Genomic DNA, 456,580 nt, shown 5'->3' with positions numbered 1-456,580 from the left:
CATTATATGAAAATCACAGTCATACATTCTTAATGTTGTGCCGGATGAAAGAGGCGTCGCTGCAGCACAGGCTCCTTGTTTTTCTGGCTTTTGTGTACACAAGTTGAATATCTGCTTTTTTGTGATTCTTTTTTTCCTTCCCCTCTCAGTGATGATGTTGTCCCTCGTCTCATGCTGTAGTATGTACAGTCAATAGACTCTTCTTTTTAGTGCAATGTGCTACTTCCGGAGCATCTTTTTTTTTTCCTTTCTCTTTTCTGACTTCTTTATCTGTATAATATACTGAAGTATAATGTGCACATGCGGGGTTGTCTGAAGAGAACAGACCTCCAATAAATAACTATAACATTACCATACATCATGGCTACTTTGTTTCATAATGAAAAGTGTAAAAAAAATAGTTTAAAAACACAAAAGCTTGACGAGTTTGTCCTCCAAATATTCTTCACATTTCAGGAAACTGTAATTACAGGACAAACAAAACGTTGTTCTACTTGAATTCAAGAACCTTTTGAAGGATTTAATTCTCATTTAAGTTCATAATAACATGTCTCTTTCGTGTCCTCAGTATGTTTCTGTTTGTACAAAACTCTTATCATTAAAATATTCATTCATTTTCTACCGCTTTATCCCTTACCGGGGTCGCGGGGAGACTGAAGCCTATCCCAGTATCATAGGGCAAGAGGCAGGGCAGGACAGGACGCCAGTCTGTCGCAGGGCACACACAAAGACAGACAACCATTCACACTCTCATTCCTATGGACAATTTCCCAAAGTTCTCAATCAACCTCTGTATGTTTTTGGACTGTGGGAGGAAACTAGAGTACCTGGATTAAACCCACACAACACAGGGAGAACATACAAACTCCACACAGAGGGGTCAAAGGTTGGCTCGGCCTGGAAGAGAACCAGCAACCTTCTTGCGCTAACCACGGCGCCACCTTGCACCCATTGAAATATTAACATTATTATTACAATATGAACACTTTTCCTGGAGATCAAATCTCGTTTATCATAACCACGTCCACTCTGCCGTGATTGGTCAAGCATTAAGTGTGTCATCACTCCCGGAAGTCTCCACCTCCAAGGGACCAAAGCGAGGCGTGATTACAACTGACTGGAGGAGGAGTGAAGATCATCAATACGTCACAATGGACTCTCGTAACCTCTCATTCGCTGAGATTTCAGACAGGGGAGAACTTTATAAAGTAATAAGTTCAAAACATGGTCATGATGAGAGACTTACTGCATCTTGAAGAGGAAGACGTTAACATTTGAAACATGCAAGTGAGTCACATGTGATCTTTACAGCTAATGTTAAAAAATATATATATTTCTTGATTTAATTGTGTAGACAAATGTTGCAATTTTGGGTTAAGTTTATAGCGGCACCATTATACCATTTTAAGACCGTATGAACCCCAATTTCTATGCATCTCTTAATAGAAGTGCATCTACTGCGGCTCTTTTGACTGCTTCATGGTGATGCGAAGGTAACAAACACCTCACTAGTAGAATTGATTATTCTAGATGTTAGAATACATTACATTTTTTCATGGACTGGATGTGGCCCTTGGGCTGCATACTAAGCAGCCCTTTGTGCATTCAATAAAAATACATTTGAATGATACATGCATTCTATGATTCACTAAAAATACAAGTTTAGACAACTAAACTAAATCACCTGGAAAGTACGATGTTTAAACAGTGTTAAACATGTGTGTGCATTGAAAAGCAGGAGCACAAGTTACTCAACCTTGTGACAAGTTTTTTAGGAAATGTTGAATTGACAAGTTCCAGATTACCATCTGGATCCATAAATCATTCTGGGTTTTGTCATCCTAACTGCAGTGTGTTCAGTTCTGTATTGAAACTGCCACCTGCTGTCTTAGTAGGTTCATTGCCATTATCAATATTTTGTATACTTAAAAAAATATAATATTTTGATACAGGAAAAATACGAGGGTAAAACTGACGGATACGTGCGCTTTTGAGTTCTTTCAATGTTGTTTATGTTGTCTCCGATGAAGCACGTTTTCACACACCAGACTAGCTCTTCTTTTGTCGTCAACATGTTTTTATTAGAATCAACACAACGATCATCAGTGAGATGAACTGGCGAAGATAAAGGCCAACAAGCTTAAAGGTGATTTTGAATTCTTGAACACAGAAATAAACAGCTCAGCAAAAGCACCTTTTCCTTGCAACTTTGGTGATGCGGTGGAACGACTAACAGCAGGAAACGTGGGCGGGTTTGACAAGAAGTTGGTTTCGTTTTTTAGCTCCAGAATCAGTTAACCTTTTTATTCTGCAATGAAGAGCATTTATTCCTGAGTGAAAAAGGTGAGAAACCTAAACTCAAGATGCTCTTTTTAAACACAGAAGACATTATTAATCACAAACTACAGCCTTCAACGTGACAATAATAATTCACCAAACCTGTTCTAAACACAGAAAAACATCCAACTTTGAACTGGTTAGTGTACAATCTTCCAATTTAAGTATATCTATGTGAAAATATTTACTTCAAGATCAAAGACATTCATATTCCGTCCTGTAGCTAAAGTGGCTCCGTAAGTAACTATGAGAGAAACTTCTGCTTCGTAGCAATGAGTATTTTAGAGAAAAATTACAACGTCAACAAATCTGCATTGCTTTTTTCTCATCCCTCTTCTTGATGCGTCAGATGGAACACTGCGCCGCAGCCTACTGCCGTCAATGAGTGATTTAATCTTTACCATGAAACAAAAACAAAAAAAAATCTCCATTTTTAAAAAATGTTTAACTTTAACAAGAAAACATGTATATTGCAAATATTATGACAACATGTTTAAGTAAAATAACATGTAATTAAATTACTTTTCAAAATGGCAGGATTACACTCGTGGAAGACTGCAAAAACCCGGGTAAAGTACAGGTAGAGGCCACATATGGCTCTTTGCCTCCATTTATTCGGCCCTTACAAAGTCTGAGTAAAACTCTATGACAAATAACCAAAAGACCAAATATTAATATTTTATTAGATTTTTGCTTTTTAAAGAAACTATTTAACCCTAATGTTTTCTTTTTTATCAAGTTCCTTTCCATCTTCATTAAATCCCAATATTTTACAATCATTACATATTTATGAATTATATTTATGAAGTAGTAATTAAAAAGTCCCTTTTATTGTCATCGTTTTGCCATCCTTATACAACTAAAATACAAACACAATTATCTATAGAAATAGATTTATTTCTATTAATTGTGTCACTATTTTGGTTTTGTTCGCATTAGTATCGCTCGTTTTCGCTCCTCTCAGAATTCCATGTCATCAGGTAGCTCCTCATATTTCATTGCCCAACCTTGCCATAGAGAACTATTTTTTTTATATTATTTGCCCACTCAAAACATGAGTTTCACGTTCATATTAAATAATATTAAGATATTCTTAGCTCTAATTTAGTGGCTGTAATATGTTCTCCAACACACTGAATGTGAAACTCCAGAGATCATTTAAGTTTAATATTTTGCCAAAGCTTGACGTGATGAGACGAGGCTGATACGGAATTTTCTTTTTTACAAAAATCAGCAGCTCGTTGGATAAGAAGTAGTTCTCATTTTGTCATTTAAGCACGTGATCAGGCAGAGAACCCTGAGAAAGTGTGTGCTCAGAGGTTGTGGGTAAAAACACTGGTGGTACACTTCAAGTCTTCACTCAAATGAGTCAGACCGAGAAACCCACACACAATTATTTGCCAATTTTCTGCTCAGTCTGGAGCCACAACAGAGCACAACAAAAACTGTGACAGACGACTTTCCGCACCTTCAGATGTATGTGAAGCTGTGCAGCCGCTCCCTCGCCCACATGTGGCACCTCACAGTCGCTAATATCGGCACGCTAAGTAGGAACAGTTACGGTAATCAGGTGCTGACCCAGATGGTTTGCATTATAGTGCGGTTTTTAAAAACACACTGACGTTACATGGGAAGTATTCCGCGCTGTCACTCACGTGGCATGCAGGTCGTTTGCAAATCTGTTTTTGGGTAAAGAATGCTGTGGATTCAACTCTGAAACATGTTGTCGTGGAAGCGGCAGGAACTCGGCACTGAAGCATTTGTTTGACGTGCAAATTCAAAAGTCGTGCTGCGTTTGCATTTTTTAAATATTTTTTTAAGAAAACATTCTGTTGGACTAGTAGATATGTCCTAGGGTTGTCACTTCGTGTATTAACAAAGATACTCCAGGAGACTTTTTTCGAGGCCAATTCTTTTCACCCATTTTGAATACAACAACACTTTGATCTTTAGATACCGACAGGAGGCGCAAGGAAGTGGAAGAGAAAATGCGTTGAGGAAGACAATAGTTTTCAGATCCAGAGGTGCCATAATGCATCAAAACAGTAGAACATCTCTAAAACTTTTTTATTTTGCACAGAAAATTTCTAAGAATGATTGAGTCTTTAAGTTAAAGGTGATCACTCTGTTGCATGAATTGTAAATTTGGCCTTGCTTAATACAGTGATGTTGGAGACGGCAGCGTAAAGAACTGACTCAACGCAAAGCTACAAAAATGACTATTTTTTGTTCTTGTTTTTTTTATCTTGTCGTGTTACTGCCGTGTTACACCACAGTTTCTGTGAACCATCCGTCTGTGTTAATATATCTTGTTACAGCATGAACTCCTGTCACTTAAATGTGCATCCATTGAAGTACTTTACCTTTGTAGATTTTTATTCTCCTTAAAATACAGTAATTTAATGCTAAATAAACCTTGACTACTTTCAGTTCAAATGCATCCATTTTTGTTTCTTATCACTTATTTTCGAAGAAGTATGTCCGTTATCACAAATGCATCCCAGAATGTTAAGATGAAATTGAAGGCATAAAGAATTTCTTTTTTTTTTGCTGCCTTTGGGTTTGTCTGTGCCAAACATTCCAGTGGTAATTGCTCAAGTTTAACCAATTTCTTAGATCTTCAAATGATAAACCAAAATTCAACTTAAATTAATTTTCTAATCACCCTCATGTGGAATAAGATTGGGTATGGTTTTCATAGTTTCTTTTGGAGTTACAGGAAAAAAAATATTTATAATGGACTTACATTTACATATTGTCATCGCTTCTGGTGAAGACCGTTGACACTAGAAGCTAACGTGATATTTACCCTGTCTGTGTAGCATGTTAGCCTTATAGCTTCTGCTACAAACAAGCTTAAAATATAGACTTATGTTTTTACGGAACAATTTCTGATGTTGAAGCTTTAAAACAAGATGGACGTTACAGACAGGCAAGTATGGAGGTATTTGGATGTTTTGCAGCAAGAATTATGACTCGCTTTAGTAGAAGAACTCACATTTCTCTGCACCATCCTTTTAACTTAAACGGCATTAAATCTTTGTCCAAAAGATTCTTAACAGAACTTGAAATTAGAGCCAAGTAAATCCTGGAATTGTCCTTCTGGAATAATCAAAGAAGGAAGAAAACTAAGATGGAATAACCTTGTAATGCAGTGGTCAGTAGTAAAGTGGTGACATTGCTGAACCATGCATTTCTTCCCAGTATACCACAGTAACCTTAACTGGATTATAGTGCATGTATTATATGATAGACATAACAGACATAAATCATTATCTTTCAGACTGCACGGATGTGTTACCAAAGAAAGAGGAACCTGCCAATCTCAAAGTCAGACTTAGTTTATTATCATTCCACTGGTAACCAGTCATGGTTGAGGTCACCGCCGCTAAACCGTTTACATGCCCTCAGTTTCACAACACTGTGGCATGAATTAAAACACACGTGTGTCAATGTTGAGAACAAAACAGACTTCATTGATGAGCTTAATTATAACAACATTAGTTTTATACATTTTTACCATTAGGTTGGAAGCATCAGACGTGATATATCTTGTCAAAATGTGACAACTTTCTTTACTACTTCAACCCAAAAAGCGACATCCATCTTCATTTAGCTACTGTGAATCACCATGTCCTTACAAATGGAAAATCAAGAGCTCAAATCTTCCATTGAAATCTTATTTCAGGATAACTAAAGATAACATTCATGGAGAAAAAATCCACGTTGAAAGGTTTCTCTAGTTATTCTTCAACAGTTTCTCCTTGAAGACATTCACAGAGATATAACAGCACACACCTCATTTGCTGAGAAAAAGCTTTTACAGAACGCTTGTCTGCACTAGAAATAATGATTTTTCTCTCTTACCAGCCAGATCTCAAAAGACGTATTAGTGCTCTGGTGGTCTTTTTTGAAAACTGATTTCTTAAACGAGCAATTAAAAAGAAAACAAATGTGACACTTTCCAGTAAGTAACGTCGTACACAAGCCAACGACACGTTTACTAGTTAAAGCCACATTATCACAAATCTTTCAGGATTAATCTCTATACTTGTTTTTTTTTTTGATGGCTCAAACTGTAGCCCTTTCTTTTTGTAGCAGAATATATCAAAGTCAAAAAGTCTTCTCTGGGTACAGAAGGACGTTATCAAGTTGTGGGCAGATAAAACCAGAAGAATGTCAAGGTCGTGGGTCGCAGGGAGATGTTGTGATTATTATAACAATCGATGTAAGGGAAACCAGCAGGACATTGTACAAGGCAAATAAATCACTATTTAATAAATAGGAAGGCAAATCAATACAAACAAACGAATACTAAAGCAAAAAACAAACAAACAACTGAGTCCAATATCTATAACAGTCCAATAACCAAAGTGTCCACGGAACCAAAAAGAACAGCTAAGCTGTGAAACAGAAAAGTGACACTCGAATAAAGCGAATATAACAAGAACAAACTTCACTCACAAGGACGAAAATAGTTTAAGGGAAGTGAACAAGAGAAACAAATACCTTAGTAGTGCAGGAGAACCTCTTATCACAGGTCTGGACTCAGATGGTCTTGATTTGCTGATGAGGTCCAGCCGTGTGCCATAAATCAACTTGGTCAAATAGGAACAGGAAGTGAGAGCAACAAATAAAACCAAAATAAAAGTGGAATATGAACGTTATGAGTCTTAAAGAAACAATACAGAACATTTTGACATTATTATTTAGTATTATTATTATTATTTTGTTCATTTTTCATCTCCTTATTGGAAGTAGAACTCTAAATACTATTTTTAATAGTTTTCTTTGCTATGTAACTTTGTCCGGACGATCCATGTGAGTGTCATGTTACCAATAAACTTTTTTTTAGTATAAATAAAGTAAACAATAAAGTTTGAAGTTAGCAGGAAAACAAAAAAGAACCTTTTACGTGTAAACAAATGCTGTTGTTGGAATTTGGCGAAATTGGAGATTACACTTTTCTTAAAATGGGGGGTTCGCCAGAAATATAATTTTCAATCTTAAATATTGTCCCTGTAGTGGGAGGTTCTCACCAAGAGCAAATTGTGATGCCTCGACCATAGACATGTCAACATAGACGCCGCATCGACTGTAGACGGACGTGGATAAAGCTCCGCCATCTTGGTACAGTGCCATAAGAGGCAGCGGCGCATTAACAACTACAGCTAAAGAGGTACTTCTAAGGTAAGGTAAGGTAAGGTAAAACTTTATTGATCCCTCAGGAGGTCTCCTTTGGGAAATTGTTTTTTTACAATAGCCAGCAATTTTTCATAAACAATAAAAAATAATACATAAAAAATAAAATAAGAAGAACATAAAGAGGAAGAACAAGATGACACAATCTAAGTCTAAAGACAAAGACAAAGAACATAGGTCAAGGAAAGAAAAACAACAAAGACAAAGATACAAAGACTAACATGGAACAGAACATCCAGATACTCTCACTCCACTCCTGCCCCCGAACTCAGAATTGTACAATTTAATAGCCCGAGGGATGAATGAGTCCCTGAGTCTATTTGTTTTGCACCTGGGTAGGAGCATTCGTGCACTCATTCTGCTTCTCTGCTCACTGATGACAGTGCTGAGAGGATGACTGTCATCGTCCATGATGGACAGTAGTTTGTTCAATGATCTCCTCTCAGCAACTTCTCAATCTTAAAATACAATTATTCGCTGATTTCTGAACCGATTTTCAAACGGTTTGGTCTGTATTTGTTCCATCTATCAAATTCATCATATTCAAAATGATTGTTTTTTTAAGATTTTATAATAAAAAATTCCTTCTAATAATGTCTGGTCTGAGGTTTGAAAAACCTACCCTGTGAAAAAAGCCTGACAAATGAGCGATTTATGATCACTTTTATAGTGTAAACGCATCATTCCTCTATAGACGTAATGCACTGTTGGAGCGAGTGGCACTGTACCAAGATGGCCGCCCTGTATACACACCGCTCTAGTGGGCCACAGCAGTCGATGCGATATCTTTGTATTTATTTCTATGGTTCTCAGTTCAACAGACTACAAGAGGAGTGGTGGCAAGATGCAGAGGTCCACTGAGGGAAACACACAAGAGAAAACAAACACTTGTCAAAGTAGCAAAACATAATATAATGTATCAGGAGATTGTGAGACATACCAGGAAAATTATTTATTTATTTAAAAAACAGACACTACTATATTGACTCTTCCCCGGGAAAGATCCTTTCTCTTACTGTGCAACAACGAATTTGATAATCCAGTTTTATTCATTTTATTTTATTTGTATTTTCTGTCCGCACATATGTCACTAAGTAGTCTGGTTTTTTAATAGCCATCATGCCGAAAATCGATGCTAAAGTTCAGTCAGGCCGCAGTCAGTTGTGGCTCGCTAGCCATTTATGGCCCGTGCCATGATATTCTGCGGCCCTCCATATCTAGTCTATGTTTTTATGACTGCAAGCGAAGACAGAGACTCCATTTTTGTTCAACGTCAGATGGCTTAAAAAACAAAGAACATCATATCAAATGTAAATATTTGACCCTTGTGTTATCTCTGGGTCAAGGTGACCCAGTAGCTTGAAAACTAATGTGTGGCATACTAAACTAAACTCAAAAAAAAAACAATACCATTTGACAAAAATGGCCCAAATTCACAGTGAAACTACACAAAATCCTTACAAAATAAAAGGACAAAATATACATTAAAGACATACAGACAGAAATTCTTAAAGACCCTACCCCCCACAGAAAACCATAAAGTTTCAGTCTTTGTCTTAAAAGAAAAAAAAGTACATTATCCAATTGATGGAATCGGCTCAGTAAGTGCTGCGGAGAGAGAGAAGCTTCGCCTGCTAATTGAATTAAGAGTTTTTCATCGCTGTGTTTGTTTTTGGCAGCTGCCATCTGTTTGCCGGCGAGCGGCTCTATTAATAATCTATTCAGATCCAGATTGAGGCTTTTTTCCAGCAACTGTTTCTCACCTCCTTTCTTTGGTTTCCCTCCCTCCATCTCTCTAAAGATTGTCATGGAAATCATCAAAGATGCCAAAGCACGGACATATGAGAGCTGCTTTGATACAGCCCAGCCAAAAGCAACAGAATTGTACTCTAATTACACGCAGGACCATTGTGTATATTTAGACTCCGCATATGGTGAGGAACGTAAAAAAAAAAGCACGTTCAACTCCGAGGTGTTTAATGAGGAAACTGGAGGATTCTAAGAATTGATTCAAATTGTGTAGCTAACCTTTCAATCCACCTTTCGGGGGCGACATATTTTGCAGGTCCACAGAATTTTAAAACCTGCAACTTAATTGCACTTCACAAACCTACACAAAGTTTTTCCTCAATGTTAGACTTGTTGGACTGTTTTCTTTTTCTTCATTAATTATCATTTCAGAAAATTGTGCAAGCAATCACGCGTACAGAGTAGTTTGACGAGGAAACGATGGATGGATGGATGGATGGATGGATGGATGGATGGATGGATGGATGGATGGATGGATGGATGGATGGATGGATGGATGGATGGATGGATGGATGGATGGATGGATGGATGGATGGATGGATGGATGGATGGATGGATGGATGGATGGATGGATGGATGGATGGATGGATGGATGGATGGATGGATGGATGGATGGATGGATGGATGGATGGATGGACCTTATTGGTCCCTCTGGAGATCTCTTTGGGGAAATTATTTTCCAGCATACAGCAACACAGACTATACATTCATGAACCAAGAACAAGAACAAAGTGCAATTAAAGAACAAAAAGACAAATGAAAAAAAAAGGTATAAAGGACATAGATCACAGAAAAATAACACAAAGAAAAGGATACAAAGATTAACATAGACTAGAATAATCTTTTCACTCTGCGCCCAAACTCAGAATTATACAATCTAATAAAACAAGGAATGAATGAGTCCCTGAGTCTATTAGTGTTGCATAGACTCAGGGACTCATTACTCAGGGTCGCAACCATACCTGCACCCTTTTTTTAATAAACTCTTTAGGCTCTGGTCTATGATTTTGGGCTCCAGAGTTGACATATTTGGTCTGGGACAGGCTTTGAGGACACACACCAAAGGGGTAGCTCTTGTGCCTGTTCAAAAAAGAAAATTAATCATTGGGAATATTTGAAATTTATAATAAATTAGAGGAATATCATTTATCATTTATAATAAAATATATTATTATAGTTGTTTAAGAAGTGTGTACTAAACGATTGATAGCACTTTGGAGTAGCTCCTAGCTGGTCTGTAGACAAAGGTTGGTGACCACTACTCTAGGACGTTCCAATCATTTGTCTTCTTGTTCTTCTTTTTACGATTCCACAGAAAACATCAAGTGGCATGTTCTATTTAGCATTGTTTAGAACACTTTCCTTCTGTTTGATGCTAGTTTGCGCCTCTTGACCGTCGCTGACCATGAGTTAAAAAGTAGCATCTTCTTAAGACATTTTTATTTGTGCAGTATATAGTTTTAACTGCATATGGTCTGGAAAGGTGCTTGAGAAATAACCATTACTTACTTACTTACTTACTTACAGTTGTCGGAACATCTTACTTTCATGCAGCAGTACAGCTGCCAACATTCAGATTCTCAGTTTGAGCCCTACCCCTTCGCCATCCCCAGACCCTTCGCATCACCCTCCAATAATAGTCCACAACAATAAAAGCTATGAAATGCAACAATGGCGCTGACATTATGGTTTAAATTCCTAAGATTTTTTGGTGATCAGGACTGGATATATTGATTTGTTCAGACAAAACCACGTCAATTAAGGTAATTATTGATTGGACGAAATTATATTGAATCTTTATTTGAAATAGTTAAGTATAAGTTATTAAAAAAACAGATGAAAACCCTGTTTATTTTGTTTTAAATTACCTGTAAAACATCAAGTGGCATGTTGTGTTTAGCCTCATTTAGCAAAACTACTTCCTGTTTTCGTGCTAGTTTGCACAAAACTGTGAAAGATGCCGGAACGTCTTGCTTTCATGCGGCACTACAGCGGTCAACGCTTGGATCTAATTGTTACTTTTACTAACTGCTTTTTAATATTACATCTACAGTTAAGTCCACAACAAAAACAGATGCGAAAATTAGTGTTGAAATTTAAGGTTTGAATTCCTTAAAATGTTTAAATTTTTGGTGCTCAGGAATGGATAGATAGATTTGTAATTGTTTTAGGGGGGGCTGCTTGCAAGAAGAAATAGGATATTATAAAAGTGGCAAAAATAAAAAATGTATTGAAGTTAATCATTATTTACAAATAAAAATAGCACTTTTAGCAAAATTGTCTTTTTTAAACATTTTTTTTACCGTTGTGTAGCATTTTTATGCTCTTCCTGCGCTTAAAGTAGGTTCTGGTCACTTTCTAGATTTTTATTGCAAAACAAGTTTTCACGGACTGCAAAAGCATCCAACAAAAAAAAAAGGAGAAAAGCGACCAATCAGGGGGAAGAGAATCCCGCCACGTCAGGTGAGCCTCAGCACTGAGCTCGAGTAAACAAAAAAAAAAGCAACAGTAAGAGCAGATTCCTGTCATCACCAGCAGCCAATATTAACCCCCATTCTTCTTCCCGGCCTCCGTGTTGACAGCTGCGCTCGCCTTTTCTTTCAATACTCTCGGAAGAAGGAATTCCAATCTGCAGTTTTTTCGCTCAGTATTCCGATCACATCCCCTCCGTCCTCAAGTAATACAAGTCTGCTTTAAAATTCATAACTACATTTGGAAAGAATAAAAAGCCGGTTGTGATGGAATATTTCCAGCTTACTGCAGCAGGACGACTGTTCTCCGCGGTTACACTTGGATCTGGCTTTTAATGCGGAGACAGGAAGTAATGAGAAGACGCGTCGTGGCGAGTGATAAGAATTATGGCAATTGTTTTTTGGATTATCCCGGACTTGATTCAACAGACCTGAGGCCACATTTATTCCTGTGACCCTGTGAGGCCAACATGATCTGGAAAATATTCTCTTTTTGGACTATTTTAGTCTATAAAGTTCTACACTTATTGACTCATCATGTCTTATTTTGATTATTGTTTAACATCTGTTGGACATTATGTTTATATTCTTTAATTGTATGAACTTTCCTGCTTCACTTTATTTTCTTATTTAAATGTGATAATTAATGTTTTCTCCACTAACATGTTTTTATATATTTTGTGTTTTTTAATAAAATAAAATAAAAAGATTGTATATTTTGTTGATTTTTATGTTATTTCCAATTTATGTTTTTATTTCGTAAACTTTATTTTTAACCAAAAATAATAATTTGAAAATAAACATCTTTTAATACTTTGGATTTATTAATTACGCATATATTTTATTCCACAAAAAAATTGCATTTTTATTTATTTATGTTGGGTTTCCGTTTTCTTTTATTTTCTTGTTTTTAATAGCTTTTACAATTTGGGGGGGTCACACAAAATATCAGCAGTCATTACGTCCTCCATGGATGTTGATAAAGGAAGAATAAAATCCCACAATGGAATTCGACGAATGACTGAGGACGAGAGGATGCAGTCGACTCCGGCAGCTTTTAAAGCTGATGTTTGGACATGTTTTGGTTTCAAAACAAATGACTTCGTCAAGAGTCAGGTGGTCTGTAAATTCTGCAACACCAGAGTCAGGTACTCGACAATACTACAAATATATCCTTGTTACTACAGTATCGCAATATATCTTATCGTTATATCTTATGGTATGGTCAGATAACTGTAAAATGTATTGGTTAATTGTTTTTGCCGGCTTTGAAAATAGTACTTTTATCTTGGCCATTTTTTGTTTAATATGGTAAGAAGATTCAACAAACACTATTGTTAGCATCATCGCTATTTTAGACTCGCCATCTGATTAACGACAAACATGGCCGACCGAGTCATGATGTCAACCCGGACGAACTTAGCTACAAGTGAGCGTCACGTGACCTTGTGAGCGTCACATGACCTCGTGGCTGGTTCTTGGCTCGGGTGTAAAATCATGATCTCACTCTTTCCTTTCTTGACTTAAAAAAGTGCTGAGTGGTGGCCTAAGGAGAAGTGAAGGAGACAAAGCTTGGTCAAAGTTTCTTCTCTCTTGCTCGGGAGCTTGGAATCGAATCATAACTCCCAGATTGATTAATCTGGTCTGAATGACTTTCCAATGACCGAGGATCGGGTTGGATCCCCGACCGCCCCTCTGCACATATTTGACACCGTCATTGAGAAGAAGAGTATTTGCACAGTTGTTTCCTGTGGATTCACAAACTCCAGTTCGCTCTGCGAAATGTTGCGTCCTTTGTTCCCTTCCTGGAACGTGGGATTCCAGAGGAATCCTGCTCTGATTAAAAAGGGGGTGTGAGGTGCTGGAGAGCATGTTGAGCCACCGAGCATTAGCGCGTCATAAAAATAAATGAAAAGCTAGAGGTGTGTGTGTGGAACGATTGCCAGATACACATGTTTGTCTCGCAAATGACTCCAGTCACTGTCGTCACTGATTGTCATGGCAACGACAACTTTAGTCAGCGAGACATCCATCCATCGTTCCATCCATGCATCCATACTTCCACCTTCCATACATCTGTCCTTGATCTGTCTATTCACCATTCAGCCATCTATCTTACCATCCATCCATCCATCCATCCATCCATCCATCCATCCATCCATCCATCCATCCATCCATCCATCCATCCATCCATCCATCCATCCATCCATCCATCCATCCATCCATCCATCCATCCATCCATCCATCCATCCATCCATCCATCCATCCATCCATCCAACCATCCATCCATCCATCCATCCATCCATCTATGTATCCATTATCCACCCATCCATCATCCATCCACTCATTCATTCATTCATTCATTCATTCATTCATTCATTCATTCATTCATTTGTCCGTCCGTCCGTCCGTCCGTCCGTCCATCCATCCATCCATCCATCCATCGTTCCATCCATCGTTCCATCCATGCATCCATCCTTCCACACATCTGTCCTTGATCTGTCCATTCACCATTCAGCCATCTATCCATCCATCCATCCATCCATCCATCCATCCATCCATCCATCCATCCATCCATCCATCCATCCATCCATCCATTGATCCATCTATGTATCCATTATCCACCCATCCATCATCCATCACATCATTCATTTGTCCGTCCGTCCGTCCGTCCGTCCGTCCATCCATCCATCCATCCAACCAACCAACCAACCAACCACCATTAATATCCATCCATCCATCTATCCATCCACCGAATAAACATTCATATCATTCCATCTGTCCATACATTGATCGACCCATATATATGTCCGTCTTTCAACCTATTCAATATTTAAATTAATCCATCCATTCGTCCAGTCCATAGTTTCATCCATTCATTCAGTCCTTTAGTTGTCCATCCACCAAAACTTATTTGAATCCATTTATCCTCCGTTCATCCATCAACCAACACTTGTACCATCCATCTACTCATCTGTGCATTGATCTATTTATTCCATTTTTCCATTTGTCCACCAAATCAATTTTTAACATCTGTCAATCTGTATATTCATCCATCCATCTGTCCATTCATACTCTTTTTAGTCCATTAATCCTTTCGTCTATTGACAATCAAGAAACCTCCCTTACCTACAATAATATTTCTAGTTCTTGTTCGTCCATCATTTACGTTTTGCTTCTTATCCTATATCTCCTTCAAACCATACTTATATGAATTTATTTTGAATTTATTCACTTTATTCACAATAGTTTAAGACATTAATTTCATCAGTTTTCACCCAGCCTTATATATTTTTAATTCATCCAAACAACCTACATATTTAATCCATCTTTCTGTACACAATATGTTAATGGTACTTAAAAAGTACAATTGAGTAATACTTGACATGTTTGTGTCTTTTCTCAAACATACAGTTTTCAGTTTTAAATTCCAACCTTTAAGAAACGTGTTTCTTGAAAATACAAGTGTGAAAACATGTGAAAATGGTCTCTTTTGAGTTCCACCATTGTTTCTATCGATGTAAAAAAAAAAAAGACAGACTAGGACGAAGAAAAGAAGGAATTAAGTATTGGACTTGGCAGGATGTTCTGTTCTGAATTAGGACATGACCAATCAAAGCTCAAATCCCCCCCCCCACCTTCACCTTCACCACCCAATGAAGAATGGTTGTGTGTGTGGGGAAACAGCGCCTCCCAACGTCTGACTTAATGTATTGCTCGCACTCGGATCACGTCGTTGATACAACACTGCCATCTGCTGGCGAATTTTAAAACTGCTGTTACAGATAGACCAGTGAAGGATGTACATCTTTAACGGTTCGCTCTGGAAGAAACAAAAATATGATTTTTATTTAAAGAATAATAAGATATTAGATCTACAGATCAATCTAACGTGGAAGTAGATATATATTCCAGCTGTTTGAATTATGCTGAGTTAGAAAATAAATAAAAATGTTAAATCAAGTTTAAAAAAATTGATGGGAAACATGATCAGATAAATAAATAAGGTGGATTATCAAAAAGTCTCTTATGTATTACAACTAAAGACTTTTTTTAAGATGACATTTGTTGTTTATTTGATATATAAAAAAAGCAAAACTATATTAAAAAGAACTTGCTTTTGTCTATTTTCTGGAACTCACACTGTTGCTCATTTTCGCTTTCCCTACACAAACAAAAAACAAACAAATTCACCGTCATTATTATGCATCGTCTCCCGAGCTGTATTTCAATAAGCTTTTTTTTCATCATGTTCCCCCTTCTTAGTTGTTCTATCCACTTCTTATTCTCATTTCCGTTTCCCAGCCCAAACAACCTTTTGTGTTGTCGCTCCAGACGTCCCTGCCCTGCACATCTCCTGCAGATCTGAGAGGCTGATTGGCAATTTCACTATTTCAGGAGGATGAGATGGACAAAGCCCATCTGAGAGCAGGCCTGCCGTTACCGTGGCAACGTTGCAACAGGAGCAGTAGAGTGAGTGGAGGAGAGTAGATCGAGAACACTATTCTGATGTGAGCGTCTGATACACAGCTCACACTGTTGTTATTACCGGTGCGTTGATACGGCCAACATATGCAAAGAGACAAGGAGAGAGAGAGCGAGATAAGAGCGGCTCATGTCGGTGAAAAGCATATAAAAGAGAGCCGCTCTGTTTACGAGGCTCGCCGCAGGCCTGACTGTCTCCATCACGCACCCCGCTGACTAAAACGTCTCATCATCAACTCTGCTCCGATTATTTTCCCCACATATGTCTGGACTTAATAAAAGTGTCGGGCGTCCAGCTGAGCCTGTTGAATAAGACAAGACGAGGCTCACAGCGCCGGCTTGTTAAAGACCATGATACGACGATAAAGCATCGAGTCGTTGAAGCACACGAGGTGTTAAAAGGAGTTAATGGGAGAAAAGATATATTCTTAGACCCGAGTGTTTCATTTAATGAGGTCGTTCAGTGTAAGAAACTCACATTTCTGTGTAATCTAGCATTTCTGGGATGATTTTAAAGCCATGATAGGCAGGTTTGAGTAGTTTTTGACTGCAAGGTCGTGGCTCCTCTGTTGCTCTGTTGCCACATATTCCAAATATTTGTATCTAAAAGACAAGATGAAAAAGTCTCAATACTTAACATATGAAAACACTGTCAGGTATCATGTTGTTAAGTTTGAATATGTGCTTTTATGAGGCGTTTTTTTTTTTAGTTTAAAAAACTTTACATCATGCTGCTTTAAAATAACTAACTAAAATGTGAACCACCTTTAAATAATGATTTTGTCTATTTTCAAATTCTGTAATAGTTATTAAATTAAAAATAAAATAATAATAATCAATAAATATGTGCTGCTTTTATATTTAAATACATGTCAAATTGAGTAAGTTATAAAACAATTTGATTGTTCAAATAAAATGTTTTTTTTAATGAAGTGTAACTATTTTTCTTGAATATTCAATTATTAATTTTTAAATAATCAAATTCAATTGTTTCGATCTTGAAAAGTTGAAAAATTGAAATCATTCATTTGTTTACAACAGGTTTAATTTTTATACATTAAAAAAACCCACTTCAAATAGAGTTTGATATTCTTATTCCAATATTTCAAAAATGCTTCAACATTAAATTTGTCTTAACTCATAGCCTTTTATATTGAATATAAAAATATTGGCACTTTCATAACACTGATTTTATATATAATTTAAAAGGCTACAAATTAGAAAAGAAACATTGAATTTAGAAAATGTATTTTTTTTTAATTATTGGCTTAAGAACCTCCTTTAAATTGCTATTTAACATAATTTCTTCTTAAATAGTTGTCCTTATAATAAAGAGAATTACATTCATTTGTTGCGCTTTTATTGTGAAAGTCTATAAACTCCTTCTCAAATCTTCACTATAATTGTTATAACACCATCATTTTGAATTCTGAGGTTCACGCTTCAGCTCGTTTGTCAGCGACACAACAACACTTCAAAAGTTAACAAAGTTTATTACATGTTTATATACAAACAAACCATGAAAGGCACACCTTAGTTTAAATAAGAATATACATCTTTTTTTTATTTTCCAAAGCAAACAGGTTCTAGTTTCCAAACAGAAAAGAGAGAAAAGGCCTCGAGTTGTCGGTTTGATTCTCGGTTCAAACTTTACACATCAACATCAGAGTCCACTTCCCGATCGCTCGAGTGGAGTTTGATTGACAGCCTAGAAACAGTGTTTTAAATAAGAAGTCGGGAGGCTAGTCTTTATTAAATATAGTAAAATATGTGCATCTAATTTGGTTAAAGCTAAGATAGATCAAATTAAAAAAAATAGTCTACATGATGTTGTGGAGATAGAATTTAATTCTTTAAAAATATATATTTGATAAAAGTAGTGTGGGAACTTAAACAGCCAGCAGTGAAACATATAATTTGAGTGACAGCAGGACATTTGTGGCGGAAGGTAAGACAAGGACCTGCTGCAGGACAACGTACCTAAAAATGAAACGGGATTCAAGCTTCAGACATAAGTGAGTCTGTGAGTGGAGGTCCAGAGAAGAATCCCTGCCACAGTCTCTTCTCTCCATCGCACTCCTGCTGAGGCGTGGCCGGTATCATGCTAGCAGTCATGCTAGCAGGCCCAGCCGCTTCACCTTCGCCGACAGGAAGGAGTGGATGATGAAGACGATGGTCTTCGGGCAGGATCGCAGGTCCAGTTGCTGAACGAGAGAACCACACGATAAGAACGGTTGCCACTCAGAATGAAGGTTTTTAGACTCACTATTTCTGCTTCAGGACCCCCGAAGTCCAGGAACATCATGCGGACCCCGTCGTCCGACGACATCCTGAGGCGCTCGAACGGATGCTGCAGTAGAACGCTCTTCCTCACGCCCATCTCCTCGGTGTAGAGGGTGAAGCCCTCGTCGATGTGCACTCCCAGGGTGCACTCCTTCCCGTTCCAAATGCAGGCTGGCGGGAGGAAGCAGGACGGATCAGCGCTCGAGCAAAAGAACATCAGTGGAACGTTTAAAATATTTGTTACAATACTCGTTTGGTTCTGCTGTTGTGTTGCACCTCTCCGTGCCACCGACAGATGGCAGTGTAGTGTTTGTGGACGAAAACGTCAAATTCGAATTATTAATTAATTAATTATTAAATGTTGAAAACTTGGATTTAAGGTAAGGTAAGGTAAAACTTTATTGATGAAATTGTTTATTGTTTATGTGCTTTTTAGCATTTAATCTTTTTCACTATCTGAACAGTTCTATTCTTTATTCAGCATGTATATAATTAAATTAAAATATCACACATTTTCACAATAAACTATTTTGACACATAGAGTTTGATATTCTTATTATAATATTTCAAATATAAATTTTCGATGTTTTTAATATTATAATTCTTAGCCTTTTATATTCCATATAAAAATGTTGGCAATGTTTTTATATTTAATTTTAAAGTATATGAAAAAGAATATGTATAGAAAATTAATCTTTTAATGAATGGAATTATAATGGAAACAAAACTTTAAACGTATTTTAAAAGGCTTCATATTAAAATTTAAACATTTTGAAATTATTGGAATTAGAAACATTAAACAATTTTTTTTAAAGCATTTAAAGCATTTGATTTTTATTAAAATATATATTGAAATATTGAAAGGTTGATTTTTTTTTTTTGATAATTTAATTATTACAACAACAAAAAAATAGTTAAATTCAACTATTCACTATTCTATGTTAAACCTCCATAGGAACGTTATTTAGGGAGAATTTTTTTCAACATTTGATTAAATGAAGCATAAATTCAGTGATTTAATCTAACCTTTAAAACATAATTGAATCTCCTTTGTGACAATATGTTTTTATATGTTTTTATTTATTTGAAAACATCTGTTCTGGTTTTAACAATAAACATCAATTTAAAATAAAAACTCTGTGTTCAATCTTTTCTTTTTACTCTTTAAATGCTTCTCCTCATCAACGCATCCGTTTAGACCGTGGGAGGAAACCAGAGTGCCAAAGGAAACTCAAACCTCGCTAGAACATCCTGTACATGTTGCATCTATTCGTGTCACCGCTAGATGGCGCGTAATTAAAGAGTACCTGCTGTGACTTCCTTGACGAGCTCGGCGGCGCAGTGACATCCCTCCACCAGCAGGTGAGTCCAAGTCGACAAGTCTTTGGCAGAATCCACCCGGAAAACTTGAGTCTCCACGCCTTGCTTGGTGCCCGAGCGAAGGCCGAAGGAGAGCTCAGAGTCCAGGAGAGGAGACGTCTTTCCGGGGCCCGAGTGAACCAGCCTGGACCGAGACAGGGAATCCTGAGTTTATTACACGTATATTGACTTAATTATACAACACACGTGTCTTTACTGTGATGTTTAATAGTTTAAAGTACATTGTTCAATACAATTTGACTTTTTTCTCTATTATTTAATTTTTTACTGTATCTCTCTAACACTTTTGGTTTAGTTTAGACTGTGAGATGAATAAAAACCAAGACGTCAGAGGAGAAGGTTGTGCAGGAAACACATGATGAGTCATAAGTTCTGGTTTCAACTAATGTTTTCCTAGTGACGTTGAACTGCACCCGGTCCATAAGGTCCAGTTCTGGAAAGAGTGAGCGTGTGTTTTGATGGAGAGCCAAATAAAATCAAAAAGTAGGGTGGAGGAGAGAACGTGTCGGAATATACTGACATTTTTCATCAGAATTCCACTGTTTTGTTATTTAAAATCATAAAAGTCTTTAAAAATAAATGTTGTTAAGATCTTTAAAAAGATCAGATCATCGTCGAGTTTCATATAAGAAGGTTCTTAACGAATCTGTTAAGAAATAAAACTGAACATGCACGACATGTTTAGAGTTCATATGTATAATAGTTACATGTGAAAATACGCCTGACTTGACCACCAGGTGGTGCAGTAGCTAACAATTAGCTTTCTGACAAAAGGTGAAATTATAAAGTGTGGTAGGCTTTTTAAGTCAACAGAATTACAAAATAGTTGGAAGTTGTTTTACTTATTTGACTGTACAGTGTATTTTTATTTGGTTAAAATGAGCTCCTTGGCTGAGGTATGCCGTGTAATGACCTTCAGTGGGACCTTCTTAGTTTGCCCAGATAAATTGAAAAATGTGATTTTTCATTTGGTCTCTGTTAATGTTAACTTATTTTTAAATAAGGATGTTTATCGTATCGGCGCTTCTTTTCAAAATATGTTAATGTGTAAAAGTTGTTTCAAGAAGGAATTCAAAATGAAAAAAAAACTTGAAATCAAACATTGTCTGATTGATGTTTGTCAGTAAAAATGTTGGCGCTTATTTGTGAGAAACTGTATTTGACCAAGTTAAGATTATTATTATTTTGGTGCAAAATTTTCTCACTCAATATGGGCGCGAGTTACACTTCTGTCAGTATTATTTGGGGTTTTAACTAAGTTAATGCAACGTGTTTAGTTACTATTCTGTCAGTATAATTTTAGGGTTTAACTGTAATAGACTTACATCGTGCGAGTAACATTTTGGTGCTGCATTTTGGCAATTGTATCAGACTCCAAGTTACTGGTCTGTAGGGGTGTGCAATAATCTGGCAAAGCGATACACATCGCAATACAGGGGCAATGATACGGTATTTAATTTTATATTGTGATAGATTGAGATACTGTACGAACAAATGTACATTTTTAGAATTGCGGGAATTCTTGTCTCTGGCGCCACAGAATTTAGAGACCGCGTGACTCTTGACAAAGTCGTGACTGCTTTAACATATTTTAACAACCAAAATATGTCCAAACATCAGCTTTAAAAGCTGCTGTATCCTCCCATACTCAGTCATTTCCAGTATCTTGTGCGATTTTATTGTTCCTTTAGTAGTTAGTTAGTTAATAACAACACCAAAATGAACAAATTAGTATTTGCTTTTCTAATGTTGATAAATATTTTTTTCATCAAATCATTTAATATTACAAATACTTATAATATAAACCATGAAATAACCATGACAAAAATTAAATGACAAAAGTAGAATTCCAATACTGGTAAATATCAGTACAAAAAAATATTTTTCTGTCAGTATAATTTTGGGGTTCATTTTGTAACTGTAAAAGACAGTTGCATTCTGTCAGTATTATTTTGGGGCTAAATTGTTCGCACTGTATCCATGCAGTCTTTGCCAGGCAAGTTCTGTTGCCAAGTTGGAACAAAAACCCTTCGTAATTTAAATACATTTTTCTGTATATTAGAAGAAAAACAATTGACACCAAAGCCGATATGAGGCACCAAAATTTCAAGTTACTATTGTTTGAATCAGAAACAGTAAAGTGATTTAAGTCGGGAGTGGAACTCTGTACCTGGTCGTGATGAGAGGGTGACTCTTGGTCGGGCTGCTCAGGGCGTCTCTACTCTCGGGCAGGGAGGGGAACAGCAGCAGGTCTCGGTCGGTCAGCATCGCCAGGACGGCCCTCTCTGGACCCTGCACCACCTGAGCACAGACATTTCTGCTTAACAATCCACACATTCCACTCAAGCTACGTCCAAATCCCTGGAGAGGGATGACGTGAACAAAAACGTGGTCGGGGAGAGGAGAAGAAAGAAAGTGAGTCGTCAAACTGGGAACACAAGAACAAACATCAGATTGGGTTTCAATCGCTGCCAAGAGCCTAAAAAGGCCAAAGAATGTGGTAGAGATTTAAGCGCAGCGTTCACTTGTCTTTGTTGTTTAAATTACACTTGGCTCTGCTAGTTGAAGTGTTCCTTGTCTCCCGAAAAGCCTTTATAGTGGAGCCAGGAAGGATGTTTGTTTGATAACACATGTCTTATCAGCATGTTGGGAAGTGATGACAAACATCTGTGTCGACTCGACGTCCCTGTCTTCTGATCTACGTTCAAATCTTTGACGTGCAACAATAACCAACGATCTTAACCGGGACCATAACTGAAGCACCTGCTCCGTGATCCAGCCCAGATGTTTGACGTCCAGCCCGTGCTGCACGCTCTTCATCTCCTCCTTCACTTTCGGTAAGAGGTTGGCGGCGCCCGCTTGGACGGCGTTGTACCACGACTGAGCCATCGCCGGATCTTTCGCCCGCAGGAACAAAGACTTCTTTCTGTTGAAGGAAATCACCTCGAAGTACCTGGCAGGGAGCAGGGATGTGGAGGGGAACGAGGGAGCGAGAAAAGTGGCAGTTAGGGTAATGAAAGACATGTGGCGGGAGTGGAACCTGACGATATGTTTCCTAATTATTTTTCGGATGGAAACAATATAAAATGCCTTCAGGGTGTTTCCTTTAAAAATGATTGTTACTCCGAGTCGAAGGATGTTGCAGTACCTGTTTTCCGTGTCTGGGGGGCACTGTTTGCGAGAGACCTGGCACATCTTCAGCGGGACACTCTGAGGCTCCTTCAGCTCCGGCGGGGAGAGCTCTGTCCCTCTTTGAGGTGTGGGGGGAGGCGACTCCCAGGGGTGGGCGGCCGCCGTGGACCCGGAGTTTTTGAAGAAGGCCGACATCTCCTTGATGTACTTCACTGCAGCACAAGACAGAAGAATGTTTAGGGTTTCCAACTCAAGACCCTCCAGGCACTCGCAGCAACATCTCCAGCGTTCAACCTCACAACAAATTAACACAAGTAAGAAATTCAGCGCTTACTCGCAACCGACAGTGACGGATTCTGCAAAATACTTTTGAATCCAGATGGATCTCTCAGAACACCTCCAAATTTTAAATATCTGATGCCTCAATAGACCTTTCCTAAAAAATAACATTGATAACGTTAATAACTTCTTCCTTTTAGATACACCATAACCTTGTGTTATCTAAGGGTCAAGGTGACCCAGAAGGGGGGCCTCCTTTTGGGTCACCTTGACCCTTAGATAACACAAGGGTTAAGCTTGGAACGATCTTCCTCTCTCTTTGCACTTGATGGAGTCTACTGACTCCTTTAAGAAACATCTTAAGACGTTTCTATTTGTTCAGGCTTTTCCTTATTTTTCTGGAACTCCTGTTGTGTTATCAGTTTTATCTTGACCTTTAAAGTATATACTTTATTGAATATTGTTTTGATTGTTTAAGCGCTTTGTGACCCTGGTCTGGAAAAGGGCTTTACGAATAAAAATTACTTACTTACTTATTTGATCATGGCTGGACACAACATTAGGGAAACAAAAAGCTGACGCGAATTTCACATTAGTTTTAAGGAAAGTAAAAGGTTTAAATCTGCCAAAAAAGTAAATGTAAAAATTCCTCATATCTGCTGCCAATGGCTTTTGTAATGTCAGGCAGAGTGGAAGTAGCAAAGATGCATTACTGACTCCTTGTTGTCAAATATGACTGCATTACAAGTTGAAAAGGTTCCTTATAAAGGCGTTTCTGGGAAGAACGGCCTCTGTTGGTTACACCTACATAATGGAAGAAGTTGTTTGAAAGCCAATCCTTTATTTGCACAAGGTCTAAGAATATCAGCAGAAAAAGGTTTCAGACTGAGGAACACTTTCAGGATATTGTTTGGTATTGTACTCTTCAAATAGTAGATAAACCCAGAAGTGTTAAGTATGAGGGGGGATCTGGAAATATTCATTACAACCAGGGATCAATACAATTACGATGCAATAGTAAGGAAATATGCTAAAAGTTCAATATTATAAAATGCACAAAGGATTTCTTAATGTTGAGTCTAAACCTCACCATATCAAGGCCCCCAAACATCATCAGCCTAGGGGCAGGGACATTTGCAAAAGACAGCTTCAACATATATAAAGAAACAAAAACTTTAAGAGAGTACTTTCCCTACTTTTATTCCCTTAACAATATGTATTATTTGTTAAGCCATTCAGGCAGCCATCGCTATTTTTCAAATGTTGAAGTCTTCCTCTCTAAGATGCAGTAAGTCCCTCACCATGATGATGTTTTGAACTTGTTACTTTATAAAGTTCTCCCCCATTTGTAATCTCAGTGCAGGTTAAGAGAATTGAGCGCATTATGTTGTAATTATGGGCTTCGCTCTTCCTGCAGCAGCGAAGAACGGCCTGCTTCTTTCTATATGTCCCTTGGAGTTGGAGACCTTTTGAATTGATGATGCGAGGTGACAAGCCTAGGTGCGGAACCAATAACAGCATAGTGGGTGTGGTTTGCTAAGATTTAAGGTTGAGAAATACATGTTCGGAGTGGGAGGGGCTTAAGCACATTTTCTTATATCAATATTTCAATGAAAAGAGTTTTGTACAAACTGATGATACAATAGACGTCCAAGATCTATTTAAGACACATTTAAATCAATACATTAGTTGCTCTATAGTCTGAAGAATCTTCCACGGTAGGGCTGTTGTTCTGCTCCTTTAGTTCTAGCTAAGAGGCACAAACAGCCAGCATGACACAGAATGTGACATCACTGGGTGGTGTGGTTAGGTACAATAGGAAACTTGGAAACCCAAAGATACAAAAGCCATGTGTATGATCCGGGGAGATGATGAAAAAAATGTTTCATTTTATATAGGATGACATACTTTTAAAATTCTTTCCGTTATTTTCCGAACAAATGAACAAATGACTGATACATTTCAGAGTTCTCCAAAAACATTCAAGCTATCTTTATCTATGAGTTTCTTCTCACAAACCCAAAACCAGCTGGTACGACTTCTATCCTCTTCGATTGGTACAAGAGAGGCGGGGAAACCTGCCTGGGATCACACAAAGTATTTCTGGGATCCTTGTTCAACAACTGGGTGTCCCTCATGGCACCAGACGTGGAAGCCGTTGAGTAATGGATGTATGAATATTAACAGCTTCCTCCATGTCTACATCTGAAGTGAAACAACATCCATACAACCATAATGACAGAGTTAGGCGACCAGAACCAGACCACGGTCGTCCACTTGAAAAACATGTGCTTATTTGTCGCCACATCTATAAATGCAACCTGCTAGTTACACAGATTTTCTCATGAAGTGTTTGTATTGCTTTCTCCTGGAAACCGGTGTTTAGCTCCTAAAATGACAATAATCAATATGTGATCAGTTCGGCCGCAACCACCCTGGTGTGATGAAGATCCCGGGAATCCAAGGTCGTCTCCTCCACAACACGTTTTTTTTCCAAGTGCTTTGTGGTTATGAGTAGTAAAGAAAATATGTCTGGCTCTGAGATCAACGCGAGTGAAGGTTAGGATTTGAACCAAATTCACACGAGTTCCTTTGGATTAGTTATAGTCAAAATCGTGATCGAGAGCCAACTATTGCTTCGTCTTGTTTGTTTAATTTTTAATTACGTCAATACAAAAAGTTTTCCACTTTTTCTCTTGTTACAACCCAAACTTGTTTCCATTTTTATTTGTTGCTTTTATAGTATTTTCAAATGTTACATGTGAAGGTAATGTTAATATTGTCTTATAATAAGTTATACAAGTGTTTTTTACGTCAATGAAGTGTAATAGTAAAATGAGGCTAATTTTATGAATAATAAATGAGAAAACAAAATTAATATTTGAAAAATATGAATGCATTATTTACACACTAGCTTTCTTCAAAAGATACAAAAAAGAAAAAACATCAAACAGAAAAATACAGAATTTAATGAGGAAATAGAAATACCAGCGAAGACAAAGATACGTTTCTGTACCCACTCTGTCACGTCTAGTGGAGTAGATGGAGAAGGAGTGGTATATGTATTAGAAGTAGTAGAAGTGTTAGAAGTGGAAGAAGTGGAAGAAGTGGTAGAAGTGGTAGAAGTGGTAGAAATAATATAAATAGCAGAAGTGGTAGAAGTGGAAGAAGTGGTGGTAGTGGTAGAAGTGGTAGAAGTGGTAGAAGTATTAGAAGTAGTAGAAGAGGTAGAAGTGGTAGAAATAGTAGAAGTGGTAGAAGTGGAAGAAGTGGTAGAAGTGGAAGAAGTAGTAAAAGTGGTAGAAGTAGTAGAAGTGGTAGAAGTATTAGAAGTAGTAGAAGAGGTAGAAGTGGTAGAAGTAGTAGAAGTGGTAGAAGTAGTAGAAATGGTAGAAATAGTAGAAGTGGTAAAAGTAGAAGTAGTAGAAGTGGTAGAAGTGGTAAAAGTAGTAGAAGATGTAAAATCAGAAGAAGTAGTAGAAGTGGTAAAGTAGTAGAAGTAGTAGAAGTAGTAAAAGTAGTAGAAGTAGTAGAAGTGGTAGAAGTAGTAGAAGTGGTAAAAGTAGTAGAAGTACTAGAAGTGTTAGAAGTGGTAAAAGTAGTAGAAGAGGTAGAAATGGTAAAAGTAGTAGAAGTAGTAGAAGTGGTAGAAGTGCTAAAAGTAGTAGAAGATGTAAAAGCAGAAGAAGTAGTAGAAGTGGTAAAGTAGTAGAAGCAGTAGAAGTGGTAAAAGTAGTAAAAGTAGTAGAAGTGGTAAAAGTAGTAGAAGTGTTAGAAGTGGTAAAAGTAGTAGAAGAGGTAGAATAGTAGAAGAGGTAGAAGTAGTAGAAGAGGTAGAAGTAGTAGAAGAAGGAAGATCCACACTAGTGTGTTTACTTGATCCGTTTGAAATCAGGCTCAATCAAAAGAGACGATGACGATCAAGTCAAAAACGACACGGTTTCATTCTCTATTCAAATGCACCATCCAGCGCGCACACGCCTACACACACACACCGACACACACACTTGATTGCAGGGGAAGTGGTGTAGGTCTGGAAGGACCGAGGTAAAAATAGCTGTGAGGACGCGAGCAAGCATGAGGCTGAAGGTAGAGCTCCTGTTTCACCGGGAAAGTGTGAAGTGCTGCTCTTGCTCCGGATTAGAGTCAGAGGGCAGGCAGATGAGTCCCCGCACAACAGGGGTCAGCGAGGCGACTTTCACCATTCCCCCCGAAAATAGAGCTCCTTCCAGCCAAGCAGGCGACCACACACACTCTCACACGCACACACACACACACGAGACACTCATTCCGAGGGAAACTTTCTTCACACTTTTGACACACACTTGTCTGTGGTGTGATGTCGGCCTGACAGCAGCTGCCAAAACCCCTGCACAGCAGCTGCGGAACGTGAGAACGCAGGAAGTTGAACAAAGTGAGTCGTCCTGAACCATCACACTTCCTGCTTGACCTAATCTTGAAGAAACTCTGTAGTCACTGTCACTAGAATCAGTCTTGTAAGTTACTGAGACAACTATGTGTCAATAAAAATGATATTAGTTATTAATTTAGGGTAAAAATGTGGCTTTAAATATGTTAAAAAAAGTTTCATTGAGTAAAGATATTGTTTGAGATAAGGTTGTGTTATGGTTGTGTATTTGTTGGACAATGTAGTCATTAGTATAATATTAATATTTTTTTAAATATCAATTCACTTAAAATTCCAATAATACAGTAAAAACTTAATGACCACCTAATGCCATATTATTGTCACATTTGTGCAGCACTCCGTTATTATCGTGTTTGAATTGTATAAATACAGTTTGCGTACTATTTTATACAATGTATGTTTCTAAATAGTAAACCATCATTTTGTTTTTATATTAAGGAATTAGATTAGCTTGACTTTATTAATCCTTCTGGAGATCTCCTTTGGGGGATTGGGTACCAGTAAATACGTTCAAAATATTGAATGGTTGAACTAAACATTTTAAACTTTACATTTTTTCATTGAAACGTAACGACTATTATAAAAACACTATTTAAATTTAATTTAATTTAAAAGGAAATAATACTGAATTTAGAAAAAATATTTTTGAATTATTGGAATAAGAATATCAAACTATGAGTAAGAAATGATAAGATTTCAATATGAAAATATTTGTAGCCTTTTAAACTCCAAACAAAATGTTTTAAAACTACATTTATTATCAACATCTTTATACTAAATTTTGAAAGGCTAAAAATAAAAATATATTGTAATTTATAAAATGTTAAAATAATAAAAAAAATATATATATAATTTAAATTAGAATAGCAAGTTATAATTAAATTATTCCCAAAAAATGTATAGAGATTATTGAATAATTATATGATTAAAAAAAAAAAGAATTCAGTTAAAAATAATAAAGTTTCAACATTTGACATCATTGAGTTAAGTTTTTTTAAATAATAAATTATAATAAAGTACTTAAAACAAAACTAAGGGATCGTTAAAAATGGTTATACATGTTAAAATAATGAAGTGCATAGAGTAGAACCTAAAAAAGGTTTTGGTAACACTGCATAACTGTCATGCAATTCAAAATAATGGGTGAATAAATCATATAAAATCATTACTTAAAAGTAATTTACAAAAGTTAAATAAGCGTAAAGGTAAAAGCGGAAGAAAAGATAAAAGAAAACACTGTTATTTGAAACTTTATTCCTAAAACAATTCTATTTAAATGCAGTAGGTCTGTAAGCTATTATACAACAGTCTAAAGATGAAAAGTAAATGTTTCTATTAAGTAGGTTTCGTCGTGAAATAAGATCCAGATTTATTTAGAGTCAGCAATAAGAGCAGCAGCGTGGTTTAAGGTGTTAATATTTTGTGCTATTTCGGGACACTAAGTTTATAGAGTGCTTTTCAACTATGGGATGCAGTATGCAAACGAGTATGGAATTAAATGTGCAACTAAATTCATCAAGCACTGATGTTTTACTTTTAAATGAATGAACACATTCAAAATTCATTATGAAAAAAAAATAAAATAATGAGTGTAAACAATTAAATGCAAAATAAAATTAAATGTAAATAAATGTAGTGTAATAAATGAGATGTAAACAAAATTCAGTGTTAACGTACTGGCAACCAAGGAGAAGCAATCGATCCCTGACATTACATGGCGACACAACATTTAAATTTTACGTATAATTTATATAATTTTTTTTAACACTGAATTTTTATCTAGAATTTTTTTTTAATTTAATTTTACATAGATTTTCTTTTTACATCGATTTTTACGTAGGATTTCTGTTATATTGATTTATTTTACACTCATATTTTTTTTACATCAAATCTTTTAATGCAAAACAATGCTTTGAACTGAAGACTTTAAAATTCAAAGTCAGATTTTAATCCTGTATAAATTAAGTGCCTCAAAATTATATGCAAAGTCTGGTGACACACATTTACTTCCATAAATGAGCAAGTTATTCTCAAGTAGAAACAGCGTCACATTTAATTGAAATCAGTTTCTACCCAAAGAAAACATGACTTTCTAGGCGGGGGGACGGGGGGGCAGTTGTGCCTCATGTTACACTAGAGTGTAATAGGAGTACAGTACGAGGTCTGGCGGAGAGGAAAAGCAAGAAGAACAGATGAAACATCAAGTTAGAAGACCCGGGCGTGTTGAAAAAAACTGCTACGCTCAGCCAGAAATGTCATGAATACTAGAGATGGCACACTTAATACAGAGTTAAAATTAGCTGAGATGGCACTGTTAATACTTCAGCTTATCTGGAAACCAGTCAAACTACTAAATCTCTGCAATCTTCTGCAGAATCCCAGGTGAGGATTGAACAAAATCCTGCTCGGTGAATTCTAAATCTCTCATTTCCTTGTTTCGAGGAAACGGGGGACACTAAAAAACGCAACACGCGAGCCATTCCGTTTTGGCTACCAGGCAACCGTGGGAGTCGATGGAATGTCATTGGTCAGTCGGTGACCTCACAAGCACGCAGTTGGGCTCTGTAGACCACAGCGACCAAACAATGACTCAATGTTAGCGCACCAACGAGGAAGACATGTACAGGGCCAAAACAACGTCATATATTACAGCGAAACAAAAGAAACACTCGCTGTTTTATTCACTCTCTTAAGGTCAGGAGAGGGGAGAAGAAGTGAGTGGCTTGTACACGCCAGAGAGAAAAGACTTGAAGTGTTGAAGAAGGAGCCTGGAATTACTAGTAAAAATAACTGCTGTTTATACATCGGTGCTATGTTGTGCACATTCAGCCCTTTTTTACCGACTCAGACCAGGACCAGGCGGACACACAAAAGTTCTTTCCTAGTCTTGGTATTTTGTTCTTAAAATTCAATTGACTTCTTTTTTTTTTTATGTTGACTTTACATTTTATTGGTTGTTTTTTTAATTTCAAGTACCTTTACTGTAACTATAGTTTAATGTCTTAATCAGTGTTGTGAAAACTCCTTTTTATCCACACCTATATTTTTGTCTTTTTATAAATTGGTCCTTTATTGGAAATATGTATTATAATTATACAGTATATATAGAATTAGCATCAGATTATTTAACCCGTAAAATGTGCACACATGACAGAAACAAACTATACATAAATTCTAATTTTACTAATACTTTCAATTATCTTGAAATATTCAATTAAATAGGGAACACAAATAAACACAATCTTGTTTTTAATTCTTCTTCTTAATTCCTGTTTCATTGGTAAACTTTTCTTTATTATTTTATGAAAAATTCTGTATTTATATTTATTGTTTCAAAGTCTGTTTATCCTATAGCGATATTTTTCTTAAAAAATAAAATGTGTCACATAATTCAGATTAATTTTTCATAGATAGGACACGTTTTTAAATGTTAAATCATATCAACAACTAAATAGATTGGAGGGATTTATTTAACCTAATAATAAATTCTCAAAATAAACTTTTTTTTAAAAGCTTCTACGAAGGCTAGCGTCTTAGGTAAGACATTTAATCCTAATATGTGTAACATTTGTAAAATATTAAACAAATAAATGTAGAACTTCATCCATGTTATCTAAAATACTGTGAAACATTGGTCCTCCTCTGAAAGATTAGCATAAGTCCAACGCCGCTCCATCCCACTTCATTAAAATTGCAGATAAACGTCGACCCTAAGGGGGATGGAGGTGTGGAGGAGAGAGAGCGAGAGTGCAGGGGGGCAGCGCTGATGTCTGCAGCGACTACTAAACCCATTCTTGTGCACACATTCGCATGGTACACACAGTGCGATAGCGATCTTGAATCGATACAGTACAAGTGAAGGACACTTGAACGGAGAGTGATAAGCTTGATATCATGTCTTGAGACGAGAATTTAACTTTGGACTAAACTTTTGAAGAAGGAGAAACGAGGACAACGATTCGAATACAGGAAGTGATTCATCTGAAGACTGTAACTGAAAATGAAACCACATCTCTACAATAACAGTGACAGGGTGACAGATTTTTATGTATTTTCTGCCTCTGTTCCCCTATTTTGTGTTCAAAGAATTACAGACCCGGTGGTGACCTGAGGGGGTCACCCAGGGCATGTCGCTAAAACACTATTTATGGATTCACTTAAATGACCTAAACACTTTAATAATGCTCAAATTAGGGCTTTACATGATAATTCACTGATAAACTATAAAAGCACAATAGAAACATTTATTTTACATTTAAACGACTAATAATGATTGACAGAAGAGACCAAAACCTTTCTTACAAGTCATACTTAATAAAAAGTATTACCGGATATTGAGCCTCTATCCTACCAGTAGCAGTGTTTGAAAATACCCGCCTGCAGATTTTCCAAAAATTGCAGAAGACAAAATTAAAAAACCTGCAATTTTTGCAGACTGACGATTTATTGCATTTGCAATATAATCGCGATCTATAAAAAATGCGAAAATAATTAAGATTTACAGTAATGTTATGGGTTACAGAGCTATATACAATGTTAATGTGAGCATATTTAGGTTGTAGTACGGAGGCTTGTGTATTTTCAGAAATATTTTAATATATATATAATAATATTTTGACATGTATTTCTAGCACTTAGGTCATTTTTTCACTTAATACCCTTTTAAGAAATATATTTTACTTGGTTCATTTTTTTTTTCAAGTGTAATCAAGTTCTCAGACTGGCCTTGGCCTTGACCAGTCTCGGGCCATAAAAAATAAAAGTTTTTGGTTTTGACTCGGTCTGTGGTCTTGTCTTGGTCTCTACATTGCCTGGTCTTAGAAGTTTCTTGGTCTAGACTACACGTCTGGTTTAAGACTTTTCCCCCATTGTTTCGCGAAAACCAGCCAGTATCCATTTATTCTCAGATGAGGAGTACTAGGGTCAGCTCCACAAACAAAGTAGCAAATGAAGGATTGTGCAAGTAAAAGAAGTGCATGATACCTCATCCAACCTAAGTGGCTCCTTCTGTATCTCTTAGTATAATGATAATAATATTATAAAACAATATTTAAATGTATTCATATTTCACATTCTTTGCTCAACCATCCATCAAGGTAAACTGCATTTCTGTGAATATATTGATCCACACACCGCTGACCTTCCCTCACCCAGCATGTGTCGACACCAACATGATATCTCAGCAAACACGGAAAAGACCGGCCAGTTCATTTATCAGGGTCCCCGGGAACAGGGGGTTGAAAAGGTTCCCCGCGAAAGCCGTGGTGGGAGAAGGTGTCTGGGGACCGGTAGTGATTTAATAATGCGATATTTTATGGAGTTAATCCATTCCCAGTGCCGAAAATAAGCAAGAATGTCTTCACGGGCCAGCAGGCTCGGACAGAAAGGGAGCACAGAGTGTTGCTTGAAGGGGTCAGAAGCTCCACAGCGGGACGTTGCCCACAACTGACAGCCGTGTGAGATTAATGGTGTGTGAACAGTGGAGCGAGGAACTAACAAAACAAATGTTTTCTAATGTAATCGAAGCTCGGATTAGAAGCTCGCTTTAATCAGCAGAACAGAGTTATACAAAATGTTTAAATAAATATAGATCACCTTAGATGAGAGCACAATACAAATTTAATAGTTCAAGAGCATACATTTGAATTGTAAACAGAATCTTGTTTTAAAAAAGTACTCAGAGAGCGAGGACATCCATCCACATTGTTATTTTTACAGGACATCATCACACAATTTAAAGCTCTTTTTTTGGCATTTGAAATAAGTTTAATTGCAAAAAGCCTCATAGGAAAGCATGACTTTACCTGCAAAAAACCACCATCAGTATTCCGCACTGTCTTTTCAGAGTCAGTAGAATTAATAAAAAAGTAAAAGATCGAATGTTACTAGTTGTGTCTGATGTACTGAGAATGCCTTCTCAACGACTGCCTAGATTGGTTTGATTACTTTACATCTTTAAACTTTAAAAGAACTGAAAGACGTAGCGAACATGAAAAAGTAATGACTCGTCAGTATATGCGCATAAAAAGAAGTCTTTGAAAGAAGTCTCAAATTCTTTCATTTAGTTCCTTATTCATCATATGAAAGGTAAAAGGATGAGTGATTTGATCTCCAATAAAACAGCTGCGGATCAGCGAAGGTTAAATGAAGTAATCGACTGAATCAAAGATTAAAAATTTCAATTTAAGACAGACCAAATGTTCCTAAGAATGAATGACCCACATCTGGAGATAAGAACATGTGTGAAATTAGGAGCAAGTTTTTTATCTTTCACATGCATGTGGCTCTTTGATCATGGAGGGGAAAAGGATAGTGATGAGGAGGAGTTTGAGACCAGTGATAGTTAGTAAAGGAATGTGGTATTATGGGGGGACGACACTGGCTGGAGAAGAAAGGTTTGTTTCAGAAGTAGCAATTACACTGTCACAGATGTGGAGGCAGCGAGTTTTAATGAGGTGATAAATTATATTTGTGTCATTGTGCAACTTGAACAGCAGTGTAGGAAGTTGTGGTGACATGTTCGCCCCAAAGTAACAGACTTCTTCCGATGAGGCATACAACAAGAGGACGAAAACAAGTGATCCTTTCCAGTATTTGCAGAAAGCCTCATCTCGCATTATTCTTAAAGAAGTGCTCCAACGAGTCATTTCACGAAACAAATTCACAAAAAATAATTGAAAATAGTTGTAGTGCACAAGCCTGGCTTGCATGCATGAAAATGCTTACTCGCCCATAGGAACAACAACACAAACAATCACAAGCTAATTGAACATCATAGTGGAATTTGATGTGGATTATTTATGCAAGCTGTAATCGGCCACATTTGTCACCTTAGACTCTACAAATAGTTAGGACGTATAAGCCTCTGGGCTTCGTAGTACAGCATTACTCCACAAGGCTCTGTAGTATTACTTCCTGAGGCTCTGTAGTATTACTATGTGAGGCTTCATAGTATAACTCTGCAAGGTTCTGTAATATTACTCCCCGAGACTCTATATTATTACTCAATGAGGCTCTCTAGTACTACCCTTGGAGGCTCTGCAGTATTACTCTGCAAGGTTCTGTATTACTACTACCAGAGACTCTGCATTATTACTCTTTGAGGCTCTGTAGCATTACTCTGCAATGCTCTGTATTATCCCTCTTTAAGGCGCTGTAGTATTACTCTGCCAGTCTCCGTAGTCATACTCTGCGAGGCTTCGTAGTATTACTCTGCAAAGTTCTGTATTATTAAGGCTCAAGGCTCTGTATTACTACTCCAAGAGGATCTGTAGTATTACTTCATAAGGGCTCTGTAGTATTACTCTGTAAGGTTCCATAGTATTACTCCGCAAGGTTCCGTATTATTACTCTGCGATGTTCTGTAGTATTAATCTGTGAGGTTCTGTCGTATTACTCCGCAAGATTCAGTATTATTAGTCTGCGAGGCTTTGTATTATTACTCTGGGAGGCTTCGTAGTATTACTCTGCGAGGCTCCGTAGAATTACTCTGCGAGGCTCCGTAGAATTACTCTGCGAGGCTCTGTAGAATTACTCTGTGAGGCCATAACTATGAAAATATACACGTCCATTGATGATGCATCTTATAATCCGTTGAACCTAATGACCCAAAAAATACATTACAAAGGCACATTTATACATTTACTTTATATGCGACATTTGCTTGTGTTACATTACCACTGGTTTGCAACATCTAGCCTAAATGCTCCCACAATCCTTCAGACATATTACCGCAAGCCTAGTAGGGTACGATGTCTTGCCCAAGGACAATTTGACTTGGATGGATTGGAACCGCCATCACGAACAAATAGCGGCCCATTGCTACCCTAACGACTGTGCGGAGGATATGACATCATTACTCCATCCACTCTGGGACCAATTTAAAATAAAAAATTGTCATTTCAGTGACCGAGAAAACTGTTTACAAGTCGACAGAGAATGGATACAATGATAACCTATAATTTATTTTTCAAAGATACTGCAATATTTGAAAAGAATACGCAGCCCAAAACCTGGTTGACGTTTCCATAGAGACGCCAGTCTTCAACGTTTTAGAAATGGTTCTCATAAAAAAAAAAAAAACAGCCATTGAAATGTGATTTAAAATGAATTATGAATGGGCAAAAAATATTTTCAGGACTATATTAGACATCAAGACAAAAGCTGATACAATCAATACCAAATGTTTCAATGGGGAAAAAACGTTGTGTATTTGGTTCTTGAAGGCTTCTTCTGTTCCGGCTGTCACGCATCACAAGACAGTTCTGAGGAAGAAGAATTAAACTCCTGAAGCTCGTCTGACCAGCCGTCTAAGCTGCAGAGATGTCAACGGTGTCCAAGTTATAGGTTTATAAAACCCTTTCATTTGAGTGTTTTCTACAGCCTTTACTTTACACACATTTGTCAGAAGGTGACAGTAAAAGTCAGCCGAGCAAAAATAGAAAAGATAAAAAAGCAAATACAAGCAGTCACAGGGGCATGAGGAATGCTCTAGCTGACAGTTACTGTACCAATCCAGCATGATGAGAAGTCCGTTCAATGTTTATGGAAAACGTGAAAATCCTTGGTGACCAATTGCGGAGTAAAAAAGTGTTAAGCTCGAAATTTTCCCAGAGATCCTTAAAAAAGCTTGGACGAAAAAGTGACAATAACACCTGAAGATGAGTCTCTTGCATATTTAACAGGCACAAATTGTCAGATGTTTCACATCTCACACCGATTCGTGTTTATAAACTGTGAATTGGAAAATTCTCACTTTGAATCCGAAAACATTTGCAAGGGCACTTTGAACCTGAATTGAACTCTTGGTAAAAAATTTGGTGCCCGCAGGAAAGAGCTTTAAATTCCACATCTCAAGCTGCATGATATTCCACAAACCAAGCTTGAATCTGTCGAGAGAGAGATAGAGATATATGCTGACCTCGCTTTTTACTGCGTATATGTATCTTTTGTTAATGGGCTCAAGTCACACATGTCCTTGAAGAACTGCCGTTTTAGATAGGATATGAGGGTTTAAGCGAAAACTATGAAATGAAATCCTGCGGTATATTTTTTTCTTGCCATTATAGCTTGAGACCAAGTAAACGTGATAAAGATGGTGACTGATGAAATGTCAACAATGACCTTGTGGGAAACCCGTAGGAAAGTAAAATATGGCAATACCTTATCTGACTGAACAAAGAAATATGAGTCAAAAGACTGTTTGCATGAGCATATGAGAAATTAAAAATGTAAAGTCTGGTAAAGTGGTTGAGATGTGTATTTAAGATGGATTAAACTTAATTTATTGCATTGATATGACATGAGTTGTTAAGAAAAATTGTCAAATTTAAACCTTTTTTTTTATTAGTTTTGGTTTAATTTTGGGTATAAAATAAATGAAGTATTAATTGTCTACCTTTATTCCACTAATAGGGTTGCATTGTCATGCCAGGTATGGACACCCTGGACAGCCAAACATACAGTATACGCCATAATATACATAGACTGTTGGAAGGGGCCACCCAGCCAAAGAACTAAGACATTGAGATATTTATCCTGAATGAAAACTATATAAATATACTGAATTAACCAGTACAAAATAGCGCAAAAATATTAACTGAATTACAAAGCGTTTATAAAATATTTCAATTAAAAAAATATATATAATCTGGGGTCAGTACATTTTATTTAAATATAAATCACAAAACAATGTGATTTAAAAGCAATTTCTTTTTGCTTCAAAGGGTACACAAATCAATTATCTAAAGCATAAAATTAAAGGAAAAATGAATAAACAAGTTCTAATTAAATAGTTTGAATCATGGAGAACAATAAAATAATGGTAAAATATGTGTAAAACATTTGTACATAATCAGTTTCAAAGTTATAGTATAGACAGACAACCACTTATGCAAACACTCATTAATTGAACTCTGGTTTCATCCCACAGTCCAATTAACAATCAGAGTACTTGGAGGAAACTCCTGATGTGATGTTAAAGCAAGAAACACCATCTTAGCAGTGCCTTGATTAAAAAAAGAAAATCTGACTTTAAAGTATCCTGTGCCAAGTGTCGATAGCAAACAAAGGCATAAATAATGAAACACTCTTAAAGTGCAGACCTCGGCCAAGCAGCTTCCTTCTTCAAATATGCCAACAACATCAATATGTTTAGGTATAGAAGTATACATTTGTTATAGGACAAAAGTTATTCCCTGGTCCTGCTAACAGTGTCAAGTGTCTCACCACAGCTAGTATTAACATATCAGTGTTAATAGCATGTACGTAAATATCAGACACAAAAGAGTAGGGAAAATTTCTTGAGGGGTCCCCGCATTTTTATGTAAATAAGGACAAATTTAACAGAGGCTTTTATTTCCCTGGTGGGCCTTAAGGTGAGACCTCAGTTAACCTTTCAGTTTTTGCGAATACGCTGTTTGTGTAATTAATTTCTTTAGATTATATTAGATTAGATTGACTTCATTAATCCCTCTGGAGATCTCCTTCGGGAAATTGGGTTTTCTAGTAGTTTTTACAGGATTATTTTTTGTGGAATTTAATAATTTGTCCGGGGCAAGCGTCACAATGTTTGCAGACTGTGAAATGTTAGACCAACCTTTTTAGACCCTAATAAATACAAGAAAATACAACTCAAATGTGTCATTCAGGGTTCGATGACAGTCAAGCTGACTTTGAGCTAAGTTAAGAATACAATATTTGGAAAAGTGATCCTACTGCTCACATCCAGACAATGCAATTACATTTTATATATACATTATATCCGTCATGTTATGAAAAAAAATTACCTCAAGACACTTTACAGTTTAAGTACGACAATGATTCTTCTCATGAGGATTGAATGCGGTCAACAGAAATATCTCGAAGGTGCATTTGATCTGCTGGACTCTAACTGATCTGGTTTGTATTACAAGAAGATGGTGCCACCAGACATGTTAAAATTTCCTCCACACATAGTTGTACTTGTGCTTCTGTGAGCTCACCATGACATAATGATTTACCCTTGCACCTCTACCTTTAACCTTAGCCATTACAAGTGAGTGCACACCCCCTCTGGGACCCCCTCCCCTTTTAGAGCATGACTTTAAACTGAGGTGACCTTAACCTTAAAAGACAAGTCAGAATACTCAAAGAGCACTTTCAAGTCAGACAAATGTTGTTGGACTTGCAGAACACACATCCTTTAGGCAAGGGCGATCTAGAAGACACTGAAGTAATGTGAACCCAAGATAAACTTTTACATAAGAATGAAAAAATACATAATGGTAGTTCCACTTGAATCATGAAGGTATGCTCTGTCTGATTATATTGATTGCAAGCATTTATTTACCGTATTTTCCGTACTATAAGGCGCACTTAAAAGCCTTTAATTTTTTCAAAAAGCTAGTGGGTGACTTGTTTAAAAACACTTTCTTGACTCTGCACCGACCGAGCCGACATAGCGTAGGCGGGATTACAACATTGCGTCATCACGTGATTGGACTTATGACGCACGTCACATCATGGCGGATGTCTAGGGAGTAAGATTACTGCCACCATTTTGAGCGAGTGTGTCTTGGTTGTTGTACACTCAAAATCACTCTGCTGCACGCCCCACCAGTCATACACGTTGTTCAACATGTCATACACGTGCGCTCTAGCCGTCATACACGCGCTCAACTTCTCTGCTGCGCACTCAACATTTATCTGCTCACAACACCAGTCTCACTCATTGCTGCTTGAAGCCTTTTAAACATGATTTGAACATCGTTACCATGGGAGTGAACGGTGTTGTCAGAACGCTAAATAAAAATAACACACTGTCTATTTGTCAAAAGTTCACCTTTTTTGTACGAAAGACAACTCTGCAAACACAGATCCTCCATCTCATGCGATAATCGATATAAATTAAGAAATAAATCCGGATGACCTTCTCACCTCTCATTCATTCGTTCTTTTCCGGCAGTCACACATGAAGACACAGTGGAAGTATCGCCGTAATAAAGGAGACACAACTGCACGTCCGAACATGAACACATGCTCACAAGTGCACACACAAACACACAGACCAAGGCTGTAAATGTCGCCGGGAGGAAATGAAGGCAGCTGTGTCTTTATGGTTTCATCTGGTCTGTTATATTTATCTGACCCTCTCAGGTGTTCACTGTCTCTTTCTCTTTCTCACACACACACACATACATACGCATTGATTATTCCATCACATTTTAATGCCGTGGGTGACAAGAGCAGCAAGTTACCAGGACAAAGGGTGTCCTTCTCTCGGGATCTTAGAGATGCTCTCCAGTTTATTCAAGCAGACATATTGACTTCACCTGGCTTCTTATTCACGGAGAGTAACGTCCGCGGTCACCAAGACTTCTAGTTTCCAATACTCTGAGGCTCTCTTTAGATAACTTGATGACTTGTGCAATATTTTTTTTAACTTACAATCATTACTGTGGGCCACGGTTTTTCACACAACAATGTGGCTTATCTGATTGTTACGGGTTTACGACCTACAGGAGGCGCTCTAGCAGGAAGCACAAGGTGAAAAAGATAATGAGCAGAAACTAGAGTTTAAAAATCTGGAGGGCATTCAAAAACGTTATTACACTCAGCAGATTCATTCCCGTGTTACTACATTCATGAAAGTATAAGTAAAAAAACAAAAAATATTTATGAACCATCTAAATAAATATATTTTTCAGTTTTTCATTTAATTTGCGCTGATTATATTCTGATTACAATAATTCCCAGATGATGGATCTCAAAATAGACTGTTCCTTTAGTGTATTACTTACTGCCAATGTTGCCTTATTCGTCTTCTTTAAACTTTCGGGGTTTTCAAAGCGTTTCTTTTTTTTCTTTTATAAACAGCTGTGTCATCCTCGGTTTAAACAGTTAATCAAACTTTGGCTGGAAAAAAACAAACTTGAAACATGAATCACCCCTCGAGGTATGACTCTAAAGTTTGTTTCAAGTATTGCAGTACAGAAATCAAAACACAACTTAATAACGCCACAAAAAAAATCGTTGACTCTCTGTTGGACACTCAGAATTTCATTCGGGTTTTGGCTGTTATGTTGTGCTGGGGATTCAAACTGTTAGATCTGGAAACAGGGGGTTCATCACGAAATTCCAAGTAATGTATATTAGGGGAATTAAATATGTTTATTTTTTTTATGGTTTATGACGAACTCTCGCTTGTTATCTCTATACCACAAGAACACTTATATAATGGTTTACGTGTTTGCGTAATGGCTGTATATCCAGGAACTTGAATGCTAAGAGGCTGTTTTCCTTCGACTAAGGCTGTCTGTTGTAGTCAAAAATGCCCTCAGCATAACAAACAAATGCAGAGCGATTGTTACCCTGACCTTTAACCAACTGTCAGTGTGAAGTTACATATTGGCTCCCTGAGAAGATGCCAATACATAAACAACAAATTCACAAGGAATTTTTTTTTTCCACGTCCTGAAATGTCCTTGTGCCTTCAATCAGCTTTGACGCTCGACCAAGTGCCCAGCAGTCTCCAACACAGACGAGCAGAGACGACCGCCTGCACCCACCCACTCAAACCCGTCCCCTCGGTGAGCCCCCGAGCCTCCCTCACTCCCCACATGAAATGATTCCCGACATGACGGATCACAGAGCAACACTGGTTGAGCTGTCTCTTATCAACACATTTCTGCATGACTGTGGACAAGTAAAGATGGGGAGGGGGGACGATGATTTCCCCTGGCTGTCTCTCTCGCTGAATCTGCTTCACTGACTGAAGCTGCTCACCATATAGTCTGCCAAAATATCCCCCAAAAACTCTCCCATTCATTTACTCAACAGAACTTTGTTAAGGAGGGTCTTTATACAAAATTGCTCTTTTTTTTTGTGTCCGATCTATTTAATGAGAAAGATGAAAAAGAAAAATTCAAATTCTACTAATAAATATACTAATAATAAAACTGTTTAATATGAAGGATTATAGACTCAATGAGTTTTATCAGTTGAATATAAATCTGAACCTTAATAATTATTATATTATTCAAATAGTTTAACCGACAGTACAGATCATTTATGGTTTATTTAGAACAACTACTTTTGTCGAGGCTTCAATACAAGATAGACATTACTACGAGCACATCCAAAGTTTTTGGGTGTTTTTAAATGTTACTTTTGCATGCATCTTTGGGCTTTTGTCTCCAACTCTAAAAATGAACAGATTACAATATCCCAACCTTGAGTCGACATGAGGGTGCCTAGAAAATAATTAAAATGTGAACGTTAACTTGGTTCAGTTAAGTTTAGTTACAAAGAGTAATTTGATACATAAGAATAATGTTTCATGTCCAACCTTTTACATATCAACCTGTAACCCCTTCACTAATACAGAGACAGAGTTGTTGTTTTATACACATTAAAGACAGGATATATCAACTGAAAAATATCGGGAGGGAAGGAAGGCAATTTGTGACATTTCTGTGTGAAGTTTGTATGTTTTTCCCGAGTTGCGTGGTTTACTCCGGGCACTCCGGTTTCCTCCAACAGTCCAAAACCATACTGACGTTGATTGAGAACTTGGGGATATTGTCCGTAGGTATGAGTGTGTTTCTGAAAGGTTGTGTGTCTTTGTTTGCCCTGCGACAGACCGACGTCCTGTCCAGGGTGTCCCCCGCCTCTCGCCCGAAGAAAATGGGAAAAGCTCCCTCCCTGTGCGACCCCCATAGGGAATAATCGGAAGAAAATGAATGAATGAATGATTGAAATTATTTAGTTGATAATACTGTACAATAGGCCAACTTGGATAAGGAAAGTCACAATTTGCTATGTCACAAAAATGATGATTTATGACCATCCTTCACTTTTATGTACCAACTTTATGCTGTTAAAAAGATGCTGGGTTTTACAAAAATTAAAGACAGGAGAAAGCAACTCATATACCCTGTCAAATGCACTATTAGGCGCACTGGATTATAACATGCAGCTTCAATGAATGGCCTATTTTAGAACCGTTTTCATAAATACGGCTCACCGAATAAAAGATACAGTCAAACGTTTGACTGGGGTTGTGTTATGCATCCACTGGATAAAGCTGTGCTAAAGGGAATGTCAACAAAACAGTCAGATAAAGTCAAACTTTATTAAGCGTTCTGAAAACTCTGTTCACTCCCATGATAATGATGTTCAAATGATGTCTAAAAAGCTTCAAGCTGCAGCGTGAGAGACAAATGTTGAGTGCGCAGCATAGAAGTTGAGCGCGTGTATGACAGCTAGAGCGCACGTGTATGACATGTTGAACGCACGTGTATGACTGGTTGAGTGCGCAGCAAAGTGATTTTGCGTAAAAAAAAGGTTTTGAGTGTACAACAACCAAGACACACTCGCTCAAAACGGTGGCAGTAATCTTACTCCATAGCCATCCACCATGATGTAACGTGCGTCGTTAATCCCACCCGTGACGACGCAATGGCGTAATTCCGCCCACGGCGTGTCGCCTCAGTCGGCGCAAAGTCATGAAAGTGTTTCTAAACAAGTCACCCATCAGGTAATGTTCATATATAAGGCACTCCTGATTATAAAACACACTTTTTTTGAGAAATTTAAAGGCTTTTAAGTGCGCCTTATAGTACGGAAAATACGGTACTTGTTGGTTAAGCAAGAGCTTCAGTTTAAATGTTCCACTTCTACGACACTTACTATCTTGTATGTCTTTGAAGATCTAATTTCTGTAAATCTGTGCTTAAATAACAAACTTATAATTTTCTAATATCCAATTGAGAATGTTAATAACAGAGCAACAATTAATTTGGTTTAATAAATTTAAGCGTTATGACTCAAATTGTACGCTAATCAAATTTCCCAAAGGATTTGTTTACCCAAGTGAAATGATATTTATCCATCCAACCATCCATCTATTCATCCATCCTACATCCATACATTTGAAATTTTAAAAACAGTAATACTAGCAGGGATATATCCGTGTGGAGGGAAAATGTTAATCGCAGTTTGTGTTTGACTTACTTTCCTATTGTGTTTTATGGTTAACATCAAAAGGTGCCTTGACATGGAAAAAAAAAGAAAGTTAAGTGTTGCTCTTTAAAAAAAAAAAAAGCAGTGAGGCAACATTTGAGTGATGCAATGACTTGGCAAGAGGAAGAGATGTTTTATAAAACACTTTTCTTTGTAATTTTCAACTGGAGATCTCATCTTAAATTCATCAAGTGGGATCAGACTTGCTGGCCTGGTGCTCACAGCCATGTGCCTCCTCCAATAATTTGATGAAAAACAGATAGAAGGAGTAAGACAGGGAAGGAGGAGTGAGAACAAAACAACAGCAAACTCCCGCTGCTCCTCCGCAAACCTGCCTCGACACAGCAGGTCCGCTCACCTCGCCGTTCTCCAGCCTGACATGAGCTCACAACACACTCTTTGTGTCAAAAGTGTTTGATGGTGTGCAGCGTTGCTCATTAGCATTGCCCAAATCTTATTTTCTCGTCTTTGTATCCCTCGCGCCATTTCAGACAAACTAATTACTTGAATGTTTCAAGGTCGTCTGATCAAAGTACAAATAAAGCTTTTTCTCTTCAATCTGGCTTCGTCACAGTGGCCAGGCAGGAGAAGAGGCTTGAACTCCGGCTTGTTTCTTTTCTATTTACAAAAAAAATGTAAAGTATATAATTGTCTCTGCTTTAAAACACACAAGGATAGACTGCTCACCTAACCAGGGTGTCCCTCGCCTATCACCCTTTGTAGCTGGGATATAGTCCACCCTCGGACTACCAAGAATAAGCAGAACAAAATTCAGGCGGAAGATGCTATTTTTTAGGATGAGAGTAACTATAATTGGTTAGGGATGTGTATTGGCAAGAATGTGGCGATGCGATAGAGGGGCAACGATATATTGTGTTACTGAAGGAATACTAATACTGTATCCTCTCGTCCTCAGTCATCCTCGGGATCTGGCGGGATTTTATTATCATAAATAAATAAAAAATAATTAAACTAAAAATAAATAAATAAAATAAATGTTTGTGTTTTTTTTTTATTGATACACTGCTGTTAAATATCGATACAGTATTTTAATTAATTTACAGAGCACATGACTCTTGAAGAAGTCGTAACTGCTTTCATTTGTTTTGAAACCAAACTAAGTCGAAAGCTTTAAAAGCTGCTGGAGTCCACTGTATCCTCAAGTCCTCAGTCATCCCAGGGATCTCGCCGGATTTTATTATTAAATAAATGAAAAAATGTAACTTAAAATGAATGAATAAATAAAATCAATGCTTTTTTTAAAATTGATACAGTGCTGTTAAATATTAAAACAGTATTGGGAAAATAAATATTGCGTTAAATCGCTGTATCAATATGTTATCCAACCCTTAATATAAATAATATTTGACTCTAGTGTTGCAGAATTTACAGACCATATGACTCTTGAAGAAGTCCTAACTGATTTCATTTGTTTTGATACCATAATATGCTCAAACATCAGCTTTAAAAGCTGCTAAAGTAAACTGTATCCTCTCGTCCTCAGTCATCCCCGGGATCTCGTCGGATTTTATCATTATAAATAAATGTAAAATAATTAAACTAAAAATGAATTAATAAATAAAATAATCATTTTTTTAAATTGATACAGTGCTGTTAAAAATCAGTACAGTATTGTGAAAATAAATATTGCTATATTTCGCTGTGTCAATATGTTATCACAGGTATACATCAGTCGTCCCCGGGATCTCGCAGGATTTTATTATTCCAATATCGACGGAAGACGTAAAGGCTGTTGCCATCTAGCGACCGGGGGTTTCATTTCAAGACAAATATGAGCTAACGCTGTAAATTTAATTGCTAGAAAAGCACTCTACAAATATTACTTTATTGAAATATGAACCAAAAAAATAAATATATATATATATTTTTAAATGATACAGTGCTGTTAAATATCAAAACAGTATTGTGAAAAATAAATATTGTGAAATATCGCTGTATAGATATGTTATCACACCGTTAATATTTATAAAATTGCGTACAACTAAGCAAGTAATTTCTCTTGAAACTAAGTAGACCTCAAGAGTGAATGGATAAATAATGATAATATCGGTATCAGTGTGAAACTTGTACCTCGTTCTTGCAACAAGTATCCTCTTCACTCCTGAGTCAATTAACACCTATTTAATAATGAACATTAACAGCGGACGTGAGATCAGAGAGACGCTTCAGGTTAGTCAAGAGAGAGACAGTTTTCAATCTTACCTTCAAGAATGACCTCCTTGCCCGTTTTCTTCAGCGCCTGCACGGCCTCGTCGTGCGTGGCCTCCCGGAGGTCAAAGCCATTGACTGACAATATGGCGTCTCCGACGTAAAGCGCCTCCGTCTGGTCAGCTGCCAGCCCCTTAAATATCTTGGAGATGAGGATGGGCATCTTGTTCTCCTTTCCTCCTGCAAGTTTGAAATAGCTCCATTTACAAACCACTTTAGAATTTGCATCACTATTTAAGTCTTAATTTACAACCATTCTGGATTTAAATGACAAATCTAATGACACTAACAAACTGAGCAAAACAAATTATCTCCAACTTCCTGCAGTTTTCATCTTTAATCAGTTGTGGGAGCATTTGAGGACAGAATCCTAGCTTTGCCTTTGGCAATTCCCCATCTTTTCCACTTATTTCATTAAAGGTCAGTCCCTAAGCTGACGGATCTGTTGTTCTCTCCTAAATAAAACCATTCATGACAGAAATAATTGTCGATACCTGCTGGTTGGTAGTAACATAAAGGCTTGATGGTGAATTTAAATAATCTTTGTTTAAACGAGTCATTAAAATATGAGAGTTCATAACAAATAAAAAGCTCGACTTAGATGAGGTGAATGTTATTTTTGATGCAAAGTTTCTTGAGAGTTAATTGCTGAGCTTAATAAGCTTCTTTTGAATCTGCATTTTGTATACTATATTAGATGATGCCATAGTTTGAGTCATGTAACATCATATTTATATTCTGATTTTGATATTATTCTGACTCTAGAAACCAACCTGAGCTTAGACATAGGAAAGTACGTTTTCCTTAAAGGGCGACTAATGTCACATGTTTCAAATGTTGATGCAGTAAGTCTCTAACTTGTTACTTTATAAAGTTATCCACCGTCTGATATCTGGGCGAATAAGAGGTTACGAGAGAGGAGTCCATTGTGACGTAATAAAGGCTTCACTCCTCCTCCTGTAGTCACGTCCCACTTTGTTTATACAACGAGTACCTTAGAGGTGTAGACTTTGATGACGCATGATGTCCAACCCTAATGTTTGACCAATCACAGCAGAGTGGGCGTGGTTATGGTAAACAATGTTTAATCTCCAGAAAATCCATTTGTTTTCAGTGTGCGGGGCTTAAGCACATGTGAATGTTTGTGTCTGCAAACACACATATACTGATGTGTCCATTAAATTGATCTTGGACCTCATTATCTGCCCTTTAAAACTTTACTACAGCTATTTCATGAAGCCTCATCAACCAGTCCCAAGTAGCAACATACTGTATTAAATGGTAATAAATAAAGCCACAGAAATAATAAACTGAAGCCATTAGGAACCAAAAATGTTGCCACCTAACTTTGTATTGGATTAACAACTATTGCAAGTAAAGCCCACATAAACTCACTGGGTTCAGACTATATTCTGAAAATGATGTACACATTATCTTGTATATTTAAAAAAAAAAAACAATGTTTTTGCATTAAGCATCTTATTTTTTTAATGAGATGGTGGGAGGAAAAGCATCTGAGATCCGCTGCCTAAACCAGAAGGTATACATCACATCAATGTACACTGATCTAAGTGAGCACCCATGCAGGAGGAGAGTTGCCTTGATTTAATTAGGTAAGGCAATTTATTTCAGAACTCATCAGCAAACTTGTAAATGGAAAACAAGTAAAGTGTGGAGATGATCATAAAGAATACATCACTTATTTCTGGGACACTCTTAATGCAAGGCTGGACGTTACACTGACAACACCACAGACCTTTAAAACAGGAATTATACACGTCAATTAAGGGAGATTCTTTCACTTTTAAGTCACCTCTAATACTTAGAGCTAGATTAGAATGTCTCGAAGACTCAAAATAACCTCCTGATAACCTTTACACCCAATCTGTACCACTGCAGTGAGTTAAGTTAATCTTTTGATTAAGATAAGAGAACCAAAAAAGAAATATGTATGTTCAGTAATGAAGAGCTCAAAGAGCTTATTAAAATACTGCCGTGCACCTTGTGTGACCTTAATGTCTATATTTCTTTGGGAAGCTTTGGTTAAATCGGAGAGACACAGGCAAAGGCAGGATCGTTTTGTTGACCTTTTTCTTTATAACGTTCACTAACCTTTGCTTTAGGAAGAAGTACTGCTTGTTAGTAAGTGGGAGGGAAAGAAATTGATGATATCTTCTAGCAACACATTCACAGGTGTCATTGCGGTGAATTCAAATCCTGTTAAAAAATGTCAATTCAATTGGAATTCAGAAAAATATCATCATTAAATGTGCATCATTATGAAGTTTTTTCCTTGATTTAAGTTTGAAATAATGTTATTAACTAGTAACCATTCCTTAATTAAATGATAAATGGAGATGGCGACAAAAAAAACCCCCACAAAGACAATCACTGCATGTTTAGTGCACTCGTAATAAATTTAATTAATAACTTTAATGAGTGATTAATAAAAGCCATAAACTTTAGCTTGTAATCATTTAAATGTGTTTGTGGCAGATCAAAACATGTCATTATACAATTATTTATTGTTGTTAAACAGACTTGAACAGATACAGTCCTATATGGGTGTGATAAAAAATACATAAATAAATTAAAAAAAAAATATATATATATATATACACACACAACGATATCTTTTCACCATACTTTATCAACATTCAATATTCAACAGCACTGTATCAATTGTTGCTATTCTTGTACTTATATTTAATTTTTATTCTATATCACTTTTGGTTTGTTTATATTCAATTAGGTGTGTGTAAAATAAAATAGTTTTATTCCCAGCGTTTGTTCATTTTGGTGTTGTGATTGAACAGCTGCTAAATGTTATTAAAGTCATTATTTTCTACCAAATTTAAAATAAAAACAATGAAATCCCACAAGATGACTGAGGGAGAAGAAGCTGATGTTTGGGCTTTTTTTGGTTTTTGAGTTCTATTAATTCAAGATGTCACTTCTATTCAGGAAAGTGTATCAAAATAAATCAAATGGAATCGTGAGATGAGTGCGTCACTACAGCCCCACAGTTCTATTCATTGACAATGTTTTCTCTTGTCCAAATCATTATATAATAAAATAATAAATAAAGTAGATCAGGGTTACATAAAGTGCTGCATAAAAAAACCATTTTATATTGTCATACCGTTCACCAGAACAATCAAAGTCTACTTCAGTCACGAGAAGACCAACACACAGGAAATATATTGTCTACAAAGTCAACTTGACAAAAACAAAACTGTAAAGTTCAGAATCAAAAATGATCACAATTAACTAAACAATTTGAAACCCCCATTTGTTTGAACTACGTCTAATTCTGAAACAAATCCATAAACCAATGATATCACTCTTAAATTTAGAGTGTGTGTTAAAAGGTTTGCTCCAAGCCTTCTGAAAGCTGGGTCGAGATCCCTCAAAATTAACACTTGTAAGAGTGGTCCGCTCGCATAACTTTCATCTTCGGCCAATGACAACTGCCTCCTGCAGGCCTTCTTTCTCGCAGCTGTTGGCGTCACAGTGGCAGTAAGTACAAGTTTTTCTTTCTTTTCGCTCACTTTTTTTTAGCACTTCTGTCCCTTCATATGTATTTGATGCCCTTCTTTGATGCATGTCTGTTTTCATCTTGTCCTTTAGTGTCTTTATCTGTCCGGTTATCTGCTTGCTTCACACTTCCTCCGCCCCCCCCCCCACCCCCCAACCACTGCCTTTGAACAACTGGCATCATAACAATGTCAAGCCAGCAGGATTCCAGCTATGATTTTGTTTTAATAACATGCTGTCTGATTTTTTTTTTGAAGCCGCCCCATTCCACGGAGATGGACATTGCATTCATGTCATTAAGGGGGCAGGACCCGATGTGGTAGAAGAGACGGGACTGTTATTATAAATACAGCCACCAACAGCTGCCATAATAAGCCACAATAATAAACATCATCAGCTGTCCGTCAACTCATCAGAATGATTGACCCGGGCCAGGCCCGAAAGAGTAAACACACTCAAGCGAATACAGATGGTTTTTCTTTGAATAGCTGTGATCTTTCATTAATTACAAACTGTGATCTGAAACCAAAAAAAGATTTCCGAAAAATTGAAGACACATGGTGTTTACTTTCAGCATCTAGTGTCGCCCAGACTTTTTTTTTTTTAAAGAGGCGTACGATAACTGATGAGTTACCAATATCCAACTGGTTGCTGCCAACACAAATTAAAAAACACACATTGTAAAAGCCTTCTCTGGTTTCTCTTATAACTTTTAAATGTTTCAATTCACTTTTGAAGAGAGGTTGTTACCCGTTTATTAAAAAACGCTATTCTTTCACTACATTTTCTTAATATTTATTACATCCAATAAGGTGATGTTCCACGTATTACCTACACTATTTATCTTGTCCATTTTAACCTTTAAAAAGAACATTAAGTACAAAAATGTTAATATATGAATAATCAGATCATCCCTAATGTGCCTTTTCAAAGTATTTCATTCATTTTTTACTATTCATGCGGAGGCATTTAAATGAATCATTCACTCCAAATTCAAACTGGACTAGTTTTTATACTCACCCTCATGTCAACTAAGGGTTGAGGTTACTTTAGAGTAATCCATGTCTTTTTAAAGTTATAGGCAAAAATGTAAGTACATATTAATGTAGTGACCGGCACTGTTGACTTGTCTTAATATTCATCTTCGACCAAAACATCCACATAACACCATAGTGGTCGTCAGTAATGCATCTCTGGTATAGAATCCTTGATATTAGAAAAGGTCCCGAAAAAAATTCGATAATTTAGGTTAGTTTGTAGCCACAGGTTCAATTATATCTCCATTGAAACACATCACAAGTGTCAGCGTGCAAGATATATTCAGATAGCCTGGGATCTTCGGCTAAAAACAAGTTTGGTATATAGACTTTTTAAAGGTATTTTGGAACAATTTCTAATACTTTAGACTTTCTTTTCTTAATACAGAGACTTCAATACAAACGGTATGTAACAGACAAACTGTATGGAGGTATTTGGAGGTTTTAAAGGGGTCTTTTTTGACAAGGACGAGGACAACTGAGCTCCAGTGGCTACTTTGAAATGGTCATATATTTTTAGAAAAGACCAGATTACTCTGAAAATAATCCCAACTCTTAGGCGACATGAGGGTGAGTAGTAAATAAATGAAATTAAAATTTGACTGATTTATCACTTTAAGACCAAATTTAAATAAATAAAAGTAAATCTGGCCAATCACAGATTTCCCCACACGATATTAACCAATCAGAAGCAACAAAAGGCGGGTCTATCTTTCATTCCAGCATAACATACAACAAAGTGGGATCGTGTCATCGAAACTTAACATTTTAATACAAGTAGAGCGCTGACGTCATTCTGCTGTCAAGCTAACTATCGCTCAGGATTCTTCTTCACTCGAGCCAAACTTAAATCTGGAGAGTTCTCGCTAAACTTTACGGTAAATTCCCCAAACGCCATTCAATAGGAGGAAATAAACGTTCGGCTTTCAAATTAAGAGCATTGAATCAGCTGCGCCTTCCTTGTAATCCTTTATTATCACGGTTGTACTCTATACTGATTAAAATCCACGTTTGCTAATCTTTTTTTTTAATTTTATTTATCAGTTCATTCATTTTTTCTATATGTATTAATTGTTTAAAACAAATTTTGATTTTTTGATTTTCAGCCAATTGAAAGATCTCAGATCATTAAATATGGGCGGTTAAAGATTTTGAATATAGAATTTTAAATAAATTGATTATTAAAACCTAATATTTCAGCTTTGACTCCTATGTCAATGTCAAAGATGACAGGTTTATGATGCTATAAATCAATATTTATCCACAATAGAATTCTGTCAAAGATCTGGAGGATGTAGACTAACATCCCACAAAACATCACAACAATTCAATAAAGACTTTTTGATAAATTATTAATTAAATCCTATATTTTTTTTAACTATCTTAGTCATGTGATATTGTCTAAGATGACAGATGTATTATATAACTGGCATGGAGGACATCAATTATGAAATAATTTAAATCATCTTTTAAAAATGTTAGCCAAGACCATGTGCGTGTGTCGGTGTGTGTTTGCATGTGTGTGTGAAGAATGCTGTTGAGATATGAAATAACCAGTAGCCAATTGAGTAAGCTACCATTTTGGGTTAATGTACTTGTAAAACTGACACTAAAGGAGTCAGTGCCTCACCAACCATGAACCTCACCGCACATCACTGTATAGAATTATGTTGATGCATTTTAGTTTGACTTGGATCTGGAAATGTCCCTCCTAGCTATACTTTGTTTGGACATAATGTACCTAAACAAAGCTTAAGAGTAGATAATAGAATGCAATGGAAAGTTGTATTGTTCCATTTAAAGAAGGTATTTATTTATTTATTATAATAATTTTAAATCTACAATATAATATATAATTGCAAAAATGGGTAAGATTTGGCAATTAGGAGAAACTACGAAACACATGTTCCACTAGATTTGTATAAACTAAAGAACACAATGGTAACCTTGAGGTTTTTGTGAAGATAGAAGTAATGTGGCACAGAACTTCAAAAATGTTCTTTACAAAATCGCTCTTAACCCTGGACTCACATAAAGATTAAATCAATCAATGTATTATATTAATTTCAACCACATATGAACCTACTATCCAATCCTTCTTAGTAATGATCAACAGGGGAGAAAATTACCGAAATGGATTAGCATATCACATCTATCTTTTTCGGTCTTCTTGGATCCATCCCATCTAATACATTGAAGAACACGAGTAGTTGCAACACGGCCAAGCAAATGATCTATTTGAGTTTTGACAAGGAATTCATTTCTAGTCAGAACGTTTGCCAGGACAAGCTGTCTCGCCACATGGCCAACAGAGACTCATTTTCTCCTCCGAATTAAGAAGAAATTCACATGTAGTGTGTTAACTTTCTCTTACCAGCAGCTGCTTAGATCAGCCAACAAAAGACAAACATTGATTTATTTTGTATGTCGTATGCTTATTTAATGTGCATGAAGACATACTTGGGAATGAGCTTGAACTCTAAATGACTACGACCATATCTCACCTTCAACCTCTCAAAGATAGCCAGTTACAATTTAAACTGACCAAGAGGTGAAGACCTGGTCAGACCTCAGTAATCTCTTTGACAACCCTCAATTCAATTCATCCAAGAAAAACCTGACGCAGGGCTGTCAAATAAAATCATACAAGGGGCCAAAATATTTTGTCAAATGAGCTCACAGGCCAAATGAAATGTGGTTTTACCAAACTGTAGTACGACGAGTGTGACATTGTCTTTTCAATATTTACACTTTGAGGGTCTCTTAAATGGATCTTGGACCTCTAATGTATCATCAGTATGTGTCCGTTTATACAAAACTCCCTTTTCATTCAAATATTTACAATAAAAAATGTGCTTAAGCCCCGCCCACTGAAAACACTGCTGTGATTGGTCAAGCTTGTCATTAACAGGAAGTCTCTACCTCCAAGGGACTCATTGTATAATCAAAGCAGGGTGGGATTACAGCTGGCTGGAGGAGGAGTGAGTCCCATTATTAGACCATAATGCACTCGTAACCTCTCGTTCGTCAAGATTTGAGACAGGGAAGAACTTTATGAAGTAATAAGTTCATGCTCATGATGAGGGACTTACTGCGTCTTGGGAAGGAAGACTTCAACATTTGAGGAACAGAGATTGATGGGAACGAAGAGTGGCTTTCAGGTTTAGATCTTTTTCATCCCACATTACTGCAAATTGAAGACATAAATGATCCAGCTGGTCTCCGCTCCCAATCAATCTCACACTTCATTGACCCCTCATCCATGAGCAGGACACGCCACTGCAGTACCATAAACTCTCTACTGGAGGTAAAAAAAATGACCGTCCTTGCAATGATACCTATGCAGCCCCTTCACTTATAAGACCATCTAAACCTGAAGACCATGAAGCAGCCATCTTTTGCGAAATTCTTCTCACCCAACACTGGATAATGGGCTAAAGATCTTCCTCTCTCTTTGCGCTTGATGGATCTACTGACTCGTTTAAGAAACATCTTAAGACATCTTCATTTGTTCAGGTTTTTCCTAGATTTCTGGAACTCCTGTGTTGTTCTTTGTGTTAGCTTGGCCTTTTAAGTATATATTTTATTGAGTATTATTTTGATTGTTTAAGCGCGTTGTGACCCTGATCTGGAAAAGCGCTCTATAAATATAAATTACTTACTTACCTACTAAAGAAAAGAACTGGAGAAGCCTGACAAACTATACAGCCATGTGGCCCAAATGCTTGTCACCAAGAGTCTGAATTCTCTTTATTCAAGCAATTTGACTCCATTTAATTCACCATTTCTGAAAATGACAAGATATGGACAATATGGTAGACGTATTATATCAGTTAATGTAGATTAACCCGTGTATCCATCTAATGGTTTCAAAATGAGTTTCTTTCCTACAACACAGTCATGTTAATGCTTGGAAATATATGTACTTTCACTTGATGCTGCAAGTCTTCCAAATCGTTCTTGAGTCACTGTGCGACATATTCTATTCGGGGAGCTTTAGGTCTGCCTCGGGGCATCCACCTAGTTGGAGATGTCTGGAACACCTCCAGCAAGATCCATGCCGCCACCTCAACTAGCTTCCCTTGATCTGGAAGAGCATGAGCACTACAGGGGGGACCTCGCAGGTGGAACTCTTCCTTGATGTCGGCACCATTTGTGGTCTCTTAAGATGCAGCTTGATCATTTGTAAAGTCTTGCTCTAGTGTTTGGAATGGTACGGGTTGTGCAGAATTCAGGCTTGAGGACCACCTTCTTAATTGTAGGTATTTCTTAAATTCTCTGGACACGTAGTAACCCTAAGACCTAAGAAGAGTGAGGTGAGAGTAGCGGTCTACGTTGAAAAATCTTAAATACTCCAGCACCTAGCCACAAAAAGAATTACAGAAGTGATAATACACTGTATGCTATTGTTTCACAACCCACGCCAAAAATCAACGGACAAATATAAAACCTGAAGTCTCTTCCTTTCTCTGGCAGCCCCACACCAACTAGTGTGTTAATAAAAACCACATCTGTGAGCAGGAATTAGATGAAAACATGAGGCAAAGTTTTATCAAATTTGCAGCTAAATAGGTAAAAGTGTGAGAGATACTCCTGTTATCTCTAAAGGCAAAAAAACATATTTGGGATTCTTGAATATTCCAACTTTACTTTTGAATGTATGCCTTCATACAAAGATAAATATTACACTTTCTTCAAAGCTTTAATGGCAACTAATGTGTTGACTCAAGTGTGTCTTCAATAGATCTTGGACCTCTATTGTATCATCAGTATGCGACTATTTGTACAAAACTCCCTTTAATTGAAATCTTTACATTATAATTGAGAATTGGGTTTTCACATTGGTTGCCCTTTCAATAAGGAGTAAGTTTGAAAGAAACTCTTATCCTTAAAGGGAAAAAAACATATTTGGGTTAATTTTTTAATGTGTGACAGAACAGCTTTGCCCTCTGGCTCAGCTCTTTCTCAGCACCATGACAGAAGACAACTTGTACAAACTAGTGAAAACATTATGAGAACATGACACATTTATTTTTTTCAGTAAAATTGAAAGGAGATGCTATAACTCAACGGTGTAGAAATAAGACATTTTAGGATGTATTCCTTCATACAAAAATAACTAGGTATGTGTGTATTTGCTGCTTCCTGCATATCAGCCGAGGTCAATCAGTGCATTTTATGTTTAATTGTGCAATGTGAATAGCTTCCATACCACTATATTTCCCGTTCAACTGCTTCCATGAATTTTTTCGTCACCACTGTACAACAATACTGATGACGTAGAACACATGCCTAAGTTTTCACTGGACAAAAACATCCAAGGAGTCCCATTTTCATTGGAATCCCTATAACAATGATAAACATTATACATTGCACATCGTTTTTGGAACCCACCGGTTCACCGAGTCAAGTTTACTTTTAAGTCACTTGCACTAATTTCAGAATCAGAAACAAAAGAAATACACCATAGCTGTGCTTTATATTTCAATAACTATATATTAAAACAACTTATAGTGCATTTGTTCAATCCTAGCTATTCATTTATTTGTTGTTTTCGCATATTTTGAGAGCCAAATTAGTATAGTGATCAAAAATGATGATACATAATGAACGTCTTTTTCCCCATTTCTTTGCCAGCAAACTTTCCAATGACACCAAACGTTTTAAAATGGGGTTCAATATGAAGCATGAGATTTTGAAAGTTTGGCTTTAACAAAAAAGTCACATCTATTGACTTTGTATTGAGAAGGTTGACCAAAAAACTGGAAAAATGATACTTGTAGTACTGGATTTGTCAATTGTACACACATACAAACAATAACTATTAAACTTTCCTAAAATAATTAAACTTTAGGTAAAAATGAAAGTTTTCAATTATTGTATAGTTTGTCTATGGTTGTATTCTTGTACATTTGTGTTGGCATGTTCCTGTGTCTTATATAAGAATCAATAAAGTTGTAAACATTAGCATAGGCTAACTATAAAGCTAGCTAACGTCCACTGTGATTGACGGACACTGACGTGGTCACTGGAAGCTAACAGGTAGCAGCTGTCACCTTTTAAAACAAACTATTCTCACAACAAGTATGTCGTTAAGTATGGCGAGAACAAACCAGAACGCGAAATACACATGTACGGATTTATATTTAGCTTTTATTTCGGCTAACAAGCGGCGGAAGTTTTTTCGACAGCTCCTACGTCACTAGGTGACAATGACTTGTTTGTAGGAAAGAAGAAGAAAAAAGTTGTTGATGTTTCCAGTTCTAGTCTCACCTTTGATACTGATCCCGAGTCCGCCCACATCCTGTTTGGTGACCCGCACGGTTCTCTTCACGTTGGTGATGGTCTCCGGCACCGGGGACGAGCTGAGGTTCGGGGGGTCTCCGTTGATCGCCTCGGCGGCGGGCGTCAGGGCGGGGGTCCTCGCCGGCTCCTCGGCGCCTTCCCCGGGGTTAAGAGTCAGCGAGTCCTCGGTGAGCGAGGCCAGCACGCGGATCCAGCGGTCCACGGTCACCCGAAGTTCCAGCAGTCCCGTTTTCTGCGCCTTCATCGCGGCAGCCATGTTCATCGCATTCCTGGAATAACTGTAGACGGGCTGGCAGTCCTGTAAAGAGATAGGGGGGTGGAGGGCTGGAGTAGGGGGCATGCACACAATTCGTCGCCCCCCCCCCTTCTCTTCTCGCCCTCCTTCCTTCCTCCACATGCCTCTCAGCTTTACCTCGAAATAAAAGTTAATTGATTAGAAAACAAGTGTTTACAAACACTTAAACCGTGTCTGACTTTAAAGAAAAAACAAAGTTTGTTCATCCAATCATTCTAAAAGTACCTCCCCCCCCCACATCATAAAAATAGACCACCCTGGACCACAAATACTATATAATACATTTGAGTAAAACACTTAAAATCAGTGTATGTCACAAATGCAACAGACTTTTTTGTCTGGTCCATTTTACCAGCTCTCGAAAATGTGACAAAATATATGAAATAGTAGGGAAGAATCTGGCGTCTTATAATTTACTGATCACATGACTCTTGATGAAGTCGGAACTTCTTTTATTTGTTTTGAAACCAAAATATAGTCCAAACGATCAGCTTTAAAAGCTACCGGAGTCGACTGTATCCTCTCGTCCTCAGTCATCTTGCTGGATTTCATTGTTACTGAAGCCGTGGAGGATTTTCTAATGGCACACACACTTTATTAAAATAAAAGTAGGTAAGTAAGTAAGTAATTTTTATTTATACAGCGCTTTTCCAGACCAGGGTCACAAAGCGCTTAAACAATCACAACAATATTCAATAAAGAATATACTTTAAAGGTCAAGATAAAACTGATAACACAACAGGAGTTCCAGAAAATCAAGGAAAAGCCTGAACAAATAAAAACATCTTAAGATGTTTCTTGAAGGAGTCAGTAGATCATCAAACACAGAGAGAGAGGAAGATCGTTCCAAGGCTTAGGAGCAACAGACTGGAAGGATTTCTCTCCTCTGGTCCTGAACCGTGTGCGAGGAACCATCAGTAGATTCTGATCCACAGACCTCAGAGCCCGAGCTGGGGTGTAAGACTGGATCAGATCAGTGATGTAAGGAGGAGCCTGACCATGAATAGATCTGAAAGTAAGAACCAGAATTTTAAAGTTGATCCTGAAAGAAACTGGAAGCCAGTGAAGAGTTTTAAGGATCGGAGAAATGTGAGTTCTTGTGCGGGTCAGAATTCTCGCTGCAGAGTTAAGTAAGATAAGATATAGGAAGAGTAAGGTAAGGATATGTTTGAAGTGTTGATTCTGGCGTCTTATAATTTACTGATCGCATGACTCATGACGGAGTCGTAACTGCTTTTATTTGTTTTGAAAATCAAAATATAGTCCAAACGATCAGCTTTAAAAGCTGCTGGAGTCGACTGTATCCTCTCGTCCTCAGTCATCTTGCTGGATTTCATTGTTACTGAAGCCGTGGAGGATTTTCTAATGTTACACACACTTTATTGAAATAAAAGTAGGTAAGTAAGTTATATTTGTATAGCTCTTTTCTAGACCAGGGTCATATAGCGCTTAAACAATTAAATCAAAACCCGATAAAATATGATCTCAAAACAACTCTGAGACTTTACAAAGTATGATTTGAAAGCAAAAATCAAATCAATCAATACAGTACCATTTAATATAGATACATTATTGTGAAGAAATAGGTGTGTGGATGCTTTCTCAAACTATTAAATAGGACAATAGGTCAAACGGCAGATATCAAACAGTTGCAGGAGCCAAGGTCTTGAACAAGCATGTTCCCATGTATTTTCTCTCTTAGTGACTAGATATGGTCCATTAGGCATGACCTTACTAAATTATTTATTTAACAAATGACACATTTTAAAAAGTATTGTCGCCAGCTGTATTGCCCTGTGACAGACTGGCGTCCTGTCCAGGGTGTCCCCTGCCTCTCGCCCTATGATACTGGGATAGGCTCCAGTCTCCCCGCAACCCCAACCCAGGGATAAGGCGGTAGACAATAAATGAATGAATGAATGTATTGTGTATTAAAGTTGTTTGATAGATACAGTTTTACAACTAGTAGTAATCGAATTGTTATTGGAAGTATCTGTTGACTTCGATAACCCTTGACTTTGACCTTGGTACAAGAAGCCACCTGAGGTCTATGTCAAGAACAAAGAAGGGATGATAGTTCAAGTTAAAGTTTCTCTGCCTTGATAGAAATGACAACAAATCGACTACTACACTCTCAGCTATAGACAATAAAGAGATACTTGTGTGTTTTTTAGTAGGACATTAACCAGAGGAAGAGCACATTAGAACAGAGAGAAGACAATTCCTATGGGAAAGAAAAGGTTCGCCCTTGAGGGATTTCGAGCTGGATTTACAAGGTGAAGAACTCAACACATCACTGTTGGTTTATATGATGAGATTATCATTAATCTCCTGCAGTTTTGTTCAGCTAGAGGTCTACAATATAATCTACAATAATTGTGTTAATAACAATGACGCTACTTCCTTCTTAGGTTTGAGTTTATTGTAAAGTTTATTTATTGTGATATCAGATCGAAACTATGAAATTGCTTACAAATGCATTTATTCATTTCATTGTCTATAAGTGATTAAACTTAAAATATAACTTATTAAATTCCTTGCTGTAGGGCTTAATTTTAGTGTTTTAATTCCATTCATTTGAAGTTATTTCTTGTACCTCATGATAAATTGATAGAAAATTCCACAATTTTTAAAAGATTTCTAAGGTTTAAATATCAACAAAATAACTATTTAAGCATTTTTTTTATAATGTCAAGAGATATTTACATATCGATGTGTTCAATCCATCCTTGATCTTCTTACCTTCCTTAAGTTTTCTCTTCAATCTAAAGCTGATATTCTTTGTCCCTTTTTTCATTTAGCTCGTGGCGGTATATTAAGTGTCTGCTGAGGGAATTAAATTGCTTTAAATGAATCAGGAAAAAAAACACTTGGTTTCGGGTCAAATATACAATCAATAGCATCAACTTTACAACTTGTAACACCTTCCAAAAGTTGTTAATGCGTAAGATGGAAATCCATCAGTAACAAAAAAAAAACTAAATATGATTACCAAGTTCCCGACTTGCTGACTCAGCAGACGTGCACTTTGACAGAGTAGACATTAAGATGGAGAAACAAGCTGATGAGGCGGTTCTTGTTTCCTACACACTTTTTTTTTTTTTTATTGCATCTGCATGTAGGCTTCTTGCTCGGCTAGGGCTGTGTGTGGCAGCTCCGGCTGCATCTGCTGCTCAGCAGGTGAACAAGCAAAAGCTCCAACACCCAATTTTAGAAAACATAGCTCTCATGGGTGGCCTGGTTCAAGAACAATTAGCACTCTTAATGACTTTATAAAAGCGTTTGAATCAAAACTGCTGAACCCAGGGGAAAAGACGGGTGTAAAATGAGACCAGGTGTGAAAACTTTTGTGGTCCAAAATCAGCAGAGGAAGTGAACGTTAACCTCAGCAGCAGCAGCAGCAGCAGCTCCCATCATTTATAATGTGTCAAGTTGTTTCATGGAACTGAACTCCAGGTGCCTGGAAAAGACGACTCTCGGTGCTCGGTCTCCCCCTGCTGGTCCAATGGTCGTATTGCACGGACATTTCTTTTTTTTTGTTGTTCAGTTTGAAACGCCGGATTAAATTCAACATACAGAAAAGTCATACGTTAAAATAGAGTAATCTTTGGAACCTGGGATTAACCACCGTGACCCACCGCCATGGGATTAAAAGAACTACAGTTATTAAATTGCGAAAATGACCATATGTCAAGATATTTTACAGAAATGCCAGACAAAAGTCACGCAAGTACAGTTTTTGACGATTAAACGAACCTGTTAAATGTTAAAACTCATGTTCCCGTTGATGTTTTTACGATGGTGAGAGAATATTATTACACGATATCACAGTATACATTCAGTACTCTATTGATAAATGTTATATTAGCCTTGAAGCCATATAAGTGAAGACAAAGCAATTAAAGAAAAAACAGACGAATTACAGAAACAATGAGAGAAGACATCAGCAATTAAATGCATTATTTTTATTATGTATTTGTTAGATTCATAAAACTTTGGTTATTCATTTGTACATAACCCCTGATCATGGCTTAGATCATGTCAATGTCAGACTCACGTGTGATTTTATGTGGCCCACCAGATGGTTGGTACAAAGATTAATGTTCATTTTGTGACCTAGAAAGATACCAGCCTTTAAGGTAAGATAAGCAAAAAAGATTATTAATGTCTACAATTATACAGACAATTAATAACAGGACAATTGATTTGGGAAAGGAGGACAAACTAAAATATAAGGTTTTCTCGCCATACTATCATTTTCAACTTGATATTAATACTCAGGAAAATATGCGATGCTCGTTATGATTTTGGATACACCAAGGATTTTAAAGAGAGCCCAAATTTGAAAAAGTTTTTAGCAAGGAAAATGCTAAAATAACTGATGTTACAACATGTAACAATTAACAGAACCACTCGTTAAATGTAAATGATAAAAAACACAGTTGTGCAAAAAGAATCTGCAACTATGATCACAAGTTTGAGCTCTGTCAGTGCAAAAAAATTAAGGATAACAATTAGAACAATATTTTGATCAATATGAGTATCATAACCAAATACAACACTTCAGTATTGATCATTCTTTGAGTTTATAGGAAAATAATTAAAATAAATCAAGCCTCGTAAAATGATATGACAACTTTGTCTGAGTCATATATTCAAACATTCACAGTCATACATTCTAAAATACTTTGCCCCCTTTGGCTTAGATTACCCGAATACACTTTTCACAATGGTCAAAATGGTGCATTCATTTTCTGCAGCTGATTCCCTTATCGAGGTCAAGGGGGTGGGGATGCTGCAGGCTAACCCAGCTACTTAGGGCGAGAGGTGGGGGACACCCTGAACTGTCAGAGGGCTCACAGACACAAACAAACACTTGCACACTCAGACCTATGAACATGAGCGCTTTGATTCTTTTTATGAACATTCTAATGTATAATTAACTAAAATTTCCTAAATTTAGATAAAAAAAAATCATCATGCATCATCTGGAACAACCAGGAGGGCCAATCCAAATCGCAAGAGAAAATGGAGGGACAAAGAAAATCAAAGTGTTAATACAGATATTACAAAATTATGATAGATTAAATATAAAAAAAACAACATTAAATATAAAAAAAAATGTACGTCTGATATCCAAAAACTTTATTTACATTAAATATTTGTTGCAGAACTAAGAAGAAATAACTCTGGTCTTTTATATCTAAAAATGAACAAGTGACATTTTCCCTCAAAGAAACTACTAGACAGTGGTTTATAAATCTTCATAAAGAAAGAAGGTGATTCTTTAAAGATGGCGAGAGATTGTGCACTTCCTCTTATCCTCCATCTCTATCAGTTTTATAGTATAACTCTCACCTTACAAGGGCTATATAATTAGAGTCGGAGGTCTGTACCATTGTAGCTGCAAAATGGACTTTAAAAAGGGGCTTCACAAGATTATAAATGTCTGAAACATTTTTAAAAAAAAAGCTGAATTCTGTACCACTTCTTCATGATGGTTGTTGTGATTATTGATCGCTTATAGACCAGATGATGTTAACAGAAGAAGGAGCTGACGGTAAAAAAAAAAGTGGCCACCAGCCTGTAAATTCACCTTCATTTCCTCTCTTTTGCATCTCTTTGTGCTGACAAAGCCCCTCGGATGTTCTAGTTTGCACATGTATTGAGCAACGTATCCAGCATCAATGGATCTAGGGGCCTGGGGGGGGGGGGGGCTTCAACGACAGCGCTTGACCCAAACACTGTGTCTGTTTAATGATGTTTTGTATTATGAACCATCTGACCTCCTGTCTATACATCTGTCATTCTCCGCCCTTTGTGATGTGAGTGGCAGGTGGCCAACCCGCCTCATACACTGACTAAATATTTAGGATGGAATCGCCTGCACCGTTGTTGGAAATGTTGCTTTCTTGTGGTTTTAAAGTAAAGATTTCAAAGTAACCTTACACACGAGTCATTGGCTTTTATTAAGGTCATGTAACAGGATGTAAATGTGTTATAATGATTGAGGAAATAAAAGAAAAAAGAAAGAAAAAATGAAACATATATACAGTTTTATGACGTTAATGCACCTATATAAATGTTATATGTATAATAAATATAGTATTATATCAATATTGAATTATTATTACAAATATTTTCATACGTTTACTAAAATAACTTTCTTTCTCAGTATCTTCATCTGCTTTTATAGATATTTTATTATAATTTTACAATAGATTATTAATCGTCAATACGTTATCTATAAATCTGATACAGGAGGGAAAAACTGAATAAAGAAAATATATTTTTTTTCTTTAAGTATATTATTTTATATTATATATTACTTATTACTATAACCTAAAATCTGCTTGCATAAAATATTCTATATAGTATAACAGATTATATGAGTAATAAATATAATAGTTATTAACCCAAATCAGTTTGCAGAAAATAGTTAATATACTATTTATTTTCTCTTAAATGACATAACTACCTATAAGTGTTGTTAAGCTTAAATCTGCTTGCAGAAAATAACAAAACCATCGCCCCTTCTTTTAAGAGATAAGCCACTAAAAGCAGCATTACCACTAATGTACTGGTCCTTTCCCTCCATCACACACACACACACACACACACACTTGAACACACACATTTTATGACCCGCACTTAACACCCCCCGACCCCCGTGTCAATCAGCCACATATATGCATGTCTCAACTCCCCAAAGACAGCGGACAGTTGGGGTGGCCTGCTGATTAATTTCACCCTCCATCCCCTCCTCCTTTCCCTCTTCCTGTCATCCCTGCATCCTCCCATCCAGTCCTGCCGTCGGTGATCAGCGAAGGGCGGCAGCTCCAGAGCTCCGGCCATATGGGCCGGTGTCTGAGCGTCCCAGAGTGTGTGCATGTCGACTGTTAGCTCGGCCCACCTGTTCCTCGGTAACAACAGACCAGACCTCCTCCTCTAGAGACTGTCCAGATAGATCGATGAAGTGATGACAAACAAAAGGAATGATAAATTCAGAGCGGGATGAGGATCATGTGGATTTGCGACACCGCTCCCTTTGACTATCGAAGCAGACGGAGAGATGAGTAATGAGCTCGGAATTTTAAACTATTTCCTCCCAGTTTCCTGTATGGTTGATTCAAGTCAAAAAATTATATATCGGCCAGAAATTCGAAACAGATTTTCTTTTTTTTTTTCCGTCTACTTTTGTCCTTTAAGTTTCATCCAGAAAATGTTGAAAAAAAAATAGAACTATGTAGAAATGAAATAGAAGGGACAGAGGAAGTGAAAACAGAAGGTTGTTCATAATGTTCCTAACATTTCTCTTGAAAATAAAAAAAACCTGGATGAGATTTAAAATAAACTTCCCCCAAAAGTCTGTATAGTATATTTAAAAAAAATTGGATTTCTGTTTGATTGACTTAAGAAATGAGTTTGATCTAAATTTAATAAAGTTTTTATTTATTTTACACTTGTATGGCCTCTCACTGCTGCTGCTGCAAACTATATAAGTGAGAAACTGAGAAACATGATTTGATAATAACCATAATACAAACAAATCACAAAAAGAACATCAACTTTCTTGTGACTCTGATGACAATATGTGATGAAATTGGTCATTGTTTTTTAAATAAATTTCGGTACCAGGTCAGTGGTTGAGCTCTCTCAGTTTGACTTCCCCCCTTAAGCCAACATAATTATTTTATCCATGGGACTTCATTCTATGTCTTGTTAAGTATTGAATAATGAGCTCCTTGGCAGAGGTATGTAGCTCTAATGAATGCTTTTCTTGTTGCAAAAGTTTTACAATTCTGCATGTTACACTGCAAGACATTGTTATTTACATTAGAAACCAAAACATTACATTTCCTTTCAACATTTAACTTCCTTTATCAACAAAAGTTGCAATTTAAGATGGATTGTCTTTTTCTACTTATTTATTTAACTCTAGACTCTTAGGTTAACTAACTAGATACAACTAGATTTATTTTGGGTGTCTGCAGCATAATGAATTAAATGTATTATTTTCTACAATTCTAAATTGAATTCTAAATATCTATGACGAAGATACCAACATAATTTCCCCTGCTTAGAGCAGAGATTCCCATCTTCGCTTGGATCTGATCCATGGTTTCTCCCTACATGTGAGGGACCATCAAAAAAAAAAATAAAGGAACAAAAAGCCAAAGTAAAACGGGAAAACAAAACAAAAAACTCAACAGAGATCTATAAGAAATCAAGGTAAATATGCTAATTGTTTATTTGTTTTTTTCATGGTATTTTATATAACTTTTCATGTTTTTTTCCTGTATGTGACGACTAGGAAATAGATGTCACATTTATTTAATTGATCAACTTTGCTTTCATTTCATAATAAATAGTTTTTAATGTAGCTCTGAATCATATCCAACGATTTAAAAACGATTCAAATCCATTCGATGTGGAATGAACAGACGATCAATGGACATACAGCCACAACTGACAGATGAGCAGACAATAATAGAATTTAAAATATGGAATACATTATTCTCCGAAGATGAATGATGGGCGTAGTAGCGAGCAGACTGCGGTAGCCAGACTCACCATGCTGCTCCCAGAACACCCAAGGACATCGGGTTATAATGAATCAGAACTTGGGGGTGATAATGAGAGGTCACACAGAAGAATAGCACTCTGGCTTGTACACCTGTGGCCCACCTTCTGCCATCTAAACCGCCCAAGACCTTTTTCTTTTTCTGCTTCCCCATGAAACGTCACTCTCATTATAACCTTGTGAATAATGTAAAGCTATATATGCATGAGGAGACGTGGACCAGGGATGATAGGATCTGCATAATACAGCTATCTCTTGCTCCATCTGGTTAGTGTTCGTAACCTTCCCCTCCTCCTCCCTGATGTAACTGTCTGTCTGACCCTCTTCAATAATTCTTTATTTCTTTTTCTCAGAGATCAGAGTCTGAAAAAATGATAAAGATATAGAATAATATTATATGAACGGTTTTCCACAACATGTTCCTCCAAAAAGCTTAAAGGTTTAAACTGTTTAAATGAAAAGTGCTGGTACTCTAAACTAAATAAAGTGTATCTTCTCTGTTGCGTAAATATATGGAAAAGCAAATACATGTCCACATAATTCCAAATCTTGGTATAAAAGGTTATTAAACCTCAGCTACAATCTACTAAATAATATGGTTATTTTACAAGAACTAATATGAGGGACAACATAATATTATTTTGAAAAAGAAGAGACAAACACAATGCATTTTTGTACAAATTTAATCTCGTAACAAATACATTTTAGCACGACTTTAATCTTGTAATAAATATATTTTGGTGTGGTACGACTTTAATCTCTTAATAAATGCATTTTGGTAGGACTTTATTCTTGTAATAAATGCATTTTAGTATGACTTAAATCTTGTAATATATATATATTTTGGTACGAGTTTATTCTCGTAACATATACATTTTAGTACGACTTTAATCTTGTAATATATATATTTTGGTACGAGTTTATTCTCGTAACATATACATTTTAGTACGACTTTAATCTTGTAATAAATATATTTTGGGACGAGTTTATTCTCGTAACATATACATTTTAGTACGACTTTAATCTTGTAATATATATATTTTGGTACGAGTTTATTCTCGTAACATATACATTTTAGTACGACTTTAATCTTGTAATAAATATATTTTGGGACGAGTTTATTCTCGTAACATATACATTTTAGTACGACTTTAATCTTGTAATATATATATTTTGGTACGAGTTTATTCTCGTAACATATACATTTTAGTACGACTTTAATCTTGTAATAAATATATTTTGGTACGACTTTATTTTCGCAACAAATGCATTTTAGTACAACTTAAACCTGGTAACAGATGCATTTTAGTATGACTGTAACCTGGTAACAAATGCATCTTTGTACGACTTTAATCTCGTAAAAAAATACATGTTTGTACGACTTTAATCTCCTAATAAATGCATTTTGGTACGACTTTATTCTTGTAATAAATGCATTTTAGTTTTACTTTAATCTTGTAATAAACACATTTGAGTACGAATTTAATCTCGTAACAAATACATTTTAGTACGACTTGAATCTCTTAATGAATGCATCTTTATACGACTGATCTTGTATTAAATGTTTTTATATGACTCATATCAACTTTATTAAAAAAAATGGCCCTGTTACTCTGTAGAAGTGGAAGTAAAGAACATAAAAAGGTCAAATGGTGCTAAAGAGAAATGACTCCACTTTTCCCAGCTATTGTGTATAAAGTATTAGAAAAATCTTTTCAATAGTATTATTTTTTTCAATGGTTGTGAAGCCAGTCATCTGCGCTCACCGTCTATCTGAGCAGCGACTCGGTGCAGAGAAGTGCTGACGCAAGCACTCTATATTCCTAAGAGAATTAAACCAAGCGTCTGCCACCTGACCCCGGTGACACTCACTGTCCAGGGCTCAGCTGATACACGTGCCGTCCAGCTCCGACACAAAGGAAGACAACACAAAAAAAAATCAGGCGTGGGGGGAAGACAGGGGACAGAAGGGCATAGGAACAAGACCATCTTGATCACCAGCAGAAGCCCTGGCCTTGGCCCTGGCTCTTGGTCCCTCAAGTGGGTGAAGTGTCACCACCAGATCTGGCGTGTCAGCTGTTGAGGGTGACAGAGGGAGAGTGGAGGGGATGGTGACGGGAAAGGGGGTGAAAATTTTGACAAATTTGAATAAGAAGAAAAGGCCTACTGGATTTAGTACCTTTTTAAAAAATATATATAGTTCAGCATCATCGAGAGGCTATGGTCACATCAAAGCTGGATAATGGTTGGAACTTAAATTTCATCATCATCAGAGATAAGACGGTTTGTCTTTGGATACGAACTTGAAAAAAAATTGATGAAAAAATGAATGAAGGGGAAGATTTAAAGAAGGATGGACGGATCATATTTTAGCTGGTTGTTCAGAAACTAGGCATATATGGCTGAGGAACACTATGAAACTGCATTTAACTACATGCAGCATATTATATATATAATTCAGTTTCAGTTTCAGTTTATTTAAAAGGACAATGTGCAGTTACATTAATAAGATGCTGCACCAGATTTATCACAATGCTAATTTCCATCTAAAGTTCTTGAATTGCACTTTTCTTAACGTTTTTACATTAAAATAAAGTACTTTACAGGGATGTATTTGATACCTGGTCACAATGTATGGATATCTGTTATGAAATAATGTAATTTGACACAATAACACACAAATATATGCAACAAATGAATGACTAATTCCACCAGTATTCACTGTTATATAGTAAGATGACTTCTGTTCCGTAACAGTCGCAGGGGAGAGTCTTACAACAATATGGTTGGTATTATAAAAAAAAAGTTATAAAGAGACTTAGAAGACCCCATTCTTTGCTAGACCAGATGCTTTGATTAGGTTTCAAGCTAATGTTGGGAGTTAGCGACTAGCAAGTTTGTCTTGGATGGATGGATGGATGGATAGGTAGGTTTTATATTATATATTCTATTCTATGACATTCTATGAGATTCTATTCTATGTTAATCTTTGTCTTTGTTATTTATATTTGATCTATGTTCTTTATCTTTAGACTTAGATTGTATCATCTTGTACTTTCCTTTTATAGAAACTTTGCTATTATTTTAATTTTTTTTATGAATTATCGTATGTATTGCTATCCATCCATCCATCCATCCATCCATCCATCCATCCATCCATCCATCCATCCATCCATCCATCCATCCATCCATCCATCCATCCATCCATCCATCCATCCATCCATCCATCCATCCATCCATCCATCCATCCATCCATCCATCCATCCATCCATCCATCCACCAATCCACCCATCCATCCATCCATCCATCTGCTGATTAAAGATCTAAAATGACACTTAAGTTACTTTTTACATAACTGTTGTTCTAGTGTATTTATTCGTGATACTATGTGGACACTCGGATATGGCCAAATCAGACAGTATTTATTTTAATTATTCAGATACTTTGATTGTACCCGGTTAAACTCCAATGATTCTTGAAAGCAATTTGTCACCGACATAGCTGGAACCGCAGCGCTAGCCTTCAGCGTGTCGCTGGATTGTTGGGGGGACTGAGCTGAGTCAGAGGCTATTGTATCGCCGCTAATTGGTTTATTCAAAAGGGTGACGTCTTGCGGGATGTTTGCTGCTGCTCAGCAGGTTTCACGTCCAGACTGTCAGTCCAACGACCAGCAGGTGGGGTCAGCTGATTCGCTGCGTAACAGTTCGGCTGTTGTGATTAAAGGGTCTTTGACAAAGACGCTGAAAGGCGACGGAGAGCGAGGGCGGGCGGGCGGGGGGGGGGAGGCAGTGGCCAGCTGTCACACGGAGGAACCATAATGACCACGGCAAATCCCAACCACCGTCTGAGCCGCTCTCTTCTTTGACTCCTGGTAACAGACAAGTCATCTCTTTGTCGACCTGTCACATCGCTAGTTGAGACGGAGAGTTCGCCGAGTGTCGCAATCGAAGATTGTTTCTGGAGTGAGCTGTTGTCAAAAACCGAGGATAGTGTGTGTCATCTAAACTAGCATCTTTTAAGTATTTTTCTGGGTTTTAAATATCTTAAATAAATGATGATTAAAAACATACTCAATGACAGGGATGGAGGTTCTGAAAATGTCAAGGTTTGTTTATTTATTTGCTATTATTTTCCTTTGTTTTGTCCAAAAGTAATTTTCTTGTTTTGTCAATGCACCGGTTAAGTTGTTGTTGTTGGCAACACATCAGATAAGATACTTTATTAATCCTCTTACAAGTCAAATCTATAGGCGGCACGCGCGTGGCAGCAGCAAATATAGTACAAATCTTTTCTAAAAACAAATATAGCGACTAATCTTTTTTAATCCTTTCCGCCGATACCCAAGCTCCAAGATGTACTATTTTGTTATAATAATTCAAGAAATTTAAGGCCTTAAATATTGCCATGTTGTTGACAGGAATATATCTTTGTTTACATGTTGAGATTTCCTGCACTTTTACACAGTTCTAAAGTATCTTCTAAAGGAGGCCAAAAACAAAGATAAAGGTAAGAAGATAAATGTTTGGTTATTATCAAGGGAGCATGTTTTTGACGCTGTTGTATCACATATGTACCGATACAAAATTATTTTTCAGGATAAAGCAGATTTCTAAATGTGGAATTAAGCTGGATTTTTAGAAAAATATAAAACTGGATATTTATTAACAGTAGATCTCAGAAGATAAAGACAATTTGGTTAAATAATATGAAACATGAAACTGGATTAAATCACCAGAAAAAAACCCCATCATAATCAGAATATTAAACATAAAAAAACATTAACAAAATATCAGAATAACTACATAAAAAATAGAAAATAATAATAAAAAAAAGGAAAATAAAATAATTATTAAACTAAATATGATAAACCTAACCATAAAATCAAACGTTATTATTTAAAGAAACTTTTCCAAATAGCAATAAAAAGATAGTTGAAGAACTAAATATGCAACGACGAGTAAAAAAGAAATAGGTGTTGAGGTTAAATCTAGAATAAAATATTTGTTCAATTCATTCATTCAGTCACTTTCACTGAGGTATATAACTGATTTTTAATCAATTAAATAATCAAAGGACTACTTCAGGGCATTGTGATAAGGAATTTAATTGACCAAACATAGGTGTTGGTAAGATAAGATAAGTGATGGCTTGCCTGACAAGTGAGATTTACCTGAGTTCAAAGTGGATTAAAGATAAGAAACTTCCCTATAATGCACCTTAAATGCAGCTTATTAAAGTTGCATGCTCCAGATCAGTTCATCTGCACACGGATCCTTCAAAGATATTATTCATGAACACGGTCCGGTGTGACATTACAGAAAAAGGCATGACCGACCAACATGAATGTTACAGGAGAATTGGAGCCATGGGCAGATATCTGACACCGCCATGATTCCCACGTCCTCATGCGGTGGAGAACCTGCACTTCCGACTCACGTGGAGCCGACGGTGATGCGTGCGTGTGCTGCGGTGCTAGCCCGGGTCGGTAGGTAATGACTCCTGCCTGCTGCCGTGGATCTTAATTTGTTATTGTAGCAGAGCAGCTGTGCAGCATGCTGCAGGGAGCAGGTGGCGGCCTGGCAGGGGGAGCGAGGGGTGGGGAGGGAGGGAAGGTAGGAGGGAAGGAGTGTGTGGCATATGTGGGTGGCTGTAGTAGTGGGTGTTGGGGGGGGGGGGTGGGATAGTAGTGCGGGTGTGTATATATATTGGGGGTGGTATCACTCACAGGTCTCTCAGCCACCGTCCAAATATTATGCTTGTGGAGAAGAATAACACCAGAGAGTCTGGACTGGATCCAGGTTTGCCTCACACCGATGATGTGTCCATAATTTAACAGCCCCCCCTGCCCCCCTGTATTTAAGAAAATACTTTAAGTTCTGACACCTGTAAAAATGTAAACAATGAAATCTGTAATTACAGATAATGACATCTGCACAACTGAAGACACCTTTTCCCAAGCTAAAAAAATCCAACATCTTGCTATATATATATATATATAGCAGCTTCTTAGGTCGACACTACTGAGCTAATGGCTCCATTGTAGAATAGCAGCTGGAATAAAAGGAGAAGCTATATAGTAAAGTAGTGAGACCGTTGTAGTAGTTTAGAGTAGGGGGTCTCAAAACTGTGTCTTGTGGGGCGATATATTCTGCAGCCCCGACATTTGATGTTCAAATTTAGTGAGTATATTTCTGTATGATTGCCAAATGGGGAAAACAATGAATAAAAATCCTTTATTACTACATAGTAATACTGTATCAAATGTTGATGTTTTTACTTAAGATGGAACCGATAAGAAAATACATAACATTTGATAAAATTATTGATCGTGATATATCATCAAGAGGTGCAATAACAACAAGTTTAAAACTTGATAATATTTTCTTGATGATTGATAATCATTAACTTTTTGTTAAAGTAAAATCATAAAAGGTGTTTTCCTTTAACACTTTTCATCAAGTATTGCTGTGACACAAAAATATAGCGTTGTTGATTTAAAAGCGTAGTATTTTCTTAAGTTATTCTTTATGCTAATAAATACTACAAATTTTATTGAGTTATTTGTTTTGTGTATTTGCGTTTTTCTCTGTTTGTATCATGAACTAAAAGGGTTTATTTAACACAAAAATACACACACACAAACAAGTGAATTTTGATATACAGCAAAAATAAAAGTGCTAAAAGACGATTTAATCAAATAAAAGTTAAGAATATTCATTTCCTTGTTCATAAATTAATAGAAACAATTGCGTGTACGGTAAAGAATGATGAAGAAAAAATAAGAACCAAACAATGAAGTTCTTGGATGAATGAAGTGTAAAGGATATGAAAGACTTTGAAGGATAGGTTTATGAAACGGTCATAACGCTGGATCTATTTCTGACATTATATGTTCATGTTCCCGGCTATAACGAAAAAAAATCAATAGTCAACACGTTGAGGTCGTAAACAATCGGGCAGAAGCAGTGGAAGTGTGTCTGCCGGGAGTATTATGTGAGTCCAGATCTGGTCTCCTATTGTTCCCGTTCAGAGTCAATCATTACTCAGGCCGTTTTCTCAGCGGAGATTTATTGGCTTCCACACTAAATTCTCACAATTAGTGACACCACAGTCGGCAGGCTTTCCACTGAAGGTGGTGGCCAGAGAGATCAATCCTCCTCCTGACTGTGTGTGATTGTTTTTACGGAGAGGAAACACATGTTACTTTAAAGTCAGAGATCAGAGTTAGAAACAGACACTTTTGCCTCAAACATCATAGATCACACCATCTATCATGAAACAAATACACTCTGTTCTATACATATATTTATTTTTGATGTTACCGCCAACAATTGTTGATATATTTCATCATGATGTGGCGTCATAAAACCTTAAACATAAATAAAGTATTATATAGAAAATACATTTTATCTTTAAAACTAGAGATTTGACTTAAGAAACAGGTTATTATTAATCAATCTCTGAATTTGAAGTGTGATTTATTTTTCTCATTAAATAAACAGAAACTCTATTGAAGTGAGTATTTTAACATTCTTAAGTCTGTATCCGAGTAATTGTAGATATCGTCTATATAATAGGAGGTAACACTAGAAGAGGATCGGAGTAGTCGGCCATTCAGGTTGGAGGTCAGGGAGGTCAGGGGGCTACGATCGAGGTCACAGACGGAACAATATGTATATTTAACAACCTGTGTGTGACAGGAAGTAAGAAACCGTGATGTTCTCTTTCGATTTCTTGAAGGCTCGTTTGTTTCTCTCTGTGTATCCATGAGCTCTGTTTCTTAACTTAACTTATCTTAAGATATCAACATGAGGATTAGGCTGCGTCCCAATTCTACCCCTTAGCCTTTCTCCTTCTACCCCTTAAAAAAGGAGATTTAAGGGCTAGGGGTAGATGTAAAAAATCGACTTTTATTTTGCGTCAACCATTCAGCGGGCCAGATACAATTTCTTTCCAGGCCAGATTTAGCCCCTGGGGCCATGAGTTTGTTGTATCCTACATGGGACGTTTTAGTCTGAAAATCCTTCATTCCCTTTTCAAATAGTTGGAATTTGATGAACAAAACCACCTGTTTTTAATGATGACATCAGATTTTTTAAACCAAATCCAACTCCTCTGATCGACGCACAGTATAAGAAATTGAAAATTGAAAAGTTTTCAAACACAGGAAAACTCTATGAACCATTTGATGACTGGGTGAACTGGCTTGGGAAAGTTAGGAATCTCGACATCGGTATATTACCTGGGCGAGAGAGTTATCATCCTCATGGGAAGACTAAACTTTTCCCTAAATGTTTTAGCAGATGTGTCTGATTCAAAATGTAAAAAAAAGTATGTGCTTGAACCTCATAACATAACATTTCACTTGAAGCCTATAATGTCTACTTCGGTTTTGCATGGTTAAAAAGGGGATGTACTCGAGAAAAGCTCATGAAAATATATTATTTTACTCAATTAAATCCATTAAATTGGAATATAATGGAACCTTTTTATACAAGATTCATAACTGGGGCGGGGAGATAAATCCTCTGAGAAGACGTTTCAAATGTGTTACAAACAAAACTCAACCAGCCTTTTGTGTGTCGCGATCTTACGCTCACTAAGGCTCATTAAAGGGCGAGGATAAACCATGCATAACACCCTATTGGACGCATTACAGCATATAAAGCCCACTCAAAATAGCTATTATGCTCCTATTTGAGTGAATAGCAGCTTTGGCTCGATGTGTCTTTTCAGAGGAGGATTTCAAGCCCTTAATCCACCAGCAAAGTTTTTCTCTAGTTCCACCATCTGGAGTTTACAGCTTTTCAAGACAAAAACACCAGGCGGTGTGAAACCAGACTGCTGCTCAGTGCCAGGAGTATTTTTTTTCTTCTTTCTAGCTGTGGTTTATGCCTGCTTTACATCAGAGGTCAGCAGTACAGTGGCGGGTCAGCGGGGCTCCAGGGCACAAATTCAGGGCCCTTTTCACATCTGAAGACATGAGTTTGACTCATTTCACCCAAAGGTCATAAATAACTGCACAAAGACATGCCTGTGTTAGTTTCGTGGAACCGAGTGGGATGTTACAGTGGCCACCAGGGTGCAGCACGGTGTCCACCGTATTGATTCGTCCTTTCAATGGGAAAGTAAAACACCAGTTTAGTTTTGTAAAACTTATTTTTATTTACATCAAGCCTAACTTGTCATTATTTATTTTGGAACGTTATCAGTCAAACTTTATCATGAGCAGCCTTCTCACAGTTTGAAACAAGTACAGCGGCTGGGAATGCAAAACTGTTTCAATACGATTTGAGTTTGTCTCAATACTTTGTCCACTTGTTTCAATGGTGTGTAAATTGGTTTCAGTTTGTAAATATGTTTCAGATTTTGTAAATCTGTTTCAATGGTTTGTAACTTTGTTTCATTGTTTGTAATTTGGTTTCAGATTTAAGAAATGTGTTTCAGAGTTTATACATTTGTCTCAATAGTTTGTAAACTCTTTTTGTTTTTAAGGTCGATTTTTAAGTTGTTAAAAAAAACCTCAGTGTGTACCTTTGTTTCAATGGTTCGTTCATAGGTTTTTTGTTCATTTCCATAGAAATGTATGATTTTTTTTAAATAATTCTGGTAGTTTAAGGATTTTTTTTCGTGACCACAATAGAGCAGGATCCATGGATTGTTTTCAATAAACTATTCTCTTCATGTGAAAAAAGTTGTCACCAAAACAATGATAAAGTAATCACAGGAATGTCGTATTATCGCCACAGCTTTATGTTGTTTTTGATACAAAAAAGATACTTTGATTGTGATTCAACGTTGGTTTTAAGAACCTGAATCGTGTCTTCTATAGTATTGTTCACCTCAAGCAAAGGTGTTTCTTTGTCGTATTTTTTTTATTTGCCTTTAATCCATTTCTCCTTTACATACAGAAATACATAGAATCTGAAAATTGGATTCTATAGAGAGGAATATTAAGGTTAAGTTGGAGGAGGTTGACCAAAGAACTATAAAATTGTAAGCTAACCACTAATAGGACCTGTAATGAGAGTTGTAATCGGCATTTTGACCCCAAATCAGAGCCAGATCCCATCTTTGTTTACACCAGCAAAAATTTAAAACAACTTCCAAACTAGGGTTTCTTTCCCACAATGATCATTTGGATGTCATGCAAAAAGCCTGTGGGACCGTCGGTGCCGCCTGCATGTTAAAAGAAAATGTGTTAAAGAGCATGTTGGCTCAACATGCCTCACACAAGTCAATCAACCTCATACCCTCTTGATTCAATTAGCCTTTCCCAAAAGCATGTGGATAATTTGGATTGGAATCCCCGATAATTTTCCCTTTGACTTTTCTTTGGGGTGGGTTACAGAGTCAGATTCCGATCCTCTGACATTAAATGGGGAAATAAACGACAAAGGGGCCCTGCAGGTTTCCATTAGAGAGCTAATTGGTTTTGGCCTTAGCGGACTGACGGTGTTGCCAGACATGGTCCCTTTGTGTTTTACCATGTGGGAGAATTTTTCCAAATGCGTGAGGTACTGGCCTTATTCTCCCCTATTGCATTTGTGAATGAATTTGTTTCGTAAAGATTTGATTCGACATGCTGTCTCGCGAAAGGCTTTGGCCGTTTCATGGTTTCTGCAAGAGTTGGTTAATGAGTGTTGTAAATGTGTCATGTGTGAGGTTGGGTGTGTTCTTGTTAAATGTTTGTGCTTTTTAGTAACGCTTTCCTTCTCTCTGGTCTCTGTGTGGGTCTCTTTCACTAGCGTTGCCACCTGTTAGTGTTTTACTCGGGCCGCAGGGGCTACGCTGCGTGCAGTACCGTCCAGATTTGCTCATCAGGACCATCATCGGCTCCCTTTGCCTAAAATGTGGCTCCCATTTCCTATCGCTGACTTGATCTGTAGCTGGAGTCCCTGGTGCTGTAAAGTCAAGATGTTGCGCAGTTGAGCTGATTTGAGCCAAGCTGAGTTTGATTAAAACCGTATGGCTGCTGATTCCATTCAGCTTGCTTCTCTTCTGGATTAGACCTAAGTGTTTGCAAAGCGGGTTTTACATTTAAAGGTTCGGTTTACGATGTAGCTTTGTCGCCCGCAGCCAAAATCCTAATATCAAACGTGTGTAAGTTGTTTGAAATGAGACCTAATGTTCACTTTGGTTGATAGAAGTGCTCAATTTGCAAAATTTAACAAGATAACACACAAACTCATTTGTGAAGGACTTGATGGATTTATTGTGACTTCTTGGCAGGTGAAGCTGTTGGGTCAGTCAATAGGTAAAAAGGCAACTTCTTTCTTTGGCCTTTCATTGTTTCAAGTTGACCATGCAGTTGTGTAAACAGGAAAACCTTTATTTACAGTACTGGCTCTTTTGTCTCCTTCAAGACAAGATCAATAGAGCTTGGTTCACACATGGAGTCAAGTTACATGTCTCGAATTTTGGTCTTTTCAACCTTTCATTTAGAACAGGAAAACAAAGTGATTTACTGCTCAACTAAAACAGCAGCACACACCTTTTCCTGATCTTCGCTACCTCCCGTTGCCTATTCTGAGCTCCTGCATTTCCATCCCATCTATTTTGATTTTATTTTTGCATGTCCATCCGTTGTGACACATCTACTCAATTATTTTTCTAACTAATGATTGGCCTTCATTAATTTTCACTACTTTATGTGAACCGTTAAGTTCTATTTATTTAGGTATGACTTGACCCCTAGACAACACAAAGGATAAATAAAACCCCTTATTTTTTTAGGCCACCGGTCAACTTGACCCTGACACCGCACAAGGAGTCATAAAATATTTAGGTGGCAATTGTCCCGTATACTCGATCACCTTACATAAGAACGACACCTTTTGTGAACCAAAAATGACCTGTTACAGCTCCACTTTAACGACCTTATCTTTTGACTCTGTAGTTGTTGGACTCATCTCAGAAGGAATGCAGGTACCTAGAACCTAATGTACCTGATAACGTTCAGTAGGTTGATGGTCTAATTATTGATTGTCCAATAGGTCAAACTGAAAAATAAATAAAACAACTGAACAACAACCTGGTACTGACCTTGGGTTAAGTAAGCTAAATCTTGTTGGCAAAATTGTAAGAAATAGTTACAAACCCATCACAACTTCTCCATAACTTCACCTGCATTGTTAAAAGAATTGTGTCTCCATTTCGCTGCTGTAGTGATGACATTTCTGCACTTAAAAAGTAACATTGAGGCAATGGCTGCCTGCATCATTTCAACAAATTGGCCTTTTAGTTTCACAAATGTAACGTTCAAATACTGGCATCAACGTTGTAATCGTTTCATTCTATCCCCTTGAAATGGAGAAGTGTTATGTAGTCGTGTGCTGGTCTGTTGTTGAGTCTCGCTCACGAAATGCCACAGTTTCATTGCAGACCTTAAATGGAACCAGCCAGTAGCACACAATATTTACTAGAATGCAATGTTTTGGACAGAACTGCAGGGCTTTACCAGAAAACAGATGGTTACTATCAGAGCTGTTTTCCTTCCTGGCTTTTGTTGCGTTTCATTGAAACATTACATATAATGGAGGTCAATGCTTTGTTTTTATACTGGTGTACAGGGTAAAGATACGTACACCTGGCACATGGATTCTGTAATGCTGTCAGTTTCGACCAAAAAGAAAAATGGTTACAATGTTTACAATCCTTCTGTCTCTTAGCAAAAATAACTCTGATAATAGGAACAGAGGATTACATTTGGGTTGTTTGGGTGTTCTTGGGATCCCATCTGGACTTCAGAAGGTTAAATGTTTCTTTATTCACTAATATTGCTTTAACTACTGCCACACATTTGCCCAGCTCTGGTTTGAACTAGTATGAAAAGGACTTTATCAAATACAGAGAAAGACCAAGGTTCTGGTTCATTTGAGGTTAAGAGTCTAAAGATCTAAAGATCTAAACCTTGTGACCTATCTCCCCAGTGGTCGAGGTGTTACTCTGTAATATGTAGTACCACGTACTGGTGGTGCAATAAGTGTATAGAATCAATATTATTAAACTTTACAAAAATTACAAAACAATTATTGACCCATTGAATGAACAACCTGGGTAACGTGTCATGGTCAGTGCTTTTGTAGTCAAGCCTTTCCCATTTCTATCAGTATTTACATGTATATAAAATGTTATAATATGTGGTCTGAAGCTTCCATCTCTGTAGCTCTGGGTACACATACAAAAACGTTTTTAACGCATTCGTTTTTTAGTAAACTGTTGCGCAAAGTAAGTTAGGGTGCCATTTATATTTCTCCGTATATATGCCAGGGACTCCAGGAACTTTGTGATAATCTTATCCATCCTTGATTAATTTTCTCGCACAAACATTTCATCTTCCTTTTTCTGATTTATTTGTTCCTGTTTCTGGTAGAATTGTGATTCAATTTTAGACAGACATCTGTACAACCCCTGATATGCCGACCCCATGATTATGTCTAGAGAACTTGTTCATACAACATGGTAGTGCTGTCTATAAACCTTGTCAGCCCACAGGTGAGTCGTCCTTATGCCCAAATCTGTTCAGATTATCCTATTTTTCAGCCAATTCCTTCTTTACTTTACTCCTTTTTACTTTACCTTTTTAGGTCCCATTTTATTTCAACATACAGCCTTCAACCCCTCCAATGCCCCTGCACCGCATTGACTCTTACAACAATCATTTCATCACAAGGATTTTTCCCAATTTACGGAGATTTTGCAGCTGGGCGAAAAGGTCAAGACAAAGCAGTTGAGTTCCATTATAAAATAAACACAACTGCCTAATGACTCATGGGCCTGCAGTTCATTACATTTGTCACATATCCAGCTTTGAGGATCACACACGGTGGAAATTTGGGTGGATGATTACGGTTTTCAAGCGTTTCATCGGCAGGAAATGAAAATAGTTCACCTCTGTGTCCTATTATCAAGCTACCTCCTGTTGAATCCCTGTGCATACCGCATCAGTCTTTTCAAAAATGGATTGGATTTGTCATGTTCTGTGTTTCGTGAGACCTCTGAGCTCCCAGTCCAAAGGTCTGGTTTCAATTCAGCACACTGTATTCCCTTGTCTGTTTCCATAGACAGTGTGGCAGCCTGAAAAAAAAAAGAGGAAGACAGGAGTGACCGAGCAGTTAAAGCAACAGCGGAGGGAAAAAAAACAGTGAGAGTAGAGAGTAGAAAGGGATTAACTGTCAGGGAGAATGTGAGGATAATTGAAGCCAGTTTTACACAGCTGTTTCTTGTTGCGCCGCGGAGCGGCTGCGAGGATAGGATCCAGATGTGATTCGTAGATCACCCGCCAATAACAAACCTCACAAATACAAGAAGACGAGGGCCATTAGAGTGTCCGTGTCCTGACAAAACATCACTTCTTTTCCTCCAAGAAATCCAACCCTGCCTCATGCGATTCCTTCTTGATTGCACTTTCAAGTGTCGTTAACGTCGTGTTAAGCTGCTGGACGCTGCCCTGGAGTTGAGGTGTCATAAAGGAGCGTAAACATCACCTTGACACACTTAACTATTCCAAAATGTGGCTCAAGTTTCACTCAAGAGAAGTCCCTATTCATCCCTTGCGCCAGTCGCCCGAGAGGCATTAAAAGCCTGTTTTGTTTATTCATTTGTGGAACGTCCTTTAAATGGTCATATGGTGGAAAAGAAAAAAAAGTGCTTTAATGTCTTTTCAATACGTACGTCTCTGATTGTGTGCTGGCATTTATTCGCTTTTCTATTTCAGATGCAGGGACATTAGGTCTGAACAATAGCAACCAGTCCCTTCAGAGTGAATTGGACTGGTCAAGTGAAAGAACCTTATCGCCACATTATGCTTTTTTAATTCCCAGAGTCCCCTTGTTGCCAGTCTGGTTCCCAGTCCTGCCTTTGACCCCCAGAACCCCCCGCCCCCCCTCCTATAAGCTCCCTTCGAGGATTTCCCACTTGGCTCAGACAAAGAAGAGTTAGCATTGGTTCCCCCTTTTCTCCACGCCTTCCAGAGTTACTCTTTCTCACCTTCTGCTTCGCTTCATATGAAGCCTCGGTCCATTTATCCTTTTTGTTCGCGCCTAATCCATTTTTCATTCCCCTCTGTTGAAATCTGCCTCAATTTGTTATCTGGTTGTGTTTATCTCTGTCCTTCTCTCCACCCGAACATGCCGTTGGTGGCCACCAGTTTCTATGGTCTGTCAATACCCACAGGAAATCTGGCATCCAGCTGCTTATGTCTTCATTTTCAGAACTCGGGGGCGGACATGTTTCCCTTTTGAGTTGTTACGTAAACAATTGAGGGCATTGTGGAGGAAACAACAACAACAATGAACTCCCAAAAACTTTCCTCATTCTCACAGGAATCTAATCTGATTCTATTGTTTAGAAATGTACTCCAAACTGATTATAGAAAAATAATAACGTAGAGTAAATAATGCGGGAGGCAACCAATGAGGTTCATGGATTTAAAAAAGACAACTGTAGGATATGTGTGACGACAGAGACTAATAGAAACTGATTTGCTGTGGCATCTGTAACATCTGCAAAAATAAGGTTTGAATATTGAAATGTAAATATTGATTCTCAGCTACATCCCTCCGGTTTCATTCAATTTAACCTTGAGATTTAGATTTAACTATACAGTAATACTTTGTGGACACAAAGTAGATAAATAAATAAATTATCTTCAACTCATTTAATTAAATTAAATTAAATAGTGATTTTTATATTGTTGTTTTAAAAAAAAACATGCCCTTCAGAATAAATGTGGTCATTATTCTGCCCAAATAATCTCATGTTTCTTTCTTAAATTTGTGTTGTGAAACTGTTGTTGAGATTTAATAAAAACACATTTTGTTCGTGAATTAAATTAACCTGTTCGAAAATTAACCTCAAAAGCGCTGAACATACATTTTGGTTCTGTAGTTCCATCTGAATTGGAGAAGATTTTGAATTCACTTCTGACTTCTAACTCCTGCTGCTCATCCATCCTGCTTAAAAAAAACGACTTAGGTTATACATAATACAACTAAATCCCTACAATAAATCATGACACAGCGTTGATGGGAAAAATTGTGAATCATTTGAACCCTGAGGGATATCTCAGAGTAGATTACTTGTACTTTGTTGTCTTTGTGCTCTTCCTGTTGTGTGTGTTTTATCTCTTTTATTTGGAGTGTGTGAAAACACCTGAAATGTTTCTCCCACTTTAATAAAGAGTATGATTCGTCTGATATGACTTCATAGTCATGTGGAAGCAATTTGTTTTAAGAGTTACTTATTATGAGAAGGGCAACTTTTGTCAAGTCCACCTTAAGTGCTTCACACCAGGACACTTGTTGCCCACGTGTAAACAAACCTGTCTGCTCCTGCACCGGCCTGGAATGTCACCCGACTGGCTCTTTTGTTTTTGTCTCCTACTCAAGACGTGACTGATAGTCAGTTTTTTTTCGAGGTGACCAACACACATGTGGCAGCCAAGGCAAAGCAGGTGCTGTAACTGTCCTCTGTTGTTCCGCTATATTTTGTCTCTGACAGACCGTGGGAAAGAAGAGATTGTTTTGTCTTCTCACACAAGCACAAACTGTAAATACACCCTTCTCTCTAACACACTTGTGATGCTTCGAGAACAAACAGTCAAACAGCCTTGGGAAATACCGATACATGTTTGTGCTTCTTTCCTCCAAATGAGCCCTTCAGAAAAACCCCCAAATCGATTACAGGCACAAAAACACACACACGAGCCCAAGGGCGGTATCTCAAGCCGTCCAGGTGTTTGGCTGCTCGGCTGCCAGATGAGCCACCTGCAGATCCCAGGTGAGGCCACTGGCGGCGAGAAGAACAACACAGCTGCTGCTGCCGCCTCGGGGAGAGAAACGCACGAGAGACAGAAGGTTCATATGAAAGCAGGAAGATTTAAACGGACATGTCAGGAGAAAACAGATTGAAATAACTTCATCACTTGCCTGACAGGAGAAACAACTTTCCCTCCTGAAGGTTCTCGTTTCAAGGACATTACTGAAGCTGGATTCTTTGAAACAAACTTTTGGAATGTTTGGAATTCAATAGATTTAAATGAATATTTACGTAGACCAACTTTACGTCTTGGCTTCACTACTGATCCACCTTTTTTTTTTTTTACAATTCTCTCACCATTGTTCCTGCACGGAAACTAAAGTGTCCTCAAACACGACCTGTTGGTGAAAGGAGGGTCTTTTATTAGTCATTGTCCTTCCAAGCTACTACTTTAACCATTGCTTTTGGGTTGGTTGGACCGCACACATTGCAAGCTGCACTTCAACATTGAGTAGATCATACATTTGGACAGTTAAAAATAGCTGTTTTTGACAAAATCATGTCAGAAAAGGTCGGTCCTAAAACCGTGACAATCAAGGGGCTTTTTGTGTTTTGTAAAAATGACAGGAATTAGTGTCACAACTTGGAGCCGGATGCGGTTTATAGCGCCCTTTCACTTCCGCTTAAGTCAGTGATTCAACTTTTTATTTCTTTATGTCAACCTAACAGTTTCCTCGGGTGAGAAAGGACGGCAGTCTGTTGCAGGGCACACAAAGACAAACAAACATTCACACACACTCATACCTACGGACCATTTCCTCAATTTCCCAATCAACCTCTGTATGTTTTTGGACTGTGGGAGGAAACCGGAGTGCTCGGAGTAAACCCACGCAACACTACGAAGAATAACTTTATTCACATGTTCTTTTTGTAATAGAAACAATTTAATGTCCATCAATTGAAATAATAATAACAATAAGGCACCTCATATGACACTTACTGTGCTCAGTGTGTACTAAAGTAAACTTTAACAGAAGGATTATTGTTGGCCATTTTTGCCATTTTTTTGCTAAAGAAATTCCAGCGACTTATCAGCAAGACCGAGGTGTAAAGTCCTTAAGTGACATATTGATTGATTTGGGTTCATACTGCCAACAGTTTTTAGACACACCAGTCTTTGCCAGTTTCCCACCGTTATAACAAGCAACTAAACTTCTACAAACACTTTGTCATATTTCATATAATCGTCTTGTCATATAATTTGAATCTCTTTCTCTCTATGCCTTTTCTTTTTCGTCAGTGTTAAATACAGAATTTATCCATAGTGTTTCGTGAGGTTTTGATCAGTGGATTTCATAGATCTTGCTCTGTACTGTATTTGCATATGCTTGGTGAAAAAACCAAGCCACCTACCGTAGTGATCGTACAATTACACTATGTTCTAGTCGGGGGGGCACGCCACACTGGCTGGTTCGATAAAGTAGCCCCAAGATTGTATTGTAACTGTATTTTCAGTCCCGGAAAGCAATTTCTTTATATTTGAACTCCAACCAAATAGAAGCTCTATGCTAAAATAATTCTTTCATAGTTGAAATGTATTCAGTTATTTTTGATTAAATGATTTAAAACGTTTGCCTCTTGAAGTCGTTTGCAAACTTATTTTAATGTGTAACTGTGGAGCTTTTGGCCTTGTGCTTTAAATGTTTAGTAAGTAAATGTGTGTCTTTGAAGCTGCTTCATTTTTGCTCTCTTTAAGAAATGTATCACCACCACTGAAAGTCATCAATTCAAAGTGTTTTTGTGTGTTTGTTGGACTGCGGAGGAAAACCAAAGTGCCCAGAGGAAATCCTTGAGTGTTTTTTCCCACACAAAAAGGACCCATGGTTTATTCCGAGGGCTGCCATCAGGTTGGAATAGCACCTGCAAGCACGGATCAGTATTCCACTCCACTGCCCAACATAAACACATGTTTCTCTAATATAACTTAAAGGTACCACCAAAAAAAACACTATGAATAATAGTGTGAAATTTAGGAGCCATTAAATCTATCAACTCAAAATAGAAAAAACATCAAACCAGATCTGCCAAGACTAGGCCATATACCAAAACTCATAGACCCAGGAAGTCATATTTCCTTCTTAATATGCTGTATTTGGACTCATTTTGAAATTAAATAACATGTTCCTTTCATATTTGTTGGTTATTTTCCAGGTTTCTTTTTGGTAATAGATGGCTTATACTGTATTTGTACAACCCTTTCAAGTGATAGTCCACCCAGAAATTCAAATTCCACTCATGTCGACTGAGTTATAGGTAAAAGTATAAGTGTATTTTAACGTAGTGACTGCACCTCAGTTGTCTTCATCTTCCTGAGAAGAAAATGAGTGAAATTGTTATTGATGTGTTTGAAGTAACATTTGCTGTCATGTACAAGGTGAAGTTCTTTCAAATAAAAGCTTTGTAACCTGCGTGTTATATTCTTTTATGTTTGAAACAATCACATCTTCAACAGTCTCAGACAAGAGCTCCGCGATGGCCTTCCATTATTGCAGAGAACAGGAACATTGCCGAGGGGGGTTGAATACTTGAGCGAGCTCTTTTTCTAATATTGTTTTCTTTTTTATGAACACACTTTTTTCTTTTGTTTCGACTTGATGCGACCTTGGGAAGAACAGAGAATGAAATAACGACCAAAACAGAAAGATTATCTAAGACTTGGATTTGCCGAAAGCAAATCAGCATTTTAACCTCAAACTGTTGTTGTACTGGTTATCAAATCCATGCACTTTATCTTGTCCGAGGTCTCTTTGTGTCAATAACATCTGTCTTCTTTGCATGTCCCACTGACACTCATCTGATCATGTTCCCAGCTAAAAAAAAACAAACTACTTCATGGTTTTTTTTACATATGTTGCTGAAAGCGATTATATTTCATGTCATCCAGCCAACAACAATTTGGCAGGTTCTCTTTGAAGAAAAGCTAAAAAAAACAATTAAAAAATAAGTCTAAGTTTGTGTGACCCCAAAAACATAGTATTTAGAAATTAAACTCTATTGCTGCTGTGTCGAGTCGGTCGACTACATGCTGCTCTTTTGTTGACGTCAGGCTCTGTCTGGCAACCCACTGAACGGAGATGAACCGAGAGTGACCGTCATAGACACAACGATGAACGCTTTCATGTTTGTCAGGCAGTAAATCCGAACGTTCAGCTCACGGCCGGCCAAAATATGAACTAAATATCAAGCAGTACTGTCAATGAACACTTCCAGGCACAACACTAGTTACTCTGGAACATCTGCGCCTCTGACTCTTAACTGTCTCAAACCCTTTCATCACAACAATTCTCACTGTCCTATAAAGTTTTCCTTTCAATTTAGCCGCTACTCTTCTTTCACAAATTACCACTCACCGATGTCTCCATCCTTCCACCCTGCCTGCACTCTTCTATTAACCTCCCTTATTTTCTGGTCATTAGTCTAGACCAGTGGCTTCCAACCAAATGTCCTTTAGACATTTGTTACTGGGCCGCACTTAAAAAAAAATCTGATATATTGATTATTGAAGCCAAAAGTGTGTTTTTGAAATATACCATATTTTCTCTAAAATAACATAACTCTTGACTAGTGAAAATGAGAAATCACAAACTCTTTAGAAACTTAACTTTTTTCTCATTCCATATAAAGAATGTTAAAGTACAATCTTACACATTGGCACAAAGTCTCTAAAAGTAAGGAGACAAACACATACAGAGCACCATTGTATGCATACAATCAAATATACATAGATGCAAATACACATCTTGTTGTAGCCTGTCCAGAGCTCTCGCAAATTCAGGGATACTGTAAAATGTTTTTTTTTCATGCTTCTAATTGTAGTTTTTGCAGGTCATGCCATTGTGTTTTCACTTTTCTTTCTGAATGTTGGACCGTAAATGTCTCAAAAAAACACTTATTTTATCACAAAACAACACAACAACAATAATAACACGATGAAACACAACTTAATAACTTGTTTCAATTGGCGAAAAGTGCTGTCAAGTATTGGCGAAAGTGTGTAGCGGCAGTGTTTGATTTGAGACAATGTATCTGTGAAAGATTTGCACACTGGCCAAGTACGTGCAGTATCTTAACGTGTACTATAAACCAGTGCACTAGGAGAAGTGCACAATTTGGGACACAGCACTGGTCTAGATGACTGATACTGAAATTCCTGTACCTATCATTGTAGTTATAGAAACAATCGAAAGTTAAAGTGGTCTGTAGCAAAACAGCTCAATAAAATTGTCTGCTGGACTTGATCCTATCCTTAGTCATTGTCCTACTTTCAACTAAATCCTTAATTCTTCGCTGCTCTTATTAAAACCTTACAAAATTGAATCCATTAACTTCTATAGTAACTGTTCAACCTACAGTAGGTCGTCAGTATTTATGAAAAGTTCATTGAGAAATGGCATGTTTATGCCAAATGTGAGGCAGTTTTAAATGTTTAAAGCTGTGCAGAAACTATGAATTAAGTCCATGTGTTTGCTTACATCACTCAATGTGTTCATTGTACCTAACCCTGAACAGCATTTCTCCTGGTTCAATCGACTGTTGAACACACACCTCTGGGATTCGACCTACTGTACATCCACGGATGCTCAAGGAAAGGTTGTCAAACACTGCGGAAAAAAGGCGCGTTGTGCGTTGAGTTACTTAGTGTTTAATGTCTGTGTGTGGGCTTCGTCCACGTGTTTCGCAGCCCACTTTCTCTCCTCCCAAACATGGAGTTGTTTATGAGAACCACTGGTGTTTACGTGCTGAGTCAGCAGACAAAAGGTAGCAACCTCTAATTTCTGTTTCCCCAAATTGCAAATGCGCGACGTGTCAAATAATGAGGTTAAACAAGTTATCACTGGTGGCGTGGAGTGCTTTGGCGTCGCTGCGACGCACTTGGCTTGTCCGCTTGGAAACTTTGAAAAGACGTTGCCAAGTGTGCGTGTGACCAGCTGCTCATAAATTTTGGGAACAGAAAACGGCCACGCTCTTATTCGATCTCCATTACAAAAAAAAAAAAAAAAACACTTCCACACTCACTTTCCCCTCTCTGGTACTTGTGATATTGACTCAACCTTATTTCTCCTTGTGTTCCACTTAAAGACTTGTTGCACCCGAAAAGCAGCCGCCGTGTGTCTCCCCTCAGAGTGTAATAGGAGATCTGAGGCTTTTCCGTGGGTGAGTGGGCGGGTCGTGCCTAACTTAAACTAATGGCTCCCAGCAGTGTTGAATAGCCAGACACTCTGGAGCCGAGGCCTGAGGTTTTGGAATGCCACTGCCGGCTCAATGCCTGCCTTTCATCGGCAGCGAGTGAGCGAGAAAAAGCAAAGCGAGGGAGAGAAGAAAAAAAAAAAAGGGGGGGAGAAAGTAAAGAGGGGGAGGAGTAAGGAAGAGAAAAAAATGAGACTCATTTGTTATGGGTGATATGAAGATGCCTGAAAAGCCCGGCACAATGGTTTGGGGAAGGGAAAGGGTGATGGTGGGACGGCGAGGAGGGGAGAGGCGTGTTGGGGCTAGTCGGATGTCAGGAGGGGGTAAAGTACCAGTCACTGGTTGTATTGTGTAAGAGCACCGTGGGACCCCTTGACCGGCCGCCCATTTGATTTTAATGTCTTTGGGATGGACTGAAGGAGCCACAAGGGACTCGAGTCTTCAAATGAATGCTGATGCAGTCTTTGAAAACTTTTCGGTGCTAGCCTTTTTTTTCGATGTGAACATCGGAACGACGGGATGGGCAACTTTTATATATATAAATAGACGTAAAGTTTTAGCTTTAATTTGGGGTTCACTTATGTGGGTGAGATTCGACAGAAATTATACATTTTCGTCCTAAATTCTATTGCCAGTGTTGTAAATTAAATGATATTTATCAAATATGATAAATGAATACAATACCATTTTAATGGTATATAAACATTGAATAATAAACTGTCCATGTGTGTCTTGAAAGTCACCTTGTAAATAAAATGTATTGTTATTATTCTCAAAAGGGTTTGTGGTATCCCTTGTGTTGTCTCTGGGTCAAGGTGAACGACCTCCCCGCCTTCCATAAATACATATGCAGTGGTTAAGGTCGTTCACCTTGACCCAGAAACAAAACAAACACATTTGTTTTCGGTCCTTGGGTCACCATGGAAATAGGGTTAAACAGCAATTGTTCAAGATGTCTTTTGGTACCGTTTCCACTGCTTTTGTTCCCTCGCGATGAGTGAATGTTTCTTCCATCAACGATGATATACTCTATATGTCTGTATATCTTCTGGCAAAAAAAAGGTTCTCCTGACAAGGAAATTCGCTGAAGAATTTGGACGATGGATAGATGGTTACGAACTACCATCTGGATCCACAAATCTAAAGGATTTATTTTCTATTCTACCATGTATGCTGTGTTCTTTTACATTAAAAAAAAAAAAAAAAGAAATGTTACCATAAAAACAGCATTAAGTCATATCAGTAGACTTTGATGTGTCTTTGATGCATGAATGTGTTGATCATTGTACATTTCAGGTATACAATGAATTCAAATTCTTTAAATATAGTATGTTAACATAAGAAAATATCATATTATGTGTGGAAATGAGTTACTATAAAGAGGCCTGCCGGGTATTTTTTTTAATTTTTTGACTAGTTCTTGATTTTTGCCTGGATTTCTTTAGGTTTGCACATGTTTTGGAAGGTTTTGTCACCATAATAATAAAGTATTTATGATAATAATTAAATACATTAATATGAAGATGAAGGTGTTTTTAAATGATACAAAAGATAAAACATAGACGACATTTAACAGATATGAAAATACACATTTGTTTCTAAATGTCTCTGTAATAGATTTGTAATTTAGTTCAGACTAAATTGTATTTAACAGTTTATCTTTCCTTTTCGTTTTTTGTTTTTAACATATTATAAATCTTTTTTATTTGTTGTGTAGTTTCCAGAGTTTTCCTGGGGAATCTTCTGGGATTCCTTTGCTGCGTTATAAAACAGTTCTCGGCGCACATTCGTTCTAATTGAAGCCCTGGGTTTGGAATTAACAGTTGGCACCGAATTAGAAACTTCGCCCTCAAAGCTCCGAAGAGTCGTCTGTGGCATCAGCATGTTTGTGAACTGGTTGATCCATCGGGCAGCCTCGCTCACCAGAACTATTTTGTGGATTCCTAAACTACCATTTAACTAAAGAGGAAGAATTGATTCAGAGGGTTTTCTTCTTCTCTTTCGGTTTCCTCTGTGTTTACAGCGGCGGGAATAGAAGCGGGAGGGCGATGTTCTGGGAATCTCATCTCTTCCGCGCCAAAAAGTCTGTACCAGAACCAAACACATGCAGTAATATCTGTTTTTTGTTTAGAAGACCCTATCATTTATCTGACCCCAGAGAATATAGCCTCCACTTTCGCTGGAATTATCCTAAAGAATTTTCTTTATTTGATCTCTAACTGCTCCTCCAGACGGACGTGACCTGGGAAATGATGCGCCCTCCGATCAAATAAATATACTCTAGGAGATGTAATGGAAAATATGGCTGTGGGAGATCACTGGCTGCATCAGATAAGTCGACACCAGGGATGTGAAAAGTGAAGATATGGAGGGAAGAGAGGGGGAAAATTGCAGCGGGCATACTGGTAAGACAGTCAGCGAGACGTTAATAAAGAGGTTGGATGGGAAAAGTAGGGACAAAATGATGAATTTACCAAAAGTGGACATCAGATACACAGAAGGAAGACACATGTGCTTATTCAATTTAAATGTCAGTCTTTCTGAATATCAAGGATTGATGGTGAATAATAATGCACTCAGATGTATGAAGCCAAATATTCGGAATTTGTTTGAACATAAAACTGATGTATGTGCACAGAGAGCTCATCGATTAAAGTCAGAGAAATAAAAGATCTCAGTTTATTCCTCGAATATCTTCAAAGTTTGAGGCACAGTCGTGCACTTTTTTACTGTTTATAACATCCATGGCAACGTGGTTGTGTTGAATTTGTAATACATATCAACTATTCTTCATTTAGCGCCGATCATTTGTTGGCTCATTGTATTTGTATCAGTTCAATATTATATATTTATTTATATTTATTATGGTATGTTTTGATTCACTAAGGTTCCCTTTTACAATAAAAAAACAAAACATTATTATCCACTTTAGCTTTAAGACATTTTTGGGGTTTCATTCCTGCAATTATAACCCTCAACATTAGATGTACATTGACTTGAGTAGAATCTTATTATACTTCCTCCACTTCTGTCTATATAATTCAGCTCCCGCCAGCTTCAACATGTCGAGGAGTCTCACTGTCTCCACCATAATAAGCATCTTCCCCATCTGCTCGCTGGAGTCTCAGAGTTGTCGCATCCCATCCGTGGATGAGAAAAAAACAAAACCTTTCTTTCACAAAATCCAACAATGTGGTGGAAGAAATCAATAAATATAAAGTGCCAGAAAATCGGTGATGAAGAAAAACTATATATTTGACTGGCTAATCAACTCAAAACGAGCTAAGACCTCACTTTAAAAACACAAATAAATCACAATTATGGTCAAATATATTGACTAGCAAAGCACTCAGAGAGAGCAAACTTCCAACAAGTTGCCTTTTTTACACCCATCTTGTGACTTTAACAAATTTCCATTGCCTTCATGTATGTTATCTATATATTATGATACCTTTTTACCCTTACAAATATAGCGTAATGGGTTAGCTAGGAATGCTAGGAACGTAGCTTGCACTGCATCCTTTTCTGCGCAACACAGAGTGACAAATCTTATAATTTCTTGACCACCAAACTTTAATCCACCATGGAATGTTAGTTTTGCCATTTCTTTTAAGGTCCTAAAATATTGTTTGGAGTCAAAATGATGTCAGCACAAGGTCACAGTTGCATCTCGATCCACCAGTGGATCAAAGAGAATTGTTCTTGAAGATCAGGAGACAAGATAAGATTTTATCTTTAGCTGGTACATTTAAGGTTAGTTGAACTCATTTTTAGAAATAACTCAGATAAGCCTTTGAATCAGCAATACGATTCGATACACCTGCATATTTTTTTAATGGTTTCAGGGGACACTGAATTTGAGTGGCATCTTGTGATTGTCCCTCTCTCGTTTGGTTGAACTATTAGAACTGAGAGACAAAACATAGTCCAAACAGCCGGCTGTATCCTCTCGTCCTCAGTCACCACCAGGATATTCATTATTCCCTTTGTCCTTGAGCGTCGTCTTTAAGTTTAATTGCGACACCAAAATGAATATCTGTGAACATATGTATGTTAATTGTTAAAAAACAATATTTTATTTTGAACACAATTAATTTAAATATAAAATATGATAATAAAAAAATTGGTAGCCCTGCACTTACAACCTCCTGAATCACACCATTGTCCATATCTCCTCCAACAAAACCAACACACGTGTTTTGTTTTTATCACCACGTGTTCTTTGACGCTGACTCAATTAGAATCGTCCTATATAAACCCCCAACTTCAGGCCACCTTCTAACCAAAGCTCCCAGGCTATTGTCAGGTGTTGTCCTTTGGTGTGAGGTCTAATTAGACCTGCAGCATGGCAAAGCTACTCATTTCGACCACTTTAGTGTGGCTTTGGTGGTGACTCGGCTCCCATTCAAGCTCATGACTTAACATCAACGTAACGAGAGAATCAACATTAATAAAAATAACATGTTTTTAATTCAAGTTTTGAATCGCAAACTAAGAGAATCAATTAAGAGAACTGTATTTACTCAATTGTATTTGGAGTTTTTTGATATGCTTGATTGGACGCATGGATTATTCATTCATTTTTTACCGCTGGGTGTTGGGAGTCTATCCCAGCTACTTAGGGCGAGTGGCAGGAGACACCTAACCTTTAAACGCATTCATACCTATGGACGAAATAGAGTTCTCTATGAACGTTTGTATCTTCCAGGAGGAAACAACTACGACACTGTTCGCCTGCTTTTTGGAAATTGTTTGCGTTAATGTACGACATAGCATTAGCACTAAACTCTAAGCTAATTTTAAGATGATTTTTTTTTAAAACACATATTTTCTGATAGAAATGTTGTTCCAGAGCCCCTGGATCAATCCCCCTCTGCTGCCAAACCTGAGTTAATAAGCCGCAGTGAGCCACATTTTTATTGACGCGTTCTCGCCGCCGCCTCCACTTGTGCGGCCTCAGACGGGCTAAATCAGCAGCTATTGTCATGATAATCGCACACTTTTTTTCTTTTTCTTACCAGGAGCAACATGCATGCGGCACGGCAGGGGTGTGAAGCCGGTGTTAAAGGTGAATGCCTGCAATTTGTTGACAATTTTAAAAAATGGTGTTCGCCGAGACATTTGAGCCCAGACCGTGACAATTACAATATGCCTTTATTTGTTGTTATTAAAAGTGCGGTCTCTCTCTCAATCTTTTTTTTTTTGCCTCGACTCGGAAAAAGAACAGTGATGTTTTCTTCACAGAGTTTTTTTGGGGGGGCTGGAGTGTGTGAACAGAAACAGATGTTGCCCGAGCTCTTGTTCTCTCTTCATCTCTCACACATGTACACAATAGCAAACAGCTGCTGCAGCACGTATACGTGCGGCCTGTTCGGATTTCCATTACACCGCCGATACTTCAGGGCTTGAGTTCATCCAGCGCCTTTTTTGGGAATATTTTTCAATGTTCAAGATGGACTGCGTGCTCGGTGGACACTTCAAAGTGTTTTTTTCCGAGGAGGAGGAAGTTTGGATGTTGTTGAAGCACAGAGAAGGAAATACAGCTACTGGTCTTGCTACCTGAACACTGTGTTGACTCTACTCTGACCTCTCAGACTTTCAGTTGACTTTGTATGAAGAAAACGGTATTTTGTGCTTTTTTTAAATGTAGTTTGTCCTCCACATTAATTCTTATCTGTATAGCTTCGTAAATTCCCGACACACATTTAACCCTTTAAATAATGTTCATACTAAACAAGGCTATTCTGAGATTGTATCCGTTAAAATAATCCCCAAAACTGAATAGAAAATAAATTATATAGCGTAAATAAAGGAGAAAAAATATCCTCATTGAATTAATTAAAGGCATTTTTTTTACTGTTTTTATATGTAAAGCCTTTATTTACTTTTACAATTTGTATTTTTAATTCCCAATATTCATATTTAACCAGATTATTGTGTTTTTTTTATACATTTTCTTATCAATTAAAACAATCCAAAAAACTGAATAGAAAATAATTATATGGCGTAAATAAAGGAGAAATAATATCTTCATTGAATTAATTAAAGGCTTTTTTTTTTTACTGTTTTTATATGTAAAGCCTTTATTTACTTTTACAATTCCTATTTTTAATTCCCAATATTCATATTTAACCAGATTATTCGTTTTTTTTATATATATATTTTTTATCAATTAGAACAATCCCAAAAACTGAATAGAATATAAATTGTATGGCGTAAAAAAAAAGGAATAAAAATGTCTTATTCAATTAATTAAAGGCATTTTTTACTGTTTTTGGTGTATTTTTCAAAACCTTATTTATTTATTTAACCCGATTATTGTATGTTTTTGATATTTTTTATATAATTTAAAATGATCAAAAAAACTGAATGAAAAATAAAATATATGATCCAAATAAAAGAATACAAATGTCTTTATTAAATTAATTTAAGGTGTTTCTTTACTAGGTGTTTTACAACTGTTTTTTATATGTAAACCCTTTATATATTTTTCACATTTTTTTTCAAATCCTTTTTTTATTTTATTTTTTCATAATACACATTCATATTTAGCTTAGTTTTTATGTGTTTTTCCAATGTTTTTTAAATCAATTAAAACAATCCAGAAAACTAAAATAATAAATGTTTTATTATTGAAGTTAAAAAAAAACATCTTAAATAAATGTAAGTTTTTCTTTACTTGGCACGTATAACCATTTTTATACGTAAAGCCTTCACCTTTACAATTTCTATTTTTCCAAATCTTCTTTTTTAATAACTATTTAAAGAATAATACATTTATAAAAAAATACGTTTTTCAAATAAATGTGAAGTTAGAAAAATTGAAGGGGAAAAAACCCCAAAGAAAACTTGGAATTCCAAGTGTTTGCAAAGGTCTAAAGCATCCATGGACCATGATGTTTGCAGATGATATAGTGAGTTATAGTGTCAAGAGGAGTTGCAAGGGTAAAACCTTTAAAAACCACTCAACTGTTACTAAGTGTGCACACTGCCACCTACATCACGTGACCTTCTCTTCAATGACCATTTCTCTAAACTTTGAGCACCAGACGTGTCAGTTACAAGTCCCACTGTAGCACAATCTGGATTACAGTAGCCTCAGATGGAAGGTCTTCCTCTTTTTTTGTTGCATCCATTATCCTCCTCCTCCTCCTCCTCCTCCTCCTCCCCCACCTCCTCCTCCTCCTCATCCTCTCACAGCCACCTGGCGCTGCCTCTGAGCCGGCTGGATGACCAGATGCCCTCTGAATAGAGCTGGTCTGTGTGGACGAGAGGTGGGGGGGGGGGCTGAGGTTGTTGTAGAGATTATTCATACACCCCCTCTCCCCCGCCCCCTCCTTTTTATTTTTTACAAATAATAACAAATAACAGAACCACAAACAACAATTTAAAATGTATCACCAACAAGTATTCTGAAGGAGCAATATATTTGTTTGTATTATAGATATATTTTCTCACAATTTATATAAATATATATTTTAACGATCATTCATGTTTTGTCGTTTGCATGATATTATTAGAAACAAAATTAAATTTGAATATATAATCAACAAATGTTTTAATTTATAAAACGAAAAGTTACTTTTAATTAATTCTGGAAATACGTGAGTCGTATTAGGTCAGACTTGTGTTGCAAGTTCTTTATATAACAACGTAAACATCATCATATTTAAGGGCAATACTATCTGGATTTAGACTTCATTTCCCTACATTTTTACTAACACCACAAAATACTAAAAATACAAAAAGATACGCAGTTATATACTTTTTAGTGGTCACAAAATACTCATTCGTGGTCACAAAATACTAATTCATAGTCACAAAATACTAAATCATGGTCACAAAATACTCATTTGTGGTCACAAAATACTCATTTGTGACCACAAAATAGTAATTTACGGTCACAAATACTCATTCTTGGTCACAAATACTCATTCGTGGTCACAAAATACTCGTTCGTGGTCACAAAATACTCATTCAGGGTCAACAAATTCTAATTTATGGTCACTAAATACTTATTTGTGGTCAGGAAATCCATCTATATGGAAAACATTAAAATGTTGTTTTTTTTACAAGGTACAGTAACTGATAAAATGTTGTAAACAAACTCACGAGCACTTAGTTCACACGCCTTTCCACTGTTTGCCAAAAAATAATTGAAGCAAATAAATATTTGATTAGCCAACATTTTATTTTACTTTTCAATGGAACCTTGTTTTTTTTTTGGCGGGGAAGTAAACTAGAGAATCCCCACCGTGCCTCTTTATTTGCCGCTCTCTTGAGCCGGAGCATAAATCATGACGGTGATTTAAGTTTAACTCAGTGGCGATGGAGAGCGCAGGATAAGAGGGTCGTAAGAAAAGAGCAGAATGGGTCTTTTTAGAGCTCCTCAAGTGTCACTCCAATGAGCTGGCAGACGAGCTGCATTAAGGAGCTGAGACAAAGGGCATCAATGGAAAAGGGGGTGAGGTGGAAGGAGGGGGGGGAGACGTTGATAGCCCTGTTGCTCTTTAGAAAAGGAGATTAAGATTCAAAACCACGGGTGTCAGTCCTTTTTAATGTGTTTAGCATCTGCAAGACCGGTAGCAAACGTGGCAGCGACAAACTTTTCCAATAATTCTCGACAACAAGTGTGTGTTTGTAACTCAATTAGACGCCTTTAAGTTGACAAGGTTACAGGTAATTAATTGATCCTTCTCGCTCCACGCTGGCGTCAGACAGCATGACGGGAGAAACAAATAGTCCAGACAGAGATTTTGAGGTAGTTTGCTGGTTAGCTCAACCCAAGTTAGTTAATCTTCTAAGAACAAAAATAAATGTATTGAAGCATCAGCAAAATAAGAATTTTTATTTTATCATAGCAAGAGTCAACACCCAGACATGCATGGAAAATAAATGACATTTTGGTAACAATATAGCCAACACTTGCACATGACAATAAGCTTTGGAGTTTTTTGCTCAAATACCACTTTGAAATACTTATTCGTAGTCACAAAATACTCATATGTGGCCACAAATTAATCATTGTTGGTTAGAAATACTCCTTTGTGGCCACAAAATACTAATTTGTGTCTATAAAATACTTAATTTTTGCCAAAAAATACCCATGATTGGCTACAAAATAATAATTTGTGACCACAAATGACTAACGGGTGGCCACAAAATACTCGATTGTGGTCACAAAATACTATTTGGGGCCACAAAATACATTTTATATTTTAATTTACATATTTTATTGACTTTGAAGGCATAGAGACAAACATTAAAGACAAAGTAAAATACAAAGACAGATCCAACCCTTCACCCATGTAAGAACTTTTTCCCATAACAATGGAAATCCAACCTCCCCCTCCCTCTTTACATTCAGGACTTTAAAAATGAAAATACAAACAGTTATATTTGTAAACATGTAAGTAAGTAAGTGATAAAATGTATACACACACACATTCAAAGTAAGTAAGTAAGTCATTTTTATTTGTATAGCGCTTTTCCAGACCAGGGTGACAAAGCACATAAACAATCAAAACAATACTCAATAAAGTATATACTTTAAAGGGCAAGATAAAACTGATAACACAACAACAAATTGACCATTAATATATATTATAAGACATAAACATAACATGGAATTATGTAGTGGTAATCAGGTATATAACGTAATGGACTAAATGGAAATTATAAAAGACAATTACATTTCTTTTTCTTTTTTTGGCACTTAATTTTTGTTTAAATCGATTTCTGTCATTTTATAAAAACACTAGAATAGAAATAGAAACTAATAGAAAACGATACACAAACAGCTGATGAAATACAGTTATTTTTTAGTCTTCATTGATTTATCCTACATGATAAAAACACTATAACATAACGTACTTCTTAAACAAACCTCCCCCTCACAAAAGAAAACCCCTAAAACAAATCTAAAAAAATCCAACTTGCTTTGGTATATATTTGTTCATATTTCTTATTTCAAATATTGAAACTGACCGATTCCTTTCGCCTCCCTCAAACTTGACGAAACACATTTGACATTGAAGGTAGAAAAGTAAATTCTGTTGATTCTGCAATTCAACACAACACACACACACACAAACACACACACTTTAGTCTCCTGGCACAGCTTCTTGTTTAGCCTTTGGGTGCCAAAGCAATTAGTTATGTTAATGGAGGGTCCATCGCCTGTGAATGGGGACAGTCAGCAGTGGAGGGGAGGCGTGACGTCACATGAAAACAGAGGCTCGGGTGTGTGTGTGTGTGTGTGTGTGTGTGTGTGTGTGTGTGTGTGTGTGAAAGGCTGGGCGGAGCTTGAGCGCAGAAGCGGAGACGGAGGAGGGTTGAAGGTTCAGACACTGCCAGAGCAGCAGACGAGAAAGACGCGCTTAGAAAAAGACGCACAGAAAAAAAAGGAGCAATTTTATCGAAGAAAACAAACGGACGGAAGGCGAGAAGAAGAAAAAAGACACTACCTCGGAAAGTCAAGACCTTTTTTTATTTTTTTCAGAAAAAAAGAGGAAGCTGTTTACTTCCTTTATTTTTTTTTTTTCTATTTTTATTTTGAGCTCCATCTGGGTGCCATCTGGCTCTGGCCTTCCCCCGGACTGGAGAGCGCATATGTGGGAATGCAAACACATGCCTGACATATGAAGGCGCAGAGACACAAAAGGAGAGAAGAAGAAAAAGAAGAAGAAGAAGAAGAAGAATCCCCAGCTCCTCCGCCGCAGCAGCAGCTGACTTTCTCACCGGTGTGGACTCTACTAGAGAGAAGGTAAGGAGATGTTGTTGCAGGCATCTTTTTAAATCCACTTCTCTTTCCTCTCTCCCTCTCCGCGGTGTACAGATGGTTCCTCATCCTCTCTTCTTTATCTCTTCATCCTTGAGGGAGGCTGAAATTAATTTGTCCGCCTGCTTCTGTTACCAACTCGCACTGAAATCCACTTCCATATGGAGCGTTATTACATGCCTTCAACATCCTTAAACGTACTTTTTAGATCCACTATCAAGCATGCAAGGGACATCTATGTCTTATTACGAGGTGAATTTGCTTGCTGTTTTAATTTAATTGAAAATAAAAAGCTTTTTGGGGAATCATTATGTCTAAAAAATACATTAAAACGTTTCAAAATTGAGTTAAAAACGATAAAACAATACATATAGTGGTCAGTATACTCAGAAAATGTTCTTTGACCTTCAGATATTGGATCCTACATTTAATATGGAATGAAAAACAGCAATGTTTGACATAAACTATCCTTTTTATTCATTGGTGACTAACTATATTTCTAAAAAAAAGGTAGCCTTTGAAATGTATGTGTCAGTTGATGTTTACCTGCGTTCACATTTTATTTATGAAACTATTTTTGTATATTGTTCTTATTTATTTCTAGCTTTTCTATTTTCATTTTGATTGCTTCCACTGTCTGCACAAAAAAACGCCAGAGAAAACTGTATATTTTTAATTCGCTTGAGAAAAAAAGCTGATTCTGAAATAAAACCCACTAAAAGAAGAGCTTTAAATCGCCCCACAGACCAGTTACCCTTGGACCTAAACAAGATGTATATTGTATCCGGCTTATTTGCTCTAATATCTGGCACCTCGTACGCTCATCTGGGATGTATCCGTTTGAAGGGGGGGAAAAAAAACAACATGATCCGTACATTGACTTCAAACACTGCTACCTCAACCGGATAAACAAACCCTGGCGCAGTAAATGGCTCCATGTGTGAACAGGCTTTATCTCCCTCAGCTGTCATTTACTCAGGGAGTAATCAGTTTTTCCACATGGCAAGCAGAGCAGAAGAAAGTAGGTAAAGAAGACGCGTGCATCTGTTGTACAGTATCTCTGACATATGGGGAGAGGAGGGATAAAGCTGCGCCGTGTGCCTCTCGTGCTGCGTCCATGTGTGGGAGGGAGTCTGCGCACAAGACTTGGGTTCAAGTGGAGATGCTGAAGCATCGTTGACTTGGAGGGCGAGACGAGAGTGATGAGCGAGTGAGCATTGTTTCAATTCAACATTCAGGGATTTAAGCCTTGATGTCAACTTGGCCCATATCTTGGCTTGGACCACAAAAGCATAGAGAACACTTATAGCTTGGATTGGACCATTTTAATCTTAATTTATTATATTTGGTACAAAATTACAAGATGGTTAGAAAATAACCTTATAATATATTGTTTAAAGGGTTGTTTAATTGATCTTTGAAATATTCCGTAATTGTTTGTGGAGGATCATTTTGTCATGGTGCTGGAGAAACTTGAACGATGTTTTTACTTCACATGGGAAATGTCAAAACATGTTGTGAAAATTCCTGACATGACAGTTTCTCTTTGTACCTTTGTAAGCAAGATTAGACTTGTCAATTCAAAAACTTGTCAGATTCCACTTGGCTGTATTCTCACACTACTACTGACAATGTTTATTTAGGTAGAACTTTATTAATCCCATGGGAAAGTTCCTTTTGGGAAATCCGGACATTTTCCCTCTTTTCTTAATAATAGTGGTGGTTATTAGCAAGAATCTGGCGATACTTTGTAGCATGATACAGGGACAACGGTACAATATTGCGATCTATCGTGATACTGTAGGAACAAGGATAAATTTGTTGTCACAAAATACTTTTCAGAGTAATTTGTGCCCTTGGAATACTTTTTTGTACTCACAAAATACTCCTCCATGGCCACAAAATAATCATTTTTGGTTACAAAATACTCCTTCGTGGCCACAAAATACTCATTTGTGTCCATAAAATATTTATTTGTTTCCACAAAATACTCATGATTGGCTACAAAATAGTCATAAGGGGCCATAAAATTCTCATCCGTCATCACAAAATACTTATTTTTGGCCACAAATTACTCATAAGGGGCCACAGAATACTCATTTATCGTCACAAAATACTTACTTTTGGCCACAAAATACTAGTTTATGTCCATATAAGAGACAACGATACGATATTGCGATATACCGTGATACTGTAGGATCGAGGATATATTTGTAGTATTGTCGAGTACTTGACTCTGGTGTTGCAGAATTTACAGACCACATGACTCTTGACGAAGTTGTAACTGTTTTCATTTGTTTTTGAAACCAAAATATGTCCAAACATCAGCTTTAAAAGCTGCTGGAGTCAAATGTATCCTCTCATTCTTAGTCATCACCTGGATCTTGGATTTCATTGTCTCTTTAGCTGCGGAAGTTTAATTGCAACACAAAAATAAAGAAATGTTGTGAATATATACTGTGAAAACCAAAATAATTGACCCAATATCTTGAAAAAAACCCCAGATAAATCAGTGATTTGATATTTTCTTACACCCCTCATGTATACCGCCATTGCTAAACTAGCTACAAATCATGTCTGTCAGAAGTGTACTTGAAAAATAGATTAACATAAATTGATTAACCTTTAGGAAATAGTTCATAATGTGGCAAAAAATTGTCCAAGTATATTCTTGTGGTTTATTGCATCTTGATTTAGGAAGGTTATCAAGGACAGATAACCATTGGACAGATGACAAGAAAAGGTCAAATAGTTTGAGCCAGCGCTCAAAAAGAAACGATCCAAAAATCCCAAATGTGTCCGTTACGTTGTTTAACTTGTTCGCACATGTGTCTGGAGGAGGTGTGCGAGTCATGAGGCTGAGCCGGAGAGACCTGGCTTGTGTCACGCCCGGACCAGACCAGTCATCAGGGAGATAGGAGCGACTGACTGTCGGCTGCGCAGGCTCTAGCCAGAGACCCCGGGTCTGGTCGGGCTGGAAACCGTCACCACCCCCCCAACACCCCCCACCCCCACCCACTGACAGCAGACGCCGTGTATCTGCATGTGAATGTATGCCGAGATCAAGGCCGCGAGGTTGATGCATCTCTCGATAAATACAGGGTCGCGTCTGAAGACGCATGTGTGCTCCAGGTGTCCTGTAGCCATTGAGTCTGCTCGCCTGCAGCCTCTCTTATCCTCACGACCACACTCGCAGCTGCCGGTTTATCTCCTGAAAGTAGTAAATACAAGTAAAAAAAAAAAAAAAGGACCACCATGATCCTTATTATCTGAAGAATTCATGCACAGAATGACCCCCTTTTCTCACACAAACACGGCGGTGTAGAGCAGCTGCATTCAAAAAACTCCAGGATGTGCTCTATTAGTTCCAGTGGCGACGAGTGTTATATCTCCCCCCCCTCGACTTTCAAGTGAAAGGGCTAATGTGTCCACTCTGGACATGAAATGGTCACTCAACAGAAGCCTCATCTTGATCAGAGACGGAGTCCATCAAAGCACCTGCCTCCCTCCTCCGGCTCCTCAATGACACGCTGTGAGCCGCCTCTCTTGTGCTAAGTGCAGGAGTCAGAGATCATCGCAGGGGTCTCGTGACCCCTTCGGCCGCCCCGGAGCGACCCGCTCGCCGACCCCCGAAAGACAAGGCCTTTATCTTCCTACTGAAGGGGGAGACGCCTATCAGTGGAACGTTTAAAAAAAAGTGACCTCAATTGAATTCCAGAGTCTGCGTTTCAATTGAGATGAATTGACTGTGAAGGTAAACAGATAATAAATTATGTAAAAAGGTCGATTGTTTACTTCTTTGGCCCTTTAAACGATCCTAGATAGTGTCACGGCTGGATAAACAGCCCTCTGACGTTTCAATCTGTGAGTCTCAACGTCAGGTTCTATGACAGTTTTACTTGTCGTAGTTCAAGTTAAACCGAAGCGTCCGTTAAAACTTTCAAGATTGAAGTATTCACGATCCTGTTGCTGCCTGCAAGATTTTCCCATTTGCATTTCAAGGGACCCCTAGAAGCGTCTAGACAATTCTATCTGAGATCAGATAACTGGAGCTTTGCGCTCGTAAATCTGTCTTTTCTGCAGTAGGGCCGCCCTAAAGACAATGACAAAACTCACCTGCACAGAGTCATGCAGGCCATTTAGTACAAATACTTCTAATTATGTGACCATCATTACAAATAAACAGAAATAAAGAGCTTTACAATCATTAAACTGTAAGAATAAGCTATAGGTAGTGAGCGGCAATGATGAGTTTGCTGAGAGGGAGTGAGACAAACGGAAGGTTGTGTGGTAAAGCTAGTTTAGAGCACGATTTGCGAGTCATAACGTGAGTTTTTTTCCAAAATGAGGTGTTTTGTTTCCCATTCTCATCAGGAACGTCTTACCGAACTAGCATCTTCATTAAGTGATTTATGTTTTTAATCAGACTTGAACAAATGCAGGTCTAGTCATTTAAATTACGCCGTATTTTAAGACTCAACCTTTAGTTTCCACCAGCATGGCTTATTATTGCTGTGTTTTTTGTCTAAATAATTAGGAACCGAGAATCAAACATCAGGTCAAAGTGATGAAAGTTAATACGTAAAAAAAAAGAATTATATGATTCAATTGACCGATCAATGTCCACTTTAAGGTGAGACTAAACATTTTTTTCAACCCGACAAACACAGGAAGACCAACACAACATTTACAAACCAAAAAAAAGTACATTTTGTAAATAAAAAACGAGATTATTCCGATTTAATCTGTGATTTTATCGCATAATTGAACACCCTAGTTTTAATGTTTGAAAATATATATTGTTATCAAACAGGCGAAACTAAACTACCAGATTATATTTGTTTTAAAAAACATTTTCATCAATTGTGTCACCGTGGAACAAACATCTATGCAGTTCTTCGCAGTGGTTAAAGGGTTAAAGGCTTGTGTGGGTGGATGAGGAATGGGTGGTGCACGCTCACTCTGTGATTTGACTGTCAAACTTATTCCACTTTTCTCTCTCTATTCCTGGTGCAAGATGGAAAAAACATTTCTTTTTCAACAACGCATTGCTGTGATAAAAACATGTGCTTCTGTTAAACGTCTCCCTAGCAAGAAGACGTGTTTATTGTCCGTCAAACCCGAACCGACTTTACTGTGAGCGCGCACGGCGATGGCCGACAACAAAACACGGCTCTGCCTACACAGCCACATAAATATTCTCCTCTTTTACGCAAAAACCTGTGTCTCATTTTTCACATTGTGTTGAGCACAGCTGCAGTCTTTGTCTCACTTATCCGACTCTCTCTCTCTGGTACAGCTGTGCTAAGCTGCCTACAGCTCTGTTAAAGGACTTTTCGGATCATTCCAACAGAGCTGCCGTGGATTTATAGCATCCCCAAAAAACCAGGTTAACAGATTAGACATCTGTGAGGGGAATCTTTTTTTTTTTTTTTTTTTTTTTCTATCGCTCAAAGCCAAAAGTGTGAAATGTGAACCAGATAAACGTTGTTTATGGTCCAGAGCTAAACTAAAGGATTAAATGTGAAATGGACTAAATCAGGAAGCCACTGGAGACTTTGCTTCAAATCCACACCAAGTTTCCATGGACGAACTATAACAGACCATTTTATTGTGGTATATTGCAACAAAATAATGGTTAGTGTGAAGAAATACAAGATAAATATGTTATAATCCAGCTGCTCTGGGTCTTCAATATTTTACCTGTTTCACATTTCTGACACATTTCCTTAACTCTCTTACCTCTTTGAAGGAAACCTTGAATTAGTTAAGGACGATTTTAGGTAAGAAAATGCTCATTTTTAGACCAAAGATAATAATAAACACGACTAGAAAAGCGCTAGTTGTGCAAATCTCAGTTTAGCTGCTCTCTTTACCTGTAATGTGGGTTGAAATCAATCAACTATAGTCTTATTTCAACTGTATAGTGTATTGATATAACTTTGTTATGATAAGACACTTTAAATAAAATTGAATTGAACTGAAATGAAATCCAAATGACTGCCTTTCATCTATAGTACATAATGAGTTCCATTTTCTAGCATTTGAAATGTTTTCTAAGTTAATTTCCAAACCATTAGTTGACCAATATTTTTCTGCACTTTCTCAATTGACCAAGATAAATCCTTCAAAAATATTTGTAGATCCAGATGGTAAACAAGAACACCTCCAAGTGTTAACATCAAACTTCAACACAAGTAAGTGTAGATTGCAGTGATACATACCTCAAAATATTTGTAGATCCAGATGGTAAACAAGAACACCTCCAAATGTAAACATCACACTTCAACACAAGTAAGTGTAGATTGAAGTGATACATACCTCAAAATATTTGTAGATCCAGATGGTAAACAACTGCTTCTTACATTACATCAACTTTATTAATGGTGTAAAGATCTAAAATCCCAGCATTGAATTTCATTTTCACCCAAACTGCTATACTTGTGTGGTTGATGGTATTGAAGACATTAACTGCATGTTTGGTATAAGTCCGTCGGCACCTCGTCGCTACTTTGGCTTGTTTGGAAACGGGTGTTGAAACGTGTTCGTAAAGGATGGTGGGTGTGACATCTGGCAACATCTGGTGCGACTTGAACTCGGGACAGTTGTGGCCTCTGACACCTGGTCTGAAACAAGCCACTTTGTTTAGTGCTCGTGTTCTATTTTATGGACTTCCTTGACTTCCTTATTGTTGCCCTCGCCTGCTCTCTCCGTGCATACCTGCCTCAGCACCAGAGCGAACTCTCATCGTGGCTTTGATTCTATTGTCTGGATTTAATATAATCCACAGCTATCGAGTCTCAACCTTCCAGACGAACACCACGATAGACATCAACAAAAGGTCTGTTTCTAGCGGGTTATCATCCAACCGGGAGGCTTGGACGTTGAAAATAATAATAGCATTTTGATTGAGGCTTAAAAGGTCTTAAAGGTTTGTGAAATGTTGATTGACAGGCAGGCTAACCGATTAGCCACAGAGGGGAGAGAAAGGTCGTAACCGGATAGGTATATAATCTGCTCTAGTCTGCGTAAAAAAAAAGGTGTGCGAGAAAGCACTTCCGTTTGTTTTATGGGGGACTAGTGCCACAGTTATCGTTTGTGTGTGTGTGTGCCTCTGGCTGGTCTTTTCAAAGGTGTGTGTGAGTGTGTGTGTGTATTACTGCAGGGACGACACCTGGAAAACACACTGACATAGCCATTGTTTTAATAGTGTTTGTTTTTCCAAAATATAATAACGTGATTTATTTATTTAAAAAAAACCATGGTTTGGTTGAAATTATTTTATTGTATTTATATTGATAAAATAGACTGAAATATAATGTGTAGGAAATTAATGTGACATATTATTTGAGATCTTTTCTTTTTTTAATTCGTATAAATATCCATACTAATTAAAAAAATATTATAATAATAATACAAATATTTTTTTGTCATATTAGAAAAAAACATGTAAAACTGTAAAATTCAGCAGAACTTTTAGGAAAAAATGACTTGAAGTGAAAAGAAGTGAAACTATGAAGTTGAATGTGACATCACAATTGTTGTTCTGGTCCTTGAACGTCACTCATGTACTTGGGACTCCCCCCCCTTCATGCCTCTTGGACGTTTTCCATTTGACACGTCTCTCGTACGCCCTCCAGTTTTATTTTTGCTTGTCACTCGATAGAAAAGATGTCAGCTGCCCACTCACGCACACTTTTGGTCGACTTTTGTTGTGGGCGATTAGGCGAAGAAGGAATTCCGCTGAATCTACTTTCCACCTGATTTCTGACCAGATTATTTCAACAGAACCTCTGGAAACACACGTGTGGAAGTACTTAAGGCTTTTGTTCTGATGATACGACTGGTATAATTGCATGCGCAGCTGATCCGCGGAAATGTTCCAGATTCCACTTGTCTGGAAGGATGCATGTGAAAAACAACTGTTATAATAGTAGAGACAGCCAATGCTAAGTATTAGTCTTTGCAGAAATCAAAGGAGTAAGAGCAAAGAAAACGACTGAGTAGGAAAAAGAGTGAACTGAAGACAGATATGAGAGAAAAGAAGAGTTTAAATCTAAAAAGGAGGGGCTAAAATGTTTAAAATTGGTAGGAAATGGACGTGTAGGACAATATAAAATATATTTTTCTTCATAATTATTACATGAAAACTGTTGAGGAAGGGAGTTTGCAACCATATGATCTACAAAAACTCTTGGGGAATATATACGTATCCACAGCTCAATCTGTGAGTCTGACCTCTCCTCAAACCTCGTCTGTCTCCAGTGAAACATTGCCTTTTTTATGGCTTATTCCACGTTTTATTAATTGACGTCTGTCTGCCCGGCCGGCGATCCCTTCTCCCTCGGCCACTAAGTACATTTCCATCCCAGCGTCTCCCTGCGATTCTGCTGTGTTTCTGCAATTACCTCGAAGGAGTTGGCGAGGGTTACGCGAGGGCTTCTCACCATCGCTCTGTCAGACGAGGGTTGTGGTCGGCTGCAGTCACATCCAGCGGCTCCCACTGTCCCCCCGTTCACCTCCCCTCGCGCTCCTCGCCAACTCCACTTATACGCTTCTTTATTTGGAAATTCCGTTTTGCAGTCAAGTTTGCCACCTCCTCAGACAAACGAGCGGCATTGTGTTGGTGTTGGGTTCGCTCCAGAAAATCCAGTCAACGACACTGGACGTTGCCGATGCTCGGAGCCAAGAGAAACAGCCTGGCGCTCAGTCTTACAACCGAGTCTGTCTTTCTGGGGAATATATCTGTGTTGCTCCTTTTTTCTAAGCAGGCACTCGTGTCAATCATTTTTAACATTTCTAGGGGTGAGAGAAAATATCTATACGCTTAAATTTCAGCATGCATTTCATGATACACTTCTTTTTCCATTTATTTATAGTTTTTTTGGCTTTCAAATCCCATTTAAAACATCGTTTTTTTTAACGTTTGTATTAAAATAAACTGTATAAAAATGTTTTTCTTTATTTGCAATTATCGCAAATATTCACAGCGGTTGTTCCTTTATTTCGTTTAAATTAAACTTTATGGCCGCTGGCAGAAGTCATTACGTCTTCCGATGCTAAGGAAACAATAAAATCCTGCGAGATCCCGGCGATGCCTGAGGACAAGAGGATACAGTCGACTCAAGATGCTTTTAAAGCTGAAGTGGTCTGTGAATTCTGCAACGCCAGAGTCAATTACTACAACTATATCCTTCTTCTTACAGTATAGCAACATGCAATATACACACCCGTATTTATTTATTCTGTATATTTTCTTTAGCATTTTATGTTTAAAATTCCTAAGAAACAATGTACTCAATTTACTTTCTTGCACTACACCGAGGAATTAGAGGCTCTGACTTAACCTTCAAAGGATTTGTGGATCCAGATTGTAACCCGGATCACCACCAACATATCTTCATGGTCCCATCACTAACATTTTTTGAAATACAGCCCTCCGTTTTAGAGTTATTTTCAGACAGACATACAGATAAACACGGGCAAAAACACAAGCTCCTCGCCAGAGAGACTAATTCAATCAGTGAAAAACGAAAATAGAATATTCAAGGTAGATATAAAGAGGTCAAACCAACAAAAAAAAGGGGGAAATGTATTCCTGCACTGGGGGAAGTAATGATCTCATGGATGGAGGCAGCACCCCTGAGAGCAATAACCTAAATGAAGCTAATTGAATAAAGTGGAGAAGACGTGTGTCTATTGATTTGATGAAATTGGACACCGTGCTGACACACACTCGTGCACACACACTCGCACACACACACACACAGACACACACACACACACACTCTCGGGAAACCTTCAGAATAATTCAGCCATTGAACTTGTCTTCTTGCTGTGAGGTTATAACAACAAGCAAACTCTGTCATTGCGGAGATCCGTGTGTGTGTGTGTGCGTGTGTGTGTGTGTGTGTCGAGGTCACAAGGGTGCAATGGAAAGAGGAACAGATGTGTGCTGTATTGTGGTGGTGTGTGTGGATGGACAGGGACCAGGTGCAGCCTTTGTCTGCTCGACATTTAAGTCCACTTGCTCGCATTGAGTCGCCTCGTGCCTCCTCCTCCCTCCTCCCTCCTCCTCACCCCTCCCCCCCGATCCAGAGGGTGGGAGTGGGGGGTCAACATATCCCCTGCCCCCACGTCTTCGCTCACAGGTGACTGTTGACGGTCCCAGCTGGCCGGCTCTTGGCCGATTAGATCCATATTTGGGAGGAGGAGGAGGAGGAGGAGGAGGAGGAAGGGTAAATGTGGGTGTTGGGGGTTGTTAGCTTGGCCTCCTTTTGCCCTTTCATTTGGAGTTTCCACCTTTAATGACACGTGTTTAAATCACCGGTGTAATTCATTACAGTTTTAAATGTTGAGTAATAAACACATGCTTATGCCACAAAAATAAGTGTCAAGAGGAAGACTTCCAATGCTGTGACAAAAATGTTTAAATGCTTCAGTCTTTGGGCTGTTTTTTTTAGCCGACTTGAGCAGTTTTACCTCCTTAAATTGGATGAATTTTTGATTTGTGCCCAGGTCATTTACAGCAACTGAGAAGTTATTGTTATTTAACTGGGTATGGACAGAAATCAATTTATTTTTAATATATATAGATGAAATTGTTGCAGATCAACGCCTGTTATCGCTAGAAAGTATACAATTCAGTTTTCTCCATGTACCATTTTAGTTTAAAAATACTTAATTCAATCATTTGTCTTTGTCTATATTATTTAAAATGTTTTACGGGTGGTAAGGTTAACCTTAAAAGACTATATCTAACTTGAGAAAAGACCCCCCAAAAATATTGGTGGGAACCTACTTGTATTGAGACCTTTAGGTTTGAGTGATGTTTTAGTGTCACTTAAAGAAACAGGGTCTTTGTAGAGGCCAGAACAGGTAAGCATTACGGAGCGAGATTTACAATCGCAGTACAGGAATAAAACATTATTTTTACATTAGAAAAAGATATCAATATATATTGCAACATATAGTAAAGTGATATTTTTATTTTTATTTGAAGGAATATTTTTTCATCGGAAAATTGGCCAGTAAAAACGACAAAAAAAAAGTATATTTTTATTTAACAATGACATTTGATCTTGCATTATTAAACCAAGACGTTTACATTTAAAGTTTTTAATGTTTATTTTGAGTACATTTTCCCACATTTTTTTGACCCACCGGCCTCTACACACTCTTTCACTTGTTTACTTTCTCATGCAACTTGATGCTGTTTCTGCCCAACTTATCTCTCCCTGCCTCGGCCCAGTATCTGACTTGTTAGGAAGCTTGCCAGGAGTCGTGCTCTGCGTCGGTGCACGCTCTTGAGCCCGGCTTATTTAAAACATTGCACAAATGTCAAGCGCTGATAAATGAGACAGGCCTGCGGTCCGTCTCTTCTCACTTCATCCTCGGAGATAACAGCGCCGTGCCGCGAACACACACGTTTGTTAAATCGCAGCTGCTGACCTTTTCCTACCGCGGCTTGAAACCGTTTAGAATAGAACAAGTTGCATATATTTCCAGAAGCTTTTCAGGTTTTTTTTCTCTCCCGGATTCCCCGCAGCTGAAGCAAGGCCGTTATCTCTTCGGTGTCTTCGCCGCCTGCGGAGGGGAAAAAGCAATTAAGCCCGATTGAATGTTTAAATGCAAACGAGCGTCACCTGAAGCCTGAACAAACAGGGAACACCTGGCTAGCAACACAGGTGCTCCGACGCAGTCTTTCCGGCGCCACGGGCGACACAGATTGCGGTGTTTGTGTGACAACAAAAAAAACGCGACAACAAACCTCAAACAACTGAGCAAATGTTTTACCACCATTAGCTTTTTTAGAGATTCATCTCTATAATTTCGCCAAATGCCGAGGTAAGCATCTTGCTTTTGTTCCCTGACAGGTGGCGTGAGAACAAACATATTGTCCATCGTTTTGACCGGAGTGTTTTCATGCAGCTGTACTCTCTGAGGTCGCCGGACTCAGGTGTCCTTGCACTCCGGATGAAGTCATCCAGTTATGTTCGCTGTCTAATTGACAAGCAGAGGGAATTCTCCACGGGGCTGTGTGTATATATACACAAACACACACACACACCCCTGATGTCACTTGTTTTTGGCTGTTACCTCTGGCCAATCTTAAGATTGCATGAGCGCAGCTGCAGCCGTATTACAAGGCTCAGTGCTGAAGTAGAACATGCAGTAAGACACATGTGCAATATGGTTTTCGATTCGCGTCGTAACCGTCGGAGCAGAAGGCCTTCAGATATTTCTCGACACTTTCTGATTAAAGGCCGGCCATGTTTTTATAGCTAATAGCTTTTGGCAGGGATTAAAGTAGGAGTTTTTTTTGCCAAGAGGTCTGTAGTATATTATTGCTACATGAGCTAACCTTCTGACCCAGAAATAAATCTCCAGCTCAAGACGAGATATATTTTAGTGGTCGGAAGAAAAGACAAGGATTTTGATTTTTGATCTACAGTTCTCTTAATAAGTTCAATTTAATGATGAGGTAGAACCAGGACAGGGTTAAGGGGTAAAACAAATACCAGATACGATAAAAGAAACTTTTATCTGACTTACTTGAACAAGGATTTTAAGTTGCCGAAGACTGTTTCTGTTTAATAGAGAGATGCTAGTTTATTGAGATGTGGATGTGTGTTTGGCCGTAAGGTTACGGTGATCATTTAAGGTGAAGCAAAAACTGGATAAAATTAGCCAAACTCATTAAAGGAAGGGTAGGTGTTTCCCATCGTTTACCATAATGCTCAGAATCCGCTTCAATTGCAGGTATTTAACGTTTATACTGTGTGTATATATATATATATATATATTAGTGACTCCCATTAATACAGTACATCCTAAATTATACTTTATTTGTATTTTGTTAATCCATACCAGTTGATACTTCACTATCAAGTAAAATCTTATTATGGTATTTTTAACTAATCTCATAACTTGACCATTTTCAATTCAATACTTAATTCAATAGATCGTTTTTATACATGTTAGAGACACTACATCTTTCAGTTGGTCTGGGAATGTCTCGCTACTACCCCAAAAAGAGAGAAGGTTTCCGGGTAGACGGAAGCCAACATGAAGCCTAAGCAACAGTCTCCGCTGCAGTTTTGTTGTCGCCAGGTGCGACTGTGCGACGATCAACTCAACATCAATATTTGAACACGTCTTCATTTGAAGTCCTCGCTAAAAGCTTTGACACCCGAATCCGTACGCCCCATTGAGTCTATTATTGAAATGTCAGTCTAATTTCCTGGCCATACGGACGGAGGGAACGGCGATTCAGATCAGAGCGCTGCTTCCTGCCGTGCGCTGGCAAGGCCGCGAGTGTTGTGGTTCAAGCAGAACCAAATGTCGACGCAGATCCGTCCTTCCTGCCCCTCCGTGTGGCGGCACAGGTGGAGTGGCGGCGGGCCACGGCGCCGAGAGGCGAGAAATGACAAAGAGCCTGACGACCGAAAAAGAGAATTCCCAGACGTTTTTTTTTCTAGAAAGTTGAGGAATATCAAATGTTATTGACGTATTATGCCGTTAATAAAACTGGTATTTCTGTCACATTAATTATATATATATATATATATATATATGTGTGTTTATATATATATATATATATATACTGTTTATATATATATATATAGTTGAGAAAATAATCTTATTGGTTATTTAAATTTTTCTTTCATGTCTTTTTTTTTTTTTTTAAACCTTCAACTAAAGCCTTTGTTCGGTAAAGTGGGAACTTGAGGCTGGCGGCTGTGCTGAGTTCATATCTGAGAAAAAAGGGACCCCATTAAACCAAAGCCCTAAAACCATAAACCCGCATTGATAAAGCCGTTCTCCGCTGACCTGTGACCCGTCGAATCATGCTTGTCTATTAATCGTCAATTCCTGAAGCACTTAGAAAAGTCTGATCCACTCTAAATGGAGAAGGGTCGCCCGCTTTCACGGGTCTCCCCGAGACAAAGGGCGTTTCTGATCCCACATCCACCCCTTTTTCCACGGCACCCTCGCCGTGCCCCGTATCTGGTGGTCTCATTCAGAAGCAATCGCATATTGAAAGTTGCGTTTAACATTCAAAAGCTCTGCCGATCTTGTTAGCAAAAGCGTGAAATGGCCCCGGCCCTTTCTTTGGCCCGCCTCCCTTCTCTTTCTTACCCCCTCACTCTTCTTCTGAGCGGCATTCTTGCCCGGACAATAGCATTCTCTGAAACTTCTTGTGTTGGCGATGTGAATGGTTAAGAGCGAGGGGCTAAACTTTAGACATCTGGCTCTTTGATAGAGGGAGGAGGGCGGCACATGGTGGTTGATGGTCGGGCTGTTTGTGTTTTGTTATAATGTAAAGTGGCTTTTTTGTTTTCTTTTGAAACTATAGCTCCACAGTGTCTGCATTTGGTTAAGAAACCAGGCAGACCAGGGAAGGGTTTTTCAACGTGTTTCTAATTTGTTTATGCCGTCGGTGTCGGGTTTCTCAGCGTCTTTTAATCTTCTAATTAGAAATGGGTTTTCCTGCATTTTGAACTCTTCTTTTTGTTCCGCAGACAGTAGAGAGAAGAAGAGACCTGCCATGCCCGGTTCTCCTGTGGATGCTAAGACTCATTCCAGATCAGCTCCCAGCAGCAACGCCATCTCCACCATGCCACCCCTCCCATCTGTCAATCCCAGTGGGCCCCGGCCGGCCTCCTTCTCCACCACAGCTTGTAAGATATCTCTTAAAACAGCTTCAGATGATGATGCTAGCGTTTATCTCTTACTTTAAAATCTTTAATCAACGACCCTCAGACAACATTTACATTTCAAATTAGGTCCTCAAAGGGTTTATTATCCTGACTGATAATTCAAACTCCATCAACGTCCCCAATACATCTGCAGTACAACTGCAAGATAGAGCATCAAGGGTCACGTTTTTCAGTAAAATAACTCCTGAACCATCGATGCAATTCACCATTTTATAAAATTGTGAGGGCTTTCAAATAATGTGTCTAATAATCTGGTTAAACGGAGGGAGCGAGATTAAAATAGGAAAGCAAGTTTGAATCTAGACCAGAGTCACAAGTAAATGATGTTTATTTAAATGAATAAACTCCAGCCAGAGAGTGTTTTAACTTTTGTTAGAATGCTAGTTGGGCCAGTGTTTTTTCCGATTTTTAACCATGAAGTAAGATCATTTCCATGCCGCACCAGTTTACCGTTATACTTAATTGAAAAAGTGTTTTATTGCACAGAATTCAAGATCGATTGTCATTATATAGCATTTGAAATAACTTCTGGCAGAAAACACAGAAAATATGCGGACTTGCTTTTGAATTTTTTAAAATGCATAAAAACAAAAAAGCATGAATAAAGATTATAATTTGATTTAAACAAGAAGGTAAAAATCAATCACCTAAAGCACATTTTCATCTAAATTAAAATGATATCAGAATAAAGCCAGGCATCTCCTGATAGTTGGGGTCATGAAAAGGGTAAAGTATGGATTTTTTCATCTTAAATAACATATTTGTGGATTTCTTTTTCTAGTAACCAACGGGAATCATCATTCCCCACCGACACTGAACGCAGTGCCGTCTCCACCGCAGCGCTACAGCAACGGACCGTCCTCTTCCTCCTCCTCGTCACTAGCCAACCAGCAGCTGCCGGCCACCTGCGGTGCTCGCCAGCTCAGCAAGCTGAAGCGCTTCCTGACCACGCTGCAGCAGTTCGGGAACGACATATCCCCGGAGATCGGCGACAATGTCCGAAGCCTCGTCCTGGCACTTGTTGTGAGTCAAGATTTTGAGTATGTGGAAGTGGTGTAGTCAAAAGCATTGGTGGTTAACCCGCCTCCCATTTTGCAGAATTCCACCGTCACGATAGAGGAGTTTCACTCGCGGCTTCAGGAGGCCACCAACTTTCCCCTCCGGCCGTTCGTGATTCCATTTCTCAAGGTATGTTTGTTTTGTTGTTGCACTACTTCCTCTATTCAAAGCGTCAACCCCTTCAGCTAAATTTGTCGGTTGCATTTATAACCTTAAAGTCCAAATATATACACGAACAGCTGCGGCATGGACCTAAAGGACAACCAGAACACAACACGCCTGCCACATGGCACGAGCGGTTCTGATCAAGGGCACTCGTTATTTAAGGGTTGTTGGGATCTGAGAGAAGATCTTCATAGACGGTACTATACAATGTATTTGTTTACTAAAAACACAACCAGACATACAGTCTATTAAGTAAAGCTTAGGGAAGGTATACATTCGTTCTGTAGGTATCTGAATAGAGATTTGCATTTTGGTAGTTTTCAAAAATGCCATCTGGATCCATGAAACATTTGAGGATCTGAAGTAGTTCTGAATTCTGAAAGTGGTGTTTTTTGCTAGTGCACGTGAGTCCTGGAACATTTATTGCTATCAACAATAATTCAAATACTTAAAAAGGTGTATATATATCATAAAAAATGATAAATATATGGCATTAATATTAAGAAAATGCATCATGTTTGGATTTCTTTTTTCCATCATGATATCAATATTGTTTGAACGCATTAAAAGCTCTGTTTTAACATTCCCCCTTTTATCTAAAACATCCCGTGTGTGTGTAGACTTCACAGAAAACATGTCTGATTCGTAACAGCAACGTTGTTCCGATAGAAAGTTCCGAATACATTTCCGACCGAGCGAAAGCCGGCCTTGATAAAAAACGGGTCAGCACACACATGCCGACACATGTCCGCTGCCAAAAGTGCCAGAAACGATCACGGCAAACTGGATCAAGGAGAGATGGAGGACGGTGTCTCGAAATCGGGTCGATTCTGATGGTGTATTCGCATGTGACGCTTATTTTAAATCTATAAAACTTTAAATGATGGGTTACTTTGAGCGGTTACATGACTAAATAGGCAGTTGTTGAATTTCCTGATAATATTTTAAATAATAAACTGTCATATTATATCTATTAATATCAGGAGCTCATCGTGATCCGCCACCATCTGTTAATAGTAGATCTGAATACACTTTAATTGGATAAACTGCTTCTCCAACCTTTAAGTTCCCATCAGCGTGTGCACTTGACAAGCAACAGATGAGTGTGTGTGTGTTTAACAGCCGCCCGAGCCTCTTTGTAACAGAGTTCGACTGTAAGACTATACGTTTTTTAGGAGCTCCCCCTCACATAAATTCTCAGTCTGGAAGTTCCAACAGTCAAAACCGGTTCATTTTCCACCCTCTTACCTCTCACTTGCTCACCTTTTGGAGCCGCTCCATCTGTCTGTCCGACAGCGCCGAGACAAGAAACCTCTGTTCCCTCCCCTGTAATTTATTACAGGGGAGGGTGGAGCCACTTGATTCCAAAACTCCTAGAGCTCAGGGCTTCTTTTAGGAAAATAGAAAGTTTAGGAGACAGATGGGAGCGACGCGAGTGGGGTTGAAAAAAAACACAACAAAAACAGGAGAGCGGTGGATGAGGAGCCGAGAGAGGAGGGAAATTTGGGAACACGGAAGTGTGAAACATGTCTATAAACTGTTCCCTTCCCATTTATGAGCTCCAGTGCGCCATATGGAGCTGCTGTCCCATTAAGTGCATTCAGCTGCTGAGGCGCCGCCAATCTCGCATCCGCCTCGCTGAACCCGAGAGACCCCTCTGCTCTGCTGACACACAGCACATGTGTCCACTCGCTCGGGCCGCCGGGAATTCACAGAGACGCACAGGAGCTAATGAAGGTGCTAAAAAAAAAACCCCAAGACAAACGCTCAGGTGATGCTCCAGAGGCGGGCAGTGACCAGGGGTGTTCGAAAAATATTATCGCAATATTTTAATTAACGATACTACCATTTTATGGTTAATTTTTAAATAAAGTATGTGTTGAATAAAATTATTCGATTTTTCTTTTTAAATTTACAACTAAAAGGCATATTTTTGCAGAGTTTTGTGTTGCAATTAAACTACGGTACGCTAGATGGCAGGGGGCAGCTTCATCCTCCGCAGCTGAGGACGAGAGGATACAGTCGGCTCCAGCTGCTTTTTAAAGCGTATGTTTTGTTGATGAGTTGTCTTTTAGTTCTATCCAGTCAACTAAAACAATCACAAATGTCACTAAAATTCAGTTTCCCCTCAAGTCATTCCCAAAATTGAGTGTATTTAAATGTATCGAATCATATTGCAAGATTATTGCATCGCTATATAGCCCTAGTTGTTGTTAGCTTAAATATTTCTCCTCAAATCCTTCCGTGCTACACGTGATGCGTATCGTGATCCTTGTTGTAGCTCCATATTTTCGCCCATACGCACCCCTAGCATGGACCGACCTCTCCAGATGAGATGAACATGAATGAAAGAGGGGCAGGAGGTGCTGTAATTGCAAACACATGGGAGTCTGCTTCGGATTAGAGAAAGGCAGGAAAGAGAAGAAACTAAAATGGGGGGCAGATGAGCGTTGATATCAAAAAGGAATTTCCAAATGTTTGAGGTCAATAGCTGTGGATTCAGGTTAAGAACAACATCTGACCCGAAAAAGGGTCAGACATTCAATGTTCCCTGCCGGTGCTGTTCCGACTCCGTATTATTTTCATCCTTTTCTAACGCAACAATGTCTTTCCAGGCGAACCTCCCCCTGCTGCAGAGAGAGCTGCTCCATTGTGCACGAGCAGCCAAGCAGACTCCGGCTCAGTACCTGTCGCAGCACGAGCATCTTCTGCTCAGCACCACGCTGGCTTCCTCTCCAGACTCCTCGGAGCTGCTGATGGAGCCCAGCGATGCCGGGAGCAAACGACACAGCCCCAGCAGGTCCGATCAACCCCCCTCGAAAACGAGACTCTCAGCCACCCCCCCCCAGGGGCTAACAAAAAAATGTATTCTTCTTTTTTTTTAGGGGTAAAGAGAACGGCTTTCACGAACGCCCACCTGCTGCCATGGAGCCGGCTGCTAAACGGATTTGCACCATCAGCCCGGCTCCCCGCCACAGCCCTGCCCACCCGCTATCGCTCAGCGCTCAGCTTCACCCGACCCCTCCGCCCCTGCAGCACTACGCCCTGGACGACATCGCGTCGCCGCACATACTTCACCGAGAGCACAGCCAGCGCATGCTGGAGATCCGAGAGCTCAAGGACCGACCCCGACTACCTGGTAATGAACCAAGATGAACTCGGATATTGTTAGCGTTAGCTTCCCTGTAGCACTTCCTGCTTTGATTCAACTGGTTATTTAACCTGTTGCTGCTGACTGGGTGGTGTAACGCATGCAGCTGCATTTATGGGTTCACTGAGAGGGAGTGAGAGTGGTGTTGGTACACAACAAGCTTGGAGCATAAGTTATCGAGTTAGAAAATTAGTTGGAAAGTGATTTTATTTTAGCTATGAGGCGAGACGATCATAATACTAGTTCAACTTCAAGGTGTTTCTTATAAGTTTTACCAAGCCAGATTATAAACATAAAAATACACTGCAATTAGGATTTGAAAATAGTTAGAAGTACAATCATACAATCCCATTTATTTGCCTTTAAAACTTGTTTTACTTGAACTATGAACATTATTTTTACGACTATTATATCACAAAAGCTTCCTAATTGAAGCAGAAAGTGGAATAAATAAACGTGTGAGTCTAAAATTCACCATTATGTTGAATTTTTTAACTAAAGTGACCAAATAACTGAGTTAAAAGACAGCTTTTCTTCAGCCATAAAATCCAAAATGAACGAAATAAACTTACCATCAACATGATGTTAAAGCCACCTATAGAGATCAAAAAATTGAAAGAACGTATGGATTAGCTGCGAGCGAAACAAGGCGTTAAGGTTAGCACAGCAATGACATTATTTCACCAGTTGAGGTGCTGTGTTTGATCTCTCGTAAGTGGAAGTAGTAAAAGTGACAAGTCACTTAAGAGGCTAATCTGATGGGAGCGCCACACACCAAAAAAAACCCGTTTGTCGAAATGCAATCCCGACACCCGGCTCGTGCTCCCACGGCGGCGGCGGCGGCTCTGTCGGCGTGTTTAATTAACGGGCAGGAACGCACCTTGATATGTTCAAGCTCGAAGTGGCGTGTTTACGAGGTCTTAGCCCCCTTGTCTGACAGCCTCCCGACCGCCTGCCGCCACTTAACTCACGAGGCGCGCACACACTGCGCCGCGCACACACATAAACACATCAGTCCACACACTTGTGGCTTTGAACTGATGAACGCTGATGAGAAGCAGGAGTCTCAGGGAGGGTTAAAGGAAGGATAGTGTGTGTTTGTGTGTCGGCTGTGTGTGTGTGTTGAGAATAATTATGCTCCTCAGTAGGGCCTGTGTACATGTGGCTTCTTGTTGGCTGTTTTTTACTCAATTTTCAGATTGCGGTTCGCTTTGGTGTGTGTGTGTGTGTGCGTGCGCGCGGCCATGTGTTTTTCATGGTCTGCAGTCAGTGTCAGAACGGCTGGTTGTGTTTAGAAGTGGAGCCACTCCACTCAGCCTGAGTGTCTCCCTACTGGAATGCTGTGAGCTCCAGAAGGGGAGGCACACTGGGAGAATCTGGTGTGTGTGTGTGTGTGTGCGGTGACAGCTGACTTCCAGATGTGTTCAGGCTCTCGGTACTGGACGTCTGTTTTTCATCAACTTTTTTTTCTCGTCCCTTCTTCCTTGCTCACTATTTGGCATCTTCTTTCTTTATATCCACCCCCCTTTTATTCCTTCCACTTCCTGGTTGATTTAGCAACACAAATGTGTTTATATTAGTCAGTAATTGATCTGCGGTAACTCCCACCATGGTCATTAATTTCCATGTTTGTTTTTCATCAGGCTCTAATGGAGGCTACCGCGAGGAGCCGGTGGACCACAGGCTGACTGACAGGGAGTGGGCGGACGAGTGGAGGCATCTGGACCACGTAGGTCTCCAGCTTCGTTTTTTTTACTAAAGAATCAAGAGATTAATATTTCGATTTGTTTTGAATCCCGTGCCAGGTGTTGAACTCCATCGTGGACATGGTGGAGAAGACGCGGCGGTCGGTCAGCGTTCTGAGACGCTGTCAGGAGTCGGACCGGGAGGAGCTGAACTACTGGCGACGGCGGTCGAGCGAGCAGGAAGACCCTCGCAAAGGAGGCTCGGGCGCCGCTCCTTTCTCCAAGACGCACAGTCCGCACGCTGCAGAGACAGGTAAATACATTTCCACGCTCGCATTCGGAATGACTGATTGAAACCTACCGTCTTTTTGCTATATGCACACATATGGTTGTTATAATAATTAATAAAAAAATAAAAAAAATAATTAGGAAAATTAAGTATCTTAGAATATCTATTTTTATGGATAAAGCAACATCAATAATATATATTTTCATTATGTAAAATATTTTGGGAAAATTCACAGTAAAATATACATTTTTCAAAATACCCATTGAATTTAATCTAAGCATAAATAAAGGCTAAAACTTTCCAATAGTATTACAATATCCTCATGTTCTGTTCAACTCTCCATGATAGTATCTTTTGAAAGTGTCAAACTATATTCACCATTACCAGGAAAATATGAATCAATGAAATGTTTCACTAAAGTACGAAGAAGAAGGAAATACACATGCGGCCCTTTCACTGTATTAGCTAACAATTTTATTTATATTTTTAAGTATTTTTTTTAATATTTACTTGTAAGTTCAACTCTAAATGGTTGGCTTTTGTTTTACTGATCTTTTTATTGCCTGTCAAAAAGGTTTGAACAAAACTAAAATGAGAATTAAGCCCAGATTTTAGCTTAATTGTATTAAATTAGATTTAGTAAATCAAGATTTTTTTTTTTTAATGTTCCCTTTATATTTAAGATCTTTCTATGTTTTGCTTCACGGCCCCCACAAAAAGTCAATGTATAAAATGTGGCCCCTGAGGGAATGTAATTGCCACCACTATCCTAAATCAATAAGTGTTATTGTGACAGAAAACCTACGTTATTAACCATTCCCTCACCGCGTTTCTTTATCTACGAACTTTTATAAATAACCGTCGTCAAGCCTATAGAATGGCAGGCCGGCGCGTCCTCAGCATCACACCTCCTTGTGGACGTAAATAGAAGCACACGTGAGTCACATGTCAAAGTGCGAGCGTGGCCCCTCAGTCTGTTGTGTACTGGCAGTGTTCTCGGCAAGTGCCAGCCTTGCTGTTCCCCTGCTGGTCCGCCGTCACGGGCAGGTGCCAGGACTGGCCGCGGCCATATCGGCCACAGAACGGCCGTGCTGCCATCCTGCAGGCTCAGAGACCCAGAGCTGGCTGACTCTGCAGAGCGCCATCTGGGCCTCCAGCTGGGAAGGCCGCCTGGCTGCCTGAGCCCAGGATGACTGCAGTCGAGGGGAGGGGGGCGAGGGGATGGTGGAGGGGGGGTGCAATGGTTGTGGAAACCCTGTTCGGTCAAGGAGGATGTATAAAGAAAAAAGGGGTGAAGAGAGCCAGAAGCTTTGTCGCAGAAGAAAAGGAAGAGAAACACAGGGAGGGAGAGAGAGAGCGCCAGACGGAATGTTGACACAGCTTGTTGGAGCTGCAGTTCGTTCCGAGCCAAACGCATTCCTTTCCCTTGTCGTCAGATCTGAGATCAGTGCGAGTAAACAACAATACTTCTGTTATTGTGCCCATGATACGTGAACTCATGGAGGTCACAAGGAATGTGTGCTGATCCTGTCTGTTGTTGCTCGAGGGAAAAAAAGCATCAAAACTAACTTCCCAGACATCCGTTATTTCAAGTTAGTTTAGCAACCTTGGACAAAATCAATTGCAAGATGATATTACGTTTATCCAGTTTCTTTTAAAAGACATGAAGTCATTTTGAAAAAAATTACTAAAGGTGTAATTTAATGTTCAACAGTAGTATATCGATTTAAAAAAATATTTATTTGTTTTTCTTTGGGGTGTCTTTCAAATCTTATTTCATTTTCTCTCATTGTATTTTTTTTCATGGTTTATATTTCGATAAAGTGTGTATAAATAATTTGTTTTACAATTCACATGCAAATGTCATTTCTGTGATGCAATTAAATGTCCGGCCGCTAGATGGCAGCAGTCATTACGTCCTCCGCAGCTAAAGGAACAATGAGATGACTGAGGACGAGAGGATACAATCGACTCCAGCAGCTTTTAAAGCTGATGTTTGGACATATTATGGTTTCAAAACAAATGAAAGTAGTTACGACTTCGTCAAGTCAAGTACTTGACAATACTAATATATCCTTGTGACTACAGTATTGCAATATATTGTATCGTATTACCAGATTCTTGCCAATACACACCCCTTATTACAACAACTTAATTTTGTTTTATTCAACCAAAAATACAGGTGAATAATAATAGTTATTGCTCAATAACCCCATGAGTTCACCCGTCTATGTGTGACATTCAAATAAACAAACGGGAATCGACTTGTATTTCCTACAGTTGCTCATAAATCTATGTTCTCTTGTAGAGTCCCAGCGTGACTTTGCGCCGCGACCAGGCTCTGCTTATGTTACCGATGAGATCTGGAGGAAAGCTGGTGAGAACATATACCAACTATTTGACAAAAAACATTTAACGCAAACGTAGCTTGACTGGCATCTGCTAGTGTTGGAACATTCTGTTTCAAGTCAGCTTGATTCCAGTCAAAACATTTCCTCGGCTAATGCTAATTAAGAGCGATTATGCTTAACGCCGCTATGCTACCAGTTGAGCTAAATTAGCGCTTAAGCTAATCCTAGCCGTCACTGACGACGGTTAGCTTAGGTTATTTTTAAATTTACAAATGTTTTTATTTATGTCATCAAATATGTGTATTTAAACATATTTGATTAAGTATTTCAAAGCTTTAATAGAATTTAGCTTGATTTAACTGATTTTATATAATGAAAGTTATTGTTTGGAAATGCCTGCTAAGGGATAGCAAGAGCAAATTTAAGTTTTGTTTAGAGTGATTGTTATAGTATTTTGATGTATGCAGAGAGAATTACTTTTTCTTTTTTTTTAAACTGCCATCATTATTATTATTTTTTTTTAAGGAAGGGGATGTAATATTCGTATGTCGTATCACAAGAATTATTTTATGTCAGGCATCTGAAAGGTCACCCGTGACGAAAACGTGCTGCAATAAAGACGTCTTTTAAAAAAACAATTGATCTGATGTTGATGAGAATCCATTAAAACTAAAAGAAACAAAACAATGATAGTGTTGGACAAACATTTCTAAACAAATTTAAATTAAAATCCTTCCATCGCCACTATTAGCACAAGTTGCTAATGCTACTGATGTATGTTACAGTTATTGTAATGATTATTTGACTTTAAACCTCCATTGTACGACAAACAATGAATAGTAAAACTCATGCGGGGAACATGTTGTGATTCAAGAGTCCCGTGAATTCAAAGTGAATTAACTTCCGGGTCGTTCTCCTCGTACAGAAGAGGCAGTGAACGAGGTCAAGCGTCAGGCCATGGACGAGGTCCAGAAAGCTGTGGCCGAGGCCGAGCAGAAGGCGTTTGAGATGATCGCCTCTGAGAGGGCGAAGATGGAGAAGACCCTGGTGGAGGCCAAGAGGAAGGCGCAGGAGGACGCCATCCAGGTCATCAACGAGCAGGAGGACTCCAGCGAGGTGAGCCGAGCCTCCATTGTCGGTCACTCAGATCAGTGTCTAGAGTGATGTTTGGTTCTTTTTTAATAAAAAATACACTTTTTTTTACCCTAATCAACAAAATGTTGCTTGAATAAAAAATAATTTTCAGTAAAAAAGTTACTTCAACCCCTCAAAACTATTTTCTATAAAATAAGTAGATTTTAATAAAAAATGTTCAGTTAAAAAAATGTTGATAATTTAAAAAATTTCTTTAAATTAAAAAACTTGCTTCGATGCAAAAAAATTCTCAATAAAAAAATCTTTCCAACAAGATAAAATGTTTTGAATAAAAAAAGTTCCCTCATCAAAACAAATAAAAACAAACGTTTTCTATTAAAAAGAAAATGCTAAGTAGCTTTAATCCCCAAAAATAGTTTTAATTAAAAAAAGAAGTATATTTATTAAAAAAAGGAAAACTATTTTCCATAAATGGGTGCTTTATTCAAAAAAGATCTTGTGTAAAAAAAAGTTGATAAACATTTAACAAAGAAATGTCGCTTCAAGTAACATTAATTTAAAAAAAAAATGTTGCTTTTATATTAAAGTTTTCTTTTTAAAGTACCTTCAATTTAAAAAGAAAAAAAAAAAAGCTTCAACCAATAATGTTGCTCAATCCAGAAAAGTATGATCAAATTAAAAAAAAAAAGTTTAAATAAAAATAGACTTATGAATATACTGTATACTGTATGAATTTTGTATTGTCTTTGAATAATGAAGATGACACATGAGTCAAGTGAATCCAGATTATAATCCAGATTTTATTCTGCAGTGTTGCTGGAACTGCGGACGTAAAGCCAGCGAGACGTGCAGCGGCTGCAACGCCGCCCGCTACTGCGGCTCCTTCTGCCAACACAAGGACTGGGAGAGGCATCACCTCATCTGCAGCCCGGGACTCCAGGCTCAACCCAAACCTGCCATCTCCGCAGCCAGGGGCGCCGCCGCCGCCATGTCGGCCGCCGGCGTCTCGCCCGCCGCCGCCGTTGCCGGCCCCGCCGCGGTCAAAGCCCCCGACAGCGTGGCTTCCGTGTCCAGCCCCGGTGGCGAGAAGGCGTCGGTGGTGTCCCGCTCGTCCACCCCCTCCACCCCGGCCTCGGCGCACGAAGCCAACGGACACTGATACCAGTTTCGAACCGAGGAAACTCTTTTTCTCCGTGGGTTAAGTTAGGGTAACAGATTTCCCCGTCATAATCTTTGGCAGAGCGTCGACGACAGATTACGGCTGACTGAGTGATATGTCAACTGGGACTCTTGGCTTTGGCTCGGAACCGAAAGACGCGTCTCGAAAAACTATCCACGGATGAACAGATCTCTCCAACAGATGGAAACGTGTTCCTCTTCCAAAACCCCTCCGTCTTGGATCCGCGACAAGAGGGAGCCAACAAAAAAAAAAAGGAAAAAAAAAAAAATTATTCTGAGAAGACAAACTTAAAAGACAGTGAGCTTTGAAGCCTGCATCATCACTTTGTGTATAAATGTAAGATAGACAGGTGCTCGTAGAAGACTCTTGTATACGTCCATATTTACTCGCCGCCGTCAGGTCGTCATGTGTTCATAATGTAAAGATCACGGAGAGCAATATTTAAGAAATGTTCAGGTCTGCGTCACCAAAGTTTTTTTTTTTTGTATGTGAGATACAGATTTATCCATCCTGACTCCACATTTGTTCGAGCAGCATCCACACCACTGCTTCAAAATAAGAGGTTAAAAAAATGTGTATTTTTTTAGTCAAATTAATAGAAATAATGAATAAATGCAAGCAAGAATTGAATAAACATCAATTTAATAAAACAATGAACTTACAATATTTTTTGTATATTTAGTTGATTTAAAATATATAGTTTAAGTGATAAAACGAAGCTAAAATCCTTGAAAGCGTGAAAGTGTGGATGTTGCTTCTTGGTCACACCAAAAACAACAACTGATCTCTGTCGTGAACTCGGAACCGAAGTGATCTGAACATTGTTTGGATCCGGTCAGAATCTCAGGAGCTCAAAAGTGTTTCAGTGTCGTCCCCGCCTGCAGCACTGGGGCCTCACACCAGGTACTTGTGCATGTGGACCTCCATTCTCATGGGGGCCCAGTGTTGCTTCTCGTTGTAAAATACTTTGTAAAGAAATATTATGAGAGAATGACTTTATTTTGTGAGCCACGTTTCTGTCTCTCCTCCTTCCTTCACCCCTTTTTGTTTTTCTTCACGGTCTTTTATGATGCATCGCTTCGTACGGAAAGATTTCTTGTCATGAAAAATGAAATAAAGAAATAGAGATATGAACAAGATTTGTGTTAACTGGGTGAATGAGGAAGTTTAGATCTGGACAGAAAAAAAGGAGTTAAAAGTAAGAAGGCACAAACCAAATGAGCTTTAATATCATGGGAAAACATATGAAATTAAAAATAAATGAATAAAAAGGACATTTTGAAATACTCTCAAGAAGTACTTTTTAATTCATTCTGTTTAAAGATCCTTCATGAAAAGAAAAACGATTTACATGTTTGTGACCACAACAGAAAAAGGTGTAGATAAACCATGACATCATAAAATAAATATAAATACGCTTTTTATTGTGTTGCATTTTATTTAAAATATATTCAATTCACAATTATGATATAAAACACTTTCCTTTAAAAATATTACCCAAACAACTTAAAACTATGCATGGATATCAGTAAATCCTGTAAAGTGAAATGCATTTATTGAATAAATCCCTTTACTAGCATGTAATAATCTATTAATTAAGCTTTTAAAGTAGTTTGTTTGGAATAAACGATCAAGACGTGTAACAATAACTGACCGCTAGAGAGCAGCAAAGACTTTTAAAAAAAATGTTCCACTGTTCAGCGGCGCTAGTTTAATGTTCCTCTAAATATGTCGCGGACTGAATATCATAAATAATAATTATAATAGATATTAAAGATGAAGATAAAATGACAATATTAGTTGACAAAAAATAAATTGGCTGAAAAATAATATTGGATGTGACTTTTTTTACTTTCAAAAGTAGGAAAGTCGTTTATTTGATGTGTTTTGTCTTTTAGGTACTACATTTTATATGTATATATTTTCACTTTCAATTACAATATTATTATTATTTTAAAGCCATTTTAAGATAGCACTGATCTTAGCCCATAATCCACTTAACTCTAGAAATCAATATAAATTCTATAGTATAGAATAATAATGAAATAATATTTATTTTGATACATGAGTCACAATAATTAGAGTTATTATTCAAGGAAGTGATGATGGATTCACTTTGATTGAGTGTGTTAAAACTTGACATCTCAAGTTCGATCTTCACCAGAAAAAATATGTGAGACAAATAATCTTAAATTATGAGCGACACTTGAGAGAGATTTGTAATCACTTTGTTAAATAAACTGCCAACATATGGCCTGTTTTATAAAAACATATTCATTTTTTTCCGTTTTAAGCACAATTGAAATGAACACAAAACAAACTAGCAGACACATGCATCACAAAACCACATTTTCTTACACTAACGGAGACAAAATGTAATATTTTGGGACATTTAAACTATTGTTTTGACAGATCGTAAAGTCACCAAAAGCTTGCAATAAAACGCAGATTGCTAACCCAGAAGATTTGTGGTGAATAATGGCCAAAAAAACTTTTTGTATGTTTTAACATCTTCAGTTTAAACAGTAACATGACAGATTATGGCATTCATTATTTTTCTCAGAAAGACTAGTGAAGTAGCTGTAGCATGTAGCCTAGCTTGTTAGCGCTGTCAGGCTCTGTTGCTTGTTTTATTTAAAATTTGACATCTGTTGAAAGTTTTAAGATGTGTTAGCCAGCAAATAAATAGCAACACTGTTGTAGAAGGTAGATTTTACATGTTTTAGATTCTTATTTTGAATTGTAACTTAGATTACTGAGCTAGACATATACTTTTCTTTGCTAACGCAGTAATGAATTCAGAATTTGAGTTATTAAACCACATTTATGGATAACTAGAAAAAAAATAACACAACTCAACTGAGAAAAATCTCTAAACTTAGGAAAATTATGTCGCAACACGATCTGGAGATTGTATTCCATGCGTTTGTGTCTTCTTGTTTAGACTATTGTTATAGTTTATCTTCGGGTCTAAACAAGGAGTTGTCTCACCTGCAGTTAATACAAAACTCTGCAGCGAGAATTCTGACCTTCTCTAGTAGAAGAACTCACATTTCCCCGATCCTTAAAACTCTTCACTGGTTGCCAGTTTCTTTCAGGATCGATTTTAAAATTCTGGTTCTGACTTTCAGATCTATTCATGGTCAGGCTCCTCCTTACATCAGTGATCTGATCCAGCCTTACACCCCAGCTCGGGCTCTGGGGTCTGTGGATCAGATACTGCTGAACACGGAAGCGTGTTCAGGAACCATTTGGGGGAAATGGGAGAACCAGACTCAACGAACCCCTAAAAAGACTCGTCACAAAAAAGAAAGGTTTCGCTTAGTACTACTGAAGAATATAACTATTGTAACTTAACTACCGGTTAAGCTTAAAGGTACAGTTGAACTCATTTCCTACTCACCCTCATGTTGACTGATTATTTTCAAAGTAATTGTTCATTTTTAGTCATAGACAGAAATGTTAGTCTATTTTAACGTAGTGGCTGGAGCTCGGTTGTCTTCGTCTTAGTCCAAAAATACACTTAAAAACAACCAAATAAAAGACTGTGAGTCTACGCCACTAACAGTCCTTAAAAATACAGACTTTTTAAAGTTCCTTTCAAACTATTTCTCATGCCGAGACTTCATAGAGAAAATAACGTTATAGACAAGCAGTATGGAGGTATTTGGAGGTTTTTAAGTGTCTTTTTAGACAAAGATGAAGACGAAGACAACTGAGCTCCAGTCTCTGAACAAACCCCTTTTAAAAAGTAACAGATTATTTTGAAAATAATCCCAACCCTTAGTTGACATGAGGGCGAGTAGAAAATAAGTGAAGCTTAAAATTTGGATGAACTATAACTTTAGTTATTGTGAACCTGGTACGTCGAAATAACACAACATACAAATATCATAAGATATAAATATATATATAAACCAATACCATAAAATGCAAAAAATACTTTAAATCACCCCCAGGTCTCTGTTCTTGGAGGATCGTCTCAGGAAGATGTTTTTAAAATTAATTATGTAATCCTAAGAAAACAACAGAAGTTGAATAAACAATATACAGTATGTTGATATTATATCAAAAAGAGTGTCTGGTATTACTCCCAGAATAGTATAGCTTAGAGATCAACAAAAATGCAAAAACAAACATTTTCTGTCTTTATTGGGGTTGCTTGAGTTTTATACAGTACATGTGTTAATGTTATATTAGATACCATGCCCTGATCCATCTTTACAGAACATTTTGAATCATAAAATTGTGCATTCAGACAGAACTAGTTGTCTTTTAGTCAGTTGTGTTCCAGTTGTTTCCCCACTCCTGTGAATGTTGTCATGCAGTTCAAACTGTACGCAACATAACATTAATATAAAGAGCTTAACTCATGTACACAATATCTGCTCTGTTGACACCTAAAATCACAGATTCATCAAATCATGAAAAAACACTTTGTTATCTACAGGCGAGGATGAGAGTTTGCTTCGGAATAACTGGTGGGAGGGAGAGAAAGAGTTTTTGATCATTTAATTCAAAGCAGAAGGACCTAAGAAGGACCTTGCCCAAAGGGGAACACCACAACTCTCTTTTTTTTGTCTCCTTCAAAAGCTAATGTTTGTCCTTGTGTCGTATCTGTTGAGTTAACAACATCGTTGAGGTCAGTTTATACTTTTGTGCTTCAAAACTTGCTGGAGATCTCATGCAACACAAGGTAATTGAAAGTGAACTCGGTCAAACGACCAAACAAATCACCATTAGCAGCGGAAGAGAATGTTTCATTGGTAGAAGGAGACATTAAAACTAGCTTCTTTAAAAAAAATAAAAAATGATCCATTCTATGAATCATACTTTAAAAGAAGCACAACGAACAAAGATACTAGATAAAGAACGTGAAGCAGGCAGTCCTAAGTAACAAGTCGGCATTCTTATCTAATCATACATCAATTCAAAAGTTGGGAATAAAAGCGGTACAGAATCAACGGTACAGGATATGCGTCACTGGTTTATGGTCTTTCCATCGCAGCTCTTGTCAACCAGTCACAAACGCACAATAGCAGCAAAACAAACGTCAACCGATTTTTCAAATGTGACTCACGATGAGCAAGCGATTATACATTCAGCGTGTTACAGAAACAGGAAGAGACAGAAGCATCAACGTTTTCTTTTGATCAAAGCTGGAGGATGTCATTGACGATGTCTTGTTGCTTGTTCCTCGGTGTGTGTGTGTGTGTGTGTGTGTGTGTGTGTGTGTTTGTGTGTGTGTGTGTGTGTGTGTGGGAGGGTCGATACGCGTCTCTGTCTCTGTCACACTGGGGTCGGCACGTGTCCGGATTCACCGGTTAGTTGTTAGTCATGATCCACCAGGAGGCTGCGGAGACGGAGGTGTTAGAAAGAACAGAGGCAAACATCATTTGAAGCCATGTGCTGTGTGACTCCAGGCCGCTCAGGGCAGTCAGTCACGATGTCTACTGGCCGCTAAATGAAAGCAGATGTTGGAACGATTGGCTATTTTCAGATGTGCCACTTAAACAGAAGTTAGAAAAAAAATAAAAAGTTTTAGTGGTTCATACTTATTCATTGTCCTCCTGTCCCCATAACTACTATTGAAATCTGATACTTTACTTTGATATGTTTGTGACCAGATTTGGATAGTTTTGATAGATTTTAGACTTTATTGATCTCTCAGGAGGTCTCCTTCGGGAAATTGTTTTTCCAATTAGCACACAGCAATACAGTTGATAATTCATAAAAAAAAAAGTTTCTATAAAAAGAAAGTACAAGATGACACAATCTAAGTCTAAGATGAAGAACATAGATCAACGTCAAATAACGAAGACAAAGGATACAAAGATTAACATAGAATAGAATGTCATGATACTTTATACTTTCACTCCACAACTGCCATCAAACTCAGAATTAAACAATCTAATAACACGAGGAATGAATGAGTCCCTGAGTCTATTAGTGTTGCATCATGGGAGGAGCATTCGTAGCAACCTCCTTCTCTGTTCACTGATGACAGTGTTCAGAGGATGACTCTCATCATCCATGATGGACAGTAGTTTGTCCAGTGATCTCTGAGCAACTGTCACCAGTGAGTACAGCTTCAACCACAGAGCAAACCCTCCTGATCAACCGGTCCAAGCTGTTGACACTCCTCTTGGACACATTCCCACCCCAACACACCACAGCATAGAACAGGACACTGGCCACCACAGACTGGTAGAACATTCAGAGGAGCTTCTTGCAGATGTTAAATGATCGAAGCCTCATCAGAAAGTACAGTCTACTCTAAACTTTCTTATACACATGGTCTGTGTTGCAGGACCAGTCCAGTTTACTGTCTAGCCACACGCCGAGGTACTTATAGTTGTCAACTATCTCCACCTCGTCACCTCTGATGGACACTGGACATGGTTTTGTCCTGGACCTTCCAAAGTCCAAGACCAGCTCTTTGGTCTTTGAGATGTCCAGCTGCAAGTGGTTCCTCTCACTCCAGTCCAAAAAGTCACATATCAGACTCCTATACTCTTCTTCGCTGTTGTCCCTGATGCATCCAACAATGCCAGTGTCGTCAGCATACTTCTGGACGAGACTCAGCTCTGAGTTGTAGCAGAAGTCTGAAGTGTAGATGGTGAAGAGGAGAGGGGCCAGTACTGTCCCCTGAGGTGCTCCTGTACTGCACACCACAGTGTCAGACGTGATGTCCTTCAGTCTGACATACAGTGGTTGAAATCCAGGAGACCAGACCAGGGTCCACATGCATCTGTGTCAGTTTGTCCTGCAGCAGAGTGGGCTGGATCCTGTCAAAGGCACTTGAAAAGTCCAGGAACAGGATCCTCACTGAACCACTTCCTTTATCCAGGTGCATCTTCTACACCAACCGCTGGTCGGTAAGCAAACTGCAGGGGGTCTTGCGCGTGCTGGACTTGTGGCCAGAGATGTTTCAGGACCAGCCGCTCCAGTGTCTTCAGCAGCTGCGAAGTCAGTCCCACCGGTCTGTAATCGTACAGCTCGGCCAGATCTTCTTCGAGACTGGAATGATACAGGAAGTCTTCCACAGGGTTGGTACTTTCCCCAGCTTTAGACTGAGGTTGGAGACATGCTGGAGTGGCTCAGCTGGTTCAGCAGTGCAGGTCTTTAGCAGTCGAGCAGACACCTTATCAGGACCAGCAGCATTCCCTGGACGAATCCTCCAAATAATCCAGTCAAGACCTTTTTGGTTGAACTAGCACTTTCTGAAGCTTTTATTTTTCCTTTAGTACAATCATCAACTGGTCTCTCTCCTCTCTTCAGATCATGCTCAGTCATCCTCTAAACATTGTCATCGGTGAACAGAGAAGCAGATAATAGAGTGTAAGAAAGAAGATGCTAATAGATTCAGGGACATTCATTCCTTAGACTGTATAACTCTGAGTTCGGGGGCAGGAGGAGAGTGAAGGGATGATCTATTCTATTCTATGTTAATCTTTGTATCCTTTTAAGATCCTTGTGTTTGTCTCCTTTTATCTTTGCTCTTTGCACTTTGTTCTTTTCATTTGCACTTTTTTCTTTTTCTTGCATTTATGACACTTCTGTACCTTCTATTGTCTGCTGTGTCCCTTCACTAAATTGTTTTAATTCCCTCTGTTGTGTTCAGGACCTGCATTTGTATTTTGGACATTTACTATTTTGTTTGACGCAGAGACTGGTGGTTACTTCTCCAGACTTCATTGAATCTGATCTTGCTTTGGGAAAAAAAGGAAACTAAAGGGCGTCCTGGTCTTTTGGCAGCGAGAGTACGTACTTAAGTTTTTTTCGTCTATCTTTCTCATTTCCACAACCTTCTACAAATCGAGCCGTTGTGTCAAACACACAATTGTTTTTAGTTGTGCATCACCACCACTTGAGTTTTGTTTTTTTTATCCTGAGATTCTTGGTATTTCTAAACTAAAGGCTAAAGGTCCAAACTAGGTTAGGGTTAAAATCAAACACAACAGCAAAACAGTCATCTCTAATGCATATCTACAGGGTGTAAAATAATACATATTTGGCATTTAAAATATCATAACCCATTGGTTAATTAGTTTGAAACACCTGCTTCAGGTCAAAATACTCTGAAGCAGCGGTCTCCAACCAGCCTATACAGGTCCTGAGGCAATTGTAACCAGGCCGGACAGAAATACAATAGTAATAATAAGAATAGCTGTTCACAGCAACAGCTTATAGTGAAAGCGAGAGTACCATCTAGAGACTCTGGAAATAAGGAGACTGAGTTTCATGAAACTTCATCAACCCATCACTACTTAGTAGCTGAGAAACCTAGATAAGCATCATCTGTCTATCCTTGTCTGTTTGAGTCTGAAATGAAGTATTCAAATATGGGTTGAGCAGCTACAAGATGCCCACAATAGTATATTTTGCTGGCACTTTGTAAGAAACTTACATAATTGGATGTTACTGTTCGAGCCAAGAGTGGCAAGATAATCGAGAAGCCAACAACATATCAACAGGGTCTGAAATAATACATATTTGGCATCTATATTTAGAGAACACAGAATATAGCTGGTATTTTGTGAAGAATATTGTTTATTTTCCCGTTTAATTCTGGACTCCCTCTGGCTCTTGTGATGTACAACCTCGTAATCGCTCCTTCCTCTGCCTCCCCACGGTTGGACTGAGACCCTCACAGTGAAACCCATCAAAGGCCCGCGAGTGAAGCAACTAATGACGTCTCCCTGTGTGCCTCGAGCGCTTGTAAACAGTCAGTGAACGGTAATACACAAAAATAAATGAGGGGATAGAAGGCAGGCAGCTCCCTTCTGCCGCGCCGCTATTTATATTCACAGATAGTTTGTTGGTTTGCTGTCATGTTCTCTGCGTTGTCGTGACATCTATTTTGACAGTGTTTTTGTTTACGAAACATTATTAAAGTAATGATGATCCAAAATGACTGTTTCACTTTCTCCCCTAGTGGAAAAAGATTTGTATTTTTGACCTTGTTATATACAATATTGTAAGTTAAATAGAGCACATATTAAGTGTTAATTCATGGCAATGGCATGTATGACAAAACAAGGTTTAAAGTATATTTAGTGCAGATTAACTCTATAATAAAGTGCATTTGCTACAAAGCCCCTCGTGGCACATGAAAGAAGAACAAAACTCTAGATCTTTTCAAAGTTCTTGAGATATTTTTTAACCTTCTTGAGATTGTTTTATAATTCTGTAGATCTTTTAAAATTTCTTGATGTTGTATTAATCTTCTTAAGATCTTTCTCATCGTCCCGAGATCTTCTTAAACTTAAAATACTTGAGTTTTTTCTTCCATGTCTCCTAAGTCGTTTCGTACTTAACACATGACAACCATTTTGGTTTAATTTTCTTCAACGACTTTCAGTTTTCCTCTCTGCTCTGCTACTGCTTGAGGCTTGTTTAGTGGTGACCCATAGTAGTGGTAGAAAGACATCCTTCAACCGCTTACGGCCTCTTTCCAAAAGTCGAAACCAATGCCGACTTTAGCTGAGGGATTACCCATAATTCACTAGGTTGTCGCAGCAAACACATTGGAAGAAGGAAAACAACAAATCAATCATCATTGGGTCGACAAAGTGTTAGAGTATTTCAGTTTTATGGGTTTATTTTTTCCGCCTCTTCGGTTTTATTTACAGGAGTCCTTAGCCTCGGTTTTCTTGGTTGTTTTTTTCCTTTGCCATTTACAACTATATTCAGAATAATAGCAGTCCAACACGACTAACCAGATAAATCACTGTTTTTGGTATAAAACATAATAATAAACGGAAAATAATTTACCAGCAGGTGTAGTAAAACCAGAGGAACCAACAGACCAAACTTTAATGATCTGAATACTTCTGGGTCTGTGTAATTGACTAATTAAGTAAAAGGGGCGTGTTCAAAAAATAGCAGTGTGGAGTTCCATCAGTGAGATCATTCATTGTGTGAAAGAAATAGCTTTCAATCAGGTGGCCCTTGTTTAAGGATGAAGCACATGTTGTGCATGCAATTCTCTGTGAAAACTGATGACAGATATTGGGTCGTGCCAAAACATTGTTCAGAAGAAATTCGTGCTTTGATTAAAAAGTTGATTGGAGAGGGGAAAACGTATAAAAAAAGTGCAGGAAATTAGCGGCTGCTCAGCTAAAATGATCTCCAATGCTTTAAAATGGAAAGACAAACCAGAGAGACGTGGAAGAAAACATAAGACTACCATTCGAATGGACCGACGGATAGTCAGAATGGCAAAGACTAAGCCAAGGGTCTGCTCCAGGGAGATCAGAGACGGTCTGAAGGTACCTGTGAGTGCTGTGACAATGAGAAGACTTATGTGAGGCTCATCTACCAGCAAGAAGCCCCCGCAAAGTCCCACTGTTGCAAAAAAGACATGTGCTGAAGAGGATTGCATTTGCCAAACATCATGTCAACTGGCCTCTGGAGAAATGGAGAAACATTTTGTGGACTGATGAAAGTAAGATTGTTCTTTTTGGATCCAAGGGCCGCAGACAGTTTGTCAGACGACCCCCAAACACTGAATACAAGCCAGAGCACACTCTGAAGACCGTGAAGCATGGTGGCATCATGATATGGGGCTGTTTCTCTTACCATGGTGTCGGGCCTTAATATTGCATACCAGGGATCATGGATCAATTTGGATACATCACAATACTTGAGGAGGTCATGCTGCCTTAAGCCGAATGGGAAATGCCCCTGAAATGAGTGTTTCAAAAGGACAATGACCCCAAACATACCAGTAAGCGAGCCAAATCTTGGTTCCAGACCAACAAAATTGAGGTTATGGAGTGGCCAGCCCAATCCCCGGACCTTAATCCAATTGAGCACTTGTGGTGTGACATAAAATTTGCCGTTTCTGAGGCAAAACCCAAAAATGCAGAGGAATTGTGGAAGGTTGTCACACAGATGTGCAGCAGTTATCAAAAACAGGGGTTATTCAACAAAATATGAGGTAACTAATTGTCAGGATTGCTAAATGTTAATATTTTTTCAGTTTATTTAGTAAATATTTTAGTTTGTAATGAGAAATCCCGACACTGCTATTTTTTTGAACACAGAAATATCACCTTTTCCTTCATATTCTGTAAAGTAATTACATATTGATACTTGTTTCTTTATGATTTGTTGTGCAATACCATGTGCAGCGTTCCTAATGAAAGAAAATAAAAAATATTATAAGGATTTTGAGCTTTATTCACTTTTTTAAAAACACTGCTATTATTTTGAACATAGCTGTATATCATTTGTAGTCAATCTACTTTTTTGCACAGTTTTCAAAGTGCTGTCCCATTCCTGTTTATAGCATTTAAAGTCTTTGTAGCTCCTTACACAGGTGACGTCAACTAACGTCACCTGCTGGCAGCAAGTTTGGATCAAGAAATATGAAAACAAAATATTCGCGAGATATTTACACCGGTATCAGCACCGAAGACGTGTCATCCTCCTACTGCTGCTATATAAATATATATATATATATATATATGACGTAAACATCACTGAGATGGCGGCCGTTTAGGGTAGAAAGTGTCCATCGAGCCATACTCAGTTTTGTGGGCGTTTTAGTACGCCAATTTAGTGTGCATGGCGCACTACATTTGACATACTAAGAATTGAGACGCACTTAGGCACTAAAAATACTGAGTTTAAGGACGAAAGTATGCTATTTAAGACACAGCTCAGGTGTGCGAGTCGTCAAGTGTTCCATTTGGGATTCAGCTAAAGTGTCAGCAATAGCCTGGTCACCCCGGTTGATTCCTCTTGTTTTGTAGGGTCACCAATTTTCTCCTTCTTCTTGTTCCTTTATTTCTAAATTCAAACTTTGGGTCTATGATGGGCCCTAGCAACCCCTTTTTTTTCCTTCTGCTACCTGCATTGGTCTGCTTGTTTCCACCACTTGGTGTTTGATCTGGTTTTCTTTGGATTCATGAGATATGGATTCGATGAGTGATATTGTTTCCAAGTACATAGGGCTACCTCTCAACAATTTTCCATATGGTTACCAATACCCATACCATTAACTTTTACACCGGTTCCTGAGCAATGCCAAATGCCTCAATAGAAACTTTTACTTGTTACGGTTTACGCAACCACCACACAGACACACGTAGATATATGTTATTAGAAGTAAGTTATTTCTATTTATATAGCGCTTTTCCAGACCAGGGTCACAAAACGCTTAAACAATCACAACAATACTCAATAAAATATATATATAAAGGGTCAAGATAACTCTTAGAACAACACAGGAGTTCCAGAAAATCAAGGAAAAGCCGGCACATATAAAAGCGTCTTATGATGTTTCCTCAACCCTTAACAGTGAAATTATGTTTAAATATATGCATGCGAACCCCGTCGGTGGCCGTAACCCAAAAACATATCCGTTAACAGCATATTATTCCTTTGTAGCTCCTAAATGCTAAGGCCTTGTGGGGCAATAGCCAGTCGTCTTGGTAATCCCTCACAGTGGCTGTAAGTTATCCAATAGTCCATATAGTGAAAGGTTTTCACGGGGTCTCACATGGCGCTATAAAAACATTATGGACAAGGGCTTGGTCACGAGAGACCAGACCTTTACCGTGAGTGAAAATCTGTCAAACCTGACTTTACCTGGAATATGCTATCATCAGATCACGGTGAAAAGATGAAATTTAATTTTCAAAATGGGAGCACATCAGACACATCGCCAGGTAGTTCACTATTCATATCCTGTCAACATTCCACTAGCACTGACATTACAACTTGACGCATATTTTTATTTTACGTTTTTATTTTGGATTGAAACTGCATAAAAACGACTTGTATTCAAATTTTTTATTCTTGAAATTGAAATTGAATACGTTTTTCATTATTCAATAAATCATAAATTTTGAAATGTAATTTTTCTTTTTAGCCACAATATTTTATTACACTATTATGGATAGATAATGTGAACGTATGGACATTTATGTTTAAATACTGTATATCGTTTTTTAAAATAGATTACGCCCAGTTTTTATTGACAAAAACTAGTTCATTAAACTGAACCTTTAATGCTTTATACATGTAAACCACCCAAGCCCTTTAGTTTCATCCTATACACCATTAGACCATCATCTAAAAAACACAACTGAGCCTATGCCTATACCAACACAACTTTCTCTCCATTTGGATTTTTCAGTCGTTCAATTAATGTCCAAAACAGTCCGTGACAAACTGTCTAATCACAAGTGTCAAAGTGGTCGTTTACAGTAGCCAGGCAACCCACCCACGCATCCAAACCCTCCATCTGCAGGAGACACGAAGAGGCAGGAACGGTCATTAATGCATCTGCCTTCAGAAGTCGTCCTGTCGGAAATGATTCCGTGATGAATGCTTCAGCATTACCTTCGCACGGCACCTCGTGTCTCAAACACTGTTAAGGATCAGACACGTTCTTTCAAGTCATCCACGTGAAAAAAAGCTGTTAATTATCCATTGACGCCAGCGATAGAAACGAAGGGCACTGATTGGTTGATTTTCTTTTCATGTACTTGACCACATGTTTTTTTTCTGTCATATACGTCTATGAATTTCAAACGGGACCGTGTTGTCGTGACTAATAATTGTCTCGGGTCATCTTCAGTGCGTTGATGGGTTCAGCTGTCAATCACCACCGGCAGCTCAAATGTTGCGAGGTGTCGTGTCGATTGGTTTGAGGGGATGTTGCCAACGAGAGGTGATGACAAGCAGCGGACGGTAATTGACGCCTGTTTCCTCTGACTTCAGAAAATAGATGTTTAGTATTAAAAGAATAAAGGCTGACACTATATTATCACTTCATCAGGATGTGTAGAGCGACAGGAATCAAGAGGTGGAGTTCAGGTTGTAATATACAAACAACTTAAAGGAGCCTTAAGATATTCTTGTTCTTGTATGTTACCAACCTGGCAGCAACATAGTAGAGACGACCTCGGCATCCTCCAACAAGTCAATGACGCCGCGCTGGAACTCTTTACTGTCAATGGACTGCTGGTAACTATGGAGATGAAGGCAAAAGGAGTGAAACATAAGACACAGTTGACGTGGAGCGAAATTATACGTCACAAGAAAAATGTACATTCATAGCAGACCCGGGCTAAGTGTGGCCCTTTCAATGTATGTATGTGGTAATCGTGAAGTCAGAGGGAAAGCCGACTCATGTGGAAATATTTAACTAAAAGGTTTTTTTTTACTTGTCTTTTATTATTTAGAACTAGTTTATATTTAAATAAATAATTTAACATTTAGACTTTCTCTTTCTCCTTCTTTAATTTGTCATCCAGGAGCATTTTTCAACATAAATTGAAATACAATTTAAAATATATTAAGTGCTTTGATATCTTATTTCAGATTCATGGCATTAATATTTGAGTAAAACGTAAGTAAGAAATAGTTATTTGTAAAAATTTGTTCAGAATAAAATCGCTAGATAGATTTTTCAAACAATATTATTTTTCAATTTTGTGATGAATATATTAAGACAGAAGTTCACATTTATTGCAAAATTAAACATCAATATATTGATTAAAAAAAACAAAACAGTTATGTTAAATTATGTTACATATTTCAATTGATGTTCATAAATATTGTTGTATTCTTTTGAATATTACAGAAGACAAAGTTAACTTCAGATACTGTAATTAATATATTGAATTAATTATTTAAAACTCTCAATTATAAAAGTAACCGAACATCATCAAATACTGTTTTGATTATTGTCCAACTTAATTTTCTTCTTTGCCCCTCCCCTTTTTTGACCACAGGTCATTTTTTTGTCTTTTAGTTTAACAAAAGTCGTAGTGTGAAAGAGTCAAATATTTTCTATCTTGCCTATGGATGTTTATATTAGGATGAATGCAGTCAGTTTTGAGTGTATGATGAGAGATTTCATGCCATCTGCTCGACGAGAAATCTGCCAAACCGTCTGGCTCTTGTGCACACACACACACACACACACACACACACACACACACACACACACACACACACACACACACACACACACACACACACACACACACACACACACACACACACACACACACACACACACACACACACACACACACACACACACACACACACACACACACACACACACACACACACACACACACACACACACACACACACACACACACATGCAAGTATAGACACACACAGTGGACTACTGACCTCATCCAGGAGATTCGGTCCTGCCAGAACTCATAAATGATGTAACACGACTTGCCCTGGAGCCTCTGAAGTGACACGCTGTCATTAGAAGGAGAAAAAGGGGGCACAGAGGAAGATGGACATTAGAGTTCTATTAGCATTTGCAGTTTGGGGTTAAGGATTTTTCAAACTTGTGATTTAAAGCTACTACCGGGGTGGAAGCAACATTATTTTCTCGTTATGTTCTGCAGATGAAATGGGTTTCTGAACAGGCTATGAATCACAGCTCAATGAGACTTGCATTTCCTTTCTGTGATGAAAAATATCAATATTTTCAGGTTGTCACACTTTTCGTTGAGCTCACAGATAAACCTTTTTACAGAAGTGTTTAAAATGCTTGAATTATATGATGATCTGTACTTTAATACAGAATTGAAGCACATCAAGGTCCAAATAAATTCTGAATGAGATTTCTTATTCAATCAATTTGCCCACACATGGTGGGTTTGTTTGTTTCCGTGATTCCGTTTCACTTTCAAGTTCTCTTGCCTCCCAGCTCACCTGCTTCCAATCAGACTGTAATCAGGTCAGCTAATCGCTCCCCACGAAGGATAAATGTGACGACTATCACGTCAACAGTTTGTTTTTAAAGTTAAGTTTTGTTCATATTACCTGGAGTGCTTCCTATGCACGTCTTTTTTTAATCATCACTTCAACTTAGAAACTATCACTCTGTTCATCCATTGTTAGTATCTTGTGTAAAAAACATTGTTTCTGGCTCCCCCGCAGTGTCCAAGGTGTAACTGCAATGTCCTAAAATCTCTGTTACGCAATTGCAAGATACAGCATGTTCATTTTATAGAGGCTCTTGTTGTGAGAGTTTGTTTTATCTTCAAAAAGGCTCTCAGTACTTCATATGAAAACACTGTCTCTGAGCCACTGCTGTAAAGATGGTGGTCACATGACACTCACAGACTGTCTTGGTAGGTTGTCCAGAAGAAGTTACATAGGATGAGCTTTTAGTAAAATAATAGTTCTACTGCATGATTGACTGTTCAAAAATTAAACCAATCATTATAGAAAATATAAAAAAATAGTTTCAAAATGTTATAAATGTACTACTCTATATTTTACAAGACAAACATTACTTCATTTTTGTATGTGAAATGGTGCCCAACCTTTGCTTCTTTGTAAGTAACTATTTATTATTTATTTATTATTTATATTTTGAAAAATGGGGAGGATTTTTAAATTGCATTTAGGAATTATACTGCCACAATTACAGTTACTAGCAAGTAAGAAGATTTCCAGATAGTTGTTAAAAGAGTATAAGTGTCAAGAGTCGAACCATCAAATGAACCTGCTGTCTGTTAAGTACTAATAGAGCTTTTATTTAAAACATCTTGCAAATAATAATTAAATGAGATGTTAATGGGACTTGTCTTTGGTTGTGGAATACATTCTACCACTATTACAAAGAGCGCCTTCTGATGATGGCATTCTAAGTTTAAAAAAAAAAGCCAGGTCTCATTGAATTAGCAGTTTAGAGAAGATTTTAAAGCAGAGAGTGGCCCTTACAAAATGAAGAGACTGTATCATGATACATCTGTAACACCTCACTAGCATCTTCTATTCTTGAAATCACAATTGAATAACTAATAATTTCTTTAAGATGTTATATCTTTGCACAAAAAAATAAGCTATTTTGGATTGTGATGGAAAGTTATTGAGCTAGTGTTTTGAGTTTCATCAAGTAAGTATTATGGTTATCATTGGTTGGGATTTAAATAACTAATTGGTCTTAGTTGGAATGGAATATCTTAAAAGGACAGATAACGGGTTTACTCAGATAAGCCATCAGGGTAAAACACTAACATTAGTTTGCTTCATTTATTCATTGTAGTCTGTGTTTTTCCAGGTGGAAACTTTGTTCTTGTCTTTTGAGTTGAAGTTTAAAGATGCGGCGGTAACAGTTCCTATTTCAGAGTTAAATCGGACATTCTATGAGAAGGTTCTGTATTAATCTCTTTGTACAAGTAAAGTAATTTTTGACTTGGAACCAAACCGGATCAGATGTCTATTCTTTAAGTTTACAGCTTTAAGCCAGTTTCCACAACCTGTCAATTCCTTTTTGTTCAAGAATCACATATGGCCTAGAAAAAAATTATCTTATAAGTCAAAAATAAGCATAGCCCCTGCAGCCGTGTTCACTTTATAACTAGACCTAGATCACACTTTCATCATATAGTTTAAACTTTTCTTACTGCAGGTTGTCGCTGTGGGCCGAGGTGGCTTCGCTGTAGCTCTTCACAACTTTCTTAAACTCCTCCACATCCTCTTCCTTCACCAACATTTGCTTTTGGACCAGCAGTACATTCTGTAAAAACATTCAACGAACAAACAATTAAAACAGCGGAGTGATAAAACTCACATTTATATCATTTACTTTTGATATTGAACGTAAATGGGTGAAAGCTGGTGAGAAAAAAGGCAGGATAAATGAGGACAAATACCTCCCTTCACAGTACTTGCACCAGCAATTTATGGACTGTGGAAGGAAAAATAGGGGCTCAGATTGACTTACAGACTTGTACGTGTTGGCCAGTGTGTCTTCTTTCAGCGGCTCCAGCTTTGGACTCTGAAGCAGAAGGACATAAATAAACAGACGCCAGGACAAACATTTCGCTGGGTGAGGATGTAACGGGAGAAAAATCTCTACAAATTTTAATTACAACACATGGTTAGCAAAGAAAGATGAAAAACACAGAATAGAAGACAAAAACTTCTTCTACCTCCACTGGACGTCTTTATTTTTTTTTTTTAAACAAAGTGAAATTGTTTGGTTTCTCAAAATGTTTGACCCTCACAAGTATGCCTGGAATCCTCTTAAATTGCCACATTTCATCTTCTGACTTGAGAAAATACTGCTATCAAAGATACAGAAAAGAATGAAACTCTCAAAAGCTTGAAGTAGAAACTTTAAGAGATTGAACATATGATTGTTTTACATCAACATGAAATGAAATATTGAAAGCAAAATGTTGAGATGGTTAACTCATGTAATCTTGTGTTTGTACGGGGGATGTTGAATGAGAACATGACCTTTTGAGGCAGAAAACCCATTCCGGTGGATTTGTGAGCACAGGGAATGATTTCCTCAGAAGGATGTGTGATGTTTCAGTGTCGCTGCGAGGATGGATATTGCAAGAAGGTTATGAATTGAAATTGCCTTCCAGGCCCCCGAGCTCTGAGCAAACCTAGTCATGAAGAAACAGGTGAAATAAAGAATATTGATTGGAAAAGAAAAAGGGTCGGAGCAGGACTGGAACCCTGCACACAGAATTAGCACTTGCAGCAAAAGGGACCACAGTAAGTCTGTCCCTGATGACTCCAGATTTTCGATCGTGCTTATGCACTATGAAAGGAAAGGTTTACAAATTTATGTGAGTTCTTCTAAAAGGAAAAATGGATATATGGCTCTATCTTGGATATATTGGGGCGACTGTGGCAATGAGAGTGTTTTGTTCGCTGCTGAACGTTGTTCTTTCAAAGTATTGTTGCATTTCTGGACATTTAAGCAACTCCTTCACGTTTTTTTGTAGAATTTCAATCATTTTCGGTCGGCTATCAAACAATCAGCCCAGCCGTATTTAAATGCTGGTTTTCCTGCAGACCGGCGTCAGCTCGTTTCCACGCACACTAGTGGTCTGGCTGATACTGTCTGGAATATACCAGTGTGTGTTGTTTGGAGAAACAGGAATACTGTGGACTGTGTATATATTTCAGAAAAGATTCCAAGGAATTAACACCATCTTTAGGATGTTTTGTTGCACTTTTAATATTTAAAAAAAACATCATTTAACTGTCTCTTGTGTAAATATCACTTCAGTGAATTATTATCCTCCACTCCGTATTTAGGTAATCCTAAACTTGTGAACAAAATGTATATTTACCAACATCAAGTATACATTTAATTGCGATATTGTCTTTTCATTCCTGGAGGCTAAATCTATCTTAATTTTCTTTGCATTTTTCCTACATATTGAATGTTAGTTTTACCCTAGGAGTCTCTGTATAATTATTGACATTGATAATATCTTGTTCTTATTGTATCTCAAACACTTGCATATTTATAGGTGAACTACATGAACATTAATCTACTTTAAACCAGCCCTCAGGCCTTGAGTTTGACACATGTGCTGTAGAGCCTTAAATGAATAATGGATCATAATAAATCAACTTGACTTTTCATATAAGCAACCTTCAAACTTTCAGTTAACCTTAATTTTTTTTTTTATTATAAACAATGAAAATTTCTCGAGCAAAGGCAATCTCTAAAACAACATAGATGTTTTGTCAGTCCGTCACTGACTGTTGATGTTGCAGACCAATATGGTGACAAGGTAGGTAAGAGAAAACCTGCAGTTTTCGTTTTCGATTTTCTAAATCAATATCTAAGCTTTGTCTCTCTGAATATCAACAATTTCTGCAGTATCTGCAGTTCTTTCAAGTAAACATCGATCCAATACGCTCTCCTCTGACAGCTGAGCCATCAAACAATCCCTCCAGGCTTCATTCTTTTATATTTAGTATTTCTTCTGTTGGATAAATCTTATGTCTCTTCTTGAGGCGAGACACTGCAACACACAACATCTACATGAAGCTTCATGAAACAGCTGACGAGGTATCATGATCCATCTGACTTTATTTTTAAAAGGCCACTAGAGAAAACTGTCTGAAAATGATGTCAGGTTTTATTGATTTATTAGATTACAGCCAAATATTATAAATCAGAGAGTGCCATCTAGTGGCCTCTCAAAATGAAGACACTGTATCATGATACCTCATCAGTTGTTTAATGAGGCCTCATTAAGCAGTGTGCCTTTTGTAGAGGTCAGTAGGTGGCGCCCTCATTTTAAATATAGCGTGAGGTTTTAAGCTGTTCAAAGGAATAGATTACAGGATATAGTGCCATCTAGTGGGCTCTTATAGCTTTTATTCTATGTAAATAAGGTAAGGTAAGGTAATACAGAATGTTATAAAGAATATTCCTGATCTACATAATTTGGGGTCAAATCAAAAAGATTAAAAAAACAACAACAAATATTTTCTACTGAGTCTATCAAAGCTACTTTGCTAACTAGTTAGCCAAAGTGCAGGGAGTAGGACAGTACACGATTATCTTAACCCTTGTGATATCTCAGGCAACACAAGGGATACCACAAACGCGTTTGTTTCGGGGCCTTCGGGTCACCTTGACCCTGAGCTGACACGAGGATTAAACATTGTGTACAGAACTATAAGGAAAGTTCTCTCACCTGACACTCAAGTTTGTCCAACAGTTGTTGCAGCCGGTTGATTTGAGAACACCAGTTTTCTTCATCGTCCACACTCTCATCTGGAGATCATCAAACAACTAGTAAGTAGTCTGAATTGCATGAATAATAAAAAATGACAGATCTTTTGATGTACTATTGAAGGTATTTTATATTAAATGTGAAGTACTACAGTAGATCTCAATCACAACTCAGAGACCATATGATGAAGACGTAGGGTTTGTGTTCTTTAAAACATGTGCAAACCTGTTCGATCACTAAACAAAGCTAGTTATGAAGATATTTTTAGTCTTTAAGAGAAACTAAATTGAATTTTAACATGCTTACCATATGCTATCAAAGCTAGCAAACCTGAGGGTAATTTAGAACTCAGAAATTACACATTTTCAACATAGGTTTGTGTTACTTGGATTTCTTCACTCTTGTTTTAAAACTAGCTCTTTACAACAATGTTTTATTGACACAAACCACTCACCTACAGTACAGGGGAAGATATGTGCACAGCTAAGAGTGTTGCTCTCCAATTATCCAACCATTAAATACCATTTCAATCACTTACTAAATCTTAAAAATCACCAGCAATCTAAGGTTCAGCCCTTTGTGCTGATAGCTAAATTACACTCAATGGGATTGAACCTGTCAGAACCGTCGGGTTTTAAAAGGCACTTTAGATCATTTTTAATTTTCCACTGACATCCAGGAATTTACTTTAATATTAAATAATAATAATTAAGGTGCTCCTGAAGACATATGATGGTTCTATTATATACTGTACATAATTTTTCTTCCTGTAATCTTTCTAACAAGAGGATGACTCTGTGGGTTTCTATTTTGACTTCTAGTTATTATAAGATGGAAAATATGATAAAGGATGTTACGTAGCTCAGGCGGTAGAGTGGCTGGCTTGTGGCTTAAGAAGTTGCAGGTTCAATCCAGTGGCGGCTAGTGAAAAATATTTTAGGTGGGGCGTAACTTTTCCCTCCTATCCTATATACTACATTTAACAAATTAACAGATTAATAGTAAGCAAGAAAAGGTTATTTGTAGAGCCTTTAATCCAATCACTTTAAGTTAATGGTGGATAATAATGTTTATTATGCTCCTTGTTTCATTCCAAATGAAAACATATTTGAATTATACTCTCATATACATCATAACTAAATTATTAAAAAACTAAAAACCAACCTGTCGACTGCACCAGAACAATAGAGATACTTTCTACCAAATGATCACAAACACACACAAATATACTGCAAAGAAAAAATAAATGAAAATATATATTTTAAAAACTAGGATGACTTAACTAATAAACTAACTCAGTAATAAATAAAAACAACGAGTTGAATGTTGAACTAATTAAAATGTTGGGAGAAGGACTCGTACCGGCAAAATTTCACGTCCTCAAACTTCCAAAAATGTGTATCCCGCAACCAAATGAGCTAACCAACCTGACAAATTAGTGTGAATGTTTACTATTAAGTATTAAAATCATGATGTTTGGCAGAGACATAGGACTGTCAGCTATCAGCGCCCCCTATGGGCCAGCCGCCACAAGTTCAATTCCAGATCTGGATAAGATTGAGTCCAGGAGTAAGACAATTATAGCTGGTGTGCTGCGTCACAGCCTACTCCCATCAGTGTTCGTTTGAACGGGAAACATTTTGTTGTAATCTCCTTCGATAATATCGTCAACTTATTGTCATAAAATAATCATTATTAAGTACTGAAAATATCAACCATACATTTAAAAGGTAGAAAAAAAACATTTCAATGATTACATGTTTCAATATTTACATACATCGGAATATTTTTGGATGATAAATTGCATTATTCAATGAAATAAAACTGAGTGTCTTTTTTTTAAATGTTTTAACTTTAAACTTTTACAGCTCAACTGAGAAGAAAATGTGAAGTTTGTCGTCTTTGAATGTTGTAGCTCAGTCAAGAAGTGTCTAAATGTACAACACACTTTTTGACACGAGTATTAAGTATTCAGGGTTATTGAGGCATATGACGCCCAGAAACGAGGATGATCGTTTCCCATTTTTTTCCCCTGCAATGCCGTGTGTCTTACTCGCGGTGGGAATGTCCGGGTCAGAGGGGGACATGCACAGGTTGTTGTGACTCTTGCGACCGCAGCGTCTGCCGTTCCTCTGTCCCGCTGTCATCACCGGAGCTTTCACTTCCCTCCTGCCATGACAGCCAGGGAGACAAACAAGGGAGGGGGAGACAGCAACTGTCAGAGGAGAAACACAGATATTGCAGAACCAGCAGAGCGAGGGTGTCACAGAGGGAATATAAGAGGAGGAGATGGAAGATGAGAACGCAAGAATCTATGTCTTGAGAAAGTACATGGGCTCATGAATAATGCACATCGAGATAAAGACATTTATATATGACGCTGCATGAGGACTTCAGTAGGACTCGCTGCATCTGTAACGAGATTCTTATATAAACTAACATGCAAAATTAATATCTATAATAATGAGAATGTAGCCAGTCGTTTTATGTATAATGATGCATACAGTATTTTGATGTTCAGTAATAAAAACGTGACTGAAGTTGTGTCTCCAACTAATTATTTTTTGTCAACCGTTCACGTGTTATGATACACAAAGATCTTGATGATATTGAAAAGGTTTAGCCACCAAAAATGTCATTTTATATGAAACGCTGATAAAAAAAAAGTACTTTATCCACTCAAAATAATGTTCAAGACAGTTTTTGATGTCTCTACATTTTCTCTACTCGTTATTGATAATTAAATTGACCGAAAAGTTCTGTTGTTGGCCTCATGCAAGTCTATGTAGGTTGTTGTTTTTCTATCTATGTTTATTTGAAACAAGTCAGGAGAGTCTGGTTTTCACATTACTTGCCCTTTAATAAGAACATCATAAAAGGTGCAAAAAGAACCTTTGGAAAAGGCAGGTATGACAAAAGAAAACAAAAGACTGAATGAAAGACTCAAAGAACAACTCTCCTTAATCAAAATGCCAAACTTGTTTTTACATTTACATTTAGAAGACAGAAATCTTCTGAACAAACAAATGCGGCGCTTCCATTAGGATTCCACCACATCCGCTAACTTCCTCTTTGAATACTGATCAGTGAACAGAATTAATTCAGAGTACTCGGGGGGGGGGGGGGCGGGGGCGGCGGCAGGAATCTTGACACGTGCTAACATTCACATCAGGATCCTTGAAATGTAAAACATTTCCTCTCGCTTGACCGACCTTCACTCTTAAAAGCTTCGGAATAGAGAAAAAACCCTCTTTCATCTGGACACGGAATCAGCAAAACAAGCAATTACCGTGTCACTCACGTACAGAGGACAAATGGACTGTTTTTGAAAAGTTTGAATAACTTTTGGCATTTAAGTCATGTAAAACTAGGACAAAGACTCTGATAAAATTATTTTTTTTGTGTCTAAACAAGAAGGAGTTGTCTCGCCTGCAGTTAATACAAAACTGTGCAGCGAGAATTCTGACCAGCTCTAGTAGAAGAACTCACATTTTTCTGATCCTTAAAACTTATCATTGGCTGGCAGTTTCTTTCAGAGCTATTCATGGTCAGGCTCCTTCTTACATCAGTGATCTGATCCAGCCTTACACCCCAGCTCGGGCTCTGAGGTCTGTGGATCAGAATCTACTGATGGTTCCTGAACAAACTACCAGACCAGAGGAGAGAAATCCTTCCAGGCTGTTGCTCCTAAGCTTTGGAACAATCTTCTTCTCCTTCTGTGTTTGATGATCTACTGACTCCTTCATGAAACATCTTAAGCTTTTTATTTGGGCAGGCTTTCCCCTGATTTTCTGGGACTCCTGTGTTTGTATTATGTTATCTTTGCCTTTTAGAGTTTTTTTTATCTTTTATCTTTAGGTATTTTAAACTGTGAATTGTTTTTGATTGTTTAAGCGGTTTGTGACCCTGGTCTAGAAAGGCGCTTTATAAATAGCCCTTACTTACTTACTTACTTTAAGAGTTTTCCCCTGGTTCACTGTATAAAAAAGTAATTTACAATTTTCACTGCAGCCATGTGGGAGTGTGCGTCTTAAAAGCTCTGTTTGTGTGTTTGTGACAGTGCAGAAGATGCACACTGCTGTGCGGCTGTCTCGTCGCAGATGTACAGGAGCACAAAGGCCACCGAACCTGCCAGAGATCCACAAGAAAGAGGTTTAAAAAAAAAACTGGACCACTTTGACCCTGAAACACTTCCATGGAAATAAAATAACGGTTCTTCGGGTCGCCACTGGCTCTATGACTCACTTGCTCTGTAGCCCTCCCTGCCTGTTAATATTTCACCTTTTGCTATAATCGCTCTGTTATTTCCAATAATACCCTCGCGGCACTCAGATGGGGTGACAGCAGAGAACTGTTGAGACGGGCTGGAAAACCTCCAACCAAATTGTGCCATCATACAAAAAAAGGAATCCATCCGTTATATAATGAGTAGATTCTGTCGTGATGCAGTGGAACAAATTCTCGGTGGTAAATTGCCCATTTCTGCTTAGATAAAAAAACGCAGGCGGCCAAGTGTTAATCCCAAAAGTAAACACCACAAGGTGTAATGAAGCAAAAACATTGAGCCACAACTGGAAGCATCTATTATTTCATTTCTTATTGTCTTCTTATTCTTATTATTTTCTTATCTCTTCACCCGTCTGATGAAGATGTTGGAGAAGAAAATACAAAACAGCCAATTAGTGAAGCTGACGCTTGATCTGCACAAGCTTTGTTGACAGAGGGAGAAAATACATAGTAAAGACAGACTTCAGAGATGGAGAAGATATCCTTATTAAACTAATAAATGTCTTTTTACTTTCAGCTGTTACTATGGCGACCACTGAGCAGCTCTTTGTTGTTTACTAGAAAGCTTCTCTGTTTATTAACATGTGTCGTTCTTGCTGAATTCCATGACTTTCTCTTTGTAACTTCACTGTTTCGTGATGTTCCCTTGATCACCTTCAGTCACATCTTTGTCTTAATAGCCTTTATATTTTCCATTGCTTCACACTACTTTAATTATGATTGTAAGTAAGTAAGTAAGTAAGTATGTCATTTTTATTTGTATAGCGCTTTTCCAGACCAGGGTCAAAAAGCGCTTAAACAATCAAAACAATATTCAATAAAGTATTTACTTTAAAGGTCAAGATAAAACTGATAACACAACAGGAGTTCCAGAAAATCAAGGAAAAGCCTGAACAAATAAAAACGTCTTAAGATGTTTCTTAAAGGAGTCAGTAGACTCCATCAAGTGCAAAGAATTAAATGGATCAATGTCGTTTTTGATAGGAGGATCAAAAAAAGCTATTTTGTCAGAATAATTCCTACGTCTAAACGTATCCTCCTTGTGTCCTTATCCATCTTTCTACCTGGTGCTTCTATTTGTGAAATTATTTATCCGTTACTGCTCCTTGTGTTGCAACCATCTGGTCTTCTGACCTTTGTCCTCAAACTTCTCCACAGGAGCCGTCCCTTCTCACTTCTAATCTCTATCTGTACTTTTTCAACTTTGATTCTTCTATCTTGGCTAAAGTTTTCCAGTTGTATTTGGAGAACATCTTCTAGAATGGCAACCATTAGAATGATTAAAATATAAATGAATAGTGTAAAAATATGAAAAGTATATGAGACAAAAACAGGGTAAGCAACAGATCGCCGAAGTGTTCCTGTTCAGTCTGGAACACTGTTGGACATAAATGGACAAACAACATGCAATGAATTCTTGTTTATTTACTTTTTTCTCAGTGCTTCATCTCTCTTCCTGTTATCCCTCATCACATCCGGATTAACAACCAAACCAATACTCAATACACTACATCACCATGCCAAAGAAATACTTGTTTGAAAGGTAAGTAAGTAAGTAACAGTTATTTGTACAAAGCGTTTGAACAATCAAAAGATCAAGTAAGTTGCAAGTCATTTTCCAATAAAAAGATCTCTATGGTCAATTCATTATACTGTAAGGGGCTAAACAAGGTGTCTAGAAATGTGCTTTACAAATAACTATTACTTACTTATTTACTTACTTTATCTATTAATTCATTAATTTTCTGTCTCCGAACCCAAGTGTGTAGCATCATAGGGAACCTGTTGAAGCTCCATAGGGCAAAAGACTTGGACACTCTGGGCATGTTCATTGACACAGACAACCACTTGCACACATATGCACAAATCATAGTGATCAATTGGCCAATTTGTGTATGCCGTGACAGGGCATCCGTCCGCCTCCCGCCCAGGGTGGGCTCCAGCCCCCGGTGACCAATAAGGGTATGGGTATAAATGAATGATTGAAAGACCTATTTTTTTCTTATTCAGGGAGAGAGAACACAACTCCAAACAGAAGGGAGGTAGGTATTTTTTTTTAAGACTTCCCAAAAGAGGGGGGTTAAGTGAGCCTGAAGAACGACACTGGGGGACATATGCTGCCACCTGGTAAGCCAACAATAGATCTCACCAGGCTACATAAATTGAATCACACCGGCGCTGCTTCAGAATGTCTACACGCTGTCAACAACTTCAGATAAAAGTAGTTATTGACCAGCATGTAAACCACTGCTGTCCTCGGAAGAAAAGTGTTTTTTGATATGGAGCTATCTTTTGATATAGAACGATAATCCAGGTTTTCCACTACCATCTTGTTCAATGTTTTTCTCACTGTGTCAATTGTGTCTATTTCATCTGTAAACACTATAATATCTGAACTCATAATACCAAATACATGTATTCAAGTATTTCAGATCCAATATTTTCTGAAAAAGTAGCTTAGCTTTTCTTGAGGTGAGGTAAAAAGGAAATTCAGGAGATCCTTATTGAGTTCTTTGGCAACGGATATGCAGTCAAAATGTCGAAATGCCAAAATGTCTTTGTCGCTATTAATAAATTGCATATGTAAATGTCTCCACTTAAAATCTGTTTCTTATAAAATCAAAACTTAAAGTGTTAAAGAACTAGTGCTGCAGATCAATTTCATGACTATTTTTAAATACATGTTGAATGTCTTTTAGACACACGTCAGGGAGAATGACAGTGAAACATAAAGATCCATTGAAATCTTTGTGACTTTTCCGTTCGGTTATCCTACTCGTCTCATCCCTAAAGAGAGAGCTGCTGAAACTTACGGCGCAGGGCTGCTCTGCTCCTCCACCGCCTCCATGGCACACTGAAGTGACCTCTGCAGGGACGACAGCTGGCTGGAAGTCTCTCTCAACATAAACCTGGTGACGAACTGTCCCAGCACACTGGAGCCCTGGTACTCCTGAAACAAATGCCACGAACAAGGACCCGTTACAATAACAATCTTCCGAGGCTAATGTCGCTGATGAATGGATTCGGAGTTGAACGTTTAACTTTCAAAATTGGGATAAATGGTCCCAAACAAAAATTGATTAGACGTTCTCAGAGGAGCGTCGCTCAGACATGAGGATAATGAATCTACGACGACGAGCAACTGAAAGTGTGTCGAGGGAGTCCAGAGAACAGCGTGACAGGCTAACCAGTAATTGCCTCAGTGGACATGAACAGGAAGACTGGTTTGATCTGATTAGCACCGGCAGCATAATTATTCTGAAGACCTCCCCTCTCATTCCGGGTCTCTCTAGCTTTCCCTTAACTAGCTCTGCCGTTTCTGTCTCGGGTCTAATTACATTCTTTCAAGATCGGACCGTGCAGAGAGAAGCTCCATTGTTCTGTTCTCAAGCTGCATCTTGTGTTAAAATTGCACAACTTGTCCCAGAAAAGCAATGTTCAGGTCACTGTGATGCTTTTTGGTGGCACCACTAGTGGGTTGACGTCTTTAACTCCATCTTTACCATGAGATTGACGCTTATTTTGCTAACCCTCTAATGCTACATATACAAACATTGCAGTCTAATGTAAAATAGTTACGTATTAATTAATTAACCAAAGGATCATGAATTTAAAAAATATATATAACATCAATCGATGAACAAATTAAATATTTAATGATCATATAAATAATCATAGTTTAAGACGGCATCATTAGAAAGAAATAATACTATTTTTCTTAATGCTCCTTTTCAAAAAAACGTGTTACATTTAAAACATGAAAACTATTTGTTGTCAGGTCAGGTGACCGTAAAACTGTTAGAAATCATGTACAATTGCTTTGAAGGATACAGTTGTGAGAAAATGCAATACAAATGAAACTGTTAAATGAGAATTGCAATTGGCAGTGTGTGATGTACACTTGAATCTTACACAATTGTAGTTTTGTGTACGAACTGTTGAGAAGTTACTAATGTTACTGAGGATGCTGACTTGGCTTTTACAAAGCCATGGTTTCTTTTAATGGTTCAAACCCTAGCCTGAGCCAGGATCTCAAGCAGGCAAGTTCCCACGTGATTACATTTTCTTCATTTCCTTTTTTTGTTATTAGAAGAGGTCAATCTACCTGAACTTTACTAACCCATATTAATCGATAGTTAAACTGTTTTCTGTTTTACTGTAATGTTACAGAAATAGATTTTGGTCTTAATGGTATAATTGATATCAGTTTTAACATTGTGTATATTGTAGAACATGTGTCTACGGTTGAATAAGAAGCATTACATTTCTACAATGGCGAAAAAAAACTACTTTAGGAAAAACATTATAGCATTTTGGCTTACTGTATCTTTACCATCCCACTAAACATTTTCCATGTAGGCTTAGCTCCTCCATAAGCTCAAGTTATTTCATTGGGAATGATTAAGTGAAGTGCACTGAAGAATCCAGAGGGTCAACAGGTAAATATAAAAGTCCACTAAGAGCTCTGTGAACCAGAGAAGGAATCTTCAATCGATCCTGCAGGATGAGGCAGAGACAATACGACTGGTATGAGGTCTGTTTCTATGCAGCTTAAAGGTTCTTTACTGACTTATCAAGGGGTATCAAGAGGACCAATATTGACAGTTCTTGACTGATAAAAGCCGACTCTATGGTCTAATGCTATGTTGGCCGATAGAGTGTAAAAGTAGAATCAATGAGTCTTTCCTTTGATATCTTAACTGACCGCTGCAGACTGGGAACATCACAAAACAATATTCTGCTTATGTTTACTTGATGGATGAAATTTAATTTGCACTAAAGTCTCTGGAGTTTTTATTGTAAGGTAGGGACATAAATCATGCTCAAAAGGAGCTGACTACATCAGCAAAAACACAAGATTAAAAATTTTACCTTCAGGGCTGACGGTGACAAATGCTGCCCTTTTTTGCTATTTCATCAGTTATGGAGGTTTGCATGTGTCCAGTCATCATGGTTATCTTCTCATGATATGTAAACACTTTTATGTACATCAAAATAAATTGGCTCGTAAACATTACCTCCTTGGTCTTATCCATCGCTTTCAATATGGCCACATTCAGACTCTCCAGGGCCGACAGGACGTTGACGTACTCGCCCAGGTGGTGAGAAAAATATTCTGATGGAAAGAAAACAATTATTTAGGATAATAATCTTGTGACTGTATTCATGACGGTTTACAATTTTATTTTTTGTTTATTCTTATAGATAATATTGACATACATTCGATCAACAACTACATTGTTACATGTTTGTTTTAGGACTTTTTACCTACATTTTATTTGCCCTTTTTACGAGAATTAGTTTTTCTTTTAAGGAATTTGGAAGTTAATTGAAGAAATAAATATAGAAAATGCCTTTTATCATTTTTGATTTAATAAAAAAAACAATTGTAGCTTATTTGCCTTTGTTAAAACTTTTTTTTCTCTTTTTTAGGTTTCATCTATTTCTATTGGCTTAACAACCCTTTAACAGTCACAGTATAAAATGTGGACCCTTTGCAAAGTTAAAATGAAATAAAATACCGTAATGTAAATAAGGTATGTCTAATAACTGACAAAGAAACCTAAACATACATTTGAGGTCATGGGGCATTGTTTTCCTTACATTTTTGGAAAAGGATGTATAATGTTTAATCAAGAATACAGACCATTTGCTTTAAAACAGTTTGTAGAAGTTGCATAGAAGACAAATTAGGTGTTGACCAACCTGAGAGTTTGTCAGTGTCCAGATTGCTGCAGGTGGAACAAAAAAAATCAGGTCAAAGTCATACAATCATTTAACCACATAAAACTGATAGAATTGTCATCATCCCATTACAGCAGGTGATACCGTTATGTAAATAAGTTGATGGAGTGATAATGACTGTCCACACATAACAATGAACACAGTTATTTTGAAAAGTAGTTTGACTTAAATAAACCTGTTCATCCATCCATTCCATTTAATTTTACTTTCTTTGATTAACGGACTTAAAAGAAGAGTCTCTTCACGAAACCTCTTAAGTAAGCATTTCAGTGTGTCCACTATGGCCATTTTGTGGATGAAATACAGTTAAAAACCACTGCACTTCTTCAGCGTTGGCTAAGAAAAAGCAAAACCTGCGATGGACGACAACATTTCAACAGATAACCACAAGTTTGTTATCACATGTCATGAGTGTTTTTCTTTATATTGAATTACTTCACTCACATACTTGATTGACGAAACACGCTATTAAAAAGTAATCTCCAAGATTTCCTTTCCATTACAAAAAACTAGAATTTTTCCTACATTGAATCAAACCCTAATAGTCAAACAGCATTTGCATACGCCCATTTAATACTCAATATTTATATTTTCACCATAATAAACATTGTTCCGATTTGCGTAAAATTAGCCAATCACGGAAGGTCTGACGCAATAATATCCAATCAGAAGCAACAAAAGGTTGGTCTATGTGTCATTACAGCATCACTTGTCTAACACCGTCACTCTGGAATCTTCACTCTTGAGCCAAGCTTAAATCTGGAGAGTTCATGCTTTACTTTACGTTAAATTCCCCGCCATCCAATAGGAGGAAATAAAAAGCTCTGCTTTCAAATTAAGAGCATTGAATCAGCTGCGTCTTCCTTGTAATCCTTTATTCTCACGGTCGTACTCTATACTGTTTAAAATCTACGTTTGCTAATCCTTTTTAGATTATTTATTAGTTCAGTCATATTTTTATATATCCATTGATTTTTTAAACAAATTTAGATTTTCAACAAATTCAAAGGTTTAAAGAATTGATAATTACAACTTAATATTTGAGCTATGACTCTTATGTCAATGTCAAAGATGACAGGTTTATGATTCTGTAAATCAATCCATTCATCCATAATCAGTGTCTGCCATAGATCTAGAGGATGTAGACTAATATCCCACAAAATATCCCAATTCATTTTAGACTTGTTGAGAAATTATAAATTAAATCCTATCATTTTTAAACTTCATATGTGTGTGAAGAATACTGTTGAGGTATGAAATAAATAGTAGTCAATTAATTAAGTTTCCCTTATGGGTTCAAAAAATTTCAAACAGAAGACAAACTGAATTTCTAACTACTTGAGTATTGGCCTTGGTTATTATTAACAAACCACTCTTTGATTTCACAGCCGCTTCGGTTCTATAACGAAACAACAGTTGAAATCAAGGGTTTCTGACAGTTTCCAGGTGTAAAAAGAAGCAGATTGCCTCGGAGAGATTGTGTCAAATTGTATAACTCTGTCACACACACACGCACAAACGCACACATCACAGTGTTTAATTAGAACTTGTAAACCGAGACGGCAGATAAAAGCGAGTTTAATACCTCAACACCATTAGAATATCGTTGTATTTCTCTCCAGGCAAAATCCTCTTTTTCTTCTTTCATACATGAATCGAGCCGAGATCAAAACCCCACAGTTATAGTTTCGGTCACAGTTCTGCTCCTGAAAACGCCAGCCTGCTGTTCATAATGTTTTACAACACATGTAACTACCTCCAACCCTCCATGAGCCGAGCTGCTTAATGTCTTCCTCCATTTAGGAACTAACGGAGCACGAGTTTGCCAACAAAGCTCTTTGTTTATTTCCTGTCTGATCGTAAGGACAACAACTGTGAGCGCAGAGACAATAACCGTTGTCTCACGATCACTGCAGTACATCATTTTGTTTGTGACTTGGAAAATACAAAGTAACCTGCGTTTGTTGTTCAGGTTATGGCTTTAATAAAACCACCATCTGCCTCAGAGCCAAAGATTGTCTTGGCAAACAACTCCCAAACTAGTTATCGCAGAGAAATAGAGGAGAATTTGCGACTTAATGGAAAAAAAATGCTAACACGTATAAACCCTATATTGGCTTTGATTTATGCAGCTACTGGAAAGAGATTGTTCTCCCGAGAATACAAAACAAACATGAGCTGGATTTATATCGGGAGTCAAATGGATTTTGAAGAAAGAAAATCCCTTCATATCATCACTATTTTTTGTTAGAGATTATGAAATAACTATTCCAACAAACGACTAACTAGTCATCTACCAAAAACACCACAACTTAACTATTAGGAAAATTTATAGCCACATTTTTTTGCTGTTTTTACAATCCATCAAGGGCTTTTGATTCAAGGGTTATTACATAGCCACGTCACATTGTTGTTGTAACACACAATGAATCCCTTTCGGTATCCAGTCACGCTTCTTCAACCCGGAGCGGTGATTTTGTTCACCGAGTAACAATCGAGGCAAGCATCCCCAGGGCTGCAATCTCAGAGTTGCATGTTTTCAAGAGGCTGCACAATTCCTCTGTGTTCGTTATCATGGGAGAGAAGGAATTCACTTTCCTAGGAGGGCTCGAAACAGAAAAGCATACCTACTGAGACCAGGGTCTTCTTGTGTTACTGATGAGTTGAAAACAACATCAACACACATTTAGATCCCGTAGGTGAAGCTTAATTCATGCTATTAAAGTCTGTCGAACTGAGGGAAGAAAAAGCAAGAACGATTTACTTTTATTTGAGTTAAATAATCGTACTTATTCTGTCGCCCATCGATGGAGTAGAACAGCTCCTGCAGCTCCTCCGTGGTCAAGATACCGTCTGCGAAGTAAGTGTTGAACTCGTTGAAGGAAAGCTTCCCATCGTCTGAAACAAACAAAGAAAGACAACATTAGATTTTTTACTCTACAATGATAAATAATAACGCTTTTAAACATTATATTTATACATCAATGAGTAGCTTTTTAGTCCAATATTTCAATATATTATTCATATTGAATCCTTCAATTGTAGATTAAAGCAGCATCATGTAACATTTGAAGATATAGTTCATTTTTATTACATTTTTTCACAATGATCGGTTTAATGAAAAAGTCATGACTCATGCACGGGAATTCTCGAACTAATATTGTTACTAAGTAACTTGCCTGGACGACTTGACTCCACGAGGGTCATGTGACCACAAAACTAGTTCAAAGGCAGTGTTCAGAGACGTTTTATCTTTCTATACCAGAAAGATCAAACGAGAAACTGACACAACAAGAACCATTATCTTTATAAAAATATACTAACTCAATATATACCATTAACAGCACAACAGTCATTTTACAATGTTTACAATAACTTACACTATTATGTATGTATCATCCATCCATCCATCCATCCATCTGTATTCATTGATAAAATCTTATAACGTTTTTTTAAACTGCGGCGCCATCTACTGAGCTACTGAGAAATAGTTCACAGCTTCATTTTAAAACCCTCTAGCACAGACCTGGGCAATGTGCAGGGCCTATCTATGGGACCTGCATGAGGTCAAAATAAAAATATAAAACTGACTATTTAGAATTGTTTTTTAATAAAAATTGTATTACTGGTTCAACCGCTTTTTATGGGAATCAGTTTTATCTTTTTCACAGTGAAATTAAATCATATTTTAAAATGAAATGAATACAAAATTTCAAGAATAATGTAAAAATGCATTTGATAGCACAATAACTGTTTTTTTAAATGGTAAAATATAGGAAATATGTAAAAGAAAAATGATTAAGAATAATAAAATAATGATTTTGTATAATGTTGCCCATATTACATTGTTTATTCTTCCATTTTGGCTTCTTATAACAGACACAGTATTTAATGCGGCCCCCATGGGGCCCCTGGTCTAGCACATACATACAAGGGAATTCTTTCTTTTTTATTCAACTGTAACCTCTAGTAGAAGTATGTAGAAACAGTCTAACTTTCTCACATTCTTTTTCCAGCCTAAGCCAATCATGTCCTTTACCAAATCATGCGCAATTTCTTTAAAATGCAAAAATACAAAAGCAACAAATATTTGCGAAAGATGTCAGTCGTGTTGACGGCTTGGCTGTCATGGAACTTTGATTTAAAAGGTTTTATTCCTTTGCGATCCAGATAAAAGGACGATGACTCTGTCGTGACCATCCCGTTGACGAACATTTGTCAGAGGCCGAAACAATCATGGCTGGCCCGAGGAGTGTCCCAGATTTAGTCGTATCGTCTTCATAACTTCTCTTCGAGATGCCATTGGGGTCTATTTTAGAGGTAGATATAAAAAATGTCTTCCTCCCGCGAAGCTATAATGTCGGCTACATTATCTTCAACACTGAGTGCTCATAGAGAACCATCTCCAGAGATCTAATGTCTCAAATCAGATCTTTTGGTACTCTGAAGAAAAAAGTGGAGACTTTCCTTCAACTCTAATTTGTTGATGGACCAAAAGAAACACTCCAGATTGAGGACAATCTGTAGATCTCTTCTCCTCCTGCTTACTTAACTGTGAGCACAGCTTGTTGTGACAGTCGCCGCAGACACGAATCAATGAAGGAAGATAAATAGCTTTTCTCGTCATCTGTGATGGAGCGCTCCTTCCTCGCATCAATCTGTCTGTTGGCGGCAATCACCGTTATCAGCGAGCGCTTTTCTTTGCTACGGGTGAAACTGTCAGAACTTTAGAACATTATGAAGGAGGTGGTAACTTCGACATCACCGTATGTGTGTGTATTGAGGGGAAAATATTCCACTCTAGCTGATTCAGTGTTATGGTAAGATTAATTTTTCATGCATTTAGTTTCGTTTGTGCAAAAAAGGTTTGGGACCCATGCTATAGATATTATGTGTGATATCATCTGTCTTTTACGGAGTTTAAGGGGCTGAACTATGATTTTTAACTATATTCCAACAATTTTCAACTGCAATCAAACCATTTTCAACTGTAATAAAAAACAATTCAACTGTTATCAAACAATTTTCAACTGTAATCGAACCATTTTCAACTATAATCAAAGAATTTTCAACTATAATCCAACAATTTTCAATTGCAATCAAACAATTTTCAACTGTAATCAAACATTTTTCAACTGTAATCGAACCATTTTCAACTATAATCAAAGAATTTTCAACTATAATCCAACAATTTTCAATTGCAATCAAACAATTTTCAACTGTAATCGAACCATTTTCAGCTGTAATCCAACAATTTTTAACTGCAATCAAACAATTTTCAACTTTAATCAAACACTTTTAAACCATAATCAAACAATTTTTAACTGTTACAAAGCAATTTTCAACTATAATCAAACAATTTTCAACTGTAATCCAACAATGTTCAATTGTAATCAAACAATTTTCAACTGTAATCCAACAATTTTCAACTGTTATCCAACAATTTTCAACTGTAATCAAACAATTTTCAACTATAATCAAACAATTTTCAACTGTAATCCAACAATTTTCAATTGTAATCAAACAATTTTCAACTGTAATCCAACAATTTTCAACTGTTATCCAACAATTTTCAACTGTAATCAAACAATTTTCAACTATAATCAAACAATTTTCAATTGTAATCAAACAATTTTCAACTGTAACAAAACAATTTTCAACTGTAATCAAACAATTTTCAACTGTAACAAAACAATTTTCAACTGTAATCAAACAATTTTCAACTATAATCAAACAATTTTCAACTATAATCAAACAATTTTCAATTGTAATCAAACAATTTTCAACTGTAACAAAACAATTTTCAACTGTAATCAAACAATTTTCAACTGTAATCAAACAATTTTCAACTATAATCAAACAATTTTCAACTGTAATAAAACAATTTTCAACTGTAATCAAACAATTTTCAACTATAATCAAACAATTTTCAACTGTAATCAAACAATTTTCAACTGTAATCAAACAATTTTCAACTATAATCAAACAATTTTCAACTGTAATAAAACAATTTTCAACTATAATCAAACAATTTTCAACTATAATCAAACAATTTTCAACTGTAATCAAACAATTTTCAACTATAATCAAACAATTTTCAACTATAATCAAACAATTTTCAATTGTAATCAAACAATTTTCAACTATAATCAAACAATTTTCAACTGTAATCAAACAATTTTCAACTGTAATCAAACAATTTTCAACTATAATCAAACAATTTTCAACTGTAATAAAACAATTTTCAACTATAATCAAACAATTTTCAACTATAATCAAACAATTTTCAACTGTAATCAAACAATTTTCAACTATAATCAAACAATTTTCAACTATAATCAAACAATTTTCAATTGTAATTAAACAATTTTCAACTGTAACAAAACAATTTTCAACTGTAATCAAACAATTTTCAACTGTAATCAAACAATTTTCAACTATAATCAAACAATTTTCAACTGTAATAAAACAATTTTCAACTGTAAACCAACAATTCTCAATTGTAATCAAACAATTTTCAAATATGATCAAACAATTCTCAACTGTAATCAAACAAAATCAATTAGCAGGTATAATGTCTGGAGTTGATTCCAAGAGTGACATTTTGATTTGGATCTTGTTTATTTTATTTCAAATCCATTGAGCGATGTATAGATCCAACAAGCAGAGATGTGTGTCAATGTCCCAATATTTATAGATAATGATGATGTGTAACCAAACAGTTTTCAAATATATTCCATTTTTATTTATCTGTAATCCAACAATTCTCAACTGTTATCAAAGAATTTTCAACTTTAATCAAAGATTTTCAACTATAATCAAAGACTTTCAACTGTAATCCAACAGTTTTCAACTGTAATCCAACAGTTTTCAACTGTTATCCAACAGTTTTCAACTGTAATCCAACAGTTTTCAACTGTATCAAGTGTTGTGTGTACATGTGCTGTATCAAGCATCACAGGTGACTTTTGATTATGAACTAGAGTGTTGGGAGTCATTTGAATATCTGTCCTATGATGGACTGTCAACTATTACATCTCTCTATGTAGCAAGGATGACCATGAAAGGTAATAAGCAGCAGAAAATAAAGCAGCACTGCTTAAACCCTCTTAAATAATGAGACTGTCATGAGGGAAGACAAGATCGATGTCTTGAAGGTCCCTCAGCTCCACTGGCTCTAATCACACAGGGAACTCAAGGGCAAGTGAATCTTCATCTGTGACCAAACAGATCCGTTACTTCGCCCTGAGTCTGTGGCAGCTGTCGACCTTATTCGATCAAACATCGGAGGTGTTGGCAAAAACACTGTCGGCGCGTCAGTCGGCCATTATCGAAATGTTCTTGGTAGAGTTGGCCCCGGCAGCAGCTGCATGTGCCAAAATCATCTGATGCCTTAGAATGTGTCAGTTATTCATGCATGACCCGGTGACATACGAGGAGCACACGCTGAGAATCTCACCCACATCCCAGAAGAGGGAAGAGAAGATGTGCCACAACCTTTTCTTTTTGACAAACATATTGTAGATGGTTCAATTTTAAACTACTTTTCCAACAATAATACCTTTAAACCCACAAGAACATTAAAAGAAACTTCCAAGCTTCTCAGTACGATTGATTGTCTTTTGACTGCCAGTAGAAAAGTATAAATCACACTGAGTTGAAAAATGCCCCACAATTGATCAGAAAAATAATATTTGTAGTATGACAACAAGTTTGGTTTTGAACTGTTTTAAGATCATTTATCAAATGTGGCCCTCGTCATTTATCAAAAAAGCTCGGACCCCGCCCGTGCTAAATCCATGATGATTTCTAAGGCATAATACATTTATTAATGTACTGTATACATTCATCCCTTGATTTATTATTTTCAACTGTAATTCAAATATTCAACTATAATCAAACAATTTACAAATGTAATCAAACATTTTTTAACTGTAATCAAAGAATTTTCAAATGTAATCGAACTATTTTCAACTGTAATTAAATAATTTCCAACTATAATCAAAGAATTTTCAACTGTAATCCAACAATTTCCAAATATAAGAAAGAATTTTCAACTGTAATCCAACAATTTTCAACTGTAATCCAACAATTTTCAACTGTAATTCAATCATTTCCAACTATAATCAAAGAATTTTCAACTGTAATCCAACAATTTCCAAATATAAGAAAGAATTTTCAACTGTAATCCAACAATTTTTAACTGTAATCCAACAGTTTTCAAATGTAATTCAATAATTTCCAACTATAATCAAACAATTTTCAACTGTAATCCAACAATTTTCAACTGTAATCCAACAATTTTCAACTGTAATCCAACAATTTTCAACTGTAATCCAACAATTTCCAAATATAAGAAAGAATTTTCAACTATAATCAAACAATTTTCAAATGTAATCGAACTATTTTAAACTGTAATTAAATCATTTCCAACTATAATCAAAGAATTTTCAACTGTAATCCAACAATTTCCAAATATAAGAAAGAATTTTCAACTGTAATCCAACAATTTTCAACTGTAATCCAACAATTTTCAACTGTAATTCAATCATTTCCAACTATAATCAAAGAATTTTCAACTGTAATCCAACAATTTCCAAATATAAGAAAGAATTTTCAACTGTAATCCAACAATTTTTAACTGTAATCCAACAGTTTTCAAATGTAATTCAATAATTTCCAACTATAATCAAACAATTTTCAACTGTAATCCAACAATTTTCAACTGTAATCCAACAATTTCCAAATATAAGAGAGAATTTTCAACTGTAATCCAACAATTTTCAACTGTAATCCAACAATTTCCAAATATAAGAAAGAATTTTCAACTATAATCAAACAATTTTCAAATGTAATCGAACTATTTTAAACTGTAATTAAATCATTTCCAACTATAATCAAAGAATTTTCAACTGTAATCCAACAATTTCCAAATATAAGAAAGAATTTTCAACTGTAATCCAACAATTTTCAACTGTAATCCAACAATTTTCAACTGTAATTCAATCATTTCCAACTATAATCAAAGAATTTTCAACTGTAATCCAACAATTTCCAAATATAAGAAAGAATTTTCAACTGTAATCCAACAATTTTTAACTGTAATCCAACAATTTTCAAATGTAATTCAATCATTTCCAACTATAATCAAACAATTTTCAACTGTAATCCAACAATTTCCAAATATAAGAAAGAATTTTCAACTGTAATCCAACAATTTTCAACTGTAATCCAACAATTTCCAAATATAAGAAAGAATTTTCAACTATAATCAAACAATTTTCAACTGTAATCCAACAATTTTCGACTGTAATCCAACAATTTCCAAATATGATCAAACAATTTTCAACTGTAATCAAACCATTTTCATATATTAAACCCAATATTGGAATGAGTTGTCCCCCAAGGATCAATTAAAATATAATTTATTCAGCCAATACCTTATTTAGAATACCACTTTAAATGTACAAAACCTTTTTTTGGGTTAAAACAAGAAAGGAAAGAATACAAGGGAACAAGGGAAGTAAGTCACGCTGTCATCAGAAGGTTGTACGGATTCAAACATAAGGATTTTGGATATATGTTGCATTATATAATGCCTGGTTTTAATTATTACTGTCCAGTGCTGCACTTTTCAACCTCATCAAAAGGATCTTGTGGCCTATATTACCAGAATAGATATTGAAGCCTTAATGAAAGCAGCAAAACTGGGGCAGATGTTCTGTGTTAAAGAAGAAATAATATACATGAAAAGCGAAGCTTCGTTCTGATCATAAGAGAAAAGCATGACACTTTTTTTTTATAATCGTAAACCATGTTTGAAGTTGAGTCATGGTACCCGTCTGGATTTCATCCTGTTATTAAGAGCAGGAACCTTCAGATCTGAGCGAATAAGAGAAACGGTGGAAATATAAATTGTGTTTTTAAATTTTACCTGAGGTGACTCACCAGGTAGAAACTTAGCGGACCTGGATAACCTTCCAGTGGCTTTTTTTCTTTAAAAATATTATAAAACTAAATGGAGCAAAAGCTTATATCAAGATTTATCATCAAAAAAATACACTCACTTTGATGCTTATTTAAACACCTCATTATTGTTTCATTTTTTTGTTTTAAATCTAATTCAATTCACTCATTTTATCAAGCAAAACATTATATTACCAACTAATATTTGATGTCTCATTTATTTTATAAGGATGCTTTGTAATGATTCAACATACTACATAAAAAAAAAAATGATGATAGTATGATGAATTAAACTGAATAAAGTCATAAAATATTAAGTGAGAATTATGAGATTTCTTAATTAAGTATTTATACATTTAATCAGTTATAGTAGAATCTCTTGTAAAAGTACATTGTTGACAGTGCTGTTCAATACAAACACAATGAACGATAGAAATCCAAAAATGAATAATAATATTAAGATAAATATACAACATTAATATAAATTAATAATAAAATAAACACACAATACATAATAATATTTATTAAATAGATAAATATGCCAAACAAATGCCAATTAATAGTAAAATAAAGATGAACAATAAATAAATGCATAAATAAATAAATACAATTATAATTATCGTATTTACAGCACTATTAGGCGCACCAGATTATAAGGCGCACCTTCAATGAATGGCCTATTTTAGAACTGTTTTGATAAATAGGACGCACCGGATTATAAGGCGCATAGAATAAAAGATACAGTCAAACGTTTGGCTGGTTGTGTTATGCATCGACTAGATAAAGCTGTGCTAAATTGAATGTCAACAAAACGATCAGATAAAGGCAAAGTTTATTAAGCGTTCTGTTCACTCCCATGGTAACGATGTTCAAACGATGTTTAAAAGGCTTCAAGCCGCTGCGCGAGACTAGTGTTGTGAGTAATGAAGTTGGGCGCGTGTATGACAGCTAGAGCGCGTAGCAGAGTGATTTTGAGTGTACAACAACCAAGACACACTCGCTCAAAACGGTGGCAGTAATCTTACTCCACAGCCGTCCGCCATGATGTTACATGTGTCATTAATCCCACCCCGTGATGACAAGTCACCCACCAGGTAATGTTCATATATATGGAGCTCCGGATTATGTGGCGCACTGTTGTTTTTTGAGAAAATTAAAGGCTTTTAAGTGCGCCTTATAGTGCGGAAAATACGGTACAATTAATTACAATCAACCCGTTCAATATAAAGTTAAAGATGTGATCAAAAACCACTAAAAGGTTTAGACATTATAAATAAAAACAACTAAATAAAAAAAAATATTTATAAATTAACAGAATCTATAAAGATCATTTTTAATTAACTTGTTAACTATTAACTAACTTATGAACTAAATTGAATCAATGTGTTTCCATGTGTTTGTCTGGCAGTTTTAACTAAACTGTGAATTATCAAACAACCCGTTTGTCTCACTGGGATTCAAACTTATAACTGTGTAGTTTATCCAACAACTTGCATTAAAAAAAAATAAGTTTTGGCTCCAGATGAGCGGCTTCTCTATATTGGTCACGTTGAATGACTTCTGTGTCGATACAGCAGTTAATGCTGCACATTATGTCTACCCTCCTCTCTTCTTCTTCTTCTCTCTCTCCCTCCACCTTTTCTTCCCTGCTCTGCTGCAGTCTTGACAGTCCTCGCGGCTCATTATAACACAAAGCTTGCGGTTCAAGTAATTGGCCGGCGAAGAAGTCTTCCCTGAAGAGAAAGTGAAAAAGATTATCATGATGCCACACATTTTAGACCGTTTTCCTCTTGGATTAAAACAATATTTATTCGTCGTTCATCGTTTAAAATAACACCTTTTGTTGCTCTTCCATCTTGTTTCCTCTGGAGAATCCAGGGGCGACTCATGCCAGGACAGGATCCGAGGAGAGTGGGCGATGTGTGGAGTCGTGCTCTCGGACACTGTGGTGTGGGTCAGGAATGCAAACTATATCTGGTTCCAGGCTCCCTCACGACCTGCTCCTTGTGTCTATGGATGTGAATGTAACATTCTCCCACTCTTTCTTTTATCTTCTTAAATAATATGGTGTACCTTCCTTTTACTTTCACTTCTTTTAAAACGGTATTGTGTATCCTTGAGTTTTAGACTTGTCGATGTCAGGGGTCGACTTCCTCTGTGGCGCGCTTTGTGTTGTTTCTTTTATATTCTTCAAGGCAGATGGATTTATTTTTCTTTATCCACGTTTGATTCTGAGATCTTCACCCAGGTGTGGCACACTGACTTGTACAAAAAGTACATTTTTTTGTACCTTCAACCAACGCAAATATATTTATTTTTGGGTCGCCCCAAATGTTTTTGTTACCACTGCCAAGGAGGTTATGTTTTGTCAGCATTTGTCTGTCGGCATAAAAGGGGTTTAACAGATGATATATCGGTTAAACTTTAGACAAGCTTTACTATGTTTATTCCTCTAATTCTACTGGGTTTTAGACGTAAATGCTACTACCCACTGCTGACCTTGAGGTCAAATTTATATTTAATCATTAATGTAAAGTATATTTTAAATGTTTTAAAGGCAAATATGGAGTGGACATGAGATGTGTCTGCGCTCTTTGAGTTTAATTGTAGTTTAAACTGTACAAGAAAGACAAGATAATCACAAAGTTACAAAGCTAACAATGCTAACAATAAAATGTCAATCAGAACAAGGACATGTAAAAAAACGACAAAATAAACAAGAGAGGTATGAATCTCCGCCAGCTCACGTACAGTTAGGTGTAACGTTCTGTCTTTTACATGCCCTTTTGTCTCGCTTCCTAGTTTTATTGTGAAGGTCTATCTGTTATGTCAACTTCCTCTCGTGCTCAACACCAGATTGCATTGTTGTGTATCTACGTCTCATCAGAGGCCTATCGCACAAAAATAGGATTTGGACATTCAGGATAAGTAAGTAAATTTCAACTGTATCCAGTGAATCCAAAACAAGAGCGTCCAGACTCACTTGGTTGCACAAAGGCCAAGCCACGGATTCATCAAGCCAGGTGAAACCAATCCTGGATAAATGCAACACATGGCTTCCTCAACTAGACCCTGCGATCGATCACAGATTCACTGATGCATTATGGTTACAAGGGCATAAAGACATCCCTTTAGAAGCCTATGAAGAACTCAAAGACAAAATTAAAAGAACAGGAAACATTGCTTAGTATAATTCTGAGTCAAACCATGTTCATTTTGCACTTGCTTCTAAACACACTTTAAAGCTATAGACAAAAAAAGAGATTTAATTTCATGGCTTGATGGTCTAGTTGTATGATTCTGGCTTTTGGTGTGTAAGGTCCTGGGTTCAAATCCCAGACAAATCTTAAAATATTTGTCTCTTGCACTACCTATACAGTATGTCAGGCTGAAGGACATCAAGTCTGTCACTGTGGTGTGCATTACAGGAGCACCTCAGGGGACAGTACTGGCCCCTCTCCTCTTCACCATCTACACTTCAGACTTCTGCTACAACTCAGAGCTGAGTCTCGTCCAGAAGTATGCTGACAACACTGCTATTGTTGGATGCATCAGGGACAACAGCAAAGACGAGTATAGGAGTCTGATACGTGACTTTTTGGACTGGAGTGAGAGGAACCACTTGCAGCTGATCACCTCAAAGACCAAGGAGCTGGTCTTGGACTTCGGGAGGTCCAGGACAAAACCACGTCCAGTGTCCATCAGAGGCGACGAGGTGGAGATAGTTGACAACTATAAGTACCTTGGCATGTGGCTGGACAGTAAACTGGACTGGTCCTGCAACACAGACCATGTGTATAAGAAAGTTCAGAGTAGACTGTACTTTCTGAGGAGGCTTCGATCATTTAACATCCGCAGGAAGCTCCTCTGCATGTTGTACCAGTCTGTGGTGGCCAGTGTCATGTTCTATGCTGTAGTGTGTTGGGGAGGAAATGTCCTAGAGGAGTGTCAACAGGTTGGACAGGTTGATCAGGAGGGTTTGCTCTGTGGTTGGAATGAAGCTGGACTCACTGGTGACAGTTGCTGAGAGGAAATCATTGAACAAACTACTGTCCATCATGGATGATGACAGTCATCCTCTGAACAATGTCATCAGTGAGCAGAGAAGCAGAATGAGTGCACGAATGTTCCTACCCAGGTGCAAAAAGAATAGACTCAAGGACTCATTCATTCCTTGTGCTATTAAATTGTACAATTCTGAGTTCGGGGGCAGGAGTGGAGTGAAAGTATCTGAATGTTAGTCTTTGTATCCTTTGTCTTTGTTATTTTTCTTTGATCTATGTTCTTTATTTTAATCTTTAGACTTAGATTGTATCATATTGTTCTTTGTCTTTATGTTCTTGTTCTTATTTTGTTTTGATTCATTTTTTATGAAAAATTGGTGTATTTTCTGTGGCTATTAGAAAAAAACAATTTCCCGAGGGGGTAGACCTCCTGAGGGATCAATAAAGTTTTACCTTACCTTACCTAGAAATTTGGCTACTGAAGGCTTTCAGTGCCTGAACCATTGAGTGTTAGGCTTGAAATGTGATAAACAGGTAATTGGGCCTACACTGAGGCTCATGCATCCTTGTCTTTAAATGTTTTATTCCACTGTGGGACTTCAGTTTTAAAAGGGAAAGAACATTTTATTTGTATAGCCCATTTTAACACACAGTTTGTCAAAAAAAAAGAAAAATTTGCTTTGTTTTATCCTTAAATAAAGTAACATCATGTAACCCTTCGCGTATCGATATGTGTATAGTCCGTGGAAAAGTGTAAATGACAAAAATAAATAAGATAATCATGTTTTCTAAAATGATATAAATTAATGATCCCACATATTTTAATAACCAGGGTCTAGTTGAATGTTTTAGAGTGTGAAGTGTGCATATAATAAATATTGATTGATTTGTGGTGACTTCTCACGGAGATAAAGGATGAGATCATATAGATCCTGGAACTTAGCCTGGGGGTGGAGCAGGCTAGCTCCACAGAATAAATCCATGTTAACTGATGTCATAACATATCCCACGTTCCTTCATCCCTCTTTGTGCAACGGGACCACGGATAAGTTGAGCCAGGATAACCAAGATAGCCCGACTTAATCCCTTATCCTACTTTTGTGCAATAGGCCTCCAGGTCTGTGGATCTATCATCGTTTTTGTCATGTGTCCATCAGTGTAGTTGGCAGATGTTTGTGTGTCTTTTCATATCAGTGCTTTGTGCAATTGTGTTTAATTCAAATAGTTAGAGATGCACAGAACCCGATTGTGGTATTGAACTAACTCAGCCAGGTAAAATAGGGGCCAATCCGGGCATTCACTTTGATGTCACACGCCGATACACGTCCAGACAAATAACAAAATGGCAGGGGCTATGATACGCAGCGGCCAAAGTATATGAGCAGTCCGAAAAAACCAAAGGCAGCCGAAACAAAGCAGTTACCTCGGCCTGCTATTCTGCAGAGACGAGAGAAACTTACAGTCGCCTGCATGAAAGCGTCAAAAAAAGTAAATATATGTATGTATATTTAGAACCAGATATTTTATTTGAAATATTTGTATATTCTTTTTGTGTGCACTTAAAGTGCTTGATAGTTCATTGTTTGCATTACGTTCCTTACTAAATTGTCTATTGTTTTTACAGACCATCTTTTGTTTTTTCCAGGTTATAGGGTATGCAAGTATTTGTTTGTAAAGATTGGAACAATTCATGGTTCATGCTTTGCAGTTCCACCTGTCCATGTTTATTTCTAGCCTTACCCCTATGCACTTGTTTTGGAGGGGTAGACGAAGTGCTAAGGGGTATGTCAGTACACGATCCGGGGGAATCTACGGGATCTGGGAACGCATGCGCAGTGACATATTTCAAACCTCCATGTTGTTATGGCAACTAGATTCAGACAAAAATATAGCGTGGAACACGATCTAGGAAATCAGCGATCCATGTGCGCATGTGTGTTACATTCAAAATATACAAGTGTATTTATATAGCCGGTGAAGAAGTGTCTTTTGAAGTCTCAAAGCATTTACTCTAAAACATCAGGATGTTTTCTACAATCAGTTGAAACATGACACAATTTCCCAAAGATCTCCAGGGGGATTAATGAAGTCAATCTCTCTATATGTGACGAGGGCCGAAAAGCAGAGAACTCAAATGCGGGCTTGTGCTCAAAATAAACTCTTTAATCAATGATCAGTGTCTTTCTTGAAGGGGTGAGGTCTGGGGGAAGCTGATTGGGTTGCTGTGCTGGTGGAGGGAGAAAGGGCCGGTGTGCAGGTGCTGGTGATCTGGGGCCAGTGCTGGAGGTCAAGGAGCAGGCGGAAGGTCAGACTTTGCAGGTCAGTTTTCCATAACAGTCTTTAATGGTAGGTCCTTTGGTAAGAGAGCCAGACCCTGTCATTCAGAGCGTATTCGGGTGCCGGTCATCGTCATAGGTTGGTAAGGTGTTTATAGCGTTCAGTGGCTCTCAACAGGTTACGTCATGCCAGTCTCCAGGTCCTCCGACAGCAGCAGGTGTTAGCCTCAACAAAAGGAACTCCAATCTCACCCTCCTGACAGGAGCTTATATACCTTGGCCGAGGGCAGTTGAGATAAAGGAATCAAATGAACGAATTTACTGAAACTGTCGATCACAGTGAGAATGACTGAGTTATTCTCCGATGCCGGCAGCACCACTACGGTCCAGGGATATATGAGACCGGGGTCGGTGTGGCACAGGAAGAAGACGAAGCAGGCCATAGCTGAGGTGATTGGAGGTCTTGTTTTGGGCACAAATCGGGCAGTCAGACACGTAATCTCGCGTATCCTTATCTACAGTTGGCCACCAGAATCTGCGTTTGAGGAAACAAGATGTGCGAGATACTACAGGGTGACTAGTCAGCCTTGAGCCGTGAGCCCACTACTTACCTTACACCTTAGCCCTTATAGCTTCTATTACGAACAATTTGCCCTGAGGTCCATCTCCAGGGTCTTGTTCCATCCTTTGGGCAGCCCATACCTCCTCTTGCATGGTCCAAACCAAGGCGGTTAGGATTAAGTAGTTGGAAGGAAGGATAGTCTCTGGTCTCTCCTGAACTTCATCCTTCTATTCCGCTAGGTGGGAGGGCTTGAGGTTCTTGTTGCCCCGTCTGTAAGTGAGCACAAAATTTAACCGTCCAAAAAATAGTAACCATCTGGCTTGGCGCGAGTTGAGCCTCTTAACAGTTTGGATGTATGTTCTTATGATCGGTCCATACTAAGAATGGTATTTCGGCCCCCTCCAACCAATGTCGTAATCCTTTCCGAGGAAGAAAAACGGTGAGAAAGAAAAGCGCATGGATGCAGCCTACCGTTTTGGGCCGATCTTTGTGATAGCACTGCTCGGACTCCATTGCCAGAAGCGTCCACCTCCACTACGAACTGGGCAGCAGGATCAGGTTGCACGAGAATGGTTGCTGAGGTGAATCGCCGGTAAAAATGAGCAAACCCCAGAAACCTCAGTAATTGTCTCGGATCGGAGGGAATTGGGCACTCGAGTACTGCCTTTACCTTGGCTGGATCCATTTTAACATGGCCTTCTGTGATTATGTAGACGAGAAAAGACACAGATTTGCAACTAAAACAGCATTTCTCTGCCTTGACGAAGAGCCTGTTCTCTAGAAAGCGTTGAAGAACCATGTGTACGTGCCCAACGGGCGGATTATACCAGCCTCAAGGGAAACTTTCCCTGGAACGTCTTAAGATTGCAACCAGTAGAATGTGTAGACACGATTAATTATTTTTCCTCTTATCTTTCATAAAATCGATGCGTTGAGACTCGAAAACGCTATGTCAATGGCTATATAAATAAAGTTGTGTATTTCGAATGGAACACGCGTATGCGCAAATGGATCTCTGATTTCCCCAGATCGCAGTCCAAGTTATATTGTTGTCCGAATCAAGTTGCCGTCAAAAACATGGCGTAACAAGATATATGCGATTGCGCATGTGCTCCTGGATCGCACAGATTTCCTGGATTGTGTACTGACACCGTAGTATTGGGACAAGCCCTTAGTCTAGCCTAAATGAATACCTTATGATAGAATCAATATGAAACCTAGGGCAGAATCACACGTACACACCAGCCTTGATACAGGCTGAAAAAGCAACATTTAAAGACCAAAACATTGAAAAAGCTCACAGTCACCATTAAGAGTAGAAAACAAAGATCACGATAAATCTGCTAAATCTCAAGAAAATCAGATATTAGGCGATTAGACAACAACTATTTAGTAAGTCCGCCAGAAGTATATCGTCCAATAAAATGATTATAGCCATTTCATATAAGACACAGCGATGACGAATCAAAAAGCCATTTATTACAAAATGCTTGCACTGACCAATATGAAACCTATACACATCACCTACTCACATAAAATCCACATTTCTTTCTTTTCTCACAAAGACTATCAATGTCTCTGTGCTTATCTTTGTTCTTTAGGTCCAACAATAAGTCTCTTTTCTATATTCTTCATTCATTAATTTCTTTATTCAGCCACGGTGTACATTTTGAAACATTTGTCCTGCTAACAAAGGGCTTAGCCAATCACAGGACACGACACAAACCCAAACCCATGTATCAGTATTGGAAACATAAAAGTTGTATTAGTGCATCCCTACTAAAGCCAGTCCAACAGTAGCATTCATCAAGATAAAGATCGAGGTGGTTTAAAATCGTCTGTGTCACAGTCATTTTTGACTTCTAGTGACGTCCACTTGACGATATCATCTAACAGATGAGCACCCTTTCGTTGGAACTCAGATAAAGGCTTTTTCAGCAAGAGACGAAAACATGACGTATAATTTTGTCAGTTACTCACCGTTTTTGTCTGCCCGACGGAATATCTAGGAGAGATGGAAAAAGACATGGCAAAGGGTTAGCTTTTGTTCCAGTGCACCTGTAAATCCTCCTCAACGACGACAAGTGTTGGCGCGGAGGCTGCAGCGATAATAAAGTGTTGATTTATCATTTGAGGGCCGTTAGTTAGCAGCAAATGTGAGTGGGTGAAGTGAGGAGCACTCAGGGCGAGACATTAAATACCAACACTTAACGTCATAACAAGCGAGTGCAGATCAAGAAGCTTTATTTGCAGTCTTTAATTAACAATTCATTTTACTTGCACACCAAAATGTTTTTGGGTTGACCTGATTTATTTTTCTTGACCGAGATAAGTTAGTTTTAAAGGTTTTATGTCAAGTCAAACAGAGCTAAAATGTTCCATCAAATAACAGTAGTTCATCTTTACACATGAAAAAAGACTCAGACAACAACGACTTCATAAAACACCTGTTATAGGCAAACAAGTAGCTTTTAAAGAAAGGTAACTAAGGAAAGCAATTAATGCTTTGTTAATTAAACGGCAACTAATATAAAAACTCTAATCTTTCTCTCCAAGATGAGGTAAGTTCCTCATCATGATGATGTTTTTAGGTTATTACTTTATGAAGTCGGCTGAAATCTGATCAAACGAGAGGTTACGAGAGCGGAGTCCATTATGACTCAATAATGGCTTCACTCCTCATCCAGGCAGCTGTAATGACCCCCGCTTTGTTTATACAATGAGTCCCTTGGAGGTGGAAAATTCACATATTGATGACGCACGTTAACAAACATTGATGATTAACCAGATGCATCAGAGTGGGTGTAAATGCAGCTCTGGACTGAAGACTAAATTGGAAGCCTTTCGAAAATGTCTGCAAAAAATTGGCTTAAAAACCACAGTTTTATAAAAACAGATACTCTCCATGTTTATACATATTTGTAGATCTATATTTTATATGCTAGGACAGACCAACAGATTATCCTTAATGTGTCACTTGTAGACGAGATCCTGTTATAGCTGCACCCTCGGCAGGAACACGTTCTTTACCAATGAAAGGTTTTTTGCATTAGAAACATGACCTTGGCTTAATATATTCCACAGTCCATAAAATAAAGTAGCAAAGACCCTGAGCTACAAAACCAGGAAACTCTCTTCACACCTGCTGTAGTTTCGTCTATTAGGGTTTTTATAAAATAACCATCAGTTGCCATAGGCTACATTTGAAGAAGAAACCCTCACAGGCCGTGATGTTTGCTGATGATATAGTAATTTGTAGTAATAATGAAGGGGAGACGAGAGACAAAATATTATTTAGATTTGATTTTCAACAACACAATTAGACAAAAAAAAGAGGGCAGAACACAATAAAGCCACAAACTTTAAATCTACCAAAAATGATCATCCGTGCTATCCTTGTGAACAACTCTGTTAAACATGTACATTTTCAGTTTATTAGCTTCAAACTTCAGTTTTGTAAGCTGATGACACATGCGAGGCGTGAAAAGGTCAGGGCTGATTCCCTCAGCGACCCGCTATTCTGATGTCATGTGGCAGGTGAGAAGACAGCAGGTCCTCCGACACACTGCTGACACACTGCAGATTTTTCAGGAGATGTTTTTTTTCCATGGAGGATTAAGTCAGGAAGATTGTGTTTGAATTAAATTACCTGATATACTTTTGGATTTATTGAAGAATATGTGGATCATTGATAAAGAATGAACAGAATGGAGACAATGATCTGCTCTGGACTGAAAAACAACAGGATATTAGATTCAAAAATTGCTGCTGACTGTCCCTAGAACTAGCAGAACGAACAGAAACCCATTAGAATATTGTAAACACCCCTCAGCTTGACCTTAACTATATATAGACTCTTTTTGGACTCTCTTTGTTATCTTGGTCAGAAAATCAATATGGAAGTAAGTTAATGCTTAGTTAAAAGTCAAAGCCTAGGCTTAAATTAGGAAAGTTTATGGCTCAGTATGTCTTCAGTCACGGATGAGAGCCCACAGCAAGAGCCCAGGGAAGGTTATTGACTGCTAAATGAAGAGGTTGGCTATAAGCTTTCTTCATGGAGAAACACAAATTAATTGCGGGATGGAGGAATATGTGTATGGGTGGAAGGATGAATGGATGTCTGGATGGATCGCTGGATAGATGAATATGTGTATTGGTGGATGAATGTGTGTATGGGTGGATGAATGTGTGTATGGGTGGATGAATGTGTGTATGGGTGGATGAATGTGTGTATGGTTGGATGGATGGATGGATGGATGGATGAATGTGTGTATGGGTGGATGGACAGATGAATGAGGGTATAGGTGGATGAATGTGTGTATGGGTGGATAGATGGATGAATGTTTGTATCGGTGGATGGATGGATGGATGGGTGGATGAATGTGTGGATGGGTGGATGAATATGTGTATGGGTGGATGAATGTGTGGATGGGTGGATGAATATGTGTATGGGTGGATGAATGTGTGTATAGGTGGATGGATGGATGAATGAATGTGTGTATAGGTGGATGGATGGATGAATGTGTGTATGGGTGGATGGATGGATGGATGAATGTGTGTATGGGTGGATGCATGGATTAATGTGGGTATGGCTGGATGGATGGATGAATGTGTGAATGGGTGGATGAATGTGTGTATGGGTGGATAGATGAATGCATGTGTGTATGGGTGGATGGATGGATGAATGTGTGTATGGGTGGATAGATTAATTAATGGGTGGATGGATGGATGAATGTGTATATGGGTGGATGGATGGATGGGTGAATGTATGTATGGGTGGATGAATGGATGAATGTGTGTATGGGTGGATGGATAGATGAATGGGTGGATGGATGAATGAATGGGTGGATGGATGAATGGGTGTATGGGTGGATAGATGAATAAATGGGTGAATGATGGATGAATGTGTTTATGAGTGGATGGATGGATGGATGAATGTGTGTATGGGTGGATGGATAGATGAATGGTGGATGGATGGATGAATGTGTGTATGGGTGGGTGAATGGATGAATGTGTTTATGGGTGGATGGATGGATGAATGTGTGTATGGGTGGATGGATGGATGAATGTGTGAATGAATGTGTGTATGGGTGGATAGATTAATGAATGGGTGGATGAATGTGTGTATGGTTGGATGGATGAATGAATGTGTGTATGGGTGGATGGATGGATAAATGTGTGTATAGGTGGATGGATAGATGAATGGGTGGATGGATGGATGAATGTGTGAATGGGTGGATGGATGTGTGTATGGGTGGATAGATTAATGAATGGGTGGATGAATGTGTGTATGGTTGGATGGATGAATGAATGTGTGTATGGGTGGATGGATGGATGAATGTGTGGATGGATGGATGAATGTGTGTATGGGTGGGTGAATGGATGAATGTGTTTCTGGGTGGATGGATGGATGAATGTGTGTATGGGTGGATGGACGGATGAATGTGTGAATGGGTGGATGAATGTGTGTATGGGTGGATAGATTAATTAATGGGTGGATGAATGTGTGTATGGGTGGATGGATAGATGAATGGGTGGATGGATGGATGAATGTGTGTATGGGTGGGTGAATGGATGAATGTGTTTATGGGTGGATGGATGGATGAATGTGTGTATGGGTGGATGGATGGATGAATGTGTGAATGGGTGGATGAATGTGTGTATGGGTGGATAGATTAATTAATGTGTGGATGAATGTGTGTATGGTTGGATGGATGAATGAATGTGTGTATGGGTGGATGGATGGATGAATGTGTGTATGGGTGGATGGATGGATAAATGTGTGTATGGGTGGATGGATGGATGGATGGATGGATGGATGGATGGATGGATGGATGGATGGATGGATGGATGGATGGATGGATGGATGGATGGATGGATGGATGGATGGATGGATGGATGGATGGATGGATGGATGGATGGATGGATGGATGGATGGATGGATGGATGGATGGATGGATGGATGGATGGATGTGTGTTTGGGTGGATGGATAGATAAATGGATTCTTGATTACTTAAGATCACATTTTAAAGATTCCGGATGCTGACACTCAGATGAATCAATATCCTGCTTCAGTTGGGAAAGTAACATTGTGCTCCATATTCTTTTCCATTTTTCATTGTGTATAATCCTGAAAGAGAATACGTGTAGGTTTCATTGTCTTCAATCTTTTATCGTGGTCGTAAACATTGATGCTGAGAAAAATCCAGGGTAACGGGGAAGCAGCTGGCTGGGGGAAGGTTTTTATCTTTGTTGTTTTTTTGTTCTTTATTTATGAGGTAAACTGAACGGTGAGAGTTCGATATAGAAGTTTGTGGTCAGAGTTATGATATATTGTGCACCAGTTTTACCGAATGTCTGCCTCCTACTACATCCTGTACACCCGCGAATCCCCCCCTTTTTTTCCACATAAGGAGGGTCATTGTTCTTTGTATGTCAAAATTGTATTTTAATCTTAAATAAGAGACATTTAAGAATCTCAAGTCATAGCAGAAAACATTCGAGTGAAGAATGTTAGTTGTGTTTGTTTCGTTGTGTAGAAAAAGAGCTAAACTAGAAAACAAATCTTTCCATCCATCTCATCTACATTTCATTGACACACAGTCTGTCAGGATCTGTTACAAATGTAATAGTTTAAAGGAGAATTAATGTTCATGTTCCCATAGACTTCTATTAGTCTTAATCAGAGTCAAACTCAAGGATCAGGGTCCAAATATGGCTTTTTGAGTCATTTTTTTTGGCCCATGTGATGGTTTGCTCAAAATGATGCTGATTAAAGTTTGTCTAGATTAAATTGGATTAATTTATCCTAGTTTTAAAAGTGTTTTAAGAACAGAGATTATCTATTTCAATAGAGAAGGTAAATAAAAAATTGCATAAACAGAAAAATGTTAGGAAGATAGAAATTTGATGGAAAACGAGTAGATGTTCTTGTTTATATATGTATATATGTATATATATACAAATATATGATTGCCAGAACATGACAGCGTTAGTTATTCTGTTGCATGTAAATCTTTCATTATTTAAAATGAAATATTTTTTTCACAAGAAATTATACTTATTTCTTGTCTTATTTAATATTGATAGTATTACTTTAAAAAAAGGGATGTTGCTAACTCTATTTGGGACTTTTCACGATATCATTATATCAAATTCTTCATTTTAATGTGAATAAATACATAAATAATAAATAAATAAATAAACTCTATCACCATATTTTTCACTCCCATATGTATCTTTAATTGTAATGATAGGGGACACCCTGGAAAGACAGCCATTTAATCACAGGAAGGCTCACCAAAACAACTCATATTATTTACAAAATATATATAATCTACTCAACCGTGACAGTCATCAGGGACGACTCAAGATGAACCAAGCAGTAATCTAGCAAGGGCTGAAGGGACACCCTGGAAAGGCACCAAGCCGACCACATAAGCTATAAAGAAAATTTGTTTTGAACCAACTACTTTAATTTCATTTTAAAAAACCAAGTGTAACTAGAATAAGAGGAGATGAACTCACGTCACGGAAGATGGTCAGTCCTTGTCCGGAGCTCCTGAGCTGCTGCTGCTGATGTTGTTGTTCAGCTTGGAGATGTTTGTGTTTGGCAGACTGCAGACACATGGTGATCATCTCCGTGCACGCCAACATCTCTGGAGGTCCTCGAGGTTAAGATGACTGGAAAGGAAAGGGACGAGCAGGGTTAGAGGAGCCCAAGGTTGCAGGTGACACAGTGATGTGGCGCAACTTTGTGAAGCGCCGCAGAGCTGCAGGCTCCTCCTGCAGGAGGCGCGCTGATTGGCTCCTGCACCCCGGCTAGAGAAGGTATTTTTATCCTGGACTTCAGACCACGATTTATGTGTTGTCGAGAGGTGACTAAATACAGATCAATGCAAGCACATACACACACACACATTTCAATCGTTGTTGTTGTGTAGATGTAAATTATATAGAAACTGTGAAAAAATTCTGTGTTATGTTCATAAATAGTTCGTAGTAGTTAGTAGATTAAAAATACGTTTTAAAAACTAAATAAAGTGGTTCGCTTAACCCTGGAGGTTTAGGCAACACCGCCATCTATTGGTCGTTTTAAAAAATGCTTCATTGAAGGAGAATGAATTACAATAAATAATACTTGAGTTAGAATCATTTTTTTGGCGTCGGTTTCGAAACAAAACTGGAATTTACAATAAGTTGCTTATTTAAAAATTCTGATACTAGTCCTATGTGACGTAGAAAGTCTGGTTCATTTAGTCGTCATTGTAGCAAAATAATAAAAAATAAAAAAATCATATTATAAATTAAAACGATAAACAATATTAATTTAAGGTTTTTGAATTGCATAATACATTTCGCGACATTGTAAATATTAGTCCTCTCCACTTTTAAGATTATTTACACGCTACACTTTTAAACATTATCATTCAAAATTCATTAATTCGACTCGTATCACCGTTTTAAGTGGAATTCGAGATATTTAGTTAAAAGAAAAATATTTTAATAATATACGGATCTGTCTTTGATGACGACAATTATATTCTTTGTAGGTCATACGTCATTTGAGAGTAAAGGAGGATTTGTTGTTTTTTTTAAAAAAAGAAAAATTGCAACGTTTCGCAGAATTTTATTTTTTTATTTTTTTTATTTAATCATTAATATAGTTAATATTTTCCGTTTATTATATTATTCTTTCTATATTAATTGCAGTTTATATATTTTTATTTTTTAAAGGGGCGGGACGAAACGTTATCCACTTCCGGCATTTTTACTTTCAATTTTGTTTTCCTCTGTAAAGAAAAAGGCCAGACAACTGCGTCTCTTGTCTATTCAACAAAAAATCACCTAGAAATGTGTTAAATATATCGGGAAATGTTTTGAAGGAAGTCGTGGAAAAGAGGTTACGACACTTTTTTTTCGTTCTTGATCTTCACTTTGAAGTCATGTACGCAGAAAACAACCCGATCGATTTATCCCACGGTGAGTACATTTATTTGGCCAAGAAGTGTTTATAATACAGTGTGAAAACTACTTATTTTAGTCTGAAATGAACAGTACCTTTTGTGTTTTGTGTTCCACATGTCTCTACAAAGTGCGTTTTTAAAGTTTATGTTGATATTGTTACTTAAGAAGTAGGTTAATTCAAATGGTCAAGTTTTCTTTAAAGTGTCTTTGTGACGCAAACTGTGACGCAACTATCTGTAGTTGATTCACTTATATATGTTTATAGAGCGATTTTCTAGACCAGGGTCACAAAGCGCCTAAACAATAATAAAAAAAAAAAATACTAAAAAAATATATACTAAAAAGATCACTTAACCTTAACTCGTACATAAAAAAAAACAGCATTTGATTTTCTTTCATCTCTTGTTGGTTTCGTTTTCTCCATGTGACTCAATTCAGCAACAGGAAAAACTGGTTTACTCTAGAGTGTGAGTTTTATCATTCAGAAAAGTCCCCAAAAAATACCCGCAGTATTCAAAGTGATTCCTAGTCTGATTTGTGTTCCCTGCAGCCGAAGAGCTGGCCACGTCTCTGAGTAAAGCTCTGAGTTGTGGAGATGGCGAGAAGGCGTCCAGACTCTCCAGGGAGCTCTCAGAACTCAGCCTCCCCGTGACCGTCAGCATCCACAGACAGGCTTATCCTCACGAATCCTTCAGGTGCGACCCTTTCCAAGATTTATCATTACGACGGCAACAGGATTTGTGTTTACACTGGTTTGTGTCTTAGGTTATGTGTCGGCGTGGAGGACGCCCTGTCTGAGAATTGTGTGCCGATATCGGTCCAGGTTTTGTCGGAAATGACCATCTTGGAGCTGAAAAACGAGGTAAAATGAGTTTGAAGAGGTTGTTAATTATAACCACTGATGAGGCATCACGATAAAGTGTCTCCATTTTGAAAGCCCACTAGATGGCACACTCTTCTATATACCGTATTTTCTGCACCATTAGGCGTACCGGATTATAAGGCGCACCTTCAATGAATGGCCTATTTTAGAACTGTTTTCATAAATAGGGCGCATAGAATAAAAGATACAGTCAAACGTTAGACTGGGGTTGCGTTATGCATCCACTAGATAAAGCTTTGCTAAAGGGAATGTCAACAAAACAGTCAGATGAAGTCAAACTTCATTAAGCGTTCTGAAAACTCTGTTCACTCCCATGTAAACGATGTTCAAATAATGATTAAAGGCTTCAAGCAGCAGCGCGTGAGACTGGTGTTGAGTAGTGAAGTTGAGTGCGTGTATGACGGCTAGAGCGTGCGTGTATGGCATGTTAAAGCACGTGTATGACTGGTTGAGCGCGCAGCAGAGTGATTTTGAGTGTACAACAAACAAGACACACTCGCTCAAAACGGTGGCAGTAATCTTACTCCATAGACGTCCGCCATCATGTGACGTGCGTCGTTAATACCACCCCCTGATGAAGCAATGACGTAATCCCGCCCACCGCATGGAGGAGTCATTGAAAGTGTTAGCAAACAAATCACCCACCAGGTAATGTTCATATATATGGTGCTCCGGATTATAAAGCGCACTCGTTTCCACTCGTTTTTTTGAGAAGCTTAAAGGCTTTTAAGTGCGACTTTAAGTACCGAAAATATATCTTTGCTCTGATTTACTAATTCAATAAAACCTGGCATCATTTTCAAACAGAGAGTGACATCTAGTGGCCTTGAAGACGCTGTATCGTGATACCTCATCACTAAACAATTGATCATAATGATAATTCCTATTTAAATATGATTTTTTTCCCCCCTTCATTTATAGATTCAGTCTCATCGATGTACCTTTTTTAAATTCAAACGTCAAAAATAACGATTATACAAAGTATTGAAACACGCTGTTGTGTCTCCAGATTAACAACACCTATGGGTTCCATCCTGACCTCCAGCGATGGGTCATTGGGAAGCGCCTGGCACAGGACCGGGAGACTCTGCACAGCCACGGCGTCCGATCCAGCGACGACAAGGCCTTCCTGTTCCTGCTGTCGCCCCGCGCCGCCCACCTCACGCATCGGCAGCAGCACCTGGAGCAGGATCAGCAGCTTTTCCAGGGTTAAATCTACACTTTTCAATCCCCCCCAAAAAAAATCAGTCGGTGAAATTATCTGACACTGATTGTCAAAACCAGAAATGGATTTCTTTGTTTAGTCTGTCGTGTTACATCCTCAAAGAGGTGACAAACTTGTTTTGCCATCTCTCCAAATAGATTCCTCATCCGTTACGCCTACTACGTGGCTGCCATTGGTCTATGATGTAATAATAACTCTAGTGCCACCTTCAATCAAATATGTAGCTTTCCCTTTAATCTTAATTAATATTTAACCAACGTTACCTTATTTTCTGTAAATCTCAGATAAAAGTTCATGAACATTTGATGAAAAAGACGAACAAATCTCAGATGCTTTTGACACTTCACGGGTCCCCAAGCATTTTTGCACCATTAACCGAACCATAAGATTAAAACTGCAAACAATAAAAAGCATGACCAGCACAAAAAAAAAACAAGTTCATGAAGAATTCATTTTAACATATAACTGAAACAGAAGGAATCCGTGGCTGGTTTCTCTGCAAAAATACAATTTTTTGTCATTTAAAGTTTGTCTGTTTGACTGTTTGTAGTGTCAAGAGTCACAGACTGAAATTACTTTGGATAATATTAGGTAGTTTTTTCCAAATAAAACACTTTTCACACTGTTATTATAGTTAAATCAGATATACGAATACATATATATATATTTTTTGACAACAAATGCCCCACGACCTGGTTGTTGGGGATCACTGGACAAGTAAAAAAAAAAAAAATTAGAATAGAGAAAATAACTTAATAAAAGGGAAATATACAATGTTTACTTTAAAACAAAACATTAAACTGGTATGTGTCACGTAAATAGAATAATGTTTCGTTTTCTTTCTGCCAAAAATGAATGTCTCTTTAAACACTTCACTAGCAATGTTTATTTTTAAAGGAGCATAAAATGCTGCTACTAATATACAGAATATACATTATATTCAAGCTTTGTCCAATCAAATTCCTTTTTTTGAAGGCAAAATCTGGCAGTATTGAAAAGTCTCATTATTTTATAACTATTGTCAAGGAGCTTGTATTTCGCCAGAGTAACTCAAAAGCAGACGAACAGGATTGAATACAATTTAAGGAAATGTGATATTTTTTGTGGGGGTTTTGTAGTTCCAGATGTACATGTATAGCTTCTAATGTTGTCTGTGTTGTTTTTAAATAACTCCCTTGGCAGAAGTATGTGTTATATTAGTGATTTTTTTTACACTGTAGATCTTTTAATCATTGTAATGATGCATTATCAAGTCACTTAATAAAATATGTGTAAATACATCATCGCCTAAAAAAAGGGAGAATACATAATCAATTGATTAAAAGTAGAAAATAGTTGAGATTTGACGTTCATTTATTGTTCAATTAACACGTGGTGTTATGGGTGATTGATCGTAGGCATCGTGGAGTCCATGAAGACAATGGATCTTATGCCCAGAGGTGGAAATGACGAACAAGTAGCTCAAATACAAAGGATTGATATCCCTCCTCCCAAAATTCAGACTCCAGAAGCTTCGGAACAGGTCAGAATGTACCCACACAGGTCATCCTTGTTCGTCACAGGTCCTTCCGTAATTTCTGTGAATCTTTTGGGATTGAGGATCTTTGGTTTCCTGGTGTCTCTTGGCAACATTTTTCTCACCCCTGAACTGTTTCTGTGGCTCCTCTCAATCCCCCCTTCATTCGTTGAACTCCCTCTAAATCACTGACCCTCCTCGATGATCCGCCTCCGCTGAGCATGTGTAACCTGTCTTTGTAGCCGGGCTGGGAATGTCCATCATGCACGTTTAAGAACAAGCCCTCGCGACCGGGCTGCGAGATGTGCAGTGCCGAACGACCGGAGGAATATGAAATCCCTGATGTCTGGGAGCCGGACCCTGACGAGGCGCTGCGTCTCGTGAAAGAAGAGGCGTTCGTGGCGCTGTACGAAGAGGTAAGGGTTGTAGGACGACACGTTACCCTGCCAGAGATGTGCGTGTGTTTTCTGTCAACCATTTTTTTTTAAATACGTATACAAAGTTCCATCTGACTGCTTACAAAATAGGCAAAGTTCTTACCTTCTGTATGGAAGTGTACATTTAAATATGTTAAGTAAGAGTCCGTTTCTCATAAAACAAAGTCCAAAATCTCTCACATGAATAGGAGTCCAAAATCTAACACATGTATAGTAGTCCAAAATCTCACACATGAATAGGAGTCCAAAATCTCACACATGAATAGGAGTCCAAAATCTCACACTTGAATAGGAGTCCAAAATCTCACACATGAATGAAAAGGAGTCCAAAATCTTACACATGAATAGGAGTCCAAAATCTCACACATGAATAGGAGTCCAACATCTCACACATGAATAGGAGTCCAAAATCTCACACATGAATAGGAGTCCAAAATCTCACACATGAATGAATAGGAGTCCAAAATCTCACACATGAATAGGAGTCCAAAATCTCACACATGAATAGGAGTCCAAAATCTCACACATGAATGAATAGGAGTCCGAAATCTCACACATGAATAGGAGTCCAAAATCTCACACCTGAATAGGAGTCCAAAATCTCACGCATGAATAGGAGTCCAAAATCTCACACATGAATGAATAGGAGTCCAAAATCTCACACATGAATAGGAGTCCAAAATCTCACACATGAATAGGAGTCCAAAATCTTACACATGGAGTCCAAAATGACAAATGACAGGAAATCTCCAAATCCCCGGGAATTAAACCGAAAAAAACAAAAAAAAACAAGAACAAGGACAAAACACTCATCTAAAAAAAACATTTGAAATGCTCTTTAGGACAAAAAGGCAAAATCCAATAGGGGTAAAGAAAAATGAGATCACACTGGTATGAAGGTCTGGCTGTGCCATCAATCAAGCCCTAGTGGACAGAGAATGAGAAAATAGGAAGTGACAAATCTTAATGAAAGCACAATAAAAGAAAAACATAAGATAACTCCCTCTGTCAAAAATAAGGCTTTAATCTCTTAGAAGAAAAAATTAATTCTAATGTTTTCCATAGCCTATTTAAGTCAGACACAGGGACTAAAACAGAAGTGTCCATCATTTTATCATCTAGGGTGCTACTATAACATAAAACATTTTTTTAGAGGTTCTTAGTTTTCAAATCTCAGAGATTTCTGCCCGTAAAATAACTATTACGTTTTGATAAATTATTAGAATGTATTTACCATGTGACATTACTAGGGGCGAACATCTGCTTTAAAACTAGTAAGCCAATAATAAAGTGCCAAAAGCTGCTGTTCCTCAAAAATAGCCATACAAATGGACTTTAAGGGCATTAAAAAAATGTAATAAAAGTTTGGTTAAAAAAACCTCTTGGATTTTAAACTCTCGTTTAACTAAAATCTAAACACCGTATGGGTTGAATTGTTTTCCCAGCATTCGCTTTGCATATCTTCAAATTGCATTAAAACCTCAAGTTATTCAGGCTCTTTGTTTGAATACAGCTTCAGATGGTGGAGCGAGAGAAGAACTACATGAGCTTATTAGCGACCGATGAACAAGATCTGATACCGAACAGAGGTGAGGAGAATTGTCCGATCTGCTTCAATGACCTGCCGCCAGGAGTGGGCGTCGTACTCAGGGAGTGTCTTCACACGTTCTGCAGGTAAAGTGCAGCCAGCGATTTGTTTAGTGGTGTCACTTTTAAATGCTTTGTATATCATTGTTTGCAGGGAGTGTTTGAGAGGAACAATAGTCAACACTCAAGATGCAGAAATCTCCTGTCCCGAGGAATGCAACAGTAAAGTGCTAGACCGAGAGATTGCTGCGGTAGGTGCTTTGACAATGACATTATTATGAGGTGAAATATCCATTATACATTGTTTCTGGCTCCCCCTACTGTTAGAAGATCATATCAGTAGTGGTATGTATAATTATAGCCCCGGGGGCCAAAGTAATCTGACTTTAGAAAAGTTTCCAATGGCTATGTTTCTTCTGCTCTTATCTATCTTTTAGTTTTTCTTTTTATAGGTATTTGTTTCTATATTTTCTCCTTTGCTTTTATATCATATTTTTTAAATCCAATGTATATAAAATACAATTAAACAATTGATTATATGGCATAAGAACACTTTTTATTTTCATTTTTATTTTATTTTCATTTAAATAAATGTCAACTATTTCAACCATGCAATATTTGTATTCTTTATAATTATTAAATATAATAAATTAAAATCATTAAATGATTTAAAATCCAATTAAAACTAAGGCTTAATTTTGAATTTACTTTCATGTATTTTGCATGCTAGTATGCTAAGCCAACAAAGCTATGAAATAATAGTGATAGATTTTTCATCATCAAGGTTTCTTTTTTTTTTTTTACAAATCATTGGTAATGTGTGCCAAAGCAGTTGTATTATCTAAGTTGTTACACTCAAATCAAATATTTTTTAATGTCTTTTACTTTTTTTTTTTTTTAATTATTCAGATTTAAAACTAAAGATCTGGATCTGAAAATATTCACAATGCCATTTTATTTGTCCCTTCCTATTTTTGCTCAACGGTCTTGAATAATAGTATATATATATATATATATATATATATATATATATGGTGCTAGTAGTGTAGCACTAGTGGCTGGGTCATGACATCATCATGGACAATAGAGTAATAAAAAAACAAAAACTCTAAACAAATAACGTCAAAATGTTACTTTTACGCTGCTGTATATCAGCAATGAGCTTTTTCAAATATACTTCTGAAGTAACACTATAAACTAATTTAATAGCGTAGTTCAATGTGACAATTAAACTTCTTGTTAGGAACATAATATTGTTTTTTTCAGCTGCTGACGGAAGAGGAGCACCAGCGCTTCCTGGAACTGCGTCTGACGATCGCAGAGAGTCGCTCAGATCAAAGCTTCCACTGCAAGACACCCAACTGTCGCGGATGGTGCATCTACGAGGACGAAGTCAACGAGTTCCACTGCCCTCTGTGTCAATCCGTCAACTGCATCCTCTGCAGGGTAACTGTTGTCTTCCCAAGTTTCTGTGCGAAGCTAATGGTGTTGTTTACAGGCCATACACACGGGCATGAACTGCAAAGATTACCAGGATGACCTCCGCGTCCGGGCGAAGAACGACGACGCTGCAAAGCTGACCAAACAGATGCTGGACGTGAGTCACACAATGTTGTCATAGAGCTGAGTCATCGTTCAGAGACGTTGGGTCCAATGTCTTTTACATTGTGTCACTTTCACAATGAAGAGGGACTTCTATACATGTGAAAGATTTTGAAATCCTCTACCCCTGTGAGACTTTAGACTTCTAAACAGGTGTGAGATTTTTAACTCCTCTACACCTGTGAGACTTTAGACTTCTATACATGTGTGAGATTTTTAACTCCTTTTCACCTGTGAGACTTTAGACTTCTAACAGGTGTGAGATTTTTAACTCCTCTACACCTGTGAGACTTTAGACTTCTATACAGGTGTGAGATGTTGGACTCTTCTACACCTGTGAGACTTTAGACTTCTATACAGGTGTGAGATGTTGGACTCTTCTACACCTGTGAGACTTTAGACTTCTATACATGTGTGAGATTTTTAACTCCTTTTCACCTGTGAGACTTTAGACTTCTATACATGTGTAAGATTTTGAACTCTTCTACACCTGTGAGACTTTAGACTTCTATACAGGTGTGAGATTTTTAACTCCTTTTCACCTGTGAGATTTTGGACGTCTATACAGGTATGAGATTTTGAACTCTTCTACACCTGTGAGACTTTAGACTTCTATACAGGTGTAAGATTTTGAAATCCTCTACACCTGTGAGACTTTAGACTTCTAAACATGTGTGAGATTTTGGACTCCTCTACACCTGTAAGACGTTGGACTTCTATACAGGTGTGAGATTTTGGACTCTTCTACACCTGTGAGACTTTAGACTTCTATACATGTGTGAGATTTTGAACTCTTCTACACCTGTGAGACTTTAGACTTCTATACAGGTGTGAGATTCTTAACTCCTTTTCACCTGTGAGACTTTAGACTTCTATACAGGTGTAAGATTTTGAACTCTTCTACACCTGTGAGACTTTAGACTTCTATACAGGTTTGAGATTTTGGACTCCTCTACACCTGTGAGACTTTAGACTTCTATACAGGTGTGAGATTTTTAACTCCTTTTCACCTGTGAGACTTTACACTTCTATACATGTGTAAGATTTTGAACTCTTCTACACCTGTGAGACTTTAGACTTCTATACAGGTGTGAGATTTTTAACTCCTTTTCACCTGTGAGATTTTGGACTCCTCTACACCTGTGAGACTTTAGACTTCTATACAGGTGTGAGATTTTTAACTCCTTTTCACCTGTGAGACTTTAGACTTCTATACAGGTGTAAGATTTTGAACTCTTCTACACCTGTGAGACTTTAGACTTCTATACAGGTGTTAGATTTTGGACTCTTCTACACCTGTGAGACTTTAGACTTCTATACAGGTGTAAGATTTTGAAATCCTCTACACCTGTGAGACTTTAGACTTCTAAACATGTGTGAGATTTTGGACTCCTCTGCACCTGTAAGACTTTAGACTTCTATACAGGTGTGAGATTTTGGACTCTTCTACACCTGTGAGACTTTAGACTTCTATACATGTGTGAGATTTTTGAACTCTTCTACACCTGTGAGACTTTAGACTTCTATACAGGTGTGAGATTTTGGACTCCTCTACACCTGTGAGACTTTAGACTTCCATACAGGTGTGAGATTTTGAACTCCTTTTCACCTGTGAGACTTTAGACTTCTATACAGGTGTGAGATTTTGAACTCCTCTACACCTGTGCGATTTTGGACTTCTATACATGTGTAAAATGTTGAACTCCTCTACACCTGTGCGATTTTGGACTTCTATACAGGCGTGAGATTTTTAACTTCTTTTCACCTGTGAGACTTCTGACTTATATACAGGCGTGAGATTTTTAACTCCTTTTCACCTGTGAGACTTTAGACTTCTATACAGGTGTGAGATTTTGGACTCCTCTACACCTGTGAGACTTTAGACTTCTATACATGTGTAAAATTTTGAACTCCTCTACACCTGTGCGATTTTGGACTTCTATACAGGCGTGAGATTTTTAACTTCTTTTCACCTTTGAGACTTTAGACTTCTATACAGGTGTGAGATTTTGGACTCTTCTACACCTGTGAGACTTTAGACTTCTATACAGGTGTAAGATTTTGAAATCCTCTACACCTGTGAGACTTTAGACTTCTAAACATGTGAGATTTTGGACTCCTCTACACCTGTGAGACTTTAGACTTCTATACAGGTGTGAGATCTTGAACTCCTTTTCACCTGTGAGACTTTAGACTTCTATACAGGTGTGAGATTTTGGACTCCTCTACACCTGTGAGACTTTAGACTTCTATACAGGTGTGAGATTTTGAACTCCTTTTCACCTGTGAGACTTTAGACTTCTATACATGTGTAAGATTTTGAAGTGTTCTACACCTGTGAGACTTTAGACTTCTATACAGGTGTGAGATTTTAGACTTCTATACAGGTGTGAGATTTTTAACTCCTTTTCACCTGTGAGATTTTGGACTTCTAAACAGGTATGAGATTTTGGACTCCTCTACACCTGTGAGACTTTAGACTTCTATACATGTGTGAGATTTTGAACTCTTCTACACCTGTGAGACTTTAGACTTCTATACAGGTGTGAGATTTTTAACTCCTTTTCACCTGTGAGACTTTAGACTTCTATACAGGTGTGAGATTTTGGACTCCTCTACACCTGTGAGACTTTAGACTTCTATACAGGTGTGAGATCTTGAACTCCTTTTCACCTGTGAGACTTTAGACTTCTATACAGGTGTGAGATTTTGGACTCCTCTACACCTGTGAGACTTTAGACTTCTATACAGGTGTGAGATTTTGAACTCCTTTTTGCCTGTGAGACTTTAGACTTCTATACAGGTGTGAGATTTTGGACTCCTCTACACCTGTGAGACTTTAGACTTCTATACAGGTGTGAGATTTTGGACTCCTCTACACCTGTGAGATTTTAGACTTCTATACAGGTGTGAGATTTTTAACTCCTTTTCACCTGTGAGACTTTAGACTTCTATACATGTGTAAGATTTTGAAGTCTTCTTCACCTGTGAGACTTTAGACTTCTATACAGGTGTAAGATTTTGAAATCCTCTACACCTGTGAGACTTTAGACTTCTAAACATGTGTGAGATTTTGGACTCCTCTGCACCTGTAAGACTTTAGACTTCTATACAGGTGTGAGATTTTGGACTCTTCTACACCTGTGAGACTTTAGACTTCTATACAGGTGTGAGATTTTGGACTCCTCTACACCTGTGAGACTTTAGACTTCCATACAGGTGTGAGATTTTGAACTCCTTTTCACCTGTGAGACTTTAGACTTCTATACAGGTGTGAGATTTTGAACTCCTCTACACCTGTGCGATTTTGGACTTCTATACATGTGTAAAATGTTGAACTCCTCTACACCTGTGCGATTTTGGACTTCTATACAGGCGTGAGATTTTTAACTTCTTTTCACCTGTGAGACTTCTGACTTATATACAGGCGTGAGATTTTTAACTCCTTTTCACCTGTGAGACTTTAGACTTCTATACAGGTGTGAGATTTTGGACTCCTCTACACCTGTGAGACTTTAGACTTCTATACATGTGTAAAATTTTGAACTCCTCTACACCTGTGCGATTTTGGACTTCTATACAGGCGTGAGATTTTTAACTTCTTTTCACCTTTGAGACTTTAGACTTCTATACAGGTGTGAGATTTTGGACTCTTCTACACCTGTGAGACTTTAGACTTCTATACAGGTGTAAGATTTTGAAATCCTCTACACCTGTGAGACTTTAGACTTCTAAACATGTGTGAGATTTTGGACTCCTCTACACCTGTGAGACTTTAGACTTCTATACAGGTGTGAGATCTTGAACTCCTTTTCACCTGTGAGACTTTAGACTTCTATACAGGTGTGAGATTTTGAACTCCTTTTCACCTGTGAGACTTTAGACTTCTATACATGCTTAAGATTTTGAAGTGTTCTACACCTGTGAGACTTTAGACTTCTATACAGGTGTGAGATTTTTAACTCCTTTTCACCTGTGAGACTTTAGACTTCTATACAGGTGTAAGATTTTGAACTCTTCTACACCTGTGAGACTTTAAACTTCTATACAGGTGTGAGATTTTAGACTTCTATACAGGTGTGAGATTTTTAACTCCTTTTCACCTGTGAGATTTTGGACTTCTAAACAGGTATGAGATTTTGGACTCCTCTACACCTGTGAGACTTTAGACTTCTATACACCTGTGAGACTTTAGACTTCTATACATGTGTGAGATTTTGAACTCTTCTACACCTGTGAGACTTTAGACTTCTATACAGGTGTGAGATTTTTAACTCCTTTTCACCTGTGAGACTTTAGACTTCTATACAGGTGTGAGATTTTGGACTCCTCTACACCTGTGAGACTTTAGACTTCTATACAGGTGTGAGATCTTGAACTCCTTTTCACCTGTGAGACTTTAGACTTCTATACATGTGTGAGATTTTGGACTCTTCTACACCTGTGAGACTTTAGACTTCTATACATGTGTGAGATTTTTGAACTCTTCTACACCTGTGAGACTTTAGACTTCTATACAGGTGTGAGATTTTGGACTCCTCTACACCTGTGAGACTTTAGACTTCCATACAGGTGTGAGATTTTGAACTCCTTTTCACCTGTGAGACTTTAGACTTCTAAACAGGTGTGAGATTTTGAACTCCTCTACACCTGTGCGATTTTGGACTTCTATACATGTGTAAAATGTTGAACTCCTCTACACCTGTGCGATTTTGGACTTCTATACAGGCGTGAGATTTTTAACTTCTTTTCACCTGTGAGACTTCTGACTTATATACAGGCGTGAGATTTTTAACTTCTTTTCACCTGTGAGACTTCTGACTTATATACAGGCGTGAGATTTTTAACTCCTTTTCACCTGTGAGACTTTAGACTTCTATACAGGTGTGAGATTTTGGACTCCTCTACACCTGTGAGACTTTAGACTTCTATACATGTGTAAAATTTTGAACTCCTCTACACCTGTGCGATTTTGGACTTCTATACAGGCGTGAGATTTTTAACTTCTTTTCACCTTTGAGACTTTAGACTTCTATACAGGTGTGAGATTTTGGACTCTTCTACACCTGTGAGACTTTAGACTTCTATACAGGTGTAAGATTTTGAAATCCTCTACACCTGTGAGACTTTCGACTTCTAAACATGTGTGAGATTTTGGACTCCTCTACACCTGTGAGACTTTAGACTTCTATACAGGTGTGAGATCTTGAACTCCTTTTCACCTGTGAGACTTTAGACTTCTATACAGGTGTGAGATTTTGGACTCCTTTTCACCTGTGAGACTTTAGACTTCTATACATGTGTAAGATTTTGAAGTGTTCTACACCTGTGAGACTTTAGACTTCTATACATGTGTGAGATTTTGAACTCTTCTACACCTGTGAGACTTTAGACTTCTATACAGGTGTGAGATTTTTAACTCCTTTTCACCTGTGAGACTTTAGACTTCTATACAGGTGTGAGATTTTGGACTCCTCTACACCTGTGAGACTTTAGACTTCTATACAGGTGTGAGATTTTGAACTCCTTTTCACCTGTGAGACTTTAGACTTCTATACATGTGTAAGATTTTGAAGTGTTCTACACCTGTGAGACTTTAGACTTCTATACATGTGTGAGATTTTGAACTCTTCTACACCTGTGAGACTTTAGACTTCTATACAGGTGTGAGATTTTTAACTCCTTTTCACCTGTGAGACTTTAGACTTCTATACAGGTGTGAGATTTTGGACTCCTCTACACCTGTGAGACTTTAGACTTCTATACAGGTGTGAGATCTTGAACTCCTTTTCACCTGTGAGACTTTAGACTTCTATACAGGTGTGAGATTTTGGACTCCTCTACACCTGTGAGACTTTAGACTTCTATACAGGTGTGAGATTTTGAACTCCTTTTTGCCTGTGAGACTTTAGACTTCTATACAGGTGTGAGATTTTGGACTCCTCTACACCTGTGAGACTTTAGACTTCTATACAGGTGTGAGATTTTGGACTCCTCTACACCTGTGAGACTTTAGACTTCTATACAGGTGTGAGATTTTTAACTCCTTTTCACCTGTGAGACTTTAGACTTCTATACATGTGTAAGATTTTGAAGTCTTCTTCACCTGTGAGACTTTAGACTTCTATACAGGTGTAAGATTTTGAAATCCTCTACACCTGTGAGACTTTAGACTTCTAAACATGTGTGAGATTTTGGACTCCTCTGCACCTGTAAGACTTTAGACTTCTATACAGGTGTGAGATTTTGGACTCTTCTACACCTGTGAGACTTTAGACTTCTATACATGTGTGAGATTTTTGAACTCTTCTACACCTGTGAGACTTTAGACTTCTATACAGGTGTGAGATTTTGGACTCCTCTACACCTGTGAGACTTTAGACTTCCATACAGGTGTGAGATTTTGAACTCCTTTTCACCTGTGAGACTTTAGACTTCTATACAGGTGTGAGATTTTGAACTCCTCTACACCTGTGCGATTTTGGACTTCTATACATGTGTAAAATGTTGAACTCCTCTACACCTGTGCGATTTTGGACTTCTATACAGGCGTGAGATTTTGAACTTCTTTTCACCTGTGAGACTTCTGACTTATATACAGGCGTGAGATTTTTAACTCCTTTTCACCTGTGAGACTTTAGACTTCTATACAGGTGTGAGATTTTGGACTCCTCTACACCTGTGAGACTTTAGACTTCTATACATGTGTAAAATTTTGAACTCCTCTACACCTGTGCGATTTTGGACTTCTATACAGGCGTGAGATTTTTAACTTCTTTTCACCTTTGAGACTTTAGACTTCTATACAGGTGTAAGATTTTGAAATCCTCTACACCTGTGAGACTTTAGACTTCTAAACATGTGTGAGATTTTGGACTCCTCTACACCTGTGAGACTTTAGACTTCTATACAGGTGTGAGATCTTGAACTCCTTTTCACCTGTGAGACTTTAGACTTCTATACAGGTGTGAGATTTTGGACTCCTCTACACCTGTGAGACTTTAGACTTCTATACAGGTGTGAGATTTTGAACTCCTTTTCACCTGTGAGACTTTAGACTTCTATACATGTGTAAGATTTTGAAGTGTTCTACACCTGTGAGACTTTAGACTTCTATACAGGTGTGAGATTTTTAACTCCTTTTCACCTGTGAGACTTTAGACTTCTATACAGGTGTAAGATTTTGAACTCTTCTACACCTGTGAGACTTTAAAATCTCACACCTGTATAGAAGTTTAGACTTCTATCCAGGTGTGAGATTTTTAACTCCTTTTCACCTGTGAGATTTTGGACTTCTAAACAGGTATGAGATTTTGGACTTCTATACATGTGTAAGATTTTGAAGTGTTCTACACCTGTGAGACTTTAGACTTCTATACAGGTGTAAGATTTTGAACTCTTCTACACCTGTGAGACTTTAAAATCTCACACCTGTATAGAAGTTTAGACTTCTATACAGGTGTGAGATTTTTAACTCCTTTTCACCTGTGAGATTTTGGACTTCTAAACAGGTATGAGATTTTGGACTTCTATACATGTGTGAGATTTTGAACTCTTCTACACCTGTGAGACTTTAGACTTCTATACAGGTGTGAGATTTTTAACTCCTTTTCACCTGTGAGACTTTAGACTTCTATACAGGTGTGAGATTTTGGACTCCTCTACACCTGTGAGACTTTAGACTTCTATACAGGTGTGAGATCTTGAACTCCTTTTCACCTGTGAGACTTTAGACTTCTATACAGGTGTGAGATTTTGGACTCTTCTACACCTGTGAGACTTTAGACTTCTATACATGTGTGAGATTTTTGAACTCTTCTACACCTGTGAGACTTTAGACTTCTATACAGGTGTGAGATTTTGGACTCCTCTACACCTGTGAGACTTTAGACTTCCATACAGGTGTGAGATTTTGAACTCCTTTTCACCTGTGAGACTTTAGACTTCTATACAGGTGTGAGATTTTGAACTCCTCTACACCTGTGCGATTTTGGACTTCTATACATGTGTAAAATGTTGAACTCCTCTACACCTGTGCGATTTTGGACTTCTATACAGGCGTGAGATTTTTAACTTCTTTTCACCTGTGAGACTTCTGACTTATATACAGGCGTGAGATTTTTAACTCCTTTTCACCTGTGAGACTTTAGACTTCTATACAGGTGTGAGATTTTGGACTCCTCTACACCTGTGAGACTTTAGACTTCTATACATGTGTAAAATTTTGAACTCCTCTACACCTGTGCGATTTTGGACTTCTATACAGGCGTGAGATTTTTAACTTCTTTTCACCTTTGAGACTTTAGACTTCTATACAGGTGTGAGATTTTGGACTCTTCTACACCTGTGAGACTTTAGACTTCTAAACATGTGTGAGATTTTGGACTCCTCTACACCTGTGAGACTTTAGACTTCTATACAGGTGTGAGATCTTGAACTCCTTTTCACCTGTGAGACTTTAGACTTCTATACAGGTGTGAGATTTTGGACTCCTCTACACCTGTGAGACTTTAGACTTCTATACAGGTGTGAGATTTTGAACTCCTTTTCACCTGTGAGACTTTAGACTTCTATACATGTGTAAGATTTTGAAGTGTTCTACACCTGTGAGACTTTAGACTTCTATACAGGTGTGAGATTTTTAACTCCTTTTCACCTGTGAGACTTTAGACATCTATACAGGTGTAAGATTTTGAACTCTTCTACACCTGTGAGACTTTAAACTTCTATACAGGTGTGAGATTTTAGACTTCTATACAGGTGTGAGATTTTTAACTCCTTTTCACCTGTGAGATTTTGGACTTCTAAACAGGTATGAGATTTTGGACTCCTCTACACCTGTGAGACTTTAGACTTCTATACATGTGTGAGATTTTGAACTCTTCTACACCTGTGAGACTTTAGACTTCTATACAGGTGTGAGATTTTTAACTCCTTTTCACCTGTGAGACTTTAGACTTCTATACAGGTGTGAGATCTTGAAATCCTTTTCACCTGTGAGACTTTAGACTTCTATACAGGTGTGAGATTTTGGACTCCTCTACACCTGTGAGACTTTAGACTTCTATACAGGTGTGAGATTTTGAACTCCTTTTTGCCTGTGAGACTTTAGACTTCTATACAGGTGTGAGATTTTGGACTCCTCTACACCTGTGAGACTTTAGACTTCTATACAGGTGTGAGATTTTGGACTCCTCTACACCTGTGAGACTTTAGACTTCTATACAGGTGTGAGATTTTTAACTCCTTTTCACCTGTGAGACTTTAGACTTCTATACATGTGTAAGATTTTGAAGTCTTCTTCACCTGTGAGACTTTAGACTTCTATACAGGTGTAAGATTTTGAAATCCTCTACACCTGTGAGACTTTAGACTTCTAAACATGTGTGAGATTTTGGACTCCTCTGCACCTGTAAGACTTTAGACTTCTATACAGGTGTGAGATTTTGGACTCTTCTACACCTGTGAGACTTTAGACTTCTATACATGTGTGAGATTTTTGAACTCTTCTACACCTGTGAGACTTTAGACTTCTATACAGGTGTGAGATTTTGGACTCCTCTACACCTGTGAGACTTTAGACTTCCATACAGGTGTGAGATTTTGAACTCCTTTTCACCTGTGAGACTTTAGACTTCTATACAGGTGTGAGATTTTGAACTCCTCTACACCTGTGCGATTTTGGACTTCTATACATGTGTAAAATGTTGAACTCCTCTACACCTGTGCGATTTTGGACTTCTATACAGGCGTGAGATTTTTAACTTCTTTTCACCTGTGAGACTTCTGACTTATATACAGGCGTGAGGTTTTTCAACTCCTTTTCACCTGTGAGACTTTAGACTTCTATACAGGTGTGAGATTTTGGACTCCTCTACACCTGTGAGACTTTAGACTTCTATACATGTGTAAAGTTTTGAACTCCTCTACACCTGTGCGATTTTGGACTTCTATACAGGCGTGAGATTTTTAACTTCTTTTCACCTTTGAGACTTTAGACTTCTATACAGGTGTGAGATTTTGGACTCTTCTACACCTGTGAGACTTTAGACTTCTATACAGGTGTAAGATTTTGAAATCCTCTACACCTGTGAGACTTTAGACTTCTAAACATGTGTGAGATTTTGGACTCCTCTACACCTGTGAGACTTTAGACTTCTATACAGGTGTGAGATCTTGAACTCCTTTTCACCTGTGAGACTTTAGACTTCTATACAGGTGTGAGATTTTGGACTCCTCTACACCTGTGAGACTTTAGACTTCTATACAGGTGTGAGATTTTGAACTCCTTTTCACCTGTGAGACTTTAGACTTCTATACATGTGTAAGATTTTGAAGTGTTCTACACCTGTGAGACTTTAGACTTCTATACAGGTGTGAGATTTTTAACTCCTTTTCACCTGTGAGACTTTAGACTTCTATACAGGTGTAAGATTTTGAACTCTTCTACACCTGTGAGACTTTAAACTTCTATACAGGTGTGAGATTTTAGACTTCTATACAGGTGTGAGATTTTTAACTCCTTTTCACCTGTGAGATTTTGGACTTCTAAACAGGTATGAGATTTTGGACTCCTCTACACCTGTGAGACTTTAGACTTCTATACATGTGTGAGATTTTGAACTCTTCTACACCTGTGAGACTTTAGACTTCTATACAGGTGTGAGATTTTTAACTCCTTTTCACCTGTGAGACTTTAGACTTCTATACAGGTGTGAGATTTTGGACTCCTCTACACCTGTGAGACTTTAGACTTCTATACAGGTGTGAGATTTTGGACTCCTCTACACCTGTGAGACTTTAGACTTCTATACAGGTGTGAGATTTTTAACTCCTTTTCACCTGTGAGATTTTGGACTCCTCTACACCTGTGAGACTTTAGACTTCTATACATGTGTGAGATTTTTAACTCCTTTTCACCTGTGAGACTTAAGACTTCTAACAGGTGTGAGATTTTTAACTCCTCTACACCTGTGAGACTTTAGACTTCTATACAGGTGTGAGATGTTGGACTCTTCTACACCTGTGAGACTTAAGACTTCTAACAGGTGTGAGATTTTTAACTCCTCTACACCTGTGAGACTTTAGACTTCTATACAGGTGTGAGATGTTGGACTCTTCTACACCTGTGAGACTTTAGACTTTTATACAGGTGTGAGATTTTTAACTCCTTTTCACCTGTGAGACTTTAGACTTCTATACATGTGTAAGATTTTGAACTCTTCTACACCTGTGAGACTTTAGACTTCTATACAGGTGTGAGATTTTTAACTCCTTTTCACCTGTGAGATTTTGGACGTCTATACAGGTATGAGATTTTGAACTCTTCTACACCTGTGAGACTTTAGACTTCTATACAGGTGCAAGATTTTGAAATCCTCTACACCTGTGAGACTTTAGACTTCTAAACATGTGTGAGATTTTGGACTCCTCTACACCTGTAAGACGTTGGACTTCTATACAGGTGTGAGATTTTGGACTCTTCTACACCTTTGAGACTTTAGACTTCTATACATGTGTGAGATTTTGAACTCTTCTACACCTGTGAGACTTTAGACTTCTATACAGGTGTGAGATTCTTAACTCCTTTTCACCTATGAGACTTTAGACTTCTATACAGGTGTAAGATTTTGAACTCTTCTACACCTGTGAGACTTTAGACTTCTATACAGGTGTGAGATTTTTAACTCCTTTTCACCTGTGAGACTTTAGACTTCTATACATGTGTAAGATTTTTAACTCTTCTACACCTGTGAGACTTTAGACTTCTATATAGGTGTGAGATTTTTAACTCCTTTTCACCTGTGAGATTTTGGACTCCTCTACACCTGTGAGACTTTAGACTTCTATACAGGTGTGAGATTTTTAACTCCTTTTCACCTGTGAGACTTTAGACTTCTATACATGTGTAAGATTTTGAAGTCTTCTTCACCTGTGAGACTTTAGACTTCTATACAGGTGTAAGATTTTGAAATCCTCTACACCTGTGAGACTTTAGACTTCTATACAGGTGTGAGATTTTGGACTCTTCTACACCTGTGAGACTTTAGACTTCTATACATGTGTGAGATTTTGAACTCTTCTACACCTGTGAGACTTTAGACTTCTATACAGGTGTGAGATTCTTAACTCCTTTTCACCTGTGAGACTTTAGACTTCTATACAGGTGTAAGATTTTGAACTCTTCTACACCTGTGAGACTTTAGACTTCTATACAGGTTTGAGATTTTGGACTCCTCTACACCTGTGAGACTTTAGACTTCTATACAGGTGTGAGATTTTTAACTCCTTTTCACCTGTGAGACTTTAGACTTCTATACATGTGTAAGATTTTGAAGTCTTCTTCACCTGTGAGACTTTAGACTTCTATACAGGTGTAAGATTTTGAAATCCTCTACACCTGTGAGACTTTAGACTTCTAAACATGTGTGAGATTTTGGACTCCTCTGCACCTGTAAGACTTTAGACTTCTATACAGGTGTGAGATTTTGGACTCTTCTACACCTGTGAGACTTTAGACTTCTATACAGGTGTGAGATTTTGGACTCCTCTACACCTGTGAGACTTTAGACTTCCATACAGGTGTGAGATTTTGAACTCCTTTTCACCTGTGAGACTTTAGACTTCTATACAGGTGTGAGATTTTGAACTCCTCTACACCTGTGCGATTTTGGACTTCTATACATGTGTAAAATGTTGAACTCCTCTACACCTGTGCGATTTTGGACTTCTATACAGGCGTGAGATTTTTAACTTCTTTTCACCTGTGAGACTTCTGACTTATATACAGGCGTGAGATTTTTAACTCCTTTTCACCTGTGAGACTTTAGACTTCTATACAGGTGTGAGATTTTGGACTCCTCTACACCTGTGAGACTTTAGACTTCTATACATGTGTAAAATTTTGAACTCCTCTACACCTGTGCGATTTTGGACTTCTATACAGGCGTGAGATTTTTAACTTCTTTTCACCTTTGAGACTTTAGACTTCTATACAGGTGTGAGATTTTGGACTCTTCTACACCTGTGAGACTTTAGACTTCTATACAGGTGTAAGATTTTGAAATCCTCTACACCTGTGAGACTTTAGACTTCTAAACATGTGTGAGATTTTGGACTCCTCTACACCTGTGAGACTTTAGACTTCTATACAGGTGTGAGATCTTGAACTCCTTTTCACCTGTGAGACTTTAGACTTCTATACAGGTGTGAGATTTTGAACTCCTTTTCACCTGTGAGACTTTAGACTTCTATACATGTGTAAGATTTTGAAGTGTTCTACACCTGTGAGACTTTAGACTTCTATACAGGTGTGAGATTTTTAACTCCTTTTCACCTGTGAGACTTTAGACTTCTATACAGGTGTAAGATTTTGAACTCTTCTACACCTGTTAGACTTTAAACTTCTATACAGGTGTGAGATTTTAGACTTCTATACAGGTGTGAGATTTTTAACTCCTTTTCACCTGTGAGATTTTGGACTTCTAAACAGGTATGAGATTTTGGACTCCTCTACACCTGTGAGACTTTAGACTTCTATACATGTGTGAGATTTTGAACTCTTCTACACCTGTGAGACTTTAGACTTCTATACAGGTGTGAGATTTTTAACTCCTTTTCACCTGTGAGACTTTAGACTTCTATACAGGTGTGAGATTTTGGACTCCTCTACACCTGTGAGACTTTAGACTTCTATACAGGTGTGAGATCTTGAACTCCTTTTCACCTGTGAGACTTTAGACTTCTATACAGGTGTGAGATTTTGGACTCTTCTACACCTGTGAGACTTTAGACTTCTATACATGTGTGAGATTTTTGAACTCTTCTACACCTGTGAGACTTTAGACTTCTATACAGGTGTGAGATTTTGGACTCCTCTACACCTGTGAGACTTTAGACTTCCATACAGGTGTGAGATTTTGAACTCCTTTTCACCTGTGCGATTTTGGACTTCTATACAGGCGTGAGATTTTTAACTTCTTTTCACCTGTGAGACTTCTGACTTATATACAGGCGTGAGATTTTTAACTTCTTTTCACCTGTGAGACTTCTGACTTATATACAGGCGTGAGATTTTTAACTCCTTTTCACCTGTGAGACTTTAGACTTCTATACAGGTGTGAGATTTTGGACTCCTCTACACCTGTGAGACTTTAGACTTCTATACATGTGTAAAATTTTGAACTCCTCTACACCTGTGCGATTTTGGACTTCTATACAGGCGTGAGATTTTTAACTTCTTTTCACCTTTGAGACTTTAGACTTCTATACAGGTGTGAGATTTTGGACTCTTCTACACCTGTGAGACTTTAGACTTCTATACAGGTGTAAGATTTTGAAATCCTCTACACCTGTGAGACTTTAGACTTCTAAACATGTGTGAGATTTTGGACTCCTCTACACCTGTGAGACTTTAGACTTCTATACAGGTGTGAGATCTTGAACTCCTTTTCACCTGTGAGACTTTAGACTTCTATACAGGTGTGAGATTTTGGACTCCTCTACACCTGTGAGACTTTAGACTTCTATACAGGTGTGAGATTTTGAACTCCTTTTCACCTGTGAGACTTTAGACTTCTATACATGTGTAAGATTTTGAAGTGTTCTACACCTGTGAGACTTTAGACTTCTATACATGTGTGAGATTTTGAACTCTTCTACACCTGTGAGACTTTAGACTTCTATACAGGTGTGAGATTTTTAACTCCTTTTCACCTGTGAGACTTTAGACTTCTATACAGGTGTGAGATTTTGGAGTCCTCTACACCTGTGAGACTTTAGACTTCTATACAGGTGTGAGATCTTGAACTCCTTTTCACCTGTGAGACTTTAGACTTCTATACAGGTGTGAGATTTTGGACTCCTCTACACCTGTGAGACTTTAGACTTCTATACAGGTGTGAGATTTTGAACTCCTTTTTGCCTGTGAGACTTTAGACTTCTATACAGGTGTGAGATTTTGGACTCCTCTACACCTGTGAGACTTTAGACTTCTATACAGGTGTGAGATTTTGGACTCCTCTACACCTGTGAGACTTTAGACTTCTATACAGGTGTGAGATTTTTAACTCCTTTTCACCTGTGAGACTTTAGACTTCTATACATGTGTAAGATTTTGAAGTCTTCTTCACCTGTGAGACTTTAGACTTCTATACAGGTGTAAGATTTTGAAATCCTCTACACCTGTGAGACTTTAGACTTCTAAACATGTGTGAGATTTTGGACTCCTCTGCACCTGTAAGACTTTAGACTTCTATACAGGTGTGAGATTTTGGACTCTTCTACACCTGTGAGACTTTAGACTTCTATACATGTGTGAGATTTTTGAACTCTTCTACACCTGTGAGACTTTAGACTTCTATACAGGTGTGAGATTTTGGAGTCCTCTACACCTGTGAGACTTTAGACTTCTATACAGGTGTGAGATCTTGAACTCCTTTTCACCTGTGAGACTTTAGACTTCTATACAGGTGTGAGATTTTGGACTCCTCTACACCTGTGAGACTTTAGACTTCTATACAGGTGTGAGATTTTGAACTCCTTTTTGCCTGTGAGACTTTAGACTTCTATACAGGTGTGAGATTTTGGACTCCTCTACACCTGTGAGACTTTAGACTTCTATACAGGTGTGAGATTTTGGACTCCTCTACACCTGTGAGACTTTAGACTTCTATACAGGTGTGAGATTTTTAACTCCTTTTCACCTGTGAGACTTTAGACTTCTATACATGTGTAAGATTTTGAAGTCTTCTTCACCTGTGAGACTTTAGACTTCTATACAGGTGTAAGATTTTGAAATCCTCTACACCTGTGAGACTTTAGACTTCTAAACATGTGTGAGATTTTGGACTCCTCTGCACCTGTAAGACTTTAGACTTCTATACAGGTGTGAGATTTTGGACTCTTCTACACCTGTGAGACTTTAGACTTCTATACATGTGTGAGATTTTTGAACTCTTCTACACCTGTGAGACTTTAGACTTCTATACAGGTGTGAGATTTTGAACTCCTCTACACCTGTGCGATTTTGGACTTCTATACATGTGTAAAATGTTGAACTCCTCTACACCTGTGCGATTTTGGACTTCTATACAGGCGTGAGATTTTTAACTTCTTTTCACCTGTGAGACTTCTGACTTATATACAGGCGTGAGATTTTTAACTCCTTTTCACCTGTGAGACTTTAGACTTCTATACAGGTGTGAGATTTTGGACTCCTCTACACCTGTGAGACTTTAGACTTCTATACATGTGTAAAATTTTGAACTCCTCTACACCTGTGCGATTTTGGACTTCTATACAGGCGTGAGATTTTTAACTTCTTTTCACCTTTGAGACTTTAGACTTCTATACAGGTGTGAGATTTTGGACTCTTCTACACCTGTGAGACTTTAGACTTCTATACAGGTGTAAGATTTTGAAATCCTCTACACCTGTGAGACTTTAGACTTCTAAACATGTGTGAGATTTTGGACTCCTCTACACCTGTGAGACTTTAGACTTCTATACAGGTGTGAGATCTTGAACTCCTTTTCACCTGTGAGACTTTAGACTTCTATACAGGTGTGAGATTTTGGACTCCTCTACACCTGTGAGACTTTAGACTTCTATACAGGTGTGAGATTTTGAACTCCTTTTCACCTGTGAGACTTTAGACTTCTATACATGTGTAAGATTTTGAAGTGTTCTACACCTGTGAGACTTTAGACTTCTATACAGGTGTGAGATTTTTAACTCCTTTTCACCCGTGAGACTTTAGACTTCTATACAGGTGTAAGATTTTGAACTCTTCTACACCTGTGAGACTTTAAAATCTCACACCTGTATAGAAGTTTAGACTTCTATACAGGTGTGAGATTTTTAACTCCTTTTCACCTGTGAGATTTTGGACTTCTAAACAGGTATGAGATTTTGGACTTCTATACATGTGTAAGATTTTGAAGTGTTCTACACCTGTGAGACTTTAGACTTCTATACAGGTGTGAGATTTTTAACTCCTTTTCACCTGTGAGACTTTAGACTTCTATACAGGTGTAAGATTTTGAACTCTTCTACACCTGTGAGACTTTAAAATCTCACACCTGTATATAAGTTTAGACTTCTATACAGGTGTGAGATTTTTAACTCCTTTTCACCTGTGAGATTTTGGACTTCTAAACAGGTATGAGATTTTGGACTTCTATACATGTGTGAGATTTTGAACTCTTCTACACCTGTGAGACTTTAGACTTCTATACAGGTGTGAGATTTTTAACTCCTTTTCACCTGTGAGACTTTAGACTTCTATACAGGTGTGAGATTTTGGACTCCTCTACACCTGTGAGACTTTAGACTTCTATACAGGTGTGAGATCTTGAACTCCTTTTCACCTGTGAGACTTTAGACTTCTATACAGGTGTGAGATTTTGGACTCTTCTACACCTGTGAGACTTTAGACTTCTATACATGTGTGAGATTTTTGAACTCTTCTACACCTGTGAGACTTTAGACTTCTATACAGGTGTGAGATTTTGGACTCCTCTACACCTGTGAGACTTTAGACTTCCATACAGGTGTGAGATTTTGAACTCCTTTTCACCTGTGAGACTTTAGACTTCTATACAGGTGTGAGATTTTGAACTCCTCTACACCTGTGCGATTTTGGACTTCTATACATGTGTAAAATGTTGAACTCCTCTACACCTGTGCGATTTTGGACTTCTATACAGGCGTGAGATTTTTAACTCCTTTTCACCTGTGAGACTTTAGACTTCTATACAGGTGTGAGATTTTGGACTCCTCTACACCTGTGAGACTTTAGACTTCTATACATGTGTAAAATTTTGAACTCCTCTACACCTGTGCGATTTTGGACTTCTATACAGGCGTGAGATTTTTAACTTCTTTTCACCTTTGAGACTTTAGACTTCTATACAGGTGTGAGATTTTGGACTCTTCTACACCTGTGAGACTTTAGACTTCTATACAGGTGTAAGATTTTGAAATCCTCTACACCTGTGAGACTTTAGACTTCTAAACATGTGTGAGATTTTGGACTCCTCTACACCTGTGAGACTTTAGACTTCTATACAGGTGTGAGATCTTGAACTCCTTTTCACCTGTGAGACTTTAGACTTCTATACAGGTGTGAGATTTTGGACTCCTCTACACCTGTGAGACTTTAGACTTCTATACAGGTGTGAGATTTTGAACTCCTTTTCACCTGTGAGACTTTAGACTTCTATACATGTGTAAGATTTTGAAGTGTTCTACACCTGTGAGACTTTAGACTTCTATACAGGTGTGAGATTTTTAACTCCTTTTCACCTGTGAGACTTTAGACTTCTATACAGGTGTAAGATTTTGAACTCTTCTACACCTGTGAGACTTTAAACTTCTATACAGGTGTGAGATTTTAGACTTCTATACAGGTGTGAGATTTTTAACTCCTTTTCACCTGTGAGATTTTGGACTTCTAAACAGGTATGAGATTTTGGACTCCTCTACACCTGTGAGACTTTAGACTTCTATACATGTGTGAGATTTTGAACTCTTCTACACCTGTGAGACTTTAGACTTCTATACAGGTGTGAGATTTTTAACTCCTTTTCACCTGTGAGACTTTAGACTTCTATACAGGTGTGAGATTTTGGACTCCTCTACACCTGTGAGACTTTAGACTTCTATACAGGTGTGAGATCTTGAACTCCTTTTCACCTGTGAGACTTTAGACTTCTATACAGGTGTGAGATTTTGGACTCCTCTACACCTGTGAGACTTTAGACTTCTATACAGGTGTGAGATTTTGAACTCCTTTTTGCCTGTGAGACTTTAGACTTCTATACAGGTGTGAGATTTTGGACTCCTCTACACCTGTGAGACTTTAGACTTCTATACAGGTGTGAGATTTTGGACTCCTCTACACCTGTGAGACTTTAGACTTCTATACAGGTGTGAGATTTTTAACTCCTTTTCACCTGTGAGACTTTAGACTTCTATACATGTGTAAGATTTTGAAGTCTTCTTCACCTGTGAGACTTTAGACTTCTATACAGGTGTAAGATTTTGAAATCCTCTACACCTGTGAGACTTTAGACTTCTAAACATGTGTGAGATTTTGGACTCCTCTGCACCTGTAAGACTTTAGACTTCTATACAGGTGTGAGATTTTGGACTCTTCTACACCTGTGAGACTTTAGACTTCTATACATGTGTGAGATTTTTGAACTCTTCTACACCTGTGAGACTTTAGACTTCTATACAGGTGTGAGATTTTGGACTCCTCTACACCTGTGAGACTTTAGACTTCCATACAGGTGTGAGATTTTGAACTCCTTTTCACCTGTGAGACTTTAGACTTCTATACAGGTGTGAGATTTTGAACTCCTCTACACCTGTGCGATTTTGGACTTCTATACATGTGTAAAATGTTGAACTCCTCTACACCTGTGCGATTTTGGACTTCTATACAGGCGTGAGATTTTTAACTTCTTTTCACCTGTGAGACTTCTGACTTATATACAGGCGTGAGGTTTTTCAACTCCTTTTCACCTGTGAGACTTTAGACTTCTATACAGGTGTGAGATTTTGGACTCCTCTACACCTGTGAGACTTTAGACTTCTATACATGTGTAAAGTTTTGAACTCCTCTACACCTGTGCGATTTTGGACTTCTATACAGGCGTGAGATTTTTAACTTCTTTTCACCTTTGAGACTTTAGACTTCTATACAGGTGTGAGATTTTGGACTCTTCTACACCTGTGAGACTTTAGACTTCTATACAGGTGTAAGATTTTGAAATCCTCTACACCTGTGAGACTTTAGACTTCTAAACATGTGTGAGATTTTGGACTCCTCTACACCTGTGAGACTTTAGACTTCTATACAGGTGTGAGATCTTGAACTCCTTTTCACCTGTGAGACTTTAGACTTCTATACAGGTGTGAGATTTTGGACTCCTCTACACCTGTGAGACTTTAGACTTCTATACAGGTGTGAGATTTTGAACTCCTTTTCACCTGTGAGACTTTAGACTTCTATACATGTGTAAGATTTTGAAGTGTTCTACACCTGTGAGACTTTAGACTTCTATACAGGTGTGAGATTTTTAACTCCTTTTCACCTGTGAGACTTTAGACTTCTATACAGGTGTAAGATTTTGAACTCTTCTACACCTGTGAGACTTTAAACTTCTATACAGGTGTGAGATTTTAGACTTCTATACAGGTGTGAGATTTTTAACTCCTTTTCACCTGTGAGATTTTGGACTTCTAAACAGGTATGAGATTTTGGACTCCTCTACACCTGTGAGACTTTAGACTTCTATACATGTGTGAGATTTTGAACTCTTCTACACCTGTGAGACTTTAGACTTCTATACAGGTGTGAGATTTTGGACTCCTCTACACCTGTGAGACTTTAGACTTCTATACAGGTGTGAGATTTTTAACTCCTTTTCACCTGTGAGACTTTAGACTTCTATACAGGTGTGAGATTTTGGACTCCTCTACACCTGTGAGACTTTAGACTTCTATACAGGTGTGAGATCTTGAACTCCTTTTCACCTGTGAGACTTTAGACTTCTATACAGGTGTGAGATCTTGAACTCCTCTACACCTGTGAGACTTTAGACTTCTATACAGGTGTGAGATTTTGAACTCCTTTTTGCCTGTGAGACTTTAGACTTCTATACAGGTGTGAGATTTTGGACTCCTCTACACCTGTGAGACTTTAGACTTCTATACAGGTGTGAGATTTTGGACTCCTCTACACCTGTGAGACTTTAGACTTCTATACAGGTGTGAGATTTTTAACTCCTTTTCACCTCTGAGATTTTGGACTCCTCTACACCTGTGAGACTTTAGACTTCTATACATGTGTGAGATTTTTAACTCCTTTTCACCTGTGAGACTTAAGACTTCTAACAGGTGTGAGATTTTTAACTCCTCTACACCTGTGAGACTTTAGACTTCTATACAGGTGTGAGATGTTGGACTCTTCTACACCTGTGAGACTTAAGACTTCTAACAGGTGTGAGATTTTTAACTCCTCTACACCTGTGAGACTTTAGACTTCTATACAGGTGTGAGATGTTGGACTCTTCTACACCTGTGAGACTTTAGACTTTTATACAGGTGTGAGATTTTTAACTCCTTTTCACCTGTGAGACTTTAGACTTCTATACATGTGTAAGATTTTGAACTCTTCTACACCTGTGAGACTTTAGACTTCTATACAGGTGTGAGATTTTTAACTCCTTTTCACCTGTGAGATTTTGGACGTCTATACAGGTATGAGATTTTGAACTCTTCTACACCTGTGAGACTTTAGACTTCTATACAGGTGTAAGATTTTGAAATCCTCTACACCTGTGAGACTTTAGACTTCTAAACATGTGTGAGATTTTGGACTCCTCTACACCTGTAAGACGTTGGACTTCTATACAGGTGTGAGATTTTGGACTCTTCTACACCTTTGAGACTTTAGACTTCTATACATGTGTGAGATTTTGAACTCTTCTACACCTGTGAGACTTTAGACTTCTATACAGGTGTGAGATTCTTAACTCCTTTTCACCTATGAGACTTTAGACTTCTATACAGGTGTAAGATTTTGAACTCTTCTACACCTGTGAGACTTTAGACTTCTATACAGGTGTGAGATTTTTAACTCCTTTTCACCTGTGAGACTTTAGACTTCTATACATGTGTAAGATTTTGAACTCTTCTACACCTGTGAGACTTTAGACTTCTATACAGGTGTGAGATTTTTAACTCCTTTTCACCTGTGAGATTTTGGACTCCTCTACACCTGTGAGACTTTAGACTTCTATACAGGTGTGAGATTTTTAACTCCTTTTCACCTGTGAGACTTTAGACTTCTATACAGGTGTAAGATTTTGAACTCTTCTACACCTGTGAGACTTTAGACTTCTATACAGGTGTGAGATTTTGGACTCTTCTACACCTGTGAGACTTTAGACTTCTATACAGGTGTGAGATTTTGGACTCCTCTACACCTGTGAGACTTTAGACTTCTATACAGGTGTGAGATTTTTAACTCCTTTTCACCTGTGAGACTTTAGACTTCTATACATGTGTAAGATTTTGAAGTCTTCTTCACCTGTGAGACTTTAGACTTCTATACAGGTGTAAGATTTTGAAATCCTCTACACCTGTGAGACTTTAGACTTCTAAACATGTGTGAGATTTTGGACTCCTCTGCACCTGTAAGACTTTAGACTTCTATACAGGTGTGAGATTTTGGACTCTTCTACACCTGTGAGACTTTAGACTTCTATACATGTGTGAGATTTTTGAACTCTTCTACACCTGTGAGACTTTAGACTTCTATACAGGTGTGAGATTTTGGACTCCTCTACACCTGTGAGACTTTAGACTTCCATACAGGTGTGAGATTTTGAACTCCTTTTCACCTGTGAGACTTTAGACTTCTATACAGGTGTGAGATTTTGAACTCCTCTACACCTGTGCGATTTTGGACTTCTATACATGTGTAAAATGTTGAACTCCTCTACACCTGTGCGATTTTGGACTTCTATACAGGCGTGAGATTTTTAACTTCTTTTCACCTTTGAGACTTTAGACTTCTATACAGGTGTGAGATTTTGGACTCTTCTACACCTGTGAGACTTTAGACTTCTATACAGGTGTAAGATTTTGAAATCCTCTACACCTGTGAGACTTTAGACTTCTAAACATGTGTGAGATTTTGGACTCCTCTACACCTGTGAGACTTTAGACTTCTATACAGGTGTGAGATCTTGAACTCCTTTTCACCTGTGAGACTTTAGACTTCTATACAGGTGTGAGATTTTGGACTCCTCTACACCTGTGAGACTTTAGACTTCTATACAGGTGTGAGATTTTGAACTCCTTTTCACCTGTGAGACTTTAGACTTCTATACATGTGTAAGATTTTGAAGTGTTCTACACCTGTGAGACTTTAGACTTCTATACAGGTGTGAGATTTTTAACTCCTTTTCACCTGTGAGACTTTAGACTTCTATACAGGTGTAAGATTTTGAACTCTTCTACACCTGTGAGACTTTAAACTTCTATACAGGTGTGAGATTTCAGACTTCTATACAGGTGTGAGATTTTTAACTCCTTTTCACCTGTGAGATTTTGGACTTCTAAACAGGTATGAGATTTTGGACTCCTCTACACCTGTGAGACTTTAGACTTCTATACATGTGTGAGATTTTGAACTCTTCTAAACCTGTGAGACTTTAGACTTCTATACAGGTGTGAGATTTTTAACTCCTTTTCACCTGTGAGACTTTAGACTTCTATACAGGTGTGAGATTTTGGACTCCTCTACACCTGTGAGACTTTAGACTTCTATACAGGTGTGAGATCTTGAACTCCTTTTCACCTGTGAGACTTTAGACTTCTATACAGGTGTGAGATTTTGGACTCCTCTACACCTGTGAGACTTTAGACTTCTATACAGGTGTGAGATTTTGAACTCCTTTTTGCCTGTGAGACTTTAGACTTCTATACAGGTGTGAGATTTTGGACTCCTCTACACCTGTGAGACTTTAGACTTCTATACAGGTGTGAGATTTTGGACTCCTCTACACCTGTGAGACTTTAGACTTCTATATAGGTGTGAGATTTTTAACTCCTTTTCACCTGTGAGACTGTAGACTTCTATACATGTGTAAGATTTTGAAGTCTTCTTCACCTGTGAGACTTTAGACTTCTATACAGGTGTGAGATTTTTAACTCCTTTTCACCTGTGAGATTTTGGACTCCTCTACACCTGTGAGACTTTAGACTTCTATACATGTGTGAGATTTTTAACTCCTTTTCACCTGTGAGACTTAAGACTTCTAACAGGTGTGAGATTTTTAACTCCTCTACACCTGTGAGACTTTAGACTTCTATACAGGTGTGAGATGTTGGACTCTTCTACACCTGTGAGACTTAAGACTTCTAACAGGTGTGAGATTTTTAACTCCTCTACACCTGTGAGACTTTAGACTTCTATACAGGTGTGAGATGTTGGACTCTTCTACACCTGTGAGACTTTAGACTTTTATACAGGTGTGAGATTTTTAACTCCTTTTCACCTGTGAGACTTTAGACTTCTATACATGTGTAAGATTTTGAACTCTTCTACACCTGTGAGACTTTAGACTTCTATACAGGTGTGAGATTTTTAACTCCTTTTCACCTGTGAGATTTTGGACGTCTATACAGGTATGAGATTTTGAACTCTTCTACACCTGTGAGACTTTAGACTTCTATACAGGTGTAAGATTTTGAAATCCTCTACACCTGTGAGACTTTAGACTTCTAAACATGTGTGAGATTTTGGACTCCTCTACACCTGTAAGACGTTGGACTTCTATACAGGTGTGAGATTTTGGACTCTTCTACACCTTTGAGACTTTAGACTTCTATACATGTGTGAGATTTTGAACTCTTCTACACCTGTGAGACTTTAGACTTCTATACAGGTGTGAGATTCTTAACTCCTTTTCACCTATGAGACTTTAGACTTCTATACAGGTGTAAGATTTTGAACTCTTCTACACCTGTGAGACTTTAGACTTCTATACAGGTTTGAGATTTTGGACTCCTCTACACCTGTGAGACTTTAGACTTCTATACAGGTGTGAGATTTTTAACTCCTTTTCACCTGTGAGACTTTAGACTTCTATACAGGTGTAAGATTTTGAACTCTTCTACACCTGTGAGACTTTAGACTTCTATACAGGTGTGAGATTTTTAACTCCTTTTCACCTGTGAGATTTTGGACTCCTCTACACCTGTGAGACTTTAGACTTCTATACAGGTGTGAGATTTTTAACTCCTTTTCACCTGTGAGACTTTAGACTTCTATACAGGTGTAAGATTTTGAACTCTTCTACACCTGTGAGACTTTAGACTTCTATACAGGTGTGAGATTTTGGACTCTTCTACACCTGTGAGACTTTAGACTTCTATACAGGTGTAAGATTTTGAAATCCTCTACACCTGTGAGACTTTAGACTTCTAAACATGTGTGAGATTTTGGACTCCTCTGCACCTGTAAGACTTTAGACTTCTATACAGGTGTGAGATTTTGGACTCTTCTACACCTGTGAGACTTTAGACTTCTATACAGGTGTGAGATTTTGGACTCCTCTACACCTGTGAGACTTTAGACTTCCATACAGGTGTGAGATTTTGAACTCCTTTTCACCTGTGAGACTTTAGACTTCTATACAGGTGTGAGATTTTGAACTCCTCTACACCTGTGCGATTTTGGACTTCTATACATGTGTAAAATGTTGAACTCCTCTACACCTGTGCGATTTTGGACTTCTATACAGGCGTGAGATTTTTAACTCCTTTTCACCTGTGAGACTTCTGACTTATATACAGGCGTGAGATTTTTAACTCCTTTTCACCTGTGAGACTTTAGACTTCTATACAGGTGTGAGATTTTGGACTCCTCTACACCTGTGAGACTTTAGACTTCTATACATGTGTAAAATTTTGAACTCCTCTACACCTGTGCGATTTTGGACTTCTATACAGGCGTGAGATTTTTAACTTCTTTTCACCTTTGAGAATTTAGACTTCTATACAGCTGTGAGATTTTGGACTCTTCTACACCTGTGAGACTTTAGACTTCTATACAGGTGTAAGATTTTGAAATCCTCTACACCTGTGAGACTTTAGACTTCTATACAGATGTGAGATTTTTAACTCCTTTTCACCTGTGAAACTTTAGACTTCTATACAGGTGTAAGATTTTGAACTCTTCTACACCTGTGAGACTTTAGACTTCTATACAGGTGTGAGATTTTTAACTCCTTTTCACCTGTGAGACTTTAGACTTCTATACATGTGTAAGATTTTGAAGTGTTCTACACCTGTGAGACTTTAGACTTCTATACAGGTGTGAGATTTTTAACTCCTTTTCACCTGTGAGACTTTAGACTTCTATACAGGTGTAAGATTTTGAACTCTTCTACACCTGTGAGACTTTAAACTTCTATACAGGTGTGAGATTTTAGACTTCTATACAGGTGTGAGATTTTTAACTCCTTTTCACCTGTTAGATTTTGGACTTCTATACAGGTATGAGATTTTGGACTCCTCTACACCTGTGAGACTTTAGACTTCTATACATGTGTGAGATTTTGAACTCTTCTACACCTGTGAGACTTTAGACTTCTATACATGTGTGAGATTTTGAACTCTTCTACACCTGTGAGACTTTAGACTTCTATACAGGTGTGAGATTTTTAACTCCTTTTAACCTGTGAGACTTTAGACTTCTATACAGGTGTAAGATTTTGAACTCTTCTACACCTGTGAGACTTTAGACTTCTATACAGGTGTGAGATTTTGGACTCCTCTACACCTGTGAGACTTTAGACTTCTATACAGGTGTGAGATCTTGAACTCCTTTTCACCTGTGAGACTTTAGACTTCTATACAGGTGTGAGATTTTGGGCTCCTCTACACCTGTGAGACTTTAGACTTCTATACAGGTGTGAGATTTTGAACTCCTTTTCGCCTGTGAGACTTTAGACTTCAATACAGGTGTGAGATTTTGGACTCCTCTACACCTGTGAGACTTTAGACTTCTATACAGGTGTGAGATGTTTAACTCCTTTTCACCTGTGAGACTTTAGACTTCTATACATGTGTAAGATTTTGAAGTCTTCTTCACCTGTGAGACTTTAGACTTCTATACAGGTGTGAGATTTTTAACTCCTTTTCACCTGTGAGACTTTAGACTTCTATACAGGTGTGAGATTTTGGACTCCTCTACACCTGTGAGACTTTAGACTTCTATACAGGTGTGAGATTTTGAACTCCTTTTCGCCTGTGAGACTTTAGACTTCTATACAGGTGTGAGATTTTGGACTCCTCTACACCTGTGAGACTTTAGACTTCTATACAGGTGTGAGATTTTTAACTCCTTTTCACCTGTGAGACTTTAGACTTCTATACAGGTGCGAGATTTTGAAATCCTCTACACCTGTGAGACTTTAGACTTCTATACAGGTGTGAGATTTTGAACTCTTCTACACCTGTGAGACTTTAGACTTCTATACAGGTGTAAGATTTTGAACTCTTCTACACCTGTGAGACTTTATACTTCTATTCAGGTGTGAGATTTTGAACTCTTCTACACCTGTGAGACTTTAGACTTCTATACATGTGTAAAATTTTGAACTCCTCTACACCTGTGCGACTATTGTACATGTGTGAGATTTTGGACTTTTACACGGGTATGAGATTTTGGACTATTGTACATTTCTGAGATTTTGGACTTCTATACAGTGTGAGATTTTGGACTATTGTACATGTGTGAGATTTTGGACTTCTATACAGGTGTGAGATTTTGGACTATTGTACATGTGTGAGATTTTGGACTTCTACACAGGTGTGAGATTTTGGACTATTGTACATGTGGGAGATTTTGGACTTCTATACAGGTGTGAGATTTTGGACTATTGTACATGTGTGAGATTTTGGACTTCTATACAGGTGTGAGATTTTGGACTATTGTACATGTGTGAGATTTTGGACTTCTACACAGGTATGAGATTTTGGACTATTGATGTGTGAGATTTTGGACTTCTACACAGGTGTGAGATTTTGGACTATTGTACATGTGTGAGATTTTGGACTTCTACACAGCTGAGAGATTTTGGACTTCTACACAGGTGTGAGATTTTGGACTTCTATACAGGTGTGAGATTTTGGACTATTGTACATGTGTGAGATTTTGGACTTCTATACAGGTAAGTAAGTAAGTAAGTAATATTTATTTATATAGCGCTTTTCGAGACCAGGGTCACAAAGCGCTTTAACAATCAAAACAATACTCAAAACAGTACATACTTCAAAGATCAAGACAACACCGAGAACAACACAGGAGTTCGAGAAATTCAAGGAAAAGCCTGAACAAATAGAAACGTCTTAAGATGTTTCTTAAAGGAGTCAGTAGACTCCATCAAGCGCAAAGAGAGAGGTAGATCGTTCCAAAGCTTAGGAGCAACAGCCTGAAAAGATTTCTCTCCTCTGGTCCTGAGCCGTGTGCGTGGAACCATAAGTAGATTCTGATCCACAGACCTCAGAGACCGAGCTGGGGTGTAAGGCTGGATCAGATCAGTGATGTAAGGAGGAGCCTGACCATGAATAGATCTGAAAGTAAGAACCAGAATTTTAAAGTTGATCCTGAAAGAAACTGGAAGCCAGTGAAGAGTTTTAAGGATCGGAGAAATGTGAGTTATCCTACTTGAGCGGGTCAGAATTCTCGCTGCAGAGTTCTGAATCAACTGCAGACGAGACAGCTCCTTCTTGTTAAGACATGAAAACAAACTGTTACAATAGTCCAGACGAGAAGAAACAAACGCATGGATTACAAGCTCCAGATCATGTTGTGACAACATTTTCCTAAGTTTAGAGATTTTTCTCAGTTGAAGGAAACAGTTTCTGGTCAGTTTTCTGCAGTGTTGAACAAGAGACATGTCTTTATCAAATACAACACCCAGGTTTCTCAGGCTCAGTTTGACAGACTGACCTAAGTCACCCAAGTACTGACTCAACCCTGGAATCTTATCATCAGGAGCAATCACCAGAGTTTCAGTTTTGTCCACATTAAGCTGTAAAGTGTTTTTACTCAGCCATTGTTTGATTTCTAGCAAACAATTGACTAAGCTGTTCAGCCTTTGGGGCTCAGTTGGGTCAAAAGAGCAGTAGAGCTGGATGTCATCAGCAAAAATGTGATAAGAAACATCTGGAAATCTCTGAATGATTTTACCAAGGGGAATCAAGTACAGCAAAAACAATAAAGGACCCAGAACAGAACCTTGAGGGACTCCACACAACAGATCTGCCGATTCAGACCTCATTTGATTGGCAGATACACTAAAACTGCGCCCAGAAAGGTAAGATGAGAACCATTCTAACACAGACCCAGACAGTCCCACTTCATCCCTTAGTCTTCTCAGCAGGATCTGGTGATCAACTGTGTCAAAGGCTGACGACAGATCCAAGAGAACCAGAACAGTGAATTTACCAGAGTCAGCCGACATCATGATGTCACTGGACACTTTCAATAAAGCTGTCTCCGTAGAGTGATGTTTACGGAAGCCAGACTGAAACTTCTCATGGATGTCGCTCTGATCCAGGAACAAAGACAGCTGCTCAGACACCACCTTCTCCAAGATCTTGGACAAGAAAGGGAGCTTAGAAATAGGCCTGAAATTACTGAGGTCAGTTGGGTCTAAGCCTGGTTTTTTGAGCAGAGGCTCCACAATGGCATGTTTAAATGCATTGGGAAAAACCCCTGTGGAAAGGGAGAGGTTTACCATATTGGTAACCCAGGGGCCAATTACATCAAATACTTTGATAAAAAGCCTACAAGGAAGGACGTCATCTGAGCAAGAGGAGGGTTTCATCTTGTTCACTAGTGCTGAAATATCACCCAAAGATACAGCAGTGAAGGATGACCAAGAGGAGGAGATGGGCTCAGAGACAGTAGGGGTTCCCAACAAAGGGGGAGAGATTTTCTCTTTGATCAATTTAATTTTGTCAATGAAAAATCTCAACAATGCATTGCTGTCAGCTTCACAGAAGACCGGCGTGATTTGAGGAGCAGGAGACACGAGAGAATTAATCGTGTCAAACAAAACTTTGGGGTTTTTCCTATTTGCTGCTACCAGTTTTCTGATGTAATCAGATCTAGCAGTTTCTACCATCTCATTGTAAGAAGTCAACAAATCCCTGAGGTGAAGTCTGTGCACCTCAAGTTTAGTAGACTTCCAGAGACGCTCAGTCTTTCGACAAAGTCTCTTCAGACTCAGGAGATCTTCATTTGTCCAAGGGCACCGTTTTTTCTGAATTTTCAAGTTTGATTTAACAGGTGCCACTTGATCCAGTATTTCAACACAATGATCAGTGTAACAGTGAATCAAACTGTTCACATCTGGACAGTCATCAAAGGAAAGACGGTCAAACATAGCAGAAAAACTGTCTGCAGTATCGGCTGAGATGACACGCCTCTGAGACCTAACTTTCAAAGGCTTAGGTTCAGGGATGAAGTCCAGGTTGAACAAGACAAGAGAATGATCACTCAGATGGAGATCATGTACAGATACATTAGAAATGTTCAGGCCAAGAGTAAAAACTAAGTCTAAAATGTGGCCTTTTTGATGAGTGGGTTCAGAAACATGTTGCTCAAAATTAAAGGCTTCAGTTAAAGTTAAAAGTTCTTTAGCAGAACAAGATGTGACGTCATCAACATGAAGATTAAAGTCTCCAAGAATAAGAACAGATTCCATCTGAATAATGGAAGATAAGAAGTCACTAAAGTCATTCAAGAACACCGCCGCAGGACCAGGCGGACGGTAGATTGACACACAATAGAAAGGTCTTGTAGAACCAACCAAGATCATCTGAGACTCAAAAGAAGTGAATTCCTGTGTCTGAATCACTTTGCAAGAACAACTCTCCCTAAAAACAGTAGCAAGACCTCCTCCACGACCAGAGAGGCGAGGCTTCCCCAGGACAGCGCTCCCTACTGGACAGAGTTCGTTCAGATGAATAAACTCTTCCTCTCTCTGCCAAGTCTCAGAAAGACATAATAAATCCAAATTAACTCTTGTGAAAAGATCATTAAGAATAAAGGATTTATTAGTAATGGAGCGAACATTAAGAAGTCCCACATTCAGCACCGATGACGTCACTGACGACGCCGCGTCACTGACAGGCGCGCAGAGCGGGATCTTTTGAAGCGAACAGCGGTCACGTGGGTACCAGCTGTCACTGAAGTTCAACTCGGTTGTAAAAGTCGACTTAAAGAGAGGAAATGAAAAAATCTTACCACCTTTCGTTGAGGTCTGGACAGACGGCAGCGCTGATGTGTCGTCACACACAGTGAGAGGAATGTCGATCAAACATCGATGACGTTCGATGACGTCAGAGTTGTTCCGAGCGATCGCAACTGCACGTCTCATCCTGACCTGTACTCCAGCCTGACTCGATCCCTTGTGGAAATCGCCCGGTACTCGAGAGATCAAACGATATTCCACAGAGTCCGAGTCGATGAGAAGCGGAGCCGGAAACACGTTCACCGGACGTTGGTAACTGACGCGAGTGAAGTCCTCCATCGACTCTCTGATGTTGAGAAGAGCAACACGATCATAGATCCGAGATGCTTGAGACATATCTTAAGTGATATGAGCATAAAATCCGGACAAGTAGTCGTTAAAACGACTGTTTTTGGCAATTATTGCAGGAGCTTACGTTTCAAGCAGCCGATCAAAGGCTCACCGGAAGCGGAAGGTGTGAGATTTTGGACTATTGTACATGTGTGAGATTTTGGAAATCTACACAGGTGTGAGATTTTGGACTATTGTACATGTGTGAGATCTTGGACTATTGTACATGTGTGAGATTTTGGACTTCTACACAGGTATGAGATTTTGGACTATTGATGTGTGAGATTTTGGACTTCTACACAGGTGTGAGATTTTGGACTATTGTACATGTGTGAGATTTTGGACTTCTATACAGGTGTGAGATTTTGGACTATTGTACATGTGTGAGATTTTGGACTTCTACACAGGTGTGAGATTTTGGACTATTGTACATGTGTGAGATTTTGGACTTCTACACAGGTATGAGATTTTGGACTATTGTACATGTGTGAGATGTTGGACTCCTCTACACCTGTGAGACTTAATACTTCTATACATGTGTAAGATGTTGGACTCTTCTACACCTGTGAGACTTTAGACTTCTATACATGTATAAAATTTTGAACTCCTCGCACCAGAGCGCCCGGAAAATTCAACTGGTGTACGACAAACTCAGCTCACTTCAAAGCTTCCACTGCAAGACGCCCAACTGTCGCGGACGGTGCAACTACGAGGACGAAGTCAACGAGTTCCACTGCCCTCTGTGTCAATCCGTCAACTGCATCCTCTGCAGGGTAACTGTTGTCTTCCCAAGTTTCTGTGCGAAGCTAATGGTGTTGTTTACAGGCCATACACACGGGCATGAACTGCAAAGATTACCAGGATGACCTCCGCGTCGGGGCGAAGAACGACGACGCTGCAAAGAAGACCAAACAGATGCTGGACGTGAGTCACACAATGTTGTCATAGAGCTGAGTCATCGTTCAGAGACGTTGGGTCCAATGTCTTTTACATTGTGTCACTTTCACAATGAAGAGGGACTTCTATACATGTGTAAGATTTTGAAATCCTCTACCCCTGTGAGACTTTAGACTTCTAAACAGGTGTGAGATTTTTAACTCCTCTACACCTGTGAGACTTTAGACTTCTATACAGGTGTGAGATGTTGAACTCTTCTACACCTGTGAGACTTTAGACTTCTATACAGGTGTGAGATGTTGAACTCTTCTACACCTGTGAGACTTTAGACTTCTATACAGGTGTGAGATGTTGGACTCTTCTACACCTGTGAGACTTTAGACTTCTATACAGGTGTGAGATGTTGGACTCTTCTACACCTGTGAGACTTTAGACTTCTATACAGGTGTGAGATTTTGAACTCCTTTTCACCTGTGAGACTTTAGACTTCTATACATGTGTAAGATTTTGAACTCTTCTACACCTGTGAGACTTTAGACTTCTATACAGGTGTGAGATGTTGGACTCTTCTACACCTGTGAGACTTTAGACTTCTATACAGGTGTGAGATTTTTAACACCTTTTCACCTGTGAGACTTTAGACTTCTATACATGTGTACGATTTTGAACTCTTCTACACCTGTAAGACTTTAGACTTCTATACAGGTGTGAGATTTTGAACTCTTCTACACCTGTAAGACTTTAGACTTCTATACAGGTGTGAGATTTTTAACTCCTTTTCACCTGTGAGATTTTGGACTTCTATACAGGTATAAGATTTTGGACTCTTCTACACCTGTGAGACTTTAGACTTCCATACATGTGTGAGATTTTGAACTCCTTTTCACCTGTGAGACTTTAGACTTCTATACAGGTGTGAGATTTTGGACTCCTCTATACCTGTGAGACTTTAGACTTCCATACAGGTGTGAGATTTTGAACTCCTTTTCACCTGTGAGACTTTAGACTTCTATACAGGTGTGAGATTTTGGACTCCTCTACACCTGTGAGACTTTAGACTTCTATACAGGTGTGAGATTTTTAACTCCTTTTCACCTGTGAGACTTTAGACTTCTATACAGGTGTGAGATTTTGAACTCCTTTTCACCTGTGAGACTTTAGACTTCTATACAGGTGTGAGATTTTGGACTTCTATACATGTGTGAGATTTTGGACTATTGTACATGTGTGAGATTTTAGACTTCTATACAGGTGTGAGATTTTGGACTATTGTACATGTGTGAGACTTCTGACTTATATACAGGTGTGAGATTTTTAACTCCTTTTCACCTGTGAGACTTTGGATTTCTACACAGGTGTGAGATTTTGGACTATTGTACATGTGTGAGATTTTGGACTTCTATACAGGTGTGAGATTTTGGACTATTGTACATTTGTGAGATTTTGGACTTCTACACAGGTGTGAGATTTTGGACTATTGTACATGTGTGAGATTTTGGACTTCTATACAGGTGTGAGATTTTGGACTATTGTACATGTGTGAGATTTTGGACTTCTATACAGGTGTGAGATTTTGGACTATTGTACATGTGTGAGATTTTGGACTTCTATACAGGTGTGAGATTTTGGACTATTGTACATGTGTGAGATTTTGGACTTCTACACAGGTATGAGATTTTGGACTATTGATGTGTGAGATTTTGGACTTCTACACAGGTGTGAGATTTTGGACTATTGTACATGTGTGAGATTTTGGACTTCTACACAGCTGAGAGATTTTGGACTTCTACACAGGTGTGAGATTTTGGACTTCTATACAGGTGTGAGATTTTGGACTATTGTACATGTGTGAGATTTTGGACTTCTATACAGGTAAGTAAGTAAGTAATATTTATTTATATAGCGCTTTTCGAGACCAGGGTCACAAAGCGCTTTAACAATCAAAACAATACTCAAAACAGTACATACTTCAAAGATCAAGACAACACCGAGAACAACACAGGAGTTCGAGAAATTCAAGGAAAAGCCTGAACAAATAGAAACGTCTTAAGATGTTTCTTAAAGGAGTCAGTAGACTCCATCAAGCGCAAAGAGAGAGGTAGATCGTTCCAAAGCTTAGGAGCAACAGCCTGAAAAGATTTCTCTCCTCTGGTCCTGAGCCGTGTGCGTGGAACCATAAGTAGATTCTGATCCACAGACCTCAGAGACCGAGCTGGGGTGTAAGGCTGGATCAGATCAGTGATGTAAGGAGGAGCCTGACCATGAATAGATCTGAAAGTAAGAACCAGAATTTTAAAGTTGATCCTGAAAGAAACTGGAAGCCAGTGAAGAGTTTTAAGGATCGGAGAAATGTGAGTTCTTCTACTAGAGCGGGTCAGAATTCTCGCTGCAGAGTTCTGAATCAACTGCAGACGAGACAGCTCCTTCTTGTTAAGACATGAAAACAAACTGTTACAATAGTCCAGACGAGAAGAAACAAACGCATGGATTACAAGCTCCAGATCATGTTGTGACAACATTTTCCTAAGTTTAGAGATTTTTCTCAGTTGAAGGAAACAGTTTCTGGTCAGTTTTCTGCAGTGTTGAACAAGAGACATGTCTTTATCAAATACAACACCCAGGTTTCTCAGGCTCAGTTTGACAGACTGACCTAAGTCACCCAAGTACTGACTCAACCCTGGAATCTTATCATCAGGAGCAATCACCAGAGTTTCAGTTTTGTCCACATTAAGCTGTAAAGTGTTTTCACTCAGCCATTGTTTGATTTCTAGCAAACAATTGACTAAGCTGTTCAGCCTTTGGGGCTCAGTTGGGTCAAAAGAGCAGTAGAGCTGGATGTCATCAGCAAAAATGTGATAAGAAACATCTGGAAATCTCTGAATGATTTTACCAAGGGGAATCAAGTACAGCAAAAACAATAAAGGACCCAGAACAGAACCTTGAGGGACTCCACACAACAGATCTGCCGATTCAGACCTCATTTGATTGGCAGATACACTAAAACTGCGCCCAGAAAGGTAAGATGAGAACCATTCTAACACAGACCCAGACAGTCCCACTTCATCCCTTAGTCTTCTCAGCAGGATCTGGTGATCAACTGTGTCAAAGGCTGACGACAGATCCAAGAGAACCAGAACAGTGAATTTACCAGAGTCAGCCGACATCATGATGTCACTGGACACTTTCAATAAAGCTGTCTCCGTAGAGTGATGTTTACGGAAGCCAGACTGAAACTTCTCATGGATGTCGCTCTGATCCAGGAACAAAGACAGCTGCTCAGACACCACCTTCTCCAAGATCTTGGACAAGAAAGGGAGCTTAGAAATAGGCCTGAAATTACTGAGGTCAGTTGGGTCTAAGCCTGGTTTTTTGAGCAGAGGCTCCACAATGGCATGTTTAAATGCATTGGGAAAAACCCCTGTGGAAAGGGAGAGGTTTACCATATTGGTAACCCAGGGGCCAATTACATCAAATACTTTGATAAAAAGCCTACAAGGAAGGACGTCATCTGAGCAAGAGGAGGGTTTCATCTTGTTCACTAGTGCTGAAATATCACCCAAAGATACAGCAGTGAAGGATGACCAAGAGGAGGAGATGGGCTCAGAGACAGTAGGGGTTCCCAACAAAGGGGGAGAGATTTTCTCTTTGATCAATTTAATTTTGTCAATGAAAAATCTCAACAATGCATTGCTGTCAGCTTCACAGAAGACCGGCGTGATTTGAGGAGCAGGAGACACGAGAGAATTAATCGTGTCAAACAAAACTTTGGGGTTTTTCCTATTTGCTGCTACCAGTTTTCTGATGTAATCAGATCTAGCAGTTTCTACCATCTCATTGTAAGAAGTCAACAAATCCCTGAGGTGAAGTCTGTGCACCTCAAGTTTAGTAGACTTCCAGAGACGCTCAGTCTTTCGACAAAGTCTCTTCAGACTCAAGAGATCTTCATTTGTCCAAGGGCACCGTTTTTTCTGAATTTTCAAGTTCGATTTAACAGGTGCCACTTGATCCAGTATTTCAACACAATGATCAGTGTAACAGTGAATCAAACTGTCCACATCTGGACAGTCATCAAAGGAAAGACGGTCAAACATAGCAGAAAAACTGTCTGCAGTATCGGCTGAGATGACACGCCTCTGAGACCTAACTTTCAAAGGCTTAGGTTCAGGGATGAAGTCCAGGTTGAACAAGACAAGAGAATGATCACTCAGATGGAGATCATGTACAGATACATTAGAAATGTTCAGGCCAAGAGTAAAAACTAAGTCTAAAATGTGGCCTTTTTGATGAGTGGGTTCAGAAACATGTTGCTCAAAATTAAAGGCTTCAGTTAAAGTTAAAAGTTCTTTAGCAGAACAAGATGTGACGTCATCAACATGAAGATTAAAGTCTCCAAGAATAAGAACAGATTCCATCTGAATAATGGAAGATAAGAAGTCACTAAAGTCATTCAAGAACACCGCCGCAGGACCAGGCGGACGGTAGATTGACACACAATAGAAAGGTCTTGTAGAACCAACCAAGATCATCTGAGACTCAAAAGAAGTGAATTCCTGTGTCTGAATCACTTTGCAAGAACAACTCTCCCTAAAAACAGTAGCAAGACCTCCTCCACGACCAGAGAGGCGAGGCTTCCCCAGGACAGCGCTCCCTACTGGACAGAGTTCGTTCAGATGAATAAACTCTTCCTCTCTCTGCCAAGTCTCAGAAAGACATAATAAATCCAAATTAACTCTTGTGAAAAGATCATTAAGAATAAAGGATTTATTAGTAATGGAGCGAACATTAAGAAGTCCCACATTCAGCACCGATGACGTCACTGACGACGCCGCGTCACTGACAGGCGCGCAGAGCGGGATCTTTTGAAGCGAACAGCGGTCACGTGGGTACCAGCTGTCACTGAAGTTCAACTCGGTTGTAAAAGTCGACTTAAAGAGAGGAAATGAAAAAATCTTACCACCTTTCGTTGAGGTCTGGACAGACGGCAGCGCTGATGTGTCGTCACACACAGTGAGAGGAATGTCGATCAAACATCGATGACGTTCGATGACGTCAGAGTTGTTCCGAGCGATCGCAACTGCACGTCTCATCCTGACCTGTACTCCAGCCTGACTCGATCCCTTGTGGAAATCGCCCGGTACTCGAGAGATCAAACGATATTCCACAGAGTCCGAGTCGATGAGAAGCGGAGCCGGAAACACGTTCACCGGACGTTGGTAACTGACGCGAGTGAAGTCCTCCATCGACTCTCTGATGTTGAGAAGAGCAACACGATCATAGATCCGAGATGCTTGAGACATATCTTAAGTGATATGAGCATAAAATCCGGACAAGTAGTCGTTAAAACGACTGTTTTTGGCAATTATTGCAGGAGCTTACGTTTCAAGCAGCCGATCAAAGGCTCACCGGAAGCGGAAGGTGTGAGATTTTGGACTATTGTACATGTGTGAGATTTTGGAAATCTACACAGGTGTGAGATTTTGGACTATTGTACATGTGTGAGATCTTGGACTATTGTACATGTGTGAGATTTTGGACTTCTACACAGGTATGAGATTTTGGACTATTGATGTGTGAGATTTTGGACTTCTACACATGTGTGAGATGTTGGACTCCTCTACACCTGTGAGACTTAATACTTCTATACATGTGTAAGATGTTGGACTCTTCTACACCTGTGAGACTTTAGACTTCTATACATGTATAAAATTTTGAACTCCTCGCACCAGAGCGCCCGGAAAATTCAACTGGTGTACGACAAACTCAGCTCACTTCAAAGCTTCCACTGCAAGACGCCCAACTGTCGCGGACGGTGCAACTACGAGGACGAAGTCAACGAGTTCCACTGCCCTCTGTGTCAATCCGTCAACTGCATCCTCTGCAGGGTAACTGTTGTCTTCCCAAGTTTCTGTGCGAAGCTAATGGTGTTGTTTACAGGCCATACACACGGGCATGAACTGCAAAGATTACCAGGATGACCTCCGCGTCGGGGCGAAGAACGACGACTCTGCAAAGAAGACCAAACAGATGCTGGACGTGAGTCACACAATGTTGTCATAGAGCTGAGTCATCGTTCAGAGACGTTGGGTCCAATGTCTTTTACATTGTGTCACTTTCACAATGAAGAGGGACTTCTATACATGTGTAAGATTTTGAAATCCTCTACCCCTGTGAGACTTTAGACTTCTAAACAGGTGTGAGATTTTTAACTCCTCTACACCTGTGAGACTTTAGACTTCTATACAGGTGTGAGATGTTGAACTCTTCTACACCTGTGAGACTTTAGACTTCTATACAGGTGTGAGATGTTGAACTCTTCTACACCTGTGAGACTTTAGACTTCTATACAGGTGTGAGATGTTGGACTCTTCTACACCTGTGAGACTTTAGACTTCTATACAGGTGTGAGATGTTGGACTCTTCTACACCTGTGAGACTTTAGACTTCTATACAGGTGTGAGATGTTGAACTCCTTTTCACCTGTGAGACTTTAGACTTCTATACATGTGTAAGATTTTGAACTCTTCTACACCTGTGAGACTTTAGACTTCTATACAGGTGTGAGATGTTGGACTCTTCTACACCTGTGAGACTTTAGACTTCTATACAGGTGTGAGATTTTTAACACCTTTTCACCTGTGAGACTTTAGACTTCTATACATGTGTACGATTGTGAACTCTTCTACACCTGTAAGACTTTAGACTTCTATACAGGTGTGAGATTTTTAACTCCTTTTCACCTGTGAGATTTTGGACTTCTATACAGGTATAAGATTTTGGACTCTTCTACACCTGTGAGACTTTAGACTTCCATACATGTGTGAGATTTTGAACTCCTTTTCACCTGTGAGACTTTAGACTTCTATACAGGTGTGAGATTTTGGACTCCTCTATACCTGTGAGACTTTAGACTTCCATACAGGTGTGAGATTTTGAACTCCTTTTCACCTGTGAGACTTTAGACTTCTATACAGGTGTGAGATTTTGGACTCCTCTACACCTGTGAGACTTTAGACTTCTATACAGGTGTGAGATTTTTAACTCCTTTTCACCTGTGAGACTTTAGACTTCTATACAGGTGTGAGATTTTGAACTCCTTTTCACCTGTGAGACTTTAGACTTCTATACAGGTGTGAGATTTTGGACTTCTATACATGTGTGAGATTTTGGACTATTGTACATGTGTGAGATTTTAGACTTCTATACAGGTGTGAGATTTTGGACTATTGTACATGTGTGAGACTTCTGACTTATATACAGGTGTGAGATTTTTAACTCCTTTTCACCTGTGAGACTTTGGATTTCTACACAGGTGTGAGATTTTGGACTATTGTACATGTGTGAGATTTTGGACTTCTATACAGGTGTGAGATTTTGGACTATTGTACATTTGTGAGATTTTGGACTTCTACACAGGTGTGAGATTTTGGACTATTGTACATGTGTGAGATTTTGGACTTCTATACAGGTGTGAGATTTTGGTCTATTGTACATGTGTGAGATTTTGGACTTCTATACAGGTGTGAGATTTTGGACTATTGTACATGTGTGAGATTTTGGACTTCTATACAGGTGTGAGATTTTGGACTATTGTACATGTGTGAGATTTTGGACTTCTACACAGGTATGAGATTTTGGACTATTGATGTGTGAGATTTTGGACTTCTACACAGGTGTGAGATTTTGGACTATTGTACATGTGTGAGATTTTGGACTTCTACACAGCTGAGAGATTTTGGACTTCTACACAGGTGTGAGATTTTGGACTTCTATACAGGTGTGAGATTTTGGACTATTGTACATGTGTGAGATTTTGGACTTCTATACAGGTAAGTAAGTAAGTAAGTAATATTTATTTATATAGCGCTTTTCGAGACCAGGGTCACAAAGCGCTTTAACAATCAAAACAATACTCAAAACAGTACATACTTCAAAGATCAAGACAACACCGAGAACAACACAGGAGTTCGAGAAATTCAAGGAAAAGCCTGAACAAATAGAAACGTCTTAAGATGTTTCTTAAAGGAGTCAGTAGACTCCATCAAGCGCAAAGAGAGAGGTAGATCGTTCCAAAGCTTAGGAGCAACAGCCTGAAAAGATTTCTCTCCTCTGGTCCTGAGCCGTGTGCGTGGAACCATAAGTAGATTCTGATCCACAGACCTCAGAGACCGAGCTGGGGTGTAAGGCTGGATCAGATCAGTGATGTAAGGAGGAGCCTGACCATGAATAGATCTGAAAGTAAGAACCAGAATTTTAAAGTTGATCCTGAAAGAAACTGGAAGCCAGTGAAGAGTTTTAAGGATCGGAGAAATGTGAGTTCTTCTACTAGAGCGGGTCAGAATTCTCGCTGCAGAGTTCTGAATCAACTGCAGACGAGACAGCTCCTTCTTGTTAAGACATGAAAACAAACTGTTACAATAGTCCAGACGAGAAGAAACAAACGCATGGATTACAAGCTCCAGATCATGTTGTGACAACATTTTCCTAAGTTTAGAGATTTTTCTCAGTTGAAGGAAACAGTTTCTGGTCAGTTTTCTGCAGTGTTGAACAAGAGACATGTCTTTATCAAATACAACACCCAGGTTTCTCAGGCTCAGTTTGACAGACTGACCTAAGTCACCCAAGTACTGACTCAACCCTGGAATCTTATCATCAGGAGCAATCACCAGAGTTTCAGTTTTGTCCACATTAAGCTGTAAAGTGTTTTCACTCAGCCATTGTTTGATTTCTAGCAAACAATTGACTAAGCTGTTCAGCCTTTGGGGCTCAGTTGGGTCAAAAGAGCAGTAGAGCTGGATGTCATCAGCAAAAATGTGATAAGAAACATCTGGAAATCTCTGAATGATTTTACCAAGGGGAATCAAGTACAGCAAAAACAATAAAGGACCCAGAACAGAACCTTGAGGGACTCCACACAACAGATCTGCCGATTCAGACCTCATTTGATTGGCAGATACACTAAAACTGCGCCCAGAAAGGTAAGATGAGAACCATTCTAACACAGACCCAGACAGTCCCACTTCATCCCTTAGTCTTCTCAGCAGGATCTGGTGATCAACTGTGTCAAAGGCTGACGACAGATCCAAGAGAACCAGAACAGTGAATTTACCAGAGTCAGCCGACATCATGATGTCACTGGACACTTTCAATAAAGCTGTCTCCGTAGAGTGATGTTTACGGAAGCCAGACTGAAACTTCTCATGGATGTCGCTCTGATCCAGGAACAAAGACAGCTGCTCAGACACCACCTTCTCCAAGATCTTGGACAAGAAAGGGAGCTTAGAAATAGGCCTGAAATTACTGAGGTCAGTTGGGTCTAAGCCTGGTTTTTTGAGCAGAGGCTCCACAATGGCATGTTTAAATGCATTGGGAAAAACCCCTGTGGAAAGGGAGAGGTTTACCATATTGGTAACCCAGGGGCCAATTACATCAAATACTTTGATAAAAAGCCTACAAGGAAGGACGTCATCTGAGCAAGAGGAGGGTTTCATCTTGTTCACTAGTGCTGAAATATCACCCAAAGATACAGCAGTGAAGGATGACCAAGAGGAGGAGATGGGCTCAGAGACAGTAGGGGTTCCCAACAAAGGGGGAGAGATTTTCTCTTTGATCAATTTAATTTTGTCAATGAAAAATCTCAACAATGCATTGCTGTCAGCTTCACAGAAGACCGGCGTGATTTGAGGAGCAGGAGACACGAGAGAATTAATCGTGTCAAACAAAACTTTGGGGTTTTTCCTATTTGCTGCTACCAGTTTTCTGATGTAATCAGATCTAGCAGTTTCTACCATCTCATTGTAAGAAGTCAACAAATCCCTGAGGTGAAGTCTGTGCACCTCAAGTTTAGTAGACTTCCAGAGACGCTCAGTCTTTCGACAAAGTCTCTTCAGACTCAGGAGATCTTCATTTGTCCAAGGGCACCGTTTTTTCTGAATTTTCAAGTTCGATTTAACAGGTGCCACTTGATCCAGTATTTCAACACAATGATCAGTGTAACAGTGAATCAAACTGTCCACATCTGGACAGTCATCAAAGGAAAGACGGTCAAACATAGCAGAAAAACTGTCTGCAGTATCGGCTGAGATGACACGCCTCTGAGACCTAACTTTCAAAGGCTTAGGTTCAGGGATGAAGTCCAGGTTGAACAAGACAAGAGAATGATCACTCAGATGGAGATCATGTACAGATACATTAGAAATGTTCAGGCCAAGAGTAAAAACTAAGTCTAAAATGTGGCCTTTTTGATGAGTGGGTTCAGAAACATGTTGCTCAAAATTAAAGGCTTCAGTTAAAGTTAAAAGTTCTTTAGCAGAACAAGATGTCTGCGTCATCAACATTTTAATCTTCATCAACATGAAGATTAAAGTCTCCAAGAATAAGAACAGATTCCATCTGAATAATGGAAGATAAGAAGTCACTAAAGTCATTCAAGAACACCGCCGCAGGACCAGGCGGACGGTAGATTGACACACAATAGAAAGGTCTTGTAGAACCAACCAAGATCATCTGAGACTCAAAAGAAGTGAATTCCTGTGTCTGAATCACTTTGCAAGAACAACTCTCCCTAAAAACAGTAGCAAGACCTCCTCCACGACCAGAGAGGCGAGGCTTCCCCAGGACAGCGCTCCCTACTGGACAGAGTTCGTTCAGATGAATAAACTCTTCCTCTCTCTGCCAAGTCTCAGAAAGACATAATAAATCCAAATTAACTCTTGTGAAAAGATCATTAAGAATAAAGGATTTATTAGTAATGGAGCGAACATTAAGAAGTCCCACATTCAGCACCGATGACGTCACTGACGACGCCGCGTCACTGACAGGCGCGCAGAGCGGGATCTTTTGAAGCGAACAGCGGTCACGTGGGTACCAGCTGTCACTGAAGTTCAACTCGGTTGTAAAAGTCGACTTAAAGAGAGGAAATGAAAAAATCTTACCACCTTTCGTTGAGGTCTGGACAGACGGCAGCGCTGATGTGTCGTCACACACAGTGAGAGGAATGTCGATCAAACATCGATGACGTTCGATGACGTCAGAGTTGTTCCGAGCGATCGCAACTGCACGTCTCATCCTGACCTGTACTCCAGCCTGACTCGATCCCTTGTGGAAATCGCCCGGTACTCGAGAGATCAAACGATATTCCACAGAGTCCGAGTCGATGAGAAGCGGAGCCGGAAACACGTTCACCGGACGTTGGTAACTGACGCGAGTGAAGTCCTCCATCGACTCTCTGATGTTGAGAAGAGCAACACGATCATAGATCCGAGATGCTTGAGACATATCTTAAGTGATATGAGCATAAAATCCGGACAAGTAGTCGTTAAAACGACTGTTTTTGGCAATTATTGCAGGAGCTTACGTTTCAAGCAGCCGATCAAAGGCTCACCGGAAGCGGAAGGTGTGAGATTTTGGACTATTGTACATGTGTGAGATTTTGGAAATCTACACAGGTGTGAGATTTTGGACTATTGTACATGTGTGAGATCTTGGACTATTGTACATGTGTGAGATTTTGGACTTCTACACAGGTATGAGATTTTGGACTATTGATGTGTGAGATTTTGGACTTCTACACAGGTGTGAGATTTTGGACTATTGTACATGTGTGAGATTTTGGACTTCTATACAGGTGTGAGATTTTGGACTATTGTACATGTGTGAGATTTTGGACTTCTACACAGGTGTGAGATTTTGGACTATTGTACATGTGTGAGATTTTGGACTTCTACACAGGTATGAGATTTTGGACTATTGTACATGTGTGAGATGTTGGACTCCTCTACACCTGTGAGACTTAATACTTCTATACATGTGTAAGATGTTGGACTCTTCTACACCTGTGAGACTTTAGACTTCTATACATGTATAAAATTTTGAACTCCTCGCACCAGAGCGCCCGGAAAATTCAACTGGTGTACGACAAACTCAGCTCACTTCAAAGCTTCCACTGCAAGACGCCCAACTGTCGCGGACGGTGCAACTACGAGGACGAAGTCAACGAGTTCCACTGCCCTCTGTGTCAATCCGTCAACTGCATCCTCTGCAGGGTAACTGTTGTCTTCCCAAGTTTCTGTGCGAAGCTAATGGTGTTGTTTACAGGCCATACACACGGGCATGAACTGCAAAGATTACCAGGATGACCTCCGCGTCGGGGCGAAGAACGACGACGCTGCAAAGAAGACCAAACAGATGCTGGACGTGAGTCACACAATGTTGTCATAGAGCTGAGTCATCGTTCAGAGACGTTGGGTCCAATGTCTTTTACATTGTGTCACTTTCACAATGAAGAGGGACTTCTATACATGTGTAAGATTTTGAAATCCTCTACCCCTGTGAGACTTTAGACTTCTAAACAGGTGTGAGATTTTTAACTCCTCTACACCTGTGAGACTTTAGACTTCTATACAGGTGTGAGATGTTGAACTCTTCTACACCTGTGAGACTTTAGACTTCTATACAGGTGTGAGATGTTGAACTCTTCTACACCTGTGAGACTTTAGACTTCTATACAGGTGTGAGATGTTGGACTCTTCTACACCTGTGAGACTTTAGACTTCTATACAGGTGTGAGATGTTGGACTCTTCTACACCTGTGAGACTTTAGACTTCTATACAGGTGTGAGATTTTGAACTCCTTTTCACCTGTGAGACTTTAGACTTCTATACATGTGTAAGATTTTGAACTCTTCTACACCTGTGAGACTTTAGACTTCTATACAGGTGTGAGATGTTGGACTCTTCTACACCTGTGAGACTTTAGACTTCTATACAGGTGTGAGATTTTTAACACCTTTTCACCTGTGAGACTTTAGACTTCTATACATGTGTACGATTTTGAACTCTTCTACACCTGTAAGACTTTAGACTTCTATACAGGTGTGAGATTTTGAACTCTTCTACACCTGTAAGACTTTAGACTTCTATACAGGTGTGAGATTTTTAACTCCTTTTCACCTGTGAGATTTTGGACTTCTATACAGGTATAAGATTTTGGACTCTTCTACACCTGTGAGACTTTAGACTTCCATACATGTGTGAGATTTTGAACTCCTTTTCACCTGTGAGACTTTAGACTTCTATACAGGTGTGAGATTTTGGACTCCTCTATACCTGTGAGACTTTAGACTTCCATACAGGTGTGAGATTTTGAACTCCTTTTCACCTGTGAGACTTTAGACTTCTATACAGGTGTGAGATTTTGGACTCCTCTACACCTGTGAGACTTTAGACTTCTATACAGGTGTGAGATTTTTAACTCCTTTTCACCTGTGAGACTTTAGACTTCTATACAGGTGTGAGATTTTGAACTCCTTTTCACCTGTGAGACTTTAGACTTCTATACAGGTGTGAGATTTTGGACTTCTATACATGTGTGAGATTTTGGACTATTGTACATGTGTGAGATTTTAGACTTCTATACAGGTGTGAGATTTTGGACTATTGTACATGTGTGAGACTTCTGACTTATATACAGGTGTGAGATTTTTAACTCCTTTTCACCTGTGAGACTTTGGATTTCTACACAGGTGTGAGATTTTGGACTATTGTACATGTGTGAGATTTTGGACTTCTATACAGGTGTGAGATTTTGGACTATTGTACATTTGTGAGATTTTGGACTTCTACACAGGTGTGAGATTTTGGACTATTGTACATGTGTGAGATTTTGGACTTCTATACAGGTGTGAGATTTTGGACTATTGTACATGTGTGAGATTTTGGACTTCTATACAGGTGTGAGATTTTGGACTATTGTACATGTGTGAGATTTTGGACTTCTATACAGGTGTGAGATTTTGGACTATTGTACATGTGTGAGATTTTGGACTTCTACACAGGTATGAGATTTTGGACTATTGATGTGTGAGATTTTGGACTTCTACACAGGTGTGAGATTTTGGACTATTGTACATGTGTGAGATTTTGGACTTCTACACAGCTGAGAGATTTTGGACTTCTACACAGGTGTGAGATTTTGGACTTCTATACAGGTGTGAGATTTTGGACTATTGTACATGTGTGAGATTTTGGACTTCTATACAGGTAAGTAAGTAAGTAATATTTATTTATATAGCGCTTTTCGAGACCAGGGTCACAAAGCGCTTTAACAATCAAAACAATACTCAAAACAGTACATACTTCAAAGATCAAGACAACACCGAGAACAACACAGGAGTTCGAGAAATTCAAGGAAAAGCCTGAACAAATAGAAACGTCTTAAGATGTTTCTTAAAGGAGTCAGTAGACTCCATCAAGCGCAAAGAGAGAGGTAGATCGTTCCAAAGCTTAGGAGCAACAGCCTGAAAAGATTTCTCTCCTCTGGTCCTGAGCCGTGTGCGTGGAACCATAAGTAGATTCTGATCCACAGACCTCAGAGACCGAGCTGGGGTGTAAGGCTGGATCAGATCAGTGATGTAAGGAGGAGCCTGACCATGAATAGATCTGAAAGTAAGAACCAGAATTTTAAAGTTGATCCTGAAAGAAACTGGAAGCCAGTGAAGAGTTTTAAGGATTGGAGAAATGTGAGTTCTTCTACTAGAGCGGGTCAGAATTCTCGCTGCAGAGTTCTGAATCAACTGCAGACGAGACAGCTCCTTCTTGTTAAGACATGAAAACAAACTGTTACAATAGTCCAGACGAGAAGAAACAAACGCATGGATTACAAGCTCCAGATCATGTTGTGACAACATTTTCCTAAGTTTAGAGATTTTTCTCAGTTGAAGGAAACAGTTTCTGGTCAGTTTTCTGCAGTGTTGAACAAGAGACATGTCTTTATCAAATACAACACCCAGGTTTCTCAGGCTCAGTTTGACAGACTGACCTAAGTCACCCAAGTACTGACTCAACCCTGGAATCTTATCATCAGGAGCAATCACCAGAGTTTCAGTTTTGTCCACATTAAGCTGTAAAGTGTTTTCACTCAGCCATTGTTTGATTTCTAGCAAACAATTGACTAAGCTGTTCAGCCTTTGGGGCTCAGTTGGGTCAAAAGAGCAGTAGAGCTGGATGTCATCAGCAAAAATGTGATAAGAAACATCTGGAAATCTCTGAATGATTTTACCAAGGGGAATCAAGTACAGCAAAAACAATAAAGGACCCAGAACAGAACCTTGAGGGACTCCACACAACAGATCTGCCGATTCAGACCTCATTTGATTGGCAGATACACTAAAACTGCGCCCAGAAAGGTAAGATGAGAACCATTCTAACACAGACCCAGACAGTCCCACTTCATCCCTTAGTCTTCTCAGCAGGATCTGGTGATCAACTGTGTCAAAGGCTGACGACAGATCCAAGAGAACCAGAACAGTGAATTTACCAGAGTCAGCCGACATCATGATGTCACTGGACACTTTCAATAAAGCTGTCTCCGTAGAGTGATGTTTACGGAAGCCAGACTGAAACTTCTCATGGATGTCGCTCTGATCCAGGAACAAAGACAGCTGCTCAGACACCACCTTCTCCAAGATCTTGGACAAGAAAGGGAGCTTAGAAATAGGCCTGAAATTACTGAGGTCAGTTGGGTCTAAGCCTGGTTTTTTGAGCAGAGGCTCCACAATGGCATGTTTAAATGCATTGGGAAAAACCCCTGTGGAAAGGGAGAGGTTTACCATATTGGTAACCCAGGGGCCAATTACATCAAATACTTTGATAAAAAGCCTACAAGGAAGGACGTCATCTGAGCAAGAGGAGGGTTTCATCTTGTTCACTAGTGCTGAAATATCACCCAAAGATACAGCAGTGAAGGATGACCAAGAGGAGGAGATGGGCTCAGAGACAGTAGGGGTTCCCAACAAAGGGGGAGAGATTTTCTCTTTGATCAATTTAATTTTGTCAATGAAAAATCTCAACAATGCATTGCTGTCAGCTTCACAGAAGACCGGCGTGATTTGAGGAGCAGGAGACACGAGAGAATTAATCGTGTCAAACAAAACTTTGGGGTTTTTCCTATTTGCTGCTACCAGTTTTCTGATGTAATCAGATCTAGCAGTTTCTACCATCTCATTGTAAGAAGTCAACAAATCCCTGAGGTGAAGTCTGTGCACCTCAAGTTTAGTAGACTTCCAGAGACGCTCAGTCTTTCGACAAAGTCTCTTCAGACTCAGGAGATCTTCATTTGTCCAAGGGCACCGTTTTTTCTGAATTTTCAAGTTCGATTTAACAGGTGCCACTTGATCCAGTATTTCAACACAATGATCAGTGTAACAGTGAATCAAACTGTCCACATCTGGACAGTCATCAAAGGAAAGACGGTCAAACATAGCAGAAAAACTGTCTGCAGTATCGGCTGAGATGACACGCCTCTGAGACCTAACTTTCAAAGGCTTAGGTTCAGGGATGAAGTCCATGTTGAACAAGACAAGAGAATGATCACTCAGATGGAGATCATGTATAGATACATTAGAAATGTTCAGGCCAAGAGTAAAAACTAAGTCTAAAATGTGGCCTTTTTGATGAGTGGGTTCAGAAACATGTTGCTCAAAATTAAAGGCTTCAGTTAAAGTTAAAAGTTCTTTAGCAGAACAAGATGTGACGTCATCAACATGAAGATTAAAGTCTCCAAGAATAAGAACAGATTCCATCTGAATAATGGAAGATAAGAAGTCACTAAAGTCATTCAAGAACACCGCCGCAGGACCAGGCGGACGGTAGATTGACACACAATAGAAAGGTCTTGTAGAACCAACCAAGATCATCTGAGACTCAAAAGAAGTGAATTCCTGTGTCTGAATCACTTTGCAAGAACAACTCTCCCTAAAAACAGTAGCAAGACCTCCTCCACGACCAGAGAGGCGAGGCTTCCCCAGGACAGCGCTCCCTACTGGACAGAGTTCGTTCAGATGAATAAACTCTTCCTCTCTCTGCCAAGTCTCAGAAAGACATAATAAATCCAAATTAACTCTTGTGAAAAGATCATTAAGAATAAAGGATTTATTAGTAATGGAGCGAACATTAAGAAGTCCCACATTCAGCACCGATGACGTCACTGACGACGCCGCGTCACTGACAGGCGCGCAGAGCGGGATCTTTTGAAGCGAACAGCGGTCACGTGGGTACCAGCTGTCACTGAAGTTCAACTCGGTTGTAAAAGTCGACTTAAAGAGAGGAAATGAAAAAATCTTACCACCTTTCGTTGAGGTCTGGACAGACGGCAGCGCTGATGTGTCGTCACACACAGTGAGAGGAATGTCGATCAAACATCGATGACGTTCGATGACGTCAGAGTTGTTCCGAGCGATCGCAACTGCACGTCTCATCCTGACCTGTACTCCAGCCTGACTCGATCCCTTGTGGAAATCGCCCGGTACTCGAGAGATCAAACGATATTCCACAGAGTCCGAGTCGATGAGAAGCGGAGCCGGAAACACGTTCACCGGACGTTGGTAACTGACGCGAGTGAAGTCCTCCATCGACTCTCTGATGTTGAGAAGAGCAACACGATCATAGATCCGAGATGCTTGAGACATATCTTAAGTGATATGAGCATAAAATCCGGACAAGTAGTCGTTAAAACGACTGTTTTTGGCAATTATTGCAGGAGCTTACGTTTCAAGCAGCCGATCAAAGGCTCACCGGAAGCGGAAGGTGTGAGATTTTGGACTATTGTACATGTGTGAGATTTTGGAAATCTACACAGGTGTGAGATTTTGGACTATTGTACATGTGTGAGATCTTGGACTATTGTACATGTGTGAGATTTTGGACTTCTACACAGGTATGAGATTTTGGACTATTGATGTGTGAGATTTTGGACTTCTACACAGGTGTGAGATTTTGGACTATTGTACATGTGTGAGATTTTGGACTTCTATACAGGTGTGAGATTTTGGACTATTGTACATGTGTGAGATTTTGGACTTCTACACAGGTGTGAGATTTTGGACTATTGTACATGTGTGAGATTTTGGACTTCTACACAGGTATGAGATTTTGGACTATTGTACATGTGTGAGATGTTGGACTCCTCTACACCTGTGAGACTTAATACTTCTATACATGTGTAAGATGTTGGACTCTTCTACACCTGTGAGACTTTAGACTTCTATACATGTATAAAATTTTTAACTCCTCGCACCAGAGCGCCCGGAAAATTCAACTGGTGTACGACAAACTCAGCTCACTTCAAAGCTTCCACTGCAAGACGCCCAACTGTCGCGGACGGTGCAACTACGAGGACGAAGTCAACGAGTTCCACTGCCCTCTGTGTCAATCCGTCAACTGCATCCTCTGCAGGGTAACTGTTGTCTTCCCAAGTTTCTGTGCGAAGCTAATGGTGTTGTTTACAGGCCATACACACGGGCATGAACTGCAAAGATTACCAGGATGACCTCCGCGTCGGGGCGAAGAACGACGACGCTGCAAAGAAGACCAAACAGATGCTGGACGTGAGTCACACAATGTTGTCATAGAGCTGAGTCATCGTTCAGAGACGTTGGGTCCAATGTCTTTTACATTGTGTCACTTTCACAATGAAGAGGGACTTCTATACATGTGTAAGATTTTGAAATCCTCTACCCCTGTGAGACTTTAGACTTCTAAACAGGTGTGAGATTTTTAACTCCTCTACACCTGTGAGACTTTAGACTTCTATACAGGTGTGAGATGTTGAACTCTTCTACACCTGTGAGACTTTAGACTTCTATACAGGTGTGAGATGTTGAACTCTTCTACACCTGTGAGACTTTAGACTTCTATACAGGTGTGAGATGTTGGACTCTTCTACACCTGTGAGACTTTAGACTTCTATACAGGTGTGAGATGTTGGACTCTTCTACACCTGTGAGACTTTAGACTTCTATACAGGTGTGAGATTTTGAACTCCTTTTCACCTGTGAGACTTTAGACTTCTATACATGTGTAAGATTTTGAACTCTTCTACACCTGTGAGACTTTAGACTTCTATACAGGTGTGAGATGTTGGACTCTTCTACACCTGTGAGACTTTAGACTTCTATACAGGTGTGAGATTTTTAACACCTTTTCACCTGTGAGACTTTAGACTTCTATACATGTGTACGATTTTGAACTCTTCTACACCTGTAAGACTTTAGACTTCTATACAGGTGTGAGATTTTTAACTCCTTTTCACCTGTGAGATTTTGGACTTCTATACAGGTATACGATTTTGTACTCTTCTACACCTGTGAGACTTTAGACTTCCATACATGTGTGAGATTTTGAACTCCTTTTCACCTGTGAGACTTTAGACTTCTATACAGGTGTGAGATTTTGGACTCCTCTATACCTGTGAGACTTTAGACTTCCATACAGGTGTGAGATTTTGAACTCCTTTTCACCTGTGAGACTTTAGACTTCTATACAGGTGTGAGATTTTGGACTCCTCTACACCTGTGAGACTTTAGACTTCTATACAGGTGTGAGATTTTTAACTCCTTTTCACCTGTGAGACTTTAGACTTCTATACAGGTGTGAGATTTTGAACTCCTTTTCACCTGTGAGACTTTAGACTTCTATACAGGTGTGAGATTTTGGACTTCTATACATGTGTGAGATTTTGGACTATTGTACATGTGTGAGATTTTAGACTTCTATACAGGTGTGAGATTTTGGACTATTGTACATGTGTGAGACTTCTGACTTATATACAGGTGTGAGATTTTTAACTCCTTTTCACCTGTGAGACTTTGGATTTCTACACAGGTGTGAGATTTTGGACTATTGTACATGTGTGAGATTTTGGACTTCTATACAGGTGTGAGATTTTGGACTATTGTACATTTGTGAGATTTTGGACTTCTACACAGGTGTGAGATTTTGGACTATTGTACATGTGTGAGATTTTGGACTTCTATACAGGTGTGAGATTTTGGACTATTGTACATGTGTGAGATTTTGGACTTCTATACAGGTGTGAGATTTTGGACTATTGTACATGTGTGAGATTTTGGACTTCTATACAGGTGTGAGATTTTGGACTATTGTACATGTGTGAGATTTTGGACTTCTACACAGGTATGAGATTTTGGACTATTGTTGTGTGAGATTTTGGACTTCTACACAGGTGTGAGATTTTGGACTATTGTACATGTGTGAGATTTTGGACTTCTACACAGCTGAGAGATTTTGGACTTCTACACAGGTGTGAGATTTTGGACTTCTATACAGGTGTGAGATTTTGGACTATTGTACATGTGTGAGATTTTGGACTTCTATACAGGTAAGTAAGTAAGTAAGTAATATTTATTTATATAGCGCTTTTCGAGACCAGGGTCACAAAGCGCTTTAACAATCAAAACAATACTCAAAACAGTACATACTTCAAAGATCAAGACAACACCGAGAACAACACAGGAGTTCGAGAAATTCAAGGAAAAGCCTGAACAAATAGAAACGTCTTAAGATGTTTCTTAAAGGAGTCAGTAGACTCCATCAAGCGCAAAGAGAGAGGTAGATCGTTCCAAAGCTTAGGAGCAACAGCCTGAAAAGATTTCTCTCCTCTGGTCCTGAGCCGTGTGCGTGGAACCATAAGTAGATTCTGATCCACAGACCTCAGAGACCGAGCTGGGGTGTAAGGCTGGATCAGATCAGTGATGTAAGGAGGAGCCTGACCATGAATAGATCTGAAAGTAAGAACCAGAATTTTAAAGTTGATCCTGAAAGAAACTGGAAGCCAGTGAAGAGTTTTAAGGATCGGAGAAATGTGAGTTCTTCTACTAGAGCGGGTCAGAATTCTCGCTGCAGAGTTCTGAATCAACTGCAGACGAGACAGCTCCTTCTTGTTAAGACATGAAAACAAACTGTTACAATAGTCCAGACGAGAAGAAACAAACGCATGGATTACAAGCTCCAGATCATGTTGTGACAACATTTTCCTAAGTTTAGAGATTTTTCTCAGTTGAAGGAAACAGTTTCTGGTCAGTTTTCTGCAGTGTTGAACAAGAGACATGTCTTTATCAAATACAACACCCAGGTTTCTCAGGCTCAGTTTGACAGACTGACCTAAGTCACCCAAGTACTGACTCAACCCTGGAATCTTATCATCAGGAGCAATCACCAGAGTTTCAGTTTTGTCCACATTAAGCTGTAAAGTGTTTTCACTCAGCCATTGTTTGATTTCTAGCAAACAATTGACTAAGCTGTTCAGCCTTTGGGGCTCAGTTGGGTCAAAAGAGCAGTAGAGCTGGATGTCATCAGCAAAAATGTGATAAGAAACATCTGGAAATCTCTGAATGATTTTACCAAGGGGAATCAAGTACAGCAAAAACAATAAAGGACCCAGAACAGAACCTTGAGGGACTCCACACAACAGATCTGCCGATTCAGACCTCATTTGATTGGCAGATACACTAAAACTGCGCCCAGAAAGGTAAGATGAGAACCATTCTAACACAGACCCAGACAGTCCCACTTCATCCCTTAGTCTTCTCAGCAGGATCTGGTGATCAACTGTGTCAAAGGCTGACGACAGATCCAAGAGAACCAGAACAGTGAATTTACCAGAGTCAGCCGACATCATGATGTCACTGGACACTTTCAATAAAGCTGTCTCCGTAGAGTGATGTTTACGGAAGCCAGACTGAAACTTCTCATGGATGTCGCTCTGATCCAGGAACAAAGACAGCTGCTCAGACACCACCTTCTCCAAGATCTTGGACAAGAAAGGGAGCTTAGAAATAGGCCTGAAATTACTGAAGTCAGTTGGGTCTAAGCCTGGTTTTTTGAGCAGAGGCTCCACAATGGCATGTTTAAATGCATTGGGAAAAACCCCTGTGGAAAGGGAGAGGTTTACCATATTGGTAACCCAGGGGCCAATTACATCAAATACTTTGATAAAAAGCCTACAAGGAAGGACGTCATCTGAGCAAGAGGAGGGTTTCATCTTGTTCACTAGTGCTGAAATATCACCCAAAGATACAGCAGTGAAGGATGACCAAGAGGAGGAGATGGGCTCAGAGACAGTAGGGGTTCCCAACAAAGGGGGAGAGATTTTCTCTTTGATCAATTTAATTTTGTCAATGAAAAATCTCAACAATGCATTGCTGTCAGCTTCACAGAAGACCGGCGTGATTTGAGGAGCAGGAGACACGAGAGAATTAATCGTGTCAAACAAAACTTTGGGGTTTTTCCTATTTGCTGCTACCAGTTTTCTGATGTAATCAGATCTAGCAGTTTCTACCATCTCATTGTAAGAAGTCAACAAATCCCTGAGGTGAAGTCTGTGCACCTCAAGTTTAGTAGACTTCCAGAGACGCTCAGTCTTTCGACAAAGTCTCTTCAGACTCAGGAGATCTTCATTTGTCCAAGGGCACCGTTTTTTCTGAATTTTCAAGTTCGATTTAACAGGTGCCACTTGATCCAGTATTTCAACACAATGATCAGTGTAACAGTGAATCAAACTGTCCACATCTGGACAGTCATCAAAGGAAAGACGGTCAAACATAGCAGAAAAACTGTCTGCAGTATCGGCTGAGATGACACGCCTCTGAGACCTAACTTTCAAAGGCTTAGGTTCAGGGATGAAGTCCAGGTTGAACAAGACAAGAGAATGATCACTCAGATGGAGATCATGTACAGATACATTAGAAATGTTCAGGCCAAGAGTAAAAACTAAGTCTAAAATGTGGCCTTTTTGATGAGTGGGTTCAGAAACATGTTGCTCAAAATTAAAGGCTTCAGTTAAAGTTAAAAGTTCTTTAGCAGAACAAGATGTGACGTCATCAACATGAAGATTAAAGTCTCCAAGAATAAGAACAGATTCCATCTGAATAATGGAAGATAAGAAGTCACTAAAGTCATTCAAGAACACCGCCGCAGGACCAGGCGGACGGTAGATTGACACACAATAGAAAGGTCTTGTAGAACCAACCAAGATCATCTGAGACTCAAAAGAAGTGAATTCCTGTGTCTGAATCACTTTGCAAGAACAACTCTCCCTAAAAACAGTAGCAAGACCTCCTCCACGACCAGAGAGGCGAGGCTTCCCCAGGACAGCGCACCCTACTGGACAGAGTTCGTTCAGATGAATAAACTCTTCCTCTCTCTGCCAAGTCTCAGAAAGACATAATAAATCCAAATTAACTCTTGTGAAAAGATCATTAAGAATAAAGGATTTATTAGTAATGGAGCGAACATTAAGAAGTCCCACATTCAGCACCGATGACGTCACTGACGACGCCGCGTCACTGACAGGCGCGCAGAGCGGGATCTTTTGAAGCGAACAGCGGTCACGTGGGTACCAGCTGTCACTGAAGTTCAACTCGGTTGTAAAAGTCGACTTAAAGAGAGGAAATGAAAAAATCTTACCACCTTTCGTTGAGGTCTGGACAGACGGCAGCGCTGATGTGTCGTCACACACAGTGAGAGGAATGTCGATCAAACATCGATGACGTTCGATGACGTCAGAGTTGTTCCGAGCGATCGCAACTGCACGTCTCATCCTGACCTGTACTCCAGCCTGACTCGATCCCTTGTGGAAATCGCCCGGTACTCGAGAGATCAAACGATATTCCACAGAGTCCGAGTCGATGAGAAGCGGAGCCGGAAACACGTTCACCGGACGTTGGTAACTGACGCGAGTGAAGTCCTCCATCGACTCTCTGATGTTGAGAAGAGCAACACGATCATAGATCCGAGATGCTTGAGACATATCTTAAGTGATATGAGCATAAAATCCGGACAAGTAGTCGTTAAAACGACTGTTTTTGGCAATTATTGCAGGAGCTTACGTTTCAAGCAGCCGATCAAAGGCTCACCGGAAGCGGAAGGTGTGAGATTTTGGAAATCTACACAGGTGTGAGATTTTGGACTATTGTACATGTGTGAGATCTTGGACTATTGTACATGTGTGAGATTTTGGACTTCTACACAGGTATGAGATTTTGGACTATTGATGTGTGAGATTTTGGACTTCTACACAGGTGTGAGATTTTGGACTATTGTACATGTGTGAGATTTTGGACTTCTATACAGGTGTGAGATTTTGGACTATTGTACATGTGTGAGATTTTGGACTTCTACACAGGTGTGAGATTTTGGACTATTGTACATGTGTGAGATTTTGGACTTCTACACAGGTATGAGATTTTGGACTATTGTACATGTGTGAGATGTTGGACTCCTCTACACCTGTGAGACTTAATACTTCTATACATGTGTAAGATGTTGGACTCTTCTACACCTGTGAGACTTTAGACTTCTATACATGTATAAAATTTTGAACTCCTCGCACCAGAGCGCCCGGAAAATTCAACTGGTGTACGACAAACTCAGCTCACTTCAAAGCTTCCACTGCAAGACGCCCAACTGTCGCGGACGGTGCAACTACGAGGACGAAGTCAACGAGTTCCACTGCCCTCTGTGTCAATCCGTCAACTGCATCCTCTGCAGGGTAACTGTTGTCTTCCCAAGTTTCTGTGCGAAGCTAATGGTGTTGTTTACAGGCCATACACACGGGCATGAACTGCAAAGATTACCAGGATGACCTCCGCGTCGGGGCGAAGAACGACGACGCTGCAAAGAAGACCAAACAGATGCTGGACGTGAGTCACACAATGTTGTCATAGAGCTGAGTCATCGTTCAGAGACGTTGGGTCCAATGTCTTTTACATTGTGTCACTTTCACAATGAAGAGGGACTTCTATACATGTGTAAGATTTTGAAATCCTCTACCCCTGTGAGACTTTAGACTTCTAAACAGGTGTGAGATTTTTAACTCCTCTACACCTGTGAGACTTTAGACTTCTATACAGGTGTGAGATGTTGAACTCTTCTACACCTGTGAGACTTTAGACTTCTATACAGGTGTGAGATGTTGAACTCTTCTACACCTGTGAGACTTTAGACTTCTATACAGGTGTGAGATGTTGGACTCTTCTACACCTGTGAGACTTTAGACTTCTATACAGGTGTGAGATGTTGGACTCTTCTACACCTGTGAGACTTTAGACTTCTATACAGGTGTGAGATTTTGAACTCCTTTTCACCTGTGAGACTTTAGACTTCTATACATGTGTAAGATTTTGAACTCTTCTACACCTGTGAGACTTTAGACTTCTATACAGGTGTGAGATGTTGGACTCTTCTACACCTGTGAGACTTTAGACTTCTATACAGGTGTGAGATTTTTAACACCTTTTCACCTGTGAGACTTTAGACTTCTATACATGTGTACGATTTTGAACTCTTCTACACCTGTAAGACTTTAGACTTCTATACAGGTGTGAGATTTTGAACTCTTCTACACCTGTAAGACTTTAGACTTCTATACAGGTGTGAGATTTTTAACTCCTTTTCACCTGTGAGATTTTGGACTTCTATACAGGTATAAGATTTTGGACTCTTCTACACCTGTGAGACTTTAGACTTCCATACATGTGTGAGATTTTGAACTCCTTTTCACCTGTGAGACTTTAGACTTCTATACAGGTGTGAGATTTTGGACTCCTCTATACCTGTGAGACTTTAGACTTCCATACAGGTGTGAGATTTTGAACTCCTTTTCACCTGTGAGACTTTAGACTTCTATACAGGTGTGAGATTTTGGACTCCTCTACACCTGTGAGACTTTAGACTTCTATACAGGTGTGAGATTTTTAACTCCTTTTCACCTGTGAGACTTTAGACTTCTATACAGGTGTGAGATTTTGAACTCCTTTTCACCTGTGAGACTTTAGACTTCTATACAGGTGTGAGATTTTGGACTTCTATACATGTGTGAGATTTTGGACTATTGTACATGTGTGAGATTTTAGACTTCTATACAGGTGTGAGATTTTGGACTATTGTACATGTGTGAGACTTCTGACTTATATACAGGTGTGAGATTTTTAACTCCTTTTCACCTGTGAGACTTTGGATTTCTACACAGGTGTGAGATTTTGGACTATTGTACATGTGTGAGATTTTGGACTTCTATACAGGTGTGAGATTTTGGACTATTGTACATTTGTGAGATTTTGGACTTCTACACAGGTGTGAGATTTTGGACTATTGTACATGTGTGAGATTTTGGACTTCTATACAGGTGTGAGATTTTGGACTATTGTACATGTGTGAGATTTTGGACTTCTATACAGGTGTGAGATTTTGGACTATTGTACATGTGTGAGATTTTGGACTTCTATACAGGTGTGAGATTTTGGACTATTGTACATGTGTGAGATTTTGGACTTCTACACAGGTATGAGATTTTGGACTATTGATGTGTGAGATTTTGGACTTCTACACAGGTGTGAGATTTTGGACTATTGTACATGTGTGAGATTTTGGACTTCTACACAGCTGAGAGATTTTGGACTTCTACACAGGTGTGAGATTTTGGACTTCTATACAGGTGTGAGATTTTGGACTATTGTACATGTGTGAGATTTTGGACTTCTATACAGGTAAGTAAGTAAGTAATATTTATTTATATAGCGCTTTTCGAGACCAGGGTCACAAAGCGCTTTAACAATCAAAACAATACTCAAAACAGTACATACTTCAAAGATCAAGACAACACCGAGAACAACACAGGAGTTCGAGAAATTCAAGGAAAAGCCTGAACAAATAGAAACGTCTTAAGATGTTTCTTAAAGGAGTCAGTAGACTCCATCAAGCGCAAAGAGAGAGGTAGATCGTTCCAAAGCTTAGGAGCAACAGCCTGAAAAGATTTCTCTCCTCTGGTCCTGAGCCGTGTGCGTGGAACCATAAGTAGATTCTGATCCACAGACCTCAGAGACCGAGCTGGGGTGTAAGGCTGGATCAGATCAGTGATGTAAGGAGGAGCCTGACCATGAATAGATCTGAAAGTAAGAACCAGAATTTTAAAGTTGATCCTGAAAGAAACTGGAAGCCAGTGAAGAGTTTTAAGGATTGGAGAAATGTGAGTTCTTCTACTAGAGCGGGTCAGAATTCTCGCTGCAGAGTTCTGAATCAACTGCAGACGAGACAGCTCCTTCTTGTTAAGACATGAAAACAAACTGTTACAATAGTCCAGACGAGAAGAAACAAACGCATGGATTACAAGCTCCAGATCATGTTGTGACAACATTTTCCTAAGTTTAGAGATTTTTCTCAGTTGAAGGAAACAGTTTCTGGTCAGTTTTCTGCAGTGTTGAACAAGAGACATGTCTTTATCAAATACAACACCCAGGTTTCTCAGGCTCAGTTTGACAGACTGACCTAAGTCACCCAAGTACTGACTCAACCCTGGAATCTTATCATCAGGAGCAATCACCAGAGTTTCAGTTTTGTCCACATTAAGCTGTAAAGTGTTTTCACTCAGCCATTGTTTGATTTCTAGCAAACAATTGACTAAGCTGTTCAGCCTTTGGGGCTCAGTTGGGTCAAAAGAGCAGTAGAGCTGGATGTCATCAGCAAAAATGTGATAAGAAACATCTGGAAATCTCTGAATGATTTTACCAAGGGGAATCAAGTACAGCAAAAACAATAAAGGACCCAGAACAGAACCTTGAGGGACTCCACACAACAGATCTGCCGATTCAGACCTCATTTGATTGGCAGATACACTAAAACTGCGCCCAGAAAGGTAAGATGAGAACCATTCTAACACAGACCCAGACAGTCCCACTTCATCCCTTAGTCTTCTCAGCAGGATCTGGTGATCAACTGTGTCAAAGGCTGACGACAGATCCAAGAGAACCAGAACAGTGAATTTACCAGAGTCAGCCGACATCATGATGTCACTGGACACTTTCAATAAAGCTGTCTCCGTAGAGTGATGTTTACGGAAGCCAGACTGAAACTTCTCATGGATGTCGCTCTGATCCAGGAACAAAGACAGCTGCTCAGACACCACCTTCTCCAAGATCTTGGACAAGAAAGGGAGCTTAGAAATAGGCCTGAAATTACTGAGGTCAGTTGGGTCTAAGCCTGGTTTTTTGAGCAGAGGCTCCACAATGGCATGTTTAAATGCATTGGGAAAAACCCCTGTGGAAAGGGAGAGGTTTACCATATTGGTAACCCAGGGGCCAATTACATCAAATACTTTGATAAAAAGCCTACAAGGAAGGACGTCATCTGAGCAAGAGGAGGGTTTCATCTTGTTCACTAGTGCTGAAATATCACCCAAAGATACAGCAGTGAAGGATGACCAAGAGGAGGAGATGGGCTCAGAGACAGTAGGTGTTCCCAACAAAGGGGGAGAGATTTTCTCTTTGATCAATTTAATTTTGTCAATGAAAAATCTCAACAATGCATTGCTGTCAGCTTCACAGAAGACCGGCGTGATTTGAGGAGCAGGAGACACGAGAGAATTAATCGTGTCAAACAAAACTTTGGGGTTTTTCCTATTTGCTGCTACCAGTTTTCTGATGTAATCAGATCTAGCAGTTTCTACCATCTCATTGTAAGAAGTCAACAAATCCCTGAGGTGAAGTCTGTGCACCTCAAGTTTAGTAGACTTCCAGAGACGCTCAGTCTTTCGACAAAGTCTCTTCAGACTCAGGAGATCTTCATTTGTCCAAGGGCACCGTTTTTTCTGAATTTTCAAGTTCGATTTAACAGGTGCCACTTGATCCAGTATTTCAACACAATGATCAGTGTAACAGTGAATCAAACTGTCCACATCTGGACAGTCATCAAAGGAAAGACGGTCAAACATAGCAGAAAAACTGTCTGCAGTATCGGCTGAGATGACACGCCTCTGAGACCTAACTTTCAAAGGCTTAGGTTCAGGGATGAAGTCCAGGTTGAACAAGACAAGAGAATGATCACTCAGATGGAGATCATGTACAGATACATTAGAAATGTTCAGGCCAAGAGTAAAAACTAAGTCTAAAATGTGGCCTTTTTGATGAGTGGGTTCAGAAACATGTTGCTCAAAATTAAAGGCTTCAGTTAAAGTTAAAAGTTCTTTAGCAGAACAAGATGTGACGTCATCAACATGAAGATTAAAGTCTCCAAGAATAAGAACAGATTCCATCTGAATAATGGAAGATAAGAAGTCACTAAAGTCATTCAAGAACACCGCCGCAGGACCAGGCGGACGGTAGATTGACACACAATAGAAAGGTCTTGTAGAACCAACCAAGATCATCTGAGACTCAAAAGAAGTGAATTCCTGTGTCTGAATCACTTTGCAAGAACAACTCTCCCTAAAAACAGTAGCAAGACCTCCTCCACGACCAGAGAGGCGAGGCTTCCCCAGGACAGCGCTCCCTACTGGACAGAGTTCGTTCAGATGAATAAACTCTTCCTCTCTCTGCCAAGTCTCAGAAAGACATAATAAATCCAAATTAACTCTTGTGAAAAGATCATTAAGAATAAAGGATTTATTAGTAATGGAGCGAACATTAAGAAGTCCCACATTCAGCACCGATGACGTCACTGACGACGCCGCGTCACTGACAGGCGCGCAGAGCGGGATCTTTTGAAGCGAACAGCGGTCACGTGGGTACCAGCTGTCACTGAAGTTCAACTCGGTTGTAAAAGTCGACTTAAAGAGAGGAAATGAAAAAATCTTACCACCTTTCGTTGAGGTCTGGACAGACGGCAGCGCTGATGTGTCGTCACACACAGTGAGAGGAATGTCGATCAAACATCGATGACGTTCGATGACGTCAGAGTTGTTCCGAGCGATCGCAACTGCACGTCTCATCCTGACCTGTACTCCAGCCTGACTCGATCCCTTGTGGAAATCGCCCGGTACTCGAGAGATCAAACGATATTCCACAGAGTCCGAGTCGATGAGAAGCGGAGCCGGAAACACGTTCACCGGACGTTGGTAACTGACGCGAGTGAAGTCCTCCATCGACTCTCTGATGTTGAGAAGAGCAACACGATCATAGATCCGAGATGCTTGAGACATATCTTAAGTGATATGAGCATAAAATCCGGACAAGTAGTCGTTAAAACGACTGTTTTTGGCAATTATTGCAGGAGCTTACGTTTCAAGCAGCCGATCAAAGGCTCACCGGAAGCGGAAGGTGTGAGATTTTGGACTATTGTACATGTGTGAGATTTTGGAAATCTACACAGGTGTGAGATTTTGGACTATTGTACATGTGTGAGATCTTGGACTATTGTACATGTGTGAGATTTTGGACTTCTACACAGGTATGAGATTTTGGACTATTGATGTGTGAGATTTTGGACTTCTACACAGGTGTGAGATTTTGGACTATTGTACATGTGTGAGATTTTGGACTTCTATACAGGTGTGAGATTTTGGACTATTGTACATGTGTGAGATTTTGGACTTCTACACAGGTGTGAGATTTTGGACTATTGTACATGTGTGAGATTTTGGACTTCTACACAGGTATGAGATTTTGGACTATTGTACATGTGTGAGATGTTGGACTCCTCTACACCTGTGAGACTTAATACTTCTATACATGTGTAAGATGTTGGACTCTTCTACACCTGTGAGACTTTAGACTTCTATACATGTATAAAATTTTGAACTCCTCGCACCAGAGCGCCCGGAAAATTCAACTGGTGTACGACAAACTCAGCTCACTTCAAAGCTTCCACTGCAAGACGCCCAACTGTCGCGGACGGTGCAACTACGAGGACGAAGTCAACGAGTTCCACTGCCCTCTGTGTCAATCCGTCAACTGCATCCTCTGCAGGGTAACTGTTGTCTTCCCAAGTTTCTGTGCGAAGCTAATGGTGTTGTTTACAGGCCATACACACGGGCATGAACTGCAAAGATTACCAGGATGACCTCCGCGTCGGGGCGAAGAACGACGACGCTGCAAAGAAGACCAAACAGATGCTGGACGTGAGTCACACAATGTTGTCATAGAGCTGAGTCATCGTTCAGAGACGTTGGGTCCAATGTCTTTTACATTGTGTCACTTTCACAATGAAGAGGGACTTCTATACATGTGTAAGATTTTGAAATCCTCTACCCCTGTGAGACTTTAGACTTCTAAACAGGTGTGAGATTTTTAACTCCTCTACACCTGTGAGACTTTAGACTTCTATACAGGTGTGAGATGTTGAACTCTTCTACACCTGTGAGACTTTAGACTTCTATACAGGTGTGAGATGTTGAACTCTTCTACACCTGTGAGACTTTAGACTTCTATACAGGTGTGAGATGTTGGACTCTTCTACACCTGTGAGACTTTAGACTTCTATACAGGTGTGAGATGTTGGACTCTTCTACACCTGTGAGACTTTAGACTTCTATACAGGTGTGAGATTTTGAACTCCTTTTCACCTGTGAGACTTTAGACTTCTATACATGTGTAAGATTTTGAACTCTTCTACACCTGTGAGACTTTAGACTTCTATACAGGTGTGAGATGTTGGACTCTTCTACACCTGTGAGACTTTAGACTTCTATACAGGTGTGAGATTTTTAACACCTTTTCACCTGTGAGACTTTAGACTTCTATACATGTGTACGATTTTGAACTCTTCTACACCTGTAAGACTTTAGACTTCTATACAGGTGTGAGATTTTGAACTCTTCTACACCTGTAAGACTTTAGACTTCTATACAGGTGTGAGATTTTTAACTCCTTTTCACCTGTGAGATTTTGGACTTCTATACAGGTATAAGATTTTGGACTCTTCTACACCTGTGAGACTTTAGACTTCCATACATGTGTGAGATTTTGAACTCCTTTTCACCTGTGAGACTTTAGACTTCTATACAGGTGTGAGATTTTGGACTCCTCTATACCTGTGAGACTTTAGACTTCCATACAGGTGTGAGATTTTGAACTCCTTTTCACCTGTGAGACTTTAGACTTCTATACAGGTGTGAGATTTTGGACTCCTCTACACCTGTGAGACTTTAGACTTCTATACAGGTGTGAGATTTTTAACTCCTTTTCACCTGTGAGACTTTAGACTTCTATACAGGTGTGAGATTTTGAACTCCTTTTCACCTGTGAGACTTTAGACTTCTATACAGGTGTGAGATTTTGGACTTCTATACATGTGTGAGATTTTGGACTATTGTACATGTGTGAGATTTTAGACTTCTATACAGGTGTGAGATTTTGGACTATTGTACATGTGTGAGACTTCTGACTTATATACAGGTGTGAGATTTTTAACTCCTTTTCACCTGTGAGACTTTGGATTTCTACACAGGTGTGAGATTTTGGACTATTGTACATGTGTGAGATTTTGGACTTCTATACAGGTGTGAGATTTTGGACTATTGTACATTTGTGAGATTTTGGACTTCTACACAGGTGTGAGATTTTGGACTATTGTACATGTGTGAGATTTTGGACTTCTATACAGGTGTGAGATTTTGGACTATTGTACATGTGTGAGATTTTGGACTTCTATACAGGTGTGAGATTTTGGACTATTGTACATGTGTGAGATTTTGGACTTCTATACAGGTGTGAGATTTTGGACTATTGTACATGTGTGAGATTTTGGACTTCTACACAGGTATGAGATTTTGGACTATTGATGTGTGAGATTTTGGACTTCTACACAGGTGTGAGATTTTGGACTATTGTACATGTGTGAGATTTTGGACTTCTACACAGCTGAGAGATTTTGGACTTCTACACAGGTGTGAGATTTTGGACTTCTATACAGGTGTGAGATTTTGGACTATTGTACATGTGTGAGATTTTGGACTTCTATACAGGTAAGTAAGTAAGTAATATTTATTTATATAGCGCTTTTCGAGACCAGGGTCACAAAGCGCTTTAACAATCAAAACAATACTCAAAACAGTACATACTTCAAAGATCAAGACAACACCGAGAACAACACAGGAGTTCGAGAAATTCAAGGAAAAGCCTGAACAAATAGAAACGTCTTAAGATGTTTCTTAAAGGAGTCAGTAGACTCCATCAAGCGCAAAGAGAGAGGTAGATCGTTCCAAAGCTTAGGAGCAACAGCCTGAAAAGATTTCTCTCCTCTGGTCCTGAGCCGTGTGCGTGGAACCATAAGTAGATTCTGATCCACAGACCTCAGAGACCGAGCTGGGGTGTAAGGCTGGATCAGATCAGTGATGTAAGGAGGAGCCTGACCATGAATAGATCTGAAAGTAAGAACCAGAATTTTAAAGTTGATCCTGAAAGAAACTGGAAGCCAGTGAAGAGTTTTAAGGATTGGAGAAATGTGAGTTCTTCTACTAGAGCGGGTCAGAATTCTCGCTGCAGAGTTCTGAATCAACTGCAGACGAGACAGCTCCTTCTTGTTAAGACATGAAAACAAACTGTTACAATAGTCCAGACGAGAAGAAACAAACGCATGGATTACAAGCTCCAGATCATGTTGTGACAACATTTTCCTAAGTTTAGAGATTTTTCTCAGTTGAAGGAAACAGTTTCTGGTCAGTTTTCTGCAGTGTTGAACAAGAGACATGTCTTTATCAAATACAACACCCAGGTTTCTCAGGCTCAGTTTGACAGACTGACCTAAGTCACCCAAGTACTGACTCAACCCTGGAATCTTATCATCAGGAGCAATCACCAGAGTTTCAGTTTTGTCCACATTAAGCTGTAAAGTGTTTTCACTCAGCCATTGTTTGATTTCTAGCAAACAATTGACTAAGCTGTTCAGCCTTTGGGGCTCAGTTGGGTCAAAAGAGCAGTAGAGCTGGATGTCATCAGCAAAAATGTGATAAGAAACATCTGGAAATCTCTGAATGATTTTACCAAGGGGAATCAAGTACAGCAAAAACAATAAAGGACCCAGAACAGAACCTTGAGGGACTCCACACAACAGATCTGCCGATTCAGACCTCATTTGATTGGCAGATACACTAAAACTGCGCCCAGAAAGGTAAGATGAGAACCATTCTAACACAGACCCAGACAGTCCCACTTCATCCCTTAGTCTTCTCAGCAGGATCTGGTGATCAACTGTGTCAAAGGCTGACGACAGATCCAAGAGAACCAGAACAGTGAATTTACCAGAGTCAGCCGACATCATGATGTCACTGGACACTTTCAATAAAGCTGTCTCCGTAGAGTGATGTTTACGGAAGCCAGACTGAAACTTCTCATGGATGTCGCTCTGATCCAGGAACAAAGACAGCTGCTCAGACACCACCTTCTCCAAGATCTTGGACAAGAAAGGGAGCTTAGAAATAGGCCTGAAATTACTGAGGTCAGTTGGGTCTAAGCCTGGTTTTTTGAGCAGAGGCTCCACAATGGCATGTTTAAATGCATTGGGAAAAACCCCTGTGGAAAGGGAGAGGTTTACCATATTGGTAACCCAGGGGCCAATTACATCAAATACTTTGATAAAAAGCCTACAAGGAAGGACGTCATCTGAGCAAGAGGAGGGTTTCATCTTGTTCACTAGTGCTGAAATATCACCCAAAGATACAGCAGTGAAGGATGACCAAGAGGAGGAGATGGGCTCAGAGACAGTAGGGGTTCCCAACAAAGGGGGAGAGATTTTCTCTTTGATCAATTTAATTTTGTCAATGAAAAATCTCAACAATGCATTGCTGTCAGCTTCACAGAAGACCGGCGTGATTTGAGGAGCAGGAGACACGAGAGAATTAATCGTGTCAAACAAAACTTTGGGGTTTTTCCTATTTGCTGCTACCAGTTTTCTGATGTAATCAGATCTAGCAGTTTCTACCATCTCATTGTAAGAAGTCAACAAATCCCTGAGGTGAAGTCTGTGCACCTCAAGTTTAGTAGACTTCCAGAGACGCTCAGTCTTTCGACAAAGTCTCTTCAGACTCAGGAGATCTTCATTTGTCCAAGGGCACCGTTTTTTCTGAATTTTCAAGTTCGATTTAACAGGTGCCACTTGATCCAGTATTTCAACACAATGATCAGTGTAACAGTGAATCAAACTGTCCACATCTGGACAGTCATCAAAGGAAAGACGGTCAAACATAGCAGAAAAACTGTCTGCAGTATCGGCTGAGATGACACGCCTCTGAGACCTAACTTTCAAAGGCTTAGGTTCAGGGATGAAGTCCAGGTTGAACAAGACAAGAGAATGATCACTCAGATGGAGATCATGTACAGATACATTAGAAATGTTCAGGCCAAGAGTAAAAACTAAGTCTAAAATGTGGCCTTTTTGATGAGTGGGTTCAGAAACATGTTGCTCAAAATTAAAGGCTTCAGTTAAAGTTAAAAGTTCTTTAGCAGAACAAGATGTGACGTCATCAACATGAAGATTAAAGTCTCCAAGAATAAGAACAGATTCCATCTGAATAATGGAAGATAAGAAGTCACTAAAGTCATTCAAGAACACCGCCGCAGGACCAGGCGGACGGTAGATTGACACACAATAGAAAGGTCTTGTAGAACCAACCAAGATCATCTGAGACTCAAAAGAAGTGAATTCCTGTGTCTGAATCACTTTGCAAGAACAACTCTCCCTAAAAACAGTAGCAAGACCTCCTCCACGACCAGAGAGGCGAGGCTTCCCCAGGACAGCGCTCCCTACTGGACAGAGTTCGTTCAGATGAATAAACTCTTCCTCTCTCTGCCAAGTCTCAGAAAGACATAATAAATCCAAATTAACTCTTGTGAAAAGATCATTAAGAATAAAGGATTTATTAGTAATGGAGCGAACATTAAGAAGTCCCACATTCAGCACCGATGACGTCACTGACGACGCCGCGTCACTGACAGGCGCGCAGAGCGGGATCTTTTGAAGCGAACAGCGGTCACGTGGGTACCAGCTGTCACTGAAGTTCAACTCGGTTGTAAAAGTCGACTTAAAGAGAGGAAATGAAAAAATCTTACCACCTTTCGTTGAGGTCTGGACAGACGGCAGCGCTGATGTGTCGTCACACACAGTGAGAGGAATGTCGATCAAACATCGATGACGTTCGATGACGTCAGAGTTGTTCCGAGCGATCGCAACTGCACGTCTCATCCTGACCTGTACTCCAGCCTGACTCGATCCCTTGTGGAAATCGCCCGGTACTCGAGAGATCAAACGATATTCCACAGAGTCCGAGTCGATGAGAAGCGGAGCCGGAAACACGTTCACCGGACGTTGGTAACTGACGCGAGTGAAGTCCTCCATCGACTCTCTGATGTTGAGAAGAGCAACACGATCATAGATCCGAGATGCTTGAGACATATCTTAAGTGATATGAGCATAAAATCCGGACAAGTAGTCGTTAAAACGACTGTTTTTGGCAATTATTGCAGGAGCTTACGTTTCAAGCAGCCGATCAAAGGCTCACCGGAAGCGGAAGGTGTGAGATTTTGGACTATTGTACATGTGTGAGATTTTGGAAATCTACACAGGTGTGAGATTTTGGACTATTGTACATGTGTGAGATCTTGGACTATTGTACATGTGTGAGATTTTGGACTTCTACACAGGTATGAGATTTTGGACTATTGATGTGTGAGATTTTGGACTTCTACACAGGTGTGAGATTTTGGACTATTGTACATGTGTGAGATTTTGGACTTCTATACAGGTGTGAGATTTTGGACTATTGTACATGTGTGAGATTTTGGACTTCTACACAGGTGTGAGATTTTGGACTATTGTACATGTGTGAGATTTTGGACTTCTACACAGGTATGAGATTTTGGACTATTGTACATGTGTGAGATGTTGGACTCCTCTACACCTGTGAGACTTAATACTTCTATACATGTGTAAGATGTTGGACTCTTCTACACCTGTGAGACTTTAGACTTCTATACATGTATAAAATTTTTAACTCCTCGCACCAGAGCGCCCGGAAAATTCAACTGGTGTACGACAAACTCAGCTCACTTCAAAGCTTCCACTGCAAGACGCCCAACTGTCGCGGACGGTGCAACTACGAGGACGAAGTCAACGAGTTCCACTGCCCTCTGTGTCAATCCGTCAACTGCATCCTCTGCAGGGTAACTGTTGTCTTCCCAAGTTTCTGTGCGAAGCTAATGGTGTTGTTTACAGGCCATACACACGGGCATGAACTGCAAAGATTACCAGGATGACCTCCGCGTCGGGGCGAAGAACGACGACGCTGCAAAGAAGACCAAACAGATGCTGGACGTGAGTCACACAATGTTGTCATAGAGCTGAGTCATCGTTCAGAGACGTTGGGTCCAATGTCTTTTACATTGTGTCACTTTCACAATGAAGAGGGACTTCTATACATGTGTAAGATTTTGAAATCCTCTACCCCTGTGAGACTTTAGACTTCTAAACAGGTGTGAGATTTTTAACTCCTCTACACCTGTGAGACTTTAGACTTCTATACAGGTGTGAGATGTTGAACTCTTCTACACCTGTGAGACTTTAGACTTCTATACAGGTGTGAGATGTTGAACTCTTCTACACCTGTGAGACTTTAGACTTCTATACAGGTGTGAGATGTTGGACTCTTCTACACCTGTGAGACTTTAGACTTCTATACAGGTGTGAGATGTTGGACTCTTCTACACCTGTGAGACTTTAGACTTCTATACAGGTGTGAGATTTTGAACTCCTTTTCACCTGTGAGACTTTAGACTTCTATACATGTGTGAGATTTTGAACTCTTCTACAACTGTGGGACTCTAGACTTCTATACAGGTGTGAGATTTTTAACTCCTTTTCACCTGTGAGACTTTAGACTTCTATACAGGTGTAAGATTTTGAACTCTTCTACACCTGTGAGACTTTAGACTTCTATACAGGTGTGAGATTTTTAACTCCTTTTCACCTGTGAGACTTTAGACTTCTATACAGGTGTAAGATTGTGAACTCTTCTACACCTGTGAGACTTTAGACTTCTATACAGGTGTGAGATTTTTAACTCCTTTTCACCTGTGAGACTTTAGACTTCTATACAGGTGTAAGATTTTGAACTCTTCTACATCTGTGAGACTTTAGACTTCCATACAGGTGTGAGATTTTGAACTCCTTTTCACCTGTGAGACTTTAGACTTCTATACAGGTGTGAGATTTTGGACTTCTATACATGTGTGAGATTTTGGACTATTGTACATGTGTGAGATTTTAGACTTCTTTACAGGTGTGAGATTTTGGACTATTGTACATGTGTGAGACTTCTGACTTATATACAGGTGTGAGATTTTTAACTCCTTTTCACCTGTGAGACTTTGGATTTCTACACAGGTGTGAGATTTTGGAGTATTGTACATGTGTGAGATTTTGGACTTCTATACAGGTGTGAGATTTTGGACTATTGTACATGTGTGAGATTTTGGACTATTGTAAATGTGTGAGATTTTGGACTTCTATACAGGTGTGAGATTCTGGACTTCTACACAGGTATGAGATTTTGGACTATTGTACATGTGTGAGATTTTGGACTTCTATACAGGTGTGAGATTTTGGACTATTGTACATGTGTGAGATTTTGGACTTCTATACAGGTGTGAGATTTTGGACTATTGTACATGTGTGAGATTTTGGACTTCTACACAGGTGTGAGATTTTGGACTATTGTACATGTGTGAGATTTTGGACTTCTATACAGGTGTGAGATTTTGAACTCCTTTTCACCTGTGAGACTTAAGACTTCTATACAGGTGTGAGATTTTGGACTTCTATACATGTGTGAGATTTTGGACCATTGTACATGTGTGAGATTTTAGACTTCTTTACAGGTGTGAGATTTTGGAGTATTGTACATGTGTGAAATTTTGGACTTCTATACAGGTGTGAGATTTTGGAATATTGTACATGTGTGAGATTTTGGACTTCTACACAGGTATGAGATTTTGGACTATTGATGTGTGAGATTTTGGACTTCTACACAGGTGTGAGATTTTGGACTATTGTACATGTGTGAGATTTTGGACTTCTACACAGGTGAGAGATTTTGGACTTCTACACAGGTGTGATATTTTTGACTATTGTACATGTGTGAGATTTTGGACTTCTATACAGGTGTGAGATTTTGGACTATTGTACATGTGTGAGATTTTGGACTTCTACACAGGTGTGAGATTTTGGACTATTGTACATGTGTGAGATTTTGGACTTCTATACAGGTGTGAGATTTTGGACTATTGTACATGTGTGAGATTTTGGACTATTGTACATGTGTGAGATTTTGGACTTCTATACAGGCGTGAGATTTTGGACTATTGTACATGTGTGAGATTTTGGACTTCTATACAGGTGTGAGATTTTGGACTATTGTACATGTGTGAGATTTTGGAAATCTACACAGGTGTGAGATTTTGGACTATTGTACATGTGTGAGATCTTGGACTATTGTACATGTGTGAGATTTTGGACTTCTACACAGGTATGAGATTTTGGACTATTGATGTGTGAGATTTTGGACTTCTACACAGGTGTGAGATTTTGGACTATTGTACATGTGTGAGATTTTGGACTTCTATACAGGTGTGAGATTTTGGACTATTGTACATGTGTGAGATTTTGGACCTCTACACAGGTGTGAGATTTTGGACTATTGTACATGTGTGAGATTTTGAACTCTTCTACACGTGTGAGACTTTAGACTTCTATACAGGTGTGAGATTTTGAACTCTTCTACACCTGTGAGACTTTAGACTTCTATACAGGTGTGAGATTTTTAACTCCTTTTCACCTGTGAGACTTTAGACTTCTATACAGGTGTGAGATCTTGAACTCCTTTTCACCTGTGAGACTTTAGACTTCTATACAGGTGTGAGATTTTGGACTCCTCTACACCTGTGAGACTTTAGACTTCTATACAGGTGTGAGATTTTGAACTCCTTTTTGCCTGTGAGACTTTAGACTTCTATACAGGTGTGAGATTTTGGACTCCTCTACACCTGTGAGACTTTAGACTTCTATACAGGTGTGAGATTTTGGACTCCTCTACACCTGTGAGACTTTAGACTTCTATACAGGTGTGAGATTTTTAACTCCTTTTCACCTGTGAGACTTTAGACTTCTAACAGGTGTGAGATTTTTAACTCCTCTACACCTGTGAGACTTTAGACTTCTATACAGGTGTGAGATGTTGGACTCTTCTACACCTGTGAGACTTTAGACTTCTATACAGGTGTGAGATGTTGGACTCTTCTACACCTGTGAGACTTTAGACTTCTATACAGGTGTGAGATTTTTAACTCCTTTTCACCTGTGAGACTTTAGACTTCTATACATGTGTAAGATTTTGAACTCTTCTACACCTGTGAGACTTTAGACTTCTATACAGGTGTGAGATTTTTAACTCCTTTTCACCTGTGAGATTTTGGACGTCTATACAGGTATGAGATTTTGAACTCTTCTACACCTGTGAGACTTTAGACTTCTATACAGGTGTAAGATTTTGAAATGCTCTACACCTGTGAGACTTTAGACTTCTAAACATGTGTGAGATTTTGGACTCTTCTACACCTGTGAGACTTTAGACTTCTATACATGTGTGAGATTTTGAACTCTTCTACACCTGTGAGACTTTAGACTTCTATACAGGTGTGAGATTCTTAACTCCTTTTCACCTGTGAGACTTTAGACTTCTATACAGGTGTAAGATTTTGAACTCTTCTACACCTGTGAGACTTTAGACTTCTATACAGGTTTGAGATTTTGGACTCCTCTACACCTGTGAGACTTTAGACTTCTATACAGGTGTGAGATTTTTAACTCCTTTTCACCTGTGAGATTTTAGACTTCTATACATGTGTAAGATTTTGAACTCCTCTACACCTGTGAGACTTTAGACTTCTATACAGGTGTGAGATTTTTAACTCCTTTTCACCTGTGAGACTTTAGACTTCTATACAGGTGTAAGATTTTGAACTCTTCTACACCTGTGAGACTTTAGACTTCTATACAGGTGTGAGATTTTGGACTCTTCTACACCTGTGAGACTTTAGACTTCTATACAGGTGTAAGATTTTGAAATCCTCTACACCTGTGAGACTTTAGACTTCTAAACATGTGTGAGATTTTGGACTCCTCTGCACCTGTAAGACTTTAGACTTCTATACAGGTGTGAGATTTTGGACTCTTCTACACTCTGTGAGACTTTAGACTTCTATACATGTGTGAGATTTTTGAACTCTTCTACACCTGTGAGACTTTAGACTTCTATACAGGTGTGAGATTTTGGACTCCTCTACACCTGTGAGACTTTAGACTTCCATACAGGTGTGAGATTTTGAACTCCTTTTCACCTGTGAGACTTTAGACTTCTATACAGGTGTGAGATTTTGAACTCCTCTACACCTGTGCGATTTTGGACTTCTATACATGTGTAAAATGTTGAACTCCTCTACACCTGTGCGATTTTGGACTTCTATACAGGCGTGAGATTTTTAACTTCTTTTCACCTGTGAGACTTCTGACTTATATACAGGCGTGAGATTTTTAACTCCTTTTCACCTGTGAGACTTTAGACTTCTATACAGGTGTGAGATTTTGGACTCCTCTACACCTGTGAGACTTTAGACTTCTATACATGTGTAAAATTTTGAACTCCTCTACACCTGTGCGATTTTGGACTTCTATACAGGCGTGAGATTTTTAACTTCTTTTCACCTGTGAGACTTTAGACTTCTATACAGGTGTAAGATTTTGAAATCCTCTACACCTGTGAGACTTTAGACTTCTAAACATGTGTGAGATTTTGGACTCCTCTACACCTGTGAGACTTTAGACTTCTATACAGATGTGAGATTTTTAACTCCTTTTCACCTGTGAGACTTTAGACTTCTATACAGGTGTAAGATTTTGAACTCTTCTACACCTGTGAGACTTTAGACTTCTATACAGGTGTGAGATTTTGGACTCCTCTACACCTGTGAGACTTTAGACTTCTATACAGGTGTGAGATTTTTAACTCCTTTTCACCTGTGAGACTTTAGACTTCTATACATGTGTAAGATTTTGAAGTGTTCTACACCTGTGAGACTTTAGACTTCTATACAGGTGTGAGATTTTTAACTCCTTTTCACCTGTGAGACTTTAGACTTCTATACAGGTGTAAGATTTTGAACTCTTCTACACCTGTGAGACTTTAAACTTCTATACAGGTGTGAGATTTTAGACTTCTATACAGGTGTGAGATTTTTAACTCCTTTTTACCTGTTAGATTTTGGACTTCTATACAGGTATGAGATTTTGGACTCCTCTACACCTGTGAGACTTTAGACTTCTATACATGTGAGATTTTGAACTCTTCTACACCTGTGAGACTTTAGACTTCTATACATGTGTGAGATTTTGAACTCTTCTACACCTGTGAGACTTTAGACTTCTATACAGGTGTGAGATTTTTAACTCCTTTTCACCTGTGAGACTTTAGACTTCTATACAGGTGTAAGATTTTGAACTCTTCTACACCTGGGAGACTTTAGACTTCTATACAGGTGTGAGATTTTGGACTCCTCTACACCTGTGAGACTTTAGACTTCTATACAGGTGTGAGATCTTGAACTCCTTTTCACCTGTGAGACTTTAGACTTCTATACAGGTGTGAGATTTTGGACTCCTCTACACCTGTGAGACTTTAGACTTCTATACAGGTGTGAGATTTTGAACTCCTTTTCGCCTGTGAGACTTTAGACTTCTATACAGGTGTGAGATTTTGGACTCCTCTACACCTGTGAGACTTTAGACTTCTATACAGGTGTGAGATTTTGGACTCCTCTACACCTGTGAGACTTTAGACTTCTATACAGGTGTGAGATTTTTAACTCCTTTTCACCTGTGAGACTTTAGACTTCTATACATGTGTAAGATTTTGAAGTCTTCTTCACCTGTGAGACTTTAGACTTCTATACAGGTGTGAGATTTTTAACTCCTTTTCACCTGTGAGATTTTGGACTTCTATACAGGTGTGAGATTTTGGACTCCTCTACACCTGTGAGACTTTAGACTTCTATACAGGTGTGAGATTTTTAACTCCTTTTCACCTGTGAGACTTTAGACTTCTATACAGGTGTGAGATTTTGGACTCCTCTACACCTGTGAGACTTTAGACTTCTATACAGGTGCGAGATTTTGAAATCCTCTACACCTGTGAGACTTTAGACTTCTATACAGGTGTGAGATTTTGAACTCTTCTACACCTGTGAGACTTTATACTTCTATACAGGTGTAAGATTTTGAACTCTTCTACACCTGTGAGACTTTATACTTCTATTCAGGTGTGAGATTTTGAACTCTTCTACACCTGTGAGACTTTAGACTTTTATACATGTGTAAAATTTTGAACTCCTCTACACCTGTGCGACTATTGTACATGTGTGAGATTTTGGACTTTTACACGGGTATGAGATTTTGGACTATTGTACATTTCTGAGATTTTGGACTTCTATACAGTGTGAGATTTTGGACTATTGTACATGTGTGAGATTTTGGACTTCTATACAGGTGTGAGATTTTGGACTATTGTACATTTGTGAGATTTTGGACTTCTACACAGGTGTGAGATTTTGGACTATTGTACATGTGGGAGATTTTGGACTTCTATACAGGTGTGAGATTTTGGACTATTGTACATGTGTGAGATTTTGGACTTCTATACAGGTGTGAGATTTTGGACTATTGTACATGTGTGAGATTTTGGACTTCTACACAGGTATGAGATTTTGGACTATTGATGTGTGAGATTTTGGACTTCTACACAGGTGTGAGATTTTGGACTATTGTACATGTGTGAGATTTTGGACTTCTACACAGGTGAGAGATTTTGGACTTCTACACAGGTGTGAGATTTTGGACTTCTATACAGGTGTGAGATTTTGGACTATTGTACATGTGTGAGATTTTGGACTTCTATACAGGTGTGAGATTTTGGACTATTGTACATGTGTGCGATTTTGGACTTCTACACAGGTATGAGATTTTGGACTATTGATGTGTGAGATTTTGGACTTCTACACAGGTGTGAGATTTTGGACTATTGTACATGTGTGAGATTTTGGACTTCTACACAGCTGAGAGATTTTGGACTTCTACACAGGTGTGAGATTTTGGACTTCTATACAGGTGTGAGATTTTGGACTATTGTACATGTGTGAGATTTTGGACTTCTATACAGGTAAGTAAGTAAGTAAGTAATATTTATTTATATAGCGCTTTTCGAGACCAGGGTCACAAAGCGCTTTAACAATCAAAACAATACTCAAAACAGTACATACTTCAAAGATCAAGACAACACCGAGAACAACACAGGAGTTCGAGAAATTCAAGGAAAAGCCTGAACAAATAGAAACGTCTTAAGATGTTTCTTAAAGGAGTCAGTAGACTCCATCAAGCGCAAAGAGAGAGGTAGATCGTTCCAAAGCTTAGGAGCAACAGCCTGAAAAGATTTCTCTCCTCTGGTCCTGAGCCGTGTGCGTGGAACCATAAGTAGATTCTGATCCACAGACCTCAGAGACCGAGCTGGGGTGTAAGGCTGGATCAGATCAGTGATGTAAGGAGGAGTCTGACCATGAATAGATCTGAAAGTAAGAACCAGAATTTTAAAGTTGATCCTGAAAGAAACTGGAAGCCAGTGAAGAGTTTTAAGGATCGGAGAAATGTGAGTTCTTCTACTAGAGCGGGTCAGAATTCTCGCTGCAGAGTTCTGAATCAACTGCAGACGAGACAGCTCCTTCTTGTTAAGACATGAAAACAAACTGTTACAATAGTCCAGACGAGAAGAAACAAACGCATGGATTACAAGCTCCAGATCATGTTGTGACAACATTTTCCTAAGTTTAGAGATTTTTCTCAGTTGAAGGAAACAGTTTCTGGTCAGTTTTCTGCAGTGTTGAACAAGAGACATGTCTTTATCAAATACAACACCCAGGTTTCTCAGGCTCAGTTTGACAGACTGACCTAAGTCACCCAAGTACTGACTCAACCCTGGAATCTTATCATCAGGAGCAATCACCAGAGTTTCAGTTTTGTCCACATTAAGCTGTAAAGTGTTTTCACTCAGCCATTGTTTGATTTCTAGCAAACAATTGACTAAGCTGTTCAGCCTTTGGGGCTCAGTTGGGTCAAAAGAGCAGTAGAGCTGGATGTCATCAGCAAAAATGTGATAAGAAACATCTGGAAATCTCTGAATGATTTTACCAAGGGGAATCAAGTACAGCAAAAACAATAAAGGACCCAGAACAGAACCTTGAGGGACTCCACACAACAGATCTGCCGATTCAGACCTCATTTGATTGGCAGATACACTAAAACTGCGCCCAGAAAGGTAAGATGAGAACCATTCTAACACAGACCCAGACAGTCCCACTTCATCCCTTAGTCTTCTCAGCAGGATCTGGTGATCAACTGTGTCAAAGGCTGACGACAGATCCAAGAGAACCAGAACAGTGAATTTACCAGAGTCAGCCGACATCATGATGTCACTGGACACTTTCAATAAAGCTGTCTCCGTAGAGTGATGTTTACGGAAGCCAGACTGAAACTTCTCATGGATGTCGCTCTGATCCAGGAACAAAGACAGCTGCTCAGACACCACCTTCTCCAAGATCTTGGACAAGAAAGGGAGCTTAGAAATAGGCCTGAAATTACTGAGGTCAGTTGGGTCTAAGCCTGGTTTTTTGAGCAGAGGCTCCACAATGGCATGTTTAAATGCATTGGGAAAAACCCCTGTGGAAAGGGAGAGGTTTACCATATTGGTAACCCAGGGGCCAATTACATCAAATACTTTGATAAAAAGCCTACAAGGAAGGACGTCATCTGAGCAAGAGGAGGGTTTCATCTTGTTCACTAGTGCTGAAATATCACCCAAAGATACAGCAGTGAAGGATGACCAAGAGGAGGAGATGGGCTCAGAGACAGTAGGGGTTCCCAACAAAGGGGGAGAGATTTTCTCTTTGATCAATTTAATTTTGTCAATGAAAAATCTCAACAATGCATTGCTGTCAGCTTCACAGAAGACCGGCGTGATTTGAGGAGCAGGAGACACGAGAGAATTAATCGTGTCAAACAAAACTTTGGGGTTTTTCCTATTTGCTGCTACCAGTTTTCTGATGTAATCAGATCTAGCAGTTTCTACCATCTCATTGTAAGAAGTCAACAAATCCCTGAGGTGAAGTCTGTGCACCTCAAGTTTAGTAGACTTCCAGAGACGCTCAGTCTTTCGACAAAGTCTCTTCAGACTCAGGAGATCTTCATTTGTCCAAGGGCACCGTTTTTTCTGAATTTTCAAGTTCGATTTAACAGGTGCCACTTGATCCAGTATTTCAACACAATGATCAGTGTAACAGTGAATCAAACTGTCCACATCTGGACAGTCATCAAAGGAAAGACGGTCAAACATAGCAGAAAAACTGTCTGCAGTATCGGCTGAGATGACACGCCTCTGAGACCTAACTTTCAAAGGCTTAGGTTCAGGGATGAAGTCCAGGTTGAACAAGACAAGAGAATGATCACTCAGATGGAGATCATGTACAGATACATTAGAAATGTTCAGGCCAAGAGTAAAAACTAAGTCTAAAATGTGGCCTTTTTGATGAGTGGGTTCAGAAACATGTTGCTCAAAATTAAAGGCTTCAGTTAAAGTTAAAAGTTCTTTAGCAGAACAAGATGTGACGTCATCAACATGAAGATTAAAGTCTCCAAGAATAAGAACAGATTCCATCTGAATAATGGAAGATAAGAAGTCACTAAAGTCATTCAAGAACACCGCCGCAGGACCAGGCGGACGGTAGATTGACACACAATAGAAAGGTCTTGTAGAACCAACCAAGATCATCTGAGACTCAAAAGAAGTGAATTCCTGTGTCTGAATCACTTTGCAAGAACAACTCTCCCTAAAAACAGTAGCAAGACCTCCTCCACGACCAGAGAGGCGAGGCTTCCCCAGGACAGCGCTCCCTACTGGACAGAGTTCGTTCAGATGAATAAACTCTTCCTCTCTCTGCCAAGTCTCAGAAAGACATAATAAATCCAAATTAACTCTTGTGAAAAGATCATTAAGAATAAAGGATTTATTAGTAATGGAGCGAACATTAAGAAGTCCCACATTCAGCACCGATGACGTCACTGACGACGCCGCGTCACTGACAGGGGCGCAGAGCGGGATCTTTTGAAGCGAACAGCGGTCACGTGGGTACCAGCTGTCACTGAAGTTCAACTCGGTTGTAAAAGTCGACTTAAAGAGAGGAAATGAAAAAATCTTACCACCTTTCGTTGAGGTCTGGACAGACGGCAGCGCTGATGTGTCGTCACACACAGTGAGAGGAATGTCGATCAAACATCGATGACGTTCGATGACGTCAGAGTTGTTCCGAGCGATCGCAACTGCACGTCTCATCCTGACCTGTACTCCAGCCTGACTCGATCCCTTGTGGAAATCGCCCGGTACTCGAGAGATCAAACGATATTCCACAGAGTCCGAGTCGATGAGAAGCGGAGCCGGAAACACGTTCACCGGACGTTGGTAACTGACGCGAGTGAAGTCCTCCATCGACTCTCTGATGTTGAGAAGAGCAACACGATCATAGATCCGAGATGCTTGAGACATATCTTAAGTGATATGAGCATAAAATCCGGACAAGTAGTCGTTAAAACGACTGTTTTTGGCAATTATTGCAGGAGCTTACGTTTCAAGCAGCCGATCAAAGGCTCACCGGAAGCGGAAGGTGTGAGATTTTGGACTATTGTACATGTGTGAGATTTTGGAAATCTACACAGGTGTGAGATTTTGGACTATTGTACATGTGTGAGATCTTGGACTATTGTACATGTGTGAGATTTTGGACTTCTACACAGGTATGAGATTTTGGACTATTGATGTGTGAGATTTTGGACTTCTACACAGGTGTGAGATTTTGGACTATTGTACATGTGTGAGATTTTGGACTTCTATACAGGTGTGAGATTTTGGACTATTGTACATGTGTGAGATTTTGGACTTCTACACAGGTGTGAGATTTTGGACTATTGTACATGTGTGAGATTTTGGACTTCTACACAGGTATGAGATTTTGGACTATTGTACATGTGTGAGATGTTGGACTCCTCTACACCTGTGAGACTTAATACTTCTATACATGTGTAAGATGTTGGACTCTTCTACACCTGTGAGACTTTAGACTTCTATACATGTATAAAATTTTGAACTCCTCGCACCAGAGCGCCCGGAAAATTCAACTGGTGTACGACAAACTCAGCTCACTTCAAAGCTTCCACTGCAAGACGCCCAACTGTCGCGGACGGTGCAACTACGAGGACGAAGTCAACGAGTTCCACTGCCCTCTGTGTCAATCCGTCAACTGCATCCTCTGCAGGGTAACTGTTGTCTTCCCAAGTTTCTGTGCGAAGCTAATGGTGTTGTTTACAGGCCATACACACGGGCATGAACTGCAAAGATTACCAGGATGACCTCCGCGTCGGGGCGAAGAACGACGACGCTGCAAAGAAGACCAAACAGATGCTGGACGTGAGTCACACAATGTTGTCATAGAGCTGAGTCATCGTTCAGAGACGTTGGGTCCAATGTCTTTTACATTGTGTCACTTTCACAATGAAGAGGGACTTCTATACATGTGTAAGATTTTGAAATCCTCTACCCCTGTGAGACTTTAGACTTCTAAACAGGTGTGAGATTTTTAACTCCTCTACACCTGTGAGACTTTAGACTTCTATACAGGTGTGAGATGTTGAACTCTTCTACACCTGTGAGACTTTAGACTTCTATACAGGTGTGAGATGTTGAACTCTTCTACACCTGTGAGACTTTAGACTTCTATACAGGTGTGAGATGTTGGACTCTTCTACACCTGTGAGACTTTAGACTTCTATACAGGTGTGAGATGTTGGACTCTTCTACACCTGTGAGACTTTAGACTTCTATACAGGTGTGAGATTTTGAACTCCTTTTCACCTGTGAGACTTTAGACTTCTATACATGTGTAAGATTTTGAACTCTTCTACACCTGTGAGACTTTAGACTTCTATACAGGTGTGAGATGTTGGACTCTTCTACACCTGTGAGACTTTAGACTTCTATACAGGTGTGAGATTTTTAACACCTTTTCACCTGTGAGACTTTAGACTTCTATACATGTGTACGATTTTGAACTCTTCTACACCTGTAAGACTTTAGACTTCTATACAGGTGTGAGATTTTTAACACCTTTTCACCTGTGAGATTTTGGACTTCTATATAGGTATAAGATTTTGGACTCTTCTACACCTGTGAGACTTTAGACTTCCATACATGTGTGAGATTTTGAACTCCTTTTCACCTGTGAGACTTTAGACTTCTATACAGGTGTGAGATTTTGGACTCCTCTATACCTGTGAGACTTTAGACTTCCATACAGGTGTGAGATTTTGAACTCCTTTTCACCTGTGAGACTTTAGACTTCTATACAGGTGTGAGATTTTGGACTCCTCTACACCTGTGAGACTTTAGACTTCTATACAGGTGTGAGATTTTTAACTCCTTTTCACCTGTGAGACTTTAGACTTCTATACAGGTGTGAGATTTTGAACTCCTTTTCACCTGTGAGACTTTAGACTTCTATACAGGTGTGAGATTTTGGACTTCTATACATGTGTGAGATTTTGGACTATTGTACATGTGTGAGATTTTAGGCTTCTATACAGGTGTGAGATTTTGGACTATTGTACATGTGTGAGACTTCTGACTTATATACAGGTGTGAGATTTTTAACTCCTTTTCACCTGTGAGACTTTGGATTTCTACACAGGTGTGAGATTTTGGACTATTGTACATGTGTGAGATTTTGGACTTCTATACAGGTGTGAGATTTTGGACTATTGTACATTTGTGAGATTTTGGACTTCTACACAGGTGTGAGATTTTGGACTATTGTACATGTGTGAGATTTTGGACTTCTATACAGGTGTGAGATTTTGGACTATTGTACATGTGTGAGATTTTGGACTTCTACACGGGTATGAGATTTTGGACTATTGTACATGTGTGAGATTTTGGACTTCTACACAGGTATGAGATTTTGGACTATTGATGTGTGAGATTTTGGACTTCTACACAGGTGTGAGATTTTGGACTATTGTACATGTGTGAGATTTTGGACTATTCTACACCTGTGAGACTTTAGACTTCTATACAGGTGTAAGATTTTGAAATCCTCTACACCTGTGAGACTTTAGACTTCTATACAGGTGTGAGATTTTGGACTCTTCTACACCTGTGAGACTTTAGACTTCTATACATTTGTGAGATTTTAAACTCTTCTACACTTGTGAGACTTTAAACTTCTATACAGGTATGAGATTTTTAACTCCTTTTCACCTGTGAGACTTTAGACTTCTATACAGGTGTGAGATTTTGGACTCCTCTACACCTGTGAGACTTTAGACTTCTATACAGGTGTGATATGTTGGACTCCTCTACACCTGTGAGACTTTAGACTTCTATACAAGTGTGATATTTTGGACTCCTCTACACCTGTGAGACTTTAGACTTCTATACAGGTGTGAGATTTTTAACTCCTTTTCACCTGTGAGATTTTGGACTTCTATACAGGTATGAGATTTTGGACTCCTCTACACCTGTGAGACTTTAGACTTCTATACAGGTGTGAGATTTTGGACTCTTCTACACCTGTGAGACTTTAGACTTCTATACAGGTGTAAGATTTTGAAATCCTCAAACCTGTGAGACTTTAGACTTCTATACAGGTGTGAGATTTTGAACTCTTCTACACCTGTGAGACTTTAGACTTCTATACATGTGTGAGATTTTGAACTCTTCTACACCTGTGGGACTCTAGACTTCTATACAGGTGTGAGATTTTTAACTCCTTTTCACCTGTGAGACTTTAGACTTCTATACAGGTGTAAGATTTTGAACTCTTCTACACCTGTGAGACTTTAGACTTCTATACAGGTGTGAGATTTTTAACTCCTTTTCACCTGTGAGACTTTAGACTTCTATACAGGTGTAAGATTTTGAACTCTTCTACATCTGTGAGACTTTAGACTTCCATACAGGTGTGAGATTTTGAACTCCTTTTCACCTGTGAGACTTTAGACTTCTATACAGGTGTGAGATTTTGGACTTCTATACATGTGTGAGATTTTGGACTATTGTACATGTGTGAGATTTTAGACTTCTTTACAGGTGTGAGATTTTGGACTATTGTACATGTGTGAGACTTCTGACTTATATACAGGTGTGAGATTTTTAACTCCTTTTCACCTGTGAGACTTTGGATTTCTACACAGGTGTGAGATTTTGGAGTATTGTACATGTGTGAGATTTTGGACTTCTATACAGGTGTGAGATTTTGGACTATTGTACATGTGTGAGATTTTGGACTATTGTAAATGTGTGAGATTTTGGACTTCTATACAGGTGTGAGATTCTGGACTTCTACACAGGTATGAGATTTTGGACTATTGTACATGTGTGAGATTTTGGACTTCTATACAGGTGTGAGATTTTGGACTATTGTACATGTGTGAGATTTTGGACTTCTATACAGGTGTGAGATTTTGGACTATTGTACATGTGTGAGATTTTGGACTTCTACACAGGTGTGAGATGTTGGACTATTGTACATGTGTGAGATTTTGGACTTCTATACAGGTGTGAGATTTTTAACTCCTTTTCACCTGTGAGACTTAAGACTTCTATACAGGTGTGAGATTTTGGACTTCTATACATGTGTGAGATTTTGGACCATTGTACATGTGTGAGATTTTAGACTTCTTTACAGGTGTGAGATTTTGGAGTATTGTACATGTGTGAAATTTTGGACTTCTATACAGGTGTGAGATTTTGGAATATTGTACATGTGTGAGATTTTGGACTTCTACACAGGTATGAGATTTTGGACTATTGATGTGTGAGATTTTGGACTTCTACACAGGTGTGAGATTTTGGACTATTGTACATGTGTGAGATTTTGGACTTCTACACAGGTGAGAGATTTTGGACTTCTACACAGGTGTGATATTTTTGACTATTGTACATGTGTGAGATTTTGGACTTCTATACAGGTGTGAGATTTTGGACTATTGTACATGTGTGAGATTTTGGACTTCTACACAGGTGTGAGATTTTGGACTATTGTACATGTGTGAGATTTTGGACTTCTATACAGGTGTGAGATTTTGGACTATTGTACATGTGTGAGATTTTGGACTATTGTACATGTGTGAGATTTTGGACTTCTATACAGGCGTGAGATTTTGGACTATTGTACATGTGTGAGATTTTGGACTTCTATACAGGTGTGAGATTTTGGACTATTGTACATGTGTGAGATTTTGGAAATCTACACAGGTGTGAGATTTTGGACTATTGTACATGTGTGAGATTTTGGACTTCTACACAGGTATGAGATTTTGGACTATTGATGTGTGAGATTTTGGACTTCTACACAGGTGTGAGATTTTGGACTATTGTACATGTGTGAGATTTTGGACTTCTATACAGGTGTGAGATTTTGGACTATTGTACATCTGTGAGATTTTGGACTTCTACACAGGTGTGAGATTTTGGACTATTGTACATGTGTGAGATTTTGGACTTCTATACAGGTGTGAGATTTTGAACTCTTCTACACGTGTGAGACTTTAGACTTCTATACATGTGTGAGATTTTGAACTCTTCTACACCTGTGAGACTTTAGACTTCTATACAGGTGTGAGATTTTGGACTCCTCTACACCTGTGAGACTTTAGACTTCTATACAGGTGTGAGATCTTGAACTCCTTTTCACCTGTGAGACTTTAGACTTCTATACAGGTGTGAGATTTTGGACTCCTCTACACCTGTGAGACTTTAGACTTCTATACAGGTGTGAGATTTTGAACTCCTTTTTGCCTGTGAGACTTTAGACTTCTATACAGGTGTGAGATTTTGGACTCCTCTACACCTGTGAGACTTTAGACTTCTATACAGGTGTGAGATTTTGGACTCCTCTACACCTGTGAGACTTTAGACTTCTATACAGGTGTGAGATTTTTAACTCCTTTTCACCTGTGAGACTTTAGACTTCTATACATGTGTAAGATTTTGAAGTCTTCTTCACCTGTGAGACTTTAGACTTCTACACAGGTGTGAGATTTTGGAGTATTGTACATGTGTGAGATTTTGGACTTCTATACAGGTGTGAGATTTTGGACTATTGTACATGTGTGAGATTTTGGACTATTGTAAATGTGTGAGATTTTGGACTTCTATACAGGTGTGAGATTCTGGACTTCTACACAGGTATGAGATTTTGGACTATTGTACATGTGTGAGATTTTGGACTTCTATACAGGTGTGAGATTTTGGACTATTGTACATGTGTGAGATTTTGGACTTCTATACAGGTGTGAGATTTTGGACTATTGTACATGTGTGAGATTTTGGACTTCTACACAGGTGTGAGATGTTGGACTATTGTACATGTGTGAGATTTTGGACTTCTATACAGGTGTGAGATTTTTAACTCCTTTTCACCTGTGAGACTTAAGACTTCTATACAGGTGTGAGATTTTGGACTTCTATACATGTGTGAGATTTTGGACCATTGTACATGTGTGAGATTTTAGACTTCTTTACAGGTGTGAGATTTTGGAGTATTGTACATGTGTGAAATTTTGGACTTCTATACAGGTGTGAGATTTTGGAATATTGTACATGTGTGAGATTTTGGACTTCTACACAGGTATGAGATTTTGGACTATTGATGTGTGAGATTTTGGACTTCTACACAGGTGTGAGATTTTGGACTATTGTACATGTGTGAGATTTTGGACTTCTACACAGGTGAGAGATTTTGGACTTCTACACAGGTGTGATATTTTTGACTATTGTACATGTGTGAGATTTTGGACTTCTATACAGGTGTGAGATTTTGGACTATTGTACATGTGTGAGATTTTGGACTTCTACACAGGTGTGAGATTTTGGACTATTGTACATGTGTGAGATTTTGGACTTCTATACAGGTGTGAGATTTTGGACTATTGTACATGTGTGAGATTTTGGACTATTGTACATGTGTGAGATTTTGGACTTCTATACAGGCGTGAGATTTTGGACTATTGTACATGTGTGAGATTTTGGACTTCTATACAGGTGTGAGATTTTGGACTATTGTACATGTGTGAGATTTTGGAAATCTACACAGGTGTGAGATTTTGGACTATTGTACATGTGTGAGATCTTGGACTATTGTACATGTGTGAGATTTTGGACTTCTACACAGGTATGAGATTTTGGACTATTGATGTGTGAGATTTTGGACTTCTACACAGGTGTGAGATTTTGGACTATTGTACATGTGTGAGATTTTGGACTTCTATACAGGTGTGAGATTTTGGACTATTGTACATCTGTGAGATTTTGGACTTCTACACAGGTGTGAGATTTTGGACTATTGTACATGTGTGAGATTTTGGACTTCTATACAGGTGTGAGATTTTGAACTCTTCTACACGTGTGAGACTTTAGACTTCTATACATGTGTGAGATTTTGAACTCTTCTACACCTGTGAGACTTTAGACTTCTATACAGGTGTGAGATTTTTAACTCCTTTTCACCTGTGAGACTTTAGACTTCTATACAGGTGTGAGATTTTGGACTCCTCTACACCTGTGAGACTTTAGACTTCTATACAGGTGTGAGATCTTGAACTCCTTTTCACCTGTGAGACTTTAGACTTCTATACAGGTGTGAGATTTTGGACTCCTCTACACCTGTGAGACTTTAGACTTCTATACAGGTGTGAGATTTTGAACTCCTTTTTGCCTGTGAGACTTTAGACTTCTATACAGGTGTGAGATTTTGGACTCCTCTACACCTGTGAGACTTTAGACTTCTATACAGGTGTGAGATTTTGGACTCCTCTACACCTGTGAGACTTTAGACTTCTATACAGGTGTGAGATTTTTAACTCCTTTTCACCTGTGAGACTTTAGACTTCTATACATGTGTAAGATTTTGAAGTCTTCTTCACCTGTGAGACTTTAGACTTCTATACATGTGTGAGATTTTTAACTCCTTTTCACCTGTGAGACTTTAGACTTCTAACAGGTGTGAGATTTTTAACTCCTCTACACCTGTGAGACTTTAGACTTCTATACAGGTGTGAGATGTTGGACTCTTCTACACCTGTGAGACTTTAGACTTCTATACAGGTGTGAGATGTTGGACTCTTCTACACCTGTGAGACTTTAGACTTCTATACAGGTGTGAGATTTTTAACTCCTTTTCACCTGTGAGACTTTAGACTTCTATACATGTGTAAGATTTTGAACTCTTCTACACCTGTGAGACTTTAGACTTCTATACAGGTGTGAGATTTTTAACTCCTTTTCACCTGTGAGATTTTGGACGTCTATACAGGTATGAGATTTTGAACTCTTCTACACCTGTGAGACTTTAGACTTCTATACAGGTGTAAGATTTTGAAATGCTCTACACCTGTGAGACTTTAGACTTCTAAACATGTGTGAGATTTTGGACTCCTCTACACCTGTAAGACGTTGGACTTCTATACAGGTGTGAGATTTTGGACTCTTCTACACCTGTGAGATTTTGGACTTCTATACAGGTGTGAGATTTTGGACTATTGTACATCTGTGAGATTTTGGACTTCTACACAGGTGTGAGATTTTGGACTATTGTACATGTGTGAGATTTTGGACTTCTATACAGGTGTGAGATTTTGAACTCTTCTACACGTGTGAGACTTTAGACTTCTATACATGTGTGAGATTTTGAACTCTTCTACACCTGTGAGACTTTAGACTTCTATACAGGTGTGAGATTTTTAACTCCTTTTCACCTGTGAGACTTTAGACTTCTATACAGGTGTGAGATTTTGGACTCCTCTACACCTGTGAGACTTTAGACTTCTATACAGGTGTGAGATCTTGAACTCCTTTTCACCTGTGAGACTTTAGACTTCTATACAGGTGTGAGATTTTGGACTCCTCTACACCTGTGAGACTTTAGACTTCTATACAGGTGTGAGATTTTGAACTCCTTTTTGCCTGTGAGACTTTAGACTTCTATACAGGTGTGAGATTTTGGACTCCTCTACACCTGTGAGACTTTAGACTTCTATACAGGTGTGAGATTTTGGACTCCTCTACACCTGTGAGACTTTAGACTTCTATACAGGTGTGAGATTTTTAACTCCTTTTCACCTGTGAGACTTTAGACTTCTATACATGTGTAAGATTTTGAACTCCTTTTCACCTGTGAGACTTTAGACTTCTAACAGGTGTGAGATTTTTAACTCCTCTACACCTGTGAGACTTTAGACTTCTATACATTTGTGAGATTTTTAACTCCTTTTCACCTGTGAGACTTTAGACTTCTAACAGGTGTGAGATTTTTAACTCCTCTACACCTGTGAGACTTTAGACTTCTATACATTTGTGAGATTTTTAACTCCTTTTCACCTGTGAGACTTTAGACTTCTAACAGGTGTGAGATTTTTAACTCCTCTACACCTGTGAGACTTTAGACTTCTATACAGGTGTGAGATGTTGGACTCTTCTACACCTGTGAGACTTTAGACTTCTATACAGGTGTGAGATGTTGGACTCTTCTACACCTGTGAGACTTTAGACTTCTATACAGGTGTGAGATTTTCAACTCCTTTTCACCTGTGAGATTTTGGACGTCTATACAGGTATGAGATTTTGAACTCTTCTACACCTGTGAGACTTTAGACTTCTATACAGGTGTAAGATTTTGAAATGCTCTACACCTGTGAGACTTTAGACTTCTAAACATGTGTGAGATTTTGGACTCCTCTACACCTGTAAGACGTTGGACTTCTATACAGGTGTGAGATTTTGGACTCTTCTACACCTGTGAGACTTTAGACTTCTATACATGTGTGAGATTTTGAACTCTTCTACACCTGTGAGACTTTAGACTTCTATACAGGTGTGAGATTCTTAACTCCTTTTCACCTGTGAGACTTTAGACTTCTATACAGGTGTAAGATTTTGAACTCTTCTACACCTGTGAGACTTTAGACTTCTATACAGGTTTGAGATTTTGGACTCCTCTACACCTGTGAGACTTTAGACTTCTATACAGGTGTGAGATTTTTAACTCCTTTTCACCTGTGAGACTTTAGACTTCTATACATGTGTAAGATTTTGAACTCTTCTACACCTGTGAGACTTTAGACTTCTATACAGGTGTGAGATTTTTAACTCCTTTTCACCTGTGAGATTTTAGACTTCTATACATGTGTAAGATTTTGAACTCCTCTACACCTGTGAGACTTTAGACTTCTATACAGGTGTGAGATTTTTAACTCCTTTTCACCTGTGAGACTTTAGACTTCTATACAGGTGTAAGATTTTGAACTCTTCTACACCTGTGAGACTTTAGACTTCTATACAGGTGTGAGATTTTGGACTCTTCTACACCTGTGAGACTTTAGACTTCTATACAGGTGTAAGATTTTGAAATCCTCTACACCTGTGAGACTTTAGACTTCTAAACATGTGTGAGATTTTGGACTCCTCTGCACCTGTAAGACTTTAGACTTCTATACAGGTGTGAGATTTTGGACTCTTCTACACCTGTGAGACTTTAGACTTCTATACATGTGTGAGATTTTTGAACTCTTCTACACCTGTGAGACTTTAGACTTCTATACAGGTGTGAGATTTTGGACTCCTCTACACCTGTGAGACTTTAGACTTCCATACAGGTGTGAGATTTTGAACTCCTTTTCACCTGTGAGACTTTAGACTTCTATACAGGTGTGAGATTTTGAACTCCTCTACACCTGTGCGATTTTGGACTTCTATACATGTGTAAAATGTTGAACTCCTCTACACCTGTGCGATTTTGGACTTCTATACAGGCGTGAGATTTTTAACTTCTTTTCACCTGTGAGACTTCTGACTTATATACAGGCGTGAGATTTTTAACTCCTTTTCACCTGTGAGACTTTAGACTTCTATACAGGTGTGAGATTTTGGACTCCTCTACACCTGTGAGACTTTAGACTTCTATACATGTGTAAAATTTTGAACTCCTCTACACCTGTGCGATTTTGGACTTCTATACAGGCGTGAGATTTTTAACTTCTTTTCACCTTTGAGACTTTAGACTTCTATACAGGTGTGAGATTTTGGACTCTTCTACACCTGTGAGACTTTAGACTTCTATACAGGTGTAAGATTTTGAAATCCTCTACACCTGTGAGACTTTAGACTTCTATACAGATGTGAGATTTTTAACTCCTTTTCACCTGTGAGACTTTAGACTTCTATACAGGTGTAAGATTTTGAACTCTTCTACACCTGTGAGACTTTAGACTTCTATACAGGTGTGAGATTTTGGACTCCTCTACACCTGTGAGACTTTAGACTTCTATACAGGTGTGAGATTTTTAACTCCTTTTCACCTGTGAGACTTTAGACTTCTATACATGTGTAAGATTTTGAAGTGTTCTACACCTGTGAGACTTTAGACTTCTATACAGGTGTGAGATTTTTAACTCCTTTTCACCTGTGAGACTTTAGACTTCTATACAGGTGTAAGATTTTGAACTCTTCTACACCTGTGAGACTTTAAACTTCTATACAGGTGTGAGATTTTAGACTTCTATACAGGTGTGAGATTTTTAACTCCTTTTTACCTGTTAGATTTTGGACTTCTATACAGGTATGAGATTTTGGACTCCTCTACACCTGTGAGACTTTAGACTTCTATACATGTGTGAGATTTTGAACTCTTCTACACCTGTGAGACTTTAGACTTCTATACATGTGTGAGATTTTGAACTCTTCTACACCTGTGAGACTTTAGACTTCTATACAGGTGTGAGATTTTTAACTCCTTTTCACCTGTGAGACTTTAGACTTCTATACAGGTGTAAGATTTTGAACTCTTCTACACCTGTGAGACTTTAGACTTCTATACAGGTGTGAGATTTTGGACTCCTCTACACCTGTGAGACTTTAGACTTCTATACAGGTGTGAGATCTTGAACTCCTTTTCACCTGTGAGACTTTAGACTTCTATACAGGTGTGAGATTTTGGACTCCTCTACACCTGTGAGACTTTAGACTTCTATACAGGTGTGAGATTTTGAACTCCTTTTCGCCTGTGAGACTTTAGACTTCTATACAGGTGTGAGATTTTGGACTCCTCTACACCTGTGAGACTTTAGACTTCTATACAGGTGTGAGATTTTTAACTCCTTTTCACCTGTGAGACTTTAGACTTCTATACATGTGTAAGATTTTGAAGTCTTCTTCACCTGTGAGACTTTAGACTTCTATACAGGTGTGAGATTTTTAACTCCTTTTCACCTGTGAGATTTTGGACTTCTATACAGGTGTGAGATTTTGGACTCCTCTACACCTGTGAGACTTTAGACTTCTATACAGGTGTGAGATTTTTAACTCCTTTTCACCTGTGAGACTTTAGACTTCTATACAGGTGTGAGATTTTGGACTCCTCTACACCTGTGAGACTTTAGACTTCTATACAGGTGCGAGATTTTGAAATCCTCTACACCTGTGAGACTTTAGACTTCTATACAGGTGTGAGATTTTGAACTCTTCTACACCTGTGAGACTTTAGACTTCTATACAGGTGTAAGATTTTGAACTCTTCTACACCTGTGAGACTTTATACTTCTATTCAGGTGTGAGATTTTGAACTCTTCTACACCTGTGAGACTTTAGACTTCTATACATGTGTAAAATTTTGAACTCCTCTACACCTGTGCGACTATTGTACATGTGTGAGATTTTGGACTTTTACACGGGTATGAGATTTTGGACTATTGTACATTTCTGAGATTTTGGACTTCTATACAGTGTGAGATTTTGGACTATTGTACATGTGTGAGATTTTGGACTTCTATACAGGTGTGAGATTTTGGACTATTGTACATTTGTGAGATTTTGGACTTCTACACAGGTGTGAGATTTTGGACTATTGTACATGTGGGAGATTTTGGACTTCTATACAGGTGTGAGATTTTGGACTATTGTACATGTGTGAGATTTTGGACTTCTATACAGGTGTGAGATTTTGGACTATTGTACATGTGTGAGATTTTGGACTTCTACACAGGTATGAGATTTTGGACTATTGATGTGTGAGATTTTGGACTTCTACACAGGTGTGAGATTTTGGACTATTGTACATGTGTGAGATTTTGGACTTCTACACAGGTGAGAGATTTTGGACTTCTACACAGGTGTGAGATTTTGGACTTCTATACAGGTGTGAGATTTTGGACTATTGTACATGTGTGAGATTTTGGACTTCTATACAGGTGTGAGATTTTGGACTATTGTACATGTGTGAGATTTTGGACTTCTACACAGGTATGAGATTTTGGACTATTGATGTGTGAGATTTTGGACTTCTACACAGGTGTGAGATTTTGGACTATTGTACATGTGTGAGATTTTGGACTTCTACACAGCTGAGAGATTTTGGACTTCTACACAGGTGTGAGATTTTGGACTTCTATACAGGTGTGAGATTTTGGACTATTGTACATGTGTGAGATTTTGGACTTCTATACAGGTAAGTAAGTAAGTAAGTAATATTTATTTATATAGCGCTTTTCGAGACCAGGGTCACAAAGCGCTTTAACAATCAAAACAATACTCAAAACAGTACATACTTCAAAGATCAAGACAACACCGAGAACAACACAGGAGTTCGAGAAATTCAAGGAAAAGCCTGAACAAATAGAAACGTCTTAAGATGTTTCTTAAAGGAGTCAGTAGACTCCATCAAGCGCAAAGAGAGAGGTAGATCGTTCCAAAGCTTAGGAGCAACAGCCTGAAAAGATTTCTCTCCTCTGGTCCTGAGCCGTGTGCGTGGAACCATAAGTAGATTCTGATCCACAGACCTCAGAGACCGAGCTGGGGTGTAAGGCTGGATCAGATCAGTGATGTAAGGAGGAGTCTGACCATGAATAGATCTGAAAGTAAGAACCAGAATTTTAAAGTTGATCCTGAAAGAAACTGGAAGCCAGTGAAGAGTTTTAAGGATCGGAGAAATGTGAGTTCTTCTACTAGAGCGGGTCAGAATTCTCGCTGCAGAGTTCTGAATCAACTGCAGACGAGACAGCTCCTTCTTGTTAAGACATGAAAACAAACTGTTACAATAGTCCAGACGAGAAGAAACAAACGCATGGATTACAAGCTCCAGATCATGTTGTGACAACATTTTCCTAAGTTTAGAGATTTTTCTCAGTTGAAGGAAACAGTTTCTGGTCAGTTTTCTGCAGTGTTGAACAAGAGACATGTCTTTATCAAATACAACACCCAGGTTTCTCAGGCTCAGTTTGACAGACTGACCTAAGTCACCCAAGTACTGACTCAACCCTGGAATCTTATCATCAGGAGCAATCACCAGAGTTTCAGTTTTGTCCACATTAAGCTGTAAAGTGTTTTCACTCAGCCATTGTTTGATTTCTAGCAAACAATTGACTAAGCTGTTCAGCCTTTGGGGCTCAGTTGGGTCAAAAGAGCAGTAGAGCTGGATGTCATCAGCAAAAATGTGATAAGAAACATCTGGAAATCTCTGAATGATTTTACCAAGGGGAATCAAGTACAGCAAAAACAATAAAGGACCCAGAACAGAACCTTGAGGGACTCCACACAACAGATCTGCCGATTCAGACCTCATTTGATTGGCAGATACACTAAAACTGCGCCCAGAAAGGTAAGATGAGAACCATTCTAACACAGACCCAGACAGTCCCACTTCATCCCTTAGTCTTCTCAGCAGGATCTGGTGATCAACTGTGTCAAAGGCTGACGACAGATCCAAGAGAACCAGAACAGTGAATTTACCAGAGTCAGCCGACATCATGATGTCACTGGACACTTTCAATAAAGCTGTCTCCGTAGAGTGATGTTTACGGAAGCCAGACTGAAACTTCTCATGGATGTCGCTCTGATCCAGGAACAAAGACAGCTGCTCAGACACCACCTTCTCCAAGATCTTGGACAAGAAAGGGAGCTTAGAAATAGGCCTGAAATTACTGAGGTCAGTTGGGTCTAAGCCTGGTTTTTTGAGCAGAGGCTCCACAATGGCATGTTTAAATGCATTGGGAAAAACCCCTGTGGAAAGGGAGAGGTTTACCATATTGGTAACCCAGGGGCCAATTACATCAAATACTTTGATAAAAAGCCTACAAGGAAGGACGTCATCTGAGCAAGAGGAGGGTTTCATCTTGTTCACTAGTGCTGAAATATCACCCAAAGATACAGCAGTGAAGGATGACCAAGAGGAGGAGATGGGCTCAGAGACAGTAGGGGTTCCCAACAAAGGGGGAGAGATTTTCTCTTTGATCAATTTAATTTTGTCAATGAAAAATCTCAACAATGCATTGCTGTCAGCTTCACAGAAGACCGGCGTGATTTGAGGAGCAGGAGACACGAGAGAATTAATCGTGTCAAACAAAACTTTGGGGTTTTTCCTATTTGCTGCTACCAGTTTTCTGATGTAATCAGATCTAGCAGTTTCTACCATCTCATTGTAAGAAGTCAACAAATCCCTGAGGTGAAGTCTGTGCACCTCAAGTTTAGTAGACTTCCAGAGACGCTCAGTCTTTCGACAAAGTCTCTTCAGACTCAAGAGATCTTCATTTGTCCAAGGGCACCGTTTTTTCTGAATTTTCAAGTTCGATTTAACAGGTGCCACTTGATCCAGTATTTCAACACAATGATCAGTGTAACAGTGAATCAAACTGTCCACATCTGGACAGTCATCAAAGGAAAGACGGTCAAACATAGCAGAAAAACTGTCTGCAGTATCGGCTGAGATGACACGCCTCTGAGACCTAACTTTCAAAGGCTTAGGTTCAGGGATGAAGTCCAGGTTGAACAAGACAAGAGAATGATCACTCAGATGGAGATCATGTACAGATACATTAGAAATGTTCAGGCCAAGAGTAAAAACTAAGTCTAAAATGTGGCCTTTTTGATGAGTGGGTTCAGAAACATGTTGCTCAAAATTAAAGGCTTCAGTTAAAGTTAAAAGTTCTTTAGCAGAACAAGATGTGACGTCATCAACATGAAGATTAAAGTCTCCAAGAATAAGAACAGATTCCATCTGAATAATGGAAGATAAGAAGTCACTAAAGTCATTCAAGAACACCGCCGCAGGACAAGGCGGACGGTAGATTGACACACAATAGAAAGGTCTTGTAGAACCAACCAAGATCATCTGAGACTCAAAAGAAGTGAATTCCTGTGTCTGAATCACTTTGCAAGAACAACTCTCCCTAAAAACAGTAGCAAGACCTCCTCCACGACCAGAGAGGCGAGGCTTCCCCAGGACAGCGCTCCCTACTGGACAGAGTTCGTTCAGATGAATAAACTCTTCCTCTCTCTGCCAAGTCTCAGAAAGACATAATAAATCCAAATTAACTCTTGTGAAAAGATCATTAAGAATAAAGGATTTATTAGTAATGGAGCGAACATTAAGAAGTCCCACATTCAGCACCGATGACGTCACTGACGACGCCGCGTCACTGACAGGCGCGCAGAGCGGGATCTTTTGAAGCGAACAGCGGTCACGTGGGTACCAGCTGTCACTGAAGTTCAACTCGGTTGTAAAAGTCGACTTAAAGAGAGGAAATGAAAAAATCTTACCACCTTTCGTTGAGGTCTGGACAGACGGCAGCGCTGATGTGTCGTCATACACAGTGAGAGGAATGTCGATCAAACATCGATGACGTTCGATGACGTCAGAGTTGTTCCGAGCGATCGCAACTGCACGTCTCATCCTGACCTGTACTCCAGCCTGACTCGATCCCTTGTGGAAATCGCCCGGTACTCGAGAGATCAAACGATATTCCACAGAGTCCGAGTCGATGAGAAGCGGAGCCGGAAACACGTTCACCGGACGTTGGTAACTGACGCGAGTGAAGTCCTCCATCGACTCTCTGATGTTGAGAAGAGCAACACGATCATAGATCCGAGATGCTTGAGACATATCTTAAGTGATATGAGCATAAAATCCGGACAAGTAGTCGTTAAAACGACTGTTTTTGGCAATTATTGCAGGAGCTTACGTTTCAAGCAGCCGATCAAAGGCTCACCGGAAGCGGAAGGTGTGAGATTTTGGACTATTGTACATGTGTGAGATTTTGGAAATCTACACAGGTGTGAGATTTTGGACTATTGTACATGTGTGAGATCTTGGACTATTGTACATGTGTGAGATTTTGGACTTCTACACAGGTATGAGATTTTGGACTATTGATGTGTGAGATTTTGGACTTCTACACAGGTGTGAGATTTTGGACTATTGTACATGTGTGAGATTTTGGACTTCTATACAGGTGTGAGATTTTGGACTATTGTACATGTGTGAGATTTTGGACTTCTACACAGGTGTGAGATTTTGGACTATTGTACATGTGTGAGATTTTGGACTTCTACACAGGTATGAGATTTTGGACTATTGTACATGTGTGAGATGTTGGACTCCTCTACACCTGTGAGACTTAATACTTCTATACATGTGTAAGATGTTGGACTCTTCTACACCTGTGAGACTTTAGACTTCTATACATGTATAAAATTTTGAACTCCTCGCACCAGAGCGCCCGGAAAATTCAACTGGTGTACGACAAACTCAGCTCACTTCAAAGCTTCCACTGCAAGACGCCCAACTGTCGCGGACGGTGCAACTACGAGGACGAAGTCAACGAGTTCCACTGCCCTCTGTGTCAATCCGTCAACTGCATCCTCTGCAGGGTAACTGTTGTCTTCCCAAGTTTCTGTGCGAAGCTAATGGTGTTGTTTACAGGCCATACACACGGGCATGAACTGCAAAGATTACCAGGATGACCTCCGCGTCCGGGCGAAGAACGACGACGCTGCAAAGAAGACCAAACAGATGCTGGACGTGAGTCACACAATGTTGTCATAGAGCTGAGTCATCGTTCAGAGACGTTGGGTCCAATGTCTTTTACATTGTGTCACTTTCACAATGAAGAGGGACTTCTATACATGTGTAAGATTTTGAAATCCTCTACCCCTGTGAGACTTTAGACTTCTAAACAGGTGTGAGATTTTTAACTCCTCTACACCTGTGAGACTTTAGACTTCTATACAGGTGTGAGATGTTGAACTCTTCTACACCTGTGAGACTTTAGACTTCTATACAGGTGTGAGATGTTGAACTCTTCTACACCTGTGAGACTTTAGACTTCTATACAGGTGTGAGATGTTGGACTCTTCTACACCTGTGAGACTTTAGACTTCTATACAGGTGTGAGATGTTGGACTCTTCTACACCTGTGAGACTTTAGACTTCTATACAGGTGTGAGATTTTGAACTCCTTTTCACCTGTGAGACTTTAGACTTCTATACATGTGTAAGATTTTGAACTCTTCTACACCTGTGAGACTTTAGACTTCTATACAGGTGTGAGATGTTGGACTCTTCTACACCTGTGAGACTTTAGACTTCTATACAGGTGTGAGATTTTTAACACCTTTTCACCTGTGAGACTTTAGACTTCTATACATGTGTACGATTTTCAACTCTTCTACACCTGTAAGACTTTAGACTTCTATACAGGTGTGAGATTTTTAACTCCTTTTCACCTGTGAGATTTTGGACTTCTATACAGGCATAAGATTTTGGACTCTTCTACACCTGTGAGACTTTAGACTTCCATACATGTGTGAGATTTTGAACTCCTTTTCACCTGTGAGACTTTAGACTTCTATACAGGTGTGAGATTTTGGACTCCTCTATACCTGTGAGACTTTAGACTTCCATACAGGTGTGAGATTTTGAACTCCTTTTCACCTGTGAGACTTTAGACTTCTATACAGGTGTGAGATTTTGGACTCCTCTACACCTGTGAGACTTTAGACTTCTATACAGGTGTGAGATTTTTAACTCCTTTTCACCTGTGAGACTTTAGACTTCTATACAGGTGTGAGATTTTGAACTCCTTTTCACCTGTGAGACTTTAGACTTCTATACAGGTGTGAGATTTTGGACTTCTATACATGTGTGAGATTTTGGACTATTGTACATGTGTGAGATTTTAGACTTCTATACAGGTGTGAGATTTTGGACTATTGTACATGTGTGAGACTTCTGACTTATATACAGGTGTGAGATTTTTAACTCCTTTTCACCTGTGAGACTTTGGATTTCTACACAGGTGTGAGATTTTGGACTATTGTACATGTGTGAGATTTTGGACTTCTATACAGGTGTGAGATTTTGGACTATTGTACATTTGTGAGATTTTGGACTTCTACACAGGTGTGAGATTTTGGACTATTGTACATGTGTGAGATTTTGGACTTCTATACAGGTGTGAGATTTTGGACTATTGTACATGTGTGAGATTTTGGACTTCTACACGGGTATGAGATTTTGGACTATTGTACATGTGTGAGATTTTGGACTTCTACACAGGTATGAGATTTTGGACTATTGATGTGTGAGATTTTGGACTTCTACACAGGTGTGAGATTTTGGACTATTGTACATGTGTGAGATTTTGGACTATTCTACACCTGTGAGACTTTAGACTTCTATACAGGTGTAAGATTTTGAAATCCTCTACACCTGTGAGACTTTAGACTTCTATACAGGTGTGAGATTTTGGACTCTTCTACACCTGTGAGACTTTAGACTTCTATACATTTGTGAGATTTTAAACTCTTCTACACTTGTGAGACTTTAAACTTCTATACAGGTATGAGATTTTTAACTCCTTTTCACCTGTGAGACTTTAGACTTCTATACAGGTGTACGATTTTGAACTCTTCTACACCTGTGAGACTTTAGACTTCTATACAGGTGTGAGATTTTTAACTCCTTTTCACCTGTGAGACTTTAGACTTCTATACAGGTGTGAGATTTTGGACTCCTCTACACCTGTGAGACTTTAGACTTCTATACAGGTGTGATATGTTGGACTCATCTACACCTGTGAGACTTTAGACTTCTATACAAGTGTGATATTTTGGACTCCTCTACACCTGTGAGACTTTAGACTTCTATACAGGTGTGAGATTTTTAACTCCTTTTCACCTGTGAGATTTTGGACTTCTATACAGGTATGAGATTTTGGACTCCTCTACACCTGTGAGACTTTAGACTTCTATACAGGTGTGAGATTTTGGACTCTTCTACACCTGTGAGACTTTAGACTTCTATACAGGTGTAAGATTTTGAAATCCTCAAACCTGTGAGACTTTAGACTTCTATACAGGTGTGAGATTTTGAACTCTTCTACACCTGTGAGACTTTAGACTTCTATACATGTGTGAGATTTTGAACTCTTCTACACCTGTGGGACTCTAGACTTCTATACAGGTGTGAGATTTTTAACTCCTTTTCACCTGTGAGACTTTAGACTTCTATACAGGTGTAAGATTTTGAACTCTTCTACACCTGTGAGACTTTAGACTTCTATACAGGTGTGAGATTTTTAACTCCTTTTCACCTGTGAGACTTTAGACTTCTATACAGGTGTAAGATTTTGAACTCTTCTACATCTGTGAGACTTTAGACTTCCATACAGGTGTGAGATTTTGAACTCTTCTACACCTGTGGGACTCTAGACTTCTATACAGGTGTGAGATTTTTAACTCCTTTTCACCTGTGAGACTTTAGACTTCTATACAGGTGTAAGATTTTGAACTCTTCTACACCTGTGAGACTTTAGACTTCTATACAGGTGTGAGATTTTTAACTCCTTTTCACCTGTGAGACTTTAGACTTCTATACAGGTGTAAGATTTTGAACTCTTCTACATCTGTGAGACTTTAGACTTCCATACAGGTGTGAGATTTTGAACTCCTTTTCACCTGTGAGACTTTAGACTTCTATACAGGTGTGAGATTTTGGACTTCTATACATGTGTGAGATTTTGGACTATTGTACATGTGTGAGATTTTAGACTTCTTTACAGGTGTGAGATTTTGGACTATTGTACATGTGTGAGACTTCTGACTTATATACAGGTGTGAGATTTTGGACTATTGTACATGTGTGAGATTTTGGACTATTGTAAATGTGTGAGATTTTGGACTTCTATACAGGTGTGAGATTTTGGACTATTGTACATGTGTGAGATTCTGGACTTCTACACAGGTATGAGATTTTGGACTATTGTACATGTGTGAGATTTTGGACTTCTATACAGTTGTGAGATTTTGGACTATTGTACATGTGTGAGATTTTGGACTTCTATACAGGTGTGAGATTTTGGACTATTGTACATGTGTGAGATTTTGGACTTCTACACAGGTGTGAGATTTTGGACTATTGTACATGTGTGAGATTTTGGACTTCTATACAGGTGTGAGATTTTGAACTCCTTTTCACCTGTGAGACTTAAGACTTCTATACAGGTGTGAGATTTTGGACTTCTATACATGTGTGAGATTTTGGACCATTGTACATGTGTGAGATTTTAGACTTCTTTACAGGTGTGAGATTTTGGACTATTGTACATGTGTGAGACTTCTGACTTATATACAGGTGTGAGATTTTTAACTCCTTTTCACCTGTGAGACTTTGGATTTCTACACAGGTGTGAGATTTTGGAGTATTGTACATGTGTGAAATTTTGGACTTCTATACAGGTGTGAGATTTTGGAATATTGTACATGTGTGAGATTTTGGACTTCTACACAGGTATGAGATTTTGGACTATTGATGTGTGAGATTTTGGACTTCTACACAGGTGTGAGATTTTGGACTATTGTACATGTGTGAGATTTTGGACTTCTACACAGGTGAGAGATTTTGGACTTCTACACAGGTGTGAGATTTTTGACTATTGTACATGTGTGAGATTTTGGACTTCTATACAGGTGTGAGATTTTGGACTATTGTACATGTGTGAGATTTTGGACTTCTTCACAGGTGTGAGATTTTGGACTATTGTACATGTGTGAGATTTTGGACTTCTATACAGGTGTGAGATTTTGGACTATTGTACATGTGTGAGATTTTGGACTATTGTACATGTGTGAGATTTTGGACTTCTATACAGGCGTGAGATTTTGGACTATTGTACATGTGTGAGATTTTGGACTTCTATACAGGTGTGAGATTTTGGACTATTGTACATGTGTGAGATTTTGGAAATCTACACAGGTGTGAGATTTTGGACTATTGTACATGTGTGAGATCTTGGACTATTGTACATGTGTGAGATTTTGGACTTCTACACAGGTATGAGATTTTGGACTATTGATGTGTGAGATTTTGGACTTCTACACAGGTGTGAGATTTTGGACTATTGTACATGTGTGAGATTTTGGACTTCTATACAGGTGTGAGATTTTGAACTCTTCTACACGTGTGAGACTTTAGACTTCTATACATGTGTGAGATTTTGAACTCTTCTACACCTGTGAGACTTTAGACTTCTATACAGGTGTGAGATTTTGAACTCCTTTTCACCTGTGAGACTTTAGACTTCTATACAGGTGTGAGATTTTGAACTCTTCTACACCTGTGAGACTTTAGACTTCTATACAGGTGTAAGATTTTGAACTCCTCTACACCTGTGAGACATTAGACTTCTATACAGGTGTAAGATTTTGAACTCTTCTACACCTGTGAGACCTTAGACTTCAGTACAGGTGTGAGATTTTTAACTCCTTTTCACCTGTGAGACTTTAGACTTCTTTACAGGTGTTCGATTTTGGACTATTGTACATGTGTGAGATTTTGGACTTCTACACAGGTGTGAGATTTTGGACTATTGTACATGTGTGAGACTCCTATTCATGTGGAGTCACTCTCTTTGTTCAGAACCTGCTGCAGAGCGGCGAGGCCATGCATTGTCCGCGGTGCGACATCATCGTCCAGAAGAAGGACGGCTGCGACTGGATCTGCTGCGTGATGTGCAAGACGGAAATCTGCTGGGTCACCAAACAGGCTCGCTGGGGTCCGAACGTGAGTGAGCGGGCGACACAGAGAGTTGGTTCAACGTTTAACGGTGCGTCGTCTCCACAGGGTACTGGAGACGCAAGTGGAGGCTTCGGGTGTCGCGTCAACAACCAACTCTGTCATCCCAATTGCCAAAATTGTCACTGACATTTGGACGATGTCATGAATTAAAAACACTTTTTTTCTCATTGAATCTGAATTATAATCAAGATTATTGGGAGGCACTCTCCAAGTAAGGTTGAATGACAGAAGAAATGTAAACGTTCTCAGGGTACACTAGTAACACGTGTTATAAATCTTTAAAAAAAAGTGAATGTTTATTGTGCCTTAAAACCACTAAAGTATGGATACACTCCTTGCTATTTTTGATATATTGTACTTCATTTGTTCTCTGTAGAGAAAAATCAATGCTGGGAACTTTCATTTTTGTGTGTTTTGTTTCTTTTTCTGGTTATGTTAAATATAACCTAGTAGCTCCCAGTAGCTACTTTTTCTTTACCAATGACCCAGAAGGAACCCTTGCTAGCCAGTAGCTAATAGTGTGTTTAAAATACCGTCTCTCTTGTGTGTTGTGTTAGCTTGAAGATGATAATAATTGAACAGCGTTTGTTGAAAAGTATGGCGTTCCATAAGTGCCACAAATCGCCGTCTGCGGTTGCGTCGTCCTGCGTGTCATCTGACCATATGTTGCGTCAACTGTCGATCTGTTGCATGTTGTCCTGATGTGTTGTCTTAAATAACGATTCCTTTTTAAGAAGTTAAGCTAATTGCTAACCAACCAAAGCAAGCGGAGATGCTAACTCGAACAAATGAATGCTATTATGCTAAGCTAACAAAGCTATCAAATAAAAGTAACACATTTTCTTCTCATCATGGTCTCTTTAAAAAAAATAATCTTGGATAATATATTAAAAAAATGTAAGATTTGTGCCAAAGCAGAGGTATTGTGCTAACCATTATTTAAAAAATGTGTTATCCAAATAAAGTTCTCTTTTTTTGCCTTATAAAATGTAATTTACTTTATTTTGTATACACTTTTCAAATTTAAATTTAGGGGTCTGGCTCTGACCTTTATTCACGATATCTCTCAGGTGAGTGCATGTCAATTTTATAATGTTTTTAAATCACCTGATGGTGTATAATTTTGTTGAAATATTTTACCCTCACCGTGTTTCCATCCATCTCATCTACATTTCATTGACACACAGTCTGTCAGGATCTGTTACAAATGTAATAGTTTAAAGGAGAATTAATGTTCATGTTCCCATAGACTTCTATTAGTCTTAATCAGAGTCAAACTCAAGGATCAGGGTCCAAATATGGCTTTTTGAGTCATTTTTTTTGGCCCATGTGATGGTTTGCTCAAAATGATGCTGATTAAAGTTTGTCTAGATTAAATTGGATTAAGTTATCCTAGTTTTAAAAGTGTTTTAAGAACAGAGATTATCTATTTCAATAGAGAAGGTAAATAAAAAATTGCATAAACAGAGAAATGGTAGGAAGATAGAAATGTGATGGAAAACGAGTAGATGTTCTTGTTTATATATGTATATATGTATATATATACAAATATATGATTGCCAGAACATGACAGCGTTAGTTATTCTGTTGCATGTAAATCTTTCAATATTTAAAATGAAATATTTTTTTCACAAGAAATTATACTTATTTCTTGTCTTATTTAATATTGATAGTATTACTTTAAAAAAAGGGATGTTGCTAACTCTATTTGGGACTTTTCACGATATCATTATATCAAATTCTTCATTTTAATGTGAATAAATACATAAATAATAAATAAATAAATAAACTCTATCACCATATTTTTCACTCCCATATGTATCTTTAATTGTAATGATAGGGGACACCCTGGAAAGACAGCCATTTAATCACAGGAAGGCTCACCAAAACAACTCATATTATTTACAAAATATATATAATCTACTCAACCGTGACAGTCATCAGGGACGACTCAAGATGAACCAAGCAGTAATCTAGCAAGGGCTGAAGGGACACCCTGGAAAGGCACCAAGCCGACCACATAAGCTATAAAGAAAATTTGTTTTGAACCAACTACTTTAATTTCATTTTAAAAAACCAAGTGTAACTAGAAAAAGAGGAGATGAACTCACGTCACGGAAGATGGTCAGTCCTTGTCCGGAGCTCCTGAGCTGCTGCTGCTGATGTTGTTGTTCAGCTTGGAGATGTTTGTGTTTGGCAGACTGCAGACACATAGTGATCATCTCCAACATCTCTGGAGGTCCTCGAGGTTAAGATGACTGGAAAGGAAAGGGACGAGCAGGGTTAGAGGAGCCCAAGGTTGCAGGTGACACAGTGATGTGGCGCAACTTTGTGAAGCGCCGCAGAGCTGCAGGCTCCTCCTGCAGGAGGCGCGCTGATTGGCTCCTGCACCCCGGCTAGAGAAGGTATTTTTATCCTGGACTTCAGACCACGATTTATGTGTTGTCGAGAGGTGACTAAATACAGATCAATGCAAACACATACACACACACACAATTCAATCGTTGTTGTTGTGTAGATGTAAATTACATAGAAACCGTGAAAAAATTCTGTGTTATGTTCATAAATAGTTCATAGTAGTTAGTAGATTAAAAATACGTTTTAAAAACTAAATAAAGTGGTTCGCTTAACCCTGGAGGTTTAGGCAACACCGCCATCTATTGGTCGTTTTAAAAAATGCTTCATTGAAGGAGAATGAATTACAATAAATAATACTTGAGTTAGAATCATTTTTTTGGCGTCGGTTTCGAAACAAAACTGGAATTTACAATAAGTTGCTTATTTAAAAAATCGGATACTAGTCCTATGTGACGTAGAAATTCTGGTTCATTTAGTCGTCATTGTAGCAAAATAATAAAAAATAAAAATGATCATATTATAAATTAAAACGATAAACAATATTAATTTAAGGTTTTTGAATTGCATAATACATTTCGCGACATTGTAAATATTAGTCCTCTCCACTTTTAAGATTATTTACACGCTACACTTTTAAACATTATCATTCAAAATTCATTAATTCGACTCGTATCACCGTTTTAAGTGGAATTCGAGATATTTAGTTAAAAGAAAAATATTTTAATAATATACGGATCTGTCTTTGATGACGACAATTATATTCTTTGTAGGTCATACGTCATTTGAGAGTAAAGGAGGATTTGTTTTTTTTGTTTTTTAAAAAAAGAAAAATTGCAACGTTTCGCAGAATTTTATTTTTTTATTTTTTTATTTAATCATTAATATAGTTAATATTTTCCGTTTATTATATTATTCTTACTATATTAATTGCAGTTTATATATTTTTTATTTTTTAAAGGGGCGGGACGAAACGTTATCCACTTCCGGCATTTCAACTTTCAATTTTGTTTTCCTCTGTAAAGAAAAAGGCAAAACAACTGCGTCTCTTGTCTATTCAACAAAAAATCACCTAGAAATGTGTTAAATATATCGGGAAATGTTTTGAAGGAAGTCGTGGAAAAGAGGTTACGACACTTTTTTTTCGTTCTTGATCTTCACTTTGAAGTCATGTACGCAGAAAACAACCCGATCGATTTATCCCACGGTGAGTACATTTATTTGGCCAAGAAGTGTTTATAATACAGTGTGAAATATACTTATTTTAGTCTGAAATGAACAGTACCTTTTGTGTTTTGTGTTCCACATGTCTCTACAAAGTGCGTATTTAAAGTTTATGTTGATATTGTTACTTAAGAAGTAGGTTAATTCAAATGGTCAAGTTTTCTTTAAAGTGTCTTTGTGACGCAAACTGTGACGCAACTATCTGTAGTCGATTCACTTATATATGTTTATAGAGCGATTTTCTAGACCAGGGTCACAAAGCGCCTAAACAATAATAATTAAAAAAAATACTAAAAAAATATATACTAAAAAGATCACTTAACCTTAACTCGTACATAAAAAAAAAACAGCATTTGATTTTCTTTCATCTCTTGTTGGTTTCGTTTTCTCCATGTGACTCAATTCAGCAACAGGAAAAACTGGTTTACTCTAGAGTGTGAGTTTTATCATTCAGAAAAGTCCCCAAAAAATACCCGCAGTATTCAAAGTGATTCCTAGTCTGATTTGTGTTCCCTGCAGCCGAAGAGCTGGCCACGTCTCTGAGTAAAGCTCTGAGTTGTGGAGATGGCGAGAAGGCGTCCAGACTCTCCAGGGAGCTCTCAGAACTCAGCCTCCCCGTGACCGTCAGCATCCACAGACAGGCTTATCCTCACGAATCCTTCAGGTGCGACCCTTTCCAAGATTTATCATTACGACGGCAACAGGATTTGTGTTTACACTTGTTTGTGTCTTAGGTTATGTGTCGGCGTGGAGGACGCCCTGTCTGAGAATTGTGTGCCGATATCGGTCCAGGTTTTGTCGGAAATGACCATCTTGGAGCTGAAAAACGAGGTAAAATGAGTTTGAAGAGGTTGTTAATTATAACCACTGATGAGGCATCACGATAAAGTGTCTCCATTTTGAAAGCCCACTAGATGGCACACTCTTCTATATACCGTATTTTCTGCACTATTAGGCGTATTATAAGGCGCACCTTCAATGAATGGCCTATTTTAGAACTGTTTTCATAAATAGGGCGCATAGAATAAAAGATACAGTCAAACGTTAGACTGGGGTAGCGTTATGCATCCACTAGATAAAGCTTTGCTAAAGGGAATGTCAACAAAACAGTCAGATGAAGTCAAACTTCATTAAGCGTTCTGAAAACTCTGTTCACTCCCATGTAAACGATGTTCAAATAATGATTAAAGGCTTCAAGCAGCAGCACGTGAGACTGGTGTTGAGTAGTGAAGTTGAGTGCGTGTATGACGGCTAGAGCGTGCGTGTATGGCATGTTAAAGCACGTGTATGACTGGTTGAGCGCGCAGCAGAGTGATTTTGAGTGTACAACAAACAAGACACACTCGCTCAAAACGGTGGCAGTAATCTTACTCCATAGACGTCCGCCATCATGTGACGTGCGTCGTTAATACCACCCCCTGATGAAGCAATGACGTAATCCCGCCCACCGCATGGAGGAGTCATTGAAAGTGTTAGCAAACAAATCACCCACCAGGTAATGTTCATATATATGGTGCTCCGGATTATAAAGCGCACTCGTTTCCACTCGTTTTTTTGAGAAGCTTAAAGGCTTTTAAGTGCGACTTTAAGTACCGAAAATATATCTTTGCTCTGATTTACTAATTCAATAAAACCTGGCATCATTTTCAAACAGAGAGTGACATCTAGTGGCCTTGAAGACGCTGTATCGTGATACCTCATCACTAAACAATTGATCATAATGATAATTCCGATTTAAATATGATTTTTTTCCCCCCTTCATTCATAGATTCAGTCTCATCGATGTACCTTTTTTAAATTCAAACGTCAAAAATAACGATTATACAAAGTATTGAAACACGCTGTTGTGTCTCCAGATTAACAACACCTATGGGTTCCATCCTGACCTCCAGCGATGGGTCATTGGGAAGCGCCTGGCACAGGACCGGGAGACTCTGCACAGCCACGGCGTCCGATCCAGCGACGACAAGGCCTTCCTGTTCCTGCTGTCGCCCCGCGCCGCCCACCTCACGCATCGGCAGCAGCACCTGGAGCAGGATCAGCAGCTTTTCCAGGGTTAAATCTACACTTTTCAATTCCCCCCAAAAAAAATCAGTCGGTGAAATTATCTGACACTGATTGTCAAAACCAGAAATGGATTTCTTTGTTTAGTCTGTCGTGTTACATCCTCAAAGAGGTGACAAACTTGTTTTGCCATCTCTCCAAATAGATTCCTCATCCGTTACGCCTACTACGTGGCTGCCATTGGTCTATGATGTAATAATAACTCTAGCGCCACCTTCAATCAAATATGTAGCTTTCCCTTTAATCGTTTGATTTTTTTCTATATATTTTTCATGCTTGGGTGTTTAATTTTTATTCCCACAACTCACTTATTTTTTTTTTACATCATAACCACATGTGTATTAATATTTAACCAATGTTACCTTATTTTCTGCATTTTTGCACCATTAACCGAACCATAAGATTAAAACTGCAAAAAATAAAAAGCATGACCAGCACAAAAAAAAAACAAGTTCATGAAGAATTCATTTTAACATATAACTGAGACAGAAGGAATCCGTAGCTGGTTTCTCTGCAAAAATACAAATTTTTGTCATTAAAAATTTGTCTGTTTGACTGTTTGTAGTGTCAAGAGTCACAGACTGAAATTACTTTGGATAATATTAGGTCGTTTTTTCAAAATAAAACACTTTTCACACTGTTATTATAGTTAAATCAGATATACGAATAAATATATATATATTTTTTGACAACAAATGCCCCACGGCCTGGTTGTTGGGGATCACTGGGACAAGTAAAAAAAAAAAAATTAGAATAGAGATAATTACTAAATAAAAGGGAAATATACAATGTTTACTTTAAAACAAAACATTAAACTGGTATGTGTCACGTAAATAGAATAATGTTTTGTTTTCTTTCTGCCAAAAAAGAATGTCTCTTTAAACACTTCACTAGCAATGTTTATTTTTAAAGGAGCATAAAATGCTGCTACTAATATAAAGAATATACATTATATTCAAGCTTTGTACAATCAAATTCCTTTTTTTGAAGGCAAAATCTGGCAGTATTGAAAAGTCTTATTATTTTATAACTATTGTCAAGGAGCTTGTATTTCGCCAGAGTAACTCAAAAGCAGACGAACAGGATTGAATACAATTTAAGGAAATGTGATATTTTTTGTGGGGGTTTTGTAGTTCCAGATGTACATGTATAGCTTCTAATGTTGTCTATGTTGTTTTTAAATAACTCCCTTGGCAGAAGTATGTGTTATATTAGGGTTTTTTTTTTTGCACTGTAGATCTTTTAATCATTGTAATGATGCATTATCAAGTTTTTAACCTTTAGTCGTCACTTAATAAAATATGTGTAAATACATCATCGCCTAAAAAAAGGGAGAATACATAATCAATTGATTAAAAGTAGAAAATAGTTGAGATTTGACGTTCATTTATTGTTCAATTAACACGTGGTGTTATGGGTGATTGATCGTAGGCATCGTGGAGTCCATGAAGACATTGGATCTTATGCCCAGAGGTGGAAATGACGAACAAGTAGCTCAAATACAAAGGATTGATATCCCTCCTCCCAAAATTCAGACTCCAGAAGCTTCGGAACAGGTCAGAATGTACCCACACAGGTCATCCTTGTTCGTCACAGGTCCTTCCGTAATTTCTGTGCATCTTTTGGGATTGAGGATCTTTGGTTTCCTGGTGTCTCTTGGCAACATTTTTCTCACCCCTGAACTGTTTCTGTGGCTCCTCTCAATCCCCCCTTCATTCGTTGAACTCCCTCTTAATCACTGACCCTCCTCGATGATCCGCCTCCGCTGAGCATGTGTAACCTGTCTTTGTAGCCGGGCTGGGAATGTCCATCATGCACGTTTAAGAACAAGCCCTCGCGACCGGGCTGCGAGATGTGCAGTGCCGAACGACCGGAGGAATATGAAATCCCTGATGTCTGGGAGCCGGACCCTGACGAGGCGCTGCGTCTCGTGAAAGAAGAGGCGTTCGTGGCGCTGTACGAAGAGGTAAGGGTTGTAGGACGACACGTTACCCTGCCAGAGATGTGCGTGTGTTTTCTGTCAACCAGTTTTTTTAAAATACTTATACAAAGTTCCATCTGGCTGCTTACAAAATAGGCAAAGTTCTTACCTTCTGTATGGAAGTGTACATTTAAATATGTTAAGTAAGAGTCCGTTTTCTCATAAAACAAAGTCCAAAATCTCTCACATGAATAGGAGTCCAAAATCTAACACATGTATAGTAGTCCAAAATCTCACACATGAATAGGAGTCCAAAATCTCACACATGAATAGGAGTCCAAAATCTCACACATGAATAGGAGTCCAAAATCTCACACATGAATAGGAGTCCAAAATCTCACACATGAATGAATAGGAGTCCAAAATCTCACACATGAATGAATAGGAGTCCAAAATCTTACACATGAATAGGAGTCCAAAATCTCACACATGAATAGGAGTCCAAAATCTCACACATGAATAGGAGTCCAAAATCTCACACATGAATGAATAGGAGTCCAAAATCTCACACATGAATGAATAGGAGTTCAAAATCTCACACATGAATAGGAGTCCAAAATCTCACACATGAATAGGAGTCCAAAATCTCACACATGAATGAATAGGAGTCCAAAATCTCACACATGAATAGGAGTCCAAAATCTTACACATGGAGTCGAAAATGACAAATGACAGGAAATCTCCAAATCCCCGGGAATTAAACCGAAAAAAACAAAAAAACAAGAACAAGGACAAAACATTCAATCCAAAAAAAACATCTGAAATGCTCTTTAGGACAAAAAGGCAAAATCCAATAGGGGTAAAGAAAAATGAGATCACACTGGTCTGAAGGTCTAGCTGTGCCATCAATCAAGCCCTAGTGGACAGAGAATGAGAAAATAGGAAGTGACAAATCTTAATGAAACCACAATAAAAGAAAAACTCCCTCTGTCAAAAATAAGGCTTTAATCTCTTAGAAGAAAAAATAAATTCTAATGTTTTCCATAGCCTATTTAAGTCAGACACAGGGACTAAAACAGAAGTGTCCATCATTTTATCTTCTAGGGCGCTACTATAACATAAAACATTTTTTTAGAGGTTCTTAGTTTTCAAACTTCTTTTATGAGATTTCTGCCCATAAAATAACTATTACGTTTTGATAAATTATTAGAATGTTTTTACCATGTGACATTACTAGGGGCGAACATCTGCTTTAAAACTAGGAAGCCAATAATAAAGTGCCAAAAGCTGCTGTTCCTCTAAAATAGCCATAAAAATGGACTTTAAGGGAATTAAAAAAATGTAATAAAAGTTTGGTTAAAAAAACCTCTTGGATTTTAAACTCTCGTTTAACTAAAATCTAAACACCGTATGGGTTGAATTGTTTTCCCAGCATTCCCTTTGTATATCTTCAAATTGCATTAAAACCTCAAGTTATTCAGGCTCTTTGTTTGAATACAGCTTCAGATGGTGGAGCGAGAGAAGAACTACATGAGCTTATTAGCGACCGATGAACAAGATCTGATACCGAACAGAGGTGAGGAGAATTGTCCGATCTGCTTCAATGACCTGCCGCCAGGAGTGGGCGTCGTACTCAGGGAGTGTCTTCACACGTTCTGCAGGTAAAGTGCAGCCAGCGATTTGTTTAGTGGTGTCACTTTTAAATGCTTTGTATATCATTGTTTGCAGGGAGTGTTTGAGAGGAACAATAGTCAACACTCAAGATGCAGAAATCTCCTGTCCCGAGGAATGCAACAGTAAAGTGCTAGACCGAGAGATTGCTGCGGTAGGTGCTTTGACAATGACATTATTATGAGGTGAAATATCCATTATACATTGTTTCTGGCTCCCCCTACTGTTAGAAGATCATATCAGTAGTGGTATGTATAATTATAGCCCCGGGGGCCACAGTAATCTGACTTTAGAAAAGTTTCCAATGGCTATGTTTCTTCTGCTCTTATCTATCTTTTAGTTTTTCTTTTTATAGGTATTTGTTTCTATATTTTCTCCTTTGCTTTTATATCATATTTTTTAAATCCAATGTATATAAAATACAATTAAACAATTGATTATATGGCATAAGAACACTTTTTATTTTCATTTTTATTTTATTTTAATTTAAATAAATGTCAACTATTTCAACCATGCAATATTTGTATTCTTTATAATTATTAAATATAATAAATTAAAAACATTACATTATTTAAAATCCAATTAAAACTAAGGCTTAATTTTGAATTTACTTTCATGTATTTTGCACGCTAGTATGCTGAGCCAACAAAGCTATGAAATAATAGTGATAGATTTTTCATCATCAAGGTTTCTTTTTTTTTTTTACAAATCATTGGTAATGTGTGCCAAAGCAGTGGTATTATCTAAGTTGTTACACTCAAATCAAATATTTTTTAATGTCTTTTACTTTTATTTTTTTTTACATTATTCAGACTTAAAACTAAAGATCTGGATCTGAAAATATTCACAATGCCATTATATTACAATTTTATTTGTCCCTTCCTATTTTTGCTCAACGGTCTTGAATAATAGTATATATATATAGTACTAGTAGTGTAGCACTAGTGGCTGGGTCATGACATCATCATGGACAATAGAGAAATAAAAAAACAAAAACTCTAAACAAATAACGTCAAAATGTTACTTTTACGCTGCTGTATATCAGCAATGAGCTTTTTCAAATATACTTCTGAAGTAAAACTATAAACTAATTTAATAGCGTAGTTCAATGTGACAATTAAACTTCTTGTTAGGAACATAATATTGTTTTTTTCAGCTGCTGACGGAAGAGGAGCACCAGCGCTTCCTGGAACTGCGTCTGACGATCGCAGAGAGTCGCTCAGATCAAAGCTTCCACTGCAAGACGCCCAACTGTCGCGGATGGTGCATCTACGAGGACGAAGTCAACGAGTTCCACTGCCCTCTGTGTCAATCCGTCAACTGCATCCTCTGCAGGGTAACTGTTGTCTTCCCAAGTTTCTGTGCGAAGCTAATGGTGTTGTTTACAGGCCATACACACGGGCATGAACTGCAAAGATTACCAGGATGACCTCCGCGTCCGGGCGGAGAACGACGAGGCTGCAAAGCAGACCAAACAGATGCTGGACGTGAGTCACACAATGTTGTCATAGAGATGAGTCATCGTTCAGAGACGTTGGGTCCAATGTCTTTTACATCGTGTCACTTTCACAATGAAGAGGGACTTCTATACATGTGTAAGATTTTGAAATCCTCTACCCCTGTGAGACTTTAGACTTCTAAACAGGTGTGAGATTTTTAACACCTCTACACCTGAGACTTTAGACTTCTATACAGGTGTGAGATGTTGAACTCTTCTACACCTGTGAGACTTTAGACTTCTATACAGGTGTGAGATTTTTAACTCCTTTTCACCTGTGAGACTTTAGACTTCTAAACAGGTGTGAGATTTTTAACTCCTCTACACCTGTGAGACTTTAGACTTCTATACATGTGTGAGATTTTGAACTCTTCTACACCTGTGAGACTTTAGACTTCTATACAGGTGTGAGATTTTGAACTCTTCTACACCTGTGAGACTTTAGACTTCTATACATGTGTGAGATTTTGAACTCTTCTACACCTGTGAGACTTTAGACTTCTATACAGGTGTGAGATTTTGGACTCCTCTACACCTGTGAGACTTTAGACTTCTATACAGGTGTGAGATTTTGGACTCCTCTACACCTGTGAGACTTTAGACTTCTATACAGGTGTGAGATTTTGAACTCCTTTTCACCTGTGAGACTTTAGACTTCTATACAGGTGTGAGATTTTGGACTCCTCTACACCTGTGAGACTTTAGACTTCTATACAGGTGTGAGATTTTGGACTCCTCTACACCTGTGAGACTTTAGACTTCTATACATGTGTGAGATTTTGAACTCTTCTACACCTGTGAGACTTTAGACTTCTATACATGTGTGAGATTTTGAACTCTTCTACACCTGTGAGACTTTAGACTTCTATACAGGTGTGAGATTTTGAACTCTTCTACACCTGTGAGACTTTAGACTTCTATACATGTGTGAGATTTTGAACTCTTCTACACCTGTGAGACTTTAGACTTCTATACAGGTGTGAGATGTTGAACTCTTCTACACCTGTGAGACTTTAGACTTCTATACATGTGTGAGATGTTGAACTCTTCTACACCTGTGAGACTTTAGACTTCTATACAGGTGTGAGATGTTGAACTCTTCTACACCTGTGAGACTTTAGACTTCTATACATGTGTGAGATGTTGAACTCTTCTACACCTGTGAGACTTTAGACTTCTATACAGGTGTAAGATTTTGAACTCTTCTACACCTGTGAGACTTTAGACTTCTATACAGGTAAGTAAGTAAGTAAGTAATATTTATTTATATAGGTGTGAGATTTTGGACTCCTCTACACCTGTGAGACTTTAGACTTCTATACAGGTGTGAGATTTTGGACTCCTCTACACCTGTGAGACTTTAGACTTCTATACAGGTGTGAGATTTTGAACTCCTTTTCACCTGTGAGACTTTAGACTTCTATACAGGTGTGAGATGTTTAACTCCTTTTCACCTGTGAGACTTTAGACTTCTATACATGTGTAAGATTTTGAACTCTTCTACACCTGTGAGACTTTAGACTTCTATACAGGTGTAAGATTTTTAACTCCTTTTCACCTGTGAGATTTTGGACTTCTATACAGGTATGAGATTTTGGACTCCTCTACACCTGTGAGACTTTAGACTTCTATACAGGTGTGAGATTTTGAACACCTTTTCACCTGTGAGACTTTAGACTTCTATACAGGTGTGAGATTTTGGACTCCTCTACACCTGTGAGACTTTAGACTTCTATACAGGTGTGAGATTTTGAACTCCTTTTCACCTGTGAGACTTTAGACTTCTATACAGGTGTGAGATTTTGGACTCCTCTACACCTGTGAGACTTTAGACTTCTATACAGGTGTGAGATTTTGAACTCCTTTTCACCTGTGAGACTTTAGACTTCTATACAGGTGTGAGATGTTTAACTCCTTTTCACCTGTGAGACTTTAGACTTCTATACATGTGTAAGATTTTGAACTCTTCTACACCTGTGAGACTTTAGACTTCTATATAGGTGTAAGATTTTTAACTCCTTTTCACCTGTGAGATTTTGGACTTCTATACAGGTATGAGATTTTGGACTCCTCTACACCTGTGAGACTTTAGACTTCTATACAGGTGTGAGATTTTGAACACCTTTTCACCTGTGAGACTTTAGACTTCTATACAGGTGTGAGATTTTGAACTCCTTTTCACCTGTGAGACTTTAGACTTATATACAGGTGTGAGATTTTGGACTCCTCTACACCTGTGAGACTTTAGACTTCTATACATGTGTAACATTTTGAACTCCTCTACACCTGTGCGATTTTGGACTTCTATACAGGCGTGAGATTTTTAACTTCTTTTCACCTCTGAGACTTCTGACTTGTATACAGGCGTGAGATTTTTAACTCCTTTTCACCTGTGAGACTTTGGACTTCTTTACAGGTGTGAGATTTTGGACTTCTATACATGTGTGAGATTTTGGACTATTGTACATGTGTGAGATTTTAGACTTCTTTACAGGTGTGAGATTTTGGACTATTGTACATGTGTGAGACTTCTGACTTATATACAGGTGTGAGATTTTTAACTCCTTTTCACCTGTGAGACTTTGGATTTCTACACAGGTGTGAGATTTTGGACTATTGTACATGTGTGAGATTTTGGACTTCTACACAGGTGTGAGATTTTGGACTATTGTACATGTGTGAGATTTTGGACTTCTATACAGGTGTGAGATTTTGGACTATTGTACATGTGTGAGATTTTGGACTTCTATACAGGTGTGAGATTTTGGACTATTGTACATGTGTGAGATTTTGGACTTCTATACAGGTGTGAGATTTTGGACTATTGTACATGTGTGAGATTTTGGACTTCTACAAAAGTATGAGATTTTGGACTATTGATGTGTGAGATTTTGGACTATTGTACATGTGTGAGATTTTGGACTTCTATACAGGTGTGAGATTTTGGACTATTGTACATGTGTGAGATTTTGGACTTCTATACAGGTGTGAGATTTTGTACTATTGTACATGTGTGAGATTTTGGACTTCTACACAGGTGTGAGATTTTGGACTATTGTACATGTGTGAGATTTTGGACTATTGTACATGTGTGAGATTTTGGACTTCTACACAGGTTTGAGATTTTGGACTATTGTACATGTGAGATTTTGGACTATTGTACATGTGTGAGATTTTGGACTATTGTACATGTGTGAGATTTTGGACTATTGTACATGTGTGAGATTTTGCACTATTGTACATGTGTGAGATTTTGGACTATTGTACATGTGTGAGACTCCTATTCATGTGGAGTCACTCTCTTTGTTCAGAACCTGCTGCAGAGCGGCGAGGCCATGCATTGTCCGCGGTGCGACATCATCGTCCAGAAGAAGGACGGCTGCGACTGGATCTGCTGCGTGATGTGCAAGACGGAAATCTGCTGGGTCACCAAACAGGCTCGCTGGGGTCCGAACGTGAGTGAGCGGGCAACACAGAGAGTTGGTTCAACGTTTAACGGTGCGTCGTCTCCACAGGGTACTGGAGACGCAAGTGGAGGCTGCGGGTGTCGCGTCAACAACCAACTCTGTCATCCCAATTGCCAAAATTGTCACTGACATTTGGACGATGTCATGAATTAAAAACGCTTTTTTTCTCATTGAATCTGAATTATAATCAAGATTATTGGGAGGCACTCTCCAAGTAAGGTTGAATGACAGAAGAAATGTAAACGTTCTCAGGGTACACTAGTAACACGTGTTATAAATCTTTAAAAAAAAGTGAATGTTTATTGTGCCTTAAAACCACTAAAGTATGGATACACTCCTTGCTATTTTTGATATATTGTACTTCATTTGTTCTCTGTAGAGAAAAATCAATGCTGGGAACTTTCATTTTTGAGTGTTTAGTTTCTTTTTCTGGTTATGTTAAATATAAAATATCCATTTAGTGTTTTGAGAGCTGGAGTAGTTTTTGAGAGCTACAACCTAGTAGCTCCCAGTAGCTACTTTTTCTTTACCAATGACCCAGAAGGAACCCTTGCTAGCCAGTAGCTAATAGTGTGTTTAAAATACCGTCTCTCTTGTGTGTTGTTTTAGCTTGAAGATGATAATAATTGAACAGCGTTTGTTGAAAAGTATGGCGTTCCATAAGTGCCACAAATCGCCGTCTGCGGTTGCGTCGTCCTGCGTGTCATCTGACCATATGTTGCGTCAACTGTCGATCTGTTGCATGTTGTCCTGATGTGTTGTCTTAAATAACGATTCCTTTTTAAGAAGTTAAGCTAATTGCTAACCAACCAAAGCAAGCGGAGATGCTAACTCGAACAAATGAATGCTATTATGCTAAGCTAACAAAGCTATCAAATAACAGTAACACATTTTGTTCTCATCAGGGTCTCTTTAAAAAAAATAATCTTGAATAATATATTAAAAAAAATGTAAGATTTGTGCCAAAGCAGAAGTATTGTGCTAACCATTATTTAAAAAATGTGTTATCCAAATAAAGTTCTCTTTTTTTGCCTTATAAAATGTAATTTACTTTATTTTGTATACACTTTTCAAATTTAAATTTAGGGGTCTGGCTCTGACCTTTATTCACGATATCTCTCAGGTGAGTGCATGTCAATTTTATAATGTTTTTAAATCACCTGATGGTGTATAATTTTGTTGAAATATTTTACCCTCACCGTGTTTCCATCCATCTCATCTACATTTCATTGACACACAGTCTGTCAGGATCTGTTACAAATGTAATAGTTTAAAGGAGAATTAATGTTCATGTTCCCATAGACTTCTATTAGTCTTAATCAGAGTCAAACTCAAGGATCAGGGTCCAAATATGGCTTTTTGAGTCATTTTTTTTGGCCCATGTGATGGTTTGCTCAAAATGATGCTGATTAACGTTTGTCTAGATTAAATTGGATTAAGTTATCCTAGTTTTAAAAGTGTTTTAAGAACAGAGATTATCTATTTCAATAGAGAAGGTAAATAAAAAATTGCATAAACAGAAAAATGTTAGGAAGATAGAAATTTGATGGAAAACGAGTAGATGTTCTTGTTTATATATGTATATTTGTATATATATACAAATATATGATTGCCAGAACATGACAGCGTTAGTTATTCTGTTGCATGTAAATCTTTCATTATTTAAAATGAAATATTTTTTTCAAAGGAAATTATACTTATTTCTTGTCTTATTTAATATTGATAGTATTACTTTAAAAAAAGGGATGTTGCTAACTCTATTTGGGACTTTTCACGATATCATTATATCACATTCTTCATTTTAATGTGAATAAATACATAAATAATAAATAAATAAATAAACTCTATCACCATATTATAGAATAGAAAATAGAATAGAAAAGCTTTATTCATCCCCAGAGGGGAAACACACTTTCACAACAGCGCAGTTTAAAAAATAAAGTGCAAGGAAAAAGAAATAATAAAAGAGATAATACAAAATAATATAAAAACGATCTTAAGAATATACAATTATTTACAAAAAATAGAAATTTAACACTATTAACAAAATAAAATAGAATAAAATAAAATAAAATAGAAATAAAAACGGGAAAAAAATAAAAATAAAAATAAAAAGCACACGAGAAGAAAAACACACTACGGATTAGCATCAGGATATTTAAAGTAGAGAGTTAAATATCCTGACACCAGTTGGGATGAAGGACCTTCTATAACGGTCAGGTGCAGTGGGTGAAGGGCGTTGTCCCTGATGGAGGATAGTCTGGAGAGTGTCCTCCTCTCTCCCACCTCCTCCACCGAGTCCAGCGAGCGGCCCAGGACAGAGCCGGCCCTCGTGACCAGCCTGTTGAGTCTCTTCCTGTCCCGGTCCGTGCTGCCTGCTGCCCAGCAGACCACAGCGTAGTGGATAGCAGAGGCTACCACGGAGTCATAAAAGGTCCTTAAAAGTGGTCTGCACACTCCGAAGGACCTCAGTCTCCCCAGGAGGTGGAGGCGACTTCGGCCCTTCTTGTACACGGCGTTGATGTGTGTGGACCAGTTCAGTTTATTGTTGAGGTGAACACCCAGGTATTTGAAGCTGTCCACTAGCTCAATGTCCGAGCCCTGGATGCTCACCGGTTGATGTGGTGGGGACTTTTTCCTGAAGTCAATCACCATCTCCCTTGTATTACCGGTGTTTAAGCAAAGGTAGTTGCTCTCACACCAGTCAACAAAGTCCTTGATGACTGACCTGTACTCCAGCTCGCCCCCCCCCAGACACGCAGCCCACAATGGCCGAGTCGTCAGAAAACTTCTGGAGGTGACAGCTGCTGGAGTCATAGGTAAAGTCCGCCGTGTAGAGGGAAAAAAGGAAAGGTGACAGCACTGTCCCTTGAGGCACCCCGGTGCTGCAGATGGTCACCTCAGACCTGCAGTCCTGCAGCCTCACATACTGCGGCCTGTTGGTGAGGTAGTCCATCGTCCATGCTGCCAGCTGTGTCCCAACTCCTGCGTCCTCCATCTTCTTCCTTAGCAGCGCCGGCTGGATGGTGTTGAAAGCACTTGAGAAGTCAAAAAACATGACTCTCACAGTGCTACCGGCGGCTTCCAGATGAGTCAGTGCCCGGTGCTGCAGGTAGATGACGGCGTCGTCCACCCCCATCTTTGGCCTGTAGGCGAACTGCAGCGGATCCAACGCAGAGCTCACCGTCGTTCACTCCCATATGTATCTTTAATTGTAATGATAGGGGACACCCTGGAAAGTCAGCCATTTAATCACAGGAAGGCTCACCAAAACAACTAATATTATTTACAAAATATATATAATCTACTCAACCGTGACAGTCATCAGGGACGACTCAAGATGAACCAAGCAGTAATCTAGCAAGGGCTGAAGGGACACCCTGGAAAGGCACCAAGCCGACCACATAAGCTATAAAGAAAATTTGTTTTGAACCAACTACTTTAATTTCTGCAGACACATGGTGATCATCTCCGTGCACGCCAACATCTCTGGAGGTCCTCGAGGTTAAGATGACTGGAAAGGAAAGGGACGAGCAGGGTTAGAGGAGCCCAAGGTTGCAGGTGACACAGTGATGTGGCGCAACTTTGTGAAGCGCCGCAGAGCTGCAGGCTCCTCCTGCAGGAGGCGCGCTGATTGGCTCCTGCACCCCGGCTAGAGAAGGTATTTTTATCCTGGACTTCAGACCACGATTTATGTGTTGTCGAGAGGTGACTAAATACAGATCAATGCAAACACACACACACACACACACACACACACACACACACACACACACACACACACACACACACACACACACACACACACACACACACACACACACACACACACACACACACACACACACACACACACACACACACACACACACACACACACACACACACACACACACATTTCAATCGTTGTTGTTGTGTAGATGTAAATTACATAGAAACTGTGAAAAAATTCTGTGTTATGTTCATAAATAGTTCGTAGTAGTTAGTAGATTAAAAATACGTTTTAAAAACTAAATAAAGTGGTTCGCTTAACCCTGGAGGTTTAGGCAACACCGCCATCTATTGGTCGTTTTAAAAAATGCTTCATTGAAGGAGAATGAATTACAATAAATAATACTTGAGTTAGAATCATTTTTTTGGCGTCGGTTTCGAAACAAAACTGGAATTTACAATAAGTTGCTTATTTAAAAATTCTGATACTAGTCCTATGTGACGTAGAAATTCTGGTTCATTTAGTCGTCATTGTAGCAAAATAATACAAAATAAAAATAATCATATTATAAATTAAAACGATAAACAATATTGATTTAAGGTTTTTGAATTGCATAATACATTTCGCGACATTGTAAATATTAGTCCTCTCCACTTTTAAGATTATTTACACGCTACACTTTTAAACATTATCATTCAAAATTCATTAATTCGACTCGTATCACCGTTTTAAGTGGGATTCGAGATATTTAGTTAAAAGAAAAATATTTTAATAATATACGGATCTGTCTTTGATGACGACAATTATATTCTTTGTAGGTCATACGTCATTTGAGAGTAAAGGAGGATTTGTTTTTTAAAAAAAAAAAGAAAAATTGCAACGTTTCGCAGAACTTTATTTTTTTATTTTTTTATTTAATCATTAATATAGTTAATATTTTCCGTTTATTATATTATTCTTACTATATTAATTGCAGTTTATATATTTTTATTTTTTAAAGGGGCGGGACGAAACGTTATCCACTTCCGGCATTTCTACTTTCAATTTTGTTTTCCTCTGTAAAGAAAAAGGCCAGACAACTGCGCTGTACTTTTTCGTCTATTCAACAAAAAATCACCTAGAAATGTATTAAATATATCGGGAAATGTTTTGAAGGAAGTCGTGGAAAAGAGGTTACGACACTTTTTTTTCGTTCTTGATCTTCACTTTGAAGTCATGTACGCAGAAAACAACCCGATCGATTTATCCCACGGTGAGTACATTTATTCGGCCAAATAGTGTTTATAATACAGTGTGAAATATACTTATTTTAGTCTGAAATGAACAGTACCTTTTGTGTTTTGTGTTCCACATGTCTCTACAAAGTGCGTATTTAAAGTTTATGTTAATATTGTTACTTAAGAAGTAGGTTAATTCAAATGGTCAAGTTTTCTTTAAAGTGTCTTTGTGACGCAAACTGTGACGCAACTATCTGTAGTTGATTCACTTATATATGTTTATAGAGCGATTTTCTAGACCAGGGTCACAAAGCGCCTAAACAATAATAATAATAAAAAATACTAAAAAGATCACTTAACCTTAACTCGTACATAAAAAAAACAGCATTTGATTTTCTTTCATCTCTTGTTGGTTTTGTTTTCTCCATGTGACTCAATTCAGCAACAGGAAAAACCCCTGAGTTATCTATCATAACCTCAGGTTCTACGAGTTGGTGCGAAGCCCTCTAATGGCTTCGCTATTGGTTTACCCCGAGGCACCGCCTCGTCTCTGAGAAAGCTTAATGAACTCGCCACCCAGCACGGGGCAGTCCACTTCCTATAAAGGCGGGAAGCACCCGCCGCACTTTCTCCAACTGAAAACTCAGCGAGAAGGGCGGCCGCTGGGCGACGAGGTTAGAGGGCTTCGCACCAACTCGTAGAACCTGAGGTTATGATAGATAACTCTGGGGTTCTACGTCATTGGTGCTCCGCCCTCTAACGGCTTCGCTATTGGTTTACCCAAAAGGCGAAGCCTGACGGGATAAATGTACCCCCAGCTGGACGCCGCTCCTGAAGCAGCATCGCTAGGGCCCCACCGGCCCAGGATCCAAGTCCACTGAAGCCGTGGGCCTCGAGGGGGGGCACAGCAGCGCTCAAAACCGTATGAGCTACTGATCCCGCCGTCACGTCGAAGAGATAGGCCTTAGCAAGGTAGACGTGGACGCCCAAGAAGCAGCTGAGCAGATATCCTCTGCTGCCACACCCCGCAAAAGAGCCACTGAGGCTGCCGCGCCACGGGTGGAATGTGCCCTCAGACCGCTAGGAGTGGATCCACCCGCTGCTCGGTAGGCCCGGATAATGGCCGATCTCACCCAATGAGAGAACCTCTGGGGGGAGACCGCCTCTCCCCGTCGGCATCTACCGTGGCAGACAAAGAGGGCATCAGAGCGCCTAAACACGGCCACCCGCCGCAAGTAACAGGCCAACGCCCTCACTGGACACAACAGGTGGAGACGTTCCTGACCCGGGTCCGAGTGGGGCGGCGGGTGAAAGGCCCGCAGCGTGAAGGTCGTCGCCCGGAACAAGGAACTCAGAATCTTCGGGCGGAACGCTGGGTTAGGACGCAAAGACACCGAAGACTCCTCGACGCCAAAGGAAGACACTCAGGGTTAATGGAGAGGGCACAAAGCTCACTTGCTCTCTTCGTGGTTGTTAGTGCCAGAAGGAGCGATTCCTTGAAAGACAAGATATCCAGTGGGACTTGGTCAAGAGGCTCGAAGGTCGGGCCTGTGAGAGAGTCCAGTACCAACTGGAGATCCCACTGAGGGCTGGAAGGCCTTGCAGGAGGTCGAAGCCTGCAGGCACCCCGCAGGAAACGCGCCACCAAGGGGTGGGCGCGAACCGAAGCACCCTCAAATCCGACATGCCTCGTCGCTATGGCTGATGCGAACACTCTCAGTCGTCACAGTCCGCCCGTTATCCAGCAAATGTTGCAGGAAAGACAGGATAGCGGAGACCAAACAAGAGCTGGGGTCCAAGGACCTGTCTGAACACCAGCGGGAGAAATCCCCCACTTTGAGGCATAAAGCCTGCGTGTTGACGGGGCCCGGGCCAAAGTCCCGATCAGCTCGTCCCGTGCAGGAGCCACACCTTGAGAGGCCGGCCCAGCACCGGGGGTGTCTGGGAACCAGAGCGCCCCCGGGGAGTCTGGTGCTACTAGAATTAACCTCAGCCCCCCCCGCCTCGCCCTCCGAATCAAGGGGAGAAGGAGCCGCGGAGGAGGGAAGGCGAACAGTAGACCGACCGGCCACCTCGAATGGGCTAAGCGTCCACGCCTAGTGGGGGGCAATCCGAAGCCCTGAGGGAGAACCAAAGAGGGCATTTGAATTTCTCCTTGCTGGCGAAGAGGTCTGCAACCGGGTGACCGAATCGAGACCAGATCTCGCTTGCCACTGCCTCGGACAGACCCCATTCGTCCTGGACGGCCCCCCTCGACAGTCTGTCCGCTACTGCATTCAGCTCGCCCGGTCATCCAATCTCCTGGACTTACACCTGAAAGCAGTTTCTTGACCGTCAACATGCGAAACGGGCGGGTAGCTATGAACTTGTTCAAATAGCTGAGGTCCAGAATGGGCCTCCAACCCCCGGTCTTCTTCGCCACGAGGAAGTACCGGGAGTAAAACCCTGTCATCATCTCGGCTGCAGGGACCAGTTCTACGACCTCCTTCTGCAGCAGAGTAGACACCTCGTTTCTCAAACAGGATAATTTCTCCTGCTCCGCCATACGCGTCCAGAGAATCCCTGAAAAAGGGGGGGGTTGACGGGCAAAATGTAGCGCATAGCCTCGCCTGATTACTCCCCCCAGCCAAGTGGGTCTTAGAAGTAAAACCAGGCGACTCCAAGCCGAATAATGTTCTGTCAGAACCGCAGCCCTGGCGAACCTTGGGTAGTCCTCCGCCCGCGGGCCGTAGACGAAAGGGCATCACACAAGCCGCGTCTCTATCTCTTGAATCCACAGAGCATGTACTCGAGTTGGATTCACTAGAACCCCCACTCTCATACATAAAACCGGCTCTGTGGGAGAAGCGCGCAAGTGCGCGTGAGACACCTCAGATGCGCGTCGTGCGTGTTCCCTTCCCCCCCCGGAAGTCTTCCCAACTCCCTGAGCACTTCTTAGTGTCACCGGAGCTGACAAAACCCGCGATGTGGAGGAATGTGCTGGAGAATTAACCCGGAGCTGAAGTGAGTTAGGTCGCGCGCGCGTCGGCACCGCATCACTCACCCGGTCCCGTACATTCTCAAGCTCCGCTGGCGGTCCAGACCTGCTCGTCACTCGTGAGATCCGACCGCCACGCACCTCTCCAGTTGATCGACCAGACGGGGCGGAATTTCTTCGCCCTCGCCTGGTCTCAGGACGGCGAGAAAACTCGCGCGTAAAAACACCAGGTTGCGTCAGTTCCATGGCGTTTCTCCGCCGCCAAACGTGACGTCCTCCACGGTGCCAGTGCTTGTAGACAGCGCTGTGGGGGAAGGAACAACCTCCGGTCAACATAGACATGTCTGGACTAGTTCCACTCACCTCCGCTGTCAAGCTCTGTCGGGCACGAGCGCTGGTCGACGCGGAAGTAAACACAGCTGACTCAGCCGGTCTCGCGGACCTCTGCTCGTCTGTAAACAAAACACATGTGGTTGGAGTCTGCCCCTCATTCGTGTGGACAGACTCCGTTATTACAGTCTCGGCATGACCCGGGCGAAGGGGTTTAAACCCTCCTTCGAACTGTGTTCTGAGAGGAAACTCTCGCCATCTATGAACGGCGGAGCATGTTAGCTTAGCATTAGCGGCGAAAGTCTCTAATGACGCCTGTGAATACGTCACACTCACAGGCGGAGCCACATGCACACTACTAACATCTTTCAGAACGAACCACAGAAACGTCATACGTTATCTTGTTTTATTCCCGACACATTCCCTTGAATGAATAGGGGGGGTGGAGGAGCCCTCGGCTGTCGACTCTGCTGCGGCTGCTGGCTCCCCGGCTCGCGCTGCGGATCTTGGCGACGCTCACTCGTCGCACGCCGCCGCTGTTGCCGATGTTGTTGGTGCTGCTGGGGTGGCTGGTCTCTGGTGACGCTTCCCCCCAGCACCAGATGATGATGCCGACAAACGGGATCTCCGTCTCCGCGTATCCCCGTCGCGCCTCGTCATCACGCCAAACGTGACGTCATCCATGACGTTTCTCCGCCAAACGTGACGTCATCCATGGCGCCGGGATTTTCTTGACAACGCTCATCGGCGGTCAAACCCCGTCAGCGCATGTCAACACGGAAGTAAACACAGCTGATCAAGCCGGTCTCGTGGACATTTGCTTATCTGGAAACAAAGCACATGGTTGAGTCTGCCCTTCATTCGTGTGGACAGACTCCGTTATTACAGTCTCGGCATGACCCGGACGAAGGGGTTTAAAAACCTCCTCCGAACTGTGTTCTGAGAGGAAACTCTCGCCGTCTATGAACGGCGGAGCATGTTAGCTTAGCATTAGCGGCGAAAGTCTCTAATGACGCCTGTGAATACGTCACACTCACAGGCGGAGCCACATGCACACTAACACCTCTCAAGTGAACCCGTCGAGTGCGCTGCAGGAGGGCCATGTGGCCTGCAAGAGATACTTACCTGATCGCTCTCGCATACCCCATGGTCGACTCCATGCAGCGAGCCAGTCGTCCTCCTAGTCGACGTCTGTTCATGATCGATGGACGACTCAGCTCGACTCATCAGGGCCCAACACGTTGGAACGTGAGCTTGTCGAGTCGGCTCACAGGACTGCCATGTTGCTTTCTTAAACAACATGGCAGTCCTGTGTTGATCATAATCATGATCTGAGGCGGCGTGGGTCGACAAGCCTCGAACGCTTCCCATCAAAAGCCGTGGGAAGCGCTCGGAAGGCCACATAATCATCACGCGTGATTTGGGTCTCTAGACAAACGAAGCAGACATGTGTGTCTCCTCTTCAGGGAGTCTTCGTGCACACATGGTTCACTTCAAAATTCATTCGCCATCATTACATTCCACTGTCAGGAGCTTTCTCGCTGAGTTGAAAAAGGAGAAAGTGCGGCGGGTGCTTCCTGCCTTTATAGGAAGTGGACTGCCCCCTGCTGGGTGGCGAGTTCATTAAGCTTTCTCAGAGACGAGGCGGTGCCTCGGGGTAAACCAATAGCGAAGCCGTTAGAGGGCGGAGCACCAATGACGTAGAACTGGTTTACTCTAGAGTGTGAGTTTTATCATTCAGAAAAGTCCCCAAAAAATACCCGCAGTATTCAAAGTGATTCCTAGTCTGATTTGTGTTCCCTGCAGCCGAAGAGCTGGCCACGTCTCTGAGTAAAGCTCTGAGTTGTGGAGATGGCGAGAAGGCGTCCAGACTCTCCAGGGAGCTCTCAGAACTCAGCCTCCCCGTGACCGTCAGCATCCACAGACAGGCTTATCCTCACGAATCCTTCAGGTGCGACCCTTTCCAAGATTTATCATTACGACGGCAACAGGATTTGTGTTTACACTTGTTTGTGTCTTAGGTTATGTGTCGGCGTGGAGGACGCCCTGTCTGAGAATTGTGTGCCGATATCGGTCCAGGTTTTGTCGGAAATGACCATCTTGGAGCTGAAAAACAAGGTAAAATGAGTTTGAAGAGGTTGTTAATTATAACCACTGATGAGGCATCACGATAAAGTGTCTCCATTTTGAAAGCCCACTAGATGGCACACTCTTCTATATACCGTATTTTCTGCACTATTAGGCGTACCGGATTATAAGGCGCACCTTCAATGAATGGCCTATTTTAGAACTGTTTTCATAAATAGGGCGCATAGAATAAAAGATACAGTCAAACGTTAGACTGGGGTTGCGTTATGCATCCACTAGATAAAGCTTTGCTAAAGGGAATGTCAACAAAACAGTCAGATGAAGTCAAACTTCATTAAGCGTTCTGAAAACTCTGTTCACTCCCATGTAAACGATGTTCAAATAATGATTAAAGGCTTCAAGCAGCAGCGCGTGAGACTGGTGTTGAGTAGTGAAGTTGAGTGCGTGTATGACGGCTAGAGCGTGCGTGTATGGCATGTTAAAGCACGTGTATGACTGGTTGAGCGCGCAGCAGAGTGATTTTGAGTGTACAACAAACAAGACACACTCGCTCAAAACGGTGGCAGTAATCTTACTCCATAGATGTCCGCCATCATGTGACGTGCGTCGTTAATACCACCCCCTGATGAAGCAATGACGTAATCCCGCCCACCGCATGTAGGAGTCATTGAAAGTGTTAGCAAACAAATCACCCACCACGTAATGTTCATATATATGGTGCTCCGGATTATAAAGCGCACTCGTTTCCAATCGTTTTTTTGAGAAGCTTAAAGGCTTTTAAGTGCGACTTTAAGTACCGAAAATATATCTTCGCTCTGATTTACTAATTCAATAAAACCTGGCATCATTTTCAAACAGAGAGTGACATCTAATGGCCTTTTAAAATGAAGACGCTGTATCGTGATACCTCATCACTAAACAATTGATCATAATGATAATTCCTATTTAAATATGATTTTTTTCCCCCCTTCATTTATAGATTCAGTCTCATCGATGTACCTTTTTTAAATTCAAACGTCAACAATAACGATTATACAAAGTATTGAAACACGCTGTTTTGTCTTCAGATTAACAACACCTATGGGTTCCATCCTGACCTCCAGCGATGGGTCATTGGGAAGCGCCTGGCACAGGACCGGGAGACTCTGCACAGCCACGGCGTCCGATCCAGCGATGACAAGGCCTTCCTGTTCCTGCTGTCGCCCCGCGCCGCCCACCTCACGCATCGGCAGCAGCACCTGGAGCAGGATCAGCAGCTTTTCCAGGGTTAAATCTACACTTTTCAATCCCCCCCCAAAAAAAGTCGGTGAAATTATCTGACACTGATTGTCAAAACCAGAAATGGATTTCTTTGTTTAGTCTGTCGTGTTACATCCTCAAAGAGGTGACAAACTCAGGGATTAAAGTTTTCCGTCAGGGTGACGGAATTCCGTCAAATTAAAATTATGAGACGGAAAAAAAAAATCTAAAAATTCTAAAATAACAATCCCTGATTTCGGCGCGTCCTATGCATTCGTTTGCAGTGTGATTCCAAGTGCCTGGTCTCTGTGCGTTTCTGGCGCCCTCTATCTGCTGGCTGAACAAACCGATGTAGCTCCTTTCCCATTGACCTTCAGCAACCAATCAGAAACAGAGTCTGCCCCTGTGAGAACGGTGTGCTGAACGTCAAGTGTTTGTTTACAGCAGCAGTGACGCTAACTCATGTGTGGTAGTCCTAACTCAAAAGCAATAGCCGTGTGGATAGACCTGATATGGATATGGATATGGATATGGATATGGTTGGGCCATGGATAAAGATCAGTTTATCAGGTAAGTTAAAAAATGTTCTGCTTTTCATGTTGGCATTTTGTCGTTCTGCTGTAAGCTAGCCTAGGCTAGCGGCAGTATAACCAGTTGAATGTATAACCTTCAGTGTAGCAGTAGACATTTCGCTATATTCTACTTTATGGTTTACGGTAGGTTATTGCGGGGCGCGTTTCTCTTTTTGATTTGTTGTTTGGATTCAGCACGCTTAGTTCGTAAAACCTTCCCAGGTAACTTGACTGAGCCTAATGACAGCATGGAGTCGTTGTTTGCTGAAGAGGGTACTGACACTGGTCAAATTGACGGGAAGATTAAAAACAAATGGAGATGGGCTTGGTTAGACGAAGTGGGGGATGATGGAAAGCTGTTTCGCACATGGTGCAAAAAGATGACATTGTCAGGTGTGTGTATGTGCGTGATTTGTCATAAAAAAATCCCGTATGGCGGCAATGGCAAGAAAGTGTTAGCACGCCATGCTGCAGATGCTAAACACAAGGCTGCTGTTCGCGCACTGCAACATACCTCCTCTCTGCCTGGTGCCGTTACAGTAACAACCGAGGCCCCTATTTCCATGGCTGATCGTGTGTGCAACCAAAAAGTGCGCATATGTGCTTTCATAGCTGAACACGATCTTTCGTTTACTCTAGCCCAGCCCCTAGTAAAACTAGTTACTGCCATGGCCGAGGATCGAAGTGCTCTGTCTAGATTGTCGATGTCAAATGCACACGCGTCGTACCTGTCTACACATGGCATTGGTGCCCAGTTCAAAACTGAGTTGTCATCCAAGCTACAGGGTCATATGTTTTCCCTCAATGTGGACGAATCCAGGCTCTGTGTAGTCCATTCCAAGGATATGTGGAGGAGTTTTGTTCAGACATATTTAATGACATTGAAAAGTCGCCAAAGCAAAGATTTTTGGAGAGATCCAATGCCTACTCCATTTTACGCCCAAGACTCTCATGCGCCCTATCAGCAGCATGTTCCTTCAAATTCTGGAAGTTTGTAACGGCACCAAGGAACTTCTGGATCCTCTGGTTGTCCACTACTACAGCATTCTGTCTCCAAAGGACAAGGACAGACACAGGTAGGCCTAACTTTGTTGTATTATGGTCACTTGTGTTATGTACGCCACATGCACGCAGGCAGGCAGACAAACACTAGTATAGACACACATAATAATGATTTGTGATGTGCAATGGCTGACAATAATCATAGTATATGTATGATAGAATAGATTTCCATGTCATAGTTAATATTTTCATCTTAAATTCCATTTATCCACATATTTATCTATCTATACTTGCTTGGTGGTGATAGCCCCAATTACTCGAAGGGGGATCCTAATGGACCCACATTCAACTGATATTTTAGTATTCATAAAAGCCAACTTGTTTTACATTTTACTGGTAGATTTCTACATTATTGGGCAACGGCAATCTCTCTCATTGCATGAAACTAGTGCAGCACCCATAGTGTATTGTGTCTGTAGTGCCTTCAGATATCACAGAATTATTACGTTTGACTCTAATTGTTTTTTCTCATGTCTACCTTACATGCAGATTCCTTGTGTCTAATGTAGTATTCTTTTAAAAATGTTATGCACAGGGGACTCTTGAACCAGATCCTTGACAAGAATGCAGTCACATCTAAGGAGAGGGCCAGGATCACTGTGATGCAAAATGACATGGCAATTTCTGCTAGGGCAGGAACAGCTACAAACAAAAGCCGGAAGACACGTATCTGCAAGATCTTTTCAGAGTTTGACAAGCTTACAGCATTACTCGATTTATACCGAGGTATGTTCATTTTAGGCTATGAGAATGGCAAACGTTTTTCTATTTAAAAAACTAATATTCCCTTTAGGCTACAATATTGTATTTGAAAAATACATTAATGTTCTCATTGGGGCCTTCATATACGCTTTGCATGCCTGCTGCTCCATTATCTATAAAAGCCTTAAAATAACGCAACCTCAAGAACAGATCAATCTACATTTACCTTATTTCTTGCTTAATTCTGAAAAATGTTTTTGAAGGAAGATCCTTGAGCCTTACAACATATTTTAACTTTGAACTGGTAAATTAAGAATTGGGCTATTTTATTCTATTCTGTATGTTGTATTATGTCCTGTTGTTATGCACTGTGATATCTATTCGAGAAATAACAAGCATGGAGCGGTTTTGACAGAGGTCCGCATTGTCTTAGTTTTAATGCTTAAAGCTTTCAATAACAAATGCCCTATCTTGATCTGTCTGTTTTTCTTCTAGGCATTCTTCCGACTTTCCAGGCATTCTTGAAAAAATTGCAACACGAGAAGCCTATGGTCCATCTGCTCCATGCTGAAATGGTGGTGCTGGTGAGGGAACTTCTGTCCAAGTTCATTAAGCCAACTGCTGTCCCATTGACTGTGCAAGACCTGCTAAAAGTGGATTTGAAGAATGACCAGCTTCAATATTCAGACAAACGGCTGTCTGTCGGGAGGTTCAGTCACCAAGCCTTCAACAAGGCAAGAGTGACAAAGAAACCTTGGGTGAAAACAGTTTACCGTTGTCTACGTGAGGGTTACATCAAGGCAGCAGAATTTCTTCTTCGAAGTCTCCCTCTGTCCAACAAAGTAATCGCTTCTTTGTCAGCCCTAAGCCCTGCCCTCATAAGTGAGGAAACAATCCAGGAGGCATTTAATATTTTGGCCAAAGCCTTGCCCAATGTTGTGAATTCAGAGGAGCTGGGTCAATTGGATGAGGAGGTCCGAGACTACCAGGTTGACCCTGATCTGAGAGAGCAGGCACAGGAATTGACTGAAATGGCAAAAGTTGACTGTGACTGGTGGGGGAAAATTCTTGCGAGGAAGACTTCTACAGGAGACATGCGATTCCCCATTCTGTCAAAATTGGTGAAGGCTCTTCTATCTGTGTTTACTGGCCCACTTGTTGAGGGTTCCTTCAATATAATGGATGACATAATAGAGAGTGACCGAGCCCGACTTGATATTGCGACATACGAAGGCCTTGCTGTCATCAAGTCACACTTAAAGGCAAGAGGTGAAACAGCCTACAATTTCAAAATTGAGGAAAAAGTGTCTCTCGTCTTATGCAAGATACAAGGCTTATTTGACAGAGAGAGAAGACAAAAAACAACAGCAAAACAAATTGAAACTGAGAGAGGCCATTAGGGTACTCAAGGCAATTAAGGTGAAAAGGGTTACCAAGGCCCCTGGTGCCTCCTCCAAGGCCCCTGCTGCCCCCTCCAAGGCCCCTGCTGCCCCCTCCAAGGCCCCTGCTGCCCCCTCCAAGGCCCCTGCTGCCCCCTCCAGGTTCCCTGCTGCCTCCTCCAGGGCCCCTGCTGCCTCCTCCAGGTTCCCTGCTGCCTCCTCCAGGTTCCCTGCTGCCTCCTCCAGGGCCCCTGCTGCCTCCTCTAAGGCCCCTGCTGCCTCCTCCAGGGCCCTTGCTGCCTCCTCCAGGGCCCCTGATGCCTCCTCCAGAGCCTCTGCTGCCCCCTCCAGGGCCCCTGCTGCCTCCTCCAGGGCCCCTGCTGCCTCCTCCAGGGTCCCTGATGCCTCCTCCAGAGCCCCTGCTGCCTCCTCCAGGGCCCCTGATGCCTCCTCCAGAGCCCCTGCTGCCTCCTCCAAGGCCCCTGCTGCCTCCTCCAAGGCCCCTGCTGCCTCCTCCAGGTTCCCTGCTGCCTCCTCCAAGGCCCCTGCTGCCCCCTCCAAGGCCCCTGCTGCCTCCTCCAGGGCCCCTGCTGCCTCCTCCAGGGCCCCTGCTGCCTCCTCCAGGGCCCCTGATGCCTCCAAGGCCCCTGCTGCCTCCTCCAGGGCCCCTGATGCTCCTGCTGCCTCCAAGGCCCCTTCTGCCTCCTCCAGGGCCCCTGGGCCTTCCACTGCCTCCACTTCCAATAGAAAGTCAAGCCAAAAAAAACGAGGGTCAGGTGTAGCCATGCTTGAGACATTTGGCTTCGTGGCTAAAAAGAAAAAGTGACTTAAGTTTTGCCATGTTTGCAGCTGGGGTTCAAAACAAAATGTTTACTGTATTCTGTTTTTGTGAGGTTTAAATAAAATGTGCACTGGAATCCTATTTGGACAATTATTTCTTAAATAAGCTAGGTAAAACCTTTCTTGAAATGATTGAAACCTAAATGATTTGACCATATTCTTAAGGACCTTTTTGAGACCAATTTAAACTAGTAGGATAAAACTATGATGATTGTTGATGATTGTCATTCTGTTTTATAGGTGTGTGCAGGTGCCTATGTGGCAGCCGCTTCAGTCGGAAAAGCACTTTGCATGTAGTGGGCTACAGTTAAATCACTATATAATGCATACCATGTGGCTTGCCAATTTTTTTTCAGTCAAATCATTTTTTTTCACTTTAATCCCTGCAAACTTGTTTTGCCATCTCTCCAAATAGATTCCTCATCCGTTACGCCTACTACGTGGCTTCCATTGGTCTATGATGTAATAATAACTCTAGTGCCACCTTCAATCAAATATGTAGCTTTCCCTTTAATCTTAATTAATATTTAACCAACGTTACCTTATTTTCTGTAAATCTCAGATAAAAGTTCATGAACATTTGATGAAAAAGACGAACAAACCTCAGATGCTTTTGACACTTCACGGGTCCCCAAGCATTTTTGCACCATTAACCGAACCATAAGATTAAAACTGCAAAAAATAAAAAGCATGACCAGCACAAAAAAAAAATAAGTTCATGAAGAATTAATTTTAACATATAACTGAGACAGAAGGAATCCGTGGCTGGTTTCTCTGCAAAAATACAAATTTTTGTCATTTAAAGTTTGTCTGTTTGACTGTTTGTAGTGTCAAGAGTCACAGACTGAAATTACTTTGGATAATATTAGGTCGTTTTTTCAAAATAAAACACTTTTCACACTGTTATTATAGTTAAATCAGATATACGAATAAATATATATATATTTTTTGACAACAAATGCCCCACGACCTGGTTGTTGGGGATCACTGGACAAGTAAAAAAAAAAAAAAATTAGAATAGAGATAATAACTAAATAAAAGGGAAATATACAATGTTTACTTTAAAACAAAACATTAAACTGGTATGTGTCACGTAAATAGAATAATGTTTCGTTTTCTTTCTGCCAAAAATGAATGTCTCTTTAAACACTTCACTAGCAATGTTTATTTTTAAAGGAGCATAAAATGCTGCTAGTAATATACAGAATATACATTATATTCAAGCTTTGTACAATCAAATTCCTTTTTTTGAAGGCAAAATCTGGCAGTATTGAAAAGTCTTATTATTTTATAACTATTGTCAAGGAGCTTGTATTTCGCCAGAGTAACTCAAAAGCAGACTAACAGGATTGAATACAATTTAAGGAAATGTGATTTTTGAATTTTTTTGTTGGGGTTTTGTAGTTCCAGATGTACATGTATAGCTTCTAATGTTGTCTATGTTGTTTTTAAATAACTTCCTTGGCAGAAGTATGTGTTATATTAGTGATTTTTTTTTACACTGTAGATCTTTTAATCATTGTAATGATGCATTATCAAGTTTTTAACCTTTAGTCGTCACTTAATAAAATATGTGTAAATACATCATCGCCTCAAAAAAGGGAGAATACATAATCAATTGATTAAAAGTAGAAAATAGTTGAGATTTGATGTTCATTTATTGTTCAATTAACATGTGGTGTTATGGGTGATTGATCGTAGGCATCGTGGAGTCCATGAAGACAATGGATCTTATGCCCAGAGGTGGAAATGACGAACAAGTAGCTCAAATACAAAGGATTGATATCCCTCCTCCCAAAATTCAGACTCCAGAAGCTTCGGAACAGGTCAGAATGTACCCACACAGGTCATCCTTGTTCGTCACAGGTCCTTCCGTAATTTCTGTGCATCTTTTGGGATTGAGGATCTTTGGTTTCCTGGTGTCTCTTGGCAACATTTTTCTCACCCCTGAACTGTTTCTGTGGCTCCTCTCAATCCCCCTTCATTCGTTGAACTCCCTCTAAATCACTGACCCTCCTCGATGATCCGCCTCCGCTGAGCATGTGTAACCTGTCTTTGTAGCCGGGCTGGGAATGTCCATCATGCACGTTTAAGAACAAGCCCTCGCGACCGGGCTGCGAGATGTGCAGTGCCGAACGACCGGAGGAATATGAAATCCCTGATGTCTGGGAGTCGGACACTGACGAGGCGCTGTTTCTCGTGAAAGAAGAGGCGTCCGTGGCGCTGTACGAAGAGGTAAGGGTTGTGGGACGACACGTTAACCTGCCAGAGATGTGCGTGTGTTTTCTGTCAACCAGTTTTTTTAAAATACGTATACAAAGTTCCATCTGACTGCTTACAAAATAGGCAAAGTTCTTACCTTCTGTATGAAAGTGTACATTTAAATATGTTAAGTAAGAGTCCGTTTCTCATAAAACAAAGTCCAAAATCTCTCACATGAATAGGAGTCCAAAATCTAACACATGTATAGTAGTCCAAAATCTCACACATGAATAGGAGTCCAAAATCTCACACATGAATAGGAGTCCAAAATCTCACACTTGAATAGGAGTCCAAAATCTCACACATGAATAGGAGTCCAAAATCTCACACATGAATGAATAGGAGTCCAAAATCTCACACATGAATGAATAGGAGTCCAAAATCTCACGCATGAATGAATAGGAGTCCAAAATCTCACACATGAATAGGAGTCCAAAATCTCACACATGAATAGGAGTCCAAAATCTCACACTTGAATAGGAGTCCAAAATCTCACCCTTGAATAGGAGTCCAAAATCTCACACATGAATAGGAGTCCAAAATCTTACACATGAATGAAAAGGAGTCCAAAATCTTACACATGACTAGGAGTCCAAAATCTCACACATGAATAGGAGTCCAACATCTCACACATGAATAGGAGTCCAAAATCTCACACATGAATAGGAGTCCAAAATCTCACACATGAATAGGAGTCCAAAATCTCACACATGAATGAATAGGAGTCCAAAATCTCACACATGAATAGGAGTCCAAAATCTCACACATGAATAGGAGTCCAAAATCTCACACATGAATAGGAGTCCAAAATCTCACACATGAATGAATAGGAGTCCAAAATCTCACACATGAATGAATAGGAGTCCAAAATCTCACACATGAATAGGAGTCCAAAATCTCACACATGAATAGGAGTCCAAAATCTCACACATGAATGAATAGGAGTCCAAAATCTCACACATGAATAGGAGTCCAAAATCTCACACATGAATAGGAGTCCAAAATCTTACACATGGAGTCGAAAATGACAAATGACAGGAAATCTTCAAATCCCCGGGAATTAAACCGAAAAAAAGAAGAAAAAAAAGAACAAGGACAAAACACTCAATCCAAAAAAAACATCTGAAATTCTCTTTAGGACAAAAAGGCAAAATCCAATAGCGAGATGTGCAGTGCCGAACGATCGAAGGAATATGAAATCCCTGATGACTGGGAGTCGGACCCTGACGAGGCGCTGTTTCTCGTGGAAGAAGAGGCGTCCGTGGCGCTGTACGAAGAGGTAAGGGTTGTGGGACGACACGTTAACCAGAGATGTGCGTGTGTTTTCTGTCAACCAGTTTTTTTAAAATACGTATACAAAGTTCCATCTGACTGCTTACAAAATAGGCAAAGTTCTTACCTTCTGTATGGAAGTGTACATTTAAATATGTTAAGTAAGAGTCCGTTTCTCATAAAACAAAGTCCAAAATCTCTCACATGAATAGGAGTCCAAAATCTAACACATGTATAGTAGTCCAAAATCTCACACATTAATAGGAGTCCAAAATCTCACACATGAATAGGAGTCCAAAATCTCACACATGAATAGGAGTCCAAAATCTCACACATGAATAGGAGTCCAAAATCTCACACTTGAATAGGAGTCCAAAATCTCACACATGAATAGGAGTCCAAAATCTCACACATGAATAGGAGTCCAAAATCTTACACATGAATGAAAAGGAGTCCAAAATCTTACACATGATTAGGAGTCCAAAATCTCACACATGAATGAATAGGAGTCCAAAATCTCACACATGAATAGGAGTCCAAAATCTCACACATGAATAGGAGTCCAAAATCTTACACATGAATGAAAAGGAGTCCAAAATCTCTCACATGAATAGGAGTCCAAAATCTAACACATGTATAGTAGTCCAAAATCTCACACATGAATAGGAGTCCAAAATCTCATACATGAATAGGAGTCCAAAATCTCACACATGAATAGGAGTCCAAAATCTCACACATGAATAGGAGTCCAAAATCTCACACGTGAATAGGAGTCCAAAATCTCACACTTGAATAGGAGTCCAAAATCTCACACATGAATAGGAGTCCAAAATCTCACACATGAATGAATAGGAGTCCAAAATCTCACACATGAATGAATAGGAGTCCAAAATCTCACACATGAATAGGAGTCCAAAATCTCACACATGAATAGGAGTCCAAAATCTCACACATGAATGAATAGGAGTCCAAAATCTCACACATGAATAGGAGTCCAAAATCTCACACATGAATAGGAGTCCAAAATCTTACACATGGAGTCGAAAATGACAAATGACAGGAAATCTTCAAATCCCCGGGAATTAAACCGAAAAAAAGAAGAAAAAAAAGAACAAGGACAAAACACTCAATCCAAAAAAAACATCTGAAATTCTCTTTAGGACAAAAAGGCAAAATCCAATAGCGAGATGTGCAGTGCCGAACGATCGAAGGAATATGAAATCCCTGATGACTGGGAGTCGGACCCTGACGAGGCGCTGTTTCTCGTGGAAGAAGAGGCGTCCGTGGCGCTGTACGAAGAGGTAAGGGTTGTGGGACGACACGTTAACCAGAGATGTGCGTGTGTTTTCTGTCAACCAGTTTTTTTAAAATACGTATACAAAGTTCCATCTGACTGCTTACAAAATAGGCAAAGTTCTTACCTTCTGTATGGAAGTGTACATTTAAATATGTTAAGTAAGAGTCCGTTTCTCATAAAACAAAGTCCAAAATCTCTCACATGAATAGGAGTCCAAAATCTAACACATGTATAGTAGTCCAAAATCTCACACATTAATAGGAGTCCAAAATCTCACACATGAATAGGAGTCCAAAATCTCACACATGAATAGGAGTCCAAAATCTCACACATGAATAGGAGTCCAAAATCTCACACTTGAATAGGAGTCCAAAATCTCACACATGAATAGGAGTCCAAAATCTCACACATGAATAGGAGTCCAAAATCTTACACATGAATGAAAAGGAGTCCAAAATCTTACACATGATTAGGAGTCCAAAATCTCACACATGAATGAATAGGAGTCCAAAATCTCACACATGAATAGGAGTCCAAAATCTCACACATGAATAGGAGTCCAAAATCTTACACATGAATGAAAAGGAGTCCAAAATCTCTCACATGAATAGGAGTCCAAAATCTAACACATGTATAGTAGTCCAAAATCTCACACATGAATAGGAGTCCAAAATCTCATACATGAATAGGAGTCCAAAATCTCACACATGAATAGGAGTCCAAAATCTCACACATGAATAGGAGTCCAAAATCTCACACGTGAATAGGAGTCCAAAATCTCACACTTGAATAGGAGTCCAAAATCTCACACATGAATAGGAGTCCAAAATCTCACACATGAATAGGAGTCCAAAATCTCACACATGAATAGGAGTCCAAAATCTCACACATGAATGAATAGGAGTCCAAAATCTCACATGAATAGGAGTCCAAAATCTCACACATGAATAGGAGTCCAAAATCTCACACATGAATAGGAGTCCAAAATCTCACACATGAATGAATAGGAGTCCAAAATCTCATACATGAATAGGAGTCCAAAATCTCACACATGAATGAATAGGAGTCCAAAATCTCACACATGAATAGGAGTCCAAAATCTCACACATGAATAGGAGTCCAAAATCTCACACATGAATGAATAGGAGTCCAAAATCTCACACATGAATAGGAGTCCAAAATCTCACACATGAATAGGAGTCCAAAATCTTACACATGGAGTCGAAAATGACAAATGACAGGAAATCTTCAAATCCCCGGGAATTAAACCGAAAAAAAGAAGAAAAAAAAGAACAAGGACAAAACACTCAATCCAAAAAAAACATCTGAAATTCTCTTTAGGACAAAAAGGCAAAATCCAATAGCGAGATGTGCAGTGCCGAACGATCGAAGGAATATGAAATCCCTGATGACTGGGAGTCGGACCCTGACGAGGCGCTGTTTCTCGTGGAAGAAGAGGCGTCCGTGGCGCTGTACGAAGAGGTAAGGGTTGTGGGACGACACGTTAACCAGAGATGTGCGTGTGTTTTCTGTCAACCAGTTTTTTTAAAATACGTATACAAAGTTCCATCTGACTGCTTACAAAATAGGCAAAGTTCTTACCTTCTGTATGGAAGTGTACATTTAAATATGTTAAGTAAGAGTCCGTTTCTCATAAAACAAAGTCCAAAATCTCTCACATGAATAGGAGTCCAAAATCTAACACATGTATAGTAGTCCAAAATCTCACACATTAATAGGAGTCCAAAATCTCACACATGAATAGGAGTCCAAAATCTCACACATGAATAGGAGTCCAAAATCTCACACATGAATAGGAGTCCAAAATCTCACACTTGAATAGGAGTCCAAAATCTCACACATGAATAGGAGTCCAAAATCTCACACATGAATAGGAGTCCAAAATCTTACACATGAATGAAAAGGAGTCCAAAATCTTACACATGATTAGGAGTCCAAAATCTCACACATGAATGAATAGGAGTCCAAAATCTCACACATGAATGAATAGGAGTCCAAAATCTCACACATGAATAGGAGTCCAAAATCTCACACATGAATAGGAGTCCAAAATCTAACACATGTATAGTAGTCCAAAATCTCACACATTAATAGGAGTCCAAAATCTCACACATGAATAGGAGTCCAAAATCTCACACATGAATAGGAGTCCAAAATCTCACACATGAATAGGAGTCCAAAATCTCACACTTGAATAGGAGTCCAAAATCTCACACATGAATAGGAGTCCAAAATCTCACACATGAATAGGAGTCCAAAATCTTACACATGAATGAAAAGGAGTCCAAAATCTTACACATGATTAGGAGTCCAAAATCTCACACATGAATGAATAGGAGTCCAAAATCTCACACATGAATGAATAGGAGTCCAAAATCTCACACATGAATAGGAGTCCAAAATCTCACACATGAATAGGAGTCCAAAATCATACACATGAATGAAAAGGAGTCCAAATCTCTCACATGAATAGGAGTCCAAAATCTAACACATGTATAGTAGTCCAAAATCTCACACATGAATAGGAGTCCAAAATCTCACACATGAATAGGAGTCCAAAATCTCACACTTGAATAGGAGTCCAAAATCTCACACATGAATAGGAGTCCAAAATCTCACACATGAATAGGAGTCCAAAATCTTACACATGAATGAAAAGGAGTCCAAAATCTTACACATGACTAGGAGTCCAAAATCTCACACACTTTTTATTTTCATTTTTATTTTAATCCTTTAATTTAAATAAATGTCAACTATTTCAACCATGCAATATTTGTATTCTTTATAATTATTAAATATAATAAATTAAAAACATTACATTTTTTAAAATCCAATTAAAACTAAGGCTTAATTTTGAATTTACTTTCATGTATTTTGCACGCTAGTATGCTAAGCCAACAAAGCTATGAAATAATAGTGATAGATTTTTCATCATCAAGGTTTCTTTTTTTTTTTTTACAAATCATTGGTAATGTGTGCCAAAGCAGTGGTATTATCTAAGTTGTTACACTCAAATCAAATATTTTTTAATGTCTTTTACTTTTATTTTTTTACATTATTCAGACTTAAAACTAAAGATCTGGATATGAAAATATTCACAATGCCATTATATTACAATTTTATTTGTCCCTTCCTATTTTTGCTCAACGGTCTTGAATAATAGTATATATATATATAGTACTAGTAGTGTAGCACTAGTGGCTGGGTCATGACATCATCATGGACAATAGAGAAATAAAAAAACAAAAACTCTAAACAAATAACGTCAAAATGTTACTTTTACGCTGCTGTATATCAGCAATGAGCTTTTTCAAATATACTTCTGAAGTAAAACTATAAACTAATTTAATAGCGTAGTTCAATGTGACAATTAAACTGAGTGAGATTTTGAACTCTTCTACACCTGTGAGACTTTAGACTTCTATACAGGTGTGAGATTTTGGACTCCTCTACACCTGTGAGACTTTAGACTTCTATACAGGTGTGAGATTTTGGACTCCTCTACACCTGTGAGACTTTAGACTTCAGTACAGGTGTGAGATTTTTAACTCCTTTTCACCTGTGAGACTTTAGACTTCTATACAGGTGTGAGATTTTGGACTATTGTACATGTGTGAGACTCCTATTCATGTGGAGTCACTCTCTTTGTTCAGAACCTGCTGCAGAGCGGCGAGGCCATGCATTGTCCGCGGTGCGACATCATCGTCCAGAAGAAGGACGGCTGCGACTGGATCTGCTGCGTGATGTGCAAGACGGAAATCTGCTGGGTCACCAAACAAGCTCGCTGGGGTCCGAACGTGAGTGAGCGGGCGACACAGAAAGTTGGTTCAACGTTTAACGGTGCGTTGTCTCCACAGGGTACTGGAGACGCAAGTGGAGGCTGCGGGTGTCGCGTCAACAACCAACTCTGTCATCCCAATTGCCAAAATTGTCACTGACATTTGGACGATGTCATGAATTAAAAACACTTTTTTTCTCATTGAATCTGAATTATAATCAAGATTATTGGGAGGCACTCTCCAAGTAAGGTTGAATGACAGAAGAAATGTAAACGTTCTCAGGGTACACTAGTAACACGTGTTATAAATCTTTAAAAAAAAAGTGAATGTTTATTGTGCCTTAAAACCACTAAAGTATGGAAACACTCCTTGCTATTTTTGATATATTGTACTTCATTTGTTCTCTGTAGAGAAAAATCAATGCTGGGAACTTTCATTTTTGTGTGTTTAGTTTCTTTTTCTGGTTATGTTAAATATAACCTAGTAGCTCCCAGTAGCTATTTTTTCTTTACCAATGACCCAGAAGGAACCCTTGCTAGCCAGTAGCTAATAGTGTGTTTAAAATACCGTCTCTCTTGTGTGTTGTGTTAGCTTGAAGATAATAATTGAACAGCGTTTGTTGAAAAGTATGGCGTTCCATAAGTGCCACAAATCGCCGTCTGCGGTTGCGTCGTCCTGCGTGTCATCTGACCATATGTTGCGTCAACTGTCGATCTGTTGCATGTTGTCCTGATGTGTTGTCTTAAATAACGATTCCTTTTTAAGAAGTTAAGCTAATTGCTAACCAACCAAAGCAAGCGGAGATGCTAACTCGAACAAATGAATGCTATTATGCTAAGCTAACAAAGCTATCAAATAACAGTAACACATTTTGTTCTCATCATGGTCTCTTTAAAAAAAATCTTGAATAATGTAAAAAAAATGAAAAGTTTGTGCCAAAGCAGAGGTATTGTGCTAAACATTATTTAAAAAATGTGTTATCCAAATAAAGTTCTCTCTTTTTTTGCCTTATAAAATGTAATTTACTTTATTTTGTATACACTTTTCAAATTTAAATTTAGGGGTCTGGCTCTGACCTTTATTCACGATATCTCTCAGGTGAGTGCATGTCAATTTTATAATGTTTTTAAATCACCTGATGGTGTATAATTTTGTTGAAATATTTTACCCTCACCGTGTTCCACATATTGATTAATGCAAACACTTCAAAACTACAATATTTTCTCATATAGTTTATTTGCAGGTGAACATGTTGACTCAGATTCATCCAGACAAAATAAAAAGGCAAATGAACTAAACAGCAAGTGCAGGTAAACGGTGCAACTTAATAAATCTTTGAACGGTGGTTCAAATTCCAAGCAATAAAAAAACGCAACGTCAGCTAAAACCAGTGTGAATGACCATGTGCAAATGCCTCAAAGTTTTGTTTTTCTATAACGGAAAATAAAAGTTTTAAATACTGAATGTGTCATTCGGATACATTTAAAGTTCAGAAGGTGACAGAGAAAAATGCCCGTGACAAAGTAATGATTGCAAACTTCTATTGAAACAAACACATGATCTCAGCCAACTGGAGTAGATAAATCACAAATTATATCATTTAAAAATATTTATTTTCAAGCCCCGAGATGCGACAAGATTTAATCAAGTAAGACAAACTCCTCAGACCAACTCATTTGGAACTGAAGAAGCCTCTTGGATGAGAGGTGAAACCTCGCTTTGGAACCCCTTGGAAGACATTTTACGAAAGATCTGATGCTTAGAAAATGTGTTGGTATAAGAAGGATAAAACCACTTTTCTACAAAAACACATTTTTGTGCTTAAGGTCAGATGTCTACAAGATTAAGTTCTAAATTTCCTGCCTAAAAAGATTCCCAATCATCGCCTGCTTCTCATCTTGCTTTGTAACTTTACTATATTTGACTGCTTTATTAGCGCTAATAAATTAAACGTTAAAATATATTGTAGTGCTTTACCTTAAGCTACATATTAACAGGTAAATGAGCAAATCATACGAATGATCAATACACGAGTTTGCTGCGACAAACAAGCGAACATCCACACAAAACCACATTCAAGTTGGCAGCAGGTTCATGTGTTTCAAGAATCGTTCTCGTGAAAACTTTATCTAATACAAAATATAAATACACTTTAATTACAACATAACACAATTTTCTTTTACTTGGATGGATTCTTCATTTTTTTTTTTTTAAATGTACTTCTCGGATATTTAGAGCCGCCGTCGGATTGGTCCTCGCAAGTTCAAGGAAACAGGTCCAGGTTTGGCACCCAGTCCAGGGCCGAGTTGACGACGGCGAGCGCCGCCGCTCCTAAGGCGACGGTCAAACCCATGACGGCCAGGCGAACGAACCGCCGCGCCGCTGAAGGTCGCGCTACGGCCACCGTCGCCTTCGGCGTCGATCGCTCCAGCGCCGCCTGTTTCTGCCGCCGCCGGCGTCGCAGCACCGAGTCGGGCCGCTGTTGAGTGGAGGCGAGGTCAAAGTCCTTGAAGGTCGTGGTCGCCATGCTAGGAGAGGGTAGGAGAAAGAAAGAGTTAGAGGGCACCGCTCTGACACAGGAGGGATTAAAAATGTGTAAAATATATGAAAATATAATCATAAGAAACTGTAAAACTGTGTCATAGAAATTAAAAATACCTCAAAGATGGCAATGAGCAGCTTAGTATGTAGGTCTGTTCCCTAGATACGCTATGATGAAGCTTCATGGACCTCATTATCAGAGCCCATTAAATGACACTGCGTTCTATAAATCTTTACTTTGAACAGCTATTTTGAAGACAACTCACTGAGAGCGCCACCTACAGAAGACGATCCTTCATAAAGCTTCATCAGCCCATCAATACTTTTGACTGTTGATCACCATTAAGTTTCTCTCTCTGAGTGTCATTCATCAAAACGAGGAAAACTCAGATGGTGATGAATGTTGATCACTCCTAAAGCCTCTTTGTACAGAATATTTCAGCATACATCCCTGTCCACAAACATAAGGAGGTGTAGATCGTGTCCACCTGTCAAGACACCTTTTCTGAAGTGGAGATCGATATAATTTTGGCTGAAGTTTAGAAAAAAACACATTTTAATTTATTCTTTTAGTAGTGGAGTCAAACAAATGTTTTTCATCTTATCTCCAATTAGTGCTGGAGTTGTGACAGAAGGTTAAGATGCAGGTTAAGTGGTGATATATGTCGTTATTCATCCTAAATTGACTGTCGTATTGAACTATATATATATATATATAAAATATTTTGATTGTGTGTGTCAATCAAAATATTATCAGATCCTACAGTAACGGTCGCACCTATAGTAAAAGAGGCTTTTGGAAGTTGGACCGGCCGTGATCAGTGATCCAACTTCGGGTATGTAGCGCACGAAAACTCCACTGGTTACGTAGCAATGTCTGATATCAAGGTAACTTTACAGCATTCATCTTTTTCTCTGTAGAACAGAGAACATTTCACAGGTGAAACGTAATTGATTTGACATGAAACTGGAGGAAAGAAATATCACCTGCTGAAGAGAACATCGCTTATTATTAAGGAAACCTCTGTCAGGAAATATACCCAACAATTAAAAAATATATATATATTTAGTTATTACAGCCTATATTTTAGTTACTATTCATCACGTAGAAATAAATTGTAATCTATAAAGTCAAGTTACAATCATAATCTGGATTTTAAACCTGCTAATTGTCAACTGATTTAAGTAAATGTGATTCATTAGATTTTTTTTGTCATGTTTAAATCACTATTTTCAAAAGCCTATTGTTAACATTACAAAATGAATATGAATGAAAATTCTTTATTCTTGAATAATATTAATAATAATTAACAATAAGGGAGCAGGGTAGAGTAGAGCTAACGCCAAAAAACCTGTCAATTTCCCGCTGCAATCGTTTCCCACTACGTTTTTCTCTGTGTGATGGTTGGGTATTGAATTACTTGTCGTGCGACGCAGCTTCTTTGGCCAGTTCAGACGGAGGAAACTGGACAAAAAGATCCCCCGCTCGGCTGATGAGGGTCTCGTACGGTAGATCCTGGGGAATCTTCGACAGCAGGTGATGAACCATGGCCATGTCGCATTCACAGTCCAACACTTCCTCTTCTCTGTGCAGCACGATCTGGAAAAAGTCATCCACGTTTTTAGTGGGACATTCCAATGATCCGGACGCTCTATATCGCATCTTAATGTTCTGACAATGTTCTGAACTCACAACAGCAGCGAAGTAGATTGGCATCAGTGGGTGGCAGGCCAGGAAGAAGTCGTATAACCGAACCACGTGTCGGAAATCTGATAAGACGTGACCGAACCAGGTGATGAGCCAGCTGAGGGCGAAGACGGTCCCAACCTCGGCCCTGAAAACAAACCACAGCTTAGGGAACATTGGAAGGCAGACATCGGCATAGTGCTGTCCAGGGGTCAAATATTGACCTTTGACTGTATTAATGCAGCTATACTTTTCTTATAAATAACACTCCTCGTTTGTATTTATCATATTATTACAGGGGAAATACAACTTTCTAAAATAATTTGAGTAAATATTAAGATCATTATTTGGTTTATTTTTCTCTTTTAAATGTTCTCAGTTTCTTCTTCACAAAGGTTTACAAATATCTAAATGGCATATTTTATGTTGACCATTTTGCATGCTTTAATAAAATCCCCCCCCCCATCATATTTTGGCCCTTGGCTGCTCTCTTTTGGCTTGATGGCCCCCAAAAGAACTGGATTGCTAACCCCTGACTTATGGGGTCGACCAATGTGAACTTCAAGGCTGAGCTTCAAAGCAAAAAGATTTCACTAATAAAACAACAAGAAACCTACACAACTTTGGAGAATGTAAGGTTTCCTTACAGCTAGTCATAAACAGATGGCGCCGATAATTGTTCGCTGTTCCCCATTTTTTACCTCTTTCTTGAATTTATATTCTGGACCTGGATTTCCTTATTTTTAATTTACACATTTTGGGGGCGAATAGGCTAACATCACTACTGCCTGCTGCCTTTTAAATCCTCCCCTCTAACCACCAGAATTCAGGAAAGCTTCTGGCTGTTGTTTTTGGCCTTCCAATCTCTAACAAAACTGTGATTGATCAATTTGTCCCGAACCCTCCAAACTAGATGATATAGCTTTTACTTCATCACAAAATGATGACCGGGTCTAGATCATTGTTATGGGATCCCACCCAGATGTTAAATTAGAATGATTTTATGGATTCTTCAAATCATTCGCCAAATCAACAACCGAGTCTTACTGTTGCATGAAGTCGTGCACCTCAGGGTTGACCCTCTCGATGATCGGCATCAGGTAGTTCAGAATGTGTTTCGTGTTGTCCATGGTGGGATCCATGAAGTCCCTGGTGCACGGGGAATACGTTTTCATTCCAGCACAGTCAACTTTTGAGTGCTAAAGATAAAAAGAAAATAAAAGACACACCTGAGGTGATGGGTGGAAAGTTTTTCTACGAGGGCAGTTGCCAGACGCTCGCCGACAACCAGCAAGAAGGTGACGACAATATCATGGTAGCCCTGGTAGTAGTGCAGCTGTGGATTTCTGACAAGAACTCGGAGGATGATGTCTATCAGTTCCTCCTGAAGACCCTCTCTCTGTTCATCAGGCATGCCTGGGGAAGTGAAATCAATTGTTACTTCGCAATTAGACATTTGTAAAGACATGGTTTAAAAACAGCAAAAGTATACATGTCCAAACTCATATGGATTGTGCAGGGGAGACGAAGAAAGAATTCACAGATTTAATTTATGAGGAAATGTCGAGGATTGATGAGACTAATCAGGATGGCAAGATGGGTCAAGCTGGAAGAAGCTGACTTGTTTTGACAACCTCTAGTGGGAATAAATAAATATATACTTTAAAATGACTTTTTTACTTTGACAAAATACCAATTCTAGTAAGATTTACAAAAGCACAATTTTCTAAAGTATGTATGAGTTGTGTGTTTCCTCCATGTTTAGTAGGACTGGGTATTCATCAAACACTTTGGATACCGATACGAGTAGCGGTAGCAGTAAATGGTTACTGAACAATACCTTTTATAAATACCAATTTTATAAGATCAAATATAACAAAAAGAAAATGACATCACACACAAATCTTGAGTTTCATTTTTCAGCTTTAGTACATTTTCACTCCAAGCCATTTTCTTACAAAAGTGACAAATTAATCTGATGTTCAATGTCGCTTTAACTTATTTGTTTTTGTAAAGAACTCCATACATCATCAAGTTTTGATCAGACAAGGGTATCGAATCGTGGCACTAAATGAAGAAGCATGTTTCGATACTCCACTAAAGAACGGAAGTTTGACACTCACAACACTTTCACAACACTGTCAGTCATGGGAGATGTGTTTTCGATCTCACCTGGCGGGAATCTTCGTAGTGAACGTTGAACATCGAGTAGCACCTGGTTATAATCCTTGTTATTTTCTCGCTCAACAATATCTGAAATACAAAATGCGACAGAGTTCAGCATCTAGTACGAAGGAGCGACTCGCTCAGACTTTAGTTTCTGCTATTGTAAACCCAAGTTGTTTGAGCAGGACGATCATACCTGGCTCCCGTTCCAGGACTTTGAGGGGGACATTTAGCAGTTTGGGCCATACTTGTTGGCGGATCTCATCAGTCAGTAAACCACCTTCACTGATGGCCATCCTCCTCAGGGCAGCGACGTCCACAGGACTGGCACTGAGGGCCTGTGAGATGTCTGCTTCCTTCCTGCTCCGCCTGCTGCTGGAATCTAGAAACACAAACAGAGTCGCTTCAATTACTTGCCCTCAAGATGATCACGAGATACATTGATATGCATGACTGGAAAGAAAACCCCCCTAAAGGAATGTGGACTCTTTTAAACCAATACTGCGGTCTGCCTGACAGCTAACTTTATAGCACTTACCAATAACATGCTTCCCATTGGCAGGTGAAGGAGAGGCATCGCTTTCTGACTTCATTGTGGTTTATCCTCTTGTTTCCTAACAGTCACTGTGATCTGTCATCTCGCTGTATTTACAACGACAACTTTGTCCTTCCAACAATACGCGAGCTGTCTAATAAGAACGGCCATAGAAACAAGGGAAGATAGTTAGCCATGGGTTGTTAGCTGTCAGTCGTGCTAACAGCATTCTGCTAGCAAGCAAAACAAAACAACACATTCAGGATATTCAACATCTTCCTCTTGGTAATTGTTAACAGCCGAAGACAGAACTAATGGCCGTACAGCAGTCTAATAGTTACAAAACAAGGATGGAAAAGCTACATGGACTATAGCAGGAAGGAAGCGATGATGTCAACTGAGCCGACTGTCCTGGGAGCAGCGTGATGACGTCACCGACGGCGACGTGGCAAAGCGGCCGATAATTTAAACAAAAAGGTTGTTGAATAATTTTAAAAGTAAAACTTTTGTTTAGTATTTTATTCTTCATCGAATGTCAAACAAGTGTGGTTGAATGTTTGGAATTTGGAAATTGTAGGAGAAATAATTAAAAAAATAATAGATAATGTGTATTATTTGACTCGTCAAATCTCATTATATTTAATCTTTTTTTTAAATATTTGTATTGCCATTATAGCCGGTTATTGAGATTCCTGTAGGTTATTACTGAAGTAATATTTTAGCACTGCTGATAAAAAAAAGAAATGCGCTTCCCCATTCACCCGCTAGAGAGAGACACATTGCCTTAAACCGAACTGCTGGTGTCCCTCAATTACTAATAAATAAATAAAATAGTTTAGAAAATAGATTTCATTAAATCATATTGATAAAAAAAATAATTATACATATATAAAAACCAAACGATAAGAATATTTATTAAAATAATAATTTCAATTAAAACATATTCAATGAGAAGGAAGGTGAGAAAAAGCAATGTCTCACATTTAAATACATTTAGATAATATAAGACTATAATTTCCTTTAAAAAAAAAAAAAAAAAGCACTCATATTTAAAGAAACATGGAAAACTGATTGAAATATTTAAAAGTTTGATTCAAGTCTAAGTTTAATCCTATTTTAAAGTGAGAACAACTAGATCATTTGAGAGAATGCGTCTGTTAATTTATGCCGATTTTAATTTAATTTCTACCACCTAGATTTGCTATTATATATTAGCTATGTGGCTATTGCAGCAGCCATGTTTAAATAAAGAACAAATATAATGGACCATGATTTCTCAAAAGATAAGTAAGTAAGTAATTTATATTTATAGAGCGCTTTTCCAGACCAGGGTCACAAAGTGCTTAAACAATCAAAACAATACTCAATAAAATATATACTTAAAAGGTCAAGATAACAGAGACAAGAGTTACAGATTAATTTATTTTTCTGATTACTATAAATATTCTTACCAAGGTGGAGGAGTTGAAGTCAAAAGTTAAGAAAAGATAAAGATAATTGGAGCAGTAGCTCAAGTCAAGAGGTCTCATGCATGAGTCTGTCATGACAAACAAATAGAGCTGAGCCAAAAGGCAAAATCTCTCATTTTACTGGTCCATCTACAGTATGTGCTTACTCTCAACTGTGGCCACAAGCTTTTGGTAGTCACCGAATAAAACTATGTTGGGTGAAATGCAGAGGGAGGTTTGACTTTACTTTACTTCAGGCTCAGGCGTCTTACTGTCATGTATTAAATCTAAAACATGGCACCCTTCAAGTAAACTGCCTTTAAACTTCAACTTCAGCAGATTGATTTTGCGTTTCCATACCTCGACTACAGCTGTTCTGCCAGATGCTAGGAGTTGGTGAAGCTTAGAAACTAAGCATCAATCTCTGAAAAACACTTTACTGATGAATAAAAGTTCGTCAGTCCATTTACTTTTGAGTAAGGGTTGATGTTCTCAACCATCATTGTAGTAGTGGAAGTAGAAGTTAAGGCGAAAGACGACACTGAGTTGGTGCTGTTTCATGCTGGGAATACATCTTTATAAAAAATAAAAGACAGTTGGTCGTATGGAAAAAAAAGTCTTCGTATTTACAAACCAATTCAATTATTGCATTTCGCAAAATAGACTTCACTAGTTTGATGTTGAACCAACACAAATTGACACACACATAAAAATACGCATTTAGCCTCCCACACACACACCCACTCAACTAATACGCCGCAATAGCAAAAGTGCAAATTGGATTTGACTTCTTTCTCATTGATAAACTGTGTCAAGCATTATCGTTTACGTGTGAGAAATCCGCACTCTATAAGGGAATAAGTCATATTAATTTATATGATTTACTTTCAAGTGTTTCTTATGTTTAGTTCCTTTAACCTTGGACGGAAATATTCTTCTGGTTTGGTTAGCTCGGCTTTTTTCTGACCAGGTTCGAGGCAAAGAACATTTGAGAGAATCAGGAAACAGGTGTGTTGCCATGAGATGTTTGGGAAAGTTGCCAACTTTCTAAGTTGTTGAAAAAAAAAGAAATAAAACAGATGGTTTCTCGCCACCGGCTCCATATTTCATTGCCATGTCAGCAGCCCTGTCAGAGAACCCACTCCGGCAATCATGTGATTCGCTCCGTGGGAGGCCGAGCACCAGGACGAACAAAGTAAAGGTCACACTCCATCGACAAAACACACGCAGTAGCAGATATGGTGTGTGTGGAAAACACACACCAAAGCTAGTTTGAAAGAACACAGTGTTGCCAAAATGAAAAAAAAAGACTTGAAAAAACTACTCATCCTGAAGAAAAGCTACCCATTTGACCATCTGGAAAACATGGAATATGATGAAGGGGTGTCATTTAGAGGGAACTTATGCACCTTCTTCTAGTCTAATAAGGAAATACTGTGAAAAAAACTGTGATTAATCGGTCGAACATGAAACGGTAGCTACTGTTCCAGCATCTCTGATTACATATTTCAATAAAGAAATATTACTATGACTTCTACCTCTACCACTGCTTTCATAACAACAACCAAAAAACAACTTAAATGACAATATGATTTGTATATTAAATCTTTTATTCGCTTCACTAATGTAATCTTAGAGGTCGTGGAAAACACTGTTGTGTTCTGAACAACAGGTGGCAGTATAACTCTTTATTATGAATTACAGAACATGCATTTAAGGCATTCATAATGGATGTGGTTATTTAAACAATTTATCTTTTACTTGTCAATTGTTTTCATTGCCATATAACAGTATTTAAGGTTAACTTCATTTATATTTATATTATATGACTGTAAAATAGAGCACAAGCCTAAAAGAAAGTGTATTTTTAAATAGTTACATATATCATCTCTTTCACACACACACACACAGACACACACACACGATCTCTGACATGATATCAATGCCCTGAGGCTGCAGAAACAATCCTTAAATATCTTCAATTGATTTCCGCTGCTGTGCAAGGCTCACTATCACTGATTTTCAATTTGAAATTTTAGCATCCCCGGCTCACATGATAAATGGCTCTCTGTCAGAGCGAGGGCCGGGAGAGGAGCATCCAAACGTGCTGCCGAGACAAGTTTTTCCAGGGGGTGTTGAGCTGACAGTAAGCGTGTCACTCTCGGTATTTATAAGATTTAACAAGCTGAAGAAACGAGGACGCAGAGCAATCTACACCACCTGATTGACTCATTGGAATATGATGCTGGTAAATTCTGCAATCAGGCGTATAAACAATTTACCACATTAACAAAAGAAAATGTGTTTATTCAGGTTTAACTACTGGTGACTTGAGAGTTTATTGCAATTTCTTTTTCATCCATTTATCATTTGGACCTGTTTTCTCAGACAATAAGATTTTCTTTCCTGGCTCTTTTTCGTCAGTGATTTTAGTCCTTTGTTTTTTTTTTATATTAGCCTTTTCTCCTTTGTGTTTCATCTCTTAGTGGTGCATGCGTCTGGCGGGTTGTTTAATGGACAAGGACTGAGAAATACTTTAAAATTGTGAACTCTTTTATTCTAACAGGTTAGTCAGGACTCGTGTTTGTTTTAATTTTTTACCACCTGTTTCCTGTATTGTCCCTTTGTCCTTTCCTGGATCTCATGGTTAATCTTCTGTGACATAATTTATATTAAGAATAGATATTTCCATAAGAGTTTAAACTCAATACAAGATTTTTGTAACCTAAGGAGATTAACAGATGTGTTGTACCGATGGCTCTTTTCTAGCTGGTGCAGATCTTGACTGCAGATGGAAAGAAATTCAATGAACATCGTGAAGCAGATGTGTTTTAATTACAAAGAGACCGTGTATTTCCATTGGAGGATTTGGCCAAAAAGAAGGAAGGACCGCAGAATCAGTGGGACGGCTTGGCTGTATCGAACAAGTCCCAGTTCTTGAACAAGGTCATCAATTTATCAAACACCATCCCAGCATTGTTGGACCAACACCATCGGAGTGGCGATATTTCTTCATCAATACATACCTTCACCCTGGGCTGTCTCTGGACATTGATCTTTCTAGAAACAAAGACATTGAATAACAATCATTTGGGCGAAAAAAAGTCCAATATCAAATGAATCCCAGGTTGACAACTCAACTAGTTCCAAAAAAATTCATGAATTGGAGACGAAGTTAAAGGAGGACGAATGCTTTAGGATAATAATCAAAAGAGAGATGAATAAGTTATTGTTGAAGCGTGGACTGAGACTGTGTCTTACATTTTGACCCCTTGCATTTATTAGTTTGACAACCATGTGTGAAGAAGGAATTGTTTTGGTCCATTGACTGTTTTTTTGGAATTTTTCTTAAGGTGAGGCTATGACACCGACATTGGGTAAAAAAGTGCAGTGCAATTTCTTTCACTTTTCTTTCTTTCCTGCATGTCTTAAATCAAAATTTGATTAATATTCTACTCTTAAAAGAAAGTGGATTTTTGTGTAACTTAGCTTGGCCTGCACTTGCAGTGGCGGAAAGCAGAATATCATTTCACATGCCACAGTTTGAAACCGCTACTTTAAACGCAAAGCACAGTAACTCAATAAGCTAAATAAATATGGAGGGAAAATTCTTCTTTGCAAATACAAAAAAAAAAGCTGCATGAATAGAAATGTCCCTCGCAGTGGCAATGGTCCAAAGTAGTATTGAATGGAAGACAAATGTTTGGATGGGCTGTTCTTAAAGTTGGCAAGAAGTCTGGAGGATCTTATTAAAAGAAGAGGCACTTGGACTAGAGACAAAAGACTTGATAAATATCCAGAAGGAGGGATACTTAGAATTATCCCAAGTATTCCAGCAAATTAGTTGAAAGTGGAAACTACAGTTGGTGCAATGTATCAATCTTCTCGGATCCTCCTTTGTTATTGCTTTGAAATATACTTTTATAGAGAAATCTTCTGAATAATGTCCATACAAGTATTCACAGCTCATGGTTCAAAGTGATGTGTTGTTGAGGCTTCATGATACAGTATCAGCTGCTTGACGTAGTATCATAGTGAAGTGTCTTGATTTTGAAAGGCCACTAGATGGCACTCTATACTTATATTCAGCTCTGATCTACTAACTCAATAAAACCTCGCAACATTTTTTTTAGACTGAGAGTGCCCTCTAGTGGCCTTTTAAAATCAAGACACTGCATCATGATACAGCATCAAGCAACTGATGCAGTACATTGTTCAAAGAGGTCTTTGTAAAGAATGTCGTTAAAGTATATTCAGCCATTCTACACGGCTAAAGAAAATAAAATGATAATATTCTCAAATTTGGTTATGATTTCAATGTGATAGATAATTCTGCTTGTTGCATTAAGTTATTTGCTCTTTGTTTTAATCAAATGATGCTATTATCTGTTATGTGTTGCTGATAAAAGGAAGTAAAAGACAATAAGACATATTTTGCTATTTGATTGAAACAATATATTTTTATATATTTAATTTAAAATAATGTATTTCGAAACATATTTTGGGGGAATTTCTTTCCTGCCGAATGCTGGATAATAATTTTTATGTTTTTAAACAATTGTACACTTAAACTCATGCATATTTAGTTTTTAAGCACTTTTGTTCTATCCTTCACATACAATCGTGGAATGTTCAACTACGCACTTTTTCAATTTTAGTAATTAAAAAAAATAATAATTTGTATTGAAACACTTTTAACCTGATTTTTAGATTGAAAAGGAGCAGAGCATGTTTTCTTATCATTCCTCCCCTTTATTCACAATTTCTATTTCACTGAACAGGATATTTACTTCATACTTAATTTATATTATTTTGTTAATTTACAACATAATCCTATAAACAGTAAACATTATTGACAAGACTTCAGATAGACAAATGTTAAAGTGAACAATGTATAAAGTAAACCAGTGCATTTCCAAATTTTAAATACAAATATATATTTTGTCTCCACTTTAATTTAAAACGTGCATGAGCATCAGTAGCACTATCTTTTTAATGTAACTGCACATGGTCCTTTTAAAATAAACTGAACTGAACTGAAATATGAAATAGTAATTGGACAAATAGTTAACAAAAGACTTCCTTTGATACAAGGCCAAAAACCTCTAATATCGTGACCTTGATGTGGCCCTCAGGCCTCACATGTGACTTCTCTGCTCGTGCACGAACACAACAGAATGTCATTTGATTTCCGGATGAGAATGTTAGCCTCCCTGATTAAAGTCCTTTAATAGCCTAAAACATGTGAATTTACTGTTAAAAAACACGATGGTCTTTTCAAACCAATGTGTTGCAATCAGCAAATAATTTATTAATGTTTCCTCCGTTGAGTTTCATCATTAAAGCGGCTCAGCCAGTGAAGTTTTGTAGATCGCAGGGTGTTCTGCAATAAAGGGACATAGATGAAAGTCCTTTTTTAAACTATCTGAAGCCAAGTGTATCACACGCTACCTTTGAGCATCTGCAAGTGGGATGAAGCACGTCTCCGGGTTCAATTATTAATGAGTGTTTGTTTACACAAATGTCCTTGGAAAAGTTGCTTTAATATTTGTCTTAAGAACGGCTCTGCATAATAGCCACCCCTCTTACAAGTTATTACTCGCATCTTACACATGAGGATCATGAGTTCTTATGATATTTGTTTGGAGCAAGCAACTAAAGAAATATTTACTTTTTAGTACAAATGTCAATTTCAAAGCTGAGTTTGTTTCACTTTTGGTTCGTACATAATCACATGGTCGACACACTGCATTAGAAATTCATGTAACAAATCACGGCTTGTGAGTTTAACGTGCGTCCTGGTGCAACAATTTTTAATTTGAATGCGAATTTTGGATTGGAAAGCAGCTGCGGGGCGCGAGGGAACACACGCTTGTTAAATCTTTCAGACTTGACCAGACTCATTGGAATTAGTTATCTGCTTCAGTGTTCCACTCTCTTCACGATTGGGCTTTTTTTCCCTTCACTTTTAACTTATGTTGGAAGCTATTTCTTGAAGATGGAAGTGGAGTCTAAATCTGTAAAATATGATTTGATCAAATATGAGTATTTGAGCCCCAATTAGCTACTTATTTAGCGAAGCATAAAATCTGCTTATGACTTTCTCAAAATACAGTTTACTCTCCTTCAACAGTTTCACCCTTATTTCTGCCATCCATTTTCTCTGCCCTTATCTTATCTTAAAAACTGGAACATTTTTAGATCATCATACAAGATCAGAATCAGAACATTTTATTGCCATTGTTGTGAACACACCACAGGATTTTTTTTGTGGTGGCAGTACATAATAAAAACATATATATAATATAAATTAAATAGAATAAAGGTAAAATATACAATACATAAACAATAAATAATAATAAAAATACAATTAAACAAAATAGAATAAGAGTGAGAGATAACATTCGGCGATAAAGGTTCTTTTAGTTCTGATTATAATGAATGAGCATAAAATATCTGTCGGACCCTTAAGCTCATTTATTTGACAAAGGTTCTCCATGTTGTTGGCTTAAACAGGAAGTTGAACAAACCAACTTCTGCGATTGGAAAAAAAAATCTTTACCAAAATATTATTCTGTTGGTAAAATACTTGTTGTCCATGAATGCCTTTCAGGAACTAAAACTGAAGTCTGTAAAAATAAATACCAGATCGATGATAACGTTATTTCAGCCAATTAGGCTAAAACAAACAACACATGTTCATAGTTTATTTTTAATCCGGAGAATCTTATTGGCTGTAAGATACAAAATGGGTGCAAATGAGCTGCTTGGCAGAAGTCTGCGTGCTGGTATTTACTTCCAGTTCTCTGAATTGAATAACACACAACACAGAAAATGACAAACTAACACACAGTCTTACAAGCAACTTTGAGACATTGCCTCAAGCTGGAATTAAACCTGCAACCCCTCTTGTTTTGTTGCACTATTCTTCACACTGTCAATCTCAAGATGCTGGATAAGCATATCTTAAGTAACACTACACACATTCCACAAACCCACAACTATCAAAAGTAAGTATCTTGCTCATGGACACAACCAAAAAACAAAACAAATCTGCAGCTGGTATTGAACCGACAACCCCCACTGTCAAAAGCCAACCATAACGGTCTGAATGACATATATTGAAAGCATGTGTAAAAAGGGATTATTACCGAAAAGCATCACATGTTTTGGTTCCTCATTTTAATTGAATTAAAATACCAAACTTTAACATGTATTTAAAAATGTAGTGATGATAGTGATTCACTCTCATTCCACATTCTCACGTAAAATTTAGCCCTAAAATAATACTAACAGAACGCAACTCAACTCTTTAACGTTGACGAATCCCTGATTAGTTTTTTGAAAAACCTTTGGAGCAACATTAAAGCACTGTTTTAAGCAATTCTTCAAGAGTACCGTTTTGACACTAATATAGGATGGACCCTACACGATACCCGGTAACTATCAGAGGAAGCGACATAAGTGTGAACGCTAACAAGGGTGTTTGTCGAGATAATAAAGACACATTAATAAGTCTTAACCAAACTTGACCCGATAAGTCTGTGATGCAACTTAAAAAGTCAATAAAGTCATTAATGCGACATAATTTTAAGACCTACAACTTCTGGATTTAATTGGTGCCTAATTCCATCCTGGCTGGCAGTTTAATACGTTATTACCACGGTCCTCTCTCCAGAGACAAGCCTCGGCTGAAATCTTCTGTCATCACATCAAAACTTTGATTAAGCAAGTGGGGTGGGGGACCCAGATCGAATTTTTGTTCTGCATCCAGGTTGATTTAAATGTAAATTCATTTTCATTACAGCTCCTCCCTTCAGTGTCGCAGCTCGTGAAGGAAGTGGGGAAGATTCTGCCCAGGTAAGCGCCTTTAGTGGGCGTTTGATTCTAATTTGAATAAATGCGTGAAAGCCAATTTGGTTTAATTGAGCTCGGCTTCTCTCAACACCTGCAACTCGATTAGTGACTGGCATTAAGTTGTTTTGCTGCGCTGGGTCGCCAAGAGCTCCTCCTGATACCTCATAACTCTGGATTTACCTCAACATTTTTTAATACAACACCATATGTGCTACGCGGAATATGCAATGAGTTTGGCTTGGAGCGACACAGACAGCAACAGTGAACTATGGTACAAAAAAAAAACCCACTAAGGCTAATCCATTCTGCTTTTTTTTTCCAAGGGTGCTGCGACAAAGGTGGTTTATTAACACAGATTATGACGATCAACATGCGCATCAAACCAACAGAAGGATGTGCCACGACCAACTCCAACAAGTTTCCGCTGCATCGAATGAATTTGTCGAAAAATGTCTATTTACAGATCGGCGCTCGCTCTGCCGCGGTTGCCGAAGCAGAATTAAACTCATTAATTGGTTTCTGTTCAGAAGTTTTCAGTGTGACTTCTCGTGAGCTGCCGCCGTTGGGAGCTTTTTTGATTAAAATGATTTAACAAGAGCGAACAAGACTCGGCAGATGAAGCACGATGTATCAAAGATGTAGCCCCGGCTTGAGCGTTGAATGGAAATTATTAATTGTCAAGGATACATTTTCAATATCAAAGGGACAGAAATCCTTGTTGTATTTCTGTTTGCTTGAAAATCAAAAAAAAAATTGAATTATAGGAAAGTTCTTTGTATTATTATACAATATTTGTTTTTACATTTGGACTTCAAACAAGTCATCATGTGGTTAAGACTAATTGACATTGAGACATTCATTCTTCCATATCACTTGCTTGGTCATGACCTAAGATCATCGTTGGATTCAATTTAAGCACAACTAAAAAACGTTGGTACAGTTCAATCCTAATCTAAAAAGCTCATTCCAATACAGTACTAGATATTTCCAGAGCCGAATCATCATGCTGTCCCAAACTAACCTCAGAACCTCCTGACGACCAGATTCACCTTCATAGACACAATTGTAACCAGCATTTTAAATTACTTTGACCGCATTATTTTTTAATAACTTGGTACGATTGATTTTATCTTCTGTCTCAAACCATTTAATGATTTCAATGAATTTTACAGCAAATTTCCCAAGGGACTGAGTAAAAGTTTCACTTGGAGATTCTTAATTTTGTTTTTAATTACTATTAAAAAAAAAAATCAATTTGAGGTTTTGAAATCATTAAATAGGATTCTGGAATGGAGACAGAAAAAAGTGCATTTACAGGTTTTAAAAAGTGAAGCTAATGTGACAGTAACAAAAAGAATGCAGTTCACGTACAGACCCAGCCAATTTTACGGCACTATATACCCTGGTTAATTCACCTTTTTATTGTACCAATATATCTTTAATTTGCACATTAAGGGGCGTGGTTGACTTGAATGATACTTGAGCGTGCATTATTTGCAATACCCTTCAGTTAAAAAGGTGATTAAGCCTAAATCGGCCAATCAAAAAGAAGCGTTCCTTAACTTCGCCTCTGGAGGTTGGCTAAACAGGAAGATTGCATTGGAAGATTGTAACTACAGTGGATTAGCTGCAAAACCGTAACATACGTGTGACATCAGGGATACCATTTCCAAACTCTAGACATATAAAGACGCCCTTATTGGTACGAACTATGTTTTTTTGTAGCATATATGCATCATTTAACATAAGATCACAAAATATATTTAACGCTTGTGTTGTGTCTCTGTCAAGGTGAGCGACCTCCACCACTGCATATATATTTATGGAAGCCAGGGAAGTTGTTCTTCTTGACCCAGAGGAAACACAAGAAAAGTATTTTCATGTTGTCTTATCAACTTTTTCATAAGAGCACTAACCTTGTTAACCATCCCCACCAACGTCTCTAATGTAGATTTTATTTGGCTCGCCATGTTCGAGGTTGGAGTCAACCTGAAGTGTGTGTATGTTCTCGCCGTGTTTGAATGGGTTTACTCAGGGTTCTCTGGTTTTCTTTGCATAGACCAAAATCATTAAGGAGTTTATTAAGTATCTATCTAGGTTTGGGGGTGTGTATGATTGGTTGTGTGGCTCCGGGGATCTGTTCAGGGTGTCCCCGGCCTCTCGCCTGAAGAAGCTGGGATAGGCTCCAGCCCCTCCTCAGAAGACCCACACTAAGGGAATTGTCAGAAAAGTATCAAATGTTAAGTGAAGACCAGGTAAAGTTTAAGGTCACTTGTTTTTATTTTGTGTTTTATTCCAGACACGCTGAAAAGTTGAGTAAACCCCTGTAGCTCCACTGAACTGCGACTCTAAATCAAAGTGTTCATAACTACTTTCATGAATTATTCACAGTCATGTTTTTTAAAAACCTCTTTTTAGCGCAAAATCCTCTTCTTTAGAAAAGAAGCCTTGAAAAAGATTATTTCCTCTTTTTTCACTTGATCACCTTCAAATGATTTTTTTTTTATGATTTTTTTTTACACTTGGTTGAATGCAACTGTGAAACCTTTTGGTTGCATTTACACTTTCCTTTTCAATTACAAAAGCACCTACATAGGATATTCCTATGCCAAGGGGCTGAATTCAAGTAACCTTAAAACTAAAACTAAAATACCTCACATTAAATGAATTAACTAACCAGCTTGATTTAAGAATGTTGTTGTTTATGGCAAAATACAAGTATCCTGACTTGGAATCAATTCCAGGGAGAAGGTGCTTAGGTGACTTAAGCCCTTTCTTAGGTAGTATAACTGTTTTAAAAAAAAACAACCCATGTCAACTCAGAAATCATAATCTAACAGCAATTACAGCCCATTTTTGTTTAAATTGTTTTCTTGTTGTTCTGAATGAAACTGAGCACCAGCAGTTCGAAGCTAAGTAAAGTGTTGGGGTTTGGTGTGTTTACAGTGAAGGTTAAAGTTAATGATTATACCTTTTTTTTTCCTGAGAATTTAATTTTACATCTTTTTTTCTATCCTGTTTTCAATGCACCTGGGCAACAGGTTAGGATTTAGGCTTGGTGTTAGAGTTAGGTGTTTTTCTACTGCACTAGGGATGCCAAGGCATGGGAACACTTAAAGAATGCTCATTTTTGGTTACTCTATGAGAAGGTGAGTTCCAGAGAGTGGGGGGTGCAGCAGAGAAGGCTCAGGAGAGGTTGGCGGTCGGTGGAGGAGGAGGTTGGTAAAATATGAGAGGGGCCAGATTATTGAGGGACTTGTAGGTGATGAGGAGAACCTTGTATTGTATGCAAAGTGTAATAGGAAGCCAGTGGAGTTCTTAATGTGAGATGTTTAATTGTGAATTGTTTGAAATTTTCTCTCATAAAAAATGTGACTCTCTCTCTCTCTCTCCATTCATTCTCTTCATTACTCTAACTGCCATCAGGTGCTACACCTCCTCATCCAATCACACGATCACAGCTCCTCCATCGACCAATCATCACTGACTGTCAAGTTTTACTCCGTGTCACCTGATGCGCGACACAACCGTCCACCTCCCCTCGCACCTCCAGTCTTCATGGTTCAAGCTCCAATCCTTATCTCTGCAGTCATCTTCAAGCCCCTGACTGGCTCACCTGATTCAAGATCTCTCCTCTAACTGTCTAGACTGCAACTCCGTGCCAACAGTTCTCAAAATATTGTCTCCCTTTACTTGCTCTCCTTCCGTTCCAGCCGTTTGCAGCAGAAGACAAAGATTCTGGTTCTGTTTGAGGTTTCTGCCTCAGAGGCGGTCTCTCCTTGCCACTGTCGCTCTTGTGATTTTCTGCAACCCATTTTCCTTAGATTAGTTGTTGGTTAAATAAATTAATTCAATACACTGTAAACGAACCACCACCAGTGTCAAGACCCCATTAACGGGGAATTTCAAATCCTCAGACCTCTAACCCCCTTTTCATTTATCAAACTCTGATGATGGGATCTTACTGCAAACTATATTTTGCTGCCTTACAACATTAAAATAAACTAAACTTGTGTCCTAGCCACTCATGGTTGTTAGTTAACATAGTTAAACTAGTTGCTGAGCAGTTGAGTTTGTCTTCTGTCTGACATATGAGAAAGTTTTAAGGGATCTTATTGAAAAAGGAGAAGTTCATACATAATAAATACAATCTTGTCAAATGTAAAATAATAGTGATACATACACATTAAATTACATTAATTATTAAAAATGGACAATAAGCCGTGATTTATAACAGGAATACCATATCAGGTTTTGCATCACAATATCCTATTTCAAGTTCTTTTGCTGATAAAATTCTTGTAATAGCCAAAAATTCAGTGCATCCCTAATCTTTACTCTACATCAATATTGCGTTGACAGTTAATGTCTTTTTTCCCCCTAATGGACAGACACATAAAACAATTACATGATCTCCTTATTGGAAGAAATAACAAGTGCACTGTTTGAAGAAGGTAAAAAAAATGGAGGCACCCCTGCTGCGAGTGTCGTACATCATGTGTAATGGAAAAATGAGAGCTGTGCCTCCGAGTGTGATTTGGGTTCCAGCAGGTTCGGGCACCGTGACAAGCCTCTGGCTACGAAAATGGAAATACCGAGACATAAAGCTGTGAGAGGAAAACCTACGACACCCGTTAGATCTGTCTGAGAATGCTGGTCTGTTTAACACCCATGCATCTGAAAGGAAAGATGAGTGAAGCAAAGTTTGCACCCAGCAGGGGTTGAAAAGCCAGTGAAACAGGTAGCAGGACAAAAAGAACAGGACAGAAAGAAAAAAGAAACCGATGAAAGAATTGACTCTTTCTCATGACAGAGGGCGACCATTATCTCCAAATAATGGTTTTCTTTTGTTTGTGTTGTTATATCGCTGCCTTCCCTTTGACTTATTACAATCAATCTGCTGGTTACTGTCGGCGTGTACGTGCCTGGTTCTTGCAAGGTATGTACATGTTCGATGCAGTTTTTCCTGCAGCTCTTGGTGGGGAAGTCATGCCAAGGAAGATCAGACCTAGATGGTGTGTCTTGGCATTACTGTTACGTGTGAACAGAGATGAAATATTTGCCTCTTTTGTATCTATTTGTTAGAAAAACAACAACCTACATCGGAGTAATACAGTAATTTATGATTAACGGATGCCAAAATATGATCAGTTAATCCATGTAAACCCAGGTCATTGTGAAACTGATGTTGATGCCTTTCTCTTATTTTTCATCCTTGCCTGCACTTCTGACCAACCTTTAGTAGGTATTCTGGACAGATTTAGAAACATCGGACTGGCCTTTTCTCCTCAGCCCACACTGTACTCTAACAAGGCTACTGGGATCCTGACCTTATTTTTAAAATTCTCTTTCTAATCGTCACCTTCATTTATCTTGGTTTCATTGACATTTTCTGTAAAGGTTAAAAATGGGACAGTAGGACACTGACCATTCATTAATTTTCTACACTGATACCTTATCTGTATAGAATCAAATGTGTGCCATCTGACTTTAAATCTTAATTTACAGCATTTAAATCCAACTTTGATTAAAAAAAAATATATATATAGATATATATATATCTATATATATCTATATATATACCGGATTTCTAGCACTGTTATATTTTGCTGTTATAATTTTCCAATAAATAGAATCACATGTAAATTAATTCAGATTTAAATCACAACAGTTGTCCATATCACAGTACAAAGGAAACTCAAAGTCCTGAAAAAAAAAAGAGAGCAGTGATTGGAAAAGGCGCAGAATAAAAACGACAAAAACTAGGCTCAGGCACTAAGAGGACAAAAACACCTAGAACGAGGAAAACGTAATCCACAAGAGAGAATGGAAGTGAGGCGCCGTGGAACTCTGGACATACAAAACAAGTTTCCAAATAAAATCGTGAGACAACACATGACAGCGTGTTAGTTTTAATGGCTCACTATTACTTAAAGAGCTGATGACAGGGATCAATAGCTTCTCCCTGGTTTCCCAGATTATAACACTGAATATTTTACACCAAATTTATTTTTGCACTGCATGCATTGAAGAAAAAAAATCTTCTTGGCACAAGAAGGAGAACAGTGCAGGCTCTTTTTGAAATTCAAAGTCAGATGTTGAAGTTAAAATTAATATTAAAATAAATATTAAAATACCACCATTTTGGTACACAATTCGGAAATAACTTAATATGATATGTGACATTCCTATAATACACATCACACATTTGATTCTATTATTACCAAGAGGGAAACAAGAAAGGAAATACAGAAATAATTACATAATAATGTTATTTTATGAAAAATATTTTTTGTCATCGGGCCCAAATTAGTGCCCTTGGGTAAAAGATGAGGGACACCCTAGAAAGGTCGCCCGCCTGTCATAGGGCACAAGAGACTCTGCGAGAACACCGGAGTACCTGGAGTAAACCTTCGCAAGCACAGGGAGAACATACAAACTTCATAAGCGTACAAGCTACTTATCTTGTTGTGAGGCAGTTAGCAGACTACAACACCAATGGAACAAGTGAATGTATATCCAAAATACCCCTGGAAGTTTTATCTATGATCTGGAGCTTGCGTTAAGACAAGTTCCTGGATCTTCCTCAAAAGTTTCTTCTTGAGATCCTTAATTTTAAACTATAATTGACTTTCAGAAGTTTCCTCGGCATCAGCTAAACCTGTCCTCCATCTGCATCTATGGTGAGATCTAAATATGATTACATTGTTATAATTATGAAGTTAGAACTTGGCAGGACGTCTTTTATCCAGGCAGGGGAGACACTACAGGGTCTATTTCACACCTCAGCGTGCCAGATTATGTACGACAAAGTCGTTTTCTTTTGTGAATCATATTGAAACACCACAACCTATTGCTTCTTTATATCATCTTATAACTTGTTGACAATTGGGACGAGTTAATGTAGCGTTTGTTTGTAAACTGGCAAAGGCTCCCCACCTCGACTCCGTGTCTGTATGATGACGGCGACACAATCAAAAGATGCCGCAGTTAAATGTCACACCGCTTGAACCCGGCTGATGTGAACACGGTGGTGAGCATCTCATTTACAAACACGCCATGCTGAAAATGATCCCACAATTCCATTCACAGCATATGTATTTTATGATTTTTGCTCACTGTTGGCATGTTTGTTTGGCATGCCGCACTATGCTAATAGAGCCGACCTCCCTCCGAGAACACAATTTAATTGACCTTATCACCGGCTTCCTCGCTGTTGAGTTGTTTAATGAAGTTTCACGGGGCACTCCTTTCGTGCTGCGTATATACTAGTCAAGCAAACGAGAACTATATATTATATTCCTTATTTTCAGGAATGATTTTCAATACATGTTGTTGTGTACATTATATTCAACAAAATATCTTGAGGGTAGAATAGGATAAATATGTTTTTCCTGGAATACTTTTTGCAATGTATCTTCAAAGACCGTCACCATTATCTTTGTTCTTTGTTTTTTTTTGTTTATATTCTGTCTATTAGTTGATTATTTAAGTTGGTTGATTTTTTTTTTCATTGTATTTTTATTTATTTTCTTGAATGTCTTAATTAATGTCTGTTCATGACTGTTGAGTCTTTAATTGTTTTAAGTGATTAATGTCTTTAATGTTTGCATCGTGGGTCAGAGAGAACCACAATTTCATTTATACTGTACGTCTGAATACATGCATGTTTGACAATAAAAGAACTTGACTTGACTTGACCTGTGAAACACAATACTGTAGAAACTTCGTCTAATAATAACTTGCGTGTATAATAATGTAAATTGAACAAAGTTGCCTTTGGTCTCGCCCTCCCACTTTCCTGCTTGCGAACCATCCAAGAGGTTAGACATATTTGAAGCCAATGTGCTAATGCAGCCATTTTGCAAATTAAGTCTTTTGGTGTAAATACTATTTCAGTCCAAGCTACTTTTTTGGTAGGGGCACTTCCTTTATGATGATGTCACAACCTTCGAACACGAATGACTTTTTAAAAGATTTTTTTTATGACTTAACGGAACTTCAAATAACACTAGTAACTGTACTATTCAATATGAACCACAATTAAACATTTTCTAAATTTAAAATATGTTTTTAATGTATATTGACATGGAGACATGGTTAAGCCAGTGGCATCATCACATCTTCAATCATACAGTAGGAGTTTCTTTCTTTCTTTTCTTGTTTCTGTTGTCGACGTGGTTTAGCAGAGACAGTCAGCCCGGTCCTGTTTAAACGCTGTTTTTTCTGTAGAACAGCGTTAGCTCATGTCCTGTCCCACTTGAAAAATAATTTCACCCGTTCATTTTTTTGTTTATTGCATGTTGGTACTCCTGGAAGTTAATTTTTCAGCATTTTTGTTACTTTTGTTGTTTTTGTGTGTGACTTTTATTCTTGTTGTATCCTAAGTGAAGTCTTGCTGCTCCACTTTCTGAAATATCCTCCATTGTGTTTGTTGGACTTATTTGGGGGAGAAAATGATTCTGTTGACCTTGTATATATTTGAGAAAAGACTCTTAGTACTTTGCTGCCTTTCTTAAGAGGTTTAGCTAAACAATATTGTTGAAATGTATTTAAATTGTCACTTTGGTAAATGTCACCTCGCAGCCTATTATTGCGGTTTGCTCATAGCTCTCCTTGTTTATGACAAAAACTTATAACAATGTCACTTACTATGACTGCTTTGAGGATCATCCAGCCATCTTTGCCAAAAGGTTTAGGGAATTCCAAATCTGAGGAAGAAAACATTAAAGAAACCCAAACCTTTAAACACAAACAAGCACATATTAAATGTAGGAATGTACAATAATACAATTGAACTTCCAGTGCTGTTTCCTCACATTACCCTGAGTTGTAATATTAAGTTTATATACAACAAATTACTGGGGGAGCTCAGGCACTGTGCCCAAATTTGATCATATCTTTTAAAAAATGCTGAAGTTGATTTTTCGTTCGTCTGGTTGGGTTTGCAAAGTGCTTTAGCATCTTCTATATATTTGTTTCTGCTTTTGCGTATTAGGCAGAAATAGAATCGAGAGTCTTATGTGTCACTTACTTAGGAAATATCACGATTTTAGTCCAGTTCAATTTCACTTCACTCGACCAAGTACAGCCTACTCTCCGTTTGAATTTTAAAAGCAACATTTAATGGAAACGACTGAGAAAGTGGTGATAACCTGATTGTGCAGTGTCAGCATGACCGGATATTTGAAGAGGTCACTGGAAGTCTGCTTCAGGTAAGATGATGTAAACCTTTTAATATACTATTATGATAGAAATGAAAAAATATTTATGTCTTTAGACCATTCTAGCATGTTGTGGTTTGTAGGAATAGTAAAAGGATAAAAAAGGAAGAACATTTTGTGTTTTACTAAAAGTAAACACAAATACCTATACAAAGGTAACTATTATTATTATATAATATACAGTTGAGAGTTAAAAACATTAGTAAGTAAGTAACGGTTAATTGTAAAGCACCTTTCTAGACCACGGACACAAAGCGCAGAAACAATACACAGTTAAAATATATACTTTAAAAGGCCAAGACACACAAGACAAACACAGGAGTCCCAGAAAATCAAAGAAAAGCCTGCACAAATAAAAATGTCTTAAGATGTTTCTTGAAGGAGTCAGTAGATCATCAAACACAGAGAGAGAGGAAGATCATTCCAAAGCTTAGGAGCAACTGCCTGGAAGGATTTCTCTCCTCTGGTCCAGTGTTCAGGAACCATCAGTAGATTCTGATCCACAGACCTCAGAGCCCGAGCTGGGATGTAAGGCTGGATCAGATCACTGATGTAAGGAGGAGCCTGACCATGAATAGCTCTGAAAGTAAGAACCAGAATTTTAAAGTTGATCCTGAAAGAAACTGGCAGCCAGTGAAGAGATTTAAGGATAGAGGAAATGTGAGTTCTTCTACTAGAGCAGGTCAGAATTCTCAAGTTTTGTATTAACTGCAGGCGAAACAGCTCCTTCTTGCTTAGACGTTTTAAAAAAACATAGGATTTTACAAACAATGTTCAATCTAAAATATGTATAGTAGATTTATACAGGTTATATCACATTTTGCCCCTTAAAGTATTATATAATTGTACATCAAAATACACAATCAAATAATTGAAACAACATGAAACAAATGAAAATATAAATAAAATACTGATTCCTTCCATTCCTTTATTTATAACATGGTATGAGGATCAACATCCAAATTAAATATTAAATAATGTAATACAGGAGTCAATAAAAAGATACATATATGAATAAAGATTCAATTTTTTATTAATAATAAAATGCTATTACATTTTAAGATGACATGTTGTTATTTCATAAACTTTATTTATGTATTCTGATTCAGACATAAGTATGTGGATGTTGATGCTTTATTTTGCAGATAAAATAGTTTATTTTTCTTTTTTCATTCGTGTTGAGAGTTATTGAACAACCTGAAGTAACCACAGGAGAGAACATTATGTTATTTGGTTGTAATGATTCATGGACTCTTTCAGTTTCATTTTTAGCCTGAGGGTATATTCCCCTCTTCATCAGCCTCTTGGAGGCATACATCATGAGATGAGCCTTCAAGGACCTGTTGCATCACCAGAGAAAAACTGAAAAGTGACTCTACCCTTTTTTTAACAGGTTAGTTATTATGTACTTATAGAAAATGAAAAAGGACACTTCCACTTCAATGCAGGAGGGAGGAGAGGCTTTTCAGTTTTTGTCGGTAATGCATTAGTTTTTAAAATAAAAAATATGAGAAGTTATATTTTCCAAATGCAATAAAGTAAATTCCCATCACAGTAGAAAAATATTTCAATGCAACCATCCTGTATCTTCCTGACAATTATCTCAGTTCCATCATGTTTTACTTATTTAAATCTTACCGTAACAATTCAGGAACTCAGGCTGCGGAGGCGGAACTATGTGTCAAATTTTCTTATCATTTGTACTTTACAACTTAGAAGAAAACAGTAACCGTATCTATACGTAACTACAATAGTTATTTATCAGTGCTACAGTATGTCAATCTGCAACTACTAATTGCAAGGTCAAGGAGTACTTTCCCTTTATATGCTGCTATGAATTTCCAAAAGGGCGTCTTGTGAATTTCTTTGTCATGCTTCTTTTATTGTGGTTTTACTTTGTGTAGTTACTTCCCACATGAACCTTCCTAATGTGCTCACGGTGGATATTTTGGCTTTTGGACATTTCGAGTGATATCTGATTTGTTGTTATTTATTTATTGATCATTTGTGTTGGACTGATTTATATTAAATTGTATATTCTTATGCTCCTTTGTCTGCTTGAGATCTTTTCCCTCACTTGCTTTTGGGTTCCGCTTTGTGTAAACCATGACAATATTTCAAATATATTCTTCTCTATTTTTCGCTGTCACACAATGAGGGATTCCATCAAAACTTTCCACAATGAGTTCGGCTCATTACTACTTGTACTTTTTGTTCCCCTGGAGTAAATTAGTTAAAGTTAGTGACTTGGATATGAATAAGTAATTATGTTTAGGTTTGAATGTGAGTTCTCACATTATTCATGCTGATACTTTTGTCTTTTTCCATGTTTTGATGTTAACACAATATTTTTCCATGATACTGTATCGATATTTGAAAGGACTGTATGTTTAATTTTGTTGCTTCAAATCAGATTTTTACAATTCAATAAAGCGTGTTCAAAAACAATACTTTTTTTTTAACAATTAGAATGCAAATATTTACTCTGTTAAACTTCCGGCCACTAGATGGCAGAGTCATTATGTCCTCTGCAAAAGCGATGACTGAGGATGAGAGGAAAACAAAGGGCTTTTGTCAGATTTCATTTCAACCGGACACTTTTTAAACCCTTCTTGTCTTTCGGTCTGGAGGAAGCACCTAAGTGAGACACGTCTACTTCGACGTAAAGACAGTTCTGTCGACTCAGCACGCACTCATTGAGGCATTAAGAAGAAAGCAACAGATTAAAAAAAAAATCCTGCTTCCAGTCGCAAGGAAGTTTTCCATTTTATTTTCCATTTCCATTATCTATCTGGTGAAAGTATAAATGCCAGGAGGATTAGAGAAATGAGAAATTACATGGGCTCTCGCCTTTACTGGTCGACTGCTTATCCTTCTCTCCCTTCATCTCTCTTTCTTTTTTTTTATTTGCCCTGTGCTTCTAGCTTTCTGTTTACCCATCATTTTTTCAATGTCATTTACTCTCTCCTTTCGTCCGTCTCTATCAATCTCTGGATGTTGCCACGACTCCCTTCAGTCCTTTTCGTCTGTCTCCCTTCGCCCACTTTCCCACGTTTCTATTCCTCCGGTCGCTATCTTCATTTTTTCGAGTTAGCTCCACTGCTTTTTTAAGAGTCTCTCACCAGCCCGAGGGCACAACACATGAGGCTCACGCTGGACCAGCATGACTGCACCCCCATGAGCCCTGTCGGCCCGGCCAGTTCTCAGCAAAGAGAAGTGTCTTAAGAAGACCCCCGCCCCTTTAATCCTTAAGATCTATTACAGATAGCACGGCTGACATAAGCGACGGAGATTAGAGGGGGCAGAAACTGACTATATTGATTGGCCTTCACATCCCAGGGCCTGCCCAGGAGCGTCCTCGTGTAATAGCAAGCTGTAATGAAAGTCAGCCACTATGTCAGAGCTCCGACGCTTCAGGTCTGGAGCTGATGCTCTGTGGCATCACACAGAGATGAAAAGGGATCCTGCTGTTCTGCCAGTAAAGGCATGGCTGTACCCCTGAACTCTCTGTACTGTGTATATTTGGTCCAACTTTGCTTATTTACATCAACACTGGCTCAGAAAAATGAAACTGCTAAACTCAAATCAAGTCCAATTTACAGTTGAAGTTTAATACCTTGTGAAGTTTCCCATTAAAAATCAATTTGCTGATTGATAAACGACTTGCCGTTGAGCGTCGCTGTTTTTTAATTCTCACTTATAAATGACTCATATTTCATCATTGTTGCTCAATCTTTGCATTATGTGATCTATTTCCTCCAGATTACTGGGTTTTCGACTTACTTTTGACATTTATTTTTCTTCTGCTTATTCCTCAATAGAGAAGGACGGGTTGGAGCATATCCCAGCTAGTCCGGGGAAAGAGGTGGCTTACACCCTTAACAAGTTGTCAGGCACATATAGACGCACAATCATGCATGCGCTCACTCATATTGACAGAATACTTATACCAGGGGAGTCAAAAAATCAGAGTTTGATGAACTTCAAACAAATGCGGGCCGAATATGACATCATATATGAAGTTATCTCAGTCAGAAATTCAAAATATAAAAAAAATGTACATCATAAAAATGTGTATCTTAGATTATTTCTTCTAAAAACACCCCATAACGATCACAGTGGCCCTCATATGGACAAAATTAGGACATGTATATTTTAATGTCATGAATGTATGGCCAGTGGGAGGAGTACCCGGAGAACAAGCATTAAAGGACATAGGTAGTGATGTTAATGAGGCTTCATTTAACACCCGACGAGTTATCATGATACAGTGTCTTCATTCTGAAAGTCCACTAGATGCCACTCTGTTTGAAAATGACACCCTGCTGTGAATTGAATAACGCGTGAGTCATTGTTACTTGTATAACAAGGTTATATTGGTGCACATGAATACATGTGTTTCAGGGAGTTACACAACTGGAAGTGAACATAAATTAATCCAACCACTTCAGGAAATAAATGCTTTGGAGTACTTCATGAATTACAGGCCATTTGTATAATGACAGATTCATCTTAAGAATAAAACTCATCTACTTTCAGGTGAGTCGGAAGAGGACGGCAAGGCAATTGAAGACTGATGAACCAAAAGGAGAACTAAATGTATTAGACCAAATCAGGTTCTCTTAAGTCTCCCGATGTACTTATACAACTTTTTTTTTACAAAAGACAAAGAGCAAGAATTACACCCGTCAGCTATAACATAACAAGTTTCATAATGTTCTTTCGCTGTCACTTTAAATAAACCAATTTTCCTATAAGTGCACTTTGACTTCGGGTCCTAAGAATATTTTTAATAGTCCTGCTGTCAATCACATAATATCCAGCAGTTCTTTTAAAAAAGTCGGGGTGGCAGGTAAGCTCTTTGGAGACGAAGAAAGGCAAATTGGTCTAATTGGGGTTTATAAAACCTGGGGTCTTAATAGAGATATTTTTTGTTTCTTTTGGTCCAATTCGGCCATCTTGTTAAAAGGTGACAGTGTTTGATTAAATTGATTTGATTAAATCTTAGACCTTTGTTGTACTCATCAGTATGTTTCTGTTTATACAAAACTCTATTTTCATTGAAATATTTACATTAGAAAATGTGCTTAAGCTCCGCCCACTTTAGACGCTGAGTTATGTTTACCATAACCACACCCACAATCTGCTGTGATTAGTCAAGCATCAATCCCAGAGGTCTCCATGATGTAACAAAACATTCTGAGTGCTGATTTTGCTCAGTTTAACCTTTGAACAATTACTACAAAACACCTGTTGACTTTCTTCTAGTTCTCTTGTATGTTTGTTGTTTGTGTATCAATCAGATTGAGTTAGTGTCTGTCTTGCTTCTTTCTCGTTCATTCTCGGGGCCAGCGACCAGCTGTCACAGGGGTTTAACTCGATCCAATGGATTGCCAACAACATGCTGCAGCTACAAGGTCTTTGCTAATCACGTATTGATCCTGTAATTCCATCCATTTGAAGCTCTTTAGCTTGGTGGGTGGTGTCAATGAATAAAATCTGTTTCTTACCTAGTTTGCCGAGACACCTACGGTCTCCTGGGAGGCATGTTCCTTGCACGCAACCTCGTGTTTTTGCATTCAACTTCTACAAACTCCAATGGAATGTGTGCGGACAAACCACCGTAAACAAGTGTTTTAGCTGCTCTCAATTTGTCTTCTGTGTTGCCACTTTCTGTTATTTCTTCAATTATTTTGAGAATGAAAAGTCAGGAAAAAAAAGAATCAAGAAATTTGTGATATCGATGTTTATAATGATATAATCTGAAATATCAGCCATTGCCCAGCTATATAAAATATAGAATGAACAAATAATTCCCTTGAACCCTGTATGGGAATAAGCGGCAGAAAATGAATCCTTGTATTTTAAGTAATGTAAATCTTTTGAATTGTATTCTAAGTTAAGAAGTGCACAGACATACAAAGAACTCATTTTCCACAAGAAAAATATTCTTTGGCTTCACCACAGCACAAACCGACTTAAGAATATAGAAAATGTAATGCTGAAGTTGTAGCGGGGTTGTCATTTGTTGCACCCGAGTCAAACTGGTGGCAATAAGAAGCGTTCCTGCTCCAGCACAAGGACCATTCTTAACTCAGCCAATGAGGAAAAAACAATATTTCTAGTGAGAAAAGGAAAATGAAATCAGGCAGAAATCTTATACAATTGGGTATAAAATATAACTTTAACAAAAAAAAAATAGTAGCAAAGTTATTTGATCAGATCTTCTTTAGCGTCATAGAAGACGAGAAAGAGGGTGTAGGTTTGAACAGGCAGTTGTTGATATAAACCAGTTTAATCCTATATACTAGTATAATACTAGCTACTAGTATTTGTTGAATATTTCCTCCTCAATAGTTCCCATGATACACGACAGAAACTTTCAGTGAACATGACATGTAACAAAGCCAGCAGTTTGTTCTCGGTGTTATCTTGACCTTTAAAGTATATCTTTTTTGAGTTTTGTTTTGATTGTTTAAGCGCTTTGTGACCCTGGTCTGGGAAGCGCTTTATAAATACAAATTATCCACTTACTTACTTAATTAATTAGAGTATTAAAGTAAGTATTAAAGCAGCAATATGTTCAGTTATTGCTGAAATATTGTTTCTGGCTTTGTCACACGATGTAAATTAAGACAAAAGAAACAAATATTCTTGTTTTGTCAATTTCAAGTAACTTTCAAAAAGTTTCTCAGTACTTAAACCTATGAAAACAGTGTCTCTGACCCACTGATGTAAAGTCCTTAGTTCTCATGATTAGTAAGTCAAATTATTTATAATAGTTAAGAATAACCCCAGTCAGGACAAGGACGTTACCAAGACCGTGTGTTGAGACTAAAGAAGAGAAGACTAAAAAAAGTGAAGACTAAGTTCAAGATCAAGCTTGAGACCAATAAAAGAAAAAAAAAGAAGTACTGTACAAACATCACATGCACAATAACTTGTGTCAAGTGTACCATACATCATATCTAGTCGAGACATGCATGTTATTCTTATCAAATATTTGATACAAAAACAGAAACAAAAACATTTTGTATCGACAAATCAAAGCACCATATTGACAAGGAAAAAAAGGGTACATTTATAAGCTAAAATATAGGATAGGTCTTTAAAACGCATAATGCTGATAGGAAAAATGTCTAAAAGAAGAAGGTAAAAAAGTCATAGGAACTAACTTTATTCATAAACAATCAAATATCCTTTCAAAAAATAAAATCAATATAAATGACATGGTATTATTTGTGCACGTTCTTCTCCAAGTTATTCATCTCTAAACTGCTTGAGCAGCATCAATGGGCCTACAGACTCTCATAACTAAGTCAAGAAGAAGACCATAGAAACATTACCAATTATAACAGCAAATATATCAAAGTTAAATGAAGAAATAATGCCCATAGGTTTTGCTGTGTTGCTCCAATGTTACATATTATATATTATTTATTCGTGAAAAATAAATTATTAACCAAGCAGCAACAAGTAGCTCTTGCTTTGCTTCAGGGGTGCAATTGAATTTACATTTTATTTTAAATTGGTTAATTGAAGCTCTGCTACAAAATATGGTCGCTCTTATCTAAATTATTGAATACTCTTGGAGTTTTTAAGAAGAATAGGAAGATGGATAAAAGTCTTGCCATTTGTAAAGTGTCTAACCTAAAGGATCAATTAAGTAAAGTGTACAAACAATCTTCTGGCAGCTTCACAGTTTTTTAAGGTAACAGTAAAGTTGTTTGTTCACGAAAGAACATAAACATGCCCATCTTTACAGCCATCTTTTGATTGAGAGAGCAAACCAGAGTGGAGATTCAAATGCCATTTCACCGAGTTAATCGCTCCATCAATGTAATTACATACTCCTGAAAGGGTAATAAGTCAGCAATGTCTGCTTTTTTAACTCAAGCGAGCCGAGATAAACACTCCACATGTGTGCCCTGCCATCACGCAGATGGTGCGGAGAAGTTAATGCCCAATTCCTCTGAGCACTTCTTATTATTGACCCTCCTGAGGTGGACCAGGGGGCAGGCTGGAGTCCCGGGGTGATAATGTAATGTACCAGCTCACTGCTTCTAATACAAACTGAAGCATTAAGAAGGATAGAGGCTGGAATACAAAGCATTTCAGAAAGATGCCAAATCACCAGCTCTTGTTTACGTGTGTCCTTGACCCGATGTTGAAGCGATACAAACTCTTCTAGGATGAGGGAAAAAGTGAAGCCAAAGCTTGAAAAAAAATGGCCAACAGAATAGATCCAGGGATTATCAAAGAGAAAATAACCCACCGGAGAAAAGAGTGGAAAGACATTTACATGAGCGAACAGTCCTGAAAAGGATTCGCGAGGAAAGAAAGGGGATCTGATGGATTTAGAAGAGTGTATCAGTGCATCGGCGGCGCTCTGTAATTTTGACACAGGGATAAAAGTATTAGATGAAATAAGCTCACGTACTTGTCAGCGAGGAGTAGATGGAGTGATGCCATTAAGATTGAGACGTCGGAAAAATTAGTCGGACCTCAAATAAGGGTTCTCAGACACATTAAAGGGTGTTTTGTAGTTTTGTTTAAAGTTATTTCGCGGTGATTGAATGAAGGGAGAAGGAGAATCCTGAGCTGTTGCGACGCAGCAATTAAGCTGCTTGTACATTTTTAATAGGTATTACTATAAGCTGATGTAACAACACGTGCAACTATCCCTCGGAGCTTTGAGTCTTTAGTAATTAAAACGATGACAGAGCAGCAGCTCACAGAGATGTTCTTGTCGAACAGAGTCAGGAACACACAGAAGATGAAGGTTAAGAAGAAGACGGACAAGGACGAAGAAACATCTTCTCTTTCTGCATGTTTATTTAAAAACCTTGATTGCCGGTAGTCGGTGGTCTCACGACAAACCCCTCAAACAAATATGTGGGGTATACCAAGTTTAAATTTGTTGTCTGAAACCAAAAACTGAAACGGAGGTATCCAAGGCATAAAAACTAAAACCCGATTTAGTACTTGGCACCGAGATTGATCAAAATCGCAGTTTACACAACATTGGCCAGTGTGGCCTAAACAATTCCTCATTTATAAAGGTGTCATAACTTATTTTACAAACAAGCTCTACCTAAGCATTTGACATTAACTCACACATATACAAACGCCTTCCCACAGTAGTTCAGAACAGAAAAGCTCATTGTCTAAATCAAACAACAGTTAACCTTATAGAAGTTGAAGAGAATATGATTGAAGTTGTATAAATTAGTCGACTAAATGAAGAACATTGAAGAAAGTCAAATATAGAGATATATTTTATTCAATGTATCTACACAATGCTGAATGGCAATGATTTTCTTTTCTTATATTACTACAGCATTTTCTGCATAAATAAAACCTTTGCAAAAAACACAGTTTCTACTGCATCTAGGTACAATACATGCAAAAAAAACTGAAATACCTTTAAGAAACAGCAGTGAGATCAATGTACAAAAGAATAAACCTGAAACCAAATGAAGTTTCTGGAAATCCAATATGTTGGATTGGATGTTTCTGATAAAAGACAATTTGTTGGTTTTTTATGTATCGTGTTATTGTATTTTTGTATTTTAAAAACTAGAGTGGGTGTTTGGTTTTCAACGTGAGCTTGAAAGTTTTGGATAAGTTTGAGACGAATCAGTCATTGTGGTCAGACGTTTGTAAAAAAAAAAAATGTCGACTAAACATTATATATAACAAATATATTAAAAATGTTAATGTACACGCCTGTAACATCTTCTCTGTAGACTGACGAAATCCTTGTTGATCAAAACAAAGATTCAGTTTTTACTTCGCAGTCGCACGGACATGCAGAGGATCAGAATAGATCTCAGTTTGTCGACATGCTAAGAATCTATTTTTCATGTATCCACCTCTTTTCTCAGAAGATGGTTTAGAGGTACAATTAAAAGACGTTGCATCATGTTGTAGCGGGTGCATCAGAGGAGCTGATCTCTTTAAAGGGCAACTAATGTAAAAACTTTCCTGACTGACTTCAAAGTCTTCCTCTCCAACGTGCAGTAAATCCCTCATCATGACCATGTTTTGAAGGTATTACTTTATAAATTTCTCCCCTGTCTGAAATCTCGGCGAATAAGAGGTTATGAGAGCAAAGTCCATTATCACTCCTCCTCCAGTCCATTTTGTCGCTAAATGTGGACAAAACTGAAACACTGGTGATTGCTCCTGATGATTAGTCCCAGGGTTGAGTCAGTAATTGTGAGTTGTCAGGTCAGTCTGTCAAACTGAGCCTGAGAAACCTGGGTGTTTTATTTGATAAAGACATGTCTCTAGTTCAACACTGCAGAAAACTGACCAGAGACTGTTTCCTTCAACTGAGAAAAATCTCTAAATTTAGCAAAATGTTGTCACAACATGATCTGGAGCTTGTTATCCATGCGTTTGTGTCTTCTCTTCTGGACTATTGAAACAGTTGTTTTCATGTCTAAACAAGAAGGTGCTGTCTCGCCTGCAGTTAATACAAAACTCTGCAGCCAGAATTCTGACTCGCTCAAGTAGAAGAACTCACATTTCTCCGATCCTTAAAACTCTTTACTGGCTTCCAGTTTCTTTCAGGATCAACTTTAAAATTCTGGTTCTCACTTTCAGATCTATTCATGATCAGGCTCCTCCTTACATCAGTGATCTGATCCAGACTTACACCCCAGCTCGGGCTCTGAGGTCTGTGGATCAGAATCTACTGATGGTTCCTGAACACGGTTCCGGACCAGAGGAGAGAAATCCTTCCAGGCTGTTGCTCCTAAGTTTTGGAACGATCTTCCTCTCCCTCTGTGTTCGATCTACTGACTCCTTCAAGAAACATCTTAAGAAATTTTTATTCGTGCAGGATTTTCCTTGATTTTCTGGAACTATAGTGTTGTTGTGAGTATTGTTTGATAGTTTAAGTGCTTTGCGACCCTGGTCTGGAAAAGTGCTCTACAAATATAAATTACTTACTAACCTACTTACTTATGACATAATAATGGCTTCACTCCTCCTCCAGCCAGTTATAATCAGACTCGCTTTGTTTATACAAGTCTCTTGTGGGTTGAGAATTCCGTGATTAATGACGCGCGTTGACAAACCACAATGATTTACCAACCACAACATAGTGTGGTTATGGTAAATTAGATATAATCTCCAGAAAACCTGAAAGAAGTGTTTTCAGTGGGCTTGGTTTAAGAGCTTTTTTTACGTAAATATTTAAAAAAGGAGAGTTTTATACAAACCAAAACATACTGATGAGTACAATCGAGTTGCAAGATACATTTAAGACACACTTACATCCACACATTAGTTGCTCACATTGGACTAAAGGGAAAAAAAAGTAATCTATATTAAGATACATTATTTTTAAGGAAATGTAATGGAAAGTTCCTGCAGCTAACCCTGCATACATGCGTTTCTTTGTGCAGTCCATAAACCTACGGAGGTCAACTTCTGATCCCATATAAATGTATGGTTTATACGCACAGGCTAATGGATTAGCAACTTGTTCTCAAGGATACAAACTTTCACATGGTTTGATATGATTTATTTGCTCTCATGGTAGTTAAATTGTGTAAATTGAGATTACCCTATAATATATAATACAGAGACAAACTGTAGTTCCTAATGTAATGACTCAGGCATATTTTAAACTGAACTTTATATATATGATATCTTAAATTAACCAAACAATATTAGTATACATTTTTAGGTTACATAATTAAAATGTTGTGAATCCCCAACGAGATAAGTAACTTAAAAATAGTCACATTATGTTTATAATGGAAATGATAATATAACAATGGATTTGTGCCTGAGATGCTGGTCATTTTATTTTTCGACTGTTTTAAAAATGTATTTTTCTTGGAATTGTATTTAATTCATGCAGAGTAGTAACAGCACCAGTTTTGAAGAGGAACTCTGATATATTCCGCCCCCTGCTTAACACTCTTAATCCAATTTCAATGATTCCAACAACAACAATTAATCCCCAAGTAGACGAAACATCCATCTATTGTTAACTGCCGATGAGAGCTGCTATTCACTCTGTTGTTTATTTCCTTTTTTCTGTTCTGTTTTTTTATCCAGATTATAGCTCAACTCTCTCACCATTCTCACCCTTGACTTGTTCTCCTCCACAGCGTTAGCGGCTCTTTTTTGTGCTCAGCCACGGGCCATTTAAGTTCTCCCACAGCAATAAGCCTTCCTCAGTGAGACTAAACAGTTGATGCTCGATAATCCCATCTCATGTTTTGGTTCCCCCGAATGGAGCTATGTGGGCTGCGAGCCCCCTTCACAATGTAGCTCGCGCTAAATTGCTTGCTCTTGTTTGCTCTTTGTCTGTGTGATTTGAGTAGCACTTTGAGCTACTTTCCAGTTATGAGAGCAGTGGCCTCTGTGGGATGGAGTTCATAATGGCCACTCACAATTAAAATGGAGTTACAGTTAACTTGCTTGTGAAAACACAGGGCCACACATGATCAAAAGTAAGGTTAGCTTACTCACAAGAGTAAAAGCTGCTGAAGGTCAGTTTTTTTTGTAGATTGATGGACAGATTATTAAGCATCTGATATTAGAAAACAATTTTTTTAGAGAGTAAGTCAAATATGGGTAGGCCAGACTTGGGCAAAGTGCAACTCGAGGCAATTTGTGGTCCCCTCACTCCATCTATGCAAATTAAGTTAAAATAATACTATAAAACTGGCCATTTAGAAATGTTTAAAATCACAATCCATAGACACTATTACAAGTTCAACTCTACATATTTTCCTGAAGATCTTTGTTTGAATATATATTTTTATAATCTTTTATAAGATATTTCTAAATAAAATGTATAGAAAATTAAATATTACACAATTTATTTACCCTTAATGTCATTTCTTTATCATGCATTTTTGTACGTATATTTTTCAAAAGATATGTGTTTGAATATCTTTTTTCTCCTCTTTTATTGGTCCTTATCTTTTATACTTTTCATAGTGCTTTTAATAAAATGTATACAAAATAATAATACATTTTATTAAATTATGGCATGAGAAAACTTGTTTTGATTTTATATATTTTACTTTAAATGGTACAATTCATGAAATATATATCTTTAATCTTAAAATAAAAGGGATTTATAATACAATTAAATGCAATAAAATTAAAACCTAAGGTAATTCTTAATGTCCTTTTATTTATCAATTGATCATGAACATTTTTCTATCATATAAAATTATTTTTTTTAAATTATTAAAGGATTTACAAGTAAGTTATTTTGATTTGTAAAGCACTTTTCGCAGAACAGGGTCACAAGGCGCTTAAGAACAAAACAATGTATGTATCATGATTTTGCTTGAGTTAAAGAGTTGATTTTGTTTCATCACATGTAGTGTCAGACGGTAACTACAGCCGTAACAACATAAATGAGAAGATGTGAATAACGTAAGTGAAGTTTGTGTGGGTATTACTCAAGGGTTAAGGTGTACTTACAAAACGTGTTTTCCTTTCAGCCAACAAAACATTGGAAAGTCCAAAGACCGGAGGTCGGAAATAAAAAGTTTGCATATATTTAATTGGCATGGCCTCCTTTTTTTTTGTAGCTACTGCATAACTGGCCTGCAGCCGGACCTTTTTTGAAATGAGTTGACACAAGATGGCTAAGTTGGCCAGGCCTAAGTTCTTAGTAGTCATAAAAGAAGAAGTAAAATGTAATTTAGTAGCTGCAGAGCCTTGTAGGTCATGCATGGACACTCTGGTTGGCAATGTCAGGGAAGACGAGCAATAAATGGGCGAATGAGATTTTATGGGTAAGAGGATCCATTTTTCTATATATATGCAGGAATACACCCGTTGAGCACTGGATTTTCTTTAGTATGGAAACGCTCACGGTGCTAAATCAGCCTCATATGCAGCCCCAATCAATAGCATTAGCAGTCAAAGCAGTAGCTGCCACAGTAGATTCATGGCAGAGCCGACAAAATGTAGCAGAAATTCAATATGGAGGACGGGTGATTAAAAAAACATTTTCCAATTTATGTCTTCATAAATTAACAAACAAATGGATAATCAACATCTCTTATATCTAGGAAAGGCATTTTTGGTTATTTTATCTATCGTGGTTGTGATCGACAGAAGTGAGATTCATTTTTGTTCTCCTCTTTAAAGAAGTCAACATGTGCTGTCATCACTCACTTTCCATTTGTTCGGACTCAAGCCGAGCAAATGCGTTCCCTCCGGGCACCCATACATCAGTCCAGGTTCAGGAAGGATATTTATTGTCGAAAGGTGTCGGCATCTTTTTTTGCTTTTGTTTTTGCAACTCATTATGAGGGTCACGGAAGACCAACGATATATTTGACTGAATATTATAGTTGTCTTATTATTTAAAGCAATAATTTAATTGTGGTTTGGTTTTATATTTCTTAAATAATAACATTCAGAAGATTGTACTTGAGAACTGGGAGTTTTTTTTAATATTCTTAAATATATAGTTTAGATTTGAATATGAATAAAGTATATATTATCTACTGAAACTAATATTAGAAGAATTATCGAAAACTAAAACACACGTTGTAAATTACAATCTAAATAATGAAACAGAGTTGGATTAATTGGATTGTGCAGATTATTTTCTTTGGCTCGTCAATCCGAGAAAACGGTTCTGGGTGCTGATTGGCTCAGGGAATCAACCGCAAATGTAAACATTCAGCGTCCCACAGTGTACAAATAATGTTTGCATTTGATTTTTGATGTGCATTGTCTTACTGAATCGTGTTGCCTTTTTGTATATTTGTGTAAAACTGTGAATTTATTACAGGCCAAACATCGTCCGATTCAGATGCTAAGTACCAAAGAAATGTGCTGTTATTTTTAAATCATAATTTGATTAGATAGTTTGACATTTATTTGGTATTATTGGTCTTTTCAGACAGCAGGTGGCGGTAGCGTTCTGGAACTTGTTAACACAACCCAGTAGAAAAAAGTTAAACATTTGTTCTCCACGGACAAGAGGACAGTTTTCTAGGCAGAATATACTGGATCCTGGCATTTTTAATAAAACGTTCATCATCTATTTCTTGAGCTTATTTCAAAATCCCTTGAACAATTCCTCAAAATATTTTATTATTGCTTTTCAATTTAGAGAAATGTGGGAAATGCATAGATACATTTTTTTTATCATGGAATTTTCTCTTTCACTGGGTTTTTGAATCAGGAATTTGGGGAATACTAAACCTTGTAATTTGGTTTCCATGTGTGATTTTGAAATGTTTGATACTATCTTGACTTTTTTTTAAACAGACCAACATGTTTCACACTATGATGACCAGGAATTATTACAAAATAAACCGTTTTTTTTCTTTTGGCAATTGAGTTGGAACTTTAAAAAATAAATATTTGTATTCTAATGCGAATCCATCATTTAATCAAATATTTAATCCAAATTATTTTCCTGGTTAAACATTTACTTGCATTTTTATCATAATTTTTTTCTTAATTTGGGTCGGATAGAACCTACAAAAGTACATCTTAATAAAAAATAAAACAATACTACTACTACTACTACTACTACTACAAGGAGAAGCTTATAAACAAATAATGAGCGAGCTGGTGCATCTGGCTGCCATTCGAAAGAATATTCAACATCTGAATTTTTGAAAAGTGGGACTAAACCAGAGTGGTAGTGAAGTCCAGAATAATAAATCAAGTTAACAAGGGAAATCCAGGAAGTCAGGTCAGTAGTATTGACTCATAAGGCTGCCACAGTTAGCTCCAAGTGGAGCACATGGTCATGGAAAGCCATATTGAACAAGACCTCAGTTTCACCAAAAGACACCGCCGGTATGAAAGAACTTCAGTTTAATTCATGCTCTTCAAAAGGAGATTGACACATTTGAGAATAACTTTATTTTGCCTATTCAATGATCTGTCTTTTAATTAAACAGAATGGATTGTTTAATTTCCAAATGAACCATATCTATACATTTATATACATTCCATGATTATGATACATTTTTGCGTGTTTCTGTCACTGGTAAAGGATGTGGAAGACAGCAATTTTAGGACTTGCAAAAATGGAGCGAGCATGAGTCGATTTCATGTCGTTTTGGGTCTTTGATTTTTTCAGGCGTATCAACAGCACAAGTCCAGTGACATAAACAAGCGTTGCAGTGTTCTGTGACACAAAAGGAGGAGACTGTTTTCATGATCAATGATGTTCTGTTTGAAATCAAAACACAATCCATGTGATATACAAGTGCTTTTTTTGTCCTCAAAAGAAGGCTGCAATGACAGAATGCCATGAATAATGAAGAGCAGAAGATCAGATAAATAAGAAATGAGCTCTGACCAGTTTTGTGATTCCCTCTAAAGGCATGTGTAGCTGATGTTAGAAGATGAACTTTTATTTTTACCCCTCAAGTCACAGAGAGATGATGTCTGTATTTATCTCATAAATCTTATAAACCCCTGGTATATTCATGTGACAGTTATGAGGCTAAAAGGTCCGGCTGCAGGCCTGGGTAAACCTTGGTCCTTCTGTGTGTTATTTTCTTTGCGTTTTCTACCAAAGAAAGCCAAAAAATACGAAGGTTAGCTGGTGAATCTCATGGACTATGAACCCATTGAAGAAACCGCACGTGGATATTCTTATTTTGAAAATAATTATACTCAAATTTCATTTACATAAACGCCTGAAATAAATAATTGATCCTTCCTGTGATGGCCGACATGTTGACACTTAATGATACTTACTTTTAATTACAGTTAAATGTTGACAACTCAAGATCGACCTGTCTTGGGCAATGTGTGCCCCTGGGGCCTTTTTCGTCATTTATGAGGCCCTGATGAGTCCGCAGTGACACGATAAAACTGTTTATATTCTGTTTTATATTCTATTCTGCTGTTTTGCTGACAGTTGGGGGAGGTTCCTGAGAACTCTGGAGATGCACAGTTAGAAGCAATTTGGAAAGCTTTCCAGTCCTATTCATACGCTGGATTTTCCTCAGCCCATTATCAGCTCGTTTTTAACTTTTGATCGTGCCTCTAGTTGTCACTTCTTTGGAATTCCCCACCTTCAGCCCAATCTATGTGGAGTTTGTATGTTCTCCCGTGCTTTACTGTAAATCTGATTTACCACATTCCAAGAAAATACAGTGGTTGATAAAGTATAATTGTGTATAGGTAGGTGTGTGTGTGGTTACCTTCCACCTTTACAGCTGGGATGACTGTAGCTCCTAAACTCACTGATAAAAGAATAATCTGTAGAGAATTGAAGGAAGACTTTATCTTTTTATCCTTTTCTTTTACCCTTTCAATTTGTCTCCATCTTCTCCACAGCAACAATATTTTCCCCAAGAATGAATATTGCCATTTTTAGCTTTTAATTACCTTTTTTTTGCCCCTATAATGGTTATAATACATCATGTGTTTTGACCGTAATTATTTTCAAACATATTGTCCACTTAAATAGAAAATCCTCCCATATCAGTGAAAAAAAGGACATGAGCATTTTTTAAATATATTTCTTATATATTTCTTTTTCCGGAGGTGATGAGTATCAAGGTCCTTAAGGAATGCTTTAAAACAAAGTCAGTCACAAGATAGACTGGGTGGGGAGAGCGGCAGAATAACTGCCTGAGGGGGATGTCTGGATTCAAAAAAAGATTAGTGGAACAGAATAAGAGTGACAGTCATCGTGGGTGGAGTTCTGACATCCTGCCCATGATCAGTGGGATGATTGCACAAAGTGTTTGGGAACACGTGGATCCCTGAAGAGGGGATACATGTTTCTAACAAGAGCCCTTGGCGATAGAAAACCGATGAATTAATGAACGCCTTGACATGAACTGAATTCCTTGAGATGTCGACGACATTTCCTTTTACGTTTGTCTTCTCATCTTAAACATTCTTCATTCGTCTGACCTCTCCTTGTCTCCGAGCCATCTGTCCACATGAGCTGTACTTCTGATATACACTCATCTTGTCCTTTCTCGTCATTGTAAATAAAAACCTCAGCATTTTAGCTCCTCTTAAGGTTGTTCTTCGCCACATTTAAGCTCCTGCCTGCACCCTCTTCCCTGCCTGTATTATCAAAACTAACTTTAAAAATATAAGATAATACAAATATAAATACAAGAGTAGACATACCAAATAGAGACACATAATTAGGTGTCAATTATATTAATAATCTTCTATCTACTGTAAAGTGGCACAGATGAGGATTGTAAAGAAAGTAATGGTAATTCCTTTAATCCATGTTAAAAAATAAGTTTACTTGAACTAGTTTACTTTTTATTAGCATTCTTTCCAACATGCAGCATGTTTAGATTCTATACTCAGCAGTGGAAAGTGACCATAAGAGGATCTTGGAAGTCACTTTCGTGACTTTGCATCGAATGACCGGCAGAAGATGCCTCCATGTTTGCTCACAGTACTTCAAATAGATTGAGTAGAACGAACCCTCAATGGCTGCTCGGTTTCAAGCTGAAAACACACAGTTGAATGCCTGATGGCTCCATCGCACATCTAAATGATTCACGTTCCACATGTTGCTCTGCTCTAAACCCAGTGATCAGCACAGTCATTGATCAATTATTCATCAGTACGAAAATAAAAACGGTCCGCTTCAAGTTTACTTTTCTACTGTTCTTGTGATATTTATATATCAGCAACATGAACACCAGACTGCAATCTTGAATACTTTTATTTTGAATCTCAAATCACATTTTATACAGTTATTGTTATTTATGTATTATGTAGTTATATATTGGATTTTGACCTCTAATTTTTATTTTTTTTAACATTGTTTTCACCTTTTTGTTCCCCCCAAATGTTTTGTGATCCTCTCCAGTGTTAAGCATTTGTTGAGAGATGACCTTTGAGCTTCTACACATGCATTTGTTTCTTTAAGGTTTTATTTTTGGGGGGTGCAACATATTTTGAGATTTTTAAAAAGCACCAATCTCATTTGTGTGCATCCCAGTGTTAAGTTGTTCATTGACCTGTGTTTTGTGTCCAGTGGTTTATTGGGTCCCTCTTTTTTTTTTACTCTGTGTTTCAGAAGTACAAATGTAACTTTTACATTGTGATCAATATCTTTGTTTCCAGTTCAGTAACAGCCATTCAGGCATGCTTCCTTCGAGACCTGGTGATTCAACCAGAAAGAGTTATTTGACACACTTTCACATACATGTGCCCATAACTGTAGTAGTCTTGTTAATTTGGTTAATTAATAAAAACTATAAAATGAACACAATTGATGATCAAACCTGCTCATTAAGAAGTGAGGTCTGAAGTACACACCATAATTCTCATGTTAATGAAAGAACCAGGGAAGAATATGAACTGTTTGATAAATAATGTGTGATGATCATGGGTTTTAACATTTTTGGGTCTTTTTTATTATTTATACTAGTCATCCTATTTTATTATGGCATTAATTAATTAATGTGGTGTTTCCTGACAGAAAACATTCATGAGACGTGTCAGGGACTCATTTACCTCACACTTTGAAAGATTAACCTTGCAGAGCTCCCAAGTGTTTACATCTTCAATCTTTAATGTCTTTCAAGCTCAACTCGTCTATTTGGATCACTCAAATCCTTTTCCATTTATCTTGAAGTGATTTCAGGCGTTTGTTAGTTTGATCAACCGTTCATCCTCTGCTATTTAGTGTGAAATGAATGTATTGCTTTATGGTCACTCACTGAATCGCTTGGTTAAAGTTATAACTGAGGCACAATCTCAGTTATTAGTGTAAAGAAAATATCAATAAACAATAATGCACAATAAAGGACGATAATTAATATGTGTCACCGTGGCAAGAATCCTCTCTCATAGCAATCTCACCTAATTCAAAAGACTGTTTTAATTAAAATGTGTTTATTGCATCCCACAAATGTATAAATACATGTTTAAATGTTTTATTGAATCCCACAAATGTATAAATACATGTTTAAATGTTTAATTTCAACAACAAAATGTCTTACAGCTGGCCTGTGATGTAAGCAAAAAAAAAAAGGAATGTCTTGGCATCCTTGCTGAAGCTGTTGCCCCCATGACCTACCTTTTTTGTTTGTATGTGTTGTGTTGTGTCTTAATAATCTCTGTATTATTGTAACCTTTGACCTATGATGAAAGTTTTCGTAGATAATGGTTTATACGTTTGGTTAAACCAGACCACAATGCTTATAATGTTGTTCTTTTGTCAACAATGTTACATTTTTTTTTACTTAACATTTTTTTTTACTTACTTAAATGAATTACATTCATTTAATTTAATTCATCCATTTAATTTGAACTATTTTCCGTTTCCAAACATTCTTTGACTACTTAAAATAATAAATTATATTAGAAGTCTAATTACAAATATATTCAATTTGGCAATTCTTTATGCTTAAGCACGTAGTAAAAAAAATTAATCATTTTAGTTTTTCTAAAGGTCTTCAAATCCATGGTTGTCAACATTAGCCACACGGCATTAGTCATCTGTTATCTTTGCGTCACCTTCAGCTCTTTCACAGAGTGAGAGAGTTTGGAAGTGCCTGCATTGTCCATGATCTTTTGAAACAGTTTGAGTGGTAAATTATTAGCCAGTCGCCCACGAGACCCATTAGGCCTTTTGTGTTTGACAAAACGGCTGCGAGTGAGCTTCAGGCCTCTGCCGGACCACCAGAGTGTTAAACTATGGATGTAAAACAACGTTAACATTACTTTATGCTTTGGGAGAAGAAAAGAAAAAAACATAAAAGTAAATTGAGTCGCTTAATTGAGCAAGTGTTTGATTAGGGAGATAAAGTAGTTGCTCTGACGTCAGGTGGTTTAATTTTATGAACAATAAACCAATCATGTGTTTTGAGATACAATGGGAAAAACCTGGGAATTAATCAACTTTTTATCTCTCAACAACCATTAAGGGAGTTTGATAAAAATAAGAAGACAATCATTTACATCAACACACAGGTTATGAAACAGGTTACGAAAACAAAACAATAAAACATTGTAAACTAAATTTTACGGAAGAGAAATTATGGATAATCAGGTAAGCATTGGAGACATTACTTGTGTACTTCCAGTTTATATCGCTATTGTTCTTTAAACATCTGCCAAAAATGAGCATAAAATATCGATGCATTTAATTTTTCCCCAAACTATTTTTTTTTCGTAAAGGTTTCAAGGTGGACGTTACAGACCAGCACCATGGAGGTATTTTTTTTATTTTTGGAGGAAGCTTGTCCCTGGCGCGCTCAGTTGCTTCATTAAAATGGACATATATATTTTGGATGAACTATTACTTTAAGCAACCTTGAAATGATACATAAAGTTTTATTATTTTAATTGATGTTAACTATTTTTTTTATGTTGCCAATAATTTTAAAATATTTAGATGTTGCCAATAATCTTAAAATGTGATGCCAGGGATGTCAAAACAAAACAGGAATTTTGTGAAAACAATTCAGAAATGTATCGTGGCGAAGAGGAAAAGCTGATTCACTCACCGAGGACATTTGACATACATTTAGTAAGTAAGTAATTTTTATTTATATAGCGCTTTACTAGACCAGGGTCACAAAGCGCTTAAACAATCAAAACAATATTGAATAAAGTATATACTTTAAAGGTCAAGATAAAACTGAGAACACAACAGGAGTTCTAGAAAAGCCTCAGTACTGTATTACAAAACTAAAATGTTAGCACGTTTTGTTGTTAGCTGACAGTCAGCGGGTTTTTCTTATGCCATTACAATGCAAAACAACATTTATCAACTTTGCAGTTCAAACCACTTTTATATCCCTTGGGTGACTTAAAAAAAGTGGCGACCAGATGCTGCTCCCAAATCACTCACAGGCAGCCCAGTCCTGAGTCAGCATTTCTTTCTTCACTGAAGCTAGAGCTTGTAATATTCATCCTGCTCTATCCAGACTTCACTCAAAAATAGGGGTTGAAATCAAAAAAGGGCCAGAAGTAAACTGGAAATATCTCAAAAAGGAAACCTTTGCATATCTCTTGTGCTGCCAAAGCTATATATTTTATTTTTTAAACCTATAAGTAAAATATGACTTGTGAAAACATTGCTGTCCATAATCCAGCCACAATTTTCCTTTGTATAAAGAGGAAATTATAGGTGACAAGGACAAAAAGTAATAGGCTTTTTTTTTGCAAATCCTTTATTTCCTGAGCTCCACCACGCCTGTTGCTCACAGTAGCTGCAGATCAATCACCACCTCAGCACCAGATCTTAACGCCACCTCTCCAGCAGCAACAGGTGTCAGATTATAATCGTCACTTCCTGTCCCCTAAAAAAAATATATAGTTGTGTTGGTTCTGACTCACATCTCATTTATCAAATTTACAAAACTAAATTTGAAAATTAATAAGCACCTTAGCAAAGCAAATTATTAATGTTCCTTTTAAATTTCTGTCTAACTTAAGAATGTTATTTTTTAAATGTTAAAAAAAAGGATTGTGTTTTTGGATTAGGAAGTGTCTGTTTCATTATCCCTTGTGTTCTCTCTGGGTCAAGGTTGAACGACCTCCTTGGATTCCAGAAATACATATGCAGTGGTGGAGGTTGTTCACCTTGACCAATTACAATTGACAATAATGTTATATGTGGTTAAGTAAATTTGAAATACTTTACTTTCACATATTTAGACAAAATGCAAAATGTAAATTTAACTATAATGTAAATATGTACTGTATAATCATCACCGTAATCAGAATCATTTGGGCCAATCCAAATTCTAATCGAATGATCAGAATGTTTCATTAGTTTAATTAAATCCGCCAAAAGCATCAGCTGGACCATCACAAAACATTGTTTTTCTGTACAATTTAGTGTCAATAAAGTTGTAGAAGTACTTCTAATGCCAGAATAAAATACAAAAGTCCAAAAAATACATACATTTTAAGAATAAAGTGTCTCAACAAATCTATGACTCGGCAGTCTGACCCCCCCTTTTTGGGTTGATGAGGCCTCGTGATGAGCTGTCATAATACAGTGTTGTCATTTTAAAAGACCACTAAACGTCACATCCTTATAATCATTGGTTCTTATATACTATTTTTAAAACCTGGCATAATTTTCAAACTTAGAGTGACATCTATCACTGTCACCTTTTAAAATGAAGACACATGAATCGTGATACTTCGTCGGCTGTTTCATGAAGCCTCATTAACAGCTATTTAAAGCAATAGTTTACATCGTAGCCAGTGACATCCAGTGGCCTCTGAAATTTAGAATACTGGGCCATGAAAACAACCCATCCTTAAATCTGCAAGTCAGGTTCCCTGAAAAATTTCTAATGATTTTAAACCATTTCTTTCAGAATAGAGGCAACTAGAAATCAAAAAAGATCTTTTTGTCTTCATATTTTTCTTGTTCCTTCTGCCGTGCAAGTTCCACTTTGGAACACCTATTAGTGTGAGAGGATCCATCATGAAGCTGAAGTTTGGCAAAAACTTTTTGAGGTGTGAAGTAATGGAACTCCAAATAAATATCCTTAGGGTGTAAGAACACAAGCGTTGCCCTCACTTCTCATTCTGAGCAAGTGTTTAACTTCTTTCAACTCCACTGTAAGTGAGGATGAAGACAAATACTTTTTTTGTTCCCCAGTCGCTGCGTCATGTCTTTTTGTTTTTCTCTTGCAGACGTAAAAATATTCATCAAGTCTGTACAGTAGTTTTTTATCCAATACTGGTACAGTTAAGAGAATATTTTTTAACATGCCTAAAAGGGGAATAAGATAGTAATTACTATGGTAATCATGGATTTAAGGTCCAGGCTTATCTTTGGATGAGAGGAGGAAAGTCTCCAAAATATCCTTTGAGCCATTATGCTCTGAAGTCTTCCACATCTTCTGGTATTCTCTGAGGGTTAACTGAGAGGGAACTGTGACAATTGCTGTCCTGATTGGAAATAAATGGTACTTAAAGCCTTTGAACCCCCACCAGATCATTTACAGTTGCAGGAAAAAGTTTAAGCTTCCTATTTTTTTTTATCTAATGAAATTTGGGTTTTGACCCACAGCTAAAACATATGTCCCTTTTTTCTTCAGACTTTTTTATCCCAATCTGTCTATATCTGTCTCTGCCTTTTTTGTCTGTCAAACTAAAGACAGCAATAGCACTTTCTATCAAACTTACCCTTTTCCTTCCCTCTCCCAATCGTTGCCTCTCTTCTCCCTGAAGGGTCTCTCATCTTATCCATGAGATAAGCTCCACTGCCAAAGACCTACATTGGTCTTCATCTCTTCTCTTTTCGCTCCCCTTTGGTTTATCGAGACACATTCGGGAGGCTAGATGCAGTTCAATGTGAGTGTGTTTGTGTTGCTGCAAAATCACTTACCTTAATGGATGCTCTCGAAAAAGAAGGTACACCTCCTGTATACTTGACAGCACTATAAACTTTCACGGTCTGTGAACTATCAAGTCCCCTTGGACTCGACTTCAAATGGTTTTCTGTTCAAAAAAAATGTCTCTAAGAAATTCCTAATGTTGTGCGCGTCCCTTCGGAATTTACCTCTGGAGATCCAGTCCGCCTCAAAACAAGCAGCGCACAAGTCAGAAAATCATTTAAATTCATAATACTTTGTTAATGCCCTCTATATAAACCTCTGTGATTCGGCTTCGTCACTGCCATATCCTTCTCGTGTGCATCTCTAGGTTGCCCTATTAAGGTCGCATGAGTTAACCTCGGCCAGTTATGTTTTGTCAGCAACAAAACTTGAATGTTTTTAGGGAAAATTTGCCTATCTGGGGTTTTGATCAGAATAAAGGAAGGTTATAAAGTTTGTCCCCCTTATAAGTTATTCTTTTTTAACCTATTATTCACCTCATTCTTTTTTTAAATGTAGGGCTACTGAAAAAAAGGACAATGCATCATAAAGCTTCATCAGGCTGAAACTCCAAAATGACACGGATTACTATATGAATACTCACACCCATTAGTCAAGATGAGGTGGAGTACAAATGAGAATTTTTAAATTTGAATTTCGTTAAATAATCACGCAAAACAATTAACGGCACACTTCCATCTCCTGTGGTTCCGTTTCAAGTCCAAGTCAGTGTTCTTGCTTGTTTTGCTTTAAACCAACTCCAATTTGTGAATGTCAGAGATTTTATTGGGTTATTTCTGGTGCTTGTGCTTTTCTAGCTTCCATTTTCTCATTCTAGTGGATTATCTTGATACAGATTTTGAAAATAATTTGGTGCAAGTCTATAAATTACATTATGTACATCAACAAAAGATAGAATACATATACTGTAGAGGTATACTGTTGTATATTGTTCCCGGTGAAAGACAGCTTCATCCATGTAAAGATCTGTACTATTTTTCTTATTATTCTTTAAAACATGATTGCACGTGTCACAATCCACTTCTGTTTTGTTTTATTTTGTCATTGTACTTCCTGCTTCGTCATTTTATTTTTCTTTGACAGTTGACGGGCGGGGTTCCTGACAGTGGTTGGCAAAGTCTTACAGCTGCTGGTGATCTATCAATCAGCCCTGACAGATTTTAGGGGCTGATCTCCAGCCAGCAGTTGTCGGCTCGTTTCCAGTCCTACCTGGTTCATTTTTGACTCTGCTACATTCTACCTGCTTTCTGTTCCCACTTTGTACCTCGGACGTTGTCGTTCCTGACGTTTTCCTAGTCACCTTTGTTCCCCTTCAGTGGATTGTGCGTCTTGCTGCCCTGTCGGAATCTAACCCCTTGTTTTCCTTGGACTGTTTTTTTTTAAGAGAAAGGGCTTTGGACTTGATTCTTATTTTTGGAAAAATACTGTTTTTGGAGCTTTTTGCCATCCTTATTGTCTTCCGCTTGTGCTTCACCTTTTTAAGTGATTGATGACAGAACAAATTATAACTGTAGCTAGAAAGACCCTTATTTTAGGCCCTAACATTTTTTTTAGCAATTTAATTAAATATGACACTTTTATTAAATGAGAAAGTTAATCAATTATCAATGCCTTGTGGTGGTCATTTATTTTTTAACCTGGTATTTCAAATATTCTTTGTCCAACATGTCCGCTGTCTCTCATCATCTGGTCGCTTTAACTTTGTCTCTGATTGAGCTGTCCATTTTATTTCCCATCTTGTCCTTTAGAAGTTTCATTCTGCCACCTTTAACTCTGCTTCCTGTCTTTTTGTCAAAGTCACTAAACAGTTAATTAGTTACCAAAGTGTTCAGTGGTTTGAAAAGAAGAAAACACAGATTTGTCTTGTTTAAAAGAAAAAGTAAGTAAAACCTTATCGGATGCCTTCCTTTGCAAGCCTTAAAAGTGGAAAAAGCACCATTTTCGTCTTCATACAGTAGATAGAGAACATTTGTACACCAGTGTCTGAAATGATTTACTCTGAAATTATGGCTCCAAAAAGCAAGTAAATATGTTGATTGATGTGCTTGACTAGAGGGAAAATGAATTTACTTATAAGACCATGAAGAGACAATTTTCAGGACTTTTTTTCCCCCCCATCTTGTTTTAAAACGTTGCCCTTTGAGGCCAAAGCTGTCAGACGAACAGCATGAGGCCTATGAGATACGAAAAGCACAAGTCGGATTAAGACAGTTCTTTTATTGTGGTGTGCTCAGCTGACATTAATAAACTCTGCACATTTGTAATTGCGTGTATATTATTTGCAAGTACAGGCTTTATAAAGTATTTATTTCAAGCACACACAAATACAAGGAGCAGGAGACATGGCTAAAGTTGTTATGATCTTATATCTGCAGAACACAAAAAACATGAAAAGAAGAAAAAAAAGAGTTAAAAACTGAAAACTATTCAGCATTCTAGACAAGTACTAGAGGTGTTTAAGACCTAATGAGATGGCATGATCTGTGGATTGAGTTTGATCAACTTGTTGGAATCCTGATTGTTGATGACTCGGCAGGAACAAGAAATTACAAGATGCATATGTACTTCACGTTTATTTTCCATTTCAAGGTCTGAAACCTTTAGACGCATAAATTAAATTTCCCATGATGCACCGCCGAAAGTCCTTTAATTATTGAAAATTCATTCCATTGACATCATTGCTAATGATGATATTTGAAATGCTTAAAAAACTTAAAATAACCAAGACACCAAGTCCAACACATTATATTTTTAGAACTATAAAATCAAACCCAACAATTACTAGTTGCATTCATGTACACTTAACACTGCTTTTATTTTCCCACTAACCAGTTATCCATGGAGTTTGTGTCATATGTGTGTGACTGTTTTAATGTAGTTTTGACTTTTCTATTTTTTAAATTTCACTGAGATTGTTTTTGCTCACTTTTCATTTAACTAAGAAAACACTAATCACTCATTTTCAACTTGTATCGTGATATATTATTTCTATAAATAGACACAATTGTAACATTTAAAATCCTATTAACAGCAATAACAATGGAATTCAAATGTGGACAGGCAGTTAAAATTCCTTCAAAAGATTCTTGGATTTGCCAGTAAATTCAATTTGCCACAAAACGTGTATTTATCTCTTCGTACCATCAACAGTAAAACGATTAAAACTTATTCCGTTTCTGTCGCTCCAACACGACGTCACGTCCGGGTCTTAATACTTTGCTTTATGGAGAGAAAAGGTAAAAATGCAGAGTGTACGGGTCGTTTATTCGCCACTTCAAGTCAAACAAAGATACAAACTTTTACGATCGGAAGGACTCGCTCTTTGCCGGCAGCTCTACAGGTCAATAGCTCCGGGAAAGACGGTCCCGCAGTGAAGAACATCTCTATATTTAAGGGAAAGTTTCCTGTCCAGGGGGTCATCTCTTCCGGGGCAGTGGTTCTTTCAAGTTTGTTCATGTCTCGGGTCACCTGGAGAGTAACTTCCTTGCTTCCCTGTTGTGTGGGCGGATTCCTTTGTCTTCCAGCCCCCCTCTTTTGGGTGTGTTCTGTTTTGCTCTTTTGTTTCACGCCTACAGGTGTGAACCGGGCAGACGTTAAACTAATCGTTGTTTGGCTCTAATTCTGTTTCAAGCTTGTCTTGAGACAGTGTGTCAGTCTGAGTGAAATGTTGATTGTGAATGTGTATTCAAACGTTTAAGCTCTTAGATGAAGCTAGTATTTTATACTTTATATTTTGATTATCTTTTAGCATTAATTTAAGTATGGGGTATACGTATTGTGTATAATAATTTTGAATCTAACAACAGTTCCTGAAAACGTTATTGAAGGAGGTGAAACACATACATGTGCCCGCTCTGACCTCACCCTGGCTCATGATGGCAACCCCTCCTGCTCGTACGACCACTAAAAGAACACTCTGTATTCACCTCAGTGGCTCAAGTGATCTTCACTTAACCTCATGAGTGGATCTCCCGGGGGCGGCTGAACGTGATCTCCCCGGAGCGTTTCTGCAACCATTCCGAGCGAGGCAGGAAGTGTCAAGGCCTGGCTGTGTTGTGTTCAACTGCTGCTCGCTGCCATCTGGCCGCCCGACATCGCGTGGCATCACAACGACGAGGTGTGCAGATGTCGGGAGGAAGTGTTTACCACCAATGCAGGCTGTTTGCTTTGAAAGGACAGCAGATGTTAATGAGATGCATGTATGAACAGTGCTGTTTTATCCAGGCAGTGCATCTTTCATTTTGTAAACACCCTTGGCTGATGACATGCTTGTGTGTGTGTCAGGATTTATGGGTGTGTTTGGTTGCAGAATCCCAGCAAAAGTCTATTTCCCAATTTATAGAGAAATAAAAATCAACTGAAAAACTAGATTTGTTTACTACAAGGTCCTAATTCATCAACATCTTTAAAATACACCCAAACAAAGTGAATATTTGATTGGAAATGTCTTAGCTAGTGTGTTAAGTATTATCAAATTGCTTGAAATGTGTGAGAATTTTGTAAATGACACAGACGTTCTTAACTAAGAGAAGGCATTAGCGGGAAAAAAAAAATATGCTTCATTGAAGACTAGCTCTTAGTCTGTATTTTTCCTATTCTGAACTTCGTTCTCGCCTCTCTCATAATCAATAACTCACGATGGACAATAAGTTGTCACTGAGGCAGTTCTTACTTCAGAGTGAAAATTGAACATATAACTAGAAGGTTCTGTATTAAACTCTCCTTGCAAGTCAAATTGTCCCTTTTTTTGTCTGAGTTTACAGCCTTACGTCATATTCCTAACCTAACGGTGTTACAACATTTAACTTTGAAAAGAAACTTAATTCTATTTCAATTGTTACTATGTATAATTTTTTTAACCTTGCATTCATGGAAATACGATCTATATATATATGTAATGATAATTACAAGTATAAATAATGATGTCACCTTAAAGTGATAGTTCGCCCAAAAATCAAAGTTCAATCTTTTTCTAATCACCGACACCTGACTAAGGGTTCTGGGCAGAAATTGATGTCCCTCTTATGTTGAAGACCCAACATGAGAAATTGTTTAAAAAAAAAAAAATCTATATTTTAACATTTTTTCTATTGGACATAGTATCTTAGTGTAAAATTCTCATGCTGGGAGACGCACTTGTGCATGGATGTTTTTAAGTGTCTTTTTGGACAAAGGCAAGTGTGCTCCTGTAATATGAACGTACATTTCTGCCTGCAACTCCGAAAATAATTCAATAACTCATAAACCTTTGTCAAAATGTTCATTTTGGGTGAAAAGGACTAGACAAATAATGACTTGTGGACCATATCCATCCAAGAAAGGCTTTTCATTTGTCCCGCGAAACATCACTAGTTTAATATAGCATCAAGTACAACTAGTGCCTATATGCCTTCAATGATGAAGTTAAAGAAAATTGCTTACTTTTACATTTTTTCTGTTAAACACATTTTTTTGTGTTTCTGAGATTTTTACGATGAACCAAACCCTCCCCAGTATCAAATATGTTGTGGTGGTAAAGAAGGAGGTGGAAGCCAGAATGAGGTTAAGAGAAAATCCTGTTTAGTAGGTGAAAAAACATTTTCAGGAACCAATAGTAAGACCAGAAAAAGATCACAGTGACATCTTCAAGTGCTAAGAGCAAGGATCTTGATCTTGAGCAGAGACTTGACATCTTATGTCCTAAAGGATATAATGACACAAAATTGATTCAACATGTTCTTGTTCAGCTAGTACTATAACATGTTACATCATGATGTACATGGAATTTAATTGTGCTCTTGCATTCATCATCAATAGACACATTTAAGGGCATTATTTAATGTCAGATTTAACTGGCTCGAAAATAAATGTTCCTGTTTCTTGTGCAAGACCTATTATTAACATAGTTTGTTTTTATAACATTTCCTCACCATCGAAAAAAAATAAAAAATGAATGTGATTATTTTGTCTTGTAAATTTGTTTCAATAGTTTCTTAATGTCCTTCAGGGGATTTGTTTTTCACATCCTATCCATCAATTACAAAAACAACTACTTGGGTGTCACGCCGTGTCATTTACAGTATGTACTTTCTTGTCTCACTTCCTAGTTTTATTGTGAAGTCCTGATCCCTGTGTGTTTGTCTTGTCAACTTACTCCTGACCTGATCGCCCTGATTTGTTGTGTATATATAATATAGTGCAGATTTCTATTCTATTCTATTTAGATTTTTTTCATTTTATTATTTTTATTTCTGGGTGTTTTATTTGTGGTATATTGCTCTTGCTGTTGTTTTAACCGAATTTCCCCTCGCGGGACAAATAAAGGTTTTCTGATTCTGATTCTGATTCACTTATTGAAGAGTCGATCTTTATAAAATCCATAATAGAAACTAAATAGAATGTCGGATCATTTCTCATCTCCATAACCAGTATACTTTACTTGAGTTGACCACTCTCCTTTTCCGACGGCCGGGGATCAAAATTAAAACCTGCCGCTATAGACGCCTTTCATATGAGCCCTGCCAACTCTACTTTCATCCCTCTTGTTATATAATCCTCCTTGAGACTCTTCCTTCTCGGCTCTCATTCATCTCACCTCCCTTTTTTCGTCCTGCGGCCCCACTTTCCACTTCAACAGAACAAACTAGCAAACCCTTTTCTGAATTTGCCAGGCAGTTTCCCGCCACTCCAGGTACTCGCTACTCTTGGCCTAGATGTTTGTATTGCTCTGGGTTGTTATTGTTTCCTTTTTGTGATTTCCTACGTCCCATTCTTGGCCCTTCAGATCTCTCCCTTGTTTTAGCTCCTTGCTGTCTTGCCAACATTTTTTGCTCATTTCCTATTCCACCAAGCTCACCGGGTTTGCTCCACTGTTCATTTGCCAGTCGAAAGTCTGGCTGCCCACCATCACCTCAAACCATTTGGCTCACCCAACACCCACCATCCTTTTCAGCTCACCTGGTCACAATACATTTTCCATTATGACATTTGTTTCGAGATGAATAATTCACAAGCTTGTAGTAGAAGGCCCACGTCGTGTTCATCAGCTATGAGGTTGCTCTGAAAAACACTTGTTGTGTTGCATTTTAATTGATATTTTAAACAAAAAATTAGGTGATTGTTGTTTTATTTTTCATGTAAACAATAATTTATAATACTGTGTGTACTTTCTCTGTTCTCAACATGCTTGCATGAGTCTGTTAAAAGCTGGAAAAATTAATTGAGGGATACAATATGATATGAGACACAGAGTAAGTAAACAGTTTACCAATTTTGATCAAATGATACAAGAACAAAACGCGTTGTGAACGGTATCTTACTATCCAGTCAATCAAAACTGGATGCAGCTTCAGTTACTGTCTTGGTTCTTCCATATGTAGGAGTACGGTTTCACCCTTTTGGAACATTTTTCTTGTGTTAAATAAAAAAGATGTGAAACTACACATTTGACTTATTCACACAGACTTGTTGATGTTGAATTTAGATCTTCTATAAATGCTGAGCCTTCTGTCCTTTAAATAAATGTAATTTAAATCATAAGTTATCATAGGACACTTTACAATTTAAAGTATATCCAATGTGTTGATTTAAGTGGATCTTGGACCTCTATTGTTATTAAGCTGTGTCCACTGGAAACACATGATTAAATGTTGTTAACCATAACCACATCCACTCTGCTGAGGAATTGGTCAAACATCAAGGTGTGTCACTGCAGGTCATAAATCCCGGAAGTATTCACCTTCAAGCGACTCGTATAGATGTATAAGACTGTAGAGCAGGAGAATCAGGGTCCAGAGACCATGAAGAGGAATGTGGATCTGTTGACACTTTCATGGCAAGGTGTAGTAATCCTGGATGCAGCAGTATGCTCTGGAGGTACTGGAAAAAGATGTGGAGCACTGGAGAAAGAGGAGAACTACACTGCTAAGATGACGTTGGTCAGACCAAAGGACAACTTCAGACTTTGTTATTGGATCTTTTGTAATTTTTCAATTGATTTATGAACTCCTTCACCTAAGAACATATATGAAAAAAATACATGAAATGTACTGTAAAAACATAAAGAGCTGGGGCCTCATGTTCAAAGAAGTTTGTGGATTTTCTACTAAAACCGGCTGAACACTCAAATCCTGAAAATGGTGCATGTACGAAAAGATGTATGAATCTGCATGTGCACACAAATGAATAAAACCATGTTTCTTTGTACATCCCAATCAATGTAGAATTAATCACAGCCTTTCCACGCCCTTGTTTACATATTTAAATCATATTTAAATGAAACAGAGTCTGTGATTTTTTTTATCCGTAATCAAAAAAAACAAATGACAACATGAATTTAAACTGGATTAACAGTTTATATTCGTTAATTAACATTTCTGACATGAATCACATTTAAATTAGTGCAGACGAGCTCCGGAGTAAATGTTTATGTTTTACTCACAGGGTTTTAAACACAAATATTTTATCTACAAAGAAGATCATGGGCTTGTTTGAAACATCTTGAAATGGAGTTTAACAAGATTAAAACTGTAAATCAGTAACTAAAAGCACTGGGTATTGACGATGTTGTGAAGATGGTCTGATCATCTAAGCTTATTATAAATGTGTGGAACAGCTGCAACACACAGGCAAATTCTTATTACATTTATTAAATAAAAGCTTTTTGTTAGTGTATTCATATAAGTGTGTTTTGCAAGCAGATCCTCCGATCCCGTGTTCAACGTCCGTGAATCTCGTAGAGAAAGACTTGAAGTATCAGATGCTGATAATTTTTTCATTAAAAACCAGCTCAGTTTGCCAGTTTGCTGAATAAGAACATATTTGTACATTTGTGAACAATTTAATATACACTCATGTCAACACTTGTGTGTGTGTGTTCATTTTGATCAATATTGATCGTTAATGTAACTCTGATGTGAACATCTCAACATGACTAGTAAAGCTGAGATGCATCTGAGCAGTAAATGAGGACAGCCTACAAATGTGTTGGGAAGTCTACACTATTTTCCTTATTGATACATATGGAGTTTGACAAGGAAAATTATGTCCGCGTTTTTTGCTGGAACCACACCTTAGTACATGAAAGCAAAAGGCCCCTCGATTTTAAAAAATGTATTTGAAATTTTTAGGCCTTCTTTTAAGACAAAAGTCCCTGATTGTTTTCCCCTGTTTGGGACACTGAAAAAAAAACAACTCTTGCACGGTTTTGAAAAGCTTAATCAACATTAGTATTTCCGAAAACAAAATAAAAAAAGTTTTGGAAAATGAAACTAATTTTGAAAGACACTGGCCTTGAAACTATAGACCAACATCATAAACACAAACACAAAAAGCACATTTCATTTGTCATTCTGCTCCTGAAAAGATAATGTTTATAGTTGCGGCTGTATATTCATTATACCTCCCTCTTTCTATGCTGAACTATAGCTGCGGGGACTATCTGGCACATGCAGCCCACCGCGGCTTGTAAAACTCCTTCTGGAAGATTCATAAAAGTATAAACAAGAGGCAACTTCTCCTGAGGGCCACTTAATGGGCTTGTGTCTTTGAGGAAGTGCTAAAAATGTAAATTATGGCAAATTCCACACTGCTCAATGACAGCCTGGGGAACAATGAAGGGCAGTACAGGGAGGGACGCTTCCATCGTCTCTTTCTGCACCAGCCAGTGGCCTGGATACACCTTAAGAGCCGTTACTTACAAGACACTAACAAAAGAGAGAATAAATAAACCTTTACCTTGAAGACCTCTAAAGAAATAATAAGGAAACGATGTATCCATTAATTTTCTATTCTTTACTGCGACAACAACTCTTTTCTCACTCAGGAGTCGCTTTAAGGAAAAATGAAAGTCTCATCAGTTGTTATCGAGAGAAAAATGAAAATGTCAACTTTAATTGTAAATGGGTAAATCGTTAAGCTTATATGCTTAAAAGTCTGTTTATAATGAGCTGGATCATTTAACACTCAAGGGGAATGGAAGAAGAGAACAATGACGTGATGAAATAAATCAGAGCAAACATTTTATGACCATATGGTAGTATAGAAGCTTCATAAAGCACGATGAGTATTTCCAGAGACCACTAGATAGCACTATCTCATTCAAATATTTTATTTTAAACAGCGATTGCCAAGCCAGATATCACTTTCGGGTCCAACAGGCACCAAACGCTAACGAAGCAGGATATTTACTGTCTCCTAACCCCAGGCTCTTTTGGAAGAAAGGAAGCTCTTCGGATGAGGAACAAAACGTCTCCCTGAAGAAGACTCTACACAGTCCAGTTGACTCACTTTTCGAACCTTTTGGATAACCATGACCTCGATGAAGACTTCACAGACTACCCTATTTTCCACACTATTAGGCGCACCTTCAATGAATGGCTTATTTTAGAACTGTTTTCATAAATGGGGCGCATAGAGCTCATAGAATAAAAGATACAGTTAAAAGTTTGACTGGGGTTGCGTTATGCATCCACTAGATAAAGCTGTGCTAAATTGAATGTCAACAAAACAGTCTGATAAAGTCAAACTTTATTAAGCGTTCTGACAACTCTGTTCACTCCCATGGTAACAGTGTTCCAATTATGTTTAATAAGCTTCAAGCAGCAGCGAGCAAGACTGGTGTTGTGAGCAAACAAATGTTGGGCGTAAAACAACCAATACACACTCGCTCAAAACGGTGGCAGTAATCTTTCTCCATGGCCGTTTCCATGTCGTGACGTGCGTCGTTAATCCCACCCACGACTCAATGACGTAATCCCGTCCACGGCATGTCAGCTCAGTCGGGTCAGTCATGAAAGTGTTTGTAAACAAGTCACCCACTAGGTAATGTTCATATATAAGGCACACTGTCGTTTTTTTGGAGAAATTGAAAGGCTTTTCAGTGTGCCTTATAGTGCGGAAAATACTGTAACTTAATTTATTAGTTTTTTTTATTTCCTCTTATCTTTTTTTTTCGAAGAAAAGCCAAACAATGGGAGTGTAGTGCTGCACCTTTCATGGTTAAAACTGGAATCAAACCTCACCCCTAATAATTATTAACCCTTGTGTTATATCTGAGTCAGGCTGACCCGATGTCCCGAAAACAAACAACCTCCCTGGCTTCCAGGAATTCATATGCAGTGGTGACCCACAGACACCACAAGGGATACCTTAAACACATTTGTTTTGTAGCCTTTCAGATCACCTTGACCTTGAGCTAGCACAAGGGTTAAACCGATAGCGCCCCCTACTGAGCTCTCGAAGAGAGACACCATCACTACCAAATGCCCTCTGGAAAGACACAAATTTCCGAGGACCACCATAAATCATTAAAACCAATCGACTTGCTGGAACATTGATCATTTATATTGATCATTCAATCTTATTGCCCCATGGCTGTTTAATAGAAATTCAAATAATATTTCAAATAATAAAACTCTAATTTTCACTTCTGATCTGATCTATTGATTTAAACTACGAAATATAATTATCTTAAAGCGACAGGAAAATGGGCAGTAACAAGACTAAAAGAGTCCTAATGAAGTGGCTTCATTAAAGAACGTAATGAGTTCAACTTTAACATGATGACAGGAGTATCGCAGTTGCTTACTGGCCAAAAAAAAAAGTGAAGATTGTTACACAGTTAATTAAGCTTAAGCAGTTAGCTTCATTAAAAAAAATCTTATTGCACACAATACAGTTACTGATTTCTAAGCCTTGACTTTGTCACAGTGCGTTTTGCAAATTAACTTGGATTTGACACAATGTAGTGCACCATTTTGAAGCTTCTCCACCCATCAATGTCTGAGCATTTTTACTTACTTTTGTGCAATATTTTGATGCTGATGCTGGGAATTGCTGGAAAACAAACAAATTGTTCTTAACATGTTAATCATGGAAGCCACTTATGTTTATTTGGTCGACTCGACACTTCAAGGCTGTACAAAGAGTCTTCTTTTTAATCAAAAGACACTTGCCTAGCGTAGCATCACAACAAGATTTCAGACTTCTTGAATGACTGATGGCCGATGATTATGGCTAAATTTCTTTATTATCCGTTGCATGAAACAAGCTCACAGGCACAACGTAAGATTTAAAGATAGAAAGAAAATAAACTCATTTTCATGACACTTTCATTCAAGTAAATGGTTAACAGCCCACAGGTCTTGCTACCTCCACCTGAACTTAATGTTACATTAACCTATATAAAAAAAATGAAAACAGAGTTTCATAGACATTAAAATGTGCTGCTGCTCCTTCCAGCTGGGCACTAAAAATCCTTCGACAGCGGACATCGTAAACGTTACTCCTTCTGTGCGTGCAAAAACTTTGAAAACGCTGTAACTTTTACCGTATTCATCGCAGAATGTCCTTCAAAACAACGGCACGGATTCATAAAACATGAAACAGGCAAAAACCCTGCAGACAAACGTCACATGCCCAAATTAAATAACAATTCAAATTATTTACAACAAAAAAATGGTGGTTAATTCAAACATAGGATGTTACAGGATAGGAGGTCAGTTACACACATGGTGCCAATCTTTATTTAAAACACATAAGATCAATATATACTTGTGTGGATCATACACTATAGGTTCTGAAGTTCCTGCTTTTTGCTTTCTTTTTGCTTTCTATATCCCATTGTATTCCATTGTCAAAGATGAAAATCATATATACAGTATATATAACGTCAAGGTAGTAGGAGCAGCTAGAAGAATAGATTTAAAGACCATTTGAACTATGATCGGTTATCTGAATCTTAAATTCAAGACCATACATCCAATATTGGATGTCATTCATTTGGATTCGGTTAAAATCAGAATAAGATTTTTTTTTATTTTATTGCCAGTGTTGTTAACAGAACACAGGAATGTGTCGCATTACTGAATATAAAAATGAAATGAAACAAATTAAATAAAATAATATTAAGCAAACTACATGTGAAAAAAGCAATATAAAAGGGAACCAACCACTGAACCAATGAGTTTTTCCTAAATATAAAACATTATACAAAGATATTTTGTCATTTAAAATGTTAGCCTCCAATCTTGTATTCATATTAAAGCAGTGTTTGTAAATAAATACAATTTAGTTGAACCAGAATTGAGTTACAAATATTAAAACATTATACATCATTTAACACACAGACTTCATAAACCCAGACCATCTAATGTTTAATTGCAGAGGGTCAACAAACACCTTTCATGAATCCTTAGCACTTAATGTGAACTTACACATTTAGAATTCGGGCCAGATGTTGAACCGAAAGGTTGAATATTGGAGATTTTGAAAAACCACACATATATACACACTCACTTTGACCAGAAAAACATGAGAGAGACATGTGCTGAGATATCCAGAGAGGAAGCCAAAAAGAGATGAAGAGAGGTTTGTGTCTTCTTTGAAGCTTTTTCTGTTGTCCAGAGGGAACGAGAGATTTTGCCTTTACAATTTCACCTTTGATGACGAAGTAGAAAACATTGCGTTTTGGATCAGGAGTGGGAGATAACACCTTCCAGAAAGCCGATAAAAGTTTAAGAAGAGAAATATTTTAGATTTAAAAGTTATCAGTAGCAAGCACATTGCTGCCAAGAGAAAGAAGATTAAGTCCAGACTATGATGTTGGTAATAATTTGCTGTTTCTCCGAGCAGACCGGAGTGAAATATAGAAACTAATTAACCTAAAATGAACATGAACATGTGAGAGTTACACTGAATATTCCTAAATTTTACATCATCTGTCAATCAAATCTAGAATTTGTCAGTTATCTTTCTGCTCATCCATGATTAAGACAAGCAGCAGAATACTAGAAAATAAGACGCCTTCTAACTTGAATCCTCCAACTTCAGGGGTAATTGGTTGTCCACTCACTGCAAATTACCACTTTTATTTTTTTATTTTTTAACAAATCTGATATTTTAGATTATATATTTATATATTAATCTTATTTCAATATTGTGAGTCTATTCAACCAGACATTCAAACACATCTTGTTAGATTTGTAACCTGAAATACATAAATAAGACTTGCTAAATTGTATCATAAATTCATGTAATTTCAGCCTCATTTATATACTTGTATAAGTGGTGAAAAAAGAGAGATTTTAGTTGTGTTGTTGTTTTTGTGAGTGTATAAAAACAATTGTAGTCTTTTCCCCAACATTATTTTAAGTACAATAATTATTTCATTACTTCAATCCAAACTCTAAATAATTAAAAAAAAAGGCTTAATATTAAACAAACTTTAAAAAGACAACAAAAAGTTTTAAATTGTGATTCAAAATATTCACCGACTCAGCCGTAGTATAGGGGGCAGAATACTTTCGTATTTTAGTCAGAGATTTTGGATTATTTTGGTTTTTAAATTATTTTTATAGGGGCGAAATTGTATTGTCAGCTATATACTCTATATCTGCAGGAGTATCATATGTTTTAGAGGGGTTATTTAAAGTAGTGATTCATGTTCCATTAATTTTCTCAAAAATAAGATAAAAAGGAAAATAGATGTAGTAGAAGTAAATAAATAAACATATCCATTTATGTATATTTTTTCTTTTATAGTTTCTGAATTATAAAACATCTGTCATTTAAAACTTGCACAATTTCAAATATTTGACATTTAAATGATTTGAAATGTTTTGTTTGAAATCTAAAAAAAGAAAATCTTAAACAGTATATAACATGTATGAATTAATAATAAAAATAAAAATAAACTTAATTTAATACTTATTTAAAATTATATTTTTATAGATCAGATTTTCTGGTTAAATTGAGAATATATTGGCAAATATTTATAGTAAAACATTTAAGTATGATTTAGGTAATGCAAATATTTTGATTTCCTCCTTTTATTCATATTTTCAGTGAATACAAGTTAGAAATTAAATTCTAAAATCAACAAGTTGCATCTATATTTGAAATGGTAACTACATATTTATACATGATCAGTTTCACTCAAGTGGGCCACACTTTGCCTATTGTGTCAATTGATGGGCAAACAAATTGCATTAAAAGTTTTTGCACCTACAACATAAAAAATCATTTACAACTTTATTAAGACTACAAAGTACTGTAATATGGCATTACATTTTAGCTATAAGAGAAAATATAATGTGTAATATAAAGTTCTCAAGTGGAAAAGTGGAGTGGAATCTGCATGCGCGTTGACCGACGATACATTAAGGTACATGAAGTTTCTCAAGATGTCATATTTCACACATATTTGTTCCAAAAATTACTTCAAGCAGCTTTTCATGAGACTTGCTTAGATTTTCACGCAGAAGAAGAACAGTGTCATGTCCAACTCTAGCAGCCGGTGAGTGGGCAAACCATCTGAACATGTGAATGGTGCCAAATTTCCCTGTAAAGGTTTCTGAAATGTTTATTTACAAAATGAAAGAATATTGAAACTGCTGGTGATGGGCTGATGAAGCTTCATGAGGTAGGGTCTTGTTGTTTAGCCCTCAGTAGGTGGCGCCCCTAATCAAGAAAAAGCATGATGGGAGTTCAGTAGAATAGCAATAGCTATACAGCAGAGAGTGTTGACACTGGAACATTGAAAGTCTGGTTATAAATGGGCTTTAGCTGCTTGAGGTAAGTGCTCTGATCAAAGAGAAAATGTCTCACCCTTTGTGTTGAACCCCTGCTGTCATTGACCCTGTCTCCAGCCTGTGGTCCTCCTTTAACTCTGTGACTTTCGCTGATATCTCAGCAAGATGAAACCCTCCACTTGCTTGCTTGCCTCTTGACATCCTTCCATTTAGGCTCTTTGAAAAGGGTTTGATGTAATTGGCCCCAAAATGGTAAACCTCTCCCTTTCTACAGGAGTTGTTACTTAAAAATTTACTTAAAAAGCCAGACTGACAATAGTTAATTAAGGCCTATGAAAAGACTTGAACTGAGTAGCATTTGTTTTATGCAATACACGTTATATCGAACTAATGATTAACAAATGACATAACATGTTTTGTAAGATAAATGTGTCCCTTAATTATGTCCCATGTTGTCCCTTATGAATCAACATTGATCAAATGATGACTCACTTAATGAAAAGGAACACCATACCTCACTATCTTAGGGGTGTCTCTGTAACACTTCTTACACAACCACCATCAAATTCTTGGCTTCAAAGCGAGGGAAATGAAGTATATATATTTGACTTTTAATGTGAACAAAATTGAGGAAAACTCAATAACTTCTAAAGTTTAAAAGTGGCCTATTATCATTCGATTGAGGACGAGCTTCATGACTTAAATATTTGATGGTCCTCTACTTTCACTACCATGTTCTTCTTTTTTCTTTCAACCAAAATTTGTAGGACTTAGGCCGTAAGAACTGGATAATCTATAATTAAGTTAAATTAATTTAAAGTCTGTCACATCAAAGATGGACTCTATATATAAGCAGGGAAATGTATCTAGCTGCTGTGGAAATAATGATATTCTTGACCCAGTTTGACTCCAGTACTGGCTATTTCAACTTGATATTGAAATTACAGAGGATATATTTTCATGTCACACCTGCTTCACAATTCTCGGATCGTGGAGGACTCCTGTAATGTGTTTCCAGTTTTCAATATCCTCTCATTAACCAACTATCAAGTTCATCACAGAGTCTTTCAGCGATATGGGAGTTTCTACTCGAGCCCTCGGTTGAAGCCTTCTTGGATTATTTTCCTCCGTTTTATTACCAGTTTTATTATGAGCTTCTTCCTTTAGACTCCCCTGACTCTTAATTGTTTATAGGAGAAACTGTGGCTGTTGAAAAATAATACAAACAAAATGTTTACTTGGGTAAAATCAATGATAAATCAAAACATTCTATTTATTTCCCCCTTGAATATCAAATATATGCCATTTCCATTATTTCTCTTTCACTATTTCCACACATTCTACACCTATTTTATTAAAGTATAATGTAGACAACGGTTTTCAGTTTGGTACAGAAATGTGGATAAAAAAGAACCTTTAAAACTAAATTCAGTTTATTGATTCTTGTAGAAGATCTTGTCAAGAAGGCAACTTTATATCAATTTTAATTAAAACTTAATTGATTTGTACAGCTTATTCCCCTTATCAGACTTAATGTGGGGCTTGAGTTATCCCAGCTGTTAAGGGTGAGAGGCAGCAGGTACACCGTGAACACACAGAAATAAAAAACTCTTTATAGTGATATTTCACTACAGTTCTTTGCTCGGTATCTCATTATTTATATACAATTAATTGCAAGATCACTTTTTAAAAAGATTGACACAGGGACCAAAGTGTGTCCGAGTTATTATGTGGCACCAATCAGATCCACACATGTAACAAAAGCTCTTAAAGCGATGGTTTACCTAAATTCTAAATTAAATTTCTACTCACTCTCATGTCGACTTAGGGTTGGGTTTATTTTGAGATGAATCCGTTCCCTTTAAGAGTTATAGGCAAAAATGTATGTCTATACATTGTCCATCTTTTATTGAAAGCTCGACATAAGGAATTGTTCCGGAACTTAAATTTAAACAAATCTATATTTTAAGCTAGCTAACTGCTAGGCTAACATCCTACACTGTAATGAAGTTTTGCAGCTAAATATCACAACTGTGGGAGGATTAAACTGATAAGAGAACATACCCTCAAGGAGAACATACAACAAAAAAAATCCACATAAAATGGACACATTAATCACAGCTACAAGCGAACCCACAACCTTCTTGTGAAACAATGTATTGACTGAATGCACTGCACGGAATAATTTGAATATTAAAAATAGTCCTTTGCTGAAAGGGACTGATTATTATTCTGAAATGTATGCCGTGTTTGTCAACTTTAGAAAATTAAATTCGCCTCAGTGTTGTTCGGAAAAGATTTCCAATCTAATAAGAGTTTATTATTGTAATCTTTCCATTGAGGGGGTCAAGATAAGCGAAAAACCTGGACCCCTGTGTCACTTGTTATATAGGACAGTGTTCCCAGACCTTTTACACCACAGACTGGTTTAATGTCAACGTTATTTTCACTGATGACCTTCAGATTAACACAGCTAAACTAAAATAGCATGACCAGTGAAAAGACCATCTGAGCATAATGCTGAATCAGCAGGAGTCTGGGTGGTTTTCTGCCCAACAAGCTGGACCTATACAGACTTTCTGTTCATTTTTACTAGTTTTAAGGCTTATTTTCTAAGTAAACTTAACCTTAACAAGAATCTTGACATTTTAAAAGTCACTGGGAATTATTACTTTGGAGAGAATTTGGTTTTATGTCAGAATAAAACACCATTCAGACACTAATAATTGATACAACATAAATTAATATTATTTTTTTCCTTTTTCCTTTTGTACCACCTGGTGAAAAATACTACTGGAGACTCCCACCTACTCCCCCATGACTTCTCCAAGTCCTAACAAACACCTATGAAAATGAACAAAAATATCCTGAAAGGGCAGGGCCAGCCAAAAACATTATATAGAATACTATTGATCAATAATTTACAATCTAAACTATTTAACGGCTGACACAGCATTCAATTACCCGGAGTAACTAATTACGCTCCCATGATTCTCCTTCACATTTCCCTCCTCAGAGGCAGTTACTAGGATCTCCTGACAATGCTGGGCCTCGGGACATTGTAATCTAATCATCAGGTGAAAAACGCAAAGTAAATGAAAATGCCACAAATCCTGAACTGCACTGCTGCTCTTTTAAATAGATCAATTACCTCTGCTCACATTGTCAGGTTCCCTTAATGTCCTCCCCCAAGGCTTGTGGTTTAGCTTTTTAGTCCCATAAAACACGCTAGATGGATGACTTTGCAGGGATGTGACAGGAGCAGGGGAATCCCTCCATTCCATTGCAACACAAGAATATATTCTGCTACACCGTGATGGCAAATGGGGTGAAAACTTTTTGTAAAATGTGTATGTTGGTTAATTCGGTATCGCAGACCCATAGTAAATTGTATTGGGGCAGCAACGCTCAGTTAGTCGAGTGGTTAACTTGTGGCTAAAACAATTCTTGTGGGTTCAATCCCAGATCTGGATACGATTGTGTTGTTGTGCTGTACAATTAACCAGTATGAGTTAGCACTTTGACTACACAAAAAAATGCTTTACATTTAAAAGCCAATTCATTTATTTGTAGGCACAAATTCTTGTGCCTACAAATAAACCACATTGAACTCCTGTTCTGCCGAAGAAACTTTGGTGTTGTCAAAACTATTTTAATGTAACTGAAATTTTTTAAACCAATTGTGCCTTCTTCTGAGCTTTGAACATCGGGAACACAACATATTCACACACTGGATAAAGAGGTTTTTGAGATGCCAGTTTGTGTCATAGGGTTTGTTAAAAAATGATTCTTCACGCCTTGTTGAGAACATAGTTCTGCCCTAGCAACTCCCTCTAGAGGACTTTGTGAAAAAAGTTGTAACTTGAGCTGAAACTTCAATTTCTTTATCTTACAGGTCGATAACTATGGCAACAACCGTGTTGGGGAAAGAGAAACCAAACAAAATCAATTTGGCCTCAACACCGACTCCGACATTTCATAAAGATACAAAAATTTATGTTAAGTCCGAATCAAAATCCAAAGGTAAATAACAACCATTGTCTAATTATTAAAAATCCAGAGTCTGATAGATCTGATAATTGGGAGAACACCAAATTCTAAATAGAAAATTGGTCAAAACAAATTAAAAAATAAAAGTAGAGCACATAGAGTTCACCTACCTCAATTTTCTAATACAAGGTAATTGACATAATTGTATTGTATCTATATATATTTATTTGGAATCTCAAAGTACTCAATGAGACAAAGCTCTGTAACTCTTCCTCCTTAAAAGTTAATCCTTCAATAGATTCAAATTAGATTTTGTAAATTGGAGGGTATTTCAGAAAACCAAGAAATAAAGAAAATAATCTATTCATTTCCCAATAATTACCATTTGTCTCTCTTAGAGAGTCATTATTGTGGACACATATTTGTGTTGTGTGAGTTTCTGACATGGCTTTTCACAATAGATACATCTTCTTCTACAGTAAAACCCACCGCAACCTGGAAATCACCAGAAGAAAAGTATAATCTGTTGGCTCCTACACACGAACCCGCAGTTTGTGCACTAAATAAGGTAGCATGAGGCGTCAGTGAAAAGAGCCTTTGCTTGGCTTATTGATGGCTCAAAATACCGCCCCTGATTATAAGAAACAGACATTTGTCTGTGTTTGTTTTGTCCTGCTGAGTCTGCAGTGGGACGATTAAACTCCAGCTGACATCCGGCTGTCCGGAGGGATAGGAAACATTGAAGGCAAAGAGAAATGGCTGTGCACAGACAAGTTTACTGTACGCTTTGTTCCGACATGACTCAATGTCTGACACATTATTTTCCCCTCATCAGTCAATATGAAAAAGTAGAGCTTCTTTGTGGGGAGAATCAACACAGCAACAATGGTTCAAGCAGCTTTAAAAAAAAAAAAAGGCTTCTGTCTGTTTTTGTTTCATTAATAATTTTATAGAATTTACAGTGTAACACCGAAAAACAATAAAATCAGGTCGGAATTTTTTTTTTACATTTTACAATTAAACACAGAAACTTATACCTTATATCAGGTTCTGGTTTAATATGAAACTAAACCCTATCATTTCATTTTTTTTCCTAATTATGTTTAAATTAATGGAAAAATAATGTATGACTTGTACAGTGACTGCTCTCACCTTTACCTCGACTTGAGCATTTTACCAATAATGAATCCCAAAAATGCACACTGTTTATTTATTCCAAGAGAAAAAACTGTTTTCCATTGAGTTCATTTAATGAAATTTCGTATTTTCTGTGAAATAATTACCACTTTGGCAACTGATTCATTGAACTCATTGAACTCCTGTTCTCCTGAAAAAATATCTGGCACTGAAGGCACTCTCTGATCTTTGGTGTTGTCAAAACTTTTTTAATGTAACTGAAGTTTCTAAAAAAAACTGTGTTAAGTTTTGGAGACACAACTTATCTCACCTTCATTAGCCCATTGAGGAGTATGAAAAGTTTAGAACTTGACTTGACATGCGAGATTGTTGACGCATTTACAAAGAGCATTATTTTAAAAAAATAAAATAATAATGCATTTTATTTAGAGGCGCCTTTTCTCTGCACTAAAAATGAAATTAAAACAGCCAAGCATAAAAACAGAATTGAAACATTAAAACATAATTAAAACACAGTGAAAAATGTCGGTTTTATCCGTCCCGAGTCACCCATTATTATACAGAGAACTCCCCAACGTCGGATTCAGACGGCCTGGGTAACATTTATTTTTATTTAGCTGCGATCATGAGCGATCTACGTGACGTTTATTAACACTAATCGCGATCCTGCAGAGGTGAAGTCACACACGCTAATAAAAAGGAGTTTATGAAAACACGCATTGACAAAGTAATGATCCAGTTCCTAATAAATGTTCATTGTTTATTTAACTTGAACAATGCTCATTTAATCTTTATCTGACCTTAATTTTTTTTCACACCTCAGACGTAGAATCTGATCGTGCACGGAATGTAGACCCGTCACACCACAGGAATAAAATGAGATATTGTGCTTGTTTGTTTAAAAGCGCCATGGAATACAATTGTGGATGTGTGCTTTTATAAAGACCGAGTTAAGTTCTGTAGTGTCAGTGTCAGGTAAAGCGTTTTCAAACTTGCGCATTCAACACGCAACTTCCTCCAATCCCTCGGATATGACGTCCCATTTGTTGACACACGGGTAAGCGTTTCGTCAAGTCAAGTCAAATTGAGTCAGATTCTGTGCTCGCGCTCCTGCAGTAACTTGACGGAACAAGATGTGGGTCACTCGTCTATTGAGGTAAGATATAATTATTGCTTTAAGTCTCAGAAATAATGTTTCATGGCCTGTAATGTAACTTTCTGAGCTAGTTTGCTAAAACACTGAATATCTTTTTAAATTATAATGCAACTCAAATACGTATTTTGTTTGTTATTTGTAAAGGAAGGCAATATATTTATATTCCAATAAAAAGTTTGCTATATTGGTAGGTGAATTATTTTATTAATATTCAAGATATTGATTTCATTTATCACTTCCGCATAATAATACAGATAACATATTTAACGTATTTAAGTATATAAGTTTATTTTAACCCTTTTGCATGAGGGATTTGATCTGTTATTGTTTTCTTTAAATGAAAGAATATATATAAAATAATAATGAAAAGTATTTTAAATTCCAGCATAAAGAGGTAAACTAGAACGGAAACACCATCAAACAATGGATAAAGGAAACATGGAGAGCTTATCTCTGAATGCATGATCAAGTATACTTGCTTGTATTTATTTATTTATTTATTTCTTATATTTAAAAGGGAACACTAGTATGTTTTTGTTTTGTTTTTGCATGGAAGTGACCTGCAAGAACTGCCCAGAACTCCAGACCTGCTTGACATGAAACCGTTCTCTCATTGGTTCCTGCCAAATGATTTCAAATGTGAAGTAAGTGAGTAAGTAATATTTTTTCACAAACTTGTAAACCTACAGCACATCCCATCATGGAAATAATCTAAAATGCAATCCTATGTTATTTTCTAGGTGAGATGGAGTGTTGCATATCAGACAGGTGCCGGACTAACCAATGGAGGTGGAAGGGGTCAATTCCTTCCTCTCTGGAATAGCAGTGACCACCAAACACATGTCAAACGTCACATAGATCGCTCATGATCGCAGCTAAGTAAAAATAAAACATATGCCCATAAATGCAATATCAATGAAAGGGTCTATTTTCATACATAAGCGCACCGGATTATAAAGAGGATCAAGCGAAATAGCACATCCAGACTTTATTTTACTCATTCATAAAACAATCTCAACATTGTGGAGTTGTATCACCTAAAAATATACAATATAGTCACATTTACAGGACCTTTTTTAGCTTGTATTACTCCGCAAGAGCCTCTTGACTTCCGCGATGCGTGAACAATCCAAGCTTCAAAAAATACAAATTAAGTATTTTTTACCGATGTATGGACTGTATGATGACTCGGGTGTGAGGACGTGTTGAAATAAGATGCTGTTGAACGCAAAGTCATAGGGACGTTGTTTTGTAATAATTAGAGTGTCTCAAGTCAAGTCTCACATGGATTTTCATGCTTTTGTCTGCAGTGCATCTTTACGTCTCCACCGCTAAACTCTCACTTTCAAGGTTTCAAAAACACCTCAGACAAGTTTGGGGATAGACGATTAAAAAATGTTAATGGTTGAATTCAAGGCCACAGCTGTGAGAACAGGGGAGTTGTATGATACAAACAATTATATGATTTCTCACGTTCACTCGAGGATCTGTCCGCACCAAGGGAAGGATGTCGTTTTAAGAGACAAACAAACGAAACAGGAACATTCCCTGAATATATATGTTACGTTGCTATGTATTTTAATGGATTTTTTCACTCTTCCATGGATTGATGTGTTGGGGTTTCTAAGATTGATCTGAGATAGTTTAGCTTAAATATAAGTTGTAAAGCTTTCTCAAAGTTGATACACTGGCTGCCAGTTTCTTTCATGATCAATTTTAAAATTCTGGTTCTTCTTTTCAGAACTATTCATGGTCAGGCTCCTCCTTACATCAGTGATCTGATCCAGCCTTACACCCCAGCTCGGGCTCTTAGGTCTGTGGATCAGAATCTACTGTGGGTTCCTCGCACACGGTTCAGGACCAGAGGAGAGAAATCCTTCCAGATCTTCCTCTCCCTCTGTGTTTGGATCTACTGACTACTTCAAGAAACAACTTAAGACATTTTTATTTGTGCAGGCTTTTTCCTGATTTTCTGGTACTCCTGTGTTTGTCTTATGTGTCTTGGCGTTTTAAAGTATATATCTTTACTGTGTATTGTTTTTGTTTGTTAAAACACTTTCTGACACTGGTCTAGAAAGGCACTTTACAAATAACCTTTACTTTACTTTACTTACAGCCTTAAAACAAATGGTCCCAAAAAATTGCATACCTCATTTTCAGTGTTTCACTTTCCGACCTTTTTGATTATTTATTTCCTATTATTATTTTGGTGCGCTTCTAATGAATTAATACTATTTTTAATAATATATAATAAAATATGTATTTTGTATGATTAACGCAACACCAGGTATTTTTTTAAGCCTGGATTTTAAGAATATTCATGCTCATCTGTATCTATATGGAGCACTAGAGGTTTTTTTTTTCTTGAACAAAAGATGTATTCGCTGGGCAGATGGAACCATAGTGGCTGCATTCTGAAACATTACTTCATATTAATTTAGATTATTTTTGATATAACTGTGTGTTTCTTCATTTTTTTAAATTGACTTAAAATATATGTACATATTTTAAAGGTAGGATGGTTGGGCTGGAAAGACATTTCTGTGACGTCATCTACATCCATTTTCCTTGAATAAATTTCCCAATGTATTGAGACGTTTTGTATTGAGACTTCCAAAAAATATGTATTTACTCTTTGCCTATGACAGATGTATTCTCATAGCTACATTATTTTTCAAAAGCGGGATGCTCAGAGCTAAACTAAAATGCTCAAAGATGTATTATTCTTCACTATTGAACTCCTGGCAAAAGTTCCCTCAGGAGTCGTTGCCTGTGGGGACCCCGGTAGCAGCAGCTGCTCTGCTTCCTGGACTGGAGTGAATGGCAGAAAGGTTCGGTGCCGTGAAGATGCTGGACTATCAGCGGACGCACAGCACCGCTTTTGAAAATGGTGTGTGTCACGTCTGGCATCACTACACAGGCAAAGAATGATCAGCCGACTGGCACACACAGACGATATGGCAAAGCACATGGTCACAGTGTAAACGTCTTTTGTAGTAGTCGCCCCCTAGAGGTTTATTTGAGCCCTTTGGTCTTTTTGTGTTATAAAAGTTACAGTAAATGTTGTGAAATTCTTGGCCTGGTTTCTGATATTTTCAAGACTGTCCAGTATTATCTGCTACTGTCAACAGTGGTGTCGGTTTAGAAAAGAGATATGATCATCGTTTAATCTGATACTGATGCCAAAGTATTACTTTTGAAAAGGTACTCGTGCGTGAACGTTGCCAGAAACGGAGCTTAAAGAATGACCACAAAATATAAGTTACTTCCTTGCTGTAAAAAAAGGAAATGTATCTATGTAAAAAAAATGTAATATGTAATAATAAATTATCATTGAAAGTGTTTCCATAGTAATATTTGTAGTTGTTTGAGTTACTAAATTGTGTATACCTAGGACTGCAAGCATGACAGGAGAGTTCCAATGCAGTTTGAGCGCTAGAGTCCAGCAAATCACTCTCATGACTATATTTTTAAATACATGTAGAATGGCTTCAAAAAAGAATAGATAATCAGGGAAAATGACACCAGAGATGATAACAAAATAAGGAACTAAAATATGTATGATTTTCAGGTCTTGGTACCATAGTTCATTCCATTACGGTAACAGGTATCAGTATCTATATATATATATATATATTCTTTAAAAATAAACAAGATGGTCAGTTTTCCCCTTCAGCTTTTGACTTGGCGAGTGGATATGTTAAATTAGTCTGATCAAATTAAAATCAACTTCAAATTACTTACTCTCAAACCTTCTTAGTTGCTAGAGATTAAAGTTAAAACTGGGCAAGAGGAAAGACACTGATCCTGCCCAACTTCCTATGATTATGAAGTGTTACAAAAAGTGCCAAGCTGCTACGTCCCCATCTGTTCCATATCTCTTGAGTGATATGAGCTTGGCCAGTGGGATCTCCTGACCTTTGAGCATTTCCCCCGAATCTCAGTGTCTCTACCAGCCCTTGTGGCTTCTGATAATAGCTGATTTGACGTTGGGGCGAAAAAAGGGATGAGTCCCAACTCTGGCACCTCGGCGCAAAGATAACAAAACTCTCCTGTGACTCTGAACTGTCAGAACAAAGTATTTCTGGAGCACCTCATTTGAAGTACAGGCGCTCGAGCCCCCCCCCCCCCCCCTCCCCTCTTGTGAAGGTGCTCGAGGATGTCTGGTATTATGTTGGGAAATAATCAGGAAATACATTCTAAGGTCCACTGGTTTTTCGTGTTACGCCAAGTTAAGATGGCTGATGGAGGATGAAAGAAAGTTGAGACAAAATTACTTTTGAACTCTTCTTTGTATTCAGGACATCAACGTTTCATTTTTTTTATGTGAAAGGACTCTAAAGGTGGAATCACTTTCGGAGTTTTTATTTGAGTGATCTTGTGGAACCACTAGGATCAAACTGCTGATGCGTCAAAATGTCAGGGCCCTGACCTATAAAACACAAGTAGAAACACCTTACGAACGTTTTCCAGCCCCGCCCTTCTATGCATCTTAATAGAGCTCTTCAGGCAACACACCCAAAAGCATCACTATTTTGGAGTAAAACGGACTATTATACATCATCTGCAGGCCCAAAGTTTGGACACACTTCTTATTCAATCCTTTAATATTGCTTTCATGATTATTTGCAGAATCTCACAAAACTATGAATGAACACTGTTATGTCTCGTGTGTCTTTCTTGGTGTTTCCTGTTTTTATTTTGAAACCTGCTCCCTTCTGTGTGTGTGAGTTCCCTTTCCGGTCCCTCCCCCTGCTGATTGTTATTGTCTTCACCTGTCTTGTTTTCTGCAGCTGCCAGTGATTGCATAGTCTGCTCACTCTCCCTCAGTCTTTGTCGGTTCGTCACACTTGTCGCTCCATGTTCGTCTAGTTCGTGTTTCACTTTTTAGACTCCCTATTCGAGATTGTTTCGCCTTCCCGGTTTTGACCCCTGGTACGTCTTCTCGTTTCTCTGCCTGCCTGTGCCCTTGACCTGTTTTCTGGATATTGTACCTGTCGGATGTATATTGCCTGGACTACCTGTGACGATCCCTCTGCCTGCTGTTAATAAATCTGTCGAGTTTGACAAACGGACACTTTCTGCGCCTGGGTTTCCTTCCGCACCCTGACAAACACAAACATGATTATGTACTTCTGTGTACCCAAAAGTGTGTAATAACTGAAGTCATGTATTTTATTCTAGTTTCTTCAAAGTAGTCACCTTTTTCTCTGATCGCTATCCAGACTTATTTTTTTGATGACCTGTAAAATATAGTCACCTTATAATTGTTTTTTACTTTACAGGTGTGCCTTTTCATGGTTACTTGGTGGTATTGTTTTGCCTTATTAATGGAGTTGGGACCATTATTTATGTTGTTCAGACATCAAGTTGACACATACATACATATTGGACAACCTTATAATTCATGACTTAAAAACATATGTAATTGTTCGTAATTTGAAGGTGCTTTTAATTTATGTTTACCTGTTATGTTCTTGAACAATTGATACTTGAATAAAATGTTTCATCTATTCATTTACATGAGCTGTCCTCGTTAATGGAAAAAATACAGAACATTCTTTCAATCACAGTACATGTTGCAGCGATAACTGAAGACAGCCTTTATAAGAGCAAGAGGATAATAGGCTAGCGGAGGACAAATTGTTACCCACGCTATCGCGGAAGTCCTGCCGCCTGTTCTACGTGACTGTGAATGCAAAGTAGAGCTGAATGCTGAACCTTTGATGTTAAAACATCTTAGAAGAAAATGACGTTTCTGCTAAAGTTTGCGCTGAAAAAAAGTGACATTTTTGAATGAAGCCCTGTGAGGCTTATTTCTTGATCCAGTGAGAAGACACGATTATTGAAATATGAAAGTGATTTAAAGGATTTGATCCTATAACTAATGTTTTAAAATAAAATGATACATTGGAGAAACAACAAGTTTTTTTTATTAAAAACTTGTCTATCTATTCAAGTTATCAAGTAAATGTACGGTTATTATCATTATCATTGTTAAACTTTATCACGGATGCTTAAACTTCAGCATGCAAGTTACTTATCAATGACCAGAGCAAAATGATATACCGGCTAGAGATGTAAAATAAAAACATATGTAGTCATAAATATATTGAGAATTCTTTACATGTAAAGTGAATGTTCAATTGAATGAGCCGATATTGCACAATACAATTAGCAAGTACTAGTGAGGACCAGTAGAACACTGGTCCAATCCATTGGACCGTTACAAACTAATTTTCCTCCACCATGTGGTGTCAATAAAGTTGTAAATGTAATTAAATTAACCGGATAAAATGCCAAAGTCAAAGCAAAACTGAAAACAAGAAGAAATTTAAATCTACCAACATTACCTTACCTATAAGATTGACTCGTGTCGTATTGACCAACCCTGGACTTAATATAGATTTATTTCACCTGAAATTTTTGACCAGAACACCACACACTCTTCCTGGGGTAGATGAAACAGACTAAGGGTGCATAGAAAAGAACTGCAATCATGATGAAACCCGGACTTTTTCCATTCTCCCATTTATCCCGAACTCTCCATCTTCTCGTGAGCAAGATACTCTGACAGAAGCAATCACAAGCCATTGAAAATGTTCCTCTCATCAGAAAATGGCAGCATGCAGAAATCTATAAAAGGTTTTAATGTTGCGGCCCTGCCATGATTGCAGAAGCTTTTATCCGTTGCCCCCCAGATCTCATTGCCCTGCTTCTGGTTTCCTCGGAGCATTATGCATAATGGTGCCATTGTTGCCGGTTCATGCGGGGTTATATCTTGTCAATACTAATTGTATCTGCTTCACACAGCTTCTCTGACGTTTTTTTAATTTCACTGAGGAATAAGGAAATTACCATTTTTTTTGCTTTGTTTTACAACTCATACAATACTGTTAAAGCAGAATCCAATATTGATTCATCACATGATCAAAGTAAATGCTAACACAAACTGTATGCTAGTCCTGATGCCACCCAACTGCATTGGGAACTGATGACCATCACAGGTTTGAGCAAACACAGAGGTTATTTCTGAGATTTGTATTAATAATTCCTCCTCAAATCTAGTTTAACGATCATTTATAAAAGCGGAGATACAAGAAGTGATTCTTGAAATGAACGCTGCTTAATCTTTTCACAAATGTCAATTGAATTTGCTTAATGTTTCTGACAGTCTGCAGGATAAATCTGAACACAGTTGAGGACTGAAGGTCACAGCTTTGCTGCATTAGCCTTTACCTAAGAGCCACAAGCTTAAATAACATTTTGAGGGATAAAGGTATTAAGATAATGCTAGCAAATGTAAATGACAACTTGGGGATGAGGGCTTCGGGGGAATCTGGTCGTTTGCTGAAACCTACAAAATGTCAAAGGCTGCCTGGAAAATGTTGGCTAGTAAAGGTATGAAGATACTTTTTTTGCTAATTATCTCATGCCAACATCTCACTAACATTCTTAGTAATTTGATTTATTTTATGTCCGAAGTTTCTGTTTTGAGTGTATTGACATTAACTCTTAATTATTACCTCTAACAAGGAGGTTATCCTTCCCTAACTTTGGTTCATTTCAACTTAATAAGTGATTATTATATTATATATAATATATTTATATTGTTATGTTATAGATATTATTTAATTTCCCGAAGGAGATCTCCAGAAGGATAAGTAAAGTCTGTCTATCTATTGGTTTAACAAAATGCTCAGGAAATTAGTTGTCTTCAATGTTTATTTAACATATTTTTCAATAAACACTATGTTTAATATTATTATTTACCAAATTTAGATCCTACTATTCCAACAAATCTAAGAATGACATAAGATAATAAGAGTGTTTTTGCTGGCTAATCTAACAAGTACACTGTCTTTAAAATGTGTTATATTAAGTATCATTATACATTTATAAATAAAATAAATATATGTAAGTATAATTACATGAGGGAATAAAAAACCCCTGTAACTCTTGCTTTTGATTAATACATGATAATTGTTAAATAATACATTCAATAATAAATGAGCAAAGCATAAGAGCTTATAATGCTTTTACAAGGCTTTGTGTAATAAATTATTAAGGTTTGTAGCCACATATGGTAACTTATAATGACGTTTATAATGAGAGATGTAAGTAAAGTATAAAATTGTCTTATACTTACAATGTAATTACAAATAACATTATATTATGAAAAGATTAAACATAAATACAAATAGTTATTTGTAATAAAATTGCAATTACAAGTCAGTCTGCCCACTTTTACTTCTTCAAGTCTACCAATTATTGTTCTACTTACCTATATTAAGTTGAGATACATGAATATAAAACATAGTAATCTATACAGTCAGCAATTTAATGCCGTATGAATGTGTTTGTAATGCTTCACGAACAAGTACTTCGAAGAGAGATAGTTTATCAACTTGAAGCGAGGTGTAAAGTTGGATAAACAAGTTTCCAGTAAAGTTTGGATCATTGATAATTAGATTTAAAACTTAATTTTTATGATTTCCAAACTATTCAAACACACCAATACATTATATCCATTTTTTGCAGTGCTGATAGCAGGTTTTCAAATCACCACAAGTTACTTCATTATCTTTGTAAAATTAGGAAGAGAAAGTGCTGAGGATTTTTTTTTAAAAACTTACTTCTCGTACCATTTAATTCCAGCTAATTTGGAGCAACTATTTTGTCATGTTCACTGCGGCAATGATCAAAGGAATGAAGGAAGGAATCGTTCTGTTCCTCCGACATTAAAGGCAGGAAATGATTTACCTCTCCAAATGAAATGCCTCCTGGTGAGCCATGTCTGCGCATTTCAATGACTCGCTTGTCCAACAATCGCACATGGGCGAAAAAAAAAAAGAATCAAGGCCATGTGGCGGGATTGTGTTAATAGTTTGCCAATCAGATTGGCCGGAACATTTTTGACGTGTGAATTCAAATAGATTTTCACATCAAATGAAATTCTGCAAAGCCGTAATTGGTTCGGTCATGCTTTGATTTGACACAGAGACATTATAGAAATTAGAGCAGCTGCTGATAGGAAGAAATAAATGTTCTCATAAATATAGAAATGTAACGTTAAGGGAAATGGTGAAGGAATACAGTCAACATATTTTAAGAGATGTGTTTGAAGCTTTTCCCTTGATAAAGACACATCAATCAAGTCTATCCATGGTCAGGATTCTAGTCTTTGAACAGACTGTTCAAGTACATGAGGAACGTTCAAACTACGATCTTATATTGTACTTCCCATAATGCCTCATGCATTGAGACTTGCATTACAATCTCAGATGGAATCCAAAATCCTTCTACTATTATTATGAATGTTCTTTTGTCTTCTACTTCCTCTTATCTCGATTTGAGTTCAACACACTCCTCTCCACAGCTATATCACCCACAATGCTATAACTGTCCAGTTGAGATACCAAGTCTCTCATGCTTTTTCTGGATCTCCCCCACAGTCTCCTACTGGTGGGACATGCCCTGAACCGTGATGAAAACAAATGTCAGCTTTCCTTGTATCTGTTACCATGTTCTTTCCATCAGTACATATAGCTTTTGATAACTGTTGAGGGTAAAATGGCTCCAAATCCATATTTGAGGTTGACAAAAAGTCATGATTTTATATGTTAAGTAATTATCAATATATATGTGTTCTTTTTATTTTCAAAGTAAAGATTTTGTTCTATATTCCTATCTATGACCCTTGTCTTTACGGAAACTTTTTTAAAAATCAAATCCCTTCATCGCTTGATTTAATTCCCATCCTGTGGGCACAAAAAAAGAATAAATCTATTTATAAGGTACACCTATGACATGGACTATTAACTTAAGTTTGAGGATAATGTCAATCTTAAAAACATATTTGTTTTCAGGCATGTTTGTGGTTTTAAAGTCAAATAATTGTGAACTAAAAAACAACAACAACCCAGGTAGGGTTTGTTTGGGCTTTTTCAACCTGAAACACTTAAACATAAGAATCATAATTATCAGAGGTGTGGCACTGGAAACCTTTTTGCTAGATGTCAGTAATCCTAAAATAGTTTAAGGATTTAAATGATTCTTAAGGGATAGTTTTAAACTTGCAAGCACACAAAATTATTATTATTATAATAAACTCTTATCTTAATGAGTGAATGTATGTCTAAAAAATTGGATATTATGAGAATTAAAAAAGAAAATGAACATATAAACAGAAATAAACGTTGATAATGAAAATCAAAATGTAAATGCATTCATTTATATATCGATCTCAAGGATTAACTACATATACATGTAAAATGTTATAATAAACCAAATGCATCATACGTCCTCATTTCTGGAATATTGATTGATTCATTGATTGACTTTATCAATCCGACTGGAGATCTCCTTGAATTTCCAGTTCACAGCAGACATCATTGAACAAAGAACAAGAACAAAGTTCAAGGGATGAGAAATTTCAAGTATAAGTCATTAACATAGATCAAAATAAGAATATAGATCAAAAGGAAATAACACAAAGAAAAGGATACAAAGATTAATGTAGAATAGAAAACATCATACGTCCGCTCTGTTCCTGCCCCTAAATTCAAAATTATACTAATAAGGAATGAATGAGTCCCTTAGTCTATTAGTGTCTACTCTGGACTTTCTTATACACATGGTCTATGTTGCAGGACCAGTCCAGTTGTCCAGCCACACACTAAGGTACTTATAGTTGTCAACTATCTCCACCTTGTCGCCTCTGATGGACACTGGACGTGGTAGTCCTGGACCCCCCGAAGTCCAAGACCAGCTCCTTTGGTCTTTGAGGTGTTCAGCTGCAAGAGTCGTCTCACTCCAGTCAACAAAGTCACGTATCCGACTCCTGTCCTCGCTGTTGTCCATGATGCAGCCAACAATAGCAAGGTCGTCAGCATACTTCTGGATGTGATCTGAGTTGTAGCAGACGTCTGAAGTGTAGATGGTGAAGTGGAGAGGGGCCAGTACTGTCCCCTGAGGTGCTCCTGTACCATACCATATATATTCCCTGTTGATGATCATCTATTTAGGATTGTTTAGTCATCACATGCCTTCATAAATGCTTGGTGGAGGACTGTACAAACATGTACATCCAATTTCATGTTATATTTTAACTTATATTTCTATTTGTGCATTGATGTACCGAGTTAATAATGTCGCCATGCTGCGTTCTCCTGTTGACACTCTCGACCTGACACAATAAATAAAATGACACATCATCTTCTATCTTTAATTCAGAAACTTTAAAGATAAAGAGAGAGGGTTAAAAAAGGCGGACAGGTGACCAAAACCACGGCAAACTGCTCAAGCAAGTGTGTGATTTCAACCCATGTCTTGTCGAAGCCTAACTATGTTCCCAGCTGAAATTCGTTGCCGCTCTTTGAAGTTTTCTTCCAGGATGTCCACTCTTGCTTAAGTCTGTGACACGAGGATTCCTCCTGCCTGCACGCTCGCACAGCGAGACCTCAGAACACCTACAAGTCGGGCTCAACGATGTCAGGAGTGTAATAGGTTTTGGCACTTCGTTGGATGAAGTGATTCTATTATCAATAAGCGCTGACAGCTAGAGCTCTCTCTCTCTTTAATTGATCTTACTTTGTTCTCAATTTTTCCGGCTCCAAAGCTTTTCATCTTTCAGGGGCGGACGAAGCGTATCAAAAGTTTTTCTGTCTTGCCACAGGTCTGATATCAGACGGAGTTTCTGATGCGTCCTTTCAATCTAATTATAATCTAATTTTACAAGATTAGCTAAATTTCGAGACAAGGGTTTGTAAGTTAGTTAGCAGATACACATTTACCTGAAAGAGTGCAGCTCTAATTGAATGTCATTCTTAAACATAAGGATCCAAGCCCGGGTAAACACACAATATTTAGGGGCAATTTGGACATACAGTATTACAATTTTGTCGCCAACATTCTGTGCTGCCAACGGCTATTTCCACTTCATTTGGACCAACCTAGGTTATATATCAATAATAATAGCTCTGAAATAACAGGGGTTTCTTCTAAATCTTTCACAAGATTTGCCCAGGGCGTTGTGCAATAGCGCTGTGGCGAGACACTGCTTTTTCATTTATCCAGGAAAAGTAAGTGTTTGACTTAAGGCGTTTTAAATATGTAATCAGAAAATCTTGTTTCAACAAAGGGCCACACAGGCGTTGCAAAATGTACAATGCTTACATAACACACACGTCCCCACAATCTTCGTGGTCAAAGAAATGATATCCCTAAACTGCCGTCAAATAACTAGACCTCTAAAATAGATGCACATGACAGCACCATCATCTGCTGGACATTTTAAAATCCACAAAGGATGTTGGAATCCGTCTTTGTCTCTGGGAAAAAAAAAACAACCTTGAAAAACCGACATTCTTTTCCATCAAATGTTCAGGAAATATTACAAATTGGACAAGGAACAGCTCTTAGAAGTTATCCGGATTACTATCTGTAGACCCGGCAAGGTCAGTACTGGCCTACTCTAGTACAAGCTTGACCCTAGTTTGAGCAGCTACTCCATCTCTCTCTATTCCATTTACTTTATATGAATTTTGGCGATATCTACGATACATTTTTAAGATGTATGATGCAATTTATCTCCAGACTATAGCATACCTTAATATACGTTTAACTATCTACATTTAATACCACTAAACAAAAGGGTGTTACATGAGACATTGTAACATTTCCGCAGAAAGATTTTTAAAATTGTCAATTACATTTTCAAAAGTAACATGGCAGTTACACAGCTAGATAAATAACTATACTTATTAAAATGACCACCTGCTTCTATTACCTCTTTAAACTTTTGGTGTCTTTTGGCATTGAGTCACTTCTGTACGATACGTCCATATGACTCACTCGATTTAGGCGATGCTTGCCTATAGCAACTCTATGCAGTATCTCTCCGCCCACTGAAAACACATAATTTTTCTTGATATTAAATCGTGTTTACCCCAACCATATCCACTCTGCTGAGATTGGTCAATTAACACCGCATGTCATCAATCCTCCAAGTCTCGAAGGGAATCATTGTATAAACAAAGCTGGGATTAATTAGAGGTGGCAGGAGGAGGAATGGAATGGAATCTGCTCTCTTTCGCCGAAATTTTAGATGGGGGAGAACTCTATAAAGTAATAAGTTAAAAACATCATCATATTAAATGCATTAACATGTTAGTTAGGCAGGAAAGTTTCACATTAGCTGCATTATATGAATTTCTCTGTGTGTTTTCCATCAGGAGATTGTGTGAATGACACATTTCATTCCTTAATTTTGCAAAATTGGCAAAGTCTGTACATCGTTACTGTGTCACGTCAAAGTAATTGTAGCAACTCATTTAATCACCAAAGTCACATAGAAAGACGCAACTTATATTAGAGACTTAATTGTATACTGTGATTCATAATGTTTTCTCTTCAAGGCTTTCTTTAATCAAAAAGAAACAATCTCTAAATAAAATCTCTCCCAGGCTGGATGAATTTAAAACAATCCTGAAAACAGCATAAAAATCATTGAAAACTCTTCTAGTTATGACATTCACTAACAAATGAGCAACTAAACGCCACTGAAAACATCACACTAATGAGTCTAAGTTTTTTCTCCTGATTGATATATATTGCCGTCAACTTACTTTTTCAATGTTTCATTGTCAATTAGAGAGACTGTGAAGCAAGACTACTTACAACTAACAGTCATCAATTGAGACAGTTGTCCACAATATGTCAGTATTGTATGGATAATGAGAAATCTTGTACAACAATTACAGTGACTAAACTGAAAACAGATGTCAATTTTTTTAGAACAACAAGATAGCAAATGGATAAAATCTGTTCAAGGGGTCTCACTTCAGTCTTTGAATTCATAGAAAATCTGACCTGATTATGTGAATGGATGATAAAGGGTGTAGATTCACCGTTATTCTGCTTGACATCTTCATGAGGAAGTTCGACTGTACAGGTAGGCTTCATTAGCAGGTGAATAGATGTTTTAAATTGTACTTCTGACAGAAACTCTTTACGTCTTTTCGCACAGAGTCGTGTTACGTGGAAGTGTATTAAGAAAGTTGCCATATGTTACTGTTTAAAACAAGGTTAGCAGTTTGTTTATGAAGCACCGTTATGTTACATTTGTTCTATTCATCTTTACATGCATTTTTTTCTCATAAAATAAGATGATGAAACACAAATGGTTCCATGGGTTTTAATACAAAAAGATCACAGAGAAATTGCAACAGAGAAAAGCCAAGATCTTATTAAATCTACTGTACAGTGTGTGAAGTGTGTGGAACATGTGAAAGTTGTCTCTTTCTCCAAATCACAACTGGCACACACTCACACATACAGTGAGAGAAGCATTGGACGAAAAACTTTAAAGCACTCGCTACACTAGAGAGATGGTGAGATGGGTTTAGGAAGCCTTCTCAAGTCTCTGCTGCCTCATGGCCTGAAGGTCTGGACATGATCTCCCTTTTGCTGTTCGTGGACTGCCCCACATCTCTAGTGCAATGGTGGCACATTCAGATTCCCACACAATCCCTTATGCCCTTTCTTATTTGCAGCTGGAAGAAAATCTCCTCGTTTTTAACACTTCCTTCTTTCATCTCCGTCCATTGGTGCTATCATTGTCCCACTGTTAGATTGTCCACTTGTCTGGACTCATGTTAGTTCAAAAGCAGATATGGAAAATTTCACTTTTTACGCTTAAAAGAAAGTTGCTGCTCTCTGCTCAGTTCAAACATTGTTTTTGTTGTAAATACTTTAGCTCAAAGTCATTTATTTACATAGCCAAGTGATTATTGTCAGGTTAAGAATCTGACTTAATGCTATGAACTAAGACAAAGAAGAGTCATCAGATTTGGTTTAAAATCACAATAATAATAATGTTCATAAATAGGAGAGTTTAATACAGAACCTTCTCTTTAGAATTTCATTGTCCGATTTCAGTCTTAAGTAAGAACTCTTGTCAGTCACAATTTATAGTCCTTAAGTTATTAATAATCCGAGAGGCGAGAACAAAGTTTTCAACCAGAATAAGCACAGACGAGAATAAAGTACAGCTGGTTTTCAATTAAGCTTAGAAAGGTGAGTGTTTTTTCCTTAATGTCTTCTCTGAGTGAAGGAGGTACGTGTCATTTGCGAGATTCTCTCATTTTTTATTTTAAACTGAGACCAAGGGTTGTTTTAAAAACACAAGAAATTATTAAAATGTACCTCTGGTTAGGCAAATTTGATCAACAATGCTTTTGTGTAAACTGAGAGTGAAACGGTCGTTTTGCTCTCAAATATACCTTGAAAATACGGAACATATCCTGATCCTTATACTTAATTTACATTTTAAATAAGTAAAGACGGTGTAGTTCACTGTTTATCTTATTTTTAATTATTTTTAATTGTTTGGTGCAACAAGTAAAATATTAGTGATAAAATGGAAAATCCTTAAGAAACACACAAATACATTACAAATTATATTTTTTGTTATGTATTTTAACTTAAAAGTTTATTTTCGCGTCTAAACAAAAAGGAGCTGTCTCGCCGGCAGTTAAAACAGAGAGAATTCTGACCCCCTCTGGTAGAAGAACTTTTCCCCCGATCCTTAAAACTCTTCACTGGCTGCCACTTTATTTCATTGATTTTAAAATTCTGGTTCTTACTTTCAGATCTATTCATTGTCCGACCTTCCATGAGTGATCTTTAGCAGCCTTACGCCCCAGCTCGGGCTCTGAGGTCTGTGGATCAGAATCTATTGATGGTTCTGCGCACATGCTTCAGGACCACATGAGAACTTCCTCTCCCTCTGTGTTTGATGGATCTACTGACTCCTTCAAGAAACATCTTAAGATATTCTTATTTGTACAAGTTTTTTCCTAATTATCTTGAACTCCTTTGTTTGTCTTATGTGTCTTGATGTTTATACTATATATTATACCTGTGTATTGTTCAGGACAGCAGCCGACTATTTGAACTTTCTTGCAGAAGACAAAGACAAAGAAAGAAAATGGTGCAGTTCTCCAATGAAAATTATCCTTTTCTTTTTATTCCAAAGTGAATACATTATTAACATTCAAGAGAATTTCATGAATACAATTTTTTTTAGTTGTTATATTAAGCGAACTATAGAGAGCCTCCCACTGAGAAAGATAGATGTCATGACTATTTTTTGTTGCGGAAAGAAAGATTTCATTGTTTATATTTAATTAAAACATATATATTCCAACAATTCAATATTTAAAATCAGTTATCAAATTGAATTCTATTCAAGAATTGCATTTTTTGTCATGTATTTTAATTCATTTTTGCTCTTTATCTTTCTGTATTTGGATTTTTCTCCTTATTGTTGACGGCAAATGAGTGGCTGGTTGTTTCAAACTCACTACAAAGGAATTAAACCATGGATGTAAATAAATTGTAAATCACCACAATTATGTTCCAAGAGACCCTGAGAAATGGATGATATCATTAGGGAAGTGTCCGTTACCTGGTCCCTGCACTGTTTCTCAGTTGGGTTCTATTGCAAACCCTCTATTCCCTTGTCGGCGGGTAATGTAGAGTCCAATATGTTCTCTCTACTCTGAGGGTGGAGTCTGCTTTACTGTTGAATAATTGAGACCTGGATAAAACACCAGAGGTTTTGTGTTTGGCAGCAGTATAGACTCGTTGGTGCTTCTTCTGTTTGAGTTGATTTCTAATCCGCCTTTCACCATTAATGGACGTGAATTTGTTGTTTCAGAAGGCAATTACCGATATAGGTGATAACTTCAAGTCTTGCTAGTAATCCAGTTTTGAATGTTACGGAATCCTCAGAGATGTGTGTACTGGTCAATTCATAGTTGACTACACAAGGGAAACCACAACCCATTGTTTTTCAGGTCTTCGTGTCACTTTGACCCAGAGACAACACAATCACAAAATTGTTAGTTTTCAGGCCAGGACACCTTGACCCTAAAATAACACATTGGTTGATGCACAAAAACCCACCCATTTGAATCTTGTAAAAATGTATTTTTTTTGCACGACTTTAATCGTTTTACAAAATTGCAGAGATTTAAGTCTTACACAAAAATATTACGAGATTAAAGTTATACAAAAGAATTATCATGAGATTAAAGTTGTACAAAAAATAATTTAAGATCAAGGTCGTAGAAAAATGTCTGTATTACGAGATCAAAGACGTCCAAAAAAATGCATTTATTACGAGATTAAAGTCGTACAAAAATGATTAATTATGAGATTAAATTTTTACAAAATGCATTGAGAATTTTTGTACGATGTAATTGTTGTAGTAGAATTAAAATAATATATACATGAGTGGCCCTGATAATCGTAAATATTAAAGACTAAACATTTACTGAACAAAGAATAGCCTATTTTTATTTATACTATATGTGACACAAAGATTGGCGTTATTATATATAAATACTGTATATTATATCTAAACAAAAAAATACCTACCTTGTAGTTTAGATACATGGATTTTTAATTTACATTCTAATTTTACTGCTAATGTGTGAGTAACAACATCATCTGTTTTCACTAAATAAAAAGCTTCTCAGCCTTAACTTCAGAGCCAACATTTTTTTTTTTTTTTGCCAACTTACACATTAATGTCTTTCCTTTGTATATATTACACCTTCATCCTGAGGCAACACTGAGTCATGTGGCCCACACAATTAAAAAGAATAACTCCACGGTGTGTTCCTGTTTGGAGAGATTTTCCACTCTAAATAACATCAATCCTTTGAAGATGGATTTTTGTTCCACGCTGTCCCTGCCAACATTCCCAAGTAGAAACAAGAAGAGAATTAGTTTCTTCCTTTGATTTATTCTATTCACTTTCAAGACTATCCAAGTGTTTCACTGGCACGTTCCCTTACCGTCTTCATTTCCACTTCCATTACAAATAAACCAGGAAGTTGTCACTTAAGTAGTCTTAAATGAAATGTGTGTGATCACTTTAAATTAGATTCAAGCACAATAATAATACAAGACCCAAAAGGAATCAAGGTGATGATTGGATTTCTGGGAAAAAAGCGTCTCAAATGTTTCTTCAATATGATGTCTTATTATTTTTAAAATTGCTGCGACTCACTCTGCCACACAAGGGTCTTCATTGGCATCTTCTTTCATTTATTCCTTTTTTTATTTGTAACCAGATGAATAATTGGAAAAGTTTAGAAGACTGTGAATATTTGGAGAAAATAATCCAAGCTTGATTTTTGCAGATAGTTATAGAAAGATATTTTATTTGATGAGCAGTTACTTTTGCTTTTATTAACTGAGCATAATGAATTGTTTGTCCCAATATAAGGAAGATTGAACAAAAAAAGTTTTTTTTAATGAAATTGAAAGGGATACATCGAGTAAATTATCAGAATAAACGTATAAAAGTAAAAATAAAAATCCAAAAAGTTGGAGGGAAATAGATCTGGTCCCTATTGTACTTTTTGTTAAAATATGGGATTACTTTCTCTACTTTCTCTCCTGCCATGTTGAATTTTTCAAAAAGCAATGAACAACAAAAATGTATTTCTCAATGATTTGTATTTATTTATTAAATTATTTACACTGTTACCTTCTCCGTCCAGATAATGAATTTAACAATATTTCTTATTAATTATTTATTCATTTGCAATTTCATTATTAATTTGAAATACATTGTGTTTTATTTGATTAATCTCTTTTGATTTCACTCTGTAATGCCACCACCACAAATTCCGATGAAATTTTTCTTTTCTAAATCTGTCAGTTATATTGGAAGCGCTTAATTACTCACCTTAATTTGTCTAAACTGCAGTGAGACTCATGATTAATGTGGCCATGCATGGTTCGTTCTCATCACGGGTGAGGTGCGGGCAACGACAGATGATGAATGGATAATAGAGGTTTAGAGTAAATCAATAAATTAATGCTGTGTTGAGACAACAGATATACTCCAAATGTTCCATGCTGTGGAAAACAAAAGGTTCCTTCTCTCTCAAACAAACCTCTGTGGAACATCAGATGAAAGCATAACCTTGAACAAGAGTCTTAGCTAGCATGTTCCTCTGGGGATTATACAGAGGGTCGTGCTAGCCACCAAGGGTTAGGTTTAGTTTCTCAGCAGAGCTTTGTGGTTTCTTGGTTTCATGATAGGGTTATTGCTATTTGCATATGGATAATGTTTACTGGATGTGGTTGAAAAAGTGTAGTCATCCAGGAGGGTTTAGAGCTGCTGCTCCTGTGCTAGATGCCTCCTGCCTCTGTGAGTGGTGAGGTGTTCAGGGAACATCCCACCAGTAGACTGGTAGAGACCAGAGACGAACTAGAGCAGGAGTCACCAACAAGGTGTCTGAACACACCAAGAAGTAACCTTTTGGGAACTGATCAAATAATACATTTCAGACAATAACCATGTTTTAATGTTTCATTTTGGGTTTCATTTCTTGGTGTCCCATTGGGAAGTATTGAAGAACCAATCATGTGATAAGAGCATTAGATGAATATAGTTTACCATCCATAACTATGTAAGTTATTTCAGAAGTGTTTACCAAACTGTCAAAATGCCTTTTAAGTAGCAAACAGATGAGAGAATATTGGTGACCCCTGAACTAGAGACACTATGTCTTTCAGCTGGGCTAGGGGCACTTTGGGGTCCACCAGGAAGAGCTGGACTAACTAGTAGGTGACAATACCTCTGTTAACCAAGTGTAAGATACAGAAGACAAGAAAAGATGAGATGAGAAAAGCTATAAAAAGAAAGGAAATAAGATTTAGATTTTTGTTCCACAAAGGGAAATTCCAGAATGAATACTTTTTTATGATATTTCCATCAAGCATCTATTTCATATTGTGATTATTTTCACCCAAATATTATTTGATATTCTTTTTAGTAATACATGTTTTGGGAAAACCCAACTCTCCTGACTCACTCACGTGTTTCAAATGTTGAAGTTTTCCTCTCCAAGATGCAGTAAGTCCCTCATCATCACCATGTTTTGAAATTATTACTTTATAAAGTTCTCCCCCATCTGAAATCTTGGCGAATGAGAGGTTACAAAAGCGGAGTCCATTATGACGTGACAATGGTCTTCCTTTGCCCCGCTTTGTCGATACAAATCGATGCTTGACCAATCACAGGAGAGTGGGCGGGGCTTAAGCTATTTTGCTAATGTGAATATTTGTAGTAAAAGAGTGTTTTGTACAAAACAGACACATACTGATGAGTACAATAGAGGTCCACTCTTTAAGACACACTTAAATCAACACATTAGTTGCTCTTGAAGGATGTTTAGGGACATTTGAGTGACATGTTTGGATGACTTGTGTGAAGAGACTAGTACATAGTGCATATGTCGACCTTCCTTTGGAGTTTGTCGGCTGAAACCCAGATGCAGGTAAATGTATTAGATTTCTACTTCACTGGTAGTTTTTGGTGTTCTGAGTTGTTAAGTGCACCGCCCTGTTTTTCTTCAACATTATGTTTTGATATCTGAAAAGAAACCGAGCAAAACAAGAAAATGCACTTGAATATTTCATCCCGGCGTCTCATCTTTTGCAGGTTTACGCACACTCTGGATTTTAGGCTGCAATTTTCTAGCAAGTTTAATTGTAATGACGATAAAGCATTTCACAATATAAAGTCATAAAAAAATCAACTTTTAATTAAAAAATATTAAGTAAAATCACCTACATTGAATAAGCTACACTTGAACTTGAATAATTGATAATAGCTATGAAGGGAGAGAGAGAAAATGTTTTTTTTCCCTCTCAATGACTATTTTCTCTGGTCTTTAATGGTAAAAGGGACATAATCACAACATCACTCAGGAAGGGAAGAATTTATTCACGAAGAGGCCTGTAATTGCATGTATTAAAACACCATGCACAATCACTTCACCCACCGATTTTATTATTTTTCTTGAAGCATGTCTTTTGTCCCCCCCTCCCTCCTCCCTCCATCATCTGTGTTTTATTACGTACTTTGTTCGAACAATTTGAGAGAAGCCTTTTTTTTCTTTATTATCGATTCTGTTCAATATAATTGCAGGTGGTTTTCAAATGGACCCTTTTGTGCACAGCTCTTTTGTTTGATTTCTGCTGTTTGACAGCAAGAAAGAACATGGAAAAAAAAAGAGAAACCCAGGATGACACGTTCTTTCCCTGGTGTAAGTTGAGCTTCTTTCTTGAAGATACATTGATTCAGCCTTTCATTATTTGCCAAACATTGTTATTGCTTTTCATTTTCTTGGGAATCATCAGTAGAGACTTGGAATATCATCAACGGTGACCTACTATCTACTGAATCATTTCATGATGTTACACGTCTGTTACTAGTACACCGTTATCTAAGAACATCTGGATTCATGCTTGTGTGTTGTTTTTAAAGGGCACCTAATGTGCTGATTTAAGTGTCTCTTAAATTGTTCTAGTACCTCTATTACACTCATCAGTGTGTTTCTTTTTGCACAAAACTCTCATTTAATAAAGATATTTATATAGGAAAATATGCTTAAGCCCCGCCCACTTAAAATGCTACATTTCAGCTGAGACCAATGCTTTGTCTCAAATCGAATACTTCTCTTAGTATACTAGAAGTTAGTATGCATCAGGATAGTGTTACATACTAACTAGTACGCAAATTCTCCACAGATAGTATGTCTCAAATCAAACACTGCAGTAAATGACGCGACAGCTTCTTCTTCTACTAATATTTAACGATGCTTGCAACCAGCTGTAGGAACACTATCGCCGACACCTGCTGGCAGCATGTTTTGCAAGTTTGGAAGAAGAAATAAAGTAAAAATATGAGAAACTAAATATTTGCGAGATATTTACACTGGTATCGACACCGAAGACGTGTCATCCTTCTACTGCTGGCAGAAAATGCACCTGTAAGTATATGCATATATATATATATATGCATATATATGAAGTTACTTACGTTTACAACGTCACTAAGATGGCAGATGTTAGGGTAGATAGTGTCCATCAAACCATACTCAGTTTTGTGGGCGTTTTAGTACGCCAATTTAGTGTGCATGGCGAACTAAATTTCGCATACTAAGAATTGAGACACACTTACGCACTAAAAATACTAACTTTGAGAACGCAAGTATGCGATTTGAGACACAGCACAAATCTCTTCCAAGCAACCACGCAAACTTTGCTGTGAATGGTCACAAAAACAAAAGTTGCATTCAAGGATTCATGTAAATTTCATTTCAGCCCTGAAACTCCCATTTTGTACATTAAAAACGAATAATTAAAATAAGGTTTGCTGCTTAATGTACACATTAAAAAAACACCTAAAGGCAGAAGTAACTCTCACCATGTTTGCATAAATATTTATTTTGTTTCATGATTAACATGTAGGTACTTTAATTTAGGGCTTCTAGGGGAGGACACCTCCACCAGAGTGACGTCAGAATGTATAATTTTAACCGTGATTTCAGACGGGAGAGAACTTTATTAAGTAATAACTTCAAAACGGAGCAACGTCATGATTAATGACCTACTGCATTTTGAAGAGGACGACTTCGACATTTACAACATGTGAATAAGTCAGGAGAGCTGTGTTTTCACATTAGGTGCCCTTTAACAAATTTAGCCACAATGTTTGTCAAAGAATTGGATCTCATTTAGTTAAAGTTATAGTTATAGTTATATTATTTCTTTAGACACCTCTGATCTACAGTGTTTAATGTCACTTCTCTTTTAAATCCCAATGCTAAAAAACTTTGCATTTATTGTAAGTAAGGCATCAATGTTTGTAAAAATCTCTCACACCCACTCTATCTTCTCTTCATTCATTCTCAGACATTCATTTCCTAATGGACAGTCTCGACTATCATTCATCCACACACTCACACCTACAAACAATTTCATTAATTTCCCTCTTTTTTCTCTCTGAGACAACTCAAATTGAAGTTAAGCCTTGTGTTGTTGAATAGTGTTGCGTAGTCTTTATGGAAATATGCACATATTTATCGAATTAAGTTTTTTAAGCAGCCCCCTCTATTCTTCAGAGAAAGGTGAGGGTAACGTGTAACATCAACATAAGTTTCCAGCGCCATTTGACTTCCATAAATACAAGTAAGTACACTTTTTTATGACTTAAGGCTGATTAAACGAAGCATCACAATGATGAGGGAGAATTACAGCTGAACCATCATGAATCCTTTATATAGTCGATGAGAACCTTTCCGGCTCTTACGCAGAAATGTCCTACTATTTCTTAAAAAACATTTTGAGGACACATTTACATCTGTTTTCAGATGTAAATATTCACCAAGTGCTTCAACTTAAAAATGATACTGTAGGTTTTATGTCACTGTTCTTGGAAGACAACAATTAAGCAATTGTGTTGCACTTACTGTATAAAGCCACCTAAAACCCAAGAACCCAACAACCTCCCTGTAGCTGGAGAAATCAGTTTCTATAGGTCCACTCTCATGTCTTCTCGCTCTGTAAATAACGGTCAAGCCTGTTTTCTCCTTTCCTGTGCTTGTTGTGATGAACAGAAGACAAACAATGACTGATAATGTTCCAATGTTCTGCTCTCGCAGATGATCAATCACACACATTAGCAACAGGAGTCTGTTGATCACGAAGTCCATAAAATGCCCTTGAATATTTGGGTACACTTTTAAATATTGTGGGATTCCTATAAAAAATTATAGATTTTATTGATGTGAAATACTTTTTAAGAAGTATAGCAGGTTCAACAAATGAGTTGTTAGTTATTATCTAAAACACCTTTATAATCATAATCTTTTTTTTTTTTTTTTTTTTTTTAATTTCCTGAGATTTATCTACTGTACTGTAGACCGTCTGGAATGTTATCTGTCGGATACGTTCAATAGCATTTCTGGTCTGCTATGGTCATTGGTTTGGTAATTGAAACGGTCACTACAAGCAATTACAACCACTTGAGTTATGGAATTAAATTCTCTAGGAGCTGCAAAGGATGTAGGACGTAACACTCTGTCTACTGAAGTGATCTGCAATCGTTTTTAATTTTGAAACAAGTTTGTTTATACTTTAAAGCATAGTGTTGTTCTTGGTAAACAATAGATTTTACCCAAGAGGTGAATAAAACAATCAAGCTTCTGCCATCATTTTTGAGTGTAGATAACCCAATAAAGATGATCTGAATTTGATCATGTTTGGTCGTTTCTTTTCATTGTATCTACTCATTTCTAAGCATTCAGTCATTCTTATCCGAGATGCAGAAAGGTCACAGATGTATCATTGGCGATGGCCTTGTCAAATTGTATCCTGAGGCGCACTAGTCATTTTTATTTCTGTGGATGTCACAGTTTTTACAGACAGTCCTTGAAGGGATTTTGTCTATTTTATGAATTTAATGCTGACACCGATAACATGATTTATACATCCAAAGATACCCAAGTAGTAGTCTCAAGTAGATAAACCATTAAATAGTGTTGAATAATGAATAACTTTTGAATTACGATAACACTTTCATTAGCACTTTCTGTTGGATTTTATTTGTATCTTGTCTTGGACATTTCATGTGACATTTTGGACTTAAACAGTGTTATTAGAAATGGACTCTTTCTGGCATTTGTATTTTGTTGAATTATATCTTAAATTTGTATTACCACCCTATGTTCTGCTTGAAATTCTTACTCGCACTTAAGTTCCGCTCCATACAGTTAGTGACAATGTATTTTCTTTTTTTCTTTGAGGGTTACATGGCATCACTTGTGTTTTTAATTTTTGCCAAATGTTGGGGGTCATGTCTGCTTTAATCAGAGATTGTGTGTTTCTAAATTTGTAGCAAAAAGGCTCTTTGAATAAATGCCTGTAAGTTTTCAATATTAACATATTTTAAATAACTAAAAAGAAAAAAAAAGCAGAAACCTTGATAAATAAAGACAGTTTCTTGACGCAAAGTCAATTAGTGGAGGTAAATACATTAAGTTACTTGCTTTTTTAGCACCAAAAAAAAAAGACAAAAAAGACAAAAAAGTAATGACAAGAGTAATAATGAAGTACAAATAAATAGAAAAAAAAACAACAATAAGCCTTTGAGCAAGAATCACAGTAAAAAGCTGCCATCCTGAATTATCACATTGTAGCGGGTCATGGTTTAGAAGTTTATTTTTAGAAATCTCTTCAAATATTTTGCGTATCCATGTCACTCAAAAATTAAAAAATGTTTCTTGCAAAAAAATAAAATATTAATATTTTCTCGTATGTACAATATTAATAATTCATACAGACTGCTTTATTGATTCATTTAAAATAATAAATCATATTCTCATTGGTTGACACCATTTTACATGCATTTTCTTGGATTGCAGTTATAGAATGACCTTTAATATGTTCTGACAGTGGGAGATTCGCAGTATCTTTGTTTAAACGAATATACTTGTTTTGCTCCGTCAGAAATGTCGCTCACTGGCCGCGCGCTGACACGGAAAGAAACTTTACTTCTGTTCTTGCATGATAAATCATCCTCTTAAGCAGATTCTGATGTCTCTGTACTCAAATACGGATACAGCATGATTCTTTTCATTGCTCTAATCATCTTGAATCATGGTCTGGTCCAGTGAAACATTATCTATTATTTCTTACTTCTTCAGTACCATGTGTCCTCGCCAGTTTTGGCTTTTCTCCTTGTGAGAATCCATAAAAAAAGTAAAATATTCATGGGATGCTGAGATTATAAGTGTTGTAGTTTCCATATTAAAATAGAGCAGGCATTGTGATGGGTGTTAAAAGTCTCTGTGGGTGGTGAAACATCTAAAACCTCTTTTGGTTTACAATTCACTCAAAAATGTTGCTGGAAAAAATTAATATATAATAAAAAGCCACAAATACATCCTTAAATCTTGAGGTCCCTCAAAGTTATCTCTTGTCATGAATTTGTTGTTGAGAAAATATAATAATTTACTTGAATTATAGCTCTTTAATTACATTTGAAAAAAAGGTGAATTATATTAAATGTTTTTTTTTTTAGAAAGACTTGGGGGGGGGGGGGGGTATAGTTTAATGTACAGTATACATTTCTATACTTCGTTGTATAATCTATTGCTTTAAACTAGTGATGTGTTGATGAGGCTTCATGTAAGAGCTGAGGAGGTATCATGATACATTGTCTTCATTTTGAAAGGCCACTAGATGGCACTATGGCACTCTCTGTTTGAAAATGTTGCCAGGTTTCATTGAATTAGTAGATCAGAGCCAACAATTATAAGGCAGACAGTAAGATATCATGATACCTCAACAGCTGTTTCATGAAGCCTCCTCATCACATCACTACACAGAAGAGATTTTGAAGATAGTGATCTTGCGAGAAACTCTCCTCCTTTTATAATTGATTTTCGTTTTTTTTTGGGGGGGGGTATTCTGAAGAAATCTCATTATTTTATAGAACTGACTGCGCCACCTACTCAGCCCTAAATAGTTTCATGAAGCTTCATCAACTATCACTGCTTTTGTCAAATCATTTAAATTTTTGATTAAATTTTAAAAAAAGCACTCAAGATGTAAAAATGTGCTTTTAAAACTGATATAGAATCAGAAAAGAGACATCCTGAACATAAGATAAAATAATGAAATATAATGTGATCCGTGAAACATAAGATCCATAGAAATATGGTTCTTTTGTGCAGCGATGTTATGAATAAATGAATGAATGTTTTTTATGTCGGCCATGACAGTTTAAATCATCAACATCACATATCATCATTATTCACATACTACATCCATGTTCCGAAAAGGGAAAGCGGGAGAAGTAGAAGCTTATCTAGTCCCGTCCCCATTATGCTCAAATTTGTAGTAGTATTTGAAATTAAATCCTAGATATAATATATTTTATGCTAGCGCTTGTTTCACTTCGGCATAACAGATTATAATGTATGACAACTTAACATGTTACAACAGTAGATCACAATTGTTCCAGTCGACAGATAGTTATCTGTCCAGTCCATTTTGTATATGTTGGATGGAGTGACAGCCATTTTTTAAATTTATTGGTCACTTTCTTCTGCAACGTTCTCAGTGCTGATTTTTGGCTACGTCAGCTCGCATCCACGCCACCATCTCGCGAAGTTTGGAGATGTCAGAGCACATCCCAACCACAGCACTCCGAGTAGTTGTGTTGTCCTCCCTCGCGCTTCAATCCTTTCAGAAACAGATTGACAGGATGACCATTCTAATTATCATGAATTAAAATATGTACACGTCCTCAACATCCTCCACATCCAGTGGAGCAAGGCTCGAGAATTTCCGTTCTTCCCAACTGTCCAGGGTGTAGTAGCCAGTCATGAAGGTCCTGTCCGGGCAGGTACGTTCACCAGAACCCGCACGCCGTGTTTGAATGTCGTTCACTGACCAGTTAAGTAGCTCCATCGTGGACCAGTAGATTGTCCTGAGTGTGTGGATTTTCAGGCCTTTGAGACTGTTACTTCTCACACAGTGTCACAGGCCCAGTTTATTTTGACTTGAATAAACACATTATGTGACATCCTGATACGTACAACTGTCACAGGTTTTCTCGACCTCAGCTCAGAGTGTCCCTATGTTATCATTTTTGGCTAATGGCCTTAACATGTCCGACCTACGTCTCTTCCTTCTGGAATCATTTTGTACCTTTCAATGGTAAAATTTATGCAAAATGTAGTCCTTTAGTGTTGCGTGTTTGATATCTTTTTCTAGAGCATTTCATTGTTTTTACACCTGTGATCTATGTTGAAAGAGATTTTAAAGTAGTCTGTATTGCTTTTTGTCTGAATTTCATTCTTCTGAGATTATTTTCATATTTTTTGTCATGAAAGGTCTTTTGCAGGTTAAGAGGGAGGCTTTTTCTTGCAGCCTTGTACATCTTTAGTACAGTGCGATAATATATCAAGTCATGTAGTTTAAGGATGTTGGATTTGATGTATAACTGATTTGTATGTGCCCTGTCATTCTGTGCTGTAATACTTGCTTTAAGAAAGAACATAGTTTGAGTAGTTACTAGCACAATAATCAGTATGTGAGTAGTGAGATAAAGATATAGATATTTGTATTTATTTATGGATGTTTGAATGTGTCTGTCCGTCCGTCCGTCCATCCGTCGATCGGTTAAGCCCTTTGCCTCATCTTAGTTTGAAGAAAACATATGTCTTTACGTAGAGGTAGAGACATCCTAACGCTCCCTAGTCGTCAATTAAAAAAGCAAACATGTCATAGCTTTAAGCAACTTTTAAATCAGTTAGTTTGGTCTGAAAGCTAAAAAGCTAAAAAAAAAACCACCAGAAATATTCCCCAGTAATGATAGCAAAGTAGTTCTATGTAGTGACTTTGTTTTACCAAAATAAACAAATCTTTTTTTCGAATCACATAGTAAAAAATCATAGCTGTAGTTATTAGTCTTATTGACCAAGTTATTAAAGTTAAAAGTATCTTTATTGACTTATAGTACTATACTATGAAGCTGGAGTGATTATGGATTTTCTAGGTTTTACTACTTCCACTGTCCTCTTCTCAATTCTGGTAGTCCAAGACCTGAGTGGACCTGGACTAAACCATCCAGGCAGGGTGGACTTCTACTCCTTAATATTCTTGTTCTAAACCACTTTGTCCCAATACCATAGACCTTAAAAACTGATTACTGATGCATTATATAAACATATAAATCTTTACTTTTTGACTACTTTGGATTCATAGTCAGTCAGGAAAAAAAATGGCTTAGGGCTTCTGCTCTTCTTGTATAAGAGATTTTCTTGTTTAATTATTTGATGAAGCCCATTCATATTGACATCTCAGCAGGTGCCCTGACCAACATTAAAATTTAATATAAATCATCACATAGTGCCTCATTAAAAGCTGCCCACAGGGAAACCGAGGACCTCTGGATTGCGAGGGGAGATGGAAGCAAGTGAGTGGCACTGAAGTGTGTTTGAGGGGATTTGAAAAGAGGAAAGACAACTCTTTCATTTGCTCCTATACAGAGAATTCTAAAAAAGCTGCACCAGACAAATCCATGCATTGATGCTCTGGCATCTGCAGCAACGCTGTGTGAAATCAATTAAAAATAGGAATAAAGCCGTCATTTTCGAAAAAGTTGATGAAAGTAAATATTGATCAAAATTGCATTATGCATAGTCTAATATGCATAATACAAAAAAAACCCTCCTTAGTTACATCCATGTTTTATTTATTATTTTATATTTTTAAGTCTTAAAGAAAGTGGAGAGGTCGGTGGATGCACTACAGGTTGAATAAGAACATAGTAACCAGAAGAATTGTCATCATGTATAGCACTGAAAAAAAAAAAAACAGTTCAAAATCTTTAGACAAATTGCATTTTTGCCAATGTTCACAAGTCTGTGAGGCTATATATATATATACAGTTAAGGAAATAAGTATTTGATACTCCACTGATTTTGTAAGTTTGCCCACTGACAAAGAAATTAATGATCTTATTATATGTATTTATTATATAATATTAATTTTAACAAGATTGAAGACCCATCCACGACCCACGTTTTTACCCAACATTTAACGATACAAGGCCCCATCCATCTTTCCCTTGATGTGGTGAAGTTCCTTAGCAAAGAAACACATCTAAAGCATGATTCTTGAAGCTCTATGCCTGACGTTGGGGATGGTGTTTGTGGGGTCACAGTCAGAACTCCTTTTCCTCCAAATACGGCGAAACAAATTGATACCAATGTGCCCATACACGCTGTGGCACCGTGCAGGTTAGCTTGCTAACAACAGTGCGCCGATTGGTTGTCAATTTGATTGACATGCACAGCAGTAAATCTGAGCTCCCGCCTCTTGCAGTGTACGCACGGCAAAGTTAATATGAATCGAGAATAAAAAGAGCAAAACGTACAGACTTCCCGACAGTCATTTTACGCAGTTCAGAAAAACGATATAGAATTATAAGCTTTGTTTTTTTTTAATAATATATCAAACAAAATAATGCGTGTTTTATTAAAATGTAAATAAACCACTGGTCGCCTCTGTTAATGCAGTATTCTTGTTAATAACCGTGTATGTAAAATATAAACATTACCCCGAAGCACATCTGAACTCAGACATGTTTAAAATTAGCAAATGTAAACTGTTAGTTTAAATTCATGTTTTCATTTGTTTTTGTTTTTTCATGATCACAAAAAGGAGAAATGTAAGTCTTCATTATGATTAATTTAAACATGATGGACACATTGAAATGGAGGCATGGAAAGGGATGAACCCGTCTGAATTATTTGGAAAAAGGCTTGAATTCTTGTCACGCACAGATTCTTACACATGAATATTGAATGTGCATCATTTGGGTTCGTATTAATGACCATTTTTAGTTGGAAATCAATGCAATTCTTAGTACATATGAGTCTGAACTTGTCTGCAGTGGAGGATGAGATTTAACACTTAAGGTCTCTTGGACATTTTTGGAAGTTACTTTCAGAGGAAAAGTATCTTCTTATGAGAGATATGCTCCTCCCTGACTCTAATTTACTTTACTGACTTCTAAGTTATTTATGTAAGTCAGCATTTTTATGAAGATGATTAAATCCACACATCCTTCCATCATGACTGATTATCAGTCCATTTATTTCATTCAGTGCTAGTCATCTGAGTAAAGTATGTATTTACTTATTTTGAGCAAATTTGATGAAGGTAGATCTGGTGGAGTTGATCATTATAAAAGTAACTCGCAAACCGAACAAGTGTGAGCACCCCTGTTTTAGATCATTTAAATGGAATTTAAGATTATGATAAATAAATACCTTCCATGGGTAACAATCATGGACTGACATTGATCTCTTCTTGAATATGTGGACTATTCCACAAAATATTAAATCATTTGAATGTAGAATTTAGAGAAATTGAATTAAATCATGATATTTTAGCTATGAAGCATAATATTAATTGTCAAAAATGACATGGTTATTATTTAAATCAATTATATTATCCCAAGTTAATATTGAATGGATGCGATACTGGCCTGATGACAGTACGTCTGATGTTGCTCACAGTGGTACAAGGGACCGCTCAGGGAGATGGTGTGTTTGCTCAGACGCGAAAAAAATTTGAGGGAACATTGGTCCCAGCTACTTGGAAATCATTAACAAGCTGCTCTCGTGTCCTTCTAGAGCAGGGGTCGGCAACCTTTACCACTCAAAGAGCTATTTGGACCTTTTTGACTTTTGATATAATTCATTATAATGTTCACTTTCTTCGTTTGCTTTCATGCTCTTTACAAACAAACTATAAATAAAACATTAGTTAGTGATAGTTCAACAAACTTCAAATTACTATTTTCAGTAATCTGTTGCTTTTAGAGTTATAAGCAAAAATAATTGTTCATTTTTATGTAGCGACTGATGCTCAGTTGTCTTCATCTTCCTCTAAAAAGACACTTAAAAACATCCAACTATGAGGAATTGTTCCCTAAAAACCTTAACAAAGACTTTATTTTAGGCTTGATTTTAGTGGATGATACCAGGCTTCAACACAAGATTGACGCTACAGACAAGCAGTATGGAAGTATTTGGTTGTTTTAAGTGTATTTTTGAACGAAGATGAAGATGAAGACAACCGAGCTCCAGTTCCTACATTAAAATGAAAAAAAACATATTGCTCTGAAAATAAACCCGGCCCTTAGTCAACATGTGAATATAACTAAGCATTGATAACTATCATAACAATGTTTAATACTGTATATGAACCTTTTGTCCTGTTGAACTGACTCATGTTTGTTTTTACTCTTTTCTTATATAAAGCACTATGTGGCTCTGAAGGGTTATATATACATTTATATACATCATAATAATTGTACCAAAATCATTATTATTGTTAGCATTATCATTTCAACAATGCAAAATAAAAATAAAAGGACATTTAAAACGAAATGATTTGCTATCAAACGTAACTCAAATTATAATAGTGTTCAGGTCTGTAACTGACTTGCTGAAAAATTAATAAAATATTTTCTATGTAGGCTGAAATAAATTATAGTGTTGATTTATAGGTCTGCACACATTTGAAATTACATTTTTGAACAAACTGAAGTAAAATACTATAATGTTTGTGCGTGTCACTGTTCCTTTAAGACTGAGACAGGTGAGGAGCCAGAGTTCTGCACTGATGATCGTGAAGAACTGATGTTGTTCTTATATCGGCGAAGTTAACATTTAAATTAAATACCCACAATTAGAATATTTTTTTTCTAAAAAGCGAGTGAACCACTTTAGAGGGCTGAAAAAGCAACGGGTTATCGACCCCCGTTCTAGACTGATCCCTCACCTTTCTGATGATCACTGATACCCGACGAGATGCAATCGTACATGGAGCCCTAGACCGAGGGAGATTGAAGGTTATTTTGTGTTTCTTCCATTTCGGAATAATCACACCAACAATTGTCTCCTTCTCACCCAGCTTCTTGTCAATGGTCGTATAGCCCATTCCGGCCTTGTGCTGGTCTAGACTCTTGTCCCTGATATCTTTAGAACGCTCTTTAGTCTTGCCAATGATTGAGAGCTTAGTGTCAGATTGATTGGAGTCTCAGTGTGGATAATTTGTGGATAATTCTGTGGGAGTCAGAATTCTTTATGGTTGGTAGGGGATTAAATACCTATTTAACTCAATTAAATGCAAATTATTTTCTTTCCTTTTTTTTAAACGTGATTTTCGTGATTTTCTTTTTGATATTCAGTCTCTTACTGATAAAATGAACCTGCCATTAAACACATAGGCTATTAATTTCCTTGTAAGTGGGCAAACTTAGAAGATCGGTGGGGGGGTCAAATAGTAATTTCCTCCACTGTATGTGACTCTTGATCCTTCAAGACAATGCTGGGCAAACATAGGCTCTATATGGGACCATTGTTGCAGAGTTACAAGCCGATACAATATATTATACAGATAATAATGAAAAAAATGTCCCTGAAAACTTGGATTTAAAAAAAAAAAAGAAAATCTCTTTGGCTCTTAATACCGTTCTCATTGAATTAAGTTTATCTTTACAGGACAAAAAAAGTACTATAATTTTCAAAAACACTTCAAACTTTAGTTTATTTTAATATTTGTGTTTGTACGACGACTCACTGCTGCTGAGAATTACAAACAAAACACACCAGACTAAACCTTTAAACTTTATTTCAAATCTCGAAACAGCCTAATCGCAACACAAAAATGTAGATGAAAATGGTGTGAATCGCCTGCATCTGACAGAAAAGAGACACAATTCAACAACTTAAAAAAGAAGAATCTGTCCTGATTCAACCTTATAAAACTGCTGCTCAGTGGCATGTTTCACTGGGATTAAAAAAAAATTCTGTCTGCCAGGGTAAAAAGGGATTTTCAGGTGTTAACACAAGATGCGCAGTAGACCTGAAGAGGAGGCTTTTAAAAACAAGACTCCTTTCTCCGAGCCTTCGAAGGGTAAAACACGTTTGTGAGATGAAGTGTAACAACAGTGTTCACGTGTCCTGTCAAGCTGATGTTAGGAACTAAATGTATTGCTATCATCGAAACTGTCGAAAACTTTTGTGATTCACGCGACGTTCTTTGTCAGTTTCGAAACACAGTCGTGTAGAAAATGATGGTAACACATTGTCTTTCATGTGCGCACTTGTGTGAAAAAAACATGTCCAATATAAACGTTAAATTGTTAATTCTGTGAGAGGGCGAGCTCTTCAATCAATATGTTCTTCTACCAATCAGTTCCAGGCGAGTTAGCATGGCAGACCAAACCGTTAGATTATTACAGAAGTAAATCAGTCGGCAGATTCATTTTCTTTAAAAAGATGAGCCTGGCTGAAGGGTTTTAATAACTGTTGCGGAATATCTGCTCCATTTTCATCCCGGCTCCTCGGGACATTATTGCACTGCAATGTGACTCTGATGAGGGTTCACTGTTTAGCAGATGGAAGCATCCGAGTGGAAATTAATTACGAATCTGAATATAAAGAATTGTCTTCAAATACTCAACATAATTGAAAACCTACCATCACGTGTACATTATAGTTTGTAAGCATATATTAAACTTTGGCTTGTGACTTTGGATGTGGGAAAAACAAGTGTCTTTAATGTTGACCAAAGCACTTATTTTCATGTTGACTAAGGGTTAGGATTAATTTAAGTAATCCTTTTACGAGTTATATTCTATTCGAATGTAGCAACCGGGCGCCCATGGAAGAACTTTCTACAAAAAGACGATATGCCTCCATACAGCTTGTAAGTAATCTTGTATTGAAGCCTCGATGAGAAGAATTGTTCCAGAAGTCTTTATTTTACCCTCTTCTGTGGCAGACGTTGAAAGCCTCAAAGCGCCATCAACTGGAAGCACCCCCCCGAGAGTACTCCGAACGCTGTGTAGACAGTAGACAGTGTGTGCTGTTTATCTGTAGTTACCAAGTACAATGAATCGTTTGCTCCAAGGTTAACTTGAAAGCTATTCATATTTTCCCTGTTCAACTTTCTTCTAAATTTCGGCTGGGAAATTAGATTACACATTATATTTTGTAAATATTTAAATGGACATCAAGTCAAAAGAAAGATGAAAAGTAAACCTAACCTTGAAATTAACCTTCTGCATCCTGGAGAGGAAGACCTGACATTTGACCGTGTGAGTGAAAGTTGGATTTTGATATTAGTTGCACTTTAAAGATCAGGTTAAACTCTTGACAAGTCAAAATACTTGTTTTGCTCAAGTTTACAAATGAGAGAAAAACATTTTGGATCAGTGTCCAGTGGTCAGTAAAAATAATTTCAACATTAGAACTGGTTGTTAGTGCAAGAAAAAATGTTGTAGATGAGCTTCCCACATACTCTCTCAGAAATATGCGCCCCAAAGAGGGCTTACCATGGCATTTAAAAGATCTCATCTCGCTCTTTTAATCATAAATCAATCCAAAACGCTTCACATAAAGCCCTGAAATGTCTTACATAATTCATTTGAGCTTTCTCACGTGTTCCTGTCGACATCTATATCGCTGCACCCTTTGATGGAAACCAATCTATACAGCAATGGTGGTCAATTAATACAGAAGTAGGAACAGCGAGAAGACCACTTGGTTAACCGATGCAATTGAAAACATGTTTGGACATGTGACCTCCTTGTACTCCTTTGCCACTCCCTTGTACCTCATCGGTTTTTTTTTCTTTACCTGATACATTAGCCAACGTTTTCTCTTCTAACTACAATCAGTGTTGGGTCAAGTAAGTCAATGTCAACGGTGATCTGAGTTTAAGCTAAAACCTGCCCAGTATTGTTGAAAAGTAATACAGTACAGTCAATATATTGTATAAGAAAAATAAATAAACGAAATGAAAACAAAATGTGAGGAGAGAGTAAATGTGTATATATGAAATGGGTGATGGAGTTTTTTTTTCCAATCTTTTGACCTTGAATCATTGACATTGAATTTTATGGAAATGGGCCGTATCTTTTGAGTTAGAGAAATGAACATTTGTGGGCCTTTTTTAATTATTTGAAAGCTTTTATATTTGGGCACCAAATGTGAACACAATTGGGGTCAAAATGGCCGTAAAGTAAGTGGCAGAACTAGAACTTGAATCATTCCGAAATTAGGAATGGATAATATTTGCCTATCCAACACTTGTTTGGGTGCTAGTTTACGAAAGGCCTTTTCCACGAATTTTTGTGGCATTTTCGCAAACTCGTTGCGACTGAATGACTTTATTTTACACAGTAATTGTACAGGGAAATGTGAACTCTCAGTCTCGATAGCGACCTCCACCGAGCTCGGCGGTCTCTTTTATAGCTGTCTGTCCCACCTCACTTGATTTTATTATAGAAGGTAGGTATCTCAGGTCTGAACTTGAATGGATTGAATGGAAGTTTTTAACATTTTATATTAATATTAATTTAGAAAAAAGCTTAATGATACAAACATTTCAATAATAGACCATGAGCCTATACATGACATTACGGACATGCAATATTCATGCAGAGGCATCACTGTGTTTGAATTGTCATATTATAAAATAGATTAGCTTCAGCAATTATGCTTCCCTGCCTGTTCAACTGAAACATTGGTTTTGCTAAAATCAGCACATACAAACAGAATAGCTTCCTACCTCACAGTGTAACATACCTTTAGGCTCACCAGCCTCCTATCTTTAATTATGAAATGTGGCATAAGAATTAAAAGGAGCCATTATGTTTTTTTCTTCTTTCGTATTAGCATGGAATCACATGTACACAGTAGAAAACGTTGGCGTTGCAGTTTTCACAACCCATTTCCAGCGAGTCATTGTTCAGTATTCGACCGCACGTAATCACGTAAACATTGTACATCAAGTAATTAATGGATTTATAGGCATTTACGAAAGCTTGCATTATCTTAGAGGAAAAACATTTAAAAGAAAACAAAACATTGAAACACAAATCTGTATTCACATGGTACATTATTTGTCAGTGAAATAATAGAAAGTTCAGTTGACAAACCAGGAACTCAAAATGAAAAAATAGCATCAGTGCCAGCGGTTGTTCAGTATGCAGACGAGCTTTAAAGCTACGTGTGCCATTAAAGTAGTTTGTGGTGCTATTACTTTGCCGGCCTCTAACTGGCATGTTATGGCATTAATGTTGACAGCTTTGATTCAGAATCTGCTGACTCCCTTAAGCTGAAACAGATCAATACTCACTGCATGTATTTAAATGTGATCATTAAATCTTGTTCTATTTGAGTTTAAGAAAAAAAAAAGGACGGTGGTGAAAGTCACAAAAGTCGGCACAAATATTTCTCCTTCAAATGCAGATGCTGTGTTTTGGTTAAGAAGGGAGATTTGACTGCTAGAGCTGCCGGTGTCTAACAGAGAGATATCAATGATTTGTTTATCTGTGGATCACACTATTTTAATTCTAACGTGGGAGAACGTAATTCATAAATATGCTGGTAATATAAAAAAGACAATTAAAATAAATCTTCATGCATCTGGACCAGAAATAGAGTTAAGCATCACTTTTAGCTCTTTTGTGTTGAGGTTGTATTTTTTTCCTTGTGCTTGTCAGGGTTTTCTCAAGATGCCACCCACGATAACCATTGCCGCGGTCGGAGCCCAGCAGGAAAACACAGAGATACACATGTTTTATTTTTTTTTCTACTCTCATATTTTCCTTTACATCAGTTTACAGTATATTTGTACAATCATACACTTCAAGTTATATACTATTTTTGTTTTTATAAACAGCCATAACATGTACAATCATAACATCAGCTGTAATCTTCCACATTATAAACTGCATATAAACAATTTCATGATTTAATTAAACAATGTTCAGCTATAATTAAGCATTTTTTAAGTTTTTTTTTTTTTATGAAAAAGAAGCAAAGAGATGGAGAGTTCTTATTATTTTTGCTCCTTATTCATACGATCTAAACTGTGTATTTATTCATACTAAATTGTTTTATTTATTTATAAGTGATGCTACAACACGTCGGCTTTATACCTTAATAACATTATTTTTGTGTAATGTGACCATTTATGTGTTATGTGTATTCTTGTATGTTGGTACTTGTGTTACTTTTATTCATGTATTTACTAATTTGATGCTAAGTCTTTTTTATTTCCACATCTTACCAATCTGTGACTGCATTTTGGATTTATTATTTTGTAACATCAGACCAGGAGTTAACTCATTCAGAAGTACAAATATAAAGCTTTAATTTTCATCCTGAAATTAATTTAAGAAATAAAAGACTTATTACAGACATACAGGAAAGGCATTTTCAGCATTTAAATTCAACATTTTGTTTTATTCAACTGGTGGGATCTCAAATGCTTGTGTGACATTTTTAAGTGTTATGTATTTTACTTACTCTTGTTGATATAACTGTTTATGATGGAGACTTCAAGCTGCTGAATGGCTGACAAAAAACTATTTTCATCCAACGGAGACCATCCTTTGAGGCTCCATACCATAACTGTAACTGTGTTGATCTCTGTTGCTGGACGACTACACAGATATATACGTCCTCGCACCTCCTACAGGCCGTGCTAGCGTTAAAGGATTGGTCTCTACGTTGTTGTTTTGTAAGGATTCCGAAATTGATGTTAAGTTTAGTTGTAGCTAACCACTAAAAAGCAGAAGCTCAAAAGAGTCAAGCATGCAGTTACGGTCAGCCTGGTTTCCCAGAAACACAAAAAGGGAACCAATTATAGAAAAGTTTTATTAAGAAAAAAATATTCCCTCTGTTTTCTTAAATATTTGGATGTTGCTTGTGTCATTATTTAAAGCTTAACTGGGAGCCTTGTTTGACCTTTGATTATCTCAGTCTCATAGACGTGGATGGAATCATTCCCTGCTGATGAAAAACAAGCCATTTGTTTCTGTCCTCCGCACACCTTCGATGTATTCAGCCAGAGAGCCAGAGTTTCACATTAACTCTGTTCACATCTGAGTGATGGAAAATAGGCCAGAACTCATGAGCACATTTAATCACCCCCACCCTCACCACAACCACCCCAACACTTCACCTCGATTGTCCCTCAAACCTAAACATTTGTTACCTATGTGGCTTGCATAAGTAATATTCCCATTCAGTTAATGGGTTTGACCTGAGGTACTGAGCGTTTCTTTTTTTTTTTGACAGTGTTTGAAGTTATTACAAAGGCGGGACACTCGCGGTTGAGGAGATGCTGCCTGCTTGACTCATATGACCTCAATTACTTTTTTGTTCAGAGATAAAACGGGGACTATTTTCCTGAGCGGAAAAATCTGACATGCACACACGTGTTAATGATTATTTTTAAATTGATTCTACATTTGTCGTGATTATTATTCACATACTTATTCAGTGTCTGTATCTACAGCCAAAATGTCATTTTAGTTTGTTTGTCTGGAACTGCAGTTGATTGTTTAGATCTATGACATCATTTTGATTGAAAAATGTTCCTGTTCACTCTAGTATCACCATGTCCATCCCCTCTCTTTAATAAAACCTGGCATTATTTTCAAACTGAAAGTTCTATCTACTGGTCATTCAAAATGGAGACACTGTATCATGATACCTCATCAACTGTTTCATGAAACCTCGTTACTAATACTAACTCTAAAATACTATATATTTTTTGTGATAACTCATTCATTAATTATCTACCACAGGGTCCTCAAGTGGATCCCAGCTACTTAGTGCAAGAGGCAGTGGAGACCCTGAACAGTTTGCTAGCCTGTTGCAGGACACAGAGTCAAACAACCATTCATGAACACAGTCACAGCTGTAGATAAATGTTATTACTTTATTAACCTCTGGATGTATCAGGCAGTGTGGGAAAGTTTACTTTCTATGTGAACAAGTTCAACCTTAAGTTCAAGGTTTTTAAAAATGATATGGTTCAGTTCATAGTTTATCATGCAAAACGTGAAGTTCACGGTTCCAAAAATGCTCTCATATACCTACTTTCCATCTTAGGGCATTGGCCACAAACAAGATGTGGGGTTTCTTGTTTGTGAATCAGAAACATGGTTAATTTCCTGGGAACCCAACCCACAACCTTGAGGAGCAGGTGTTGCTCTTCATCTATTCTCTACCACGAGTCCTGCCCAGCATTGGGCCCACTGGTATAGCCCTCATGGTCATAGAGGCGAGACTCTTCACCACAACAAGGTCACAAATTAACTAATTTAATTGTTTTCCCCCATGCATTGCTGTGGACAAATATTTATCAAAAATATTGCTACAGCTCATATATATCCAAATAAGAAAATGTTTACTGCCAGTATTGTAAGAACAGGTACAGGATTGTTTCTGGTTCTAGTAAATTATACATTATAAAATAGAATACATTGGAATAAATTTGAATAAAATGCAATGAAATCAAATAAAATGATAAAATATATTAAAAGTTTCCATCCAAAATAGAAGCTTTCGCAGTTGATGACCTGCAGATATTCTTTTAAAAGCTTGTGTCAAAGTATGCCAATAAATGTAAGATTTGTCCATCCTAATTTATCATGTCATAACATTTTTAAATGATTATAGAACACATCTGTGTTGCTTTGTGGAGGAGGTAGGCCCTGTAGTGCTGTGCTACATGGTTTCCAGATTGAGAGTATGATGTTATACTGTTAAGACACATTAAGACATATTTACAGTGTGTATTATGAGAGGCCGTTTGAGACAAATTTCAGTTTTTCTCTCTCACCTACTATCAAACCCTCTCACGCCTACTATCAAACCCTCTCACACCTTCTCTCAAACTCGTCTCACATCTACAATCAAACCCTCTCACATCTACTACCAAACCCTCTCACACATTCTATCAAAATCTCTCACACCTACTATCAAACCCTCTCACACTTACTACCAAACCCTCTCACACATTCTATCAAACTCTCTCACACATTCTATCAAACTCTCTCACATCTACTATCAAACCCTCTCACACCTACTATCAAACCCTCTCAAACATTCCATCAAACCATCTCACACCTACTATCAAACTCTCTCACGCTTACTATCAAACCCTCTCACACCTACTACCAAACCCTCTCACACTTACTATCAAACTCTCTCACACGTACTATCAAACCCTCTCACACCTACTATCAAACCCTCTCACACTTACTATCACACCCTCTCACACCTTCTATTAAACTCTCTTACATCTACAATCAAACCCTTACACACCTTCTATGATTACTTGATTGTAAGTATATGAATATTTGATAGTGACTGTAACATATATTGTAAATAAGTGCATGAGAACTTGATAGTGAATGTGAGAGAACTTGATAGTGAGTGAGAGAGAACTTGATTACACAGGAGAACTTGAGACACCACTTTTTTTTTAAGGAACTTCAAAATAAAGTTGTTAAAACATTATATGGCAAAGAAATAGATCAGTCCTATTTCTCCTTGGTGTGACACATGTTAATGTTGTTGTAAATATTTATACTTCAGTTACTCATCATAGTAGATGATATTAGGATGTGTATGAGAACACTGTAAAAAAAAAATGGAGTTCATAGAAGAAATAAGGAAAGTTGCATTAGTTCTCCTTTTTTATTGTGTGATGGTGATTGGTTGTGTTAAAATTCACAAACCAATATGCAAAATAATGTTGTGAGTTAGACATATATTTTGTAATTACTGCACTACTTATGACAAGACAACAAGCAAACAATCACTCATGGTGCAGACATAGAAAGTGCTTGCACAAGTGTGAGGCGATCCCGGTAAGTAGGAAAAGAGAATCATCATCCAGGAATTCCATGACAGAGCGTTAATGGGTGAAGCACAATGTGGAATTACCAATGACAATTAATGTTAATGTGCACAACGATGACTAATTTATTAACCTTAACATGCGCACCTTCCAAGCGTTGAATTCATTCTTCTGGCACTTTTGTTAAAACTGCCTAAAAAAACTACAGTTTTAACATGGTGATATCATTAAATAATGTGATAATATAAGAAATAACGTGATACCAATCCAAACATTAGTATTTAACTGCTGGCAGCTCTGAAATGCAGTAATGATTAAACAAATGTATTTTGAATTACTTTTGAAAAAGGTGGCGGCTTCCTTTGTAATCAAGTGGGTTTCCTGTGTAATCAAGTTCTCTCACAATCACTATCAAGTGCTCAAGCACCTACATACAAGATCTCTCAAACTCCCTATCAAGTGTGCATCACTTACATACAAGATAACTTACACTCACTATCAAGTATGCATGCACTTACATACAATAACACTCACACACCCTATCAAATGTGCATGCACTTACATACAAGATCTCTCAAACTCCCTATCAAGTGTTTATGCACTTATATACAAGATAACTCACTCACTATCAAGTGTGCATGCACCCACATACATGTTCACTCACACTCACTATCAAATGTTTATGCACTTACATACAAGATCTCTCACACTTCCTATCAAGTATTCATGCACCTACATACAACATATCTTACACGTACTATCAAGTGTGCATGCACTTGATAGAAAACTGAATTTTGTCTCAAACGGCCTCTAATTTTTTACCCCCTTTTTTGTTTGTCAGGCTCTGTAGAAATCTTGCAACCTATTGAACGAGGATGAACTGAGAGAGTGTGACATTCACAGTCCCAAGAATGAATGGTGACAGTTGTCTCTACTCTTTACTTCCTTGATTTCGGTCTAATACAAGGTAATAAGTGACTCCACTTCCTCCACTATCAGGGCTACTAATGTATCAGGTACGTTTTACATTAATTGTTGACACAATCCCAATCCTCCCCTATAGGCTTGTTTCCTTACTCACTTTGACATAGTCCGTACGTCCATATGCTGCCCTGCTTGGTGCTTAAGGGTCAAAGCTCAATGATAGTTTTATTATATGTCTAGTTAAGTCTTTTAAATAAAATGTAATGCATAAAGTCATTATGGTACAAATTTGCCTTGTGGGCCCAATCCCATTAAAACGTGTTCAGTAGCAATGAAGACCATCGCAATTCAAGCACCAGACCCTGGAAAATGAAAATAAAACTACTCAGCCGTAATCTTTTTTTTTTTTTAATATTTAATCTGCAACCTTTCAGCTGCAGATGCCAAAACACCTGGACCAATTTATTTTAACCTGATCATGGAACCATAAACTGAAAGTGGAGGAGAAGTACAGCTTGTTTCCACATATTTAAATGTAGAGAAACAAACTAAACAAAATACATATATATAGTATATATACAGCATATCTCTATCTACTCTTGTAAAAGTTATGTTCGTGTCTAAAGAGCATCAGTGACGGCGAAGGTCTGACTGCAGACTGAACATTAACCCAATTCTTTCTCACTCGCATTGATTCCTCTTATGGTTCAGAATGAATTTTAAATTCTAACTCATCATTTGCAGAGACCTTGACTGCATCGTAATGTTTTGAACTCTCAAATCCCAAATGGGGCAAAAACGTTTTTTCTTCAACCATCTTTGATCAAATGTCCGACAAATATGTGACTTGTTTTAAAGGATCATTCTTTTAGAACCGTCTTCCTAGGCTTATCCGTATGGACATAATCTCCTTGACCTGGGTCTCCCTTGCGGTCTTCATGTCCTAAACACTTTACCAGATTGGCATCAACACATTAGCATGTGACTCTTGACATGTCAAGATGCTTGTTTCAGTCAAGTTTACTCAAAAATAAACAGTAGAAGAATTTGGGTCGGACCATGAATATAGAGCCTACATTAATTAATTCCAAAAAATGTTGGGGGACCCCTGGGCTATAGGACACGTGAGCATGGACTGTTTTATTACTTACCTTGACACAGACTTTTTTTTCTTTAATGACTTAACACAAGGACTGTTTCATTCCACAGCCATGATTGGAATTCCCAAGTCTGACAATACAGAATAACAAAGAATAAATGCACTTTTCTTTCCAACATTACATATTAAATAAGCCAAAATCTCTCAGAAAATCTGATTCATAATTCGATGCTCCTTCTGTCATGAATACAAACCAATGGAAAAATCAGAGGTCTATTACTTTGACCTGGTTTAGATATTGTCATGTCCTGTCATTTATGTTCCTTTTTCGTTTCACTTCCTGGTATTATTGTGAAGTCCTGATCCATCTTGTTTACTTCCTCTTGTGCTCCTTATCTGATTGCCCTGATTCGTGTGTCACCTGTGTCTTCGTCTCACCTGATCCCTGTTCCCCTAGATGGTTGTTCAAAAACCATCCTTGTCCGGTAAACTCTGTCGTGAAATTTGCCTGCTCTGTTTTTGTTAGCCTTTTTGTTAATAAAGTAGTTTGTTCATCATTCCGGTTTCCTCTGTATTTGGGACCTGGGTCCTGACAAAACATCCCCGACCCGTCCCAACCTCCAGAACCCCTCCTCCACCTCCGCCATCCTCTATAGCAAGACCGTTTATACGGTCTGTAGAATCTTGGACGCTTGTAGTCGAGGGCGCGGCTTTCGGAACCTTGTGGACTAGCAGGGCAAGTTGCGTATATTTACTACAAAAATCTCATTAACGATTATCAGAACTTTTATTTCAGGGAAATGACCCCAGTTCACATTAATCCATCTTAATGGACTGTGTCTAGTTTTAAGTTATATTAAACGACTTTACTTTTATTTTTAGAAACGACTGATCCTCTACCTCATGTCCATGACATTTATTCCATTAAAGAAATAGACGTGTGTTTGTCACATTTTCCAATTTGAAGGGTCAGTCGTTTGATAAGATTCTCCTCTTTGTGAGGAACACTTCATTGTCAGCATAAAACTAGCTTCTTTTTCTGGGATAAACTATCGAGTGGTTCTTGTCGCCACTTGTGTCTGAGCTGATCAAGGTTTCATGTGGAATCTGGTGCTTGACTTCTCTAAAATAATTAGAACATTCCTCGTGCATACAGTACATTTGCATTTAAATAGATCACATTTTTCGAAAATAATTCCAAGTTTGCAAAAATCCCAACTTCATATTTATCTTCGGGGCCTTTAAGAAGCAATGTTTGATGATGTAAATGTTTCTCCAGCGCGTGTTAAAATGCTTTTCTTTGATTAACAGAGAAATGTAGAAAATTCAGCCATAATATTAGCAATTTTCTAGTGAATGTTACGAGCCATAAAGAGACTGAGTAATTAGTTTAAAATGGCAATATTCACAATATATGTAAAGCAGCACTTCCTTCTAATGTTTCTCTCCCTCCAACCCTCTCTCAAACACACGCACACACACATTGAATATTTATATCGCCATGTATGCACAAGAGCAATATGAAAGTCTGGTTATAAAACGGGGAAACTTCTTCACATTCTTCAATAAAAAATGATACGCTGCAATAAACAGTGGCTCTGATATAAACAAGCTAGCTCATAGCAGACCAAAACAATGTAATGCTTCGGTAATATTCCGTGACAAAAATAAGCCGAGCTCCGGGAAAGTAACTGCATTCCTCTCACGTACATAATGTCCCAGAGTCTTTTTAATGTCGGCCAGACCATTCATTGTGTGTTGTTGGGTTGGTTGTTAGAGATTCTGCTTCTTTATAGTATTTATTTATTTATTTATACCTCTGAGAGCTTTATTTATTTTCTTCCTCTGTTTCATTGGTGTCGAAAACCAGCAGTCTTGACTGTTTTGCCCCATCACAGCCGATTCAACTTGGAGTAGCAACAGGGACATTTCATCAGCGGACAGTTTCAAGTTGCAGGTTTCATTTGAAGGCGATTCCAGTCCCTGCATGAAGATATGATCAAATCAGCATAGATAATCATGTTGCAGTAATTTGTGGCTCCTGCTGGGTGACTGTGATCTCGCTGCAGGCTGAAAGGGCAGGAAGGGATATCTAAAATTCGTCTTTATCCTCACCCTGCAGACGATGACACGGAGATTCAATCGAAAACTCTTGTCAGAAAGGCGAGATCACTTTTGCATGCCTGCCTGAGATAACGCTTTGCTGTTGGATTGATGACGGTTGGTTTTAGTGCGACCTCTTAACTCATGTATTTTTGGAGCTTAAGAACAAACAAACATGAGTTCATAGCTATCTGTCAAATTTAGATGTTTAATTACAACATAAATATGCCCTGGAATTTTGTCATCATAATAATTTCATTTGTATTGTTAACCATTGAATTTTATCTGATGTTTCGATTATATTTAATTATAACTCAAAACCAATTATAATATTATAAATTATCAATCAACATAGGAATTAGGCAGCAGACTGGAACAAGAAAAATTAAGTAGAGGTTTGATTGTTGATCATTTATTCAATGATTGAATGATAAATGGAGGGTGAAAAACCTTTCCTTTCCGGGAAATCATTAAATAAACAGAATGGAACACAAGTAGTCCAGTAAAAAGAAAATTGTGCAGAACCGAAATGATACATAATGGTTGATAATTTCTTAAGTGCAATCTTTCAATAGTGCAATCAAATGATGGCGCTAAGAATGGCCAAGGATTGGTGGGGAGCAGGAAGTAGGGCATTGTAATCAAGAAAATATTGAAGGACATCAAAAATATTTTGCTTTGAACAAATCCAAAAAGACTTTTCTAATGACACTAATGCATTTTCTACATTCAAAGACTTTGTTTTGAGTAGGGCTGTGTACTGGAAGATTCTGGCTATTCGATACAGGGGCAACTATACCATGTATTGCAAAATACTGCGATACTGTAGGAACAATGATATATGTGCAGTACTTGAATTTACAGAGCACATGACTCCTGACAAAGTCGTAACTGCTTTCATTTGTTTTGAAACCAAAATATGTCCAAACTGTATCCTCTCGTCCTCAGACATCACAGGATCTTGCAGGAATTCAGTGTTCATTTACTTGTGGACTTAATGTATGATGCTATCTAGCGGCTAGTAGTTTATTTAGAATACAAAAATGAACACCGCGTGACTATTTGTAATTGTAAACTAAAATATGAAGAATTATTTTATTGTACACACACACACTATTAAACAATAAACCCTTAAAGAACAACAAAAACACATGATACACTGTTGTCAAATATAGATACAGTATAATGGAAAAAAAATATCACATTTCTACACCTCTAGTACTTAGAAGTGATGGGTTTATGAGACTTCATGAAACAGCTGATGAGGTAGAATGTCTTCACATTCAAAGGCCACTAGATGGCACTCTCTGCTTTATAAAATTTACTTTACTTTCTAATTCAATGAAACCTGACATAATTTTCAAGCTGAGAGTGCCATCTGGTGGTCTTTGAAAATGAAGACACTGTATCGTGATAGTGTCTTCACTTCACACCTGTTTCATGAGGCTTCATCAGCACATCACTATTTAGACAGCATTGGATGAATCTAAAAATGCTGCTACAAATTTATAGAAAAGATTTACAATTCCAGCTCTTAAATGAATCTATTTGCTTTCACCATCTTGAGCGAAGACACCACTCCGCCATCACTCATAAACAATAATTAATTTGAGATACCTGCCAAACTAACTGATTCTAGATAGAGCTGACATTCTGAAATTAAAAAAAAAACTGTTGGTGGTACTTGGCCGTATTTGGAAAATGTTGCTGGCAGCAAGAATTATATCTTTATTCAGAGTTTCACTAATGCTAAGGTTATTCATGTCACTTATGCTGAGCTGCTAATTGTTGATCCTGGACTTATTTAGAAGGATATATAAATGTAATTTGCTCTCTGATTACTAAACTGCTTTTAGAGCCAATTACAGCTTATTCTAGAGCTTTTAAGTGTGAGTGGATCCCAGTGGAGCACTGTAGTGAGTTTTTTTTTTTTAACATGAGATACACCTTTTCTCTAAGCGCCTTGACAAGGTTTTCTCTTTTCCTTGACCTTGAGAGTCACAGTTACAGCTCAAAATAAAACTTACAAGACATATTGATGACTATTTCATTTCTTTAATAGAGTTATATGTTGGAGAACAAAAGAACCAGTTTTTAATACATTAAAGTTTTGCGAAACAAATCACACATTAATAATGTGCGCTTCTTTTAGGTCAGTAACTGGAAGTAATAAAGGCAATTGTCATCAGGTTTTGTAAAAAAAATTGTGGAAATTCTGGCTTTCTATGTACTATGTAATCGTCTTTGTTAAATTAAAACTATACATTGTTTACTCTGAACCAATGGTTAGCCATTACATATCTATTAAAAAAACAAACAATTTAAATAGATATTAAATAAGATTGAGTTTATTTATCCCTCTGGAGATTTTGGGAAATTAAAAAGAATAAAAGATAAAGAAATTAACTTAATATGACTTTTATTTTTATATTTTTATTTGTATTATACAATTAACTAATACTATCATGAAAATGTGAACTAATGATATAATGTAAATATGAATTACGAATGAACAATTATAACCTCACTGCAATTTGCTCAGAGCTGCACTGAACACTTTAATTCTACCTTTTATTTACCCATTTTTCATTTTTTTGGACATGTCAAAACAGTACAGTGATCAACCCACTCTTAAATTAATCTCATTTTGTAAAACAAATAGTATGGTTGTTTTTCCACATGGTATTTGATCGTAATTGTTATGATATGCGTTATGAAAAAGTAAATCACTGGCAACAGCATGAGGCAACAGCAGGTACATCCCGGTTCTGGCGGAGCAGCTGATGAAATCAATGTTTCAGTCAAGAAAAAAAACATTTTGGTGTAAAATCCCCAAAATAACGAGACAAATAGTTTGTCAACTACTAGTGATACTGGCAGCATGTCTGTAAGAAATGTTGAGAGAATGGCATCATAGATACATGATGGTTTATTAGAGGGAGTTCTTATATGTTGCAAAAGACTGTGTTCAAGTCATGTTGATTAAAGCCAACATAAGTGTCAATTTTGACGATACATGTATTATGTATTTTGCAATTCAGCGTAAGATGCTGTGTGTCGCTGCCGCTTCTGTCAACAATACCATCATAAAGTGGATGGCGACAAAGGAAACTTCCTTGAAAGACTCATGCGGTGATTTAACAACACAATGTAGCGATACATTTTTCAAAGCAGAAAGTGTGCAGGAGGCGCTCTATTGATTTGGGCCACTGGTTGCACTTCTCTGATCTCTCAAGATTGAAGAGATGGGTTCTGGCAAGTACGTTGATTTAAACAAGGCCATTGCTACTTTGAAAGAAGCTGAAGGTAATCCGCATCGCTCTGATCATAACTGATAAACAAAAGTGTGGCGAAGTACTACTCCACTGTTGACTTTATTCCCTTCCAATTATTTCGCTTTCAATTTCATGTTCAACGTTGTAAACAAAACAGAATATAAAAACAAGCTTTGAAAACACAACAGCAAAATTGGCCAAAAAAAAACAAGTGGGTTTCCACTACCATTTTTATGAAGTGTGAACTAAGTTTTACTTATTTGTGATAGTTTAGTGTTATTTAAGGTTGTATGATTAAAATGTATGTTTAAAAGTTTTCTTTACCCTCTAATTTACTACACTGGTTTATTTATTTAAATCAAACATTTTGTTCTTTCTTCTCCTTTTATTGGTTTCTTTAATAATTTATTTATATAGTGGTCGATTAAATCGACAATGTTTTTCTCTACTTAAAATTTAAAATAATAATTGTTTTTATGTTATGATTACATGTTCAAGGAACTGTCCAGTGTTTCTGATTCACATTCTTTTTAACAGAGGTTTGCAAGTAGAGCTGTCCATGGTGCTGCTGTTTGTTTTAAAAATGTACTAGAAATACCGGGCCTGCGTTACTTTACACACATTGTCATTAGTTAAAACATTAATTTTCATAATCAATAAAGTGTCTGTCTGTCTGTCCATAAGACGCATGCATGAAGACAAACTTAAACCACATAAGAATAAACGTGAGTTCAAAAATAGCAGAATATGCCTCATCAACAAACATTAAAACACATCAGAAAGCAACAGTTCTACAACAAAAACATGCCAAAAGGCACATAAACAGCTCTCCAAACAATAACATCAGTAACTCTTACACTCCACACTTCTTCCTTTTCTCTCTCTATTGATCTGCTTGTTTCTTACAGTACCATATAGACTGGTATTTATGTCTGTAGCCTCCGGGGCTCCAGCTCCCATTATGGGCTTGAGCGATGGGCACGGGCAGACTTTCAACACCTTGCTGCTGAGGGGAATGTAATATTCATTAGTCAGCACTTTCAGCTCAAGAGCTGCCTATGTAAAATGACCAGGAACAGCAAGTTTGCTGGCAGATATTAATGGTTGAGTGGCATGGAAGATGAATGATAAAAAAGGTGAATACTATTTGATGAAATATACTCACATTATTAATTATCCATACCTCTCCTAAACCGTGCCGGGAATTATTTTTTTTATTTCAAAATATTATTCAGGAGCTTCAAGCTCTAGTGTTTTAAACGTGTGTGATAATATAAGAATATTATAAAAGATGTGTCAACAGGAAGGAAGAGATAATTGTAGATTTGTTGTGTGGACAAGATTAAGCTGAAAATAAACAGATGAATGACACAAACAGACAATTACACACACCAGTGGCCCAAACATAGATGCTTCATAAACTGTATGTGTGTTTTTGCCTGGTTTCTATGAGGCATCGTTTTGAATCATGACACTAATAACATCTTAAATAATCAAAACATTTTAATTTCCACCACCCAGCATGTCCTTTTGGCACCTTACAACTTGCTCAAGAGCTTCTTCCTTTTTAACGCACCGTCGGTTAAATCACATCAACAGAATTGTATTTCCGCTCGGCAGTGTGCTACGTAGCACAAACACCGGTTGTCAGCCAACAAATTGGGACCTAAAGCCTTTGGAAATGAAAGAAGTGATAGACCTTCTGATTTATTTTCTCATTTCACGTTGTGTGGAAGCTACTTCAGCTGGCACCGACTCAATTGCTTGTGTTCACTTTCCTGCTTCGGCTGTGGTGATCAAAAACACATCGGTGCATGTCCATTACTTGTGATTTGATTATAAATCCTCCATGTTGAAATATGTTTTTGAGATGTTTTTTTCATTACTTTTTTTTCATTTTTATGTAAGGCGTATAACTGACCTGAATTTTGGAACTATGTATGAGTCACAGACCTTTGTAACGGATGTAAAAAAAAAAAAAAAGTATCCCAATAACAGAGCATACATACTACGTCTGAGTGACTAACCTACTTACTGTCTTTCTGTCTGTCTGTCTGTTACTCTGTCTTACCAACTGCCATCTGTAGTTTCTGACCAATGCTACCTACATATACAGGCGGTTTACTGTCATTGTGTCCCAGAGCAAAGGTACTAGTTGCTCCTGTTGGGTGTGATGCATACCAGCCTACTGCCACCATCGGCATAACATGCAATATGAGCAACTGGGCTACTGAACCCATTAATTCTTCAAAACTACTGCTCACTGGTGTCATCTGCTGGGTATTGTTCACTTCATGAACCTGCTGTATAGTATATTTATTTAAGAAGCTATTCTGTTGAAACCTCACATCAGAGTTCCACCTACTAGGCTCTTATACTGTATGTTAAACTGATTCATAAAGCTTTATCAGCCTTAGCTTAATGTATGGCCTGTGTCTTGTACATATTGTAGACCAGGGGCAATTCAACCCTCAGGGTTCATATTAGATACTCTGACTGTAAGGGACCGTCTGGTCAAACGGAGGTAAATAATAGGGAGAAAAGGGGAGAAAAAGTTATGAAAACACAGAATAAAGCGAAATATTACAATACAATATTGATAAACCAGTGATTTAAACATTCAAACAATGAATACATTTTTTAAATAACCTTTTTCTCTAAATATGATCAATATTTGCCTAACATATTTTGAGTGCAAAGAAACATCCACAAAAAGGATAAGGAAAAAAAAAGGAAAAAAGTGTGAAAGATGTTAATAAAGTAAAAAAATATGTATATAATCAAATCAGTTCTTCCTAAGGGGCGACATTAATAGTCTAAGGGTCTCTGCTGGACGTTAAAGGAAAAATGTGTGGAAAATACTCCAGAGAAATATAAATGACTTAAAGGCCGTGAATTTTGAACTATACAAAAGAGAAAATATATTTTCAAAGATAAAAGAATAAATGACACAAACTCACTTGATCCACATTACACATACAATGCTCACCTGAAATTAATGATGTTCATATATAAAACCAAATATCCATTTGATGCACATACGGGATATGTTACTTTGATATTGAATAAATAAATAATCATAAATATATTGTATGGTTTTATTACAATGAAATTGTTGTAACACAACAGAAAATTGTTTTAGCTCTGTGTTAGAATTTGGTCGATTTTAGTATGATCTGCCAATGTCTGTCAGTCATATACAAAAAAGACAAGTAACTAAAAAAAAAGAAAAGATTTTTGGTGTTTTGGATCCACAAATCATTTTAAGATTCTATACTCTTACAGCGTGTATACGGCGAGTTTCCGAACGGCGCTGCCACATGTCTCCCATGAAGAGTATTTGGAATAAAAAAATAAAAATAAAAATAAAAATCCTACAGTGCAATAATATTGGGTGTTGTAGGGCTGGCCAGAGTGGGAGGGGTAAAGTGGGAGAAGTACATTAAATATCTGTTTATTTGTAGACAAAGATCCACCAAAATGCAGAGTAACAACAACAGTTCACTCAGCTTAACTGAAACTAAACTACCCTCTCTTCACCCCCCACATGATCAACTGCCATCTTTATAAATAGTGGGAGCCCAAGACCAAAATCCACCTGGACTGAACCAAGCTGCAGGGGAGGACTCCTATTTTTTTTATTTTGGAGAACATGTTAGCATCCATAATATTCATATTGCTTCACCACAACATGGCACTCACACACCTCTGTGGTCAAAATACACAACATAATATCAAAAATAATAGAGGTGTGACATGACCATGCAATTTACTCCCCCCACCCCCTCCTCCCAGAGATGGTAGAAACCAGAAGTATTCTCCACTTAAACCTTTTGTCCCCTGGACCACATGGTATGTAAATGATACTGTTTCCCCTTTAATATACACTGCAGACTAAAACAATATTGCATTTTAAAGGACAAGTCGAGTTGGTCTTGTCTTACATTTGGTAGGTAAAAAAGGAAGTAAAAATATGTCGTAATCAAACAGATTACAGTCTGTGCATTACCAAAGTTTAATAACTTGAAGATGCTAGTAGTTTTTTAAAATAAAAGTGTTTTGTTGGAAACTTTCACAAATGAAAAGCTATGCTACCAATATTTCAAAGTTAACTGTGGATATGTTTATTTCCCACAATGCCAAGTTTCTTTGCTTTCTAGAATTGTTCTGCATCAGTGGCTAATGTCAGGATTCTCACAGCAAAGAATGTTTTATCCACTTTTCTTTCACGGAACACATTTAGTGTTTCCTCCATCACTGTAATGACTTCATTTTTCCATTCAGCGTTGGACGTTCAAGGACGCTGTTTTTATCTATTACTGTCTTGAGGCTGCATCAACATCTCCGGACCAGACGATCATGTGGGTGTTTTAGAGCAAGATTCAGTCATTATTGACACCTTATATCTTTATTGTCCTGGTGGTGCGTTCAGGTGCAGGAGCTAATGACCACAGTGAGAGATATAATGTTGAGAGAAACCCATTTTCTCATGACTTTGACACATCGTCTATGTGTATTTCAATGGAATTCTTGACATTTTTAACATTTTTTTTGTACATTGCTCTCTTGCAACCTAACTTGAAGACATTGCTTGATTTTGCTGTTGAAATAAGATGATTTTTTTCCTTGCAGAGACTAAACATAAAAAAAAAACATGAGCCAATAAAGCGACCCCTATTTTTTTCATCGCACCATACCAGTGCAACCCTATTGGGAACTATTGTGTATTTTTATTCTATTATTTTGAAGTCAAACGCATAGTATAATCTTCCGTTAAATAGATTTTAGATGTCCGTATTCATTAAGAGTCGATACAATGGGCCAACAATCTCATAATCCAATTAGCAGCATTCCTGCGTTTTATCTGTTTAAACACGTTAATATATTTATATTTTTTTATTAATAAGAAAACATCTGATGCCCCTAAGTTAAATGAATGTATTCGGGATGTGTGATGAATATATTTGTTGTAATAAGTACGACTTTAAAGAGAATCTAATGTGTTAAATCAGTTGTGTCTTAAATAGATCTTGGACGTCTATTGTACTCATCAGTATGTGTCTGTTTGTACAAAACTCTTTTCATTTAAATATTCAAATTAGAAAATGTGCTTAAGCCCCGCCCATTGAAAACACTTTATTTTTCTTGAGATTGAATCTTGCTCACTGCAACCACATCCGCTCTGCTGTGTAGTTAAGCCTAGAGGTTTGTCACCATGCATCATCAATCCTGGAAGTCTCCACCTCCAATGTACTCCTTGTATAAACAAATCAGGGCGTGATTAGAGCTGGCTGTAGGTAGTTGAAGACATTATTATGTCATAATGGACTCCGCTCTTGTAACCTCTCGTTCGCTGTTATTTCAGACGGAGGAGAACTTTATAAAGTTATAAGTTCAAAACATGGTCTTGATGAGGGAGAGGAAGACTTTAACATTTGAAACATGTGAGAGAGTCAGGAGAATTGTGTTTTACATTAGTTGTGCCATAAGTCTGCTTCTGAACTTACTAAGTTACACGTTGTTTTACGAATTTAATTAAAAAGAATGGATGATATGAAAATTAACAAAAAACAGAAGTTTTGCCTGGAAATTAAAAAATATAAGCCATGCGTTACTTTAAAAAAAAGTTGCAATGATTGATTTAATTCCTACAAAGGTGTTTTTTATTTAACTGCATTGGAAAAGCATCAGGACACTTTTCTTGTATAAGCTCCTCACTTGGACTTTTTTGTGGTAAAACTCAAAATCAGGGAAAGTTTGTAAATAGTTGACCATGAAACTTTGGTTGCAAGGGAATATCTCGATACAACTTGTTTTGAAAAACAACCTTTTTCATTGTTCTATTCTGTAATGCCACCGCAAGAAATTCCTGCGTTGTGAAAATACAAATTCCTATGTCTGATTCTTAATCCTTTGTTAACTTCATAGCTTTTTTGTTTTTGGAAAGACTATGGTAGTGTCATCTCCAGGAGGGGGCTGAGGGCATTTTGCTAACAAACAAATTTGGTTAGGCTCCTTTTAAAAACTTTACAGCGTTTGAATATGGATGATTTTTCATCTTAAAATATTAACTATTGGGACTTCTTCACGCGATGAAATGTACTGAAGCCCCAGGAAAGGTTGTTTTGGCCATTAAAGTGCACTGATCTATGAAACAGGATATTTCAATTGATTTGCTTGAGAAACAATCTTACTCTCTTGGGAGTTCGTCCTCACAAATAATACTGTCCATGTATACACCATTTCTTGTCGGTTAATTCACGATCATAAAGACCCAACACAACGTTTTAAATCCCTCTGAAAACTGTTCCGTCTCATTTGAAATCCATTTGAAACCAATCCATTGTGTCTCACCAGAGCCCAGATGCGTATTCAAACAAGTATAACCCGATTCATTTTTAACTTCCTCTCTTGTGCTCGTCTCCTGCCCTTCTGTGACACTCCCACCCACCTCTCTTCCTCTCCTCGGCACCTCTCAGTGATCAGCCTCTCCGCAACAGCTTTTAAAATCCTGGTTGGTACATCAGCTTTTTCTAACCTTCCTCACCTCACAGACTGAGCCTGGAAACTGACTCCAGATGGATGCGATGCTATCGCTCTATCTTTGTCGGAGTCTTTTCATGTCTCACTGACTTAGTTTGACTTGACCCCCTCTCAGACGCACACAGATGCAATGATGCTGCTGGAAGGAAAAAAAGCCGCTAGTAAACATTTATGCATTCTATATGTTTTGTTTAAAAACAAGAAAAACCTACTTGTCTCTATTTAAGCTACAGCTCTAGGCTGAGTATCTTAAAGATGAAAGAACTTTGAATTGAATTGAATTGAATACACTTGGAGCGACTTTCAGAAATTCATTATTTTCTTTAGTGCATTCAACAGTTTACCGACTGAACATCTTCTGGCTGTTCAACTCTGGCTTATAAATGCAACGCAGTAGCAAAGAAATTCAACCTCCATCTTTAAGTCATACAAAGTTGTTCCTTTTTTTTCATTGTGTACTTAAAATTCACATCCAAAAAATTTTACATGTGCTATAAAACACTCTTTCGGTGGATGCTGGTTGAACCACGTCACATCTGTCGCTCTCCTACCTTTTGTACAACTGGACTGTATGTAAAGCATTATTTGTTCTTTTGAATCAGCAGAAATGTGTAAATTGTGCATGTTTTCTAGCACGTTCAAACTCTGCAATAAATCCCTACGGATGTCTCGGCTACTGACCTGGACGTTTTTATAACAACATTCATGTCCGTTTGCTCATATGGCCCATAGTTCCAGCATCTGAAAACTCATGTATATTTATCTTAAAAAGCACATTTAAAAAAATATTTACGGGATAGTAAGGGATAGCAATTTTTTTTAATTTCACTCATTTTCAACTCACCCTTATGTTGACTAGTTGAGATTAGTTAATTCCTTTTTAGTTAAAAATGTACAGTATGTCTATATGACCAGGCCTCACTATTCTAAGTCATTCTCATCCAAAACGACACTTCAATACCTCCATACTGCTCGTCCTACGTGTCCCCCTTGTCTTAAAGCCCCAACAGTATAAATTGCTCAGAATTTTCTTCTTTCAAGTTTATATTTGAAGCCATTTTTTAGCAGTAGATCCCAGGCTATCAGCATAAATCACTGCCAGCTTGCACGATGTTTACCCTTAAATGCTTGAATCCTCCGTTAAAAACAATCTTCAAATAATTTTCACAATTTGTCACATTGAGGATTCAGTTCAAGAGAAACTTGGAGATGAGCAGCATAAAGATATTTGGATGTTTTTAAGTGTCTCTTTTGGGCGAGGAGGATGAAGAAAAGCGAGGCCTGTTTGCCACCATCACATGGGCATCATTTCTGCCTGTAACTCCAAAAAGACACGGATTACTCCAATAATAATCGCAATCCTGTGTAAAGACGAGTGTGAGTAGAAAATTATTGAATTTTA

The 456,580-nt window shown here is 38.0% G+C and overlaps 8 protein-coding genes across 9 annotated transcripts; 5 read left to right on the top strand and 3 right to left on the bottom strand.

Annotated features, from left to right (window-relative positions):
• Window positions 1-17,777: 17,777 nt before the first annotated feature.
• Window positions 17,778-57,259, bottom strand: snta1 (syntrophin, alpha 1). The gene is made up of 8 exons (XM_087801482.1): window positions 56,886-57,259; window positions 46,033-46,218; window positions 23,116-23,311; window positions 22,731-22,920; window positions 22,138-22,268; window positions 19,895-20,091; window positions 18,571-18,758; window positions 17,778-18,508 (listed from the first exon to the last, which is right to left on the bottom strand). The coding sequence occupies exons 1-8, from the start codon at window positions 57,256-57,258 to the stop codon at window positions 18,416-18,418; spliced, it is 1,554 nt and encodes a 517-aa protein (XP_087657608.1). The 5' UTR covers window position 57,259; the 3' UTR covers window positions 17,778-18,415.
• A 40,874-nt stretch (window positions 57,260-98,133) lies between these two features.
• cbfa2t2 (CBFA2/RUNX1 partner transcriptional co-repressor 2) lies at window positions 98,134-125,420 on the top strand. Its single transcript, XM_087801459.1, has 11 exons — window positions 98,134-98,570; window positions 113,111-113,269; window positions 114,090-114,331; window positions 114,407-114,496; window positions 117,148-117,332; window positions 117,418-117,671; window positions 119,327-119,412; window positions 119,489-119,681; window positions 121,966-122,034; window positions 122,934-123,124; window positions 123,915-125,420. Exons 2-11 carry the CDS (start codon window positions 113,137-113,139, stop codon window positions 124,260-124,262), a joined length of 1,791 nt encoding a protein of 596 aa, XP_087657585.1. The 5' UTR covers window positions 98,134-98,570; window positions 113,111-113,136; the 3' UTR covers window positions 124,263-125,420.
• Window positions 125,421-128,418: 2,998 nt separating this feature from the next.
• necab3 (N-terminal EF-hand calcium binding protein 3) lies at window positions 128,419-179,387 on the bottom strand. The gene is made up of 13 exons (XM_087801204.1): window positions 179,153-179,387; window positions 173,605-173,629; window positions 157,606-157,714; window positions 154,778-154,803; window positions 154,090-154,187; window positions 151,885-152,021; window positions 146,838-146,953; window positions 144,746-144,825; window positions 142,012-142,065; window positions 141,692-141,804; window positions 139,449-139,526; window positions 138,179-138,270; window positions 128,419-129,636 (listed from the first exon to the last, which is right to left on the bottom strand). Exons 1-13 carry the CDS (start codon window positions 179,279-179,281, stop codon window positions 129,608-129,610), a joined length of 1,086 nt encoding a protein of 361 aa, XP_087657330.1. The 5' UTR covers window positions 179,282-179,387; the 3' UTR covers window positions 128,419-129,607.
• Window positions 179,388-180,273: 886 nt separating this feature from the next.
• LOC148070986 (uncharacterized) lies at window positions 180,274-290,422 on the top strand. The gene is made up of 30 exons (XM_087801453.1): window positions 180,274-180,607; window positions 181,143-181,287; window positions 181,358-181,454; window positions 182,485-182,683; window positions 184,098-184,222; window positions 184,459-184,632; window positions 186,167-186,327; window positions 186,395-186,491; window positions 187,507-187,686; window positions 187,739-187,837; window positions 219,641-219,796; window positions 219,849-219,947; window positions 225,647-225,802; window positions 225,855-225,953; window positions 231,806-231,961; window positions 232,014-232,112; window positions 237,994-238,149; window positions 238,202-238,300; window positions 244,108-244,263; window positions 244,316-244,414; window positions 250,296-250,451; window positions 250,504-250,602; window positions 256,484-256,639; window positions 256,692-256,790; window positions 267,780-267,935; window positions 267,988-268,086; window positions 284,212-284,367; window positions 284,420-284,518; window positions 289,415-289,558; window positions 289,619-290,422. The coding sequence occupies exons 1-30, from the start codon at window positions 180,571-180,573 to the stop codon at window positions 289,697-289,699; spliced, it is 3,834 nt and encodes a 1,277-aa protein (XP_087657579.1). The 5' UTR covers window positions 180,274-180,570; the 3' UTR covers window positions 289,700-290,422.
• A 2,517-nt stretch (window positions 290,423-292,939) lies between these two features.
• Window positions 292,940-303,948, top strand: LOC148070985 (ranBP-type and C3HC4-type zinc finger-containing protein 1-like). 2 transcript variants are annotated; one of them, XM_087801466.1, is made up of 12 exons: window positions 292,941-293,135; window positions 293,672-293,816; window positions 293,887-293,983; window positions 295,009-295,207; window positions 296,648-296,772; window positions 297,009-297,182; window positions 298,638-298,798; window positions 298,866-298,962; window positions 299,965-300,144; window positions 300,197-300,295; window positions 303,618-303,761; window positions 303,822-303,948. In XM_087801466.1, exons 1-12 carry the CDS (start codon window positions 293,099-293,101, stop codon window positions 303,900-303,902), a joined length of 1,539 nt encoding a protein of 512 aa, XP_087657592.1. In that variant the 5' UTR covers window positions 292,941-293,098; the 3' UTR covers window positions 303,903-303,948. The 2 variants fall into 2 exon arrangements, with proteins under 2 accessions (XP_087657593.1, XP_087657592.1); XM_087801467.1 differs by lacking the exons at window positions 298,638-298,798; window positions 298,866-298,962 and having other exon boundaries at window positions 292,940-293,135.
• A 4,441-nt stretch (window positions 303,949-308,389) lies between these two features.
• On the top strand, window positions 308,390-329,530 carry LOC148070983 (ranBP-type and C3HC4-type zinc finger-containing protein 1-like). Its single transcript, XM_087801469.1, has 11 exons — window positions 308,390-308,737; window positions 313,816-313,960; window positions 314,031-314,127; window positions 315,165-315,363; window positions 321,593-321,717; window positions 321,953-322,126; window positions 323,292-323,432; window positions 324,586-324,726; window positions 326,064-326,204; window positions 328,397-328,540; window positions 328,601-329,530. Exons 1-11 carry the CDS (start codon window positions 308,701-308,703, stop codon window positions 328,679-328,681), a joined length of 1,425 nt encoding a protein of 474 aa, XP_087657595.1. The 5' UTR covers window positions 308,390-308,700; the 3' UTR covers window positions 328,682-329,530.
• LOC148070984 (uncharacterized) lies at window positions 316,903-319,072 on the top strand. Its single transcript, XM_087800923.1, has 2 exons — window positions 316,903-317,696; window positions 318,168-319,072. The coding sequence occupies exons 1-2, from the start codon at window positions 317,498-317,500 to the stop codon at window positions 319,070-319,072; spliced, it is 1,104 nt and encodes a 367-aa protein (XP_087657049.1). The 5' UTR covers window positions 316,903-317,497.
• A 1,214-nt stretch (window positions 329,531-330,744) lies between the features above and the next one.
• On the bottom strand, window positions 330,745-335,835 carry tbc1d20 (TBC1 domain family, member 20). The gene is made up of 8 exons (XM_087801470.1): window positions 335,455-335,835; window positions 335,113-335,298; window positions 334,923-335,003; window positions 333,980-334,166; window positions 333,798-333,899; window positions 332,757-332,898; window positions 332,485-332,663; window positions 330,745-331,050 (listed from the first exon to the last, which is right to left on the bottom strand). Exons 1-8 carry the CDS (start codon window positions 335,507-335,509, stop codon window positions 330,786-330,788), a joined length of 1,197 nt encoding a protein of 398 aa, XP_087657596.1. The 5' UTR covers window positions 335,510-335,835; the 3' UTR covers window positions 330,745-330,785.
• Window positions 335,836-456,580: the final 120,745 nt, after the last annotated feature.

The sequence above is a fragment of the Callionymus lyra genome, chromosome 10 (genome assembly GCF_982586985.1).
Source record: "Callionymus lyra chromosome 10, fCalLyr1.hap1.1, whole genome shotgun sequence".
Classification (NCBI taxonomy): domain Eukaryota; kingdom Metazoa; phylum Chordata; class Actinopteri; order Syngnathiformes; family Callionymidae; genus Callionymus; species Callionymus lyra.
The sequence above is the reverse complement of the archived record's forward strand: the minus strand, read 5'-3'. Positions and strand labels throughout refer to the sequence as shown.

Coding starts and splice junctions, on each gene's coding strand:
- snta1 (XM_087801482.1), bottom strand. CDS start 57,258: ATGCCCCCTACTCCAGCCCTCCACCCCCCTATCTCTTTACAGGACTGC. Junction 22,269..22,730: donor TGGGCTGGATCACGGAGCAG/GTGCTTCAGTTA, acceptor GTCTGTGCTCAG/GTGGTGCAGGGTCCAGAGAG. Junction 20,092..22,137: donor CACCCTCTCATCACGACCAG/GTACAGAGTTCC, acceptor GTCTCGGTCCAG/GCTGGTTCACTCGGGCCCCG.
- cbfa2t2 (XM_087801459.1), top strand. CDS start 113,137: ATGCCCGGTTCTCCTGTGGATGCTAAGACTCATTCCAGATCAGCTCCC. Junction 114,332..114,406: donor GCCTCGTCCTGGCACTTGTT/GTGAGTCAAGAT, acceptor CCCATTTTGCAG/AATTCCACCGTCACGATAGA. Junction 114,497..117,147: donor TCGTGATTCCATTTCTCAAG/GTATGTTTGTTT, acceptor ATGTCTTTCCAG/GCGAACCTCCCCCTGCTGCA.
- necab3 (XM_087801204.1), bottom strand. CDS start 179,281: ATGTTGGCGTGCACGGAGATGATCACCATGTGTCTGCAGTCTGCCAAA. Junction 146,954..151,884: donor GAGCAGAGCAGCCCTGCGCC/GTAAGTTTCAGC, acceptor CTGTCATGGCAG/GAGGGAAGTGAAAGCTCCGG. Junction 142,066..144,745: donor TGGACAAACTTGAGTGTCAG/GTGAGAGAACTT, acceptor CTTCTGCTTCAG/AGTCCAAAGCTGGAGCCGCT.
- LOC148070986 (XM_087801453.1), top strand. CDS start 180,571: ATGTACGCAGAAAACAACCCGATCGATTTATCCCACG. Junction 219,948..225,646: donor AGACCAAACAGATGCTGGAC/GTGAGTCACACA, acceptor TCCTCGCACCAG/AGCGCCCGGAAAATTCAACT. Junction 244,415..250,295: donor AGACCAAACAGATGCTGGAC/GTGAGTCACACA, acceptor TCCTCGCACCAG/AGCGCCCGGAAAATTCAACT.
- LOC148070985 (XM_087801466.1), top strand. CDS start 293,099: ATGTACGCAGAAAACAACCCGATCGATTTATCCCACG. Junction 293,136..293,671: donor CCCGATCGATTTATCCCACG/GTGAGTACATTT, acceptor TGTTCCCTGCAG/CCGAAGAGCTGGCCACGTCT. Junction 293,984..295,008: donor TCTTGGAGCTGAAAAACGAG/GTAAAATGAGTT, acceptor TTGTGTCTCCAG/ATTAACAACACCTATGGGTT.
- LOC148070983 (XM_087801469.1), top strand. CDS start 308,701: ATGTACGCAGAAAACAACCCGATCGATTTATCCCACG. Junction 321,718..321,952: donor CTCCAGAAGCTTCGGAACAG/GTCAGAATGTAC, acceptor CTGTCTTTGTAG/CCGGGCTGGGAATGTCCATC. Junction 328,541..328,600: donor AAGCTCGCTGGGGTCCGAAC/GTGAGTGAGCGG, acceptor TTGTCTCCACAG/GGTACTGGAGACGCAAGTGG.
- LOC148070984 (XM_087800923.1), top strand. CDS start 317,498: ATGCACAGGGGACTCTTGAACCAGATCCTTGACAAGAATGCAGTCACA. Junction 317,697..318,167: donor ATTACTCGATTTATACCGAG/GTATGTTCATTT, acceptor TTTTTCTTCTAG/GCATTCTTCCGACTTTCCAG.
- tbc1d20 (XM_087801470.1), bottom strand. CDS start 335,509: ATGAAGTCAGAAAGCGATGCCTCTCCTTCACCTGCCAATGGGAAGCAT. Junction 334,167..334,922: donor ACTACGAAGATTCCCGCCAG/GTGAGATCGAAA, acceptor TCACTTCCCCAG/GCATGCCTGATGAACAGAGA. Junction 332,664..332,756: donor CAATCTACTTCGCTGCTGTT/GTGAGTTCAGAA, acceptor GACTTTTTCCAG/ATCGTGCTGCACAGAGAAGA.